A 576,716-nucleotide genomic window follows, 5' to 3' on the forward strand; every position below is an offset into this window, starting at 1 on the left:
TACCAGCTTGATGAGATTTAGATTTAACTATTTTGGCAAAAATATTTCCTAGACAGCGCCATATACTTCATAATGCACCACATCAGGAGGCACAGCTGTGTGGAAGCCCCGTGCCTAGTGATGCTGACATCAGCTAGTGGTGCATGTTGTGTCTCCATGGCTCTTCCGCTCTTTCCCAGCTACCTCTCATCTTTTTTTTTTTAAAGATTTTTATTTATTTGACAGAGAGAGACACAGTGAGAGAGGGAACACAAGCAGGAGGAGTGGGAGAGGGAGAAGCAGGCTTCCTGCGGAGCAGGGAGCCCGATGCAGGGTTTGATCCCAGGACCCTGGGATCATGACCTGAGCCGAAGGCAGACACTTAACAACTGAGCCACCCAGGGGCCCCTATCTCTCATCTTTTGATGATTGTTGCCTGAATCGATGATTTCATAAGGAATCAAATTTTGGTGATTTCTCAATTCTATCCTTTCTTCCTCTTTTAGTCGATGGAATTATGTTATGAAGAAGAACTTTCCCTCATCAGCCTGGACTGTCGATGAGAAGTGGCTTGTTCTCTGTTTCACATCCTCTCAGCCTGCCTCTCGCCACAGCTATTGCTGATGGTACCTGCTTCCTGCAGGAGTAACCTGACAGCACATCTGCACTGCGTACACATCACATTCTGCCCCCGAGGTCCTCTGACTCCATGACGGTGGGATATCTGCCTGGCACTCACGTGACAGCTTAGAAGTGTGAGGGGGCCAATGCCCCAAGGGGAAAAGTTGGATCACTGGGGGCTGGTTGCTGGTCAAGAACTGCTCCTCTCTTGCATCAAGAAGAGGACGACTATGAAGTATGTTCTACATGGCAACTCAGACTCCCAGCAGGCTCAAGGCCTCATTGCCCACAGTGATAACTAACTCGGAGACACCCTTGTATTAGACCCCTTGTGATTCACTCTCCCTAGTCATCCGCTGCTGCTTCCTGAGATGGCTATCCAAAATAAACTACCTAAAAGTAAGCCCTTGTCTCAGGTTCAGCTTTCAAGGGGGTGAGCCAGACTAAGACACCACTAAATATAATTCCTATGGGAAGGCAGGATAAATGTCCAATTCTTTTTTTTTTTTTTTAAGATTTTATTTCTTTATTCGACGGAGAGAGAGACGCAGCGAGAGAGGGAACACAAGCAGGGGGAGTGGGAGAGGGAGAAGCAGGCTTCCCGCGGAACAGGGAGCCCGAGGCGGGGCTCGATCCCAGGACCCTGGGATCATGACCTGAGGCGAAGGCAGCCGATTAATGACTGAGCCACCCAGGCGCCCCTAAATGTCCAATTCTTTCATTTCATATTCAGAGTATTGCCCTAGTTATATCTAATAACGAACACACGGATTTATATGTCATCCATGTATCTCGATCAGTTGGAGTTCTTACTCTGTTTTGTTGCTCAGGTTGTCCCCTTTACTGCTAGTGGGAGCTCCTTTATGCTGACCCCTTTACGGCTAGTGGGAGCTCCTTTATGCTGACCCCTTTACAGCTAGTGGGAGCTCCTTTATGCTGACCCCTTTGTCCCTTTGACCTGAAACATTAGACTTTAGACTATAATAGATTTCCTGATTTCTGGCACAACAGGGTGTTCCAGGCTCATCATACACATTTGCTGCCCCAGACCTGAAATCTGCCATTCTTCTAAAGGACTCGCCCCTTTTAACAAGGAATGATGTATTGAAAGTATGAACATGAATACTAAAGGTGCTCATTGCTATAAGATTATCATTATTTCCAGAACTTTTCAAGGGACAAAACAAGTAAATGCTTCTCCACCCCCCAAATGTAAAACTTTTCTTATTGGGACATAAGAAACATTTTTGAAAAGGAAAAATTGTAAATTCATACTATTTCCAATTTAACTTTAATTTTACATGGATTCTACTTCCTCTGTTGTTCCTAACAATTCTAACATTTGTTTTTACCTATAATGTATAAGAATAGTTTGAAGATAATATTTTTATTATTAATAAAATAATAATATATTTATTATTATTTTTATTATTATTATTATATTTCTACCAGCAATAAGGCTGCAGACTGAAGTTTAAGATTTCTTTGCAGGTTTATTTATCCTGAGAACATATTCCACTATAAATGGCCTGTAAAAACGCTATTTTCTAAACTCATTTAATTATTTACTTGCCGTAGTTATGCCACCCACTTAATATACATTTAGATCATTTGTTTCAACTTGTTTTCAAATTTTAGCAATTACATTTTTCTTTAGAATTTAAAATTATTTTGGATATGTAAAACAGATATGACTTTATTTATTTTTTAAATTTAGATAGCATTTATATAGCAATAACAAAAAATGAAAAACAGAACAACAAAAGAACCAAAAAATAATGAAGTTAAATAACAAATGAGAAATTGGGATATGTAATGGAAACATCTAGGAAAATTGCTTTTTACAAATTGTGTAATAAAAGACTCGAGACTGTGGTCTTTATCAGTTGACCAATACCATAATGCATATACATGACTTCACATTCAAAACTATATAGTCAAGGTATATTCAGGGTAGGCTGTTCCATGCCTGTCCCCTCCAGCTGTTTCTTCCCAACCCAAATATATAGGCTAGTGTATATTTGTAGTTCACCTATCTTACCACAAACACACTGTACTATTCTGTGTCTTGGGGTGTTTTTGGTTGCTGTTGTTGTTCTAAAGTTAACCATATTCTGGAACTCACATTACATCAGTGTAGAGATGGCCCTCATTCTTTTTCAGAGTCACACAGTGTATTTCATTATATGGATCTACTCCCGTTTATTCAATCACTCCCCTACTTGTGGTTGTTTGGTTGGTTTCTAATCTTTTGCAATTACAAATAATATTGCAATAAATAACTGTGTGCATAAGTTATTTTGTATTTTGGAAAGGGTTCCTAGAATTGGGATTTCTGGGTCAAAGTATAAATGCATAGGTAGTTTTTCTAGGGATTATCAAATTCCGTTCCATAGATGCTGTGAACTATTTTACAATCTCCCTGGCGATATGTGTTGTTCCTGATCTCTACAGCCAGCAGCCCAGTAGACAGTCAAACTTTTGGGTTGTTGCTAATCTGATTACTTGCCTCCTTTTATAATTCTGCCCCAAGATATACCACAATGGTTCTCAACTGCTTTTGGAGGAACTCTCTTAGCATAAACAATAGGTGATTGTGTTGAGGGTGGTAGAAGGAGGGTGGCTGCCGTGTCCCTATCTATGTCTACTCACCTAATCATGGAAATCTCAAAGCCCAAAGCATACACCATCCTTGTAAAGACCTTGCACTTCCAAAGGCTGGCTTATGTTTCCAGTCCAAGAAAAGGACATTAAATATAACTTCACTTGTTTCTAAGGTCAGCAGAATGCGGAGAGAACAGTAAGTGAAATCCACCAGTACTGTACCAACTTCAGGATCCTGAGAAAGGTGGAGGAAGAGCCATGACCATCTTTTGTCAGCTTGCTATCTCCCAAACAACCCCAAATCCCAAGAGATGGAGAAGTCCCTGTGTATAGCTGGAAGTTTCCACAGATTGTGGAGTGGCCATTTTAACCCACAGGGCTACTCACACACAGGACCTCTTCTTTTGCTGCTTTGTGGGAGTCAGTGTCATCAATGGTCCTTGTTTGTTTGTTGTTTTCAGCATCTCCCACTTCCCTAGATTCCCATGGATGATTTTGCCCGCAGGGGACATTTGGCAATGTCCTGAGGCATATTGGGTTGTCACAGCCTTGGAGGGGGTTACTGCTGACTTACAGTGAGTAGAAACCAGGGATGATGCTAAACATCCTAGCATGCACAGGACAGCCCTCTGCCATAACAAAGAATTCCATGCCCTCAAACGTCAGTAGTACCAAGGATGAGAAACTGCTGCATTCTTTCTTTTTGCACATATTCACAGACACCTGCAAAATGAGTATTACCAGTGGCAGAGGAATGGCGGAATCACAGATACTTCCTCTCCCTGCCCTTCCAAAAGTCACTATCAATTCAGAAATCTCTTTAGTCAGAAAGGCTCAAAGGAGTTATATATTTATCTGGAAGATTAAAGAATAAATACCATTTTAACCTTCTAAAAATGGATTATCATTAGGTATAATGCAACCTTTTAACTGTAAGTATAAAAGAAAGTGCTGATTATTTAAAGTAAATGGGACCAAAAGTCCCATGAATAATCAAAAACTTGGTTAATAGAGTATGACCAGAGAATAATGCATTTGGCTTCTGTGGAGAAATTAAAGTACATGCTGTGAATTGGTATTAAGGAAATTGCATGAAAAGTTGGTCTTAAGGTTCCATGATTCTGAAGAAACAGCCTCAGGTGCACAATCTATCACAATCAGTCTTTTTATCTCTCTTCATTTTTTCATGACTTCTTTCACCTTGGATAACCCAGAAGCTCAGGCCTTGGAACTTTTTGAAATGGTAAGGTATCTCACTCTCCACGTTTATTTTCATCTAGAACAGAGCTGAATTTTATTGCCAGGAGTTTGTTATCTCTTCCACAGGAATTATTTTGAGCTTCAGCTTGCCTTACTTATTTTGTGGGCAAAGACTGTATTTAACACTTACAAGCTTAATTCATTTCATCTAAAATGTACCCCTGAAAAGTTAAACTTGAAGTGAAAATAAAATCGGATTTTTAAATCACAAGGGAACTTTGCTATTCAAAGGGAGTCTGAGGCTAAACATTTGTAGAGAAAAGCATCTTTCTGCAAAGTGAATAATTACTCTTTAATTCGCCCTTTTTTAAGTCTGGATTTTTATATGTAGCCCGAATCTAGAGGTCCAGTATTGTGCATGATACTAATTTAAAAAAAAATCAATCAGAAATTTGAAAGCATCTTTAAAGTTGAAGAGAGTTTTACAAGCTATTTTTAAAAAAGTGTAAAATTGGGCAATATACCTTTCATTATTAACAAGGGTTTGTTTATTTATTTGAGAGAGAAAGAGCGTGCGCGCAAGCAAGGGAGCAAGGGACGGGGGGGGGGGGGGGGGGGGGCAGAGGGAGAGGGAGAAGCTCCATGCTCAGCGGGAGCCCAAGGCAGGGCTGGATTCTAGGACTCAGGGATCACGACCTGACCCACTGAGCTACCCAGGCACCCCTAACGAGGGTTTTTTTTTTTTTTTTTTAACACTTGTTTTGGGTGATGCGAAAGGGGGCAGGATATTAGATGTACCCGAAAAAAGAAAAGGCAACATTGCTTGGATAACCACATTGACTGCTTCCCTTCAGCAATGAAGAGTATAGTGGTTGGTAGGCTGTTACTTAGCGTAATGCTGTGGTTAAGAGCATGGATTCAGAAACCTGATTGCCTGCCATAACATCCCTGTCTAGTGCGGCCTTTGACAATTTACACAACCTGGATGTGCCTCAGTTTTCTCAAACGAAACATGAAGAATACTAACACCATCTACTTAATGGAGTTGTTTTGAGGATAAAATGAGCTAATATGAGCTGTGAGTGAAAAGCACTGCGGTTGCTGATACAGTTTTGAATCCTGGTGAACTGAGCGTCCTTCCGAAGAAAAAGACAAGAAAGGGTGGGCACGGGCCTCTCTGCACCCCCGTGGAGGCACAGCTGCTTCTGCCTGGGCTGTACACGGGGGGAAAAAATCGAGGCTCAGCAGGGAGGCTGGTGATTAGACAAGGATCAAGGGCATTCCTTGGGAAAAAGAACCCTTTCCGCGGGGCCACGCCACCTTTCGTCTGGCTGGGAACTGAGGGCAAAGAGGGCTCAGTCCCACGCCTAGACTTTGCGTCCCATTGCTGAGTAGCGGCCTGTAACTCCCTAAGGTCAGCTGCCCTAAGGGCCGCCCTCGCGCCGGTCCACTACCCCTGCCAAAGACTGGTGGACAGCTGTGAGAGGCTTCCCAGAGGTACCGGCACCTCGCCCTGGCGCCCTTCCTTCCGGGCGAGCTGGGAGCCGCGAAGAGACTTGGTAGACACCGACCCTCGTCCAGAACACAAATATTTCTGTGCGGCACTCTGTACTGGGCGTTGGGCATGCCCTGATGAATCAGACTGGGCCCAAGCTCCGGGGTCGAGAGCACCACTCGACAGCCCCTACACCCCACCCCAATCCCGGGAAACCCAGGTCTTCCCAACCTTCGGTGGGAAGGGGGCGTGGGAGGAGCTTAAACTTTCGCCCTACCCCTCGCCTTCCGGGGCTCACCTCCAAAGCCCCGCCCCTTCGGGGGAGTTCACGACTGCGCCGTAAAGGAGGGAATAGTCTTTGCTCCTGAACGGTCCGCCTCTGTCTTTACGACAGACCGTATTCCATCTCGCCAATATGGCGTCCCCCATTTAGGAGGCGGCCGTGGTTTCCACCCAGATGGTCGGGGGCAGTGCTGAGCTCCGGCCGTTGTTTGCGTAACCCGAAGCTCTGAAAGCTGCAGTTAAAGTGCGTTTCTGGTCACGGTTTCAGGAACTTCCCCTTCTCTGAGGGTCGGGAGTTGCCGCTTTCTTCTAGGTCCTGCAAGTTCCTCCTCTGCCCCTGGTTTTTTCCCCGCGCCACCTCCGGACATCCCCAAGTCCCTGACACTCCCAGACTCAAACTATGAGCCTTCGGCAGCTGCTGTTGCGCTTGCCCCGTTATCTCGGGGTGTCGGGTTCCCCGCGTCGCTTGTGGTGGTCCTCGTCCCTCGATACCATCTCCTCGGTGGGCTCCTGGCGTGGTCAGTCCTCCAGGTCCCCGGCCCACTGGAACCAAGTGGTGTCAGAGGCGGAGAAGATCGTGGGCTATCCCACGTCCTTCATGAGCCTCCGCTGCCTGCTGAGCGACGAGCTCAGCAACATCGCTATGCAGGTGCGGAAGCTGGTGGGGACTCAGCACCCTCTGCTTACCACGGCCAGGTGAGCTACTCCTGACACACTCGCACCCACTCGAGTCCTTTTTTCCTGGCCGACACTCCCTTCCTGCTTCGCTCATGCTGGCTCCAGGCTTATTTCTTTTTACGCATTCCTTTTCTTAGCTTTCCTGGACATTTGATGTCTCTTCTCTAGTCCACTTACCTTAACTTTTCTTTCTCCATTTGCTCAGCTGAGCGGATAAGTGGTTTTCTTTTGAGAAACACCTGTACTCTTTTCGCGTTTTTGCTTCTAAATTGTTCAGGGCGAAATCGAGTAGGGATGAAGTTTGAGTCACTTTCTAGAGATGGTCTTTTAAAAATTGGGATAGATTGATTTCGGTTCCGCACTGTTCCAGTGGTCGCCTCCAGAAAAAAAATGGAGAGGGGGAGATAATGCTGAAGGTAGACCGTTCTTTCCAACGAATATCGCAGGCTTAAAGTAGGAATCTATCCAGTCAGTAGTCACTATCCTCTTGGGATTTTTATCACTTATTCTGGACTACTGCTGTTGAAACTTGTCGTTAGGATTTTAAGACCACAACTTATGCTTCCAGTAAAAAAAATCAAAAACCTTTATTTGTAAATAATTTCAAGCATACTGAAAAGTTGCAAGAACAAAAATAGTACAAAGAGAACACCTGCATGCCTTTTAATCAGATTCACCTATTGTACACATATATACATACTATTTACATGTATATGTAAAATACACACATTTTTAATGAATCATTTAAGAGTAGATTGCATACGTCATGGTCCTTTATGCCTAAATACTTCATCGTGTATTTCCTAAGCGTAGGAATATTCTTTATACTAATCAAGTTAAACACATTTACTATTGATACAATACTCTTATTAATCCACCATTGATATTCCAGTTTTGTTAATTGACCCAGAAATGTCCTTTATAGTATTCTTTCCTCTCTAGTACAGGATCCAGCCTAGGATCACATATTACAGTTAGTTGTCATGTCTCTTTCATCTCCTTCAACTGGGAACATTTCCACAGCTCTTCTTTGCTTTTGTTGAGTAGAGCTGTAGTTCTCAGATGGGGCAGTTTCCCCACCTAGAGAACATTTGGTACTATATGGAGATGTCATACCTGGGGCATGCTCGAGAGAGGGGATGCTGTTAAACACCCTATAATGCCCAGCACAGCCCCTACAGTGAAGAATTACGGGCCTCCCAATGTCAATAGTACCAAGGTGGAGAAACCCTAGGCAAAAATTATCTTTTTTTCACGTTTTCCTTTAAAAAAAAGATTTTATTTTTTTATTAGCACGAGCAGAGGGAGGGGCAGAATCCCCGCTGAGCAGGAAGCCCGATGTGGGGCTCCATCCCAGGACCCTGGGATCATGACCTGAGCCAAAGGCAGATGCTTAACCCACTGAGCCACCCAGGCGCCCCCTGTTTTCCTTTTTTTAATTAAACTTTTATTTTGAGGTAATTATAGATTCACATGCTGTTGGAAGAAATAATACAGAAGATCCAGTGTACCCTTTACCCAATTTCTCCCAATGGTAACATCTTGCATACCTATAGTACAGTATCACAAGTAGATTACTGACATTGATATAGTCAAGATGCAGAACATTTCTATCACTACAAGGATCCCGTATGTTGTCCTTTTATATAGCCACCCCCACTTCCCTTGCTCTCCCCCTTGCTATAATTTGTTGAGACACCTGTCGTTTTTTATTACTACAGAAGTGACCAAATAGCAATAATAAAGTGATTTTACTTGTTGGCATTGTTTCCAGTATCAGGCATGCCATCTTATGAGTGGGCTAAACTTCTCCTGTAGCTGGAATGTTCTTTTTTGATTTTAGATGATACACGCTCAAAACACGCATGTACTTATATGTTTTAAAGCTTAGTAATGAAACTAAAGAGCTTACCATCCAACTTAAAAACTATAACTACCAATCCTTTTGAAACTCTCTGTACTCCCAAGTCCATGTCCCTGAACCCCAATGTGCTGGATTTTGTGTTTATTTTTCCTTTTTAAAAGTTATGTTGGTGTTTCTCTAAATAATGTGTTAAATTTTGCTCACTTTTGAAATTTATAAATATGGTAGCTTATTGCTTGTAGTCTGCTATGCTTACTTTTTTATCCACAGTTGTTCCTAAGACTCGTCCATGTCGTGTTTAATTGTACTTCATTAGTTTTTCACTGGTGTATGAAATCGTATTGTGCGAATATGCCATAGCCTTCTTTCAATCAGCATTTGGGTGGTTTGCATTTTTGTGTTATGAAAAATGCTGTTGTGAATGTGCTTGCACATGTCTCCAGGTGTACTTGTCTTGAGAGAATAGATGGAGGAGTGTATGCACGTGTTCAGTTTTAGTAAATAATAGCAAATTGTTTTCCAAAGTGATTGTACCGGCTGACACTCTCATGAGCAATGTCTGAGTTCAGATTATTCCATGTTCTCATAGCACTAGAACCTTGAAGTTTCTTAATTTTTGCTAATCAAATAGTGTGTTTCACTGCCTGTGGTGGGGGTTGTAGTAATATGTTGCATTGTGCCTATTATAGTCTTTGTAATAAAACTTTGAAATGAAAAGGGCAGAGCTGGAAAAGGCCTTATTAATGGTATATTCTGAGAATTGTAATTCATCTACTTAGTTCCCAGAGCATCAGATGGGGTGTTGGAGAAGATCACAGTACATGAAAGCTTGTAAGACTAATGGCTCTAAAAATTTCCTGGTTGTAGCCTGCCTTGCCTGCCGCAGTACCATACTACAGTGAAGGAAGTGGAGAGGAGGAAAATAATTAAGTTGCAGCAAAGGTGTTGTGGTAACATATATGAATTGTTTTATTTTGTGAGAAAAGAAAGAGCTAATGTGCATGTAGTTTTATTATACTTTGATGGTGTATCACAAATTATTTACACAGTCTGAACTCGCAGGCAGAACAAAAATCTTTTGGGGAGAAGGTCCTATATTTATCTGTTTTAGCAGTGGAGCAGGCGTTTGATCCAAAGGGTAGTCAGACTGTGATTATTGTCAGTTAAAGCTAAAAGCATGGATTAAGCAACTATATTTTTTGACTGGTGTACATCTTACTTTGTTGAAATCTTACCAGCGAAACGTTGATAATTAAGAGGAAGATGCTGTCAGTATGTCAGCCAAGAACAGAAAGACCCCTTGTAGTTGATTTAGTTGGATGTAGGAAACTGGACTTAGTAAATTTTTCTACAGTTTTATTTTATATTTTGGGTTTCTACTATTTACTTAAATCAATATCCTAACCCCTTGGGTCATTTTACTTTTTGTTTAAATCTACATGGTATGTTAGAGATGAATCATGTCTAATGCCCTAAAATTTAGCTGAAGGGTGGCATTTTTGGCAAACAGCAGGAGAAAAAAGAAATCACCATAATTTATTATACACTACCTTCTCTTTCTTTACCTAAGGCATCTTATCAAGAAAAGGAAAAAGAGCCCATTGTACTCTAACAGATTCAGAAGTGAGATTAAATTTAAAATCTTGTGGCACCTGGGTGGCATAGTTGGTTAAGCACCAGACTCTTGATTTTGGCTTAGGTCAGGATCTCAGGTTCGTGAGATTGAGCCATGTGTGGGCTCCGTGCTCAATGGGGACTCTACTCCATCTCCCTCTCCCTCTGTGCTTTCTCTCTCTCTCTCTCTCTCAAATAAATAAATAAAATCTTAAAAAAAATTACATAGGTAATATTTTAGGGTGGTGGTAGTATATAACATATTGTTTCCTTTGTGATTCTTTTTTTTCCTTTCTTCCCTAGGCTGTCATTCTTCTACTGGGTATAGGGAGGACCTGAAAAGCAAGTGCAGTAAAGTAAAATGAGCAGCAAGAAAGGAACTAAAATAGCTAAAACAAGGTTAGAAAAAAAAAAAGAAAGAAAATAGGAGGAATCATTCTACCTAATGTTAAGTCCTAGGTATAATTTCATTGATCAAGACAGTGTGGTATTGGCAGAGGAATAGACAGATCGATGGAACAGAATAGAGAACCCAGAAATAGATCAACATAAATATGTCCAATTGATTTTTGACAAAGGTGCAAAAGCAATTCAATGGAGGGAGAATAGTCTTTTCAACAAGGTGCTGGAATGATTGGACATCACCGGCAAAAAAATGAACCCTGACCTAAGCCTCACACCTTAAAAAAAAAAAAAAAGGAAAATGGATACCTGTGAGATCAATGTAAAATGAATTTGAATGTGAAATGTAAAACTATGTAACTTTTAGAAGAAAACATAGGAAAACATCTCCAGGATCTGGGGCTAGGTAAACAGTTACTAGACATAACACCAAAACCCCATTTCATAAGAGAAAAAAATCAGGAATTCGACTTCATCAAAATTTGTCTTTGCTCTGTAAAAGACCATCTTAATAGAATGGAAAGATTAGCCAGAGGTTAGGAGAAAATATTTGCAAATCAAATATCTGAAGGACTTATATCCAGAATATGTAAAGAACTCTCTAAACTCAGTGGTAAGAAAGTAAACAATACAATTAGAAAATGAGCAAAAAGAGCCTGTAAAGATGACAAATAAGTATATGAAAAGGTGGCAGGTAAGCATATGTAACATTAGCCATTAGAAAAATGTAAATTAAAACCATGATGAGATAACCGCTACTTACCTACTGGACAGGCTAAAATGTAAAGTACCGACAATCTGAAGTCCTTGTGAAGATGCAGAGAAACAAAACTAGATTTCTTTTAACATTGCTGATGGGAATGTAAAAATGGTACAGCCACACTGAGAAACAGCTTGGCAGTTTCTTATAAAATTAAACATACACTTCCCATACAGCCCAGCAATCGCACTCCAGAGAATTTACTCCCAAGAAGTAAAAACTTATGTCAAAACCTATACACAAATGTTTATAGCAACTGTATGTGTGATAGCCCCAAACTGGAAATAACCCAAATGTCATTTAATGATGAATTGTTGAACAAATGGTGTTGCAGCCATGCAATGAAACCCTGCTCAACAATGAAAATAAGTGAACTATTTATTCGTACAACAATTTGAATGAATCTGGAAAGAATTATGGTGAACGGAATAAGTCAATCCACACTACTGGTGGGAATGTAAAAAGCCACTACAGAATACAGTATGGTGGTTCCTCAGAAAAAATTAAAGAAAAAATTACCTTGTGATCCAACAATTTCACTTTTGGGTATTTAGCCCAAAAAATTGAAAACAGAGTCTGAAAGAGATATCTGCTCACCCATGTTCATGGCAGCATAATTTGCAGTAGCCTAGAGGTAGAAGCAACTCAGATGTCCATCAGTAGGTGAATGGATAAACAAAATATTGTGTACATATAATGGAATATTATTCAGCCTTAAAAAGGAAATTCTGGGACATTATGTTAAGTCAAATGAGGCAGTCACAAGAAGACAGATATTATATGATTCCATTGATATGAGGTATCTAGAATAGTCACAATCAGAGAAAGTAAAATGGTGGTTGCTAGGGGCTGAAAGGCGGGGGAAATGGGAAGTTGTCATTTAAAGGGTATAGATTTTCAGTTTTGTAAGATGAAAAAGTTGGGGAGATTGGTTGCACAACATTGTGACTATACTGAACTGTACACTTAAAAATGGTTAAGGTGGTAAATTTTATGTGTGTTTTACCGCAAAGAAAAAGTCTCAGAAGTTTATATATTGTTGGAAAGGAAGAATTTCCTTTGCCCTTCAAGGTCCTTCTAGCTGGACTAAGAATCAAAATGACATGAGGCAGATTAACAGGAGAAGATCAAATTTAATAGCATATGGGGTGCCTGGGTGGCTCAGATGGTTAAGCGTCTGCCTTCAGCTCAGGTCATGATCCCGGGGTCCTGGGATCGAGTCCCGCATCGGGCTCCCTGCTCCTTGGGAGCCTGCTTCTCCCTCTGCTTCTCTCTCTTTCTCTGTCTCTCATGAATAAATAAATAAAATCTTTTAAAAAAAATTTAATAGCATATGTATGGGGAATCCACATAGACGTGAAATTCCAAAGAATTGAAGCAAGGAGATGGGTATATGAGTAAGGAGAGGGGTAGGCGTCTGGATATTACAAAGGAGGAGAAAGATAATGATTAGCACTAAGGTGAAAGGAGATGTTTAGAAAACAAATGTTGCCCTATTATTCAGATAAGTTTCTTAGGTAAAGAGTTCTCTTCCTGGTATGAGCATGCAGTTGAGGGGGAGGTAAAGAGTTTTCCCTTGATCTGCTGGGTTTCATTGCTTTTAACTCAAAATAATGGTCATGCCAAAGTAGCCAATCTTGGGACAGCCTGCCCTTGGCCCCTACAGTACCATATGATTCCATTTATACAACATTCTCAAAGTGACAAAACTATGGAGATGAAGAACAGATTAATGCTTGCTAGAGTCAGGGACACTGTGGGGAGCCGGGAGGGTGTAAATACAAAGAGGTATTTTGTGGTGATGGAACATTTCAGTATCTTGATTTTGATAGCGGTTACATGAATCTATACATAAGATAAAAGTGCTTAGAACTATGTACACCTATACATACAAATGAATACAGGTTACGAAAAATGCTGAAAATGGAATAAGGCTGTAGTTTGTTTGTTTTTTTTAAGATTTATTTATTTATTTGAGAGAGAGAGAGCCGGGGGGATGGGGCAGAGGGAGAGAATCCAAGCAGACTCCATGCTGAGCGCAGAGCCCGACGTGGGGCTCGATCTCACAATCTATGAGATCATGACCTGAGCCAAAACCAAGAGTCATTCACTTAACCGAGCCACCCAGGCTCCCTCCCAGTCTGTAGTTTTGTTAACACTAATGTACCAGTGTTAATTTTTGGTTTTCATACTGTATTACAGCTGAATACTGAGGAAAGCCAGATGAAGGATACGTAGACTCTATACTATTTTTGAACTTTCTGTGAGTCTGTAATTATTTCATTATTTAAAAAAGTTGAAAAGAGTCACTTTGAATTGAGAGAGAGAATGAATAAGTGAATGAACCAACAGACAGTAGGCCTGGGAGAGAGGAGACCTGCATGTTCTAGTTTTATCTCTGTCAGTAGGTAACATTATGACCCTAGGCAAGTTATTCCATGTTTTCTGGGCTTAGTTTCTTAAGCAATGAAGTAAGGAGTTTGAGTAAATGATTTCCAAAGGTGCTGCCATTTCTAGACTAGTATAGAAATTAGTGTTGTAATTGAATATGGCAGGTAAGGGAGCTAATGTCATTTCTCAAACAGGGAGTGAGCAGATTGGATGCAATGTGGTAAAACAAATCTATAGTCCTTTTCCTACTATTTAAAAATCCTAAAGGCTCAGAAAACAGAATGTTTTTTCAGGCTTATAAATCTGACCTGAGCTGTTGTGAGATTATTTATAGTCTTTCTTTATTCCACTTAATGTGAATATTCATGCATTTTGCTGCAGAAATATTCATGTGTTTGATTACAGGATGCTGCCCCAGATCCTGCTGGAGTGCTGGGTAAATGCACTTTCCTAAAATTAGAAAAATTTTGAATTGGTTTCAGGGACTTTGGATGAGGGATTGTGGACCTGTCCAAGCTGGACAGTGGGCTGTAGGATGTAGTAGAAGCCCAGGTATGCGATGTAGATTGGTAATGTGGTGGAGGTGGAAAGTAGCAACAGTGCATCAACCCTCACTTCTTCACAACTTGTACCCTATGGTTCATTATTATCTTGCTGATTAAATGTGATTATCCACTTGTGCAAAATATATATTTTTTATTTTTAATCATTTAAATTTCTATATGAATCATTACAGATCTCCCCTACTATCTGAAAGTAGAGCATTCCTATGAAACCTTCCATAAGCCAAAATGGCATCAAGCAAAAGAAGCAATTACCATTAATTTATATGGAAAATTTTTTGAGTATTCCCAGACCCAAAAAATAATCTCCCTTAGGCTTTTTTTGATATCTTATGACACATCTTGCTAACAAATGCACAAAATAAATCGAGATAAAGCACAGATGCTCACAGACACAGTTCAAGGCCATGGCAGCTTGATGCTGAGATGGTGAGTGTAGTTCCAGGGAAGGAGCTTGGCGGTGCCACTCTCACTACTCGGGGTGCACACTGCCTCCATAACGGCTCAATGCCAAACAAACATTGAACACTATTTTTGCTTTTTGCCTTTTTTCGTAAAAGTGAAAATCCTCTTTGTATGTCTTTTGGCTAGTGAAAATGTACTCACATATGTCTTTTGTAAAGCAAAGTGCCTTTAACATGAACTTTTGAAAGGCAGGGGATACCTGTATTATTTTGTTTGAAGTACTTTTAGTTTTCTGTATACCTACTGTCAAGAACTTAAATGCTTTTAATAATCAAATGGAGGATGCTTTATTGTTTCTAAGGTTATGACATACTTTTTTCATATAGAATTAAATTTTTGTTGTTTATACATAGTTGATTTCATTGAGCAATATGGCCTTATTTGTTTTCATTGATTACTGTTGACACATTTGGCTTTTAGGATTAAATTTTTGTTTAAATACTCTCTTGTTACTTTTGTCTTGATCTCTCTTGCACATTTAGATAGATAGGATTAATTTAGTATGCATTTAGTGGAGACAAATTATGACATTTCATCTCTCTCTAAGGGGATGTTGATTCCTTAGCAGAGACTTTTTGTTCCTGACTGAGTTCACTACAGTTACTTGGCTACCTATAAAACCTTACTAGTCTTTTCTGCATGTTAAAATTCTTCAGAGGTCTTTGAATTTATTAGAAATTTAATTTTAGTCTCTTCCATGTTTATAAAAGACCCTTTCTAGATTCAGTTCTGTAATTACTGACTGAAAACTTGCATTACTTATGAAGGACTTTTTTTTTTTGGATAACTAGGAGAAAACTAAAAATTTTAATTCATTCCACAAATATTTGAGGTGCTCTTGGCATGGAATGTACAAACAAGAATAAGACACAGTTGCTTCCCTTCAGGAATTCATCAGAGACGGTATAGTGAGCATGAGCTCTAGAATCAGACTGTTTAGATTTATATCCTGTCTTTACCACTACCAAGCTATGTGATCTCAGGCAATTTCCTTTACTTCTTTGTGTTTTAGTTTCCTCATTTGTAAAATGAGGATAATAATAGTACCTATATCTTAGGGTTTTATGAAGATTAAATGGGTAAATACAGGTAAAGTGCTTAGAACAGTATCTGGCACATAGAAAGTATCCACATGTTAGCAGTTTTCATTATTGAAATTCATTTTAGTGGGGAGATGTGCTAATATTGAGAGTACCTTGGGACAAATGCTATAGTATGTGTGAACAATATGCTGTAGAGAGAGAGGGATAAAGAAAATCCCTACAGAAAATTGAAGACTTTCACAAAGATGAAATGACCTAAGAGTTGGGTCATGTTGGATGAAAAGGAAATGACCAAGGCAGGAAAATAAATTAAAGCAGAAGAAATTGCTTAGCCAGGGGTAGGGAAGTTGTAGTTTGGTGTGGGCTGACCGTGTGATGGGATGAGACAAAAAGGATAGGTTGAACATATATGTCTGCTTCTGCCAAGACAGAGTAACCAATGCTAAACTTTACCTTCCACTGTAAACAAATAGAAAACTGGACAAAAAATGTGAAACAATTTATTCTTGGAGTACAAGGCAGTACAGGATTGTGATTTCTATGAAAGGGAAAACCAATGAGGTGAAAACTTTAACTCTGGCTTTGTGCTGGGAGGAATTTTCTAAAAAGCAACACAGAAGGGAACTCAAGCAGAAGATGGTGATCTCGATGAGTTTGAGACAGATCAGATTTTGGGGAAGCGAATGCAGCTGGAAATTGTGGGGCAGAATACAGAAGAGGAGGGAGTATATAGAGAAAGGTTCCAGAAATCTGAGGTGCCCACTTGAGTCTATTGTTGAAGTATAAACAGCACACGCATAGGATGAAAATCCATGAGGCTGGGGAGCTATAAGCTGTACAGTCCTCAGAGTTCTCACAGAACTGGGAGGCATTTGAGTTCTAACTGGACATTATGGAAAGACTTTGTTGAACAGCTGGGCACTCAGTGGAGACCCCAGAAAATTATGCCTTAGTAATAGGGATAAACCAATTTTAGAGTGCAGCCTGCTCTAGAACCTCCCTAACAAAGCTAAACAGCAAGTCTCAAAAAGATCAAGCTGTCCCAAAAGTAATTGAACTGCCAGCCAAATCACACCAAAACTCTTAAAAGGAAGACTATAAAATCCAGACACTCAACAGCACAATGTAACAATATCCAATATCCAATTAAAAATTACAGGACATTTGAAGAAGCAGGAAAATATGACATACCAGGAGAAAAATCAGTCACTAGAAACAGATCCATAAGACACAGATGATGGAATCAGCAAAGACTTACTATAAATATGCTCAAGTTTTTATTTTTATTTGTTTTAACTTTAAAAACATCTTTTAATTTAAATTCAATTAACATATAATGTATTATTGGTTTCAGAGGTAGAGGTCTGTGATTCATCAGTCTTATATAATACCCAGTGCTTATTACATCACATGCCCTCTTTAATGTAGATCACCCAGTTACCCCATCCCACCACCCCCCTCCCCTCCAGCAACCCTCAGTTTGTTTCCTGTGATTAAGAATCTCTTATGGTTTCTCTCCATCTCTGGTTTTATCTTGTTTTATTTTTTCCTCTCTTCCCCTATGACCCTCTGTTTTGTTTCTTGAATGCCACATATCAGTGAGATCGTATGATAATTGTCTTTCTCTGGATTGACTTATTTCACTTAGCATAATACCCTCTAGTTCCACCCGCGTCATTGCAGGTGGCAAGATTTCTTTTTTTATGGCTGTGTTAATATTTCATTGTATATATATAACCACATCTTCTTTATCCATCTGTCAATGAACATCTGGGCTCTTTCCATAGTTTGGCAATTGTGGACATTGCTGCTATAAACACTGGGGTGCAGGTGCCTCTTTGAATCACTACATTTGTATCTTTGGGGTAAATACCTATAGTGGAATTGCTGGGTCATAGGGTAGCTCTATTTTCAACTTTTTGAGGAACCTCCATACTGTTTTCCAGAGTGGCTACACCAGCTTGCATTCCCACCAACAGGGTAGGAGGGTTCCTATGCTCAAGTTTTTAAAAGAAAACATGAATAATGTGATAAAAGTGATAGAAAAAATATATACCAAGAGTAATATCTGTAACTGAAAGTTCAATATGTAAAAGGAAAAAAATTATCTGGATTGGCTGAACAGCTGATTAGACCCTGAAGAAGAAAAGATAAGTGAACTGAAGCCATAGCAATAGGTCCCCTTTTCAGTCTGATATAGAGGGGCGCCTTGGTGGCTCAGTCGTTAAGTGTCTGCCTTCGGCTCAGGTCATGATCCCAGGGTGCTGGGATCGAGCCCTGCATCAGACTCCCCGCTCCACGGGAAGCCTGCTTCTCCCTCTCCCACTCCCCCTGCTTGCATTCCCTCTCTGTCAAATAAATAAATAAAATCTTTTAAAAAAATTCTTTAAAAAAATCTGATATAGAGGGTCCATGAAAAATAATACCTAATATTCTTAATAGTGAAAGACTGAATGTTTTCTAGGACAGGACTCAAAGATATTCTCCTTATCGCTTCTGTTTAAAATTTTACCAGAAGTTCTAGCCAGTCAAGAAAAACAATTTAAAGCCATATTGGATTAGAAAAGAAAAGCAAGTCTTAACTACTAAATTACATCACATGCTAGGAAATCCCTAAGAATTTACAAAAAAGCTACTAGAATTGATAAGTGAGTATAGCAAGCATAAAGCACATAATGTCAAAATATACAAACCAATTGTGTTTGCTTCTGTCGGCAATGAACGGTTGGAAAACGGATTTGCAAAATGTTTGCAATAGTATCAAAAACGTGAAATGCTGAGGGATAAATTTTAACAAAATACATACAAAGTCTGTACATTGAGAGCTATAAAACACTGATGAGGAAATCAAAGATGACCTAAATATACCCTCTTCATGGATTGGAAGAGTTAATACTATTAAAATGTCAGTTCTTCCCAAATTCATCTGTAGATTTAGGATAATCCCAATCAAAATTTCTACAGATGATTTTTTTGTCAAAATTGATAAGCTGATCCTAAAATTAATCTGTGATTGCAAAGACCCACAATAGCTAAAACAACTTTGAAAAATAACCCTGTAATGCTAGCATTACATGATTTTAAAACTTCCTAGATAGCTATAATAAGCAAGAGTGTGAGGGATTGGTGTACAGACAGACGTATACATCACTATAACAATATAGTTCTGAAACGGACCCACACGTATATATGGTAATCCATATTTTGAACATAGCAAGGCAGTTCAGTGGGCAAAGGATAGTATTTCAACAAATGGTGCTGGGGCAAAAACCTCATGCCATAAAGAACAGTGACCCTGAAATGGATCCTATACCTAAACGTGAAAACTAAAATTTGAAAATTCTAAAAGAAAATACAGGAAAAAAATTGTGACTTTGAAGTAAGCAGAGAATTTTTAGAAAGCATGAAGTGTAAAAGAAAAAATTATAAAAGAAAAAAAACACTAGACTTCATCGAAATTTAAAACTGCACTTTTAATAATGCTGTTAAGAAAATAAAATGCCGGGGCGCCTGGGTGGCTCAGTCGTTAGGTGTCTGCCTTCGGCTCAGGTCGTGGTCCCAGGGTCCTGGGATCAAGCCACAACAACGTACAGCTCCCTGCTCCGCGGGAAGCCTGCTTCTCCCTCTCCCACTCCCCCTGCTTGTGTTCCCTCTCCCGCTGTGTCTCTCTCTCTCAAATAAATAAATAAATAAATCTTAAAAAAAAAAAAAGAAAATGCCAGTGGGGCACCTGGGTGGCTTAGTCGGTTGAGCATCCAACTCTTGATTTAGGCTCAAGTCATGATCTCATGGGTTGTGGGCTCGAGCCCCTCATTGGGCTCCATGCTCAGTGGGAAGTCTGCTTGAAGACACTCTCCCTCTGCCCCTCCTCTTGCTCTTGCACGTGCATGCTCTCTCCCTCTCTAATAATAGATAGGTAGGTAGGTAGGTAGGTAGGTAGATAGATAGATAGATAGGTAGGTAGGTAGGTAGGTAGATAGGTAGGTAGGTAGGTAGGTAGGTAGATAGATAGATAGATAGATAGATAGATAGATAGATAGATAGATAGATAGATAGATAGAAAAGAAAAGAAAACAGCAAGCCACAGAGTGGGAGAAAATATACACATGTCTGACAAAGGGCTGGAACATACAAAGAAATCTTACAACTCAAGAGGACAACCAGTTCAAAAACTGGAAAAGATTTGGACATTTTACAAAAGAAGTTACCTAGCCAATTAATATGTGAAAACATGCTTAACATCATTAGTCACCTGAAAATGCAAAGTAAAACCAGAATGAGATGTCACTGCATACAAACAAGAACGGCTAACTTTAGGAAGTCTGAGCATAATAAATGGTGAGAATGTGGAACAGCTGGAACTGTCCTGTACTGCTAACGCGACTGTAAAATGGTACAACCACTGTGAAGAACTATTTGGTCTTTTTTTTTAAAAAGTTAAGCATACCCTTGTACCTTATAATTCAGCAATCCCACTCCTGGGTATTGAAATGATAGAGAATGGAAACAAATGTGCAGTCAGAGATTTTAACACAATTATTCAGAACAATTTTATTTACTATAGCCGTAAACCAGAAACAATCTAAATGTCTAAGGTGAATGGAATGTCCTTCAGAAAGAAAAATGAATTGATTAATGATTCACTCAGTAACATGGATGGATCTCAAGAACACTATGCTGAGTGAAAGAAGCCAGGTACAAAGGAGTGCATACTGTATGATTTCATTTCCATGGAAAATCTAGAATAGGTAAAATTACAGTGACAGAAAGCATCTACTTTGGTTGTTTGCTTGGGGCCATAAAGGGGAACAAAGGGAATTTTAGGATGCTAGAAATGTATCATATCTTTATTGTGGTGGTTACGTAGGTGTATACATTTGGCAAAACATTTTACTGTACGCTTAAAATGGATACGTTTTATTGTTAGTGAGTTATCAAATGTGTCATTTTTATTGCTAAAGGGTGTTCCTTTGCATGGATATAAGCAATTTGTTTATCTGTTCACCTTAAATGAACATTTTGATTGTTTCTGGCTTTTGGCTGCTGTGAATAAAGCTGCTGTGAAATAAAGCTGTTTTAAAAATAAAAGAAAGGAAAAGTTGTAGCTAGATTTTGAGGAGCTTCTTTATGTAGTGGTAAGATCTAATGTTATTTTGAGGTCATCGGAGACCACTAAGGTTAAGTAGTAGAGAGACTTGAATAGATGTCTTTCGAAAGCTGGCTTTTGCAGCTGTGAAGGTTGTGGGTTGCAGAAAAGAAAAACTGGAGGCAGGAAGACCTGGGAGAAGGTTGCCATAATCTATTCATTTCTCCCCCTGCCCAGCTTTATTGAGGTGAATGGTCAAGTAAAATTATATATATTGAAAGTGTACGGCATGATTATTTGATATATGTATACATTGTGGAATGATTACCTCACACAGTCACCTTTGTGTGTGCGCCAATGTGTGTGGTGAGAATGCTGAAGATCTGCTCTCATAGATTTCAAGTATACAGCAAAGTGTTATGAACTAGAGTCACCATGCTGTACATTAGATCCTCAGTCCTTATTTCCTTATAACTGAAAGCTTATACCCTTTGCCCAGCATCTCCCCATTTTTCCTACCCCCCAGTACCTGGTAATCATCATTCTGCTGTCTTTTTATGTGGGTTGAGTTTGACCCCCCCTTTTTTTTCAGATTCCACATCTCATAAGTGAGATCATACAGTATTTGTCTTTCTCTGTCTGGCTTATTTTATTTAGCATAATGTCCTCTGGGTTCATCCATGTTTTTGCAAATGGCAGGATTTCCTTCTTTCTCATGATTGAATAATATTACACTGTGTGTGTGTGTGTGTGTGTGTGTGTGTGTGTGTGTGTGTATTTGTATATCACATATTCGTTATCATTTATCAGTCGATGAATTGTTGTTCCCATATCTTGGCTTAAGTTGTTCCCCTATCTTGGCTATCATGAATAATGCTGAACATGGGAGTGTAAATATCACCTCAAGACAGTGTTTTCATTTCCTTCAGACAGATACCTAGAAGTGGGATTTCTGGATCTTGTGATAGTTCTATTTTTAATTTTTTCAGGACCCTCCATATTGTTTTCCATAATGGCTATACCAATTTACATTCCCATCAATAGTGCACAAGAGTTTCCTTTTCTCCTCATTCTCGCCAACACTTATTACCTCTTGTCTTTCAGGAAAAGTCATCCTAACAGGTGTGAAGTGATATCTCATTGTAGTTTTGACTTACATTTCCCTAATGATTAGTGTTGAACACCTTTTCATGTACTTGATTGCCATCTCTGTTTTCTTTGGAAAAATTTCTTTTCAGGTCCTTTGCCCATATTTTGATTGCATTATTGTTATTATAATTTTGCTATTGAGATGTATGTTTTGCAAATATTTTCTCCCGTTCTGTAGTTACCTTTTCATTGTGTTGATTGTTTCCTTTGCTGTACAGAAGCTTTCAGTTTGATGTAGTATTACTTGTTTATTTTTTGTTTTGTTGCCTTTGTTTTTAGTGTCATATTCAACAAATCATTCCTAAGACCAGTGTCAAGGAGTTTTTCTTTATTTCCTTTCGGAGTTTTACCGTTTCAGGTGTTACATATAAGTCTTTAATGTGCTTCAAGTTCATTTTTGTGAATGGGGTAAGATAGGGGTCCAGTTTCATTCTTCCATTCATTTCTTCTTTCAGCAGCTGGTCAAGTGTGTCCCCTAGTGGCCAGGTACTGTTCTTATTACCAGGGGATTCAAAGAACACAAGGCACTGAACCGCATCTCCCCTCCCCCTCAACAAAATTTATATTCAAATAAGGGAAATAGATGCATAAAACAATAAGTGTAATAAAATGTTACACATGTTGGACTAAAAGTGTTTTCAAATAAAATGAAGACACAAAGAATAGAGGGGTCCACTAGGCAGGGGGCTAATGAATCAAGAATGTTCAATGAAATGACTTGAATTAAATATTGAAAATTGAGAAGATGTTCTTGGTGATAAAGGAATGATGAGGGTAGGGTATAAACTTGGGCAGTGGTGGTGGAGGTGAATTATAAAAAATGGATTTAAGGTACATTTGCAAAGTGGAGTTGACAGGACTTGGTAAGTTTGAGAGTAAGAGAACAGAGTTGAAGTAAGCTGAATAATTGAGTATGTTGAGATACCATTAATTGGTACCTCCTGGCACCTCCTGGCACACAGAAGGAGAAACATGTTTGGGTACAGAGTATAGGGGGAAATTTTGTAGATTTATTGAACTTGAAGTGTTTGTGGCATGCGGAGATGTCCAAAATGCTTTTAGAATGGATCCAGTGCTCCTAATGGAAGTAGACACGAGCTAGAGTTGGAGGGTAAGGTTTGAAGCCATAGGGATTTATGATCTTTTAGGAAGGGGTATAGAATAATGTTAGTGTTGTTCAGTTGCAAAGAAAGAAATTGATTTTGGATTACTTAAGCAAATATAAGAAATTTATTGGAAGGACACTAGATGGATCACAGTTTCAAAGGGGGAGTTAAAAAAATCAGGACTTAGGAAGAATGGAAACTGGGGGAGCTCTTAAGAGTTATCAGAAGCATGAATTTAGGTACAATTTCTCTGCCCTGTTGCACTGTTCTCTGCATTGACAGCACTGTGGTCAGGAAGTTTTGGCTCTGGCTGCCTTTTATCCTCATACGGCTCCTCAAAGCTCAAATTCCTGTGAGGGAGGATTAATTTGGCCTTTCTTTCATCTTAGAACTATTGTAGATCAGTTCCTTTACTGGCAAACTGTGTACTGTTAGTAGCCCTGCCTGGGTCATTGGCCTCTCCTTTAGTTAGTTAGGGGCTGATTACTGTATTTCAGACCAGCTCAGACCTCATAGAATAAGGGAAAGGAATTTCCTTAAAGGAAAGTGAAGTGTTATGAGACAAAGGGAGAATAGGTTCTGGGCAGGACACCCCCCCTTAATCCTGAGCTTAGTGGCCACATGAAGCCATAGGTGCAGCTTGAGGGGTAGGTGGCATGTAGCAGGGTACAGTTCACTCTTAGGGAGTATAAATGACCTGATAGGCAATGTAATTGTGCCTTCAGATCCCATTTGGGCCTGCACCTGTTTTTCTTTTCTTTTCTAAGATTTTATTTATTTATTTGACAGAGAGAGAGAGAGAGCGAGAGAGGGAACACAAGCAGGGGGAGTGGGAGAGGGAGAAGCAGGCTTCCCACTGAGCAGGGAGCCTGATGCGGGACTCGATCCCAGGACCCTGGGATCATGACCCGAGCCGAAGGCAGACGCCCAACGACCGAGCCACCCAGGCGCCCTGCACCTGTTTTTCTTGATCATGGCCTGCTGGAATTTAGAATTAAATGCATCCAATAATGATTAATGATGAGATACTAGATTACATGGTCATATTATGTTGTTCTATTCAGTTTTCACCAGTCTACTAGGAAAAAGCCAGGAGCTTTTTCTCAAAAGGAAATAGTTACTTCATTTGCTTGCTGAAAGGGCCATGGCCTTGTTCCAAAACTGTGGGGGGCTGTGGTGTAATAATTGGGGCTTTTTTATTGGTTCAACACAATGTTATTGTAGGTAGAGGCATCTTTTGACTTGTCTATACAGTCATAAAGTGTTGGGGGTGGAGGGTGGTATGTACACTTGTTATTCAAGCAAGGGGTTCCCCACCCAGAATCTGTTACCCTTTTGTCTTTGTCTCCTATCAACATCTCACCTTTCCTTTAGAAATTTTAGAAATTTCCCCTAGAAATGCAGTGCTTTTGACAAGGAAATCGAATCCATTCAGCTTCTACTTTGTACTTTTTACTGTAATATTCCTTCCTCCTGAGCCAGGGAGCCACTGTGGGAGTCTGTCAGTTTGTGGGAATATCTGAAAAGTAGGATGTGTTTGGGTCTCACAATGACTACTCTGAGAAGAGGCTGAGTTAGACCTCCATCTCTCTGTGTGACTCATAAATCGCCAGTCTGACCCGTGGACCAGTGGTATTGTTAATTCCTAAGAATTAATGTTAGCTCAGAGCTAGTAGGTAATCATCCTCAAGGGCATTGGGTATTTCCCTTTCACCAGCTCATGATTACCTGGGTAAATGGCTAGAGATCCATTTGGGAAAAAAATCTTCCATAAGAGAATTGGCCTCCAATTCATTCAACAACTGTGGGTCTTGGATTTGGGCCAGAGGTCATGACTCTCAAGTGTCTTACATGGGTCTCTGTTCAGTAGCTATAGAGTTGTTTGCTTGTTTGTTTAAATCAAAACAGATCTTAGTGGGATGGCCCTTAATTTGAATTCTTGGGTCTGACTAACGAAATACAGACAGGGATTTCTGCCTATCACAACAGAGCCTGAGATTACCTAATATTACCCTGCCGCCTGTTAGGATCACCATGTCCACTGTGCTTCTGGCAGTTACCAGCTACCAGTCGGACCCACCCAACCTTCCCTGAGCTGCTCCCATCACTTTCTGAGTTTAGGGAGTCCATGTCAGCTGTAGTTCTTCCACCCAAATCCTTAGCCCTAGCAAGAGCCATTCGAGTGGTTAGTAATGATTGTAGTGGGCCCCTCACCAATCCTTTTCTGGTGTCAAGAGTGAAGGGAGAATCTTCCGGGCCCCGTTCAGAGACACAGTAAGAGCAGTATGTTATATGAATAAAAGTTCATAGTTTGAATAGAGAAAAGTGGTGAGAGAATAACGTCTTTACACCATGGGCTTTTTCCAAAGAACCTACCAGGACCATCAAGGACCGTTTTCATATTGGGAATTGCAGCTTAGTTTTGGTCAAGTACCATCATCTGTCATAGTAAATTAATGACAGTTTGACTAAGTTTTGTACTCAATTTGTAATTTTATTTATTTTAGTTATATAAGAACTATAACCATACAGTGTTTATAATTTTTATATTTACACATCTATAAATAATATTTTAATACAGATCACTTAAGGCAATAACGGATGAGTGAATTTTTATCCTTTAAAAATGTTCCATGTATTACCAAGGATTGGGCCCAGTTAGTAAGGATGAATTGATCATAGGTTTTGAAGTGCTGTAATACTTAACTCTTTGTGCTTAGATTCTAATGAATTGAGATTCAGATACCCACATCTCTCTCTTCTCATATTGCTCATTACCACTGTATTGCCAACTGCTTTCCATCAATACTGTTGTATTCTATAATTATCCTTTCACAGGAGTCAGAATTTTTGTGTGTGTGTGTTTAACACCTTAGAAGTCCTTTAGTTACCCAAAAATATTCATCTGTGCTTGTGGTTTGAAGAGTTTAGTGAATGTTTTTCTAAAAATAGCTGCCTTGGAGTAGGTTTTTAAAATGGGCACTAGATGTTAACCATTCAGATAGTTGTTTCTGATTTAATACTTATTTGAAGTTCTAGATACAAATCTTTAGTTTATGGAGTGCAGCTGCATTTGCTTTCCTTCCTATGACTCACCAAAGCTTACTCAAAACCTTTCATTTTTTTCTATTTTTGTATACTGAAACTTCATTTTAACAAATATTTAAAAATAGTTTTAAAAATTACCATTCTTTTGGAATCTCCTTGGAAGTTTTTTTCATTTGCTCCAAAGATTTTTTTTTTTTTAAAGATTTTATTTATTTATTTGACAGAGAGAGACACAGCGAGAGCAGGAACACAAGCAGGGGGAGTGGGAGAGGGAGAAGCAGGTCTCCTGCTGAGCAGGGAGCCTGATGTGGGACTTGATCCCAGGACCCTGGGATCATGACCTGAGCCGAAGGCAGACGCTTAACGACTGAGCCACCCAGGCGCCCAGATTTTTTTTTTTTTTTTTTTAAGCAAACTGAATTGGTTTTATTTCCAGAGTTGTGAGGCTGGAGATAGGTCTAGTAAGTATTATACCATACTCTAAAAACTTAACAGTGTTTTGAATTTTTCAAACATTGATAATTTGCATGAACATATTCTGTATAATATTTAATAATTACAGGGGCTTTGTTACAGATGCTTTCTATATCTTAAATTGTTAAATATCAACAAGTAAATGATTTATTTTATACTTAAAAAATAGAAATGGCTTCACAAATCTGCACCATTTCTCTCTAACTTGAGGTTATTTCTTTTTTGTTGCTATATACTTAAAAGTATTGTCATTTATTTTCACAGGACTAATATATACAAAGCTTTTATTAAAAGCATTTTTATGTAGTACTATTATTTTTAAGTATTATAAATTTTTCTCACATACTTTTTGTTCTGTAGTACCCATGATTAAACACAAGAGTGACAATAGAGTGTGTATGATACAATTTTGTGAGTACATAGAAAGGAGCCCCAGAAACGAACACCTAAGAAATTGGTAGTCCCGGCCTTAGAATTTTATATAAAATTATATAAAGCTATTTTATTTTATTTAAAGATTTATTTATTTATTTTAGAGAGAAAGAAAGCGTGAGCGGGAAGGGCAGAGGGAGGGAGGGGGAGAGAGAATCTCAAGCAGACGCCATGCTGAGTGCAGAGCCCCACATGGGGCTTGATCCCAGGACCCTGAGCCGAGATCATGACCTCAGCCTCAGTTGGATGCTTAACTGACTGTGCCACCCTGGCCTTAGAATTTTAATCTAAATTTAAAAGTACTCCTGCATTTACCTGGTCAACTTAGGAAAAAACTGGGGTGGAGTTTGAAAAAGATGCTGCACCTTAAAAATAAATATAAGGTAGAAGTGGAGTCCTAGGACTGTTATCATGAGAAATAGTAGCAGGTGAAGCTGCGTGGTGTAGTGGAAAAAACAGTTTTGGAAGATGACTGAACTGGATTCAGCCCTGGCTTATGTCATTTACTAGCTGCTGTTTGGGCATGTTAACTACTCAGACCTTCTGTTTTCTCATCAGCAAAATTGGGAAAAATAATAGCTATCTTGTTGTGAGTCTTGAATGAAAGACTTAGGTGACAACATAGTTTTATTTCTCCCTCCTAACTGGAGAATAGGAAATATCCTTGGCAAAAATAAACATCCTTTCTGAAGCAAAATATAGATTAATTTTGCATTGAGTTTATTATATTTCATTAATGAATTGCCAGTAAAATAGGATTGACTAATGGGTTAGGAGTATGAAGGAAATAGTGGTTGCTGATTAACATGTGGCTCTGAATTAGATTTTAGAATTCTTGAAGTTGGTTTAGTATACAGGAGTTCAGAATATGAATATAATTGGCCGCTGTGGATGGGTTACAAACCCAGGCAAAGTAGAAAATAGGGAGCCCAGGGTCTCTTAGATGAGTGAGAATAATATCTGGCAAGAGGTTTTGTAATCTCTAAGTCATCTTAACAATGAATAAGGTACTTTCACTTTTTTTTTAAAGATTTTATTTATTTGATAGAGAGAGATAGCAAGAGAGGGAACACAAGCAGGGCAGAGGGAGAAGCAGGCTTCCCTCCGAGCAGGGAGCCCGATGCGGGGCTCGATCCCAGCACCCTGGGATCATGACCTGAGCCAAAGGCAGACATTTAACGACTGAGCTACCCAGGTGTTCTGGTGCTTTCACCCTTTTACTCTTGGCCAAGATTAAAGGAGAAACATCTGGGGGTGGTAGATCTCCCCAAATTCTCTGGTATACTCCTTTCCATGGGTAAATTGGCTGCTGTTTGTTTAAGGAGTCATTGCTGCTACTGGAACCGTGGGAGCACTTAGATGTCCCAGTAGTTAGGGGGCCTAAGACAAATGTTTAGATATGGTGATGCCCAGTCTAGTTTTATGGATTATAAGCAAGGTGCCTGGCTCTTTATATGCCTGTCAGATCTCGAAATCTCACTGAATGGCAGGTTGTTAAGTTTCCTGCAGTTAGATAAATTCTAACCATCCGTGATAATGGAGTCACAGACTCCTTAGTGGCTTCCCATGTTCTGTAGGATACAGTGTGGCCTGTGTGTGGCAAAACACCCTGTCCTTCCTTTCTAGTCACTTTGGCCACTCTCTCCACTTTCCACCCTAAGCTGTAGCCATAGGAAGTAAACCAACCACGTTCATATCTGGTAAACATTGCTTAACTCAGGACTTTACTCAAGTATTAGCCTTTTTGATAAGTATTCTGTGATTTCTCCAGTTTAAATTGCCCATTCCTCCAGCTTCCTGTCTCTTCTAAAAATCAGAAGATATGACATCATTGAGCTTTCATTCTCCATGGTCTTGATCAGCTGGTGTCAAGTGGTGGCTGCTTCCTTTAGACTGGGCATATGTTGTACACTTTAAGTATATATATTAAGTATATATATAAATATCTATAAGTATATTAAGTATATATACAAAAATATATTTAAGTCAATTATTCCTCAGTAAAGCTGGGAGAAAAAAGATTGGGCATATGTTCTTCAGTTTGCCTTTTGAGATGCATCAGTTACAGCTGACAGCTTCCTAGATTAATTGACCTATTTGGATCCCTTATTTGGGCCTCTGATTTCCATATAAGTGTTTCTAAGACTATGATCTTTTTGAAAGAGATGACTTTGTCTTTATATTCCTGTTGCCCAGCATATACTTGACACATAGAAAGCCTTCAATAAGTACTCACAGAATTTAATTGAATGGAGTAAAACCTTTCCCCACCAGAGGACTTTGCCTTTTCCCTCACCTTTGCTTGAGTCATTACTTAAATGCACTTAAATTGTAGCAGGATTGATTAAGATTAGGTGGGGCAAGTTTTCCTAGCTATAACATTTGTTAGTGATGGATTCGAGAGATGCTGTTGAGTCTTTTTATTTTGAAATCTTCACAGGACTGTCCTACACCTTCTTGAAGACACCAAGAAGAATAGTATAAAGTTCCTTATGAGGCTGTGCAATGCACTACTGAGTGATCGGAATGCTTCAGAAGATTTTGACTATATGTGATATATAGTATGAAAATATATTAGCTTTCAGAACTGCCCAGAAACGGAATTCTCGCTCTTTTCCATTCTTGCTTTTTGCCACTTGCCGTGCCAGCCGTGTGCCCCCTGCGCCCCTCGAGGCCATGCCTCACAGAATTGAAGAAATCAAGGACTTTATGGTCAGAGCCAGGTGAACAGAATCTGTCAAGATCAAGAAAAATAAGGATAACATGAAGTTTAAAGTTTGATGCAGCAGATAGCTTTATACCTTGGTCATCACAAAGAGAAGGCAGAGAAACTGAAGCAGTCCCTGCCCCCAGGTTTGGCAGTGAAGGAGCATCAATGAAACTGGCACACTGATTTGAACTGTATTAAAATTTTAAAAATTCTAATATATATGTATATATATTAGCTTTCAGATAGTATAGATTTAGGATTTGAAAACAAATTCTAATCGGCAGGTGTACAACTTCTGCAAAAAATGAAGAATTTGTTATTCCATAATTTGCTCCTCTATCAAAAACAGCTGTCTACAAATAGTGCTTCATACTGTTGGCAAGTTCATTACAAATGCAGGAAGCAATTCCTGTTTCATATGATTGTGCTTTGTAAAAATAATTTAGGTGTAAGCTATCTGCAAACCTTTTTTTTTTTTTAGTAACAATCCTATCTAAATCCTCATATTTTGGCATTACACACGAGTGTCGTAAGTTTAAATTCTGGAACATCAGGCAGAAATATAAGAAAGGACTCATTTAGGATGGAATGGCAAATGTTCTAATTGGGAGGGTCCTCATTTTGATTTCTGCCCTCCTGCCCCACCTCTTAACCAAAAACCAGAGCAAAACATCTGGAGTTATTTAGGCAGTATAAATATTCTTAAAAGAATGGACCCCTAATCATAAAGCCTTTCTGGCACTGAAGGATGTTTTTGGATAGAATTCACATGATTGGTAAAAATATCTTTGAATTTGTAAGGGCTCACGCAAGTCGTGAGTGCAGAGTTTGGGAGTATGGCGGGCTGAGGCTGATGGAATTCATCATAGGCTTTTATCGGAAAGCAATCTGTTAGCGCACAGGGGTTACTCTCAACTTTTCCCTTAGAATAGTCTCCAAGAAAGGTAGCTTATTTCCTGTTAAAATGATGGTTGTTTCACTTTGAAAGAAATGTGCCATAGGTATAAATTTAGTTTTATTCTCTTTTAACATGTTTAAACAAGTTTTGCTGCAGGGAGACAAAGAGAAAACGATTCCCTTTAAAGCCCCTATCTTCAGCCTCTGCTTTGTAGTTCTGTCCATAAGACAGAAAGTAGGCAGGAGGAATAATAGCTAAGCATTGAAAAAACCACACACACATTAGTGTCAATTAAGGAGGGGAATTGAAAGGTATAGTTGTGTTGCAGTTAGTCAACCAATATTTATTGACCATCAACTGTGTATTAAAACACAATGACAGATTTGTTGAGATAAAAAGGGTTTCTATACTCCAAGGACATAGAGTATTCTTGAGGAACCTAGTTGTAAATCTGTGAAGTTCAAGTGATAATGTAAGATAAAAATAATTGCATCATAATTGTTAGTAATGGCCAAATGGAAGATTTAGTTAGGTGTTACAGGAGTTCAGGTCAGGGATAGACCACTGTGGGCTGACTAAACCGAAGGGTTCTGTGGAAGAATTTGAGCAGCTGCTTGAAGAATGGGTAGAATTTGGATTGATGGAAAATAGGAGGAAGATAATTTTGCCCTTCCCTTTCCCTGGAATACCATGTGTGGAATTCAGGAAGAGTAGAGTTAGTATCATGTTAATTTGGGGTAAAAATCAGCAGTTAACCATGTGGGAGAACGTTAATGAACCTGAGAAAACCTCTTGATGATTTCAGCATATTATGTTTCCTTAATTCAGGCCTATAAAACAAAAACAAAACATTTTTAAGACATTGAAAGGCATAGAGAAAGTGATGCCATCCAGAATATTCACTGTGAAAGCATCAGTATTTATATTATTAGACTTGGACATTTCAAGCAGTTTCACTGAGGGAAAGAACACACACAAAGGAGCCATGTGTCTCCACTTGAGAAACCTTGACTTTGAACTGCACAGAAAGCTCTGGTAACTCCAAAGCATCAAATAAGCTTTCACAGATTCTGATCTCCATACAAATTACCAATATAAAGAGGAAACTATTTTCTGTATGTCTTCTTTCTTATCCTCAGAACTAAAGTGATTATATTTTTCTCAAGATCAAGTTAAGGAAGATATTCTTTTCCTTCTATTTTCTTTTTCCTGTCCATTTTTCCTTTACTATATATTTATTGTAGAGTACACTTGTGAGTGCATTTTGATAAATTATCTATTTAAAAATATCTAAATCTGCACTCATTGCTATTTACAGCTAGATATAATGTAGAGGTTATCAAATTTATGGTGAATGGGCATATACAGCCCTTAGGTTGCATGGATTTTTTTTTTTTCAAAGATTTTATTTATTTATTTGACAGAGACACAGTGAGAGAGGAAACACAAGCAGGGGGAGTGGGAGAGGGAGAAGTGGGCACGGGGCTCTATCCCAGGACCCTGGGATCATGACCTGAGCCGAAGGCAGACGCCTAACGACTGAGCCACCCAGGTGCCTCTGCATGGATTTTTTTTTTTAATCTAAAGATTTTTATTTATTTGACAGAGAGAGACACAGCGAGAGAGGGAACACAAGCAGGGGGAGTGGGAGAGGGAGAAACAAGCTTCCTGCTGAGCAGGGAACCCGACGCGGGGCTCGATCCCAGGACCCCAGGATCATGACCCGAGCCGAAGGCAGACGCTAACGACTGAGCCACCCAGGCGCCCCTGCATGGATTTTTTTTTTTTTTAAAGGAAATCTGGTCAAGTTTTGTTTGTTTTTAGGCTGGAAATGAATGGTGTCTCTTCAGGAACCTGGAGAAATCATAAAGAAAAAGCAAATGTTTCTGTATCAGAGAGGATAGTTTTGTTTTATTTTTTTCTGGGAGACTAAAACAAGTAGGTTTTTAACATTATTGTGTATAAAAATCTCTAGTTGAAAAGAGCCTTCTTTATTCTTTAGTATGTGTTACTTGATTTTAAAAATTTAATCTCATTTTATATAAAACATGTCACTGTTAGCATAGAAATTTATTTAAAAAGTACCCAGAATCTTACCATCTAGAGATAGCTAGATAGCCTGCAAGACTATAAAAATGAGTCTGTCCATGTGTGTATTTTGTTTATATAGCAATATATAGAGGATTGCTTTCAATGTTTGATGAACATAATTTTTAACAACCACCTTGTATTCCTTGTATGGATATACCATGATATAATTCACTATCCTGTTTTGTTGGATATTTTTCCTCCTAAATTTGATATAATGTCTTTTCCTAGCCCTAGGTCCCAAAGATGTTCACCTATATATTTTCTTCTAAAAGTTTTAGTGTACATGTTAAATACGTGCAGTTTATTGTGTGCCAATTACACCTCAGTAAAGCTGCTTAAATTAAAAACAAAATTTAAAAATAAAAGTTTTATAGTTTCATGCTTTACATTTAAATCCATGATCATTTTGCATTCATTTTTGTGTATAGCATGAATTCTAAGTCAAAGTTCTTTTTTTCCCCCATCTGTGAATGTCCAGTTATTTCAGCACAATTTGTTGAAAAGACTACCCTAGCTCCACTGAACTGCTATTGCACCTCTGTCAAAATCAGTTGGTGTATTTGTATTGATCCATTTCTGGGTTCTCTGTTTCATTGATCTTTGCTTCTATTCTTCCACCAGTATGACACTGTTTTGATTTTGATGGCTATGTGGTAAGACTTAAAATCAGATAAAGTGATTCCTCCTACTTTAGTCTTCTTTTGCATAATTATTTTAGAATAAACCTATTTATATCTGTCATAGTTGTTGTGATGGTGGCAGGAAAGCCTGGCGCCTCTCCATACTGCCTGTGTGTGGGCCTAGCTATGGCTGAGGCCAGTAGAAGGTGACAGTACGTGGTTGCGGTGAGCTTCTGAACCCCAACGGAGCACACGGTGGGAGGAAGAATTTTTTAGGGAATAGGAAATTCCTATTCCCTAATTTAACATTAGGTTCCTAATGTTAAACAGACATGACATCATTTAACGTTATTTTTGTAGAAAATATTCCTTTCATGGTATCAATAAGACTATTGTATAGCATTTAAAATGGCATTATCTTGCTTGAAAGCAAAGGAGTAGATGGCTATGGCTAAGTACTCAAGGACCCTTCTGTTGTTGTTCTCATTTTATCCACTGTTGTCAGGGACTTAGGTTTAGGTTTCTACAGCAACCACAGTCTGGACGACATAATACCAACACTTTGTGTGCATGCGGTGGTAACGCCGATGCCTTATACACTACATGTGGCAGAGTTGCAGTTGCTATGGAGATCAATCTTTGGACACACTTGGTTGATAACGATGTCTCTCATTTGTGGATTTTCCTGCTGAAAGAATATGAAGTGGTGCTATGAGTTGACCGAGAGATGCATAAGACTTGATCAGTAATTCCTCTATAGCTGAGAATCTCACATTTGAAAGCCTTAAGTCACACATTTGCTCACAAATATACTAGGGTGTCTGTGTGTGTGTTTATAATAATATATGGTTTGATACCTGGAAAGTGGAGTGAAAATATGGCTTCAAAGAACACATTATCAGAGGAACTTGACTCCTCTTTGCTAGTCAACACCCTTTAAAGAATATACTATAAAAAATTCAAAGACAAGATATCTTATGTTGTTTTAGTAATCATAATAAAGTCAATTGTCAGTAGAAAAGGGAAGGACGCACAATTCTTGTGAGCTACTCTAATTTGAATATGGGGCCTTGGGTAGCAGCTAAGAACCTTTTTCTTGGAGCATCGTATCTCTGAAGAGTCCTTTGAACTCCAGAAATGAGAAACACTGAAGAAGTAGAAGAAATGATTTTATTTTTTCTTTTCCTTTGACAGTGCCAGTTAAACAAGGGTTCTGTCCTAGACCTAAATTTAAGCTAAGGCAAACTGTTGTTGAGTGTCCTCAGAATTCTTGAAAGAGATGTAGTTTTGGGTTGATAAACATTTTTGCTTTGGTGCGCCTGGGTGGCTCAGTCGTTAAGCGTCTGCCTTCAGCTCAGGTCATGATCCCAGAATCCTGGGATCGAGCCCCATGTCGGGCTTCCTGCTCTGCGGGAAGCCTGCTTCTCCCTCTCTCGCTCCCCCTGCTTATGTTCCCTCTCTCTCTGTGTCCCTCTCTGTCAAATAAATAAATAAATAAAATCTTTAAAAAAATTTTTTTTTCCTTTGGCTTAGAGAAACTTGTCAGTCATGAGTCGTTATGCCAGAGTAGTGGTTCTCAACCCTGGCTGCACATTAGCATGTGGGGCTTTAAGAGAGTACTGATGTTTGAGCCTAACAAAAACTAAATCAGAATTTTTGGGAATGAAGAGAAACTATGGCATTGGTATTCTTTTCTCTTTTTTTTTTCTTGAAAGGTGAATACTTGATACTCAAATGCAGCCAGGATTGAGAGAGCCACTGCAGCAGAGGCAGTTTTCATCTAGAATCTTAAATTTTAGCTAAATTTATATATTGGAATGCTCAATAAAAGTAATATGAACATTGCAGAAAGTTTAGAAAGGGCAGTCTTACCATCTATGTTAGTTTCCTATCGCTGTTGTAACAAATTACCACAGTTTTATTGGCTTAAAATAACACAAGCTAATTGCCTTACTTTTCTGGAGATCAGAAGTCCTAAATGGGTCTTATGGGGCGAAAATCAAGGTGTCAGCAGAGCTGAGTTCCTTCTGGACATTCAAGGGAGAATCCATTCCTTGCCTTTTGTGACTTCTAGAGGCTGCTCACCTTCCTTGACTTGTGGCCACATCACTCCAACCTCTGCCTCTGTCATCACATCTCCTTTTCTGACTCTGACCCTCCCGACTTCCTCTTATGAGGATCCTTGTGTTTATATTGAGCCCATCTAGGTAATCCAGGATAATCTCCTCATCTCAAGATCTTTAACTTAATCACATCAGTAAAGTCCCTTTGCCAAGTAAAGTAACATTCACAGTTTCCAGGGATTAGGACCTGGACATCTTTTGGGGAAGGAGGGCATTTATTCAGCCTACTATACCAGATTAACACAAAGGTTGTCACTTTGGCATTTTCCTTCCTAGTCTTCTTTAATATGCATATTTTTATTAGAATATAATCATCTTGCCATTACAGTTTTTTATCCTTTTCTGCTTAGTCTTCATAACCATCATTTTGAATAGCTACATAATAGTCTGTCCATGATTATACCATATTTAACATTGTCATTACCCTGTAGTTGGATTTTTATGTTATTTCAGATTCCTATTATTGATAGATCAAGCTGTGAAAAGTATTTTTATCTATTAGATAGATCCTGGGATATGAGAGTACTGAGCTAAATATATTTTTTTAAAGATTTATGTTTTTATTTTAGAGGGAGAGAGAGAGAGAGAGCATGTGCGAGCACGAGTGAGGGGAGGGGCAGAGGGAGGGAATCTTTAAGCAGACTCCCCACTGAGCATGGAGCCAGATCCCAGGACCCATGAGATCATGACTTGAGCTGAAACCAAGAGTTGTCTGCTTAACAGACTGAGCCACCTGGGCACCCCCTGAGCTAAATATTATAAACCTTTTTGTAATGTTTAATTCAAACTCTCAAATTATATTTTTGGGAAAAGTTCTAATTGATTTCCAACACTATCAGCAATGTATGAGAATACCAGTGTCATTATATCTTTGCTAATATTGGTCATTATCATTAAAAAAAAAGACTTTTACTAATTAGGTGAAAGAATGTTATCCTGATTTAAATTTAATCTACTTGAAAATTTTTCCCATGTTTCTGTTTATTTCTCTTTGTGTGTTTTGTTTGTTTCTCCTAGAATGATTTATTTATTCTTTAAAACATCTTTATATGGTGAAATTATTGCCTTATATGCTATAAATTTTTATACACACATTTATAAATTTTAAATTGTTCTCACCTGTTTTTTTCCTTTGTGATTCTTCTTTTTTCTATGCTTAAGATTTTTTCACCTAACAAAAGCTTGTGGTAAATATTCAATTCTATTTTCTTTTACATCTTTCATGATTTAGTCACTGCCCTTAGCAAATTGCTAACAAGCTAAGAAGTTCAGGGACTTAACGAGTCCAGACTTACTGTATGACTTACTGTACCAAGCAAGTACCAAATTAATTTGTTTCTGTTTATAGAATTTATCAAAATTAGAAACAAATTTTTAAAAGGACTAGAGAAGAAATCTAGCAATTTTAGTACAGTCCTAAGATGTTCATTGCCCTTTGCTAGAAGGTTTATTCACGATGCTGTCATGTTGTGTGTTCATGCAGATAATTGAGAATTATAGTAAGCTATCTTAGTCTATGATAAAGAGACAGAATGCACTTTAATTACATTCTGATTTATTATCTGGTAAAAGTACCTTGCTAACAAATCAACCCAGATATGACTTATTGGATAGCCTTTGCACTTAGAGGAATAATCAGTCTGTAATCATAAACAACATGAACCGTTCATCTTGTAGATTGCTATTATATTTATTACGCTTAAATGCCTGCATTGGGTTTCTTTCCTGTTTGCTTCCCATTTCATGACTTAGATGCACCTACCGTGCCTGCTGTAAGTTGGTGATATCCTGGGCTTACAAATTCATTCTCTCCGGGATGCCTGGGTGGCTCAGTCAGTTAAGCGTCTGCCTTGGGCTCAGGTTGTGATCTCCGGGTCCTGGGATGAACACCGTATTGGGCTTCCTGCTCAGCAGGGAAGTCTGCTTCTCCCTCACCCTCTGCCCCTCCCCCTTCTCGTTCTCTCTCTCTCTTTCTTTGGCTCTCTCTCTCTGTCAAATAAATAAATTTAAAAAAAATTCATTCTCTTGCAATATGAGTTAGGCACATGCGTAGGAACAGAGTTCTCTGTTACTTTACCATATGAGTAAAATGCATTTCTCCCCAGTTACAGTAAATAGAATTAACTGTCACCATAATGTATTAATACGTGATTTATTCCTTGCTGCCCCCTGATAAGAATTAGCACAATTCTAATTCTATAAAGAAAAAATTTGCCCCCCAGAATAGCCACCACATCCTTTAATATCCTGTGTTACTTCGCCTGGTCCCAAAAAGGAGGTATGCAAGTTAAGCTGAAAGAAGAGCCAGCCCCTGTTTGTTTCCTTTGAGACAACCTTGTACAGAGAATTGGTATCGGGGAGTGGGTTTCACGGAGCAAATACAGTTCTCTGGTGCAGTACCTTCTTTAATTCTACCACTTAAGAATGAACAACCTCTGGTACTAGTTCCACAGAATAATGTAGAAGTTTGTAGCATTACATTATCTCAGTTGACCCAGATTTTTTTGAATACCACTATGTTCGGTGGGCTTTGGAGTGGGGCTAAAGTTTGGAAGGTACAAAACAGTGTAGAACCACCTAAAGAAATGTGTAATACACCTCAATGGAGTTACAATCAGGAGTTGTTATTGCAGATACCCTTTTTTCCCCTCTACCTTAATGATTTTAATGGAATCTGCTGATCCAGTATCTTTAGCAAAGAAAGATGATAATCTTTATCTTTTTTTTAAGATTTTATTTATTTATTTCACAGAGAGAGACAGAGCGAGAGAGGGAACACAAGCAGGGGGAGTTGGAGAGGGAGAGGCAGGCTTCCTGCAGAGCAGGGAGCCCAATGCGGAGCTCCATCCCAGGACCCTGGGATCGTGACCCGAGCCGAAGGCAGACACTTAACGACTGAGCCACCCGGGCGCCCCTAATAATCCTTATCTGAGAGTAGTATCCTCTTTTTATGAACAAGGATCTTACACCTGGAAGAGACCTCACTAGTGCTTTTGTTCTAGCACTGTGACAACAAATGTGCCTATAATTATACAGCTGATGACCTCGGACTTCTGCATTTCAGTGCTAGGATTTTTTTGTTTCCATTCTTGGTCCAAATTTGTATTAAAAAGGAAGATAAAAAGATATTGGTCTATTTCACTTAGCCTCTTTTTCCATGTTGGAAGTTTGTTTTGGCACACAAATCAGTTTAGGTGGACTTGGAAGTTCTTTCCGTTCTGAAGATTTCTGCAGGAACTATAAATTTTTTATTTTTTACCTAGGAACTGCTCAGTTAATCACTTCCATTTGAGAATCCTAGTTTTATCTGGCTTGAATCTGGTAAAATGGTGGTGTAAAATCACCTTTCTTCTTTCCTTTTTGTTTAAGCATTCTCTCAGAGCCAGGTCACGTCTAAGGTCTTCCGTTAAGATTTTGTGATTATGTCCCTTGAATGCCTTGCCTTAGTCCCTGTATGTTCTTCATCCTCACAGTTCCAGGTTTCTGGAATTTCCCACGGGATATTCTCCTTAAGGCCTGTTCAGTCCCACTTTGGATCTGACTGAGGCATTGCTACTATTTTATTGACTCCTCTGCTCCTGGAACCGTTTTGCTATCTCCTCGAAGCTGGATTCTGTGTGCTATCCTGTCTGAATATTAGGAGAGAATTAGTAATAATTTTTACCCTTACTTTTCTACCAAGGAAGCCTTAGATGGATGCTTCTGTTGGAACTAACCCAGAAGAGACCATATTTAGTATTCTGAGATCAGATTGAAGGGAGGGGGGAGAGAGTGAGAGAGAGAGAGAGAGTGGTATCTTGACAAGACGCAGAAGGATGTAGTTCTGAGCAGCCAGGGGCTTGTTTTGTGCATCCTATTTAGGCAGCTGCCTATTTCATGTGGCTCTCCGGCTGTGCTTGAGAATGTTCGCGGAGCTAACTCCAAGCAAAATCCTTCTCTGAAGCTACAGCCTCGTTTGCTTTGGAAAAAATTTACTTCGTGTTTGCCATCCTCTTCACTCTATAGCTGTTAACTATATGAATTATTCAAGAACCCCCTTCCATGACTATGTTTGATCTCCAATTGAGGAATAATAACTATGCAGTTATATTCCGAATTTAGTGGCATGTTGACTTTCAGGAAGACCCTTTTAGGATCAAATCAGAGCAAAATAGTTATATTTCACCATACTGCAATGTAAGTCCCCCTTTGGCTTCCAGTCTATAAATTACAGAATACTCCCCAAAATAGATCTTACCAGGATCACTAATGACCTCCATATCACTAAATCTAATGGATTTATTTTAGTCTTTGTTCTAATTGTATTATTGACAGTTTCTTTTCTCTTGAAAAACACTTTTTACTTGATTTTCTTCTTTCTATTTTTTTTTAAAGATTTTATTTATTTATTTGAGAGAGAGAATGAGAGACAGAGAGCACGAGAGGGAAGAGGGTCAGAGGGAGAGGCAGACTCCCTGCCGAGCAGGGAGCCGGATGCGGGACTCAGTCCCGGGACTCCAGGATCATGACCTGAGCCGAAGGCAATCGCTCAACCAACTGAGCCACCCAGGCGCCCTTCTTCTGACTTTCTAGCCATTCCTTCCCTGCCTCTGTGGCACAGGTTTCGCCAGGTGATTAAATGTTGCTCTGCCCTCTTATCACTCTATTCTATCTCTAGTTTATCCCTCTGGATCCTTCAGTTACCAGAAATGGTCTGCATTCGTCTACTTCACCCACCTGGCCTCCTTCTAGTCTACCTCCTCCATTCCTAAAGAATATAAAAGTGGATGTGAACAGGGACGCCTGGGTGGCTCAGTCAGTTAAGCATCTGCCTTCGGCTCAGGTCATGATCCCGGGGTCCTGGGATCGAGCTCCAAGCTCTGCATCGGGCTCCTTGCTCAGCGGGGAGCCTGCCTCTCCCTCTGCTGCTCCCCCTGCTTGTGCTCTCTCTCTCTCTCTCTCTGATAAATAAATGAATGAATGAATAAATAAATAAATAAATAAATCTTTATAAAGTTTTGTGTTTTTTTGGTTTTGTTTTTTAAAGATTTTATTTATTTATTTGAGAGAGAGAGAGAGAGAGAGAGAGAGAGAGGATGAGAGGGGGAGGGTCAGAGGGAGAAGCAGACTCCACCCTGAGCAGGGAGCCCGATGTGGGACTCGATCCCAGGACTCCAGGATCATAACCTGAGCCGAAGGCAGTCGCTTAACCAACTGAGCCACCCAGGCGCCCAATAAAATCTTTTTTTAAAAAGTGGATGTGAATATACTGAATTTCTGAATTTTCAATTCTGCTGTATTAGTCTGTCAATTCATGCACCAGTATGACATTGCTTTAATTGAAGATTTATGGTATATTTTAATATCTGGAAGAGCTAGTCCCCCCTCTTTGCCCTTCTATTTCAAGGTTTTTCAGGGTCCAATATGTACTTTATAATTAGTTTCTCTAGTATTTTCATTTAGATCACTTTAGTTAATAAACTAAGTATGGGAGAATCAGCACTTTATGATGTTGAGACTTCCTATTCGAGAACATGGCATGTTTTTTCAGTATGTTCACATCTACTTTTATATTCTTCAGGAACATATGACAATATAGACATATCAAATTGTTATGTTGTGTTTTATATTTAAAATGAATAGAATGTATTGTATGTTAAAAAAAGAAGAAGATAGCAGGAAGGGAAAAATGAAGGGGGGGAAATTGGAGGGGGAGACGAACCATGAGAGACTATGGACTCTGAGAAACAAACTGAGGGTTCTAGAGGGGAGGGGGGTGGGGAGATGAGTCAGCCTGGTGATGGGTATTAAAGAGGACACGTCCTGAATGGAGCACTGGGTGTTATACACATTGAATCATGGAACACTACATCAAAAATTAATGATGTAATTTATGGTGATTAACATAACATGATAAAAAAAATAAAATGAATACAATGTTATATGTTAATTATCTCAAAAACTTTTTTTAATTTAAAAAAGAGAAATACAAGTTGAAAAAATTTTGCCACTAATATTACAGACAAATAGATATATTAAGAGAGTTCATAGAAACACAGTAGAAAAATGGGCTAAGGACATGAACAGATAGTATAGATGGCTCTTAAGCATATGAAAGAATGCTCAATCTTACCTTAAAAGGAGAAATGCAAATTAAAATTTCAGTAAAATACAGTTTTCTTACCTATCACATTGGTAAAAATCCAGAAGTTTGGTAAATCAATCAGTTGTCCAGACATTTTCACACATTGTTGATAGGAGTGTACAACTTAGCAGTGTTTGTCAGAATTATAAATGCATTTATCCTATATTCCAGCAATCCTACTTACAAGATTGTCTGTAATAGCATAATCCAATAGTAGTTGGGCTTTTGCTTCTCATCCCCAAGGGACTGGTTAGATAAACCATGGTACATCCTAACAATGGAATGCTATGAGTTGCAAAAAAAAAGAATGGATATTATTAAGTGAAAAAAACAAGGTACAGAACAATATGTATAGCATACTACCTTTTGTGTAAGAAAGGAGGGAAGAGTGTGTGTGTGTCCTCATATCAGGATAGACGCACTATGTAAGAAAGACTAAGACTGATTACCTACAGGGGTGGAGAAAATCTAGTAAATAGTGACAGGCTGGGAGTGTGACAGTATACCTTTTTATTTTATATTCTTTTGATTTAAAAATACCCATAAATCTGATCATCTTCTCTCCCCCTTCTCCTAACTTTAGCAGTCTCTGTTGCTCCGAGGATTGAAACTCCTAATGTGAATAGCACAGCCGAAGATAGCTTGTTTCTTCAGCCTTAACACACAGCATGCTTCCCCTTGTTCTCTCTGCTTTGGCCACATTGGCCTTTTTTCTCTGCCTCAAATTCATTGTGTTTCCTTCCATCACAGGGCCTTTACTCACACTGTTCCTCTAGCCTGGAGACTTCACCTAGTTAGAATGTGCTTATCCGTTGATCTTGACAGTATGTTACTTCTGCAAAGACGTCTCCTTAGATAAGGTCGAGTTTTCTATGCATTAGTAGCACCTTGTTCATCTCCTTTCTAACTCTGGTTTTAAATGCAGTTGTACATTCTTTGTTAGGATTGTTTAATGTCTGTCTCTCCGGTAGAAAGTAGGCCTCTTGAGAGCAGGGACCATGTCCACTTTGTTCAGAGATAAAAGTACCTATTTCATATGGTAGTGAGCATTAAATGAGATGACACCTACTATGTGCATAGCATGATGTCTAGCACATAAACACAATGCTAGCTAGATCTCACTATATATTGTTTTGTTTTTAGTAGAAGGAAATGATACTGTTTGTGAATAAATTAGCTGGATCAAATTTAAGGAAGAATTTTGACTCTCCTTGGCAAGAGAAAGGGTTACCTTTGGAAAGGAGTAACTAGTTTGTGATAAGAGAAAGAGTAAATAGCTTTTATTCCTCTACTATTCTTGGTTACTGTATCTAAGTCAAACTCAAGAAAACAGCTTTTTTGCCAAAATTTTTTTTCTCTTTCCAGTTGTATTTCTTTTTTTTTTAAATGAAATAGCAAACAGTTTAAAAAAATAGACAAAACAGAAATTTTCAATTGGAATCTGGGAATTAATATATACAATTGAAGATCTATATTTGTTATATTAACCAAAGTTGTAAAAGTCTAGTAGAATTCAAGACAGTGAGATCCAAGATGATACAACAGACATTTCACATTATGGCATAGGGAAGAGGTTTATTGTGGATCACTAGGGTCATATTCCCTATCATGTCATTTGTAGGGTGTCTTTGAAGAGTTTTAAAAATTATAGCTGCTTAATAATTATAATTAACAGCTGCCACATCTCAGATCTTCACATTTTGAAAGCTGGGAGATTATTTTAACATATACTTTAAGTGCCAGATTTTTACTTTTCGTATATTAAGTAGGTATTAAGAAAATTGCCTTTTTGAAATACAAATTAAAACCACAAGGAGATATCACCTTACACTGTCAGAATGACTAGAATCAAATAGATAAGAAACAACAAATGTTGGTGAGATTGTGAAGAAAAAAGAACCTTCATGCGTTTGTTGGTGGGAATGTAAATTGGTGCAGCCACTATGGAAAACAGTATGGAGGTTCCTCAAAAAGTTACAAATAGAAATACCATATGATCCAGTAATTTCACTACTGGCCATCTTTTGAAAACACTAATTTGAAAAGATAAATGCACCCCTGTGTTGACTGCAGCATTATTTACAATAGCCAAGATACGGAAGCAACCCAAGTGTCCATAGATGATAGATGATAGATGAATGGATAAAGAAGATTTGGTATATATTTACAATAGAATATTACTCAGCCATAAAACAATGAGATCTTGTGATTTACAACAACATGGTTGAGTCAGACAGAGAAAGACAAATACCACATGATTTCATTGAAATGTGAAATTTAAGAAACAAGACAAAAAAAGAGACGAAAAAAAACACCAGACTCTTAAATACAGAGAACAACTGGTGATTGCCGGAGGGGAGGTAGGTGGGAAGATGGGTGAAATAGAGGGTATTAAGAAGTATAAACTCCCAGTTCTAAAGAAGTAAGTCACAGAGATGAAAAGTACCATCAGTAAGATGGTAGTGTTTGGTGAGAGATGGTGACTCCATTTTTTGTGGTGAGCACTGACTAATGTATAGAAGTGTTGAATTTTTATATTGTACACCTGAAACTAATATAATACTGTATGTTAATTTTACTTCAATTAGAAAAATAAATGAAAGTTATTGAAATATAATTTACATACAATAAAATTAAACCCATTTCAAGTAAAAAAAAAGATAAATCAAGCAGTTGATGCTCTTGTAAAAACAATTGCCTTTTTTACTCTTTTGGTTTCTTTATACTTCTTGAACATTGTCTGCTCCCTTGCTCTTAGGGAATTGTAGTCCTTAGATCCAAACTGAGATTTGCATAACTCAGAAGTCTTGTTTTCCTTCATAACTTGGGGAAGGATGCACATGGAGCGCAAAACACAAATGGATGTCTGTAGGCTCCTTGGGGTTCTCAGATCTGTTTTGTGCTCAGCTTGTAGGGTAAGTTGAAAAATCAATTTCCAGCCTTTTTTGAAAATTCAGAAGGCACAGCAATAGTGGACTAGCATTACCATGTGGCAGCAATTGGTGGCAGTTGGTCGGTGTGGCAGATGCACTTCAGGCTGCCGTAGCTTTCTGTCTTCCGCCGTCCTTCAAGATTCATCCCTGTTACTGCATTAATTTATATTCCTTGCCTGGCTTCTGGCTTCTTCAGGCAGTTGAGATTGTGACCTCAGGTATGGAGGAGAACACTGTTAGGTTAAGGGTAACAAAGGCTAAAATCAGTGATCTGCTGAGCTAATTCAGTTATACAGTCTCAGAGGTCTTCTGTCCCTATGGCATCCTGATCAAGGGAGTCTTTGGTCTCCTGTCCTGGCAAATGAGATTTTTAAAATGGCAGTGGATGTCTTAATCAGTACCAGACAGTTAAATAACCATTTAATAAGAACTACAGTACTACTCATACAGGGCTGGTTTTACTGTTTTCTGGAGCTTCCTATAATTCCTCTAAGTTTGTTGAAATATGTTACCTGTTGATGGAAGTGTTTGAATTTTTTTTTCAAGAAAAGTTTTTAAGGGAAGATAACCTGTAACTAACAAGTTGACAAGTTGATTAATGGCACAGAAAACCAGAAATTCCTCACACCTCCAAAACTCTAAATTTTTTCCATGTTTTTTATTGTGGTAAAATATACAGAATATAAAACTCAGCACTGTAACAATTTTTGTGTGTACGATTCACTGACATTAAGTATATTACAGTACTGTGCAACCATCACCACTATCCATTTCCAGAACTTTTTCATCATCTCAGATAGAAACTGTGTAATCATTAAACAGTAACTCCTCTTCCCCCCTCCCCAGACCTGGTAAGGTCTGTTCTGCTTTCTGTCTCTATGAATTTACCTATTCTAGATACCTCAGATAAGTGGAATTGTACAATGTTCATCCTTTTGGCTTACTTAGCATAATGTTTTCAAGGTTCATCCACGTTGTAGCGTGTATCAGAACTTCATTCTATTTTATGACTGAATAATACTCCATAGTATGGATATACCATATTTTGTTGATTCATTTATCTGTTGATGGCCCAAAACTCTAATCTTTTGGCTGCACTGTACTTTCCTATTAGTGACTAAATAGGAAGATAGATTCTTTTTGGTTCATCATCCACACTGTCTCTAATCTCCCCTGGAGCCTTGCACATCAGCATGACTTTCAGTCCTTGTGGAGCCAAAGCAACCCTGCTTCACCAGTGAAGCTGTTTATGTGTATGCCTGCCTTATCCTACCCCATTTCTCTGCTTTACTCTAGGAGTATAGTGATTTCCATCTTGGTTCTATCTGACTTTTGGTTTTTCTTCATGAAACTCCATAGATATCTGGAAGGCTTAGATTTCTGGTCTCAGCTGTGTCATTTACTAGCTATGTGACTTTAAGCTATACTTTTCTTAATGATGAAATGAGGAGTTTGGAGTAGTTATTTCAGATTTGTTCTAACTTTTGTATTCTGTCGTTCAAAACATGCTACTTGCTCTCTACATGGGGACAAAAGTAAAATTGTTGGAAATCCATGTAGGAGTTTATAAATCAAATAAGATTATATATCAGAAAATGTTTGGTCAAGGTGGTTTTACCGTGATTAAGACCACAAAAAGATTTCTGTACAAAGCTGTTGGGAATAGAGTAACTTCATTGCTCACTACATACGTAAGTGGACTTGTATAGTGAGAAGGGAGTGAGTTTAGGGACAGTTAACTGGGTCTAAAAGCAATCAAAGTATCTTTTTTTGAGCATGTTGAATAATCTCTATGCCCACCATGGGGCTCAAACTCACAACCCTGAGATCAAGAGTTACATGCTCTTCGGACTGAGCCAGCCAGGTACCCCCTGAGATTTTGAAAAGCCAACTTGTTAAAACTTTGAAACAATTTCAGTACATTTTATAACTTTTTGATATAGTCACAAAAGTTACTAACTTTTATTACTTTTGTTTGGGCCTATCTGGGCAGGATACCTGACTAGTTATATCTTGTTATATTAGAGAAGAGGTGGGAGAGTCAGAGGTGGATCCTGATAAATTGATGAAGCTCGTATATTTCTTGGTTCAGTAAATTTTCAAAATGAATCAACCAGATAACTTTGGGAATCATTATAGTGTTGTCACCTTTTTAGTTTACCAAGAAAGACATTTTAAAAAACTTATCTATTATCACTATTTCATAAAAGGAAAAACATTCTAACAGTAAAATGTAGGAATTATATCAGAATTAAGGATGGGTTTTAAATAGACCGGCACATTATATTACTGTTTTTCTGGGCACTGTTGTAAACTTGGCTGTGAATCAGTGTTTGCGGATTACTGGCATAGATATAAATGTTTTTGAAATAGAGAGGAAAGGAAAATCATACTTTACTAGATTGGCCAAAGGTGGAAAGGATGGAGGAAGAACCGGTGCCCGTGAAGGGACAAGTTTGGGAAAGGAAGTTTTCAGGAGTGAAGAAGATGCATTGGTTTTAGATGTGATGAATATTCAGCTTGAGGTTCAGCAAGCAGTTCAGCAGGTTAGACCTAGAGATAAAAATTTAGACATCTTCTGCCTTGAGGTGATAATAGTAATCATGAAAATGGGCTGTTTCCTGGGGGAAAAATATGTGGTTGATAAGGCAAAAAGTAACTTTTTAGAGGTTACAGGCACGGACTTTAAAACCAAACTGCCTGAATTTGAATCCTGGCTTCGCTAGTTATGAGCTGTGTGATTTTAGTGAGGATGTCTTCTTTTTTTTTTTTTTTTAAAGATTTCATTTATTTATTTGGCAGAGAGACAGCGAGAGAGGGAACACAAGCAAGGGGAGTGGGAGAGGGAGAAGCAGGCTTCCCATGGAGCAGGGAGCCCGACGCGGGGCTCGATCCCAGGACCCTGGGATCATGACCTGAGCCGAAGGCAGACGCTTAACGACTGAGCCACCCAGGTGCCCCAGTGAGGATGTCTTCTTAATGTTGTCTTGAGAATTAAATGAGTTCTAAGCATTCTTAAAATGCTTAGACTATTGCTTGGCAAATAGTAAATGATATGCAAGTGTTAGCTATTGTTATTTGGTAGTGGATTAAAAGATGTCTGGGTAGTATGTAGTAAGTAGTGGCAGGACATAACTCCTTTGTACAAAATGGATAAATTCCAAAAATCTTATTTTGAAAGTTCTGAGAGCTGTGGAAGCAAAGAGGAAGGAGATAAACTCAAATTTTAGAGAGGGAAGAGCCCTTCTCATATGAACTGAGATGGCCAGCTTTTTTTTTTTTTCCTGAGAGCATTTGCCAAGTATGGGCATGTTCCTAGGATTAGGTTTGGTCCAGGCAGAGGGAGTCCACAGGGGAAAAGAGAAATCAGAAGCGCTTTTAACTGGTGTGTGGGCAGGTTTGACAGATGGAAATCTAGGCAAGGCCAAAATGTACAGACTTTTGTTCCCCCACAAGACACTTGCTAAGTATTGGGGCAGTGTAGGAGGCAGGGGGCTAGCTTAGAAAAACTGAGTAAAACCTCTTACAGTCTCATGGTGCTTATTAGACTTGCTAGGTTCTCAAACTCTTGGTTTTAGGAACCCTTTTCAGTCTTAAAAGTTATTGTGGGGTGCCTGGTGTTAAGCGTCTGCCTTCTCCTCGGGTCATGATCCCAGGGCCCTGGGATCAAGCCCCGCAATTGGACTCCCTGCTCAGTGGGAAGCCTGGTTCTCTCTCTCCCACTCCCCCTGCCTGTGTTCCCTCTCTCACTGTCTCTCTCTCTCAAATAAAAAAAAAAAAATCTTTAGAAGTTATTGGGGGCTACTCGCTGGCTCAGCTGGGGGAGTGTATGACTCGATCTCAGGGTCGTGAGTTCAAGCCCCACAATGGGTATAGAGATTACTTTTTAAAAAAAAAAGTTATTGAAAAAAAGTTATTTAATACCCCAAGGAGATTTTGTTTCCATGGGTTATATCTGTTGATGTTTACTATATCAGAAATTTGGAAATTAAAAGTAAGAAGTTTTTGAAATATTTATTAATTTTAAAATAATAATAAACTCATTACCTGTTAACATTAATAAGCAATTTTTGGAAAAATAATTACATTTTTCCAAAACAAGAATATATTATTGGGAAGAGTGAATTATTTTATGTTTTTTCAATCTCTGGCTTAATAGCAGACAGTTGAATTTTCGTATCTGCTTCTGCCTTCCATTATTGCAAAGTGTTGGTTTGGTTGAAGTAAAAGAAGAAAATCCGGCCTTACACAGATAAGTAGTTGGAAAAGGGAGGAGTAATTCAATAGCTTTTTTGGATAATTGTGAATATTCTTCTTTGATCCGATGTCAAAACTTGACAGGTGGTAGTTTCTTAAAGGTTAGTTGCAGTGTGGAATCTGAAACCATATCAATGAACTTTTTATACTTATTACATTAAAATCCATTGTTCCATCTTATATTTTGAATGGATCTTTTACCCACACATAGTTGTGTATCATGCATAGGTCATTTGGAAATACTGGTTCACTGAGGTATGCAAATCTTTCAAATATTGACATGTTTCATTATAAAATATGTTAAAAATTCACATCATATTTGTTTAATATCACCACTGATCTCATTAGAAAAGTCATAAGTATTGGAAAGTTGTCAAAGTTGTGGTAGCTGATAAAGTTTTCTGCAATTCTAATTTTTGCCTAGAAGTTCAAATTCTGTTGTTGGCAACAAGTACTGTTATTTTTATACTTTGAAGTAGCAGGCTCACTGCATTCATTTTTGAGAAAAAACACCTACTGAATAGCTAAGTCAAAAGACCATAATTTGTCTATTGGTTGTTCTTTCAAGGAAAATGGTATTTGTGGAAAAAAAACAAACAGCTAACTCAGTTTATGACTCAAAGAATCACGAGTGCTTTTTTTTGAGACAACTACCATACTTTGGTATGCAACAGGATGCTTTATGCTTACTTTCCAATTTGTAACTTGGATTATAAAAAAGATGTATACTCAGGGATAAAGATTTAATAATATTAGCTACTACTGTTTCATCAGGGATTTTTTTTTAAGATTTATTTATTTATTTTAGAGAGAGCGAGAGAACAGGGGGAGGAGGGGCAGAGGGAGAGAGAATCCTGAAGTGGAATCCCCACTGAGCAGGGAGCCCGACATGGGGCTCAATCCCAGGACTCTGAGATCATGACCTGAGGTGAAATCGAGTCAGTCACATAACTGACTGAGCGACCCAGACGCCCCTCATCAAGGGTGTTTTAGTAAACCTGGTATTTCTCTTATTGTGAGTGCATGGTCTGAAGAATATAATTACGTGGTTGCTGTCTGTTGCCTTGATTTGTGCTAAGACTGCAGCAGTTTTACCCACTATTGCTTTTGTACCATCAGTGTCAATGTCAACATAGTGAGAAAGGCAAATAGTATCTTATTCACATAACTAACCTCCCCGCCCCAGAAAAAAACCTCTCAGTGACCTCTGGAGGTCCACAGTGTATACTCTGAGAACCATTAATCTAGAGGAAGGGGCCTGTACCAAATACCTGACAGTTTTCCCTTGAGCCATTTGAAAATAGAGGTGAGTGAGGTCTATCTAAAGCTACATTCCAGTACCTACCAGTTCAGTCCTTTTTGCGTAACAGAGGAAAGGGCAAAACCTCTGTGGAAAATAATACTAACTATAGTCTCTACAGTTATATATAGTCATCAAATATGATGAGAAAGGACTTTTGCTTGTCACCAGGAGAGAATAACAGAATCTGGAATTGCCTTGTCTCTATAAACAACTAGAAAACTAGACAAGATACTTGAAACAACTTTCTTCACATGTTGGGTAACAGGCAACACAGTACAGTCTGTGTTGTTCGGAGGTCAACTGTATTTTGAATGAAAATGAAAGACAGCATGTCAGTTTGTGGGATGCAGCGAAAGCAATGCTTAGCGGGAATTTATCATTTTAAAACAGTGGTCTAATCTACTAGAAAAGAAGAGCAAAGTAAATCCAAAGTAAGTAAAAGAAATGCAATTTAAGAGCTGAAATCAGTGAAATAGAAAATGGACAAACAATAGAAAAAATTTAATTAAACCAAGTGCTGATTTTTGAAAAGATTAACAGCCCTACCAATATCCAAAATGATACTGAGAAGAAACTTAGGTAGAGACATGGACCCAGTGTCCCTTCCTGCCCCTCCCCACTTCAGGTATTAAAACAGTGTATTAGGTATGGGGCAGCAAGAAAGGAGTCAAAACAGAGGCTAAACTCCATGTAGGGGAGTGCCAAGTTTGAGGTCTTGGTGGAATTGTTCTGGGATCAATCCTGGGTGGGCCTGTACTTCTGACATTGGGGCGGGATGGAGAGAAAGTGAAGGGAGGCCAGGATGGAAGTCTGGAGACCCATCTATTGATATTGACATAACTGAGAATGAAAAGGAAGAAGGGGGAAGAGAGTAATGTTTGCTTTTCCCTTGTGGAAAATTCTTTGACTCTATTTCTGCACTAAAAATTCAGATCTGTGAAAGCCTTAAATGTTGTCATTTTTCACATTCACATTTAAGCTAATGAATCATGCTCGTTACTTTAAAATTGTATTTAGTAAGAAAATGCCTGAAAATTTTTCTTTTGAGAATTTTCAAGATGAACATGGAACTGAAAATCAAGAGAAATAGGAAACTCTTGTGTTTCCTCTCTCCCCCTTATAAGGTGATTTTCAACAGTTTTTTTTTACTGTTTTGTTTTGTTTAGATTTTATTTATTTATTTGAGAGAGAGTGAGAGAGAGAGAGAACGCACCTGAGCATGAGCAGGGGGAGGGGAAGAGGGAGAGGGAGAAGCAGACTCCACCCTGAGCAGGGATCCTGATATGGGGCTCAATCCCAGGACGCTGGAATCATGACCTGAGCTGAAGGCAGACGCTTAACCTACTGAGCCACCTGGGTGCCCTATTTACTGTTCCTTTTTTTTTTTTTTAACTGTTCCTTTTTACTGCTGTAGACCATTTTATATACTACAGGCTATGTAGAAATAGGCAGAGAAAAATTCTATTAGGTGTATTTTAGGTGAAGGAAAATCATTAGATTGAATTCTCAGATTATTTTTAATAAGAGGATAGGATTAGTATTGGTATAAAATTCAAACTTCATAGTTGGTTATTACATTTTTTAAGAAGTTTTTCTTATTTGAAAAGTGGCTAAAGTGTTTTATGTAAATATTAATGTGCCTGGCAAAGAGAGATTTTTAGATTCTTTTTCACCAAATGTTAAATTCTGTATGGTAGGTTGTAGGGTGATTCCTCCCCCCGCCCCATCATTTTTGTACGTGTTTGAATTGCTTGAATTTTAAAATAACGAGCATGTATTTTTTTTCAAAACCTATAGAGCTATTCAAAAAAATGCCTAACATAGAAGAAACATGAGTAAATATTTATTGGATATATAAATGAATAAAATGGAATTTGTGGGGGAAAATAAGGGTAATATGTATTATATTACTGTTAGGTTTAGTTATAATATGCATTGTTACACTGGACATTCTAGAAAATCACTTTGTCCGTATTTCTAGTTTGCTACACCTCCCTCCCCCAGTGAAATATGTGACTTTATGCCATTTTAGTAGACTAGAAATACCTTTAACTCCCTAAAACACCTACCCCCCTCATACAGCTCCTGAAGGGGGAAAAGCATCAAGAAAAATATTTGCTTCCAAATGATTTCTGTACCCTCTCTGTAATTTCTCCCTCCCTGCCTCCCTGCTTGGAATAGGAACTATTTCTGGCAGTAGGAACTCTCTAAAGAGAATGTTAGCCCTTATTACAGCAGACAGAGTTGTCCAAAGAGTTAATTTAAAAACGTAGTCCATTTGCCACCAGCCAGGATAGCAGACGGTTAGTCAGTTTTTCGTATCTTCCTTTACTCCCTCTTATCCTTATAAGTGGTCTTTTCTTTTTTAACTCTACCAATTTGTTTTTCTTTCCTATCTCTCCTGAGCTGTAGGTAGTTGTGGGCCTCCCAGTTCATCACTGATCTTATGAGTAATGGGATTTCCTTTCCAATAGCCGTGTTGTTGTTATCTCTTCCACAAGAGTAAAATATTTAAGCCTTAAATGTAAAACTTGAAGGGATAGGAAGTTCTACGTTAAAAGCCTTTTTATCATAAATTATCGTTTCTTCTGCATTCCCCCCCTCCTTATCAGTTCAAGGAGTCTTGTTTGAAGCATTATTTTGTATTTCGTGCTGCTAGAAATTACAAAAGAAAGTTTTAACAAATTACACTTTTTTTTAGGAGTGATGGAATCCAATTAGATTTTCCATTGATCACTGAATAGCACAAACTCCATTGTTATTCTCTAGATTTTTGGGAAAGAATATTAAGTGTGAAGGTAGCCTTGGATTATACATCAGATGAAAGTAATGTCCTGTGTTTTCCAGGACAGTTCTGGTTTATATCTGTTTTCCTGGCATAATTTTTAAATACACGTTTTATTTTGTAGTAATTTGAGATTTACAAATAAGTTGCAATGCTATTACAGAGTTCCTGTACACTCCTCAGCCAGTTTTCCTCTGTTGTTAATATCTTACATAACCAGGGTACATTTATCAAAACTAAGAAATCAACAGAAATACATTACTATACTAAACTCCAGATTTTATACAGATTGTGCTAGCTTTTCTACTAATGTTATTTTTCTGTTCTGTGATTCAATCTTAAGAATACTACATTGCATTCAGATGTCATGTCGCCTTAGTCTCCTCTGTTCTGTGACAGTTTATCAGTCTTTAGTTATCTTTCATGACTTTAATGGTTTTGAGGATCACTGGGCAACTGTTTTGTGGAGTGTTCTTCAGTTTGGGTTTGCCTGATATTTTTCTAAGATAGACTGAGCCTTTTTTTTTTTTTTTTAGGAATGATACCACAGAGATGAGTTCCCCTTATAATCCCATAATATTAGGGGTACGTTCTGTCAGTATGACTTATCATTTTTGATGTTAACCTTAATCATCTGACCAAGGTAATATTTGCCAGATTTCTCACTGTAAAATTACATGTAGCCCCCATTTTTTGCAAGTCACTAAGTCCAGCCCACTCTCAAAAGGAGCTAACAACATAAATTCTTTGTAATTGTTCTGTAAGAAAGATACCTCCTTTCTCCCTTATTTATTTCTTCAGTTATTTATTTTTATCAGCATGGACTCGTGTATTTATTTTATACTTTTAATTACCTATTACTATGTTATTTTGTTGCTCAGATGGTTCTAGCTTTGGTCATTGGGAGTTCTCTTTAGGTTGGCTCCTATGTCCCTTTGACACACCCTCATCCTTTTGTATATGTGTATTTTTACACAAAAGAATCCCCTGGTTAGATCACATAAAAAGAGACATAACAAATGTTACAAATTTAAGAAGACTAAAATCATACCAAGTTTATTTTCCAGCCACAGTGGTACCAAAGTAAAGATCAACAATAAAACAAAGCTGGAAAATCTACAATGTAAATATTAAATATTTAATATGTAAATATTGAACAACACTCTATAAGCAATGGGCCAAAGAAGAAATCAAACAGCAAATCAAAATATGTCTCAAAACAGAAGAAAAACATGATAATTCCAAAACTGGGATGCAGCAAAAGCAGATGTTAGAGTGAAATTTATGCTATAAATGCATGTATTAAGGAAAAATGTTCAAATAAACAATATCACACCACAAGGAACTAGAAAAAGAAGAAACTTAGCTGAAATTTAGTAGAGGAAGGAAATAACAAAGAAAAATCTGAAGTAAATAAAATAGAGACCAGAATAAACAATAACATAATATTGAAAGTAATGACCAGTTTTCAAAAAAAATAAAATAAATAAAATTGGCAGTGCTTTACATAACTAAGAAAAAAGAGAGAAGACTCAAAAACCAAAATGAGAAATGGAAGAGCAAACAATCCACAGAAATACATAGTGTGATAACAGATTGCTATGAACAATTATATACTAACAAATCTAATAACTTAGAAAAAAGAAAAACCAGATAATTCCTAAAAACGTACAAGTTACCAAGATTGAATCATGAATCTTGAATCCAAGAAATGGGAAATCTTCTTAGACCAGTAACAAGAATGAAAAGTTGAATTAGGAATCAAAAATCTCCCAGCACAGAAAAACCCGAGACCACATGTCTACCAAACATTCTACCAAACATTAAAAAAAAATTAATGAGTTTTTTTTTTATTAAAGATTTTATGTATTTGACAGAGACACAGCGAGAGAGGGAACGCAAGCAAGGGGAGTGGGAGAGGGAGAGGGAGAAGCAGGCTTCCCGCCGAGCAGGGAGCCCGATGAGGGGCTCGATCCCAGGACCCTGGGATCATGACCCGAGCTGAAGGCAGACGCTTAACGACTGAGCCACCCAGGCGCCCCTAATGATAGTCTTTATCAAAATCTTATAAGTAATGTAATAGAGGGAACACATTCAAAATTATTCCATGAGGCTGTACTACCTTGATACCAAAGCAGGATAAAAACAATACAAGAACAAAAATGTCTAGTTTGTCCAATATATGTATTGCTACCCCAGTTTCCTTTTGACATCCATTTGCATGATAAATGTTTCTCCACCCCCTCACTTTCAATCTGCAGGTGTCTTAAGGTCTAAAATGAGTCTCTTGTAGGCAGCATGTAGATGGGTCTTGCTTTTTTAATTCATTCTGATACTTTCTGTCTTTTGATTGGAGCGTTTAGTCCATTTACATTCAGAGTTAACTATTGACAGATAGGTATTTATTGCTGTTTTATTACTTGTTTTGTCATTATTTCTGGAGATTTTTTTTCTGATCCTTTTATATTTGTCATTGTCTTTGTCTTTGTCATTTTTGGTCTCTCCTTTGCACTTAAAGGGTCCCCTTTAATATTTCTTGCAGAGCTGGTTTAGTGGTCACTAAATCCTTTAGTTTTTGTTTGGGAACTTTTTTTTTTTTTGAGCACTTCCTTACTTTGTGGTACTACAAAATGCTTTGGGCTCATCTTGTATTTTCTCTAGTCTAGTCCTAGAAGCAGCCATTTTCCCAAGGAGCTCTGGTTCTTTTTATTGGATAATGGCATTTAGAAACCAGTATCTGGGCAGTGAGTGTGCTCATTGCTACAAGAGTGTTCCTGTTTCTAGAACCTTTCAACAGACAGAAAAAGGAAATATATGTATCTCTACTAATCCATATATATACACTTATCTGTCATTATTTCTGTATCTTTCCCCATCTGTGTCTATTTAAACATGAGTTTATACTGATGATGCTGATTCTAACCCGGTACCATAGGATTCTTTCTAGCTTCCCACTTCGTTTATCTGTAACTTCCCTCTCCAACTGTGCATAACCTGGCTTCCACAACCGTCATTCATTGATTTATTTGTTCAACTATCGTATATGTGTAAAGCAGTTTTAGAATTGTTAACTCTAGGGCGCCTGGGTGGCTCCGTCAGTTGAGCGTCAGACTCATGATTTCAGCTCAGGTCGTAATCTGAGGGTTGTGGAATGGAGCCCCACGTTGGGCTCCACACTCAATGGAGAGTCTGCTTGAGTTCTCTGTCCCTCCCCCACCGTGTGCTCGTGTGCTGTCTCTCTCCCTCTCTCTCTCAAATAAATAAATATAAATAAATAAATCTTTGAAAAAAAAAAAACTCCTTCTGTGAGAGAGAACTTAACCAACGAGAAAACAGGGTTTATATATAGTTCCTTTTGTCTCTAGCCTTACTGTTTCAAATCTAAACATAATTTTCCAAAATTATTTAGGGCAGCTCCTTTTTTTCCTGCACCCCCTTCAGTGAAATTATGTCATACATTTTATCATACAGGTAGATGCCTTTGCATTCCATCCTGGGACCCCCAGTCTCTCAGTTGATTTTTTTTAAATGTGCATACATTAAAGTTCACTTTTTGTGTTATAAAGTTCTTTAGGTTTTGCCAAATACATAGTGTAATGTATCCACCATCTCAGTACCATACAGAATTATTCCAACACCCTAAAAATCCCCGTGTGTCTCCTTTATAGTAAACCACTCTCCACTGTTCTAACCCCTGGGTAACTGTTTTCTGTCCCTTTAGTTTCACCCTTTCCATAATATCATATGAAAGGAATCATATGTAATCTTTCAGATATGATGTTTTTCACTCAGCAAAATGTTTTTAAGATTCTTTCACCTTGGGTGAATCAGTAACTTGTTCCTTTTTATCACTGAGTAGTATTACATTGTATGAACGTGTCTGTTGATTCATTTCCCTGTTGAACAGTATCTTTGTTGCTTCCAGTTTTTAGTGATTATGAATAAAGCTGCTATAAAAATTCACATATAGGTTTTTGCATAAACATATGTTTTTATTTTTTATAGATTTTATTTATTTCAGAGAGAGAAACAGACAGAGACAAGCAGGGGGAGTGGCAGGCAGAGGGAGAGGGAGAAGCAGGCTTCCCACGGAGCAGGGAGCCCGACACGGGGCTCGATCCCAGGACCCCAAGATCATGACCTGCACTGAAGGCAGATGCTTAACCAACTGAGCCACCCAGGTGCCCCATAAACATATGTTTTTAGTTCATTTGGGTAAATGCCTAGGAGCATTACTGGTAGGTTGTATGGTGAATCTGTGTCTGACTTTGCAAGAAATCATCAAACTGTCTTCTGAAGTGGCTGTTAACATTTTTGTATTTCCATCTGCAATGAATGAGAGTTCTGTTGCTCTGCATCTGTGCCTATTATAATTTTCAGTAGTGCCTCCTTTCACTTTCAGTAGTGTCCGGGTTTGGATGATAAACTGTGCTATTTTGAAGTAAACATTGACATATTCTGTCATCTCTTCTTATGTTTTGTGACTGTTGGTGAGGAAATTGAGTCCAGAATTTTTCTAAGAGGTAAGACTTTCCTCATTAGGAATGTAATTTTAGATCATTTAATTTCAATAATGGTGATTAAGGAAATAAATAGGTAAAGGAAATCAGAGTAAAGTAATTCGATTGATTAAATTGGATTGACATCTTGTAATGAGTGCCAGTCTCTGTGAGTTTACTCATTTTGATACCACTCTTCTAGTTGTCTATCCACTTCCTTCAGTTGCACCACAAGTAATTTTGCACATTTTTTAAACATTTAGTCTCAAACTGTAACTTGGACCTTTCTTAATATATCAGGAGTTGGAGAAAATGAAATCATTGCAGCTTCTAAGGTAGTTCTCTGTTGGACTCACAGTTAAGCCTCTAGGGATGGTCAGTAGGACCAGAAAGCAATATTTATCTCTGGGACTCCTGCAAAATAATTGGGGGTGCTTGTTAGCCTTCAGATCTTTATGCCTCAGTGTTATCTTAATTTTCATATTTATTCTTTGGATTCTAGGGTTTGGTATTTCAGTTATACTAACTTTGGCATGTTTCATATTAGCCTTGGGCAAGTGCCCTTTTTACCTTATCTTGAAGCCAAACAGAGCAAATAATGCTTTTATTTCTTAAAAAATTTTCTTCCTTCCTATCTCTGTAATCACTCTTCCTTATTTATATAAAATTAGAGGTGTTGGCAAAAATGAGAGTTAAAGATTTACTGAGAAAAATTTTAAGCAGCTCTTTCATATTAATCTACCTCAGGTTTCTAGAGACGGTTCATTTAAGTGAAAATTGCTAATATTTCTAGAAATGCAGGCTGCTGCTTCACTTAGTCATGCAAGTGAGAATTGTGCTTGCAGGTCAGAGGCCACGGGTGCATCTACAAGCCTGTCATCTCAGCTTCAGGAACAGCCAACCAGCCTTTCTGGTCTTTTTCACAGGTGGTGGAGAAAAGTGGGTAAAAATGCAGTTTCCAGATGTTAGGGTCTGAGTAGGTCAAGTCAGACCATTTGGGGGAATGTCGAGTCCACAATGGTCAGAATATAGAAGCAGAGTGCAGTGGTTGGCAGAAAATTCACAAACCTGTCAGACTTATTTGAGGGGGCAGTGGCTTGTGAATTAAATTGCTCCACTAGTGATTTTCCTTTTCTTAGATCAAACTCAGATGTAAGATGCTTGCAGGGAGAACCCTACCTTTGCGCTTTCCTGGTTTCTTTTTACATTTTTCATTGCTTTAGATCTTCGGGAAATACTATGAAGATTTGCTTTATTACTGAAAGTGATTGCTGGTTGTTCTTCATGTTCTCTTTCCAACTCAGAGGATCACTTTACCATGAAGGAACAAAACTGATTACACCTTTGAAAGATATTTCTTCCTGGTTGAATGTGATTCAGTTCGCTTTAATGTTAAAATATTATAACTGTGCTGTGCCTTAATCTTGAGATTACCAGGCATTTTGGATGAGTCAGTTAGCTTCCGTTGGCCCTGGTTGGTTCTTTTGTAAAATGAGATTTGGACTGGTGAGCTCTTGGATACCTTCCAGCTTTTGATTTTTTAAAAATCTATATCCCTAATACAATACTCTTTACAATTATAACCTTCCTGCATGTATCCAGTATACCTTTTAATAATAACAATTTAATAAGTCTGAAATTTAAAATCTATTCCTTGGTGTACAAATATCTTTTATAAATTGTTTTGATTCCTGAATATGAGAACCCAGAAAGGTGGATCACTGCGTTCAGTGCCAGTTTCTTTTTCCTATGAATACACATAACTATTTTTTCAATAATTAATACAACTTTAACTTTTTAAAATGTGTTGATTTTTGAGGAGAAAAACTTACAGCTTACTTTTCAGGCTAGAAAATGAAGATGATGGGGAAAAGGGAAGTTAACCTTATTTTCATTTAACATGAAGTTCCAAGGTGGATATTCTATCTAACTAATTTAAGGTGTGAGATCTTTAAATCTTACATATGATTTTCTGTACTTTTCAGGGAATGGTATCCCTTGTTCCACTAAGCAATCCTGTTACATATTTTGGGCTGTGTATTTTTGCTGATGTACAGTAGTGCTTTTTAAAGGTAGAATTAGCAGCACCTGGAAACTTACAGATCTGATGAAAGTTCCAGGCCACATAAAATTGCTGCTCTGTACCTTACCCCTAAAGGAGCATTATTCCTCTGCATCCATGTGTGTTCAGCCTAGTGTAGTTGTCTGCTTCTTGGAATGGACACAGAGAAAGCCATTGAAAGATGCAAAGAGATAAATAGACTTTTCTCTTTTTATGTCTTCCTCAAAACAGCATTTGCAGAGTTCCTTCTGTTCCTCCTCTTTTTCCATCCCACCAAGAATCAAACATTTCATATTTGAAGGGCTGTATGAAACTTCCTTCTTGACCCCTCCCCTCTGTAAGGATCCCCAAATGGTAACATTCCTCTTATTTAAGCTTTTATTCAGCTTTTTCTTTGTTTCCTTTCATGATTTAGTGGTAAATTGCCCATCATTTTCTTTCTTTTATTATTTTTTTAAAGATGTTTCAGCTTGCAGGCTTGAGCTATCAATTTTCTTGGTTTCACTGTCCTGTAATAAAAGTTGGTCTAGCTGGCATTCTTTCAACTGAAACTTCCTTGCTGAATACACATTGCCAACAACACCCCAACGTGGAGAATAATGATAGCTGGTCAAAGCAGTGACCCTAAGGCAGTGCAGGATACCCAAATGTTTTCTCATTTACTCAAGAAAGATAAGACTATGATCACTATTTGTTGTGTATTTTCTTCCATTTCATTTGACAAGTACTAACCTGTATATAGTAAGTTGGTATTAACCAGAATCCCCAATCCCTCATCCAACTAGTCTGTATACAGTAAGTTGGTATTAACCAGAATCCCCAGTCCCTCATCCAGCACGGGGTGTTTCTTGTGTTTTGCTTCAACTCTGCTATAGAGCTGTTCTATATGAAGGATGTTTTTAATTAAAACATTCAAGAAGGTAATGATAGTACCCCTTATTAGGGTCATGTGCTGAAGATTTCTTAAATCTCTCCTCCTAAAGAAACTGGCTGATGATTAAATAGGTGAAATTCAGGGGCACCTGGGTGGCTCAGTCACTTAAGCGTCTGCCTTCAGCTCAGGTCATGATCCTGGGGTCCTGGGATCGAGCCCTATGCCTGGCTCCCTGCTCAGAATCTTTAAAAAGAAAATAAAAGAGGTGAAATTCAGAAATTATTGTTCATCTGGAAAGCCTCATTATAGCAGTACTGCTTTGTAATCATTCTGGTTCCCTAGTGTCTTATTTGAAGATTTATTTGAGCAAACATTTATTGAGCACTTACTATGTGTAAGATACTATGTGTAAGATACTATGATAAGAGATAAATAACAGGGTCAGGAATGAAAAGAATTAGAACTGTGATATTGACTTTTGTGGCCTTCAAGGACTTCACATTCTAACTGTTCCTTACATTAACTTTCAGGCCTATATTTATAAAACTGGAGGTGTTTTGGCATATTTTTGTTTGTGGAGATTGAGCATTAGTCAACTGGAAAGCACAGGGGTGGGGGGGGGATGGGATAATCTATTAAAGTCCACAAGTAATGTGTCTGTGTTTTTGGTAACAGGTTTATTGACATATAATTTCTATATCATAATACCCCTTTAAAGTGTACAATTCAGGGGCACCTGGTTGGCTTAAGTTAAGTGTCCCACTCTTGATTTTGGCTCAGGTCATGATCTCAGGGATGTGAGATCGAGCCCCGTGTAGGGCTCCAGGCTGGGCTTGGAGCCTGCTTAAGATTCTCTCTCCCTCTCCCTCTGCCCCTCCCCCCCACTTGTGCTCTCTCTCTCTCTCTCTCTCACCCCCTCTAAAAAATATATAAATAAAAATAAAGTGTATAATTCAGTGGGTTTTAGTATATCCCCAGAGTTGTGCAGTGATCACCACTATCTAATTTTAGAACATTTTCATCACCCCAAAAAGAATTATACTTATTAGTGGTCTACCCCTCTCCCCTGCACCTCATCCCCTAGCCCTAGGTAACCACTAATAAGGTTTTGTCTTTATGAATTTCTATATTCTGGACATTTCATATAAATAGAATTATGGAATATTTGTTATTTTGTGTCCATATTCTTTCACTTTGCATGTTTTCAAGGTTCATCTATGTTGTAGCATGTATCAGTACTGCATTTCTATTTATGGCTGAATAATGTTCTATTGTGTCGATTTACCACATTTTGTTTATCTGTTGATCAGTTGATGGGTATTTGAATTGTTTCTACTTTTTGGCTGTTACGAATAATACTGCTGTGTACATTTGTCTATAAGTTTTTGTATAGATACATCTATACAAAATTTTTTGTATTTATTTCTCTTGGATATATATCTAGGAGTAGAATTGATGAGTCATATGGTAACTTTGTTTAACCTTTTAAAATTGGTTTTCCAGAGTTGGCTGTATTTTACAATTCTACCATCAGTGAATGAAAGTACCAGTTTCTCCATATCCTTATCAACACTTGCCTGTCTTTTTTATTTTAGCCATCCTAGTGTGTGTGAAGTGGTATGTTATGGTGGCTTCAAGTTGCATTTATCTATTGGCTAATAATATTGAGCATCTTTTCACGTGCTTTTTGGCCATTTTTATATCTTCTTTGGAGAAGTATCTTTTTGAATCCTTTGCCCATTTTAAAACTGCATTATTTGTCTTTTTATTGTTGTAAGAGTTCTTTATATAATCAAGACACAGATCTCTTATCAGCTCTATGATTTGCAAATATCCTCTCCCATTTTGTGGGGTTTTTTTCCTTCACTTTTCTTGATAGTGCCCTTTGAAGCACAAAAGTTTTAATTTTGATTATGTCCATTTTATCGATTTTTTTCTTTTGTTGCTCATATCTAAGAAACCATTGTCTAATCTAAAGTTATACAGATGTGCTCCTATGTTTTCCTCAAAGAATTTATAGTTTTAGTTCTTACATTTCGGTCTGTAATCCATTTTGAGTTAACTTTTGTATATAGTGTAAGGTAAGGGTCCAGCTTCAGTTTTTTGTATATAACTACCCAGTTGTCTGTGCACATTGATACTATTCTCTACCCCATTGAATGAACTTGGCACCCTTGTTAAAAATCAGTGGATCATATGGGATGCCTGGGTGGCTCAGTCAGTTAAGCGTCTGCCTTCATCTCAGGTCACGTCCTGGGATCAAGTCCCGCATCAGGCTCCTTGCTCTATGGGGAGCCTGCACCTGCTTCTCCCTCTGTCTACCTCTCCCCCTGCTTGTGCTCTCTCTCTCTCTCTCTCTGACAAATAAAATCTTTTTTAAAAAGTCAACTGACCATAAATATAAGAGTTTATTTCTGGACTCTAGTCTATTCCATTGAGTAAGTTTCTATCTTTATACCGTTACTACACTGTCTTTATAATGGTAGCTTTGTGATTAAGTTTTTAAATTTCATAAATGATTTTTTACTTTTTGCTTTTCTTCATTGTCTAAATGTTTCTGGACACCAGTTTTTAAGTCTCACTTTTTAATATTTCTCAAACTGGTATTTGTGCTCCCCCCAACAATTCATTGGTTTAAGATCTTCACTATTTGTTGTTGCCCAGCTCTACTCCTTTCCCACCACCTCCCCGCCCCCCACCAGAAAAAAAAAGGCATTAGCTTCTTAACTGATTCTTTACATTAATTCATTTAGTCATGTTTGTTTACCTACTGCACCCACGTTATATAGTATTGGGGATATAACAATGAATAAGTCAGGGGCACCTGGGTGATTCAGTTGGTTAAGTGTCTGCCTTCAGCTCAGGTCATGATCGTAGGGTCCTGTAATCAAGCCCAGCATCTGGCTCCCTGCTCAGTGGGGAGTCTTCTTGTCCCACTCTCTCTGCCCCTCTTCCCCACTTGTGATCTCTCTCTCTGTCTCAAATAAGTAAATAATATCTTTAAAAAAAACAATGAATAAATCACATATGACCTGCAGTGTTGTGGGACCTTATATTCCAGTTATGGAAACACAATAAATAAGGAAAAAAAATTAGATGGTGCAATGAAAAGGAATTAAACAAAATAATCTTTATTAAACATAAGTATAATCTGCCTACATTTCTGATTAAAATTCTTCATTAACTCTCCATTACTTTCAGGATGAAATTCAAGTTCCTAATCTAATTATGTTTGAACTTTTTTCAACATTACTTTTTAGTAAGTTCTCTGCTGTCTTCCTTTGTGAATACTACAGATAAACTGTGTAGCTACTATTAAACCTCAAAAATTCATCTGTAACTGTAAAAAATTTGCAGTAGACTCTTTTTATCTTAACATATTGGCTGTATATTGCCAATGTTGGCTTGTATATTGGAATATACTTTAAATGCTGTAATTTTAATGAAATATTTATAAGTAGAATGAGGTATATTAAAAGACTATATTGACATCCTAATATGGAAGTCATGAAGTACAGCTGCAAAAGTTATTTCATAGTAAAAGCATTCTAGTTGCCTTGCATGAAACTAGATTACAGCATATCTAACTAGAATAGTCTAATTGTGGTCTTTAATGTGTCAAATGTTCTAAAATATTAAATTATGCCTTTAACCAGACTGCTGGGCTTGTTTAAACAACACCTAATGAATTTTAATACTTCAATTTTTTGGATACAGTGAGTAAACATAAGCAGCATCATAAGAAAATGGAACATAACCATGAATGAGGTAAACAAAAAAATCTTATTTCCAAAATGACCAAGAGGGTGAGTCAGTTTTTGTTTTTTGTTTTTTTTTTGCCTGTTGTTACTGAGTATTTGATAGTATTTTACATATGCTTAAAAGCTCTTTGCTTTAAAACTGTCTTCTGTCTCGATTGGCGATGAACACAAAAACATGGAAGATAAGGGCTTCAGAGTTAAGAAAAGCACCTTATCTCTTGGTTCATTAATCTAACACATATTTTTTAAATGTCTACTCTGCTTTATACTGTTTTATTCACTGGATATGCTAAGTTAGGCCAAGGGCAGACAAGGCTTCTACTGTCAGGTAGCTTACAAGTTAGGAGTTGAGAAGGTAGACTGAAAGAGAAATGAGGGGGTGGCATATAATACAGTCATGTATTGGGTACTGCTTTTCCCACACAGAAACTGAGAGCTGCAAGACACAGACCATATTTAAGAAGGAGTTTCTAAGGAAACCTAAAGATAACAAGGGAGACCAAAAAAAAAAAAAAAAGGACACTGGAGGAAATTAAAGACTGACACCTACAGCTGCAGCAAAAATTAAACACAGCCTAACTCCTAGCCAGTTAGATATCAGACCTGACACTAAAGGTCTCTTTATATAAAGCGCAACAATCATAGAATAGGAAAGATCTTTCTTAAGTATAAAAGAAATTTAACAATTAAAAAAACAAAACAGATACAAAGAAAATATAGTAGATATAAACATAGTACACTTAATAATCATAAAAAATATGGTGCAGTTAAGACCAAACATACGAATTATATTAATAAGTGTGAATAGCCTCAGCTTACCTCGTAACAAAAAAGTATTTTCACTTTGGCCAAAGACCTGACTATATGCTATATACAAAGGACACACCTAGAACAACATGAATCAGAAAAGCTAAAAATAAAGGGATGAGTAAAGGAATACCAGACAAATGGGAAAATGATTAAAAAGCAGGGGCTATAATCCCAATATCAAAGTATAAGTTGGCAAAAAAAAAAGCATTAAAAATAACACATTTCAATACAAAAAGTCCCAATTCAAAATGAAGACACAACAGTTACAAGGATCTATACAACAAGTAACACAGTAACCACATTTATAAAACAAAAAATACAGGGCATACTAGGAGACATAAGCATGCTCTTTATAATGGGAGAGTTGAGCAAACCATTTCTAATATAAGTCAGAAGTAAATATAGGGAAGACCTAAACAACATAACCAAATAAACAACGTGCGTAGGTAAGTATGTGTATATATATCAAACTTTAAGCTCCAGTAATGGAAAATAAATCTTTTTCTCAAGCACACATGAAATATTCACAAAACTTGATCATATTTAGGTCACAAGAGTAAAGATCAGATAAGTGTTAAAATAGGGAAATATTACAAGCTATATGCTGTAATCTAAATGCAACGAACCCAGAAATTATTTTGTAAATTTAAAAACCCAAAGTATAAAACACCAATGAAAGAAATTGAAGATGACACAAACAAATGGGAAGATATTCCATGTTCATGGATTGGAAGAACACATATTAAAATGTCCAAACTACCCAAAGCAGTCTACAGATTTAATGCAATTCCTGTCAAAATACCAATAGCATATTTCACAGAACTAGAACAAATAATCCTAAAATTTGTATGGAACCACAAAAGACCCCAAATAGCCAAAGCAATCTTGGAAAAGAAAAACAAAGCTGGAGGTGTACAATTCCAGATTTCAAGGTATACTACAAAGCTGTGGTCATAAAAACAGTATGGTACCAGCACAAAAATAGACACGTAGATCAATGGAACAGAATAGAAAGCCCAGAAATAAACCCACAATTATATGACCAATTAATCTTGACAAAAGAGGCAAGAATATGCAATGAGAAAAAGAGTCATCAGCAATGTTGGGAAAACTGGACCACTTTCTTACAACATACACAAAAATAAACTTAAGGACCTAAATGCGAGACCTGAAACCGTAAAACTCCTAGAAGAAAACAGGCAGTAATTTCTTTGACTTCAGCCCTAGCAACATTTTTCTGTCTATGTCTCCTCAGGCAAGAGAAACAAAAGCCAAAATAAACTGTTGAGACTACACCAAAATAACAAAATCTTTTGCACAGTGAAGGAAACCAGCAACAAGATGAAAAGGCAACCTACTGAATGGGAAAAGATATTTGGAAATGATATAACCAATAAGGGATTAATATCCAAAATATATAAAGAACTAATACAACTTAACACCAAAAAAAAAAAAAATCTGACTTAAAAAATGGGCAGAGGACCTGAATAGTTATTTTCCTAAGGAGACATACAGTGGCCAAGAGACACGTGAAAAGATGCTCAACATCACTAATCATCGGGAATGCAAATCAAAACCACAAAGAGATATCACCTTAAACCTGTGAGGATGGCTAAAATAAAAAAGACAAGAAATAATGAGCATTGGTGAGGATGTGGAGAAAAAGATACCCTCACACCCTGTTAGCTGAAATGTAAATTGGTGTAGTCACTGTGGAAAACAGTATGAAAGTTCCTCAAAAAATTAAAAATAGAAATACCCTATGACCTAGTAATTCCACTACTATGTACCCAGAGAAAGTGAAAACACTAATTTGAAAGGATATATGCACCCCTATGTTCATTGTAGCATTATTTCCAATAGCCAAGATATGGAAGCAACCCGTGTCCATTGATAGATGAATAAAGAAGGTGTGGTATATATGTACACACACCATGGAATATTATTCAGCCATAAAAAAGAATGGGATCTTGCCATTTGCGACAACATGGATGGACCTTGAGGTATTATGCAGAGTGAAAGAAGTCAGTCAGAGAAAGACAAATACCTTATGATTTCACTCATGTGGAATCTAAAAAACAAAACAAATGAATAAACAAAAAATAGAGGTAGACCCATAAATACAGAAAATAAACTAATAGTTGCCTGGGGGTGGGGCGGATATGGACAAAATGGGTGAAGAGTAGTAGGGGTACAGGCTTTCAGTTATGGAATGAATAAGTCATGGGGATAGAAGTGCAGCATAGGGAATGTAGTCAGTAGTATTGTAATAGTGTTGGATGGTAACATGGTAGCTACACTTGTGCATAGAGAAGTGGAATCACTATGTTGTACACACGAAACTAATATAACATTGTGTGTCAACTGTACTTCAATTAAATAAGACTAAAGAATTGTTCCACAATAAAGGAGACTAAAGAGATGTGACAACTGAACATGGTGTGTGATTTGGAATTTTCTTTTGCTGTTGACACATTATCGGGACAATTGGTGAAGCCAAATGAGGTCTGTTGATTAGATAATAGTGTATCTGTTAATTTCCTGATATTTATTTTTATACTGTAGTTATATAAGAGAATGTCCTTGTTTTTAGGAAATACACAGTGAAGTATTTAGGGGTAAAAGGGTATCATGTCAGCAACTTGCTCTCAATCGGTTTAGGAAAAAATGAGTATTTTATAGAGAGAAAATAATAGAGCAAATTGGTAAGCTGTTAACATTTGAGGAATCGGGATGAGGAGTATATAGAGATTCTTTGTACTAGTTCTACAACTTTTCTGGAAGCCTAGAATTTTGTCAAAATAAAAAACTGAAAAAAAATTATTCAACGAAAGAGGAGTTTTACTCTAAGGCATTTGAAAAATTTTTAATATCTGTCTTCCCTAGGGGACTTTATAAATTTCTTTTTTCTTTCTTAGTCTTATTGGGGAAGGAAAGGACAGGCTTTAAAAATAAAAAGTGACACCCTGGATCATCATCTGACAAGGACACAGGGCCATTCAACTGGTCTATTCTATTTCTGACCTGAACAATTTTTTTTCTTCTTGGGCATTTGGTGCTCCTTTTGTTCTCCGGAAAAATGAGGTTTAAATGCCTTTCTTCGTGCACGTGTTGGAATGATACAGCTTCAGTAAAGATGTCTTTCTAACAAAAAATGGAATGTCTTCAAAGACCTGAGACATACGGTTGCCATAGCTGTAGTTTAGATACCTGTATTCAGAGGCTTAAGTTCATTCTCCTGGATTGCTATGCTAGTATGGCCTAAATTCATTCCCCTGGGTTGTTAGGATTAGCTCATACTAGCCACCACACTTGGACTCCTGATGCTATTAATGTCAACTGGATAGCGTTGGGCATGCAGTTTCCTAGAAAAAGAATGGAATCCACAGTGGAATTAGGGTCCTTCCATTTTCCACAATTCCCCTTTGGCAAGGATATCTAACTGCACACCTGTCATCTATGTCAGGATAGTAACCATGTGTCTGAAATTGAATTCTTTGTATGAAACCCATTTCTCCTACATTCCCATTGATCTCTATCCATTTGGTTGTTCAGACTACAAATCTGGAAGATAGCCTAGATTTTTTTTTCTTCCTGATTCTCCAATTCCTATTCATTGTAACTTTTTACATTTCTAATCTCTACACGCTTCTCAGTCATTGCTATTATTTCCATAGTTCAGATCTTCATCTTTGGTCTTTGTTTGTTTGCCCAGAAGATACCCATATGATCTTTCTATTGGCAGACCTCCCCACCACTTCCCCAACCCAATCCATTATCTGTATAATTTGCTGAATGATAGCTTAATACTCTTTGGTAGCTCCCCATTTCCTATAGGAAAGATTCAAGCTCCTTAGCTTATATTACAAAGTGCTTATAATCTAGCAACTGTCTTCTTCTCCATCTTATTTCTTGCCACTCATCACCTCGTATCACCTTTACCCTGTAACAACAGCAGATTTCTAAGAATTCCAGGATATACCGAGTTGTTGTTCAACTCTGAGTCTTTGCAGATGCTATTTCCTCTACATAGAATGTTTTCCTTGTCCCTGCTTGGCTGAGGAACTTGCTGTTCTAGTAACATGGTAGAATAAGATAATATGTAACCCCTATTGCTACAAGTACCCAACAGACCAAATAGTATATAACAATCAACAACACAGTTTAAATATGTAGCTCAGCTCACAAGAAAAAGGGGGACATCTCAAGATTCCTGAAAGGAAAATACATCTCAAAGTCATAGCAGTAAGCATATTATAAGCTAGTGTTGTGATGACCTTTGAGGGAAATAGACCAGAAATAGACCCTCTTGAATAGGGGCTTGAATATTAATGTCCATTTGGGGACAGGAAATGAACGCTTTGGGGATGTGTGCTTTGGGGATATGGAGAGTTGCATATTCCTGCATAAAACCAAAACCTTTGAAAGACTACAGTCACAGAGAAAGGTGATCGAGAGAAACTTTCTGCTCATCTAGGAAGACTATAAGAAATGGTGTATTCTTGAAGAAAACAAAGCCACAGTTTCAGAATTTAAAATAAGACAATTTCAATTGTAAGGACTATATTGCAGGAAGGAGGGAAGACGGAGATTCCTGACCAGAGTCTGGGGACCGCCATACTCTGGTTCCTTCATACATCAAAACAATAGACTTTTTGTCATACACAAATATAATTGAAGACACTCTCCCCACACCCTAAGAATTGTCTTGTGATCAGCAGGGGGGGTAGTGAACCTATGATACTCAGGTGGAGGACATGAGACTTTGCCACATATATGAGGAAAGGGGTAGCCGAAGTTTGTATTCATAAGTTAGCAGTTTCCAAAAGGTAATTTAGCAATGGTGCTGATACCATGCATTTGAAGGAGGTTATATTGTTTGTCCAGTAAAACTTTTCCATTATTTATTGGCATGCCAGTATTGTTTTATTACAGAGGGATATTTTCCCAACAATATCTGCTTGAGACTCAGGGTGAAAAAATTCTCCTATGAAAAGGTAAGATTTTTTTTTTAAGATTTTATTTATTTGAGAGAGATAAAGCATGAGGAGGGGGAAGGGCAGCAGGAGAGGGAGAAACAGACTCCCCAATGAGCAGGGAACAGACACGGGGTTTGATCCCAGGACCCTGGGATCATGACCTGAGCCACCTAAGCACCCCTGAAAAGGTAAGATTTTGTTCCGCTTACCTATCGTGGCATAATAAACCACTCTAAAACTTTGTGATTTAAAATAGCAGTCATTTATTTTGCTCACAAAACTACCAATTTGGCAGGACTCAACAGAGGCAGCACATCTCTGCCCCAGATGGTGTTGGGTTGCTTGAGTGAGGCAGGAAGATTCACTTTTAAGATGGCTCACTCACATGGCTGGCATGTTGCTGCTGGCTGTCAGTGAAGAGCTTGACCAGGCCTCAGTTCCTTTCCACGTGAGCCTCTCCATGGGCTGATTAGGCTTCCCCACAGCATTTGGCTACATTTTAAGAATGAGCATCTTATAGGAGTAAGGAGGACATGTTTGGTATTTTTATGAGCTAGACTTTGGAGTCACAGAGTCACTTCTACCATATTCTCTTTGTTGAGACAATCACAAGGGCCCATCTAGTTCCAAGAGGGAGAGCACATAGATGCTACCACTTCATGGGCAGAATGTCAGGGTCTTACATGAAGAATATTTGAAATGGGAGGTAAATTTGCAGCCAAATTTGAAAAATACAGTCTGCTACCATCCCCAAACTTGGGTCTTACTGTGAGTTTCAAGTCTGATTTTATCCTCCCTGTGTGGTGTGGGATATTCAAGCCCAGAATCAGGAGTGGGGGTTCCATGATAACCATATCACAATTTGGCCTGCTGGGACTGCAGTGTTAACAAATGCAAAACTAGTTTTGTAGTATCACTTTCAGAATCTAGGCCATTTAAGATTACCTCAAAGAGGGGCACTTGGGTGAATCAGCCTTCGGCTCAGGTCATGATCCTAGGGTGCTGGGATTGAGCCCTGTGTCAGACCCCCTGTTCAGCTGGGAGCTGCTTCTCTTTCCTCCCTCTGTCCCTCCCCCAACTCGTGCTCTCTCTCTTTCTTGCTCTCTCTCAAATAAATAAAATCTAAAAAAAAAGAGGGGCACCTGGGTGGCTCAGTTGGTTAAGCATCTGACTCTTGGTTTCAGTCCAGGTCATGATCTTAGGGTAGTGAGCTCATGCCCCATGTTGAGTCAGCTTGAGATTCTTTTCCCCTCCCACTCCCTCAGCCCCTCCCCCTGCTTGCGTGCTCTCTCTCTCAAATAAGTAATTAAATCTTTAAGAAAAAAGATTACCTCAAAGAAAATAAAACTTAGTGGAGAATTCATAACAGAAATGATAAATTTGTGGACATTACCTACCATAAGTAAAAGGAAGCAGGAGGGTTAGCATCTCAAGAATTTGAGACAGAGAAAAATATGAAAGGGGCTATATGTGTTGAAGATGATTGCAGAGAGAAAATAAGGAAATTAAAAAATACGGCGGGGGCAACTGGGTGGCATAGTCGGTTAAGCATCTAATTCTTGATTTCAGCTCAGGTCGTGATCTCATGGTCGTGGGATTAAGCCTCATGTCTGGCTCCAAGCTCAGCGTGGAGTTTGCTTGAGATTCTCTCTCTCTCCCTCTGTCTCTCCTCCTGCTCATGTTCTCTCTCTCTCTCTCTCTCTCTCTTAAAAAAAAAAAACTATGAAGAAAGCTCAAGTCCAAGCATCATCTGTAGCAGGTATTTCCTGTACTCTGTGATAAGCTGTGCAAATTACTACTGTAGCATTTAACATACTTTGTTAACGTTTTACACACTAGCTGGCTCCCTGCCACCAATCTGAGTCTTGAGCATATGTTTTTTGGTAGCAGCTGGACTTTATTCTTTTAGTTCCAAAGCTTAGCACAGTGCCTGGCACAGAGTAGGTTCTCAGTAATTTTTCAACTAAAGACTGCATAATTCTATGTCACATTATAAAAATCAAAATTAGATCAGTTCAGTTGATCAATTTGGGTAAGGAGAACAAGTTTTTATACCTAACATTCAGCATTAACATTGACAACAGTACTTAAGAGTATTAGATGTCTTAGTTGTTTTAATTGGTGATAATTTATAAGGTGTTCACAGGATCCTCCTTTTTCATTGGTTTTAGAGAGGGAGGGGGGCAGAGGGAGAGAGAGAGAATCTTAAGCAGGTTCCACACCCAGCATGGAGCCAACACAGGACTGATCTCAGGACCCTGAGATCATGACCTGAGCCAAAAGTCAAGAGTTGGCAGCTTAACCGACCGAGCCACTCAGGCGCCCCAGGATCCTCCTTTTTGAAGAGAAACTCTTCCTCATTTGCTTAAGGGAAAAGAGGTTTCTCTCTCGTCCTAAGTAGTAATCCAGATATGGAAATGGGGCAGAGAGCCATGTTTAAAACTTCTACTTTAGGGGCACCTGAGTGGCTCTGTCATTTAAGCTGCCAACTCTTGATTTCGGCTCAGGTCATGAAATTGAGCCCCGTGTTGGCTCCGTGCTGTGTGGAGCCTACTTAAGATTCTCTCTCCCTCTTTCTCTACCCCTCCCCACCAAAACAAAAACCTACTTTATCCATCAACCAGGGTGAGAAAAAGCAGTAGACTTGATCCTTAGAACCAGAATTTCTGTGCTTTAACAAACTATGGTCTCTGGCAGGGAGAAAGTAGGGGATATTCTTTTTAGTTCCTTGTAGAGAGACATTAGATTAGAAGAAGGATTGCTTCTTTCTCCTTTTGTTGGTGGCACTTTTGAAGAAAAAATAGGTAAGCCCAGCTTGAGAATTCCAGGTTGATCATGTGAAAATACAAGGAACACTGGAGAACAAAACAAGACTATAAGCTATCTCTAGATTCAGAATAAGCCCTAAAATATAAATTTAACACGTTGCTTTTTGTTTGTTAATCATAATATTATATAAATATGATAATAATCATAATAGTGTAAAATTATTACAACAAAAAGGTAAAATTATTTCTTTGAGTTAAACTCATTTTCTTGATTTCTAGTTCTTTAAACGTTTTAAGGCCTATTATTTTCACTCGGTCTCATAGACTAAGGGATTACTCAATATACTTGTAAAATGGATTATTGGATTTATTAAGAAAAAAATAGTCAAGTGCATAGGTTTAGCTTTGGAGCTCTTATATATTGGGAGACATGAAAAATTGAGGCATAGAATTTGAAAGTGGTCATTTAAATTCTGCTTTAAGTTTATTACTTATTTGACTGGAACCTAATAATTCAAATTTTTTCACTTGCTAATATAGAAGAATAATGGTTTGGCATGACTTATATGATATTGAAGAAATGCACTTTTATCCAAGAAGAGATTTGTTTGCCCCTTTCACCCCTCGCCTTTTGACAAAATCCAGTTGTTATGAATTTTCCCTAAAAGCAGGCTACCTAGGGGCGCTCGGGTGGCTCAGTCGTTACGCGTCTGTCTTTGACTCAGGTCATGATCCCAGGGTCCTGAGATTGAGCCCCGCATCAGCCTCCCTGCGCAGCGGGAAGCCTGGTTCTCCCTCTCCCACTTCACCTGCTTGTGTTCCCTCTCTTGCTATGTCTCTCTCTGTCAAATAAATAAAATCTTAAAAAAAAAAAAACAGTCTACCTAAGACATTCTTTAGACTAGCTATCCTACCAAGCTTTGTGATTCATTTATTTTTATTGAATATTAAACCATGAGTTTACAAGGAGAGAGAAACCAAGAGCCAGGTTGTAAAAAGGAAAGTACCTGCTGTAACTTTTGCTTGGGTGCCTTGCCTCCAGCTTGTTGATCACCTTCCTGACTGTCCAGTAGAATGTAGGGCGTCTGTAACATCAGGAAATGGTAAATGGCTATTACTTTCTTCTTAATTGGATCTTTTAAAAGAATAGAATCTCTAATATTTTAAATGGGTTGTGGTAAGATGCAAAAGAAAAACTTAGAGCATAGGTCCTTGGTTTGAATTTTGCCTTAGTCCCACTGTAAGCAAGTTACTTAATTCTTCTGAGTATCAGATTGCTTATCTGTAAGTCAAGGGGGAAAAAATGCATGTCGGGGTTGTTATGAAGATTGTGTGAGATAATGTGTATTTCTAGCATGTGCCTGCATCAGAATAGGAACTCAACAGATATTAGGTCCCTTTCCTTCTTGTTAGAGCCTTTAGCAAATCTTTTAATTTGAAAATAGTTCTTTTATAGAATTGGCATCTAAAGTATCCTGGACCCTAAGATGCTTTAAGACCCAGCTGAATTTTTTGGTTCTGGAGTTTCTGTCCTCCTTCATTCTTACTAATTCTTAGTAATGTATAGTTACCAGTTTTACAACCCATGGGAGTATTTTCACTTTAAAATGACCTAAATCAACATGCCAGGCAGCATTTTACATTTACTTTGAAAAAAGAGCTAGAATAATTATTTAGTAGATTACAAGGGTAACTGTCAGTTGAAATAAATGAAAATATGGGAATATGTAAACTGCACATTTTCTTTGCCACTTCAGACTGTCTTTGAGTCTTTCTATATTCAGTTTAATCTCAGCCTTTTTCTTCCCCTTAATAGGGGAGTTAGAAAGAAAATCTAAAATATCCTAAAGCCTTTTCCATTATACTTGAATTTTGGGTACCCTAATCCTATGGTAAAAAGAAGTTGGTCCATTTATTCCAAGTTGAATAACTGTGGTAACTTATAAATAGACCTTCCTTAATTATGTTTTATAGGGGAATCTCGTATTTGCTGTGCTTTTCTTTGGCTTCTGATAGTTGACATTTTCTTAAAGCATTCACTACATCTATATTTAAAGAGGTAAAAAGGAGGATTGCTCTGTTTATGAACTGGAAACTGGAGGCTCAGAGGTACTCAGATTTTCTTAGCATCATAAAGAACTATCTTGCTTTCTGCCACTTGAGAGGAGGCAATAAAATACATTATTCCGGAGTTGTTATCTGTAGGTCTAGAATTGATGTTTGCTAAATCGGGAAAGAACAAAATTGATACTTGGATACCCTGCATTGTAACCAGAAAGGGAGAAATTAAAATTTCATTATTCTTTAATATGTACTCCCTTATCATTGAATACATTCCAGTTTTGCTTAGATGGCAGACTTAAAATTTTCAACATTGTAAACCACACCATGCTATCTTTGGAGATTCTTTAATTTTGCAGATGTTATTGAACGCAAAACTCCCAATGGAAATTGCAGATCAAGAAGCTTTGTTTTACTCATTAATTTCTTTGTGGAAATCAGTCTGGTAGTGATGGTTGTGTTTGCATGGTCATGTTTTCTTCGGATTGGGACCGCTTTTGAAGGTGATTTTGTGTAAATGATCCAATGAAGAGTTGCTGATGCTTTCATTGAAACACATCCCACTGTGATGAATATTCTCTGAATTACCCAAGACCTTGCTAGTCGTCTGTACTGAAAATATCTGGACCTCAGATGATGATTCTGTAAAGTTTTAGCAAACCTGCCACAACGCTTGAGCACAGTCCAGAGCCAACTAACTATGGGATGTTAGATTAGGTGATGTTCTCCAAGGTCTCTTGTTCCTTCCTCTGTCACTTCTTTAGCAGTTCCACAACTCAGTCAGAAGTTCAAAGCTGTGGTTTATTTTTCAGAGTTGAGAAAACAATTTCTCACTGTTGAATGTTTGGGAATGGGTCTGGATTTTAAAAGTACGTATTAAGAACACTGAGTTCTTTAAAATCACTTAATTTTGTAGAAACATGTGTTGTCTCCTTTCTAATAGTTTCTTTTGCTTAGTTAGAAATACTTCCAGAGAAAGATAGGTGACATATGATTTTACTCATATGTGTCATTTAAGAAACAAAACAGATGAACACAGGGGAAGGAGGAATAAAATGAGATAAAAACAGTGCAATGAGGGGCGCCTGGGTGGCTCAGTTGGTTAAGCCGCTGCCTTCAGCTCAGGCCATGATCCCAGGGTCCTGGGATCGAGCCCCATGTCGGGCCCCCTGCTCATGCAGGAAGCCTGCTTCTCCCTCTGCCTGCCGCTCCCCCTGCTCGTGCTCTCTCCCTCTCTCTCTCTCTCTCTCTGGATCTCGCTCTCTCTGTGTGTCAAATAAATAAATAAAGTCTTTAAAAAAAAAAAACAAACAGTGCAATGAAAAATTAAAGATATCCAGATTAGAAAGGAAGAAGTAAAACTGTTTTATATATATATGGCTATTTAGTTATCCCAGCACCATGAGTTGAAAAGAATCTTTCCCCCATTGAATTATCTTGGCACTTTTGTCAGAAGTAATTAACCATAAATAACAGGATTTAGTTTTTACTCTCAGCTCTGTTCCATTGATCCATGTGCCTGTCCTTAGGGTAATACACATTGCCTCAATCATTGTTGTTCTATAGTTAAGTGCAGGTAGTAAAGTCTCCAACTTTCTTCTTTGTTTTCAGAGTCATTTTGGCTATTCTAAGCACTTCACATTTCCATATAAATTTTAGAATCATCTTACCAAAAAGTTTGCTGGAAATCTGATGGGGATTGTGTTGAATCTATATATCAATTTGGGGAGAATTAACATCTTAACAATTGAGGTTCCCGATTTGTAAAAACAGAATGAGTCTCAATTTATCTAGGTCTTTAATTTTTCTCAGTAAAATTTTATAGTTTCCAGTGTCAAATACTACACTTCTTTTGTTTATTCCTTAGTATTCTTTTTAATGTTACTGTGAATACAATTGTTTTTTAATTTTTATTTCTATATTTTTTGGTAGTATATAAAAATACAACTGATTTTTGTATATTGATAATATACCCTGAGATCTTGTATTTTAATAATAGATTTCCTTAGGATTTTCTACATAGATAATCATCCTTGTATAAAAACATTTTTCTTTTTTCCTTTCAGTCTGAATTTAATTTTTTATTTTAATTTTTAATTGCCCTGATTTGAAACTTCTGTGCAGTGTTGAAAAGAAGTAGCAAAAACTGCCATTCTTACCCTATTCTTCTTAGGTGGGAAGCATTCAGTCTTTAATCATTTTATGATGTTAGCTGTAGGTTTTTCATAGATGCCTTTTATTAGGTGGAGGGTGTTCTCTTATGTTCTTCATGTATTGAAAGTTTTTATCATGAATGGGTTTTGGATTTTGTTAAATGCTTTTTCTGTGTCTATTGAAATGGTTATGGGTTTTTTGTCCTTTATTAATATGTTATATTACATTACTTGATTTTTGGATGTTAAATTTGCATCCCTGGGATAAATCCTACTTGATCATCATTTTGAGCTTTTTTATTTATTTCTGCATTCTGCTTGCTAATATTTTGTTGAGGATTTTTATGTCTGTATTCATTAGTGATATTAATCTGTAGTTTTCTTGTGTTGTCTTTGTCTGGCTTTGGTGTGCTAGCCTCATAGAATGAATTGTGAAGTTTCTCTCCTCTGTGTTTTGAGGAAGTTTGTGAAGGATTGATATTTCTTTTTTAATATTTGATATATTTTTCCAGCAAAGCCAGCAGGGCCTAGGGCTTTCCTTGTCAGAAGGTTTTAAATTAATAATTCAATTTATTTACTTGGAGGTCTATTTGTATTTTCTATCTTCTTGATTCAGTTTTGGCAATTTTTTTTCTAGGAATTTGTCCATTTTTTTTCTAAGTTGTCTGATTTTTTCGTATAAAGTTGTTCATAATATTCCCCAATAGTCCTAATGCTTGAAGGGTCAGTAGTGAGGTCTCTTCTTTCATTCCTGTTTTAGGCAATTTGTGTCTTCTCTTTATTAGTTTCGCTAATGGTTTGGCAATTTTATTGATCTTTTAAAATAGCCACTTTTTGGTTTCATTGATTTTTTTTCCTTTGTTTTTTTTGTTTTATTTCATTGATATTCACTCTGAACTTTATTATTTTCTCTTTTTTTCCTCTTTAGCTTGCCTTTCGTTGTCTAGTTTCTTAAGGTAGAAGCTTATTAGATTATGAATTTGAGACTTTTCTGATTACAAGCTATAAATATCCCTCTAAGATATCTTTAATTATATTCTGTAAATTTTGATACATTGTTTTCATTATCATTCATTTCAAAATATTTAAAAAATTTTTTCTTTATGATTTCATCTTTGACCCTGTGCTGTTTAGAAATATATTGTTTAATTTCTGAATATATTGGTTTTCCCAGATATCTTTCGAGATCTTTGACTTAACTTTGTTGTGGTCATAGAACACATTTTTAATGATTTCAACCTTCTTAAATTTACTGAGACTTATTTTGTGGTCCAACATATGGAGAAATGCCTATGTGTGCTTTGAGAAGAAGGTGAATTCTGCACTCACTGCATTGAGTACTCTATAAATCTCAATTATATCATGTTTGTTGGTAGTGTTGTTAAGATCTTTTACATCCTTGTGGTTTTTCTGTGTAGTTCTATCAATTATTGAAAGTGGAATATTGAAATCTCCAACTATTATTAGTGAATTGCATATTTCCCCTTTCAGTTCACAGTTTTTCCTTCCTTTTATGTCTCTATTGTTATGTCTCTGTACACTTACAATTATTACATCTTCGTGATGTACTGTTGCTTTTGTGATTACGAAATGTCCTTCATTGTCTCCAGTAACATTTCTTGTCTTAAAGTCTGTTTTGTCTGATACTAATATCAGAGAGCAGTTCCAGCTCTCTTATAGTCACTATTTGTATGGCCTATCATTTTCTGTTCTATTACTTGTAACCTGTTTATGTCTTCCTATTTAAAGTGTGTCTTTTAAATGCAGCATACAATTGGCTCTTGCTTTTTAATCTAGTCTGACTATCCCTACATTTTGAGTAGGTTATTTAGTCCACTCATATCTGATCTAATTATTGATATGGTTGGTTTTAAGTCGCTCATTTTTCTATTTGTTTTGTATTTGTCTCATCATTTTTGCCCCTCTGTTCCTCCTTGACTCCTTTCTTTTATGTTAAATAAGCATATTTTAGTACCCTTTTGATTGCTCTTTTGTGTTTTTAACTATATGATTTTGAGTTCTTTTCTTTTTTTAAAGATTTTATTTATCTGACAGAGAGAGACACAGTGAGAGAGGGAACACAAGCAGGGGGAGTGGGAGAGGGAGAAGCAGGCTTCCTGCTGAGCAGGGAGCCCAATGCGGGGCTCGATCCCAGGACCCTGAGACCATGACCTGAGCTGAAGGCAGACACTTAAAAACTGAGCTGCAGAGGTACCCCTGATTTTGAGTTATTTTCTTGGTGGTTGTTCTAGGAATTATAATATGCATATTAATTTATCATAGTCTGTTTTGGAAAAATTGCTAACTTTAATTCCAGTGAAATATAGAAACTTGCTCCGCTATGTCTCCTTTTTCCCCTTTGCTTGTGTGGTCATGTATGTTTTATATCTGTATGTTGTAAATCCATCAATACAGTCTTGTAATTTGTAATTTTTGCTGTATATACTCTTACATCTTTTACAAAATTTAAGAGAAGAAACGAGAAAAAATACTTTATGGAATTTTTTTCATTTATCTATTCACCATTTCTAGTGCTCTTTGTTTCTTAATGTAGATTTGGATTACTATCTGATACCACTTCCATTCAGCATGAAGGACTTCCTTTGGTGTTTTTTTAAGGCAAGTCTGATAACAAATTTTCTCTTTTGTTTATCACAGAATGTCTTTATTTCACTTTATTTTTAAAAGATGATTTTACAGGATACAGAATTCTTAGTTGCAAGCTTTTTTACTTCCAGCACTGTACATACATCATTCCACTGCCTTCTGGCCTCTGTTGTTTCTGGTGAGAAATCAGCCATTAATTTTATTGTAGTTCTTTTGTACATGAGTCATTTTTCTCTTTCTGTTTCCAGTATTATTATTTGCCTTTCAATAGTTTATCTATGTTGTGTCTAGGTATTTTGCATTTGTCCTGCATTGGGTTTCATTCAGGAGCTTGGCTCTATAAGCTAATGTTTTTCATCAAATTTAGGAAGTTTTTGGTCACTATATCTTCAAGTATTTTTTTTTTCTGCCCTATTGCTTTTCCTCACTTTCGGGACTCTTATACATATATTAGTACACATATATTGTCTCATAGGTCTCTGAAGCTCTGTTTATTTTTCTTTAGTCTTTTACTATGTTCATCAGATTGTATAATTTTTACTGATCTATTTTCAAATTCATGGATTCCTTTTTTGCTATCTCAGATCTGCTGTTGAGGCTCTCTAGTGAGATTTTCATTTTAGTTATTGTACTTTTCATCTCCAGAAAAGTTCAACATTTACTAAGAATCTGTAGTCAGAGTTATTTAATTCTTTAAACATGGCTTCGTCTAGTTCTCTGAGCATGTTTATTATAAGAGCTGGTTTGAAATCTTTGCTAAATACAAGTTCTAGAGACACTTGGAGACGTCTTCTATTGACTGCTTTTTTATGGATCACATTTTCTTGTTTCTTGCATGACTCATAACATTCTGTTGAGTACTGGACATTTTAGATAATATATTGTAGCAACTCTAGTTTGTAGTTTTCCCTCCTCCATTGGAGATACTGGTTGGTTGGTTGATAACTTCCCTGGACTAAACCTTTGAAGTATGTATTCCCCACAGTGTGTAGCTGCTGCTCTCTCTACTCACAATTTTTTCCTTGTTTTTATTTGTCAGCCTGGCTTCTGAGGGATTGCCCTGTGTCCGCATAGCATAGTGATCAGTCAAAGATGAATCAGAAGTCATAATAAAACTCCTTGAGCCAGTAAGGCTTCTAATCTGTCTTGACGGATCTGTGTGTGAGCTGGGAAGCACTTGCACGCTTCAGCCTGCCCTGGCTTTTACTTCCTGTTGGGCCTTCCTATGTCTCACCTGCATATGCCTGCAGCCTCCATTAGCAGGGATACAGGGGTCCTCTCTGTCTCTGCAGCAATGCACATAGCCTCTGGCCAGTCCCAAAAATGTGGGGTCAAGTCTCCTCTGGCTGTCTTACCTGCTGGAACTCCCTGCTAAATCCTGGGCTAGTCCACTAGCTTGCTGCTTGCCCCACACGCCACGGCCATTGCTCATCAGGGGATCCTCTGTGGCAGACGTGACAAAGCTTCTTGGTTTCTCAGCCTGCCCTGCGCTGCCCTGAGTGAACTACTGCATGGACAAAGCCAGAGGTGGAGGTGGGAGCAGCCCCCTGGCAAAGACATCATAGCCTCTCACTGTTTGTCCCTGAAGTTTCATAGATCTCACTAAGTACATGCCTTTGAATTGCAGAGTGCTAAAATTGTGCTTTTGACTGTTTTGTTCAGCTTTATAATTGCCTTTTGAGGGAGGATTTGTCAATCACTTCACTCCATCATAATAAAGTCAGAAGTCTCTATATACATTTTAAAGCACCAGTGATTTTGGTTATGTTACATGTACCATCTTGTATTTTATGTTTGTATTATGTATAAATAATGCCTCATCGGGGGGGCATTTTCATTAACATTGTGTAGAAATATAGATGATTTGTTACTCAAGTGAAGTAATACTTTAGAGAAAAGACGTTGGTAAGGTCAAGTAGAAAAAAATCAACCCTAAAAGTTTTCCTTGAAACACAAATTGAAAAATGAAATGAATCAGAGATCATCAGTTATTCCAGAGCCCTTTCCTCTTCAGCTGTGGCAGCATGTTGCCTGGTATAATTCGAGAATTGTTGGTTAAATTAATTCTGTACCTGTGTGAAATATCCACAATATTGACTTAAAATGCAGGGTGCTAGTTTATTTATTTTATAGATTGAGAAATTTATTCTCATGTAGTGTTTATCTTCAGTATTTAGGATTATTCAAAGAATATCAAAGGAATCTGAATTTATTAGTAAAAAGGTTTAATATCATTTGTCAGATTGTGTTTATTATTATTTTTTTTTAATGAGAACATTCCTTACAATGTGAAGCATCATTTTGTTAAAATCTAATTTTTTCGGGGCACCTGGGTAGCGCAGTTGGTTAAGCATTAAGACTCTTGGTCTCAGCTCAGGTCGTGATCTCAGGTTTGTAAGATCAAGTCCCACCTCGGGCTCAATGCTTAGTGCAGAGTCTGCTTAAGACCCTTCCTCCCTCTGCCCCCCCCAACCCCCGTGCATACTAGCATGTGCTCTTTCTTTCTCTCTCTCTCTCAAATAAATAAATCTTTTTAAAAAATTCTCTAATTTTTTCATAATGAAGTTTTTTTCATATAGGATTTGGGTATTTATCATGTATCATGAATATTGTAATATATTTAAATCAGCATTAAATGCAAAATACTTTGGCATTGCAGTTTTTTTGCAACTAAAAATAAGTTGTCTTCTATCTAAATCAATTTCTCCTTATCTCTAACATTTGAAATTAAATGTTCGTGTACCATAAAATGCTGTTCCAATTAGACTTTGTTAAAGGAAATACTGCCCAGTATGTAAATTTAGATTTAGCAGATTATGTCCAATTTTATAATGTTGGAGATATCACTGTACATAGAGTCAAAACAAAACAGTATTAACAGAACTTTTCAGCCTGTAGGCATCCCTTTGTGAAAACACAGACCACTCTCTCTTTCACAATGTTGAAGAAATAAAAGTGTGTTGAGTATGAGAAATGGAGACCATTTGGTAACTTTGTAAGTGAAGACAAAACCAAAATGAGCAACACTCTCCTCTTGATGATTATGATTCCTAAATTCATCAGTTGTCCAGATGACTTTTTGTTTGTTTTCAGTACAGAGGCTCTCCCGTAGCAGAGGGGCACCAAAGGCAGGCCTGTCTCATGGACTATCCCTCCAGTGGCCCAAATTCTTCGCAAAATTGATTCTGAGCCAGCTCATGCTTGGTCACTGATTGTCACACATTCCTTTCCATCTTTTTCTCTTGGTGGTCTTCTTGTACTTTCATTGCCCTATGCCCCAGATTTTTAATGAGGTGCTACCCTTACCACACAGTTTTTGAGAGTTTCATACTTAGTAGATGTGAATGCTAGAGCAGAGAGCGAGAGAAGATGCATGAGGCAGAGGAGGTTAGTTCTTCCCCTTCATATACAGGTGACTCTTGAACAGCATGGGTTTGAACTGCTCAGATCTATTTATATGTGGACTTTTTTCAATGAATACAGTACTGTAAATGTATTTTCCCTTCCTTATGATTTTCCAGGCAACAGTAGGCTCTGAAGTTTTAGGGGAGTCAGAAGTTCTACTTAGGTTTTTTGTTTTATACATAGATATTTGATGATGCGGGGGTCAGCATGTATAATCCCTTGTCATTCAAGGGTCAGCTGTGTTAAATCTGACATTTGCTTGCCACCTCAATTATTTGGTTCTTAAACTAACATTTTAGAAATCTGCAATGTGATAAACCTTCAGTATTTTTTATATCTTTGGAAAGTGTGATATTTGGGATTGGTTTCATAACTATTTTTCCCACAGAATTCATATACAGAAAACAAAAGCACATGGTTTTAATGCTCCAAGGCCATTGGATGGGTTACACATGAGCTGGATGGCTTGCTCCTGAACACCAGCCTATCTCTCATTAGGAACATGAACCTATTCATATTTCTTTGGACTTTTTGACAATTAGTGGCAGAAAACCAAAGAATCAAAACCTAAGCCACATTTTGATACGAAATTTGTGGTTTCATTCTTCTACTCAGTACCCTAATGCTTGGTGCCATAGAGCCAAAACTATCTTTAAAAGAATACTAAAGCTCCAGATTTGCTTTGCGTTTCTCTAGGTGATAGTATGTAGCCTTAACTTGAAAGCAACATAAGGTATATTAGTCTCTCTTATCCAGTGTTTCTCAACCAGGCATAGTTTTGCACCCCTGGGCACATTTGGCAATGACTGGAGACGTTTCTGGTTATTACAATTGGAGGATGCTACTGGCATCTCTTGGGTAGAGGTTAGGGTTGCTCCTAAACAGCCTGCAGGGCACAAACCCTTACAAAATAGAATTCTCCTCCTTAAAGTGCCAAGATTGAGAAACCCTGGTCTTACCAAATTATTTCCATTTAAAATATCACCATATTTTTAAGCAACATGATTCTATCTTTGACTTCCTCATCAATCTCTCAAATTCTTTACCAATCTCTCAATTCTTTATTTCTACAGTGGCTTTTACTAGGTACTTACGGATGTAGATTGTGCTATACCACCTGTATTCTCCATACAGTATGGCACAAAAAGCATAGAGTAATCACTTACTACTTATGGGGTAAGTGGAAATAACGTCACTATCAGAAAACATATGAGTGAATAAACCAAAAATTTTTTTTTAAACTAGATGCAGGTAAATGTGACAGTTTGAAATAACATCAACAACAATTACCACATTGAATTTTCACATCATCTTTGGAAGATAGATACTCTTACACTGATTTTACAGTATAATAGTATTTTGACAATTTATGTGGTTGAAATATTGCTATTATGTTTACCTTAGGCAAATTAGCCTTACTGAACCTTATTTTCTTATTCTGTAAAGTAGTATATTGAACTAGGTTGTCCATGCTGCAGTTTCAACTCTAACATTCTAAATACTTTTTAGTTAAGATGTACAGATGATTCCTCTTAAAAGTTCAGATGTTCAGTTTATTAATCAGTATTTATGGATGAGACAGGAAAGTTATCAGAGGATGACCATTGCCACTCATATTTTTCAAAATAAATAATGTAAAATGCACTGAATTTAGAGCCAGGAGTGTGTGTGATTCCCTTCCCCAGTTTTAAAAAGATGGATGTGTGTTTGTTTCATTATTTGTTCAAGTTTAAATAAAAATTTAGTTCCTTGGGGTGCCTGGATGGCTCAGTCAGTTAAGCATCTGCCTTTGGCTCAGGTCTTGATCCCAGAGTCCTGGGATCAAACCCCACATCGGACTCTCTGCTCAGCGGGGAGCCTGCTTCTCCTTCTCCCTCTGCCTCTGCTGCTCTTCCTGTTTGTGTGTTCTCTCTCTCCCTCTCTGACAAATAAATAAATAAAATCTCTTTAAAAAAATTTAGTTCCTAGTAAACAAAGCTTATTTGGTCTTGTCAGGTCAAGACAAAAGGCTACTTGCCAATTTTTCACATTCAAATCAGTTTTAATATGAACGTTTTTGTTTTGGGACTTGGGAAATGTTGTATATGGACTTCAGTATCCTCTGTGATCAGGATGATAGAAAAATACCTTTGTATTAAATTAAACTCTGGAAAGCTAGGCATTGCTTTCACATGCTAATAGATGGAATTTAAATTTGTATTTATTTTTAATCAGTTGCCTAGTACTAAAATAAATTTGGATACCAGCAGCTCATAATAGTTAATAGCCTGTATAAATGGGTCCCAAGACACCTGTTCCTTTATTGTTAATGAAGCTCTATTTTATGTGCAGGAAGACTAGAGTTCCTGTTGATTCTCTGTCCTAGCATATCTCTCTGTCTCCTGTGTGCATATTTAAATAACATTAAGAAATGTTGTTTCCTCTTGTTTTCTGTCATCTCTAGAATTCTGCCAGACACAATTATTCTCTTTAATAGGTTGTTTCTTCCCAAATGCATTAGAGTGATATTTTTTCCTGTTTTGTGTGTTTTGAATTTTTTTGGAATTAAACCTCAATCATGTAATGTTATGAGGATTTGATGTAAAATTATGATGAGTTAATAGCACCAGACACACAAATAGCCAAATAAAGTTTCTCAAGAAAAGAATAAATGACTTGTGGAAATTTTAATAGCCTGTGGAAATGTAAGAAAACAAACAAAGAGGTAGAAATCAGTTCCCAGGCCCTAGTATCATCATAGTTTATCCTCTGAGATTATTTAACTGTATATTCTTCTGCCTATTGTCTTTTGCCGACAATTGGGAGACTTTGTAATTATTTTATTTCTACTTGCTGTTTCATATCAAGCAAGAGGTCATTGGTCTTCTTGCAAATAATTTGAAAGGGGAAAACCATATATACAAAGAACTGTTATCACAATCTACCAGACATTTGTGAGTTCCTACGTGGTAGAATTTGCTATGAATAGGTGGCTCAAAATAACTTTTGTGATTTTATGGCATTCATTTCTACTCTCTTGGGGACAGTATATTAACAGGTTTTGAAGAATTGTTTTTATATGTGTGCTCCAGAAGAAGGTAAAAAGCATCCTTACCTCTGCAGCTTTTTCCTTCTCCAAACACCTGAATTTTCACTACTGTTGGTGATAGTTTAAAGGTCATTCTTGAAAAAGAGAATATCATATCATATCATATCATATCTTAGAAAAAAAGAATATCATATCATAAGTGAGAATTACACTGCTGCATTTATTTTGTGACTGCTGAGGGTAGAAAATACGTTGTAACCAGCTCAAACACAGAGTACATCCTAAAAGAAGTGAAAATTCGCTATTCACAAGTCTTGCTGATAATGTTAATCTTTGTAAGAGGTAAACCTTACTATCCAGAATAATTCATAGGGAAATGTGTTTCACACCTCAGTCTTGTATTTTGTTGAATTTCTTTATAGTAAAATTTACTATACCAAATAATTCAGTACAACAATGTCTCTGCTTCAGTTTTGTGCCACTCTGAAATGGAAAAGAAATCTAACACTGAATTGTGTATCCTGAAAAGATAACAGTGGTGATTGGCGATCTCTTTCTCATTAAGGGTGAAGAGAAAAATGAATCACAGTCTCTCTGGTGCACGTTTAGAATCACACCTGAGGAGTATGTTTTATTTAAAATTTTTTTTTAATTGAAGTATAGTTGACATATTTTTTTAAAGAATTAACATTTCTTTTTTTTTTAAGATTTTATTTATTTATTTGAGAGAGAGAGAGCACGAGAGGGAAGAGGGTCAGAGGGAGAAGCAGACTCCCCACTGAGCAGGGAGCCCGATGTGGGACTCGATCCAGGGACTCCAGGATCATGACCTGAGCCGAAGGCAGTCACTCAACCAACTGAGCCACCCAGGCGCCCTAGTTGACATATTGAAGAGTATGTGATTTTTGCCTAAATTGGCATATGCCTAGGATGTTCGTATCATTATATTTAAAGCTCTTAGTTGATTCCGTTTTATTGCCGGGGTTGAGAACAACTCTTAGAAGAAAATAAGCAAAGCTGGGAGCTATTGGTTGCTAGGTAGTTTCAGACACATTGAAAACGTTCTGAAAAGGGCTTCTGGTTACATGAGCTCTTAGGTAGTGATCACTCACTGTAGGTAGGCATGTAGGTTTTTTGGGTGGATGAGTTTGGTACCTTATTGGAGACTCTCCAGCCTCATATGAGAAAGGAGGCTCTTTCCTAGTTTCCCCAGGTTTAAATAATTCCCCCAAATTGTATTATGGCAGCAGTTTTAGTAGACTGTGGAGTTCACTGTAGCTCATCCAAGATACATAATTAAAAATTTTTTTCCCAGTGAGTCAAATATAAATCTAGAACAGTCTCTTCTACTTTAAAATGTTTGAAATGAAATTTGTTGTTGTTGTTCTCAGTTAAACCATGATATACTTTACATCATCCAGATCCACTCCTTTCATAAATATGCATACCCTTTTTCTGTATTCTCATCATGGCTTGTTCTGCGGAATGAAATACCTCACTTCCAATGAACTTGCTTTGATGTGAGAAGCAAAGAATTTATAAACGATGGAAGTCAGCAAATTTAGGGATAGATGCATGAGAGGGAGAATACAGGACAGTTACCATTTACTGAATGTTGCTTTATGTAAGTGTAATCAGATAGCTGTTTATATAATTAAAAATAGTAAATATTATCCCAAGTTTTTTTAATTTTTTTATTAGCATTCCTCCCCTCGCTTGGAAAATATGTCAGTGCCTCTAGGATGGGCCTGTTAAGAAAGGTTGCCAATGCTCCTGTGGAGCCCCAGGCTCAGGTCCAGCCCCCTCTGCCTGCCTTCCAGATACAGGGTTACTGCTGCAAATGTGTTGATAATGCATGCACGAATTGGCTGTTCAAACTTTTACTGCCAGACTAATCACATTTCTAGTTTCTTGGTTTATTTAACTTTTTTAAGCAAATAGTACCTAGCAAGTTACCGCAGTTAAACCTGTGGAATTCAGAGCACCTGCATCTCTGAAAGCCACTGCTATGTACCTGGAATGGAATCTGATTTTTAAATAATGATTTTGCCACTTGTTTTTACAACCTGTTGTTTATGGTAAAGAAATTCTCTGTGCTTCTTACTTTCTCATTTGTTCCCGAAGAAAAGATGGCCCAGGAATACATTTACAGACATGGTTCCCCTTTCATTATTTCAATCCATTATTTTCTCCTCTTGAGATTCATATTTGTGGTGATAGGCCCTGCATGGCAAGTGCTGAGAAAACATTTGTGCAGAGTCTTGCCAAGGAAGACTGTTGACTCTGTGGAGTATAGTATAGTGACTTCACTGTTCAAGATCCTCATGTGTTTATTAAAAAGAAAAAAACCTCAGATACTAGTTAATTCTATTTGTCTAAATTACTAGATCTTGTGGTTAGTGTATTAAATTTATTAAATAGTTCAAGTGTATTCAATACAGTATTACAGCAGTTTTATTGATATACTGGCAGAGAAACAAACATGACCACTCTTTACCATCTGTTTATGCTATATAAAGAAGACCATGTTGGTTGCCATGGAAACTACATTTCCAAAACCACTGAGTGTTTGCTTAAAATCTCCAACCTTTTAAAATCATAAGCTTTATTCCTGAGAAAAAAGAATAGAAAAGTACATTTTAAAATTTCCAGTGATTTTCTAAAAGTCATTTTTCTGTAAAATTCATTTATTATTTCTAGGCTGATATTTTACCTCAAGATTCATAAATTAAATTGAGGGACTCTTAATTTGAGAATTTTTGGCATTTTCAAGAACTGGGGAGAAAATGTTAATGCTATCCTATGGTGGGGTGCTACCTATTTTTTATAAGTAAAGGGTTTGCTTCTTCAGAAAAACTTTATTGATGTAACAGTTAAAAGGAGTCTGAAGAGGTAACAAATGTAATAACATGGTATCTGGGGAGGAAAGGCAGTTGTAATGTAATTACTATGGCTAACCATGTTTAGTTACTGCTGTCCTATTAGCTAATATGAGAAAAATTATAGCAGGGAAGTTCTGGCTTTAAACAGAATGGTTCTGACTTTAAAAAGTGTGGGTATTAAAAATTACTCTGTAATAATAAGTGTAAATACAAGAACTATTTTGCAGTAAAATGAAACAAATGGAGTAATTAAGTTGTACTAAAATTACATATTCATAAAAGATAATTTTTAATAATAGAATTTTAGAATCTTCTAAAGTATCCAAAATGTAATATGTAAAATGTATAATTGAGTTTTACATTTAAAAATGGGAGGACATCCTTATTTCAATGTATGCAGCTATAAATGCCAAACTAAGGTTATTCTGTTTGGTTTTCATATTATTGACTTATTTAGGAATATAATGGTAGAGTTAAGTTTGTGTGACTCTTTTCTGTGATATTGAAAAATTAAGGTAATCATGGCCCATCCTTACAAAGTTTAAGAATCTTTTAAAGATAAACTCATAATAGCAATACTAGCTTAAAAGATTAATTTTCTGCTCTTTTTCAAACACATGACTGTTTTTGCTGCATTTTCTTACATAGGTTTGCTTTAAAACAAAATACATTTCTTAGTAACATTTTTTTAAATTTTACTTATTTTTAAGTTTTTTCTCAAGCCCCGTGTAGAGCCCAATGTGGGGCTTGAACTCATGACCCTGAGATTAAGACCTGAGATCAAGAGTGGGACGCCTTACTGACTGAGCCACCCAGGTGCCTCCTTAGTAACATTTTAAAATTGTGATATGCAAAATCGGACTGAGTAGGCTTCTGAATTGATAAATTTAATCATGTTTCTGTGATAAAGAAAGTTTCTTTACCAAAAAGTCTTAGCTTATTAGCCCATTCTGTTAAAATCTCATAAAAATATGAAAATGTTTTTCTATCACCTGAAAGATTATTTCGGAAATGTATATCAGTAGAAGGCTCTGTTAATGCTGTTTGGGAGGAAAGTACTGGATCCCACTGTAGCTAACTAAAGAACATTCTGGAAGAATGCAGACATAGAGAATAACTGTGTTTCTGAAAAGAATGAAAATATTAGACCTTTTAGTTGAGCTTAAATAATTTTGCTTAAAAACTATAATTTTCACCAATTTTTATGCAGGCAATAGCTTGGAAAGTATTTATATCACATTTGGAGACCAGATTGTATGGGGACCAGAGTATAGTGTGAAGACTGTCAGTGCTTATATAGTATAGATCACTTTCCAGCTCTTGAATACTATGCAACAGTTAGAACCATTCAGTAAGCACAGATCAAAGTACAGAATGTCTGAAGGTGAGGAACACATTCCAAACGGTCAAGCATTTTGATAGGCCTCACTAATCTATTGATATTGATAAGTTTCTAGTTTCAACCTGTGTGTGAATAATAAAACAAAATGGTCCTGAAATATATTGGCCACAGGGTTCACCTGATCCTTAAACCTAGTATTAGTCTGGCTACTTTTGAGGGAAGGGGGAACCTCTTGATATCAGATGATACAAATAATACCATTCTTGTTAACCACACTAGAACTTTATACCAAGGGAAATCAATGCTTACACTCGAGGACCAAATTCATTAGGTTTTTGACACGTGTTGAGAGGCAAGGATTTTATACTTTTATCATTGTCCTCAAATTCATAAGGTTTGGAGCATTATTGACAATGTGGAGAGAGTAATTACTTTTGTCCCATTACTTTTTTCAATTTTATTTTATATTTTACTTTTAATATGGTAAAAAAAATTTTTTTCTCTCTTTAAATTTTTATGTCCTCCCTAGTTTCTCCCTCTCTCCTAAATTTGAGATCATATTTATTTTGCAATATCTTTTTAAAAGCCATTATGTAAAACAAACTCTCTATTTGTGACCTTTTCCTTTACCTTTTACATTATCATTATTACTAAATGTGAAATATTTTTTTTCAGAGACAGGATAATGACTGTGCATCTCAAATATTGAAACTTTCACTGTTCAGTCATTTGCTTATCAATTAAACCTCATAAATTTTCTTTTTTATTCATTTAAGAAAATTTGCAGCAATACATTTTTATCTTCCCAATTCTTTTTTTTTTTTAAGATTTATTTATTTATTTGAGAGAGGGAGAGACAGAGTATTAAGCAGGGGGAGAGGCAGAGGGAGAGGAAGAAGCAGACTCCCCACTGAGCCGGGAGCCCGCCGTGGAGATCATGACCTGAGCCAAAGGCAGATGCTTAATCATCTGAGCCAACAAGACGCCCCCTCTCCTTTTTTTTTTTTTTTTTTTTTTTTTTTACTTTATTGAGCTAATGACACATATTTGCTCAGGAGAAGCAATGAATATAAGTGTTCACCAATGTCTGGCATGGTCTGATACGTGAGAAATGGGATATTTATATAGTTTCTAAGTACCTCCCCACAAAACTTATTAATTATAAAGAGGAAAAGTGTGTCTTTACTGTGGAAAAGTATGGTCAAAGTGAAAATCTCCTATGAGGAAACAAACTGAAATTGAGGTGGGAAGAACACAAAATCATTTCTGTGATATTCCTGCCAAAGATGCACAACCTGAATCTAATCATGACGAGACGTCTGGCAAGCCCACATTGAGGGAGCTTCTACAAAATAACTGGCATGTAATCTTCAAAATCATCAAGGCCATGAAAGTCAAGGAAAAACTAAGAAACTGTTCTAGATTAAAGGAAACCAGAAACATGGCAACTAAGTACAATGTTAATTCTGAACGGGCTCCTTCTGCTCTAACGAATATGATTGGGATAATTGGCAAAACTTACATGGTGTCTGAGAGTTAGATGGTAGTGATGTATTACTGACTTCTAAATGGTTCAGGAAAAGAAAATTCTTTGTTCTGTACTTAGAACTGTGCTGTGAGTTTGAGATTGGTTTTTAAGAAGGGGCAGGGAGGGTGAGGAAAGATGTAGGCTCTGGAATCCTAATGCCTGGGTTAGAATCATGACCCTACCACTTAATAATTACTTTCCTTGTGTCTCAGTTTGTCATCTGTAAAATTAGAATAAAAAATGGTACTCGACAACCTTGCGTGAGGTTTAAGTGAGTAAATGCATATAAAGTGCCAAGAGTAGTACATGCAGTAGATATTAGCTATTACTTGGGTTTATTTCTGGGATAGGTGGACACGAATGGGTGTATCAGTGAGCAGTGTTTAGGATCTTGGATTATTTATTGTTTGTGGTGCTAAAGTGACCTTGATACTGATGGAAACATTTCAGCTTAGAAATATGAAGTACACAGTGTGCTACAAGTCTGTACATTGAAATGTAGATACTAATTTTTTTATTTGAGTAATTATAGAGTTTAAAAACCAACAATAGCTCTTTTATTTTAGTATGATATTCCAGTGACTGTTCAAAGGCTCTTCAGCCTTGTACCAACAGGAAACAAAACCTAGCTTGTTTTACTCCTAAGTTCCATCCGTCCTTTCACTTTGGAGTCCTGTTCTTGCCTCCACATTATTGGTCCCTGGAAACCAAAGAACTTCAACACAGAAGCAGTAATTATGGGAGTATCTTTGGAGTCAAATAGTCCCAATTTTGAATTCTGACTCTCCACTTACTTTTGACCTTGGACAAGAAACTAACCTATCTCCAAGCCTCCGCTTTCTCACCCTGTAAACTGGAGATAACTGTAGTACCTCCTTCACGACGTTGATGGCACGTAAAGTGCGTCACCCACAGTATGTGCTGTAGAACTGGTAGCTTGCTCCCTGTCCCCCACTCCCATTGCTATGCGCTTGCTCCCAGAAAGTCAGTCAAAAGGATGGGCAGATGAACGTCCATAAGTTCCACCATCTTATTTGTGGGGAGGGGAGAATCTATGACTTATCTCATTAGTTTTTTCTCATTTCTAGTGAAATAAGGGCTGTCATTTTCAGCTCATGCCCCATATCTTACAGAAGGAAAACTGGGGGAGGGGGGGAGAGAAATGGCATCCTAATGAGGCAAAGCCTAATCACGACCACAGCATTTTTGACATTTCCCAGTACTTTATAGCTATCATGCTATCCTTCACTCTCTTTTACCTTTTAAAAATGAATTATTTTAGTATTAATTAGAACAAAATACAGCTATTAGGATGGGAACAAAAAGTCTCTAAATATAAATTTCCTGTCTTATTTTAATATATTCCTAGAGTTAAAAACAGAATGTATACAAATTATTCAAGTAATGGTTTTCATGGAGAAATTCACATTCTGTCCAATTTCAAGGAAAAGATCCAAGGTGTTTGGTAAAAAATGGTGAAAAATGTCATCTCTTCCTTCCCTAAAAGTTATAATTTTGTGGACTATTTTAGAGGATCGAGTGTCACAGGCCACCAAAAGGGCACAAGGCCATAAGCCACAAGCTGGGCCCATGCAGATCCTCATTTCAGTGTAAGACTCCTTGGCTGTGGTGTAGACCCTGGCTACTCACTGCAGTCTGTGAGGGTTTTTGTTGTTGTTTAGTTGTGGTTTCTAACCTGGACAGCACTTTCACTGCAGTTTAAACTTTACTCAGCCTCTGTGTGAATGGGCACTATTCAAGGCTTCCCATGGCCTTGTATTTAATGGACCACAAATCCTCTGGCTCGGTGCTGCCTGTGAGTCTTGTGGAACTTGACTATAAGGAGAAGGCTGCACCCAGCTACTTGTCCAGCTCTCAGGGCACCAGACCTGTAATCAAGAGAAATTTTAAAGAGGTGCTTAGGAGAAGTTAACTTTAAAAAAATTTTTCACACCTCTTACCTATAAGGTACTTTCTAAGCCCTGATTCTAAGCCACCATTCATTTTTATTACTCTCTGTATTTTAATGCTGCTGTGATCATCATTTCTCATTGGGTGAATATGGGTTTTGGAGGCAGACACCTGAATTGAGTCCCAGGTCTCTCACATATTGGTTATATAATCTTGGGCAGGTTACCTTATTAATTCATTCAGTAGGTATTTATTGAATGTCTGTGTGTGCCAGGCCTAGGGATATACCAGGGTGGATGAGACAGTGAGTCTACCCAAAGGAAGCTTGGTGGCAATCTAGTAAATTGAGAGGTTTCTTCCCAGAGCCTTGTGACCTCGTAGAGTACAGCAAGTGTTACTGTTATCTGAGGATTAAATTGCCTAGAATGATCTGTGTGTAATTTATCCCAAGCATCCCTCTCTTCATTCAGTAGGTGCTATCCTACCAATTAATATCATGTGAATAAAACTATAAAAAAATTGAATTATGTTTTCCTATTGACACACATAATTTGGGAGATGCCACTATCCTAGTAATCTTTCCCCTCTACTACCTTTGTTAGTGGCTTGCTTATTTATTTATTTATTTATTTATTTATTTATTTATTTTTTAAGTAATCTCTACCCCCAACATTGGGCTACAAGTCACTACCAAGAATCTCACACTCCACTGACTGAGCCTGCCAGGCACCTCAGTGATTATTTTAAATATTTGGATGGCAGTATTTGTGATTATGAGAACTAATAGGTTTGAACTTAGGCAGCCAATCATGAGATCTATTCTCTTGTGGAAATCCTGTGAAAGATGAACACAGGCAGTCTGTGTCCCACCACCTGTCACTTCTGATTCTCCCATGGTTTGGTTTCCTGTACCTTGACTTCAGTGTTGATTTTGGAAAAATAAAAGAGATGTTCCTAAAAATTTTGCACTTGATTTCTGAACCATCACGTTGCAACAATATGGTTTTAGATTTTGATTGTTTTTCTCTTCATTTTTTAAAAAACTCATTTCTCCTGCCAAAATCCATGCTGCATTTCACTTTGCTACACCCCAGCCCCCACCCCAATTTGCCCTTAAGGTAGTCTCTGTTTCTCTATAAAGTGTTTTGTCATTTTTTTCCAACTTGCTTATTTTTACTGGCTTCTCCCATCTGCTATCGAATCTTTACTTTTGGCTCACCTCTTAATGTTATGTAAAAGCCAGCTGAATGACCTTTTATCTTTTTATCTTTTCCAACTTATTCTCAGGCAAATATTCTGAATTTTGCACCCATTGGACCACCTTCATTAGCTAATAGGACTTTGATATGCCAAGTACTAAACAAATTGGGTATTTTTTTTTTCCTAAAGAGATTCTTTTTCAATAAAAAATATGCTTATATACTAGCTGAGTAAAACCATAGAAAATTATGGAAGATTAATCTGAGAACAGTTCTTTTTGAGTGGCAAAGTCTATTAAAATCAGGACTGCAAGTTGAGAAAAGCACTGAGCATTAAGGGAACACTCATTCATGTTTGGTTGATTTATTCCCTGCGCAGACTGATGGTGGTAGTAGGAGGTGTAATTCACAGCGCTAACTCTTAGCCAGTGGCACCGCTTGAGTGGTGGTGTGAGTCTCGTGTGTCTGTGGAGTGTAATGATGCCTGTATTCCAGCACTCAATTTTTCTACCCCTTTGCTTCAACATTAAATTGCTTTTTTAAAATGTGAACAAAAGAGGTCTGTGTATAAAAAGTATTGTATGAGATAATTTTAACAGTTTTCAGTGTGATAAAAATATTTTTTTAAATGGCCCTAATTTTCTACATTCATATTTTTAAATCTTCAGTTATCATTTGAGTGCAGAAGTCTTTGTGGGTGTTGTTTTTTTTTTTTCCTGGTGGTATGGTTTAATTCTAAGGTGGCCAGTTTACATCTTGCTGCAGACTTGATCAATTATGGCATTATTTTATACTTCTTTTTTATTTCAATTACATATCATCAAACTACTGGTGTTAGTAATCATTTCTGAAAAGCTCCTGCCGTGATTTTCTCCCCCTCCCCAACAACCCCTATGCCCTACCCCCATTCTACTTTTCTCTTCTCTCTTACTTTCTTTTCTTTTCCCAGCACCTGTCTCCTGCCACATGCCCATCAAACCTAATTGCAGCTTTGGGAGGGCTTTGGTAAGGCAGTTCCTTGGCCCTGATGTCCCTCAGGGATTTAATTTGGGTGGGATGTGCGTGTGGCCTCGAGCCATGTCAGTGACTGCTACAGCTCCCAGATTCTAAGGGCTGGTCACCCCAGGCCCTAAAGTTGTTTCAAGTCTGGGGAAGTTTAGTCTCAGGGTAGATATGGCAGGAATAATACAATTTGGGTCATTTTGTCAATGGAAATTAACCTCCAGTTCTTCTGCTAATTTTATATAAAAATCTGTGACATGTAGACTATTTTTAGTCTCCCTCAAATTATAGTGCTTTAAAACAATTTTCAGGAGTGTTAATTTTTTTCTTTTACAACTGAGTAATATTACTGTCATTGAATTACTAATTATATATATTTTTTAACAGCACTTCTTTGATACCATTTAAACATTGGCCTTGTGTCTAAATCTTAGAGAAATGAAAGGTGAAATATGAGAACCCACAAGGCACCCAACATAGGACTCTGGGGTTCATTAAATGTGGGTTAAATTTTTTTCTTGAAATGAGAAACACAACTATAATGTAGTAAGTCATCTGCCTTCTTAAAATTCTGTTATTCTTAAAATACAGTACTTTTTTTCTCCAGACTTAAAAAGAGATCTGTGCTCTTACGCATTTTAGGAAATAAATCACCCTTAATCTAAAAATCTGTTGATTAACGCTTATTATCATTTAGGGGTATTTGCTTCCTATCTTGTTTCTTTTCATTTTTTAAAATATTTTAAACATACAGAAAAACACAAGGACACTTTGTATATGGAACACCTATATAATGATACCCAGATTTAAAACGTTAATGTTTGCCATATTTTTTCTAGTTTTTGTCCTTGGCCTTGTTTATATGCATATGTATGTGCATATATTGAAACATAATTGAGATATTATGTATACAGTTTTATATTCTATCTTCACTTAACATTTTAAGTATTTTTCCATGTCATTAAAAAAGTTTTAATGCTTTCTTGCAACACTAAATTCGTTCTAGTATATGGACAGATTTTTTATTTTTAAATGGTGATAATTCTATTCCTACTTAATTAATTTTACATTATGCTTCCAGTTCTTTTGACTTTATATATCACATACTTTATGTGACTTAAAACACTATTTTTCAAAAAAACTGCAGGTTGCAACTCATTAGTGCAAAATCAATTTATCGGGTTGTAGTCAGCATTCAAAAAAATTAGAAAAGATCAGAGTATTTCTAGTGGTTCTTTGGCAAAAACTGTGCACATTGTAGGCAGTCCTTATGTTTCACTTATCTGTATATAAACTTTAAAAAATTGTGTCTAGGAGTTGCAGTCACTGTCCTAAAGTGTTATTAGGAATCTTATCAATCAACCCACCTCTTGTATGTTAGATTTGACATTTATCTTTGATGCTTACATTTTTTTGGATTGATTTATTGGAATTGGATATATTTAAAGTGGGATAATAAAATAGTAAAGCTCTATCCCACTAGGTGTTAGCATCGGAGGGACTTCTTCTCGTGGGGGTCTGAGCAGTACTGATTCTTTCGCATTCAGTTTTATTTCGAGGTGCTTTGAGCGGACTCAAGGGTGATGGTCCCTTCTTTGTTGGTGGTAAAGTCTTTCCTTAATATTTGACTATAAATGTACCAGAAGATTGTGATTTGGCTCATGGCATAAGTTAGAATTCTGAACTCTTGAGCATACATCTCAAAAGTTTTCTCTCGTGCCCCAGTTCTGCCATCCTACCTCAACTCTCCATCTGGAACTAATCCCTACCTTCTGTTCAGAGTGAGGACAGCCTTCTCTCACGGGCACTGATGCAGCAGTGAATTCATTCACTTCTCCTAAATGAGGACACAAAACACATAAAACACTCCAGTATATTGAGTTCTCTCTATTTAAAACTTAAGGAGTAGATCCTTTAATGTGCTATAATTCTCATATACGGTAACTTTCCAGGGTAGCATTAAAATCTGAGCATGTTTTTTAGAGTATGTTGGGGCTTTTCTCCTGTGTGGCTGTCACTTTTAAAGAATATACTCTGATTTAGGAAGAGGGACTCAAGACGCAGAGCTGACTGGCTGAATGTAGCAAATGGAGAACAGAAGAGATGAGGAAAGTCGGGAATAGTAGTGGGGCTCTTTGGGTGGGAAGTGTGAGATGGAGAATCTGCTGTTCTACTTCTTGAAGCTATTTATTCTCTCATCTTGCATTTTTTTTGGAGACCTGTTCTATGTCAGTTACTCTGGGAGGTGCAGGGCATCCAAAGATGACAAGCCTGAGTACCTTCAAGGTTTTCACAGGCTTATGAGGTGTAGTACCTGCAAGCCAGTAATTAAATAGCAAGGCCATAAAGCATGAGCGAGCCTAGATTTGGGGTCCAAATTACGTCTGGATCTTGGCACTTCCATTACTAGTTGACGAGTGTGACTAGTAATTATTTAACTTTTCTCAGCCTTTTTGCTAATTTTCCTCATCTGTAAAGAGATATTACCAATTACCTTGCATGGGTCTTGTGAGATTTCGAGCATATGCGTGGAAGGCATTGCATGTCTGGCATTATATCATGTTGTAGTTGTCATTTTTGTCATTGCTATCATTTTTATTATTCATTGTTTTAAGTGTGAAACTAGAGGTTTATAGTGAGTACCATAAAAGCCCATGGAAGGATCAGCTACTGGCCTTAGTTTCTGTACACTGCCCTGTTGTAGTTCTCTGCCTCCGTTGTGCATGCATGTTCACGTTTCTTTCTGGGTATCTGCAGAGACCCCTTTTATTTGTTGGTGGACCCACTGTGTTCCTTCCTGTTGGTTACTCATCCTTACTCCGTCCCCTAAGTAAAGGGATTCTCCAAGATTCCTTTTCTCTTCTCATCCCTGCCCTTCCCTCTCTTCTCTTTTTTTTTTCTTTCCTCAAAAACTCATCCATCAATTCCTACTAATTCAGCCATCACCTCTTTGAAGATGCTTCCCAAATCTGTAGCCACAGCATTTCCAGCTACCTGCTGGGCATCTCCATCTGGAAGTCTTTCTTGCATTCAAAGTTAACATGTCCAAAACTGAGCTCATTAATTCCCCATTAACTCTCTTTTTTCTTCCAGTCCCCATGAATGCTAGCATCATCACCTCCAGGAAGCAGGTTTGAACCTCACATTCAGCCCTTATCTTTCCTTCGCTGCATGAGGGTCTCCCATCATGCAGTCAGCTGGCCAGACTAGCCTGTTCCGCCTCCGTGCTGTGGCCATCATTCAGCTCTTCTTTGTCATCACTGCTGCCACTGCCCTAATTTAGGCCCTCATTATCTCCCACCTGGACTATTGGAAGAAGCTACTCCTAACTAATCTTCCCTGTCCTTTCCTTCGAACCCAATATGCTACTGCCAGAGTAACAATATTAGGCCCAGAGTAACAGTTTTAGTCTTTAGCTCTAATCACATTACTCCCTTGCTGACAAACCATCCCTGCCTTCAGATTGCCTGCAGAATAAAGGCCCACCTCTGAACCTGACTCTCAAGGCCCTTCATTCTTTAAGTTGTCTTTTTTCTGGGCTTGTTCACCTTCACATATTGCCCAGTGGGTAGCTCCCACAGCTCCTGAGCCTGCTCCTCATTCTTGCACCTTGTTATCCTGTGTAACCTGTCTCTTTCTCCTCGCATGCCCCTCTTTCCATTCCATTAACCCCATTCCGGGCCTACCTCCATCCTCTGCTCAGGGAAGTCTGACCACCTCTCAGGCTCAGTCTGAATGCTACCTTTACTGTCAGGAGCACCTCTGGCAAGAAGCAGTTTTCTTTCTTTCTCTTTGTACTGATAGCTTTTTGTTACTCTACTACCTTTGGTATGATTCTAATACCAAAGGTATTATATACCAAATATTATTATTTTTGGTATTACCTTTGCTTGTATTATTCAGTTTAAACATATTTGAACCTATTCTTGTAACTCTTTTATTATGTCACTTATTTATTCGTATGCCTCTCATGTTTGGTACATATGTGTTAAAGAAATGGAATTTGAGAGGCTATATGGAAAGATGCCAGGGGTACTTGGGTGGCTCAGTGTGTTAAGTGTCTGACTCTTGACTTTGGCTCAGGTCATGATCTCTGGGTCGTGGGATCAAGCCCCACGTCAGGCTCTGTGCTGGGCATGGAGGCTGCTTAAGATTGTCTCTCCCCTCTCCTTCTGCCCCTCTCCCCCTCAAAAAAAAAAAAACAACAAACCACGGGGGGGTGCATAGCTGTGATTTGAGGATTTGAAATACAGGATTAGAAGGAAGGTAGCAGCTGTGGAAAGATAGGATGATGCCGTGAGAAATGCAGTTAGCCATAAAACCATAATGTGAGAAGGACATAGAGCTGGGTTGCACAAAGTTTCACCTATGCAATCCTTATGTCCATCATGAAATTAGGTAGCTATTAGAATTTTAGTGTGTGTTTGCTGTTTCCATCTCTTGTAGATCTTGAGCAGAATTTTGGAAGGGTCCAAGTTCTACCCTGCCCCAAAATTCGACTACAGACTTTTCAGGATGATACTATTTAAAATTAGTGCTATATCCAGATTAGCTAATTTTCCAGGACTATGTAGTATCCACCATCTATTTAAATTGAATTGCAGTATTACTTTAGATTTGGTACCTCTCTAGCTTGTGCACCACGCTACCCCCATATTTCTCATGACTACTGCAAGAGCCTCCTAACACTTCTCCTCATACCCACTTTGTTTTCCTCCTTCCCCTCCATTCAAGTCGTTTTTCCACTGATGACAGGATTTTTTTGTTTTTTGGGTTTTTTGCAACTGTCTGATTATGTCACCAGCTGCTTAATAAAAACTGCAGTGGCTTCACGTTGCTCTTTGGGTAAAGAGCAGAAGTCTTCACATGGCCCGTTCAACCTTTGTGGTCTAGTCCTGTCTGTCTCCAACCTCACTTCGAACAGCGCCCTCAGCCTTAACATTTCTTTGTGATGCTTTCATTATTTCCAGTCTCTTCCACTAGCCTGCAAACTCCACAAGCTCCATGCCTGGTTTTGCTCGCCATTGCATCTGTGCGTGGCACAGTGCCTAATTTATGGAAGGTGTTCAGTCTGAATTCGTTGCATGAAGGAATGATGAAATTTTAGTTGACACGAGCTAAAAGGAACACAATTTCTGTAGAACTTCAGTGAGAAAGATTTCAAGGTACTAATATTACTTTCATTCATGACACTATAATTTTGATGACAATAAAGGCTTCTTCCAATTTTTGGACCTATTAGACATACTGTAGAGCACTAGGTAATTAAATAAGGGAGGCGAGATCCTAAAGAATCACAGAGTAAGAAAAATACTTCAGATGTCAAACAGTCCAGGCTTCTCTGTAATGTGTATGCAGAGGCTATGCAGCTTCCCGAACATCTCTGTTAACAGGGGACTCAGCATCACCAGAGGCTACTTTGTTTTTTAATTTCTTCATGTTACTCAAAATTGGCATGCTCTATTTTCATACTTTCTATCCAGTTGTGTCAGTTTCTGCAGCAATGCTGTCTCCTACCCAGACGGAGCCCTTCCAGACGAATAGACCGCTCTCGTGCATTCCTCTAGCTTTCGTTCTCCCAACTCTTCCCCTCACACGCAGTGCTCCTGCCATGTTGGTTCTCAAAGTAGCTGTGCCCTCCTCTCTTTCCTCCAAACCTTCACCCATATTGTTTCTTCTTTGGAACACCTCATTTTTCCCTTTACTTCCCCTCCCAGCTTTAGCTCCCCTGGCTACTTCCTCCTCATCCTTAAGGTCTCAGGGAGGTCTCTTTCACCCCTCTTTGCCCCCAGTTATGTTAGTGGCCCCTACTCTGTGCTCCCACAGCCCTTGTTCATCCCCTAAAGTAGCTCATGCCACATTTTATTAGGATTTTTAATCCAGACTGTATTATCCACAAGAAGGGAGACCACAGCTCACCAGTGCTCATCACCATGTCGTCCACTGTTGTTTACACCATGCCCAATGTGCAGTAAGCATTCACTGCATCTTTGCCTGGATAAATATGAGAACACCAACTGAACTATTCTCAAAGCTAGCATCCAGAGCTTTTTCTACAGGCATGCATGTGACAGTAGAGGATTTCACCAACTTCTAGACATGCTCTGGCTCACCAGTGTCCCTCCTGAAGAGAGGCACTGAGAAGAACTCATGCTGTTTTAGGCAAAGTACGGCCTGGACTAGACGAAACATAATGTCTCTGTAATACAGAATCCTAGGGACTTTTTTACGCTCAGAAGCAAAATATTTTATTCTCTTTTGGTTGTGAGCTAATTTTTGAGCTGTGGACATTATCAGTTTATCTTGGTACTGGGTTTTTTTTTTTTTAAGCATGTTAATGAAGTAAATTTGAAGAAGTGATATTTGGAAGCAGTTTTTTAATTTACTTAAGCTGTAAATCTCTTCTCTGTGTTGTAACCACTTTCAGAATTTGGGCTTTTCTGACTGTTCTCTTGGTTTCTGTCAGCTAGTCCACTACGGTTTCTCTTCCTGACCTTTTCAGAATGCGTTCTCAAAGTGGCAAGTGTTTCAGGGATGGATGATGATGTTTGCAGGGAGTGGGAGTGTGTGGGAAGAATTCCTCAACTTTTGTTGTTTTGGGAGGTAGAAAAGGAACTTTATCTCCTTTATAAAGGAGATTATGTATGCTGATACAGTGGGCTAGACTTTGAGAGATAGGAGGAGAAATGGACTAGAAGAAAGAAAACAATATGAGTTGAGAAAAAAGATAGCTGGCAAAAAAATAATAAGGACAGAGAATGTAATTTTCTGATTATGTGATCACCTACCACGTGCTTCCACAATGTTATATACTTTCCTCTTGTTACTTCTTCCATAAAATGACTATGGAAAGTAGATGTTGTTAACCTCATTTTGTAGCGGAGGTAACAGTCTCCCAAGTCATACAGCTAGTGAATGGGAGAAGGATTTTTTTTAAACCTGTTTCTAAAACTGCACTCTTCTAATTTGACTTATTAGCAAATAGTTTTGTACATAACATGAAGCAGATTGGATAGTCACTATAGCATGATGGTTAAGACTTTTTATAGATTCTAGAGCCAGTTGGCCTGGGTTCAAATCTTGGCTTCGTCAAGGCTCTGCTGCCTACCAGCTGTGAGCAAGTTGCTTAACTTCTCTGTCTGTGTGCCTCGTTCTCTTCATTCGTCTGCATAATCAGGGTAATTGTGGTACCTTCCTCTTAGAGTTGTTGTGAATTGATTTAGTTAATATATAGTAAATCCTTAGAACAGTTCCTGGCATATATGAAACACTATATAAGTATTTGTTGCTGTTCTTCTCCTTCTCAGTTTGTGTGTGTGTCTCCTGTGAAAGGTCTCATCTCTGAGAACTTTGAGGAAGGTGTCAAAACTGTTGCCAGAGCTGTTTCATCAGCATGATGTAGTCAGACTTTTCTCGAGTTTCTCTCCCCCTTGGGGTTCTTACTGTGTCATCATATCCTTCATCCCTAGCTGGTCTCAACCCCCCAAAAACAAGCACACGTGCGCACACACACAGCCTCACCTTCCTCTTCATCCTTTCGCAAGTTAAGAGCCAATTCAGACCTTCTCCTTAATATTATTATCTCAAAAGGGAAGAATAAAGATTCACCTTAGGTCATACATTAATAAGGATCTAGCAGCATAAGTTAAAATTTGTAATTCAAAACAGAAAACTTAGAAAGTGCTCCTGCTCCCACTTTACATTTACTTGTTATAAAATAGGGTGCTTCCCAGCCTTCCAGCCATTCAGGTCTACTGGATTTAAGTAGAAAGCTCCATGACAATGATGAGCTTTGGCTATTTCTTTCTTTCTTTCTTTCTTTTTTTTTTTTTTTAAAGATTTATTTATTTATTTGAGAGAGCGAGAATGAGAGAGAGTACATGAGAGGGGGTTGGGTCAGAGGGAGAAGCAGGCTCCTTGCTGAGCAGGGAGCCTGATGTGGGACTCGATCCCGGAACTCCGGGATCATGACCTGAGCCGAAGGCAGTCGCTTAACCAACTGAGCCACCCAGGCGCCCTAGCTTTGGCTATTTCTGATGAATGTTTGTTTCTGTTGTGATATAACTTAATTACTATAAATTAGCTTCTTTTTCCTAGGAAATTAGAACTTCTTTTTAAAAATACTAACCCCTCAAACTTGCTGACGATCACTTACTGGATTAAGGGGAAAATATAATTAGAGAAAGAGCTATATCTGTTTCTTTGCAGAGAGCCTGAAGATCTGTCTTATTTTGAAACCAGTAAGGGTACAAAGGGGCCCTTTTGAAAATTTCTGTTTGGAGGGATGAGGGGCAAAGATTTTTCTTAAGTAATGAACTAACTCATTAATTTTGGCTGTGTTAACTTAGTTAATTTAAATTAATTCTTTGTTCAAAATTTACCAAGGAGGACTTAATAATTTAATGAAGTATACAATTTTAACACTTTTTTCACTACATTCAAGAACTATATTTGTGTGTTATTTATGTGTGCATAATGTCTATTTGATTAGTGCTCATGAGCATTGTTCTAATATTTATTATAATATATTGCCCATAGTTTTCTTTCCTCCTTTCTTTCATTCGTTCGTTCATTTGTTCGTCTGTCTGTCCTTCCTCTCTCTCTTTCTTTCTTATGATGCCATTTAGTTCTTATATGACAACCATTTGCAATACTCTGAGGAAAAGAAAAACAATGTATTCCTGGCCTTAGTTATAGTAGAAATTATGAAAATTCAATACTCATCGCAAAAATAAAATGACATGCTAAGTTACAGCCATATTGTTGTCTAGAATGATAATGCTTTCCATAAATAATAGGAAATGGCAAGACTTGCTGATGGCATACATTTCCATTTTACTTATCAAATAAATTTTTAAGTCCTTTGGATTTGTCACTTTAATTCTCTGAGCATCTTCTCTACCTGTGAAGACAGAAATCATTTTTTACCACTCTCCCTTACCACCATCTTCACCAAATAATATCACTTTATCCAAGCCATACAATCTGTATTTCAGTTGCTGTTAGCGACCACAGAGCAATTTGAAACTGTGGGTTGAGCAAACGGTTGAGAGTGCAAGGTGTAGGGTCGAGGAAAATCCAGAAAGAAGAGGAAGCCAAATCATTAGGCCTCACAATTGGAGACTGTCAACTTTTAAAACCAGCCATGGGTTTCTCTAGTTGTTTCCAGAACTCATTGCTTTTTCCTGTTAGCTCCTTCTAACCCCCACTTCTGTTTCTTTCCCCAAGTCCCATTCTCTGATTTTGGAAGTCTGGGTGAATAGTAACTTGATGTGGCTGATTCTGGGTGAGCATATTAATCCTTTTCTTTCTTTGTTGGCAGGGGGCTTGTACATGATAGCCGGCATAACCTCCAGTTGAGGGGCTTGGTGGTGCTACTTATTTCTAAAGCAGCTGGGCCCAGCAGCATGAATACTTCATGTCAGAACTATGACATGGTCAGTGGGATCTATTCATGGTAAGAAGAACTTAGTCTTTTGACATCGCTTTCTAAATTGTGTTTCCTTTTACTGAACAATGGTCAGTGGAGATCACTATTTAGTTCTTTGTCATTCTCAGATTCACGGATAGATTAACAAATTTTGTAAGGTTAAAAATGTATTTTTACTGTTCTTTTTTTTTTTTTTAAGTTTACTTATTTATTATTTAGCAATCTCTACACCCAGTGTGGGGCTTGAACTCATGACCCCAAGACCAAGAGTCACACACTCTTCCTACTGAGCCAGCCAGGCACCACCCCCCCCCTTTTATAAATGTATTTTTATTGTTCTTAACAAGTCTAAGACTGAGCAGCTCCATGCATAACTGGTAAATTTCCCTATACATTTGAAAACTTTCATTTCTATTCTGGCCGTTTAAAATTTTCTATTCATGACTACCCCTCCTTCGCCTAGGATTTATGATTTTTAAACCTACTCAGAATGATACCTAACTATAAAATAATGTTAAAACTATCATTTTAGGAGAAGTAGTGTACTTCATTTCAGTGCTGTATCATTTCATTATGCTTATTTTTATGGTGAAGAAGTTTTTACTAAACTTACGAGAATAAGAAATTTTTTCTCCTACACACTTAGACTAAAAAACAAATGTGTGAGTGTGAGTCATTTTTGCTTCGTATAAAACAAACTTAAAATTTTCAGTTTTTTATTTTTTAAAAAATCACTGCATAAAAAATCACTGCATATTTTTTAGTAATAGTGTATCAGTAACTTTATTTAACTTAGTATTGATTGTACTGGACATTGTGTTAAAAGCCTCTCTAGAGCCTCTGTATAGCCTCTGCAGGTGGACTTTGGCATGTGAAATTAAAACCACTCTAAAAACGTGGGTGATGGGGAAATTTTCCTCACAAAAGGAAACATTTCTAGGAAGTTTGACTGATGGCTACTGTATCTTATGGATTTACTTTAAAAATCAATCCATACCTTAGTTTTTTTTATTCCTACTAGTCTTATCCCTACATTTTTTCTTACATAATATTTAGAGGTGACTGCTGCTTACCAGCTACGAAGTCTAATGATCCTTCCTCATTCACAAGCAAGCAAAATTATTAGTGTAATGGCTACAAATGACCCCTCCTCCAGATTTTTTTCAAGGTGGCACAACTGGCAAATGAGACAAGTTGAGGGTCCAACTACAGTTTTTTTCCTTCCAAATTTCATATGTTTTTTTCTTGATTCCATTCTGCTTTTCTAGTCTGATTCAAGGAATTTATTTCACATAGGTTAGACTATCCATTAAATTAGTATTGCCAAAAAGGGTCTTCTTCTTGGAAGCATGTCTTTGAAAAACTTCTGAGTGGAAAGTAAGTTGGCAAGTCTTTTATACATCTACATCCTTCCCCCAACCGGTTTGAATTAGAGCTCAAAACTGTACCTTATGGTTTTGTAGAGAGCCCTTGATTGAGTTTAGTTGCGTTAACTAGAGAAAATACATAAAGATCTGTAATGAATACCAATAACCTTGTTAATCCCTGGAAAGCAAACGGACCCCATAGCACCTTGTATCCGATGTATCTTTGTTTCCTTTAGGAACTCTGTTGATTTTCAGTCTGCTGACTTCGACCCTATTTGATTGGACAGGCCTCTGCTCTTGCAATTGGGTGACCATACATACCTCTAATGAATACCAGCTATGTTTTATTATCTCTCATCCTAAAGTAAAAATAACCCTTGGGAAGTACTATTTGATGCATGGGTGTTCCATAAATATTTGCATAAATGAATTATCCCTATTTTGCAGAAAAAGAAGATAATACTGAGATTAAGAATTGTCTAAAATCTTCTAGATGGAAAGTGATAGAGTAGGTATTTAAATCCCGCTTTTACTTTTTTTTTTTAAAGATTTTATTTATTTATTTGCCAGAGAGAGAGATAGCGAGAGCAGGAATGCAAGCAGGGGGAGTGGGAGAGGGAGAAGCAGTCTTCCCGCCAGCAGGGAGCCCGATGTGGAGCTCAGTCCCGGGACCCTGGGATCATGACCTGAGCCGAAGGGAGACGCTTAATGACTGAGCCACCCAGGCGCCCCATAAATCCCGCTTTTACTTTAAAGTGTTCCCCCTTTCTACTAGGCAGGTGGTGATATCTGTATGTGCACAATGCACTGTGATGTGATCTTGTGTTTTGAATTTCTTATCTGGCCACTAAAAAACATTTGCATCACCTTCTAATCCTTTACAGGACTATAACACATTTGACAGATGATTATTGTAACATGAACAATTGTAAAAGAACTTTACAAAAGAGTAGGTGGTACATTGTGAATATAAAAACTTTATAAATAATATAAATGGGTTTCATACCCAAGTGTATAGAATCCATAATTATGTTTAGCAAATAATCCTGGTGTGTTATGAGAGATGATGGACTCTGAAAAACAAACTGAGGGTTCCAGAGGGGAGGGGGGTGGGGGGGTTGGGTGAGCCTGGTGATGGGTATTAAAGAGGGCACGTTCTGCGTGGAGCACTGGGTGTTATGCACAAACAATGAATCATGGAACACTACATCAAAAACTAATGATGTAATGTATGGTGATTAACATAACAATAAAAAATTTAAAGAAAAAAATCCTGGTATGTTGTTCCAGGCTATTTTCTATAATCAAACTTAATCTAGTAAGTCATTGGTGATGCTTGGGTGTTTTACACACTTGTTAATGTGAAAATGTAATTTGGCACAGTACTATGAGAAATCATTAATTTCTTTCTCTACCCCTGAAGTCATTTGTTTGGTTCTTGCTTCCTTAATTGTTCAAGTGTAACTTTTGCTAGAGGCTTGTATCTATAATGCCACAGTGAATTATTTAACATTTGAGGGAAGTACTGACTTGGGAGATTTTTAATTCACGTCCAAACTGCTGGGATTTACATTGTTTGTGTTTTTCTCCCATAAACTTGACTTTGAGATCAGATAATGGGACCTGAGTAAATTACCTAAGGGACCAAAAGTGAGTTAGATGACCTCTATTTGTTTGGCCTAAGGATATAACTGATGGATATAACCTGTGGATATGTTTAGGAAACTTACCATTTAATGGCCAAGAGAGGCAGAAGTGAGGCTAAAATGTAATAACTACATTTTGAAAAACAGGAAAGAGAGCTACATTTATAAATTCACTATAAACATCTACTGTAGCCTTTTGCCAACAAGGCTGTGGACTTTAGTTTTATTCCACCAATCCTCACTTTTAAAAAATTGGTTGCAAAAGTGATCAATCAAACAAGTATTACTATAATGTTGTATGGTGACAGATGGTGACTCTACTTATCGTGGTGTGCACTGAGTAATGTATGGAATTGTCACATCACTGTTGTACACCTGAAACTAATATAACATATGTCAACTATACTTCCATAATAAAAAATTAATTTTTAAAACTCTTACTAAATTGCCAGGTATCCCTAGCCACTCCTGAGAACATAAATTTATAACTTCCTGTTATCTTAATGATAGAATATTTTTATTTTATGTACCAAAAAATCATTACAATATATAAAACATGACATTACAAAGTACAGACTTCTCTAATGTAACATAATTATTTTTTTTTAAAGATTTTATGTATTTGACAGAGAGAGCACAAGCAGAGGGAGAGAGAGGGAGACGCAGGCTCCCTGCTGAGCAAGGAGCCCGATGTGGGACTTGATCCCAGGACTCTGGGATCATGGCCCCGGGCCAAAGGCAGCTGCTTAACCAACTGAGCCACCCAGGCGTCCCTAATGTAACATAATTACTAAGTTTAAAGAAATTTAGGTGAATTTTCTTTACTAATGCTTCAGCTTTCTCGGTTGTTTTAGCAAGAATTGATCCAATAACTTCTCGTCTACCTGTTACAAACAGACCACATGTTTTCATTCTACCTTCATTGCCTGAAATTTCCCAACATCTTTTGTTAACTCTGGTGGAAGAGATTGAAACAAGTTTGTCAAACACATTTTCTTTTCCCCCTACCTATTCAGCTAGACTACCTTGCTGAGCTTTGTATGTATTTATAGCACACTAGTGCCTTGGACAGAGTATTCTTTTAAATCTTTGCATGACTGAACTTCCATAGAACATAAATGTAGTAGACCAAAATAAATATTAGAATCATACATTTTACAGTATGTGACTTTTAGAGTAGTTTAACATGGACTGTATCCCACAGTGACTGTACCTTATTATGTCCTTTGCAACTTCTAATTCAGGACGTGAGCTGTAAAGCAGACTCTAAAGTATTCTTCACGGAACATGAAAAAGTTTCAAATTTTTAAGTTAGTTATCATGTAAAATAAGATGTAAAGTGACATTTCAAAGAAAAAAAGTATTAATGGAACATCATTTAAAAATACAAAAAATAACACACATAGTGCTGCAGAATACTAATTTTTTCATTTTTTATTTTATCTTATTCTTAGTTTTATTTATTTGAGAGAGAGAGAGAGTGGGGGAGGGGCAGAGGGAGAAGGAGAGAATCCTCAAACAGACTCCCTGCTGAGCGCAGAGCCCGACATGGACCCTCAGCCAGGACTCTGAGATCGTGACCTCAGCCAGAATCATTAGAGCCAGCTGCCTAACTGACTGAGCCACCCAGGCACCCCTAAAATTTTTTAAATCCCATCAAAAGTTTTTTTTTTTTAAAGATTTTATTTATTTATTAGAGAGAGACACAGAGAGAGAGGGAACACAAGCAGGGGGAGTGGGAGAGGGAGAAGCAGGCTTCCCGCAGAGCTGGAAGCCCGATGTAGGGCTCGATCCCAGGACCCTGGGATCATGACCTGAGCCGAAGGCAGACGCTTAACGACTGAGCCACCCAGGCGCCCCATCATCAAAAGTTTATTTTGTTTTCCCTTCATATTTTGACCTATTCCTTCTTTCACTGCATTTTATTGACTCATCTCTGTTACCCGCAGTTTCCATTCTGGCGTCTATATGGCTTGAAGTTTTACTGATAGGTTTTTAGACTCTTCTGAGTTTATGCCTTCAACTCCATTTCCAGAGGGAAGAGAATGAGCTGCTCCTGGGGAACCAGTGTAGTGACGGTATTCCTTCTGGGTGAAGGTGAGCTGATGAATAAGAATAAAATTGTGGACTGATCATTTTCTATATTTATTTGTAGTACTGATAACAGAAGACTGTGTACTTTGCTATGAAACATAGTTCAGATGATCTATTTTCTCCATATTACCCCAGCATTCAGTGTATTCCCAACACATAGATGGCAGTCAATGACTCTATGATCATGGCTGATTAATAATAATAATTTTAAATTATCATTTTTTTAATTTTTATTATTATTTAATCTTCAAGCAAGGAAGACCTTCCTAAAAGGTTCCAAAAAACTCTGAAACTATAAACAAAAAACACATTTGACTGCAGAAAAGATAATTCTTCAGTGGGAAAAAATTCCATAAAGTCAAAAGAAAATGCCAGAGTTACAAAAATATTTGCAACATACAAGCCAAAGGGCCAATTTTTAATAAACAAATTAGTTGAAGATCTTATAAATCCAGAAGATGATAAAACAACACAAACATGGACTAAAGAAATGAACAGGCTGTTCAGTGAAGAAGAATCATAGATAGTTAGTAAACAGGGGAAAATGCTGGAATTCATCATAATGGACAAATTAAAACAAAATCATTGTTCTCCCCTGTCAGATTGGCAAAGATTAAAAAGTTTGATACCTGGTGTTTGTGAGTGTGTAAGGAAGTAAGCACTTGAATGTTTTGTTAGTAGGGACATTAATTGATATAGTTACTTAGAAAATAATTTGGTACTAGCAGTTATAAACAGACCACATATTTTCATTCTAGCTTTGTTGCCTGAAATTTCCCAACACCTCTTATTTAAATGATAAAATAGATTGGACAAGTTTGCCAACCACATTTTCTTTTCTTCCTGACTATTCAGCTAGACTACATTGCCCAGCTTTGGGGTAGCTATAGCATTTTTAGTTATAAATTTTATTTTAAACCAGCCACCCTTTGATTTAGCAAAATTGCTGATGCGTTAACATAAATGCTCAAAGATGTATGTATAAGAATGCTTTTTGTAGCATAGTTTGAAAGAACAACAGCAACCCCAAAAAAGGGAAACAATCAAAGCATCCACCAATAGAGCCCATGTTGTTACTGATGCAAGGGAGTATCAAATCAATGTTTAAAAGGATTAAGGAGGTCTGTTTGTCTGATCTGGAAAGATCTCAAAAAATCAAGAAAAAAAGCAAGATGCAGAAACATATTACAGTTTGATCCCATTGGGGCTTGAGTGAGTGGACAGTGGATTTTTCTATGCATGGAAAATGCTTTAAAAGAGACACAAAGAGTTAATTGTGGTCACCCCTGGGGAGGGGCAACTGGTGGGGGGACATGGGATGAGAGACTTCATTCATTGTATGTCCTCTTCAGTGGTCTGAATTATTTTTAACTGTATATATGTTTTACTTACACACTTCATAAAAACTGGTAAAAGCTGGTAGTTAGCTTAGTCCTGCTATTAGAATGAGGACCCTAGAGTCCCTGGGCTGACCTGAACTTTTATCTTTTGCCCTTTTTGACAAGATCAAGTAGCCTATGAAAATGCATAAAGTATAGATTTTTTTTTTTTAATAAAGAAAGCAGGAGTGAAGCAAAATGATTTACTTTCTTAGGTTTACCATCCATGTTAAAATGGACACCTTCGAGGTGCCTAGGTGGCTCAGTTGGTTAAGCATCTGACTCTTGGTTTTGGCTCAGGTCATGTTTTCACGGTCGTGGGATTGAGCTCCGCATTGGGCTCTGCACTCAGCATGGAGTCTGCTTCAGATTCTCTCTCCCTCTTCCTTCCGCTCACTCTCTCTCTCCCTCTGTCTCCCTCTCAAATAAATAAAATCTTAAAATGGACACCATCAATTTCTTGGTACCTATGCTAATTCTTTTTTTAACTCTGTATTATTCAGTTGATTAAGGTTAAATTAATGATTATATCCTAAGGTCATTGTTGGGCTTTAAGAACTAATCACCAAAAAAAGCATTATAAACATAACTATAAGTTAAATCTAGAAAACATTTTGATAAAATGACATATGTTAACAGTGCTTTCTCTAAGAGAAAATTTGTCAGGCTTGGGATGCTGTTACAGAAGAAGTGGTAGCAGAATATTTGGAGGTCTAAATGAGATCTTAATTTAAGGAGAAAGGTGGAAAATTTTTAAATGGTAAAAGAAGTGAGTTTTGTTTATAAATCTTTAAATTTAGGGAATTAATCTTCGTCTCAGCTGAAAATATTGTAGTTCATAATTTATCATTTTAATGTGGTACGAATTAATTTCTGATGACTTCTAAGTCATGGTAACAATAGACTATCAGTCTTCACCTTCTGGCACATTAGAATCTGCCTTGTACTGGCACATTAGAATCTGCCTAGTACTTAAAAGTGCCTAACAAAATTAAGAAACCATGGGCGCCTGGGTGGCTCAGTTGGTTAAGCGACTGCCTTCAGCTCAGGTCATGATCCTGGAGTCCCGGGATTGAGTCCTGCATCGGGCTCCCTGCTCAGCGGGGAGTCTGCTTCTCCCTCTGACCCTACCCCCTCTCATGTTCTCTCTCTCTATCTCATTCTCTCTCTCAAATAAATAAATAAATAAATCTTAAAAAAAAAAAAAAAAAACACCATATTTACCTTGGAGATTGACCAAATCAGAAAATACCTTAAGAAATGAGGCTTGGAGCCCCTGGGTAGCTCAGTTGGTTAAGCATCCAATTTGTGATTTCAGCTCAGGTCATGATCTCACGGGTCCTGAGATCGAGCTCCACCTCCGGCTCCTCTCCGGAGGAGTCTGCTTGAGATTCTCTCCCTCTGGCTCTTCCTTCACTCATGCTCGCTCTTTCCTTCTCTCTCTCAAATAAATAAACAAATCTTTAAAAAAAAGAAATGAAAACAAATGATGTAATATATGGTGATTAACATAACAATAAAAAATTTAAAAAAAAAAGAAATGAGGCCTAAGTAGAATCATGTTGATGATATTTCTTTAGGGCTCAATTATATTAATGTAAAATAATTAATATTGAAATATATAGCAGTAAATATAGTTTTTTTTTAAGATGACGTATATAAATGCTAGAAAAGAGTCTGCAAGAAACCTCACCCTCCTGATGATGACGGTGGTTGGAAGAAGTAGGGAGGGAGTAAGGGAAATCGTCAAAGGGTACTTTATTTGTAACATTTAATTTTTTTTATAAAGAGAATCTATTCATATTGTATGATTAAAATTAACTAGAAAATTAAAAGAAAGTTGTATTTCACACTTATAAAGCAATAAAAACCTATTTAAAATGTATCTTTTTGAAAACAAATAATGCAATATATGTTAAGAAAAAAAAGAAGAAGAAGAAGATAGCAGGAGGGGAAGAATGAAGGGGGGGATATCGGAGGGGGAGACGAACCATGAGAGACGATGGACTCCGAAAAACAAACTGAGGGTTCTAGAGGGGAGGGGGTTGGGGCGATGGGTTAGCCTGGTGATGGGTATTAAAGAGGGCACGTTCTGCATGGAGCACTGGGTGTTATGCACAAACAATGAATCATGGAGCACTACATCAAAAACTAATGTATGGTGATTAACTTAACAATAAAAAATTAAAAAAAAATAAAATGTATCTTTGTACTACAAGAACCTTGAAAATGAGAAGTGCTTATTGATAGTGATTTAAGGTGATTATGCCAAATAATTGAATTTAGAGTAGGCTTTTGAAGATAATTTCCTAAAGATATCTCAGCTCCCTTTCAGAGAGATTTCAAGAGATGAAAGTATGTGCACTTTGATTACATATTCCTATTGATTGTATTCTACTTACAACAATAAAAATAAGCTCTAGATACAAATCTAGCAATATTACTAATTCATTACAACCAGTACTTATTTTCTTCATTAACTTTTTATTGTTATTTTCAACTTACACAGCATGCACAAATGCAGCAATTATATGTTGAACAAGAAAGGGGAAGGCTCTTTATGTTCAGCATACTGTACATCACAAGTCATTACTTCACCAGAGCTGTTAGAAAAACACAAAATAAGAACAGCCTCTTACAAAACAAGTATAATTAACCACAAAAAGTAGGTGGGCTCAGCTACTAATCTACTCAGCTGAGAGTTCGTTTATTGTATATAAATATCTTGCTATAGATTAGCCTGCCTGACTACATCACAGCAAAAAACACACTGCATAAATTGTTTTGATATTGGTGAAAAAGTTTAAATCTCTTCCTTAAAGAAGGGCTGTGTTGACTAGCAAGAAGCCATAGTCGAAGGCAATGTCCAGTGTCTAATTCTGCAGTTTATTTTTTATTTTTTTTAATATTTTATTTATTTGAGAGAGACACACAGAGAGAGTGCTACTGGGGGGGGGAAGGGGGTGCAGAGGGAGAGTTCTGGAGAAGCAGACTCCCCACTGAGTAGGGAGCCCGACTTGGGATTCGATCTCAGGTCCCTGAGATCATGACCTGAGCCAAAGGCAGACACTTAACTGACTGAGCCACGCAGGCTCCCCTAATTCTGCATTTCAAACAGGGCTTAATTCTTGACGTTTGTCATAACAAAATGTTAGCTTTTACATAGAAGACTTGCAGTCACTTAAATTGACAGCGTTTGCTTAATAGCTTCATCCTTCCTGTTGATCCTTTGAACCCAGATTCAGGGCACCCCCACCAGTGGACAGTGTGGTGTAATAGAGACATGGGTCTAAGGGCTAGAGATCTGGGTTCTTGTCACAAATGTATAACTGATTGGCTGTTTCACCTAAGCAAGTCCCTAATCACCCTGTGTGATTACTTATCTATAAGATGGTGATAATAATGGGCTTCAGGTCCAGGAGCTCAACTAGCAGGACACATATTCAGCTAGGTTCAAGTGGCGTGTGGTACAATATAGCACATCCTGACTACCTCCTCTCTGCAAGGCACAGAGCTGAGTATGCGAATATTAATAAGAAATAGTCTCTGGCCTCTAGTGACAAGGTAAAAAAACAATTTATGCATCTAGTAGCCTTTTGACACTGTTGATGCAATTTCATTTCTAGAACTCTGTTTCTGGAACTTAACTTTTAGAGCTATAACCATATTCACTATTGGGTCCACAATCCTTCCATATTTAATTAAATTAAATTTGTTTAATTAAACACCTCTCGCATAAGCTGCTACTAGAGAACGGGCCTGAGGAACTTCCTTCTCCACTATGCTCTTATACTTTTCTCAGTCTTGGATTGTGTAGCTGGGTGATGGTGATAAGAGAGGAAAAGAGAGCAGATCCTCAAGTTGGTTCTCTCTAATCCTGGCATCCTTCCTCCCTGTAGTTACTGGTATCTTGGGTCTTCATTTTCTTGTATTAAGATTTCCCCATTCCCTCCTCCTTTCCTCGAGTTTTTAAGTTTGTAAGTGGAGTAAAATATCCTTAATTCTTTAATGGTGTCTCATTCCCTGAAGGATTAAATACAAATTTCTTACAACAATTCCTAGCAACCCTAGAGTAGAAGTAAAGAAGGTAAAAGCATGATCATGGTTTTTCTTTGTCCACCAAGAAAAGGGCATATGCAAAGTAATGCTTGACCTAATAAACTATTTAGGTGTGGGACTCCTGGCTGGCTCAGTTGGAGGAGCATGTGACTCTTGGTCTCAGGGTTGTGAGTTCAAGCCCTACGGGGATAGAGATTACTCAATAAATAAATAAACTTAAAAAATAAATTATTTAGGTTTGATGAGAAAGTGAGGCTGAGGGAATCCAAAATTAGGGAGAAAATAGTGATCATGGTCTGGAGGTCTTGATGATTCATATTCTGGATTGGAGTAGTAATGCAGTGAGAGAGCTCAGAGGTTAGAGGGTTGCAGATAGAAAGTAGGACATTCGAACTGAACATTTTTGAAGTAGAACAGTTCTGAATGTTAAGTTTCAGTTGTGCCTGAGAGTTAGCTTGATGGAATATAGTGGAGATTGAATTGAGTAGATTGAGAAACTACAGGACAGGCAGTTCATGTGATTGAAGTCAACCAGGAGAACAACAGAACTGAACGAGATGCCAAAGACCCCGATGAAAGCAGCGTAACAGAGGAGAGGAGCGGTGGTGGAAAGTAGTTCAAAGGATCAATGGGTTTCTCAAGATGATGAAGAAATAATGAGAGCACTAGTCCCACCTCTCAACTCCTCAGCCTGTGGCTTACAGGTAGTGAAGTATATCCACTCACAAAGATACAGGGCTTTCAGTACTCCAGGAAAAGCCATGACTCTATTAAAGTCAGAACCCAGAGGAAATGTTCTGTGAGTTTTTAGAACACTTAACACACTGTTTTGTAATGACTAATTTATGTATATGTTTCCCCCCGGACAGTACCTTCTAGAAGTAATGGCCTATGTTTTAGTCATCTTCCAACCCAGCATGTCTCCCACCACTGAGCCTCCTGTTATATTTTGTATCTTTGAGACACTTCTTGTATGTCTTGCAGTAATTTGTGTACCTATCTTATCCCTCTACTAGATTTGTTCATTCACTCATTGAGTAATTCATTTATTTAACAAGCATTTGTTGAGCACCTGCTATGTGCAGTGTGATAAATACAGAAAAATAGTAATTATTACTATAGCTAACACCTATTATGTTTTTTATATGTCTGGTACCAGTTCCATGTGCTTTATATATTAATTTATTTAATCCTTACAACATTAGTTAAGAAAAAATTGCTTTTCTTGGGAAACAGGCTTATAGAAATTTAATAACTTGATCAAGTTTATAATGTAAGTGAATGGCAGAATTAGGATTGAAACCCCGTTTGACCATAGAACCCATGCTCTTTCCATTACTGTACGTGGCCTCTGGATTAGAGTGTCCTAAATATACTTTCTTACCCATCTTGACATCCTCAGCACTAAAAGCAGATTTTTATGTTCTATGTTTGGTGGTACTGAATTGTGTAGTTAGATAGAAACCAGGTTTTCTTTGGCCACCAAAGCCCTAGCATTATGGTAGGCACTCAAATGCTCCAAGAATTAGTGTTGATTTACTGAGACAAAATTTCTTTTTGTTTTAAGGTTGCATGTGGATCATGATAGGGCTCTCTACAATTTAAAAATAAAAACATTTACATTTGCAAGCCATATCTCTTTAACTGTGCATTTCCTTTCAAAATTTATTCTTTATCTATTGGGAAAAACAGATAACTGTGTGTTTTCTTTGATACACGAAACACTTTCTGAAATAGACTTGTGCTCTAAGAAGATGGTCTGTCTAATGAGCTTTTCCTATAGACCAGGAACAAACTCTATTTCATTGGTCATTAATCCTGAAACACTCAGTGCTACAAATTTTGGTATTGCAAACTACTATATTCATACTCATTGGAGGCACTGTTTCAAGGAATACTTGGATAATTATGCACCTACTAGATTTGTTGCTGTCCATGGGTAATTTACATCCTGCAGAAATATAGAGCTTCTATTACTCTACTGTAATTATTTACATATTCATTGCAAATAATGATGTAACGGATTTTTAGAGGCTGTGCATAAGAGAACCAACAAACTGAGACGCAAAACAGGTTTCCACCCCTTCTTTCCAAAGCTATAGTTAATCACTTGAACACTATCCAATATAGCAGAAAGCTGGCAGACTTTTCTTTGAAGCAGGCTATGTAAAAATGTTTATAATTTACAGCTTATTATGCCATGCAAACGACTGTGTTCTCAGTGAAGGAGAGTGAGAAAATACGGCTGTGAAATTAGTGAACTCCCCTTTGTTAGTTGTTTACTGGCAACAGTGGAAGGATTCTTTGCACTTAAAATGCATTTCTGTATTTAATTTTATATCATTCAGTTCAGGATTTTTTTTAAATGGGAATTTACTTTTATCTCTCTTTGTAGATAGACCAGAGCAGTTTTAATGTAACAAAAACAATAAGCTGAAAAATCAGATTTGTCAGGGAATTTCAGTGGAATAGTAATAAATTATTAGGGTTTAGTTCAGTTTATGGTTTAAATTGTGCAAAACCCATTCTTTTTGACACACCTGCAGTGTTTCATAGTCAACTTGTTATTTTCAAAGGTACCTGATGCAAAGTTTGTTTGGCTGGAAGTTCATCTCCTTCAGGAACAATTAGAGGGATAGGGAAGGTAACCTGGACCTCTTTGTAATCCATTGAACATATCCACCCATTTTTAGGTCTTCCTTAGCATTTTCTCATTCTACCGAATCCCCTCTTAGATTCATAAAGCCCTTAAAGTCAGGTACCACATAGTCTTTTGTGTTTTACATTCTCTCTGTGTCTGATATGCTATTGCAAACTTATCCTCAATGAATATGCCCGAGACCCTGACCTCCATTTTGGTGGAAAGGTACCTCTTCTGTGAAGGACTAGCTAAGACTCACTTTTAGATGCTACCTACACCTTATAGGGGGGCCTTTAGTAAGGGAGTTCCTAAGAGAGACAAGTGAAAACATAGGAACTTATTTAAAAGTCCACAGTCTTTTTCCTTCCAATTCTTCAACTCTAAATGCACGTAGAGCTTTCTATTTAGTTTACACTTCCCTGAAGGTAAAAAGAGAAGAAAAATTTATATTTAAATATTTAAAATGTTCAAAACAGCATGTTTCATTTTCCTGTTCTCCTGTTTGTTTTAGAATCAGTTTAGAAGCTGGGGATTTTCTAGTTCCCATTAATCACATAATCTTTTTTTTTTTTCCCATAACACAAATAATCAGATATTGAGTATATTTAAATGGGTTATGTATCTGCAACTCATATGTTTTTGAGAAATAATGGATTATTATCTCAGAGAAAATAGGATTGTTATGCCAGTATCAAGGCATTATCATTTTTATTGTCATTGTCCTCTTCAACTTTTTAGTATAAAAACTTATGTTTTACAACCACACAGAAGAATTTGTTTTCTACTTCTAACTTTTTTTTTTTGAGTTAAACATTACAGCAGCCTTCACGTCATCTGTGATTGTGGCAAAGTAAAAAATTGAGTATAATGATGAATTCTGTTTTCTTAGCTTCTTTTTTGGGAGTTAGAGACCTGAAGTGTGCTGGAGGCCAGCCCTGTGGGTGCGAGGATGGGGTGCCTAACACTACTCTCCACTGACCTCTTCTGGCCTCCTGTTAAATGTGTTGTTGGAGTGGACAGCAGCTCTCTTAGACTGCCTTGGTGAGAGAAAAGGATGGCCAAGGCAAAGTAGAGGGAAATCAGCCAGTGTAGATAGACTTTGTGCTGATAAGCTCCTAACGTCTTTCCTATCCTTTTGCTCTTCTCCTGTAAAAAAGAGTGCTTACCAAACACACTTCATAGGTGAAATAATTATTCAGTTTTTCATTTTATTAGATACCCTTATAACTGACAATCTGAACGTCTGATGACCATAAGATAACTACTGCTATCACATCTTATCAATGCGTACAAAGCTAAGGAAAATAGAAGTGTTTATTAACAGATGTGCCTTTATCCCAAGGTGAATGAATGACTCCTTAGACATTTTGGAAAGGGGAAAATAACACCTCTGTGAAGAATTCTTTACCTACTATGAAGAATCCTTAAAGATTTAGGAATTTGGGCACCTGGGTGGCTCAGTCGGTTGAGCATCTGCCTTTGGCTCAGGTCATGATCTTGGGGTCCTGGGATCAAGCCCCATGTTGGGCTCCCTGCTCAGCAGGGAGTCTATCTCTCTCTCCCTCTGCCTCTCCCCACAACTCATACTCTCTCTCTTTCTCTCTCAAATAAATAAATAAAATCTTGAAGAAAAAAAAAAAAAGATCAAGGAATTCCAGGGGCACCTGGGTGGTGTAGTCCATTAAGAGTCTGACTCTCAGTTTCAGCTCAGGTTTTGATGATCTCAGGGTCCTGGGATTGAGCCCCTGTGCCAGGCTCTGCACCCAGCATGGAGTCTGCTTGGGATTCCCTCTCTCCTCTCCCTCTGCCCCTCCCCCACCTTCTAAAATAAATTAAAAAAAAAAAAAGGATCTAGGATCTCCAGACAGGGAGCCGCTGACCTAGATAGTCTCATCAAGCAAAATGTGCTCAGATAGTTTTGCTTCTAGAAACAATGACCATTACTGATTTAGTGCCATTTTCTAACAATAAAAGCTGACCCCCTCTGTTATTGTTATAAATGATGTTTATTGTATCAGAAACTTTTCTTTTTACACATAGACTAAGGAGGTGGAGATGTAACCCAAAGACCTGGTGGTTTCTAACACAGAGTTCCCCTTCTTTCTAAAACTGGGAGGTCAGGCAAAGTTTTAATCTGTGTACTATCTTTGGAGAACGCATGGTCATCAAACCTAATACTCAGACATCTTTACATTTAATATAAAATAGGTCCATCACATGGGGTGCCTGGGTGGCTCAGTCAGTTAAGCGTCTGCCTTTGGCTTAGGTCATGATCCCAGGGTCCTGGGATCGAGCCTGCCATCGGGCTCCCTGCTCAGCAGGGAGTCTGCTTCTCCCTCTCCCTCTCCCTTTGTGCACTCTCTCTCTCTCTCTCTTCCTCAGATAAATAAATCTTTGGAAAAAATGCTTTTGTAGGTATCTGATTACACTGAACTGTACTGGGTACCGTACCAAAAGAATTAAACAGTCTACTCTCTGTCCTTTAAGCGTTTATTATCTCTAACATGTACTTTGAAAATATACATACAGTATATCATAGACACATATATTAGACATATAACACATCATGGTTCATACTTTCATCAGTTTAGGTCAAAAAAGACAAGGATACTTCCCTCATTTGTGGGGGTAATGATCAATTAGAATAGCCAGTGAAAATCAGATTTTGATCAAGTTATTCAGTCAGACTTACATGTTACATTCGATTAACATTAACATTTATCCACTCTGAAATTTGATTTACCACACATGGACCTGACCAGGCCATGTATTCCCTAAGATACTATTTTTCAAAATTTAAAATATGGTTATCCAGACTGTTCTAGAACATGTTTGCTGACTTTATTTCATAAAGTCCATAATTCCAACTTCAGGATATTTCTTCTAATCTGGACGAGTGTTTTAAGGAGATTCCTTAACGTGATATAGTCAGATGATCTGAGGTAGACAGTCCCACTTCAGCCCGTCATTCTCCGCTTCTCATTCCCAGTGTATCCCTCCCCAGCTGTTCCCTACCGGGTAGAATTACCCTCTAGGTCCGACTTAAGGAGCTGCTTGCTTTGGAACTCCTCTTATTCCATCAAGATTTGGGTGAGGTCCCCTTCCTCTGGGCTGCCTTGGAACTCTGTTAGCATTTATTGCCCAGGATTAAAATCATTTGGTTTGCTCTCTAAACCCTTCCCTGATCTGGCCATCAGCTTCTTGAGAACTGAGCTATGGTTTTATTCTTTTTTTTGATGACTTCTCAGAGCCTATCACAGAGTTTGACATGTGGCAGGCACTCCATAAATGTCCATTAAAGAGAAGCAAGGGATCCTTGAATATTGACTACAATTGCAGGCTGTTAATAATAACTCATGGAGAAACTGTATTTAAAATATTATCCTTCTAATTGTACTGAATTTTAACAGGTCATTAACAACCAGTCAGGACTTTAGAAATATCTTCAAAAGATCTTTTTGCTACAACTGTTTACCTCAATTCAGATGCTGTTAATCTGATGATTTGACAAAATCTATTAAGTAGCTATTATTTAGCGGTATCTATTTTAATTTTTGTAACTTATTCCAAGGTCTCCCCTCTTGACCACACCTTTCTAGTTGTAATATAGCCAAAATCCCAATTTATTAGATATCAATAAATGTGGGTTTGCTACAAAGATGAGAAACTCGGTTATCTTTTTAAGAAAATAAGTATTTATAGCAATAAGTGAATTTATAACCAAGTTGAGCACAAAAGCAGAGTAAAAAATGTTTAAAAATAAGTTGATGTAAATGAGGCATTTGGAAAATATAGGTTGGTGCTTCATCATTAACTTTAATTTTGTGACTTTTGTCAGTTGATGTCACAACCTTAGTGTTATTTTTAAAACAGTTTTTTTTTTTTTTAGGGGTATTTAATTAAGTAATGTGGTGTTTGCTTATTTCAAACAGTCTGTCTTTGTTCCTGTCAAAGCCGTACTGGCAGGGCATTGCTTTTCTTTTCCCTTTTGTTAATATTCTGTGTTAGATAATGGTTTCGCAAATAATAGATTCCAGGGACCTTTGATCCACCATTACTGTAAAATAAAATACAACTTAATTTTTTTCTGGGCATAATGGTTTTAACCTTGTGTACTAATTTGACTGTGCTTGTGGGGGCAGATCCTTAAATGAGACGCAAATGAAGGAAAAATTGCTAATGCTGCCACTGTATATCTAATGAGCACTGTGTAATAAACCATAACCTCTTCGACATTTCTCTGGAAAGCAGCGTGATTATTTTGGATGGCTAGCCCTTTGTGGATGGCTCATTACCGTCTGGCATAATATGTATTGATAGAGACTGTAATTGTCAGCTCCTATTTGACATGCTGCCTCTAATAAATAAGGCTTGCATCACTGGGACCTACTAATGGTTATATGGGAAACTGTAATTAAAGAAAAAAATTATATATATTTTAGGTTTAAAAAATAGTGTATATGTATATAAGATGTCTCTACAGGGGATTGTCTGCTCACCACCCTCCAACCCCCCACCTTTGCAGCTTCTTGTATTAGAGTATTTGAAGCTTCCCCTGAGAACTGGAACTTTTTCATCAGTATAGGGTCAGCATGTGACAAGACCTGTGTGTGTGTGTGTGTGTGTGTGTGTGTGTGTGAGAGAGAGAGACAGACAGACAGACAGACAGAGACAGAGGGAAGAGATTTTCCTCCACACTTAAGGAAAGCATTCCCATTGACAAAGAAGTGACAATTTGAAAAGTCTGCTTGTGTATGTAAAAGATCCATAGGACTATAGTTTATACTTCTGGGTTCAACTCATGAAGTTAATGCTTTATATATAGCCAGATAGTCTCATATTATTCACCTTTTCCATGGTTTTCTTTATTTTTTTCTAACTTTATTCTCATTTTGTTACAAGAAATTTATGTTCTTTGGTAGGAAAAAAAATAAGAAGCCAAATTAATATGGACTATGAATCACAAGTATAATAAAGACCCACAGAATACCTTACATAATATTTAGGCTTGAAAAAATGTAAATCAGAGATTAGAGTTGGACCTACCTCATGTTATAGAACAAATGTAGGCCTAGTCATTTTGTATCTGAAAATGTAGAATTGGAATTCTAGAAAATAATATTTTTTTAAAGAATTATTTATTTGAGAGAGAGAGAGACAGACAGAGAGAGCACGAGCAGGGGGGAGAGGCAGAGAGAGAAGCAGATTCCCCAACGCGGGGCTTGATGCCAGGATGCTAAGATCATCACCTTAGCCAAAGGCAGACGCTTAACTGACTGAGCCATCTCTAGGCGCCCTGAGAATAATACTTTTGTTACATATTGTGTAATTGTAATATACTCTAAACTTCTAGACAAGGTTCTCTTGCTTTATATATGTAGCTCATGATTTTTATGAAATGGAATCTTCAGCATAGCACATTAAATCAGAACATGAACAAATGTTTATATTTACTGGAGTAGGTCTAGAAAACTATATAAAAACATAGGCAACTCAGGTTTCTTCTCAGCAATGTGAAGTTTGATATCATAATTTTCATTCTAAAGAAATGGAGTCCTGGGGCGCCTGGGTGGCTCAGTTGGTTGGGCGACTGCCTTCGGCTTGGGTCGTGGTCCCGGGGCCCTGGGTTCGAGCCCCTCATCGGGCTCCCTGCTCAGCGGGAGGCCTGCTTCTCCCTCTCCCACTTCCTCTGCTTGTGTTCCCTCTCACGCTGTGTCTCTCTCTCTGTCAAATAAATAAATAAATAAAATCTTTAAAAAAAAAAAAATGGAGTCCTATTTTTACCATTCTGGTGAAGAGAAGTAGGTGTTGGGAAAGCATGGCTGTATTCATCCACCCATGGTTTTAAATCATGGTCCTGTTGGTTTGTTTAGGCAAATTTCTTGACCTTTCTGAGCCCCCATATACTCATGTGTAAAAATAGGGACAATACCACCTACCTACCACAGCTGTTAGAATCATTTGGAAGAACAGGGGCTTCTGGGTGACTCAGTCAGTTGGGCGTCCGACTTTTGATTTCAGCTCCGGTCATGATCTCGGGGTCATGAGATGGAGCCCTGCTTTGGGCTCTGTGCTCAGTGGGGAGTCTGCTTGGGATTCTTTCTCTCCCTCCCCCCCCAAGATAAATAAATAAATCTTTAAAAGAATCATTTGAAAGAACATATGAAGCACTTAATGCAGTACTTTTGGTATCAAATAGGTATTCAGTAGACATTATACTTCCTTTTTTGCCCTTTTATTCTTGCTTCTTCCTCCTGCCCCCCACAGATGACCACATTTCTAATCTGGTATATTTCTACTTTCTCCAGGGTGTCCTGTCCATGAAACACAGAGTTTTAATTTTGTTAGGTCATAATTAATAGCTAATACTTAGCACCGAGACCCTGTTCTAATTGTCTTACATGCATTAACTCACTGAATCCTCACAGCACCCTTAGAGATTATCATCCCCATTTCACAGATGGAAAAAACTGTAGCATATGGAGGTGAAGCATCTTGCCCAAAGCGACACAGTGATGAAGCCAGGATTTGAATCCAGGCAGTCTAACTCCAGAGCCTCAACTCTTAGCCACCAGCTACACGGTCTCTGCAGTTCACCTCTTCTCATAGCACTAAGAAAAAGGGAAAGAGCAGGTAGGGTGGTAGAGAGGCCTGGTCTGCCTTCCTTTGTAGGGCTAAATTATAATTAAAAGGACAAAGCCAACATAGCAGTTTCTGGGGAGGATAGATGATAAACCCTGTGGAGGAAGAAGCACCTATGCTGTGGATGCCAAGGAAAGGGGGAACTGAGTCATGACTATTCTTGCACTCAGCGTGCCAGCAAATACCAAGTATTTCCTCAGCGTGGAACAGCAAGTCTATCGCTCTTCGTCTCACTAACTGTTTCCTGTTCCTTAAGACACAGCTGAACCCTCATCATCTCCAGGAAACCTTCCCTGACCCCCAGGCTGAGCTAAGTTGCCCTTTTCTGGGCTCCCATACACACTGCACATAAGTCTACACAAACATCAACAGTCGTAGCAGTAAAAGCTGCCTAGTACTGAGCACAGACCATGTGCCAGGCGCCACACATGTTATCTCATTTGTGTCCCATGACAGTATTCAAGGGTCAGTAGAGATAGCCTCTTTATATAGATGAAGACTATAAAGCTCGGAGATGTTAAATTATTTAGCCAAGATCACATGGCCAGTAAGTGGCAGCTCTGGGATTTAAACCAGGTCTTTCTTATTCCCAACATATTCTTAATAACTGCAGTATATTTACCATACATTGTTGACATTACTGCTTTTGTCTTTCTCCTAATCAGACTATAAACCCTTCAGGGACTGCACTGTGTCTTATTTATTTTTTACCTCAGATTCTGTCAAAATTGTGCTTTAGAGAAAAAGAAACAGACTATTAAAACATGCTTATTTTTGCTAAATGTACTTAATTTTAAATGTGTTTTTAATGAGCAAAGTTTAATGTCATTTTCCTTTCACTTAATATATTATCAAACGGTACAAAACATATATAAATAGCGCTGGGTAGATCTTCTTGCTTTAGGGTTTAAATCAAATATTATATGAAGAAATGTTTGTAATTAATAAATCTCCAACAAAGAGTAATGCCATATAATAATTCAATATATATAATAATATAATTAGAATAATTATAAGTTCTTTGTAGAAATACCAAGAAATCAAACTGCTGGTGTTATCAGGGATTTCAGAATGACATCCTTTAGCTCCCCAAGGAACAACCCAGCATCCTTCCCTTTCTCGAGTGCTAGCACTAAGGCTTCAATCCGTCCTCTCAGGATTCCCGGCTCAGTCCTTTCCTGTGGAGAAGGGCTTATGGTAGGGCAAGACCTTTACAGTGGAAAGCAGTTCAATTATGAACTGTTTAAATTATTACCTAAACTTAAGACCCAGGAAGGCTGAACTGTGGGTACATTTTTATCTTTTAACAGGGCTTGCTAAAAGGACAAGCCAGAGTATCTCTGTATCACCTCCTCTGATAAAATCTTCACTGTATTCTTTTCTTTAGAATGAGAATGAAGACAAAGAGCTAAGTTAGCTTATTCATTTCTCTGCTCTCTTCAAACTGAGCTAATTCTGTCACACCACTCTGATTAATATGTAGGTCTCTGTTTCGGACCACAGCAGGGCACTTGTGTCCAGATGAAAGTATGCTGGTGAAATTAGGTAGTGCAATGATTTGACATTCTGATAATTAACTGGCAGTGAATATTTGACTTAGGTACCTAAGACCCAACTGTTAACTCACATTTCTTCATGTAGGTAACCTAAGTTAAGCAAAATATAAATAGAAGTATGTTAGTTTTCTTTTGTTTCTGTGTGAAAATGACTCTTTGGCAAATAGTAGCAATTCAGTCATTTTGGTCTCCTTAATTTATCCAAGTCATTTGGGGCTGTAGCCAGAAGATGAAGGGTGTTCCTGGACTTCTTTCTTGTATTGTTCTCATTTCTTTTCCTCTCGGTCCTGTCTGAGAGGAGACACCCACGCCTTTGTCCTAAACCTACGCTCCGCCCATATTCCTGTTTCTGTCTGCTGGCTGAAGTCTCTCTCCAGCCATTCCAGGGCTGTCGACTCTGTTCATTGTCTGGCAGGGGCAGTGAGCCCTGTTGGGACCAGTGGCAGCAGCAGCAGCGAGCTAACTGGGGAGCCCCCCGCCTCACCCTAGCACTGCTGAGCCAGCCCCGTGGGGCAGCAGTGAGGGCGAGCAGCTGCATCCCTGCCTTCATTGAGCTCGGTGTCCCTCTTCCAAGTAAAGCCCAGCTCTCCAGTCACCTCTTCCATGGAGGCTTCCCATTTCTCCCCCCAAATATATTCCTAGGGTCTGGCATACAAAAATAATAACACATTAATAATTTTATGGATGTTAATGATAATCAGATAATCCAGGTTGACCATTCTCTCTGTTTTCATTTGTTCTGAATTTTAAGTCACAATCAAAACATTTCATTTGTAAAGATTTTTTCCCATAAATTAACTCAGTGGGTTATTTCACAGTCATGAAATTTTTATATTAAGATGAACATATTTTAGCTTGTGATAGGGCTATATGTAATCTGAATTGAGTGTTTATTAAATGACTCTTTTTTCATCTTTCTTTCTGCTGGTCTTTGACTTCCAATTTGGCTGGTGAACCATTTGGGTAGGCTGAGCAGGGAGCCCAATGCGGGACTCGATCCCAGGACCGTGGGATCATGACCTGAGCTGAAGGCAGATGCTTAACCGACTGAACCACCGAGACGCCCCAGGTATCACAAAGGTTTTTAATGATGGAAGTTGGTGTCTCATACTCAGATATTTTAGGTTTATCTTATCCCTTGCAGCCTACCTAATTTTAAGCTTACTTACAGATAAATTCATTTGCAAAGAAAGGAGTCATCGATATTTTTTAAATAATTACCGTAGGCCTAGAATACTCTTTAAGTGATTGGACTTGATTGGAAGAACGTCTAAGAATGCAGAAGGGTAAAAGGAAGCTGATTTCCTTTAAAGAAACCATAGTGTGGACATAAAAATGAACTAGACCAGTGCATAAGGAAGACAATAATGGTAGCAGAGGGCCAAGATGATTAAATGTGGAAATGTATAAAGGCACGAATGGCAATATAAAACCCACAAGAAGTCGACAAAGATCAGCTTACTTGGGAAATTAGAGGGCCATTGCTCAGTTCATGATCCCAGAGTCCTGGGATCGAGTCCCACATTGGGTTCCTTGCTGAGCAGGAAGCCTGCTTCTTCTTCTGCCCCTCCCCTTGCTCATGCTCTCTCTCTCTCTCTCTCCCCCCCCCCCGTCAAATAAATTAATTAAAAAAATAAAATAAACAGTTCTGTTATCAGAAACCTCTGGTTTTAAATTCTGTTGTTATTACGTATGAGCTGCAGAACCTTACAAGTGACTTCATCCCCTCCCACGCCTTAGTCTTGTTTTCCTCTCATTTGCAGCGGGGATAAACAACACTGAGATTACTTGAAATAGGTAGCAAGTGGTTTGGTGTTTTGTTTTGTTTTGTTTTTGAAAAGTTAAGGTGTCAATATGAAAAAAAAGTATTTTCTTTGCTCATAAAATGAATATATTGACTGTAGAAGAAAAAGCCCTGGATGGGAATTAGGGCATCTGGATTTTAGTTCTTCTGTCTACAACCTATGGGTACCAATCTATGGAACCTTACAGAATTCGGTAGACCTTTCTGATCTGCTCTTTCTTCATCTGTTACATAGATGTGTTCATCTAGATCAGTAGAAGATTTATAGAAGAATTTCAAGGGCTGGTCACGGGTAGGGTGGGGGGATGGGACTAGAGGAACAGGAAGAGGATTGCCCATCACTAAGGGAGGCATCTAGAAGTCCAGGGGACTGGGGTCTGTGCCAAGCCCGGGACACCGTCCTAAGAATGCCTTCGGTGGTGTAGTGGGTGACTTTCTGCCACCATGGGTTATTGTCTTGCTGTCCTGTAGGCAGTTCACTCCTGACCTCTGCCAACCAGGTAGTCGGGATGTCAAGTTTCCTCTAGAGATTTATTTAAATAGAAAGGTGAATTGATTTAAAAGCAGTAATAGTTAATATTTATGGAGCACTTACTCTGTAAAGATATCATTCTAAGAACAGCATATACAGTCGTTTACGCCCAGGACACAGACACGTGTGCTGTTGTTACCTCCATTTTACAGATGAAAGCCCTGGTCACTGAGAGTGGTCGAGCAAATTGTTGAAGCTCACACTGCTACTAAGTGGCAGAGCTGGGACGTGGATCCAGGCAGGATGGCTCCAGAATCTGCATTCATTAGCTCTTTGCTGTATGGTGGCTCTAGACAAAATCCTAAAAGAGGATGTAAAGATAAAATTTAAAGAAAAAACAAGTTCATAAGAATACCCATGGTATACGTAGAAATGGCAAAAGTGACACACAGATAACTAAAGTTGATAAATGCTGCTTCGGAGCATTGCCTTTAGCAACTCCCTGATAACCCTGAGTTTCAGATTCCCCAGAGAAAGAAGCTGAGTGCCCCTGAATGGGCCAGGTGCTCAGTGCTGGGTCACTCAGCCAGGGGAGGAGAAACTGAGGGCCACATAGAACAGACGTGAGAGCTGCGACCCGCCATATGATCTCAGGGCGGGGATGGAGAGGCAGCATTTCCAGAGAAAATGGAATCATTATCAGGGCAATCACCCCGGAGGTACCCACCACAATAAGCAGTTGGCTAAGTCTGGGCTGACTTCAGGACATAAGTTAAAATGGTTTGTCTTCACCGAATCCCTGACATGAAGCTTGTATCCTTGTCATTTCAGAGACTGATGGAGAAATGATAGACTGTCACAAACCAGATCATTTATCTTTTTGTTTTAAAAAATAGAATAGCCCAGGGGCGCATGGGTGGCTCAGTCGTTAAGTGTCTGACCCTTGGTTTCAGCTCAGGTCATGATCTCATGTGTTGTGACATTGAGCCCTGCCTTGGGCTCCGTGCTCAGCAGGGAGTCTGCTTGAGATTCTCTCTCTCTTTAAAAAATAAATAAACAAATCTTAAAAAAAATAAAAATAGAATAGCCCATTTAGAAATATATAACACAATTTTAAGTGATATACTCTTTGACCCTGTAATTTCACTTCTAGGGGTATATCCCACAAAAATACTCCCACATAAATACATGTATGAGGATGTTCACTGCAGCATTGTTTATAATAATAGGAAATAGGAAATGACCTAAATATTTATTAATGGGGTCTGGAGAACATTATGGTACATCTATACTATAAATAAATATCCATCATTAAAAAGATTTAGGCAGTCAAAAAAAAAAAGATTCAGGTGGTCCTATATATAGTGACAAAATTCTTCCAACTATCTGAAGTGAATAAAGCAAGTTACAGTACAGTATGTATAATATGAACTCATTTTTATTGGAAAATGCATAGCATTTGCTCTGTTTGTAAATGCACTTGCTATATGTTTATAAACATATGTTAAAAACATAGCAAAAGTCTGAAAGAAAATATGCTAAGCTATAAGAAAGATAACTTCTAAGGAAGGAAGCAGGATGGAGGGATGGTGAACCTGGTGGAGCCCCATAGAAATATAATTTTATTTATTTATTTATTTTTGTTTTTAAAGATTTTATCGATTTATTTGACAAAGAGAGAGATAGCAAGATCAGGAATACAAGCAGGGGGAGCGGGAGAGGGAGAAGCAGGCTTCCCAGCGAGCAGGAAGCCCGATGCGGTGCTCGATCCCAGGACACTGGGATCATGACCTGAGCCGAAGGCAGACGCTTAATAACTGAGCCACCCAGGCGCCCCTTAAATTTGCTAGTAGCCACACCAAAAATATAAAAAGAAACAAGTGAGTGAAATTAATATTAATAATATATTCTATTTAAATTAATATATCTAAAATATTATTTCAACACGTCATCAATGTAAAGCACTTATTCCTGGGAATTTTTTTTTTTAATTTTTGGTACAAAGTCTTTAATGGTTGTGGAAATCTCGATTCGGACCAGCAATGTATCAAGTGCTTAATAGCTACATGTGGTTAGTGTCCACCATATCGAACAGCTTAGCTCTATAGACTTTTATATTGTTTTGATTTTTTTTACAGTAAGGGTATGCTTTCATCTGACTTGTATGCTATATTTTTCTAAGTAGACCATTTCATAGTTGTGATGTTTTAAAAAGGTGAGTTTTAGGGGTACCTGGGTGGCTCAGTCGGTTAAGCGACTGCCTTCGGCTCAGGTCATAATCTCAGGGTCCTGGGATCGAGTCCCACATCGGGCTCCCTTGCTCAGTGGGGAGCCTGCTTCTCCCTCTCCTTCTGCTTCTCCCCTGCTTGTGCTCTCTCACTTTCTCAAATAAATAAATAAAATCTTAAAAAAAAAAGGTGAGTTTTAATCTTCCTGTATCACTTTTCTGTGAAACAGAAATTTGGATGGCACACTTATTTCACTTGAAATCAGTAGTTGTGGATTTCCATCCCAGTGAACACACATTAAGTCCATATTGGAATTAAATAAAGTGTTATAATTTGAAAGAATGAATAGAGATACTTTTTAATAACATCTAAATTGTAACTCACAGACTTCTTTCTTAAGCTTTTTTATTCATCTGAGAGAGAGCACAAGCGAGAGCACGAGCAGGGGGAAGGCTCAAAGGGAGAGGGAGAAGCAGACTCCCCGCTGAGCAGGGTGCCTGACATGGGGTTTGATCCTTGCACCCCGGGCTAAAATGTGAAATTTTGGCTCATGACCTGAGCCAAAGGCAGACATTTAACCGAGTCACCCAGACACCCCAACTCCAGACTTTTTTATTACTTAGTATGTATGTATTACTCCTTCCCTTGCAAGGCTGTGGCAGCCTTTGGAACATTTTCTGTTGTTTCTGTGGTTGTAAACAAAACACACTAAAGAAGATATGTGAAGCTTAAGGGTTGCCTGAGGCATGAGGTATAAATATAAATGGTATACATTTGCCTTTCAAATTAATCTGCTTGACAGTTATATGTGGATACCATTTTCTGCACTGATCCCTTGAAATACCTTATAGTCAGTTTCTTAAAAACAAGCATTACTGGGGCACCTGGCTGTCTCAGTTGGTTAAGCGTCTGCCTCTTGGTTTCAGCTCAGGTCATGATCTCAGGGTTTTGAGATCGAGCTCCATGTTGGCTCTCTACTCCGCTGCGTGTCCCTCTCCCTCTCCCTTCCCCTCTGCTCCTCTCCTTGCTCTCTCTCTCTCAAATAAATAAAATCTTTTAAAAAACAAAATAAGCATTACTTTCAGGCACCTAATGGATCTGTCATTTATTTGGCTTTGAAGAATATATATGTCATGTGCACATTATATATTTACCACAGATTGTAATATTCTTTTCAGTAAAAGTATGTTGACATTTCCATTTTATGTTGTTGTTCTTTATAATTAATTTCTTTAAAAATTCCAAATACTCAAAAAATTAAAATGAAAATCAAGACAACTAGCCTAAATAAAGAATGGCTCTAAATGAGCATAAGGTTTATTTTTTTATGGTGATGGAAAAGTTTAAAATTATACTGTAGTGATGTTTGCACAATTTTGTAATATGAAAATGAATTGAATTGTACTCTTAAAACAGGTGAATTTTATGATATGTAAATTATATTTCAATAAAGCTGTTTGGGGGGAAAAAGGTAAAATAACCTTTAGTGACCCTATTAAGAATTTTTATAGCCATATCTGTAGTTTGAAAATAGTTTTATGCATGGTAACAGAGTATTTTGTAGGATCTAATCATTTAAAGAGATTTTTGGAAATATCATTTGAATTTAAATATTCTTTCCATTTAACATTCAGATTGTATGTCTTTGCCTCTCCTGGATAATTATTTTTGGTAGAGACTCGCTGACATTTCTTTCCCCTGTGGAAATCCATTTCCTCATCTATAAAATTGGGTTAATAACTAAACTTGGTGAAGATTAAGTGAGATGCTATATAAAAATTATAATACCTGGGATGTAGTAGGGTATGAACCGTGCATTATCTGCTCGCCTAGTACCTGCCATGGCTTTCTTCTATTGTGTAGAGTATAAACATACTGGGGAGCCACTCTACTTTTATTTATTTATTTAATTTTTTAAAAAGATTTTTATTTATTTATTTGAGAGAGAGAGAGAATGAGAGAGAGAGAGAGCATGAGAGAGGGGAAGGTCAGAGGGAGAAGCAAATTCCCCGAGGAGCAGGAAGGCCGATGTTGGGACTCGATCCCGGGACTCCAGGATCGTGACCTGAGCCGAAGGCAGTCGCTTAGCCAACTGAGCCACCCAGGTGCCCCGCCACTCTACTTTTATACATGAAAAGACCTGGTAAAATATTTTGGGGAACATTTAGGATTTGTTCTTAAGACTCTTGATACCTGGGTCGGTCAGACAGCAGTGTAAGCAATCTAATTTAACATGTATCAGTGGGACACCCAGGTGGCTCAGTCGGTTAAGCATCTGCCTTCGGCGAAGGTGATGATCCCAGGGTTCTGGGATCGAGCCCCACATCAGGCTTCTTGCTCAGCAGGAGCCTGCTTCTCCTGCTCCCCCTGCTTGTGCTGTCTCTCTGTGTGTCAAATAAATAATAAAATCTTTAAAAAATAATAAATTTTTAAAAATAAAGCATCAGTGTACAGCCTAGGCCTTGACATGGTTGTGTTTTGTTTTTTTTTTTAAAGATTTTATTTATTTATTTGACAGAGACACAGCGAGAGTGGGAACACAAGCAGGGAGAGTGGGAGAGGGAGAAGCAGGCTTCCTGCTGAGCAGGGAGCCCGATGTAGGGCTTGATCCCAGGGCCTTGGGAGTATGACCTGAGCCGAAGGCAGATGCTCAACCGGCTGAGCCACCCAGGCGCCCGACATGATTTTTCAGAGGAAACAGATCTTTGCCCCTTAATACTCACCTCTCCTTCACATTTTCCAGCCTCAGACACATTTGGTGGTCTAAGGGAAGCCAACCAAGGCTCCCTTTCCAGTCCATCACTGCCTTCTGTTACTTAGTTGGAAAGGTCTTTGCAGGATGACATTTCCCTCCTGCAGTGCTTCCTGTGCCCCATTTAACATGCAGCCTTCCCATTTCTCCTAGCCCCTACTTGCTCTCTAAAGAAGAGAAAATTCCAACTTTAGCCTCTCGTGAAGCAGTTCAGAGCTCAGAGCTCTGGCAGTAGGCTAAGTAATGATTCAGATTCCCCTTATTTGTAAGCAAGCACCATGATTCACAGGTGAAAACCTGCTTGTCATCTCCTGCCATCATGTATCCTTCCTTTTATCCCTCCCAAAAGTATGTATGCCAACTCCAGTTCACCAAATATTGTTAGTTTTCTCCTATTCTAATTTAGCTCTGAAGCATTTTCTTGTGTACTCTCTGGGTTGTCACTGGACTGTCACTTGGCCTGGTTGGGTTGTGCCTGAAAGCAGTTTTCATAGCTCCATGATGAACCTTGGATGAAAGAGGTTTGTAAGAAAATGGAAATACCAGCATGCTCTTTGTAATCAGTTCTTTAATCCTCCACCTGCCATCACGTGGAGACAGTTGATAATTATCGGAGCAGAGAACTGAAGTCCTGGACTGCAGCAGGAAGAATGAGTGCTGTGGGCGGGCAAGTGACAGAATCCACACTCCCGTTGGGAGGGAGACACATATTTTGGAAAACTTTGACACGGAATCAGATGTATTTGTATAACCTTTTCATGTAGAACTGTGCTGCAGTCAGAGAGGGGGTTTGGGTTTTCTTCATTAAAAACTTATTAAATGAAGAAATAGGACAGTTGCTTTGCTTCAGTAGATGGGGGTCAGGGAGGCGGGTCTGATCTCCTCGGGATATTAATGTCTGCCTTCAGCCAGGGGAAATGAGCCGTCACTTGAGTTAGAGGCAGCTTTATGTGCTCATCACTAGGGATTCCCATATGTCCAGGGAGCTGCAACAGTAAAAAATGGCAGAGCTGTGGTAGAGTGCGGAGGGCTCTCATTGGAATTCCTGTCAGGAAGCTGAGCTCGGTCTGCCCAGGGCAAGTCTGTTTAATGTTGATCAGCTGTCCATCGGATAAACCGAATTGATACGGGCATTCCCTCCAAGGGCTGCCCTAACAGTGACAGCCGCAGCACCCAGATGTCTTGTTAGGCTTTCTTGGTAGTCTCAAGTATTTTTAACCCCTTTTCTGATACCCAAACCAAAAAGTACTTTTCGAGACCTAGATAAGGATGCCTAGCTACTTTCCCTTTGCTTCTCTGGCAGAAAACAACCCAGCTTAAACTATTTTCAGAGACCAGATACTATTTGCTAGCTACCCTTCTCCCACCTCATAATAAACACCTTGTTGACCTGCAGAATAATTATGTGTTGACAGTCAGCTTTGTGTCTAGTTTTTCAAAATGATGTTTTGTTTTGGTTTTTTAAATGTTCTTAAATATAGTAAGTTACCTGGCTTGGTTATGCTTTACTAGTTTATAGGTGTGTTAGTTGATCACTAAGTAGAACCTTATTCTGTTGGTGCATAAAGAAAAAATGTATTACAGATTTTGTTTTGGTTGGCTAATTTCTAGTAATTACTGTGGTGACTCCTTACTGAATCTCAACATCCTCTGCTTTCTCAAGTATGACTGCCACCTCTGAAGGCAGCTCACTTCTTTGTAGATTGGTTGACAGGTATGGAAGGAACTAATTACAGAACACATCAATACTGAGCTTTCTTTTAAAAAAAAGGAAAAAAGTAACTGTGAGGAGATGGATATGTTAATTAGCTTGACCCTAGTAATTATTTCAGTGTGTGTATGTTTATCAAAACATTGTGTTGTACACCTTAAATATATACAATTTTTACTTAAAAATCTAAAATATACTAAGCTTTCTTTTTTAGAAGTAAATCAAGAGACAGAATTCTTTGTGTTAAGCTGGGATTATTTTAAAATTAGATTTCTGCAGAACTACCGGTAATTCAGAATTACATATGGGAGAACTTTGTTTTATTTTTATTTTTTAAGTAAGACCCCCACCTAGCATGGAGCCCAACACAGGGCTTGAACTCAAGACCCCAAGATCAAGACCTGAGCTAAGATCAAGAGTCAGATGTTCAACTGACTGAGCCACCCAGACATCCTGGGAGAACTTTGTTTTAAAGGTTTCTATTGAGGACACCTGGGTGGCTCCGTCAGTTAAGCGTCTACCTTCGGCTGGGGTCATGATCCCAGAGTCCTGGGATCTGGTCCCGCATCGGGCTCCCTGCTCAGCGGAGAGCCTGCTTTTCCCTCTGCCTGCTGCTCTGCCTACTTGTACTCTATCTCTTTGTCCAATAAATAAATAGAAATCACTTAAAAAAATAAATAAGTAAAGGTTTCTGTTGAAATACTACTTATGGATTTTTGTCTCCCCCCCCCCCCAACTTCTACACCTTGTATTTTCGTGGTATGGCAAGATTTTAACATAAATTCAGATATCGAATCTCCTTGAATGAGACAGGCCTCTTTTCTATGTACTCTAACTTACAGTGTCGGGTAAGCTTTCCTAAAAGAGACACAGAACTGTCAGTACTTTCAGTGATTGCTTAGTGTGTGTGGTCAGAGCTGGAAATAAGACCTGGTTATTCTTTACAGCCATTGAACCTCTGATTCAATCTTTGGAGGTCATTGTTACTAGGGCCTACAGCTTTGGCATTTTGCTTTCAGTGGTTGAGATTTCTGGTTTCAGTAGCCTGTTTTTAATCAGATTTCTCATTTCCAAATGTAGGAATGAAACATTTGTTTTGAATGCTGTGATCATGGCAAATTGAAAATTCAAAGTTCCATCTTCACTTAGGTTATCAACATGAATAAATGGCAGACTAAGAAAATCATGTTTTTGTAATTATTGCAGTGAATTGAATGAATTTCCTGGACCTTTGGGTCTGGCCCACTTATCAAAAATCAATATTTGACAGTTATGATTAAAGGTTATCACCAAGATTCTTTTACCTGATATTAAAAGCATATACTTTTCCTTTCTATTATAGTTCATATGCCTTGATATTTTTGATATTTTGGTATTTTTAAAGTATTTTTTAAATATTTATTTATTTTAGAGAGGAAGTGAATGAGCACGAGCAGGAGGGGCAGAGGGAGAGGGAGAGAGAATCTCAAGCAGACTCTGTGCTAAGCACAGAGCCTGATGCAGGGCTCAATCTCACAACCGCGAGACCATGACCTGAGTTGAAACCCAAGAGTTAGATGCTTAACCAACTGCACCACCCAGGCACCCCTAAAGTATATTTTAAGAACTCTTTTGCTCTTATCTGCTTTTCTCCACCAACCCCCATTTGCCCTTATGGGGGCTGTGAAGAGGGAAACAAAACACAGACAAAACAGTTAGCATGTCGGAGGATAATAAGTGCAATGGAGAAAAAAAAAGCAGGAAGTAGAGATAGGGACCTCTGGTGGGCATGGGAGGTCTCTTTTATAAGTGGAGTGGTCAGAGAAGGCATTCTTTTTTTTTTTTTTAAGATTTTATTTATTTATTTGACAGAGAGAGAGACAGCGAGAGAGTGAACACAAGCAGGGGGAGTGGGAGAGGGAGAAGCAGGCTTCCCGCCGAGCAGGGAGCCTGATGCGCGGGGCTCAATCCCAGGACCCTGAGATCATGTCCTGAGCCGAAGGCAGACGCTTAACGACTGAGCCACCCAGGCGCCCCTCTTTTTTTTTTTTAAAGATTTTATTTATTTATTTGAAAGAGAGAATGAGACAGAGAGAAAGAGAGAGAGCACACACGTGAGAGGGGGAAGGGTCAGTGGGAGAAGCAGACTCCCTGCTGAGCAGGAAGCCTGATGCGGGACACAATCCCGGGACTCCAGGATCTTGACCTGAGCCGAAAGCAGTCACTTAACCAACTGAGCCACGCAGGCGCCCCAGAGAAGGCATTCTGAGCAGGTATACTTTGCGGGGACCTGAAGGAAGCAAGTGACTAAGTTTTGTTAGACACATGAGGGAAGACTGGTACAGACAGAGTAAAGGCCAAAGGCACTGTGCCAAGAACAGACTTGGCATGTTCAAGGAAAGGCAAGGAGATGTATCCTAGCTGGCGAAGAGTGGGCAAGGAGGAAAGAGGGTAACAGTTGAATTCAGAGAAGGAAGGGGGTAGAGGAACTGGGACAGATTGTTGTGTTGGACCTTGGGAGTCCATTGTAGGGACTTCGGCATCTACCCTGAGTGAGATGGGGAGGCCACTGGCAGGTTTTAAGCAGAGGACCAAAGTGATGGACTACATTTGTCTTCATCTTCCTGCTTGCTCGTTTCTGATCTTTTCTATTTTTGCAAAGCTAATGGACTAAAAATATTATCTCATTTTTATAATACTCCTTTTCCAAATTATTAGCAAGGTTGAGCATCATTTTATATGTTTTCTTTGCCATTTGTATTTCTCCTGAAATTACCTCTTCATATCCTTTCCTATTTTGCACTTGAGCTGTTTATCTGTTTCTTATTAATTTCTTGTCCAGTAAACTCCACACATATTTTGAGTACAATCTTTTGTCTGCTGTATGTGTTGCAAATACTTCATTTCAAGTCGATATTTGCCCGAGTCTTTTTTTTATGTTTTATTTCACTAATAAACATTTTTGTACATTTTAACTCCTCAGATTTAGCCATTATTTTTCTTTTTTTTTATTTCATACTTTTTTCTAAAAGATTTTATTTATTTATTTGAGAGAGAGAGAATGAGAGAGAGCACATGAGAGGGGTTACGGTCAGAGGGAGAAGCAGACTCCCTGCCGAGCAGGGAGCCCGATGTGGGACTCGATCCCAGGACTCCAGATCATGACCTGAGCCAAAAGCAGTCGCTTAACCAACTGAGCCACCCAGGCGCCCTAGCCATTATTTTTCTTATGGCTTCCTGACTTCCCATTTTATTTTACAGGACTTTCTCCCCCCAAGATCATAAGAATATTTTCCTAAATTCCTAGTTTTTCACATTTAGATCTTTATCTAGATATATTTTTATTTATGGTACAAAGTAGGGATCTAACTTTACTATTTTTTCCCTGAACTGACAGCCATGTGCCCTAACATCTTCTGTAGGAATAATCCATCTTTTCCCTAACAATTTGAAATGTTACCTTTACCATAAATAATTAGTTTTCTGAATATATTTGGATCTCTTTCTGGATTCCATTCCACTAATCTATTAGTTTTTTCTCATGATATTACTGTGCTTTTTGAAGTTGCAATAACTTAATTATGTTTTAAAATCTAGAATGGCAGGCCTTTTCCAAAAGTTTCTTTGAAATTTTCAAATTTATTCTCACATCATAAAAGTTAATTTTCCAATTAAAAAAAACTTATGATTTTAAATAAATAACTCTTGCCTACCAGTTTAATACTTTTAGAAAACCCCCAATTTTGTATATTTTGTATTTGGGATTTTTCTTAGTTTTCCACTGATATTCAGAGAGCCTGGGCTTTAGGATCAGAGAGCCCCAGGCTTGTGGCTCTGTAGTTCACTAGCTATATGAACTTGAGCAAGTCAGTTAGCCTGCCAGCCCAACTCCCTTCTGTATGGTAGAGATAATAATGCTTACCTCAGAAGCTGTTGTGAGTTTGACATTATTTTATTTATTAATCTGTTAATTGAATTATTGTTATGCTTGCAAAATTATTTTACATGAAGTACTTAGCATACAGTAATTAATTGGCTCAAAGTAATTAATCATTTAGTAATTAATTTCTGATCTTTTTCACTTTTAGTAATAAATAATTTAGTAAGTGGGAACAATAATCGCTCTTAGGCATTTAAAAAAACAGGATATTTGAAGTATTTTCAGATGAAATGACATGATATCTGGCATTTACCTCAAAATAGTCTGCAAGAAGAGTGAAAAGTACAGCTGAAACAAGATTAGGGGCCACAGAAGTTCGTTATGCCAGATTTTACACTTTGGTATATTTGAGAATTCCCAGAATAAAAAGGTTTTTTAAAAAATGCATCTTTAAAAACTGTTAAAAATGACAAAGTGTAAGCCTTTGTTATTTCTAAATGGAATATTATGTATTTGTTATATTACTTTCTGTACTTTTCTGTGCTATTTTTAAACCGCTCAAAAAGAAGGAAAGCAAGGAGGGAAGGAGGGAAAAAAAATAAAGAAGACTCCATTGTCTTTTATCTGCCTTGCCTGTGTAGTGAAACACAATTGACCCTTCTACTGTTTTAACGCCAACTTAAACATGTAAAACATTTGAAGAGATTTCAAGTTAATATAAAGAACAATTTCTAATAATTAAAACTATTTATCAGCAGACCTGGCTCCTGTGAGGTAGTTATCACTCATCCCTGGATGGGGCTAATTGAGGTTAATTGACCTCTGGGGTCAAGAACTCTGATTCTATGAACCTGACTTTGTAGTCTATATCATCCTTCCCTTTTGAAACTAAGAATCATAATAATCCACTATACCTTTATAAAATTGACTGCTAATAAGAGTTATTCATTTAACAAACATTTGTAGGCAGCCTAGAGAAACAGGATAGTATAATTTACAGTGTAGTGAGGGAGAGGGGTAGCAGGTAGACAGATGGCTAAAGAAATAATTACAGGGGGCGCCTGGGTGGCTCAGTTGTTAAGCGCCTGCCTTCGGCTCAGGTCATGATCCCAGGGTCCTGGGATCGAGCCCCGCATTGGGCTCCCTGCTCAGCGGGAAGCCTGCTTCTCCCTCTCCCACTCGCCCTGCTTGTGTTCCCTCTCTTTACTGTGTCTCTCTCTGTCAAATAAATAAATAAAATCTTAAAAAAAAATAATTACAGGATAGTAAGATAACAGCTCTGTTCAAAGACTTTTGAGCACAGAATGGGTTAACTCTAGGAAAGTATGGGACTGAGTTCTAAAAATTCTTTATCACTCACCCTGTAGCAGCAAAAGTTGTATGAAAAAAAAGTTGTATGGTACATCCATACAGTGGACCTCTGTAGAAATGTTAAGTAGAACAGGGAGATTCTGTTTGCAAATGATGTAGAACTATCTCCAAGAGATAATATTTTTTAAAATTTTTTAAATTTCTTTTTTAAGTAATCTTTACACCCAGTGTGGGGCTCGAACTCATGACCCCAAGATCAAGAGTCACACGTTCCACCAACCAAGCCAGCCAGGTGCCCTCTAAGAAATAATATTAAGTGAATAAAACCAGAGTGCAGAAATATGAACATAAAATATCTTTGCCATCTTTTGTGGTGTAATTTTTATTAACCGTGTCTTTCAGGAAGTTATTTTTGGCTGCATATAATAGGACTCTAACAACAGTAGCTTAAAAGAGTACAGTGTTTATCTCAGCTAAAAAGAAGTCTAGAGGTGGGCACATCAGAACTGGTATATCCCTCGAAGAAGTAAGTCTTTAGGGACCCGAGCTTCTCTGTTCTTCCTGCTCTACCATCCTTAGGTTGGGGGTCCCCTTTAGGATCCTTAAGTCTCTTCTGGGCCATCTTCTAGGCAGAAAAGTAGGTGGGCCATCTTCCAGACAGGAAGAAGGGGTAAGCCCAAATTGCCAAAGGTACACACCAACTGAATCTGTCCCCTAACATCAGAACTCAGGAGATTTCTCAGAAGCTCCACCTGGTAGATTTCTGCTTACATTCTTTGGCCAGACTCTGCTACATGATCACTACTAACCTCAGGGGATCTTGGAGAGGTATTTTTAAGTGAGTACATTATCACTTCATATATAATCAAAGATATATTGGTAGTGAGGAACATAAGAATGGATAGGTATCTAGCAATGTCTGCCATCCTTACGTCTAAAACCTAGGATGCTAAAAAAATTTGGAGAAATGTTGGGAAAAAAATGGATCCGAACAGATGAAGTTGTTTAATGTAACTGAAAGAAAGTGATTTGCTGGAAATTTTTGTAGAAACATTGATTAATCCTCAGTTTCATTCAATGTGGTAATTACTTCCCTACTCTGATTATTTAACATAAGTGGTATTCATTTGTGACTCTTTTCCAATCAAGATTTAGCATGAAAAATACCCAAGAGTACTAAAATATATGTACATAAAATGGCATGAAGACTTTTATTTAAGATAATTTTTAAAATCCAGTATGTTGAAAGTTTACTAGATTGCTTTGGTTGGCTAAAACAGGAATAAGATAATGAGAAGAAAAATTTCCCAGATTCTTTCATACTGTCACTACTTCTCTGCTATACACTAAATTATACTCTTGCATAATGTATCTGGAGTTGTTTATCTGATGATAAAATCTTAGAAATTGAGAGCGCAGTACCAGATAGTGGAATTGCAGGACAGATTTCAAAGATGACAAATCATTTCATTTCTATTTTCTATAGAAAAGTAGTGTTAATGGCAATATTTTTGTCTCTTTGTAACTGTTAACTGCCAGTCTAGGTAATTTTTTTTTTTTTAAATCCCTGAATCTGGAGTGCCTGGGTGGCTCAGTCGGTTAAGCGACTGCCTTCAGCTCAGGTTGTGGTCCCAGGGTCCTGGGATCGAGCCCCCGCATCGGGCTCCTTGCTCAGTAGGGAGCCTGCTTCTCCCTCTCCCTCTGCTGCTCCCCTGCTTGTTCTCTCTCTCTCTCTTTCTGTCAAATAAATAAATAAAATCTTAAAAAAGAAAATTCTCTTCTCTCATGCTTAGAACTAGGGATGAAAATTGGACAAGTTTTGGTGGGCATATACCAGTGTTTGTTACATTGGTGACTTTGGCCTTTTTTCCCTCCTCATCTACTCTTCATTATATAAATAAATATTTTAAATTATCATTGGTCATTATGACAAGGTGGCTCTGAGTTCCAGGTTTGTCCTTTACAAACTGAAAGTTCTTGATCAAGTATTTAACCTCCCCAGATCTGCTGTAATTAGAATCACAAGTAGATAATATAAATGAAAGTTCTTTGTAAATGGTGGGTACTGTACAAATTATGGCTTTTCACTTTTAGTATTACAATTGTTTTTGTTGATTCTGACTGTGTGGCATTTAAAGATTGCTATTTACTTAATGAATGCTGTTTTATGATTATAGATGTCTTTCTTAAAAGCTCACAATTATTTAGTTTTGGCCTTGGAGTAATTCAAAACACCTACAACTCCTTGCATGCCTGGTTATTATGTTCTTTCATAAGCTGACTGAATGAAACATCTGTCCAGTGCTTAACCCTTCCTGAGTTATACATTTGCTGACAATCCCATTGTGTGATTTTTGTGAAATGTGACTTTTTTATGGATTTTTACAGTGATTGGTATTATGGAGAACAGAATACTAATAAAATATGTTTTTATTCCTTTCTTTTAGTTACTTTTTTAAAGGATAATTTTAAATGTTAGCTCCTTTTGTTAGTTTTTAAATATTTTCTATTAACTTCTCAGTAGTCTTCTAAGGCTCTATCATTGGTGATTTTCTTTGGGATGTAGTAAGGTTTTCATCTAAATAATGAATTTACTCTTTAACTAAAGAGCTGTTTAACTCACTGGTTCATGTTCTCCTACTCCCCCAATTTGTAATCAAGTACTGTATGTCCACTGGGTCATTTTTACATATTCTTTTACTTGTTTTTAACAAAGGAAATTAAAAATGTGATTTTTCTTTTATAGATGCCAAGTTGTTTGGCTCCTTAATCTTATATAATTGTACCTTTATGTAATTATTGTGTCATAGTTGTTTAAACTAGTACTAAATTTTTCTTGAGAGACAAATTCTTATTCTTTTAGTTACTTTTTTAAAGGATAATTTTAAATGTTAGCTCCTTTTTGTTTTTAAATGTTTTCTGTTAACATCTCAGTAGTCTTTAGGATTAAAAAGTCTCATATTTATTATTTGATTATTTTATATTTATTTGTCTCCGTGTCTAAGGTTGTCCTGGGTCAAATGCTTAAATTTGACCTTTAAGTCAAGCCCTATTGTTACATTTCCCTTGGGCCTTTGTAATAGCTTCTTCCCTCACTGATCTCTCTATTCACCATCTACTTTTTCAGATTTTTCTACATATCACCTTCAGAATATTTTTCCTAAATCATTTTGGGGCGCCTGGGTGGCTCAGTTGTTAAGCGTCTGCCTTTGGCTCAGGTCATGATCCCAGGGTTCTGGGATCGAGCCCCACATCGGGCTCCCTGCTCAGCAGGAAGCCTGCTTCTCCCTCTCCCACTCCCCCTGCTTGTGTTCCCTCTCTCGCTATGTCTCTCTCTGTTGAATAAATAAATAAAATCTTTAAATATATATATATATATATATATATATATATATATATTTATCATCCCTCCTTCTCAAAAACACTGCCTATGTAACAAAACACAGACCCTTTAACCTGCTATAATCTAGCTCCAGATTCCTACTTCTCACTTACCCACACAGACCCTATACTCTGACCAAACTGACCTCCTCACCCTCTGGTCACGTTTTCTCCTCTTGCTTCACCCAGGCTTGATTCCTGTTCTTCGTTATTCTGGGGTTCCTAATCCCTACTCTTCTGCTATTGTGTGTGCCCCTTCTCTCCAGCTGTAGAAATCATACCTGTCATTCAAGGCCCAGCACAAATTTACCTTCCTCAGAGAAAATTTTAAAATAACTGCAACTGGTGATCTAAGAAGCAGCCTACTACAGTGGAAATAGGTTGGATTTTGAAGTCTCTAACCAGTAATCTGTTGTGTAACAAAACTGCCCCCAAACTTGGTGGCTTTTAAAACAGTAAACATTTTACTTTTCATAGTTCTGTGGATTGGCTGGACTGATCCTCTGCTAGTTTCTCCTGGGTTTATTTATGTGGCTGCATTTACCTGGTAGGTCGGCTAGAGGGTGAGCATGTTTAGGAAAGCTGGGCTTTCTCCTCTCCATGTTGTCTTTCATCTCAAGGAGGCTAGATTGGGTTTCTTCACATGTAGTCTCAGGGCAGCATTCCAAGAGGGTAAGCCCCAGTGCAAAAACACTTACCAAGCTTGTTTGTCCCACATTTGCTGATATCCCACTGGCCAAGCAAGTCATATAATCAACTCAGAGTTAATCAAGGAGGAGACGTGACGTAGATGTCAGGAGGTATGATTGATTCATTGGTGGCCGTTGGTATAACCGTCTGCCACAGTCTACTCTCAGGTCCCCATGATTCACATTCCTTCCTTATGCAAAATATACTTACCACCTCCCAAGACCCCAAAGTCTCATATATTTCATGGTGTCAAGCTCAAGGTCCATGAGCTCATAATTTTTGTTAGATCCGGTTGTGGATGTGGCTCCAGAGGTGCAGCTCCTCTTAATCCAGGGAACTAAAAGGATGAGTTATTTACCCCTACCACCACTACACACCTAGCATAGCATGGTGAGTTGGGAACAAGATAACCACAGTAGTCACTTCCATTAAAAGAAGGGAGGATTTGGAAGCACATAATAATCAATGGTCCATAGTAATTCTGAAATCCAGCTGGGCACACAGTATCAGAACCTCCTACTCTAGAAGCAAAGAATATTTCTTGACTAGGGCCCAGTCTTTTTCCTGGGAGAGGTTCCCTATTCCACTGTCCTCCAGAATCCTTTGCCCTTGGAACTATTTTCCCTGAACATTTTCAGTAAGAAACGATTCAGAGATAGCTACACTTGTGGTCAGCATAGCATAACACAGACTTATCAAATCCCTGTGTTATACACCTGAAATTAACATAACGCTGTGTATCAACTCTAATAAAAAAAAAAGAAGAAGAAGAGGAAGAGATGATTCATACTTATAGCTGAGTAGCTGTCTCAGCCTGATTTCTTGTCCATGGAAAGTTGGTTTAGAAGCTCCTTTTTTTCCTTTGAACTGTCTCTTGTCACTTTTAGTTGAAGCTCATACAACTTCCTTAAAAGCTTTTTGGGATTTCTGTGAATGTCATAAATGTTCATTCCATGCCCTTTTAGGGGACATCCATAGTTCTTTTTTGGGATGAACATCTCTACTTTGAGTGTAAGGCTGCTGTGGGACAGTACCCTTAGAGTTCTTAGAAGATCTTTTGTCTAGCCCAAGGGGTCTGTTGAGCATCACCTTAAATTTTTTAGGTCTTTAGAAAAGTTCTTATAGCCACAGTTTTGATATTATCTTTTTCCTAATACCATTTCTTTCTTTTCTTTTTTTTTTTTTTTAAAGATTTTATTTATTTATTTGACAGAGAGCAAGAGCAGGAACACGAGCAGGGGGAGTGGGAGAGGGAGAAGCAGGCTTCCCGCTGAGCAGGGAGCCCGACACGGGGCTCAATCCCAGGACCCTGGGACCGTGACCCGAGCCGAAGGCAGACGCTTAACGACTGAGCCACCCAGGCATCCCCATTTCTTTCTTTGACAGGCTTTTTTCTGGAGAGACTGGAGATGTGGAAGTTTTATTTTCAACCTAGCAAGTCTTTTCTCCTTTATTGTTCCTCTAAATTGTGCTTCAAAACAACAGTTCTCTCTGTAGCTCATTTCTCTTGTACCTTGTCATACGCAGCTACAGTAATCCAGATGGAATTTCATCATTCTGCCTGAGAATCAGTCCCCTTATCCAGATACATAATTTCATTATATATATTTTCTATCTTTCAAGTTACCATAGGCAACAGTTTTGCCAATTGTTTCACTACCTTCTAACACAGTATGTCCCTTCTCAATCTCCAGTAACAATTGCTTCACTGCCTTTCCAGCTGCCACTAAGAATTTGCCGTTTCTTCAACTTTCCCATTTAGCCCCCATCATTCAGACTCAAAGCCATTGACATATATTTTAGGTTTTTGTTGAGCAGCACACCATACCCAGATATACCAGTTTCTGTATCAGATATCTATTGCTACATAGCAAACTACCCTATATTTAGTAACCTGAAACAGTCATTTTATTTCTTATCATTCTGTGGATTGACCAGGTGGTTCTTCTTGCCTGGGGTCACTCATGTGACTGCTTTGGACAAGTCTTAATACATAACCATTTTTCAGGCTTTGCTTATGTCACATTTTCGAAGGTCCTTTTGGCCAAAGTCAGTCACATGGCTAAGCCCAGAGTTGGTGTGGAGGGGACAACACAGGAGCACAGAAACCAAGTGGTATGATTCACATACAGTCATTTGTAACAGATTCCAACAGATTAACAGCTCTACGTTACTGTATGCCTTTGGGAAAGTCATTTATTGGTGTGGAACAATTTTCTCACCTATAAAAAGGAGTTAATACCTATCATAGGATGGTTATGAAATTTAAATATGCTAGTAATTGTTTGGGTTATTATGATTGTAAAATAATGCTTTTGTCAATAGAAAATGTACAAAGTATAGAAAAGTATAAGAAAAGAAACATTTCAGGCACCTGGGTGGCTCAGTTGGTTAAGCATCTGCCTTCGGCTCAGGTCCTGGGATCCAGGGGTCCTGAGATCAAGCCCCATGTCAGGCTCCCTGCTCAGCTGAGAGTGTACTTCTCCCTCTCCCTCTCCCTCTGCCCCTCCCCCCACCTCCCGCTTGTGGTCTCTCTCTCCTATCTCTCAAATAAGTATATAAAATCTTTAAAAAAAAAATGGAGGGCCCTCTAGGTGGCTCAATCGGTTAAGCGCCTGCCTTCAGCTCGGGTCATGATCTCAGGGTCCTGGGATCAAGTCCCCAAGTTGGGCTCCCTGTTCGGCAGGAGCCTGCTTCTCCCTCTCCCTCTCCCTCTGATGTTCCCCCTGCTTGTGCTCTCTCTCTGTGTCAAATAAATAAATAAAATCTTTAAAAAAATTTTTTTAAAAAAAGGAAAGGAAAGAAAAGAAACATTACTTGACATCCCATCTGATACAGTACTATACTATAAACTTCTCCAGGGCTTTCTCTGTTTTATTTACTACTGTAGGTATATATCTTGGTTTTTATTCTGAAATGTAAGGTCTTTGAAGAAAGAGACCGCATTTTATTCATCTCTGTAAATCCCATAGCTTTGCATTAGGATTAAAAAAGATAGCATATTAAAGTGTTTAACTTAATGCTTGACATGGGTTATGGTCCTCCTTAAATTGGAATTTCATTAGGTACTAGTAAGGAATTTCAGAAATCCTAAAATTACAGAGGTGGGAAAGGTATACTGATAACAGAGTATCTAAATGGAACTGTAGAGGGTGGCCCCACTGGCAGCTTCTCTTTGGGGAATCCTGGTTATTCATGGGAGGGAGGGTGAGGAATATTCTAGGGAAGGAACATGTCAAGATCTGCTTATAGATCCCAAACTGCTCATTAGAGAGTCCTCTATTAAAAACGTCACTAAAAAGGAATAGTTTTAAAAAGAGAGAGCGAGAGAGACTAGTAACTGAAATATTTTACTGTTGAAAACTGAAGTCTGACATTACTGATGTGGTGGTATTCTTAACACTCAGACAAGTCTTACCTTCATGTTTCAGTCAAAGAAGTTTGGCAGAGATCACAGAACTTATCCATACTGCTCTCCTCGTACATCGTGGGATAGTAAATTTAAATGAATTGCAATCTTCTGATGGACTATTGAAAGACATGCAATTTGGAAATAAAATAGCTATCCTGAGTGGAGACTTTCTTCTAGCAAATGCCTGCAACGGACTAGCACTGCTACAGAACACCAAGGTAATACCGGGCAGGTTACTCATGTCTGGATGACTTTTAGGGGGCTCTGCTGGAGCTGTGGAGGTCTGTGCACCCTGCTGCCCCAGCTCCCCACATGTAGATGCTCAGTAAAATTGTGATGAAGATGGTGGCAGTGTCAACACCAGTAAAGCTGGTAAATGCTAACAAAGAGTTTTGAAATCAGTTTTTTCTGGTTATAATTATTTGTTAATTATAGAATACTGTTAAATATTTAGCACAGAGAAGATCTGTAAACAGATATTACCTATATTACCTCACCATCCAGAGATAATCACTGTTAGTTAATATTGTGATGGGTTTCCTTTCAAGCTTTTTGTTTGCTTGCTCCTACCTTTATATATGTGAGTTTTTTGTAACATAGGTGAGAACTTACATGTATAAGGTTTTTTTTAGTCCTGCCTATTTTTTCCTACTTCATATTATGATGTGGGTGTTTTCCCATGTTATTAACATTTTTCACAAACTTGTTAATGGTTGCATAATATTCAGTTATTTAGATGTAATATCATTTATTTAACAAATGTCTCATTTTGGGAACTTAAGTTGCTTCTGGTTTTTTATTGTCATAAATAGATCTGCAGTAAACATCTTTACACAGCAGTATCCCTCATTCCAGATTATTTTGTTCAGATAAATACCTAAAAGTGGCTCAAAGGGTTTAAACATTTTTAGCATTCTTTTTTTTTTCAATATTTATTTTATTTGAGAGAGAGAGAGAGAGAGAGAGCACATGAGAGGGGGGAGGGTCAGAGGGAGAAGCAGACTCCCCGCCGAGCAGGGAGCCCGATGCAGGACTCGATCCAGGGACTCCAGGATCATGACCTGAGCCGGAGGCAGTCGCTCAACCAACTGAGCCACCCAGGTGCCCCCATTTTTAGCATTCTTGATACATATTGCCAAGCTGCTTTCTAGAAAGATTGTAGAGATATTCCTTATATATGAGTTTGAATTAGGTTTAGTTATAAAATAACAGTGGCCAAAACAAGATAGGATTTATTCTTTTTCATGTAAAAACATCCAGGACTAGGCAGGCTAGTCTAGGATTGATTCTACAAAGTCGGGAGCCAAAGGCATTTTCTGTCATCCTGCTCTGCCATCCTTACCTTACTACTGTATTTCTGGCCCCAAACAGCTGCCATCATGTTCTCACTCCAGTCAATAGGAAAGGAGGAGGAGGAAGACAGAGAAAGGCAGATCTCCTTCACCTGAAGGTCAAGTGAGGGTACATCCTGGTTTGCTAAGGATAGTCTCAGTGTAAGTCCACTGTCCCAGAATCCCATCTGTCTTAACATTTGTCCTGGATTTTTTAACAGAGAATGATTACTAATAATTCCATTAGGATGAGCCAGGATGGGTTTCATAGATGTCTACTTTATACTTCCAACCTCTGACTGAGTTTTTGTCTAGTGTAGGCTAACAGAATATGAGACCCATATACAGTGGAGAGTGTTCTCATGTTAAGGTGATATTAAATCTGGAGGACAACCAGCAATAACTTACCTCTTTTCCCAACCCTTTCAGACACCTCCCAGTCAAGGACAGAACGCAGGGCAATTGCTGATAAAACAAAGTGCACTGACAGTCTAGGTTAATCGTTAACTTTTTCCTGTATCAGGTGTAGAAGTATTTGACATTGCTGCCATTTGATGTATCACCCAATTGTACTGTGGCCTGTGCATGGCCTTCAAGAGTTACCAAGCCACCAGGTACCAGTCCCAAAGCTCAGTGGGAAACATAGTAAGGTGGAAGTGGGGCATTGGTGAGTATATGTGGGAAATCAAGGCTGATCAGAGAGGGTAGAGAGTAGACTGAGCACACTTGCTTGTGTAATGTAAACCTTTAACTATTTTATTGTTTGGCAACAGTTTGTTTTTGCAATAAAACTTTTTGGCAGCAATAAGCTAAAAACTATATATTTCATTTTTTAAAGTACTGAGAAAGTTGATAAGGAACGTGTAATTTGCACAAAATGTTTACATTTACATCCACTGGGGAGGCCATACTGGTATCACTGACCACATGAAAACTAATCTGCTGAAAAAGTGAAGCCTAACTTTTAGACAGATGTCTGTTTTTCTAAATTAATTTCACTCATTTTTCGACTACAGGTTTTTTATGTGCGCATAGGAAAAAGTAAGCAGTAACTTTATATTTGTTGGCTCCATTGGCAAAAGAACTTTACAGTTAAGTAGTTCCAGTTTTAGTTGAGTGTCAGCTGGTACTTTAATTAAATCATTTTAGTTAATTCAGAAAAAGGTTTTGTTTTTTCCATCCGTTCATAGGATCAAGGTAAAGCTTTTGGAAGTATATTCTATCAAAGGTAAAGCCATTATGAGTGAGTTTGGAAATTCAGTTTAAAGTACAACATGGAAGGGGCACCTGGCTGGCTCAGTCAGTAGAGCATCCGACTCTTGATCTTGGGGTCGTGAGTTCAAGCCTCATGCAGGATGTAGAGATCACTTAAATAAAGTGCAACATGGGAGATAAAATTATTAGTTTACAATAATAATACAAGTACACATTTTGGTGAGGCACACATAGTGTTGTGGTAAAAACAGTGTTCTTACTACATTGTGAAACCTATGGAGTAGTTGGAATTCATGTGGCATACCCATAATTCATAATCGTATCCAAACAAGTGTTAACATTCTCTAAGTTGAAATAGAAGGTATTGTTATAAAAATTTCAAGTATCTTTAATGTTCAAGTCTTTAAACTATAAGATTTTGAGAATTTTGGTGTTACTCTGAGTACAAAAATACAGTTCAGCACTGCAGTATGTACCTTCTATCTTTGTTGCTTATCATTAATCAGATTCTCAAAATCTTTATACCCAACAATGGTATTGAATTTTATATAAATGAGGCATAAAATTTTGGTGAACATCTTGCTCAAAATCCACTCAAAATCTTAAATCAAATGTTCAACAAATAGAACACCAAATGAAGCTTTTAGGAAATTACAATGAAAGCAATTAATGAAAATTCCATTGGAATTTTTCCTTACAAAAGCAAGGGAGGAACAGAACAAAATAAATGGTAAGATCTCAAATGCTACCCAAGATTAAAATTTACAGTTCTATAATTGTGATTTGGAATATCTCACCTTGCAAGAAGAATCTTTTGGTAGTGCTGCTATTTTGAATAAATTATACACACACGAATAAAATGAAATTTAGAAGGCCTAGATTTTGCAGCATCTAATTTTAGTAAAACATTCAAAAGAATCATAGAGGCAATTTATTTGACAAGCTTTGTCTTATAAAAATATTTGTCAAAGAAAGGTACTTTGAAGGAAGCAAAAAGACAGTACCTTGAAAATATTTGGGCTGGAATAGTTATACTTTATAATATTTAAAAAATTAAAATTGAGTTTCTCTTCCATTTAGCAGATTTGCTCACAGCTTATCAGGTTAACTCAGAATCTGTAGAATGATCATTTCCTCAATTAAAAATATTATGGTCTACCAATAAGAATCAATTGAAGGTATCAATAATTTCAAATTAGTCATAAAATGCAACTACGAAGAATATTGCTGGCAGTTTAGTTCTTAAATGCTGTAATATATATATTATATATATAATTCTTAAATGCCATATATATGGATGTGTGTGTGTATATATATATATTTTTTAAGATTTTATCCATTCATTTGAGAGAGAGAGAGAGCGCAAGTGGGGAGGAGAGGGAGAAACAGGCTCCCCACAAGCAGGGAGCCCGACACGGGGCTCGATCCCGGGACCCCGATATCATGACCTGAGCCGAAGACAGATGCTCAACCAACCGAGCCACGTAGATGCCCCAAAATGCCATATTTTTAAAAGCACATTCTTCAGGGGCGCCTGGCTGGCTCAGTTGGTAGTGTGTGTGACTCTTGATCTCTGGATTGTAGGTTGAAGCCCCATGTTGGGTGTAGAGATTACTTAAAATCTTTTTAAAAAATAAAATAAAAGCACATTCTTTAGAAAAATGCCAGTTACACAATATTAGGGACAGATATGCTAAGAAATGAGTTAAAGTATGTAAATATATACCAAGAATAATTATTCTACTGGCTATCTTTTTAATATTCAGATAATCAATACAAAATTCTTTTTTAGTTTTAATGTACATGGATATATGTTATTTTTCTTTCTTCTTAAATTGCAGTTTTGAAAATAGTTTTTGAAACAAGTAGAACTTGTTAACAAGCCCACCAACATAATAAAGTCATTTGCTAATAAATACATGTTTCAAAAATTATAAAAATTTCATTTTCTTAGTATTCCCTTTTACTCTCAAGTGTCCCAGTTTGGATGATAAATATAGTATCAGCACTTTAAAGACATTTCTCAGAAGTTACTCAGATGGTTCTGCTTACCTACTGGCCAGAATTGAATTATATGGCCACACCTACTTATAAGGGAGACTAGGAAATGTAAACTTTCTTGTGGGTAGCCATGTGTCCATCCAAAAATATGGAAGATACAGATAACAGATATTGTGAGACAAATAGCATTCTGCCCTATCTCCCCATCACACTTTTGGCTAGCACATATTTCATGAGACGGACCTGCTGATTTTTAGGGGAAAAATGGAATGGTACCTTTAATGTATAGTTTATATTCACATGGAAAGGAAGCCAGAGTAAGAAATGAATTGGTTATATAAAATGGAATAATAGAGAATCTCAAATCTCCCTCCAAAGATTTATTACCATTTGAGCATTCTTTTTATTTACCCTCAAATTGTTCTATTTTCTATGTATGTAGTCTACTTTGATGCATCTCACTAAATTCTCTCCTTTACTGGAATTCATATGTTAGTGCAAGGATGACTGATCCATTGCCTTTGAGAGCTACTCTATGACTGCATCATCCATCTTTCCTCTTGACCATACCTGCTATAGTCTGTGATGAGCTTTGAGTCTTGGAGAAGGAGGAGGCCTCAGAAAGTACAGGCTGCTGTAGTTCCTTGGGTGCCCGGCACTGCACATGACTAGCTCTAGTCACACACGCTGGCCACTCATAGATTAGACCCCCACATACCTAGGAAGAGATAGTCAGGATTTGGTAACTAGATCCACATTTCAGTAACTAGCCCTCAGCCTGGCCCCTACCTTAAAACAAGACTTACTGCCTTTAGACAAATTTCTGTTTTCTGTAATCATTAGTTTTAACTTACTTTAAGCTATTCTGATGAAATCTTACATAAGGTTAAGAAGATGGTATTTCATACAAATATAATCATATTGTAATGACGTAAACAAGTATTCGCTTGCTTTCACCACTCACTTTATGGAAATGATGTTTAATGTGTTCCTTTTTCTTAGCTAGCTTGTATCATTCACACATCTTTCAATGCAGTTCAAGTTCAGAGAAAGTGGAAGCTTTACTCCCGTCAAAATCAATTCAGATTCATCGTTGTGAAATCCACTCTTGGTGTTTTGCATTCAGAAGCATCACTATAAATGTTCCAGAGTCTAAGACCTCCACCATCTGCTCCATTAGGCACTGGATTTCAGTGGCAGTATTTGATTCAAAAAAACAAAACATAAAAAACCACACACACAAAACAAAAACAGCATATCCAAGCAACAGCTCAGCCTGAAGCTTCTCCGTGAAATAAGAATGATCAGGCATTTCTTTCCTCTTCAGTGAGCCCTAATACCTTCATGGTCTCTGCACCAGTTTGCACTTTAAAATTTTCATTTTATTGACCCTTTTTGGTGAGGAATTTCTTTTTCCTTTTTAGTCCATGGTATATTGTTTTTTAAATTTGATAATTGTGTGTGGAACTGAAGCTTTTATTCTGTTGCAACCATTCTGTTCATGCAAAAAAAAAAAGGATCCTTTTGTCCCTTGTTCTTCAAAATTTGAAGGCTCTGTGAAAGTCAATTTCAAAAGATACTTCGCTGGATCAGTTCTTGTGAAAGGCCTTGAGTACCATGTCCAGGGGTCTATACTTGATCTTCTACAAATCTAGGCTTCTGGTAGTTCTCTTTTAATCATACTAGATGGTTTCCAAACCATGTGAACAGCAGTTTAAACTGAAGAGATTATAAGTTCTTGGAAGTCAAGAGTTCTCTTTGATAAAGCAAATCTTCCATACTCATAACCAATTCCTTTCATTTAAGTACTTGGCAGTTTATTTTTTTAAGGAAAGTAAAGTTATATCTCAGAAGAAGACTAATTTTATTAAATGAGTTCCCAGAAGCTTAAGTTGATTAAGGATAATGGTAATCATTAATAAGCATTTTTTAGTTGGAGGAGGAGATAGTGATAAATATTTCTTTGGGGCAGTATTAAATTTCTTTAAAGTTCTATACATCTGGTTAATATCTTAGTAAAGTTAGATTTCTGTTTAAAGATGTTTTAATTTTCTCTTACAAGAAACAAACATTGTTGATAGATGAATGGATAAGGAAGATGTGGTATATATACCATATGCTATATATATGGGTGTATGTGTATGTGTGTGAATATTACTCAGCCATAAAAAAGAATAAAATCTTGCCATTTGTGACAACATAGATGGACCTGGAGGGTATTATGCCAAGTGAAATAAGTCAGACTCAGAAAGGCAAATGTCATATAATCTCACTTATATGTGGAACCTAAAAAACAAACAAATGAACAACAGAATAGAAACATTCATAGATACAGGAAAGAAACTGTTGGTTTCCAAAGGGGGAGGGGTTGGGGTGGACAAAATAGGTAAAGGGGATTAAGAGGAACAAACTTCCAGTTATAAAATAAGTTAAGTCATGAGGATGTAATGTACAGCATAAGGATCATAGTCAATAATACTGTAATAACTTTGTGTGGTGATGGATAGTAACTAGACTTATTGTAGGGACCATTCTGCAATGCATCAAAATACTGCATCACTGGGGCGCCTGGGTGGCGCAGTCAGTTTAGTGTCAGACTCTTGGTTTCAGCTCAGGTCATGATCTCAAGGTTTTGAGATCGAGCCCTGTGTCTGGCTCTGCACTCAGCACAGAGTCTGCTTAAAGATTCTCTCCCTCTCCCTCTGCCTTCCGCTCCCCCTGCTTGTGCTCACTTGCTTGCTCTCTCTCTCTCTCTCTGGCAAATAAATAAAATCTTAAAAAGGGGGCGCCTGGGTGGCTCAGTTGGTTAAGCAACTGCCTTCAGCTCAGGTCATGATCCTGGAGTCCTGCATCGGGCTCCCTGCTCGGCAGGGAGTCTGCTTCTCCCTCTGACCCTCTTCCCTCTCATTCTCTCTCTCTCAAATAAATAAATAAAATCTTTAAAAAAAAATCTTAAAAAAAAAGATCCTCTCCCTCTCCCTCTGCCCCTCCCCCACTCTCTCTCTTTCTCTCTCTAAAATAAATCTTTTTAAAGAAATAATTGCATCACTATAATGTATACTTAAAACTAATAGGATATTGTATGTCAATTATACTTTACTTAAAAAAAGAAAAGAAAAATTTGTCAGCAATAGCAGTGAAAAGAGAGGGGTGCCTGGGTGGCTCAGTCTGTTAAGCGTCTGCCTTCGGCTCAGGTCGTGATCCCAGGGTCCTGGGATCCAGCTCTGCATCAGGCTCCCTGCTCGGGAGCCTGCTTCTCCCTCTCCCTCTGCTGCTCCCCCCTTGCTTGTGCTCTCTCACTCTTGCTTTCTCTCAAATAAATAAATAAATAGAATCTTTAAAAAAAAAAAAAAAAAGCAATGAAAAGAGAGACCACAGTAGTGAGGGAGCAGACAACTTAATACAGAATTTCTGTATATAGTATGTCAGTCTTTTCACAGTGACAGCTTTTTTTTGAAGGTGTGTATTTAACTTGGTAATTAAAGTTAGCGTATTTGTAGCAACTTTAATTTTTTATGACTTATTCATTCTACCAGTTTTCCATTTTTTTGTGCTACTGAATTCTTGTCTGAATTTCTGTATTATGTGTTTATCTCTGTACTTCTCCTGGGGCAGACCATTAGATGAAGGGCTCTGCAGTCATAAGAAATTCAGAGCTGTTTTATAATTGCCAAGGGTAAAATCAGCAAAGTCAATTATTCTCCCTTTGGCTTTTCCCTGAAGATATTAGGGGTCTTCAAGGTAATTGCCTTAGGTAACACTTAGATTTTTAAATATCTCTAAGTATAGAAATTGATATATTAATCCTCTGGTAATTGTCTTCTTACTATTACAGCTGTTGTCACATAAATGTGAATTAACAAGATTTTGAATTCAAGAGTGAGTTTAAAAATTAGTGTTTTGAGTTTTCATTCATTTTCAATTATGGAAGCTAAGGTCAACTTTTTGTTTTAGTACTTCACTGTCCACAGACCCTAGACTTAGAGACCTTAGCCATAGGGTCTTTTTTAAGCCATAAATTCCTTGACTCCACTGAAATAAGTTGCTCTCTATTGTGTTCATGTAGAATATCACTGAATCCTGGAATGATGGGGTCATACCAGAATCTGAAATTTTAGTGTCTGAGCATCAAGCTATCGGTGAGACATGCTGAATAATTGGGGAAGAAACATGAAATGGAAAAGCACTATAATTTAGAAATCTGGCTGACCATTAGAGGCTTTTTTTGGGTTCCTGTTTATTTTGTAGACTGGATCTGTCGTTTAGGATTAAGCCATAGTACAAATAAGGCTGTGTGGATTACTACTTGTCATCTTTTTTAAGTCTTTTATTTTTCATGTGTAGTGATAATCCTAGTATTTAAAAAATTGAATTCACCATGCTTTTTTTTTCTATTTTTAAAGTAATTTTCATTTAATGGACCTATCACTATACGTCAGTTGGGAGACTGTGAGTTAGCCTGGGTCTTGTTTGAGCATCCCAGAACATTATCATGATGTCATTCCTGGGGACTGTTCTATTAACCATTAGTGATTTATATTTCTAAATAACCAGTGGCACAGATGTACTCCTTACGTAGCTGATGTATTTCCTTATGTTAACTTTGTTTTCCTAAAGGCATAAATATGTTGTTTACAAGGAAGAATTTTGTTTGTATAAATAATGCTCAATTTATGCATATAAATCTCCTCCTTTTACACATCTATATATCTTAATAAAGAGACTGCTATTGGTTACTTGATATTTGTATTATTTGTTATATTAATTCTGCTTTCAAATTCATGTTAAAAAGTGAAACCTGGAGCACCTGGGTAGCTCAGTTGGTTAAGCTCTTGATTTGGTTCAAGTCATGATCTTAGGGTCGTGATATTGAGCCCCGCATTGGGCTCCATGCTGGGTGTGGAGCCTGATAAAGATGCTCTCTCTCCCCCCTCCCTCTCCCTCTGCCCCACCCGCCCCATGCACATGCACTCTCTCTCTTAAAAAAAAGTAAAACCCAGGAGTGCCTGGCTGGCTCAGTCAGTAGAGCATGCCACTCTTGTTCTTGTGGTCATGAGTTCAAGCCCCACTTTGGGTGTAGAACTTACCTTAAAAAAAAAAAGGGAAACCTAGAAACATGCTGTAGCATATGAAATTTGAGATTTTCTCTATCATACTCATTTATTTTTTTTCTAAGAATTTATTTATTTGTTTGACAGAGAGAGAGAGAGAGAGAGAGAGAGGGAACACAAGCAGGGGGAGTGGGAGAGGGAGAAGCAGGCTTCCCGCAGAGCAGGGAGCCCAACGCAGGGCTCGATCCCAGGACCCTGGGATCATGACCTGAGCCAAAGGCAGACGCTTTAACAACTAAGCCACCCAGGCGCCCCTCATACTCATTTAAAATAGACATTATGACCTTGTGTGCACTATTTTATTTGTGGAAATTTTTTTTTTTTTTAAAGATTTTATTTGTCAGCGAGAGAGAGCACGTGCACAAGCAGGGGGAGCGGCAGGCAGAGGGAGAACCAGCCTCCTCGCTGAGCAGGGAGCCCAATATGGAACGCGATCCTAGGACCTTGGGATCATGACCTGAGCTGAAGGCAGATGCCTAACCGACTGAGCCACCCAGGCTTCCCTGTGGAAATTATTGATTAATATCTTTTAGCCTCTTTAGTCTCACACTCAAGATTAATGTTCTTTTTCTACATATAACCCACTCAAGTATAGGTTTTCATGACTAGAGTAAATGTGTGCAGAATGTAATTTACTCATGACTGAGTAAATGTGGTGCATTTGTAAATATATATACAACATATAACAACAACATATTGTTATATGTTGTAACAATAAAGGCATCTGCCTATCAATTAAAGAAGCCAAAATGCTATCTTAAAATTACAATTGCAAAATCCCCCAATTTTTACAGTTTATCATTTACTAATATAGCTACCTATTAAACAAACACTATATCCATTCTGAGCCACTTCCTTGATCTTTAAGGCAAAAGTGATAAATGATCAGAGTTTGAGAAGTGTACTAGAAACAAGACAATATTATGTTCTTTTAAAATTTACGATCTCATTAAAAACTTGAACTTTGCCCTTTTGGTGCCGTAGAACAATGGAATGAAGTGTCTTTTTGCCGTAAAAAGGTCAAATGCCATCATGCAAAATGGACACTTCTCTGAGTGTCTGTCAGCTAGAAAGTTGATGACGTGGAAGGGAATTTCTTCTATCTGCCTGGCATTCAAAGAAGCCCATTAAAAGGGCGCCTGGGTGGCTCAGTTAGTTGGGCGGCTGCCTTCGGCTCAGGTCATGATCCTGGAGTCCCAGGATCGAGTCCCACATCGCGCTCCCTGCTCAGCGGGGAGTCTGCTTCTCCCTCTGACCCTCTTCCCTCTCGTGCTCTCTATCTCTCATTCTCTCTCTCTCAAATAAATAAATAAAATCTTTAAAAAAAAAAAAGAAGACCATTAAAAAAAGGCTGTGTTCTACAAAAATATATTCTCTAAAATGGGTAGAGTTGAACCCCACACCATGGCCATGAGAGGTAGATATATATTGATTATGGCAATTTTATAGTATACTTTGTCACCTCAATTTTGTAAATCCCTTCCAGAAAGAAAATTAATCAAGCCAGCTTTTTTTTCCTCTCCATTTTCACTGGCGTAAATTGCTATTTCTCTAAAGCCAGAGGGAGAAAAAAAAATCTTAAAAAAAAATCAGCTCCAGTTCTTCAGTAATCTTCCTTTTGCTTTTCTAATGATTTTACTAAAGGAACTTCCTGAGTCAGTTAACAAAAGTACTGGGTAGATGAGCCACTGATTCCTTCCTCTGCATTGTCAGCTGCCTGACCTCACATCTCTTCACTCATCCTTTCTTTATCCCAGAGATTTGTCCTCAGTGCCTCTTTCTTTGTTTCTTATTGTTCACAAATCAGTTAATTTCATCTCAGGCAATCCCCAGAGTGTATACACATCCTCTTCAAACCTTTTCTTCCCATTTTTCATTCTTTATCTTTTTACCTGTTATTTCAGAAAAATGGTTATCGGTCTTTGTGCCTTCTCTGTGTTCTTTTCAAAGGAAAACTTTACTTAGGAGTTGACAAACATCAGCGTAAAGCTTGGAATGGTCTTTTGTTAAGAATAAGGAAAATTATATAATTAGAAATGAAATAGGTATGAGAAAGAACCAGTGTCTCTACCCTCATTTTCTTATTAAACCAAATTTCCCTATAACTGTCAATGTTTAAAGTCCATTTAAAAAATATTTCCTATTTCGTTTTGTTTTCCTGTTTTGTTTAATTGCAAGTGTTATAAGATTGTGGTTTTCTATTTGATTTTCAATTATAAGTATATAGCATTTCTAATGTTATGGGTTGTCCTGGGAACCTACCCACCATTTACAATCTCGGATGTTAGGAAAATGAGGTATGAGCTCCAAACAACTGACTTACAGATAAAATTCCAAAATGTGGTGCATTTGTAAACTGGTGTCTGGTTTTATAAGATTGATACCAGATTTAAAGCCCATAAGCAAAAGAACAGGTAAGAGCATTCAAAAGGATCCATGTGACTGCTTATCATTAGTAGCCACAGATAGCTCAGTTGTGTTGATATTATTTTGGTTTTAGCATTTCCATCATTTTCCTGATTCCTCAGAGTTGTGAATACTCATGGAAAAAATTCACTCTAAGCCGGGCGCCTGGGTGGCTCAGTTGGTTGAGCGACTGCCTTCGGCTCGGGTCATGGTCCTGGAGTCCCAGGATCGAGTCCCACATCAGGCTCCCTGCTCGGCGGGGAGTCTGCTTCTCCCTCTGACCCTCCTCCCTCTCATGCTCTCTGTCTCTCATTCTCTGTCTCGCAAAAACAAACAAACAAGCAAAAACAAAACAAAACAACACGAAACAAAATCTTAAAAAAAAAAAAATTCACTCTAAGCCAAAGTTGGCTTATGGGGCCTTAACCCAGGAGCAAATTTTATTTATTTAGCAATAGTGATTGGGGAAGAGCCCTTTCCTGGCAGCTAATGACCTACTGGAGGACTTGAGCGCCCAAGGCAAAACTGAAGGCCATTAGCCCAACAGGCCATTAACTGACAAATGCCTGACCCTGAGGTCATTTCTGATATTGTAAACTATGAAAACATTAAAGTGGGTTTGTTGGAAAGTATGGCTGTGCCAAGGAAGTTTCTTTTTAAACATTTTGGAAAATGCATTGTTTGTTGTTATTCATGTGGCTTAATTGTCTTTGTTCTGGGGTCATTTTCACTGTGCATATCAAGTCAGTCAGTCATCAGTAAACACCAAAACTATACTGTATGGCCAATCTTTGATTTTTAAAGGACAGTTTTCCTGTTTAGAATATCAGATTCACTGTGTTATTCCTAAACAGCTGCAACTTTCACTTCTGTGTGGATCACTTATGTTTTCATGATGTGTTGAGCTATATGTATAGTGCTTATCTATTTTATACTTCTCAGAGATGACCTATAAAGCCACGTAAGTGGAAAGAACTCCGAAGTAGAAGTCTATGGACCTAGTTTCTATCTCTGCCTTTTTTTTTTTTAAATTGGCCATTTAACATTGGATGGTTCATTTTGTCTCAGAATTCTAGTTGAGAGCATTCATCTTTTTCTCCACACTGTTTATCTAATGTCTTTTTTTTTTTAATTTTAAGTGAGCTCCATGCCTAACGTGGGGCTTGAACTCATGACCCCGAGATCAAGAGTCACATGCTCTACTGACTGAGCCAGCCAGGCATGCCCCTCTAATGTCTTAATATTCCATTTTACAAGTGAAATTAGAAACTTCATGATGTAGAATATTTATTAAAATTAGTACAAAACATTTAAAAAATAATATTAACAACTTATATTTTTGAGTGCCTACTATGTAGTGGACACCATTGTAAGTGCTTTGTGTGTATTAACTAAATCTCTCCTGAGGCATGGGAGAGGGTTAAGTAATTAATTTCCTAGAGGAAATGGTGGAGCTGCTGTCTAAATCTAAATAGAGGCAATCTGGCTCCAAAATCCTCATGCTTAACTAAAGTAGAAAATGAACAAACCAACTAAGAACTATGATACTTTTTTTTGCCAGCGATTTTGCAGTTACCAGTATTGGAATTTATAATATCTTAAACAATTAGTAGTTTTAAAATATTGGAATAAATATTTCAGTACAAACATCAATAGGAGCTTTATGAAACATTTTAGAGAAATAACTAGTAAGCAGAGACAACTTGTTTTCTTAGTTTCCTCATCTGTAAAATAAAGGCATTATTTCCATCTCCTATATCCTTGGTAATGACAATATTCTACAATTCTGAGTGTTGTAGGAAAGAGTCTAAACATATAATATCTATATCCAGATCCTGACAATGTCATGGAATAAGAAGAAAAACAAAGGAATCAAGAAAAACTTGTTTATAAACTCAGAGATGTGATAGAGAATTGAAAATCTTTTTTTTTTTTTTTTTAAGATTTTATTTATTTATTTGAGAGAGAGAATGCGAGAGAGAGAGAGAGCATGAGAGGGGAGAGGGTCAGAGGGAGAAGCAGACTCCCTGCCGAGCAGGGAGCCCGATGCGGGACTCGATCCGGGGACTCCAGGATCATGACCTGAGCCGAAGGCAGTCGCTTAACCAACTGAGCCACCCAGGCGCCCGAGAATTGAAAATCTTTTATAAATGTCTAAGATCTAGAGGTATATATGCGTATTTCAGCTATCTAAAACAATACCCCAAATTAGTGAACTCACCTTTAAGGCCAATTTGTGACGAGAAACTGATATGACTTAAATTGGTCAAGTTTAAACTTTAAAAGCCATAGGGTGATATGCAAATGTAAATTTCTAGAAATAGTGATTAAATAAAGTGATAATTGTGCAAATTTATTTTGAAACAGTTATGATTTATACAGTTAATTCACATATTAGAAAAAGTGTTGGTAATGCAATAAAATTTTTTGTGTTCATTGTGTTAAGCCTTGGAAATACCAGTTTAAAAGCCAATTGTATCGCCTATTTTCAGTCTTCATGTAAATTATATCAACAACAACAACAACAAAAAGCCAATTGTATCTCTATAGATTGGAGAATTTCTAACCCAAGGGTGTCCATTGTTTGATTCAAGGATACAATACAGCCAGTCTCAAGTTTCTACTACATGATTTTTTTGAAGGAGGGGAAGAAAAAGGATTACCTAATTTTCTAGAACGCAGTACCAGTAGAGCCAGTTATTTTTAGAGTTCCATTGATTCACAGATTTTGAAGAGCTGCAAAGGTATTTGGAAGAAATACAATTACAGTTTTAGATGAGATGCGTGGATTTTAATGCATATGAGTCATGCTTTTATTTCTGTGGCTGCCTTTGAAGTGCAAACCTTGGGATGTCTCTAAATTACAAACATCTGTCTTTTAGTGGAGCCCAGTTTGAAGAGGAAATAATTGAACTAAAAATTGAACTATGTTATCTGAAAGACATGGGATCCCTGGAATTTGCAAGATGTATGTATGAATCTTAGAAAAGTCCTGAGATTTTTAACTCTAGCCAAATGTGGTCTACTTTTTTTCATGAATCTAGTAAGATCAAAGCTCAGAGTCAATATTAGTGATATATATAAACCAAGATGGAAATGCATCCTAACACTCTACCCCATAGTACCCAAGAACGATTCTGTTTTAACCTGCCTTCTGCCTCTGTTTCAATTCCATTTTTAAGTGTTTTTGAAATAAAGTGATAAAGAAATCAACACCTTTATATATATTAATTATATTTCAGAATAACAGTGTGTAAACTGCCTGTCAAAAATTTGGTGACCTTGTGTGCAGTTAAGATGGCTAGCCAAGGGGCACCTGGGTGGCTCAGTTGGTTAAGCGACTGCCTTTGGCTCAGGTCATGATCCTGGAGTCCCAAGATCGAGTCCCCCGCCGCCCCCCCCCAATCAGGCTCCCTGCTCAGCAGGGAGTCTGCTTCTCCCTTTAACCCTCCTCCCTCTCATGCTTTCTCTCTATCATTCTCTCTCAATAAATAAATAAAAATCTTAAACAAAAAACGATGGCTAACCAAGGTATGAGCCATACATGGCATATATCAGCATAATATAAGGTAATATTTCAAAGTACAGATCACATGCTGTTTGTTGGTGGGTAGTGAAATCACTTTAGCAAATCACTATCAACACCTTTTTTTAATGGAACACAATAGAAAATAGAGGGATAATGAAATTTTTGTTTTATGAAAATGTTCACTCATTTTTATACATATGCATGTGTTCATGTACAGTGTCATAATGTAAACTGTAGTTCTTACTGTGGTTGCAACTTTAAAATCTCGAAAGTTTATAGTATTAGTCCATGTTCTAGCCAGCAGCATCCTTTCAGCTGAACGAAATAATGTACCATGATTCTGGTGTTCTGAATTTTTCACATCATGAACTTGTGTTTCTCAGAGGTGGGATTAACTGTTAAGTAAAATCACACTTGGAAAATATCACTTAACATCACTGAGAGTGCCATCAAAGGAAGAAGCAGTGAAAGCAAATTGGAGGTTATCAGCCACATAGGAGAAAAGTGAGCACATCACTGAAATGGCAGACATAATTCTCTCTGAGAACTTGTCAGACAGTATAAGATATAACGGTGCCGCTAAGTGTGGAACATCCTAAGTACAACAGACTTCATGTACAGGAATTCCTGTGTTGGAGAAAGTGAAAAATAAAGCAATTAACTGCTGTACAATAATGTGACAATTACTTTCTTTCATGACTAAGCATTCAGCTCCCAGTAGCTATTTACAGTTTTTATAGTAATGCAAGATATTTAACACAACCAACTCTTTTTTAACCTGTTGGAAGCATCTCTTTTTCCTTTATTTCTTATGAAAAGTTTCATTTTGGTGTCAGCATTTTAAATTAAAAAACTTTTTCAAGGAACCTAGTCATTGTTTAAATCAATAAAAGATGATCGTTACTCAGTGGTGAACAGTTTGGATCACTTCTTCGTTGCTACTGAAAGAAATCCAGGGCGCTTGGGTGCTCAGTCAGTTCAGCTGCTGCCTTCGGCTCAGGTCGTGATGTCAGAGTCCCGGTATCAAGATCCGCCATTGGGCTCCCTGCTCAGTGGGGAGTCTGCTTCTCCCTCTCCTTCTGCCCCTCCCCCTACTTATGTGCTTCTCTCACGCTCTCTCAAATAAATAAAAGCTTAAAAAAAAGAAAGAAATCCATATTTTGGCATCATCCTTACAATTGTTATGAATAAAAAATGTATACAGCTACACATTTAGGTATTTCTGGTCATGGGGCTTATTGTTGATACTTCTTACCTAGATAGATAAACTGAGGTGATATGGCTGGCCCAAGGTCATGCAGCTCACCTATGTATTAACCTTCTAAGTGGTCAGTGACAAAGTAATGTCGTTTATCTTTATAAAGGGGGTCATAACTAGCTTCATTAGTACAGTGCTGGGAACATAGTGGGCTATCAGCAAATGTTTATGGAACGAATTAGCCAATATAGTATTAAATTTCAACACTTCATATTCATGCCATTTTCTTGAACTTGTGGCCTGTTTCTTTTAAGTTTTATCAGTTGTGATTTTTAAACATCTCCTTAGTTCACTGAATTTTCAGAGCCCTTTTGACAAATGTTACCAGTAGTTAGAGGCGATAAACCAATGTATCAGCTGTTCTAAATTAAAAATTAAGATTATCAATTTGCTTAGTTTTTGCTGCACCTGTCCTACTGGTTGTGCCATTTCTCTCTCTGCTCTTCCCCCTTAGCCAGGAAGAACTTCCAGCTCACTAGAACAGATTGCTATCCCTCCCACAAATAAGCACGGTCTTACACATTTGGCAGCATTGAAAAGGCTCGTTTCAAAAAGCCTAGTTAGAAGCTTCCTCCAGAACTCCTGTGAGTTAGTGGTGTGTTTATTACAACAGACCTTTCATCATTGTCTTCATTAAACCTGGTCCTTGTCTCATAGGAAGGAGTGGAGAGAACCATTCTTGCTTAGACTTCATCAATGGCTTTATTAAAGCTACTCATTTATATTAATCAGCATGCAGATGAGGGCTCATCTGGGTTGTTTGTGCCCAGGTGGTGGGTGAGTAGATTTACCCCTTATTTGGCCACTGCGCTGCTCCCTGTGTTCTTCAGAGGTCGCTTCTCCACCGAGGCTGCCAGCCTGAAAGCGCTGGCTGAGCACTGGGGACTGAATCCACCTGGAACAAAGTCGTTTGCTTAAACCCAGTTTGTAAATGATAAAGTGCTTTACAAATGTTAGATGTTATTATTGGTCTCTGTGGGAGAGCGCTACTCCTTCACCAGTTCCTCTACTTCACCTTGGTGATGTAAGTAAATCTTTACATCTTTAAATGCATTTCTCGAATGTTTCATTGGTATGAAGAGGAACTAAAGAAAGAGTGAAGCTCACTGCCCTGGTTACTATTAGCAGGCTCTTCGGCATCCTTTCTCTATAGAAGTGCTTCTCTGTAAGACATTTTTATTGACAATATAGTTTTTGTGGCTTAAAAAAAAATCTTGACTATATCCCTTCAAATACCGAAGCTCTTTGGAAAGGACATATTTATGCTAAATCTCTTTTCTTCCTCCCAAGATGTATATGAGAATTAATTTTTCCCCAAGGGCGGTTTACCTTTGCTACTGCTTCATGCATTGCTGTTTCTTCCTGGAGGTGGGGGAGGGGGTGCAATAAATTTGTGTGTAATTAATGCCATCAGCACTGCAGATGCGTGCACACACATGACTGCTTCCTTTGCTAGCAGCTGTTAAGAGTAGTAAAGGCTGAGGGGCTGTGTGTTCATTTGCCTCCTAAATAGAGTGATGGATCACACGTTGTCTTGTCATTCCACGGTGTAGTAAAAACTGTCATTAAGATAACCTTTTCGGCGCAAGTTTTTGAAAGATGATTATAAATCTGTAATAGCCTCCACAGTTTCTGTATACCAACAAGTTAAGTACATAGCAACCTTTTTAAAGTGAGTTAAAATACAACTATACTACCTTACTACGTCAACTCAGGTTATGCTGGCTTGAGCTTTTAATGAGCCACATTAGTTGATAGTTAACATTTTTCTAAAGATATAGCTGTATTTTACTTATAATTTGGGATAGGCGATCCTTTGCTCCAATCAAGTGGTCTGGATTACTAGTTAACCATCTACAACTCAGTTGAGACTCTTCGTTTGTGAAATGCTAACTGACAGTACTTCTCGATCACATTCATTGAGAGAGGCACAACTTGTCTACACAGAACGCTTATCACCACTTACTGATCTTATTTTTGCTAATCCGAGAACTATTGATTGATCAATATATCCCAGAAATCAGTTTGTGGACACAGCTTAGGAAGGCTCTCCGAGACAAAAAGCAGAGCATGTTCCTAACTCCCCACCCCAGCCCATGGAAATAGGTTTATTGTTTTACCCGATCATAAAAGCAGTACAATAAAAGGCAGAAAATGTGGTACATTGTAAATTTAAGCCATTATTAAGTTTAGTAATTATAAATTTAAGCAGTTTGGAAAAGTTGAAAGAGAACATTTTTTATTTTATTTTTTTAAGATTTATTTATTTGACAGAGATAGAGAACATAAGTAAGCAGAGCAGCAGGCAGAGGGAGAGGGAGAGGGAGAAGCAGGCTCTCCACTGAGCAGGGAGCCCGATGTGGGGCTCAATCCCAGGACCCTGGGATCATGACCTGAGCTGAAGGCAGATGCTTAACTGACTGAGCCACCCAGGTGCCCCGAAAAAGAACATTTTTTTATTAAAAATCATCCAGGAGCTTACCACTAACACATTATCATTCTTATTAATGTTTTGTTTTCCTTTCAGACTTTTTTCTTGGCATATATAAACACATAGATTGACCTCATTTTGTTTTAAAAATTCCTATCGTGCTATTCTGTTTTGTAGCCAGCTTTTTTCTTTTCCTTAAGACATTACAGATATCCTTGTATAGCAGTGTGAGGATGTTATTTGGTTATTGTTCTCTTACCGTCCCTACTTCTCCCAATTCCTATTTTTTATGATAAGAATTTTAGCTCAGGGCATAATCACCACAACACCTCTTGTGAGTGCATATGTATCGCTTTTGCTTTTCAGTTAAGAAAAATCTTTGAATTGTAGTTACCCTTGCCAAAAGATAAAGAATGAAGCAATTACATATTCCCCTGAGACTGATGAAATTTGTCCTCTAAATTAACCATTTAAGAAATTCATTCCATCAATTACACCTCAATAAAATAATAATAATAAATTTATTGCATACAAGGTGGCCCAAGAAGCCAGCTCATACCATTGACAGTCTGAACAGTTACCACTTCTGGCTCACTGAAATCTAGGGTGTTACTCAGAAGATGGGGGGAAGAGTATACAACATTGCTGTACAGTCAGATTTCAACAGGACAAATTGGAGAGAAAAGCATTTTTGTACTACACGTGCAGGTAAGCAATTCTGCCATTCTTGCACCCTCCGGAAATGCAGAAAATAAAAAAACTTACCTCCTATTTGATTACTCTCTAGACAGCTAAAGTAAACTTTACAACATGAATGGTGACAGATTCTCTTCAACGTGTTCTATGTATTTACTCAGTAGAGAGGAAGCAATGCAGCCAACTAGAGCCATTATTTGTTTGACTCACCTTTGCACTTAAACCTGATATCATTCTGAATCTGATAGTATAAATTCTTCCCAAGCATTAGAGCCAGTCAAGACCCAGAACTCAGCAATGTTGACCTTTAATTGACCCGTGGAGGACGTTTTTGTAAGCTGGTGGGGTGGGCTACCAGTTGTAATGGTTTAAAAAATGGAAATGGTTCAGAAAATGGAAATTGTTTCCATTATATATCATTATGATTCTAGGTACTGAAACCAAGGGGGACTGGGTGCAAACACTTTCACAAAGTAATCAGAATTCAGATAGAAAGGTCCATGTAAAGAGAACAGATAAAAGTAATAATCTGGGGGCGCCTGGGTGGCTCAGTCGTTAAGCGTCTGCCTTCGGCTCAGGTCATGGTCCCAGGGTCCTGGGATCGAGCCCCACATCGGGCTCCCTGCTCAGCGGGAAGCCTGCTTCTCCCTCTCCCCTCCCCCTGCTTGTGTTCCCTCTCTCGCTGTGTCTCTCTGTCAAATAAATAAATAAAATCTTTTTTTTTAAAGATTTTATTTATTTGAGACATAGAGAATGAGAGAGAGAGAAAGCACATGGGGGGGTGAGGGTCAGAGGGAGAAGCAGACTCCCCACCGAGCAGGGAGCCCGATGCGGGACTCGATCCCGGGACTCCGGGATCATGACCTGAGCCGAAGGCAGTCGCTTCACCAACTGAGCCACCCAGGCACCCAAATAAATAAAATCTTTAAAAATAATAATAAAAATCGGGGCAGAAATGACTCTTCAAAGTTTACAAAAAAGCAGTTTTCAAGTTTACATGCCAAGTTATAAATACTAAAATTTGCATTTCTAGAAGCTCTGAATCAGAATCGGAAGGGACCTTAAAGAGTTATGTTTTGCAACTTCCCTCATTTTATATTTGAGAAAACCCCAAACTCAGAGAAATTAATCGGTTTGCACCAGATCTCACAATGGGATTAGTAGTAAGCCTTGAAGTGGAATCTAGATCCCCTGGCTCCTAATGCTCTGCTCTGTTTCATTACAGTCCTCTAATTTGTTGGGCTCCCAAGAGTGGCTAACACTGACGCTCTTTTAGTCTATCTTCTTTTTTGTAGTAGAAAGTATTTGTGAGGCGCCTGGGTGGCTCAGATAGTTAAACGTCTGCCTTCGGCTCAGGTCATGATCTCTGGGTCCTGGGATTGAACCCCACGTCAGGCTCCCAGCTCAGCGGGGAATCTGCTTCTCCCTCTGCCTCCCCCCCTGCTCGTGCTCTCTCTTCTCTCTCTATCGCAAATGAATAAATAAAATCTAAAAGAAAGAAAGAAAGAAAAAGAATTTGCTTGTCCCCCCTGGGCCTGAGAAACAGAAGTCCTTGAATCTTATCTAGAGCACCAAGAAGTGGGGGGCTTGGCCCCTTAGTCCCAGGAGATCTGGCAATTAGGCTTCTGGCTTCTCTGGCTGCCACTATCCTTGCTACCATTTGGTTGCTGGAACAAATCACTCCACAAGAATCTGAAGGAGAAAAGTATCATTAAGCAGGTGTTTTCTGGGGCGCCTGGGTGTCTCAGTCAGTTAAGTGTCTGCCTTCGGCTCAGGTCATGATCCCAGGGTCTTGGGATCAAGCCCTGCATCAGACTCTCTGCTCACTGGGGAGCCTGCTTCTCCCTCTCCCTCTGCCTACCGCTCTGCCTACTTTGCTCTCTGTCAAATAAATAAATAAAAATCTTAAAAAAAAACACAGGTGCTTTATTATATTTAAGTACATCATGTGTCAAAACAGGTGAATGCCTATGTTAGTAAGCCATATATTGAAAAAGGTTCAGATCACTAAGTGGTATTGTTAAAGTATGTGTAGCTGGTAGTCCTGTGGTCTTTCTAGAAATATTACAATTTTACAGGAGGATGATAAACAAATCTCTCTTTTGGATAATTTTAAAAGTAAAGTCAACATTTCAGGCAATGGAAAGAGATTTACATGTACACCGAGTAAGTCACCCATGCCTGGGAAACATTCAGCTCCCCTAGGCTATTCCTGCTTTTCATAATTTCTTACCTTCCTCGACTTGTTAACCCAAGGAACTCCAAAGCTTTTTCCTCAGTGGTCGTCATTGGCTTTGGAGGTGTATCCTGCTCAAATAAGTAAGGCTTATTTGGAAGTATGGGTCATTTATAAATGATGAACTTGTAAGTGTAGGTCTGTCTATATTTGCTAATTACATTAAAGAGAAAAAGAGTGAGAGAATAAAATGTTTCTGTTGCTTCTGCCTGGTCTGGAATTTCAAGGAAGTAAAGGCATAGTCTAGTTATCCAGAGCCATTGTTAAAAGTTCATGCCATCATTTTGACACTGAGTGTTGGACTTTCTCTTTATAAATCCCTCTGTACTTTACCAGAGCTGGTCTCAGAGCTCAAACTGTTTCAAAACCATAACATTTCTTAGTGAGTGATTGATCTGTATTACATGTCCAGCCATCAGGGGGATCTTGGGATGTTGCTTGTATAAACTGTAATCCAATCTGGTGCTGTGCATTTAGTTACAATCTTTCATAGACCTATTGGCGATACTCTATCCTCCTGGATTTGGGAATAGGGCTTATCTGATACCTTCGGGGCAAAAAAATCCATTCATTTTCTTTCTTCCCCACTTAAATAACTCAACACATCTGGTAACACTGTAGGATCATTGTCCTTCTAGTTCCTCTACAGCTCATATTGCTACAATATTTCTTAAGTATTTGGTTACCTAAAGGGCAATGTGATTAAAAAAAAAAGACTTTGTATAGGTCTTACAAATTAACCCATCTGCAGAGCTAGGAAAAAAAAAAGCCTTTAATCAGCAAAATTTCCATATCAGCAACCTTGTCTGTGTTATACAGTATGAATGGAAATATAAATTTGGAGATAAATGACCATGTGTTAAAATTTTAAAGCAAGTCTTCCCACAAATTAATATAATTTGCCTCTAAGAAAATGTTTATTAAGTCTAGGGTACCTGAGATTAAAGTATCTTGTTGTTTGGGTCTGTATCCTTTGGCTTAATAATGTCTTCAATTACAAGAATGATAAAAGCTGAAACAGAATCCTTTAATTCAATCAGAACTGAGCTAAATTTTAGGAAGCAGAGAGTGGGAATCAGATACGGGAACTGCATAATATCGGAAGCTAAACATACAAGATATTAAGACATAAGAAGCGGTTGGGGCTGCTTTAGGAATTCCTGTTTGAAACGACTGCATTGAACATTAAAGCAAATACCACTATTCTATTCTCCCGAATTAAGGTGGTTTATGCAAACAACTCTAAATTGTACAGTAGTTCCAAAGAGACTGTTTTCTGCTTGTTTTTTTTTTAAGATTTTATTTATTTGAGAGAGAGAGAGAATGAGAGATAGAAAGCACAAGAGGGAAGAGGGTCAGAGGGAGAAGCAGACTCCCTGCTGAGCAGGGAGCCCGATGTGGGACTCGATCCCGGGACTCCAGGATCATGACCTGAGCCGAAGGCAGTCGCTTAACCAACTGAGCCACCCAGGCGCCCTATTTTCTGCTTGTTTTACATTCTGGAACAAGATCAAAGCTTTTGATTTTGCTTGATTTTTTTTTTTAATAGCCTGAGCCTTGGAAATAATACATATTTGATGAATATGATTTCACTATTGCAGTTCTGTAAAAATTTTCAGTGTTTATGGTACCTTTGACCCAGGGGCCCTACACCAAATATATCCACAGTGCATTTTAAGTACAACAGAATGAACACATTTGAAAGGTTAACCATTCTTTTGCTTTTGCTTTTCTTTCTGTATTAAGTATGAAAATTAGCATTATAATGACTCCCAGAATGGAGATATTGAAAAAGTATCCACCTGACAGAAATAAACATACAGAAAATAAATCGAATTAAGATTTCATTAGGTATCTGAAATTTAAGCTTATGTTCAAAATGGCTATTACTGGATTTTCATGTATATTAAGTTCAATGCTATGCTTGTAAGGTTTTTTTTTTTTCTTGAATTATGCCTGAAAAAAAATTGGATCACAGCTCTAATATCCAGGTGGGCAGAGCCATTTGCCAGGATCTTTGTATATAACCCCATTTTTTCCATCAAGCACAAAATATTGCCTTGCTACTAAGCCTTCTGAGGCATTCTGAGGTAGAAATGAGGGCAAAAATTGTATAATTGTTTCTCTTAATGTTTTTTATTGTTTTTTAGGTTGTGGAACTTTTAGCAAGTGCTCTTATGGACTTGGTACAAGGAGTATACCATGAAAATTCTGCTTTAGCAAAGGTAAGGATTTGGTATTCATTCTAAAATGTTAAGTTAAAAACCCTTGTGGTGAAACTAGAAATGATGAGCGAAAATGTCCTTCTTGTTTTATGTTTAAATTGTACATGACATTTTTTTTTAGATTAGTGTATTGGCTACAAATTCATGGCCATACGCTTAGTACATAGCAGATTTGGCCAATTAAAACAACCTCTTATCCTCTGGCTGGATTCACAGCCCAGTAGACTCCAGGATACTGCTGGCTGGCTGGTAGCACTGTCACCAGGCAGGCAGGGCAGCCTGCCTCAGCCTTGCCTCCAGGGGAAGGGGCCTCCCATGTCCCCGCAGAGTGGACATGGTCTGAAGAAGACGACTTTTGAGGGGCATGAGGCAGGAAGGTCTTTTATATCCAAGATCCAGAATTTACTGCATTATGAAATTCTCTGTGATAAGAAGTAGGATGGTTGTGCAATCGGATCATTTTCATTAATTATATAGATCTAGAATTAAGGGTTTTTGACTCATTTAACCAGACATCTTACGGGTTAGGTTTTATTTCTTTAAAATGCAATTATTTCATTCAGTAGGATACTGAATGTGAAGCAATTGCCTCATTGACCACCACCATCATTTAACATGGTATATACTGTTATACGGGATTCCTATCTTAGTGTTTCATTATTCTAACTTCTTTAGCATCTGTATTAGCAAGATTTCACTCACTGCAAATTAGAGAAAATATGCACGTATGCACATCTTAGGCTTTTTGACATTTCCATTTGAAAAAAGAGAGAGATTTTACTGGAAATGAAACATAGGGCATGAGCAACTTGGATAAGAAATTTAGAAGTATAACCCAGGGACTCTGGGTGGTTCAGAGAATGGATAGTAATATATGAAGAATTGTACCTTGAACGTCTGCTAACATTTGGTTCAAGGAACCACAGTTCCCAGTAGGCATATCTAGCTTCACCTAAGCAGCATAGTGCTATGTGGGGGTCTATCAGGATATACGACCACAGTGGGTCCCCCTTTGTTGCATTTTTCAAAAACCTAGCAAACTTCACTACCATAGCTAAGGGTTAATAACAGACTGTAAAATGGAGGATTCCTGGTCTAGTTCCACTTGTAAAAAGTTGCCTCATATATAGTATAATGAAGATGATAGCTGAGCACATAACACCATGGTAAGTGATTCATCTGTGTTTCTTCATTTCATCTTCACAGAAATCCTGCTAGCAGATACTACTGCTTCCCCATTTCCCCATTTTACGTATGTGAAAACTGAGGTTTAGAAAAGATTAAATATTTGCCCACAGTCATACCATTTGTTAGCTGATATTCAAATATCAGAAATAAAGAAATTCAGCTCAGACTCTTCACCTCTCATTTTTTGCCTCTGTACGTTAATGAAACCCGATTTGTTAGCCTCCCTGTGCCATACCTGAGATCCCACCATGTGTGATGATTATAGTGACCTCTTCTGGTGGTTGAAGCATTGCTCTCCCCTGGGATAGTTCCAAGGTGTTCAGCTTAGGTCCATGTAAGGTATTAATAGTTTACAGTTAAGTAACATAATTTTTAAGTAAAAGTGTTATTACTGGTTTTAGGGTTCTTGATTTATTATTTATTCGCTCTTATTCTTTATCCACTATAATTAGCCTAATTTGTTAATAATTTTGTGAACATTTGTTACGTACTTTCTATGTCAGGCAGACCTCACAGCAACAACAATAATAAATGCTTAGATAGCACTTTATAGTGTGCTTATACTCTCTTTCTATCCAATCACCCATGAAAAGGGTGACATGTGTTGGTATGCCCATATTAGAGAGGAAAAGTCTGAAATTCAGGGATGATAAATGGCAGGAAAGCAGAGTGTCTGGAAACTATTTGTTGATGCATGTTTCACAGTGACATGATCTGAACCCAGGTTTTTTGACTCCCAAGTCCCACATAATCTGTTTCTTCCTGGGAGAGAGAAAAGAGGAAGCAACAAAAGTCTTTGAAGGACTGTTGATCATACGTGTACTGCCACTTAGCAAGCTCTGATTGCTGACTTTGATTAGCTAATTTCACTCAAAAGAATCCGTAATAATGCTTTGTTCATCTGCCGTCTTTCCCTACCAGCCCCTCAAACGCAGCCCTTTCAAGCTCTAGAGACCTTCTTTAAGCAATTACGTTTCTGAATATAGCCAAACCATTTAAAGAGCTGTTTTGGTTTTGTGTTTTTTCTACTTAGTTTTGTTTTGTTTTATAACGGAAGCAGAATGCATAGTTGAACCAAAGCTGTGGGAGAGCTTCTCGATGCCTCCGTTTGTGCCCCAGGTCCAATTTAGGTTAACCACATTTCCCTTCCTAACCAGAAAAATTCTGGCTTTTTTCCCCGGCCTCTTAAGTGTGCTGGCCATTGCGATGGCAGTTCAGAATTTGGGTTTTCGGACTTGGCCCAGAACTCACTTCTGAGGCAGAGAGAGCACTGCCCCACATGGAGAGCCTTCAAGGTTTTCCTGTTCTGGCTCGATTGGGAAGCAGCCGCAAGTGGAGGTCATGTGGGAAGTAAGTGGCACAACCTCCGTAGCCGTGGGCCAATTCGGCACACAAAAGAATTGCTTTGTGATTTAAAATCAGCTGCAAACCATTTCATCTCCCTAGGGAGAAGAGAACACAATAGCAGTCTGTTTTCTATATGGCTACTTAATGCAGTGATGGAGAACCTGGGTAGTACAAAAATAGCTCTGTGGAGTCATAGCTCTGTGACCAGGGTAGATGCTTTAAAAGCAAATGGAGGGGAATTATAACTGAACATGTTCAAAACCACCTTCTCCGGGAGTTTGTAGAGTAATTACCTAATCCTCCTTTAAACTATGAAAATTGAGGTGACTTCTGTCAGGAATACTTGACAGATCATAGGTAAATTGTGATAATGTAAACATTCGAAGTAATTTTGGAAATTCATCCTTTGTTCTAGCCATTGAAAAATAACATTTTTGGGGTGCCTGGGTGGCTCAGTTGTTAAGCGTCTGCCTTAGACTCAGGTCATGTTCCCAGGGTCCTGGGATCGAGCCCCACATCCAGCTCCCTGCTCGGCAGGGGGCCTGCTTCTCCCTCTCCCACTCCCTCTGCTTGTGTTCCCTTTCTCTCTGTGTCTCTCTCTGTTGGGTAAATAAATAAAATCTTTAAAAAAAAAAAGGAAAAGAAAAATAACATTTTTATTTTTGTGTTTGCTAGTGTGTGAGCCATTTTTCCTTGTGCTTTCTTTAGTGTTTGTAATTTTTCCCCCTCCCTCTACCTGTTTTTGTTGTTAGCTAATTGAAAAAAAGCAGATTAAATAGAAAAATTGCCTTTTAAATGCAGTGGTTGTTTACCATTCTAAGAATTCCCCAGTCAAGTTCTGCCTTGTACATTGTATTCATGTTGCTCACTGTATGCACTATTTTGCACAGACCTTTATATCTAAAATCTTTTTAACGTAATCATCTTATACCTTGTTTCTAATTAGAAAAGTAACTGCATGTTCATTAAATAAAAATTGAAAGCATAGTAAAAGGTCGAGAGGAAAATAAAAATTATTTTACATAAGCCATCCCCCAGAAATGAATCATGATTATACTTCAGTGTATTTCCTTCTAGATTTCATTCTGTATTTGTACCATTTTAGAGTTATTATTCTATAAAAGTTTTTGTTCTGATTTATTCCCCAGGATTTGTTATTAAAAGTCTTCAAAATTGTTATTAAAAGTCTTCAAAATTGTCAGTTAAGCATCTGCCTTCAGCTCAGGTCATGATCCCAGGGTCCTGGGTTGGAGTCCTGCATCGGGCTCCCTGCTCAGCGGGAAGCCTGCTTCTCCCTCTCCCTCTGCCTGCCGCTTCCCCTGCTTGTTGCTCTCTCTCTGACAAATAAATAAAATCTTTAAAAAGTAAAATAAAAGTCTTCAAAATTTAATTTTAATGGCTGTTTAATATTTCTCCCTACTACTATACTATAATTTACTGAACCATTCCACAATTTTTGGATACTCTGTTTTCTTTTTTTTCATGACTTTATTTTTTTTTTAAGATTTTATTTATTTATTTGACAGAGAGAGAGAGAGAGAGGGAACACAAGAAAGGGGAGAGGGAGTGGGAGAGGGAGAAGCAGGCTTCCCGCTGAGCAGGGAGCCTGATGCAGGCGAGGCTGGGTCTGGGACCATGACGTGAGCCAAAGGCAGACTCTTAACGACTGAGCCACCCAGGTGCCCCTTTTTTCATGAATTTAAACAATACTGTGATGAACTTAGTGTATGTAACTCTGCTGTATTTCACACTATTTGCTAAAAAAATCTGAAAGTGAGATTTTTTTAATCAAAAATAATAATATTTTCAGTATATTCCTATGCAGAAAAAGTTTGCTATCTTTAGAAAAGCATGCTTATGTGGCTCAGTCAGTTAAGCATCCAACTTGATTTTGGCTTAGGTCACGGTCTCACAGTCGTGGGTTGGAACCCCGAGTTGGGCTTGTGCTCAGAGGTGGAGCCTGCTTGAGATTCTCTCCCTCCCTCTCCCTTTGCCCCTCCCCCCTAAAATAAATAAATTCTTTTTTTTTTTTTTTAAGAAAAGGAAAGCCTGCTTATAAGCTTGGCCCTTGGCTGGCATCTGGGAACTTGGATTTTAGGAGTGTCTGTACCATCATCTAACTGATAAGTGAGGCTCACTGTGCCCAAACTGTTTCTGCAAACAATGTGGTTTACTTTGAATACCTGCTTTCCTTCTGGAAGTCTGGAATTTTGGTATATGCTAGACAGGGGGTGACCAACCCCTACGAAAAAAGTGAGCACTGAGTCTCCAATGAATTTCCCCGGTAGACAGCATTTCATATATGTTATCACATGTGCTAATTCTTGGAGGAATCACTCATATCCTGTGTGACTCCACTGGTAGAGGATTCTTGGAAACTTGTGCCCAGCTTCCTGTGGACTTCATCTCATGTACCTTTTTCCCTTTCCTGGTTTTGCTTTGTATCCTTTTGCTGTAATAAACTGTGAGTTTGACTATATGTTGAGTCCTATGAGTCCTCCTAATAAGGCATCAAACCTTGGAGTGGTCTTAGAGACCCCTACACACTCTTTTTCTGATTCTGTATTTATTTCCCACCTGCTCCTATTCCTTCTTTGAGAATCCAGTCAAGGTCCTCTACAACACTCATGTTGGTGTTGAAATGGGGAATAGCACACCTGTTTCCTGTCTTCATAGATTCTGCTCATGTTGGCTTGGCTCCAGTCTCAAGAAAGTGAGAAGGTTTTAAAGAGGATCCAGTTCTCTTGGAAAAGAACTGGTTTTTAAGAGTCATTAAAATTACAAAGATCCCTTCTATTTTTTTCCAAGCATATATTATACTTTCAGTAGATGATTCTCTTAAGAGAAGTAGGAAAGGGGCACCTGGGTGGCATGGTTGGCTGAGCGTCTGACTCTTGGTTTTGGCTCAGGTCATGGTCTCAAGGTTGTGAAATTGAGGCCCCCACTGGGCTCCACACTCAGCATGGAGTCTGCTTGGGATTCTCTCTTTCCCTCTCCCTCTGCCCCTCCAGCTTGTGTTCTCTCTCTCTTTCTCAAATAAATAAATCTAAAAAAAAAAGAGAGAGAGAGAAGTAGGAAAGATAACTTCTCTCCATTTATTGGGGTTTTTTTTATGCTTATTTTCCTTTAGTCCCTTAGCAGCTTCAAGTAAAATATAAAATAAGATAATTCAGTCCACCAGGAATGTATGTATTAGCTCCTACCTGCAAAGCCCAATACCACCTTCTAAAATACAATAAAAAGATGAGCAAGATGAGTTTTGTCCATTGAAAAACATAACAGGAGGAAAATTTGAACAAAAAGTCACATCTGGTTGGGGAAATCAGAAAAGACATCAAGAAGAATGTGATATATGCAGTGGACATTTAAGGATGGGAAGGATGTCTATTGATGGAGAAGGATGGCTTTCCAGGCAGAGGAAACAGCATGATCAAAAGTCAGGAGGCATATTTAAGATCAGGGCTTCATCCATGTTAGAATAAAGGAATCATAAGAATACTGGAAAGGTAGCTTTTGCCACATGCGTGAAGACTTGCAATGCCAGATATAAAGCTAAAACCAGATTTTAGTACTTGAGATAAGAGAGGGATTGAAGATTTTTAAACAAAGGAATTACATGATCAAATAAAGCTAATTCATCAGTGGTCATTACGATGATTTACAGGAGATTAGAGGTATATGAAAAGAATTGGAAAGCTAATATAATAAGGGCTAGGGGTATTCTTCCTCCACTTTAACATAGTTAGCCCCTTCTTGATATTTATACCTACATCAGTATCACCTTTTCAGAGATGAGCCTCCCACCCAATCCAAAGGAGCCACCCTACTTAATTCCCTTTATCTTATTAATCACAGTTGTAACCATTTGATATTTTTCTTACGGTTTCTCCAACAAGCATATAAGCCCTATGGGAGGTGGGATTTTGTTGACTATTGTATTCCCAATACCAGAACAGTGCCTAACACATTAGTAGTAGCCCAAAAATGGTTGTTAAATAAATGATATAGCTTTATTGATGTACAATAAACTACAAATATTTAAATCGCACAATCTGTTTTGATATATGTGTGCACCAGTGAAAATATCATCACAATCAATAAATAAACATATCCATTACTCCAAAAACCAGGCTTGCTTACTGCTTGCTACAAAAGCAGGAATCCCCAAAATTCAGTGGCTTTTTTTTAGCTGTAACACAAATCCACTGAAGCATAGCTTCCATCTGAGCCCACATCGTTGCCCCTGCAGGACTTGGGACCAAGGGTAGCCAACACAAATATGCTGATGCACATGCTTCTTGTTGTGCCATGAATAATAAAGGCCGTTGTCTCTGATCCAGGAGTCTTGTGTCTTCTGTTAGCATCCCTAAAACAGTCACAGGCTAACTCATTAGTTTGTATGTAAGGTAAAGCAAAATCTCAGATCCAACAGTTGGAACTCCCAACCCAGTGCTGAAGTACTGAGAATGGACATTCTTGCCCTGCTCCTGATGCTAGGAGGAAGACATTCAGTATTTCACCATTAAGTTTGATGTTAGCTGTGGGTTTTTGTTTTTGTTTATAGAGGCTCTTGATTAGTGAAGAAGTTCCCCGTATTCCTAATTTCCTGAGAGTTTTTATCAGGAATTGATGTTGATTTTGACAATTTTTTTTCTACACCTATTGAGGTGATCATATTTGTTTTTGTTTTTGTTTTCTCTTTTAGGTTTTCCTCTTTTAGTCTATTAATATGGTGAATTAGTTGATTGATTACCAAGTGTTAAACCAGCCTTGCATTCCTGGAATAAACCTCATGTGATCTTGATGCAGTCTCCTTTTCTTATATTGTCGAATATGATGTGCTAAAATTTAGTTAATCTTTGCATCGATATTATTACTAAATAAATTGGGAAATACTTCCTCCTTTGCACTTGTTGGGGAGGAGCCATGAGAGAGGGATAAGCAGACTCCATGCTGAGCATAGAGCCGAACACAGGGGCTCAGTGCCACAGCTGAGATCATGACCTGAGCCGCAACCAGCAGTCAGACTCCCAACTGACTGAGCCACCCAGGCAACCTCCTTTTTATTTTTTTGGAAAAAAAAATTTTTTTTTTTTAGGAATTAGTGTTATTTCTTTCCTTAATGTTGATTAGAATTCATTAGTGAAGCCATCAGACCTTTCTTTGTGGGAAAGTTGGTTTTTTTTTTTTATTACAAATTTAATGCTTTAAAAATGATTGGACTCTTTAGGGTTATGTGTTTGTTTTTGAGTGAACTTTGGTAGTTTATGTCCTATAAAGAAACTGTTTATTTTGTGTAAGTTGTCAGATTTATTAATGTAAAGTTCTTTTTTTTTTTTTAAAGATTTTATTTATTTGACAGAGAGAGACACAGCGAGAGAAGGAACACAAGCAGGGGGAGCGGGAAAGGGAGAAGCAGGCTTCCCGCTGAGCAGGGAGCCCGATGTGGGGCTCGATCCCAGGACCCTGGGACCATGACCTGAGCCGAAAGCAGACGCTTAACGACTGAGCCACCCAGGCGCCCCTAATGTAAAGTTCTTAATAATATCCCCACATTATCCTTTTAATATGTGTAGAATTTGTAGTGATGTCACTCCTCTCATTTCTGATGCTGGTAATCGCCCCCCCCCCCCAAGAGGCTTAACAATATTATTGATTTCAAAGGACCAGCTTTTGGTTTCACTGACTTTCTGTTTTTTTCACTTTTCTATATTCTTTCTTCTGATTACTTTGGTTTTATTTCCTCTTTTAAGTTTTTTAAGCTGAAATCATTTATTTAAGACCTGCTTTCTTTTTTCTTTTTTCTTTTTTTTAGATTTTTTATTTATTTATTTGACACACAGAGAGAGAGAGAGAGGGAACACAAGCAGGGGGAGTGGGAGAGGGAGAAGCAGGCTCCCTGCTGAGCAGAGAGCCTAACATAAGGCTCGATCCCAGGACCCTGTGATCATGACCCAAGCTGAAGGCAGAGGCCTAACCAACTGAACCACCTAGGTGCCCCAAGATGTGTTTTCTTTTCTAATATGACATTTAGTGCAATGACTTTCTCTCTGAGTGCTACTTTAGTAACATCCCACAAATTTCATTGTTTTTAAATTTTCATTCAATTCAAACTACTTACTAATTTCTCTTTTGATTTTTTTTTTGACTCATAGATTATTTAAAACCCTTGTTATTTAGTTTCTGAGTGTTTTCAGATTTTTCCAGGTTTTTTCTGTTATTGATTTATATTATATAAATATACTTATATTGATTTATAATACCATTGTGGTTAGAGAACATATTTTATATGGTTTGAATTATTTTAAACGTATTGTTTTATGACCCAGATATGATCTATCTTGGTAAATGTTCACGCTGTTGTTTATGCAGTGTTATGTAAATATCAGTTAAGTCAGATTGGTTGATAGTGTCATTAAAGTCTTCTATATCTGTAATGGTTTTCATTCAGCTCATTCTCTCAGATACTAAGAGAAGGGTGTTAAAGTCTCTCAGTATAATTGTGGATTTTTTTTTTTATTTCTCCCCATAATTCTATCAGTTTTTCCATCATGTATTTCAAAGCCCTGCTTTAGGCACATTAACCTTTAGGATCCTTATATTATTTTGATGATTTGATTGTTTTATCATTATCTTTTTTTTAATGACCTTTTTTTTAGTCCTAGTAATATTCTTTATGTTGCTTTTTCTTTTTTCTTTTTTTTCCTGATCTCTACCTTATCTGATACTAATATAACCACTCCAGCTTTCTTTTGATTAAAATTATGGTATATCTTTTCCATCCTTGTACTGTTTTTATATTTAAAATGGGCTTCTTATATGCAGCATTTATTTGGATCTTACTCTTTTATTCAGTCTGACAATCTCTACCTTTTAATTAGTGTGTTTAGATCATTTACATTTGATGTGTTTATTGATATGGTTGAGTTTAAGTCTTCTGTCTTGTTATTTGTTTGCCATTTATCCCATTTGTTGTTTCTTCCCTTTTCTTCTTTTTCTGCCTTCTCTTACATTATTTTTTACAATGTCGTTTTGCCTCCTTTTTTACTTGTTAACTACAACTCTTTGCTACATTTTTAGTGGTTACTCTTGAGTTTATAATATGTATCTTTAACTTATCACAGTCTGGTTTCAAGTGATAGTATACTGTTACTTACAGGGTAGGAAGCTTACAAAAGGTTATTTCTACTCCTTCCCTCTCAGGCTTTGTGTTATTCTCATGTATTTCACTTCCATATATATTATAAATTTCACAATACCATGTTACCATGTTTGCTTTAAACATTCAATTATATTTTAAAAGGGACTTAAATTTTTTTTAAGTCTTTTATATTTATTCCATAGTTAATATCTTCAGTGCTTTTCATTTCTTTCTGTCAATCATCCAGATTTCCATATGGTGTTATTTTCCTCCTTCCTAAAAGATTTCTTTCCACATTGCTTATAGTACAGGTCTGCTGGTGATTAATTCTTCCAGCTTTTGTGTCTGAAAACATCTTTATTTTGACCTTGTTTTTAAGATATGTTCACTGGATATAAAATTCAAGATTGACAATTTTTTTTCTTTCAGTGTTTTAAAGATGTTGCTTCCTTGTCTTCTCACATTGTTTCCAACAAGAAAGTTGCTGCCATCCTTATTTTTGTTCCTCTGTACATAATGTGTCTAAATTTTCTCACGCTGTTTCTGATTTTCTCTTAGCCATCGGTTTGAGCATTTGAATTATGATGTGCCTTGGTGTCATATTTTTTGTTTCTTGTGCCTGGGGTTGGTTCATTAAGCCTCTTAGATCTGTGAGTTTGTTTTTGTCAAACTTGGGGAAATTTTGGTCATTATTTCTTCAAATATTTTTTCTGTCCTCCTCTCTCCTTCTCACAGGGACTGAAATTACTTGTGTAATAGCTTGTTTAATGTTATTCCAGAGCCTACTGATGCTGTATTCTTTTTTTTTTTTTCCAGTGTTTTTCTCTTTGCATTTCATTTTAGATAATTTCTATTGGTGTTCATTCAAGTTCACCAATTTATATCTTCCACATTTCTATTTAACATGCTTAGTGTTTCTTCTAGCTCCTAGACCATATGGACCACAGTTATGAAAACTGTTTTAATATCCCTGTCTACTAATTCTATCATCTGTGTCATTTCTGAGTTGATTTCAATTGACTGATTTTTCTCATTATGCATTGTGTTTCCCTACCCCCTCTTTTTTTTTTTTTTTTTTGCATGCTTGGTTTTTGTTGTTGCTGTTGTTGTTTTTTTAAGATTTTATTTATTTATTTGACAGAGAGTGAGAGCACAAGCAGGCGGAGCAGCAGGCAGAAGGAGAGGGAGAAACAGACTCCCCGCTGATCAGGGAGCCTAATGCGGGGCTCGATCCCAGGACCCTGGGATCATGACCTGAGCCAAAGGCAGACACTCAACCACCTGAGCCACCCAGGCGCCCCTACATGCTTGGTTAATTTTGATTGGACGCCAGGCACTGTGAATTTTATTTTGTTGGGTTCCAGATATTTTTGCATCTCTATAAATATTCTTGAGTGTTCTTCTAGAATTCAGTTAAGTTACTGGAAAAAGTTTGATCTTTTCAGGTCTTTTAAATTTTGTTAGGCAGGACCAGAATAGCATTTAATGTGGGACTAATTTTCCCCACCTCTAAGGCAAAACCCTTCTGAGTACTCTACTGATACCCTGTGAATTATGAGGTTTTCCACTCTGACTGGTGGGAACAGCAACTATTCCCAGCCCTGTGTGAGCTCTAGGGATTGTTCTCTCTATACCTTCTGTGTGATTCTTGCTTAGACTTTGACCGTGTTGTTGCACTCATGCTGAAGATTTCAGGGAAGCCCCCGTACGTCTCCAGAGCTCTCTGTGCAGCTCTCTTATCTTGAGTAACCTGCCCTGTGCACCCTGACCCCTAGTTCAAACCCCTTTCGTCTCTCTAGACACACTGAACCATCTCCTCAGCTCAAGGAGACTGACCGTTAGACTCTCCTGTGACCTGGCATTCTCCCCAGCAATCAGCTGGATCAGTTAGAAGACTCATTTACTTCCCATCTCTCAGAGATCATGGTCATTTGTTGCCTGATTTCCAGTGTATTAAAGCTCTTGTTTCATATATTTTGTCTAATGTTTTAGTAGTTTCAGGTGGAGGAGTAAATCCAGTCTGCTACTCCATCATGGTGAAAGGGCCAGTCCTCATGACTTTATTTTTTGATTTGTGTTGTAATGACTTTTTAAAAAAATAAATATAAAATTTTCCCCCTATGACTTTTATGGTGCCTTTGTGTTGCTGGTACCCTACATGCTTATTTTAGTGTGTCTATTGCCATGTGTACTTCAGTCATGAAACTAAGAAATTGAAAATAGCTCCAATGTTTTGCACCTGGTTTACCGGGGGGGGGAGGAATGATGACATTTGGGCGCCTGGGTGGCTCAGTTGGTTAAGCGACTGCCTTCGGCTCAGGTCATGATCCTGGAGTCCCGGGATCAAGTCCCGCATCGGGCTCCCTGCTGAGCAGGGGGTCTGCTTCTCCCTCTGACCCTCCCCCGTCTCATGTGCTCTCTCTCTCTCTCTCATTCTCTCTCTCTTTCAAATAAATAAATAAATCTTTTAAAAAAAAATGATGACATTTGACATAACAGAGGCTTGGTTGTAGAGAGAAGTAGATGCATTTAGATGAGTCAGATTAATGAGCTGTTGGCAGATGCTCCAGATGGAAGAGTCAAGAGCTCCAGAGAGGTAATAATGGGAATTCCTCTTTGTAGACTTACAGGTAAATGAGTTTGGTTAGGCAAAGAAACAAAAAGTTTAGGAAAATAAAAATAGAATGGAGAATATGGAACGGAAGTTGAAATTGTAGTTAGCACTACCACGATATGCTGTAAGTGGACTTTGAGTTTGACACTGTTTCTTCCCAACTAAGACTGAAAGAGAAATATGTTGGGTTCTGAACTTGTCATTATTTGATGATGAATTCCACAGATAATTTTTGTATAGATATTTTTTCCTGAAATTAAACAAATAAGGATATATGTGATAGGCCCATTGATGAATATGGTTAATAATAGCTTCATCATAGGGGTGCCTGGGTGGCTCAGTTGCTTAGACAGCTGCCTTCAGCTCAGGTCATGATGCCAGGCCTGGTTCTCCTTCTCTCCCACTTGTGCACTCTAGCTCTCGCTCTCTCTCTGTCTCTCAAATAAATATATAAAATCTTTAAAAAAAACAAAACAAAACAGCTTCATCATAAAATTACAAACAGCCAGGGTGCCTGGGTGGCCCAGTCGGTTAAGTGTCTTACTCCGTTTTGGCTCAGATCATGATCTCAGGGTCATGTGATTGAGCCCTATGTCAGGCTCCACACTCAGCAGGGAGTCTCCATGAGATTCTCTCTCCCTCTGCCCATCCCCTCACTCGCTCGTGCTCTCTCGCGTGCTCTCTCTCTCAAATAAATAAATAAATCTTTTTTATAAAAAAATTGCAAACAGCCAGTTCCCCCAACATCTACTCAGAAATCAGAGGATGTATAGTAATTTATATCTCAGTGAAGATATTTCTTTTTGATGGAAACTGAAAGAGTAAAATTCTGTCTCCTGATATTTCAACATAATAAAGAGATTGAATTTGGGAAATCTAGATAAAGTGTTTCACATTGGATTCTGGTTGAATTGTTTGTTATCATGAATCCTACATTAGCCATCGAGCTAGATTAGGCAGTTTTGATAAAGTGCTTATTAGTAAACTTGTATTGAATTGCTGCTATGTGCACAACGGCACACTGAGTGCTACTGGATTATTCAAAACCAAGCTACAACCAAAAACACAGGCCTGCCTTCAAGGACCTGATGTTACATATAGCTTAGAGGAAAAACATGCACAGAAAACCACTGGAAAGCAATTTACCCATAAGACCACATAGAAAATGTTATACAGGATAAATATGGAGGAGAAAGTGCAGCATTAAGTTAACAGTTAGTTAACAGTTACTGTTTTAGGGGAGCTTCTTAGAGGAGGTAATTTTCTTTTTAGTTGAGTCTTAGAAGTTAGGGTAGAAAGGAACTCGAAGTTGTTGGGGTTTGTTGGGATGGGGAAGTTGGCTGTGAGCATTGGCATTGTGTATTCATCCATTTAACATACCTTTTGAGCATCTGCTTTGGCAGACACTAGCAATACAAGTGCTCAGTGAATAAGACATCTTTGCCTTCAGGGAGCTTACATTTTAGTGGAGAGGCCAGTTCTAAACAATCATATACATAAGTGACCAAGAGAAGTAACTGAGAGTTATAATTATACAGCAAAGAACTAAATAAGGAGAAGTGATAGTAAGGGATTGAGGGAGTTACTCTAGACTGGATGTTCATAGAAGTCCTCTCTTTGAGGAAATAACTTTCAAGCTGAGATCTGAATGACAAAAAGCAGCTGTGTGAAAAAAGAACAGAGGGAAAAGCATTCCAGGAAGAGGGAGCAACTCAGGCAAAGGCCTGAAGGAGGAGGAATCAGCATAATGTATCCACAGAACGGAAGGAAAGCCTACCCAGCTGGTGCCCAGTGGACAAATAGTAGAGCAGTGGGAGGTAAGTGCCACGAGACAGACCAGTAGTATGAAAATACGTATAACACCAGCATGCGGGTGCCTTGGACGCTTGCTCAACTAAAACCAGGAAACTTATCATTTTGTTTTAGGGTTACCCAGTTATTATTCTAGGCCTGCTCATTCCACAAATGTTATTGAGGAACTATTACATGCTAGCAGCTGTGCTGGACAAATCAGGTACTTATGTGTTGAGAACTAAGGTGGAGACAGTGGTAGTTGGAGCTACAGCAAAGGGGCCTTGCTAGGAAAGGTGATCCTTTAAAAAGGGATCCATGAGTCAAAGGGTAGATCTTGAACATTTGAATTGGGAAATTTGGATTTAAAATAGTAAGAGGAATGCACCATAGGATCTTATACAATGAGAAGATCTATGATAAAGATTATTGTAGAAGCTGTGAATAGGATCAAGTGGAAGCCAAAGAAATGAGAAGTAGAGAGGCCCCTGGAAGAGTGTTGAAATAACATGGGTCTGAAGCGACAGACAAGATTATTGGCAGTGGAAACACGTGTAGGATAAGGGCCCAGGAGTTCAGCAGGTATTCTCTCTCTCAGCTTATTAAGTGATTGACAGTTTATGTCTCCTGCTTTCTTACTGTCTCACTGTGTATTTTGTGGAATTGAGTCAACGTTCATCATGTTTTAACCTGTTCTTTATGTAACTCAGCCTTTTGTTTTAATGCCTAGTACCCTCTAAATAGCATTTTCCCATAAAATGTACTGCATTGCACAAAAATATGTTTTAAAAAGTGATCAGTAATTAGAAATATAAGGTATTTATAAAGGTTGGTTTCAGCCTCCTTGTCTGCAGATGATAGTATTTCTAGTCTTTCATGAGAGGCCCCAAGTTGAAACCACCCAGCTGAGCCATTCCTGAATTCTGAACCAAAGAAACTGTGAAACGTAATACATGTTTCCATGTCCTTTGCCATTTAACTGCAATCTTCTCTCACTGTGGGCAGGGTGTACTTGCATGCCCTTGAACTCTGCACCCAGCCATTTGACTTGCTTTGGCCAATTAGGAGGCTCTCTTAGGCTTCTGCGGTCACTATGAGAAAACCTGTTCTGGCTAGACTTCTCGAACAAGAAGGAGAAACACTTGGAACAGAGCCTGTCCGGCCAACCCAGAAACACGCAGTGAGAAGCAGAGCCACCAGTCTAGAGTAGCTGAATCCAGCTGATCCACAGACACATACACAAATGATGAGTGTTTTGAAGCCACTGAGTTTAGGGTAGCTTTACCAATAGTGAATTGGAGTCAGAAAGAGCCAGACAGTCTCTGGGGACCTGGAGGTCTAGACCAAACCTGTCATGAGGGTTCTGATTGGAGCAGTTGACTGGAGGCTTCTAGCCTGAGGACCCAAGCCCTGCCTTCCAGGGCTAGGAACTAAGTAACTGGATTGTCAACCCTCCTCAGGCTGAAGAGAGCAGAGAATTGGTACTTGGAATTTCAGGCAAGCTATGGCAGGGTTGTTCGTGAAACATCTACAGTGGGGTGGGGTTTTTTGTGCTTTTCTTAAAGTTTTTAGAGCTTATTAATCCTCATGAAAAATCTGCACAATCACTGTTACTTTCACTGTTTTCTTGAGGTCTTTTCTTTTGCAAACAGGCCACATCATGCTAGTCTGTATTTGGGTTCATGAATCATAAGTCATGCTAAAGCCAGTTGTCTTGCCGCCACCAAAATGAGCTTTGAATCCAAATACAAAGGTGACATCCAGTGTGGTCTTGTACCTTTTAGCAAGTTTTCCCTAAATTTCTGTCGTAGTTACTGTTGCCTTCCTAGGATGAAGGACAATCAAGGACCATTTGTTTCCACTGAAGGAGTTAGTTCAGAATGAACTAACTTCGTTGTGATAGTTAAAACTATGTTGCTCATGATGACAGTCATCCTCAGGTGGCCAGAGAGGAATACAGTATTTCTTACAGAGACATCACTGTCCAGTGTGCAAACAGAAGCACAAAATAATCTGGGAAACCCAGGGTTTTGCAGACTCTTCCCATAAAAATGGATGAAGGTGGGCAAGGGAGGTTAACTAAAGAATCAGTGAGTTTGAGTTCCAAGAAACTAATTAACCTTTACAAAGTGGAAGGGAGTTCATATTGGAAGTTTTCTTTTGTAGATTAGAAATAGGAAAACCTTATTTTCCTTTTTTTGGAGTTAAAAATATCCTGTGTGTGTGTGTGTGTGTGTGTGTGTGTGTAAAAACTATCTTTAAAAGAAAACATATATTTTAAGAGATTTAGAAGTGAAACAGTGAGTGCTGTATAAAAGCATTAAGATACTCTGGGGTATATTTCATTGGTACATTTACTCACAGCCTGTCCCTCACATTGCACCCAAGGCACGTATTAACGAGCTAATAAAACATGCCATGTCATGTTTTATTGTTTGCTGGGCATCTGTTCAAGCTTATATCACTCACATATCCAAGACTTTGAACATGCTAGTGGTGGTGATAATAAATACCTATAATTTTACTAACATCCTTTTTTTATAAAGTAGACACAGTCCTAAATCATTCATTGCAAATAAAATGTTGAGTTTGTTCAGATTTAAAGGCTACTGAGAGTGGTTTAAAATGTTTTTTATTATGAAATGTACCACTCATACAAAAGAGTATGTATAAGGTACATATAGTTTAAAGAATAATAATAAAGGTACCCACCACATTTAAGCAATAGTCCTGTATCTGTTTTTTAATCCACAAAATGTTTTTATTTAAAGGAAATAGCAGCAAATGTATTGCAAAGTAAACATACTAGAATCAAATGCAGGAGTATTAGGTTAGATATATAGAGGTGAAAAGTGAAGGTTGACACAGATACTGAGAAGGCAGAAAAGCCGTTGGTGACTGAGACAGCTTAGTACATATAATGGTCCTTTCAATTACGTAGACCCTCAAGTTTAGAGTGGGTCTGGTTGGTGAATGTTTTTATTTGTTCAGTGTTTAAATTGAATTTGTACGCCATTTAGAGGTACTCTAGGTCACTCACTGATAGCTATCCCAGCAAAACATCTTAAGAGGCAGTTTATTTGCCTGAGAGATAAAGCATGACTATTAAGCATGTAAATTGTTTAATAGAATACCATTCTGATCACAGGACAAGAATAGACCTCTCAGAAAATGAAGCCCAAGCCTTCAATTACCAGCTGTCTATATGCCAGTGAGTCTCAATTTATATCTCCATCCCAGACCACTTCCGAGCTCTGTAGCTAAATATTTTGCTGCTTATTCAATATTTCTTCTTGGAGCTCTTACAGGCACGTCTGACTCAGTACATATAAGACCAGATAGATGATCTTTCGCTCCAGACCCACTCCATTCTTCTCTGTCTTCACAAAGAGCACCACTGTTTATCCAGATTCTCAGGTCAAAAGCATAGCTGTCACCCTTAATACTTGTGCCCCTCACCAGGTTTACCCCCATGACTGCCTTACTCCATCTTCCGTATCATCACCTTAGCTAGCCCCATAACTGGAAGGGAGCAGAGAAATCAGTTGCTCTCCTGAGCATTCTTCAAAAGTAGAGTGTGGTGGGGCACCTGAGTGGCTCAGTCAGTTAAGCGACTGCCTTCAGCTTGGGTTATGATCCTGGAGTCCCGGGATCGAGTCCCACATTGGGCTCCCTGTTTGGTGGGGAGTCTGCTTCTCCCTCTGACCCTCCCCCCTCTCATGCTCTCTCTCTCTCTCTCTCATTCTCTCTCTCAAATAAATAAAATCTTAAAAAAAAAAAAGTCACAAATTTTTTTACTTTCCTCCCATGGTATCCTATCAAGTAGTGAGGATCTCTGTCCTTTTCATTGAATCTCAATGGGCTTGTGAGAGCCTCAGCCAATAAAGTACTATAGAAGTGACGCTATACGATTTGCCAGGCTCGGCCATAAAAAGGTCTCTTAGAACGCTTGCTGTCTTGAAACACTCCCTCTGCTCTCTCTCAGAACTCAAGCAACTCAACCACCTTGCTGGGAGAAGTCATGTGACTAGCCCACAGGGAGGTGCTCTAGTCCTCAGTCCCAGATAGGGCCTCACGGATGTGGGTAAGTAAGCTATCTTGTTGGGAGTGGATCTCTGGTAACCCGCTGCCCCAGCCCCTAGCCAGTAGATCATCCCCAGCTTTTCGAGTCTTCCTTAACTGAGGCCCCAGGAATCCCGTAGCAGAGACCAGCTATCTTCTCTGTTTCCCTTTCTGAATTCCTGACCCACAGGATCTGTGAGCACTAAAGGTGTAGGGTGGTTTGTTATGCAGAAATAGAAAATCTGAACATAGAATTTTTCAACATATTTTAAGGCAGTATGTTAACATGATGGTTGTGAAGAATATCCTGAAAGATACTGGGAGGAACAGTATAAATATTCTTTCAGAACATCACTGATTGAGAGGCGCCTGGGTGGTTCAGTCGTTAAGCATCTGCCTTTGGCTCAGGTCATGATCCCCGGGTCCTGGGATCGAGCCCCGCATCGGGCTCCCTGCTCTGCGGGAAGCCTGCTTCTCCCTCTCCCATTCCCCCTGCTCTTCTTGCTATCTCTCTCTGTCAAAAATCTTTAAAAAGAAAAAAGAGGAAAATAAATAAATAAATAAAATTAAAAAAAGAACATCACTGATCGAATCCTAACATTTACGCAAAAGGTGCTTGTGTTAGTGAGCTTGGATTGCCACAATAGAAGAGCACGGACTGGATGGCTTAAACAAAAATTTATTTTTTCATGGTTCTAGAGGCTAGAAGTCCAACATGCAGGTTGTGGGCAGTTTGGGGCATTGGCAACAATTAACATGACAACTCCATGATATCAAGGTTTTCTGTCTCTGCTCTGCTTCCTGGCATCCTATTTATTATCATGCTGGTGGCAGTTTGGCTACAGTAGTCCTGGGTGTGTCTCACCGAGACAGAGCAACATCCAGAAGAAACAGTTGCTGGGTCCCCCTGGGTCTCTTTCTAGGAGCCTCCTGGTAGACTTCCCTCCTGTCTCATTAGCTAGAATTAGACCACATGCCCATTCCTAAAGTAATCATTGGCAAGTAGTCCATGAAATGAGGGTATACGCAAAACGACCTCCAAAGGCCGAAGGAGCTTTAAGACCGAAGAAAAAGGCAGACAAGTTCAGTTTGATCAAAAACGGCTTACCAAGGGGACTTAGGGGCAGAAGCATGTCTTCGGCAGCAGCAAGGCTGCAACCCTGCCTCCCTTAGGGTCTATTTCTGTAGCCTAGCGGCTGGGAGCACATAGTAGGGAACCACCAAGAGGATAATGTTTAAGAATAGGTGTGTGTTCTAGTCCTGTCTCCTGGGCAGATGAAGGGCAACATGCCCTGAGGGTGTACGTAAGGGTGTGGGTTACATAAAAGGAAAGAATGTGGGAGGGGAAGGGGGCTGTGCTCAAGGAGGTTCACGGCCCAGAACCATCATCACGGCAGATTTGTCCAAGATGGTATTAGTCAGGTTTACGTATCAGAGCAGCGAGTACCTGAACAAAATTAGGTCTTGGTAGTAAGGAGGGAAAGGGGAGTGGATCCGGGGTGGGCAGCATCTTGTCCACAGTAGGGAGCTCTCTTGTTTCACTTTCTGAGCAGCTCATCTTGTTCTTGCCTCTTGGTCTCCATTAGCTACCACTTTACCACATCTGCTCACTTAGAATATAACACTTTACCCCTTAATGGGCCTTCCCGTTGTTGCCCCTCCCAACTAAACTGCCTCTGGAGCAACCCATCTAAATTGCACATGTAATCATATCATTTCTCGGCTGAAAACAGTTTCCTAGCACCTAAATGATAAGATCCAAACCCCCGGACCTCTTACCTACCTGACTGGTCTCTTTCACCTGCCCCTCCCACTGTATGCTTCAACAGTATGGAACTAATATGATACCCCAAAGTCATCCTCTGCCTTACCTTCCAGGCTAATTCCAGTTTATTACTGAGAACGAAACAGGTCCAACAGTCCCCTACTGAAGCCTTCTATAACTCTTCCTTAACAGTATTCACTCCCTTCTCTGTACTATAAGTACTGCTCGCTTTTCACATACCATGCTACTTTATTTACCGCGTTTCTCCCCTGCTGAACTCGTAACCGTCAAGAAGTAATGCCTAATTTTTAAATCCACAATGCTTGGCATATAGTAAGCACCCAGAAAAATCAGTTCCCAGCATCTACTGCACATACACATGGTCTGCCAAGCAGCAGCCTATTGCTGTGCATTTCAGAGCAGGCCACATTTGCTCTTAGTGCTGTCCAGTCTGTTCCTCTCAAAGAATTATTCAGTATTCCCTACTGCCCCTACTGTGCAACCCATCCAAAGACTATCTGCTGCCCTCTGGCTGTTCAGAGCTTCCCCCTTCCCAAGGATACCACCTGCTGAAGGATTTGTGCTGTAAGAGTCTTCCCTTCTCCATCCTGACCCCTTTCCAGGGTGGTCATTCCTATACATCTCAGCAAGAACTGACTAGTGCGGAGGGCAGAGACGGACTGGCTCGCTCAAAACCAAGAAGTCCCTGGTAACCCTTCTCTCTAATTTGTGAGTGAAGTTTTAATAGCTTTATTGTGTAGAAGTTTTTTTAAGATTTTTTATTTATTTGAGGGAGAGAGAGATAGCAAGAGAGAGAGAGAGAGAGCACGAGCAGCGGGGAGAGGGAGAAGCAGGCTCCCCACTGAGCAGGGAGCCCAACGTGGGCCTCAATCCCAGGATGCCAGTATCACGCCCTGAGCCAAAGGCAGATGCTTAACCGACTGAGCCACCCAGGTCCCCCTATATAGGCATTTTTTAAAAATCAGTATTTAGTTAGGGATGCCTGAGTGGCTCAGTCAGCTAAGTGTCCACTCCGGTTCAGGTCATGATCCCAGGGTCCTGGGATCGAGTCCCGCATCAGGCTCCTTGGTCGGCGGGGAGCCTGCTTCTCCCTCTGCCTGCCGCTGCCCCTGCTTGGGCTCTCACACTCTCTTGCTCACTCTCTCTCTGGCAAAATAAATAAAACCTTTAAAAACAACAAAACAGTATTTAGTTATATACACTTGAATCAGATCTTACCAATTTCTCTCCCATGATTTACAGAGATATAAAGCTTCCAGATTACCTACTTTATTGTCTCCTATATGATTAGATTATAAGTCAGAGCAAATTATTTTACCCTATTAGATGATTCTGTTAAAATATTATGCTTTTTTTCCTCCCTAGGGATTCCTAAAAAAATACTTGTGATGTCTACTATTCCTTATGTCATTACTCATATTATGCTCTAGACTCTTGGATTTGTTCAATAGATATTATTAAAGGACTTAATTTACAGGTTGAAAATGGTTTTTTGATACATAGATAAAACATGTCATTCATTCTTAAATACAACCTACTTTTCCAACTACAAAAGATTTTGCATATATTTCTATTATGTATTAAGCAAAATAGAATCCAGTTGCTATATGTCTGAGACCCATCTCTGCCACATACTAGTGTCTGATTTTGGTCAAAATACAGTCTTCAAACCTCCTTAACTTTTATTTTATTTATTTATTTATTTATTTATTTTATTTGACAGAGATAGAGAGAGCAGGAACACAAGCAGGGGGAGTGGGAGAGGGAGAAGCAGGCTTCCCGCTGAGCAGGGAGCCCAATGCAGGGCTCGATCCCAGGACCCTGGGGTCATGACCTGAGCCCAAGGCAGACACTTAACGACTGGGCCACCCAGGCGCCCCCCCCCTTAACTTTTAAATGGGAATGATGATAATTAAGATTTTTGAGAGCTAATTTAATAATGAATGTGAAAGTGCCATCACATAGCTAGTTCCCAGGAAGTACTAGATTTCATTCTCCCCCTTGTTTCCTTCTTATCCCTAAATTTAGAGAATCTTTATTGAAAATTTCCTGAACTTAATTTTTTTTTTTAAATAAGGCTAGTAAACTGTTTTGGATCTTGTTGAACTTCTCAAAATAGCTGAAAATGGCAACTCAAAGCAAACATTTAAACTGGTGAAATGTGGCATTAGAGAGATCAGGTCTCTCACCAAAGCCAAATTTATGCTGCATTTATAAAGATAGTGGCTCCGAGGAGGTATCAGAAGTAGGAAACATGAAAACAGGGTATTTGCATCGTTTCTTTAAAGTGCTTTTAACTGAACAGATAGCCAGTTCCTTAATCACCCAAACTCTTTTTTTCCTGATAGTGTGAAAGGTAGAAGTTTGACTTGGCAAGTTCTAGATGGGGCTTTGTCATCTTCCTGTGTCAGTTAATTTTCCTTTGGTCTGTGGCAGTGGACCAGGCCTTGAATCCCAACAAGCCACTTTATAAACACACTTCGGTCTCCTGTGAATACTTACATACAAATGTATTACTTTCATGAGGAAGGCAACTCAAAGTACGTGTCCCCCAGACAATTCAGTTAGCAGAACAGCATATTATATCTGAGCAAAACCACCAGGGCCACTAGCTCAGGCCAACATCACCTTGTAGCTTCAGAGAGAGAGAGAGAGAGAGTGTGTGTGTATGTGTGTGTTATTTGAACCAGCCTTAGTTGAGCAAAAAGGTCATGTGACAGTGAATGAGAGACCTGTGTTTTTTAAATTAATGTACTTCTGTCTGACAGTCATTCCATAGGCATATCGGTATATATTACCTTTATGGAAAAAAAGGAAATCCCATCAAAAGGAAATATTCATTCACTGTGTCTTCCTTTTATAGATAACAAATCTTCAGTAAAAACTACACATATGTAAGTCAATGCTATAAGAATATCTAAATCTCATTTACTCTGACTACATTCATTCATTTCACACCATTTCCTTATCTCTGATGTGTGAAGATACTGATTTGAATGTGGTTATCAAACCAGTTTCTTGGTATTTCATAATTGTACATTAATTTTTCCTTTGTAGTGCAGCATGCTCTCGTAATATACACATGGCAAGCTGATTGAAATGAATGGAGGGACTTTGTTTCATTTGTAACCAAGTTCACAATATGCAATAATTTAATGTTCAGGGAATAAATGTTCTGATTAACTTAGAAACAGAATTATTAACTTACACCCTTATTAACTTATAGTAGTAGATTTCTGGGGACTATAAATTAATTGTTTTCTTGGTTATCTGAATTTTCTAATTTTTTTTCCAGTGATCATGTATCACTTGTGCAATTTAAAATGTAGAAGTAATGAATAATAAAACGGCTTAATCACAATAAGGAAAATATAATGAACCAAACTGAATCTTTTTTTGGAAATCCTGCAAAAATTATTCTGAAACAGAATTATATTGCTTTAACTATATTTTTATATCCATATGTAGATATATTTATACATGCTGTCCTTGAACTGTGAACTTCTTGAGGACAGACTACTTATTAATCTTCATATCTATATTGTCTGGCAGAGAACCTGACCCATCATAGAACCTAAGTAAAGCTTGTTGTATGAATAAATGAGGATGGTGTATACAAACCACAAAAAAGTTAATTGAGAGTCATAGAAAGCCTTTAAATGACAATTTAAGCATTTGAGACCAAGAAATGTAAAATATTACTCATTTATTTTTTTCTTTTTTAACAACTTTATTGAGCTATATTTTACATATCATAAAGTCAACCCATTTCAAGCATAAAATTCAATGATTTTTAGAAACTGTATCCAGTTGTACAACCATCACCATAAATCAGTTTTAGAACATTTTCACACACACCCTCATAAGGTCCCTCATGCCATTTGTAGTTTCCACTCCCCAGCCTAGGGAACCACTAATCTACATTTCATATAAATGAAGTACAATATGTGGCCTTTTGTGCCTGCCTTTTTCACTTAGCTTAACGTTTTTGAGATTCATCCATTGCAGAGCATGTGTCCCTAGTTCCTTCTCTTTTGTTGCCAAATAGCATTCGTTGTATGAATAGATCTACTCATTAGCTTTAAAAAAATTTTTTTAAAGAACGTATAACATACTTAATAAATGCAACAGATAAACATGATTCTATTCATTTAGCAAACATTTGTTGGAGAGTAAATATGGCCTAAGTGATTAAAAATATATAAAGATGCCTAGGACAAGGTCCAGCCTAGTCAAGAAAAGACAAATAAAGCAATCATACAATTCAGAAAGAATTAAATGCTATGTTGTAATATAAGTAAGGTAACATTAGTCTAAAGAGGAAAGTATTTGTGGGAGTATTTGAGAATGCTTCTCAAAGAAGTGGTATTTGAACTGGATATATTCAATGTAATAGGCAGGGGATGGGAGGAGATGATATTCTTTTTGAAGGGAATAATATTTTTAAATTCACACAAGTGTGAAAGTACATATTTTATTCAAGAAACAGCAAATTGTGCTGTGTTGCTGGAATGCAGGCCTCAAAGGACTATTTTGGGTAGGAGATGGGGCTAGAAGTATTGCTTGGTACCAAAAAAAGAGTGCCTTAAATGGTAGGCTAAAGTTTTTCTTGATTCTATGAGCCTTAGGAAGGTGTTCCAGGAGAATTATTTCAATTCTTTATTATTTCCAGGTTAGGAAGGACAGAAGAAGGTAGAAACGAGAGAAAGAGAAAGATATTGGAAGAAGGATAAAGGTTCAGCAAATATTTATTGCACACTTAATGTACTATATTGAATGCTGATGATTCAGCAGAGGGCAAAACACACAAAGTCCTTGCTTTTGTACAGCCAACATTCTAGCGAAGGGGACAGGCAATAAACCATAAAGTAGTAACTATGAGGAGTCTCGTAATATCACGGAAAAGAGGTTTAAAGCAGAGTAAAGAGATAGGAAATGATAAGGGAGGAAGGGAGGCTATTAAAGATGAGTTGAAATTTGAGCAGAGACCCCAAAGTAACGAGGAACTGAGCCCTGCAAACATCTGGGGAGAGTGCTTGATGGAGAATAGCAAGTTCAGAGGCCTCAGAAGAGCATGCCTGGAGTGTTAGAGAAACAACACAAAGGCCAATTGGTCTGTTGGGCTTAAGTTGTAAAAGGATCACCCTTGCAGCTGGGTGAACAATAGACTGTAAACTTGTATATATTTCATTTCACATGTGCGTGGCCTTATATGTAGGATTAATTCCTGGAAGTGGGATTGCTGGGTCACAGGGCAAATACATTTGTGATTTTCATGGCTGCATTGTGAAATTGCCATCCAGTCTCCCCTTCCACAAGCTGTGCTTGAGAGGCCTGTTTCTCTACAGCCTCACCAACACTTAATAAAAGCTTTGAAGAGGTAGTTTTTCCTAATGGTCGGAAGCCCCCAAATCAAGATGTCAACAAGGTGGCTTTACTTCTGGAGGCCCTAGGAGAGATCCATCTCCTTGCTTTTTCTAATTTCTGCCTTCATTCCTCTGCTCGTGGCCCCAGCCTCCATCTTCCGATTCAGCAGCATGGCATCTTCCAGTCTCTCACTCTCCTTCTGTCATCACATCACCTGTCTGATTCTTTCTGCTTTCCACTTCCTAGGATCCTTGTGATTACCTTATGCCCACCCACTTAATCTGGGATAATCCCTCCATCTCAACATCCTGAATTCAATCACTTTTGCAAAGTACCTTTTGCCATGTTAAAGGTAACATTTGGGGAGAGGCGGGTGCAGGGGGCACAGGCGAATTATTAGCCTACCGCAGGGAGATTTCCCATTTGTCTGTGATAGAAAATGCAAACACTTTTCCTCATTGTTCTTTGTCTTCTAACGTTGCCTATGGTTTTGAGGTTGGTTGCTTTGCTTTTATTTTTGCCATTTGGAGTTTATCCTGATAAATGGTATAAATGCAAATCAGTCTGTATTTTTTTCTAGATAGATATTCCGTTGTACTAGCACCATTTACTGAAAAGTCCAACTTTTCCCTAAAATTTAATAAATTGTTGTATACAGTTTGATTTCTGGACTATTTTGTCCAATTGTCTTTCTGTCTAAAAAGTACACATTTTTTTTTAAATTACTAGTAAGGCTTTATGGTATAAAATATGATATCTTGATAGTTGTAATGTCTAGTAGGGCTAGACATCTCTCACTGTCCCTAGTCACCCCTTCTCTCCCTCCCCCAACCCTACACACACTGCTCTTCTTGTTCATGGTTTTCCTGCCTACTTTTATTACATTTGTTCGTTCCATGTGAACTTTAGAATCAGCTTGCCTGGTTTCAGGACAGAAAAACAAGGTCTTTTGAGTTTAATTGGACTTTATGAGGTTGGACTGTACTGTCTTTTTTTTAAGATTTTATGTATTTATTTGACACATAGAGATAGTGAGAGAGCACAAGCAGGGGGAGCTGCAGGCAGAGGGAGAGTGAGAAGCAGACTCCCAGGGAGCCCGATGTGGGACTCAGTCCCAGGACTCCGGGATCATGACCAGAGCTGAAGGCAGACGCTTAACCGCCTGAGCCACCCAGGTGTCCTTGGACTGTACTGTCTTTAACCATGATATGTTTTTATATTCTTTCAAGTTACTTGTGTTCCCTCACTAGTATTTTAACATTTTCTTCGTATCAGTTTTTCACCTTTCTAAGTTTATTCCCAGCTTTTTAATCTTTCTTTTCATAGATATAATGGAGGAAAAGACCCTACTTAGAGTGCTTTCTGATTATTTTTATGCATGAAAACTATGGTTAATACATTTGTCATATTACTAATACATTATATTCATTTTATATGCTGCTACTTTATTGAATTATCTTGTTTATTGTAGTTTTTAGTTGAGTCTCCTGGTTTTTCCCAATATACAGTCATATTGTGTTCAAATAGTAAGAGTTAAAATCTTCCTTTCTAACACATCTGTCCTTTTCTTGCCTCTTCCATTACACTGTTAAACAATAGTGGTGTTGTGTATCTCTCTTATTCCCGATTTTAGTAAGACTCATGTTTCTTTATAAAGTATTTTCTGACTTTGGAGCTAACACACAGACGTGCGCACGAACACACACACACACACACACACACACACGTCGTATTGAAGAAATACGCATCTGTTCCTATTTTATTTAGGTTTTCTTTCCCCCCTCAGGAATAGGAGTTGAATTTTGTCAAATGCCATTTAGTATATATGGAGAGATAATATGGTTTCTATCTTTGATTTATTAATATGGTATATTAGCTTTGCTCACTTAAAAATACATTCTCAAATACTTAAAATTAAATATGTTATTATTCATGCCTAATGTTTTATGAAATACTTTATGCACTGCTTCTCCCTTGGGTGGCCTTTTTTATTATTACACAATGTTATGTTGCATACTTGTAACTATTGTGATAAGTCGAACTTTCTTTTTGTTTAAAGGCATGATAAATAAAATGAAGCTGAGAATTTGATCTGACCAGTGGGCTGAAGGTGCCCTTCAGCATGGTGAAAGAAGTAGGGCTAGATCTGAACTGACCTTCTCATGGTCCTGTTTTCTTCTTATTTTTTTTTTTCCTCAAAGAATAATGGAAGGAAAAGGATTATGGTATGGGTAGCAGGAAGAAAGTGTTTGGGTTCACGTTCTGCATGGAACACTGGGTGTTATGAACAAACAATGAATCATGGAACACTGCACCAAAAACTAATGATGTAATATATGGTGATTAACATAACAATAAAAAAATTAAAAAAAAAAAGAAAGTGTTTGGGTTAGTTAATCCTTCTGGATGCATTCCAGTTTGCTTGAAGTTTCAAAGATATCCATAAAATGAACATTGTTTTATATACTTTGTTCATCATTCTTTTCCTCAGGGAGCCACCTGCCTAGAGCAGACTGGTCTGGTAGGTCAGTCTCTAACTCCTTGTACCTACTGAGCACTTGAAATGTGGCTAGTGATGCGCTCTTAAGTGTAAAATACTCACTGATTTTGAAAACTTAGTATAAAAAAATAAAAATATCTTGGGCGCCTGGGTGGCTCAGTTGGTTAAGCAACTGCCTTCGGCTCAGGTCATGATCCTGGAGTCCCGGGATCGAGTCCCGCATCGGGCTCCCTGCTCGGCGGGGAGTCTGCTTCTCCCTCTGACCCTCCCCTCTCTCACGTGCTCTCTCTTTCTCATTCTCTCTCTCAAATAAAAAAATAAAATCTTTAAAAAAAAATAAAAAATAATAAAAAAATAAAAATATCTCAATAATTTTATATTGATTATATGTTGAAATAATATTTTAGATATATTGGGATAGATAAAATATGTCATTAAGATTAATTTCACCTGTTCCTTTTCACTTTTTTTAATGTAACTACTAGCAAATTTCAAATTGCATATGTGGCTTACATTATATTTTTATTGGACATCACTGGTCTAGAGGTGGTAGGTATGTATATACTTATAGATACTACAATGATTTTCATAATTTAAGAAGATAAAAAATTAAATAAACTACACTTATATACTTCCTTATGTACTTGTTTCTTCTTATGGGAATAAATTTGGATGGATAATGGATCCAATCATACTCCATTTAATGGGTTACCTCCTCTGTGATTTTTTATTTAACTGTTTCTAAGAGAATGCAGTTTCTTCATTATGCCCTTGACATTTCCACATAAGTTAAAGGCAATAAGCTTCTGGTGTCTTGGAATACCAGCACTCAAGAACTTACGTGAATATAGAAAAGAGTGAGTTTGTAGGTGCAAATTTCTAATTTTGCCTTATCCTACAAATAAATTTTAGTAGAAGTGTCCTAGTTCAAACTAAAATTTACTTCAGCATTTCTTTCATTTTTCCTGCCATTACCCTAGAACAGCAGTTCCCACCTCCTTAGCTCTCTTTAGGTAGCACTGGGGTTTAGCGTCTTTTAGTTCTGTCTTATTGCAATACCTGAGTGTTTTAAAATAGTTCATTTCTTAACTCTTCTATTCTTCACAAGCCAAAACAATTAAATTACTCCTAAAGCATTTTTGTAAAATCCTGGCTTTGTTGCATTTTTTTTTTTTTTTTAGGAAAATCATATCACAGAAGATATTGGAATATCGACTTGGAAGAAGCAGACTTTTCTCTCCCATGGAGCCTTATTAGCAAAGAGCTGCCAAGCTGCCATGGAATTAGCAAAGCATGATGCTGACGTTCAGGATATGGCATTTCAGTATGGGAAGCACATGGCCATGAGTCATAAGGTATTTGCACATTTTCTCTTTTTCCAGTACTTAAATAGCTAAAATGATGCATAAGAAACTTCTTGCCATTTAATAAGCTGCTTTTATATCTCAAAAAAAAATGTTTATTGTTCACTTAAAATCTATCAGCCATCGATGGTGATTGTCACATAATACAAACAGTATGATTGGTAAGTACTGTGTAACTCTGATAGAAAGCGACAACTTACACCGTAATTATGATGCTTGTCTTTTCTTACTACCTGAAAGGGTTCTTAAGAGAACTCTTACAAATTATTAAATAACATGTAATGTTGCCATTTACAGAATGAAAGAATATTTGCATTTTTGTTACAGTTCCCTCATGTACAGTTTCTTAGGTAAAACAAATTATGGAAGGTTATGAAATTTAGAAATATACTGAGTAAAATTGAAAGCTTTAATTCTAATAATTGACTCTTTTGAATGGGCATTATGAAATATAAAAAGTTTCGAGTTAGCTGTTTTATTGCTGTCTCTGTATATATGTAACTTAAAAATTCTATTTGATACATATTTTTTTTTAAAGATTTTTATTTATTTATTTAACTGAGATAGAGAGCATAAGAGGCAGAGCGGCAGACAGAGGGAGAGGGAGAAGCAGGCTCTCCGCCGAGCAGGGAGCCTGATGCAGGGCTCGATCCCAGGACCCTGGCATCATGACCTGAGCCGAAGGCAGACACTCAACCGTCTGAGCCACCCAGGCGCCCCAGATACATATTTCTTAAATGTTACTTAAATAGCTCTTGAGAGAGGAGAAAATATATACATATGTTATGTATATGTAAAATATCTCCAGATGAGTTTTGATATATTTTATTAAATCTTAAATTTAATATTTAATTTAATATTTAATATTAAGCAATTACATTTACTAAAACTTTATTTAAATTATTGCTTTAACTTAAAAAGTAAAACAAAGTCTGCTGCCAAATAGAAGAGGAAATGTGTCAGGAAAAAATTATCTTAAAGAATTTTAAAGGTTATTGTTAATCATATGCACTGTTCTTTTGCTTATTAGAGTTCATCTAAAAGCTGTATTCCTTTAGCTTCATTTTTCAGTGCATTAACTTGTGCTTTCTGAAATGACTAAAACGTACTAGTATGTATGCATTTTACTAATTTAACTCTTTTGATTACTCCTCCTAGATAAATTCTGATCTCCAGCCTTTTATTAAAGAAAAGACCAGTGACTCCATGGCTTTTAATCTAAACTCAGCTCCTGTAGTCTTACATCAGGAGTTTCTTGGAAGAGATTTGTGGATTAAGCAGATCGGAGAGGTAAAACAAAATTATTCCTATCTTAGGTATCAGTAGAGTAGTATTTAGTTGATTTTAGAACATAATTGATATTTCATGATGAGCTAAGCCATATAAGAGCATTTTCATATAACAGGTAACATTCTTACTTTATAATCTGCATTTTTAAGAGGCAAATGTTAGCTAAAAGTTAGTGTTTGAAATACTGTTTTCTTATTATCTGAGTTCTTAGAATACTGCAACACAAAACCAGTGCCTGTGGTGGATGCTAATTAACTCAGAGGATTTTTTTTTTTCCTAAAGGCTTTCAAAAATTGGGCTATGGTAATAGCACCACCCTTTAACTGACGGCAATTTCCCATCTGTAGACTCTAGCACAAGCTGCAGAATTCCAGAAGCTCCGTCTGTCAGCTCATTGGGTTATTTTAAAACAAACTTGGACCCTGAATATTCCAATTCTGAGGTATTATCAAAGAAAAAAAGTATGGTAAAGTCAGAGGGGAAAGGGTCTTAAATTGGGTGAATTTCCTACTTTTTTGCAGGAGAGAAGGTATAAAAAATGAGAAGGAATTTTTTTTTTTAATTTTCTTTTAATCCAGGAATTCTAGAATGATAAAGTATTGCCCTTTTACCTAAAACTTCATGGAGTTTATTTAGCTTTGTGGTTCTAATTGATTGGGTTAATGTGAGACCTGACTTGGGGAACTGTGTGCCTACACAGCTGAGGGTGGGGATGGCAGCCATACTTAAAGCAAAGAGAGCCTACATGATATCCGCTTTTCGAACGATAAGATTTTCCCTCTCCTAAACCTCTTCCCTTGTTGGCTTTCAAAATGCCATCAGCCAGCTTAAAATCCCTCATATTCACCTGGTAGAAAATGAGAGGATTCATTTCTGGGGAAACTGTCAAGCCCAGGAGAAAAGACCTATGGACCTGGGTGCTTGGGGCTCCCTTGTGCCATATCCCTGACCAGGCCTCCTACAGGGAGGCCCACCAGTTGACAAGCCTCGGAGTATCCAAGTGCACAGAATATCCAGCTGAAATAGAGTAGGGAATAAAGGACCCCTGGAAGTTGAGAAAATCCTGTGCCATGAGGGAATGAGTCAAAAGCAAACTGATGAAAACAGAACTTGGAGGAAACAGACCATGCAAAGAAAGAAAGACATTCCAAAAGCACTGTAATCAATCTACTCAATGAGAAGACATTAAATTCATGAAATAAGAACATGTGATACATAAAAAGGGACAATCCAAGAATAAGAAATCAGAATCATAAAATATAAAAATATGAAAGCAGAGTTTTTTTAAATCAGAAGACTAGAAGATACAAATGAGAAAATTTCCAAGAAAGTTGAACAAAAAGTCAACAGAAAAGATAAGAAAATTAGAGAACCAATTCAATAGATCCTGTATTTATTAGAAGTCCCAGAGAGAGAAAACCGAAAATGGAGGTGAGAAAATTAACAACAAAAAATTAGAAAAGTCCTGAGAACTGAAGGACCTAAGTTTCCAAATTGAAATAGTGCCCTAAATAATTAATTTTAAAAGACTAACAGCAAGTGTTATCATTATCACATTTTGAAACATATGGGGATGAAAAGAGAACCTAATACTTCCAGGAAGAAAAAGAAAAACCTACCCTACAAACGGTGGAGAATCGGAACAGCCTCTCGGTAGTGACACTGAAAGCTTCAAGACAATGGACTAATAGCTTCAACATTCAAAGAGAAAACTGTTTCCAACTTAGACTTTTATGACTGTCACATTATCAAGTGTGGTGTTCAATAAAGACAGTTCAAAACAGATACCCAAGATCTCGAAAACCTTTACCTCCCAAGCGTCTTTTTCCAAGAGATGTATTTTGGGTGATGTGTTTTATTAAGACAAGGAAGTAACCGAAGAAAGAGAAAGACATGGAATCCAGGGTCTGGGGGATCCGGACATAGGCTGGAGGCAGTGAGAATTCCCAGGGCAGCACGAGAGGAGGGATAACAAACGGCAATGATGCCAGCAATACGAGCACTTACTGTGTGCCAAGCACTCTACTAATAAGGAGCCTGAGGCACGAGAAATTAACTTGCACACAGTCACACGGCTAGCGAGTAGTGGAGCGGGGATCCAAACCCAGGCAGCCTTGCCACAGGGCTCACACCCTTCAGTAACGAGGGACATGCCACGCCGGCTCTCATCCGAGCACGTCCCAGGCTGATGGGTGTGCCTCCAGTCCGGATTGGAACAAGACGACAGAGACCTCCAGGAGAAACTTCTCTAAGGAAAACAATGGAACTAACGTTCTTGACCATACTGAGGATTTTTTTTTTTTTTTAAGATTTTGTTTATTGGGGCGCCTGGGTGGCTCAATCGGTTGAGCGTCTGCCTCTGGCTTGGGTCATGATCCCGGGGTCCTGGGATCGAGCCCCATGTCGGGCTCCCTGCTCCACGGGGAGCCTGCTTCTCCCTCTCCCTCTGCCCCTGCTTGTGTTCCTGCTCTCACTATCTCTCTCTCTGTCAAATAAATCAATAAAATCTTTAAAAAAAAAAAAGATTTTATTTATTTGAGAGAGAGAGCATGAATGGGGGAAGGGGCAGAAGGAGAAGGAGAAGCAGACTCCTAACTGAGCAGAGAGCCAAACGCAGAGCTCGATCCCAGGACCCCGAGATCATGACCTGAGCTGAAGGCAGACACTTAACCGACTGAGCCACCCAGGCGCCCTGACCGTGTTGAGAATTAAAGACAAATTAACAATAGATACATGGAAAACTAAGTGATGCTGTTTAAAATAACCATGTAATTATGTTCTTGAATTTTGAGTCAGGAGTTTGGACAGCACACAGAGATGATGACTCTCTAATGTCTTGGGCCTCAGCTGGAATGACCCACAGGCCGAAGGTGACTCAGCAGGGCTGGGCACTGGAATCATCTGGAGACTCAGCTCACACTGGCACCTGGGCTGGGATGTCAAGACCATGTTGCTGACCAACCAGAGTGCTCACACGTGGTTCCTCCATTTAGCTTGACTTCCTTGCAGAATGGCAGCCTTAGAATAGTCAGATTTCTTACTTGCCAGCTCAGAACTCCAAACACAAGTGTTCCAGCAAACAAGGTGGAAACTGAATCTTCTATGACCAGCCTCAGAAGTCACACAGAGTCATTTCCATCGACTCTTACCAAACACTCACAAGCCCACCCACAATCAAGAACAGTTTGTAGACTCACCTAGCAATGGGAAAAAGGTCAAAGAATTTTGGGCCAGGTTTTAAAACAGCCACACTAAACATATGGATTAAGATAAGCAGTTATTAGCTGTTGTGAAAAAATTTTAAATGTATAAGAAAGGAAATACAACATAATACTCTTCATGGCTTAGAGAATGATATTTATACAGCATAAAAATATAAATACAGAATATTGATTTAAGCCAAAGAGCGTAATCAATGGGAGGAGGGGAGAGAAAAAGAGTATGTTTCATCATTTAAGAAATGTAATTATTCCTTTCCTGGTAGACTCAATAAATAATGTCTAAAATTTAAAATCAAAGAAAAGCACTGTTTGAAGGTAAACAGCAGAACAAACAGCTAAACAGAGGGACACAGAACAGATAGGGTCTGGGGAGTGCTAGGTTGTTTTGTTAGGAGTCTTAAAGTTAACTTTTTCTTTTTTTTTTTTTTTAAAGATTTTGTATATTTATTTGAGAGAGAGCAAACATGAGCAGGGGAAGGGCAGAGGGAGAAGCAGACTCCTTGCTGAGCAGGGAGCCCGATGTGGGGCTCGATCCCAGGACCCCGGGATCATGACCTAAGCCGAAGGCAGACGCTTAACTGACTGAGCTACCCAGGTGTCCCTTAAAGTTGGCTTTTTAAATACATGTGTCTGCGGCGCCTGGGTGGCTCGGTTGGTTAAGCAACTGCCTTCGGCTCAGGTCATGATCCTGGAGTCCCGGGATCGAGTCCCACATTGGGCTCCTTGCTCAGCAGGGAGTCTACTTCTCCCTCTGACCCTCTCCCCTCTTGTGCTCTCTATCTCTCATTCTCTCTCTCTCAAATAAAATCTTTTAATAAATAAATAAATAAATAAATACATGTGTTTGCTTTTATTTAAAAACATATGATTTAAAATTGCTTATTGTTTGCTGTAGTAATTCCACTTCTAATAATCTATCCTCCAAAAAAGATCAGATGTAAACAAAGACTTACCTATTAAAATATGCACTAAAATAGTAACTCTAAAAGGAAAAAAGGAAAAATTGGTTCATTTAAAAATAGAAAGAAGGGGGCGCCTGGATGGTTCAGTCGGTTAAGCGGTCTGCCTTCGGCTCAGGTGGTGATCCTGGAGTCCCGGGATCGAGCCACGGCATCAGGCTTCCTGCTCAGCGGGGAGCCTGCTTCTTCCTCTCCCTCTGCCACTATCCCATTCCTTCTCTCTCTCTCTCTCTCTCAAATAAATAAATAAATAAAATCTTTAAAAAAAAAATAGGGAGGGGCGCCTGGGTGGCTCAGTCATTAAGCGTCTGCCTTCAGCTCAGGTCATGATCCCAGGGTCCTGGGATTGAGCCCTGCATCGGGCTCTCTGCTCAGCGGGAAGCTTGCTTCTCCCTCTCCAGTCCCCCTGCTTGTGTTCTCTCTCTCACTGTGTCTCTCTGTCAAATAAATAAATAAAATCTTAAAAAAAAAATAGGAAAAAGGTTAAATGAAGTATAGTACAATGAAATATCATACAACTATTGAATATTGTATTACTGGGGTGTATTTGTGTGTTTTTTGACAGCTGAACCAAAAATATATATACAGATGGTGTTAGTAGCTCTAATTGGGTTACATTAGAATACATTGCAGATTTACATTTTGGTTGAAAAGATCCAGCTAAATATGTTGAATGGAAGCTACCAACTCTCCCTTGGCTATTTACATATATTCATATATATATGTATCAGAGATGTGAATTTTAAAGAAGCTTCACAGAAAAGGGACATATTTAATTTTTAGTTTCTTTGCAAGCATACAAAGTCGTAAATGCAGACAACATGAGAATCCAGGATTTCCTAAACAACTGGTGAAATATTCCCAAATCACTATCTCCAACTTGATTTTAACTTTTCAGAGGGATATCTATTCCAAATAGCCAATGCCTTATGCAGTAACTCAAATCAAATAGATCTTGTCCAGAGGTCAGTAAACCCAGCCGAGATGATGTCTGTGAGCAGATGATGTCCTGCCCACCAACCTAGGTTCCCTGTGATACTATCTAGATCCTTATCCTTCAGGAAAGAGTGGCAGTTTATTGCCCATCTCACAGCCCCGCCAGGCCGCTGTGGTTTTCTGCAGTAGCTTCAGGCCCTTCCTATATCACCGTCTGAGTCATGAACAGGATCACCAGTGAAGAGAAGATTCATCCACCTGCAACAAATAAGAACTAGGAAGTTGGTTTTTGTCATGCAAGGGAAAATATTCCTCAGGTTAAAGTCTCCTTACTTGAGTTTATTTTAATCTTCTAAATTATAATTTAATGTTTATATAAAGCTCTAGATGATGATAACGTTGTTCTGTGAATGCATCCTAGTCAGAGTTAGGGGACACAATTAGCATAATACTCGAGAGGGCCATTCAATCCTAAATCTCAAGGAGGTTGCTTGTAAATCCTGAAATTAGTTCTAGTACTCTCTTTCCTGTTTTTCCTGATATTTACCTCCACTGCATTTTTGTGACCCTTTCCTCCCCAGGTGTTGAATTTTATTTCAGGATCTTTAAGGATAACAGTGAATTCACCTTTGAATTACCTATGGCACCTGGCATAGTGACTTACTTGGAATAGTCATCCAGTTAATATTTGTCAGAAAAGTATGTGTGCTTTGGTTTTCACAGAGGTAGGCTATTGGATGGCAGCTCTCTCTTTGTTAAATAGAAAGTCAAGTTGGTATAGCAGAAACGGCCCATAGAGGACCAGGTTTTGGAAGACCTGGATTCTAGTTTGGACTCGGCTAGCATCTATAGAACTTTAATCACAGTCTTTCATGTCCTTGTTATTATTTTCTTTAAAATGATGCTGTTGAACTAGATCATTCTGAGGTCCCTTTCAGCTCTCAAATAAGTCTAAGCAATAGGTCTCTTAGGTAAGAAATGCATTATAAGAAAAATATTAATCTCTATTAGAAGCTTAATACTAGTTTTGACACTGAGAAATGGAAAAGTCTTGCTCCCAATGTGGAAGTCACCTATGATTTCTTATTATCACATGTAAAATTACTTCCCTGCTCTACTCAGACAGGTTTGTGTCCCATCTACCGTTTCGATTTCCTGCTTGGAGAGAGTGAGAATTAATGACTAGACAGGGAAGGAAAGAGGAGATCACATACCCTTAGTGCCCATTCAACATCCCTGTGAAGCCAGGAAGAAGAAACTTTAGGAATTTTTTATATCAGGCCCTGCTACCTCCTCTTCAACTCCCGAAGTCTTAAGATTAGATAGCTTAGGTAGTAGCTGTCTTCCATCACACCCATAAGCAGGCAGGTGCACTGTGTGCTCGTGCACACATGCACACACACACACACATGCACACACACACACACACACACACACACACACACACACACACACACACACACCTTTTGTAAGAGGCAGTTAAGAGCACCAGGCCAGAACTGAAACAGCTGAAAAATATTTGTTGAACAATGTTTCCATACTAAATTCTACCTTAATTTTAAATTTAAATTTGTAGCCGCTGAAAAATAATGATCAGGTAAAATACTGAGTGAATGGGTGATTCACCCTAGGGAGGTGAAGTCATTACTCAGTTATCATTTTGATTGCTAGTAAAAGAAAGTAGAATCCTTCAGAGAACCACAGAGCTCTGACTCTCTCAGGGAGTTCAGAGGCTATTGCAGGTCAGCAAGCTTTATTTTTAATGATCTTCTAGTTTTCTGCTGCCATTATAAGTCACTGAAGAGATAGGAATTATGATTATATTTTCCTGGCTGTTTCTGAAAGTACTGAAATGTCACTTAGGCTTGTGACATTCTGACACTGTTGTAACCAGCCATAAACTACCTTAAGAGAACTACATTTTTTTAAAATAATTTTTTATCGTTATGTTAATCACCATACATTACATCATTAGTTTTTGATGTAGTGTGCCATGATTCATTGTTTGTGCATAACACCCAGTGCTCCACGCAGAATGTGCCCTCTTTAATACCCATCACCAGGCTAACCCATCCCCCCACCCCCCTCCCCTCTAGAACCCTCAGTTTGTTTTTCAGAGTCCATCATCTCTCATGGTTTGTCTCCCCCTCAGACTTACTCCCCTTCATTCTTCCCCTCCTGCTATCTTCTTCTTTTTTTTTTTCTTAACATATATTGCATTATTTGTTTCAGAAGTACAGATCTGTGATTCATCAGTCTTGTACAATTCACAGTGCTCACCATAGCACATACCCTCCCCAATGAGAACTACATTTTACCAATGCTAAGCTACAACTCACTCCTGCTATTACTTCTTATTCAAAACGTGAAGCAGAGATTGCTAGTCAAGGCTGGTGTACATAAACATAACACGTGTATTCTTAACCAAAAGAGAAAATGTACAAAGAGTCTTCATTAATGCTACCTGATATTCTTCTAATTATTTATTTTGAGTTGTTTCAAAAGGAATAATATTGACATCCTCTATCACAGAGGGTGGACAGTGTGGGCATTTGAAGGGACTGTATATGAGACCACAAAGACTGAAATGGCTCTAGATATCTCCCAAATTAAAATATTTCTTAAAGTTTTCTGTTATATTTAAGGAAATAAAGTGCTTGACTACAGGAGATAGAGGCGTAAATTGCCTGTAGGGAGGTTGTCTATGGCCTCTTAAAGAGGGAATAAAAGAAACACACAAACACAAGGAATATTGTAATGATGTCATTTAGAGAGCACAGAGGAAAGTCAAGAAATGATTTGAGAAATTGGTGATATCTGAGAGGGTCCTTGAAGAAGCAGATCTCGATGGCAAAGATGGGAATGGGAGGCTTCCTAGGGAACAGAAGTCATGAAAAAGGAATGCAGATGGGTAAGTGCACTGTATTCAAAGAAACACAAGTATTATCGTTTGGATCAAATGTGAAAAATATAGGGCAGTATAGGGACAGGCAAAGAATTGCTCTGAAATAGTACGTAATGCCTATGTTTAAAGACTTTGGTTCAAACAAAAACATGTACATGAAAGTTTAGAAGAGCAATGTTTACAAGAGCCAAGAAGTGGAAACAACCCAACGTCCATCAAATGAATGGATAAACAAAATATAGTATGTCCATACAATGGAATATTATCCAGATGTAAAAGGAATGAAGTATTGATATGTGCTACAGTATGACAAAAATGTTCTGGAACTAGATAGTGGTGATGGTTGCCCAACATTCTGAATGTACTCAGTGCCCCTGAATTATACTCTTTAAAATAGTAAGACTCTGGATGTTTGCTTGCAGAAAACGAACTTGAGGGAGCAGGTCAGGGAGCAGACACTGAAAGTCTTTGAACCAGGTAATGCCAAGGTCTGAAATGTGTTTTAGAGAGCTATGTCTGGCTACATCCTAAAGGACAAAGGAACAAGGAAATAGTAGAAAGAAGGAGATTGGTTAGGAAGTTTGGGGAACCTGTTGATACGTTCGGGAGAGAAGTATCGATCAGAGTGTTGGTGACAAGAAGGAGGTTAGGTGTAAAACTCACTTCAGAGAGGGGCGCTTGGCTGGCTCAGTTGGCAGAGCGTGCGACTCTTGATCTTGGGGTCATGAGTTCAAGCCCTACCTTGGGTGTAGAGATTACTTAAAATCTTTGGGGGCAAAAAAAAAATGCTTTTCAGGGAGAAAATGTACAGGGCCTGAAAATTGGTATGATAGGGAGAAGCTGGTAGGTGTGTACTGGGGAAGGGCAGGCAGAGGCCAAAACCAGGATTTTGAATTTGGATTACGGGAACAATCATGCCATTAATAGAAATAGAAAAGTTAAGTGGAAAAACTGGTATAAGTTTGGTTTTTGACATCATGAGCTTGAGGTGCACCATCAAGGTTGGTGGCCATCACATTGATAGTTGGCCACTGGAGGAAACAACTCAGTTCCATATTCAGCCTGATTTCCTTGCTCATGGCCTTTCTGCAATCTGGGTAGATTTTGTCTGTGTTTGAAATTTTAAATTTCATGTCTCTTCCAGATTCCAAGAAAGCATAGCAAGAAAAAAAGGTTTGCAAAATGTTGACAAGACTTCTGAATAAACAAAAATGTATTATGTAGATAACACAAGCCCTTCCTCTTTTTTTATTTTTTTATTTTGTAAAGGTTTTATTTGTTCATTTTGAGAAAGTGTGTGAGCAAGGAGAGGGGCAGAGAGAGAGAGAGAGGGAGAGAGAGACTCTCAAGCAGATTCCACACTGAGCACGAAGCTCAGCTTGGGGCTCAGTCCCATAACTGTGCGACCATGACGTGAGCCGAAATCAAGAGTCAGATGCTTACCCTCTGAGCCACCCAGTCGCTCCTATCCTCCTCTTTTTTTTAATTGGACACCACGACCTTCTGTGCGCCTGTCTGTTGCTTCCTCTTTTCCCAGTTAGCCAGAGGAAGAGAATACAAAAAAGCTAATCCTTGAACATTCACATTTCCCTCCAAAGATTAGCTTTCCCAGGTGAAAGAGAAAGTCACATCAGGTTCCCGAGAAGTCCAGTTCTAAATGGTGTTGACTTCCTTGCAGATGCCTCTATACTATCTTATTAGTAGGCGGGAATGATCAGGATCACAAAGAAGCCTGCCCTGTTCCTTTCTATTCTGACACCTTCCCCGCTTTGTAACTGGAAAGCTGGATTGGTACAAGGCCTGCTTCTCCTACCAAACCAAAATTCAACTGCTTAAACTTTGGGGCTAGCAGATCTAATAGATTCTGATTTGTAAGCTTTTTTTTTTTTTTAATTTTTTTAAAAGATTTATTTGAGAGAGAGAGAACACAAGTAGGGAAAGGGTCAGAGGAAGAGGGAGAAACAGATTCCCTGCTGAGCAGGGAGTCCAACACAGGGCTCCATCCCAGGACCCTGGGATCATGACCTGAGCTGAAGGCAGACACTTACCCAACTGAGCCACCCAGGTGCCCCTGATTTGTAAGTTTTCTAAACCCTCATACACTACCCAAACCATTCTAGGATGAGGATGGAGGTCCTACCCTTCCTCCCTTCCTCTGTTACCCTATAAACCTTTTCATTCATGTATAAACTAAACTCTACCTCTTCATACCAATACAAATGCACAGAGAATTTATTTTCAGTAACACCCATCTTCTCTAAAGGAGCCAGTGATAGTCTTGCAAAAGACCTTTTTTTTAAATTTTATTTTATTTTATTTTTTTATTATTATGTTATATTAATCACCATACATTACATCATTAGTTCTTGATGTCGTGTTCCATGATTCATTGTTTGCGTATAACACCCAGTGCTCCATGCAGAACGTGCCCTCTTTAATACCCATCACCAGGCAAACCCATCCCCCCACCCCCTCCCCTCTAGAACCCTCAGTTTGTTTCTCAGAGTCCATAGTCTCTCATGGTTTGTCTCCCCATCTAATTTCCCCCCCTTCATTCTTCCCTTCCTGCTATCTTCTTCTTTTTTTTTTAACATATAATGTATTGACCTTTAAAGTGTCATTGTTTTTGTAGCCACCAAAGTAATCTTTTACTCAAACAAGGATTACTAATGGATGATGGGTTAAGACAATTGGATGAATGGTTAGAAGGGAACCAAATATTCACATGGACTCAAAGCATCCCACAGATTACTTATTAAATACAAAGGGAAGTGGTGAACAAACTTAGTTTCACCAATAACGAGACAAACATATTGTATGACTCCTGATGTAATGGGGAAGTATACAGCATCATGTATGTAGTTATCTTGCCAAAAAAAAAGTTTTCGTTTAATCTAATCATGAGAAAACAATCAGACAAATCCAGGATAAGGGACATTCTCCAAGGCAGTTGACCTGAACTCTTAAAAAATGCTAGTATTATGAAAGACAGAAAAGATATGGTGTAGGGACTCTTGTAGATTAGAAGAGATTTAAAAGCCATGACATCCAAAGAGAATGTATGATTTCTAATTTGATCTTGGATCAGGATAAAAACAGCTCTGAACGACACTACTGATTGAACTGGAAACATTTGAGTACAGACTTCTTAGACATTATAGGAAGCGTTAAACTTGTTGGATGTGATAATGGGTTTGTGGTTATGCAGGAGAACATCATTGTTCTTAGGAGATAAATGCTGAAGTATTCAGGGATGAGACATGATGTCTACAGCTTCCTCTCAGATAGGCAGCAAATGATCATCTAAAGAGAAAGCAAAGATGACAAAATATTAGCAATTGGTTCATGTGGGTGGAGGGCAAATGGGTGTTCATGATGTTCTCTCCTCAAACTAAAAAGTTTGAGGAGGAAAAAAGAATAAAAGTTTGAGGAGAAAGGTAGTTTTCCTTAAAATTTTAAAAAGAGAATCTCTCTTTAAAAATGACTGTTATTGGGCGCCTGGGTGGCTCAGATGGTTAAGCGTCTGCCTTCGGCTCAGGTCATGATCCCAGGGTCCTGGGATCGAGTCCCGCATCGGGCTCCTTGCTCAGCGGGGAGTCTGTTTCTCCCTCTCCCTCTGCCTCTCCCCCTGCTTGTTCTCTGTCTCTCTTGCAAATGAATAAAATCTTCAAAAAAAATAATAAAATTAAAAAAAATAAAAACGACTGTTATTCCCATATATAGCTGCTAGCATTTGGGAAGAATAACATGATAAGTAGAGATGATCAGTCTCTAGCAATTTCTGGACTCCCTGCTGTGGAATATTAGTTTTCTACTTTTAAAGAAAAAGGTTTCTCCATATCCAGCCTTCAAGTCCAGATACTAGTAGTTGAAAATTGGAAACAGTTCATTTATGTCATCCAATCCTTCTTTGTTACCTGACTTATAAGAAAGCATTTGTTTCTTAAAAGACCATATTGTACATCCATTACTTACCAACAGGGAATCTGTCTGCCTTTGGTCCACTGAGACTGCTATATAAACCTTTGGAATTAATCCCTCTGTGCATCCTCTCACTCAGAATGCTGGATTTTTTTTTTTTTTTTTTTTTTTGCTTTTGTACAGAATATTGTTTTACAGTGCTCACTATAGTTGTCTGAGGAGGCCTCTGGTGTCATGAGCACTGGCACACTATCTTGTCTATTTTCACTTTTTTTTTTTTTAAGATAAAACAAGGTACAAACCACACATTCTCTGTGAACTGCTAAAGACTGGGAAAAATTACTTTCTTTTCTCCTGACCTGGATTGACAAGAAGCACACCTACAGGAGGCAAAAAGATGAGTGAATCCCTTTTAAAGACCCTAGTAATGAAGCCCGCAGGGAATTGTCATGTATGGGAGAATTTACAGTGGCTTCTGGAGATGAACAGTGTGTCAGGAAGAGGTTCAGGACTGCTGGCTGTTGAAATACAGTCTGGATTTATTTTATATCAGCCTATTTTGGGCCCCAGTGAGAAAGTTATTTTAATAATATCTTGCTGTGCTAGAAATATACATAAGTGGCAGATGTCAGAAAAAAGGGGAAAGTTATAGCACTCCATTCTCCTTGAGACTTAAGGAAGATCACTAGACCAGTGATCTTCAAATGAGTCAGAAACTCAGGGTAAGGGTACTGCATTTTTAACAAACTATCTAGGTGATTCCGATAGCCAGTCCAGCATTTGTGAGAGCCCAACATTTGGGAACATAGGGTCTAGTAAATACTCTTATTTTACAGATAAGAAAATGAAGATGCACAGAAAAATTTTAAAATCCTTGGAGGTATTAATGTATTATGGGCTAGAAACCATATTTTCTGACACCCAGCATATCACATCTTCCCAGGAGGTCACAGTGCTTTTTGGAGTGGTCACCATCAAGATATTAGCCACTTGCTTTCCTCCATAGACAAGGTGTCCTTAGCACCCTAAGCTTTGAGGTGTGGCTCTTGAAATGTCCTGAGGTGTCTGTTCCGGGCTCTTTCTACTTCAACACACTGCTTTCAAGGTTGAGGCACTTAATTAAACTAAACTGCTGTGTCTGGGAGAAGGCTACTAGATCATTCTTCTCTGTTCTTTCTGTTGTTTGATTTTCATGAACTCTTTGAATTTATATTCCGTAGATTTCCCTCCTTAGCCTACTTAACTACTACAGCAGTTGGGCAGTAAAGTGAACATATGGTATTGTTCAATACAGGTAAAAATGATTTGTCAAACATCAGCTAATGGTTCACATTAACTACATCCTGACACTCTGAATCTAAACACCAAACTTTCCTAGAACTAGGAGTGAGTATGATGAACTTTTCTTCATAAGTTTCCTGAATAGACAGGACATAACCAACATATATAAAGAAAAAGCACTTATCCATCTATGCGTTCATTCCCCAGATATTATTGGCCATGTGCTCTATACTAATCCTGATCTAGACATGGGATACAGTTGTGAGCAGGAGAGAAAGTTGGTCTATTCCCATAGAGCCTAAGTCCTAGAGGGAGATTGTATGTGAAGCCCATTTAAACAAGGCTGTGCAACCCCTAGAATATAAGCTTCATGAGAGCAGAGATTTTTATCTGTTCTGTTCATGGCTCCTTCTCCAGTGCCTAAGCAGTACCTGACACGTAGGAGGTGCCTGATGAATTTAGTGAATGAGTAATCATCTGGTCAAAGAGAAACTATGGCCCCTCCCAAATTAACTGTTTCACAAAAAGAAATAGAATAGGTAATGCTTAATGAGAAATATTATTTATAGAGGGGATTAAATCGTCATTTCTGTCAGTTTCTACTGTGCTATATTTTTAAAACCTATAAAAGCCTTTTGTGAAAAAAATTTTGTATCCGAATGTGTATACTCTTAGGTGTGTAGATGACCTATGTAGATATTAACACACATGGCTGGAAATACATACATATTATATACCTATAAAGATTTAAATAGTCATTTGTTTTATAAAATAACTCATACTTTTAGGTACAAGCTAAAGCAGTCACGGATGAAATGGTTTCACAGAACTAGAATGTTTGTTGTGATAAAATAAAAAGGACATTTAGGAGAGCTGCATTATCAACAGCTGACGTCTGTTCAGGTTGTAATGGCTGCAGTGATCGTCATTTTATGGAGGCTTCTAATCTCTCAGCTTTCAAAACATTGAAGAGCTGTTATTGAACGGATGTGGATTCCATACATGGTGTTTCTCTGCCACTGTCTCCAACAAAGTCTATCTCTACTGGCTGAAAGGGTGGTAACCAAGCTAGCAATACAAAATAAAGTGAGAGAGTTTGAAAATTGCTTGTGATTAATAAAGCACAAGTACCTCAAAATAATAGAATTCTCTAAGATAATTAGTTTATAATCCAAGTAGGGAAAATTGGTTTTATAAAAATTTCTGATAGGACCACTCTAATGTTCTTATCTATGAACAACGTTACATTCCTTCTTCCTACCTGAAGAAACAGCTGTTGGGATTTTGTTTTTATTTTTATGAGACAAACTGGAAACTGACCTAATACCTCCAAAAGGAAAAGTCCACCCTAAGTCATTGTAAATTATATCATTTCTCCCTCTCTCCTTACCTTGCAATCTCAAGATACAAAACCTCCTCAACTTCCTAGCCTTCAACAAATACCACTTTCAACACTTTTAACATACCCTTTGTGTTAAACACTGAAAGGTAAGAATGTTGAAAGATGCTGAATGTTGAGCTGGTTAGAACAGGAACAGAATTGAAAGTAGTGAGGAAATGGCAAATTTGTTGCGGGAATGAGTTATTTGACAGGAACAATTCTGTAGAGCTCCCAGTTTGTGCATCATTTGAAAAGTGCTGTGCTGGAGCAATCCGTACTAATCAGTAAGAGACAAGAGAAAGGATGAACAATTGAAAAGGTGGGAAGCTTGTGACCACAGGATCAACCTCAATGTCAGCTATCTCTTAACCTAAAATGAATTTAAGAGACAGCTGGGAGTTTGAGAACTCAAAGACTAAGCAAATTGTGAAATGCTATTGCTAAAATTTTGGTCACAAGCCGTGGATTATTACTTGGATCAAAGCCAGTTCCTATTTGTGCACTAACAAAGTTTAGTAGCTTGGTCATGAGTACACCTATACAGACATGTTCAAGGGCTCCCTATGAACTGCAGATATTATAGTGGAGAAAGAGGGGTTTTCAGTGTAGACAAAACTATTTTGGGGGGAGATGTCCACAGACACACAAGTCAATATAAAATATCTGAGCAGAGAGAAGAATAAGCCTAGTTTTTACATTTCTGCAAGAACTGACTCCTATTCGACGAACCATGAGAGATGATGACTCTGAGAAACAAACTGAGGGTTCTAGAGGGGAGGGGTTGGGGGATGGGTTAGCCTGATGGTGGGCATTAAAGAGGGCACGTTCTGCATGGAGCACTGGGTGTTATACACAAACAACGAATCGTGGAACACTACATCAAAAACTAATGATGTAATATATGGTGGTTAACATAAAAAATTTTAAAGAAAAAAAAAGAACTGACTCCTATTCCTTGTGGCATAATGCATCTCGGGATTAAATTCAAACTCTTCATAGTTCACTGAAAATCTAGATCCCTAAAACATTTGAAGAGCAGATTGAAAACTCCAAATTCTTTGTTATATTACATTGGTTGCAGAAGCCTTTTGTGTCATAGAATAACATTCAAGTCACAATTTTAACTTAGAGTGGTTTGTGATGGTACCAATGGCTAATACCTGAGCAGTGTCTTCTTCTAAGTTACTTATTATGAAAATAAGAAAAACAAAATGCAGGCATCTTTGTATAAAATTTTTAAAGGATTATAAAGAAGCAAGAAGAGTCAGGACCAATGTTATATAAACATCTTTTCTCTCAAGTAGTAATTTGACTTAGGAACAAAATGGTCTCAAGACCTAACCTATTTGCGGGCGCCTGGGTGGCTCAGTTGGTTAAGCGACTGCCTTCGGCTCAGGTCATGATCCTGGAGTCCCGGGATCGAGTCCCACATCGGGCTCCCTGCTCAGCAGGGAGTCTGCTTCTCCCTCTGACCCTCCCCCCTCTCATGCTCTCTATCTCTCATTCTCTCTCTCTCTCGAATAAATAAATAAAATCTTTAAAAAAAAAAAAAAAGACCTAACCTATTTGCAAATTGAATAGTTCTTACTCTGCGCAGAGGTAGCAGGAGTTTTATTCTGAAGTCTACAAAAATGAGCTGATATATAAACAAAGATTAATACATTGATTGTCTCTATCATGTTAGGATATTATATATAATACATTTGAGTATATGTGTTAATTTTAAATTTTTAATAACTAAAATATTTTTTTTTAAAGATTTTATTTATTTGAGAAGAGAGAGCTCGAGCCAGGGGAGGGGCAAGCAGATACCCTGCTCAGTGGGGAGCCCGATCCCAGGACCCTAAGATCATGACCTGGGCACCCCCTAGCCACACTTTACATACTTGCTTGTCAAGGGACATTTCTATCACTGCAGAAAGTTCTGACAGTGCTGTGCATGATCTGACAGGTGGGGAATTCAGTACTTTGCAAATCAGAAACACAACAGTAGTAGAGCCGAGAGGTCTCACATTTATTACTGAACCAACCTACTGGTGCAGAGGCATAGTCAGAGAGAAAAATCATTTCCATGATAAGACAAGTCTATGGCCAGGTAGGAAGGATGTTTACAGAATGATAGAACACATGATCTTCACGCAGCTTAATTAAATATGTATGCCAGTTAGGTGTGTCATCTCATGACGTGTGACACCTTACAGACCCAGCTTCGTTCTTCTCCAGTGCCTCCTTTTGGAGTTGTCTACCTGATCTTATTACCAGTTTTCGTCCGAATCCACTGGGGAATGGGACGATTCTGCTTTTGTTTCTTGGCCAGGAATCGCTCGATTCTGAAAGTCTTGTGAGAAGACATGGCGAGAAGCAGCCAGCCACGCAGAGCAGGATGGCGGCGAAAAAGAGCTAATAACTAAAATATTTTAAATAAAGTCTGACCCCATATAGAATGTCTTTTTTTTTTAATTTATTTTATTTTAGAGAGAGAGAAAGTGCCAGGGGCAGGGGCAGAAGGAGAGAGAGAATCCCAAACACACTCCATGCTGAGCGTGGAGCCCTGTGTGGGGCTCACTCGATCTCACAGCCCCGAAATCATGACCTGAGCTGAAATCAGAGTCAGATTAGATTAACTAACTGAGCCACCCAGGCACCCCTAGTATGCCGTTTTCAATTCCACCTTTCTATCATCCCTGGTGGGGTGGGGAGTGGAGGTGGGGGTCTTTCAACAATACAACATAATAAAAATTATGCCAAAGGAAGTGGAAGAGACCATGGCCCCACAGATTACTTACTGTTTATACAGGAGGAAACATGTCACTCCTGTGGAACCATCTGATAGTCACCACCTTAACCAAGTGATCAAATTTATAGCACTACTAAGAGCGATGACAGCCTGACATTTTGTGCCTCCTGAATTGATACAGTATTAAGTATGTAATATTTTGTAAAAAGTACTCATGGCAGAAACGTTTAAGCAAGCTTTTTCAGACCCAACTTTCAGCTTGTAAGCAAAACAGGGACAAGTTAAATGACACAGTGGAAAAATAATATGACAAATCAAAAAAGTTAATGATTTTCAGAGTGCCTGGCTGGCTCAGCCAGTCAAGCATGCAACTCATAATCTCGGGGTTGTAGGTCTGAGCCCCACATTGGGTGTAGACATTACTTAAAAATAAAATCTAAAAAAAAAAAGTCAGTGATTTTCATGAAAAAGTTAATGGTTTTTATTTTTACTTCTTGAAAAATGGGGAGGATCTAGTCTAGATTTAAGACTAACCAGAGATACATCAAGAACTAATGATGTAATGTACGGTGATTAACATAACAATAAAAAATTAAAGATTTAAAAAAAAAAAAGACTTAACCAGAGATACAAAAACCATGTGCAATGTGCAAATCTTGATTAATTCTGGTTGGGGGGGAAGCTAATAAAGATAATTTAGGGACAATAGGAGAAATTTGAATATAGATTATATGTTAGATAATATGGAATTATTGTTAGTTTGCAACATTCGATAGCAGTCATGTGGTTATGTATGAGACATTCTGTGCTTATAAAACGTGCTGAAGCTTGGCGGGGTGAAGAGTCATGATGTATGCCATTGTCATGTCTAGATAGAATGTATACGTGTGCTCACTATCCTGTTCCTTCAACTCTTCATTGTATTTAAAAGTGTTATATGTATATAGTTGTATAGAGATACAACTATGTAGATGTATAAAGAGATACATAGTAGGGGACCAAGGGAGAGAGTGTTGACCTTTATTCTTGGAGAAGTACAAGTTATAGAAGCACTAAATAATTTTTGAAGAACTAACAAATTAATTTCCTCCTCTTTCTACTTTAGGCTCAAGAGAAAGGAAGATTAGACTATGCTAAGGTAAGTAGATTTTATATCTACTATACAGTTTTATACATTTCAGTTTGGTGTGTGGTTTTTGTTTATATTTGAAAGGTCAAAAGAGAATCATCCCTTTCAAAGTTGGGGGACATTCCCTGTTAAGTAACAGGCATTAGCAGGTAAGTGTACTTACTGAGTGCCTACTTCATCCCAAACACCGTTAGGTGTTGAGACTACAACAGAAATCCAGATGAAGTGTTTTCTTTTGGGACATTTACAGTCCAGTGTGGGAGATAGATAACTAATAAACAACTAAATGGATACATCATATAAAGTCATGTGGTGGTAAGAGCCATGAGGAAAAATAAACTGGATAAGATCACTCACCATTGCTAGAAAGATGCCTTTGGCATCTTCGGCTTTTAGCACCATTAGATAATATGTGAGAAGCACCACACAGAGCCGACTTAGACTCCTAAAGGTAGTAGTTTTCACATCATATGTGGAGCTTTTGAAAACACACATGCCTAGGTGCAGCATCACACCCTCTTTCACCAAGATCAAAATCCCCTGGTGGGGAGAGCAGGGCAGGGGCAGGAAGGAAGTATTTGAAAAAAGGCTCCACAGATCATTCCAACACACAGCCTTGTTTAAAAACCGCTGTGAGAGTTCAGATTGCAGTGCACCAGTGCAAGCCCCCGAACACACTTCGGTCACATTCTGTGTCCCCCCCGGGGACAAATGGAGCATTGTAGCAGGTGCGTGGGCTGCATATAGCTGCTTGGCTAAAAGAACGTGCTAACCATCTGGTTTATGCAGCAATCAGGACTATCTCGGGTATGAGCACACCTGCACTCCAAAGACAAGGAGGAAGAAATACAAGCTGTAAGGGCTCTGCTCACAGTGGGACAACTGAAACCCACGATGATCTCTCAGGGCTGATCTGGAACTTCGTGCTCTCCTGACAGCCCCTGGGGGATACACCCATGGCTCCATGCATTTGCTCTCTTTTCCTTGACTGAGATGCAGTTCTTCCTTCTCTCTGTCTCACAAACTTTTGCTTCCTTTCAGAAAATCTAGATAAGAGCACCTCTAAACTGAGGGCCCCCATATGTATCACTCTTCTTAGATGTCTACTTGACCCTTACGTACCCAAACTCGGGCTGTGGGCTATCCTCCTGGGTCTCCCACAGGCATCTTAAACTGAACCCACCATCTTGTCTTGTCTGACATCTCTGGTCTTTTTTTTTTTTTTTTAAGCTTTATTTATTTAAGTAGCCTCTACACCGAATGTGGGGTTCAAACTTATGACCTCAAGATCAAAAGTTGCATGCTTTTGTAACTGAGCCAGTCAGGCACCCCTAAATAGACCTTATTTTTTAGAGAAGTTTTAGGTTCACAGGAAAATTGGGCAAAAAGTATCAAGAGTTACCATATCCCCTGACCCTACACACACGCAGCCTCCCCTACTATCTATTCTGCAGGAGAGTGATATATTTGTTACAGTCAGAGAAACTACATGGACATATCATCAGTACCCAAAGTCCATGGTTTACATCAGTGTCCACTCATGTTGTATTTCTTGTCCTTTTAACTTATTCTCTCTCCTGATGTTGGCCCTGTCATCCCCCTAGTCAACCCTGTGAGAATCTTAGAAGTCACCCTTGACGGCTCCTACTCCCTCTCCCCCAGGTTCTTTACCAAGTCATGCCATTTTGGTATCCTACGTTTTCTTAAATCCAGCCCCTCCTCTTGATCTGTCTTCCATTACTTACATTGAATTTCTTCACCTGACTACTGGAAAGTCTACTGACTGGTCTTCCTGACTTTGTCACCACAAGTCCATTACCAACTGCAGTGTCTATCTAAATCATAAACCCAACAGTTTCAGACTCCAGCTTAAAACCTGCCATTGGCTCATGTCATTTATAAGGCAAATTCAAAGCTTGCTAGATGATTTCACCCCCTAGAGGGACTCTCCCGCGTCATCTCTTCCTACCCTGTGTTCCAGCAACACCACATCACACAAAACATACAGTTTCTGTTTTCCAGGCCTTGGCTCATGCTGTTCCCTCTGCTTGAAATGCCCTTCCCCCTTTATCAGCTACCCCTGTTCTTTCTGTAAGGCTCCAGTTAGGATCATCTCCTACAGGTGGTCCTCCCTGGTTCCCCAGGCTGGATTAAGTGCTTTCCTTCATTCTTTAATACTTTGTGCATCTCTCAGTGATTGTACTTACTCTGTAATATAACGCCCCATTTATGGGACAGACCATACACTATGAGCTCTTTAAGGGCAGGGACAGTGTCTTATTTGTCTTTGTATACTCAGTGGTTAACACAGTGTTTGGCACATGGTAAAGGTGAGTGACTGAATGAGGGAGGAAGGCGGGGAGGGAGTGGATGAATGTAGAAAATAGAAGAGTAAGAAATGAGTAAGAAAAGAGAAGACACATGAAGTTAGTTTCAGGAAAAAATCCGGTATAGGGTTTTTTATCTCAATCAGAGAGGAAAGATGCTTTTGATACACATTGCAGATATCAACAGAGTTAAAAAGATTGTTTGGGAAGGCTGTAATATACTAGCTTGTAGATAAAGGCTGGGATTTCACTGTGTGATAGTAAAGGAAAACTAACAAAAAGAGTCAGGGAAAAGTCAACACAATTTGGCAATGGAGTGACTATTGATCATTGATGTTTATTCATGACTCAGAGAACTCCTTTAGGGTTTTTTATCGCAGAGGCACATGACAATTGAAGAGGTTAAGAGAAAGGATAAAACATGATGCACAGATAGAACACCCCTGGGCAAAGCAGTGGTTTAGCCACCAACTCACTGCAAAATCTAGTATCACTTAACCTCTCTGGTCTTCCTTCGGTTTGCTTCATATACAGCGAGCAGTTTAGAAGAGTGTTAGTCAGTTCTTTGGGCCCATTCCGAATTTGAGAGAAGACATTCTTTTTGAGGGGTGGGGGGCATTCTTATCTTGTATACCCGAGGTCCAGATTCATCCCTTCATCCACTTTATCCACCCAGCCACTGTGCATTGAACAGTTAATATGTGCAAGGCACTATGCAAGTGCTGCCTGTCACTGTGAGCAAGACTGATGTAGGCCTTGCCATCACATGCTTCCTTGACTCAGACCTCCCTGTCTAAAGTAGCCACTCCCCGGGGTGCCTGGGTGGCTTAGTCAGTTAAGCATCTTCCTTCAGCTCAGATCATGATCCCAGGGTCCTGGGATCGAGCCCCACATCGGGCTCCCTGCTCAGTGGGAAGCCTGCTTCTCCCTCTCCCTCTGCCTCTCCCCCCAACTCGTGTTCTCACTCACTCTCTGTGCTCTCTCTCTCTCTCTCTCTTTCTCTCTCCCTCAAATAAATAATCTTTAAAAAAATAATAAAGTAGCTACCCCCCCTTTGCTCTATATTTGTTAACATTTATAGTAATGTAAAATTATCATTTTCATTGAGTTCCTTGTTCCTGCTTTTTCTCTTTCACTGAAACATAAGAGCTCCAAAGGCAGGGCCTCGTACATGGTCACATCATCTGTACCCAGCACAGGCCTCTATGTAGGAGGGCTTGGTGAATGCATGCATGTGAGTTGCATTAGTGTTATTCTAGAAGTGTGGGAGGTTCTGGGAGGTCTGGAATGGAGTATTGTAGACCTCAATGAACCATTTTAAGAATATGTTGACTATATAACACAATCCATCTCAATGGTTAATAGCCCTATGGTTGCCTTCCCAAGTGCCTCATGACAATATTTCTCATGCCAGTAAACAGAACCCACCCCTCTGGAATATGTGGCACAGTTCTGACACTTAAGAGCCGTCTCTTGATCTAGGCAATTAATCTAAACTGATCATCCTTACACAGACCTAAAGCCAAGTAACATGGGGGAAAAAAGATTGTATCCATCTCTTCTAGGTATGGGGGAGATGTCTGCAGGGTCCAGTTAATGATACTGTCTCCCGTGCAGTGTACCATGGGCCCATAGTAATACCTGTCATGACCGCAGGTCTGTTCCTCTCTGTTTGGCATGATCATGGTGCTCATGCTGACTGATGCAGGCCCCATGCTTAGTAGCTCAGGGCTGCCCTTGTGGGATTATCTGTAAAAGGACATTTTAAAAACTTAGCAGCCATTTCTGGAGATCATCATGAAATGTATTCATGGCTGGAAATTTTGTTACTTCCAAGTGATTGCGTATTTACCCAAAAGCCAAATTTTATCTGAAAATTCCAATTCTGAGGACCATAGGAAATTATTTTGGCCATGTGCTCTGTGGCCTCACCTGCCATCTCTCAAATTCTGTTGGTCTCAGCAGGGCGAGGAAGTCAAGAAAGAGGGGGAAGAGGTGGTAACTTCAAAATCAGTCTTGGCTGGATCTTGAGACTGTCACTTTCTGCAAAACAGTGGTCTGTACTCAAACACTCAGATAAGACATGGAATTACTTTTTAATTGAGTTCCTGTTGTGATCGAGTCTGGATATGAATGCTTTGCACCGCCACAGTGCCTTTCATCTTAAGATATCAAAGCACTCAACAGCTATTAATACATTATGTCTCTCCCGCCTCTGTCAGGTGGTTAACACACTCGTGGGAGCACTCTACCTATCTCGGAAACTCATCCACCTGGAGTCTGGGCAGGGACAGGGGCTGTGTCACTGTAAGGCGATTCCACCCAGTAGCTTTTAAAATGGAAAAACGAGGAAGGTCTTACTTACCTAGTTAAAACTGCAGAAGTCTTAGTAGACACAATACAGTTACCAGAAGTGAATTGTGACCCGGAAAGCTGGTGCTAACACTTTGGCTCATATGCACAATACGATGGGGGATCTTAATTACAGTGATTGGTCTGCAGCCCCAGGTGTGTATCTCTCAGACTCTAGTCCATGTTCCCCGGGCTTCTGGCCCCACGGTTTAGCATGGCTGATTCAGGGTGGTGCTAGAAGGAAGAGCGCCACCTATTGAATTACAGGAATTCATGGGTACTTGTTGGGACTGGTGGAGAAGTTTCTCAGACCACACTCATGCTTGGTTTGCTATGGTAACATATATATGTCTGAAAGAAAACGAATATGTTGACTACTCTCGCTTAGAAAAACACGTACAAACGTCTGTGTATTTTCCCCAGCTGGAGCTGAGCGTATGCCTGCAGTTAGCCCTACTGTCTCTGCTGCTCAAAGACTGAGGCAGATGGTATTTTTACCACTTCAGGCAAAACATGGCACCTATGGTTCGGCTTTCTACGATTTTAATTTTTTAACACTTCCAAAATGGCTTGCCCAAATAGCTCCAGCATAGAGATGCAGGTTTCTTCCCCAATTTCTTTTTAATAATTGCTTCAGATACCCAGATATGAATAAAGAGCACTTGGTCAAAACCACACTCCGTCAAGCGCTCGTTCCTGCTCATTCTTTCACAAGTACTCTGGACCTGGCCTTAACGGGGCTTCTTTGACCTTCGTGCTAATTTTGACACAAAGACTCTAAATGGTTTACAAGGGCTTTCTTTACAGTCCTCTCTAGTCTTTCCTGTGCAGTTCATAATAATCTTCCCCATGACTCAGTACAGAAGAGAGAGTTGCTTTTTTAATGTCTTCCTCCTGAGGTTCTCTCTAAGCACAGAGTTGCTCAAGGTTAAGCACTGGGTAAAGAAAGATCTTGCAGGTGTTAATTCATTAGGCATTCAGTTCTCCGTTGAACGTAAGAGAGATTTTTTTTAAAAGGAGTAGGTTTTGACGTGCCCTCTCTGCTGGAATCTGTTCAGGGTTGCGTCCCACCACGCTCAGGCTCAGTGTCTAGAGCTGCTCTTCTCCTCCCTCCCCGCCCTCAGAAGGCCTCGCACATTCTGTTTGATTATAAAACGCATTTGCATAGGGTACACATTAAAATTCTCTTCCCACCAGCAAACAGTGCTGTCCGCAGACATTTGCATTTGCATGCTCACATATCATCACTTCCCTTCAAGAAGAAAAAAGAGGCTTTCCTCCCATGTCATGGTTCTCCTTTCCAAGGTTTGCCCTTTTAGTCTTTTTTTTCTCTTTTATCATCCATAAATTGCTTCCGCCATTTTGCTGCAGACTGAGTCCAAAATTCTACTTTTTTGAAGCTTGAGTATAGAAAATTTTCTGTAAATATTATTGTTCTTTCTTTACTGACAATGCCAGACTCTTTTTTTTTTTTTGGCAGACAGTTTTTGCCTGTTCATTCTCTCTCATAACCCTAGCTAACTGGCTCTGAGAATTTTTCACATTGGCACATTTAGAGACCAGATGTTACTATGTTTTCTCTTCCGTGTACCCCTTTCTTGGGCAGATGCTGCTTCTCCTACCCTGGGACTTCACATTAGCTCCTTTGGTAAAGTGTTCCATACGGCATCACTGGATGCACTCAATCTCTCGTTTCCTCTAACCTCCTGAAGTTGTCTTTACATTTAAGATTTCTGTTTTCATGGTAACGACAGGGACTATGTAGAAGCATGGTCATTCCCTTCTCCCATCTTTTCCCGTAAAGGACTTGTGGTCCAATTAAATGAGGTGTCTATAATAGAATTTAACGAAGAAAATCCAAATACCATAACGATATGGGTGCAACTATGTAAAATTTTGATAAAGACTGGAAGAAAGCATTAAAAATATAAATATGGGCATTAAGGTGATAACATTTCAGCATGTTTTAAAATAAATACATTGTTGTTGTTTTTTTTAAGATTTCTGGTTTTGAAATGTGGACTCACATTTGATTTAGAATTTTTTCAGATATGACCTGAGCTCCTGGGAATTGAAAAATAACTTGCCTGAAATCATGTGTTTAGTGACATAACCAAAATTTAATTTTAGGCTCGTAAAAACTTGCGTGCCTGCTTCTATGGCAATAGGCAGAAATGCATGGTTGGAAAGTGTCATTTTTGTACACTGCAAGTTTTTGGGCTGGGCCTCCAGTAGTGGTTGAAGTGATGGAAGACAGTTGAGGAGAAAGGAAAAACCTAGCACGCTGAGCAAAGCACAGCACAGGGATAGGTGCTGGAAGGGACTGCCTAGACTGCCATCTGAAAGTTTTAAATACCCCACCCCTTATTTCCTTAAAAATCAGATTTGAAAAGTTATTTTACTTTTGACAATCACATTTCACGCAAGTGTTTTTCCTTGCAGCAGTAATGGATTGATTTTATTTAATCTGTTTTTTAAAACAATTAATTTACTAAAGTCAGTTTTTGCAACTACTCTTTGATTCCAGATCTCCTTTAAAATATAATTATTTAGGATGGAAAAATAGTCATTGGTCAATTTCTGTCCATAGTAAAGTATGGCTTTTGTACCATGTGAAACTTTTAATCAAAAATAGATTCTAGGAGCACCTGGGTGGCTCAGTCAGTTAGGCAAGTCCCACTCTTGATCTCAGCTCAGGTCTTGAACTCAGGGTCATGAGTTCAAGTCCGGCATTGGGCCCCACATACAATAGTTAGTATCTTGAACCAGAGTTGTACCTTATTACTATGAGCCCTCAAGTCTTTTTGCAAAACAGTTGCTCTTTGGACATTCTTTCATTCATCCCTAATCATCAAGCTAGTCTTTTCCTGTTTAAGTCTCTGAGTATATAATTTGGCATTTGTCCCCAGTGACTATCATCTTGCTTTGATGATCTCTTCCTCCAATTTCTTAATGTTATTTTAAAATTAGATTCTTGTTCTCTGAGGTGTTAACAATCCCACACACCTCAATGGCATCAACAGATTTGATGATCATAATCTTTATTCCCCTGTGGATCGTGAATAATATTATTAAATGCTATCAATAATAAGCCTCTTTATGACGTCATAAAATATACCATTCTCTCAGTTGTTAACCCAAATACTATTGATATTATTTGAATTCAATTCTCTACGTAGTTGCAAATCTTTTTTATTTTTCTTCAAATCATATATTCCTAGCTTGTTGATCTTGGGTTTCTAATTTTATATGTAAACTGCGAAATTAGTTCACAATAATATTTAGTGGGACAATCTTATTCTTAAAATTACCATTTTGAATTACTGATGTCTAAAAAATTGCGTATCTACATAATATCTATCATTCATCAGGAAGCTAAGGCAGACTTAGATTGTTAGTGAAGACCAGTTCTTAGTTGTAAGCCTGGAATCATGTCTGGTTTTACTCACCACTGTACTCTGAGGGCCTAACACAGTGCCTGGCACATACTAGGTACCAAATAAATATTTGCTGAATTAGAATAGAATAGAATGAGTGAATAACCCAAGATAAACCAAATGTTTGTGCCTAGATTCTGTTCTTTTCATTCATAAGGCATATTTGGCTCTGCCTTTGTTCTTCTTATTTCATCCCAAGTATATTTTTAATCGAATGGTTACATCCTCAATGCTTCGCACTCCCTGGATTGAAACAAAGATTCACTTGGGGCAACCTTTTGAATCTTAGTCTAGAAAGCTAACTAAAAATGCCCTCCAGGCTGGTTCTGTGGGTGAATGCTCTGCACTGTGGGGTAGCTGGATTCAATTATTGCTCCCAGTTAGTGGTATCAGGAGCCACCTGTGCACAGGACTGCCTATATGCCTTTTTGTAGAGGATAGAGCCTTCTGTCCCCTAGAGGAGCCTGTTTAGTCCATTGAAACTGTTTTAAGTAGATCTAAGGAAATACCAATCTCTTCCCTTGTCATAAAAACAGTGGCGAGGCACGGGCTTTCCAAAATTATGTTCTTTAAGAGAAATAAAAGGGAGGTTTTCATGATTTCAACATGATCGGTCTATCAGAAAGCTGTCATCTGTTTAGTTGGCACATCTGAAGCCATTTCCCCGTATTTCCTAACCAGTGTCTGAAAACACTGCTCAGCTTCCCCACTTGCCACATCAGGCACAGTACTGATCCTGGAGGTGCTGAATTACCTTTTCTGAAATAGCCAGGTAGGTGTGCCCCCTCCATTTTCAAACAGAATTACTGAGATAACAGTAGAGATCACAAGAACTGCGACATTGGTTAGTGATGGGTAAGATGCTACTAAAGATTTTGGGTGAGCGGATCCTGTCCTTTCCCCCAAGTCTTTGACTTGCTGGCTTGATGAAAGATCTTATCTATTCACCAGATCATAACAAAGCCAGAGTTATACCTCTGAAGATGGATTTCTGCATAGTGCAATGGTGCCCCCTGTAGAAGGTCTCCCTGTCCTAGAGCTAAGGAAATTACACTAACCTGTATCTTTGATTCATTGCTAAAAAGATTTGTGTGCACCTCTTAAAAAAGGTTGTAGGCCTTTCCACGTGCTATGATCTCTGTAAGATGCCTACCCTAGTACACATGTTTCTCATTGTACACTCTACTCAAGACACACAAAACACTTTAATCAGATGGTTCTATCAAATTCTATCTTTGAATCCCTTCATTTTATGGGGAAGAGATCAGATGACCTAACAGTGTCCACATCGTTACTATCTCACAGAGTCATGATTCTGTCCAGGTTTGCTGACTCCACAGTGTGTTCCTTACCACCATACTGCTTCTCAAGGTGCTTAGCCCTACTACAAAACAAGTAAGGGAGAATGTGTATGTAGGCTCTGGTTTTACAAACATCCAGAAACGGTATGCCTCACTCTATAATCCAACATCGTTCTTGTCTCAGAAATAGTGATTGTCTAGTAAATGACTGTCTTACGATTTATGTTTGCTGAACCAGTGCAATAATTATTGTCATTTTTTTAAACTGGCAAGGATTCTTCACTCTTCTAAGAAAGGTTTATGGATATAACCATTTAAAATGACTTCGCATTACCATTCTCTTAAGGGAGGCAAGGATCTATGTTAACAAATACACCTTCCATAACTCCATAATGTAGAGATCTACATCTGGAAGAGGTGTTAATTCTGCAGGGTATGATTATATTTATATGGCACAGAGAGTAACTTAACTTCTTCACCCTATACATTGTTTCCTGTGTTTGCCTCCAGTCTGATGTAACCTGCCCAGAAGATATGTCATTGTCATAACTCTAAGTAGAGAGTTTTCCTGTTATTTGACATGCACACTAGTGATGGAAGTCATAAATGTGTCTTAAGCTCATGTTGTATCAGGATACATGTTAGGATGTTAGAAATCTAGGGTCATGTAGACAGCAGAGGTAGTGATAGTAGTTTTGAGGCAAGTGATCCCCAGGTATCAGCATCCAAATACTAAAGCAGATGGAAAATTGAGACATGAGGATTTAAGAAATGTATAAGTAAGATATGGACTCATGTAGTTTATGTATTCCTCAAATAACCCCTAGTACTATTGGATACCTACATGATGTGAATCCTCTCATCCCACAATATTCTTTTTAATTAAATAACCAGCATAATATTCGTCATGAGATTACAGAGTTTACTATTGACTCACTCCTAAAAAAGCTACGGGCAAAGAATGGCTCGTTGCTGCAGTCTGCAACCTATGATATGTTTTGCTTTTTGAATTTCAATATTGTATAGAATTAAGTTCCTCTTTGGAATATGATACTAAAATTAAAAATTATTTTTGAATCAGAATATGGATAAATCTGAGATTATAAATAGTTAAATTTTCCTTCAGAAGACCTGACTGCTTTTCTTTAAAAAAAAAAAAAATTTTATTTATTTATTTATTTAATTGAGAGCGTGAGCAGAAGTACAAGCCGGGGGGCGGGGGAGGGAGTGGAGGGGAGAGGGAGCAAAATACCTCTAAATACATACATACACATATATGTGTATGTAGGGGTACTGAATGTACAGTTTTGGGTTATTTGTACATATAATAGGGATGTATGTATTCAGACATGATAATTTATATGAAATGAGTTGTTTGGTTATGAAGCTATTTGTAGATAGTAGCCCACAACACAGACTCATAAATGTACTTCACTAAGACGTGAGTCTTGAAATCAGTTCTGAAACAAATCTCACTGTCCCACCCAAGTATACTCTCTAGTTCCGACCCTACTTGGCTTCTGAGATTGGGTGCAGCCGGGGCACATTCAGGGTGGTATGGCCAGACTGAAGTCTCATTCTCAACAGTAGGCCACACACCACCCAGACTGAGCCTAATAAAAATGTGTGGAGAAGGCAAGAAAAATGAGATGAAACCTGTGTTTATCATTTTTTTCTTCTGTTAGGTGGAATAGATCCAATTTTAAATGGTCAAGATGATTTGGAAATTCATTTTTCAAAAACAAGCATATTTCCAATTCACTAATAATCCAGAGATTTTTTTCCTGTTAGGTGGAATAGATCCAATTTTAAATAGTCAAGATGATTTAGAAATTCATTTTTCAAAAATAAGCATATTTCCAATTCACTAATAATCCAGAGATTTAAAATATTTAAAACAACTCATGAATGAATCTATGCAAAATAGTCTATGAATGTTTGTGATTAAAGCCAGGTGCATTATGTAAATATTACATCTAACTTCTGTAACAAACTCCATGTTCTTTTCCTCTTCAGGTCTTGCATTTGAATAGCATTTTATTGATGTCAGAGTAATTTGTCATACATCATCTTTTTTGTTCTTCATAATAACTTCATGTAGTATAAATATGATCTTTCTAATTTTACAGGTGAGGGCTTAGAGAAGTCGCCTTGCCAAGATCAAATGTGTCCAGAGTTTCCCTACTAACATTTGCTCATTGCCTCTCTACAATTGTTTTTCATATTATTATGAAACAGCAGAAATGGATTAACCAGTCTTAGGAGGAGAACACCTCATCCCATTATTGTATTAAAAAAGGTTCCTGTGTGGCTTCATCTGGGGGTTTCTGCTCCGGGTTCTTGAAAGACTGCCCTATGTGGAAATAGTGCCATTTTGTCCCTCCTAGAGCTCACCTCTTCTCTAACCTCCCATCTCCATGGGCTTCAGGTCCCAGGACTCAGCAAGGGGAAAGGAGAGCAGTGTAACAAATGTCCTTTGTGTCACACATGCTCATACAATTATACAGAATGATCTTATATAGGTAAATAGAACTTATTAAAAAAGTATTTTAAAGCTTAATACATATTACAGGAATTTTCCAGGCTATTTTACAAAAGAAAAAATACTCTGATGTTTTATAAGAGAACAGAAAAATGTTAAAGCATGGGCTAAATTATATTTGTCAATTTAAACTCTTTAATCCTTTATCCAATGACTTTTTTTTTAAAGATTTATTTATTTATTTATTTAGGAGAGAGAGAGTATGAGCAGGGGGAGGGGAAGAGGGAGAGAGAGAATCCCCAAGCAGACACCCTGCTGAGTGCAGAGCCCCACCCAGAGACCGATCCGATGACCCCAAGATCATGACCCCAGTGAAATCAAGAGTTGGCTGCCCAAGCAAAGTAGTATGATGAACCCTGAGATTGCTTTTATTTATTTATATATTGGGGGTGGGGCAGAAGGAGAGGGAGAGAGAAAATCCCAAGCAGGCTCCACGCCAGCACAGAGCCCAACACAGGGCTCAATCTCACCACCCTGAGATCATGACCTGAGCCAATATCAAGAGTCGGACACAACCAGCTGAGCCACCTAGGTGGCCCCTGAGATTGGTTTTTAAAAATAGTGAAAATGACATGAGGTAATGATGTCCTGTGATTGTGTGAAAGCCCAGGTACCATTACTATAGTCAGAATCTTTGGTTGAGATTTTTGTTAAAAATAAGTTTTTGTATCAAGGATTTAAGTAAAAATATGTTAGTTTTGTGACTCAATAGTGGGTGTGATGATATCTGAGCCTTATTCGGGGCCTATTTGTTTTTTTTATTTTTATTTTTTTTAAGATTTTTTTATTTTATTATTTATTTGACTGAGAGAGACACAGTGAGAGAGGGAACACAAGCAGGGGTAGAGGGAGTGGGAGAAGCAGGCTTCTCGCTGAGCAGGGAGCCCGATGTGGGGCTCAAAACTAGGACCCTGGGACCATGAACTGAGCCAAAGGCAGACATTTAATGACTGAGCCACCCAGGCACCCCACTATTTGTTGTTGGTTTTTTTTCAAAGTATGACCTGAAGAATATACCTAATCAGTTAAAATATTCATGGCCTTTTTCTTAGCAGAAATGTGGAAATTTTCCACTTCCAATTCTTACTGACCTTTGTACTGCAGCCATATGGCATTTTTAGTTATGGCTTTAAAAAATGTATATATTGCAATAGAGGTACATGATTAATATAACAATGGCTTCAATTTTCTGTCATCTCTGTAAATATAGTTTTATCCAAAGTTATTTGACTTAATGTATTTTCTAAAATCTATGATATTGTATAGTGAAAAAATTTGCCCTTGTGCACAGGCTTGCAAAGGACATTGTTGACAAAGACAGGTATTCTCTTCCCAAATGAAATTGAAATGCTTCCCAGTTCAGAGCATAAGAGTGAAAGGAAAAGCATTATACCGTGCCGCATTAAAGCAAGAACTATTTGTATCTTGACTCCACTTATCTTCCATGTTACCTTGAGCAACTTATTCTTGTCTAAGTTTGTTCATCTGTAAAGTAAGAATAATATTAGTAACTACCTCATAGGGCTCTTGTAAGGACTGAAGATATATATGTCTTAGTGCTGGGCACATATAAGTACTATGAGGTTTTCTTTGTTGTTATTGTTAGCATTGTTATGATTATGGCCATTTTAATATTGGGAATCGCACCATTCTTGTGCTTTTGCACATGAATTCATTTGCTTGAGGAAGTAACTAAAAATTCTCTTATTTCCGGGCGCCTGGGTGGCTCAGTTGGTTAGGCGACTGCCTTCGGCTCAGGTCATGATCCTGGAGTCCCGGGATCGAGTCCCACATCGGGCTCCCTGCTCTGCGGGGAGTCTGCTTCTCCCTCTGACCCTCTTCCCTCTCGTGCTCTCTATCTCTCATTCTCTCTCTCTCAAATAAATAATAAAATAAAATCTTTAAAAAAAAAATTCTCTTATTTCCATCCCCTTTCCTTTTGCTGAAATAAGATATTTAATTAAATCAGTAGATTTTCTTTCTCTAGACTCTTGCAAATAATCTCTTTTTCTGAGTAAAAAGGAATGCTTTTTATGTGGTTTGCAATTTGTTTGTTTATCATAATATGTTTATCATATTAGAGAAGGTTTTAATTGTAGCTTTTCCTTTTGTACCAAAGCTTGCCACTCAGAAGTTGGGAAGACCTTTCACTTGAAGCACTGTCAACTAGAATCTTGGGAGTTGGATGGGACTTTGGAGGCTGCCTTGTTCCACATCCCACATCTGCTAAGAATTTTATTCATAGGGACGCCTGCGTGGCTCAATCAATTAAGTGTCTGCCTTTGGCTCGGGTCATGATCCCGGGGTCCTGGGAGCCAGTCCCGCATCAGGCTCTTTGCTCAGCAGGGAGCCTGTTCTCCCTCTGCCTGCTCCCCCTGCTTGTGCTCTCTCTCTCTCTCGACAAATAAATAAAATCTAAAAAAAAAAAGAAGAATTTTATTCATACTTTCTCTGATGTGGTCAATCCAGTTTCTGAGGACTTCCAAAAACAGGGGTGTCAAAAATAATTATTCTGTTGTTAGACAACTCTAGTTATTTGAAAGCTCTCTCTTATTTGTCATTGAAATCTGCTTCCCAGAAATTTCATCCTGTTGCTCTTTGTTCTGTCTCCTGAAGCATATAGAACAGGACTGCTCCATCTTCCATTTAATTGCTTTAGATATTGGAAGATGACTTTCATCTCCTCCTTTAATTCTTTCCTCCAGGTTAAATATTCTGTAGAAGACATGTTTTCAAATACTTCTTCATCCTAATACCAGACCCAGTGTACTCTGAATACCCGCCTTGACACATGATTATGGCACCCAGGACAGAACATAGTTTTGTTTTGTTTTAAGATTTTATTTATTTATTTGACACAGAGAGAGAGAGAGAGAGTACAAGCAGGGAGAGCAGCAGACAGAGGAAGAGGGAGAAGCAGACTCCCTCCGAGCAGGGAGCCTGATGTGGGGCTCGATCCCAGTACCCTGGGATCATGACCTGAGCCAAAAGCAGACGCTTAACCATCTGAGACACCCAGGCGCCCCAGAACATAGCTTTCTAACCATGAATACCATCAAACAGTAGAGCCTGACCATTCCTGCCTTTGTTCTGGACATGTACATCTGTTGATGCTGCCAAAGTTTGTGTTTGGGCTTTTTTTTTTAAATCTATATCAGTCTTGGCTTATGTAAAAAATGTGGTTATCAAAGATTCTCAGCACTTATTTATGAGTCACTGCCAAACTGAGGCTCACACTTTTACAATGAATTTTTAAAACCTAAATGTACAACTATACAATTACCCCTGTTACATTTCATCTCAGGAGTATTAGTCTTTTTTCAACATGTCAAAACCATTAAGATTTTGATGCTATCCATGTGTTAGCTTTCTCTCTTGGGTATATGACATCTGCAAGTTAAAAATTTAGTCTGTATTTCTTCTCCATCTTCATTCAGGTAATCCATAGAACTGTGATAAAGGAAAGAAACCAAATCAGGGTTTTTTCTGTTTTTCTTTTTTTATTGAAATATAATTGACACACAACGTTACATTATTTTTGATGTACAACACAGTGATTTGACAAGTCTATATGTTATGCTATACTCACCACAACCTTAGCTACTATCTGGCATCATACAACACCATCATGATGCCATTGACCATATTCCCTATGTTGTATCTTTTATCTCCATGACCTATCACACATTCCATAACTGGAAACCTGTATCTCCCACTCCCCTTCAACCATTTTTCCCATCCCCCAATCCTCCTCCCTTAAGGCAGCCATCCGTTTGTTCTCTGAATTTATAGGTCCATTCCTGGTGTTTGTTTGCTTATTTGTTTCATTTTTTAGATTCTATATTAAGTGCAATCGTATGGTATTTGTCTTTCTCTGTCTGACTTATTTCACTTTAGCATAATACCCTGTAGGTCCATCTGTGTTGTCACAAATGGCAAGATCTCATTCTTTTTTTATGGCTGAATAATATTCCTGTGTGAATATTTGTATGTGTGTGCATGTGTATGTATATACACACCACACCTTCTTTATACAGTCATCTATCAATGAACACTTGGGTTGCTTTTGTATCTTGGCTATTGTAAATAATGCTGCAATAAACACAGGGGTGCATGTTTCTTTTCAAATTTATGTTTTTAAAAGATACCCAGTAGTGGAATTATTGGATCATTTGGTATTTCTATCAATTTTTTGAGGAACCTCCATACTGTTTTCCACAGTGGTTGCACCAATTGACATTTCTACCAACAGTGCGGGAGGCTTCCTTTTTCTCCACATCCCCGCCAACACTTGTTATTTCTTGTTGTTTTTTTTTTTATAGTAGCCATTCTGACTGGTGTAAGATGATATCTCATTGTGGTTTTGATTTGCATTTCCGTAATGATGAGTGATGTTGACCATCTTTTCATGTCTGTTGGCCATCTGGATGTCTTCTTTGGAAAATGTTTATTCAGGTCCTCTGCCTTTTAGTTTTAGTCAGATTATTTAGTTTTTTTGGGGTGTTGATCTGTATAAGTTCTTTATATATTTTGGATATTGAATCCTTATTGGATACATTATTTGCAAATATCTTTTCCCATTCAGTAGGCTGCCTTTTTGTTTTATTGATGGTTTTCTTCACAGTGCAAAAGCTTTTTATTTTGGCATAGTCCCGGTAGTTTATTTTTGCTTTAGTTTCCCGTGTCTGAGGAGACATAGCTAGAAAAATGTTACTGAGGCCAATGTGAAAGAAATTACTGCCTGTGTTTTCTTCTAGGAGTTTTATAATTTTATGTCTCACATTTAGGTCTTTAATCCATTTTGAGTTTATTTTTATGTATGGTATAAGAAAGTGGTCCAGTTTCATTCCTTTGCATGTAGCTTTCCATTTTTTTCAGAACCATTTATTAAAAAGACAAAACCAAATATTGAGTCCTAGAGATCACTTTTCTGCTCAAAATAAATCCACTACCAAACATTTTCTAGGAGTAGTTTTACATATTTGAATCCACATTACCATACTCTAATCCAGAGTCCCATTTCTCTGTCTTACCACAAAGGACGAAATTTCTTTTTTTTCTTTTTGAAGATTTTATGATGTATTTATTTGTCAGAGAGAGAGAGAGCACAAGCAGAAGGAATGGGAGAGGGAGAAGCAGGCTCCCTGCCGAGCAGGGAGCCCGATGTGGGGCTCGATCCAGGACCCTGAGATCAGGACCTGAGCTGAAGGCAGATGCCTAACCGACTGAGCCACCCAGGCACCCAGGACTAAGTTTCTAACACCCAAATATACTCTATCTTTACTGTTTCAAAAGCTAACAATGAGTGGGCATATCAAAAGAAAAATGAGAATATTTTGTAATGGTTTGCTCATTGGGACCCACCCATCCTGGAGCTGCAATACCACTGCCTTTTTTCTAGAGCTCACAAACCATCTATTTGATAACTCTTTTTGGAATTTTGCCATCATTGTCCATAAATTCACTGATCTTTGTTCCAGATGCCCCTCTGTCCTCATCTTTTTCTTTTGTCCTGTGTTTGAAGACATTCGTCAGTTGAATCTCTTATCTCTGAGATGTCTTACGTCTTTCAGTAGCTGGGAAGGACATTTATGTGCACTGTAAGTAAAGAGGACAGGGGTGAGTGGATGCCTCTGTGAAGGTGCTCTAGACTGGAAACTAGGTCTCCAGAATGAGGAGGAAGACAGAGAAGGGAAGTGCCAGCAGAAACATCAGACAAAATGAGTGAGAAAGCTACTGGGGGGGAGGAGGCTCAGTGGGGGTGCCACACAGTAATTTGTCCGTGAGGATAATATTATGTTCGGAATGGGAGTGGTGGTGGTCTTAAAACGCAAAGGAAACCAGAAGCCAGACCTAAGAGGCAGTTTGGTAGCTGACTCCAAGGCCTCCGTGACAACCTGTAATGGGCTCTTTGAATGCATGTTTCATCCTTAAAGGCCCCTCTTCATGGGATTTATTTTAATCTTTTTTCTTTTAAGATTTTATTTATTTATTTGACAGTAAGAGAGGGACTATAAACAGAGGGAGTGGGAGAGGGAGAAGCAGGCTTCCCGCTGAGCAGGGAGCCCAATCCGGGGCTCGATCCCAGGACTCTGGGATCATGACCTGAGCCAAGGGAAGACGCTTAACGACTGAGCCACCCAGGCACCCCGGGATTTATTTTCACCTTTACAGTTTTTAACTCATTCTTTATTTGTTTCCTTTGTCTTCTCTTAATAATACATCATCTTTTGCAACTATTTGAGCATACTTGTTCTTATTTGACATGCAGCCTTTACATTTTGATGCCTCTTATTTTTCTCGTCTCCTTCCCCTGTGCACCCCCATCAGTCTTTAGCAGATTCTGAGGAGGTTGTTTCTGAACCTTTTTCTGTGAGGAATGGCACTTTAAAAACATGTGTGACAAGTGTCCTGGTGATAATACAGACTTATGGGTGGATTCCCACACAATTTTTACAGCTTTCTACCTCTCCTTTGTTAGCTCCTTCAGATCAGCGATAGCATCCGATCTCCACAGTGGAGCTTTGTGCAGAGCAGGTGCTCAGTTGGGGCTCAGCAGTGGGGGAGATGAAATGCTGCTCCTTTTACACCTGGGCTTTTCAAATCTGGGCCCCCAAGAGAACTTATTCTGTAGCCATTTATTTTGGTCTCTTTCATAATTAATTATGACCGTTGAAATTTAGTATTTCAGAGGCTCTCATCACCCTTGAACTATTTCTGTTAATAATCTCTTGGAATCATGGCGATCTTTTCACTAATTTTTAAATGTGCTTTCCTAATTTATGGTCTGGGTGTCCCAAACCGTACCTGCTGGTCCTTTCTTTCACTGAGTCCAATACCAGGATGGCATGACTGTGTGTGTGTGTGTGTGTGTGTGTGCACATGCTCCAGATTCCTATCACCTTTACATCCAATCATGTTGACATACTGAAGCAAAAAGTACTTCTTCTATCTTCTGATACCTAAGATTATCAGTCAGGCACATCAAGAATTTATCAACTATTAGGATGTGAGTTTTAGTAAATGTTGAAAAGTTAGAGTCCCTTATCATTACTGCATCTTACATTTCTGCCAGTTTCATAATCCCTGTTAGGAAAGCCTGGTCCCCTTCTCCCACTCGGTTAGGAGATGCGTGGTCTCTTTCCATAACAGCATGGCCGCCATTTGTTTCCTTTCATTCTTATCCAAATGTTTTCAACCATGAAAAAAAAAAAAACTTTAATGTATTCCTTATACTCCCTTACTCTCTATTATACAGTTTCTACAGAACAAGGTCCACCCTAATTTCCAGATGAGTTTCAGCATCCCCATTCTCTGTAGCACTCTCCCTGTTTGGGTAAAAGAAAATTTGGGGTTACCACCAATTCTGTTCCAGTGGTATAGAGGGGAAGAGCTCTGGATGTGCAGAAATGAAACCCAGGCCATTTCTCAGATTTGCTGTTGGCCCTTACCACTCAGCCAGTCTCATCCCAATATCTTCTCCTGCAAAATGAGGTGAGAAGATATGATTGCACTTGGGTTTCTTCTAGGTCTTAAAGTCTTTCTTCGGTTTCATTGGAGAGAAGCAGCTGCCACATCCACCTCTGCTAAAGCTGCTTAGATCTCATGGCAGGGGCTTGTCTTTACTATTTAAGAGAATTTTTTAACCAAATAGTTTTCACAGGCATATGATGATTTCTCAAAAGGGTCTCATAAAAGCAACATTTATCAATGAAAAGGTGTTTAATAACACCTCTTAATAAATGTTAAATAATAATGCACTTAACTTTAAGTACTCTGCATCTTTTTTCTCTCTGTGTTAATATCTTTAATTGGATCCTCTAGCAAGGGATTTGGACTTAATTTATTGCAGGTGATGCTGCACTTACACAATTATTCAGTTGACTTAATTAGAGATTTAATTATATTAGTGCCCTAAAGTGCTATTTCAGAGAAGTAAAACGCAGACTGGTAATTCACCTTTTTGTATTTTTTTGTGTCACTTATCCTATAGCTAAAATGTTTTTCAAGCCATAAAGACCAGAAGGCATACTAGCACTTCTAGCCATATCCTAATATGGAAAGTTTTGTCTGTGCATTAGTTTGGGCTTTGCCCAGTCAAAATGTAGGTGAAGGCAAAACTGGAAAGAATTTTTCGAATCGTGATCTAATCTCTTGGATCTATTAGAACCAAAGTTGTAGGTCCAGTTCTTCAGTATTCCTTTCATCCCGCTCCAGCTCTAGAGCAGCCCTAGGGCAACCCCCTAACAGGTGGTCCTGGGAGGCAGCAACTGTGTTTGTCTCTGTATCTCCCACCACTACTACACACCTAGATCGTATAGGTGCCCGGTACATGGTGGCTAAATTGAATTTGATCATTGCAAAGACTACTAGTTGGAAGTGTGGTCAAAACAGTATAAACCCAACCCAACTATTTTTTTTCTTTTTTTTTTTAAGATTTTATTTATTTATTTGAGAGAGAGAGATCTCGAGCAGGGAGGAAGGATAGAGGGAGAGCAGACTCCCCACTGAGCAGGGAGCCCGATGTGGAACTCGAACCCAGGACACTGGGATCATGACCTGAGCCGAAGGCAGACGTTTAACCGACTGAGCCACCCAGCCACCCCCAACCAACTATTTTAAAATATAGTAACTCAAAATACGTACCTCAGCAGGCAAGGTACTCCCAAATCTGGCTAATCATCGGAATGACCAAAGAAGCAGTTTTAAGCCTTACTGAATCCATCTCTAGGATTGGGGCCTAGACATCTGCATTTTAAAGTTCCCCAAGTGAATCCTAGGGCACCTGGCTGGCTCAGTTGGTGGAGTGTGAGACTCTTGATCTAGGGGTTGTAAGTTCGAGCCCCACGTTGGGTGTAGAGATTAGTTAAAATCTTTAGTGCTTGCTTCAGCAGCACATATACTAAAATTGGAACAATACAGAGAAGATTAGTGTGGCCCCTGCTCAAGGATGACATGCAAATTCATGACGCGTTCCATATTTTTGTAATGTATGGTGATTAACAACATAATAAAATAAATAAAATAAAATCTTTAAAAATAAATAAATACATAAAGTTCCCAGGTGAATCTTATAGTCAGCCAAGTTTAGGAATTCCAGCTTAATATGTCTTTTGTCACATTTATTTACAAAGGATGAGATTGTTTTGTCAGGATAGACCCACTGCCTGTTCTGATTTATAGTAAAAATGAGTCTCACTTATGGCCTATTAATTACATCTAAAGGATTTCTTTTGAGCCAATAGTTTAGGTTTAGTTGGTTGAAGTGTATACAGATGTCTGTGAGGAATAATACCTTCCACGAAGAATTAAATTACTGCTGAATCATGAAATGGGCATTTTCTGCATGGAAGCTGTCAGGTCCCTTGGTATGCAAAGCCCAACTCTGTAGAAAGAAGATTTAGGTGTTAATTGAAAGTACAGTAATCATTGGTGAGAGAAATTAACTCTTTTAGGGCTTGCGTAATATTCAGTGATATCCTCCCAGGTACTATTTTTCCCTAATCTGAACTACCCTTCATTGTAAGAATTAAGTACCTTACAAGTTGCTATCAAGTATTCAGTTGGGCCTAGCTGAATAAGGTTTATAAAGTAACAGAGTAAATGAAGCAGTCAGAGAAATGCAGAATGTAGACGCCTGGGTGGCTCAGTCAGTTAAGCGTCTGCCTTCGGCTCAGGTCATGATCCCGGGGTCCTGGGATCAATCTCCGAGCGGGCTCCCTGCTCAGCCAGGAGCCTGCTTCTCCCTCTCCCTCTGCTGCTCCCCCTGCTTGTGCTCTCTAATAAATAAATAAAATCTTTTAAAAGAGAGAGAGAGAGAAATGCAGAATGCAAAACAGTGCACAACACAGTCTGGTCCTTTCGAAATGGCATGGGGAGAAAATATTAAAGTGTCATAACGAATGAATGCAATGTGTGAACCAGGATTCATCATGATTCAGGAAAAAAATAAAAGACTAAAAAAGACATTTTAGAGCCAACTGGGGAAATTTGTCCATGTACTAGATATTACATAATGGTGGAGAATTATTGTTAACTTTCCTAGTTGTGATAATAATATTCTGGTTATGTAGGAGAATGTTCTTAGGAGCTGCATTTCAAAACAAAGGTGAAACATCCTGCAGCCCAACATGTGTTCAAGCCAAGTCCTACCAGCTCAGAGCCTATTGTTAAATATTTCAGAATTTTGTGATTCCACAGCCTTTGGGAGCTTGAAATCAGCCATGATGGGAGTTTTTATACCACAAAAATCTGCAAATGCTACCCTGGAGAGGTAATTTACCAGCATACCACTGCCCACAGCTTATCTGAAAATGGTTGAGAAAACACATACATACAAGTAGATAAAACAAAAATAGCAGAATATTGACAATTGTTGACTGTCGGTAGAGGATATGTGGTCATGCATTGCGCTAGTCGCGGAGTCAGCAGCCTTTCTGAGAAGGCTAATGTGTAAGTATTTTAGGCTCTGCCGGCGAGTACAGCCTCTGGCAGCTACTCACCTCTGCAGCTCAGCCACTAGAGCCCAAAGCCGCCACACAGGGTGCTTAACCGAATGGGCATGGATATGTGCCAACAAAACTTTATTTATAAAAACAGCAGGGGCAGATTGGGCCTGGGGCCATAGCTTGCCAACTCCTGTGCTAGTTTTTGAACTTTTCTGTACTTTTTATTTTTATTTATTTACTTATTTATTTATTTTTTTAAAGATTCCATTCATTTATTCATGACAGAGAGAGAGAGAGAGGGAAGCAGAGGGAGAAGCAGGCTCCCAAGGAGCAGGGAGCCCGATGCGGGACTCGATCCCAGGACCCTGGGATCATGACCTGAGCCAAAGGCAGACGCTTAACCATCTGAGCCACCCGGGTGCCCTATTTATTTATTTTTAAAGATTTTATTTATGTATTTGACAGAGACACAGCGAGAGAGGGAACACAAGCAGGGGGAGTGGCAGAGGGAGAAGCAGGCTTCCTGCTGAGCAGGAGCCCGATGCAGGGCTCGATCCCAGGACCCTGGGATCATGACCTGAGCCGAAGGCAGACGCTCGACGACTGAGCCACCCAGGCACCCCTCTGTACTTTTTAAATAGTTGATAATAAAAAAATATATTTTTTTAATTCAGATTTCTTAGCCTAGTTTTCAGAGCCCTCCTGGATCCCCTGATAACCTACTCCTGTAAGGTTTGTCACACCAATCTCTCTATTCCTTGGACACTGTACTCTGGTCTCCTCTGTGCCTTTGCTCAAGCTTTTCTCTTTTGATATAACTCCCTTGCTTCCCTCAACCCCATAACTGCTTATCAACATTCCCAAAACATGCCTCAGATCTCACCTACTGTTTGGTCTTCTTGAATCTCTTCTAATTACAGTTGATCTCTCATTTCTTTGATCATTTATAGTCCTATATTTGTACCTTGGTTTTGCTGCTTTTTACAGTATACCCTTAATTAGTTCCTGATCCACGAAGCAGAGAAGGATCATTGTACCCCTTTCACATAATAAGTGTCCAGTTATATTTGCAAATTGAAATCCAGTCTTGCACCTATTATGCACATGCCTGCAGGTACCAACCTAAAAGTCTAGAATACAGAATGTTGGCCTAATTTAGGTTTGGGGTAATTAAAGGTAATAAAAATATCATGTTCTCTTTTCCTCCCCCCCCGCCTTTTTCTCCCTCCCCTCTCCCTCTTCCTCCCTCCCTCCCTCCCACCCTCCCTCCTTTCCTCCTTTCCTTCCTTCCTTCCTTCCTTCCTTCCTTCCTTCCTTCCTTCCTTCCTTCCTTCCTTCCTTTCTTTCCTTCCCTCCTTATCCAACTCCAACTACCTTTGAGGTCGTTGGGCATGAAGCTACAGTAGACTTCATCTTGTGGATGGGTTGGCTTTCTAAGGGCCTGAGGAGGAAGAAGAATTAAGTCATTCTGAATATTTATACTGTTTTAGACACTGTCAAGCACTCTGTGCTGTCTCAGGTAGTTCCCTCCAACAGTCCTACAAGGGACTGATATTATCCCAAGCAGTTAAATCGCTCCTCTAAGATGATAAAGCTACAGTGGGAGTTTGGATCCGTCTGCCTCTGATACCCAGCCCATTTTAGTGCCTTCATGCATTCAGTAACTGACAAGAAACCAGGGAATTCTAGGCTGAAATGGTCCTGAAGTTCATACGCAGTGTGTGGAAATACCAGTGGGGCGGTGAGATTCTGGCAGAGTATATTCAGTACTGCTGGACTGGGTATTGCAAACCGTGGCATCTGACCACAACTCTGCCACTATCCCCCTGTGATCTTGGGTGAGCCGCTGAGCTTCTCTGGCCCTCTGTTTTCTTCTCTGTATAATGAGAGGAATAAAGCGGGTTGTTTCTTTTATTCCTTTATGTTACATGCAGTATGCGGTACCTGAAAGTCTAAGGAAGAGGTAGATACGGGAATGGAAAATTGAAGTACAACACTGTGTAATAATGCTGTACCCCAGATGTGCACAGCTTACTTGGGGAGCCCCAAGGAAGTGGGGCACCCAGCGCCTTAGGGCTCTCGTCCTAGCTGAGTGTATTCCACTCAAGTGGAATTTGGGAAGTTTGAAGGAAGTGGGAAGATACGGGAACAGTCTCGGGAGATGATTGCTGCAAGCAATTTCCCTGAATAATGATGAAGGGGGAACAGCGGGGAAAACAGGCTGGGCAAGAGCTAGATCAGTAAAGGACTTCCGTGCCTCATGAGAGAGCGTGGACTCTTTTTTTCTGAAGGCTATTGGAAAGTAGTGAAGGGTTTTAAACAAGATCACATTTGCATTTTATAAAGATCTCCTTGGCAGCATGACAGATGGAGTCCAGGGCAAAGAAGTGGTGGTGGGAAGACTCTTTAGGAGGTGGTTGCATAAAACAACCCAGGCGAGGGATGATGATAGCCTGAACTTAGGTAGTGGCAGTGAGAATGAAGAGCCGAGGATACATTTGAGAGCTCTAGAAGAGAGAGAATGGCTAGGACTTACCGACTCTGTCAGTCAAGATGGAGACAGACAACCTCACAATCTCTGTGGCCTCAGATAACAAAGATGTGTTCCTTGCCCAGGCTCCATGTCCCATGCAGGTCAGAGAGGCACTGTGGTGCTCAGTGTGGTCACTCAGGAATCCAGCATGAGGAGCTTTTCTGATATGGCTGGGCCATACGCCAGGGGGAAAGCTCTGGAGGGACTCCTGTGGATGGTTTAAATGCTGCCGTCCAGAAGTGACTTGCATCATTCACAACTCATGGACTAGAACTTGTCCCTCGGCCCCACCCAATCTCTGGGGGCCAGAAAGTTCAGTCAGGGATGAGAAGCACTGGTACAGCCATGGCGCCTGTCTGGAAATGAAGCATGAAGGAGGACCCCCAGGTTTCTGATTTAGGGAGTTAGGCAGAGGTATTCACTGAGAAAGAGAAGATGCAGTTGGGGGAAGGGGAAGTGGACTGACCAAATCATTATCAATCTCTTCGAGCTCTGAAGTGTGACCCTATAACTGGTCCTTCCCTGTAATGAAAAAGAAGGATTAGAAATAAACTCCAGCTGTTGGCAAGAGTTTACTTTTTAAATTTTTTTTTAAGATTTTATTTATTTATTTGACAGAGAGACACAATGAGAGAGGGGGAACACAAGCAGGGGGAGTGGGAGAGGGAGAAGCAGGCTTCCCGCTGAGTGGGGAGCCTGACGCGGGGCTCGATCCCAGGACCCTGGGATCATCACCTGAGCCGGAGGCAGACGCTTAACGACCAAGCCACCTCGGCGCCCCTACTTTATTCTTTACCAAGGTGTGTTCAGGGGCACCTGGGTGGCTCAGATGGTTAGGCGTCTCTTCACTTTGGGTCGTGATTCCGGGGTCCTGGGATCGAGCCCCACATCGGGCTCCTGGCTCAGCGGGGAGCCTGCTTCCCCCTCTCCCTCTGCCTCTCCTCCTGCTCATGCTCTCTCTCTCTCTGTCTCAAATGAGTAAGTAAAATCTTAAAAAAAAAAAAAAAAAAAAGTAGCATTCAGAGATCTCAACAAGGTGTCTTTCTTGAATTTTCATACGGACTATTGTGTCAGCATACAGCATTAAAAAAAAAAGTTACTAAGTAGGATGTTAATGAAGCCTTCCTCACGCAAGAATATCAGGCTGCTGAATTCAAAATGCCAGAGATGTAAATGCCCTCTGCCTTCATTAGCGCCATCCCCCAGCAGGGCACATTTCAGGCTATCACGGGGTGGGAGTGGGGAGGAGGTGTAATTAGGCTGATTGGAGCCTATTGTGCTGCTCGGGAGCACAGACTCCTAGCAGCCCTTGGGAACAGTAGTGCCTCAAAATCATTGGGGACCGGTGTCCTCTTTACCTCAAAAGAACAGAGCAGAAACAACGAATCCATACTGTGTCTCCCCTCCTTTGTTTTCCACCTCCCCTCCCCTGTTTAATTGTGGTACCTGAAAAACTGACTTTTATTGTGCATTTGTTTCTCAACAGTTGCGAGAAACAATCAAAGCTGGCAAAGGTGTGACTTCAGCTATTGACCTGTGTCGTTACCATGGAAACAAGGCGCTGGAGGCCCTGGAGAGCTTTCCTCCCTCGGAGGCCAGATCTGCTTTAGAAAACATTGTGTTTGCTGTGACCAGATTTTCGTGACACCAAATTAAAAAGACACTATTGTTCGTTAACTGGAAAAAAAACAAAAAAAACAAAAACTGGGGAATGAGGTGATCGGGAGGGCTTTCATGATGGACTATCTCAATGTGTTAATGACTTTAAAAACATAATCCATTCTTTCCTTCCTTTTATCACGTTGCTAAATGAACCCTGCCTTCTTTTTGGAACTGCTGCAAACAAAATTAGAAGAAAAAAAGGTCAAGCAGTTTTCACTTGTCACGCCAGCAGCACACTTGAGGCTGCGGTAGCAGAAATAATTAATGAGATTCACTCCTGTGACCTCAGCAAATGGACAGGAAATAAGTCCTTATTGATTGGACCGAGCCAGGGATGGCGCCAGGGCGGTGGCCTGTGGTTTCCCTTCCAGAGAGGGCAGAGCAAGCTGGAAGCGGCAGGTGTCAAGAGAAACACGACCGGTGCCAGCGAGCGAGGACTGTCAAATCAAAAACTAGTGACCAGTTGTCATAACGGATGGTAGTTTTGATGATGAAGGGGAAAAAAATGTGCTTTGTCTCCTTGCAATTATGTCTCTGTATCTATAGGTACAGTCTGAATATACTTCGCGCTTCATCATTTTTGTAAGATCTTTTTTTTTTAGGAAAAACTGCCGAAAAAAATAATGCTAAATATTTGAAGTAGGAGATTAAAATGTTATCAGATGTTAACTTGGTTGTGGTAGGAATGGCTTGTTTTTCTTTCTAGAAGACCAAATATTTTTTCAAACACATTTCAAAGAACCAAACTCTTTTTTTTTTTAAGCCAAACAGGATGCTTTTTTTCGAGGAGAATGTATTCATTTGTCATATTTTGGTGTAGAGAATACCTTTAACTTTTACGAGTGTCACATACATAACTGTTCTGGGGACTAACCTGGTGATTTTTTTTTTTAAATTCAGAATGTCAAATTTTGGTCTTGAACCACAGACATCCGATTACAGAAAGAATACAAGCAGTCTCCCAGGCCTGCAATCAGGCACTGTCTCTGTGTGGCTCATACGAGATGATTTTTGTGGTTTGCATGCATGCAATATGAGAACACCGCTGACAAGAAGGCTGAGTTTACATAAATGATCTAGATTGAGACTCAGCTACCTTTCTTCCTTCTGTGGTGTAATTACAGCCCTATCTGGAGACAGTGAACACAGCAAACAGATTTTATTACCTCGTTCACTCAAACACTAAGTGAAGTTATTTTAGTTAAATTCCTTCCCCCAAAAGTTACGAAACCATTTTATCGGGACCCAGCATGTGGCATGTGATGAAGAGCAAATGTGAGCTGCAGAGGTTAAGGTATTGTATTCTGAAATGTTTTTTAATATACTTAAAATATTATAATTGTACGGTTTATGTTACTATAATTTGAAGGCCTGTAGATTTAGCTTAAGAGAACACTTTTCTGTTTGAAATGGTCTCTTCTCAAAGAAATTGGCTTAATTAGTAACTCTGGTTAGATGCTTTAGATCGGACTAGGTTTTAATCATTAACTTCCACAAAGGAGGAGTTGTGCTTTTTGTTCTCTAGATGTGCAGGAACTTACCCCGAGCTGTAGGTTTTCGGAAGCAGATGGTCAGGTGCTACCAGGCAGGATCCCCGGGCTCTTCAAATTCTGCTTTAGCAGCTGGTTTGCTCTGTGACCTTGAGCAAGTCACTTCCCTCTGAGCCTCGAATTCCTCGTCTGTTAAATAAATGAGAGAATGTATGAAGTCCCTTCCAGCTTTGTTTTATTTTCTAGAAGACTGTCCTTTCTGACCCTGGATAACAAAGATGCTCTGTGAGGTTCAGGGAGGAGGGAAGGTGAGACCCGGAGAGAGGCTACGAAGGAGTGCATAAACTTAATGGCGGATTTCCTCCTACACGGCCTCGTAGCTTAGGGCCTACAAGATTCCAAGCTCTCTTTTTATGGCATGTAATCCTGGACTCTTCTGTTTCGGCCCCTGCCTTTCTGCTTTCTCCGGGACCTTTCCTCCCCTGGCTCAGGTGTCCTGCCCTCAGTGTTGAACGAGCTCTGCCTCTGTCTTCCCAGCCTCCCGGCAGGCTTTACTTAAACCTAACACTGTTGGCCAGTTCACTACCCAGTTTTAAATGGTGAGAGTCTTTCTTCACGTCCCTTCTTTAGGGATATTTGTTTGTTAACTCTTACGTCCTTATGATTTCAGATAATTTAGGGAGAAATTTGGGGCACCAAGACATGCCTAATCACACCTCTTGGCGTACCACCTGGGTGTGGACAGGGACATCTCTGTTGACTAGGTAAGACTCTGGCCTCAGAATGTCCCCTCCATCCCCTCTCCGTCGCCCCCCATCCCCAGTTCCTTGCTAGAATTCCTTCATTAGCCATCGTGCTGCTCCCTTCCACCTGGTGCCCCCAACTTGCAACTTGGCCCCTCCAAACCTCGTTCACTTCAGGCTCCCAAAACCAGCCACACTCTCCTCCCTGTCAGTCTTGTCTTGGTCAAGTGTGTGAAGGCTGTGATAGTGAGGGCCCTGAGTGCACACTGAGTGCATGCTCTCTTGTTCCAGCCCCGCAGCCGCGCTCTGGGTGTAAGCATCCTTCCCTTTACCGATGCAGAAGCAGGCCTACGGGACCTCCCTGACCGCCTGGCCTGCCCTCCTCCCTCACCTCCCCACCAGAGTCTTTCCAGGTAGCACCTTGTTCTCTCCTCCTCTGCTTCTCTTTCCTGCTTTTGAAGATCTCAAAGATCTCGAGCCCATAGCCTCCCTATCTCCATCCTGCCCCCATTCCTGAGTCTTCAGTGTCTCTGCTGCCTGTATGTGTTCAATCCTCCCGATCCCCAAAATGAACTTCCTCCCTTCACGCTGTATATTCTTCTACCTCCACTTTTTTTCTTCTCAGCTTCACCAGCACATCTTCTTACAGTCTGCTGCCTCTTTAACCCTTGCAACTGGTCACTCACTACCAGTCCCCACCACCTAGACCAGCGCCGGTGCTTTAGACACTCCAAGAATCCTTGTGGAACAGATCTATCCTGTCTCTCGCCGCACACCACTGAGATGGCCTTCTGACAGATGGTGGCCTTTCTGTGAAGTCGGCAAGCTCTGTCCCTGCACGCAGACCTCCCCACAGCATTCCAGGTCGCTAACACAGCCGCCCCTCTCCCCTGGCATCCATGACCCACCTCTGTGCAGGTCCTTCCCCACTTCTCTGACCGTCCTCCTTCACTCCTGACACATCTCTTTAGTCGCACCCTTGGAGACATTCTTTTCAAAACATTTACATTCTATTTCCCCAGAAACTAAAAAGCAGTTTTCTGCCCCACTAAGTTTTCTCCTTTTAAATTCCCCAACTTAGAACACCTGTTTCCTGGCATAAAAAGACAGTGTCAATGAGATATGGATTAGATAGTGAGCTGATTGCCATTCACAATTCCTTTGAAAGAAGATCCGGTTTATGACTATCATTAGACTTTGTTTTAAGTTTTACTTGGTCACACTAAATCCTCTTCATGTTTTCTTGCTCACATAATGTGGTTATGTAGGCACACCGAAAAATAAATTATCAGTGTCATTGTTTGCCTGGTCCAGGTCTCATTCTAGGTTTGAGACTCTGTCTTACCCATGACAGTATTATTGCTATGGCCCAGGATGTGGGTGACACCAAGTTGCGATAAAAGACATATACATTAGTACAAATTGCTCCAAAAAGAGACCTTTTTTTAGGCCCAGTATCTACAACACATTGAACTCCAATGACCGGGAGGTAGTTGGAATAATCCATGATGATCATTTTTCAAAGCCTGAGAAGGTGCTGTAACATGGCCCTCTTTGGGCAAGCATGTTTGGGGGGAATTATGTGTAATCAACAAAATTACAGCTAAAGGATACTTCTTTTTTTTTTTTTAAGACTCTAGCTAATCAGCAAGTTCATCACTGATAAAGAGAACCTTGCTCTCAAGCTCCTTCCTAGAGTTCTTAATTTCAGGAAGATCCTTTCCTGCCACTTCATTTATCTTCCCACTTTGAAATCCTATTGTTAAGATCACCTTTCCAACCAACCAATAGAAACTCCAGAATTTATCTTTATAATCTGTAATGACTGCCTCTCATGGTAGAGAAGACATGCCACACCTTTGTTCAAGCACAAAAGGGCAGAAATGAATTGGACTGGTTCTTTAATTCATTTAACTGTGAGGTCATAATTGTCATGCCATTATTATTAGTAGTCTCCATTATTATTAATCGTGTTTTAGTAATAATAAAGCTATTGGCACTTTATTTTAAAAGCATAAAGCAATCTAACAAAAGAATCATTTGCCTCTTTCTCTTCCCTACCTGATCTCAAATGAACTGTTTTATTCTTTCGGAATGGGTCCTGCCTTTCCATTAAGGAGATAACATGCTTCTAGTGCCACCTGGGGAGAGTCCAGAGGCGCCAGAACTGATGGTGGGATCCACCTCTTTCTCTAGCTCACCCCACCTGCCCTTGGGGCTCTGACGTGCTAAGTTTTCCACCTCCGCTGGTGGAGGAGTGTTCATATTTCTTTCTTTTCTGTAGAAAGAGAAAGTTTCTTAGGCTTTTATTTTTCGTTCTTTTTAGAGATGCTGACCGTCTTCCTAGAAAAGCTACAGCAGCTTTCTCTCAACTTGATCTGCTCATTTCCAGGACTGACAGTGTACCCATCACTGCGCATCCTATGAGCAAACAAGTGGGCTCACCCCTGCCTTGACTGTTGGGGTAGCTTAAATTTCACTTTTTGAACATATTAAAAAAAATTTTTTTTAAGTGGGGCGCCTGGGCGGCTCAGTTGATTAAGCGTCTGCCTTCGGCTCAGGTTATGATCCCAGGGTCCTGGGGTCAAGCCCCGCATCTGGCTCCCTGCTCAGCGGGAGGCCTGCTTCTCCCTCTCCCACTCCCCCTGCTTGTGTTCCCTCTCTTGCTGTGTCTCTGTCTGTCAAATTAATGAATAAAATCTTTTAAAAAATAAAATAAATAAAAATTTTTTGGAAAAAAAATCATTCACAATCTCACCTTGCTAACATAATCATCTCACCATTTCATTTCTATTTCTTTCAGCCTTTTCTATCATGCATATCTTTTTTTTTTGCATGGTTCTAATTATAGTATAAATTCAACTTTGGGTCCTGCTGTTTTCACATATCATAAACATTTTTCCATGATGTTGCTGTTTTCATAACCATTATTAATAAGTAGCTTAAATTCTTTTTTTTTTAAGATTTTTATTTATTTGAGAGAGAGAGAATGAGAGATAGAGAGCACGAGAGGGAAGAGGGTCAGAGGGAGAAGCAGACTCCCTGCTGAGCAGGAAGCCCGATGTGGGACTCGATCCTGGGACTCCAGGATCATGACCTGAGCCGAAGGCAGTCGTTTAACCAACTGAGCCACCCAGGCGCCCAGTAGCTTAAATTCTAAAGGCAGCTGAATTTCTATTCCTGGTTGGTTTCTCCAGTATAAATAGGTATATGGTAAATACTCCATAAGAAAACCTCCTAACTTGGGGCACCTGGGTGGCTCAGTTGGTTGGGCGTCTGCGTTCGGCTCAGGCCCTGATCCCGGGGTCCTGGGATCGAGTCCCACATCAGCAGGGAGCCTGCTTCTCCCTCTCTCTCCCTCTGCTTGTGCGCTCTCTGTCAAATAAATAAAATCTTAAAAACAAACAAACAAACAAACAAAAGTATGGAACCAAAACAAAACAAAACAAAAAACTGTGGAACAAATTCCTTTAAAATTCTGCAACTTGAACGATTAATTTTTTTCAGTTGGTGTTTCCCATTATTGCAAAATGATGACTTCTTCCTTCCCACTGAAGTTCACAATCTAGGGAAGGAAAGGGCCTCAGTCAATAGTCATACCTTCTGCTCTTGGCAAAGACCACGGAGAAATGATCTTGTAGGAGATGAGAAGCCATCTTTGCTTCTTCAAAGTGAAGGGGAATAAAATAGGCCACTCAAAAATGTGCCACTTTGGCATATTGGTTATTTTGAATTAAAGGTACTCGAGGGGCACCTGGCTGGCTCAGTCAGAAAAGCATGCAACTCTTGATCTTGGAGTTGTGAGTTCAAGCCCCATGTTGAGTATAGAGATTACTTAAAAATAAAATCTTAAAAAAAAAAAAGGTACTTGAGAAACAGCCAGTACAAGAAGGACCCTCTGACCCTCCTTTGTCCTGTCATAAATCTCCCATGTAAAAGGTACCCTTCCTATACCAGGAGGAAGAAAAACATCCTCATCATAAGAGATAGGAATTTAGGGCTGAGAAGGCTATATAAACAAATTTTGTTACTTCTTCACTAACTACCCCCAAGCCCAAAACCTCTTTGTCTTGTCAGTTCTTCACAAATTTATTGTTTCTTTGTCTAAAAGGTATAAAAGCTGCTTGCTTTGGTCATTATTTGAGTTTCATATTTTTATGGGCTCCTGTACATATGAAATTCAATTTGCTTTTCTCCTATTAAACTGTCTTATGCCAATTTAATGATTAGACCAGCCAGAGAACCTAGAAGAGAATAAGGAAAAAAATTTCCTTCCCCTACAGAAGACTTGGGAGAAGGAAACTTTTGGGTTTGTTCAAAGGGAAACAAAATAATCTTTATCTGACTCAGATCATTCATGCTGTAACAGTATGAGCTTGTTGTGTTTTGTTATTATCTTGTTTCATTTGGGTCTTTTTTTTTTTTTTAAGCCTAAAAACATCATTCTCAAAGAATTAAGCTATACTTGCAAACTTTCCTTCCTTAAATTAATTGTTGTAATTTTACTATTTGCATTATTTCTCACTTTCTAGGCATTTTGATGATTTCCCCACCATAATTTTATCATGAATTGCATAGTAACCTAAACTTGTGTACATAGAATATGATCAATTTATTGTGAACTTTCTAATTGCTGCCTGTTTATGCTTTTCTTTCCTTTTATCCTTTCCTTCCTTTTTTTGAAGATCAGAACTGCTTTAATTGCATTCTTTTTTTTTTTAAGATTCTATTTATTTATTTGACAGAGATAGAGAGAACAAGTAGGTAGAGAGGCAGGCAGAGGGAGAGGGAGAAGCAGGCCCCCCGCGGAGCAGGGAGCCCGACGTGGGGCTCTATCCCAGGACCCTGGGATCACGACCCGAGCCGAAGGCAGTGGCTTAACTGACTGAGCCACCCAGGCGCCCCTAATTGCATTCTTTTTTAAAAGCAGCTTAATTGAAGTATAATTTACATACCATAAAATCCACCTAGCTTGATTATACAATTAAATGATTTTTAGTAAATATACAAAGTTGTGAACGCATCACCACATTTCAGTGTTAAAGATCCCTTGTGCCCATTTGAAATCCAACCCTTAGGCAGCCACTAATCTATTCTCTGTCTATAGATTTGCCTTCTCTGGACATTTTATGTAAATGGAATTATACTTTTTTACATCTGGTTTCCATCATTTTAGCATAATGTTTTTGAGGTTTATTCATGTTGTAGCATTAATCATTATTCCTTTTTATTGCTAAATAGTGTTCCATTGTTGGGATATGCCACATTTGTTTATCTGTTTACCAGTTGAATGGCATTTGGGTTGTTTCTACATTTTACCTATTATGAATAACGCTGCTATGAATATTCAGGAACAAGTCTTTGTGTGGACATGTTTTCATTTCTCTTAGATTCCCAAGAGTAAAATTTATGGTAAATTTATGTTTAACATTTTAGAAATTGCCAAGCTATTTCCCAAGTAGTATCATTTACATTTCTACCAGCAGCACATGTAGATTTCAGTTTCTTCACATCTTTACCAACCCTTGGTAGTTTCACTTTTATTATAGCTATTCTGGTAGGAATGAGATAGTATCTCATTGTGATTTTTATTTGCATTTCCCTAATGATTATTGATGTTAGGCATCCTCTCATGAGCATATTAGCTGTTTAGATTTCTTCTTTGGTGAAATGTCTGTTCAAACATTTTGCCCATTTCTTAATTGGGTTATTGTCTTGTTTTTGAATTATAAGCATTTTTTTTAGTATTTATTTATTTTAGAGAGAATGAGCAAGCATGTGCAAACAGGCGGAGGGGTAGAGGGAGAGGATCTTCAAGCAGACTCCCCACTGAGCACAGAGCCCAATGTGGGGCTCAATCCCACAACCCCAAGATCATGACCTGAGCCAAAATGAAGAGTCAGACACTCAAACGACTGAGCCACCCAGGTGGCCCAAGCTGTAAACATTCTTGATATATTCTGGATACAAGTTCTTTATCAAATATATCATGTGCAAATATTTACTCCCAGTCTATGACTTGATTTCATGTTCATAATGGTGGTTTTTTTTTTTTTTTTAATTTTACTTATTTCAGGAGCAAGCATGAATGGGGGAATGGGGAGAAGGAGAAGCAGACTCCCTACTGAGCAGAAAACCCGATGCAGGGCTCGGTCCCAGGAGCCTGGGATCATGACCTGAGCCGAAGGCAGATGCATAACTGATTGAGCCACCCAGGTGCCCCCATAATGTTGTCTTTTGAAGCACAAAAGTCTTTAATTTTGATAAGTCCAATTTACCAACTTTTTTTTATAGATCATGCTTTTGGTGTTATATTTAAGGAATCATTGCCTAATCCAAAATCACAAAGATTGTTTCCAGTGTTCTTTTCTAAAAGTTTTATAGTTTTTGCTCTTAAGTGTAGATCTATGATTAATTTTCAGTTAATTTTTATGTATGGTGTTTTTATCAGGGTTTCTCATCCTCAGCACTGTTGACACATTGGTCTGGATCATTTGTTGTGGGTGTCTGCCCTGTGCCTTGTTGGATAGTTAGCTGCATCTCTGGCTTCTACCCAGTAAATGTCAAAAACCCCTCATCCCCTGTTGTGATGACCAAAATTGTCTCCAGGCATTCCCAAATGTACTCTCCCTTTGGGAAGCCCGAATTAAAAACCACTGAATTAAATTAAATTTTTTTGTATGTGGATATCCATTTGTTCTAGAGAAACCTATTGTTGAAAAGACTATTCTTTCCCCCATTGAATTGCCTTAGCAACTTTGTAGAAAATCAATTGATCATAAATATAAGGGTTTGTTTCTGGACTCTCAGTTCTGTTCCATTGATCTCTATGTCTTTCCTTAAGGCAGTATCACACTGTCTTGGTTAGTATAGCTTTATATTAAGTTTTTAAATTGGGAAGTGTTGGGGTGCCTGGGTGGCTCAGTCAGTTAAGTATCTGCCTTCAGCTCAGGTTATGATCTCTGTGTCCTGGGATCGAGCCCTGCATCAGGCTCCCTGCTCAGTGGGGAGCCTGCTTCTCCCTCTCGCTCTGCCACTCCCCCTGCTTGTGCTTGCTCTCTCTCTTTCTGTCAAATAAATAAATAAATAAATCTTTTTAAAAATAAAATAAAATTACGGGTGCCTGGGTGGCTCAGTCATTAAGCATCTGCCTTTGGCTCAGGTCATGATCCCAGGGTCCTGGGATTGAACCCCACGTGGGGCTGGCTCCCCACTCCACGGGAAGCCTGCTTCTCCTCTCCCACTCACCCTGCTTGTGTTCCTTCTCTGGCTGTGTCTGTCAAATAAATAAATAAAATCTTTAAATAAATAAATAAGTTGGGATGTGTAAGTCCTCCAACTTTTTTTTTCATTAAACTTTTTTTTAAAGGATTTTATTTATTTAGAGAGAGAGCATGCAAGTGGGGTAAGGGGCAGAGGGAGAGAGAGAGAATCTGAAGCAGACTCCTTGCTGAGCACAGAGCCCGACATGGGATTTATCTCATGACCCTGAGATAGAGTTGCCACCTAACACATTGAGCCACGCAGGCGTCCCTCATTAAACTTTTTAATTTAAAATAATTGTAGATTCACAAGAAGTTATAAGAAATAACACAGAGTCCATGTACCCTTTATAGTTTCCCCCAGTGTTAACATCTTATAAAACCATAATACGGTACCACAACTAAGATAATAACATTGTTACAGCCCATCAATCTTACTCAGATTTCCCCATTTACACTTGTAATTCTTTTTCAAAGTTGTTTTGACCACTCTGGCATTTCCATAAAAAATTTTAGGAGGAGCTTGTCAATTTCTACAAAAGAGCCTGCTGGGATTTTGATGTATTTTATTTGACAGAGAGAGACACAGGGAGAGAGAGAGCAAAGCAGGGGGAGTGGGAAAGGAAGAAGCAGGCTTCCTGCCGAGCAGGGAGCCTGATGCGGGACTCAACCCCAGGACCCTGGGATCGTGACCTGAGCCGAAGGCAGACGCTTAACGGACTGAGCCACCCAGGCGCCCCTCTTTTTTAAAGCAATAGTGAAATTGCCAACTTATTAGTTACTGTATGCTCTTCTGTGGCCTCCAAAGTCTTTTTTTTTTTTTCCCAGATCAGTAATTTAGTACCAAACGCTGAATCCCAGGGAATCCTGGTACTTATCTTTGGAGGAAGATAAATAGAATCTTTGTTAAGAAATTGGCCTTTAGAGTCTTCAGATCCCAGCTCTGCCATTGACAGGCAGGTTTCTTACCTTCTCTGAAGCTTACATTATCATGCACAAATTTGAACATTTCTATTTCTCTCAATCTTCTAGGTGTGGGCTTCACTAAATGGGGTGCAGAGACTCTCAAGGATACTTGGCAGCCTGCAGGTGCTGTGGGAAGCCACAGAATGAACATGCACATTATCTGAGAACATATTTTTTCCCCACAAAGTTAAAGTTAGGTAATTTAACTACAAATGATTTTTTAAAGTTTTATGGCATATCATATATATATATATATATATATATATATAATGGAATTAAATGTAAGCTTTGCATTTATTTTAATATAAAATGTAAGACTTAAGGGGTGCCTGGCCAGCTCAGTTGGTAGAACATGCAACTCTTGATCTCAGGGTCATGAGTTCAAGCCCCAAGTTGGGCACAGAGCTTACTTTAAACACATAAATAAATAAAATGTAAGACTTAAAATAAATGTAGAGTTTGTATTGGGTGTTTTGGGCTCACCCTACTTCCCTTCCACACCCCACATTCCACTTAGTGAGTCTTTTACCCTCTAGTCTCCCTCCCACCCTGAAAGGTACTCATTATTCACAGCCCTTTTTCCTACAGAACCTCAGGATCCTTAACACAGCACAGCAGGCAACCACACTTAAAATATCAGACCAGCACACAAGCTGAAGTCTATTTGCCATCTCCATTCAACTACCTAACAACTATTTGCTTCATATTTTACCATTTGGGAGTATTTGAAATAAAATCTATTGCCCCAAAAATCAAGGTGATTTTATTTACTCTTGGCTTTCCATGTGTTACGTTCTTTCTTTCAGATGATTTTATTTTCTCTGCTTTACCTGTACACTCTCATGATAGAGACAATGAAAGGCATCATGTGGTATGTTGACTTTAAAAATGGCAGTATCAGGGCACCTGGTTGGCTCAGTCAGTTAAGTATCTGCCTTCAGCTCAGGTCATGATCCTGGGCCCAGATCAAGCCCCGCATTGGGCTCCCTGCCCAATGAAGAGTCTGCTTCTCCCTCTCTCTCTCTCTGCCCCTCGCCTGGCTCGAGTCTGCTTCTCCCTCTGCTCCTTACTCCGCTTGTGCTCTCTCTCAAATAAAGAAAATATTATTTAAAAATGAAAAATAAACAAAAAAAGAAATAAATAAAAATGACAGTTATCTATTGGGTCATCCAAGTCTTCTGGCCCCCAGGTATTTATATTTTATGTAGCTTTGTCCTCCTAATAGTCATCAACAGAAAGAAATTGGATGTCTATTAGTATGAAAAATCCTTTTGAAATGTCTTTGCAAAACACTTTACATACACTATTGTGGTCATTAGTTCCTATTTAAGAAAGGATGAAATGTGTTCTTTTGTTCCCTATTTAAGAAGGGTTTAGGGGGCAGCTGGGTGGCTTAGTTGGTTGAGCGTCTGACTTCAGCTCACATCATGATCCCAGGGTCCTGGGATTGAGTTGAACCCCCGGGCTCCCTGCTCAGTGGGAAACCTGCTTGTCCATCTCCCTCAGCTGCTCCTTACGCTTGTGCTCTCTCGTGTTCTCCCTCTCTCTGTAAAATGAACAAATAAATTTTTTTTTTTTTTAAGAGGGGTCACCTGAGTGGCTCAGTTGGTTAAGCATCTGCCTTAGGCTCAGGTCATAATCCCAGGGTCCTGGGATCAAGCCCCACATCGGACTCCCTGATCAGCAGGGAGTCTGCCTCTCCCTCTCCCTCTGTGCTACTGATCTCTTGCTCTCTCAAGTAAATAAATAATCTTTAGAAAAATAAAACTTAAGAAGAGAGAGAAAGAAAGAGGGACTGTGACTCCTCTATTTAAGAAAAAAAAGGAAGGTTTAAATTTTGCCTTATCAGTTGTAACACTGGGGTTTGTATGGGATTTTTTTTTTAAGATTCTCATCTCTTTATATATATAATGAAGAAATAGACAAGAACGTGTAGTAGAGAGAACAAATCTCTTTTTGACTGAACTGTTAAACACCTAAACATTTATATTTTTCTTCCCAGTACTCTACCTACCAACTTTTTATGATCAGAAGCTGGCATGAGAGACTAATTTGTATCTAGCTGTTGCTAAGCTATCACCATGGTATCAAGGCACTAAGGCAAATACAGATGCCTAAAAACAAATGTGTGGGAAGAAAATTTTGTCCCTAGCCCCCTCACCTTTCCTGTCATCTGGTTGAGTAGTTAACATCAAAATTCTGTGTCATAGTTGCTTTACAGCCATAACAAAATAAAACTTTTGAAAAACCAAATTATTACAGTCCATAAAAATATAATGTCTGCAAATGTTAGATTCCTCATTTACAAAAGTCATCACTAGTCTTCCCACTTACACCTTGTGAGGATTGAAACAGCCCTCAGAGTAACTGTTGAGTTTTTGTCCTTAAGGCACATAAAACATCAGCAAAAATACTGTCCTATTAATTTAGTTTTTATGGTCAGTCAAAATGAATGGCATCTTTTTGTTCTGTCTCAATAGTTAAAGCTTTTCAAATAGTTTTTAGAATTTCAAATTCTAGTAGATGATTTCAGCAAAATGCCCTGTTGTGAGCTTTATCTTCAAGAGTGGTATAAATGCACTCTCCAATCCTGTATCTCAGGCCTATTACTTCCTTTGCCTCTCCATATGTACACACTAAGAGATTACTTAATCCAAAGGGAACAGCTCAATTTTCTTAAAAGTGCCCATCAACGCTATTAAAATATGTTTATAGACTGGATGTATCACTTGTTTACCCAAATAGTAGCATAAATATCTGGTTTTAGAAAGCTTTACCATAAATCTTTCTATATGATTGGATCCTTAAGCAAGGCTATGATTAGGAAATAAACCATTTTCCCCCTTGGCTAGTTCTAATGAAAGCTTTCCAACTTAAACATTGTGTTTGAACACTTCTTCCATTCATAGCATGTGCCCATCAAAAAGCGCTCTCTGTTTGCAGTGTATCAGCTGTACTATTTATAACCTAGTTAACAATGCCAACTAGAGGCAGTAAAAGGTGTGTATTTCATATGCAAATTCCTAGCAGTAATTTCTACAATTACATATAGTTGCTTGCTCTATTATGTTTAACATCAGCTTATAAAACTGAGTACAGGAAGTAGAAAATGATCTAATATTACGTTTTTACATTTTTGTATTGCTTAGAAGTTGTATTGAATTAATCAGAAAAATGAAAATTAAAGAGTGCAAAATGAAAGTACCCCTAGCTTGTAATGGACATTTTAACATAATTGGACCCATCACTTTGATGACCTGCAACAGTCGCTGTTCAGACCAAGAAACTGACTGTGTGACCTAGGCTCTTCTTTCTGTTTTGTCTCCAAATTTGTGTTTTGGAGATCTTCTTTTCCAGGGGTGTATCTTCCCCTTCCCCCAGGGGTGTGTCTTTAAAAAGCAATACTTAAAGTACAAAGATAAGCATAAAGCTTATCATTTGGGAAGTTATGAGGCTAGATGGTAACAATATTCCCACAATGTGGTATGTGAACCACCTGCATCAAAATTAGGGGCTTGTGTTAGTATCAGGGCTTTCCCTGGATGTACTGAGCCAGAATCTCTGAAGGTGAGGTGCAGGAATAGCATTTCTCAAAAGCTTCCAAGTAATTCTCACATACATTCCAGTTTTGGATCCAGTGGGGGTAGATGACAAATTTCTAAGGTTCCATTGATATTCTAATTCTTGCTGTGGTGCAACAAAGAGAACACAAGCTTTGAAGTAAGACAGATTCTGGGCAGATTGAAATGCTCAACATTTAAGCCAGAAAAATAAAAATCTATGGAGAAAAACAAATACTCCATGACCTCTCTCATGTGTGGAATCTTAAAAACAAACAAACAAAAAACCTGAACTCTTAGATACAGGAAATAGATTGCTGTTTGCTGGGGGGAGGGTGGGGGGTGGTGGGGGGGGCAGGTGGAAGATGGGTGAAGAGGGTCAAAATGTATAAACCTCCAGTTATAAAACAAGTCATAGGGATGTAATGTATGGCATGGTAACTATGGTGAATAATATTGTATTGCATATTTGGAAATTGCTAAAAGAGTAAAGCTTAGAAGTTCTCATCACAAGAAAAAAAACCTCTGTAGCTATGTGTGGTAATGGATGTTAACTAAACTTACTGTGGTGATCATCTCGTAATATAGTTGTCCCTTGAACAATGCAGCTTTGAACTGTGTGGGTTCACTTATATGCAGATGTTTCCCAAAAATACAGTCCTGGTAATGTATTTTCATTATGATTTTCTTTTCTCTAGCTTACTTTATTGTGAGAATACAGTATATAGGGGCGCCTGGGTGGCTCAATCGTTAAGCTCTGCCTTCGCTCAGGTCATGATCCCAGGGTCCTGGGATCAGCCCCGCATCTGGCTCCCTGCTCTGTGGGAAGCTTACTTCTCCCTCTCCCACTCCCCCTGCTTGTGTTCCCTCTCTCGCTGTGTCTCTCTCTGTCAAATAAATAAAATCTTAAAAAAAAAGTACAATAGGGGCGCCTGGGTGGCTCAGTCGTTAAGCGTCTGCCTTCGGCTCAGGTCATGATCCCAGGGTCTTGGGATCGGGCCCCACATCGGGCTCCCTGCTCCGCGGGAAGCCTGCTTCGCTTCTCCCTCTCCCACTCCCCCTGCTTGTGTTCCCTCTCTCACTGTGTCTCTCTCTGTCAAATAAATAAATAAAATCTTTAAAAAAAAAAAAAATACAGTATATAATACATATAAGAGATGTGTTACTCAATTGTTTATGTTCTTCAGTGAGGCTTCCAGTCAACAGTAGGCTATTAATAGTTAAGTTTTGGGGAGTCAAAAGTTATACGTGGATTTTCAACTGTGGTGGGTAGTGCTCCTAACCCCAACATTGTTCAAGGATCAACTGTATATACAAATATTTAATCACAGGGCGCCCAGCTGGCTCAGTTGGAAGAGCATGCAACTCTTTTTTCTTTTTTTTTTTAAGATTTTATTTATTTATTTGACAGAGAGAGACACAGCGAGAGAGGGAACACAAGCAGTGGGGAGTGGGAGAGGGAGAAGCAGACTCGCCACTGAGCAAGGAGCCCGATGCAGGGCTCGATCCCAGGACCCCGGGATCATGACCTGAGCCGAAGGCAGACACTTAACTAGTGAGCCACCCAGGTGCCCCGAGCATGCAACTCCTGACCTCAGGGTTGTGAGTTCAAGCCCCACATTGAATGTAGAGGTTACTTAAAATTAAAATCTTTAGAAAGAAAACTCTAATCATTATGTTATACACCTGAAACTAATAATATTGAAGTTATTTATACCTTGATTTTAAAAAAATACAGAAGGGGGATGCCTGGGTGGCTCAGTCGGTTAAGCATCCAACCCTTAATTTCAGCTCAGGTCATGATCTCAGGGTTGTGAGATCAAGCCCCATATTGGACTCTGTGCTGGGCATGGAGGCTGCTTAAGATTTTTCTCTCTCTCCCCCTCCCTCTGCCTCTCCCCCCCATCTAAAAAAAAAAAAATACAGAAAGGGGAAAAGAAGTATAAGATGTGTAGTAAATGAAAAATGTGGAATAAAATGGCAGAAATAAGTACTTATATTGGAATGAATTATAATAAATATACATTAATTAAGTTGACCAAACACTGTATGTTAACTATGCTAGAATTAAAAATTTTTTAAATATTAGATTGACTAATTAAAAACCAGACTCTGGGGGTACCTGGGTGGCTCAGTCAGTTAGGCCTGTAGCTCTTGATTTTGGCTCAGGCTGTGATCTCAGGGTCCTGGGATTGAGCCCCATGTCAGGCTCCACACTCAGCAGGGAGTCTGCTTGGGGATTCTTTCTCCCTCTCCCTTGGCCCTTTTCTCCTCCCCCACTTGTGCTTGCATGCTCTCTCTTTCTCCTTCTCTCTCAAATAAAAAAATAAATCTTAAAAAAAAACCCACTCTAATTGGGTTAAAAAGTAAGATCCAATAATAAGTTGTCTAAAAGAGAAACTTTATTAAAAGACACAAAAACTTTAAAAATAAAAGATGGAAAAAAATTATGAACCAAAAGAAAAAAGGAAGAATCTTAATAGCTGACAATATAGAATATAGAGCAAAAAAATATAAGGGACAAAGAAGGACATTATATGCTGATTAAAGGAATAGAGCAAGAAGCTCTAACCATCAAAAACATGTATGCACCTAACAATACAACATCAAAATATACAAAGAAACATCTTTAAAAAATTTCTGAGAGAAATGGATAAATCAAGTTATAGTTAAAAGATTTTTAGCCACATCTTTCAGAAATTGATAGATCAAGCACATAAAATAAATATATCAAAATTTTTGAATAATTCAGTTAATAAGCTAAAGCTATGAGGTAGATATAGAACCCAGCACCCAAGGAATCGTTCAATAATAGCTATCAGATTAAACTATGTGAAGATGTCCATAGTTGATAATTTTTGGCCCATAGAAGTGCTAGTTCCATCTTATTCATCCTAAACCACATAGGTTGCTGAAGGAACTAAATCAGCTAATGTGCATAAAACAATCAGCACAATGTCTAATTTAGTCTCCTTTGGTCTGTAGTCCACTGAGAGTACTTGCCTTGATTATTGGTTATCATAAATTCAGTAAAACCCTACTGTAATTGGGTGAGAGCCAAAGAATTCAGTAATGTGAAATGTAAGGTCACAGTTTTTTGTAAGGTAAACAACAAAACAACCAGTGTGGAGCTAGCTGGTGAGGAATTCTGGGAGTCCAACTGCCATATCTAAATTCGGCCAGACAAAGCTGTAATTTGGTGCCACCTGGTGGTGGTGGTTGGCTTCAATTTAAATATTGTTGGGACAATTCTGAGTCCAGAGTCAGCAGGAAAGCATCAGTGATTCCAGAAATGTCCCAGTTAGTTGGCCAGATTCAGAGATTTACCTTGGAGAATACGGAGACCAGAGATTTCACTCTTCACCTATCTCTTTTTCTGAAACAAGTTTACATGCCTTTCCTTCACCTTCATGACCTTGGTCTCCACCCCAAGATCTCTATCCCCACCCCTAGCATAGAACTTTAGCCCCTACCCCTGACTCTGACCCTGTACTGTTCTCAGATAGGGGCTAGGCCCAGAATGGAAGCCAGTTGCCAATTCTGCATTATATCTAAAATTATATTTTTGATGAGTGCATTATTATGGGGTTTTACTGTGCTTACAAAGGATCCCCTGAATGCACACAACATAGTAGCACTATATTTTTTTATTTTAAAGCCTTTGATTACTGCAAGTGTTTCTGGTTGGCTATAAAAAGTTAGTTGAGACTAATTGAAATTCAAGCAGGAAAATAAAAGGAAGATGGGTGCCTGGGTGGCTCAGTCATTAAGCGTCTGCCTTCGGCTCAGGTCATGATTCCAGAGTCCTGGAATCGAGCCCCATGCCGGGCTCCTGCTTGGCAGGAAGCCTGCTTCTCCCTCTCCCAGTCCCCCTGCTTGTGTTTCCTCTCTCGCTGTGTCTCTCTCTGTCAAATAAATAAATAAAATCTTTAAAAAAAAAAAAAAGAAAAGAAAAGGAAGACATGCAAAGGGGGAAATTTTCATCTGGAGAATATTAACCCTATTATATGGATACTATGAAAACTTTTGTGGATGATCTTTTGTTACCCAACAGACTCAGAACTTCTTAGTTTGGTTATTTCTTTGTTGAATTTCTCGGTTTGGGGGGGTAGCTTTTCCTTCCTCATATAAACAGGTGGCCCTACTCCATTCTTACAGGCGTGCCCCCTGAACACACAAACTGGGCTTCTCAGCATCTGCATGGAGGGGCAAGCCTGTAAAGGGGGTAGTGGTGAGTTATTGGTTACATTTCTGTTTCTGTCCTCATCACTCTTCCTGGCACCCCTCCACTTGTGAGTTACGGCTGGGTCACTAAACCGAGTCCGAGATAGGTCGTCTGAGAGCCCGGCATCGTTGAGAGCAGCAGAGCTCGCTGTTTGAGATCAGGCTCGTCTCAGCTTCTGGCTGCCAGAGGTCACATCTGTCTTCAATTAAATTGTCGAGCACCAAGGAAGATTTGTGGCACACACCAGCACAGGCCTTCATCTGCCTACTACCTATTGTTCTGACCTTACCTGTTACTTCTGCCTGGCCTCTTAACTTCACTGGCTCTCTGGTTTTTACTCAAAAGGGCTATTTATAGTTTTCCAAATATGGCCTGCAGTTTCCTACTCAGCTGCTGCCCACGGTATTCTCTGCTCAGAACGCCCTTCACCCAGCCTGTGTGGGTCAGAATCCCGCTCAGCCTTCCTGTAGCCTCTCAGGACAGCCTTGTCCTTCATGGAACCTTCCTGAGCCAGCTCCTCATTCATCCTTATGCTGGGTCTCCCTCTGGTGTCGCCTTCTGCTTTATATTACAATATTACAGTTCTCAGGGGTAGCGGTTGATTCCTTGGGTAGACTGAAATCTCTGTGAGGACAGGGGCTTGACGTATCCATTTTCTAATTCCCGAAAGGGCTCAAAGCTTTGCAGTAGTAGGTGTGCAATAAATATTTGTTTAATTTGAAAGTTTTTGTCACATTAAAACCAGTCAGGCCGTCTTCCAGAGAGTTCTCGCCCTCTCCTGCCAACTGCATGGGTGCACAACCCTAATTTAGGTACTAAATGGCCTCCCCCACCTCTCTCTACACGTGAAATCAGCCCAATTCTGTCCCTGCAAAAATTCTCTGGGAAGGTAGCCACTGGGAAAACACATTTACTTACTCTAGCCTAGACTAGAAATCCCTTTGGCACTGAAATAATTTACTTACCCAATGTCAAGGCTGAATAAATGCAGTCTCCCCCAAGTACAAAGTTTACTCACTCAGAGCTGGGATTGCTCGCCTGGGTGGCTCAGTTGTTAAGTGTCTGCCTTCGGCTAAGGTCGCGATCCCAGGGTCCTGGGATCGAGCCCCGCATTGGGCTCCCTGCTCGGCGGGAAGCCTGCTTCTCCCTCTCCCACTCCCCCTGCTTGTGTTCCCTCTCTTGCTCTCTCTGTCAAATAAATAAATAAAATATTAAAAAAAAAAAAAGCTGGGATTGCAACAAGTATCTATAAAGAATTTGCATGGGTACAGAAGCTGTTACTTTTGTGTGTCTTCATTTTTTAACATTTAAATGTTATTAAATCATTAGATAGCAACTTGGACGTAACATATTTTATTATAGATACCATTCAAAAACTTCAGTAGCTCCAGAAAGAGAGTTCAGGAAATACCAAATGTGTGAGTCTTAGAGAATCATAACGTAAGTGCCCTGTCTGTCCACAAACTGGTTATGAGTTTCTCCCTTGCACTGTACATAGGTCATTTATTTCTACTGATGCTAATACTTTCCTTTTAAAAAACTGTTTTTAATTTTATTGAAGAAAAGTAACCTCAAACCGCTCTAATTTCTAATGTAAGATATTCCGAGGGAAGCGGGTAATGTAGATTATTGGACTCCTCTGGTCCCTTTTCCCTCAAATTCACACATGTGAATTCCAAAGGGCAATTACTACTCTTTGCTCCATGCTGATTGTATAGGTCAGGACGGTAATAAGGTCATTTATTTGAAGGATTTTCATCTGGTGTATTTCTAATATTCTTGCCCCACTCCTGACCACTCAAATCAGTATCACAGTGAGACCAGCCTCTCTCTCCCACCACCAAAGAAAATGATGAAACAAAGGTGATTTGAGTCTGAACTTTCTGCTCCCAAATTTATCATCTTCCCGGAGCACAAGGGTTGTATTGCTTTAGTCTTTTAAACCAGTAATGGCTCAGTAATAATGTTAGTCCTTTAAACCAGTGATGGCTCCGTAATAACTAGTATCATGTGTTTACTATTAACTCGATGGCTAAACCTTCAAGTTATTACTTATTTTTCAAAAACCTTATTATTGAATTCAGAAATTGCCTCTGGCAGAGTCAGGAAAACAAGGTACTATACTAATAAAAGTAAACATTACATTATAATAAATTATTAAGAAGACACTGTGTTAGATACTTATATTTTACTGTGAAAACTGGAATCTGATAATTGCCTGAATGGGGATTTCCTTCCTAAAAGATTTTCCTAGTGCTTCTTTAGAAGCCACAGAGAAATTCTGAAACTGCCTTATAGATAACCTCAACCCAAATATGTTCAGCAAGATAATATTTTTGAGATTAATCTATATTTTTATTCTCCTGTCATTTCTCCCTTTCTCTTCCCTGCCTCCAAGCAGAAATTCCCATCTGGGTTTATTGTCTTGGTGAAGGCATGAGATGGAACAGAAAGCTGAAATCGCCCTCAAGCTTTTGTTTCTGAAAGCGTAAAGCCCCAGCAAGGAGACGATTTGAGTCATAGGCAAAATGTCTTGGGCAGAAGCAGCAGGATCCCGGACAGGGTGGTGGGAAGGAGCAGAGCTGGCACGGGAGCTTTCCGGCAAGCTGGCTGGGAGGCAGACCTGCCTTTTGAGAAGACAAGGATGTGAGCCATGGCCACAAACTAGAGGCTGTGGGCTAGATTTTCCTTTGTTTGGCCGTGTGAATTTCAGTCACTCATATTGAAAATCTGGGCAATTTCACATAAAATTCCAGGTTCGGGTTTCTCTAAAGTAATTGGCGGATTTGGCCATACTGGATTCAGTCTATACTGGCACCACATGGCTGCCTGCCTTGGATAAGGAATGAGCCCTCTAGTTCGCCAGAGTCCTCGCCTGTCCCTGCCTTTTCCCTGCACTGACACCAAGAGTTATGCATCCTAACACTTGCACTGCTGTTTTCCAGACAATAGAGGATGCTCCTCTTTACCCAAGATTTTTTCCATAAATGGAGAAACAAAAGATAGACTAAAGATGGCTCACACTGAAAGAAAACAGGGGAGCTAGTGCATTTTTTTGTAGAAGTGAAGATGTTCTTATGTGTTGAGTAGGCAATCCACCAGCTTCCCCCATGAATTCTCCTTGCTGCTTCCTGTAGGCATTTGCATCAAGTATCCCTGTTCCAGGCAGCCTTGCAAAGAGATGATCATGTCCCCAGTCAGGCTTGGCAGAGCCGCTGCCTGCAGGGCATAGTGAGCAGAATGATGGATGGCTTAGCCAGAACGATGTGGGCAAATGCCTGGAGGTCAGAGGCCCTTGGAAGCCCGCTGAGGGTGGGGAAGACTCCAAAACGATGGGGCTTAAAATAGAAAGTAAATTATAAACATAGTTATTTCATACACACAAATGTATGAACTCAGATCTCATGCAATACCTTTATTATCTCACTGGCTTGGTTGTTTAGCTCAGAGCTCTAGTGACACCAGTATGCTCACATGATAGAGGCTTCCAGAACCTGTCCTGGAGAGAGACAGCAGGACGCAGTGTTCTTTTCCTTGTGGATGGTGGAAAGAGAATCAACATTAGAATTGTGGTTTGGGAACCATCACCTGTTTTAGAATTATACGGTGGCATCTCTCCCTTTCTGCATGGAGTTTTGACTTAAAATGGGGTTCTGGGGGGAGCGCCTGGGTGGCTCAGTCGGTTAAGCATTTGCGTCCAGCTCAGGTCATGATGCTAGGGTCCTGGGATCAAGCCCCACATCGGGCTCCCTGCTGAGCGGGGAGCCTGCTTCTCCCTCTCCCTCTGTTGCTCCTCCTCTTGTGCTCTCTCTCTCTGTGTCAAGTAAACAAATAAAATCTTTAAAAAATAATAAAATAAAATAATAAAATAAAATGGGGTTCTATGGGTGTCTTCCAGACTGCATTCAGGTTGGGCATATGACCCTTTGTGTTTTTGCTGCTAAACTAGAAATGTGTTTTTCAAAACCCCAACTGTTATGTGCCTGGATTAGTTATCTCAACAGTTCACTTACCTCATTTATGACCAATAAAAATAACAGCTCTCCTTTATTGAACTAACTTTCTGCCAACCACTAGAGCAGGGCTAAACCTAACCGCCTTGTTTATAACCACCTGTAGGGTGGGGTTCCCCCATGCTGTAAATAGGGAAATGGAAGCTAAAAAGTTTGAGCAAGCTTCTAAAATCTCACACTTGGCACACGTTGGAGTCGGGATTCAAATCCAGGTCTGTCTGACTGTATAAGCTCAGCACTCTACAACTAGCAAGCACCACAGTATTTATTACCACTTGCTATTTGCCAGACAACAATTGGGCTGAGGGATGGAAGTATGAATGCAATGGCCAAGTCTTCAAGGAGCAGCAAAATTAAATTAGGCACATTCTTTTTTTTTTTTTTAAGATTATTTATTTATTTATTTGACAGAGAGAGACACAGCGAGAGAGGGAACACAAGCAGGGGGAGCGGGAGAGGGAGAAGCAGGCTTCCTGCTGAGCAGGGAGCCCGATGTGGGGCTTGATCCCAGGACCCTGGGATCATGACCTGAGCTGAAGGCAGACGCTTAACGACTAAGCCACCCAGGTGCCCCTAAATTAGGCACATTCTTTAGAAATAGAAGGGAAAGCAGGTTCCTGCAGTCACAGGTTTTGCAGGAATCCTTGGATTTGTGCTGGTAGGCGGAGGAAGTCACCTTGTCAGCAGAACATTCACGCTGGGACCCTGTGCTTCTGGTATGCTAGGACTGGGTCCAGATGAGCATACTACTCTTTTCCCCAACTTTTATGAGTTGAAGTGTATCCCCAAAAAGACACTGAAATCCTTACCCTCAGTATCTGTGAATAGGACATTATTTGGAAATAGGGTCTTTGCAGATGATCAAGTTGAGGTGAGGTCATTAGGATGGCTCCAATCCACTATGACTGGCATTCTTATAAAAAGAGATTTGGGGGCACCTGGGTGGTTCAGTCAGTTGAGTGTCCGATTCTTGGTTTTGGCTCAGGTCATGATCTTATGGGTCATTGGATCTGGCCCAGCATCAAGCTCTGTGCTCTGTGGGGAGTCTGCTTGAAGATTCTCTCCCTCTGCCCTTCCCCCCATGCATGCCTGCATGCTCTCTCTCAAATAAATCTTTCATAAACTAAACTAAATTAACATAAAATAAAAAGGAGAAATTTGGACACAGAGACAGGCACGTACAGAGGGAAGACTATGTGAAGACATAGGGAGAATGCCATCGACAAGCCAAGGAACAGCTGAGGCTACCAGAAACAAAGAGAAAGGCCTGGAACAGATGCTCGTTCACGGCCCTCAGAAAGAACCAACCTGGCCAACACGTTGATTTTGGTCTTCTTGACTCCAAAATTGTGAGATAATAAATTTCTGATGTTCTAAGCCACTCAGTTTGTGGCACTTTGTGATGGCAGCCCTAGGAAAGAAAAACACCATCCAACCTGTATACTTTTAATTGTTTTATTATTATTTTTTATTTTTTTTATTTTTATTTTATTTTATTTTTTTTCACACGCAAGTGTACTTTATTGAATTCAGCTGTAGGCAGGCAAGTGTGTTAATGTAAAGGGCTGGACGCTAAGGGACAGGGCCAGCAGTGCACGGTGGAGGACTTGGGTCTCCTGCCATGAGCACCTAGTGGTACCCATTGTTCTCCTGCATAGACTTTAAAAATACACTGTAGACTGTAGTGTAGACAAACACCAGAAGAACAATGGATCCAGTGGTCAGAAGGAGGCCCAGGACCAGGGCCCAGATGTTGAGGCACTTGGCGGTGGAGGCATAAGTCTGGGCCCCAGTCATGTCACCCACCATCTTCCGGTCCCTGATCTTCACGGAGTAGGCGAAGGCCACGAAGCCCAGGCAGCACCAGTTCATGAAGATGGTGTTGAACAGGGACCAGATGATGTGGTTGGGCACGGCTGTCTCACTACTGATGTTGATCACAGTGGTCGTCACGGGAGCCGAACTCTGGGGCGCCCCGAATACAGCTACCTCGTGCTCCTCCTTGAGCATCTCATAGGTCAGGGGGACGCCGTTGTGGGCGCCCGGGAAGAACTGCTGGGAGTTGTGGTTCATGGTGGGAGATGGAGTACCGGTGGTGTGGATGTGGGCGCCGGACCTTGCTCTGGGCCCTCCCTTCTGTTTTATTATTATTTTTTAAAGATTTTATTTATTTTAGGGGTGCCTGGGTGGCTCAGTTGGTTAAGTGGCTGCCTTTGGCTCAGGTCATGATCCCAGGGTCCTGGGATCAAGTCCTGTGTTGGGCTCCTTGCTTGGTGGGGAGTCTGCTTCTCCCTCTGCCATTCCCCCTGCTTGTGCTGTTCACTCTCACTTTCTCTCTCTGACAAATAAATAAATAAAATCTTTAAAAAAAATTAAAAAAAAAAGATTTTCTTTATTTTAGAGAGAGAGAGAGCGTGCACCAGCAGGGAGAGAAGCAGAGGGAGAAGGAGAGGGAGATAACCTCCAGCAGACTGTGCTGAGCCAGAGACCAATATAGGGCTCGATCCCAGGACCCTGAGATCATGACCCGAACCTAAACCAAGAGTCAGACGCTCAACCGACTGAGCCAACCAGGCACCCCCGTATACTTTTTTAAAAGAGAAGATTCAGTTGTGTGGCTTTGTCATCATCCACTTCAGAGTCCTCCTCCTGAGTGGGCCTGGGAGCCCCAGAAAAGTCTGGCATCGTCCACATGCAGCCTTGAACCCATATTTCGAGGCTTAGCCCCCAGTCCAGTCAGCTGGAGTATCTAGAGCCTGTGTCTGAGTCACAGCAGGGAAGAGCCACTTGAGATCCTTACTGCAGAAGGTGGCAGAAGGTATGACACACATTCTGAAGCATCGCAGAGTCCAGTCCAAAAGTATCATGGACGATGTGAATCACAGTACCATCAGTAAGACCAGTGAGGCTGAGATGAGGGCTGTCTGCAAAAAAGGTCTAAGCAGGAGCACAGACCTGGGTGCTACTACCTCTGGTGGGGAAGGGGGTGGTGAAAACACCACAGAGGAGGTTTTGAAGGAAGACCAGGCATTGACAAGGGGCCTCTAAAAGCCTCAAAGGCTCAGGCAGAAGAGGCGGAAGTGCCCAGTGTGAGCAGGAAAGGAGTGCTCCAGCACTCCTATGTGTCTTAGTGTAGAATGGGGTTTTCTTTTTCTTTTTTTTAAGGTTTTATTTATTTATTTGAGAGAGAGAGAATGAGAGATAGAGAGCACGAGAGGGAAGAGGGTCAGAGGGAGAAGCAGACTCCCTGCTGAGCAGGAAGCCCGATGTGGGACTCGATCCCAGGACTCCAGGATCGTGACCTGAGCCGAAGGCAGTCGCTTAACCAACTGAGCCACCCAGGTGCCCTAGAATGGGATTTTCTGAAAGGAAAAGATTATATTCTATTCTAGTCAGCACTATTTCTGTTTTGAACAATTAAATTGGGAAATAACTAGACTTAACTGGAAAATAGCAGAAGAACTAGTACTTAGGCTATAAGGCAGATCAAGCCAAGTGTCAGTTACACATCAAGAGCCTGGCACATACTAGGTCTGCAGTAACTATTTGTTACATGAAAGAATGAGTTACAAACCGTGTAATCTCTCTGGACATTATTTTTTTTTCATCTGTTCAAAAATGGGATAAATTGATATGGGGAAGTGATACACCTGTTCCATCTCTCTCAGATCCGTGATCAAAGGCAAACAGGGTGACAAAATGTGAAAACACTATTGTTACGAACTGAATGTTTATGTTCCTCCCAAATCGCTATGTTGAAGCCCTAACCCCCAGTGTAATGGTATTTGAAGCTGGGGGCTTTGGGAGGTAATGAGGCTTAGATGAGGTCATAAGGGTGGGGCCCTCATGATAGGATCAGTGCTTTTTTTTTTTTTTAAGATTTATTTATTTGAGGGGTGGGGGAAAGCACACAAGAGTAGGGGGCAATGGCAAAGGGGGAAAGAGAATCCCAAGCAGACTCCCCTCCGAGTGTGGAGTCCAACATGGGGCTCAGTCTCACGACGCTGAGGTCATGACCTGAGCCAAAACCAAGAGTTCAGACATTCAACCCACTGAGCCACCCAGGCACCCCAGGATCAGTGCTCTTATAAGAAGAAATACACAGGGAGTTTGCTCTTTTCCTATCAACCATATGAGGACACAGCAGGAAGGTAGCTATCTGCAAACCAGGAAGCCAGCTTTCACCAGAACCCACCCGTGCTGGCACTCTGGTCTCAGACTTCCAGCCTCCAGAAATGTGAGAAGATAAATTTCTGTTATTTAAGCCCCCGAGTGCAGGGTATTTTGTTATGGCGGCCAGAGCAGACTAAGACAACAATGGGAAGACCTTTATGACTGAACTTTATGGAGCTCTGTATTGGGGAGGCGGGCACGGTTCTGGCATGTGGTGTAGATTCTACCATGAATTGGCTACTTGCCTTTGGGCTCTTCCCTTGTAACAGCATAGCGGGTACAGGGACATTTCCAGGCACCATTCATCAGACTAGGATCCATCCCGTTCTAATGTTTGACCTTTTGTTTCTTCATCTATAAAAAAAAAAAAAAAAAGGATGAGGAATGGAACATGGTATCCAACAGCAATTCATTTATTCTTTCAGCAGATATTTGTTGAAAATTGACTGTGTCTGAGGCACAGAGCCAGGTACTCGGAGATAGAGTGTTGGAACAGGGTCTTGCCCTCCAAGAGTTTACAGAAAGGCACTTCCAGCTTCCTGTGAGCAGAGGCTCTGTATTAGTCAGCTAATTTGCTGTAACAAAACATCACAGACTCAGGAGCTTAAACCACAGACCTTTATTTCTCATAATTCTGGATGCCGGAGGTCAGGGGACGAGCACATTGGTTTCCCCTGAGGCCCCTTCTCCCTGGCTTGCAGACGGCCACCTTCTCTTCATGTCCCCTGATGGCCTTTTCTCTGTGTACATTGCTGGTGACTCTCCCTCTGCTTTTAAGAATACAGGAGAGACTCTTAAGTATAGGGAACAAACTGAGGGTCACTGGAGGGGAAAGGGGTGGGGGGATGGAGTAACTGGTCGATGGGCATTAAGGAGGACACTGATATAAGAGCACTGGGTGTTATATAAGACTGATGAATCACTGACATCTGCCTCTGAAACCAATAATACATTATATGTTAATTAATTGAATTTAAATTAAAAAGAAGAATACCAGTCATTGGGCTGCGGCACACCCATATGACCTCATTTAACATTAATTACCTCTTTAGAGATTCTATCTCTAAATACAGTCGCTTGGGGCACTTGGGTGGCTCAGTCAGGTAAGCATCGTGGGATCGAGGGTCCCGGGATCCAGTTCCGCATCAGGCTCCCTGCTCAGTGGGGCATCTGCCTCTCTCTCTGCCCTCCCCCAACCTGTGTGCACGCGCGCTCTCCCTCTCAAAAATAAGTAAATAAAATTTTTAAAAAGTTACTAAAAAAATAAATACAGTCAATTTCCCAGGCATATTGGGGGTTAGGACTTCAACACATGGCTCCCATTTAGGGGGAGGTCAGAGTTGAGTTCCTAACAGCCTCTATGACCAGGAAAAGAAAAGGCACCGTGGAAGTACAAAGCAGGGGCATCTCGCCCAGACTTAGACTACCCGAGGCGTCTCCAGGAAGAGATCTAAGCGGCTAACTGAAGGATGGGGCTGGTGGCAGGGGCTGCTATTCTGAATAAATATACTCTGTAAAGCACAAACCTTGTATATTTCACTTTTTTGTGGCCTCTCACTTTTTTTTTTTTAATCTGTTTGGCCTTTGGTAGGAATAATAAAGAGGAACCCAAAAACATTCCAGAAGCCAATGTGCCTTGGGCAAGCCACCTTTCCTTTTTGCCTCAGCTTCCTTCTTGGTATAATCAAGGACTCCACATTTATTATTTCCCAGACCTTAATGTGCCATGATTCTAGGGAAATCCTTAGGTATATTCACAGTTACTTCTCTAAAATACTGCGTTGACAATTCAGAAGCTTGGGGAAAGGGAGACATGGATTCTGTAGCCAAATGCCGTATTTACTTTTGGAGCATTATTAAGATCTCTTTCTCTCTGTTTTCTAATAAGAACATGTAGATAAAGGGGAGCCTGGTGACAGGAGTAAATCCAGACTCTCACACCAGCTCCACATGACTTACCTACTCCAGGTTTTTTGCTCTGTAGGCCCTGGTGACATCTGTGGGAAGGGGGTACAGGGCTACAAAAGCAATGGATGCCCATTGTGGGAAAAAATAAAACCCAACATGACACAAAGGTATTATGTGAAAAAGTACATCCCTTTTCTCCCTCCCATCCGATACCTCAGGGGAAACCACGCCTCCCCGTTTTCCACATCTTCTAACTTACGCTGAAATATGTTTTGTTTGTCTTTTTTTTTTACAAAAACAGGATTACACTACGTATGTTGCCTGGCACACAGGGGTGTGACAGCACCTGGCTCCAGGGGTCCCAAACAGGGCAGGCTCAGCCAGCCGCCACTGACAAAATTCAAAGGCAGAGAAACAAGTGGTGGAAGAAGAAAGGAATTTATTTATTTATTTATTTATTTGACAGAGAGAGACACAGCGAGAGAGGAAACACAAGCAGGGGGAGTGGGAGAGGGAGAAGCAGGCTTCCCGTGGAGCAGGGAGCCCAATGCGGGGCTCGATCCCAGGACCCTGGGATCATGACCTGGGCCGAAGGCAGATGCTTAACGACTGAGCCACCCAGGCGCCCCAAGATAGGAGTGTGCTGTTTTATTTTGTCCATTTAAAAAACAAAATGCAACAACAAGGCAGATGCTTAACAACTGAGCCACCCGGGCACCCCAAGAAAGGAATTTAAAATTTTTTTTTTTTTTTTTTTTTAATAATCTCTATACTCAGACCTGGGGCACAAACTCATGACCCAAAATCAAGAGTTGCATGCTCTTCCGACCGAGCCAGCCAGGCACTGTGCACAAGAATGGAATTTATTTAAATGAGGCCAACAGTGGGAAGAATACAGAGGCTATAGAAGTCTATCTCCAAAAGGCTGAAATTACTTCCAGGTTTATATAAGGAAAATGTGGGGCAAAGGTTTTGGGCGGATACCTGCAGGTAGTCAGTGAAGGTCAAAAGGATCAGTGTCCAGGAGTCAATCCTGGGAGGGGTCTTGTAGGCTCAGGGCAGTCCTTACTGGTCGGGGGATAGTTTTGGCTCCCATTAGCGGATGCTCTGCCCTCAGGGTCTTCCGCCTGAACCAAGAGACAAACTGGAAAGAACCCAACTAGAAAGTTTGAGGTCAAAACGGAGACAGCCCAAGTCCTCTTTCAAATAGATCTCTCATTGTCTTTTACTCAATAATGTGGCATTGACATTCTTCTGTCCCCATAAAAAAAGAGTACTTCTCTTTCTAAAGCCTGTCGTATGCTAGCATGTGTCATTTATTGAACAATTTTTCAAAACCCCTCCCATTTTTCTGCTAACATGAACGGTCCTGCAATGAACATGCCTGTAGATGTAGCATTGGTTGAGTCCTGCCCCTCGAAGGGTTCCTAGAAGTAGAATCACTGGTTCAGGAGTTCATTTTTATAAGGTGTTTCATTGTACAGAAAAAATTTTAGGTCAAATAAGACCCCCCAAAAATGTGTGTATCTAGGTATGTATACCATTTCATTTAAAGAGTCTTGACCCCCAGCATGAAATAATTTCTTTAAAAAGTGGCCGGTTACTAGACTAGTATGTCTTCTTTTTCTTCTTTTTTTAATGGGCACTGATGGGCTGGGAAACCAGCCTCCCCTTACTCCCTGCTTCCTGACAGTCGCAGCTGTGTGATCAGCGTGGGGACTCCTGACTGCAGGCCCGTGGGCGCCCTTCTGGGCGTGGGGGCCCTGGGGGGTGCAACGCCTCCAGCCAGCACTCTGGACTCAGAATGAGCTATAGTTCAGATTGGCATTTGTTTTCTCAAGGGCTTGAAATTGAGAGTGGGATTGCAGCAATTTTCACTCTTCCTAACATTTCTTTTTGCAGAATCCTATTGTGCAAGCCAGATATCCAACTAAAATCAGATCTTAATGGCTGTGTTGGGTACTTAAAATCTCAAGCTGCTATAAATTATTAAATAGGCCTTCGACACAGAAGAAGAACTGCCCAGCACAAATTCTCTGCGGCCTTTTCATTCAAAACTTAATCTTTTCCCCCATATTGGGTCGTTTACCGGCTCTGGATTCCGGTAAATGTAGGTCTCCCCGCCCCCACCCCCCAGCACACAAGGGGTTAAAACTTAACTCCCGGAGCTTAATTTCCCAAACAAAAGCCAGTTTTGCAAGTTATTTTTCAAGGTGTGCCTTTCCATAAGTTCTATTTAATAAAGTTAATACATGTTCCCACTTTCCTTCTTTTTTTCCCTTCTTACTTTTCTGTTGTCAGTATTCATGGAATCTGGATCTGTCAGCTACTTATGTTTGAAGTGGAAGAATTGGCAAAATTATACATCCAGCAGGCAAGAAATAAAGTGGAAATGTCTCACAAGTAACACTGAAATCTGTTGCGTTGTTTTAAGACTTAACTACTGAGAAAAAAAAAAGCCCTACTAAATATTGTCTTGGCAACTATAAATATATTTTAGCGATGACAAAAACCTTTAGAATAGCAGCTACAAGATATCTGAAACCTAATGCCTATCTGTCTGCCACTCTCAATTATATATATTTACATTATATATATCCCATTCTTCATTAAATGCTGTGCAATTTTCCTTTTGAGTTGCTGTAGTGTTTTATGTGAATCCTTTGTATGGCCAAGGAGCCAATTTCCGCCCTGCTGCATTTTACTCAGGTAAGATTGGAAATGAGCTCATTAGATCAATTGCTGCAACTCTAATTTGAAAACTTGAAAAATGCATTTCTAACTAAGAAATTTCCAATCATGCAGATATCTAAAACTCAGGGTTTTTTTTTTTTTTTTTGGTTTGGTTTTTCAGGTCTTTCCACACATCCCCATGAACCGGGAGCCGTCACTCCTACTGACTTCTTAGGGTTGTGTTGGGCAGGAATTGTGTTTATTATACCTCATTCCTCTCCCCATCTTACTCCATGTTTATTCATCTTTTTTCAGAAGGCATTACTTTTATCCACTTGCACTTTCAGACCTATTTTTTTTTTCAGAGCTATTATTTTTTAAAGCCTCCAAAATACAAGTTAGATACAACTATTCCAGTGCAGCTTTGGATGTTGTTTTCACCTTCATATACTATTTTCCCTTATGAAACAAAACAAAAAACATACAAAACCATTTGAGGGTAGGTCATTTCCTAGATAGCAATGATTTCCATTTCTGTTAATAAGTTATTTGGAATGAACAGCTTACTTTGTTAAGTAGATTGATCCAGTTATGCAAATTAAGATGCGTAACTTACAGTAATACTCAAGGTCACTTTGTTATTTTCTAAGAGAGATGTTTTAAAAAGTCAGCCATCAGGTAAGCACGCTGCTCCCCTTAGATGCTATTTATTAATACAATTATTGTATTTGGTTTCAAATATGAACAAAGAAATGTTTGTTTCTATTATTTTTATTTCTATTGTTTTACTATTTAATTTCTCCTTAAATACCTCAGTTGTTACTGTGAAGGGCTGAAGATATAGATCTTCACAACACATATCTCATCTAATCCCCTTTGTAAAAATGTAACAAGGTCATTTTACATTTTTAAACCACTTCTGCAAAGTGGTTTAAAAATGCAAAGTGAGCTTAAATGCTACTCTTAACTCTTCCTAACTCTTCTACTGGGAAATCCTAGAAAACTGAACTAATGAAATGCAACTTATACTCTTTAAATTCTAATTATAACTGTCACGTTAAATTGAAGGTGAGACCAAAACTGCTGTACCTGTTAAATGAGTCAAGCGATGTACTGGATCATACGTGTTATTTAATGTGCAAGTGTAAAAGTCAAGTTCCCGGCAGAAATCGAAGTGCCTCCATTCTGTCTTCTGGGAATGTATAAATTAACCATTCTCCCCCAAGCGGTCCTCCTCCCTTCCTCCCTCCGCCCTATTTTAAATGTAGATAGGGCGTCTCAAGTCTTTTGAATTTGAAGGGCTGCTATCTCGGCCCCATTCTTTTCATCATCCTGTTTTGAATGACACTGAGCACGTATAGATTCTTTTATAAAAGCACCCCCTGGATGCAGAGCTCGGTTCTCCCGGAGGCTTGCTAATTTTGCATAGCAATTAGTACTGACTTCTCAAAATGGGCTATCCAAATGCAGCCTCCAGAATGTTCCACGTAGTTCCTCAAAGGTCTTAGATAACCGTGCGCCTTTTGATTTCAAACCCGAAGGGAAAGAACTTGCATAATTACTAAATTCCCAATTGGAGTGGCCCGGAGGAGGACACGGTAATCCAAAACTCTACGTTAATTCAAACCCTCCCCGCAACTGGGCAGCAAGGAGCCAGCATATGCCTTCTTTTAAAATCTATTCTACCTATTCACTGACCGCGCAGGGCTGGGCCACATGGCTCTCTCTTGCAGCCAGTCAGCTGTGAGCAGCAGATGGGATCATTTGCATTTTTCTTTTTATATTTACTCCGACCGGCAAATTAAAGGATTTATAAAAAAATCTACATTCTCATTGTTTGCCTAAAATACAAATGTGGTTTAACTGTTGGATTGGGCTTCCCTGACCTTCACACGCCACACCCCTTCAAGTCCCTGAGACTTAAGAAAATACCCGAGGGGTAGGTTTCGTATTTATCAACTTGCAATCTACAGTCCGCGAGTTAGGAGTAGAAAGAATCAGCCTTTATTGAATTGGTGACTCGTGTTTTTCTATTTTCGGCGCTCGGCGCAGATATCCCGTGGGTTTGTCTGTGGCATGTGGGTCTGCGAGCGCGCGCACTTCTGAATCTCTTGCTCTGTAGCCTCAAACCTCAAAACTTCGCGTTACAAGTAGAAGGCTGATTTTCAGCTCAGGCTTACAACAGAGGGCGGCCACCCTGGCGGGGGAGTGGCCAGAGCCAGCGTTTCCCAGCGCCGGGGTCGCTCTCCCGCGCCCCGCCAGACTCCATGCCGTCTTCGCGGGGCCCCGGGGGCCCACTCGGGTCCCCGCGCCCCAAGGTCTTTGTGCGGATCGCGGCGCGGGACAACCCGCCCGGGGCGCCAGGGCCACGACCGGGACGCCAAAAACTGGGGAGAGACGCGGGCGCGAGGGGAGGAGACGACCCGCAACAGTCGCCGTCCCGCCGAGGAAAAAAAAAAAAAGTAGAAAAAGAGGCTTTTCAGGTCAAACTCCTTGGGTCTGAGCAACCACGTTTTACAGCAATGACTCGCGGGGGGAGAACACACGGTGTGCAGGGGACTTTGTTAGGCAGCGCTGCCCGGGCGCGCCGTGGGTTTCGCGGCCGCCGGCGCGGGCCCACGTGGAGCGGCACGGCGCTGGACGAAAGCGCAGGGCCGCCCGGGCCCCCGGAGTGCGCGCCCCAGCTCCCCGCCGCGGCCGTTCACGCCCGAGCGCCGCCGCCGGTCCCGCGTGTGCCCCGCTGAGGGGGAGGGGCGGGCCAGGGGTGGGGGCGGAGGGGTTGTGGTTCCACTGCAGCGGGGGCTCCTGTGTCCTTGTGCGGAAATGACACACGGAGTCCCGTCACGTCACGCGAGAGCGCAGCGCACGGACACACACAAAGAGAGGGGAAAATACACGGCGCCCTCCCGCCGCCCCCAGCAACTCCCCGGGCCGCCCCGGCCAGGCCCTCCGCGCGCGGCCCCCACTCCCCGGCCCCGCGCTCCCCCCACCTCCCCACGTGGCGCCCAAACTCGGCGCGGGCCCGCTCTGCAAAGTACAGAACTCGCGTCCCAGGTAAGTGCGGGGCGGATCAAGCCGGCCGCGCGGTGGCGGCTCCGGGGCAGACGGACGGGCGAGTGGCTGCAACATCCATGCCGGGGTGGGGGCGGGAGCAGGGGAGGGGACGCGAAGGGGGGCTGCCCTGAGCGCGCCCGCCGGGAGGAGCGCCCACCCCCGCGCAGGGCCGAGCCGCCGGAGCTGGCGCCCTGCGCCCACGGGCTCGCCGCGCCCATTGTGCCGCGCGCCCCTTTGTGCCGGCTCGGAACGCGGCGACTCCATGGCGTTCCGGGGAGCACGCGCGCCGCGCGGGGGCGGGGGGGGACGCGGAGTGGAACGGTCCGCGCCGCCGCCGTCGCCCGCCCCACTCGCGCCGTGCGCGGGCCCCGCACCCCCGTCTGGCGCTGCGATGGAGCGGCCGGGGCCGCCGGAAGGCTCGGCGGAGCCCGCGGTGGGCTCGGCGCTCGCGCTCGGCCCGGCTGCGGCGGGGCACGGCTCGGCGTGTAGAAGGGGGTGTCAGAGCAGGAGCAGGGGGCGGGGATTGGAGGGAGATGCCGAGTGGGGAGCTGGAGGCCGGAGGAGCCCCCGTTCGGAGGGACGCTGCCTCCGGAGTCTGCAAATGGAGCTAGGCAGGCCGGCGGCGGTGGCGGCCACCGGGAGCGGACTGGGACGGGCCCCGCCGCCAGGGGGCGCAGCGCTCCCTCCCCGGCTGTCCACGGCGCGGCTCGCGGTTCCCGCTGCCCGGGAGCTGGAGGCGGGCCCGGCGCCCTGGGTGTGCACCCGGCCTGGCGCGAGGCCTTCCCGGCCAGGCGCGGAGCTGGAGCCCAGGGCGCTTGCCGCGCCTCGTGACCGCCCGCCCCCTTTCCCTCTTTATTGTAAACGTGAATTCCCACGCAGACTTTGCCCTTGCCTTATCGGTGAGCGTGCTGCAACGCTTGTGAGGGCCTTGTGTGCCGCGGTGGAGTTTTTTACAAGGTGTTTTTACAGGGGTGAGAGTTTGATTGCTCAGGTGGTCCGGCTGGGAGAGTTGTACACGCAAAGGCTAACCCGACTAGGGAGCACGGGATAGGGCTAATAAGCACCTCAGAGTTGGTAATGTTCAACTTATTAAAGTGACTTTTGAATGTTTACCGTGCCAGAAAGCTGTGGCTGCAGGAAACTGAGGCAAGGAAGTGAGCTCTCTGGCTTGCTGGGTGTATGATAGAGAGATGGAAAAGATTCTTTTGTTAAACCGCACTCCCAGCCCCGTCGGCTTTTGTTCTGTTTCATCATTCGTCCCTAGTTCATGGTTTCCTATCACCGTACAGGACCCTGTCAGCTTCTCTCACCCTCACTGCGGACATTTGTGCATTTCTTGTATCTTCACAGTTTTAGATCTCCAGCCACTAACCTAGTGTCTGATAACTTAGTAGGTGCTCAATAAATATTGGCTAAATGAATGGAGGGCCTCTTGGATTTCAGAAGAAAGGTGGGGTTAGTGCAGCCTGTTCCTACTACTAGTGGGCTCGCCGGTGTATGCGTGGCCCTTGAAATGAAATTCACGGTTAAAACCCAGAGCTTTTAATAGCTCTCACATAAAAGCTCCGCCACTGAATATGGGTTTTACTGGAGACACCCATCCCTTTGATGAAGTAATTTAACAGAAAAGTTTTATGTCCTTCCCTTCCCCCCCCACACACATAGCAGTAGTTCCAGCGGAGAGAGACCGGTTAGAACCTAGTAGACAAGGTAATCATCCCAGTAGCCTCTTAAAGGGTACCACATTGCCACATTTATTAATACTATCCCTTTTGGTCACTTCTAGGTTCCTAAACATCCTTTACATGAGCAGAGGAATTGCAGAATGTATAATAATTAGGAAGAGAAAAATTAGAATCAACCCTGACAGATTTGCTTAGGTGAAAATTTAATCTCCTGCAGAATGTCCCACCTGCCACTTTTTAGAGCTGACTAAAAAGCCCCTGAAGCAGTGAGGAAGGAAACAAGAAGCTTTTATGAATTGAATTGACACCATGATGAAAAATCTGGGGATGTGTCTTTTAAATACCTCAAAATTGTATAATGTAGAAACGCATGAAGGTTGCTAGCCAACCAGCAAAAATAACTTGGTGTTAGTGTATGGGAGGTTGGGGTGTAGCATTTTTTTCCTGGCACCTACTCGTGATGATAGGTGGTGAAGTATGGTTGCTACCGTTATTATTCATTGTGCCCCTTATTGGCTAAAGTACGTTTGGGGGAATTATTTGTAGAATTAATCTTCTGGTAGATGGAACTTTTCTGCATCCTCCCCCTTGATGGTGGTTACAGGGATGTATAAATGTGTTATCTTTCATGGAACTGTGCACCCCTCCCCCCAGAGAGTAAATCAGTTAATTTTTTTTTAAATAAAATTTAAAGTCACAACAAACATGGCCCCCAAATGGGGTATTTTATGTGCTTTGTGAGCATCGCTTTGCTCTTGCTGTTTCTTATCCCCCCCAGATTGGACAGTTGTTCTTGTCCCCCTTCTGATGCTCCAGTACTTCTTGCAACATTATTTCAGCTTCCAGCTCTTGTGGTTCTGAAACTAGCTGCTACACCTGACCCCAACATGCCATGCTAAGAGTGCTCGGTGCTGGTGTCAGGACTTCCGTGTGTCAAACGGGAGAGGTGCTATTTCACTGGGAGTGGTAGTTAATGCGTGGCATGTTAGTCACTGATCAGACCTTTTACAAACGACTGTTTTATTTATTTATTTTTAAAGATTTTATTTATTTGACAGAGTGAGACACAGCAAGAGAGAGAACACAAGCAGGGGGAGTGGGAGAGGGAGAAGCAGGCTTCCCGCTGAGCAGGGAGCCCGATGCGGGGCTCGATCCCAGGACCCTGGAATCATGACCCGAGGGGCACCTGGGTGGCTCAGTTGGTTGGGCGACTGCCTTTGGCTCCGGTGACCCGGGCGCCCCATAGACGACTGTTTTAGAGCCGACTGTTCTCAGCAGCTCACCTGGTAACATGCCCACCCCTCATATTGAATCCAACTTGAAACACATGTATTTAAAATCAACCCTTTCAGTTTTTTGTTCTCTACCAATGGCCCGCTCTCTTCTCTCATTTTCAGTTATTAGTGGCCAGTGAAACACAGTTGCATCAGTACCTGTAAGGGCATTGCTTGCTCAATTTGAATAAATTACCTATTGGGTTTTTTTTTTTAAGATTTTATTTATTTATTTGTGAGAGAGAGAGAGACAGAGGCAGGCAGAGGGAAAAGCAGGCTCCCTGCTGAGCAAGGAGCCCGATGCAGGACTCAATCCCAGGACCCTGGGATCATGACCTGAGCCAAAGGCAGATGCTTAACCAACTGAGCCACCCAGGCGTCCTGGGCTTCTATTTTTTTTTTTAATTTTTATTTATAAAAGTAATCTCCATACCCAGTGTGGGGCTCAAGCTCACAACCCCCCCGAGATCGAGAGTCGCATGCTCTTCCGACTGAGCCAGCCAGGAGCCCCTGGTCTTTCTTGTGTGCTGGGGGTTATTGGTTTGAGCATGGAGCTAGTGAATGGAAGGACGGAGGCTTGGGGGTGGGGGCTATGTACACCAGACTATGCCCCAACTCAAATTAGCTCATGTGGTCACAAGACAACGCACTCCGAAAAAGTGAGAAGTACAGAGGAAACTCAGCTTGTACCTCCTAGGAAAATTAGTCACCACTGTACAGTCAGTCACATGGCTGAGTGCTGGGGTGTGCTGGCCCTGTTTTCCTGCTTGAGCCCCAGCTTCTGGGTGCCAAGGTTAAAGTTACAAGTCTGGCTCCTCTCACTATTGATGTCTTTGGAAGGTAGTCCCTCTTGGCCTCATGGAGGCTTTGAGAGTAATGGCTTAGCCGAGGAGGACATCACAGTCACATTCGGACAAGACAGTGTCTGAGGGTAAGACACCAGCTCGCAGGCAGGCAGGGTGGAGGTCGGACTTCTCGGCCCGCTGGAAGATGTGGCTGTACTTGAGTAAGGAAAGCAGCAACAATTAAAGCTTTAGAAAACTGGGGGGAAAATTGCCCTGGTTTTTGTGAGGACTGCTATTTTTCAAACTGCATTTGCAGATGTGTCTAAAAATAAAAACAAATTGCAAACATGTCCTGCAAGTCCCAGGGGCAGGATGCCACTGCCAAGAGGGCCGGGTTCCGAGAGCCCCAGGACTCCCAGCTGGTCTTGTAAACGCAGAGCCCCGAGCCCCGCAAGAGCAGATGGCATGGGAACATTCTTTCTGTCCTTAGGGAGAGCATTTTATTGGATTTCACCCCCTTCCAGTTTGTTTCGTCGTTTTCATTTAAAAAAAAGTTATTAAACTTTTAAAAGCTTTAAGTCATATTATTTAATTTTGCAGTTTTAAGAAATATCTATTATTAAAATGACTTTGAAAATCTTTTTTTTAAAAAAACTTTATAATGGATAACACTTACTTTTTTTTTTCCCCCCAAAGATCCCACTTATCTATTTGACAGAGAGTGTACATGAGCAGGGGGAGTGGGAGAGGGAGAAGCAGACTCCTGGCCGAGCAAGGAGCCCGTTGCAGGGCTTGATCCCAGGACTCTGGGATCACGACCGGAGCCGAAGGCAGATGCTTAACCAACTGAGCCACCCAGGTGTGCCTGGATAACATTTACTAGGTGCTTTGTGCAGTCACTTTCTCCTTTGTAATGTTCGCAGAAATTCTTGAGGTAGGCTAGTATGTTCAGTTCCGTTTTACAGAGGAACCAAGGGTAGGGAAACCACTTGCCTTGTGTTAATAAGCTGAACAGTAGGCAGGGCCACGGTTTTAACCCGATTTTTTTTTAAAGGTTTTATTTATTTATTTGTCAGAGAGAGACAGAGAGTAAGCACAAGCAGGGGGAGCGGCAGGCAGAGGGAGAAGCAGGCTCCCCACTGAGCAAGGAGCCCAACGCGGGATTCGATCCTAGGACCCTGGGATCATGACCTGAGCCGAAGGCAGCCGCTTAACTGGCTGAGCCATCCAGGCATCCCTTAACCCAGTTTTTTCTTACCCTCAAGTTCAGTAGGGAATTCCATTTTCTTGGAGATCAGAGATCAGCTGCACTCGTCCCTACTCTGGTGGTCTGAGGGCCCCATCGCCAGGTGACTTGCTCTGCATCAGAGCCCAGCCTACAAATGGGCGCTCAGTGGGAAGGGAGAAAGCAGAGCGTGGGGTGGTCATGCCCCATTCATTGGGCTCTTGGAAGGCTGGAATGAGGCCCCGGAGTCCACCTGGGTCCCTTTCGCTCTTTTTGCTCTCTGTAAGACCCCCCACCCCAAGGGAGGCACAGACTGCTGCCCTCCCTGGTTCTCTGCCTGCCAAGTAAGAGGGCTCTTGCGAGGACCGCGTGGGTTAACATGTACAACAGACGGCGAGCCGGGCCTCCGGAATGTGAGCTGGTATCCTCCTTTTCTATGCTTAATGTTTAAAGTCGATATGACAGAGTGGTATCACAAAGTCAGATCAGTCATGACAGTTGTGAAAAGGCTGGGGTGAGTTTTTGTTAGGTCTTTAACTTTTGAAATCCTGAGTATGTTTTATTAATAACACCTTTAAAACGGTCCGAGTGTATTTTCCCTGCTTTACCCTTTGCATGTGGCAGCTCACACAGCCACCAGCTCCCTGGTCTCAGGTTTCAAACACAGTGCTTTTCTGGGGCTCCGGTTCCCCAGCAGCTCTTCCTGTGCTGAGAGTTTGCCTCACTTTGCATCTGCAAACGTGACTTGGGAGGTGGAGAGGATCTGCCCCCACCCTCCGCCCAGTGGCCTGAGGTCAGGGCTGCTGGGCCCCATCTTCCTGGACTGCACCTCAGCCCAGTGGCCGGTGCTAAGTTCAGTGGACATTTCCGATTTAGTGGGCCAGAATCCTGAGTCAGCCAGCTGGGATTTGAACCTCGAGGTTTCAGGAAGCCCAAGTACTTCCCATTTCTGGGCCTGCTGCTGGGCCTCTGTGAGTCCTGGCCAGCCACAAGCCCCTGGCACCTTGGATTAGCTTCACACTGCTCTCACCAAGAGGCCTGGTCTAGCTGCTTTCATGAGTGCAGGTTCTCTGGAAAGAACTTGATGGAGAGGACCCCTGGCCACTCCTAGCCCTCTCTGAGCAGCACTGGAGAACGTTGTGCCTTGGACACCTGTGGGACACTTAGGGAAGTGACCCAAGACCCTGCGAAGGCGGTGGGCTTTGGCAAGGAGTCACCACACCTAGGTGACCCCTGCTCTCCTTACTGTGGTCTTGTGTTCAGCTCTCAACAAGAATTCTCCACATCAGGTTCTATGTGACTCCTTATTACCCACTCAAACCAGTCACCTCACCACACCTTCCTTTTTCTGTAGTTCAGGCACTCCTCAGTTCTGCAGACCTCCTGACCTTCCCTCTCCCCAATACCTCCTGCTGCTTAAACCAGGAGCCAGGTCTCTCAGAGCAGGCCTCTGCTTGCCCAGTTTGGGCCAGTTTTGAGAAGTCAGGGAAGGAGGGCCCCAGAGGCAGGTCAGAACGTCTCCTAGACACTGTAAGAGAACCCTGAAGAAAGGACCACATTTAACAGTGGTCATACAGGGTACAGAGACCCGGAAAGCGAGGCCTCTGCCCTGGTGAGTTGCTAAGCTTCCGGCCAGCCGCAAGCCTTCCGGTGACCTGGCCTTCCAACCCTGATCCAGAAGACTTGCTCTCATTTTCTGGTTTTGTTTTGTTTTTTTCCTCCCATGAAATTTACCTTATTTTGAAAATCCTTCAAGTATCAGGCAAATGCACTGATAGAGCCTATAATGTACCCACCAGGAAATGACATTTCCTTATGGTTCAAAACCAATCTCTTCACCTTCTTAGTCATACCCAGGTTGATGAGCTGAGACTTTTTCCTGATCTCTCCCCCCACACTGAGGAGCATTTTCCACCTTCAGAGGCAATAATTCAGAGATAGTTAGGAAATGAAAGGCCTTTCCTAGTTTGTCAGTTGTTATATTGTTTCTTAGATTATCGATATTTTAAATATTTAAAAGTTGAATGATTTGATTTTACGTAATTAGCATGTTGCTGTTTGTGGGCCTGAGTGAGAATATGGCCTGGCTCTATTCTATATTCATATTGTAATACTTTTTATTTTTCATTTTTAAAAATTTCTTTTTCATTTTCAAAGAATTGCATGCCCACTGTAGAGTATTTGGAAAGTAGAAGGAAATATTAAGAAAAAAAAATCCATAATCTCCTAATTGGATGTAATTAACATTTTGGCATATTTCCTTCTAGCTGTGTTATGGCATTTTTTAATTATGCAGTTGACATATCCCCAGCGAACTTTGAAGTAGGTTATTATTGACTGGGTAGCCCTGTAATGAACAATTGATTTTGAATCTTTACACATAATTTAATGCTCGGCTCTTTCTGTCAATAGAGGTTTTCGTATTCATGTGTTGAGAAAATGTGTCGAAGTTGACTTCCTAACTGTATAATGGAAATAACGATAGTGATCAAGGTGGATCTCAATGCAGGTCACATGTAGTTTGTTGTGTCTCCTACTTCCTCCACAGATTTTTGTGGAATTGATCAATAAGTAATAACAGCGAACGGCTATAGAGGGCTTCTGCACCAGGATTTCCGCCCTCGGTCCGATACTCAATTCCTGCCTGCGCTTAGCCTGAGAACCTCTGCCCTCTGCCCAATGTGATACTGCATATCATAACTTTCAAGTGTGTGAGGCTCCGTAAGTGACAGAAAGATTTGGTTATAGGTCCTTATAAGCTGAAAATGATGAGGAAGATCAAGATTTGCCCATCTGAACATTGACAGTTATGTTCAAAGTAGATTTTTCCCCCCCAGAATTTGCTTTAGTGTTATTTCTTCCCCCCAAAGAAAAAAGTCTGATAAGTATATGCTAGAGCTTAAAATTATTTGTATCCAGGTCACAAAATTGTAAGCATTGGTGGTCTTCTGCACAGCTGTGGCAGGCCGCCCGTGTTTACTAGATTTGAGTTATGGTTGTTATAGAAACCCTAATGTAATATCTCCTAACCTTGGGGTTCTGAGTGCTCTTTCCTTCCTGTTACTTTTATCTTATGCTGTTTACCCGTCCTCCCCCCTGACAGAGGTTCCCAGAGTTCCATCTTCTCCATTCTCCAGGCCCTCCATCTCTGCTCGTATTGGTTGTGATCAATCCTTGTAAATCAGCTGTCCGGGTGGTCACCCCCTGCACAGAGGATGGTCCCCACACTGGCACCAACAACTCCCCGTGCACAGTCGGGGATGTGGTCACCAAAGCACTGGGCAGGGAGGCTTCAGCATGTTCCCAGCCTTTCCGAGCCTTGGATCCCATACCTATAAAATGAGATCATCTCTGAGGTCCCTTTTGTCTCTAAAACTGTGCCTCAGTTTCCTAATGTATGAAAGGAGACGTTGTAACAAGAGTCTCTACCTCATAGGATTGTTAGGGAAGTTAGTTTACTGTGAAACTCCTTCTACATAGTATAAGCTATTGTTTCTGTTGATTCTCCACTGAGGGTGCAAAGCATGGGGCAGTGAGGTGAGGAGTCAGAAGGGAATGGCACAGCAGCGTTTCTGCCCTCCATGACCTTCCCTCCAGGGCTGGGTCGGCCTGTTGGACTCCTCGGCTGGCGCCCTCAGCACCGCCTGTAGACAGGGGACTCCTTCCCCGACGGAGGCGCGTTACCATGACCCTGACTGTCTCCTCCCACAGAAACTACTCACTCTGGAGCCTTGCCTCCCAATCTGCTTGGGTGGGGGGAGGGAATGCAAACTAAAAAAAGAAGTGAGAGAGAAGTTTCCATGATCTATTAAGTGAATAAACAAGGAACAGGATCTTAAACCTTCCAGTATCAGCATCTCTTTGTATGCTTAAAAATTAACAAAGATCCCAAAGAGTCTTTGCTTATATGGTTATATCTGTCAATATTTACTGTGTTAGAAATTAAAATGGAGGGGCACCTGGGTGGCTCAGTTGGTTGAGCGTCCGGGTCATGGTTTCAGCTCAGGTCATGATCTCAGGGTTGTGGAATTGAGCCCCACGTCGGGCTCCATGCTTAGTGGGGAGGCTGCTTAGGATTCTCTCTCCCCCTGTGTCTCCCCTCTGCTTGCATGCTTTCTCTCTCTAAATAAATGAATAAAAATCTTTAAAAAAAATTTTAAAGAGAAATTAAAATGGAAAAGTGTTTAAATATTTTTTAATTTATTCAAAAACAACCATAATAAATCAATTACAAGGTAATGTCAGTAATATTTTAATGAACGGTAACTATTCTCCCACCCCAAAAAAATCTTAGTGAAAAGATTGATATTGTTCACATTTTTTTTTTTAAGATTTTATTTTTAAGTAATCTCTACACCCAGTGTGGGGCTCGAACTCATGACCCTGAGCTCAGGAGTCGCAGGCTCTGCCAACTGAGCCAGCCAGGTGCCCCCATGTTGTTTACATTCTCGCATCTTTCTTTAATATCTGACTTAATAGAAGGCGGCCGAATTTTCCTATCTGCCTCTGTAGTCAATCTTTTGCAAAATAACACCTCATGTAGCCTCTGGAAAGCTCTCCTACACGTATCTGTGAGAGAAAAGGGGCAATGCTTCTCCCTCACCCTCTGCTTGCCTCTCTGCCTACTTGTGCTCTCCCTCTCTCTGTCAAATAAATGAATAAAATCTTTAAACAAACAAACAAAAAAGGGCCAATAATATCTCGGTGTTATAAAAATAGTTTTCATCTCATGGAACCCTTGAAAGGTCTTGAACATACTCGTAAATTGGCTCCCTAAAAAGAAAAGGGAAAAAAAAAACTGTTTTTAAAAATGTCCATTTCCGTGGTGTAAATACCCCCGCTGTGGCCAGTTGCGAGCTGCCAACTGGACTCCTCTGAAGTGGGGCTGGGGAGAGGCACAGTCTGTGCCCGCCGGCCCAAGCCAGCTCTGGCGACCACGGCACACAGGTCACACTCTGTGAGCCGCTGACCCCGAACATCTGTGGAAGCATGTCCCAGGAAACTGACCTTGTTGCCTCTCAGAGAGGGACTGGGGATGGGGGGACGGTGGACTTTTTTTAGTGAGACACAGCGAGAGAGGGAACACAAGCAGGGGGAGTGGCAGAGGGAGAAGCAGGCTCCCTGCAGAGCAGGGAGCCCGATGGGCTCGATCCCAGGACCCTGAGATCATGACCTGAGCCGAAGGCAGATGCTTAACGACTGAGCCACCCTGGCGGCCAACAGTGGACTTTTGAACCAAATATCCTTTTATACTTTTTGAATTTTGTTTCTTGTGCTTGTATTATCTAGTCAAAAAAGGAAAAAAAAAAAGACTAAGCATCTTCCCTTCTTAAAATGAACTCCAAAAATAGACACCTATAATTTGTAAATCTTTTCAACGTTTCCATTTCTTTGTGGCATCTCTGAGAATTGATTCTCAGCCCCCATGAATGGTTCTCACTTGTCTGCCTCCCCGTTGCCCCTCCTCACAGACCTTCCCGCCATAGGCGGGAGCTTGCTGCTACTCAGGCATCAAATTCAGCACATTTCGACAGGAGGCGCGGACCTAGCCCTGCCAGTTACTGTATTTATGTAGCCAATTTAAGCAACTTAGCCTTTGTAATTTGATATTTGAGTGGCTGAAGCATCTTGTAATTTCTAAACGTTTGGGATTACCCTCCCTTTTGTGCTTTTTTGTAAATGGAAGGTTTTTCTGATGACATTTTAATCTTCCCCCACCCATGTGCCCTGCATGGAAAATTGAACACTGTCCATCTTGCTCCGTGCAGAAGGATAGAGACTATTAGGCATTTTAATAAAATTATGTGTACTCTTAGGAGCTCTGCAACATTTAAACCTTTCTGTACCAATGACAGTCACTTAGCCTGAGGCTTCCTAGGCTGTTTGGCTGGGAGAAAAAAAAAACAAAAACCTGAGCCTTTTCAGTTATTAAATTAACCCCTGGAAATTGGTCCAGTTTGAGAATTCCCCTCCAAGAGGTCATGGATGTCTTAGAACTTGGTATTTTCGTTAGAGGCAGCAGCAGGCTACATGGGTCTCGTTGACACTTGCCCCCTTCATTTGTTTATTTTTTTTATTTTTTTATTTTTTAAGATTTTATTTATTTATTCATGAGAGACAGAGAAGCAGAGGGAGAAGCAGGCTCCCCACTGAGCAGGGAGCCCGATGCGGGACCCGATCCCAGGACCCGATCCCAGGACCCTGGGATCATGACCTGAGCCGAAGGCAGACGCTCAACCATCTGAGCCACCCAGGCGCCCCCCCTTCATTTGTTTATTAAGTTCCTTTGGGCTTGGCCAGGGGTTTCTGGGGGACATGGAACAGTCACCCCCTGGGGAGAGAGCTGATTCTCAGGGACATGTGGATGCATAGTGAGACTGTCTCACAATTTGCGAGACACGGTGAGAGAAAGAAGAGGATTTTGAGAAGGAGAGAATGTTAAGATGAGAACGTCCGGCAGGCAGAGGAGCTTGTAATCCTAGCAAGCCCTGGGGGCGGGAGCTGCGGTGGTTGGTAACTCCTGCATAACCTGTAGTTACGTGAGAAACGGAATTTCTGCGGCATGCTCGGCATCCGGGCGCTCGGTGTCCACCCAGGATGAGCAGCCTTGTGACTGTCCTCTGGGCAGATGGCCAGGAAGTGGAGGTAGCAACGTGATGCCCCTCTCCTTTCTACTGCTGTGCGGGCACCATGTCAGCGTGGGGGATGCTGGGAAGTGACCCACACATCCCTCCTGTAGAATCTCTTCTGTACGGCGGAGTGGAGTCTGGAAGCATGGAATAGACTGATTTTCCAGGTAGCTACATGCAAACGGAGGGAGATTGGATGTTCCAGCTGCTGTTGGACAGAGGGACCCAAGGTTGGAAACTGGCCCCTGTGTTCATAAGGATTCTGTCACTTCTGCTCCAGGTGGCTGACTGGAGATACACATAGACTTGTTTTGAATCCTAGTTCTGCCACTTAGCAGCTTGGTGACCCTGTGCAAGTTACCTGCCCTGTGTTCCCTTCCCAGCCCCCGCCCCTTTTCCATATTTAAATATTGTGTTTCCAGAATCAAAATGATATAAAAATAATTTTTTCTGTCTTCATTGGGGTATTGTTGACAAATAAGAATTGCCTAAGGTGTCTGCCCTTGGTTTCTTTATTGGTAAAATTGGGATTAAAATAGCTTGGGGCAAGGTGGAAGCGTTCGTGAGGAGGCTCACGGTTTGTGGGCTGCTGGTGTTACTGAGGACCTTCCCTCCTGTCCCCACCGCACAATCAGGTGCCGTTGTGGGTTCTTCAGGCTTTGCCAATGGGAAATTCCCCAGCTTCCCAAGGAGCGGGACTGCTTTGCTGGCTGGGAGGGAAGGGGCCTGCTGTGCTGTGGTCTGGGTCACTTCTGTGCTAATCGAGCGTCTGTCACTGGTCGAAGGTGACGCTGGTTCCAAAGCAGATGCCCTCTGGGTGTCTCGAATGCCCAGGAAGCGGGCCCCTGGGAGCCTTCCCAGCTCCCCTTCTGGCTTTCTGCCCACCCACAGGAGGCTCAGGTGTGTGCTCTTCCTACGCCATTTTCTGACACAGGATGATCAGAATCCAGGCGCTTGCGTTGCCTGCTCTAGCATCAACATGGTGTGGATTGGAAAATACCCTTCCTGCCTCTCAAGCCCCGGTCGCGGCAAGCATACGCCCAGCACTGGGCCGTGGGCCCCACCAGTCAGCCCCAGTCCCAGCCCGTCTGAGTGCCGCCTCCTCAGCTCCATGCTGCTCGCTGGGAAAATACAGTTGGGCAGATAAAATATTAGATAACCGTGCTGGCCTTGCTCAGCACTGTGGTTCTGTCTGCTGTGTTTTTTCACCCACACCTGTTTTCTTCCAGGATTTGCTTGTCTTTTTTTTTTTAATTTTTTTTATTTTTTAAAGATTTTATTTATTCATGAGAGACAGAGAGAGAGAGAGAGAGGCACAGGGAGAAGCAGGCTCCCAAGGAGCAGGGAGCCCGGTGTGGGACTTGATCCCAGGACCCTGGGATCATGACCTGAGCTGAAGGCAGATGCTCAACCATCTGAGCCACCCAGGCGCCCTTGTCTTTGTAATGCTCTCTTCTTAGCCAAGCCTTTGTGGTTTTTCTTTCACCTTGACCCTTTCTTTCCCCGAATAAGCCATCCACCTTCTTCCTCTCCACCACTTCTCCCCAGAGTCATTCGTTTTGTACGCTGAACCCTCTCTGACGAGCCTCAGTCCGTCCTGCCCGCCTGTTTGCTGCTTCTCACCTCTGCTCTTGATTTCAGGGAGTGGTGTCTGTGGCCGTGGGGCAGGTTTCCCAGGGCCTTGGCAGGCAGGCGAGGCCTGTAGTGCATTTTCTCATGAAGCCCCCTGCCTGGGCTTGAACTTCTCCCTGGCAGTGGCCACCCTGCTGTCTGCAGACTACTGTTCGCCTACCTGCCCGAGCTCCCCCATCGCTACCCTCAGCCCCTCGGGGGATGATGTCAAAAGTGGGGTTGTTTCCTTGGAAAACAATGGAAATTGTATTTTCTAAAAAATCACTGTTGGTAAAATAGCTCTTGGGCCCTTGAATTTGACTTATTATCTTCCCTCAGTACCATCTTGTGTGTTATGTTTTTCAGGTAGCAGATAGTTTGGTAAGTAGGAATTGTTTTCAATGTAATTGCAATTTCAAATAAATCTTAAATTTTCTCTGAAAATTAGTAATACAGAGATGGAAAGAACTGTGCCTGTCATAAAGTTACTGTGGCATTCTGAGGATAGCACATCACATCATAAGCACTATATATGTGTTGCTATTATTAGTGAATTTTGAAGTTGTTATTGTGTGCATAGATTACCTAGACTTACTCCCTCTTTCTTGCACCCCCTCTCCCCCGAAATTCATCCATCTAAGACAGAGAACCACACACCGTTCTGTGGCTATTTGGTGAATAGTTTATTGGACTTTGTAGATAGCATCGCTCTTCCTCCTAGAAATTTCTTAAAAGATACTTCTTGGTCTTGCTCTCCTCAGATGCTTAACCAGAATGGGAACTCAGTATTTGTAGGCAGCCTAATCAGTTGTGGGAACCACAACTCAATATCAACAGTACATGCTGTCAGTGTCTTCTTTTCCAGTGTTACTACCTCTTTTACACCTTACGCTATTTATGAATGCTGTTATGTAATTTGGGGAATCTCAAAGATTTAATGCTACTTTTATTTTTTATTTTTATTTTTTTTAAAGATTTTGTTTATTTGACAGAGAGAGACACAGCGAGAGAGGGAACACAAGCGGGGGGAGGGGGAGAGGGAGAAGCAGCCTTCCCGCCGAGCATGGAGCCCAATGCGGGGCTCGATCCCAGGATCCTGGAATCGTGACCTGAGCCGAAGGCAGACGCTTAACGACTGAGCCACCCAGAAGCCCCTTAATGCTACTTTTAATCATGGTGTCTGTTCCATTCTGGTTGGGGCAGTGGGAGTCAGGGGCTAGCTCCTCACCAGACCCTGAAGCCCAGATAGTGCCCCTTACTCTCTTGTGGCCCCCACCTCATTCCCTCATCAGTAAAAAGAAGGGTTTGGACCAGATTCTCTGGAGCTCGAGAACTTTAAAAACCCACATTGTCTCTTCTTGTTGCCTTGGAAGGAAGGGCTAGACCAGCACCATCCAATAAAAATAGAATGTAAGCCACTTAATGTAATTTTAAATTTTCTAGTAGCTACATTAAAAGAAAAGGTGAAATTAATTTTAATAAAGTTTTATTTAGCCCAATGAATCTGACATTATTGTGTCAACATGTAATCAACATAAAAATGATTAGATATTTTACTTTTTTTTTTTTTGCTCTGCTACATCTTTGAAATCCAGTGTGTCCTTACACTTACAGCACATCTTCATTTGGACTAGCCACATTTCCAGTCCTCGGTAGCCATGGGACTAATGGCTGCCATCAGGGGCAGTGTGGGGCTTTCTGGAGCACCTGGAGTCAGTCCTATGACCCGTTCGTGTCCAGAGGAGCCACGGCCTACATCCTCAGTCAGCCTTTTCACTCTGTGGCTGGAATTTAGAAAGCAGGGACTAACAGGAGATCATCTGAACTTGGGTCTTTCGTAAGCCTTGATTTTTCTCAAATAACATTCCCCCCTTGGTCTGAAAGTGACTCAGTTGATGCTTTAAGACGCCTGCCCACGTGGAGTTTTGGAGAAGTGCTCCCAGAGGGTATGCAGAAGGCCTGGCTGCTTCTAGCAACTGCAGACAAAGAAAGGATGCAGTTTTCCATGATGTTAGGGAACAGTATCAGCTTAACCTTCCATTACCCAGAGCCAGGGTTGGGAGGGTAAGGGAATTTCTCATGGGTATGGAAAATTAAGAAATAAATCAAGCAATAAATCAAGACTTTGTCTTTGTCTTTTCATTTAGTGGAATAGAAGATGAACTCAACTGAATTCAGTGAAGATGTAGAAGAAGGTAAAAAAAAAAAAGCTTTTTAAAAAATATTTTTAATTTAGTATTTTTTATTAGGTCATACACTACATGGTTCAAAAATAAAAAGTTAACATAATGAAAAATGAATGCAAAGTCCCCTCCCACCCCTGGTCCCCAGCCCCCTCTGCCCACACACCTGCCAGAGGTGTCTTATGTATCTTCCCAGAGTTACTTTTTTAAAAGTATCATTTCAAAGATAGTATTTGTTTCTTTCTCTCTGTTTCCTGTCTTTCCCCCCAAGAAGGAATTTAAAACCAGTTTTGAGCAAAAAGTTCTTGGAACATGGTTTTATTGTATAGCATTAACGTGGTAAGATAAAAATCGCTAGGTTTGGCAAGTGCGGTTTTATTGTGACTAGACTTTATGTTATCTGAGTGATAGTGTCAGAGGGCAGCCCGCACACACCCCGTTGCTCAGGGAACCCTGCTAACCTCCGAGTGGCCCAGTGGTCTTTCCCGCTGAGCCCTGTTTCTTCTCTGCCACAGTTCTAAAAAATAACACTGTGAAAGTGGAGACAGAGGCCGAAGATGCTGCCCTGGACTGCTCGGTGAGCTCCAGGTCTTCCGAGAAGCACCCTCTGGACAGCGTCTTCACTGCCCTCCAGGATTCCAGCAAGCGAAAGCAGCCGGGCGGCGATGGCCAGCCTGACTCTGTCCCCAGCGTGAAGAGGCGGCGGCTGATTCCCGAGGTGAGGGCCCAGCCCCTTCCGCTGTTTGCTTGGGCTCTGACCCTCTGATTAGATGCTCTGTCTCTCTGCTTGTGGGCATCCAGGCAACTGCTGGGCCCTTGGGCATGAGAAGGCTTTCATTGTAGCTCTCCCATCTCTGGCTTAAATTTCTAGAAGGTGTCCTCTCTGACTAGAATTCTTATATATGTCTGGATTCATTACGGGGCTAGGGGAGTCTTCACAATGCAACCACTTTTGAGTTCTTTGTTTTGCTTTGCTCCACTCGAGAGCAAGGGCTGTTAAGAAAAGCCTACCGCATTTTATGTAGTACACGCTGTACACAGATTGCTGGAAAAGTTGAGGGCTGGGAGGTCTTTTCCTAAATCAAGCCCATCTTTTATATTAGGAGAACTTGCTCAGTGAATCTTTCTGTAAAGAGAATTCTTTTGTAACATACCTGTTTCCCCCCCCGCAACCTAGAAATTTTATGAATTTGCTTTATTTTTTTCGTCACCTGCTGGTTAGATTGAACTTGACTAAATTTTATTTTTTTTAAGATTTATTTATTTATTTGAGAGAGCATGAGCGGAGGGGCAGAGGGAGAGGGAGAGAGAGAAAGAATCCCAAGCGGACTCCACGCTGAGCACGGAGCCTGACGGAGGGCCCGATTTCATGACCCTGAGATCACAACCTGAGCTGAAACCAGGAGTTGGATGCTTAACTGACTGTACCACCCAGGCGCCCCTGAACTTGGCTAAACTCTTAAGAGAGAGAGACAACAGAACTGGACATGGTGGCCCTCTCTAGCAGCCTGCAGTCCAGGTGGGAGACAAGACATGTACACAGAATGGTTAAGACCAAGGAGAGAGCGGCAGCTTTAGGACATTGGGTCTAGCCTGGGATGCTTAACCTCCAAACCTTCCCATGGGCCAGCAGACTACACCTTAAATTGTTAGAAGGTTATTTTCCCAAGCTCTCCAACATAGACAGACAGACACACAAGCTCTTTAGGGGAGCCAGATAGGAATTCAACTTCTGCATGTCTGTCCAAAAGGGCCTACATTTTCAGAGCTTATTATCATTAGCCAGAATACCATGGAGCATCAGCCTGGGACTCTTTGGGTTGTTACTGGTTTTTTTTGTTTTTTGTTTTTAAGATTTTATTTATTTATTTGACAGAGAGAGACACAGTGAGAGAGGGAACACGAGCAGGGGGAGTGGCAGAGGGAGAAGCAGGCTTCCTGCCGAGCAGGGAGCCTGATGCGGAACTCGATCCCAGGACCCTGGGATCATGACCTGAGCCGAAGGCAGCCGCTTAATGACTGAGCCACCCAGGCGCCCTGTGTGGCCTTTTATATCTGGCTTCTTTCACTTAGCATAATGTTTTCAAGGTTCATCCATGCTATAGCATGGATGAGGTCTTCACACTCCTTTTTTATGGCCAAATAATATTCCATTGTAAACATACCACATTTTGTTTATCCATTCATCAGTTGATAGACATTTGGGTTGTTTCCACTTGTTGACCATCATGAGTAATATTCCAACAATACATTTTAAAAAATCGATAATGCCCACCTAGGAAAAAAGTTGAAATTTTTTATAACTATGTGAGCATTTTTTTTTAAAGATTTTATTTATTTATCTGACAGAGACAGTGAGAGAGGGAACACAAGCAGGGGGAGTGGGAGAGAGAGCAGCAGGCTTCCCGCTGAGCAGGGAGCCCGATGTGGGGCCCAATCCCAGGACCCTGAGATCATGACCTGAGCCGAAGGCAGCCGCTTAACCGACTGAGCCACCCTGGCGCCCGCATTTTTTTTTTTTTTTTTTTTTGAGAGAAAGAGGACACGAGCGGGGTGAGTGGCAAGAAGCAGACTCCCCGCTGAGCAAGGAGCCCGATGCGGGGCTCAATCCCAGGACCCCGAGATCATGACCTGAGCTGAAGGCAGACGCTTAACGACTGAGCCACCCAGGCACCCTATATGAGCATTTTAAATAAAGGGTTAATTACAGATATCCCGCCCCTGGCTCTGGGTGCTCTGGCTGCCCACCCTGGCCACTTGCTGCATGCCTTGTGATCCTGGGGAGAGTTTCATATGTGGCTAGCAGGCTCCAGTGCAGTGAGAAATGATTGCAGGCGAAATCTCAGCCTTCCTCACTGCTGAGTGAGATCCATGCTGGGCAAATACAAGCTCTAAAGGTGGTTAGTCGAAGAGCTTGTTTGAAAATCATGTAACCATTTTTTTCTTATGTTTTATTTTACACCATAATTTATTATCCTTTCCCCTAATGATTGCTAGATAGATGTTTTCCAGTAACATGTTTAGTGCTGCAGGGACCATCCATGTACATAAACCTAGTGCCCTCTGTGAGTGTTCCTGTGGGTTAGATACCTAAAGGTCACCCTACAAGCGTTGAGAAGCTTGAGAAGCACTGTCAAGTTCCTAACAGAACTCCTGAAAACGTTTTCTTCTGTGTGTCACATTACATTTCTGCCTTGGATCCGTTCTGTAGACTCTTTCAAGCGTGCAAGTAAAGCCAGAGTTCCAGAAATGGGACACAAAGTCCAGTGTATTGGTTCACTTTTGCTGTGGGACAAACCGTCCCGGATCTTAGCAGCTTAAAATGGCCACCATTATATTTGTTTGCCATTCTGTGGGTCAGCTAGTAGTTCCTGATGTGGCTGGGTGGTCTGGAATGGCCTCCCTCCTGTTTCTGGGGGCTCAGGTGCAGCTTCCCGTTCTGCGGGTTCTCACCCCCGGGAGGCTAGTCCAGGTCTATTCACGTAACACGGAAGCATTCTAAGAGCAAGAGAGGCCAAGCTCTGGGGCACAGACGCTTTTCACACCTCTGCTTGCATCACCTTGTTAGCTGGCGTCCCTCTGGTCAAAGCAGGTGACACGGGCCAGCCTGCTCGTGGGCTGGCTGTAAGAACAGGCTCACCCCTGATGGTAGGAGCAACAAACTCACATTGCAGAGAGGTTTTCACACAAGGATGGGGCAGCTCTTGTGGCGGTTTTTTATAAAGAGTTCACCACAGTAAGGAACAACAAGCCCATCAGGAAGGAACTCTGACCACGTCTGCCTGGGTTGTGGCCTTTGTGGACAGTCTGAGGTGGTCCCATTGTCTCCTTATGCAAATGGAGTCACTTTATCCTTTCATTCCATACAATTTTGTTGGAATGGCATCCCAGAGAAGGGAGTGTCTTCGCATTCTTTGAGGCAGAGAGGGAAGGAGAAGGTTCTTATGATTTGTGTTTTTGTTGAATCCTTCGGTATATGAAGCAAGTCAGAAAAAAACCTGGCCTTGGGCTGGAACTCCGTTGAGGTTCGCTGTAGAGGGATTTCCCTGAGCATCCCATGAACCATGTGTGAAGATTTTGGATGCCTCCCAGTTTGGTGAGGCAGCAAGCTTCACCTGGGACCTCAGGCATCATCCTGGAATTCTGACACATTTGGAGAATTCTGACACCAAAATGTATTTGAATTTTTTTTTTTTAAGATTTTATTTATTTATTTGACAGAGAGACACAACGAGAGTGGGAACACAAGCAGGGGGAGTGGGAGAGGGAGAAGCAGGCTTCCTGCCGAGCAGGGAGCCCCATGCGGGGCTTGACCCCAGGATTATGACCTGAGCCGAAGGCAGATGCTTAACGACTAAGCCACCCAGGCGCCCCTATTTGAATATTTCTAACATCACTTGTCCAACTTATATATTCTAACTGGGCAGGTATGTTTACTTTTCAATAGAGTGGAGACAGCAGGCAGTTCTAACCTGTTAGATTTTTAGACTGGAAAAGACAGGTTAAGTCCTGGATTTTGTTTTCGGTGTTCTTCTAGTTTTGTTTATTCTCCTTACTGTATATAAAATGAGGTTGATATCCATGCACCCCTCCCTGTTCTGTAAAAAGAATATATGGAAATATGAACCTTTTGAAATTCTTGCTCCTTATAGAAAGGTGTCATGTGAATTCAAGGCAGTATTTCCTTTTAAAAGTATCTGTTAAGTTGATGTGTCAGTAAATCAATAGCCTCAGTACCCTTGGGATTTTAGAACAATCCATCAGTTTTATGAAATTACAGTATATGTTGATTTTTCAAAATGGCACTAGTCCTAATTCACAGTGAATAGTCCTTTATCCTTCTCCCCCTGAATTTTCTCTGATCCTTCTTACAGATAAGGCGGCAGCGGTGGGGGTTGGGCGGGGGGGCAAATGCAGCTTTTTTGCCAGAGTGAGACAAGAGGATCCAGGAGGCCGAAACAAGTGATCATCCAAAAAAGTGGAAAGGAAGTTCATGAGCAGTGACTGAGTGCCTACTTGACACCATTCCTTATATAATCCAAATGACAAACCAGTGATGAGAGAATTAATAGCTCTACCAGACAGATGAGTCAATTCCGGCATGGAGTTGGAGCACCAGGATGCCAGTGGGCAGCCTTGTTCCTGGTGCAAAGTATCAGGAGTGGACTGGGATCACTCACTCCCTGCATGTGGGGAGGCGAGCCCCACCTTCTCTGATCCAGCCCAGAGGAATAGTAAATAGTTAACCTGGGAGTCAGATGGGGAGAGTTCACCCTGGGGCCTTTGGCCAATTATCTGACCTCCCAGACTCTCAAGATCCCCCGTGGTGATGAGAATTCTGCTCATCTCATTGGTTTCTTGTGTGTGAGGGAGCCCAGCACAGGGCCTGCCCTGTGTCAGCCCTTAGAACTGCCTTGCAACCCCCATCTCCAGTTCCCACCTCTTGTGGTCGGCATTCACGTGCCTCCCTCCACATTCATCACAACGAAAATGGCCTGGAATTGCCAAGGGAGACCATCTGGCACCCTTTAGGATACCCCAGGCTGAGTGCCCTTGATTCTGAACACCATCCAAGTCAGAACATAGACCACCTTGCATCTTCTCCCCCAAGCCCAAGGAATGGGGAGGAGGTTGAAGGGTTGGGGGGTAGGATTCGAGCGGTAGCCCTGATGTCAAAGGTACGTCATATTCCAACTCTTCTCAGTGCTGATGACTTGTTCATAGTGACCTTTAGTACAATATTTAGAAGACACATAAAACCTCCCTCAAAAAGCCTAACAAAAGGCTGTATAAAGACTTATTTGGCACCTCCACTGGAAAAGGCTTCATAGCCAAATACAGCAGATGTGGGAGGTGAGTAGCCAACATTTTTATTGGTAATCATCTTTTTGTTCACGGAAGTGGGGGCAATATTCAAGAGCTGTATGCCAGGCAGGAGTTAGCTTTGTTCTCCTGGGGTTTTTCGTGTCTTTGTTTGTTTTTAATTCTAAAGTGTCACCGTGTTTTGTTTTTCCAATTGGAGAATGGAAATGTCATCTCACTCAGTGCAAACATGGTGAATACCTCCTCGGTGTCAGTGGCTCTGGTACCAGCTGGAGAGTCACAATAATTTCCGTGACAACCATAGCACAATAGGTCCTGTGCCATTCCCATTTTAACGAGGCTCAGAGAAGTTAGTGCTCCCGAGCCTGCTCAATTTGAGACTGTGCAGTTAAACACCGTGCTGGTGGTCCTGAGGGCTGCAGGGGGCGTTTGTAAGAGGTGGAGAGAAGTCTTCGAAGCTGTCCTGCCCTGACAGTTCTCCATCTCTTCTGGCTTCTCTCTTCTCCACTGTAATGGCTTTATTACCCAGATTCTTACTTCTCCAGGCATCACCACAATTTCTTCATCCATTAACAGTGTAAGGATGACCCAAAGGGTGAAAGCCATGAGGTCAGAGACTGTCTAGCTCCTTCCCTGGGTCCCCAGAGCCTTGCACAGAGCCTGCCAGATGTGAGGCATTCCGTACAGTTTGTTCATGGGCTCTGTTTGGTAGAGAGCCCTTCCAGACCTTATTGCTAACGGTTATCTGGTCATTTGATGATGGTGATGATGGAGAGAAACATTCTGTTGAGAATGAAGAAGGTAAGCACCGTGTCTGCCTTGATTACTGATGAGGGAGCAGGAGGCAGAGGCATGCCAGCCCCCCCGGAGCCGACTCACAGGGTCTGCCCTTGATGCCACATTAATTCTCCACCGTCTACTCTCTGGAAGGCGTGCTGCTTTCTTGGTGTTCCAGTTTGCTGCCTCTCTGGGCACCATTTAGCTACTCATCATTTGTCGAACTGCATTCAGTGACTGCTGGGATTTGGAGTCGCGAGGAGGATGTTTAATGCTTGAAGCATTCCCCATGGTGACCCAGTCCGTGGGATGTAGCTGGGCACGGACCTGTGGAATCTCCTCTAAGTGGTCTCCTTACCCTGACTGGTAGCCCCACAGCAACCTCTTTGTGTCCACATTCCCCAGCGAGAGAGGCGGGCATTCCCTCTTGAGTCTGAGGATGCTAGCCGGAGAAGGAAATGCCTGGCCGAACCCAGGAAGGAGGCTGGCAGCGCTGGCCTGAGCTTCTGCGGCAGCGTTCCCATGTGGCTGGAAGATGAGCCTCGGAGAACTGGCAGTAGTGTCAGCCAGACACCCAGTGCCAAGGAGCACAGATTTAAAGATTTCATGATACTCCTAGACAGCTGAGCAGAGATTTTATCAGCAGCAGCAAATGCAACCAGCCGGTTGTCACCTTGCCAGAGTTGGTGCAGTTAATTGGGGCGCCAAGTTGACAGGACACCAGTGTGGGGCTATCTAAGAACCTGCTCTTTGGTGCACGTGTTGTGTTGTTTGTTGAATTGTGTATCTAAGACCTCTGGGAGTGAGGAATGTTGCCCTCTACTGGGACGCTAACTTAATTTTTTATTCCAGCAAGTTAGCCAAAAATGTTTCTATTTGGTGGCAGTGTTTCTAACATGCTTAGTAGAAATTGAAATATTTTTATTAATGATCCTGAACAGTGAGAGTTGTAGAGGGGATTTCCAATTCTCATATACCTTGGCCTTCTGCCTGCTGTAGGAACGTGGGGGAGTGCAATGACTTCTCTTTGTTACTGGTATTCAGACAATTCACCCAGAACATGTTCCCTGGACTTATTCTCTATACTGGGTATTAATTAGGGCAGACCTCTCTCTAGAACGCAGTACTTTTTGCTGCATTGCATGTGAGTTTCTGGTTACCTCTGCACAGAATCTTATTTTATGATGTGGAATCACTTGTAAAGCAAAGACCCTTGTTCTAAAAAGACTCCTAATGTATTTATGATCTTTTTTTTAATGCTTGCCATTAGAAACTCAAATTCTTCTATATTGGTAAAACCTCATGGTAATCTCATGATCCACAGGACTTGCAAAATTATTTTGGTGTAATTGAACTTAATGGTGAATGAGTTGCTAAAATTTAATTTACAGCCTACAGGAATTAGCAAATAAGGCACTTTGAATTTATTAGGGCAGTGCTTTTCTTTTTTTCTTTTTAAAAAGATTTTATTTATTTATTTGACAGAGTGAGAGAGAGCAAGCATGAGTTGGGGGAGGGCAGAGGGAGGGGGAGAAGCAGACTCCCCGCTGAGCAGGGAGCCCGAGCAGGGAGCCCGATATGGGGCTCGATCCCAGGATACTGGGATCATGACCAGAGCCAAAAGCAGAAGCTTAACCGACTGAACCACCCAGGCGCCCCTAGGGCAGTGCTTTTCAGCAGTGACCCACAGTTATAAATCCACCTGATGGTGAACTACAGCTCACATATATGGATTTGCATGCAGACAAAGAGAAACAAAACAAAACTTTCCCAAATTTACTTACCACATGCAGTGCACCCTGATATTTTATATTCTCTCGTTTTCCCTCCTCCCTGCCTTTTTTCCTTCTTCTGCCTTTCCTTCTTTCTTTCTTCTTATGCTGCTTAGGACCCACCAAATCAACTTCATTTACTAATGGGTCACGATCCATAGCTCCAAACATACCATGTTGGGGTAAAGATTTTCATCTCCATCCCTTCCTTTCTCTAAGTTTCTGATGTGTGTGTGTGTGTTGTCCTCCCTGCCTCCCTCCCTTCATAATCCTCTGCTTTCTGCCAGATAGCAGAACAAAAGAACTGTAAAGATCTTAAAACCCCACCTTCGGCTCAGTTGTCCAGTACTCCTCCCCTGCCCCCAGCCTTCAGGGCAAACAGACCTCTAAGAAGTGCCTTCTATGAGTGACTTACCCTGATGCATTGCAGGGAAGTCCTCCTCTTGTTTACTGGCTGAGAGTAATCTTTACAACTAGTTTAATAAAAGGCCCCCTTGTATTACCTCTGCTCTGGCTTGGAAATAGCATTGCTTAATAATTATATTCTAACAGTGAATATTTATTAAGCACTTACTATGATTCAGACAGGGCTCAGTGCTTTCTGCACATTATCTCATTAAGTCTTCATAACTACCCTGTGAGACCTACCATTATTTATCCGTGAGTTTCTAGAAGCCCAGGCATGAAAAATCATTTGATTTTGGCCAAGGTCACAGAAGACAGCCTGAGCTGAGATCTTATCCACGCTTTTATACCTCTCTACAGACATGTTATTCATAAAGCTAGTGGCCTTTCCGAACGGCTCCTTTTTCTGAAGCATAGATTTGAGAATGGCAGAACACCTTGCCCTGCTTTAACCATCCATGCGTCTGGCTGACACACATTCATTGAGCAATTCTGTGTCCCAGGCACTGTGCAAGGTACTGGGTGGGGGTAGACTCAGGAATGACCTGCTCCTATCATGGGAACAGTCATACAGTGTGATGAGGATGCGACAAGGCTCCAGGCAGCTGGGTGAGGAGACCCCAGGAGAGAGAGGGTCAGGTGGCAGGCCATTCGTGGTAGGCTTCTCCCACGCCAGCGGGGCCCTGGTCCTCTGTCCTTGAGAAGCATGGGGTGCGTAGGAGGAGGGCCAGGTGCCTCTGAATCGTCATCAGCTTATACAAACAAACCCTGAAGAAAGTATTGGCCAGCTCCATGGGATCATTAAAACACTTCTAAGAATTCCTCTATCTTCAGGTTCTTACAGAATAAAGTAGCTTTTCTTTAGCGTGGTTGTTATCAACAGGGAGGCAGGAGAAAAATTAACCTCTCTCTATGTGAGTCAGATTATTCCATTATCTAAAAGAGAGGGTCCAGGAAGTAATTCATTAATTTAAAATATGAAATGAAGTATAACATGTGGGTGGTTGAGAAAGATCAAAGTCTTATATGTTTATGTGGCCTCATGCTCTGTTTTCACCTAGACGTACATATTACTCACCTGCCATTAAAAATCTAGCTTCTTGAGCTTGTCTTTTCTCCCTACCCTTTTTAGGCTACAAGAGAAAACACGTCGTACTGTTTTGTGCTGGCATTAGTTATCTGAAGACTTACAAGTGACATTGAACCTGCCTTCAGACATTGAACTGAGAGCAGACACAGTCTTCCAGGCATTGGCCACTGAGAGAGGACCCATAGCACCTGGGAGCTTGTTAGAAAGGCAGGCCCAGGGGCACCAGGCTGGCTCAGTCAGAAGAGCCTGCAACTCTTGATCTCAGGGTCATGAGTTTGAACCCCACATTGGTTGTTGAGATTACTAAAAAAATAAAAAATAAACTTAAAAAAAGAAAGAAAAGAAATGCAGGTGCAGGGACCAGAATCTGCATTCTAACAAGATCCCAGGTGATTCATATGTATATTAGAGTTTCAGAAGTACTGTCCTTGGCCACCTTACACCAACCATATTTTCCCCAGGTGTGGAAGCATCCAAAGGATGCACTTTGTTCTTACCAATTCTGCAGTTGCCCAGGGCACACACCTGTCAGTAAAAGCAAATACTTTGTGCTTCAGCCCTGTGTGTTCATTCCCCTGACACCCACCAGTGCTCACCAGTTAGCTCTTCTGCTTAATTAAACCCTCAAAAATATATTCCAATAAGTTCTTGGGTCAAGTTTAACATTTGTCAAAACCAGCTTTATGAAGTTGGGACTGAAATACAATGAATGGCACAGTATTTAAAGTGTACCATTTCATAAATTCTGACATCCGTGTATATCAGTGAGGCCATCACCACGATCAAGATAATAAACATGGGGCGCCTGGGTGGCTCAGTCGATAAGCGCCTGCCTTCGGCTCAGGTCATGATCCCAGGGTCCTGGGATGGAGCCCCGCATCAGGCTCCCTGCTTGGCCTGAAGCCTGCTTCTCCTTTTCCTACTCCCCCTGCTTGTGTTCCCTCTCTCGCTGTCTCTCTGTCAAATAAATAAATAAATAAAATCTTTAAAAAAAAGATAATAAACATGAGTCACCAAGTACCATAAAGTTTCCATGTGCCCCTTTGTGTCCTTCCTCCACCACCAGGTAACCCCACTATTGATAAGTTTGTATTTTCTAGAATTTTATATGAATGGAGTCCTACAGTATGGCCTCTTTTTTGTTTGTCTGGCTTCTTTTAGCATAATTATTTTTAGACTCCTCATGAGTACTGTGTGTATCAGTTCTATTGCTGAGTAGTATTCCATTATATGCATATAAGACAGTTTGTATACTTGCTGATAACATTTTGGGTTGTTTCCACCTTTGGCTAAAGTTGGGGGCTACCATGAGCATTTGTGTATAAGTCTTTGTATGATCATGTTCTTTCAATTTGCTTGGTAAGTAAATATCTAAGAATGGAATACCAGGATTATATGGTCTGTGTATATTTGGCTTTTTAAGAAACTACCAGCTGTGGGATGCCTGGGTGGCTCAGTCGGGTTAAGCATCTGCCTTCGGCTCAGGTCATGATCCCAGGGTCCTGGGATCGAGTCCTGCATCAGACTCCTTGCTCAGCAGGGGGCCTGCTTCTCCCTTTGCTGCTCTTCCTGCTTGTGCTCTCTCTCACTATGTCAAATAAATAAATAAAATCTTAAAAAAAAAAAAAAGAAACTAGCAGCTGTTTTCCAAAGTAGTTACACCATTTTATATCCCCACCAGCAGTGTGTGAGAGTGTCGATGGCCTTCACATCTTCAACACTGGGTTTTGTCTTTTTGTTTGTACCCATTCTGGTAGGGATGATGAGGTATCTCTCAGTGGGCTTTAATTTGCAGGTTACTAATAAGCATCTTATATATATATAATTTATTTATTTTGACAGAGAGGGGGAGAGAGAGCGAGCGAGCACAAGCAGGGGGAGCAGCTGGCAGAGGGAGGAGAAGCAGACTTCCCGCTGAGCAGGGAGCCCGATGTGGGACTCGATCCCAGGATCCTGGGATCATGACCTGAGCTGAAGGCGGACGCTTAACCGACTAAGCCACCCCGGTGCCCCTATCTATTTTTTTCTCATGGATTATGCTTGTGGTGTCATATCTAAGAAATATTTGCCTAAACCAAGGTCATAAGGGATTTCTCTTATGTTTTCTTCTAGAAGTGTTAGAATTTTAAGTTAGGTTTTATATTTATGTGCACAATCCATTGAGTTAATTTCTTTATATGGTACACATAGGATGGAAATTTTTGTTGTTTGGTTTTGCACATGTATATCCAGTTTTTCCAGCATCATTTGTGGAAAAGATGATCTTTTCTCCATTGAATTGCCTTTGAGGCTGTGTTGAAAATCACTTGTCCATATGTACATAAATAAGCCTCTTGAAATGCTCAGGGCCTGGCAACAGGGGAAACCACTGGTGAAAGCAACGAGAACTCTGGGTTCTCAGATGGCCAAGGTTGATTGCTATCTGATGGTGGAGCTGGGACTCAAGCTTCGGGGTCTTTAAAGGGGATCTTGAGCTTGCCGTGGGAGTCCAGCAGAGCAGACTTGCAGAGTGTGTGTGCCATCCTTGGGTGAGCTGAGGAGATAGTCCCTGAAATGAGTTTGGTAGAGTTCAATTCCCTCCCTGTCCTTTGTTGGGCAAGGCTGAGAGTGCATGGCAAGTACCCTTGTAGATGCAAAGGAGAGGCATGAATAACATTACATCCAGTGGCTGCCTTCAGACACTGGGGCGTAATTGTCTCCTGCAGCTCTTTGAGAAACCTGGGGCCCCCCATACCTCATGCAGTCTACAGTTGCATGGGCTCTGGGATGTTCTGGGCCAGCCCTTTTCCAGTCTGAGATAAGAAGTCACTCCGGGCAGTGGTAGGGGTGCAGCAGACCCCTGTTCTTCTGTGCTCACCACTGTGCGCCTCAGGAGCTGCCTGGTCTCCTCGAGGCTGCAGACTGGCAGACACACTGCTGTCTTCCGGAGCTGCTGTGGGCAGGACTCCCGATCCCCGTCTGAGATCAGCCAGAGGCCCAGGTCAGTGAGGTGCCGTGCCCGGGGCAGGGCCACTGCAGGGGCTTCTCCCACTGTGTGGTCTCTCTCGCGTCCCCAGCCGGGTGGTTGTCCTGCAGGAAGGGGGAGCCTTCTCGAAGGTCGGGCCGAGCCTCGCTCGGGGAGGAGGAAGAGGGAGCTGTTGTGGCGCCGGCATGTAGGTTTGGGTCAGCTGTCCGTTCATGGTGGGGCAGAGTGACTCCGGGGAGAGGGAAGCGGCTCCTCACACACCTCCGAGGTGGACCGTGGCACCACCGTGTGATTCAGGCCCATGTGTAGTGTAGTGAATCCGAGGAGCCTAACACACTGTTTATTTTCCAGGCCCTCCTAGCAGGCATGCGGAACCGGGAGAACAGCTCGCCCTGCCAGGGCAATGGGGAGCAGGCCAGCAGGGGCAAGAGCCTGGGCTCGGCGTGGCCCGGCGAGGAGGAGCCCTGCAACGACGTGAGCACGCCGTCCTACAAGAAGCCTCTGTATGGCATCTCGCACAAGATCATGGAGAAGAAGAACCCTCCCGCCGGCGACGTGCTCAGCACGTACGAGCTCTTCGACAAGGCCAACTCCAGCAACAGCCCATCGCCGCTGCGGCTCCTGAACGAGCCACAGAAGCGGGACTGCGGCAATGCCGCAGCGGCCACCGATGCTGACCCCAACATCTACTTTCTGATCCAGAAGATGTTCTACATGCTCAACACGCTCTCTTCCAACATGTCGCAGCTGCACAGCAAGGTGGACCTGCTCTCCCTGGAGGTGAGCCGCATCAAGAAGCAGGTGAGCCCCACCGAGATGGTGGCCAAGTTCCAGCCACCCCCCGAGTACCAGCTCACGGCGGCAGAGCTCAAGCAGATCGTGGACCAGAGCCTGTCGGGCGGCGACCTGGCCTGCCGCCTGCTGGTGCAGCTCTTCCCCGAGCTCTTCAGCGACGTGGACTTCTCGCGCGGCTGCAGTGCGTGCGGCTTCGCGGCCAAGCGGAAGCTGGAGTCGCTGCACCTGCAGCTCATCCGCAACTATGTGGAGGTCTACTACCCCTCAGTGAAGGACACGGCCGTGTGGCAGGCCGAGTGTCTGCCCCAGCTGAATGACTTCTTCAGCCGCTTCTGGGCCCAGCGGGAGATGGAGGACAGCCAGCCCGGCGGCCAGGTGGCCGGCTTCTTCGAGGCCGAGCAGGTAGACGCCAGCCACTTCCTGGACAGCAAGGACCAGGAGGAGGCCCTGTCCCTGGACCGGAGCAGCACCATCGCCTCAGACCACGTGGTGGACACGCAGGACCTCACTGAGTTCCTGGACGAAGCGTCGTCCCCCGGCGAGTTCGCCGTCTTCCTCCTGCACCGGCTCTTCCCCGAGCTCTTCGACCACCGGAAGCTGGGCGAGCAGTACAGCTGCTACGGGGATGGCGGGAAGCAGGGGCTGGACCCGCAGCGGCTGCAGATCATCCGCAACTACACAGAGATCTACTTCCCCGACATGCAGGAGGAGGAGGCCTGGCTGCAGCAGTGCGCCCAGCGCCTCAACGACGAGCTCGAGGGCCTGGCGCTGGACGGCGGCAGCGAGGGCGAGGCCGCGCGCGACGACTGCTACGACTCCTCCAGCCTGCCCGACGACGTCTCCGTGGTCAAGGTGGAAGACAGCTTCGAGGGCGAGCGGCCGGGCCGGCGCTCCAAGAAGATCTGGCTGGTGCCCATCGACTTCGACAAGCTGGAGATCCCGCAGCCTGACTTCGAGGTGCCGGGCGCCGACTGCCTGCTGAGCAAGGAGCAGCTGCGCAGCATCTACGAGAGCAGCCTGTCCATCGGCAACTTCGCCTCGCGCCTGCTGGTGCACCTCTTCCCCGAGCTCTTCACGCCCGAGAACCTGCGCAAGCAGTACAACTGCAGCGGCTCCCTGGGCAAGAAGCAGCTGGACCCGTCCCGCATCAGGCTCATCCGCCACTACGTGCAGCTGCTCTACCCGCGCGCCAAGAACGACCGCGTCTGGACGCTGGAGTTTGTGGGCAAGCTGGACGAGCGCTGCCGGCGCCGGGACACGGAGCAGCGGCGCTCCTACCAGCAGCAGCGCAAGGTCCACGTGCCGGGCCCCGAGTGCCGGGACCTGACGAGCTATGCAGTGAACCCCGAGAGGTTCCGAGAGGAATTCGAGGGGCCCCCGCTGCCCCCCGAAAGAAGCAGCAAGGACTTCTGCAAGATCCCCCTGGACGAGCTGGTGGTTCCCTCGCCCGACTTCCCGGTGCCTTCGCCGTACCTGCTGTCGGACAAGGAGGTGCGCGAGATCGTGCAGCAGAGCCTCTCGGTGGGCAACTTCGCTGCCCGGCTCCTGGTCAGGCTCTTCCCAGAACTCTTCACCGCCGAGAACCTCCGGCTGCAGTACAACCACTCGGGCGCCTGCAACAAGAAGCAGCTGGACCCCACGCGGCTGAGGCTCATCCGGCATTACGTGGAGGCCGTGTACCCGGTGGAGAAGATGGAGGAGGTGTGGCACTACGAGTGTATCCCGAGCATCGACGAGCGGTGCCGCCGCCCCAACAGGAAAAAATGCGACATCCTGAAGAAGGCCAAGAAGGTGGAGAAGTGATGGGCGCGCCGGGGACAGCGTTCTGGTGGAGCGCGCCAGCGGGATCCACAGACACGCACCTTATGTCGGTGAGGAGTGGCTCACTGCATTTGCACACGTCGACACCACCCAGCCACAGGAGAGAAGCCTTGCGTTTGGTCTCTCCCACTCACGACTTTCAGTCCCGTGTCCAAGGGGTGCAGCCAGAGTCCGGGAGAGCGCAGCCGTGAGAGCAGAGAGGCCTCAGGAGTAGGGCATTCTGTCCTTAGCTGTGTCCTCTCCCCGCCCCCCCCCCCGCAATTTCAGATGCATATTCAGCAGCTCTCTTGTTCCTCTTCCCACATTTTACATCTTCCATTTTTATCCATTTGTTTTTAATTAAAAAGAAACCCTTTTTTTTTAAAAGAAAATCATTGGGCTCTTTGGGGGCCATTTTACTTAGAAAAACTATCTTTTAAATATTTGAGATGAAGTACTGTAAGATGACTTCAGTTGCTGGGATTTTTTTCTTTTTTAAGATGGTTTCAGATTTATGAAATTTTTAGAAATGCCATGTTCTTGCATGATGGCTAATAATAGCTTCAGGTGACATAGAGACCAGTTTTACTTACCTTGTCTTTTACATCTGACTTTGGAAGAGTCAAGATGCCCCTTGGATGGCAGCAGAGGGGATGGAGTAGTGGGACCTCCTTCCCACATGGTTGCATCCTCCCGTCCGCTGTGGTGCCGAGGAAGGGGCCTACCCACGACCTGGCCTATTCGTAGTTGCCATGTCAGTAGAATGCTGTGCTCACTCTCTGTAGACGAGAACACTGGATGATGATGATGATGATGATGATGATATGAATGTAGATAGACGTGGAAACACGTATACAATGTCATTTTGAGCTGTGTCCTTCCACTGCCCCCGTCCCTCTCTACACAAGGATGCTGTTTGGAGGGGCAGACACATTTCCTTGGAAAATAGTGTGTGTGAATATTTGGCTTCTTGTTTGATTTAAGGATGGGCCCCTCTGAGCTCACCAAAGCTGTTTACTTTCCATGTGTGTATTTGTGCAAAAACCCCAGTTCTGGGAGCTGTCTGATGGCTTCACCACACCTCAGTGTGAGCCCCTCCCGTCAGTAGCACATCCTTGTTCCTCAGGGCAAGCCCAGGCCTCGGGCCCTCTTGGGGATACCTGGCATTGGAAGGTCACAGGTCATTCATTGCGGCTCCCCCGTCCCTTCCCAGAGTCCACTCAGCTGTCCCCTCAGACCCCCTTGAAGCTTTGTTGCCCTACATCTGGCCAGTCCTTGGCCTCGGAGTAAGACATCTCTTCTTCCCTCACTGGTTGGGAAGGTCAAACTGCTCCAGGCCAGTGGCATACTCTCCAGGACATCCAGTCAGGAAATTCCCCAGCAGGTAAAGTCCTGAAAAACAATACTTTTACCTACCTGACTTTGGGGTCGAAAGCCCTAAGAGGGAAAGGAAATGGTATAACCCAAACTGAGTATATCATACCAGAAACTTGGAAAATGAACTGAATCACACAGGGTGGTCCTAAAACCCTTGTGGAATGTTGCAGAGTTAATAACCTGGTGGCTTAATGTTTGCTACCTTAAAATGCAGAAATAATAGAAACAATCTGTGAATTTTCTTTATACAACTGATAAAAAGACTGCAGTTCTGGTGGCTATATGACATAATTTTGCCTGCACCCCAGAGGGCTTTTTATTTTTTTCTTTTTAATGACAGGATTTTGAGCAATGTAAAGTTGCCAATCTAACTTTAGTAAATTTGCTTTTACATGTCATTTACAGATTATTTCTGTTGAAGCTGCAGACCTAAATTATTGAAATTTAGAATTGCACAGGGACTTAATGACTCTCTCACATACACCCACAGCCACCCACGTGTGCACACACATTTCTTACTGAAAAACTTCAGTGGGATGAAGGGGACCTACATGAATAATGAGCTCAACCTCTTTGTGCCTAGGAAAGAAGGGACTAGAGCAGCCAGGAAACTCACTTTCTCCCCCTCACGTGGGCCTTTCTCTACGCCTTAGTCTCTCCAGCACACAAGCGCATGCGCACGCCCTACCCAAAGATGGCAGCGGCACTATCGCCCGCCAGCCCTGTGGGTTGGAGAGCGCCATGGAATTTGTTCTGGGCTCTAGCATGTGTCCAAGAGGATTCCAAGCCATGTGAAAGTTGCCCTGCTTTCTAGAGGGTGGACTACGACCCTACAACTTCAGAAGCACAATCATTTATTAATAATAAGTCCTGTCTCCCCCACGTTAGAGAAATCAACAAGTTCTAGGGATGAAATGTGTTTCTTCACGACCTAGAGCATGTTCAGTTCTTGGAAACTGCATTTTGGTGGTTTTCTTAATACCTTTCCTGTGTAGGGCCTCGCCCCCCCCACCCCCCGCCTGGCCCCAAATCTTAAGAGTCCCTTTTAGTGACGAGAGGTGGACACGCTCTGGGAGTTGGTGACTGTCCCTCCGGACCGTCTCATCAGGAAAACCCTGCAGGTCCTGCGTCTGTCTGTATGGCGTCCTCAGCTCTCCAGCCATACAGGTGGGCTCCAGGGCAGTTTTTTACATGAAGCAATAGAAGTACAAAATCCTTTTTTCAAAACTTAGTATTTTCCATCAAATGTGTTGGTAAACCCCTTCCCCCTCCCCATCCAGATTCTTTGGTTTTTACTTGTTTGGTTTTGGGTTCTTTTTTTTCCCCTGTATCTGGAGGACTAAAGAATTAGCACAGACACATTCTGATGTTAAGGAAAATAGGAAGTCACAATAGGTGGTAGTGCCCCTCGTTTTCTCTTGTTAGTAAGTTTTAAAAGAATGTATGAAGGTAGTCATGAATGTACTAAGTGTTCTAAACCTGCTTCAGTTCACTTTGGCTGTGTCTACATGACAACAAATGTTTGACAGGGAATAAAGTTGTGTCTAGTGTCATGGGCGATAGTGTGCCCCTCCCCCTTCGGTGTTGGCCCCAAATCTTCCTTTCTTTTTAAGTTTGGGTGGAGGGGTTACCACATCAGCAGCAATCATCAACCAACCAATGGGATCTACTTAGTGGTGAAAGGATTCGCTGTTTAAATGGTAAGAGTCACTGGCCTGACCACACTGCAGCATGGCCATTTGGGTTCCTACAGAGATGGCCTCGGTTTCTACCTTCCCCCCCAAATGTTTGCTTCTTGTCCGATTGCAGTGGGGTCTTAAGACCCCTAATTGGAGGTCATTGAGATCTCTCACCCTGCCTGGCTGTGTGGATAGGAGTATGAAGTAGAGGTGGGGGCCAACGGGCTGTTAATGCCATTTGGAAATACTTGCCTCGTGTAGATCCAGCCTTAACGTTTTTCTGACATCCTAGTGAAAGCAGACCCTGCACAAAGTGGATATCAGAGTTAATACTGTGAGGAGACAAAATAACGAGAATAGTTTTACCAAAGATAATGAAATATTGCATAATGTCTGCATTTTACCATTGATTTGAGTGCATTCTTAGAAAACTGAATGTAACAAAAACCCAGGACATTTTTGGAAATTGTATGCTCTCTAGCAAACTTTGTGTGAATTTTTATACAAGCACTGTTTTATGAGTTATATAAAATGTTATAAAAATAGAAAAAAAATATGGTCTTTGTAACCTCTTGTTTTCTTAGGGCCCAGGTCTCTCAGAACCTGTGTTGGTCTACTTGTCTCCATGTGGCCTCCTCAGCCCCTCCCACGGTAGACAGGAACGGGGGGGGGGGGGGCGGGGGGTGTGAAGGTGTCTCCTGTCTCAGCCTCTCGGGCTTCCACGCCCGGGGTGTCCAGGGCACAGCTCACAGGATTTCACTTGGCTACAGCTGAATGACCGAGAAGTCACCAAATAAACCCTAGCCCTCTTCCACACAAACCACTTCCTGGCCACATGGCGGGAGGTGCATTTGCCTTTTCATACCTTTCCTGGTCAGGCGCCAGCCCGGCCCTGCTACCAAGCCAACAGAGCCTCATTTCACTCTTTTTTTTTTTTTTTTTTTCCCCTCACTTCGGATCAAATGTTCCTCCAAGTTCCTCCAAGCTAACATATTATTAAGTGATGATAAAAGGATACGTGTTTTTTCTTACCTCTTTGGCTAAGCATAAATTCTTTCATATTCATAGTAAAAATATTATCTCAAGCTGTCGGAGGAACATTGTTTTTGGCCAAGGGTCACAAAGATAAAAACTTGTGGCTTGGGATTGGAACACTTTCCCCAGTGACCCTTTGCTTCGTTGTGATTCCTGACACTTCTGTGTGTAAGCCTTGTCAGCAGGTTAGGGCTGGTCAGGGGCTGGAGTAACAAGTTTAAGCAAGACTTGAAGACGAAATTCTTTAATTCTGGCTATAGGTATGTTTGTTTCCTACCCCAAAAGAAAAGTCACAAAATTTCAATATATGGGAGCTTACTTACAAAATCCAGTTCTCGGAGGTAAGAACTACACACTAAATTATCACGATCACGGGAATGGTGAAGTGCAATGAACTCTGAGGGAACTTCTAAATAAATGTACCCCCCCCCCCGCCACGGCCACTAGTGGGGAAGGAATGAACACTCATTGCCTACTCGCTGTAATGTCACCTCACATCCACTGAGTACACAGCATGTGCTGGCCACGCTGCTGAGAACTCAACCAGTGAGGTAAGTTCCATAATTACGCCTATTAAGAAAGGTATGGTATGGCCCTGAGTGGTGTATATACTATCTCATTTAATTCTCATAAAAACTTAAGTGTCGGGCGCCTGGGTGGCTCAGTCGGTTAAGCGACTGCCTTCGGCTCAGGTCATGATCCTGGAGTCCCGGGATCGAGTCCCGCATCGGGCTCCCTGTTCAGCAGGGAGTCTGCTTCTCCCTCTGACCCTCCCCCCTCTCATGTGCTTTCTATTTCTCTCAAATAAATAAATAAAATCTTTAAAAAAAAAAAAAAAAAAACTTAAGTGTCTTGGGAACTATTATTATTTGTTTAGTGGTGAGGAAGCAGAGAGAAGTATGTTTCTTGCCCAAGTTTGTACAACTGGCAAATCGTGGCGTCAGGGTTTAAACCTGTTTATTTCTGCAACACCACACCATCTCGGGTGGTGAACATCCTCTGAGCCACAACACACAAAGATACAGATCCGAAAACAAGTGCAAGTCACTGGTGTCCCTTTATCACCCACATCCTCTAAGCCCCAATTCGTCTGATCTTAGATATGGGTGTGCTGGTATTTAGAATTGCTGTGTGTGAAATCACTGGCGATTGTGGATAGCCATGTCCTGGGAATAGTGAGCAAATTTGGGAAGAGTTTGTGAAAGTAACTGCCATGGATGGGATTCCCTAGGGGCGGAGGCTGAGACATTCCCGAGAGAATGGTTGTGGGCTTGTCCTCGGGAGAAGGGGTAGGAGGGACACAGCAGCGGCCAGGGAAGGCCAGGATCTAGGGCGCGGGTCTCCTGCAGTCCAGTTTCATCCCCATACTGGAAAGCCCTAGAATATAGATTGTTTGGCAGAATCAGTCCCAGGTGAGGCAGAGGGGCGGGTTGATCCTTGTCAGAGGCCTTCCCCAGGGAAAAGGGAAGCTCTCCTGGCAAGATGGCCAAGGGCTGAGCTCCAGAAGGGCTGCTGTGAGCAGTTAGCTGGCGCTCAGCAGCGAGGGAATGGATCCTCTGGGAAAGGGGATCTGGGTAAGCCTCCATCAGCATCTGCTAGGATCAGAACCACCAGAGGGCATGTTAGCCAGACCAGTGGGCCCTAGCCCCAGAGTCGGCTTCAGTAGGTCTGGATGGGGCGTAAGAATTTGCATTTCTAGTAAGTTCCCAGGTGATGCTGGTCCTGCTGGTCCTTGGCCACACTCTGAGAACCACTGCAGGCTGTGCTTCCGCCTAGGGAAGATCCCTGGTGACAGACGCCTTCTCTTCAGTTGCTTGAAAGCAGAGCTGGCTGATAAACTTTTAGCCTCACCTTTTGTATCTCTGTCTCAGAGTCAAGATGTAAGGGTCTCCCCTACAATCCGAAAGAAAATTCTATGCTTTGCATGGGGAAGGAAGTATCTAATAGTAACCCCTCTGAGGGGGGCTCTAGACATGGGTATTACCCAGTCCAGACCTCTTAAACAGAAATTGCCCATTGTAGACACTTGCTGTTCTACCCTGACTGCGGTTTTGGGGGCTTCACTTACCTGTCTTGGGGAAGGTCTCACCAGCTTTAAGAATACCGTCCCAGGGCGCCTGGGTGGCTCAGTTGGTTAAGCGACTGCCTTCGGCTCGGGTCATGATCCTGGAGTCCCGGGATCGAGTCCCGCATCGGGCTCCCTGCTCGGCGAGGAGCCTGCTTCTCCCTCTGACCCTCTCCCCTCTCATGTACTCTCTCTCTCTTTCTCGCTCTCTCAAATGAATAAATCTTAAAAAAAAAAAAAAAAAAAAAAAGAATACCGTCCCAGGAGGGGCGCCTGGGTGGTTTAGTGGGTTAAGCGTTCGACTCTTTGATTTTGGCTCAGGTCATGATCCCAAGGTCGTGAGATCGAGCCCCGCGCCAGGCTCCGTGCTGGGCGTGGAGTCTGCTTAAGGTTCTTTCTCTCCCCCTCTCCCTCTGTCCGCCCCTCACCCCCACACACACTCTCTCTCTGAAAAAATAAAGTCTCAGGATAGAAGGCCCATTGGGTACAGTTGACATCTTTACAGAATCAAGAATTGCATCGTGAGTGATCCATGTCCTCAAGACCTGTCATAATCATACTTTGACCAGCCTGCTTCTGATCTGCCTGGTCTGTTAACCAATAATGAACAAAGAAACCCTTAAGCCCACAAGCAGGTCTTTGAGAGGAACAGGAAAGCGGCAGTCTCAGAAAGCTGCCTCCAATTTCAGAGCCTTCAGAGAAATTCCAAGGGACAGATTAGGGAGCAAGCAGCTACCAAAGGCAGAAGCAGCAGGTCGTGAGGCCTTTGCTGTGCAGGAAAAGAGAATTTATGAAGACTGCCTGGTAAAAGTAGCTGTATCTCCTTACACCTGTATTAGAGGGCCAAAGTGAGAAGCTGGCTCACGCTGGGGCTGGCTGAGGCTATGGCCACAGGCGCTTTCCGGCGCAGCCCCGCTCAGCCATCCCGGTGATGAAGCAGCGCTGTTCCTTGTGCGGTGACGGGAGCTCGGTGGAGCTGGGCGCATGCGCAGGCCAAATAGGGTAGACACACTTCGGTATAACGCAGCAGGGAGAAGCAAGGGATTAGAGGTGCCGTGGATCCAGGGATGGATCTTAACAACCATCGGGTGAAAAGAGTAAGATACAAAATGAAACCTATAGTAATGCCATTCAAGAAATTTAAAATAGGTGCGCAGAATAGCAGAACACATTTTAGAAGAATGCATACAAACAAAAAGAACCATTTTAAACGCATTAGCATGGTTAGCTCAAGGATAGGAGGACGATGCAGAAATACAGAACAAGAGAGGAGAGAGAAATGTGAAAGAATAACTTCAGGGTGGGTACTGGTGCTCAGGAATTTGCCGGTGGAAAACTTATGGGTGCGTATCCTCAATCCCACCCAAGGATGTGCTGGTAAAGGTTTAAGAAATGACTCTCCACGGGAAAAATACTGATTTTTGGTGATTGCAATTTCCAAGGTGAAAATATTACCATGAGTGATTTCAAGCTTCCTACATGACGTTCTGAAAGCAGTTTGGGAGATGCACTCCCCCTGCTCTCAGTCAGCTCCACGGAGTTTCTAATTTCCTACACTACTCTCTGGAGATTGTCAGTACGCTGACTGATAATCTGACAGTACCTTTTTGAAAGCCAAAACATATGTGACCAAGATAAGGCAGAACTTTAGTAGTGTGTCATTTTACTTGCCGGATATACACTGCACCTCTTAGAAGGTTCATGGAACATACACCACCACCCCAACCGAAATCTTTATTTTTAGCTTCTTAGAAAATGCTAGTTATGTTTCTGTCTCCCCCAGTCATCATTGACCAAATAAACTATGACTTAAGAAATATCCCCTGAATGTCTACTTTTCTCTACAAAATGTTAAAAAAATATAAAACGCTTGCCTAGCCATCGATATAATTTTCCAAGAAAGATAGTAAATGCTATTTGGCAGAGAAATGCAATTAGCATCGTTATTTCCTAGAGGAGAGCTATTTCTTTGAAAGAATTAACCATCATTACTGGTAAAAGGTCTAGATCAGCCTCTACCCAAAAGTCGTAACTTAAAAAAAGAAATCTTGTCATCCCAATAGAGCAGGATGTCTCAACCCCATCCCTACTGGCATTTGGGGTCCGGTAACTTTGTTGTGGGGCCTCCTATACACTGTAGGAGGTTTAGAGGCATCACTGGTCCGTATCCACTCAATGCCCCTAACCCCCGCTTCAAGTTGTGACAACCAAGTTGTCTCTAGACTTTGCCAAATGTGAAATCACCCCCGGTTGAGAACCACTGCGTTAGAAACATACACATCTTTAATCTTTTCCAGTTTTAATTTTCACTGAGGAGGTCTCGCCGCAGTGGCATTATAAAGCAACTGTTATTTGGGTCAAGTAATGAGTGAGTTGCAAGAGTTCTGTAAATCTTTTATGAATTGCTTTTGTTTCTACTATTTCATAACTATGTTCCAAGTCCCTGGCACTGTAGCCAACTATGAGATCAGTTTTTGCCACGTGCTGTCACCAAACCAACATTCTCCAGATGTTTTTTTCTTAGCTTGATTTTTTTAAAAACAGGTCTGGTGGGCGCCTGGGTGGCTCAGATGGTTAAGCGTCTGCCTTCGGCTCAGGTCATGATCCCAGGGTCCTGGGATCGAGTCCTGCATCGGGCTCCCTGCTCCTTGGGAGCCTGCTTCTCCCTCTGCCTCTCTCTCGCTCTCTCTGTCTCTCTCATGAATAAATAAATAAAATCTTTAAAAAAATAAAATAAAAACAGGTCTGGTGTGAGCCACCAAACACTGCAAAGCAGCTAGGTGAGGTACTGATTGCCAACAGAGCTTCAAAAAGCCTTTCAAGTGGCTTTTCCTGCTTCCTAGCTAGCAACAACTCCTCTTACCTCATACAACACATTTTGATTTTCTCTTTCCTTTGAACACATGACAAGGTAAGGCAATTAGTATCCTGGTCCCCATTTGCCCAATGAGGAAGCTGAAGCTCAGAGAGAGTGGGGTCAAACTAACCAAGGTAACCCAACTTACTAATGGCAAGACTGAGCATAAAAATAAGGACCCCTGACACATCCCAAGGTCATGCTGCCACTCACCACACAAGGCTTCTTAGGCTTTCTATAACTTTCCAAAGAGAAGTCAAGAGAAGACCAGAGGGAGGAAGAGAGAGGGAGAGCAAGACAGAGCCAGAGGTAAAGGAAATGAGAAAAAGTAGACATTAGTCTCCTAAATTATAATTCGTAACTAACTCCTACTGAAATTAAACACATTGTTTTTACTGATAACTCAGTGGTAAAATAGAAACATTCCCTCTGTTGTTCTGCACATTATGTAGTATTTCTTCCTGAGAGCTTAAGCTTTCAAATAAAAATCGATTTTTTAGAGTCTTCTGAAATCCACGGTGTTAAAAGGCTTCCAGACTCATGGGCCCAGACATCCCCCTGCTTTGGGCCACAGAAGTCTCCCTTCACTGTCAGTTAACCTGAATTCTCAAGAATTCCTGGAGGGCAAATAGAAGGACCCAGACACAGCCAGTCATTTTTCCATGACACCATCTAATAGGTCTCTATTTGAGCTGACCCTTCTGTGCTAGGAAACTGTTCCTGGAGTCTACAAACGAGTTTATTTCTCCAGATGTCCTTTTCTTAGATGATGTATATTATGTATGTGTCCTTTTTGAGAGCGAGCGAGTGAGCGAGAGAGCACGAACGGGAGGTGGGGGGGGGAGGAGCAGACGAAGAGTTCGGAGAAGCAGGCTTCCCGTAGAGCAGGGAGCCCGATGCAGGGCTTGATCTCAGGACCCTGGGATCACGACCTGAGCCACTCAGGTGCCCCTGTATGTGTCAGTCCCTTCTAATACTATATATTTTTTTAAGGCTTTGTCCTTTTTGTAACACTTTCTTGAGAATTAGAATAATTGGTCTCTGCCTCTTTATTCTTTTCATTGATAAACTCTGTGTTTCCCCTAAAACCTACTACTAAAATCTACTTTCACCTGAAAATTAAACTCTCAGCTTATTACCCTAAGCTGCGGCAGAGGTCATCACATTTTTTTCTGTAGAAGGTCAGACAGTAAATATTTTAGGTTTTGTGGGCTACCTAAGGCCTCTGTCATATATTCCTTCCTTCTTTTAACAATGCTTTAAAAATGTAAAAACCATTCTTGAACGCCATACGAAAGGCCTCTGGCCGCCTCAGTTTATCAACTCCTCCCCTAAACCATTCATTTTAATGGGCCCTAACTAACCCATTTGGAATGAGATGGAGCAACTTCACTTACCCATACTTCAGAAGACAAACTGAAGGGAACTAAAGCTCACAAATCGGTAATTCAGAAGGGCTGGTGGAGAAAGGGGTCTCCCAATGGATATGAAGGGTGACCTTGACTTTACTTGGTTTTGCCATGAGAAACCTGAACCCAGAGAAGCTGGTTAACAGGGATAAAATTGAAATGAAAGCACAAACAACAAGGCCAGTGTATTTTACACAGACTCCCGAGGTAGTTAATGTGGGAAACAGCAGGCTCGGCATTAAAACCCTCTCTGGGCTTGGTTCATTCAGCACACATCTCATTCATGCTCACAGGCCAAAATGAGGTGAAAACGAACACAAATCAAGCCCTGGAGAGGAATCCAGGCCTCGGGCAGTGTCTCCAAGTTATGGACCCCAATTTCCGTAAAACAGCTCAGCAGGTTCCACTAAACGTAAGATAACTTTATTTTAATAAAAATGTCCTCTTTTGAAGCTGGCCCTTCCCCCCATCACTAGAAAGCAGTTTTTATCAATAAAAAGCAATCCATTTATTTAGACATACTCTTTTTAGGCAACTTTAACTTTTTCCACCGGCGTAACACCACTCTGTACTTTTCACTTTCCGTTTTCTCCTCCAACACTTTTTTCAGAAGAACCCTCATCACTGTCTCTGTTTCTGCTTCTTTATCCTCTCCAATTAGAAGATCCAATGTATCTCCCACTTTCACCTGAAAATTAAAAGAAAACTCAGCCTTCATTGCATTTTGGGAAACGCAGGCCGATGCAAATGTTTTTTTTTTTTTTAGTAATCTTTACACCCAAAGTGGGGCTTGAACTGAGATCAAGAGTTGCATGCTGCACTGACTGAGCCAGCCAGGTGCCCCGCAAATGTCCTTGCTGTGAATTTTTATGAGGGGACCATCATCACCCAGAGGGGCATGTGAGAAAAGGTAGTGATTCCTCTGAAGCCGTCCCTTATCCCTAGTGCCTCCAGGGCAAAGGGCCTCACGCAGAGGACGCCTCCAACACACGTGCCCAACACAATCCGCGTCCTTCCATCAGACCTAGCCAGCAGGCTGCTTATGGGCAGCTCCTGTGTGCCGTGGCTCAAATACTCACCTCTACCAGGTGATTGAAGGAAACACACGGAGGGATTTGTTTTGGTAACAGTGACAAGAGGCAAAGAAAGTGGGGCACAATCGTAGAGAGTCTGTGCATAGTAATTATTGCCAGCACTGAGAAAACGATTTCCAGTGTAACTTTTCACTGATTTCTACCCAGATGAGCTACGTAATTAGGGATGTGGCAGTCTGTTGAAAAATTAGTCACTGTGGAGTAACATTCAGCTGTATCCCTTAGAGGAATGGGAAACTTCTTTCCGAGCACCGATTAGCCCCAGTGATGCCCCATCATCAAGAAGATGGGATTCAATTCACAAAGACGGAATGTCACAAAAAGGATCAGGTTGGATGCTGACTCAATGGGTTCAAAGGGCTGAGGTCAAACCCATTCTTGCCCAGGTGGGACCCTTGGGCTGAGCAGTCCGGGGCATGTCACAGCAGTGTTGCCAGGGACAGCCCATGGTGGGCACCTGGTGCTGACAGGTCGGGATTCCAGGGGCATCCGCCCAGTGACTCAGGATGGAGCTAAATGGACGCAGGTGCCATAGACTGCTTCTACTAGAACACAAGCCAGGAGTGACTGGGGCCACCTCAGACCGCTCACTATTGCTTCCAAGGAGGTGGGCAGCAAGCCCCTGTGTCGGCCACAGACTCTAAGTGGGCACACGTGGCCATTTAAAAAGCCTACGGGAGGGTTTCTGTTTAAGAAGTATGGTGCCACTTTTAGCTTGTTTTCTGATTAATACTCTCTGAAGGCAGTCCTAAATTCATGCTGTCCAAAACATCTGTGCCTTAGCCAGGCAAGCTCCTATTTGTTTTCCCACCCATTCAAGGGCCCAATATTCAGTCCACAACATGGGACTACACATGTCTGCCACCAGGCCATATTGGCTAAGCCGGGCAGCCTAGAGCGGCTGCCTGCGAAACACACAGCAGCAGATGAGAAACCGTTAACCTTCTCCCCTCTGGGCTGAGAAGCAAAAAGGCTCACACCACAAGAAGGCATGAAGACTGCTTCTCCCCCGGAACCTGGAGGACGGGCTGACCCAGGCATCATCTAGGCGGGGCTGTCCTCCCGTAGTTCTCATGAGTTCAATTAAAAAAAAAGACCATTTGGCCTGTGTGGACATTTAAAATCAATGTCCAGAAATACAAGGTTTCAGAACATTTTGAATGCCTTTGCATCTTTCAGCATGACTTTATTTCATTAAAATTCACTTTTTATTAAGTAACATATGCATATGATACAAAATATAAAAGGCATGAGAGGGTACACAGAGAAAAAAGCCACATCCGGTGTACCCCTTCACAGACCTACTGTGTGCGGCCGAGCAGCGGATCCCTTTGGTAGCTTACTTCTAAGGCAGAGACTAGAGAAGGAACGTCTCCTTTAGCCAGCCAAACCCAGGGAGCGGGGAGTTTAGGAAGCTTCAGTCCCACACTCGGGCTCTACGCAGCCTCTGTGTAAGTCAGCAGGGACCCGGCCCGGCCAACACCTGGTTTGCAGCTTATGGAGAAGCTCTGCTGCGCCACAGGCGGCCAGGGTTGCCACCGAAGCCCCACGAACCCGTCCGACCCTTCAGGGCCGGCAGCCAGCCACAGCCCCATGCAGCAGGCCACGGAAGCGGAGGTGTCCTTTATTCGCTGCAAGGGCCTGTCCATTCTCATGTGGGAGAAGGCACAGCACACACGAAGCAAAACTGGCTGGGATTACGGGCTGTCCCAAATATCTACATTTCAAATCTCCCCTCAGCTGCCGTTACTATGGCTACAGGCCTCCTAGTAACAAGCCAGTCGAGTGTTAACGCTGGCCCCTTCCTTTGCTGACCCTCAGGAGAAATCTGGAAGGCAGCGGAGACAAGAGAACACCCAAGGCAGAATGAAGCAGCAGCAATTAGACTGTAGTTAACAGTATCTCAAAGCAGAGGGGGGAGAATACACTTGTGTTTGTAAATGAGGCCCAGGCACAGAGGCGTGGTGCGCCCAGAGCAGGTCTTGTCTTAGGAACACTGCGGCCGAGGAGAGGGGGCAGGGCCACAAGCAGGAAAAAGCAATTATGGGATAAGAAGAGCCTGATCTCCAGATGCATGTCTGGAGCGCCTGATTTCCTGCAGCTCACAGAGCCACGACTGACACCCCGAACCTGCTGGGTCAGGTGCCATCACAGACCGTGGACCTTGGGACTCGCAGCTGAGAGCAGCACTGGGGAGTGCCCCCCTCCACCCGTCTGTTTAGCCATGAGAACCTGTAGGATCCCAGGGAGCAAGGTCTCTGAAGAAAGCCTCAGTGTTTACCTGGATCCATGGCCAACAGCTCACACCCTCCCTTGTCCCAGAGCAAAAGGATGTGGCTCAAGCCCTCCAACCCCAGGGGTGTTGTGAAATATGAAACAAGCTTCAAAGCCACCTACAAATGTGTGTCTAACTTCCCTGGACACTCAAAAAGAGTGTCCTCACAGAGTGAGATTATGTCTGCCAAAGCCTCATATGTCTGTGTCTTCCAAGCTTTTTTTTTTTTAAGATTTTATTTACTCATTTGAGACAGACAGGGCGGCAGCTGAGGAAGGGGGAGGGGCAGAGGGAGAAGCCGACTCCCTGCTGAGCCGGGGGGAGGGGGGGGCTCGATCCCAGGACCCTAGGATCATGACCTGAGCCAAAGGCACATGCTTGACCATCTGAGCCACCCAGGCACCCCTCTTCCAAACTTTTTAAGAGTCTCTGTCATACACTTTTTTATTGTGCTTTGTTAACTTATACTATTCTTACTGTTTTTCCAATTATGAAAGTGATCTACACTTATAAAAAATTCAGAAAAAAGAATGAAGAAAATATAACCAATAATGCCCCAAAGATAAATACTAGTAATATTAGTATTTTAATTCTAGATGTAGGTATATATGCAACTTATTTCTACAAAAATACACAATTTTAACTATATATATATAATTTATTGTAACAACACTGGACACTGGAAATACATTTTCTTATACCCGATTTCTGTCACTTAACAATAGTATTGCTATGGGCCTGTTAGGAAACAGGGAGTCTCTTTTTTGATAGCTGTTCTGTGCACAGAGCAGGGCACGCAGCAAGTGCGGGGGCGTAACTGCTGAACTGAACAGAATCACACATCTGCTCAGGTAACAGCAGTCCAATGTAACCTCTACACGGATCAACTCTTTCTTCTTAGTCTCATTATTAGCTTTTCATGGGACTAATGACTTGGTTAACAGATTTTTGCCAAGTGATGGTGGCCTGTTTTAAAATTTTGAAGAAAAAGGAGGCTGCAAAAGAGCAAGTGGTTCGTGTGACTAAGTTGGCTGGTGATTCTCACTAGCTTGAGCGGGCCCATGGGGAATTGCAGAGAGGGCAACACCAACACACACAAGGAGTCACTGATGACCCCTGAGGGGAAGCTGGGGTGGCACTGAGTACTGGCAGAGAAACAAAAATATCTGCTGTCAGGGGCGCCTGGGTGGCTCAGTTGTTAAGTATCTGCCTTCGCCTCGGGTCATGGTCCCAGGGTCCTGGGATCGAGCCCCGCATTGGGCTCCCTGCTTGGCGGGGAGCCTGCTTCTCCCTCTGCCTGATGCTCCCCCTGCTTGTGCTCTCTCTATCAAATAAATAAGTTAAAAAAAAAATCTGCTGTCAGAATAGCTCACCGTTCTGCTTTTCTTCCATAATTTTTCCCCATTCAGCCTGAGTTCACCTTTGTAGAATGCATCTTCTACTTTGCTTTAAAAAAAAAAAAAGTCAAATGCTTTGAAACAGAAATATATTCAAAACAATTATACAGGTCTGAGAAAAACACCTGCCATTTATGCGTGTTCTGACAGTGACCAGCCTCTCTACAAAACCACCATTCTGAGTGCGGGGAAAGTGGGAGTCAACTGTTCCTCCCATCTGTGTCTGAAACAGTGAGATCAAGGGGCACTTCTGAACGATGCCGGACTGGGCATCGAGCAGACTGGACTCAACCGGGCAGGTAAGCTTTGGGAGGGCCTGGGGCACCCCACCTGACTCCTGCAGCAGCCGCCTACAAAGCGGGATTCATGACCACCAAAGGGCTCCGGGGTCCGAGAGAAAAACCAGGCACCACACGTATGGTGAGGCCATTAAAAAATCCTCTGCGAGTCCGCACTGAGGTTGGGGAAACTCCAATCCAGCAGCTGGTGATCTCTCCATTCAAATCACTGGGCAACTAGACCAGAAGAGGGTGCTGACAACAACAGTCAGTGCGCTTTTCTCTCGCTGCTCTGACTCCAGGTGATTAACATCTGGGGTTCTGCTTATAAGAGCAGCAGCTATTTCTCTGGGGAAGAGAGAGCCCCCCCCCTTTACAAGTCTGCCAGATTTTAGAGAACATTCAGTAAATTCCCACGAGGATGCCTATGGGTTTAGTCATCTTTATGAGTCCTTAAGCTTCATGGATTAAAAAATTAAACTATGCCATTAAATTATGTCATACAGGTATAAATTATATATGGAAATCCGAAAATATTATCCATACCATGATTCTTACCTTGCATGCAGTATGCACACAATGACTGCTAAAGGAACGAACAAACAATGAGGGTCACTATTCTTAATATAATTTGTCTAGCAGAGAGAAGAAGAATACTAAAGAAATCTTCAAAGTTCCACTTAACATCTCTATGCACTATGTATGAATACACAGTATTTTCTTCATAATAGCTAACATACAAATGAGTACCTGCTATGTGTCAGGCACTGTTAAAATGCTTTATTATTTTTAAATTTAAATTCAATTTAATTAACAGAGTGTATTCTTAGTTTCAGAGGTAGAGTTCAGTGATTCATCAGTTGCATAACGCCCTCCTTCATGCCCACTGCCCAGTTACCCCACCCCCCACCTCCCCTTCAGCAACCCTCAGTTTCCTAGAGTTAAGAGTCTCTCATGGTTTGTCTCCCTCTCTGTTTTGTCTTCTCTTTCCTTCCCTTCCCCCATGTTCATCTGTTTCGTTTCTTAAATTCCACATACGAGTGAAATCATATGGTATTTGTCTTTCTCTGATTAACTTACTTCGCTTAGCCTAATACCCTCTAGCTCCATCCACTAAGATGCCGTAGACAGAGGAGCACCAACTTCTAAAGTAGGTGCTATTTTACATTTTACAGATGAGAACACTGAAGCTTAGGGAATTCAAGGAACTTGCCCAGGCTCACAGAGCACGAAGGGTCTCACTGTAGAGCCTGCATTCTTTACCACCACATTACACTGCTTCTGTTGCTTCTAAAAGGTACCTTCTTACCCTGTGGCATCTGTGAAACCCAGGCACGATTTCCTCTTGCTGTATACCTCTAACATGGTCATTACTCTCAAGAAGCTGGTATTAAATCCGTGGCTCATCTTAAGAGTTGACTGTGTCTCAGAATCAGGGAAATCTGGCACATGGGATGTACAGGCAGTCACCTGACTTGCTGGGGAGTCAGTGTTCTCATCTGCAGAAGGAAATACCTGAAAAGGGTGACCGGGCAGGTCCTCTCCTATCTGGGGCTGCCCCTCACCACAAGATGGGCTGAGTGATGGGCACTACTACATTAAAATGACACAAAGGATCTTGTAATAAAATGCACATTGTACTTACTTTCTCCCGACATCTAGGCCCGTCTTTAGGATAACATCATACCGAAAAGACTGCACTACTTTCTCCAGGTCTTTATAGTCTTTGACCACACTGGGGTCACCCTCGAGCTCCTCTTCCTGCTCACTCGTCTCACAGTCACTCTCGTCATCAGAGTCCTCTTCATCCTCGGCTTTTTGCAGAGTCTTCTTAGGGGATTTTTTAGAGCTTATATTACTTTTAAGTCTTATGGAGAGTGGGAAAATATATTCTGGAGATATTAAAAGCCCTGGGAGTCTCAGTGAGAAAATGTTATGGAAAAATGTTTTACAATTTGATGTGTTTAACTGGGTACTAGAAAAATGTAAGTATCGATTCCAGGAAGCACAGAGTTTATACGAAGGTGTCCCTTGTAGCGCTCCCCAGAGTCCAATCCAGACATCTGGCTTTCTCAGAACACTGGCAGGCAATCTGACACCAGTCATAGCCATGGCGCATATAACCTGAAACAGACAATAATTCCGTTTTATTTCACAAGTGCAGTATCCTGGCATTCTTACAACACAAACCATTCATACCACGAACACTCTAGATCAGTGCTGTACTTATTCTCCCCTACAAAAGACCATATTGGTCTGCACGTATTCAGGGCCGTGCACTTTTCTATAGTGAGTCTTCTAGCTGTGCTTCCCTCATAGGGCGGTCAGGAGGGGGACTAGATACTAAGATGTGTGAACACACCGGTTCTCCTCTTCTCCATCCCACAAATTCACCTGGACACTGATTGCGACCGAAGAATATTAACAGTAGTTCTCAAAGGTTTAAAAAAAAGATCTCATGGAGAAAAAGACTATTTGTTGACATACGTCACATCCTTACAATACTGACTTTGCCAAGGAAGGACACCAAGTCATGACTTTATAAAACCCAGAGTGAATCTCTAGACTTTATTTCAACCCCCAGCCCCAGCAAATCGGAGCTAGCAATGAGCAGACTGGACAAAGCTGCATTTTACCTTCTTTTCCATCTTTCTCCTACTGTTTGAGGCATTAGCTAGCAGAGAAGGAAGGGGCCAGGAGACCCACAAACTAGGTAATTGTTTCCTGAGGCACTGAGGTGCTGACATGCCAGAGAGTAGTCAATTCCTAGGTTACCTCAAAAGCAGCAGAAACCATCTTATTATGATGGTAGCAAACTTTCCCAAGTACATCAAGATGGCTTTAGAGACCATGATTTAGTAATCTGAGAAGGGTTGCCATATGGTCCATGTCCTCATACCTTAAGTCTGCAAATGACTTTCCACGATGCCAAGGCTATACTTTCAGACAGATTTCTTTGATGAGGGTTTCAATGATTTTTCCTGCCTACTTTCCATTCACCACAAAGCTGACAATGGTAATTACCTGTAAGCCCACTCAAAAGCACACAGCTAGCTACTTCCAAATTATATTTGTTAACATTTTGCCTCTTATTTTTGTTGGCATGAACAAGGTAGACAACACAAGCTCAACTCTGTATCTCATTGCTCTTGGGACCCCAATCTGAGTCTTAACTGAGAAATAAAGCAGGCATAATTTAAGGGCTGTTTTTCAACCCAAGTATAATTTGAAATAATTTTTAAATGCTATAAAAACCACAGAGTGCTCTAAAATACTGACTGGAAAACTATTTGAAGCACCTTAAAGAGAAATATTGAGAGAAATCATTTTTATACATATTCTACCTAATTTAATAGAGAATGAATAATAACCAGGCATAGACAAAAAACTTAACTTTTATAGAAGTAGGGATAAAGAAAGAAAATAGTATATTTCAGTTCCTAGACTTTGTATTTCATAGATCACAATAAAAAATTAAGGTGTGCCTGGCTGGCTCAGCTGGTGGAGCATGTGACTCAACTTCGGGTTATGGGTTCGAGCCCCACACTTGAGTGTAGAGCTTACTTAAAAAATAAAATCTTTAAAAAAAAAAACCCCAAAAACAAAAAACCGCGCACACAAGAAAAGGTACCTAATGGTGGACTTCTTGCCAAGTAAAGATTTTTTTTTTTAAGCAGTAACTGCTGCTCTTATTACCATAATTTAAGAGAAAGAAGATCTCAATGATTATATGTGAAACATATTTTCGCGGTAGAAAATTTGAAAAGAATATAAAGAAAATTCAAACCACCCATATCCACTCTATGACAACCACTGTTAACATTTTAACATATATTCTTCATGGTGTAAAACTTGAAAAAAGTAATTCTTTCATAAGCAGAGCCTTTCATACCTTCCCACCCACCCAGAACACACAGGAAGATTAACCGTAAGCGGCCAGAGCTCTCTACAATCAGCCTCAGAAATTCTGTGTCAGTCCTAAGTTCTAGACGAAGTAGCATTTATCCAGGTGATGTCCAAGTTATGGGCCAAGACAGCCCTGGCTGAAATCACCACTTACTGTTGGGCCTAGACCAGACTGGTTAATAAGATGCTCTTGTAATACAGAAGATAAAGATTGGCATTAATGATGATAATCTGCCTATCTTTAGGTGTTTTTCAAATTGTAGGTCATGAGCCATTATAAAATTTGTACTTTTTAAGAACTAAAACTGGGGGTCCCTGGGTGGCTCAGTCGGTGAAGCGTCTGCCTTAGAGTCTTCACAGGTCATGATTTCGGGGTCTTGGAATCGCTCCACCCCCCACCCCGTGTCATGTTCCCTGCTCAGTGGGGAGCCTGCTTCTCCCTCTCCCTCTGCTGCTCCCCCTGCTTGTACTATCTCGTGCTTTGTCTCTTGCTGTCAAACAAATAAAAAAATATTTTTAAAAAAACTAAAACTGAAGAGTATAGATAGAAGATATTACAATACGTCACATACAGTAAGAGTAAATACTGCTTTATGAAACTTTCATTACAATACACATATGTAAGTATACATACACATACACTGGGTCACCATGGAAAATGTATTTACTAAAGATAACAGTAAAAAAAAAAGTTAGAAAACACTGGCCTAAGTGACTTCAGCAAAGTTTGTTTTGCTATCAGGTATAATGCCAAAGGCTGTGTATGTATGCCTGCGAGCTGAGAACCTGGCTACACATTCCCCCCAATTAACAATACTCCCAGAGCCGTATGTGTGTGCAGAGATGAAAAGGGCAGCCTCTCAGGGATAACTTTATACAGGGCCCTCATTTTACAGATGAGCACAAATGAGACTTGGAGCAATTTAACAATCTGCTAGGTCGTACAGCGAGTAAACAACACAGCCAGGATTCCAATGACAAGTCTTCTTAACGCTCATTGTTTACTATGGGTCAGGCCCCGCTCTACCTATTAATTCATTTATTCCTTTCAACCAGCCCATCTCAGTGACACGGTCACATAAATACTAAGTGGATTCAAACCTAGGTTCCCTGGCTAAGTCAAGGCTCTTTACCACCATGCTGAACTGTCCATCAGTCTTCTGACTCCGAGTCCACTGTTCTTTCTACTACCCCATGAAATTTATGTCTCATTTTCTCTTGAACAAAAACCAACTTTCACCAACTGCAATACCAGAGAGAATGGATAGTTTCAGGAGCAGAGGAGTGGGAAGAACTGTTGGCCTGACTTAGAAGAAATCCTAAGAGGAGACATCCTGGGGGAGGGAAGTCCTGTCTGTCAGGTCTCTGGACTCCCACGTTCCCCCCGACCCCGAATTCCTGCCATTATAGCACACCGTTACCTTTTATGAGGAATGCCTGGATATGATGGTGCCCTCTGTATATATCACGAATACATTACATTTACCTACACTAGGAAACTTTTATTAGCACAGAATAACTATTAAAATAATACTCACATAGAAAAACAAATAACATAGCCAAAATGTCAAGCCAAGCATTACCTTAGTGTTTATTAGCTACTCCCTCTTTGTGATCTGCTTCATTCTCTAGCAAATGCTGGTACATGCTGAAGTTTAGATAAAATTTATGAACATAAAATTGAGAAAACACGTTAACCTAATTTTTGCTGGCGAGGATGACCATTTGTAGCAGTGGGCACCAGGGCCACGGGGTAGAGTCTGAGAACCCAAGTTCTACCACAGAGCTTTCAAACTGGTGGGATGAGGAGTTTTGGAGGAGAGGGCTAACCAGGCCCCAACCCCTCTTCGATTAGAACAGCAGTGCTGGAAAATACTGGGGTTCCTTATATTCCACTTGAAGAAAGGATTCTACCACTGGAAAGGAAAGTGTCTGTCCTTTTAGCATGGCTTCTCCATCTTCCAGGCTCCACACAAGACACACTCTTCCTCTCTGCCCTCCCCTGCCCTTTCCCAAACTCATGTTGCACCAATACTGTTTATTTCGTACTATTCTTATCTCCCAAACTCTAAGGGTAGTGACAGGGCAGGAACTGTGCCTCATCCCTCATTCCCATCCCCAATCAGCTTGGCACACACAAAAAACCAGTGAATACTTGCAGATTCATTTTCCAGAAATGAAGGGAGCATCCCACCCTTTACCACATCCACCCCTCATGCACTCATTTGCCTGCATATGCCAAACAGCCAGACAGACTAGGCCTGCTTATAAAGCAAACAGTTCTTGTCCTCAAGAAACTGCTATTCAAGTGGAACGTGGATGGGTAAACTGGCTGTCAGAGAACTTGAGTGAAAGCCCAGGTCCAAACAAGGCTGGACCCTGCACAGACTAAAGCTCGGAGCAGGGATACCGGAGAAGAGTTCTAATGGCAAAGGTGGTCTGACACAGAACTTTGGGGGAAACAGCAAGTTACAACTATAATTTTTCACTTTCTAATGGACCACTCTCATTAGCATGCTGTTATTTCTCTCACTGAATAACCAACCAACCTTCTCTTAATCCCACTGACCCCCAGCTACAACTTCTCTTCTTCCTCTTTACAACAAAACTCCTCAAAAAGGGTCGTCTATACTCTCCTTAATGCCTCTCATTTTCTAAACCCAAAAGATCATTTGTTAGTCCTCAACTCGTTTGACTTCTCAGCAGCATCTGAGACAACTGATCACTCCCCTCTTCTTCACTTGGCTTCCAGGACACCTTCCTCTTGGTTTTTCTCCCACCTTACCTGCTGTTTAAGACCCAGACGTCTTAATGTTGGAGGGCCCCAGGGCTCAATTTTTGGCCTGCTTCTCTTCTACATTCACTTTATCCAGCTCAGCTCTATCGGTCAGCTTTGACAAATGCGTATCAAGACGCCAAACACTTCCATGGCTTTAAATACTGCCTATATGCCAACTACTCCCCAAGCTATATCCCCATTCCAGACCTTTCTCCCAAATTCCAGACATGTAGATCTGTGCAGAAGAGTTAATATAGCAGGCTTGAGTCTATCCTTAGAAAGGCCTGCTTGCAAGGTGGACCTTTGGCTGGCATCTGGAAACTTGGATTTCAGGATTCTCACCATTCTCAGAATTGACAGGAGTCGCTCACTGGGTCTAAACTATACAATTCCTTATGCTGAGTACCTGCTTTCCTTCTGGGAGTCTTGAATTTTGGTACATGCTAGGCAGACAGTGCCCATGTGACTACAGCCAATCAACACCCTGGGCAGAGGTTCTAATGAGCATCCCTGATAGACAAAATTTCACATATGTTGTCACAATTTGTTGCTGGGGACTTAAGCATGTCCTATGTGAGTCCACTGGGAGAGGACTCATGGAAGACCACCTGGTTTCCTATACACTTTGTCCTATGGGTCTTCTCCCTTTGCTTACTGTACTTTGTATCTTTTTGCTGTGATAAATCATAGCCATGAGCCAGAGCCAAGGCCTGTTGAATCTTCCTAGGCAATCAGTGCACCTAGGGGCAGTCCTGGCGACCCCTGACACAATATCCAAATGCCTGATATCTCCACTTAGGTGTGTAACAGGTACTTCAAGCTTTACTGGTCCCAAAACAAACTCCTGACATGTCCCCAACCCTAAATCTGTTCCACTTGTAGCCTTCCCCATCTCAGGGAATGATAACTCCACCGCTGTAAGTGCTGAGAACAAAAGTTTCCAGTCATTCTTGACTCCCCCTCGTACCCATATCCAATATCAGGAAATTATGTTGGCTGTATCTTCAAAACATGTCCAGTATCCCATCACTTCTCACCACTTCCATTGCTACCACAGATTTAAACCATCATGACAGATGACAGCAATACTACAAAGGCTCCATTAGAGTCTATTTTCCACATAGCAGTGATTCTTTCAAAAAGTAATTTATACTCTCTCACTCCTACAAAAGCACTGAGAAAAGGTTAGAGGCTGTATGTGATCTGGTCCCCCCATTCCCCCCATCTCTTGGGATTCTCAACCTCTGCTCTCAGGTCCAGCCACACTGGCTTTCCTGATGCTCCTCACTCCTCACATACAACAGGAACATTTCTGGGTAAGGTCTTTGTTCCAGCTGCACCTAGAAATCTCTCCTCCCAGGTAACTGCACAGGTAACTCATTTTCTTCAACTCTGAACTCAGATGTCACCTCAATGCTGTCCACTCATCCCAATTTTATTTAATAAGCATCTTGCCCTCCCAATCTCCCCTTACTCTGCTCTACTTTTTTCCTCCATAGCACTTCTACCAATTTACCGGTTTTTTCTTTTTTTGGATTGTCTCCCCTAATAGAATATAAACTCCACAAGGGTAGAAATCTTCACCTGAATTTGTTTCCCTCTGCTGAATCCCAACTGCCCAAAACAGTGCCTGGCACGCGATGAGTGCTTAATAAGCCACTGTGGAATGAAAGTAGATCAAGAGAAATGGAGCATCAGAATGAATCCAGAAAAGATCCCACAAAGTTTGGAGCTGGATCGAAGGGGCAAAAGGCCAGATCTCCAAAGGCCTTGCCTATCAAAGTCTGGACTTGAGCCAGAGAGCATGTGAATCATAGAAAGATCTTAAGCAGGGAAGTAACCCGATAGAAATGCATTTTAAGAGTTCTTTGCCAACGGAGTGGACGTGAGCAAGTGTAGATGAAAACTGCAGGAAGCCCGGAGGTTTGTTGTGAGATCTTCAGGATAGATAAGGTACGTGGACGAGCCCAAGCCTGTAAGCAAAGCAACGTCTGGAACAGAGGCAACGCTGCCCTTGACCTGCGGGACACTGGGAATTGCTCCACGTTCGTGAACTTCCTCACTGCTCGGTTAGGGAGAACCTGGTCTAACTGCTTTGCCGTCTACTGCAACTGAAAATCGTCCCTTCTGGAGACCTCTCAGGTTGACCGCGGAAACAGGGTCGGCTTCCCCGACATACTTCCCACCCCCGCGAGCGGCGCACCTTCCCGGGTCTTCAAGGTCAACGGAAACTGGACACCTGCGTCCTCGAGCTCCGGGTCTGCGCTTGGAGCCAGCAGTAGCGGCCCGGCCCAAGGGCGACTGCCACGGCGCACCGGATCCCCACGGCCCCTGCAGCCCCCGGGTCCACAGGGCGTCCAGAGGCTAGCCGGGCCGAGGCAAGACGCGGGAGATTCACGCCGAGTCCTGGCAGGAGCGCAGGCAGGGCAAAGGCGCTCGTCGCGCCCCTACTTCACGAATGCGCGCCGGAAAGCAACAGGGTGGGCTCCGGCCGTGGACACAACACGCCCGACAGGGGCGCAGTTACTTGCACTTCGGGGCCGCTCCTCCCTCCCTCGATCCCTCCCGGCGGCCCTGCGGCCCCAGGCCTCCATGCCCCGCCCCTCCTTGCCCCGCCCCTTCCGTCAGCGCCGCCGCGGCGAGAGCGGGCCGGGCGGGGCTCACGGGCGCGGCGGCGGCGGCGCAGCGACCCCTGCTGGAGATGGCGCTTCGGAGGACTGCTTAGAGGACGGACCCCAGCCGATTCGAGCCCGGAAGCCGGCGCCGCCTGTTTCCACGTGGCTGAATAGAGCTTACCTTCCTGCGGTGTCCTTGGATTTTCTGGGGTCACAAACCCTTTTGAACATCTTTGAGAGTTATAACGTTGCTTCCATAAAAATGTACATACCTGCCAGAACTTACTAATAAACTAAGGTAAGTTCACAACATCTTTTCAAGAATAAAGTGATTAAAAGGTAACTGGGTCATAACTCTCATGCAGTAGCTGATTAGATGGCCAAATAAAAAAGTCTGAAAAGACTGCTTAGCCATGGACCTTGTGGAAACAAACACTTTTGCGACGTAAAAAGATAAACCAGGAACCAAAGAAAGAACTTCCAAGGGACAACTTGTTTTATACATATTCACATTAATGCTTATGGGGATACATGCTCTGTTAAATCAAAAATAGCGATTTCTCCCCCTGTTATCAGAGCATCCTCCCTTCTCTTTCCCGTCCTCACCATCTCTAAGTTTCCTACACATTATTTTCCACTGCTTCCTCATTGCTTCACACAGTGGCTATTTGGTTGCATTCAAACAATAAGAAAGAGGGGTTACAAATTGTTTCAAATGTTGAAATGATAAACTTGTGCAACTGTCAACTCAGTTTATACTGTTGACATTTTGGGTGATATACAGTTGCATTTACTAGTTTAAGTCATTTGTAGAAGATTACAGATAAATTGTTAAATCTGCCAGTAATAGGGGTTTATCAGTATTATTATAAACTTACAAAATTACTCTATAATTGTGCATGATTACAGGAGGAGATAAAAGAATACAATGATAATGGGTTACACAGACCCAACCTGGTCACTGGCCTTTAAAAAAAGAGACATTTCATTAGATGAATCAAGTTAGTTTTTAATGTAAAATGCTAATTAATGTTAAAAACTGCTGTGAGATTAACAAGTAGTATGTGGGGGGCTGGGGGTACATATATTTGTGATTTGTAATTTTTTTCTTGGGTGCCTGGCTGACTCAGTTGGTAGGGCATGTGACTCTGGATCTCAGGGTCACGTGTTCAAGTCCCATGTTGTGTGTGGAGCCTACTTACAAAAGAAAAAAAGAAAGAAAGAAACATCCCATTCTTTTTTCCCCTAGGCAGGTGCTCCTGCTGTAGTGCATTTTGGGAGTTGTAGTTTTCACAAATTCAGACCATCTAGTGGACCAAATTCCCATTTCAGTCAACAGGGCTACGCTACTTCAGATCACAAGATGAGATCACAAGATGAGAATTTTAATTTAGCTCAAGTAATTAATCTTACATAAAGAGTTGAGTAAATCGGATGGTGCCTTTGGTTGGGGCCAGTAGATAAAGTTATGTTTTTAGTGCAGGAGGAGCAGCTTCACTGTCCGTAGTCTCAACATTGTTACAGGCTAGATTTTATTTTCTTATATTTCCTCTTACAACTTATTTACTGCTTCTTTTTTTTATTAAAATATTTTATTTATTTACTTGAAAGACAGAAAGGTCAAGAGCACAGAGGGAGAGGGAGAAGCAGACTCCCTGCCGAGCAGGGAGCCCAACGTGGGGCTCGATCCCAGGACCCTAAGATCATGACCTGAGCCAAAGGCAGACGCTTAACCGACTGAGCCACCCAGGTGCCCCTGCTTGTTTATTTCTTTGTTTAAGCGGAGAAAAATTACCTGGAGAAGAAAGTTCCTTTCCACTGCCTCACCTTGATTATCCCAAACCTCAAGGTTGGCTAATCAAAAATATTTTAAGAACAATCCATTACAAAGCCCCATCCCTCCACTCTGCACCCCATCTCCTCTCACCTTCTCAAGGAGCTTATTCTTTTGGTTCTGCTCTTTCCTGAATCAATCTTTCACACTCTTCCGGATCATTCCTGCCCACATACAAACAATACAAGCAAGTAACAAGTTCTAGTTATCTCACATAAATGAGATATATGAGAGATTATTTAATTTTAAAAAAATGAATAGATATAATGTGATACTTTCTTCACTTTATTTTTGAGATTCATTCCATCTTTTTTTAAGGATTTTATTTATTTATTTGACAGAGAGAGAGAGACAGCGAGAGAGGGAACACAAGCAGGGGGAGTGGGAGAGGGAGAAGCAGGTTTTCCACTGAGCAGGGAGCCTGATGCGGGGCTTGATCCCAGGACACTGGGATCATGACCTGAGCCGAAGGCAGATGCTTAACCGACTGAGCCACCCAGGCGCCCCAAGATTCATTCCATTTCATTCATTCCATAAACATTCCATGTTTATACATACCTTTGGGGGGCACCTGGGTGGCTTAGTTGGTTAAGCATCTGCCTCCTGCTTGGCAGGGAGTCAGCTTCTCCCTCTGACCCTCCCCCTTCTCATGTGCTCTCTCTCTCTCTCTCTCTCATTCTCTCTCTCACATAAATAAATAAAATCTTTAAAAAAAATAAATAAAAAATATACATACCTTTGGGCTTCTTCATGCAATTCATATGTAAATTATTCCCAGTTTATTTGTTTCCTTCCTAAAGAACAATTAGGTTTTGTCAAACATTGCGGTGGTGGGCACTTATGGGGATACCACTGTGTGTGAAAGTGTCTCCAGGGTGCTTACTTAGAATAGGAATCTCTGGGACCCAGCATGTTTTTCTTCAATCTTAACTAAAAATGGCCCAATTTACACTTATATTATTAATTTACATTTGTACAAGCTCAGGAAAGCCATATTTTCCCCCATTCTCAATAGTTCTCAATAGATTTTTATTTTTATTTTTAAAGAATTTATTTATTTAAGAGAGAGAGTGAGAGAGAGAGCACAAGCAGGAGGAGCAGCAGAGGGAGAGGGAGAAGCAGACTCCCCGCTGAGCAGGGAGCCTGATGGGGGACTTGATCCGAAGACCCCAGGATCATGACCTGAGCCGAAGGCAGACGCTTAACCGACTGAGCCACTCAGGCGCCCTGTCATCAGATTTTTAAATAGTGTCAGTTGTATGGACGGAAAATGGCACCTTGTTTTAACTTGTAAATTTTCCCTGATTGGTATAAAGATTGAGTATCTTTTTGTATAGTTGTTGGTCATTCAGATTTTCTCTTCTTTGATTTGCCAGTTTATACCCTTGCCCACTTTTCTGTGTAGTTTCCTTTTCCATTCACCTGCCTTCCTGGTGAAGGTAAACACAAGCACCACCAGAACTCTAGGAGCTCACTGCATGCATCATGCACATGACCTGCAACAGAAATGGATCCCATGGAGTTCAGCTGTGTAGTGATCCTGGTAACTGTGCTCCTGGTTTGGGTTTATGAGGCCCTTGTTTAGTTGCTTGCTTGCTTGCTTTTTTTGGAATGGACTATTTTTTAAAAATGTATTTATTTATTTATTTGAGAGAGAGAGGGAGAGTGGGGAGAGGGGCAGAAGGAGAAGCAGACTACCTGCTGAGCAGGGAGCCCGATGTGGGGCTTGATCCCAGGACCCTGGAATCATGACCTGAGCCGAAGGCAGACGCTTAACCGACTGAGCCACCCAGGTGCCCCTGCCAGTATTTTTTTTTTTTTTAAAGATTTTATTTATCTGAGAGAGAGAATGGGAGAGAGAGAGAGCATGAGAAGGGGGAGGGTCAGCAGGAGAAGCAGACTCCCCACTGAGTGGGGACCCCGATGCAGGACTCCATCCCGGAACTCCAGAATCATGACCTGAGCCAAAGGCAGTTGCTTAACCAACTGAGCCACCCAGGCGGCCAGTATTTTTTTTTTTAACTAAAGTACAGTTGATACACGTGCTACCCTAATTTCAGGTATATAATATAGTGATTCAACTTCTCTATACATTATGCTCTGCTCCCCACAAATGTAGCTACCATCTGTCACCATACAGTACTGTCACAATACCATTGACTATATGCTGTGTGCTCTACCTTCCATCTCCTTGACTTATTCATTCCGTAACTGGAAGCCTGTACCTCCCACTCCCTTTCACCCCTTTACCATAATTTATTTTTATTCTTCTGTTGATGGACTATGGCTACTTTTCTGATTTTTTGTTTTTGTTTTTACTATATTAGCAGATGTATCCATGAACCATCTTTCCGATTTATTTAAGCCAAAATTTTCAGAGGGCATCAATTTAGGAGTAAAATTACTGGAATTTTGAGTGTGCATATGTGTTCAGCCTTATAAAGTAAGCCAAACTATTTACCAAAATGATTATTATCTGACCAAGCAGTATGTGAGACTTTCCAATTTGGTTCATATTCTTTCTAGTAAGTGCAGCTTTACACTATCATGCTTTTCAATTTTTACTAATCTAGTGGGAGTGTAATGGTATCTCATTGTGCTATTAATTTGCATTTCTCTGGTTACTCATAAAGTTGAGCATCTTTTCATTTGCTTGTTGGCAATTTTTGTTTCTTCAGCTGTTTTGTCCAATTTTGTTTAATGATTTTATTTTATTTATTTTTAAAGATGTATTTAAGAGAGAGAGAGAGAGAGCATGTGCGAGCAGGTGGAGGGGCAGAGGGAGAGGGAGAGAAGCAGACTGTGCTGAGTGCATAGCCTGAGAAGGGGCTCAATCTCACAACCCTGAGATCATGATCTGAGCCAAAATCAAGGGTCCGATGCTCAAACGACTGAGCCACCCAGGTGCCCCTAAAGATTTTATTTTTAAATAATCTGTACACCCATCGTGGGGCTCAAATTTACAATCCCAAGATCAGGAATCACATGCTTCTCCCAACTGAGCCAGTCAGGCACCCCAGTGGCTTCTTCTTTTTTTTTTTAAGATAGTTTTTTTTTTTTAAGATTTTATTTATTTATTCATGAGAGACAGAGAGAGAGAGGCAGAGGGAGAAGCAGGCTCCCAAGGAGCAGGGAGCCCATGTGGGACTCGATCCCAGGACCCCGGGATCATGACCTGAGCTGAAGGCAGACGCTTAACCATCTGAGCCACCCAGGCACCCAGTGGCTTCTTATTTTTAATGTAATTATAGGGGAGGTGAAAAACCTCTTTCCTTTATCCTCATGTTCAGTAACTGGGATCTTTCAAATTAAACTGACAAAAGACAGATTAACAGGAGAAAAAAAAAACCCAGAGTTTGTTTATGTGTGCAAAGTACATACACACAGGAGAATTCAGTGATGAGCAGCTCAAAGGGGTGGTTAGAATTAGGGGATTTAATACTATCTTAACAAAGGGCAATAAGTTGTGGAGAAGTGGCAAGACAAAGGAAAATAGTTTAGGCTTCTAGGGGTAGTAAATTGCAGGAAGATAAATGGGGGGGGGAACTAATGGAAGAGAAGGGCTATTTTAGTAACATTTGTTATGCAAACTCAATCTCATGCAGTCTTGGGGTGATAAGAGTGTCTATGGCAGTTCTTTTCTTCCGGGTTGGGAGAAGTAAGGGGAGCGCCTTCATAAAGGAAAATTTATACACCCTGCTTTTAGGTAGAAAGCAGGAGGGTGGAAAGCTTTGCCTTTGTCTGCTGTTTTTCAGTTGCCTTCAGCCCCAAATAACGCTTATGCCAAAGTGGCACATTTTGGGGTAGTATACTCTGATGGCCTTCATAATTGAATCGATCAGTCTTGTTTTCAGTGACTAACGCATTGTAGTTTTTGTTTAAGAAATCTTTTCTGGGGCGCCTGGCTGGCTCAGTCAGCGGAGTGTGTGACTCTCAATCTCGGGGTCATGAGTTCAAGCCCCATGTTGGACATAGAGCTTACCAAAAAAAAAAAAAAATAGAAAATAAAAAAAATTTTCTAAAAAAAAAAAGGAAATTTTTCCCAACCTTGAAAGTCATGAAGGTATCTTCTCATTTCTTTCAACAGTTCTAGAGTTTTATCTTTCATATTTAAGTCTATTCCATTTTGAACTGTTTTTTATGTGTGGTGTGAGGGAAGAATTCAATTTCATCTTTTTTTTCCCCCCATAAGGATCACAGTTCTCTAGGTGTTCTTTCATTAGGGACCTGAATGACACCTCTGTCATATGTCAAGTATCTGTGTGTGTGTGTGTTGCTAAGTTCTCTGTTTTATTCCACTGGTTCCTCTACCAATACTACACATCTTTTTTTTTTTATAGTCTTAATAAAACAGCTGTGTGATAAGTTTTGATATTTGGCAGACCATTCCCCCCTGTACTCCCATTGCTTACTGTTAATTAAATGAAGAGGCCATTAGACTGATGTGGGTCTAATGCCATGGTGGCCTACATGAGCAAATCTAAGTCTGTAAATGCCTGAAGGTTATGAGATCAAAATACTAAGGATGACCAATCAAAAACAGCCAAGTAGGCTTTAAGCTATAACCAGTCAATTATTTCCTTACTTTGCTTCTGCCTTTCCTCTGTAGGTCTTTCCCTGAGCTCCTGTCAGTGGGGTGCTCATAACCACTTCCATTTTGGTGCTGTCTGATTCAAATCTGATTTTTGCTCAAATAAACTCTTAAAATTTTTAATATGACTCAATTTATCTTTTTTATTTAAAAAAATTTTTTTTAAGATTTTATTTATTTATTTGACAGAGAGAGACACAGTGAGAGAGAGAACACAAGGAGGGGGAGTGGGAGAGGGAGAAGCAGGCTTCCCCCTGAGCAGGGAGCCCGATGTGGGACTCGATTCCAGAACCCTGGGATCATGACCCGAGCCGAAGGCAGACGCTTAACCAACTGAGCCACCCAGGCGCCCCTCAAAAAAATTATTAAAGATTTATTTATTTTAGAGAGAGAGAGAGATTGCACACACGTGCATGGGGGGAGGGGCAGAGGGAGAGAATCTCAAGCAGATTCCCCACTGAGTGCAGAGCCCAACGTGGGGCTCAATCTCAGGACCCATGAGATCATGACCCATGAGATCACGACTTGAGCCTAAACCAAGAATCAGATGCTCAACCGACTGAGCCACCCAGGCACCCCTGCCTCAGTTTATCTTTCAACACTCCCTTATCTGACTTCTTCAATTTGCATTAGTTTAGAACTAATCAATATTTTTTATAATCTTGAGTTTTCCAATAAAATGAACATGACCTATAGCTCCTTTTGTTTAGAGCTTCTTTAATATTTTTCAATAATTTATCTTTTTTTTTTAAGATTTTTTTTTTTAGTAATCTCTACACCCAGTGTGCGGCTCTAATTTACAATCCCAAGATCAAGAGTCACATGCTCTACCAACTGAACCAGCCAGGTACCCCTCAACAATTTATCTTTTTGGGCGCCTGGGTGGCTCAGATGGTTGAGTGTCTGCCTTCGGCTCAGGTCATGATCCCAGGGTCCTGGGATCGAGCCCCACATCGGGCTCCCTGCTCCGCAGAAGCCTGCTTCTCCCTCTCCCACTCCCCCTGCTTGTGTTCCCTCTCTCGCTGTGTCTGTCAAATAAATAAAATCTTTAAAAAAAAAAAATTATCTTTTTTTTTAAGATTTACTTATTTATTATTTTAGAGAGAGAGAGTGCAGGGGGAGGGGCGGGGGGAGAGGGAGAGAGAGAATCTCAAGCAGATTCCCTGATGAGTGGGGAGCCTGATGCGGGGCTCGATCTCACAACCCTGAGATCATGACCTGAGCTGACATCAAGAGTCAAACACTTAACCGACTAAGCCACACAGGTGTCCCTAATTTATGATTTTTTTTAAAGATTTATTTATTTACCTGAAAGAGCAAGAATGAGAGAGAGAGAGAGTACATGAGGGGGGGAGGGTCAGAGGGAGAAGCAGGCTCCTCGCTGAGCAGGGAGCCCGATGCGGGACTCGATCCCGGGACTCCGGGATCATGACCCGAGCCGAAGGCAGTCACTTAACCAACTGAGCCACCCAGGCGCCCCCTAATTTATGATTTTAAATATAAAAGTTTTGTAGAGCTTTTGTTAGATTTACAGTAATATCCCCTTCTCCGTGGGGGATACATTCCAAGATCTCCAGTGGATCCCTGAAACTGCAAATGGTAATGAACCCTATATATACTATGTTTTTGCCTATACATACAATACCTTTAATAAAGTTTAATTTATAAATTAGGTACAGTAAGAGGTTAATGACAGTAACTAATAATATAATAGAATAATTATAATATACTGCAATAAAAGTTATGTGAATGTGGTCTCTTTCCCTCAAAATATTTTATACTATACGCATCCTTCTTCTTGTGTTGATGTGAGATGATACAATGCCTATGTGATGAGAGGAAGTGAGGTGTGTGATGTAGGCATTGTGATGTAGCATTAAGATACTACTGACCTGATGATTTGTCAGAAGGAGGATCATCTGCTTCCAGATCATGGTTAACCACAGGTGATTGAAACTGTGTAATGTGGGGCACCTGGGTGGCTCAGCTGGTTGGGTGACTGCCTTCGGCTCAGGTCATGATCCTGGAGTCCCGGGATTGAGTCCCGCATCGGGCTTCCTGCTCAGCGGGGAGTCTGCTTCTCCCTCTGACCCTCCCCCCTCTCATGTGCTCTCTCTCTCATTCTCGCTCTCTCAAATAAATAAAATCTTTAAAAAAAAAAAAGAAACTGTGTAATGTGAAACACCGTGACTTAGGGGGAGACTATGTATTCCTGGGTACCATATATTTTTCTTGTCATTTCAAATTGTATCATTTAGTTACATTTTGAAAACTTTTTTATTGATGTAAAACTTATATAGTAAAGTGCACAAATCTTAAGTATAAGCTCAGTGACCTTGTGCATATGTATCATTCCTGTAATTACCATACAGAAAAAGATATAGAGCATTTCCAACACACCAGAAGGCTCTATCATGCTTCCTTCCAGTGAACAATGCCAAAGAGAATCACTATTCTGACCTCTATTACTACACGTTAGCTTTGTCTGTCTGTACACAGTTATATTTTTTCTTTCTTTCTTTTTTTTTTTTTTAGAGATTTTATTTATTCATTTGTCAGAGAGAAAGAGAGAGAGCACAAGCAGGGGGAGCAGCAGGCAGAGGGAGAGAAGCAGGCTCCCTGCTGAGCAGGACACCTAATGCACGGCTTGATCCCAGGACCCTGGGATCATGACCTGAGCCGAAGGCAGACATCCAACAAACCAAGTGACCCAGGTCCCCGCCTCCCCCCAGTTATATTTTCTAACCACTTCTTGTTAGTGTATAGCAATACAACTGAGTTTGGTAAGTTGAACTCTTATTCAGCCACCTTACTATGCTCTCATTAATTATACATGAATGGTTTTTGTATTTCCGTAGAGTGTTTGGGACTTTTTATGTGGACAATCATATCTGTGTATGATAATAGTTTTGTTTCTATTTTTTTAGCGTTTTTTTTTAATATAGTTGGCACAGAATTTTACATTAGTTTCAGGTGTACCACACAGTGATTCAACTTCTCTATATGTTATGCCATGCTCACCACGAGTGTAACTACCGTCTGTCCCCACACAACACTGTTACAGTACCATTGACTATATTCCCTACGCTGTGCCTTTTATTTCCGTGACTTACTCATTCCCTAACTGGAAGCCTGTGTCTTCCAATCCCTTTCATCCATTTTGCCCATCCTGTCACCCCTCTCCCCTCTGGCAGCGATCAGTTTGTTCTCTATATTTATAGGTCTTATTCTGCCTTTTGTTTATTTATTCATTTTTTTATTTTTTACTTATTTTTTTTAAAGATTTATTTATTTGAGAGAGACGATGTGAGAGAGAGCACAAGCAGGGGGAGGAGGGGCAGAGGGAGAGGGAGAGGCAGACTCCCTGCTGAGCAGGGAGCCTGACGCGGGGCTCAATCCCAGGACCCTGGGATCATGACCTGAGCCAAAGGCAGCCACTTAACTGACTGAGCCACCCAGGTGCCCCTCATTTGTTTTCTTAGATTCCACATATGAGTGAAATCATATGGTATTTGTCTTTCCATTTTTGACTTATTTCACTTAGTATGATACCCTCTAGGTCTATCCATATTGTTGCAAATGGCATGATCTCTTCTTTTTTTCTGGCTGTGTAATATTCCACTGTGTGTGTGTGTGTGTGTGTGTGTGTGCGCGCATGCATATATGTATACACACACGCGCATACACATACACGCACTACATCTTTCTTATCCATTTGTCTATCAATGGACACTTGGGTTGCTTCCATATCTTGGCTATTGTAAATAATGCCACAATAGACAGGCATGTATATATGATTTTGTATTAGTGTTTTCATGTTCTTTGGTAAATATCCAGTGATGGAATTATGGATCATATGGTATTACTTTTTTAATTTGTGAAGAACCACCATATTGTTTTCCATAGTGGCTGCACCAATTTACATTCTTGCCAACAGTACACAAGGGTTCTTTTTTCTTCACATCCTCACCAACACTTGTGATTTCTTGGCTTTTTTATTTTAGTCATTCTAAAATGGGTGTAAGGTGATAACCTCATTGTGGTTTTCATTAGCATTTTCATGATGATTAGTGATACTGAGGATGTTTTCATGTGTCTAATAGCTTTTCTTTCTAATCTTTGTACTTCCTAAATCTTCTTATCTCACTGTTGGTTCTGTGTTCTGGTATAATGTTGAACAAAAGCAGTGGTAGGGTCATTTAGATTCTACAAGGAATGCTTTTTTTTTCTATTAAAAGTGATATTTGCATGAGGTGCCTGGGTGGTTCAGTCAGTTAAGCATCCGACTCCTGATTTTGACTCAGGTCACAATCTCAGGATGGTGAGATCAAGTCATGTGTTGGGCTCAGCACTGGGTATGGAGCCTGCTTGAGATTTTCTCTCTTCCTCTCCTTGTGTCCTTCCCCAACCCACCACCCCCCATCCCCGCCCTGCTCTCTCTCTCTCTCTCTCTCAAAAAAAGTGATATTTGCTAAAGGTTTTGGCATACCTTTTTTTCCCCAGATTAAGAAGCACCCTTTTATACTTCTTTTGCTATAGAATATTTTATAGATTTTTAAAAAGATTTATTCATTCGAGAAAGAGAGCCTGCTTGAGTGGGGGAGGAGGGGAGAGGGAGACGGAGAGAGAGAATCCTCAAGCGGACTCCCTGCCAAATGGGGAGCCTGACACAGGGCTTGATCCCAGGACCCCAAGATCATGACCGATCTGAGCCAAAATCAAGTTGGATGCCCAACTGACTGAACCACCCAGGTGCCCCTAGAATCTTACAGATTTTAATCATGAATGAATTTTGAGGGTTTTTTTTAGATGAACTAATTTATTTGAAACATTAAATTAGGCAAAGAAAAATATATGCAACTGCATAAAAAGAATCACATTCTCATACTACTTAAACATACAGCAGTGGTAAAAAATAATGAATTGTGGAATGGATCCCAGGATTTAATGCAAAAAACACCCTGTACAGAAAAACTTCAGGCTTCTAACTTCACTGAATCCAATACTAAACGTGCTTCCTTATATTCCTCCGTTTCTTCCAAGTCTTTTTCACTCTCTAATAACTGCAGAAGATTGGTTTATGCTGCTTCCAACCTGCGCTGGCAATCTGGGATCATCATCTGGGACTCTTACAGGATCTCTGCCTGCTTTTTAATGGCGTAATTTTCACCATCTTCAGCTTTCATTTTTTCGATCTTTTCTTCTTCTTGTTTTGCTTCTTTCTCATACATCATTTTTTCTTTGACCAATCGCTTCACCACACCAGTTTTGATCTTGATCTGTCTGACGTGAGGATCGGCCATGATCCCTCGAGTGCCGCAGGAAAGACTGAATTTTGAGTTTTATCAAATACCATTTCTTTTTTTTTTTTAAGATTTTATTTTTTAAAGTAATCTCTACACCCAACATGGGGCTCAAATTCACAACCCTGAGATTGAGTCCAAAACTCCACCAACTGAGCCAGCCAGGTGTCCCTCAAACACCATTTCTGCATGTATTTGAGAAGATCACATGGTTTTTCTCCTTTAAAATATGTTGTGATTAAGTGTGTTCATGGATTTTAAAAAAAAATATTTTATTTATTTATTTGAGAGAGAGCATGCATGAGGAGAGGGGCAGAGGGGAAGGGGCAGAGAGGGAGGGAGAGAAAGGGAAAGAATCTCAAGAAGACTCCCTGCTGGGGCACCTGGGTGGCTCAGTCAGTTAAGCGGCTGCCTTCGGCTCAGGTCATGATCCCAGGGTCCTGGGATGGAGTCCGACATCAGGCTCCCTGCTCAGCGGGGAGCCTGCTTCTCCCTCTGCCTACTAGTGCTTCTATCTCTCTGTCAAATAAAAAAAAAAAGAAGACTCCCTGCTTAGCGTGGAGCCAATGTCACGGTCATGGGATTGACCCCAAGATCATGACCTGAGTCAAAATCAAGGGTCAGTCAACTGACTGAGCCACCCAGGCACCCCTGGATTTTCTAATATTAAACGCTTCTTGTATAAACCCAGCTTGGCCATTAAAAAAATTCTCTTATGAAATTTATAATTAAAGTAGGTTTCTTGGAGTGCCTGGCTGGCTCAGTCAGTGGAGTGTGTGTGACTCTTGATCTTGGGGTTGTGAGTTCAAACCCATGTTGGGTGTGGAAATTACCTAAAAATAAAATCTAAAAATAAATAAATAAATAAAGTGAGGTTTTGTTTTGTTTGTTTTTAGATTTTATTTATTTGAGAGAGTGTGCGAATGTGCACAAGTGGGGGGAGGGACAAGCAGACTGCACTGAGCATGTAATGAAGGATAGTTGGAAGAAAGGCAAACTACCCTTAAAAGGATTTTACACCATCCTTGGAGGAGCCCTGCAAGGGCTTTAATCAGATTAAAAATCCCTAGACTTAGGGGTGCCTGGGTGGCTCAGTTGGTTAAGCGACTGCCTTCGGCTCAGGTCATGATCCTGGAGTCCCGGGATCGAGTCCCACATTGGGCTCCCTGCTCAGCAGGGAGTCTGCTTCTCCCTCTGACCCTCTTCCCTCTCGTGCTCTCTATCTCTCATTCTCTCTCTCTCAAATAAATAAATAAAATCTTAATAAATAAATAAATAAATAAAAATCCCTAGACTTAGAAACAACAGTGGCAACCCTCTCGGGTCCCATCCCTCTTTGGGAGCTTTGTATTCTATCACTCAATAAACTTTACTATTGCTCAATAAACTTTGCTTTGCTGCCCACCACTCTGTCTGGTCTACCTCTTCATTCTTCAAAGTGGCATGACCAAGAACAGTGAGCACTTAAAGGAGAAGAAGTTCTATAAAACATGGAGCCCAATGTGGGGCTTGATCCCAGGACCCTGAGATAGTGACCCGAGCGGAAACCAAGAGTCGGACACTAAACTGATTGAGCCACCTAGGCGCCCATAAATTATTATCTTTTTAAAATAGGACTACCCAAACTTTCTATTTCTTTTTGAATTAGTTTTAAGTTAAATTTTCCATGAATTATTTCATTATGTTTCCCAATTAAATAGCATAAAATTGTTTATAATATTTTATGTTTTAAAATATTAGTGTATTTGTTTCCATCTTATTTTTTTCTTTGCCTTAATTAATTTTCTTTCCAGAAGTTGTCAGTTTTAATAGTGTTTTTAGATACCCAACTTATGGCTTTTAAAAAATCCCTTTGATGATATACATGTTTTCTAGTTAATGGATTTATTTTTTTCTTTATCACTTCCTTCCTTCCTTTTACTTTCTTTCAGTTTATTTTGTTGTATTTTTTCTAATTTCTTTAGATGCTTAGCTCAACAAATTTTAGCCTCTCTTATTTTCTCATGCAAGCATTTAAAGGTATTACGTTTTCCTCTAAGGACTAGTTTAACTGTATCCCACAGTATTTTCAGAAATAACATTCTTTGGACCACAGTTGGGATTACTGGTCTAGATTGATTTATGGCAAATAAACTAAGTTTGTTGAACGCTAACTAAATATCTAAATATAGATTCCTATGGTAATCACCTTAGGATACAAAAAACCTGTAGCAGATGCTGCTGGCTTCTTTCCTTCTACGCATAACAAAGTAAATCTATTGCATAGTCATGACTCGTTCCCTCAAAGTTGCACAAACCTAATAATGTTCCCTGTTAAAAGGATCTTAGGGTCCCTAGGGATGTCAATGCCAATAACATGCAAGGAAGCAAGTGATCCAAAACATGAAACAATGAGGAATACTCTCAGCAACCCCCCCTGCAAATATATTTAAGTACCAACAATTATATTGGGGGACATGACAGTTTTTAAAAATAAATGTGCTTTTTATTTGTTCAGTACACTAGCCTGAAGGACAAACCAAAAATTATAGCTTACTAGTAAAATGAAAAGGAAAAGTTCTTTGGCCAGGAATATCCTCAGTACTTTGAACCATATGTTTTGGAATAACCTCAGCGGCAGCTTTTCATGTTTTGTGTAATTATCTTCAAGCTCTGAATCTATAATTTGTTCTAATTTTCCATGAATGCTCCCTTGCCACCATTTATTCTCTGCTATCTCACAATTTACTAAGATCTATATTGTGTGCATATTGTATAGGTAACTAGGAACCTTTAGAGAATCTTTTGTTATTATTGTTAAAATGACCAGGAGGAATGAAGGAGGACTATATTTATTTATATATCATGTGTATTTTTTTAATCTTCTAAAATATCATGTGTATTTTTAAATTTTTATTTTTTTTTAAGATTTTATTTATTTATTTGACAGAGAGAGGGAGAGAGCACAGCAGGGGGAGCCACAAGGAGAGGGAGAGGGAGAAGCAGGCCCCCCGCCTGAGCAGAGAGCCCGACATGGTGCTTGATCCCAGGACCCTGGGATCATGACCTGAGCTGAAGGCAGCCGCTTAACCGACTGAGCCACCCAGGCACCCGGACAATTTTATTTTTAAATAAAAATTGTATTTAAAGTGTACAACACAATAATGTAATATACATATACATAGTGAAATGATTGCTACAGTCAAGCTAATTAACATATCATCTCCTCACATGGTTACTATTTCTGTGTGTGTGATGATAGCACCTGAAATCTACTCTTGCACTGAATTTTCATTATTTGGTATAGTATTATTAACTATAGTCATCATGCTGTACATTAGCTTTTTAGACTTATTCATTGTATACAACTGCAACTTTGTTCCCAGTATCGCCCTATTTCCCCACCTTCCTGCTCCTGGTCACTACTGTTAGACTCTCTGCTTCTGTGGATTTGACTTTTTTAGATTCCAAATATAAGTGAGATCATGCATGTTTTTTTTCCTTCGGTGTCTGGTTTATTTCATTTAGTATAATGCTCTCCAGGTTCATCCATGTTGTTGCAAATGGCAGATATCATCTGTGTATTTATATTAGGTGAACCATGTGAGATTGCTGATATCTGATCATTTTTTAGCTACAAAGATAGCAATTTCATATGGCTCAATCCTATATAATTAGAGCTTGAATTGAAGCAGATCTTACGGCCTGGTCATAAAAACTCATTTTTCTGCTAAGGGGGAAAAAATTGGAAAAAATAAAAGCCACTATAAGTAGTTGTGTCATATGTTAGTAACCTTAAAATTCACTGCTACTAACTAAATGTTGAACTTTTGATAAGCCATTCACGTTTGATGGGGGCGGGGCAGGGGACGCCTTTGCTTTGAGTCTAGAGTCAAGGATCAGTGGTGTTTCCAATGCTTTGGCACACTATTAGATGGGCTTTGTTTTCATTTTAACATCTGAGGGAAAATGACTGATAAGGGGAGTCAGAGGCAGAGCTGAAAGGATCAATATCACAAAGAACCAAGCTAAATTCACTTCCTCACTGTCGGGTAGCTTTAATTGTCGTACAAAGAAACAAGGCTGTTGCTGTTTGAAGAATTTCAAACTCGGGTGTTCCAGAATGTGAGCTTGTAATGCTGTTAAGGCCATCTGTCCCCTAGAACAGATTTCTTGTTGATTTGTAGGGCTCTCTCCTCCTCTGGCATCACGTGGTTCCAGAATCTGGTCTTCATTCCCTTGTGTGTTTCAATAAAGCCACACGACCTCCTTAGAAATTATGGATCTGGGTGCACCTGGGTGGTTCAGTTGGTTGAGCGTCTGACCTCAGCTCAGGTCATGATCTCGGACTCCACGCTCAGTGGGGAGTCTGCTTGTCCCTCTCCCTCTGCTTCTTCTGCCCCCCGCCCCCCGCTTGCGCTCTCTCTCAAATAAATAAAATCTAAAAGAAATAAAAAAGAAATTTTGGATCTGATTTTTTTCCATAATGAAGAAATGCTATCCCTATCTTCCGTTTACATAACACATGAATCTCTTTTTTTTAACTCTGAAAAGCAGGACCCAGAGCTTTGCTTGTTGGTCAGTGAATGAGGTATATTCTGATAATTTGAGAACAGGTCAGAAAATGGGATCCAATGAAACAGATGATTGTAGTTATCAACATAACATGCACAAAATTGGCCATTGGTAGAAACAAAGTGGCCTAAGAACTTGGTTTCTAAGTATATGTTAAGAGATGTGTAAGTTTGGAGAATTACCTAACCTGACTGTGTCTCAGTTTCTGGATATGTAAAAGATAGATAATAATAGTGCCTACCTCAAACAATTATCATGAGGATTAAAGATAATCTGTACAAGTCTGCAAGATTTAGCAAATAAAAATACAGAAAACCCAATTAAGTTACAATTTCAGATGAATGACCAAAACTTTTTTAGTATAAGTATGTCCAAATATTGCATGGGATATATGCATTCAGATTCACTGTGGGGCATCTGGGTGGCTCAGTCAGTTGACTGTCCAACTCTTGGTTTCAGCTTAGGTCATGATCTCAGGGTTGTGAGATGGAGGCCCACATTGGGCTCCTTGCTCAGCGAGGAGTCTCCTTGTCCCTCTCCCTCCCCCTCTGTGCCTCCCCTGCCCCCCGCCGCCCCTCTCCCCTCTCCCCGCTCATGCTCACATACACACTCTCACAAATAAATAAATCTAAGGATTTATTTATTAGAGAGAGAGACAGACAGACAGAGCACAAGCAGGGGAAGGGGCACAGGGAGAGGGAAAGAATGTCAAGCAGACTCCCCACTGAGCACAGAGCCCTATGCAGGGCTTGATCTCACCATCCTGAGATCATAACCTGAGCTGAAATCAAGAGTCGGACGCTTAACTGACTGAGCCACCCAGGTGCCCCATAAATAAATAAAATCTTTAAAAAAAAGTTGGTGTAGGGCACCTGGGTAGCTCAGTTGGTTAAGCGACTGCCTTTGGCTCAGGTCATGATCCCGGAGTTCTAGGATCAAGTCCCACATCAGGCTCCCCACTCAGTGGGAGTCTGCTTCTCCCTCTGACCCTCCCCCACCCTTGTGTGCTTTCTCTCACTCTCTCAAATAAATAAATAAAATCTAAAAAAAATGGTGTATATTAAAAAAAATTTTTTTAACTGTGCAATGTACTCATTAGGTTACCTGACACAAATAAATAGCTATTTTCCATGTCTCCATCAAGGCTATGGTGAAAGTGGGAAGGCACTCACAAATCTCATCTAGCAGACTAAATTGTCACAATATAAGATAAATAATGGTATGCTAGCTGGCTGTTTACCTTTCTACCCCCTCCCAGATGTGAACCCCAAGAGGGTGATAACCATATTTTGTTTCTCTTTTCCTACCTTTACCATCTAATATCTAGCATAGTGTTTTGCACATAGCAGGGGCAGGATAAATGCTTATTAGAAAGAAATTCAGGTAAGAACCTGGTTAAAAAGTTGGCCATGTCTTCAGCACTGGCTGGCTGGTCAACACAAATCTTCCCGTCCAGTGAGAGGAGCCGGGGGCATGAAGTTGGTTGTCAGGATCCATTGAAATCTTCCAGTTCCAGTTCACTTTACCTTGATTCCACTTTTACCCAGCAACAGATATCTTGAGGCTGTTTCTCAACTAGTTTTTCCTCTTGGGAATTGTGTATTCTGGCCACACAAGTATTCCATTCTTGTCAATAATCTTCCTCAAGACAAATGAATAAATGGATGAACAGAAAACAACAGAGTTCTCTAGAATGGATTCTAGATTCTTGGATTCAAATCTTGGTTCTACTACTTATTAGCAGTGTGACTTTGGTCCTATCATTTGACCTCACACCTCAGTTTCCTTAACTGTCAAGTAGGAATAAAAGTATAGCTATCTTAAAGGGTGCTGAAAATTAAGAGTTAATGTATGTGAAGTCTTTAGGACAGTGCATGGCATGTGGTAAGTAACATATAAATGTTAGCAAAAAGAAAGGAAAGAAAGAAAGAAAAAGAAAAGATGAGCTCCAGATTTTGCTCACACACAAAGTGTCTAACACCCTTCAGTGAACTGGACAGTTTTGTCATCCTTCCTTATGGCTTTTCTGTGGAAGTGTGAACTTCCTCTTGTGCATGGCCAAGGCAGACCTTTGTCAAAAGCCCTTACACATTTATGAATTTTATTCTTTCTTTGACAGACGTCCTGCTGGGGGGCTGTGACCCTTTGAGGAGAAGGCAGTCCTTCTGTGCATAGGAGGGCTCTTGGCCACCATGCTTTCCAGCCAAGGGTGCTGCCCATGGGACTGAATCGATGGAAAGACCTTCCAGCGATTCATACCCGCCGGATGCCACCCACATGGCATTGCTGCGCCTGGATCTGGGCACAAGGCGGGGGGCGGACAATGGGGAAACATAAAACTAAGCCCCCTGTCTGTCAGCGTGCACACACACTTAAACATCTTTTCATTTTGAGGAACTGACTCCAACCCTGTGAGGAACTGCACGAAAAGCAGCTGGAAGCTAAAGCAGTGACTTGGAGCTGTATTTCTCAAAGTGTGATAGCAGGATCGTTATCTGCATTAGCATCACTGAGGGACTTAGAAATGCACAATCTAGGCTCCTGCCCCAGACCTAGTAAATTAGAAACTCTGGAGTAGAGCCCAATCATCTTTTAACAAGCCTTCCAGGGTGGTCGTGATACTTAGTCAAGTTTGAGAAGCTCAGGCCTAGAACTACAGCAGCTGTCCCCCTCCCCCCCGCAATTTCTCTCCATCCCATGTTGTCTGTCCTCAGGGGGTTGGTGTTGTGGTAGTTGTTCCCCTGGCCCACCACCACCACTCTGTCCCTTGTAAGAAAAAGTTGTTTAGGTCTTTCCAAGCTATTGTAGTCACGTGAGCCCTGTTGTCTCAGAGAACCTGGGGAGGGGATTTGGCGTTTCCTCTCCTTGGAGATGAGCGATTGCAAAATGCTTTCTTTCTGCAGGTGAAAATTAGATAATCAGGTTTAGTAAACCTGATTACAAGCACAGCAGGATTTACAAAGCTTCACTCTCTACAGGCACAAAAAAAGCCTAAGGGAAAGAAGCTGAGTGGCTTATCCCTGATGAAGGAAGTGACCCCAGACCACTCCGAATGAAGAATTGAAACGGCTTGAAGATGACTTGCTGTGCACCAGTGAGACCTTCTTCCATTCTTCTGTAAGATTTAGTATCTAGGATTTCCCCCAGAGGCGTTAGGTGTTTTCTGTATGATCATCTGACTCATAGATTGGAGTGAACCTATCATCTATAACTCTCTGGAGGAAACCCCTGCACCCACATGGATGGGCGCATAAGCATTTGTCTGCCCTCCCACTTTGGGAAGGGGTGAGGTGGGGGGGTGCTCCCTTCAGCTGCCCCTCCAGATGGCTTGGGGTGGCAGAAAGAGAACTGAGCCCAGAGGTGTACATTCATGGAGCTTTGAGCTGTCCGTCTTCTATCCTCTAGTTCCTCTTGTTGGGTTTACAGGTAAATAAAATGAGACACAGAAAGGTTAATCAGTTTGTCAGTGGCTGATTTTTGTTTTTATACAGAAAAATGATAATGAGGTAGAACTTCCCTACTATCTTGTGGGTTAATGATTGCCTAAAGCTATGGTGTCCAATACAGTAGCTACCAGCCACATGTAGTTATCTCAAATCAATTAAAATATAAAATTCAGTTCCTCATTTGCACTTACCACTTTTCAAGGGCTCAATAGCTGTATGTGGCTAGTGGCTACCATATCAGAAAGTGCAAAATCAGAATTTTTCCATCACGCTCTATTGGATGCACTGGTCTAAAGTGATTGTTGTCATATCATAAGATGACACATGTCATACATAAGACATTTGAATCATCCACTTGTTTCCTTTAGTCTCAAAGATATTGCCAGGAAAAAGAGCGTAATGCTCAGACCTGCAGCAGGCTAAACTAAAAGGTAAGATACACTCAGGTGTAAGAAAGATACACACTAGTTGTTTACCCCTGTGTTGTTTACAGATCATTGTTTGGTATATAGTACCTGTGTATATTTGTTCACTCAATTATTCTCTCAGTCAGTATGCCTCTATTACATCCCTACTGTGTTGTAGACATAGTATAGGTGCTTGGATATTGCCCTGCCCACAAGAAGCTACTGTCCAGAGGAGAGAGACAAAAGAACAGATCGTTGTAATGCAACATGGTATGTTTTAATATGTATAATGATATGAAGGGCTTTAAGGAAGCAGAAAGAGGAAATAAACATGCTGGGCCCAGCAGAATTTGCTAAGACTTCTCAGAGAGGGTGATATTTGAGCTGAGGCTTGAAGGATGGGTAGGAGTTTGCTAGTGGGCTTAAGGCACCCAGCCATGGGAAAGCATATGCAAAAGCACAGAGGCATGAAATGGCTGCTGCATGGGGCCAGGTGGGCACAGGTGGGGCCTGCTTCCTCACAAGTTGGAGCTTTGCCCTGTAGGCATTAGCAGGTATTTCAGGCAGTGTCCTTTGTACAGCCTTACTGTAGTAAATCCTAGTAAGGCTGATGGGTGCGGGCGCGTGCCCGGCTCAGCCGGCGGAGCATGTGACTCTTGATCTCGGGATCGTGAGCTCAAGCCCCACATTGGGCACAGAGTTTACTTAAAAAAAAAAAAGCCTGGTGGGTCATGTAGCTGAAAGTATCAAGGTCCGTTATGTGTTTTGCACTGGGCCTACACATGGTGAGTGCCCAACACTTCTTGATTCCTGTTCTTTCCCTTGCATGTTTGCTCCCATTTTCTATTAATAAGTTCTTACCTGCCTTTCCACGGTGTTTCTAAGTCTCTAGAAGTGACTGATTTTTCATTTCTCTGCTTTTTTTTTTTTAATTTATTTGAGAGAGAGAGAGAAACAGCATAAGAGGGGAGAGGGTCAGAGGGAGAAGCAGGCTCCCGGCCGAGCCGGGAGCCCGATGCAGGACTCGATCCCAGGACCCCGGGATCACGACCTGAGCCGAAGGCAGTCACTCAACCAACTGAGCCACCCAGGCACCCCCCCCCCTTTTTTTAAGAGAGGGAAAGAGAGAGAGAGAGAATCTTAAACAGGCTCCACCATCATGGAGCCTGACATGGGGCTAGATCTTACGACCCTGAGATCATGACCTGAGCCGAAATCAAGCATCGGGCCCTTAACCAACTGAGCCACCCAGGTGCCCCCCTTTTTTTTAAGAGAGGGAAAGAGAGAGAAAGAGAGAATCTTAAGCAGCCTCCACCCATCATGGAGCCTGACATGGGGCTAGATCTTATGACCCTGAGATCATGACCTGAGCCGAAATCAAGCGTCGGGCCCTTAACCAACTGAGCCACCCAGGTGCCCCACATTTCCCTGGCTATTAAGTCTAACAAAATCTTACCCTTCTATCTATTATGGGCTCATTGATATGGTCCTTTCAACAACAGTTAAAATGTCTACTTCAATTTATCTGCTTTCTTTCTCTTGCTAAGTTTTTCTCTTTCCTTATGATATATGAGCTTCCTGTATATAACTTTACAAAGGATGTCTCTGGTATATCTATTACTGTCCATGACATTCTGTCATAAGACAGCATTATAAATGGAGAATTTTCAGGAATTACTTCATTTTTAAAAGGGCATCTGTTATATCTGAATGACTGCAGGGATTTCCATTTGAGTAAATGTGCCAGGCATATACTGCTCTTAATTCTGATGAATTAATAATAGGTACCTAATTCATCCTAGGTCACTAACATAAAGGGCCAGCATACAAATGGAGGTACATTCCAAGTGTCTAAGTATTTAAAAACTACAAATCAAGCTAACAACTAAAATAAAATTTGCTTTATCTTTCTACATTGATAAATCCTCATAATGACAAAACGTACTTAAGGCAATAGCTTTTATATGCAGAAAGTTGGTGAAATATGACTAAATCTAATGATATTGCACATGTCTGAATGTCCTTTTGATGGGCTACTGATTTTTGGGAAGACCAAAAAAGACACATAATTTATAAATGTTTCTGTTAATCTGTTTTTCTTACTTTTACTTTAGCAAAATCATGTTTTTTTTTTTTAAAGATTTTATTTATTTATTTGTGAGAGAGAGAATGAGAGACAGAGAGCATGAGAGGGAAGAGGGTCAGAGGGAGAGGCAGACCCCCTGCTGAGCAGGGAGCCCGATGTGGGACTCGATCCCAGGACTCCAGGATCATGACCTGAGCCGAAGGCAGTCGCTTAACCAACTGAGCCACCCAGGCGCCCCGCAAAATCATATGTTATCAAGATTTTTGGCAGTGATCTGAAGGATTAAAAAAGAAATATAGTTGTGTTCAAATACTGTTTGAATAGGTTTACATTCAAGTATATATTAAAATATAAAACAAAAATTAACTTTTGGAATACATATATTAAATAATATTTTCTTCTAAAATATTCAAAATTACTAAGAAGTAAAGAACAAATTATTAACCAATATAAACATTTTAATAAAAATAAATCTGACATTTTATGTATGTATGTATGTATTTATTTATTAAAGATTTTATTTATTTATTTGACAGAGAGAGACACAGTGAGAGAGGGAACACAAGCAGGGGGAGTGGGAGAGGGAGAAGCAGGCTTCCCGCGGAGCAGGGAGCCCGATGCGGGGCTCGATCCCAGGACCCTGGGACCATGACCTGAGCCGAAGGCAGACGCTTAATGACCGAGCCACCCAGGTGCCCCTTTATTTATTTTTTTAAGATTTTATTTATTTTATCTTGAGAGAGAGAGTGCACCTGTGCCCACCAGTGGGGGAAGGGCAGAGGGATAGTGAGAGGGACAAACAGATTACACTGAGCCCTACGTGGGCTCAAACTCACGACCCTGAGATCACCACCAGAGCCAAAACCAAGAGTCAGAGGCTCAACCGACTGAGGCACCCACATGCCCCATAAATCTGACATTTTAGATATATTTTTTGAAAATTTAGTTAAATGCTATTGAATAGTAAAAACAAAGCACTTTAAACTCTTGTGTTTGGTGTCCAGTATAAGAAATTGGTATCATGCTTCATGCCTGTTACAGCAAATTTATGAGTATGCAAACTTATATTTAATATTGCAAGATGTTCCTTAGTAGTTATGGGCAATTGTGTTGAATATCACCCTAAGTCATAAGAACCTCCAGAACCACAAATTAGAACATGAAGAGAAGCAAGAAAATGGACCTTCAGCCTCCTGGGAAATTACAGTCTGTCATGCAAGAACCTACTGCACTCACAGTATCTCAGAGGAAGGATAAGTTAATTTGTTTTGTTTTTCTCTTACCTAAGTGTTTGTGCCATTCACGTGCTTCCCACAATCCACTAACTGTCCTGGCATTTGTACTCAGGTGGCTTTTGTCTCGAGTACAAAGGGTGAGAGATGTTGGAGAAGCATTTTCCGGGGGCTTGACCAGTGTTGGTCACAGAGGAGATGCATCCTGGTAGCCCAGGTGGTAAGGCACAGGCCAGGAACCCCCCTAATCTGGGTCTAAGGGCAGGCCTAGATATGTCTACACCTTGTGTCTTGGTCCGTTTGGGTTGTGAGAATATGATAGACTAAGTGGCTTATAAACAACAAATTTATTTTTCACACTTTTGTAGGCAGGGAAGTTTAGGATCAAGGCGACAGCAGATTCAGGTGTCTAGCGAGGACTGCTTCCTAATATATAGACAGCCCTCTCACTGAGCCCTCACACGGTAGAGGGGTGAGAGAGCTCTGTGGAATCTCTCTTATAAGGAAACTAATCCCTCATCTCCTGATTACCTCCCAAAGACCCTGCCTCCAAATACCATCAAATTGGGGATTAGGTTTCAGTTTATGGAAGAATGACAGAACATTCCACCCCAAAATATGCCTCTTGGGCATAAGGATTATTTTGAGGTGATTATTTTAAGAAACAGCAGACGTAGGAGAAGCTCAGAAAATGGAGTAGAAATTAGACTTTTGTAAGGGAAATTTACATTTATATGGGAAATCCCAATGGTAAGGATATCTCCCTCTGCACCAGGAAGAGAAGGTTGTCTCGAAATCACAAGAGACTGTGACCAATGGAGAAGGTGCCTACCTGTAACTGGCCTCCCCAACACCCTTTCTTTTTTCTTTCTTCTTCTTCTCCTCCTTTTTAAAAAAGTTTATTTATTTATTTATTTGAGAGTGAGAGAGAGCGAGAGAGTGAGAATGAGCAGGGTGAGAGGCAGAGGGAGAAGCAGACTCTCGCTGAGCAGGGAGCCCGATGCGGGGCTTGACCCTAGGACCCTGAGATCATGACCTGAGCTGAAGGCAGACACCTAACCAACTGAGCCACCCAGGCACCCCATCCTTTTTTTTTTTTTTTTTTTTTTTTTAAGTTTAGCTGATGATGGTATTTAAGCCTGAATTCTAAGCCACCTCAAGAGTTAGATTTTTCCCTGGGTGTCTCCCATGTGTACACGGAGTATACATGTTAAAAAAAAAACACTTCTTTTTGTTTTTGTCTTGTTAATCTGTCTTTTGTTACAAGGGCCCTAGGCAAGAACTTAGAAAGGTATTTTTCCTCTCCTACAATATGAATTTTGAGGGAGACACATTCAGTCTGTAACCACCTGGGCTGGAATTTTATTTATTACAAATATATTACCTCAGATCTAGGTGATAAATGAAACCTTAGCCTCTTAGAATTGTTTGTAAAAAATGAGTGAGTGGGGGAAAATGGTGTCATATCATGATACTCTGTATCACACGATTTTTAAAATGATGTTACTCTTTCTACTACAGGAATTTAATGAAGGAGGACATTTTTGTGAGTACACTGTCCTTCCCACTATGACACATAAAATCAAATTAGGCACTATCACTTCTCCACCCTGGTTCCAATATATATTTTATGAATCTTATATTTCATCTGACTGTGAGTCACAGATGAAGATTTAGGACATGATTTTCGTACTACCAGTCATTGTCGCTGGGGGAACCATGACTTGGGAGCCTCTTTGTTCCACTTCAGCAGGACTGGGGATGTCCCTAGAGTCTTGCTGTGAAATGGCGGGGGTGGGGGTGGGGTGTACCTCAGGTCACCTGAGGCACACTAATGGAAGTACCTCCCTTCCCAGAGTCAAGATAAATTTTTTTGGATCCAGAAGGGGAAAATAACTCTGCTTAATTCATGTCTACATATATGATTATGCACACTGAGATTAAACCACCTCTTTCAAATTCACAGGGTCTACTTACTATGTGGGAACAACTCTGACTTGGGCATTTCTTGCCTTTGATGTCCCTGGCTTTTGCTCTAGGGAATTACTCAGTCCTTGGTGAGGCTGACTAGCCCATGGCCCAGCACTTAACATTTAACATTTGCTATTAACAGGATGAATTGAAGCTAAAGGAGTAATATTCAGAGAGAAACTTTGAGGAGGCAGTTGGGGAGATGGGATGGGAAATTTCAGCAAAAAGTCAGGATGAGTTTGGGGCTGCCTTTAAGTGACAAGGGGAAGGCATAAGAACAGATGCATGAATGTATCATGTGAACAACTGAAGCAAGTGCACATTTGCATATATGATTTATGTTTGAACTGAGTGCTGTGTAGCACAGAAAGAGCAGGGAGGAGTTGGAGTGAGCCCATTGGCTTGCAAATGGGATACTCAGGCTTTAGTAAAGAAACAGTCCATCTGCAGACTCCTCTTTGAACTGCCAGCTCACGCTCAGGGTAGTTACAAGATCAGTTGAGGCACATTAAAATTTGAAGCATTTATTTAAGCAAACATCCATTCCAGTTGGGCAACACCAGACCGGAAGTGATTAGGAGAACTCCACTGATAGGAGCTAGGGGCAAGACTTTTCATAGTACAGATGTGGAAGCAAAGCAAGGAAGTTATTTGATTGGTTACAGCTCAAGCAGTTGCCTTATTTGGGAAAAGCTTGTTGGCTATTTGTGATTGGTTGTCTTTAGATTTCAATTTCATAACCTTGAAGCATTTATAGGCTTAGGTTTGGTTTTGGTTTGCTCATGTAGGCCGCCAAGATATTAGTGCTACCTCACTTTAATGACCTCCTTGTTTAATTAATTTAACAGGGAACAGATCCTCTTCACACAATGGTTGAGTGAGAAACTGCAGAATTTCTCGGAAAATACTCCCATCTTCCACCCTCCTTTGAGCCTCCTGCTCTGGTAAAATGTCATGCAAGGAAAGGTCTGAGTCTTTGTGTTGACTAGCTAAAGTGGTCTCCTGCTAGAAACTGAGGGGAAAAGTGTATGATTACTTACCAAGATATCTTCCTGGGAGCCCTCTGGTATTATGTCCACCTAACCTTTCTGTAAATTGCCTTTCATTCTTTCTTTCAGGGCAAGTATGAAGTATAAAGTTGTAAAAACAAATGCAAAACTTATTTTCTAGCTTCTACTTGCTTTGAGGATCCGGATTTAAATGATAGTAATAAACTCTTTACCTATTAAAAATAACAAAATAGGGGTGCCTGGGTGGCTCAGTTGGTTACGCAACTGCCTTTGGCTTGGGTCATGATCCCAGAGTCCTGGGATCGAGTCCCGCATTGGGCTCCCTGCTCAGCAGGGAGCCTGCTTCTCCCTCTCTCTGCTGCTCCCCCTGCTTGTGCTCTCTCTGTCAAATAAATAAATAAATAAATCTTAAACAACAACAAAATATTTTAAATTTTCTGTATCTTTATGCTTCCAATTATTTATTTTATTTTATTTATTTTTTATTTTTAAAAATATTTTATTTATTTGACAGAGACACAGCAAGAGAGCTCCCAAAAATCCTTGCTTCACAGCTGTGTGGAATCTCCTCCCCTCTGAATGTGGGTGGGACCTGTGATTTGCTTCTAGCAGAATATGGGAAAAGTGATAGGATGTCACTGCTACAGTTATGTTACATAGACTGTAACTTCCATCTTGCTAGCAGACTCTTTCTGTTGACTCCTTTGCTGGCTTTGATGAAGTAGCACAGCCTATGGAGAGACCCATTTGGCAGGGAACTAAGGGAAGCCTCAAGCTGGTAGCCAGCAGCAAGATGAGCCCTTTAGTCTGGTAGCTCACACAGAACTGAGTCCTGCCAGTAACTATGTGAGCTTCCCCATTTGAGCCTCAGATGAGACCCCAGCCCTGGCTCGCACCTGGATTGCAGCTTCGTGAGAGACCTTGAAGCAGAGGACCCACTAAGTTATGCCCAGATTCCTGACCCACAGAAACTATGAGATAATGTGTTCTTGTAAGCTGCTAAGTTTGTAGTAATTTATAATGCTACAATAGATAACTAATACAGAACCAAAAAAGAATGTCCACTATCTCATTAATAATAAAATAAGTTTATTTTATTTATTTATTTTTTAGAGAAAGAGAAAGGATGACTGGGGCAGGAAGGGGTAGGGGGAGAGGGAGAGACAATCTTAAGCAGGTTCCATGCCTGGTGCACAGAGCCTGACATAGGGCTCAGTCTTGTGACCCTGAGATCATGACCTGAGCCGAAATCAAGAGTCATATGCTTAACCAGCCCAGGCACCCCAATAATTGTTTAATATTGATTACATTTGAAATGATAGTATTTTGGATAGTATTTTGGATAGTAGTTTAAATAGAATATTTTACCAAAATTAATTTTACCTTTTTTAAAAAACTTTTTTAATGTGGCTACTAGAAAATTGAAAATTTAAAATATGTGGCTTGCATTATATTTATGTTGGACATCACTGGCATAGAACTCCAAGGACACAAGAATTTCATGTAGTTTATGCAGCCCAGCATGCCGGAGAGAATGGGTTATTATATCCAAGCATCACCCTGTCACTTACTGGGGCATGCTATTGAAACAGAAAATAGTCTATCACTTCTGGAAAAGAATGATCCACCCCTTTTGAAGAGGGGGGAAACTGTTGTATAATTTTTGCCCAGAGGTAAAATCCGCTTAGTCTTCTTACTTTTGGATCCTGCCTTCAGGGTTTAATTTGTTTCAAATTAAGAGCAGGTGGCAGAGGCAATTAAAGGAAAAAAACAATTGCAAATTAAGTACGATTTTTAAAACTTATTTGCAATGCAGCTACACATTCAGGGAATAAATGCTAATTATTTTGAATTATTTGTTTACTCATTGTGTCATATGTGTGCCATGTACTGATTAATGCTTTACAACTTATGCTACATCCTTTATTGCTAATTAATAAAGCTAAAATGTAGGGTGCCTGGTTGGCTCAGTCAGTAGACCGTGCGATTCTTTATCTCAGGCTTATGAGTTCAAGCCCCACGTTGGATATAGAGCCTACTTAAAAAAAAAAAAAGCTAAAATGCTGTGGCTGGTGATTCTGAGTTCCAGGAGACTCTTCAAACCATACCCCCTCTGAAAGATCTGATTTCCCCCAGGTGTGTGCGCGCGCGCGCCCATGTGACTCCCCAGGGAATTGCTGCTGCTATGAATGTAGGTTGTTATAACCCTCCAGTGTGCTGGAATGGAAAAAAGTAGGTTGTTGAGAATAGCTAAAAGGTAACCAAGACGTTTGAGTACCGTGGGTAGAGTAACTCATTGTTATGCCTTTAAACATATTAGCTTAAAATATTTGTACCTTCCTGTAGAGGAGAGTTTGAGAAATTTAGGGAAGAATAAGGAATTCTCTGTGGCAGCATCATCCTACATGTCCTCTATTATCTCAAGCAAATTAACCAGCAAAACAAAACAAACAACAAAACAGGTTAACAGTTTTGATATTATTTCATTCAAGTACTTCCCCAAGTATCTATCAAATATTTCTTCAAACCACATACAGAATTCGCCAGAGCAGAGCGTTTTATTTTTATTTATTTATTTATTTTAAAGATTTTATTTATTTATTTGACAGAGAGATAGAGAGCACAAGTAGGCAGAGAGGTAGGCAGAGGGAGAGGGAGAAGCAGGGAGCCTGATGTGGGACTTGATCCCAGGACCCCGGGATCATGACCTGAGCCGAAGGCAGACGCTTAGCCGACTGAGCCACCCAGGTGCCCCAAGCAGAGGGTTTTAAATAAAACATTTCTGGGGCACCTGGGTGGCTCAGTCGGTTAAGCGTCCCACTGTTGATTTTGGCTCAGGTCATGATCTCAGGGTTGTGAGATCGAGCCTTGCATCAGGCTCCATGCTGGGTGCGGAGCCTGCTAAAGATTCTCTCTCCCACTGCCCCTCCCCCACCCCGGCTCTCTATCTCTCTCTCTCTAAAATAAATAAACCTAAAAAAAAAAAAAGAATTCCAAATGGTTAATAAAGAGTTAAAAAAAGTTTAATCTCACTGAGAGTGAAAATGCAAATAAAAATGACATCTTTTTTCCAACAAAATTAAAAAATATCTTTTACGCTATAATTCTCACATTTAGCAAAGGTTTGCGAATTAGGGACTCTCACTAGTGTTGTGAGTATAAATTTCTAGAGGACAATTTGGCAGTTTATTTTCAAGACCCAAATTTCCACTTTTGGGAATATATCATAAGAAAATAACTGTAAATGAAAACAGAACACATGCATAAGGATGTTTATAATGTTATGTATAATAGAAATAAATGTCCAATTAGAATATTGTACAGACATTATGAATAATGTTTTGAAGAATATATAATGACAAAAATTTGGTAAAACCTGCCAAAAACATGTTCTGAGATAACACAAATTCAGGTACAAAGTGATTGCATCTCATCCTCCTCAGTTCCCTTTCTCTGCTGGGGTACGCTAGAATCCTTATCTTTTAGGGTGTGGGGAATGTAGGAGGACAACGCTGGTCTGGGAAACAAGAGACATCCCTTCTTGGGAAGCAGGGAAGTGGAGTTTTGCTCCAATGTTTTTGTAGCTCCAAAAGATTCTAGAAATTGCCATTGCTATCCTGGAAGTCCTGTCAACCCCTGAACCCAGAATTGTCCCCATCAATATTTGAAGCAGACAGATGCCACCAGGTGCACCAAACTGAAGCCAGCACTTGGGTGGGTTTAGATTTGACTGGCCACCTGCAAAGGTCATTCCAATCATTTCATTAACCTTATAGTGATGTGACTTCAAATTTTGTGGTTAAATTTTTTACTGTTTTCTACTGAGTGAAAAAAGCAAGAGAGAAAATTTTATGCACATTTGCTCCTAATTCAGCAAAACAAAGAAACTCTAAATATACAGATAGAAAAAGCAAAAATAAATTTAAAAATTTATTAGTGGTTACTTCTGATTAGTGAGCTATGGGTAATTTTAATATTCTTTCTTTTAAATTCAAGTGTAATTAACACAGTGTTATATTAGTTTCAGGTGTACGATATAATGGTATTCTTTTTTTTTCTAAAGATTTTATTTATTTTTTTGTCAGAGAGAGCACAAGCAGGGGGAGTGGCAGACAGAGCAGGTAGAGGGAGAAGCAGGCTCTCTGCCAAGCAAGGAGCCCGTTGTGGGACTCGATCCCAGGACCCTGGGATCATGACATGAGGCAAAGGCAGATGCTTAACCAACTGAGCCACCCAGGCATCCCCAATATAATGGTATTCTTTATTATACTTTTCTGCATTTTCCAAATTTTTCTACATTGGACACATTACTTTTAAAATCTGAAGAAATACTTATAAAAGAATATTGAGAGGAGGGCACCTGACTAGCTTAGTCAGTAGAGCACGTCACTGCTGATCTCTGGGTTGTAAGTTCGAGCCTCTCACTGGGTGTAGAGATTACTTAATAATAAAATCTTAAAAAAAAAATCTTAAAGTCTTAAAAAAATTTGAAAGGAACTTTTTTTTTTTAAAGATTTTATTGATTCATCTGAGACGCAGAGATACAGAGAGAGAGAGAGCATGAGCCGGGAGAGAGGCAGAGGGAGAGGGAGAAGCAGGCTCCTTGCTGAGCCAGGAGCCCGATGTGGGGCTCGATTCCAGAACCCTGGGATCATGACCTGAGCCGAAGGCAGACGCTTTAACCATCTGAGCCACCCAGGCGCCCCAAAAGGATCTTTTTTTTTAAACTCAAAGATCTATATACAAATATATGGCTCTCAATAGAGAAATCGCTCTTCAATCTAGCTAATTAAATTCATCTGGTTTTATTTTAACGGCTGATTATTACAGAATGCTGCTTCCTTGGAGTGTCATCTTAAGACTATTGGATAAGACGTAAGCAGCATCTGCTTTAGATATTGTTGAGTGGAATCTTGAACGACTGCGTTAACAGATTCAGAAAGGATTTCACAAAGTCTGAAAATGTGGTCCCTGTTTCAGGCTTAGTGTAACATTTCATTAAACTACCATTGTATTATATGTTACAACATTCTTTTGGTTAATAAAAATCTTTAATCCAATCATCCTGGCCACTTAAAACTTTAGTCATCTCTTGGCGCATAAGGGACCCTCTTGCTTTAAACCTAACAGAAAGTGAAAAACCTGGAAAAACAAAGAGACGTGGAAATAAGACTGAAAGTCATCTGGGTATGAAAAATGCACATAACTTTCCCACTCTTTCAATTGCATTATTTCCATGCAAAGGACCATTTCGGGTCCACATTCAAATGGCAAATAATGTATAGCACTTTTGTGGGCTGGAGATTCTTTTCTGTGAAGCAGAAATGAGATTTCAATTATTTACACGAGAATTTAATGACCTTATTAGGCCTTGACTCCACCTCCTGCCCAGGTGTGGGAAGGGGGATCTTAAAAAGATCCCTCAAAGGGAATGAGCCCACCCAGCTCAGGCCTTCCTCGGGGTGGAAAAGTGAGGCCCAACCCCAAGCTTTTCTTCCTCCCCAACTGGATGCTCCAACTGGATGCCTGCAGGGAGAATAAAATGAGGAAGCTGAAGCTTTGCCAGGGGACTTTTTCATTATTTTTTTCTACAGCTCAGTTCTTAATTTTTCTTCGTTTTTCCTGGGAACTTTTTTGCCTGTGTCATCTGGACCTGAGAGAACTGGTCTCACTTGTCATAGGATGGATGAAACGAGGTAATACTATAATTTCTGTTAAAGAGCCTGTGAATGATGGAAGGAGGGATCCTGAGGAGGGGGAGGGGCATCCCGAGGCCTCTGGGGCTGGAGAAGGTGGGCTTTCTACTCCCTTGTTTTGCGGGAGTCCAGGAGGGAAGGCCCCAGAATGTGCTGGGTTATTAATTTATTTAAATGCCTTTATCTATTTATGAATGAATGATACAAAATTCAAAAAGTGCAAACCAGTATGCAACGAAAAATGGGTCTTACTTTTCTGCCCTGGCCAGCCAGTTCCCCTCCTTTGTGGCAAGCACTGGTATCAATTTCTTGTGTACTCAGTTGGTTAAGCGACTGCCTTCGGCTCAGGTCATGATCCCAGAGTCCTGGGATTGAGTCCCGCATCGGGCTCCCTGCTCAGCGGGGAGTCTGCTTCTCCCTCTGACCCTCTTCCGTCTTGTGCTCTCTATCTCTCATTCTCTCTCTCTCAAATAAATAAATAAAATCTTTAAAAAAAATTTATTGTGTATCTCTATGGAAATATTCTTTTTCTGTCTAGTTTTGTTTTGTTTTTAAACACAGATAATATACTGTACATACTATTCTGTACTTTTTTTTCACTTAAGAATTTATCTTGGAGATTTTTGTAGTACATGTAATGCTCTTTTTCTCTTTTAAATGACTTATAATATTTCATAATAAGGATATGCTATCATTTCTACAGCTGGGCCTTGGCCTTTGGGTAATTAGTTGATTTCCAATCCTTTGTGGTTATAAACAGTGCTGCAACAGATCTTTGAACACATATCCTTTTGCATTTCTACAAGTATATGTGTAGGCTAAATTCCTAAAATTAGAATTGTTAGGTCTGAGGGGACATGTATTTTTAATACTTATAGATGTCAAATTCCTTTCCATAATTCCATCAGCATTGATGATAGGGCCTGATTTCTCACATCCTTGCCAACACAATGGAGACACTGAATTTAAATTCTGGCCAAAGAGATTAAGAGTTGCTTCCTTTTTTTTTTTTTTTTTCCATTTCCTTAAGAAAAAAATCCCCGGATGCTAGAGGTAGGCATCCTACTACCCAATTTGCAACTGAAAATGCACAGATGCAATTCTGTGCAAACAATTCTTTCACTTTACATTTGTTTTCTTATTTGGATGGAGCTTAAGACCTGAGAGAATTTCTTTGAGACACTCTAGAGGGAAAAAAGAACTAAAAGTTAAAGAAGTTCATTGTGGTTTATTAGCTTTATAGGGCTTCAAAAATTCAGGGCTTTTAAAATCAGCACAAGGGAGTTTTTATTGTTAGACAGTTAGAGCTGAGGGGGGTCCTTATGGCCAGCAGGGGGCAGCATGTCCCCACAGAGTCAGGCTCAGCCGCCATCAGCCTATTGAGCGAGCTCCACCACGGGACTTAGAACCCATTCAGTCAGAAGCACTAATTCACTTTGTTACCTTCACTGTCAACTCACGCTTGAAAACAGGCTGGAGTTCCTGAGTACAAAACAGGGCTTAGCTAAAAAATCAGGATAAATTAAAATGTTAAATGCCAGCCAAATCTAGGGTGGCATGAAATAAGGGGGAAGAATACTGCGAACATAAATAAGAATAGCACCATATTGTAAAATAGAATTTAAATGAAGTATTTGATTATCCCAGCTACCATTTCTGGTATAAAGCACAGAAGGACTATCCTTTATTGGATTAATATATTTCATATCCATTTTTCTGAGAAGTGCTGAAAATGTCAAATAATATCTTGTTTCCCTAGAAATAGGATTTATTAGTTCACCTTAAAAAGCAAATTAACCTGCTCCCTTAATATGAGTCCATTCAACCAGCAAATACTGATTGAATGCTAGGTGCAGAGGATATGAGGTAGAGAAGACATGGTCTCCGCTCTTGGTGGCAAAGCAAACGCCTGGGACCTGGGTCAGGAAGCTGTGGTTGGTTCCAGCTTTAGGTGAGGCACCATAACTGGCTATGTGGCCTTAGGCAAGTTACTTAACTTCTCTGTGCCTCAGAAATGTAAATGAAACTAATGCCCTGACCTCAATAACCTCATAGGTGCGTGTATAAAATGCCACACGCAAAGATGTTTGGAAAAAAGAGCAAGGGCTATACAAAAGAAATATTTATAAACCCACAAGATAATGAATATGCCCTATAGCAATTGAAGCGGCAGCTTAGTGAGTCCTTATTGTGTGCTGGGCACTCTGCTAAACATACACATTATCTCAGTTAAGCTCATACTCCTGTGAGGTGGGTATCATTTGCCAGGTCAGGAATTCATGGTGTAGGGAGGTTGGGAAGCTTGCCCGAAGTCAGACTGGTCAAGAGTGGTGAGGCAGGATTCAAATCCAGGTCTGACTCCGGAGTCTACTGTAAGGCATGGCTGTCTGGTTCTTTACCATTCCTCACAGTTCTGCTCTTAGAAATTGTAGGTATTGCTCCCTTAATTATACTCATAAGAGAACTAGCATCAAAAAGTTAGGTCACATGCCATCTCATGAAAAAAATATTAAAATATAAAGTTATGACTTTCCACAAATAGCTCAATTTATTGAATCAATTGGTTTCAAGATCATTCCATGAAATAATTTCTCTGTAAAAATGGAAATTGGAGGGGCGCCTGGCTGGCTCAATCTGTAGAGCACGCGACTCTTGATCCCGGGTGGTGAGTTCAAGCTCCGCATTGGGTGTGGTGCCTCCTTTAAAAAAAAAAAAAAAAAAGGAAATTGGACGTGTGTCTTAGGAAAAATTCTAGGAGAAGTGATGAGATTCACAATTTAGTAGCATGAGCTAGGGAAAAGCAGACAAATAACTACAGGAAACCAGGAACAGAATAAATATGAAGAAAAAAATCATCAACAAAAAGAATCCCAGAGGAAAGGTTCAGGCGGATTTCTTGAGTTTCCTGCCATATAGGAAATCAGGTGTGGTGGGGATTTGTAAAGAGGACTTTACAGAAGGGCTAAGCCTCCGGGGTACAGAACTGCCAAAGCCCTGGGCCACACCCCCTGTAGGATGCCCAGGGGAACTGCTAGGCAGATGTGAAAGGCCTTGCTTTGTGAATTATGCAGTCTCATTAGCTGGTGATGAAGTGGCTCACAAAGCAGAGATCCCACTGCCTGACCAATTTGGGGTACTATTTGATGCTTGTTATTTCTTTCACAAATCACACAGCTGCAAAGAAGATATGTACTTTTCCGTTCCTGGGACCTTCCGTGCAAAAGCAAATAGCACCTGAGAGCTCCCAGGTTAAGACAGGCACTGGTCTAACACTTCATCCACAATAACTCTTTAATAACTAACTAATAATGGTTCTATTATCTCCATTTTACGGATGAAGAAACTGACGCTTTCTCTGGCACAACCAGGATTTGAACCCAGGCACTCTGACTCTATAGAGTCTGTATTCTTAATCATTCCATTAGTCCATCTCCTTAAATTAATAACAAAGAGGAGGGAAAAGGCAGAGGAGGAGGAGGAATAGGAAAAAAAAAAAAGATGAAGGACACCACAAATGGATCCTATGAATACCACCATTTAGTTCAATAAGCAGCTTCTGGAGAACCTGCTTTGAGCCCTGCCTTGGAACTAGGCACTCCTAAGCCACAGTCCCTTCACACCCTGCAAGAGGAATGGAGAAGCTGAACAGGTTATTTCTATACAATGTGATAACACTGTTTAACGGGAAAGTCCACTGGTGCACGACAGAAATTCCTGTTCCCAAGCACATACCGAACGTGGAAAGTTACTGAGTTAAAGGTACAGACTGATTCAAAGACCCACTATTGTGGAATCTATTGTCACTCTGCTTCTATAAAACTAAGCTTGTTTTTACAAGACTGTTCTGGAAAAGTGAAATTTAAACAAATTCACAACCCTACTAGGTTTGGTCTCTGTTGTTTCCTTTAAAGACCGCAAAACACTCAGGCAAACTTTAAATACAAGGATTAAATCCTGTAATAAAAAAATTATACCGAAAATATTTCCCTGGTAAAATTGTTTCTACTTTTGTTGTATGCTTTAAAGTTTTTGCAATAGAATGGTTGGAAAATATTTTCCACTAAAATCTGCAGAATGATGACTAATCTATTTGCGCCAGTTCGTTAAACTGCCTAATGGCAGCTACGTAAAAGTAAATGTCCCAAATGCTTTTGCTTTAAACCAATGACGAGCAAGTGCTCTACAGACCAAAGAAGACTGTCCCCAGGAATTCCAGAGGGGCAGTGAATTCTAATGCGACCGCCTGAGAGGTTCCTGGTCCCTGCGTAGGGCCTGGGACCAAAGCCGCGTGGGGGAAGGCCAGCGGGCTTTTAGGGCTGGAGGGGGTGGGTCACCCCTCGGGGTGGGCTGTCGCCTGCTCGCCCCCGTCCGCCCGCCGCGGCAGAGAGGAGCGCCAGGACCGAAACCCAGTCGTTCGCGGCGTCCGGCCAGCGAGTCACCGCCCAGCGGGCGGCTCCCCAACTCTCTGGAGGATGCGGACCCGGGATGCGCCCCGGAGCTCACACAGCGTGGCCGACTCAGGAGCTCAAAAAACAAAGCGAGTGGCTGGGCGGGCGCGGTGGGCACGAGGCCGAGCACACGCCTCCGAGTCCGGGCGCCGCCGGCGAGCCCGGCCGGCCAGCCTGGGTACCCAGAACGCCCCCACAGTCCCCCTTCCTCTGGTGCGGGGATTTGAGAAACCCCAAGCCGAGGGAGCCCCCCGCCCCTGGCGCCGGGACTAAAGGCTGTTCGCCGCGCGGGAGCCTCAGACTTTTCTTTCGGGGGTGTGTGTGTGTGGAGGGGGGGCTAAGATGGCAGGTCCGGGGAAACAAAGGAAACTTGGGCTCGGCCCCGGGAGCGGCGTGTGTGGTTCGCGAGTTCGCCCCGGGTCCTGTGTGGGAGTCGCCGGGCGCCTGTGCCAGCCTGCACGCAGTCGGCTCGGGGAAACACAAAGCAGCACGCCAGCAGCCGGCGGCGCCCTGCCGCCCACCTGCCGCGGCCCGGCCGCCCCGGGGTCTCCCGGGCGTCGGCGGAGGGAGGGGGCGCCCGGGAGCCCGCCGGGGGAGGGGGCGGGGGGGGCGGGGAGGCGGCCGGCGGGCGCGCGCGGGGGGCGGTGGCGGCGGAGGAGGGGAGCGCGGGTGGGCGGGCGGCGTCACGTCACGGCTATTGTGGCTGTCCCGGTATATAAGGTCCCGCCGGCCGGCCGCGCTCCCCACCTTGCCTGCGCCCGCCCGGAGCCACCGGTTCTCCACTCACCCCACATCAGTGAGACGCGCCGCGCACCGACGCCGACGGAGCGGACATGGGCAGAGCGATGGTGGCCAGGCTCGGACTGGGGCTGCTGCTTCTGGCGCTGCTCCTACCCACGCAGGTGAGGCCCTGGCGCCCGCGGGGCTCGGGGGCCGCGCCTGAAGGGGGGCGGAGCCGCCCCCAGCGGACCGTCCTGCGCCCCCAGCGCGGGCCGCGGACTGGGGCGCGGAGAGAGAATCCCGCATAATCCGGCCTGGGGGAGGGCAACGTGGAGCCCACTTTCCGCTCCCTGGGGGGCTGCCCCCACCCTCCCGCGGCCCCGGGAACAATGCACCTTCGCGCGTGGGCCGGGAGGGCCCTGCCCTACCCCAAGTCCCACGCAGCTGCTTCCCAGGCCGACTGGCGCCCACCACCCGCTTTCTCCCAGAGGTCCGAGGCACTGGCGGGGAAGAGAATGTGTCTTTCCTACCTCTGGAGCGCCCAGAGACCTCGGGCTGTTCCGGGAGGGCATCCCACTTCCCTCCAGGAGTGTCTTCGCGCCCCCTGCGCACCACACAAAGAGGGGACGATCCCCTTCGGGGGCGCCGCTCTCACCCATCCTCCCCTCAGCTGGTTCGGGGATCCCGGGGAAGCCCTGCTTTTCAGGCCCTGTTAACCCACCCCAGTCCCGCGTGGTTCCCGGCTGAAGCCAGGGCGGGGACCCACTCCTGACCCTGCGCTCTCCCGGGTAAGACTTCACATTACACGTCCATTTCTTGTCACCTCGGAACCCCGTGGTAGCTCGCAGCGGCTACCTCTGGGCAGCGGCGGGTGGGACGTTGCCGTCCCGAGTCCCCGCCAGGCTTTGTCCCGGTCGCCGCCGCCCCCTCCCTAGATTCTCTATCCCGGGAACCGACCTCGCGTGAGCACGGTTAGCGAGCACTGCGCGGCCCCGCAGGTGGGTGTGCGGCGTCCTCGATGGAGGCTGGGGGCTGAGCCTGGGAGACCTGAGCGGCGTGGGGGGCGTTGGGGGCGAGAAGGGTCAATTTTCTCTAGCAACTCGCTCTCGGAGGGCAGGGTTGGGAACGTGGGGCTCCCCGCCTCTTTCAACTGGGGCTTTATGAGGGGTGTCTCCTGAGCTTTTCCTCCGAGAAGTTGGGTGCCACGGGTCTTTGGTCCCCAGACAGCCGCCGTGCTCACCTGGGAGCGCAGGCCGAGAGAGGAGCGCTCCTCCGCTTCCCCTCCGCGGGCCGGGTAACTGTACCCTATTGTTGTCTTGCGGGTCGGCTGCGCTCCCGAGCCTTTCACAATTCCTCCGTGGGGGAGGGGCGCGGCCGCAGGAAACGTACTGATCTCCCCCACCCGCACCCCGTTTCCTTTCCGACCAGATTTTTCCCCCCAGAAATTTCAAGAGGGAGGTTTTAGTTAAGCAAATGTAGTTTGGTAGGGATTTTGTTTAATGTCAATTTCATATATTAACATTAGTTTCTTTTGTTGATGTAGAGGACCTTTAGATTCTCCTATTGGTGCACTAGACTCTGACAAAGGTCACCTGCCGCACTCACTATAAGGTCTTTGTATACCTGAGAACAGATAACCCTTAAGGCATCCCAAACCAGGTATTGTCCCAGAGCTCTGGTTTAAATAATTTCCCATATTATTAATGCTTTCCTTTTAGTGGGAGTGCTATTTCTCGATAGGACAAGCTGAATGTGGCACACAGTAGGTGCCCAGTAAACATCTTTGACTTGATCAAGATTTTTCTTTATTTTATGTAGGATTTATACATTTTAAGTCCATATTTGCTTAATGATGGGGTTTACAACAAAGGGAGCTGATGTTGATATAGAACGGATTTATCTTTGGATCATCGGCAGAGAAATGTGTATGTGGCCCAGACCTGCTTGGTGCCACGTCCTCCCTCCTTCCTGCCTGTAATCAGAAGCCCTCATAAACCCTCCCTCTCAGTGAGAGCTGAAATCTCCCATCTGCCTTTGTTCTGTGACAAAGGAGAGATTATCACGTGCCCCGCTGGACTGTGCATTTTGTGACTTGGAAAATCAGTGTGGTGAATGATGCCACTCAGGCATCGGGACACTAGGGGAACCTTGGTTCTTGGCCACAGCATTGGACTTAATGACCAGGCAGGGAGGCTGCTGCTGGTGAAAACTTACCAAACCCTCTTGGTGTCTTTTGTGAAGTCATTCTGACTACGTGACGTTTGGGGGAGAAGTCATTTTGCTTCAAGGAAAGGGCTCATATTTTTCAATTGAAAACAAATATTGTGGCCACTTTTGAGAAGATATATATCTGTATAATTTCAAGATTTCAAGGGAGCAGATAGATATCCCATGTCCCCTTAAGTTAAATCCAAGGCTGTGTTAAATGGGTATGGGAAAGTTAACTAGCAAATCCAAGATAGACTGTTTTACAAATTTACAAATTTTACAATATTTTAGAATCCAAGTTATTCATGCAACTTTCAAATCTTCCCCTTCCTGGGAGAATAGAGTAAATCTTTTTGCAATGCTGGTAAGTCACTATAGTCACAAAAACTACATTAGTTAACTTGGTCCTTTATTTCTTCAAAAAGAATTAAAAATAAAATCACACTCTTGGAAGTTAATAATTATTGAGGAATGTTTTTGGTTGGTACTACTTGCAGTCATTTAGGCATCTGTAGGTAGTTTGTGTTGAAACTAAAAGAATGATCTTAGTGGGACTAAGCAAGAATTCAGAATTAAATGACGGGTGAGGAAATAATGGGAGAAGAGCAATCTAAGAATATATCCTTTATCTAATTGCATATTAAGTGTACATAGAGGCAGCTGTGGCATGTGGAAATTTACCAGTATAACTTTTTATATATTTTAGATTTATTCAAATCAAACAGCTGTTGTAACACTTTCAAGTAACTCCTCCTCCCAGAGTACCTCAACTGCCCCAAATCCAGCTAATACCACCACCACACCATCTGGCGGAGCTCTGCAGTCATCAGCCAGTCTCTTCGTGATCTCGTTCTCCCTTCTACATCTCTACTGTTAAAAGACTCAGGCCAAGAAACATCTATACTTCCCCATCTTCTAAACCCAATCCAAATGGCGTCAGATATCCAGTGTGACAAGGAAAAAACAGGTCTTCATTGAATCTGCTAATTCCACACCTTATTTTATTGACACAGAAAATGTTGAGGATCCCAAATTTGATTGGTTTGAAGAACATGTGAAGGGTTTGACTAGATGATGAATGTCTATTAAATCTACTGGAGTTTCATGTACAAGATGAAGAGACAGCATCCAAGATTAGTTTTAAGAGATAACTTCTTTAAATGTGGCCTAGGAAGTATGGACATGTAAAATCCTATCTTGAAAATGAGAATAGATTTTATCTTACCTAGATGTGAAAGATGGGATGTGAACAGATTCAGTTTTCATTTGGTTCATTAAATCTTTAAGGCCATAAAACAGTTAATACAAAAAGCTTCCATGATTCTATTTATATGTACATTAGAAGGAACTTCCAGGTGTTACTGTAAATCCTCAATGCATTGTTTCAGCAGTACTAACTTAATGCCTGTGTACTCTAGATAAAAGTTTTACCTTGTTAAGCTATCACTGTTTCTTGGGAACTGAACTTTCCTCTGAGGCTTTGGATTTGACATTGCATTTGATTTTTTTTAATATAGTAATTGACATGTGCCAGGGCAATGATGGATTGGAATCTACCCCCAATTGAAGCATAATGAATAAATTTTGCTTATATACTGATTACTTACTCCTATTCAATAAGAGTGCCAGATTCATTTAGCTAAACTGATTCCAAAGAGTAGAAGATCATTGACCTCTGCTAATTTCAAAATGCTTTTTATTTCTGCATATGTTGAATACTTTTTATAATTTAAAAGATCTGTTTTGAAGGTAAAATTGACAAATCTTGAAATTAAAAAGGCAAAATATGTGCAGGAGCCAAAACTGTAAATCAAGTATTTGGGAAGTGAAGACTGGAAGCTTACATTAAATTCGGAAAAACTTTTATACTCTTTCTGTAAATACTTTTTTTTTTTTTTAACTCTGAACCAGAATAGCCACATTTGGAACACTTTCTGTTAGTCAATATTTTTAGATAGTTAGAACCTGGTCCTAAGCCTAAAGTGGGCTTGATTCTGGAAAGTAAATCTTTTTACAACTGCCTCGATGCACAGAAAGCTTTTTAAAAGTAGACACTCTAAGGTCTTTTGTTCGCATGGTCACACACTGATGCTTAGATGTTCCAGTATCTAATATGGCCACAGTAGTCTTGATAACCAAAGTCATTTTTTCCCATCTTTAGGAACCTACACCAGAACAACCATACCCAAAAGATCTCAAGCTACTGTGTGTGTGAATGAACATTCCATTTTGTTCTATACCTGAATGCTGTACATCTATTTTGGATTGTATATTGTGTTTGTGTATTTATGCTTTGATTCATAGTAACTTCTCATGTTATGGAATTGATTTGCATTGAACACAAACTGTAAATAAAAGAAATGGCTGAAAGAGCAATCTATTGAATTTTAAGTTTTTTTTTTTTTTTTTTTAGAGGAGGGGAGGGGCAGAGGGGGAGAGAGAATCTTAAGCAGGCTCCACATCCACCCTAGAGCCGGGTGGGGGCTCCATCTCATGACCCTGAGATCATGACCTGAGCTGAAACCAAGAGTTGAACGCTTAACCAACTGAGCCACCCAGGCGCCCCTATTGAATTTTAAGTTTTTCTGATGCAGCAAATACTTTGTGGATTATCATGGTTGTAGGAGTCTATTTAAGGTATTAAGAATATATCAGTATTTTCCTATTAACCAGAACATTATATTTGAGCTGTTTTGCATTGCTAACTAGCAGGAGGTTTTGACTAAAGAATTAATCTGAAAGTGGTCATCTTAAAGCTCCTAAGGAAGGTTGTATACTCCCCTAGTTATTCAACAACTACTGGGTACCAGCTATATTCCAGGGTACTGAAGATGGAATGCTGAACTTGCTGGGCAAGTTACTTTGTTTGGGAAAGAGTCTGTATATGATGACAGATAAGCAGTATGTTGTCACTTAGTGCTGTGAGGCCAGGGTGGTAAGTCATGGGCTCTGGGCTGCGTCATTATGGGTGGTCTTGGGCACTTGAGCTGAGATCTGGAGGGCCATTTCTGATGGAGGGAACATGTGCTAAGTCCCCAAGTCTGTTTAATTACTGGCACTGTTTTCATATCTGCACTGAGGTCCACAAGTCACTTTGGTTTCCTAAGCTGTCACTTCTACCTGCTCCTTTCATACTCTAGAGTTCTTTGATCCTTCTAGTGTATTCCTGGACTCGTACCTCTACCATCTTTATTGCTGGTCAGGGACTGCCCCAAGACAGGATGGAATTTGGGAATAAGTGGGAGCTAGTCCAGAGGTGGCAGTTTCTTCAAGGAATCAGTTCTGTTAAGGCCTTTCAGCTGATGGAATCAGGCCCACCCAGAGTAGGAGAGTCTAAAGTCAACTATCAGACATTAAAAACATTTACAAAATACTTCATAGCAACACCTTGATTAGTATTTGGCTGAGCCACGGGACTACCCAAGTTGACACATGAACCAGTCATTATACAGTCCACCTCTTGTCAACCTGGCATTCACACTCCACTCTGAACCATACTTAACTGATGAGGACAATAACAAGATCATACATCTAATGTGATAGAACTATCCTGCATACAACCCCAGACAACCCTTTCCCTAGAAGATGCAAACTCTGGGTCATGCTCACTTGTCTTGATAACCCACATAAATGCTGCGATATTAAGTTTACTGTTATTAGTACATAATGTTAGATGACGAGGTAAGAAAACAAATTTGCTGTGTGTGTGTGTATACCAACATAAGGAAGAAATATAATTTACAGTCCTCATTTCAGCAACTGGTCACATGGCTATAGTGGTATTTATGGCTGCCTTCCATCATCCATTCCATATTTCCTTTGCCCTCAGCAAGCACTTCAGCTGGTCATGGTTCTTTTTTTTTTTTTTTTAAAGATTTATTTATTTATTTTGAGAGACTGAGAATGAGAGAGAGAGAGAGAGCGAGCACATGAGAGGGGGTAGGGTCAGAGGGAGAAGCAGACTCCCCGCCAAGCAGGGAGCCCGATGCGGGATTCGATCCCGGGACTCCAGGATCATGACCTGAGCCGAAGGCAGTCGCTCAACCGACTGAGCCACCCAGGCGCCCCTGGTCATGGTTCTTAAGCTGGAGAGGTGACTTAAACTTTTGTCTGAATTTGGTTGTAGTTTTCTACTCACTTCAATCATAGAACATGGTAGTACTAAGAGAAGCCCCAACAGATCTGTTATTCCAGACACCCTCTTCCCTAGGCTTCATTGTGTAGTAGCAACCCAAATTTTCCTTGGTAGTCAAGATCAGTCACTCCAACCAGTACAGTAACTCCCTTCTTTGTTGATTCAGAGGCTTGTGGAGCTCAGAGTGGTTGGGTGGCAGTCTCAACTCTGGTTCAATGGAATCACTGCTGTGTCTTCTGGTGGAGACATTCCTTTAGAACTAAGATCTCTAGGCCCACAGAGCATAAGGTCTCCAGGACTGGAAGTATACATTTTGCTAGTGAATCACATATTAGAGATCATAGTGAGTGCTGCCACTCCCATCTTCACCCCTTGATTCCTGGATTGCAAACTGTGGCTATGGGAGAAACAGCACCATGCTTAGAGCATATAAAGCCTCCTGGAACTCAAAGTCCTAGCTCTGAAGATATTGCCACCTAGCTGGAGCTGTAACTTGAGTTTTCAAAAGGCCATTCTATCAATCCATTGCTCCAGGATGGCAGGGAAAATGGTAAGACCAGTGAATTACACAGGCACGGGCCCATTGCCACACATCATTGGCCAAGTTCCTTGATCGGACACAATATTATGTGGATTACCATGATGGTGGATAAGGTATTCTGTAAATTCACAGATGTTTTTGCAAAAATCTATGCAGAGAAGGCAAATCTGTATCCAAAATAATTGTCTATTCAGTAAGAACAAAATGCTGCTTTTTGTTCCACCATGATGGAAGTGGTCCAGTGTACTCAACATTCCACCTGGCTGATCACTCCAAGCAATGGTGCCATGTGGGGAACTCACTGTTGGTCTCGGCTACAGCAGTTTGGGCACTCAGCAGTGGCTGTAGCCAGGTCAGCCTCAGTACAAGTCCATGTTGCTGGGCCCGTGCATATCCTCCATCCCTGCCACCATGACCACTTTGTTCATGAACCCATTGGGTGATGAGAGAGATGGCCAGGGAATGAAGCTGACCGGTATATGTAGAATGGGCCATCTCATCCACTTGTTTTTTAAAACATTCCTCTGCGGGCGCCTGGGTGGCTCAGTTGGTTAAGCAACTGCCTTCGGCTCAGGTCATGATCCTAGAGTCCCGGGATCGAGTCCCACATCGGGCTCCCTGCTCAGCAGGGAGTCTGCTTCTCCCTCTGACCCTCTTCCCTCTCATGCTCTCTATCTCTCATTCTCTCTCTCTCTCAAATAAATAAATAAAATCTTTAAAAAAAAATAAAACACACCTCTGCTGAGGTCATCTTTTGGTGAATATTCATATGGGATACAAATATCTTTTTTTTAAAAGATTTATTTATTTTAGGGAGAGAGAGAGAGAGAGAGCACGAGCAGGAGGGGCAGAGGGAGGGAGAGAGAGAAACACCCACTGCAGAGCTCGATCTCACGACCCTGAGATCATGACCTGAGCCGAAACCAAGAGTCTGGTACCTAACCAACGGCACTATCCAGGCACCCCAGGACAAAAATATCTTAACACTCTTTTCCCATTCAGAGATGTCTCCCTATATACCTCTTTCCCAGCCTTCCTTGTCACCAGTTTTCCAATCACGTTCCTTCCAAGTGCATCCAACCAAACTGTTGGCCACTACCCATAAACTGGTATAGTCCCACCCCTTGGAAAGGCCATTTCTCTTTCCAAGCAAAGTGAACAACCAGGTGCAGTGCTTGTGATTCCGCCCACTGGAGTATTCTGCACTCCCCCCTTTTTTTAAGATTTTATTTATTTATTTGACACAGAGAGAGCACAAGGAGTAGGGGAGCAGCGGACAGAGGGAGAGGGAGAAGCAGGCTCCCCGCTGAGCAGGGAGCCTGACTGGGGGCTCAATCTCACCCCTCTGGGACCATGACCTGAGCCAAAAGCAGATGCTTCGCTGACTGAGCCACCCAGGCGCCCCTTTATCACTGTCCTTTGGGGATGTCCCAGAAGGGAGTTTTAGAGCTGTAGCTGTCTACTTTGGGGTGGTGCCTGCATATTGTGCAGACCCTGTAAAGCAGAACTAAGTTTTCTCTTCCTCAGTCCACTGGTCATAGGGAACTCCCCAGGAAGCCACAGGTGCAGGCTGGGAGAGAGAAGGTGATGTCACAGGAATAGAGGCCATGGGCATTTGGGCCACTGCTTCATGTAACTTGTATCTTCAGGGCCTCCTCAAGCCCGATGTCATATATACCATTTTCATTTGACAGTGGATGCTGCTATGCACACCCAACTTTATGGTTCGGTGGGTTACACCATACCCAGTTCATGAAGGGCAGCTCAGTGTGTATGGTGATCTGTGGTTAAGCATTCAGTTTTTACTAAAGCCCAGTGATGAGTCAAAGCTTGTTTCTCAAGGAAGGTTTCCTGTCTGCAGAGAAGGGCAGGACTTTGCTCTGAAATCCTAAAAGTGACCATCATACCCAACCCTTGAACATTAGATTATAGAAGTTTATAGAAAAGCAACCCAAAATTTGGGGATATCTTTTAAAAAGTAATTATCAGTGCTTATGGAGGAGGAAATAGAATAACTTCTTCAACTATTCTTTGAAAATGATTCCAAACTAGTCTGGCCTGTTACATTTATCAGAGAATTACTCTAAATTGTATTTGGGGGTTATACTTTAAATATTCACATGTGAATACTAGTCATAATTTATGGCTAAATTGTCTAATGAATATTCATTGTATGGGTGTCTCTTGAGCTACGTAGTAGATAAAAGCAAACAATTTAGAGACAAGCAGATAGTTGAAGAACTATGCTATAAAATTAGGATGAGAAAAATCTATTTAGAACTAAGCATTCTAAACACACACACCCAGGGCCACCACTGTCCTTAAAACAGATCTCAAACATTTAGGTAGCTGAAAAGTGTTTTTCATTTCTCATAAACCTCATTTGGGGTTGGCTTGATTATTTTTGATTCCTTCCATAAGTATAAAGAGAATACATATATTTTTTTCTAATTTTGGTAGGATGGTACTTTTTGAAACAATGAAGTCCCTGCCATGGTTTGCTTTTCAGCGTCTCTTCAAATTACATCTAAATTTGAAAATCAGTGCATTTCCAAGAACCTTGAGGAAGTTTCCATATTTATGATTTTGCAAAGAAACACCTCTGTGAGCCCAGAGGGTCTGACGTGGTTTTGCTGTCATGCATCTCAGCAACCGGCAGGTTCTAAGGTGTGCAGAAACCAAACATGTCCAAAGCTGAACTCATTACCTACCCCTCCACAGGCCGTTGCTTTTCTATTCAGAGCACCTGCCTGCCAAGTCTCTCTCATTACAGGCCTAGGAACTGCCTCTCCTCTCCCCATCTCCAATTAGCCACAGAATCTTGTCACTACTAAGTCAGAAATGTCTAGGTGACCTGCCTCTCTTCTCCCTCCCCCTGACTTCCTCTGCTTTGCATCATCTGTTGAAGCTCTGCCTCTCTGTCCTTCCCTCTCATGCCTCATCTCTAAAATGTGGATCTGATCGTTGTGTTCCTCACTTTAAAAGTTTGACTGGCTACCCTTTGCCTATAGAAGGTAAAATAGAAACCCCCATTCATGGTCCATAGGCTTTTCACAGTCTGGCCCCGGTCTAACTCTTCAGTCACACTAGATTGCTCCCCATTCTCTGAATTAACAATGTCAATGTCTTTTTCATGTCTCCATGGCTTTGTATGCATCCACTCATCCAACTCAGTGTGACAGTTAAAGGTGTGGATGCTTAAGCCAGGCTGCCTCAGTTTGCCTCCAAGCTTCACTATGACTAGCTAAAGAGCTTAGGTAATTACATGCATTCTCTGTGGCCTGGGAGTCTTGTCTGTAAATGGGCTTGTGAGTAATGGTACCTATCTCATAAGGTTGTTGGGAGAATTAAGTGAGTTAACACGCAGAGCTTTAGAACTGAGTCTGGTATGTTGCTAGTACATATTTGATAAACATTGGCCAGTATTCTTTTCCATTAATATGAACATTGTGTTGGGCGCCTGGGTGGCTCAGTTGGTTAAGCGACCGCCTTCGGCTCAGGTCATGACCCTGGAGTCCCGGGATCGAGTCCCACATTGGGCTCCTTGCTCAGCAGGGAGTCTGCTTCTCCCTCTGACCCTCTTCCCTGTCGTGCTCTCTATCTCTCATTCTCTCTCTCTCAAAATAAATAAATAAAATCTTTAAAAAAAAAAAATGAACATTGTGTTGACCCGTCTTGAAGGCAGTCCCTTGAAGGCAGGAACTGTGCCATAATCATCTCTGGATGCCTGATGTGTGACTGAGAGTAGGTGTTCAATTAATATTGAGTAAGTAAAAGAGCCAGCAGCAATACCTTAGTACGGTAACTGGGGGGAGGGACAGACCTTCGATGCTATATTAGGTCATGGGGGAAGCATGACAAGGTGGTTAGGACTATTTCTAAATAGGCTGGTCCCGGGGCTGCTTGGTTTTCATCAGATAGGCAAGCTGCTTATCTATCTATAACAATGGTTCTCAACTCCAATTGCATATTAGAATCATTTGGGAAGCTTTTTAGAAATAATGATGGCTGGCTCAGTCAGTAGAGCATGTGACTCTTTTTTTTTTTTTTTTTTTTTTTTTTTTAAATTTTTTATTGTTATGTTAATCACCATATATTACATCATTAGTTTTTGGTGCAGTGTTCCATGATTCATTGTTTGTTCATAACACCCAGTGCTCCATGCAGAACGTGCCCTCCTCAATACCCATCACCAGGCTAACCCATCCCCCCACCCCCCTCCCCTCTAGAACCCTCAGTTTGTTTTTCAGAGTCCATCATCTCTCATGGTTCGTTTCCCCCTCTGACATACTCCCCTTTTCTTCCTCTCCTGTTATCTTCTTTTTCTTTTTTCTGAAAATATGTTGCGTTATTTGTTTCAGAAGTACAGATCTGTGATTCAACAGTCTTGCACAATTCACAGCGCTCACCGTAGCACATACCCTCCCCAATGTCTATCATCCAGCCACCCCATCCCTCCCACCCCCAACCACTCCAGTAACACTCAGTTTCTTTCCTGAGATTAAGAATTCCTCATATCAGTGAGGTCATGTGATACATGTCTTTCTCTGATTGACTTATTTCACTCAGCATAACACCCTCCAGTTCCATCCACGTCGTTGCAAATGGCAAGATCTCATTCCTTTTGATGGCTGCATAATATTCCATTGTGTATATATACCACATCTTCTTTATCCATTCATCTGTCGATGGGCATCTTGGCTCTTTCCACAGTTTCGCTATGGTGGACATGAGCATGTGACTCTTGATCTCACGGTTGTGAATTTGTGTCCCACGTTGGGTGTAGGGATGACTTAAAAATAAAATCTTAAAAAAAAAATAGTGATATCTGCCACCTCTACCTACCTAGAAGATTCTGATTTAATTGGTCTGGGTGGAGTTCGGTCATCAGTACTTTTTAAAAGGTCTGCAGGTGATTCTAAAGTGCAGCCTCGTTGAGAAGCACAGGCCTGAGAGTGGGTTGGGGCAGCTCTGCTTTCTTAGACCCACTGGCTGGCAGGGGAGGGAGTCAGACCCAGTCCTGACCAGGGGCTTCAAGTCGTTGTGCCTAGCAAAGGTGTTCACATAGGTGCTGTGCTTGGAGACAAGGAGGGTAACTTTCCTCTAGTCTACCATTTGGATTTCTACACAAATCCAAAAGGACACGTGGATTTATGCTTGAATCATCTGGGTCTAGTGCCTAGTGCCTGAGACACTGTCATCAGCAGATCCAGAGCCCAGTCCTGCGTCTGAAAACTTGCCACATGGCCTCTGTAAGCCTCGGTGAGCTTCAAGAGGATTGGACTTTTCGGAAATACTTTACAGTTTTATTTATTTTTTATTTATTTTTAAGATTTGATTTATTTATTAGAGAGAGAGCACGCCCGCAGGAGCCAGGGGAGGGGCAGAGAAGCAGACTCCCCCTGAGCAGGGAGCCTGATGTGGGGCTTAACCCCAGGACCCCGGGATCATGACCTGAGCCGAAGAGAGACGCGTAAGGGACTGAGCCACCCAGGTACCCAATACTTTACAGTTTTAGAATACTAAGATTCTATCCAACTTATTCCGTGATTCAAAATGTTATTCTTATTTTTTCCCTGTGAGCTTTTGTGAGTTTGCTCTTTCATCCATGAGAAATTAAGCTCAATACTCCATGCTGAGCCTACAACGATTTATGCAATTCGTTGTCGTTACTCTAGAAGACACTGGGCATTCGTATACTTTTGCTCTGTTATTTAGTTGTCATTTTGCACCCTACCACATTTTCTGAAGACTCTGAAAAGGCTTCTCTTAATGATAGATTAGTACAGTCTAACTGATGATTGTTTATCTTAAATGAGATTGCAACAACTTTGAACTGTTCGACAAAGCTTGTGAAATACAACCAGTGACACAAGTCTGGTTTGAGACTTGGGTGTGAATGCAATCAAGAAACAGAGTTTCCTTTGTAGTCTCATCATTAACACCATGTTTATCAGTGCACATTTATTACTTGTTTATTTGCTTATTTATTCTCTGTCTCATTCTAATAAAAGAGAAGATTTTGAGTCAGCTTACAGAAATATGCATCGTACACTAGGTTACAAATACATGAGGAATTTGAGGCAGAGGATAAATAAGGATCAAAAAAAAAAACATGAGTTCACGGATAGGATTCAAGAATGCTTGTCATGAGGTTCTGAATAGTTACTATAGCCCTATTCAAGGAAGGCGCCATGATTAGAAACAGAAGTTAAATTGCTTGTGCATTTAAAGCACATGAGTAAACAAGAAGGACTGAGGTCTGAGGAAAGATTTTTGTATGGGTCCTTAGGAAGGGACTTCAAGGTGAATATGGTCAGCTTCATTAACACCATCCTTGTGATGAGCAGAACAAGTTTCTTATGTTTATTTCTTAACATTGTCATCAAGACAAGTGAATAACAAAGCATGATTTAGGGCGCCTGGGTGGCTCAGTCGGTTAAGCGACTGCCTTCCGCTCAGGTCATGATCCCGGAGTGCCGCGATCGAGTCCCGCATCGGGCTCCCCGCTCAGCGGGGAGTCTGCTTCTCTCTCTGACCCTCCCCCCTCTCATGTGCTCTCTCTCTCATTCTCACTCTCTCAAATAAATAAATAAATAAAAGCATAATTTAGCAGAAGTACAGTTGAACTTTGAACAACAAAGGGATTAAGGGCTCCTATCCCCCCTACGCAGTTGAAAATCTGTGTATAACTTTTGACTCCCCCCAAAACATAACTACCAGACCCCTAAATACAGATAAAAACTAATGGTTGCCAGAGGGAAGGGGGTGAGGGGGATGGACAAAATGGGTGAAGGCGAGTGGGAGATACAGGCTTCAGGTTATGGACTAAGTCATGGGGATAAAAGGCACAGCATAGAGAACATAGTCAATGGTATTGTGACGGCATCGTGTGGGGGCAGACGGTAGCCGCACCGGTGGTGAGCATAGCGTAATACATAAACTTGTCAAATCACTATGCTGTACACCTGAAATTAATGTAACGTTGTATGTCAACTAAACTTCAATAAAAAATATATAATAAACTGAATTAAGTTGGTAAAAAAAATCCCCCAACTATTAACCTACTGTTGACCAGAGACTTACTGATAACATAAAACAGTTAATATACATATTTTGTATGTTATATGTATTATATACTGTACTCTTATAGTAAGTAAGCTAGAGAAAAGAAAATGTTCTTTAAAAAATCAAAAGGAAAAGAAAATACATTTACCATACCATATCTATAAAAAAAAAAATCAGTGTGTAAGTGGACCCACACAGTTCAAACCTGTGTTGCTCAAGGGTCAACTGTAATTTTACCAGCAGCTGAAATGGTGTTAACCAAATATGCAGCTCTGTAATTGAATATTTATAGGAAAAAAATGCCTGAATGTTTAGAGGAATATATAGACAACATTCTCCATGAATATTATTTCTTGTAACTGAACTTTCGTTATGGATTGAGCAGAAAATAATGGCAGACGCCATGTAGCAGTCACTCTAAATGCTTTTACATATATCCCTTTATTTAATACTTGAAGCATTTCTGTGTGGTCACTGCTGCCAGCATCATCATCACCTTTTACAGATGAGGAAACCAAAATGGAAAGATGTTCAGTAGCTTGCCCAAGGTCACCCTGTAGTAGACTGGCATCTGACCCATGTCATCTGGCCCCTTGCTTTCAGCCAACTGCGCTATCAGTGTCTCTCGGAGAGCCTGGGGTTATCTTCTCTGACAGGATCATAGGGTATGGCTCTTCCATTTGCTGCTTAAGAGCAAATGCATAAGTTTTTACATTTAAACATACAGTAAAGTGGACATGATGTCATGAATATAAAGGAGCCTGCTCAGGGCTGGATAGCAGCCATGGCATATCCAACTGGGGTGTTGGACAAACAAAGGAATCCATGATATAGGCCACAGAGGTCTATGATTTTCAAGGAGGATATGAAGGGACCCAACAAAGGCATATGGAGGTGGGGTAGATGGTGAAGGAGACAAATAAACAGACCATGCCCCACAGCTCTTTCCTGTCTCCCCCCATCTTCCCCTCTCCCAAGTAGAACACTTCGATGGTGATGTTTCCCCTTTGGGGCTTATGTTTCAATTTTAATTAAGCAAAAAATTACAAGGCAAAACAAATTAAAAAATTACTCTTCAATGCCATTACAACCACAATAATCTTTAACTCCCCGAATTTATTGTTTCTTTCAGATTATGTAAACAATATATGTTCATTGCTAAAAATGTGAAAAAAAGAAGTACAAAGAAGAAATTACAAGTCACCTATATTCTTACCACTGGCAATGACTTCAATTTGCATTTTTAAAAAAGATGTTATTTATTTATTTATTTATTTGAGAGAAAGAGAGAGAGAGAGGGAGAGAGAGTGAGCAGGAGGGAGAGGGAGAGGGAGAGAGAATCTGAAACAGACTCCGTGCTGAGTGTAGAGCCTGGTGTGGGGCTCAATCCCACAACCGTGAGATCATGACCTGCGCTGAAACCAAGAGTTAGACGCTTAACCAACTGAGCTACCCAGGCGCCCCTACAATTTGCATTTTGATGTCTTTTCCAGTCTCTTTCCCCTATGCATCTATACAGATACATGTACATGCAAGCATATATATTTCAACAAGTTTGTTTTATAACCTGCTTTTTCACTTAATAATATATCACATGATTAATCACTTTAGCAACACGGTTTTTAAATAGTTACATGGTGTCACATTCTTCAGAGGTACTATACTTACTCAGCGTCCTATTACTGGATTTTTTTTTCTTTCCCCAAATTTTTATTTGAATTCTAGTCAGTTAACATACTATCATTGGATATTTAGATTGTTTTTTTTTTTTTTAAAGATTTTATTTATTTATTCAGGAGAGACAGAGAGAGAGAGAGAGAGAGAGGCAGAGGGAGAAGCAGGCTCCCAAGGAGCAGGGAGCCCGATGCGGGACTCGATCCCAGGACCCTGGGATCATGACCCGAGCCGAAGGCAGACGCTTAACCATCTGAGCCACCCAGGCGCCCTGGATATTTAGATTGTATCTGATCTTCTCCAGATTATAAATAAATAATATTTTATTTATTTATTTTTAAAGATTTTATTTATTTATTTGACAGACAGCGAGAGAGGGAACCCAAGCAGGGGCAGTGGGAGAGGGAGAAGCAGGCTCCCCGCGGAGCAGGGAGCCCGACGCGGGCTGGATCCCAGGACCCCGGGACCATGACCTGAGCCGAAGGCAGACACCCAACGACTGAGCCACCCGGGCGCCCCAATAATATTTTAATAAACATCTTTGTACCTAGCTCTTTGCTTAGACCTGTATTTCCTTTTAATGAATTCTCAGGAGTCGGATTTCTTGGTGGATATTGTGGTATATGCCTCCCTGATCCTCCCTTCAGGGCCTGGGGACTCACTTCCCTGCTTCAGAGGATCTTGACGATTGGCAGCTCACAACTGATTCTCTTCCTATGACCATTGTTGGCTGAAGGAAGTTGCCTTGCCTAAGGTCATACCCCCTCCCAGGGGCAGCTCACTTCCGGTAATTGTTGATGTGGGGTCCAAAGGCCTATCTGCTGGTCTCAATCCCACTCAATTTAGAAGGCATCTCAGCTCCAGCTCCCATGGGCTCAGCTGAGGCCTTCATTCACAATGTGTCCCATCCCCATGGCTCCTTCTGCCCAGGCCTGCTTCCCTCACCCCCTCACAGGTGTTGCTCTCCATGACATTCCCCAGTGAATTTCCTGCACACAAATCTCTTCTCAGCATCTGCTTCCCCGGGAACCTGATGTAAGACAAAATGTTACATATAGTTTTATATAATTTTAAATAGTTTTTTTTTTAAAAAGATTTTATTTATTCATTTGAGAGAGAGAGAGGGAGAGAACACAAGTGGTAGGGGAGAGGGAGAGGGAGAAGCAGACTCCCCGCTGAGCAGGGAGCCCAACGTGGGGCTCCATCCCAGGACCCTGGGATTATGACCTGAGCCGAAGGCAGACACTCAACCAACTGAGCCACCCAGGCGCCCCATAATTTTAAAATAGTTTTAAAATAACAGGAATATATGGTTGTTAATATTTCAAATTGGTGGACCTATCTGAAGAATTGAAAGAAGTCTAGATGGTTGTAACAGAGAGAGTGAGAAGTAGAGAGGTATAAGATAAGGGCAGAGAGCTTTGCATAAAGGATTTTGCAAACTGGTGTATTAGGGGTGTGTCAGGAAGCAGATGACACATCCATTTGGGTAATCTGAGGACAGTTCAATGAAGAGGCTTTACAAAGGTGTGGGCAGGGTTTAGTAAAGACCAATAGAGATCAACATCGTCCTGGGGCTAGCACCAGCAAGGAGCCCTTAACCCCCAAAGCTTGAAGGAGCAGGTACTGGAATCCGCTTGGTCACTGTGTGGAGAGGTCTGGAGGGTGGGCGCTGTGGCTTTCAGGAGAGGGACACAGCCAACTTGAGGTGATCTCACAGAGAGGAAGTCAGGGGGAAAAACACCTCAATTTTATCTTCCTTCTACCCTCCAGACCTACTGGTGCCTCCCATTTGCCAAACCCTCCTGGAAGCTGGAGAGCACAGGGGCCCATGCTGCCCATATAGGTCAGTCTCCAGGAGCACAGCAGATAGTGTAAAGCCAAATGAAGCATGGAAATGGAGGGACAAACCAAAGACATGGGGACAGTTCCGGCTTTATCCTAAGAGCAATGGTGTTATGGACTGACTTGTTTACCCTGCGAATTCTTATGTTTAAATCCTAATCTCTAGGACATCAGAATATGACTATATTTGGAGATAGGGCCTTTAAAGAGGTAATTAAGGTACTATGAAGTCGTATGGGTCGACTGTAATTCAATAGGACTGGTGTCCTTATAAGAAGAGATTAGGACAGAGACATTCACAGGGGAAAGGCCATGTGAGGACAGAGAGAAGGTAGCCATCTAGAGAGGTGGGGGAGGCCTTAGAAGCAGTCAATCCTGTCAGGGCCTTGATCTCGGACTTCTAGCCTCCAGAACGGCCAAAAAAATTCATTTCTGTTGTTTAAGCCACTTGGCCTGTTATTTTCTTATGTCAGCCCTAGTAAACAAACACAAATGGAAAGTCACTGAAGTATTGGGGGTAGGGTGGTAAGATAAGATCTTTATTTTTGGAAAGACAGCCTGATTACAGTTGAGTATTGATTGGAAGATGGCCAGAGTAGATGCAGAGACACCAAATAGAAGGCTGTTTTACAATCCAGGTGAAAGATAGACGCCACTCCTAGCAGCAGAGAAGAGAAGTGGATGGATTTGAGAGTATTTAGAAAATAAAATCAACACACCTTGGTAATGGATTGGAGATCCTGTGTGAGGGAGAAGGAGTCATTAAAAAATATTTATTGATCAAGGGCTCTATGCCAGCTACTCTCTCTTCTAGACACTCAGGGGTGCTGATTGTCTCCTAGGTTTCCAGGGTGCACAAGTGAATGGATGATGATCCCTGACATGGGATCAGGTTTTCAACTGTTCTTTTAGTGATGGATATTTAAATGATTTTCCCCAAACATATATATATATGTCTATATGTACACATATACACATGTACGTACACACACAGGTATTTAGTGCTATTACAAGCAACAATGTAATAAACATTCTTCATATACATGTATTTTGTGTACATATTCAATTCCTTAAGAGTGAAATTAATAGTTTAAAGTATATGTGCATGAAAAATTTTAGTAGGTACTGCCAAATTGACATCCAAAGAAGCTATACCAAGTTATACGTCTTTTAACAGCCTTTAAGAGTACTTGCAATGGACATTATCAATTTTTAAAAATTTTACTGTGCACATTTTTAAGGTTTTTGATAATATATTGCCTCAATGTCCACTAGAAAGGTCATATCAATTTCCATTCCCACCAGCACGCAGTAATTTTAGCTTGGAAATTTTGTGACACAGAAGTTACCAATCACTCATCTACAGCCATTAATATTTTGATCTATAGAAATATATATATATGTATATATACACATACATACATATGATGTTTTCTCCATATGTATATAAAGTATATAATCCTATATATTCTCTCTCTGGAGGATACATTCTATATCTCTATATGTTCTAATGACTTTATCTCTGCATATCTATGTGTCTATCTATCATCTATCAACACACAGAATAATCCATAGAATCATGATCCATAGAATGCCCAAACGTTAAGTGATTTCACTTACAGTTTACTTCAAACATGATTTCAAATGTTTTCCTAAGTAACCAGGTATTCCTAGACATGAGCTCTTCTGTATCTGTTAGCATCTACAAAACCTGAAGTTGAGGGGTTTAGAATATTTGATCTTTACCCATATTCTCTGCCACCTGTACTTCTTTTGGCAATCCAACTATGCCATTAGCATAGAGGATAACCTTATCTTTCTCTTTTCTCTGGGGGAAAATGTGATGGTTAATCTTCTGGTTAGCCCCCAGATTCCTTCTCTGCCTTTCTCTGCCCTGCTCTGTATCCTGCCACGTGGCCCTGTGTGGACATCTCCAGATGCCCTTGACCTCAGGCTACTGGTTGGCACAGTTGCTGGGAGGCCCTGGCAGGAGAATGGAGGCTGGGAAGAGAGGGTTGAGGTATCGACCTCCTCAGATCCCAGGCTTTTGTGTGGTAGTGGCTGCCCCCCTCTGTGTGCAGGCCCTGGGGGGTGCCCATCTTCCATGACTCAGACTCTCCCTGCTCCAGTGACACCTGGAGGCTGATGGAGGTCGGGCCTTCTCATTGTTGCTGGACTGTGTGCTTCACCTTCCCTCTTTGGTTCCCTTGACCCTGCCAGTGTTTTTGCAAATAATTCCTTCATGAGGTCCACTTCAGTTCCCCCCTTTTGGTGTGCCATCTGTTTTCAGGGCCCTGCCTGTGACACCTAACCAACTGAGCCACACAGCCATCTCTGGAAGAATTTTTAATAAGGGGATTTGTTGTTTCCAACAGAAAGGGAAACAACAACCAAAAAACAAAACAAAACAAAACACCAACCCAAAAAACCCCCTAAAATTTAAATACTAGATTTATTTTTGGTGTTGTGGGGAGAAAGTGAATACAGGAAAACACATGGGCAATTATGATCACTTGAGCTTTCATAATCAGAATAAATAAATGTGAGGAGGAGCAAGATGGCGGAGGAGTAGGAGACCTAAATTTCGTCTGGTCCCAGGAATTCAGCTGGATAGGGATCAAACCATTCTGAACACCTACAAACTTAACAGGAGATCGAAGAAAAGAATAGCAGCAATTCTATGAACAGAAAAGTGACCACTTTCTGGAAGGTGGTGCATTTGAATATGGTGTGGGGAGACCGGCTTCATCATTTTGAGGGCAAGTCTGGAATCATCCCAAGATTTCTCCTTCTGGATAATGAGTTGAGGAGGAGTAGCTTCTCTGTATAGAAGAATTTCAACTGATATGCAAAGAATGATAGAGTTAGATCATTTTGCAGTGTCTAAAGCATTAATGAATCCAGGCAATGGAGCCAGATAATGGATATAAATTGTTAACATCGCAGCAAGAGAGACAATCAGACATTTATGTATGTCCTGATGGAAATAAACACCACCATTTTTGAAATAGTAAAATAAATAAATAAACAAATAAATAAATGTTAGTGTTTTGTCATATGGGCTTCAAATCAATATATATTTTTTACAGTTATATTTTTCTTTTTACCTTTCACTATTAAAATTACCACAGACATCGACAGATGAATGGATAAAGAAGATGCGAGATATATATATATAATGGAATATTACATCACCGTTAAAAAAATGAAATCTTGCCATTTGCAATGATGTGGATGGAACTAGAGGGTATTATGCTAAGCAAAATACATCAGTCAGAGAAAGACAATTATCATAATATCTCACTGATATGCGGAATTTGCGAAACAAGACAGAGGATCATAGGGGAAGGGAGGGAAAAATGAAACAAGACGAAACCAGAGAGGGAGACAAACCATAAGGGACTCTTAATCTCAGGAAACAAACTGAGGGTTGCTCGAGTGGAGGGGGGTGGGAGGGATGGGGTGGCTGGGTGATGGACATTGGGAAGGGTATGTGTTGTAATGAGTACTGGGTGTTATATAAGACTGATGAATCACAGACCTATACCCCTGAAACAAATAATACATTAAATGTTAATTAATTGAATTTAATTTAAAAAAATGTGCTGAATAAAAAAAAATACCGCACATCGGTGAAGTCCCATGGGGCCCTCTCTTTGGTCCCATTCTCCTCCCATGCTCCTAGAAGCAATTATTATAAAGAATTTGGTAATTCCAGTCCATGCTAAATTTGTATATAGAGTAATTTATTTATTTTACCTTCCATGAGTATTCTGTTATACAATTACATCACAATTTATGTATCTAATTTCTTGTGGATGGACTTTTAGGTTTTTTTTCAAATGATCCTATTACAGTGTTGCAATGAACATCCTCATATATATCTCATTGTGCATTTATTTTTTCAGGGTTTATATGTAGACATGGAGTTGCTGGGTCTTGGGAATATGCTCATTTTCAGTGATACTAGATAACAGGAAATGATTATTTTTGGTCAATTGATTTGCTCTTACCACATATGTAGCCTTAAACAATGTGTAATACTGCTTGTTCTGAGTGTTCCATTTTCTAGGACTGTGTAGCAAATTACGCCAAAATGCACGGCACTAAAAAACTGTTTACTATGTTCACAGATTCTGAGCAAGGCACAGAGGTGTCTGGGGCCTTGGCTGGAAGACTCAAAGCTGGGGTAGAATCCCCCTCATGTCTGGTAGTTGATGCTGGCTCTTGGCTAAGCCCTTCGCTGGGCTGTTGGCCAGAACATCTCTGTGAAACCTCTCCATGTGGCCTGGGCTAATTCATGACATGGTGGCTGGGTTCCCAGGGGGTGGGGGGAGAGTGAGAGAGAGAGAGAACGAGAAAGAGAGAACAAACCAGGCAGAAGCTGTATCATCTTTTAAGAACTACCCTTGGAAGTAATGCAGTCACTTTGCGATCTATTCAATAGAAGCAAGTCACAAATGCTGGCCCTTATTCAAGGGGCAGGAATGGAGGCTCCTACTTCTCCATGGAGCAGTGTCAATTTCCTACTATAATAAAAGCATATGGGAGGAAATGTATATCTGTGCATCCATCTTTAGAAATAAAATCTGCCATATTGTGTTTTTGTTCTTTCTTTTTTGTAGCAATTTTTTTCTGATTGCAAAAGTAATACTACTAGTTGCAAAAAAAAAAAATCAGAAAAATGTGGAAAAGTATAAAGAAGAAAATAAAGCCTATCAGGTATCCTGCCATCCAGAAACAGTCAGTTAATTTGTATGGATGCATGCACACTTTCTCTGAAAATAATTAGCTCATCATATACATATTGCTTTTTCCCTTAGCAAAATGAAGAAAATAACATCAATATCGTTGACCTCTTTCAATGTTAACAGTAGAGTTTTACACAATCATTTTAAAAATATCTTTCATTGTATGAATATATTGCATTGATTTTCCAGTCCCCTCCTTAGGAACATTAATTTTATTTCTAAATTTTCATTGATTTGTGTATATGTCTTTAAAATTTATATATACGACACTGATTGAAATATTCTACATCTTGTTTTTATCCACTAAAATTATGTGTTCAAGAGCTAAGTTAGCAAAAATAGTCATTATTTTAACTTCTATAAGTATTCTATTATATAATTATGTACAATTTATGCATTTTTTCTTGCTGGTGGACTTTTAGGGTTTTCTCAATTATGCTACTATGAACAGTGTTGCAGTGAACATTTTAGTACATGTCTCCTTGTGCATTTATTTTTCAGAGTTTATACCTAGTTATGGAGTTGCTGGGTCATGAAGGTACATTCATTTTCAGCTACACTGGATAGCAAGAACTGATTATTTTAGTCAACTGATTTATTGGCATTGCCTTCGCTGAGCCTCCAGATTGCTGTTGGATGGATTTTTGAGGTTTCTTAGCAAGGACTGGCATTTATTAGAATCAGTGTGCTACTCTAATTCTAAATACATGCTCATGTACAGTGGAATGACTGGAATGAATAATTTATAATCATCTGCAAGAACGAGAGCAGGGCGGACCTCTGCCAGTATTTTTGTGATGGAGTACTTCAGTGTCATATTTGAAAATAGTCTTAAGATCTCAGAAATGTGAATGTGTCATGTCCCTTGAATATTCAGGAAATCTCTCACCAAATATCAGAGTTAAACAGAGTCAAACAGCTTTGGTATGAAATCACCAAAACTAGTTTATACGAACCTCAGCAACAGATGGTGTGACAGCCCCAGGAAGACGGACTTCGTATGAGAACGTATGAGAACCAAGCGCAGAGAGCAGACAATCCTAATCCTGGTTTTAGTACCTAGAGTTTTCCTGTTCTTCTGGTATTGCTTTTGAACAACTTTGCTGAGTTTGGTTGCAAATAGGGACCTTTATCAAAGTCAGCTAGTTCCTTGGATCAGATTACATATGGTCCTCTCCTGTGTTTACAGTGGTGCTTTTGTGTCTTAAAAACCTCAGTACATATTTAAATGGACGTTAAGGGAAAGGTATTTGATCTGCTTTCAGATGGCTCCATGTTTTGATTTTCTGACAAGAAGTTGGCGGTATTTCTCTTCTATCCTGGTCATGTTCTATACTAAGCAGCTGCACTAGATACAGTTTTTAGATGAAGTATTTGTCATATGGTCCTAGCGCCAGTGAAATTTTTTTTTTTTTTTTATATACGCGGCAGTTCCTGTCTTACACCACGGTGTCAGGCAATCCAAAGTTCCACAAAGTTTCTGCTTGTGTTCTTATTTTAAAAGAAAAGGAACAGGATTTCTTTTAGATTGCATTTTCTATTTCGAGTGGAAATATTTTCGCTGTTTTGTTCCAGTCCTGAGAAAGAAACCAGATCGCCTCTAGTTAAGTGTTCTTGGCTAGCCAAGTGAATCTTTTCAGATTTTGGGTCCCTGGCATGCAGGATTGGGCCACTAGTTTCTTTATGAGAAGCTAGCTTCTGGGAATGAAATGGAACTGCTGAGAAAATGTGAAACAAGATTCCAATATGGAAAATTACCCCACAAAGAAGGGACTTGTAAACTAAGATATGATGTCACCACCTGATTTTTCATAATTGCATTTGTGATTGACTCGGTGTAAGGATCTTCTTTGATGTTTTTAAAGGTTTTGCTCTTTTTTTTTTGACTCTTCCTATTTTATAAATAATGATTACAAATAAAAATGATTGATGATAACAAACTAGAAATGCAACCATGAAGAATGACATCTAGGAAACTTTCCCGCATATTCTCAAAATTTGTGTTTCAGAACCATTCTTGAATGATTCATCATACAAGCAAATTTCCCAGCAACAATGATAAAGAGAAATCTTGAGGAAATCAAAATAAATGAGCAAAAACTTCTCTTTTTCACCAGAAAAAAATTTATACTGTGGTGAAATAGGCACAACACAAAATCTGCCATCTTAGGCATTTTTAAGGGTATAGTTCTGTGGCATTAGGAACATTTACATTGTTCTACAACCATCACCACCATTCATCTCCAGAACTCTTTCTTCTAGCAAACTGAAACTCTACCCATTAAATGATAACTCCTTACTCCTGACTCTCTTCCTCTAGCCCTGGGCAAACCACCATTCTATTTTCTGTGTTTATGAATTTGACTATTCTAAGCCCCTCATATAAGTGGAATCATACAAAAACTGTCCATTTTTGACTGGCTTATTGCATTTAGCATAATGTCCTCAAGGTTCATCCGTGCTGTACCCGTGTCAGAATATCCTCCCCTTTAAAATCTGACTCAAGGGCACCTAGGTGGCTCAGTCGTTAAGTGGCTGCCTTCGGCTCAGGTCATGATCCCAGGGTCCTGGGATCGAGCCCCGCCTCGGGCTCCCTGCTCAGCGGGAAGCCTGCTCCTCCCTCTCCCACTCCCCCTGCTTGTGTTCTCTCTCTCGCTGTCTCCCTCTGTCAAATAAATAAATAAAATCTTAAAGAAAAAGTCTGACTCATACTCCATCGTATGCATACACCACATTTTGCTTATCTATTTACGCACTGATGGACATTCGAGATGCTTCTAACTTTTGACCGTTGTAAATAATGCTTTTGTGAATGTGACATACAAACATCTGTTGGAGTTCCTATTTTTGGTTCTTGTGGGTATATACTCAAAGTGGCAGCGGAAATGCTGGATTGTGTGGTAGTTCTATGCCTTAGTGTTTTCCATTTCCACCAACAGTACATAGTAGAGCCCCAGTTTCTCCATATCCTTGTCAACACTTATTTTCTCTGTGTGTATGTGTTTAAAAACAGCCGTCCTACTGAGGATGAAGAGTCATGGAAATCTCTAATGTCAACACATGGATAGATATATTATCCTCGTGACAGACATTTATTTAGTTTGTTTTTAGTTTTTCACCATGTAAACAAAACTGTTATCAGTTAAATCTTTGTGTGTACCTCTTTGTGGTTGGGGCTGCTGATAAGCTTGTATTATATTACCGACAGTTGAATTGCTGGATTAAGGGTATATACATCTATAATGTTCCCTGCCATGTGTACTCTGAGAGTGTCTAACCTCCACACACTAAAACTAAGAGCAGATCTTACCAATAAACATTTTTATTTTGCCAATATGACGGTCAACAAGTGATAACTCATTGTTTTTATTATATTATTTAGTTTCTAGGGAGAGTTAATATATTTTTATCTTTTTACTTTAACCCCCACATTCAATTCAAATGGATTGAAAATTGCAGATTAGTGGGTCCACCCCAAATCCTCAGCCTAATTACCAAAAGGATAAATATATACTACACAGGCAAAAACCACACATTTTTATAGTTTTACTTTTCACATTTTCATATTTGATTCATCTAGAATTCATTTTAATCATTGAAAAGTTTTCAAATGGTTAGCTATTGTCACAATGTTATTTATGGACTAGTCCATCTTTTCTCCACCGATTTTCAATGCCACCTTTATTATATTTTAAATTGTATACAGTCTGGGAACTGAGAGCTGTAAAACCTCCCCAGATGATTCTAATGTGTAGCCAAAGTTGAGTACCACTTCACAAAATGAACTTGAAAACTATTCTGTTCCATTTCTGTTATTGTTTTGATCTGTGTTGTATTGAATTATAGCTTCATTTAGAGGTAATTGACATCTTTATGATACTATGCCTTTCCGTTTGATTCAGTTACAATTCTTTGGTTGAAAAAAATCAGAAGCAGACTTTGGCTGACTTAGCGGAAAAGATAAAATAAAGGAATTTCTGAAAGGGTTTGAGGTGGCTCACAGATGTGAAGCGAAGCTGAAGGAGCACATTTGGGGATGAAAAGAAGCAGAGCAGATAGAGGGACCTGGAGCCAGCCCACTCAACTTCATTCACATCCCTTGTCTGCACCAGCTTTCTCTCTTTGAGGCATTTTGCTCAAATTTCAGATTCTGAAAGAGAATGCAGTGATCCTTGCTCGGGTAGCTTGTCTGTCCCTTGGCTAGAGATGGGTAGGACATCTTGGGTGACAGTCCCAAGAAACCTGCGCACAATGAGCAGGGAACCCAGAGAAAGGGACTCAGTATCTGTTCTAGAAACACAGGTTGGGATTTGGGGGGACAAAGGCAGTAACAGGGAGGACGAACAAAATGGATGTGGTACAAATGCATGAGCTTGGCATTTCTCTTCATTTATTTTTATTTTCTTAGGTGCTCCTTGGTGTTTTATAGTTTTCATACTTAATTTGCAGATTACTTATTTAGCTTCTTTCTCTTTTATGTGTCTTTTTTATTTTTTTACTTGGTTGTTGTCAGCATAGAATAAGTTTTGTGTTTTTTTAATTTTTTTAAAAGATTTTATTTATTTATTTGACAGAGAGAGACACAGCGAGTGAGGGAACACAAGCAGGGGGGGATGGGGGAGGGAGAAGCAGGCTCCCCACCGAGCGGGGAGCCCGATGTGGGACTCGATCCCAGGACCCTGGGATCATGACCTGAGCCGGACACTTAACGACTGAGCCACCCAGGCGTCCCTTGTGTTTTTTTTTAAATTGAGCTTTATTGAGGTGTAATTGAGGCAGCTTTGTTTTTACGTGAATCTGACCACTTAATAGAACTCTCTAATAATTCTAACACCTAATGATGCTGACAAGCCTATCATATTTTCTGAAAGTGACATCATCTGAAAATGACAACCTTGTCTCTTTATTTCCAATAGTTTATACCTCTTTTTTCTCTTTTCTAATTGGTTTAGGCAGCACTTTTACAAGATTAAATAATAGAGTACCTTGCCTCGTTCGTTATATTTATGGAAATGATTCTTACATTTTATTATTAAATGTCTCACCATAATAAATACATAAATTTTCATATTTAAAACACCCTTATAAACCTTGGTTTTAAATTGGCAATTGAGGGGCGCCTGGGTGGCTCAGTTGTTAAGCACCTGCCTTCGGCTCAGATCATGATCCCAGGGTCCTGGGATCGAGCCCCGCATCGAGCCCTGCATCGAGCCCCGCATCGAGCCCTGCATCGAGCCCCGCATCGGGCTCCCTGCTCCGCGGGAAGCCTGCTTCTCCCTCTCCCACTCCCACTGGTTGTGTTCCTGCTCTCGCTCTCTCTCTCTGTGAAATAAATAAATAAAATCTTTTACAAAAATGACAAATAAATAAATAAAATTAAAAAGTTAAAAAGATAAATTGGCGGGCGCCTGGGTGGCTCAGTCGGTTGAGTGGCTGCCTTCGGCTCAGGTCATGATCTTAGGTCCTGGCATAGAGTCCCGCATCGGGCTCCCTGCTCAGTGGGGAGTCTGCTTCTCCCTCTCCCAGTGCCTGCTGCTCACGCTGCTTGTGCTCTCTCTCTCTCTCTCTCTGTGTCAAATAAGTAAATAAAATCTTTAAAAAAAGATAAATTGGCAGTTGATGCAAAATTTCATTTATTTATTCATTTATTCATTTATTCATTTATTTATTTATTTATTTATTTATTTAGACAGAGAATCTTAAGCAGGCTCCACACTCAATGTGGAGTCAGACACGGGGCTTGATCTCATGACCCTAAGATCGTGACCTGAGTCGAAATCAAGAGTCGATGCTTAACTTACTGGGCCAACCAGGTGCCCAGATGTGAAATTTTTTAAAATGTCTTTTGGAATCTTTTGAGATGAGGTGATTTTTCACCTTTAAAAATTATGATGAATTTTATTAATATAATTCATATGTTGAACCATCTTTGTATTTTTAAAATGAACTCTACTTGATCTGGTATATTATTTTTTTAACCTAATGCCGGATTCTGCGTGGTGATGTTTTACATAAAATGTTTGCATAAAAAATGTTTGCATCAATATTTATACTTAAGATGTTTTTGAGTTTGAGTTGTAATTTTTTTCCTAACTTTGTTTTCACTATTATGCTGGCTGTCAAAAATATTTGGAAAGCTTACATTCTTTTACTATGCTTGAAATGGCTTAAATAGCAAAAGAATTATCTTCACGATGATTTCAAGGACTGCACATGTGAAATCATCTGGACCTGGAGCTTTTTTTTTTTTTTAAGATTTTATTTTTAAGTAATCTCTACACCCAACATGGAGCTTGAGCCCACAACCACAAGATCAAAAGTCACAGGCTCCACCAACTGAGCCAGCCAGGCACCCCTGGACTTGGAGTTTTTAAACTGCTTTGTTGGGGGCACCTGGGTGGCTCAGTCAGTTAAGCGTCTGCCTTCAGCCCAGGTCACGGTCCCAGGGTCCTGGGGTAGGGCTCCCTGCTCAGTGGGGAGGCTGCTTCTCCCTCTTTCTCCTCCTCATACTCTCTCATTATCTCTCTCTCTCTCTCTCTCTCTCTCAAATAAATAAATAAATAAAATCTTGAAAAAAGATAAACTGCTTTGTCAAGATTCTCCATTCCACAGTTACTCATCTGTAACATTTATTAATTCATTTATTCTTAGAAAATGTTCAGTTGTATTCAGATTTTGTATATATTAATCATGTTAAAGTATTTATCTACAATTACTTTTAATTTCCTCTGTGCCTGTGCCTGTTCCCTTTTTGTCTTCCTAATTTTGTGTATTTGGGATGAATCTGATTTAAATGTCCTCGGTATGACACTATTGAAGGACTGTTTTGGTGGGTCCTTTGTGAGTGAGGTTTCTTGCAGAGTTGCCTAAAATCTTATTGAACCCAATTTCCATCTCAATTTAGAACAGTAACATTTAGTGTCTCATAAAATGTTGCTCTTTTTGAATTTGTGAATAACTTTTAGTATTTATGAAAATAAAGTCTAAATATTCCTGCCCAGCATTAGACTCATATAAGATAGGAACAATGACAACTATTTTGCCTCTCTTGTGGTTTCAAGGTCAACACAAATGGGGAGCAAGCCTATTTGGATAAGTGGGGTCTCATGTTAAGAATGTACTCTTCAGGGGTGCCCAGGTGGCTCAGTCAGTTATGCGCCCAACTTTTGGTTTCTGCTCAGGTCATGATCGTAGGGCTGTGGGATCAAGCCTGGCATTGGGTTCCGCACGCAGCCGGAATCTGCTTGAGATTCTCTGCCTCTCCCACCCCTTCTGCCCTGCTTCCTGCTCATGCTCTCTCTCTCTCTCAAATAAATAAATAAATAAAATCTTAAAAAAAAAAAAGAATCACTCTTCCTAGTATCAGGTAAAGGCTGATTCTAGCAGTATAAAAACAGACCTATTTGTTTTTAAAGATTTTATTTTTAAGTAATCTCTATACCCAACATGGGGCTTGAACTCATAACCCTGGGACTGAGAGTCACATGCTCTACCAACTGAGCCATCCGGGCAGCCAAACTTATTTTTTTAATTAAATTTTTTCATTGAGTTGATTATAGATTTATATGCAGTTGTAAGAAATAATGCAGAGTGATCCTGTGCACACTTTGTCCAGTTTCCACAATGGTAATATTTTGCAAAACTATAGTATAGTATCACAACCAGCATGTTAACACCGATTGTATCACATTTCCCCAGTTTTGCTAGCACTCATCTGTGTGTGTGTGTGTGTGTGTGTGTGTATTTAATTCTTTGCAATTTTATCACATGCATAGACTTGCATATCTGCCATCACAGTCAAGATACTGAACAGTTCCAATGCCAGAGGGATGCCTCAGATGGCTTTTCATAACCACACGTCCCTCCCCTGCCCCTCTTCCTGTCTCTATCCCCTGGCAACTGCTTATGCATCTGTCTTCCATTTCTGAAATTTCATTTTAAAATGTTACATAAATGGAATCATACCGTATGTAACCTTGTGGGATTAATTTTTTTTTCTGATCATAAGTCCATGGACATTGGTCCAATTTGTTGCATGTACCAATAGTTTATTCCTTTTTATTGCTGAGTAGTATCAAATGGTGTGCAGTGATTCCAGTTTTTGGCAAAACCTTTATAACAGAGGCTGGAGACCAAACATTGAGTAGCAATTGTTTTAGGATAAGAGCTCACCAGTTTAATGATTTGGGTCTGCAACCAGACTTTGGAGAATACAATGATGTAGAAATCTCACCCAATCTCAAAAATCTAAGAAAGTGCTCAGGAGGCATTAGTGTTAAGACCCAGTTGCAATCATCTGGGTTCCTGGAAAACTCCATTCTTGGACTGAGAAGTAGTCGTCAGACTAAATTTACAGCAGAAGACTGAAGCTTGACAGGTTGTCTTGGTTCAATGCCTGGGTAACAGGAAAAGGAGAGTGCTCGTCTCCAAATGTCAGAACCTTCCAGATGGTCTTGATCAAAGCTCTTCATAGAAGAGAAGGAACTTTCTTCCAGCAGAGTTTAAGTGACTTGCCTAAGGTCAGTCGACTTTTTTTTTTTTCCCCAGAGAAAACGCTATAAACAGTTCTGACTACTTGAATATATGGCTCAGTCTTCTGTTTTGCAAATAGGGTCCAGTTGGATAAATTCTTGGGTCAGGACTCTGATGGATCCCAGCCCCAAGAGGATCACATTCTTATCCCTGGCAGGGTCACTGACCATAGAGAGGTGGGGTGCTCTGTGTTTCACCCAGCCCAGGTCATACGCCCACCTCTGGTTTGGCAGCACAGACAGTTCCCAGAGGAAGGGGAGGGTAGGTAAGGCCAACAAAGATCACAGCGCGCACATCAATCATAAAGGTTTGGGTATGGCCCGGAGTAAATATTTTAAGCAATATGCACTCTTGGTTTTCAGATAGGAATATTGTGGTTGGCGTTATAGATAAGGAAGCTGCGATGTAGAGAGGCTGCTTGGTGCTTAGACGGAGCATCATGGAGGGATGGCACGTCCTTGGGCCCTTAGGTTCCAAACTTTTTTTTTTTTAAAGATTTTATTTATTTATTTGACACAGAGAGAAAGAGAGAGCACAGGCAGGGGGAGCAGCAGAGGGAGAGGGAGAAGCAGACGCCCCACTGAGTAGGGAGCCTGATGCGGGGCTCGATCCCAGGATCCTGGGATCATGACCTGAGTCGAAAGCAGACGCTTAACCAACGGAGCCACCAGGCTAAAAAAAAACTCTTTTATTTTAGTACACACTGCTCATCAACTCAGGGATACTCCTTTGTTTGTTTGTTTGTTTTGCTTTATTTAAATTCAAGTTAGTTAACATGTAATAGATTTTTAATTTTGGGGTAGAATTTAGTGATTCGTCAGTTGCATATAACACCCAGTACTCATCACATCAAGTGCCTTCTTAATGCCCATCACCCAAACACCTTATGCCCCCACTCATCCCCCCTCCTGCAACCCTCCGTTTGTTCTCTATAGTTAAGAGTCTCTTATGGTTTGTCTCCCTCTCAGGTTTTTTTTATTTTTTAAGATTTTTTTATTTATTTATCTGACAGGGAGAGAGAGCACAAGCAGGTGGAGTGGCAGGTAGGAGGCAGAGGGAGAAGCAGGCTCTCCGCTAAGCAGGGAGCCTGATGTGGGGCTCGATCCCAGGACCCTGGGACCACAACCCGAGCCGAAGGCAGTTGCCTAACCAACTGAGCCACCCAGGTGCCCTCCCTCTCAGTTTTTATCCTATTTTATTTTTCCTTCCCTTTCCCTATGTTCATCAGTTTTGTTTCTTAAATTCCACATGTGAGTGAAATTATGTGGTATTTGTCTTTCTATGACTGATTTATTTTGCTTAGCATAATACCCTCTAGTTCCATCCGCATTGTTGCAAATGGCAAGATTTCATCCTTTCTGATGGCTAATATTCCACTGTGTGTGTGTGTGTGTGTGTGTGTGTGTGTGTGTGTGTATCCACACCACCTCTTCTTTATCCATTCATCTGTCTGTGGACATCTTGGCTCTTTCCACAGTTTAGCTATTGTGGACATTGCTGCTATAAACATTGGGGTGCACGTACCCCTTCGGATCCCTACATTTGTATCTCTGGGGTAAATACACCCAGTAGTGCAAATGCTGGGCTGTAGGGTAGCTCTATTTTCAACTTTTTGTGGAACCTCATACCGTTTTCCAGAGTGGCTGCACCAGCTTGCATTCCCATCAACAGTGTAGGAGGGTTCCCCTTTCTCTGCATCCTCGTCAACATCTGTTGTTTCCTGACTTGTTAATTTTAGCCATTCTGACGGTGTGAGGTGGTATCTCTTTGTGGTTTTGATTTGTATTTCCTTTCTGAAGGTTATTCTTACTGCATAACATTAGTAATTACCTACTGAATGCTTACTAGACATCAGCACTTTTTTTTTTGAGTTATCTCTATGCCCAACATGGGGCTCGAACTCAAGACCCCTGAGATCAAGAGTCACATGCTCTTCTGACTCAGCCAGGTACCCCTGATAGCAGCATTTTTTGTTTCTAAGACCATATTTAAAATTTTTAATTGAAAAATTTAAATGTAACTTTGATTTTTTAAAAAGAAATAAATTTACATATTTTTGAAAGTTAAATAGTTCTATGGGCTTTATTATGAAAATAGTCTGGTCTTCTCCTTTCCCATCCCTAATTCCTTTTTTTTTTTTTTAAATTCAATTAGTCAACGTATAGTACATCATTATTTTCCAGCCCATCCCTAATTCCTATCAAGAGTCAAACACTTTCAACTTTTTCAGTTGTTTTTTTAGCCATTTCCCCCTGGGTTTCTAAATAACATGGTTTACAGCTATTTCTTGATATTTTAATTTTGGATCTATATTGGCTTCTTTCTACAAAGGACGAGGACTTGGCTCTTTTGTAGCTTTTGTATTCCCCCCATTGTTCTCTTTCAACTTCCCAAGAATTAACACATGCTTTCTAAAAGTATATTTAGCAGACGCTTAACTGACTAAGCCACCCAGACACCCCCTTTTAAAAATATTTTATTTATTTATAAAAGTATATTTAGCACTTCTTTCTTGAACATTTTTCCCTATAGAGCGTTAATTGCTTATACTCTGTAGTAGGGTTTTTTTTTAAGATTTTATTTATTTATTTGACAGAGAGAGACACAGCGAGAGAGGGAACACAAGCAGGGGGAGTGGGAGAGGGAGAAGCAGGCTTCCCGCCGAGCAGGGAGCCCGATGCGGGGCTCGATCCCAGGACCCTGGATCATGACCTGAGCCGAAGGCAGATACTTAACCATCTGAGCCACCCAGGTGCCCCATTTTTTTTTTTTTAATAAAAGAGTATATGAGAGATAAAAATTTTAAAACTGTGGAGGCCCCAAAATGTCTGTTTTCTATCCCACACTTGATTGATAGGTATCTGGGTGCAATTCTAGTTTGGGAACTGTTTCCCTTTAAATTGTAAAGGTATTGTCTGTCCCTTGTCTGCTAGGTTCCAAAGAAGCCTGCTGTCACTCTAAGCCCTGATTTTTTGTATGTGATTTGCTTTTTTCTTTTTCTTTAGAAGCTTTTTAGGGTCGTCTCTTTATCTTTGGCAGGGTATGGGATATATAATGTATATTTTGAATAAGTAACAAATTCATATTGTTCAAAATTCAAAAGGGTATCAAAGGGTGTGAAGTGAAAATCTTCCTCCCACTCCTGTGCGCTAACCATTTAGTCTCCTTTCCAGAGGCAACTGGTCTTAGATATTTCGGAGGCATCCCTGCAGAGATATTCTGTAATATGTATATTTACACAAACAGATTATATTTTCCAAAGATGACTCTGTGGCATATTTTATCCCACTTGCTCTTTTTGCAGTATGACATTGGTACTCCTCCCGATGAGAAGTGTTTATTACGTCCCCCCCACCCAGATGGGAGGACCTTTGTGACCCTCTCAGCCAATGGAATACGGTGGTACAGACCGGTTTCTGGACCCAGGCCTTAAGAAAGTGGCAGCCTCCTTGTCTTGCCTCTTAGGACACTTGCTCTTGAAATCTAGCCACCATGTGAGAAAGCCCAGGCCACAAGGAGAGGCTACACATAGGTAATTTAGCTGAGGGCTCCCGCAAAGGTTCCAGCCAACAGTGAGCATATATCACCAGACCCGTGACTGAAGTCAGCAGATGATATCAGCCTCCAGGCATCAAGTCCTTCCAACTCTTTTCTGCCCAGGTCCTGGAGGCTGTGGCAGAGCAGAGACAAACCACCCCTGTGCCCTCTTGGAAATCCTGACCCACAGGACTTGTGAGCATAATAAAATGGATGTTTTATTATGTTTTAGGCTGGTTTGTTACACAGAAATATAACTAATACACACATTCTATATCCTGTTCTGTGCCTTGCTTTTAAAACGAATATGCCTTCTGCTCTAGAGCACCTGGCTGGCTCAGTCAGTGGAGCATGAGACTCTTGATCTTGGGGTTGTGAGTTTGAGCCCCATGTTGGGTGTGGAGATTACTTAAATATAAAAATCTTTAAAAAAATAAAATTAAAAAAACTAATATACTTTACATTTCAGTTCATAAACTACACAGACCTCATTCTTTTTCAGCCTTGTATAGTATGCCAGTTTATTTTTTATTATTTTTTAAAGATTTTATTTATTTATTTGACAGGGAGAGACATAGTGAGAGAGGGAACACAAGCAGGGGGAGTGGGAGAGGGAGAAGCAGGCTTCCCACTGAGCAGGGAGCCCGATGCGGGGCTCGATCCCAGGACCCTGGGATCACGACTTGAGCTGAAGGCAGACACTTAAAGACTGAGCCACGCAGGCACCCCAGTATGCCAGTTTATAGGTATACTATAGTTTACTTAACCTATCTTCTATTGATATAGGTTTGAAAAAAAATTAGCCATTAAAACAATGCTGAAGAGAATAATATTATACACAAGAATTGTTACATGTGTTTACGTATAGGAAAAAAATATGGAAGTAAAATTTCTGGCTAAAAAGTATATGCATTTTTATTTTGAGTTATCTCTACACCCAGCGTGGGGCTCTCTAGTGTGTTCTCTCACAGATAAACAAAATCTTTATTTTTAAAAATTATTTTGTTTTATTTCATCTTATTTTACTTTAAGATTTTATTTATTTATTTGAGAGAGAGAAAGAGAGAGAATGGAGGGGAGGGGTCGAGGGAGAGGGAGAAGGGGCTCTATCCCAGGCCCTTGGGATCACGACCTGAGCCGAAGGCAGACACCTAACCGACTGAGTCACCTAAGCGCCCCTAAATAAAATCTTTAAAAAAAAATTTGTTAATCTCATAGGTGCAAAGGTGTCTCAATGAGATTTAATTAATATTTCTCTAATTAGTTAAGTTGGTCATTTTTTCATATTTTAAGGGCCATTTAAAATTCCCTTTATGTGAATTCTTGCCAATTTTTCTATTAAGCTATTAGTTTTTTTCTTATTGTTTTATAGGCGCTCTTTATGTTTTAGAAGGAAGAACCATTTATTTTAATGTGAGCTGCAACTAATTTATCCCATTGTTGTTTGACTTTTGAATTTGCTTCTGGTTCTCCTCGATGACTGAAATTTCATGATGACTTGCCATTAGCCCATCAATGGTGAACTGTTTTTGTTCTGATAAATAGTTATGTTATTCCTTTAATAAATTCCTCCCTTTAGTTCCTTCTCTTCTGTTTTTCTGGAATTTCTCTTAGTTGGATTGTAGACTTCTTGGATTTTCCTTCTGCTTTTCTTTCTTGTTTTAAGATTTATTTATTTATTTGAAAGCGTGAGCACCGGGGGTGGAGGGTGGGTGGTGGTAGTGGTAGGAGGGGCAGAGGGAGAGGGAGAGAGAGTCTTAAGCTGACTCTGTGCTGAGTGCTGAGCCTGACATAGGGCTTCATCCCACAACCCTGAGCCAAAACCAAGAGTCAGTCTCTTAACCGACTATGCTTCCCAGGCGCCCCTCTTCTGATTTTCTTTTTTCTTTTTTTCATATTTTCCATTATTGGTAGAAAATACATTCAACTTCATCTTCTGATTTGTTAGTGTTTTTTCATTTTGGCTATCGTATTTTAAACTTCTAACAGCTCTTTCTTATTTTCTGGTTATTCCTTTATTTTCATAGCATTCTGTTCTTGTTTTATGGATGAATTATATTTCTTGTTTTTCTGAGGACATTTACGATAATGTTTTGAAAAATTTTTCTGCTCTCTGTCTTATCTGTTTTTTTCCTAAGATTCTTTTATTCTGTGTCTTGTTTGTTTGTTTGCTTTGCTCTCTGTCTTCCTGTTAGTGATTCTCCACAAATGTCTGGATATCCAAGAAACAAGTACTCAAGAGCTCATGAGAAATTCTAGCTGTGGGTGTGGCAGGGGTTGGTATTCATTGACTCGTGGGATTCAATATAGAGAGATAAGACAGCATTTTTTTTTTTTTTTTAGAAATTCCAGTGTCAGTGTCTGCATGTATTTTCCTAGAGCTGTTCAGTTTCCACAGAAACATATCCTCCAATCTTCTCCCTGGGAGTATATGTCCGGCTGTCAGGGTTTTGATTGCCAAAGGGAAAGAGGCTTGAAAGACTCATTCAAAATTTCAGCTTTCACTAAATCCTCATTCTCCCTATATAGTCCCTTACCCCTACGTTCACCTGTACCTGCTGTGCACAAACCTAGAGCTTTTATGTCCCAACCCTGCAGAGACTAAGCCTTTGAATTTTGCCAGAGTTAGGGAGTAGACGTTGCCTGGCTAGTCAGGGAGAGGAGTCGGGGCACCCAGGGGTCTAGCCATTCCTTATAGAGAATTTCAACACTCCTTTCTTTATTCAGCCCTATACATACTCCTCCTTTCAAAGGTAATGTTCTTCCCCTAGCCCAGAGAATCTTTTCGGTTTAGGGTGAGGGGAAGGCATTCTTATTTATCCTATAATCACCCTATAGTCACAATTTATTGCCTATCCTATAATCACAATTTATTGTCTACCCATTCCCTTCAAAGTCTTGGCCTCTGAAATTCAAAATCAGAGAGATATGCCCCTTTTCTCTGTCTTCTGCTCTTAGAACTCTCACCTAATGAGCTGTATGACTGAATGGGACCAAAGGCCAATGGTAAAAGGGAATACTTGGGAATAAATATTAGTTAAGATTTCAAAAAAATATTGTTCTTTTGCACAATTATTATATAGTACTATCTCAGTCAGTTCAAGCTTCTATAGCAAAACACCATAAATGGGGTGGCTTGAACAACAGAAGTTTATTCCTCATAGTTTTCATAGTTCTAGAGGCGGGGAAGTCCAAGATCAAGGTGCTGGCTAATTTGGTCCCTCTTCCTTGTTTGCAGAGAGCTGCCTTCTTGTGTATCCTCACGTGGTGGAGAAAGAGAACATCTACCTCATGTCTTACTTATAAGGGCACTAATCCCCTTCATGGGGCTCCACTCTTACGAACTAATTACCTGCCAAAGGTCCCATCAAGGATTAGGGATTAAACATATGGATTCTGGGGAACACAAACACTTAGTCTCTAGTAAGTACCTATTAGGGGAAGTCATTTGGCATCTCAATTACATTATCTGTTTAATCCTCTCACCAGCTCATTCTACAGATGAACAAATGAGTTCAGAGAAGTTAAGTAATTTGTCCGAAGTCACACAGCCAGTGTGTCACAGAGTACGATTTGATACCTGATCTAACACCAAGCTGGTGCACTTTCCATGGTAACAATTGTGAATTGTTGGCCTCTTGTGAATTCATAATAAGCTTTTGAAAAGTAACAACTAGAAACTAGGATCTCTTCTTCTTGCTTAACTAGACATCTAGAGAAATTTGATTTTAAGATCCATTAACAATACTTATTTATTATTGCTTCTTATGTTGATTTTAATTTATAACATACATCATCTTGTTGTCTAGGATCTTTAATGACCAGCACACGTATTGCAACTAATCAAACATATTTGGGGAGATAAGTATTTGTGTTGTTAAGCAGCATATGTATTGACTATCCAAACATCTAGCAATTAACTTGAAATGCTGGCACAATTTCCAACAAAGTCCAACAAATTATAGATGCCATTTTAAGCAGTCTACTAAATGACACAGATTTCCTGATTTTACTGAGTCTCTTATGATTCTCTGCAAGCTGAACTGAACCACTCAAAAGTTGTACCTGGTAGAGGTAGATTCTGCCTCTGGAAGTTTCCGGATTCTTCTGGAAGAGGAAGATTCTCTCTCTTAGAGACTTTAGGACTTAACACAAAACCAATAAATTCCCAGTCATGTTCATTTCTTCCTCAGATGCTCAGTACCAGGAGGGCACTTGTCCTGAGGTTACACCTAAGGGTAGAGAAAATAAGGCAGGCAAAGGGAGGGGAGTGAGAAAGGAGAAGGAATCCAGCGACTGACCCATCAATCACATTAACCAGGAGATCACAGAAGCTAATATGGATAATACAAATGTTAGTGGCTCTCTATGGGGTCTCTTGGTTTGGTGAGACTACACTATATTTAGCTCTGCTGCAAGAACCATTGCTTGTCTCCACCCCTGCCAGCACCTCTCCCTAATCTGAGTCTTTACCAAGAAGTTGATCTGGTCTCCCAAGAAGTGGCAGTTTGGACTAGGTGTCAGTCATAGGTGAATCCATCAGCCACAAAGAGCCCTTATTTAGTCCCAAGGAGAACTGTGCATAGGAAGATTTACTACGAGACCTTCTCAACTTCCCATTCAGGGTTTGTCTTTCTATTTCCCTGCTGTTTACCATCTCAGGGTGTCCATGTTATCTTCAAGTCCCATAGAAATTCTTTCCACCAGACCTTGCTCTTACCAAGTTCAGGTGAAAAGAATGTGTGTTTAAGGTGTCATGTTGCAGTACAGGACAAGACAACAAGCAAGGCTCCTGAGCCAAAAGGAGACCTTAAAATGGTGGCATTTCAGGCACCATGACAGGTAAAGGGTATTTCCAATTCATATTTGCTCTGGAACCGATTGACAATAGTAGAATAAATAAAAGTAAGTTCCAAAAGTCCAAAACATTCCCTGATGCTCCAAAGATGGGCCTCTGAGACTTCCTGAGGTGTGCGTTGGAGAGAATTCAAAGTCAACACATCAACTCTTCTAAAACTCTCAGTTTGTCTAGCATATTTGTTTAGATGTGGTCAAGTGACCTGGGAAAGTGAACAAACCTTTCTATAGTGGGAAATATGGTCTCCTCAGATTAGTTGGATTGGCCTCCAAATCAGCACCCCCTCACCAGAGAAGCAGAAAGCCCAGGGGTATTGTTGCTTTATTTAAAAGAAAAAAAAAAAAAAGAAAAGTCTCTCCTGTTGTGAATATGTCAATCAGCAAAAACATTTTTTCCTAAAATGATGAATATTTCAGGGTTTGAAGTGCAGTTATTGTTTGGTAGGATTTTGTTTAACTTAGTGCTGTTGTTAAAAACAAAAACAAAACCCCAAAAAAACCCAACTTAGTGCTGTTGTTACCTGTAATCATTCTGAGACCGGTGATCTTTCACTAGTGAATATTTTATTTTTCAGCCATATGACAAAAATTCACAGTGATGATGCAACTCTGTGTAGGGAACCTGAATAATTTCATAGGCTTATGTATTTTTTGTGGCTGACTTGGTTAGGGTTACATTATGTGTGTCGCTGTGTGACCTATTATTTTAAGTTTGATTAGACCAAGGATTTTCTACAACAGGGGGTGTCTCTCTGTATTATGTGTGGAAAGTCTGCTGGATTCTTTCGTCTCCCTCCTCTCTTCATGTTTCCCTGCATTTTCCTTTTCCTTTCATGTGTTGGGCTTCAGTTTCACCAGATGACTATGGCAAGGTGGGGGGAGCAGACGATTCTTTGGAGGGTGAGAAGAAAATCTTAAAATATTACTTTGTATTTGTTTTTATCTTAAAATTAAAGGCATTATGCCTTGCTTATATTCACCATACGGTTCAATCCCTGGCCCTCTCACTTGTGTGGAGTTTGAGCAGTGGTGCCCCTTGTCAGGAAACATCCTGAGGAAAGTGTTCTCATGTCAGGAGAGCCCCAAATCAGAGGGTTTGCGGTGGCAGCCTCTTGTTGTCCTCCAGTCCATTTTGACCTATTGTAGTTTACCTGAGCACAGTTTCAGGGATTTATAGATTCTGCTTTCTAACTTAACTAAAATGTCTACCTGGTCCACGCATAAGTGGCTAAAGAAGATTCCTGTAAAGAAATTATGGTTGATGATAGAGCTGATAATGCAAGCTCAGGAAAGCATAAGAGTGGTCAAGGGGACCCCTCTTGTGATCCTTATCTGAACTCTGTCAATTCATGTGTTCCTGAGACATAACTTCCTATAATTTGAGAGAAAACTTGGGAGACAGTCCAGTCTCGCCACCTTGGCCAGTGATCTTCTTTCTGTGTATGACATTATTTTTATAGAACTTTACTATTTTCTTTTTTTAAGATTTATCTATCTATCATCTATGTATCTATGTATCTATGTATCTATGTATCTATCTATCTATCTCTCTATCATCTATCTATATCTATTTATTTATTTATTTGAGAGAGAGAGAGAGTGTGTGCGCACCTGCATGAGTTGGGGGAGGTGCAGAGGGAGAGAATCCCAAGCCAACTCCCCACTGAGCACAGAGCCCAAAGCAGAGCTTGATCTCACAACCCTGAGATCATGACCTGAGCCAAAACCAAGAGTTGTCTGCTTAACTAACTGAACCACCCAGGTGCCCCAGAATTTTACTATTTTCAATTTCAGAGATTGATCATATCTGACATTCCCCCCCCCCCCCCCCGCCAATTCTGGGTCTCTCTCCTGCCTGTTCACTAGCATTATTTAGTAATACGTTTCTGTAGAATGCCATGTCATGGACAGAATGGTCCCATTTTAAGATACTTTTTTCAATTAGATGAAACACTGTATTTTATTTATTTTTTATTTTTTCATTAAAAATAAATAGGCTCCACACCCAACATGGAGCTTGAACTCATGACCCTGAAATCAGGAGTCACATGCTCTATCAACTGAGCCAGCCAGGCACCCTTTAAAACATTATATCTTAAAAATTATTATTTAAAGTACTGTATTTTCACTATAGAAAGTATAGTTACTCAGGGCACCTGGGTGGCTCAGTTGGTTAAGCGACTGCCTTCGGCTCAGGTCATGATCCTGGAGTCCCGGGATAGAGTCCCACATCGGGCTCTCTGCTCAGCAGGGAGTCTGCTTCTCCCTCCAACCCTCTTCCCTCTCGTGCTCTCTGTCTCTCATTCTCTCTCTCTCAAATAAATAAATAAAATCTTTAAAAAAAAAAAGAAAGTATAGTTACTCAAAAGGAAGAAAATAAAAATGAACTAAAATCACAGTACTTGGAGATAGTCACAGTTGACAGTCTTTTCTATTCAAAAATGTACCTTTCTTTTTTTCTTACAAAAATGGATTTTATTATACATCCCATTTTATGAACCACTTGAAAATTTTTGGGTAGTAATCCATCTATGGATTAGCTAAGTTTAAGCTACTTCAAAATTGTCTGTAGACAGTTGAAAGTCAGGCTAAAAATGTCTTCCTTAATCCAAATTTCATGCTTAGATTTTCTTTTATTAATTTTCATAACCTTTTACTCTTTTCGTGGAGAAGAAAATAATGTGTTATTCATTTGTGTGTTCCATCAGTATTCTCAGTCTGGCAATTGGCTTCTGGGAAAGATTTCAGAGTCTTTCGTGACCACAGTAATCTCTGCTTTATGACGGAGCCAGGAAGCCCTGCCAGATGCAGAGAAATGCAGAGTGAGCAAGAGCGGCTCTGCAGCAAACTTCTGCTTGGCTTTTCCTTTTCCATTCACTTCTAATCTCATTATGCTCATGACTCAGACCGTAGGCTGGGCACTGGACATTTGTCCAAAACAAGGAGAAAAACAAAGGAGAGTGGGAGATGGTGACCAAACATCTGGGTGATGCGGCATGCCTACCTAGTAGGGGCAGAAGGAAAGCAAGTCTTTTGAATGAAGTTTAGGCCTGCAGAGGTAATTGTGACCTTGCTTCCTTTTGTTTAATGGTTTTATTTTTTCTTGTAGACAAACCATGTCCCAGTTATGTTTTTGAGAAGGCAGCGGCTATGTCTTATTCATCCCTTGGATCCCCATATGCCCCAGGACCATGTCTTTTACCTAGTAAACACTCAGTAAACATTTGTTGTTGTTTGTGTTGATTATCATGGTAATAGGGTAGCATGCACCACACATGCAATATGGAACCTAAAAAAAAAAAAAAAGCGGATTTGGATAATTAACAGATGATGCCATTGTGTACAAAGAAAACTCAAGGGTTGACAGATATTTACTGGAATTGATCAGAGAATATAGCCAGGTTGCTGGATGTGTAGGTAAGAGTCACTTGATTTTCTATGAGGTTGTAGTGGCCTGAATGGTGGTTCCCAGAAGATATGACCACATCCAAATCCCCAGAACCTGTACAGATTATATAGAAAGAGAGTGAATAGGGGTGCCTGGGTGGCTCGGTCGGTTGAGTGTCTGCCTTTGGCTCGGGTCATGATCCCAGGGTCCTGGGACCGAGCCCCACGTCGGGCTCCCTGCTCAGTGGGGAGCCTGCTTCTCCCTCTGCTCCTCCCCCCTACTCATGCTCTCTCTCTCAAATAAATAAATAAAATCTTAAAACAAAAAGGAAAAGAGTGAATATGACCTTATATGGTGAAAGATATGATTACATTAAATATTTTGAGAGGAGAAGCTTATCTTGGATTATCCAGGCGACCCCTAAATTCAATGACAAGAGGGAGGCCGAGGGACATTAGACACCCAGAGAAGGTGGGGTGAAGAGGAAGGCAGAGATCGGAGTGATGGCCTAACTGCTGGACAGCCACCAAAAGCCAGAAGAGGCCAGCAAGAGTTCTTCCTTAGAGCCCTGGGAGGGAGCATGGCTCCACCGCATTTTGTATTTCTAGCCTCCAAAACTATGAGAAAATAAATTCATGTTGTTTTTAAGCCACCAAGTTTGTGGTGATCTATTACAGCAGGCTCGGGAAACTAATACAAGAACACACAGAAGAACAGGGCACTGTGGTTCAGGGTGTGTGCTCTGGAGGTGGACTTCCTTTCTTCAGTCCTGACTTCATCATTTCCTAGCTGTGTCACATAGGACATGGTATGTTAACGTCTCAGGTCGTAGAGCAGGTAGTGTGAGTATAGTGCAAGTAGACCTGTGTCTGGCTTAGAGCGAACGTGCACTCCATGTTAGTTATTGTTCTCATCATCATCATTAATACAATTGTTATCATCACCAGCAATGGTGAGAAAATATAGCTTGAAAAGGCACTTAACGTAGCGGTAACAAATAAAAGGAGGGAGGGAATAAATATAATCACTAAGGTGTTGATGTGCCAGGTCATAAAACTTCCTGGAAAGATATTAAAGCAGTCCCAAATGAAAGGAGGGCTATATTATAGTCATTGATAAAGATGCTCGATGGCGTAAAGATGTCAGTTCATACAAAATTAATGTATAGGTTTCATGTCATTCTAATCGAAATCCCAGTAGGTTTTTGGTTTCTTTTTAGAGAAACTTGACAACTGATTCTAAATCTGATGTGGGAAAAAAAATATCACGAAATAGCCACTACACACCTAAAGAAAAGGAATCAAATATATATTTTGTCCATACCCTAGAATACTATGTGGCAATGGAAACAAACACGACGCTGGAGATGGATCCCATACTCATGAAATCAAACTGAAAAAATTTCACGGGCAAACTTTTAAGCAGGCAAAGCTAAACAAGATGTGCTTAAGCTATTAAGAACAGTGAGAGAGTTATTACAAAATGCAGACCATGGTAACTGTAGGCGGGCAGGGCATGCTACCGAAGAGAGTCGTGGAGGAGTCTTCCAAGGTGTTTGACATGTTCCATTTTTTATGCTGGGCTTGGGCCCAAGAATGTTCATTTTATTATTATTCCTCAAACTGCTTTTATCTTTAAACTTTATATTAAAAAATACTTTAGAAAGGGAAAGAAACACTGAATGGTACTTAATTTATGCTTTCATTACAGGAAGGCTTTCATGGAGCACTCTTATTTCATTGTGTCTCTGAGTAGTTGCAGTTTTATAACTACCAAAATATGACCTTCCACTTTTCTCACTTCAGCACGGTCATTGAATTCCCCTCCCCCACCAAGGTCACGTGTCCATATTCCTGTAATTGTTTCATAGGACCCACTGCATTGCACACAGAAACTATCCAGCTACAGGGCGCTTGGGTGGCTTAGTTGGTTAAGCGGCTGACTTACTCTCAGCTCAGGTCTTGATCTCATGGTCGTGAGTTGAGGCCTCCATGCTGGGTGGGGAGCCTACATTAAAAAAAAAAAAAAAAAAGGCTATCCAGCCAGGAAGACATATCAGAAACTTGGGAGGCTTTAGAAAATTCACTGCCCCCCGCCCCACACCCTTCATTTGATAAGCTTCTCTGGGAGGAACAGAAAGGGACATGCCCTCCTGCTTTTCTCATCCACCCTGGCAGAGAATCACTGCAGTGTGCTGAGGGATGACCATTGTATTAGCTCTGTGTGAAAAAAAGAAAGTGTTGAAAGTGTTGAGAACCAGTGATCTAAAAGAAAGGATGACATTCTTTTCCCCTAAAGGTTTTCTTTTCTCTAATGGATTTTAGTTTGGAGCTGAGTCACAACCCTGCTGTAGAGAAATTTGATGTAGAACTTGAGGGCAGTTTCTCAGCCTGGAATATAAGAAGGGTTATGAGTCAATGCCCACAGGCAGAATCAGATAACCCATGGGGAGAATAGGTTACTTTCCCTGTGGAGAAATCTCACAGTGTGTGGAGACAGGTGCAACTAGAAGGGGCCGCTGGAGACTTTGTCTAGTGACCTGATGTCTGGGTATTGCTTTGACTGCTCATAAGCAAGAGCTCCCCAAACACAGACAGTTCAAAACCCTTGTGTCCCTGTAGCAGCAATGATTCTAGTCACAGCCAAGCACTCAGAGTCAACCGCATTGCCAGTGAGGCCATTAAAATATTGGAAAATAAATGCTAGCATTTATGGAATCTCTAGCCCAATCCCCAATATTATGTATTTCCTCCAGTTTGAAAATCCAACATTTTAAAAATGAAAACAAAACCAAGTACAGAAACATAAAAAAAACTCTATATTTTTATACTTAAACTTTATATAAACCCAAGGGTTTTTTTTTTCTTTTTGCACCAAGACATAAATATTTTTTAGATTTAATCATGAGAATGGAAGATTGTTCAATTGTAGGGCAGCGTTGAGGAATGAATGGAATTTATTGAATTTATCTTCTGTATTATACTTTTATGCTGCTAGGTAAAGAACTGACAGGTTGAGAAAGTTATTAACTTCTCGTGTGTATTAAAACAACACTTGACGGCAACTGACTTTAGATAAGACAGAAATAATCATTATAGCCTGTGATGTTACTTTAGTTTAAATCCAGGCTGCCCTGAAGCTCAAATAGAGATAAAGAGCAAGGGAAGGATGAATGTTTTCATTGAAGTCGTAACTTCAAATATTGAGAGGCTCTCGGGAGGTCATCCAGTCTATTCTCAGTCTTTGACAGGATTATAGCTAAATCAGCTCAAGCAGATGGCAATCCATCTTATTTCTAAAATTGCCCACTCAAGAAACTCCACATGATTCTCTCCATGGTTCTTTCTATAACCTTCCTTTTCTTTTGCTTTTTTAAATCATCCGTCACCATACAAAGCTAATGCAATATTACTGACTATATTCTCCATACTGAACATTATGTACCCTTGATGTATTTATTTTATAACTGCAAGATTGTACTTCTTGCTCCCTTTTACCCCTGTTGCCCACCCTCCAACCCCTTGCCTCCTAAAGAGCAGCAACCAATCTTTTCTCTGTTTGTATGAGTCTGGGTTTTGTTTTATTTGTTTTGTCAAATGCTTTTTCTGCATCTACTGAGATGAGCATATGGTATTTATCCTTCATTCTGTTAACGTGGCATATCACATTGATTGATTTGCGAATGTTGAGCCATCCTTGCATCCCCAGAATAAATCCCATTTGATCATTGTATATGATCGTTTTAATGTATTGTTGAATTCAGTTTGCTAATATTTTGTTGGGGATTTTTGCATTTATGTGGTTCAAGGATATTGACCTGTAGTTTCCTTTTTTTGTGGTATTCTTTTCTTATTGGTATCAGAGTAATGCTGGCCTCATAAAATGTGTTTGGAAGTACTCCCTTCTGTTCAATTTTTTGGAAGAGTTTGAGGGTAGGTATTAAATCTTTGATGTTTGGTAGAATTCACCAGTGAAGTCATCTGGTCCTGGACTTTTTTGTTTGTTGGGAAAGTTAATCTCCTTACTAGTAATTGGTGTATTCAGATTTTCTATTTCTTCATAACTCAGTCTTAGAAGATTATAAGTTTCTAGGAATTTGTCAATTTCTTCTAGGTTGTTTTCCGTTTGTTGTCAGGTGCTTGTTTGTAGTCTCTTATGATCCTTGTATTTCTGTGTATCAGTTGTAACTTCTCTTTCATTCTGACTTTATTTCTTTGAGCTTTCTTTCTCTCTCTCCTTCTTTTCAAAGAACCCACTCTTAGTTTTATTGATCTTTTCTATTGTCTTTTTAGTCTCTATTTCATTTATTTCTGCTCTGATCTTTGTTATTTCCTTCCTTATACTAACATTAGGCTTTATTTGTTTTTATTTTTCTAGTTCCTGTAGGTGTAAAGTTAGATCATTTATTTGAGATTTCTCTTATTTCTTCAGGTAAGCCTGTATTGCTATGAACTCTGCTCTCACAACCACTTTCACTGCATCCATAGATTTTGGTCTGTCATATTTCTGTTTTCATTGTCTCTAGGTATTTTTTAATTTCTCTTTTGATTTTTCTATGACTCAGTAGTTGTTCAATAATATGTTGTTTAATTTCCATGTATTTGTGGTTTTTCCGGTTTTCTTCTTGTGATTGATTTCTAGTTTTATACCATGGTGGTCAGAAAAGATGCCTGGTATGAAAGAAAATAAAAGAAAAGGAAAGAAAAGATGTTTGGTATGATTTTAGTCTTCCTGGGTTTATTGAGACTTATTTTGTGGCTCAACATGTGATCTATCCTGGAGAATGTTCCATATGCACTTGAGAAGAATGTGTATTCTGCTGCTTTTGTATGAAATGTTCTGTATATATCTATTAAGTCCATCAGGTCTAATGTATTGTTTAAGGCTGATGTTTCTTTATCGATTTTCTGTCTGGATAATCTATTCATTGATGCAAGTGGGGTATTAAAGTCCTCTAGTATTATTATATTGCTGTCAACTTCTCCCTTTAGGTCTGTTAATATTCGCTTTATAAATTTTGGTGCTCCTATGTTGGATGCATAAATATTTATAAATGTTATCTCTTTTTGCTGTATTGACCCCTTTGCCATTGTGTAATGCCCATCTTTATCTCTTATTACAGTCTTTTTTTTTTTTTTGAAGTCTATTTTGTCTGATACGAGTATCACCACCCCATCTTTCTTTTGGTTTCCATTTGCATGACCCATCTTTTTCCATCCCTTCATTTTCAGTTTGTGTGTCCTTACTTCTGAAGTGAGTCTTTTGTAGGCAGCATATAAGTGGGTCTTGTTTTTTTTTTATCCCAACTTACTTTTCTTTTAGTCCTCAGCGGATAGGTGCGTATAATAAGGGAACATATAAGGCAGCATGCATATGTCCCCCCCCACCACCATCACAAAGGGGACAGAATTATCTTTTGCTATCTGTGATGATTTGTAAACAATACCAAATCATATACCAATCCCTTGTTCTTCTGCATCCAACCTCACAAACATTCTGCCTGTCTAAGCAACCTCTTATCCCTGTTTCCCTCAATTGCTTCCTTTCCCTCCCATTCAGAATTTCCCAGGAGGGTTTGTAGAAGACTTTAATGCCTTGGGAATAGGAAAAACAACCCTGCCTCAGCTCAGCCCATTGGGATTTGTCAGCACCACGGACAGTAACTCATAAAGCAAGCCTTTTAGTGAGGATACATCTTACCAGGTGAGCAACATCTTTGAAAGAATTTCTCAACATATTCTCCTTCTTTTCCTAGCCTTCTACTTTTTAAGGTCAATCACTTTAATTTCTTCAACGTCAGTAGAAGCAGAGGAATCCACAGCTCAGTCGTCTACGAGACTTACAGGCCGAGGCTGACAAGAGATAGACTGATCTAGGCTCGCTCAGGTCAGCTCATCACTTGGCCCTTGGGTTCAGGGAACAAGTACAAAAGAAGCAGTGCAGAAGGACGGAGTAGGCAACAAAGGTAACTCCTCCATTTTGTCTCTTGCAGATGCCTCTATTAATTATATTTCACAAGGGGTTAGTGTTCCTCCAAATATGCCATTCCTCATGGTTCCTGTTTTCTGGTTAGCAAACATTTGTTTTATCTTTAGATCTATCAAAAATTAGCTCTGCAGTCTTGGCTACGTCACCTAAAATTTCTGTCTAATCTTATGGATTTCACAATACTTCTCAAATTTTTAAATGCATGCCAACACGGAAATTATCCAACAGATATATTTGCACATGTGTGAATGACACATACATAAGGTTACTCATTAAAAACAGATTGGAAACAACATAAAAATCCATCACTACAAGGCTGTTCAAATAAATTATACATTTATACAATCAGATATTATGAAAATGTAAGAAAGAGGAAGTTCACTACATACTGATATGAAAGATCTCCAGAATATATCATGAAATGAAAAAAAGGTTAGGTTCAGAACAACGTATTTGTGTAAAAAGGAAGAAAACTGTGTGTAGCTATGTATGCTTGTATAATCATACAATCTCTCCAGGGGGATATTATAGGAAACAGGGCAGTTGCCTCCAGGAAAGGAAACTGGGTAGCGGGGCGTGAGGGATGGAGGGGGGTTGCTTTCTGTGTACCTCTATGTGCCTTAAAAAAAATTTTTTTTAAGTAAACCCTATATGCCCAACATAAGTTTTGAACTCATGACCTTGAGATCAAGAATCACAGTCTCTACCGACTGAATCAGCCAGGCACCCTGCTTTATGTGCCTTTTGAATTGTGAGTAATATGAATATTTTAGCTATGTAGAAAAGAATACATTTAATAAAAATGAAACAAATTACCCATGACTCTGTTTCCTCATTTATGAAACGGACATAGCCATAGCCGTTTGATTGTACTGAGAATCAAATAGAATGATGTACGTAAAGGTGCTTTGAAAAATACAAATGTTCTTCACATATACTCTTTATTTTGAGTATTTTAATAATATATGGACACCTTAAATTCTCCATGTGCTTCTTAGATTTTGGAGTGCAGAACTGGACATAATACTGAAATAATGATGATATAAAGTAAATTAAATATTTGTGAAGCATTTTAGAGTTTATTAGTGTAGTACAGCTATTATATAAAAGGAACCTTATCCTCGGCTTCCTACTGCACTTTTTCTCTTCCTGCAGGTCAGGATAATTTTTGCCTGTATAATTGGTACTTCCGAGCTGCTTCAGCAGAGGGTGGAACAGCTCGGGTGGCTGGCAAGGTCCTAATGAGATCAGTGAGGAGCAGGTAGAAAACTGCCTCGTCGGAGAAAAGAAGGGAAACAGCTGGAGCATTAAAAAGCCCATGTAACCCACTGAGACACTGGACTGGAAATTCCGTTGTTTAATATTTAGAAGGAAGAAACCCTATACGTTACTTTCTGGGAAAAAACATCCTCTGGGTCCTGTACAACACATTTTAAAAAGTAATAATAAAAGCCATTTTAGAGGGGTTTCTTGTCCGTCTTATAAGAAAGGAGATTTGAAAGGGGGGTAGCATATAGTATCCCAAAGAGATGTGTTAAAAAAGGAACCCCAGCTTTCCACATTCCAAAGGGGTCCCCTGAGACCTTCTACACCTCATTAAATATGTGAACAAGCACGAGACTCAGAACCTCTGTAGGGCCTCCTGGCCTTGACGGGGAGAAAAAAACGATGAGAGATTTGTAGGTCTTTGTGAAGTGGACCACAGTTTAACAAAAAATCAAAATAAAGCTCCTCGGGTGCTACCGAGGGAGAACACTGTAAAAGAGGAAAATGAACCTCACACTTTCCGTTCAATTTTTTTCTCCTTAGGAATATATATATATATATATATTTTCTGCAGTTTATGCCAAAACAGTTCATTTATTTTCCGAATGTCTCCTCTGTTTTTCATTCTTCTCTTCCTCTACTGTCTCTTCTTCTACCCCTACTTCTCTTCTTCCTCTTCCTCTTCCTCTTCTCCTTGTCCTGCTTCTGTACTAGGAGTTGGCATACTTTTTTTGTAAAGGGCCAGAAAGTTAAGTATTTTGGGCTTTGTGGGCCATGCAGGCTCTGTGTCAACTACCCAACTGACGTGGTCATGTGACAGTGGCCACGGACGATTCAGAATTGAATGGGTGCAGCTTTCATTGGGAATGGTGTTCTGTCACCCTTTCTTTACAAAAACCATAGGTTGTAGCTTCTCTGCCCCTGTTATGTGTTGTGATAGTTTAAATAAAGCTCACAGAAGACAGATGGTCATCACTACGTGTTTGGGACAACAGGAAGCTATCTGGAAGGAAATAAATAGGTATCCTTGCCTCACACTTCTTGAAAAAGATCAAAGATTTAAATGCTAAATAATACACAACACCAATAGTAGAAAAGAACGTGGGAAAATTATTTTAACACCTCAAAATAGGAAAGGTGAAACCTTTCTAACTATTAAATAAAATTACTTTAAAATGATAGATTCAACTACATTAACATGTTTGCATAAAAACTACTATGAGTGAAGTCATAAGACAAGCTGGGAAAATATTTGCAACTCATGTCACAGACAATGGGATAATATTCTTAACATATTGATTTCTACAAATCAATAAGAAAAATAAACAACCATCCACTAGAAAGATGGGGAAATGCTATCACTAGAATCCACAGAGAAGGTAACACAAAGAGTTGTTAAATATTTTTAAAGAGATGTTCTACATTATTCATAATAGAAGACACACAAATTCAAATTATACTTACATATGACTTCTCACATATCAGATAGGCAAATGTCCTTATATGTGATAAAAAATTGTGTTGATAAGGCGTCTTTATATGGTTTGTGATAAATTAATACAATATCTGTAGAGGGCAATTTGGCAATAGCTGGCAAAATATGAAATGAATATATATATATATTTAAAAGATTTTATTTATTTATTTGTCAGAGAGAGAGAGAACACAAGCAGGGGGAGTGGAGCAGGGAGCCTGATGTGGGACTTGATCCCAGGACCCTGGGATCATGACCTGAGCCGAAGGCAGTCGCTTAACCGACTGAGCCACCCAGGTGCCCTAAATGAATATATTTTTTTAACACAACAATTCATTTAAAAGAGTTTAGCCAATAGATATGCCTGGGCATATGCAAAATGATGTCTATACAATGTTAGTAATTGTTGTACTTCTTGTGACAGCAAGAAAAGGAAATGACCTATATGTTCACCCATAGGGGCCTTCCTAAATCTATTATGGCATATCCAGAAGTGGTAGCTTTATAGCTACTATGGAGCTATAAAGATAAGAAACTCCTGGGGTACCTCACTGGTTCAATTGATAAAACATGTGACTCTTGATCTCAAGGTCACGAGTTCAAGCCCCACGTTGGGTGTAGAGTTTACTTAAAAAAAAAAAAAAGAAACTATGTTCTGGTATGGACAAATCTAATAATATATTAGAAAAAAGAAAGCTGCAGAACAGTGTGCATGGTGTGCTTCTAATTGTATAAAAGGAGGGCAGGAATACATATTTGTATCTGTTTGCATAAAAAGTCTCTGGAAGGATACAGAAGAAACTAGTAATGGTGGCTCCCTGTTTGAAAGGGAGGTGGGAATACTCCGATGGATGAGAGAGGTAAAAAAGACTTTTCACTGTATGCCTTTTTATTCTTTTTGACTTTTAAACTATTCGACATCATTATTCTTTTTAACTTTTAAGATTTTATTTATTTATTTATTTGAGAGAGAGTGAGAGTGAGAGAGCACAAGCAGGGGGAGTGGCAGAGGGAGCCACAGAGGGAGAGGCAGAGGGCGAGGGAGAAGCAGGCCCCCTGCCGAGCTGTGAGCCCAATGCGGGGCTTGATCCCAGGACCCTGGGATCATGACCTGAGCCGCAGGGAGACGATTAACCAAATGAGACACCCAGGTGCCCCATTTGACATCATTATTAACATTAAAAGAAATAAAGTCAGTAAGAATCACCCAAATAACTTGGCTTTACACACACACACACACACACACACACACACACACACACACACCCCTTCATTACCAGTTTTAGATTCATAGTTACTTTGGTATTTTGGGTGTGCTAATAATAAAACCTGTAAGTAGTTAGTAAATCTTGAAAAAATTTTCTACTCATGTTAGAAAGATGATTAACCAGCAGGATAAACTGTTTTATTATATGGTCCCTAGCTAATCAATGAGAGTAGACACAAGAAGATATATTTATTTGTTAGCCTGGTATTAAGAGGGACTTGGCTGACTGGGGAAGCAGTGAGTTCCCCACCTCTGGGCTTGTTCAAACACGCACGGCGCAACAAGCTGGGGGCCTACCGTAGGAAGGGGAAAACTCTAAGTCACTTTCCTATTTCAATCCTGAGATTCTATAATCAGAAGAAAAAGAGTGATGTGAACACCATACATTTCTTCCTAAGTGGTAGCGTTCTTTGGAAGGCAGCTAGACTCACCACTATACCACCAACACAGTGCTGATATTCTTTGAAAAAAATAAATAAATAAAAAATAAAACAAACAAACAAAAAAAACCACCTTAGGGATTTATGCATTTTAGAAACTAGTTTGAGGGTTACAAAGGCGAGCCCAGGATGGTCGGGGATGGAGTAGGCAGTGAGCCAAGCCAGGTTAGGACAGCCCAGTGCCAGGGACATGCAGAAATTCACATGAAGCTAAGTAGCCCTGGTCTTTGAGGGGGACTCAGGCAGCATTTCGTTGGCAGAACAGGGCACACCACAATGCACCACTTTCCAGAACACTATGCAACGTGCAGATGGGAAGTAATTTTTTTTAGGAAATGGCTAGAAATTATTGACATTGATTTTTCAAATCATTCCTGTTTGTTCAGCTGGTGAAACACCTGGTAGCTAATGCTTTGGAGCACTCTAATTATAAGCGTGCTTCAGCTGATGTTCATGCCCTAGCTGGATGTAGCATCTAATACAGTACAAGACAGTAAATTTTTGATGAGAATAATGCTGGATGAAATGCAGTGCTCTTACAGGGAGCATTTGGAAAGATGACAGAGGTATGGCAAATGAGTGCTTTGTAGCCCCTCCCCCACCTTCTTTCCTTTTCCTACTCCCATCTCTTTCCCCTTTTTAAAAAGTTGTATCTGTAGGCCTCCTGAAGAACAGACTGACCAGTCTGGGGAAAGTAATGCAATAGTAGTACTTAAAATTTTTTTAAAACTTCATATCGCTATATGTGTTGTTTCTTCCTTCTGCTCTCAGTGTGAGAAGAGTAATGGTATCCTTTACTCTGTTGATGCTGAGGGGCAAGCTGATAATCAGAGATGTTAAAGTTCCTTGCAGAGTTGCAAGTAGGTACCAGGTGCATTCCATGTAGTCAGGGGGCTAAAAGAGATTTTGAGGGGTTAATGTTATAATTAATTTTTCTATGTCAGCTTGGCTGGGCCATGGTGCCCAGATATTTGCTTGAACTTTATTCTGGATGATTCTGGGATGATGTTTTTGGGATAAGATTAATACTTAAATCAGTGGACTTTGAGTAGATTGCCCTCCATAATGTGGATGGGCCTCATCCAATCAGTGGAGGGCCTGAAGAAACAAAGACTGACCTCCCCCTGAGCAAGAAGGAATTCTGTCGGCTGACGGCCTTTGGAGTGAACTTGCAACATCAGCTCTTCCCTGGGTCTCCAGCTTGCCAGGCCGCTCTGCAGATTTGGGACATGCCAGCCTCCATAATCATGGGAGCCAATTCCTTAAAATAGATCTCTCTCTACATACACTTCCTATTGGTTCTGTTTCTCTGGAAAACCCTGACTAACACATTAATCATGCTCCTTTTTATTTTGGCATAAATATCAGTTGAAATTATATAATATCTTGCAAGTGAAACACTTAATGACTTAATTCTGTATTGGGAGAAGTTAGTCTCTGTTAGTGTATGTTTCAATTTCCTCAGCTGTAAAATTATTAGCCACCCACTGAAATCCATTCTCTCCTTCTTTGTGGGCCTGTTATCCTACATTTCCCAGCTTCCTGGCAGTCAAGGTGGCCACGTGTCTGTGTTCTTTCTGAGGGAATGTGAGTGAAAGGGATGTGTGCCACTTTGGGCTTAGTTCTCAAAAGAGTGGGTGTGCTTCACCTGTGCCGCCTTCCCCTTTCTGCCAGGATGGATCTTTGGCCACTCACTTTGACCGTAAAAATGCCTGAAGGGGTGGGAGAGCTATACAACGGAAGGAATCAGAATCTCTGAATGACTATGTGGAGCAGAATTGTACCACCAATCTGCCCCGTTCACCTCAACACTGTCATGTGAATGCATTTCTTTAGACTTTAAGCCACTGTATTGTTAGTCTCTTAGTAATAGCAGCTTGGCCTTTGCCCTAAGTAACACACGACGTTTGCAGCAACTGTCTTACCTATTTCATGGGATTTTTGTATCATACGAAAGAAAATGGTAACACTTGGCACAAATATCTATCACTCTATCTTTACTTGATTATCAACATTAAGCTTCCTCTAGACCTTCATAGCATCTCTGTAAAAGGGGGGACACTCGACTCAATGGTATCTAGGAACTGCCCTGCAACTTCCCTGACTGGAAAGAGACTGCCTTGGGACAAGGAATTGCACGAGAAATACAGAATGCCTAGCAATTTTGTTAATTACCACCAACCATATCTGGATCCTATTCAGGAACTAACGGCTAATACTAACAGTGGGAAATGAATGGCTATTGAAAGCATCTGACACATCAGATAAACCTTAATTTTATAACCATTTCACAAGCTGGTGATGATTCCTGAAGTGCCTATGGGAGCTACAATATGTTAAGTGTCATGAGTTGTCTAGACTGTGCCAGAAAACCCGTTCAGAGTGACAGGATTATGGTTTCATACTCCTGTGAGGGCACAAAATCCACTAGACCACATTAGTCTGGTAAGAGCCAAGTATTACTCTTAGTGATTCTTACTTTACACAAAAACACTCCCATTTCCAAAGTATAATAAATCAATATATACACATATAAAAATGTCTTCATAAGAGAACAAGTCCGCATTTGAAATAGATATGAGCAGACGTTAAAAAGAAAAGTCACGGAAAGAAAATCATCAGTGGCTTTAAATGATGACTACATATGGCTCAGAACTTTTATTCAATTCCTTTGGGTTGAGAAAATGGGATCTTGCCTGCCCCTTCATTACAGGCAGCGCTAGGTCTGATGTGCCAGATGAAGTGGCTTATGAGGGCTTTGAAAAGAAATATTTTCACAATCTTATTGACACTGCTTTCATTTGGTTATCAAGACTTGGTTGGAAAGAGGGGCGCCTGGGTGGCTCAGTCAGTTAAGCGTCTGCCTTCAGCGCAAGCCGTGATCTCAGGCCCTGAGTCTGCTTCTCCCTTTCCCTTTCCCTCTGCCTCTGCCCCCCCGCCCCCGCTCATGCTCGTTCTCTTTCACTCTCTCTCTCCCTCTAAAAAAAAAAAAAGAAAAAAACGACTTAGTTGGAAAGAAAAACCACTGGGTTTTTTTAGTTCCCGTTAGGAAAAGCAATCCATTAGGAAAAACCCCAAGAGACACCTTCAGATTTGAACAGTGCCCTGGACTGAAATCCAGCGGTGAGTGTAGAATGATGAGAAAGGGCATCTTGGAAAAATATGTAAAAATGTATGACTTGTAGCAGCTGAGCGTAATGCAAAGGCGTTTCTCTGGAATCACACACACTACCTATTGACTTCATTGAGCAAGTTCCAGGGCCTGTTTGTATTTGACCCTGGCAGCTGCTTCTCCAAGCAATGGCTTAACAGAAAACCAACAAGAATCATTTTGGCAGGAAAGAAGGATCGTCTTAGGTGCTTAATGAGAGAAAAGATCGGAGCCTGTTTGTAACAAGAAGTACATATTAGCGGTTCAGAGCCTATTTGGGAATTTTCATCATGCTAATAAATGTCAAAGAGAAACATTCTTCCTTTATTATTAGACCTTAGACTAATTTACCCAAATACAAAGTTGTCTTTGTCCAATGAGAAAGAGAAAAATAAAACTAAATGAAGTGAGTAATTAAACAGAGGAAAGAAGAAGAAACTGTATTTTACATACGGCTCATGAGGTTCTCTTTGGGCCGAGGAGGATTAACTGTTAGGAAGATTTTACGCTGTGGGAGCTGATGGGATGGATTTGTGACAGAGGAGAGAAATGGAGATGAACATGTAGCTCATTCAAATGTTTCCAGTGTCTTGTTCACCATCTTGCTGAAGATGAGCGCATAAGGTAAGATATCATAGCAGAACTGAATCCCATAGCTCTGTATGAGAATCACAAAGTCTGTGATGAAATATACTTTCTTTTTTCTTAAAGACTATTTTAGAGAGAAGGAAAGCGAGCGCGTACACACATGTAAGTAGGATGGGGGGGGGTGAGTGCAAAGGGAGAGGGAGAGAGAAGGAATCCTCAAACTCCCCACGGAGCCCAATATGGGGCCTGATCCCGGGACCCTGAGATCATGACCTGCGCAGAAATCAAGAACCAGCTGCTTAACCAACTGAGCCACCCAGGCAGCCCTGAAATAGACTTTCATTTGGTCTTGTTTTGTGTTGATTTGATTTTTGCACATTTGAGTCCTTGTTTTAGTCAGGGTTCTCCAGAGAAACAGAAACCCACAGTGTGTGTGTGTGGGTGTGGGTATAGATATGTGGGTGTCTGGTATATGTGTGTGTGTATTGTTAAAAACCACAAGACCAAAATGGCATCACTTAGGCCAAGTCACCAAACCCGGCTTAATACCTAACCTAATTGTATTTCAACCTTCCCCAGAAATGTAAGTCTTAACTGGTCAGTCAAGAATTTTCTGATCAGTAACTGAGATAATCTGTCACATGGGTTCTAAACATCTCCCAAAGGAAGATGAGGTAATACACCTAATAAGTCCCTTTGCCCTTCCACCTGAGGGAAGGTGACCTTGCCTGGAACAATTCTCTCTTTTCTTTTGCTAGTAACTTTCTGCCCCATTCTTCTTAAGAAAACCTTTCTTTTTGTACAATTCCTTGGAGCTCCCCTTTACTTGCTAGATGGGATGCTATCCAATTTGTGGATCACTTAATAAGCCTAATTAGATTTTCAAATTTATTCAGTTGAATTTTTGTCCTTTAACAGCATGTGTGTATTATAAGGAATTAGTTCACACAATTATGGGGTTGAGAAGTGCCAAGATCTACACGCTGGAAACCCAGATAGTCAATGGTTTAGTTCGTGCCTGTGTCTGAGTCTAGAGTCTGAAGGCAGAAGGAGACCAACGTCCCATGTAAAAGACAGGCAGAAAAAGTGAATTCTTTCTTACTCTGCCTCGGTGAATTGGAGGAGGCCCACCCACACCGAGGAAGGCCATCTGCTTTACTCAGTTCATGGATTCAATGCTAATCTTACCTGGAAGTTCTTTCGAAGGCATACCCAGGATCATGTTTAAGCAAATATCTGGGCCCCCCATGGCCTGGTCAAGCTGACACATAAAATTAACCATTACAGTCACATTATGAAAAATTGAATGTAATATAATTTTAAGAACTCAGAACATGCTCTGTTGATGACATAAGGCCTTCCATTTGCCCCTAAAACACTCCTTTGTGACATTAGCGTTGTTATATGACAAGGAGAAATAATGGCAGTTGTGGACAGATCAGACTTTTCACTTACCTGTACTCCTGGAATTGAAATGTTTGATGGATTCTGCCTGAATAGTAAACTGCTTTATATCATGTGATTCTTTTTTCTGAAACCTCGCCACAGCTGATTGGACCAGGGTAGCAAGCAAATCCATAGGTTGACCAGCCATCTATGAGCTGGCGTGTCAAGATGTGTTGAGCCAATCAGAATAGAGCATGTGAAACAAGAACTACTGAAAAGGCTTGCCAAAGTAGCTGCCGAGGGCGAGGTGATGCTCTAAGGTAGGGCCAAGGTCAAGCACACAAAGGCATGTGAAAGAGCTTAACAGAGTAAAGGGGCCAGCCTATAAAAAGGAGTAAGTCTGATATCTGCAGGCAGAAGCAGAGATACTGAGAGGGTCCTGTTCTCAGAGGTTCTGTGCTTTCTGGGATTTCCAATTCCAGTTCCTGGCCATGTGGGTCCTTACATTAATCCATTTCTCTTGAGGCCAGTCAGGTAGGTCTCTTTTATTTTGCACAGATGAGTTCTCTTCTATTTTACATTGTTTGTATGAGAGTCTGTATAAGGATTTCACTCAAATATGTTTGCTCACCTTTCCTTTTGCAAATTCAGAAACTGAAATACAGAAAAATCATTTGGCCTCAAAGGCCGTGGTAATGGCCGGGAACAAGTTTGACTCTATTAGTCACAACTTATTGCATATTCAGCGATGTATTCTTTTCAGGTTGGGCATAGGAATTACTTTTGATAAAGTCCATTTTCTTTTTCTTTTATGACCAGTGCTTTTGTATCCTATTTAAAAAATCTTTGCCTAACCCAAAGATACAAAGATTTTATCCTACATTTTCCTCTATTTCTTCTAGATGTTTTATAGCTGTAGCTCTTGCATTTTGGTCTATGATTCATTTTGAAATTTTATTTTGTTGTTTTTATATGTGGTTTGAAGGTTCATTTTTTTCTCTCATATGATTGTCCAATTGTTCTCATACCATTCATTGACAAGATGATCTTTTCTCCATTTAAATACATTGGCACCTTTGTGAAAGTCAAGAGGCTTTATATCTGTTGGTCTATTTCTGTTCTACTTATGTTCCATTGGTCTATATTGGGTTGACAAACTATAGCCTGAGGGCCAAATCTGGTTCACTATCTGTTTTGTAAATAAAGTTTTACTGGAACTCCGTCAGGCCCATGTATTCCTTTAAGTATTGTCTATTACTGTTTTCGTGCTATAAAGGCAGAGTTCAAACAGATTACAAAGCCTAAAATATTTACAGTCTAGCCTTTTACAGAAAGTTTGCTGACTCCTGATCTACATGTTTATCCTTGTGCAATATCACACCATCTTGATTACTATAACTCTCCATAAGTCGTGAAATCAGGGTATGTTTTCCAACTCTGTACTTTTTGGAAACTGTTTGGCTATTCTGTTTTGTTTTGTTTTGTTTTGTATTTCCAGACGAGTTTCAAATTAGCTTTTCAACAAAAAAGTCTTCTGGAATATTACTTGGGATTGCTTTGAATCTGTCGATTGATTTGGGGAGAATTAAAATCTTAACAATATTGAATCTTCTAATCCATGACATGGAATGTCTCTCCATTTATTTAGGTCATCCTTAATTTCTCACAGAAATGTTTTGAACTTGCAGTTTACATGTTTGCCATATTTTTGTTAAAGGTATCCATAGTATTTCACATTTTTGATGCTTTTTTACTTTATTGCTTTTTAATTTCATTTTCAATAGTTTATTACTATTATATAGAAATAGTTAATTTTTATGTATAAATCTTGTGTCTACCATCTTTGCTATATTTACTAATAGGTATGGGAAAAATCAGTCTCAGGATTTTCTACATAGATAATCATGTCATCTGCAAATAAAGGCAGTGTTATTTTTTCCTTTCCAATCTCGATACATTTTATTTCTTTTTTTTTTGCATTATTCCACTGGCAAGGACCTCCAATACAATGTTGAATATAAGTGATGAGAATGGACATTCTTGCCTTATTCCTGATCTTTGCAGTAAAGCATATTTAGTCTTTCATCCTTAAGTATGATGTTAGCTGTAGGTTTTTCTTAGATGCCCTTTGTCAGGTTGAGAAAGTTTACTTCTAGTCCTAATTTGCTGAGAGATTTTGTCATGAATGGATGTTGAATTTTGTCAAATGTTTTCTCAGATCTATTGAGATGATCATTTGGTCCCTGCTCCCATGAGCTTTTTCTCTGTTGGTAAAGATAGACACCAAATAAGTGAAAACAAAGAAAAATGTGATGTGTGAAAGATAAGGAAAATCCAGGAGCCTAGCCCAGCCCAGGGCCAGAGAAAGTCTTTTTCAAGAAGTGAGGTTTAAATTGAGACTGAAAGAGGAGTAGGAAATTGGTAGGTGAAAGGGGATAAAGAGCAAAACAGGAATTGACATCCCGTGACCCAAGCTCCAAATCTGGTTCTGCTGTTTTCTGGTTAGGTGAGGGGGAGAGGATTCCTGCTGAAATGTTATCTGTAGGCTTTGCTTTGGAGTCATTTCTCCCAGCATGTGTAAGGAACACTCTGAGTTTTCCTCTAGATGATGATGTAGAGGTGGTGTCACAGTATTGCTCTTGCCCCACTCCATGAAGCACCGTAGGAAAAAACCCACAAGAACTTGACCTCAGCAACTGCTTGTTTGCTTCTCTTCTCATGGACAATGACAATCAGGTAATCCATCTGATTTCCCTTTCCTCTCCAGGAGTCTGGGAACTCAGAGATGGTTCTAAGCCTGCCCTTAAGTAACTGAGTAGAACCTTATGTAGACATGTTCTGATTTTTCTCAGAGTCATGACTGCTTTTAAAAATTTACATTTTCTTGCTCCTCACCTTATACTTTATTGCATATTTTCTATATCCTACTAGTTACTTAAATATTTTATGGAACAAAGTAGGTTACAAACAAAAAATGTACAATGACACAAAAATAAATGCTTTCAAGAAACCAGTCTTTTATTACTAAGGTTCTGGGACATCTAACAGCCCAAGCTGCTGTCCCCTGGTCCTTCTAGATAGCCACCTGCCCTCCCCCAAACTGCTCCACTCACCTTGTTCCTTCAGATTTCCTTCCTCTCTCAGGCTGCCTCACTCTGTGATCAACCGTTGCTCTCCCAGCAAACACAGTTTTGCTTTAAAGGTTTTAAAATTTGTGCTAATGGTAAGGATAACAGAAAGGTAAGAGAAGAAGCAAAGGTGAGGAAATTATTAAAGTTCTGGAAAGTTTCCAAGGTCTTACTAGTGCCTGGCCCCTGACCTATGCTTTCTTGACTTCTTTTCAACATGTCATGTGGAAGTCCCTTCTGTTCAGTGTTTTCATTTCCTGGTGTGACACTTATAACTCTTCCCCATTAGAGAAACATAACCCCTGTGCAAGCTCGTCTTCCACCCCAGAGACCCAGAAGGACAGTCAGGGACATACAGGGGGTGCCTCCCATTTTCATAGTAATCTGCTTTGATCAAGGCCTGAGGACCCGGGCTGCCCACACAGGAATGAACCCCACTGGGCATCTTCTAGCATCCTATACCTCTCCCTGTAACCTCTTTTCCTCCCCAGAGTCAAGGCCCTAGACTATAGGGGCAAAATGATTGTAGTTTTGTTGTGATGGCCTCTGAAAGCTCTGTCATCAGCAATGTAGCAGTACTAGATGCTGGAGAGGTGAGCTGAAGTAGAACATCAGGTGGGGAGAATGATGCCTGCACAGCTGGGGCAGGTGAGCCCAGGGCCATGGTGCATATTTATATAGAGGATCTCTTCTACCAAGAATTCAGTGCCATGGGTGGAGTGGCTCTTTCTGGCCGGCCCCCTTTGCCTAGGACATGATAGACTGTTCTTTGCCCGGGTCCCCTTCCCCAAATTAACCTGTACCTTTAAAGTAGCTTTAAAGCAGAAGTTTTATCCCAGACTTCCACGGATATATGACCAGTGACTCTACCCAAAGAAAGCAGATAGTCTTTCTCTGACAAATCTTCTTCACAGAACCTTACGTTTGCCCTTGAGTACCCCATCTCTGGAACACTAAATCTTTCCCATCATTTTCTTTCTTTCTCTTTTTTTTTTAAGGATTTAAAAATTTATTTTAGAGAAGTGGGGGAGGAACAGAAGGGGAGGGAGAGGGACAAGCAGACTCTGTGCTGAGCGCTAGTCAATTTGGGGCTCGATCTTGTAACCCTGAGATCATGACCTGAGCTGAAACCAGAGTCCGACGCTCAACCGATTGAGCCACCCAGGTGCTCCTATCCTGTCAATTTTTAGATAATCTTTGTACTGCACGACACTTTAAATAAATAGAATATATTGCCAGTGGAAGTGAATTCCCCAGGGGAAGTCTGACTTTGCTATTCTATATGCTATGTTTCATTTTTTAAAAGACACCCAGTTCCTTTCCCTTGCCAACAAATTCCCATCCCTTGCTTTTCAATAATGACCAAAATTGAAACAAAATGGAGGGTCTGCCTCAGAGAAACCTTGTGGGTAAGATTCTCATTATATTAAGGTACCTTCCTTGCAGTCCCTCATTGAATATTTGTGGAGTACCGAATCACTAAGAAGGAGCATGTGTACCTTGGATTAGCAGCATCTGGTCTCTATTTACTTCCCTAAGATGTAGCTAGAGGGACTGGGGCCTCCTGGGGAGGGTGCAGTGCCTAAGACGAGTCATCCATGAGTGCCCTGGCTTCATATTTGTGTTCAAATGAAATTTGGTTAGAGTGAACACTTGGGGGGGGCGAGGGGGTACGTTTTAAGAAGGAAAAAATGGAGATGTGACAAAAGCTCAATGGGCAGGCTTTTTCAGGGTGAAAAAAGGCCAAGTGATTTCCTTTCTTTTTGGCTATTGGTAGATATTTAAATATGAGGAAATGATGAAACAGGATTGTAAAATATTTACATTTAGCAGAGGAATGTTTTCACACATACAAACACCCTGGTGTATGTATAGTTTCATTTGACAACAGTGCCAAAAGCAGAACTGCATGGATGTGAGGTCAGGCAACCCTGCCTCCCCTTCTCTCCCCTCCCCCACCTCCTCATGCTGGCATCACCATAGAAGACTCTAAAAGGAGGACAGGGAGGATTTGGTGCAGTTTGGTTGCCTGGAAACCACACTATGGGTATAATCCAGATCCTCCCTCTCTCCTACCCCCACCTCAGCAGATTTCGTTTTTAACTTAGTTTTTTGAATAGGTAACAGATTCACATGTTTCAAACATTGAAAACTACAAAAAGCTATAAAACAAAAGACTCTCTCCTACCTTATCCCTCTTCATTTAGTTCCCATCCTCCTCAACAAATAAACACTATTTCTTTCTTGTTTATCCTTCCATATATATATATATATATATATATATAATTAAAAAAAATTTTTTTAGAAAGAGAGCAAGAGGGAGGAGGGGGAGGGGCAGAGGGAGAGAGGAATCTTAAGCAGGCTCCATGCCAGTGCTGAGCCCAACTCAGGGCTCCATCTCACAACCCTGAGATCATGATCTGAGCTGAAATCAGGAGTCAGATGCTTAACTGACTGAGTCACCCAGGTGCCCCCTCCTTCCAGATATTTTCTATGCATAAGTAAGTCATATAAACATATTTTACTCTCTGCGACCTTTTTTTTTTTTACACGCATGACAGCCTGCTTTACACACAGGTATGGTGTGTGCATTTGTAGTTTTCTGTATGATTTTTCCATCTTGATTCATTAAGGGCTTCATCCTTTTCTACAGCTAAAGAATATTCCATTGCATAGATTTACCATAGCTGATTAATCAGCTTCCTTTTGATGAACATTTAGGTGGCTTCCAAGCTTTGGCTATTACAGACAATGCGTCATACAAAACTCTTGTACAAGGTGTTATTTCCCATGTGTGAGCGTATCTGGGAGATAAATTCCCAGGGTCAAAGGGTATATATATTTTTAATTTGGACAGATACAAATTTCTTATCATAGAAATCAAACCACTTTATAATCCCGCCAACAATGTATGAGATCAAGTTTTTGCTAGTCTGATTGGTGAAAAATGGTATTTCATTGTAATTTTAGTTTTCACTTCCTTTACAATGAGCATTATAAAAAAAATTTAAGAGCTACTCTTTATTTTCCTTCTACAAACTCTGCTAAGACATTTGCAACTTTTTCTGTTGGGTTGTGGATATTTCTTACTGATTTGTCGGGGGCATCTACTATATAATTTAGAGTGACACAAATTGTGAGTATTTTCCCCAATCTTTTGTCATTTATCTTCTGACTTTGTTTATGATCTTTTTTGGAGAGGAATGCACCTTTTTAACAAATTTTAATTTTTATATAGTCACATATATCAGTCTTTTAAGGTTTTTGGATTTTGTGCAATACCTAGACCAAATCTATTATGAAAAATTCTTCCATATTCTATCCTAACATTCTTATAAATTCATATTTATATTGATATTATAGAGAAGGAAAACTACTTTTTCCTTTACCCTTCTGAATTCTTGGCTGAGACTCCTGTAGTAAAAAAAGATTAACAAGAGAAAAGCAAACGGAAGTTTATTAACATGTATATGTCATGTGTACATGGGAAAAATGAGCAACTCCCCAAAGTGGCTTAGAATTCAGAATTAAATATCATCTTAATAAGGGTGCCTGGGTGGCTCAGTCGTTAAGCGTCTGCCTTCGGCTCAGGTCATGATCCCGGGGTCCTGGGATCGAGCCCCGCATCGGGCTCCCTGCTCCGCGGGAAGCCTGCTTCTCCCTCTCCCACTCCCCCTGCTTGTGTTCCCTCTCTCGCTGTGTCTCTCTGTCAAATAAATAAATAAAATCTTTTTAAAAAAATAAATATCATCTTAATAGGGAAAGAGTATACGGAATGTAGGCCTCTCAGGAGAGAGTAAGTGATTCTTAGGAAAGATAAATAGGCCCTCAGGAGAACAGATGGGAGGTATGACAGTTCGTGACAAAGTTTGGGTACAATGTCAATGTCTGTTCTCTCTTCTGACAAATGTCAATCTTCCAGGTTGATGAAACTCCTGGGAGGGGATGCAGGACAATGGAGTTCCTTTTGGAGGACCTGTCTTTAGACAGATAAGGGGAATTCAGAGAAAGCCTCTCCCTGCATTTGCTGTTTTTCAAGTGTCTACAGTTCAAAATAATTAAATAGCAAAGTGTTGTATTTTAACAAAACAGCATATTTGGGGTGGACTGTCCTAAACTCCTATAGTTTAGGGCAGTATCTTCTGCTGCCCTTCAGTGTTTTTAGTGACAGGGAGTTTGTTTATTCTGTGTCAGTTTGTTTCCAGATGGCTATCCAGTTGTCCTCAACCTTGACACCATGAGTTGATGAGTCCCTGTTTTTCCTTTAAGTGTCAGGGACACTTCCTCACCCATGCTGGCAATCTCGTTCCTGAGCAATGTGGGGGTGGGGGTGGAGTACCAAGCCTAGGTCCCAGGGCAATCTTCCCCTTTGCTGTGATAGCAGAGAGACTTCTCCCAGGTATGAAGGCCACTGGGACGCAGAGACCATCTATTGTTTAGGGATGTGCTCACAGGGAATCCTGAGTTGCCACCCAGCCCCCCGCCCTCCCCCACCCCCCCAAACAGGGAGTGCAGCAGCTCAGAACCACTGCACTCAGGGGTGGAATTAGGCTTTGGGCCTGAATAAATAATTAGAAATTGGCTGCTGAGAGAATGTCCCTGGTGATTGCTTGCTCTGGAATTTTGCTGGGTGGCACACAGAGTTTTATTACCCAATTAAAATACAGCAGATTAAATCGTGCAAAAGGAAGATGGAGTGAGCAATAAATCTGCTGTGGAATGGGCTGTGGAAGGCCCACCCCGAAAGGCTTGAACTGATGGTTCAGAGAGAATTGAGAAAAAGAGTAGTCTGGTTTTGCCAAAAGGAATCACTAGCCAAGCATATTCTTGAAAGGAGACAGAGTGTTTGCCTTGGGGAGGATGGGTGGTAGGTTTGGAAGCATGGGCACTGGGAAAAGAGAGGTAAGTGTTTCGAGTTTCCAGGTTAGACCTTGGAAAGGAGGGAAATGGAGGGCGGGTGAAGGCAGCCAAAGGTAACACAAACAATCCTTCGCTGAGGTGACATTTTTTTTTTTTGTAACGTACAAACACTGGAGGAGATATTGGTGATACCGTGGCGTCCATTGCCCAGCACAACATAATGAATGATCAGGTTGTAACAAGTTCTGAAATGTTAGCAAAGTAAGAAGAGGCAGGATTATCGTATCCATTACACACTGAAATAGACATTTCTCGTGGTATTAGTTTGCTAGCACTGTGGTAATGAGGAACCACAACCCTGTGGCTTCAACAAGTGAAATCTACCGTCCCACAGTTCTGGAGGCTGGAAGTCTGACATCAGTGTGTCGGCAGGGCTGGTTCCCTCTGAACGAGAAAAGTCAAGAATCTGTTCCAGGCCTGCCTCCTTGTTTTGTAGGCGGCCATCTTCTCCCTAGGCTTCTTCACATCGCCCTTCCTCCATGCGTGTCTGGGAGCAGGTTTCCCCTATGCAAGAACACCAGTCCTATTGGATGAGGGCCTACCCTAATGACTCATTTTAACTTGATTCCCTCTGCAAAGACCTTACCTCTAAATAAGGTTACATTCTGAGGTAGTGGGGGTTAGGACTTCAACATCTGAATTTTGGGCCCACGCACTTTAACCCATAGCACTTGACTATCTTGAAAAATAGCAATGTTCTTTATGCATATAGTGCCCCCTTCTCCTTCCCAGCCCCAGGGCTTATTGATACATTTTTTTTTCACGGTTCTCATGGAGCTGATTTGCAGTGCTGGCTTTCAGCTCGTTGGTGAAGCCCTGTAACTGCAGTACTAGGTACATTTGCTTCTGTTTGGCACTCGGTGAAGGGGGCAAACATTGACTGTTCTTATCTTGATGGTGAGTGGGAAAACATTTCTCCTTGGGAAAGATGAAGAGACTTGTGAGTCTCCTTCTGGCTAGCCTTTCTTTCCACCTTGCTTAGGGCTGCCAGATGTTGCATTTGAGACCAACTGGATAAAGTGTATCTGTACATGACTGACTGTACTATGACTCAAGATGTTAGTTGAAACCATCCAGCTGCCCTCATCTGGCCTGGAGCTTGGGCCTGCTACATGTCTGGCCATTGGACAAAATGACACATAGACCTGTAAGAATTGTCTTCACATTGTGTCAACATTAGCGTCCTTGCCTTTGTCTTGCTGCAAAGCAGACTGATAACAAAGATGAGAGTCTAAGTGCCAGAGAGCTGGGTGCCCTGGATGTTGACTTCTCACCCCAGCCTGTACCTGTCAGTAGGGGCAATTCCTGCTCCTCACTTCTAGCTCGTGAGGGCTGTGCCTGGCACTGGTAGGTGCCCATGTCTAGAGCTACCCTTGAATGCTTGTTGGTGTAAAGTTATTCCATTCAGTCATTCAGCAAACACTTATTGAATAGCTGTTCTGCACTAGTCACTTTTCCAGGTAATAGCGATAAAGTAGGGATACAAATAAAGACACCCATCCTCATGGACTCATGGAGTTTATAATCTGGTTAGGCTGAACATTTAGCAGCATAGATAAGGTGTTATATGCTAAAAACAATAAAGCAGGGTAAAAGGATCAGGAATGTGGGGCTCAAGACAACTGTAGTTTTGGAAAGGAGTAGGTCTCAGTAAGAAGGTGACATCTGAGGGGCACCTGGGTGGCTCAGTCGGTTAAGCATTTGTCAGTTAAGCATCTGACTCTTGATTTCGGCTCAGGTCATGATCTCAGGGTCATGTGATCGAGCCCCACATCAGGCTCCCTACTCAGCGGGAAGCCTGCTTCTTCCTCTCCCTCTGCCTGCCACTCTCCCCGCTTAAGCTCTCTCTCTCTCTTAAATAAAAAAAAAAAAAAAAAATCTTAAAAAAAAAAGGTGACACCTGAGCTACGCCTTGAAGGAGGGTAGGAAGGTAGCCTTGTGGCTATGGAGTGAGTTTCAGCAGAGGGAGCAGCCAGGGTCCCTAAACTCCTAAGCTGGAGCGTGCCCAGTGAATGTGCAGAAGAGCAAGGAGGCCATTGTGGCTGAGGGGGAGTTATCCAAAGAAAGAATAGCAGATGAAGTGGGGTGGATGGGGCAGAACACATCCTCCTAGGCCTTTTAAAGGACTTTGGCTTTTATCTTAAGAAGAAAGCCATTGCAGCATTTTAAGCATAGGAAATAAATAAGCTGAATCCTTTTGTACCTTATCAGAAGGTGGATAAAGATCATTCTGGTTGCTCTGTTGAGAATAGATTGTAGGAAGGAAGGGTAGAAGCTGGGAGACAAGTGGAGAGGCCATTGCTGTAATTCCAGATAATGGGTGCTCAAATTGGGAGGAGCAATGGTGGTGATAAGTGGTCAGATTCTGGATGTACTTGGAAAGTCAAGCCTAGAGGAGTTCTTGATGAGTTGGATGCTGGAATGAGAGGAAAGGAGTCATGGAGGACACCAAGGGTTTGGCCTGAGTGTCTGGAAGGATGGAGTTGCCATCAGCTAAGGAGTGCATTGTGGGTAGAGCAGATTGTGAGAAAAGGATAAGGAGTTCAGTGCTAGACATAGTGAGATGCCCATCAGTTCTCATCAGGACCAAGAAGAGGTGTCTGGGTATGCTGTGGCCTCATCATTCAGTCCAGGAATGGTGTCACATTTAAATAAGTATGGTTCCAAAAGGCGAAGTAGACAGATGTCTACTTCCTCCTTCTTTGGCTTCCACATCACACCATGTCCAGGAAGAAATGTAGCTGGGGTGGCTTGTCCTCAGACTGGGGTACAGCTGGGGAGAAAAAAATTGGACCAGAAATGTTGGGATCCTCACTGGCAGATTAAGAGAGATATGTGCATGTGTGGCTGCGTGGCAGCCCTTGGCCTGGTGAGGCAGTCTCTGTGTCTGGGCCATCTCAGGCCACCATTTTTTATAGCCACATCTGGATAAGATCAGGAGAAGCACTCATAATGTTACATAATGTGAACTATTTTATGTACTTGCACTTAACAAATAATAGCTTTAAGCTCTCTAACTTCTACTCTCCACCAGAGATGAGTAATAATTCTCATTAATTCATCATTCCTTAGATTCATAGTTGAGTCCCATGGACCCTCATACAAGGCAAGGACGTGCAGTCCTGTTGCTATCAGCAAACAGTTCACTCATCAATTATTAAATTTATTAAATGGGCCAGGCCCTGAGCTAGACACCAAGACAACTAAGTGAATTGGACCTATTATCTCAGTTCTTGGGGTGGAGGTAGTGGGGACCAGATCACATCAATATTCCATAGTAAGGGCTATAATGGAAGGGCTCCATCCACAGCTGGAGGCTGTGCTCTTCCAGTCAAATGATGGACCGGTAAGACTCACCCGGGAATTTGCATCTAAAAAATATAACCTCTGCTGCAGCCACTGTGGAAAACGGTATGGAGGTTCCTCAAGAAGTTAAAACTAGAACTACCCTATGCTCCAGCAATCACATTACTAGGTATTTATCCAAAGAATACAAAAACACTGATCCAAAGAGAAAGAGAGAAAAACCAAGAAACAGTCTCTTAATTATACAGAACAAACTGATGGTTACCAGACGGGAAGTGGGTGAGGGGATGGGTTAAATAGGTGATGGGGATTAAGCAGTGCCCTTGCTGTGATGAGCACAGGGTGTTGTATGGAAGTGTTGAATCATTATATCGTACACCTGAAGCTAATGTTACACTGTAGGCTAACTGGAATTTAAATAAAAACTTAAAATATATAAGCTCATCAGGAGCTCTAAATAAGCTCATCAGGCCTTTGTCCAAAGAGGTCATCCACTACTCCCAGCTGCCCCTGTCTCTGATCTCAGGTTCCATGACTCCCCTAGTGTAATCGCTCCTGACGGCCTGTTTCATTGCTGCCATTCCCCACAGCTTGCTAGCTTTAGAATGGCAAGGATGAGTTTGTCTTATTCATGAATGCTTGCCTAAGACCTCAGGGGGCTCAGGAATTGGATGCCTTGCTGAATGAATAGGTGGAGAGACAGATGAGTCCTCTATTAACAGAAACTACATGATTGTTTTGAGTTCATCTACAAGTTTTAAAAGTGCTACATAATCACTACTGAAAGTTTTCTTATTTAACTTTTTTAAAAACTTTAAAAAAAAGAATAATCTCTCGGGGCGCCTGGGTGGCCCAGTCATTAAGCGTCTGTCTTCAGCTCAGGTCATGATCCCAGGGTCCTGGGATCGAGCTCCTCGTTGGGCTCCCTGCTCCACGGGAAGCCTGCTTCTCCCTCTCCCACTCCTCCTACTTGTGTTCCCTCTCTGGCTGTCTCTCTGTCAAATAAATAAAATCCTTAAAAAATAAAAATAAATAAAAATAAAAAAATAAAAATAATCTCTCTGCCCAATGTGGGGCTCAAACTCATCACCCCAAGATCAAGTTGCATGCTCTACTGACTGAACCAGCCAGGAGCCCCCTTATTCAACATTTTAATTTTTTTGTATTTTGTATTTTTATTATTTTATTATTTTTAAATTTTTTTTATTCAACTTTTTAAAAGATCAGTTTAGTGAATAGATTTTTTTCAGGGGGACCACATCATTAATCTTATAGTGAGAGTTGATAGGAAATCAGATTTGCATTTAGAAAAATATTTGTTTCCTTTTGTTTTTAGAGAAATATTTCTTTTTTTTTTTTAAGATTTTATTTATTTATTTGAGAACGAGAGAATGAGAGACAGAAAGCATGAGAGGGAAGAGGGTCAGAGGGAGAAGCAGACTCCCCGCTGAGCAGGGAGCCCGACGTGGGACTCGATCCTGGAACTCCAGGATCATGACCTGAGCCGAAGGCAGTCACTTAACCAACTGAGCCACCCAGGTGCCCCTTTAGAGAAATATTTCTTACAGCTATTTTTGGGGAAAAGTGTTAAGCCAGGGCTACCTATTTTCACCTTGATCTAAAGATATGTAAAGTTTTTTTTTTTTTGAGATTTATTTATTTAGAGAGAGAGCATGGGGTTGAGGGGCAGAGGTAGAGAGAAACTTAAGCTGACTTCCCACTGAGCACAGAGCCCAACGTGGGGCTCAATCCCACAATCCTGAGATCCATGAGCCTGAGATCACGACCTAAGCTGTAACCAAGAGTCAGATGCTTAACCGACCACCCACCAGGGTGCCCAATAAAGATATGTATAAGATTTTTTAAAAAGAATGATAATGTTCTCTGTTCATTTAACAAAGTAATTACATTTCCCACTATGAATAATATAAAAATTCATGTAGAAAATCAAAAAGAAAAAACAGATTTTGATGCATTTTCTTCCAAAAATTTTTCCATGTCTGGTGTTTTTTTTTAATTTAAAAATTTTTTTACAACCATGCTCATTTTAAATAAAATTCTGAAGTGTGAAGAGTAACATCTTGGGAACCAGACTGATTGCCTTCTTAAGATTTTGAAAGATTTATCCAAATAAGAAAGTTAGGCTATATAATTAAATGGGCACAGTAACTGGGTCGATGCAGGGTGATAAAATCCTCCGCACAGTGAAAATAAAGCCTAAAGTGATACTCAACAAATAGAACATAAACTCAGGCAGTTATGGCTGATACAGAGAGGTGAAGAAGAACCTAGAAACCCCACTGGGCCTTTAAAGTGTATCAAAACCAAGAGCCACCCTTGCTAATCTGTGATAGTCAGCAAGATGCCCAGGCAATAAAGGGAAGCATCAGAGGAACAAAGGTATGGTGAAGGAGTTAATGATGTCTTTGCATCAAATTAATACATGAAAGTGAATTAGAATGAATTCTTGAGACTGGCAGCATTTATCTCTGTGTCAGTAAGGAATTGGGGAGCCAAGGATTTACGTTGTTCCTCAAATTAAGTCATTTGTCATGGAAAACAGACTATGTTTATAAAAATGATCAGTTCTACACCTTCCTTTGTCAGTTGGTGTTGAGAATAAGCCAAGTAAGTGTATGACAGCAGATCTGCTGAAAAAAAAAAAGGAAAATTCTGTTTTGGTGGCAGTAATCTTTAGAACCCTGCCTTTCCTCCCCCAGTGGACATTATTAGGGCTGCACAGGAGGCAAAACTCTTCCTTTACCCTCTTAGGAAATCTGCCTGGATCTGAGAATTAAGTTGACATAAGACAGATTAATAAAAGCAACAAATTTTATTTTTAGAAGTACATGAGAGCCTTCACAGGAAAATGAATACCCAAAAAGTGGAAGGCCCAAGTTTTTATATACTAGATTGAACAAAGGGTAGTAATTATGAAAAAGTAGCTAAAATGTCTGAGGAGACTAAAGGAAGATAAGGGTAACTTCTACAAAGTTTGTACAAATTCTTCCTGGCCTTGACTCCTTTTCTCTGGTGATGAGAATGTTCTTTTCCTCCAGGTACAGAGAGGGCCTGTTACATATGGGAGTTTTATCCCCTCTTTTCAGGAAGAAAAGGGGGAGTCAGAGCGCCTTTCTTATACCTGTTGTTTTTCAAGTGCCTTAGTTCAAAATAGTCAATATGTTAAACTGGCATATTTTGGGGTGGCATGATCTGAGCCCACTCACTAAGTCCTGCATTACCCTCAGTCTCACTCTGGGGAACCCAGGTGGGCTTTAGAGTGGCTGTATAAGGTGATGGTAGTGACCTGCTGTGGGACATGAGGAAGTCAAAATGTGCATAAGAATAAAACCCACTCAAAGCTCTATCCTTTGCACTGATGGTTGCCAGAGGGGAAGTGGGTGGGGGGATAGATGAAACAGGTGATGGGGGTTAAGAGCACACTTATGATGAGCCCTGAGTAATGTATGGAATTGTGGAATCACTATAGTGTACACCTGAAACTAATATAACCCTGTATGTTATCAATACTGGAATTAAAATTAAATACTTAATAAAAATAAATAAGTAAATAAGTAAGTAAGTAAATAAATAATATCTCCACCCTTTGCTCCTCTCCTGATTGGTTTGCCACAGGTGCCTCAAACACCTGACCTTCAGGCATCTGAGCCTGGAGGAAGTTCCCCTGGGCTCCACCAACTCTGGCTTCTATTGACAGGCATGACTATAGCCTTGATATATGTGGCCAACATCATCCAACCTTCCATTATATATAACTTGCCCATTCCCCCTTGTAAGAGAATACAAACTTTATTTACTTCACAACTTTAAAAAAGGGGGAAAAAAAAGACTCCTGTAGATGTCATGGCAAAAGTGTTCAGAGAAGCCAATTTTTCTCCTGAAAAACAAGGATACTCCTTTGTAACCATAATATAACCATCAAAATCAGGAAATTCACAGTTGATATGTTATGCTGGGGGGTGCATTTTCTTCTATCATTTTACATTCGAAGAGGGGGAGCTGTGAATTAACTGACAATAGATTAACAGGAGATAGGTTTGTTTATGCATGTGGAAGGTTTCAGATGAAGAGGTAACCTGGGGATACCTGGGTGGCTCAGTCAGTTAAGCATCTGCCTTTGGCTCAGGTCGTGATCCCAGGGTCCTGTGATCGAGTTCCATGTTGGGCTCCTTGCTCAGGAGGGAGCCTGCTTCTCTCTCTGCCTGCCACTCCCCCAGCTTGTGCTCTCTCTCTGAAAAATGAATAAATAAAATCTTTATTAAAAAAAAAGAAGGAGTAACCTGACAGCTCAAGGTAGGGGTTTATACATCAACTTAATAAGGGGGCGGGTAGTTGTGTTTAGGGCTTTAAAGGATGGAAGGTTGGGATAAAGCTTGTTTACACAATTTTTTGGAATGTCCTGGTGCTCAAGATCAGGCCTCCCTGATTGGAGACTTCTCTGGAGGGGGCTGTAAGAGCTGACTCTCACAAAGCTTTGCTTTAGTCAGATAAGGGAAGTTCACATAGGAGTTCTTTGGGAATTTGCTATAGCTCAGATGTTTCCACTTTGAAGTGATCTGCATATCATTCATGTGTGCTATCAGTCCCATCATCAGTCACCTAATCCATTGTCTCCCTTCATGCTTTGTCATCTGCTCCACTAGCATCCTTTAGAGCAAAAGGATCCAATCCAGGGTCACCATTGCATTTAGTTGTCCTATCTCTTTGGTTTTCTTCAGTCTAGAAGAGTTCCTTAGGAACTCTTTCAGGATCTTGACGTCTTTGAAGATGATAGGCCAGTTATTTTGGCAAAATGTATTACATTTGTTTTTATCTACCCATTCATTCATCTGTAAGGGAGGAAAAAAAATCCTTGCCCCTCTAGTCTTCTAAGTTCTTGGTTGGGACCTTTGTAACAAAAAGCAGATTAACAGAAGAAAAACAAACAAAAGTTCATTACTATGTACCTCTCATTTATACATGGGAGAAACTCAGAGTAACTCAAGGATGTGCTTTAGAACTCTGGCTTATGTAGCATATTCCACAAAGAACAATAAATCTGTAGAGAAATGACAGGATAAAAGGAGGTGGTTTTAGGTTTCCAAGGGTGGCAAACTGTGGGAAGCTAAATATATGGCGGGAAACTAATGGAATAAGGTTTGTTTATGGATTCCTTTGGTGTCACCTGATAAGAGTCTGTCTTCAAAGAAGGAGAATTTATATCCTGCCTTTAGGCAGGGTAGGAGGAGGGCAGAGAGACCTTTCCTGCATTTGCTACTTTTTCTTTTTTAAGATTTTATTTATTTATTTGAGAGAGCACATGAGAGGGGAGAGGGTCCGAGGGAGAAGCAGACTCCCTGCTGAGCAGGGAGCCTGATGCGGGACTCGATCCAGGGACTCCAGGATCATGACCTGAGCCGAAGGCAGTCGCTTAACCAACTGAGCCACCCAGGCGCCCCTGTATTTGCTACTTCTTAATTGCTTTCAGCACAAAATAATTTTTATGTCAAAAAGGCATATTTTGGGGTAACAAATTCTGGTTTTCTTCAACCCATTATTTAATTTGGGATAAGTAATTGATCAGCTACTATGGGCTGAGCCCTGTTGAGCACTGGGATACATATAGGGCACTAGATGGATGTGGATCTTTCCTTGGGAGAGGTCCTTTAGCCGCTATAGTAGTTAAGAAGACAGATTTTGAATTCAGGATTTCTGGGTCAGGTCCATCTCTATTACTTACTCCCATTAGAATCTTGGGTTTGTTACTTAACCTTTACACGCCTCACAGAAAGAGGGAAGGTGAATAAAAATACCTACCCCATAAGATAGACATTTGTATGAAATGAGTTAATACTGGCATCTCTGTATATATCAGTAATCTGCATCTAAAAATTAGATTTTCTGTGTGAATATGCTCACTGGGTTCTATTTCACATTATTTTAAAAGGAAAAAAATATAATACATTACATATCAATCCAAAATCCCAACCAATTTCCTAAAGCACAACTAAAGTACACCAACTGAAGGGATCAGGATATGCCACCCCAAAATATGCCACTTTGGCATAAGAATTATTTTGAACAATGGCATCTGAGATCCTAAGCAGTCTTAACTGCCTAAAAGCTGAGCCTTACAAAAGAGCTCAATAGTTATAAATATCATCCCTGGGAGCAACTCTAATATTCTCTTCTTGGAGATCAAAAGTCAGAAGTTGCATGACACCCAGATAGACATTGTCACAGACTGTCATATCTTCCATCTATTTTTCTAAAGGCATATTTATTTTTCAAAAAGGCATTTGCATGAGTGTCCTTTCTCCCCTCTTTCTAAGAAGTCATTTGTTCTCCCAATAGTGCTGCTCTGTTCCTCCCCATCCCCTATTAAGATGATATATAAACTCTAAATTCTGTCCCCTTGAGTCTCATTTTTCAATGAACTCCCATATATATATACATATATATGAATAAAAATTTGTCTTTTGTTAGTTTTTAATTTTTTAAAAATTTTAAAAAGATTTTATTTATTTATTTGAAAGAGAGAGAGAGACAGAGATAGCAACAGAGCTAGCGAGAGAGAGCAAGAGTGGGGAGGAGAGGGAGAAGCAGGCTCCCCACCGAGCAGGGAGTCCAACATGGGGCTGGATCCCAGGAGCCTGGGATCATGACCTGACCTGAAGGTAGACACCCAATCAACTGAGCCACCCAAGCACCTGGCACTTGTCATTTTATTTTGTCATTTATTGTCATTTTATTTTGCAATTTCCCAAGACATAACCTAAGAGCGTAGAGAAAAAGGTTTTTTCCCCCCTTAACACATCTATGTATTAGTAACAATGGTCACACTATGATGCAAAATGTTTAAAATATTATCACTAAAGAATTAAAACAGTTGCTTTATGTACAGTAACATCTCTTCTATTGTAATTACTATTTTTATTCCTTTAATTTCTTATCTACCCTTCTCTTCAAAACTTTCTGAACTTTTCTGGTACTCATTGTACAGCTCTCAGCAAAAACAATGGCTCAATATGGAAAGCACTGGTAAACGCATTCAGGACAAGTGCCAGTGACAGAGCATGACTCACTCTGAGCATGACACTCTGAGGTCACTCTGAGCATCAGCAACATCTAAAGACTACACGCCCTCTGTGGATACTCCCTGCGCTTTTCAAAATGTCTATGATTGTTGCTGCTGTTCTACCACTTGAATTTGGAAGGTAACTGGAAAACTTTACTTCTCATTGTTTTTGCTAAACCATATTGAACTTTTGGAGATACAAATTATGAAATTTTCCATCAGCTTAAAACAAACTCTGTATTGAGAGATACATTCTGTGAAATTTGGGTATTAAAAAAACAAAAGGTGTTGTTTCTGGGAGATATTTGGCAGACAGTGCGTGCCTATATAAAGCACTTAAGGTAGAGCCTGGCACAAAGAAATTATTAGCTATTATTATTTACCTCTGTGAACACAACATTCTAGTGGGGATGGCAGGCAAGCAAACACAGGATGAATAAGATTTCTGCAGACTGTGGTATGGTTTCTGAGTAGATTGAATAACATGCTAGAGAATAACGGGGGAAAGACCTACTTCGTGAAGGTGGTCAGGGTAGCCTCCCTGGGGTGATGAAAACTAAAAATAAACCTGAGGGATGAAAAGAAGCCAGCCATGAGGGCAGCCAGGGTGAAGCATTCCAGGTAGAGGCAAGAGCAAATCCCAAGGCAAAGGTGAGATAGAGCTGCCAGAAGGACTCTCAGTGGAGCTGGGACAAGTCTATGAGATGAGGCTAGAGAGATGGGCAGGCACAGGTCATGTAGAATCTTGGAGACCATAGAACAGAGTTTGGATCCTATTCTAAGTACAATAAGAAACTATTATGAATTTTAAGTGAAAGGATGAAATGATCTGATTTATGTTTTTAGATCACCTTGCTGAGGAGATTGGGGTAATAGAAGTTTCAGGTGGAAGCTGGGAGACCAAGTTAAGAAGATACTCATTAATTCAGGTAAGAGATGAGATGACATTGAAGATGGATAGGAGAGGTCAGAGATGAGGATTATTTTGGAGGAAGAATTATTGGACTTGCTGTCGGGTGAAGGAAACAGATGACTCAGGAATGACTCTCAGATTTCTGGCTTTGATAACTGGGTAGGCAGTGATGTTACTGACGGAGGGAAGACTAGCTATAAGAATGTTTGCAAAGTTATCTCTAAAGTTTGGGCATGTCCACACACAGACACATGGAAAATGATATACCCCATGTCTCTTGGGATGCACTGTTATCTACGAATGGCAGCATGCTGCAAAATAGACAAGATGGCATAAAGGTTCCATATGACATGGCATAGGAGAAGCCTGAATTATGATTTGCTTCAGTTCCTTTTGATAGCATCTGGTGACTTCTGCTTTGGTACTTCCTTACAGTACTTGTTTTAATATATGGCTTTTTGTTTGTTTTGCCTTATTGGGTGGAAACATGAAACTTGTAGCTATTCTGGTTGTATAAACTAAACATCAGAAAGGTCTGCTGTTGCTCCCCAATGGGAATCTCTACCTCTTCTTGTACATTAAACAGAGTTATGGTGATTAATTACATATGACCTTTCTGAAAAGGTAAAGTGTAGGATAATTGCTGATGAATGGTCCAATAAAAATTGTAGACCACTACTGAAGGGTAGCAGACTATGTCACCCCAAAATGTACCACTTTGGAATTAGAATTATTTGAGCTGAAGGCAATTGAGAAAAGGCAGATACAGAGAGGAGCTCTCTGCCCTCCCCGTATTACCTAAAAGCAGGACATAAATTTGAGAGGTGTCCCCTGCTCCCCTCTCTATCAGGAAGGACAGAAGATAACCACTGGAGACAACTCTAGACCCTTATTAGCCCAAAGATGGCACCAGAGGCATCTACATAACAAATTGTACTAATTAGCCTTTATCCTCCACTAGTTTCTCAGTGTTTGCCTTCCCATGATTTGCTGCCCTAGCAACTTAAAGTCCTTTTCCTTTGTCTTGCCCCTTCTCTAAAAATTCTTTGTTCTTTTGCTAAGATGGTCTATAAGCCCAAGTTCTAACTACCTCTTTGAGCTACTCCTCTCTAAGTGCTCCCATGTGTATGCACAATGCACATATTAAAAAACTCCTGTTTTTTTTTCCTCTTGTTTGTCTTTTGTCAGTCTAACTTAAAAGACTCCAGTCAGGGATCCAAGGAGGGTGGAGGGAAAAAGGTTTTTTCCACTTCCTACACAACAAAGAACAGAAAGTGTATACTGAGAGCCCCAGGAACAGGGTATTTCTGGTAGGGAGAGGACAGAGAGCTGGCTGCCTCATTTACCAGTTATGCTTGCTTAGCCAGACCACAGGCCTCAGTGAGCCCTGGTTTCTCCATCTGTGAAATGTTGTTTTGGGAGATGGGGGAGTAGAACAAGAATGAAATAAGGTGGAATATGGGGGCACCTGGGTGGCTTAGTCGGTTAAGCAGCTGCCTTTGGCTCAGGTCATGATCACAGGGTCCTGGGATTGAGTCCAGCATCAGGCTCCCTGCTCAGTGGGGAGTCTGCTTCTCCTTCTCCCTCTGTCTCTCTCCCAGCCCATGGTCCCCCACCTTTCAAATAAATAAATAAACAAAATCTTAAAAAGAAAAGGTAGAACATGGTAATGGAATATCCTGGATTATGTTATAAAAACAGCTCTTGAAACTCTATGGCTTTGTGGCTTAGCACAATCAAAGTAGATTCAGATGTCGGTCATCAGGGGTTTTCTTTCTGGAGACTCTGGGATCCATAGTTCTATCATTTTGTGATGTAGCCTCCAAGAGTGTTGAAAAAAGGGAAGAGAGGATATAGAACTGCATGATATATTTTAATGTTCAGACCTGGTAGTGACTTATGTCAGTTTTACCCATCCCCCACTAGCCAGTACTGAGTCATATGGTCCCAATAAAACTGCAAGGTAAGCTGAAAAATGTAGTGCCCAGTAAGAGAAAAATAAAATAAAATTTGGTGAAATAATGGCATTGTCTCTATCACATTTAGGTGAATGTGTTTTATAAAATATTATCTCCAGCTTTTCTCTGGTAATGATGCTTGAAATGACTTAAACAGGAGAAGAAGTTAGTAAGTAAAGGGTATAAATGAGCCACAGATGGATACGCCCCTCTGAATAACAGGGAGATTATTGCCCTTTTTTGAGGGGACAGAAAAGGGGCCTGAGGAGTAAGAGAGTGGCAGTGGAAGGTGGCTGCATGAGGGACTGGGGCTTGGAAAGAGGAAATGTCTTAGTTGGTAAAGTTCTTAATTGGGATGAAAGTATGGCTGGAGAAGAAAATTTTATGCCCGAATCAAAAACAAATGTCATTTTTAAGAGTCAACAGTTTGGTAGACAACAGAAAGGTAAAGTTTACAACGTTCATCTGAGGGCAGGAAGTTCCAAAATGATCTTTTACGCAAATAAGAAGGAAGAACTATCACTGGAAAGCATTTCCAAGTTAAATGTTAAGATAGGAGGTGGCAATAAATGGAAATTTGTACGGTGATTTATGCAAGTTAGAAAAATTAAACCATGTCTCATCTTCTGATGTTCAAAGACATGGGACAAGCACTCTGGGGAACAGGGCTCTGCTGAGAGACGTGTCATCTTTCCAAGATAAAACCCGTCTCCACAAGAAGTCTTTAAGAAGGGGAAATTGGGACGGGGGTTGGGCGTGGGAGTGCCTGGCTGGCTCAGTGAGTGGAGCGCGGGACTCTTGACTTCAGGGTTGTAAGTTTGAGTCCCACATTGTGTGTGGAGATTACTTAAAAATAACATCTTAAAAAAAAGAAGGGGAAATTGGGGTCCTTATGTAGGAGAGGAAAGAGAATTCCCCTTCTATCCTCCTTAGTTCTTGGCTGAGGCCCTATAACACAAGATTTACAAGAGAAAAACACAACTTTGAAAGGAGGGGAAACACCAAGGGAAAAAATGAGGAACCTGAGTAGAACTACAGTTGAAATACCATCTTTAGCTGACCAAAAAAGAGTGTGGGGAGGCCAGTTCTGGGGAGGTTACCAAGACAAGCTCGGTCATACACAAGGGTAAGGTTTGTTGCGCAGCATTAAGTGATGACTTCTCCATCAGTAAGTCTCTGGTGATTTAGATTTTTTGCCACAGAGAGGGTGACCACGCTTACAAATGGAGATCTTTTTTTTTTTTTTAAGATTTTATTTATTTATTTAACAGAGAGAGAGAGAGAGAGAGAGCAGGAACACAAGCAGGGGGCGTGGGAGAGGGAGAAGGCTTCCTGCAGGGAAGAGCAGGGAGCCCGATGTGGAGCTCGATCCCAGGACCCTGGGATCATGACCTGAGCTGAAGGCAGACGCTTAATGACTGAGACACCCAGGCACCCCTGGAGATCTTCTTTATAAATGTGAATGCCCCTTACAGCAGGGTGGCTTTTACTCTGTTTTCAGAGCTTCTCCTGTGTCTGCTGTTTCTTAAAATAATTAACTCAAAATAATCCTTATGCCCAAGAGGCATATTTTGGGGTGGCGCATTCTGCTCTTCCATAATCTCGCTCCACCGCTCTGAGCTTCTCTCTTACCACTGTCCTTCTCACCGCACAAAAGCGACACTGGACGTTCGCTGTTCCTCAGATCCTGTGGCTGTGCTCCAGCCTCCCAGCATCTGCTCGGGCTCTTCCCTCAGCCCAGAAAACTTTTCCCCCAAGATGTCTGCTCTCGGCTTCTCAGTGATGCCTACCTGTCCATTCTCTTTTATATCTTCAAACATACTGCATAGTTCACTTTTTATGTTTATTGTTTTTCTTCTCCTATTTGAATGTAAGCTCCCCAAGTCCAGAGATTCTTTTTTCTTTTTTTAATATTTTATTTATTTATTTGACAGCGAGAGAGGGAACACAAGCAGGGGGAGTGGGAGAGGGAGAAGCAGGCTTCCTGAGGAGGAGGGAGCCCGACGCGGGGCTCGATCCCAGGACCCTGGGATCACGACCTGAGCCGAAGGCAGACGCTTAACCGACTGAGCCACCCAGGCGTCCCTAGGGATTCTTAATTATTGTTTTCCTCACTGATATATCCCAAGCACCTAACAGATGCACCAAAAAATGTGTTGAACTGAATGGGTCACACAAATTACTAACTAGCTCCTAATGGGTTAATTGGTGTAGGGGTTTGTTTTTCTCTAAAACAACTGCTGTGAACAGAGATTGCTTGTGTTGCTCTAAAAGATGAGGGAGGGGTGCAGCAGGGGAAGCCAAAATTAGGGGGAAATTTAGTGTGAACGCTTAAAGGGTCTTTTTGTGTTGCTGATTTTATATTTTAGGCTCTGACCAATAGTGATAGCATTATTTAAACCATAATTTTTAGTTTTTTAGGTAATTTCTTTGGAATGTTTTTCTTTCCCTCTAAAACAAGTGAACCCTGTAAAGAACATAAGCTTCAGTTCAGCTTAAGAGAAAAGCCTGTAGGTGGAGATAAAATGGAAACCAGCACCTCCACTGGATCTTTCACTACCTGGTCTGTTTGAAGAGCAGACATGTTTGGACAGTGGTACTTAATGAGATCATTTCTGTTACTGTTTGTGAAGGGCTTAGCTTTGCCTTGTTCTCCTCCTCTGGGGTTTAAGAACTTGGACATTTTAGAATGCTTTTTAAAAATTAAATACAGGGTTTCAGTTGCTTTGATGAGGTACAAGGGGACAGCAAAAAAGGCCAGTGAAATGAATTTTAGAACTATACATGAACACTTACTGAATCCTTGTGAAAACACAAATGTGTATTGAGTCAACATTTTATACATAAACTACATTTTATACAAAATTACATTTAAAAAATTGAGGTATAGGTGACATACAATATTATATTCATTTCAGGTGTACAACATGGTGATTTGGCCTTTGTATACATTACGAAATGCTTTCCACAAAATTACATTTTGATGACTTGGGGCGGGGAGGGGACTGGGGGTTGTTTTGAAACATTATCTCTGCTCTAGAAACATTTAAACCTTCCCTTGAATGAACGTCCAAAGTCTCACCTTTGCTGCGTGGCTAGCTAGCCTTGGCATTTAGGGTGGAATCTGCATTTGTTTAGCAATCCCTTAAATTTCTCAGCATGAAAAAGAGCCCTTTTATCCTCTAAGTAGCGGTGTGATGGACAATTTTGCCTCATTCAGTTACATTCCAGAAGATTTGGGGGAGATGAGCTAGGACATAAATTTTAGGCACAATCTTCAGGTGCCTCAGGCTCTAAGTTCTTGAGCCAACTGTCTTCGCTGTTTAGGGTTTAGCTAGTCAGCCCACACTCTACGTTGGGCATTATATCAAAATTAATTGCACTGCTAGGCTCTCAACATTAATTTTAGTATATTCAAACCTCTGTAAGAGCAGTGGGGCACTTATTTACAATTTTGTTTCAACTTGTAATTCTTTACCCAATAACATTGGTAGATTTGTCCCCTGCTGCTGCTTTATTGGAGTGTCAGCTGTAATGAATAGCTCCTCCCCTATATAATTGTTTTGTCAGGACCATCAGAATTTTAGTAAGCAAATTGGTACAAATAAGACTGAGGTCCTTCATCTTATGCTGAGTCTGATTATTTTACTCCACAGCTGTGGGTAGAATTGCCTTTTTCTTCAACAATGCTACTGGTAGTCCTAAATATACAGTTGACCCTTAAACAAGGTGGGTTTGAATTGCATGGGTCCACTTTATACATGGATTGTTTTCGTTAAATACAGTACTGTAAATGTGCTTTCTTTTTTTTTCTATGAACTTCTTAATAACATTTTCTTTTAATAACATTTCTAACAAAATGTTCTGTGTATATTCTTAGTAAGGCTTCTGGTCAACAGTAGACTATTAGTAGTTAAGTTTGGGGGGAGTCCAAAGTTCTATGTGTGGATTTTTGACTGCATGGGGTTTGGCGCCCCTACCCCCCACATTGTTCAAGGGTTTGCTGTGTTCTATAACCCTGGGAGCAACAAGCCTAAAGGTTTTCCCTTGAGGGGAAAGACCTAGGGTTGGCTATTTGTGATGGGAGAGTTACCTTGCATTTTGGCTCCAATCAGATGAGTCCCCGGCTCATCCCCAGAAACGGATCCCTCAGACAGAAGTCTCCTGACCTGTTTTGCTCAGAATTTAGTCAGGGCAGTACTTGAACCAACCTGTTTGTCCTGAAAGAGGATTATTTCTGAAGGACCTCCAAGGAAGGAAATACCTATTTGAGTCACGCACTCCTGTGCTAATATGGACTGCAGCTTAAGATTCTCAGATATAAGAGAAGGCTGTACTCTGCTTCCCACCTGGGCTGGCTGAGAGGCCTGGAGTGACAGGTGGCTCATGGCTCCCATGACGGGAAACTGTCAGTCCACTCGAGGAGAACTGTGAACAGGGTAAGACGAGGGGGGTCGGGGGGGGGAAACAAAATCAAAGTAATATGAAAAGCAATTTAAAGGTTAAATTGCCTGAAAAAAAGAAATTATAATTTCTAAGGTCCAGTAGAAAGTACTTCCCAATCCCAAAGATGTCTAAAAACATATCTTTTAAAATTTTCAAATTTTAAATGGCCAAGAAGCCAGAACATGTGACAATTCAGGAATATTTATTATTAATAGATACAAAGGTTTTGTTCTTACAGATTTGTCAGCTACCTGGAAGAAGTATTTGGTAATAGGCAAAGAAAAATCTATAGGGGTTTGAACTACTCTTCCTTTTTCAGCCACCACCATGCTAAACATCATGTTACTATAATATCTTTATCTAGTTTATGATAGAAAAGGTAGGGCAGACTATAAAAAAAAGGCTAAGAATTAATGATGTCTGTCAGTATGTGGTCTTCTTCAGCACTCTTTGATGACCCCAGGACTGGGCTGGCCCATTCTTGGGTTTTGGGTAGCTGTCCAATGGGACCCAGGGTATAGCTGGGCCCTCTCATCTGGGATCATTAAACTCCACCCAGCTGAGGGAAAGAGGGAGATTTTGGAAAGGGTAAATGATTTGATATACAAATATAAAAGTGATGATGTAGTCATCATAAGAAATAAAATATTTTTAACTCTCCAACATCTGCTTTATAATTTTAATTTTATTTCGAATTATGTGGGTTCACCTTTTAGATGAACCTTCTAGGTCTTGCCGATCCATGGCCCAATCAGATGGGATCCATTACAGCAGATTTTATAGGTGCCTCCTATAAAGACTAAAAGGGGTTATTTTCTTTTATTCCACTATGCCTGATAGAAAGAGGCTCACACAGTCAAGAGAGTGAGTGATCAGGGTGCCTGGGTGACTCAGTTGGTTAAGTGTCCCATTCTTGATTTCAGCTCAGGTCATGATCTCAGGGTCCTGGCATGGAGTCCCACGTCGGGGTCCCCACTCAGTGGGGAGTCTGCTTGAGATTGTCTCTCTCCCTCTCTGTTTGCCCCTACCCCTGCACACATGCGCTCTCTCTAATAAATAAATAAATCTTAAAAAAAAAAAAAAAAAGGAGAGCGAGTGCTCAAACACAGTTCCTGGGACTTATATTTGGCAACCGTGAAAAGCCAACAAATGGGTAAAACCTACTTGACAAGTTCATCCTGTTTCCACAAGGTAATCAGGGCAAATGTGAGCCTGTGAAGGAGAGGAGGTATTTCAGATCTCTCTTTTGGAATCACCACTTCTTGGGCCTCTAGTACTTACGTTATTTTGTTGGTCTTTCTGAACCTTCTGTGCGTGCGTGTGTGCGTGCACGGGATCCTGCCCACACGGCCTCTTGTGGTGGTCTGGGCTGTGTTAGATAACACCGTCAATTTGTCTGATGTAGTCTAGAGCAGAGCCAATATGGAAAATGATGACTTATTGGTAAAATGTAACCGTATTCCTTTTCAGCTCTCTTAGACTGGATGTATTACTTCTTTTTGTGTGCGGTGTTCATGGGCTGATGAAAAACAGCTGGTCCCTCTGATCATCAGGCACAGCTTTTCCTGACCCCATGAGAGGAAGAAATGGCGACTGGGAAATACCCCACACATCACCGAGCTTGGAGCTCTCTGAGAATTTAAATCTCTTTCCAGTCTCCAGATTTTTTCATGATGCTTTATTCTGTGCTCTGCAGACACTGGGGCAGCTTTTATTTTCTGGGCCAGTGCTGTAGCTGCTGGTAGTCGATTCTCTTTAGGACTTGAATTGTCAGGTTGTTTGGGGATTCTTGGGTTTGTTTGGCTTTCTTCCTAGGGCCTCGGGGATTTTGATACAGAGCTTTCCTTTTCTTCAGTTTTCAGACGAACAGAGAAGACTCTTTCACAGGGAGGGGAAATATAGAAAACACATTGATTTAGAAAAATAAATGGACTTTTTTTTTTTTTTTTTTTTAGAGAATGAGAAGACAAGCCACAGGCTAGGAGAAAATAAGCCACAGGCTAGGAGAAAATATTTGCAAAAGACACATTTGATAAAGGGCTGGTATTCAAAAAATACAAAGAAGTCTTAAAACTCAGCAATAAGGAAACAACTCAATTAAAAAAATGGGCAAAAGATCTAAACAGACACCTCACCAAAGAAGATGAATAGATGGCAAATGAGCATATGAAAAGATGCTCAACATCATGTATCATTAGGGGGTTGCAAACTAAAGTAACAACAAGATACCACTGCACAGCTGTTAGAATGGTTAAAATCCAAAACACTGACAATACCAAATGCTGACAAAGCTGTGAAGCAATAGGAACTTTCATTCATTACTAGTGGGAATACAAAATGGTACAACCACTTTGAAAGACAGCTTGGCAGTTTCTTACAAAACTAAACATACTCTTACCACATGATCCAGCAATCACACTTCTCGGTATGAAAACTTATGTCCACAAAAACCAAAAAACAAACAGAACCTGCACATAGATATTTATAGCAGCTTTATTCATAGTTGTTGAAACTTGGAAGCAACCAAGATATCCTTCTGTAGGTGAATGTATAAATAAGCTGAAGGACATCTAGATAATAGAATATTACTCAGCACTAAAAAGAAATGAGCTATCAGACCATGAAAAGACAGGGAGAAATCTTAAATGTACATTGCTAGGTGAAAGATGTCAATCTGAAAAGTCTATATACTGTATGATTCCAACTATGTCACATTCTGGAAAAGGCAAAGTTATGGAGATACTAAAGAGATCAGGGGTTGCCAGAGTTTGGGGAGGAACTGTGAACAGGTAGAACACAGGATTTTCAGGACAGTGAATCTACTCTGTATGGTATTGTACTGTTGGATATATGTCATTATGCATTTGTTAAAACCCACAGAATATACAACACAAAGAGTGAACCCTAGTGGAAACTATGGACTTTTGATGATAATAATGTATCAATATTTGTCATCAGTTGTAACCAAAGTACCACACTGACACAAGATGTTACAAATAGGGGCCAGGGGGAGGGCATATACGGGAACTCTATACTTTTCCCTCAGTTTTTCTGCAAACATAAAACTTTTTTTTTTAAGATTTTATTTATTCATTTGACAGAGAGCACACGTGCGCGAGAGAGCGAGCACAAGCAGGGTAGCGGCAGGCAGAGGGAGAGGGAGAAGCAGGTTCCCCACTGAGCAGGGAGCCCGAGGCAGGGCTCCATCCCAGGACCCTGAGATCATGACCTGAGCCGAAGGCAGACGCTTAACCGACTGAGCCACCCAGGTGCCCCCATAAAACCGTTTACAAAAATAAAGTCTAGGGGCGCCCTGATGGTTCAGTCGGTTGGGTGTCTGACTCTTGATTTTGGCTCAGGTTATGATCTCAGGGTCGTGGGAGCCCAACGAGGGCTCAGCACAATGTCTGCTTGTTCTTCTCTCTCTCCTGCTGCCCCTCCCCCTGCTCACACGTGCGCCTCCGCACACAAATGTGCTCCCTTCCCCCCTCAAACAAATAAATAAAATCTTAAAAAGATAAAGTCTACCATTTAAAAGGAAACAAGAAGGATCAGAAAAGAGTGTGGGAAGAAGGATGCCACTAAGGGGGTCAAGGAAAGTATGGCCAACACTGATCTGAGTTTTTCTGAGCCACCACAAGGGCAGACCTCTGAGGTGGGGTTTTCATCACCAGGAGTCCAGCTGGTAGATTTAAGTTCCTGGTCGATTGAACAGCAAGAACACTACTATGCACCATCTTAGAACTCCTAATGCTATCATAGACCTCTATCTCAGGGAGGTAAGGGGAAAAGAAAAGGACTTTTCAACTGAATTTAAAGGCAAGAGCCGGTAACATTTGAAAATCTCTTGAAATAAACTGTCTTAAGTTCTGGACTTGTAGCAACCTTGAAATAGGATGATTATGAGCTCTGATGTGGGAGTTTGTGCTGCATGCACAATACTTACCGTGTGTGTGTGTGTGTGTGTGTGTGTGTGTGTGTGTGATGAGAGAAAGTACCTGCCTGAGAGCCAGAGAGACCAAAAGGAGGGATCTTCATGTTCTGTAATTTCTTATAACAGCAGAGTCATACCTGATCTTGTTCTTCTTTTATATTTATTTCATGCAACTACCCACATTTCTTAATCAGTATGCCTTTGTACTTAACATTTCTTGAGGCCACTTCCTGCTTTTTCCTTTTTCCACCGTGCCACATTTTTTTAAAAAACAAAGTGTTGTTAATGCATTCAAAATCTTTCCTTTGTTGTCACATTATTGTTACATTGCTTATTAAAATTTGTTCCTTCCCTCTTAACAGTATATCTATCCTGCTTGGGATAGATGGTGTCCACTTTGTCCTCTGTCCTTGCTCCTTACTGGTTCGGAAACACAGGTCTTGGTGTTTAATTGGCCTCAGTTTAAGATGACCCAAATATCTTAAGGGGAGTCAAAACAATAGGGTGATCAATTTCACAACTTTGTACTTGGCAGTTTTAGAAGGCAAATGCTACTTTCTGAACAGAGAGCACATGAACATTGTTCTCTTACAGAGCACCAGAAGGCTAGGGGGTACACCTGCTTCTTATCCCAGGCAAATGTATGACCTTGAGAAAAATACTCCACCTGGCTGAATCTCAAGGGCTTTATAAGCAAATTAAAGATATTTTTCCTGCTGAAAGGCAGGGGACAGACCTTTGTTTTCCCGAGGTCTTGTCCAAATCTAAGGTTCTTTGAGTATTAGAACATAAAAAGCACTATTCACCTGGACCACTAGATTTTAAACTTTTCCAAGATGAGTGGGTCATATTTCCCTTGAATACCCCACAGCATATGGCATGCTATTAGTAATCTGAACAGCTACCTTTTACTGAACAATTTATCAGCCACTTACCTGCCTGGGGACTCAAACTTGTTGAGCAGTGGTTATTCTGGGGGAGAGATGGAGGAAGTGGGCCATAGCGTGGCGCCAGCAGCCCACCCAGGGACTCCAGCTTCCGAGTAAGCGACTCTCCTGGGTTAGCACTCTCCCCAGGAGCTGAAGGAGAGTGGGAGGTGAAGTCTTGAAGATCTTTATCTCTCCTCCTGCCACCCCTCTGAGTCCACACATACATAGTTTCAGGGCAGAGGCAGCTGTGACCTGGAAAATTAAATGTCATTGGAAAAAAAATTAAGTATTCACATTTCCTCTACTGAATGTTCAAAGCTGAGCTGCTGGGCTGTGATGAGCTGCTTGGGTTACTGGAGGAGCGAAGCATCACATTATTACCCACACATGAATGAAAAATGCAAGTAAGAGGGGGAAACGGAGGTAGAGGAGGAGCCTAGGGAGGTTTCGGGGAGCAGCTGCTTTTATGAGAGGCCTTGGGGAGACAGTTGTCTGAGAGGATTGAGGGTGTTTTCCTGTGTTGTTGACCAAGTATCATTTCTCCTCCCAAGCTGCCACCCCCCCCCCACCCCGCCACCCGCCCCAGCCTTCAGGACATTTAAAATTACTCATTAAGATGTTGTACATTCAGATTGTTTTCACTGCTACCTGGTGCTGAGATGGGCCTATAGGCCTGGGTTTAGGTTAGGTTGGCAAGAAGCTTTTCTCTGCAGCCAGAATCAAGCAGCTCTTCAGATAGCCCCAGTCTTCCAGAGACCTTGCTAATGGGAAGGATGACGCATAGACTTGCGCGAAGAGTTAATAGCAACAAAGACTTGCTGAATGTTTGAAACGCAGGCCCAGCAGGTCTTCGCTGATAATCACAATGCATATCTCTAATGGCTAAGAGTTTACAAAGCACTTTCCCATCCATCATTTCATCTATATTCCCATGCTAACCTACTCAACCAAGCCTAATAAACTAGTGTGATCCCCACTTAGTAGAGAGGAAATCAGATCAGTGACCTGCCCACTTCCCAGAAGCTAAGAAGAGCAGAGCCTATGCAAGAATCTGGTTCGTCTGACTCAACTTGTCTTCATTCTTCCAGGCTCCCTGCATGCCCAGTGTGTTGGCTCCCAGCAGCACCCTCTCATTCTACCTCCCTTACCCCTCCCATCCCCCTTAGCATCCTAGACTTGAATATGAAATTTGAGTTTATCAGGTCGAGGTGCAACAGAAAAAACACCGCTGCTAGAAAGCCCAAGAGCCTTTTTGGATTTTGTATATAGCTTATTGAGAGATGTATAGTCTATTATTATTTATAGGACCTGTACTCAATAGATAGGAGGTATGGCTTTCCTATGCATGATAAAATCCAGGAAATAAACCACAAGACAAATACTTCACCCTCCTCCCTCTGCCAGTCCTTATGATCAAGTAATCATGGCAAAATAACTGGAAATGAGGGGTTAGTTAGCTGAATACATAGGACATTATCTTGATATTTCTTCCTGCCTATAGAAAACAAAATCCTTCATAACTATAAAAGCATATTTGGAGCACCCCAAGCATGTTCAAGGTAAATATTTGGCTCAGGCCTACTTAGTATTTCTATCAGCAACTTAAAGAGTAATGTAAAAGGAATGTTCACAGATTGTTCTGATGACAAAAACTGGGAGGAATGGCTAACGTGCTGTGCATATCAGCGACATGAAGCAGCCCTGTCAGGAAGGGCAGCCTCAGTAGCTTGACCAGCTTCTGTGTCCAAGTAGACAACCCGCACAACAGCTGCAGCCCTCTGATCCTGGGCTTACCTGCTTCCCAGGAGTTTCATCTTCTTCAGTATCTCAGCCACGTTCTGGACCCTGCTAATACTCAGAACTGCTCCACCTTGTATGCTTCTAGCATTGTACTCGCTAAGTCCTGTCTTTCATAATTCCAGTTCTTACCTTCTGCCTCTCCCACTCCACCTGTTCTGAACTCAAACTCTTCTTGTTCCTATCCACTTCATTTTTATGGAGGCTTCATTATGTAGGCATGGTTGATTAAATCATTGCCCATTGGTGATTGACCAATCTCTAGAGATCGGTAATTCTCTAAACACTCTCCTCTCCCAGGAGGCAAGGGGTGGGACTGAAAGTTCCACCCCTCACATCACATGGTTGGTTCCTCTGGCAACCAGCCCCCCTCCTTACATGCCCTCTAAAAGTCACCTTATTGGGGCGTCTGGGTGGCTCAGTGGGTTAAGAGTCTGACTTGTGATTTCGGCTCAGGTCATGAGATGGAACCCTGTGTTGGGCTCTGTGCTCAGCAGGGAGTCTGCTTGAGATTCTCTCTCTCTCTCTCTCCCTCCTTCCACTCTCTGTCTCTCTCTCTTTCTCCCCCTCTCTCACTCACTCAATCTGTCTCTCCCTCTCTCTCTGTGAAATAAATCAAGAAATCTTTAAAAGTCACCTTATTAACACAACAAAAGACACCTTTATAGCTCTCTTCACTTAGAAAATTCCAAAGGTTTTAGAGACTCTGCCAGAAATGGGATGAAGACCAAATATATATTTCTTATTATAAATCACAATATTACAAAACCTTCTAAAATGATTCTTATCTATCATTAGTTTCCCCCATATATTCATCTTCCTACAGTTTACTGCCTCAAAAGCCCAAACCCCTTTTCCTTTGTCTTGCCATTTCTCCACAAATTTATTGTCCTTTGTCTTTTGCTCTTCACTCCACGGCCGTTCTTTGCATTGGTCGTATCAGAGAGGTTTTTCCTTCTCTTTTTCTCCTGTAGAGGATAAATTCAGGCAGCAGGACTTCCCTTATTTATTGTGTATCCCCAGAACCTATATATGTATATACCAAATATAGGCTTCATAAATATATGGTGACTTAATAAATGTTTGAAACACTGTCGTGTAAATAAGACCAAGTAAACTGAGTGTAATTGAATTGTATTAGCAGGACGGGAACTTAGAATTTATCCAGTCCTGGGGCTATTTGGCCCGGAGAAAAGAGGGTTTAGGGAGGATGTGAAAAGTGTCCTCAAATATTTGAAGAGCTGCCTGGTGGAGGGAGGGAGATGCATTCCCTGGTGCTCCTGAGCACGGAGTCTCAGCAGTGGTTTGGGAAAGGAGCTGGGAGAGAATGTGTGTAGTACGAAATAAGTTGCAGAGCAAACAGCAGAAAATAACTCAGCAAATCTTTTGTCTGTTGAGAATAAGTAAGTAACAGAGTGAAAAAGGAAGGTTTGGAAAAACTGAGTCACAGGAAGGCTGATCACAGCTGACAATACAGAAGAACTACGGCATTTTCTAGAGAAAGGGTCCTCTACAGAAGGGTGGCTTGTGGGGAGAGTCCAATGCGGGGTTGTGGGGTCGGACCATCGGTCCCTGAAGTCTCTTCAAGCTCTCAGAGCCTCATCTTTCTTTTCTGTTCACTCTGCCCTTCCCTGCTTCCGGTTCTCTCTCCAGAGTCCTTAAAGAAACTGACCCCTGTCTCTGGGTCCCTATGCCCTTCCCAAGCTCAGACAAAATGGCCGCCAGTAATGGGTGCTGTGGGGTTCCACCCAGCTCTCCTTTCTAGCTCAGCTGCCAGTAGTGTTGGAGGCTGATGGCTCCCAGCTGAGTCCGTCTCTGGAACCTGCCCTCAGCAGAAGGAAGCTGTCTCAGCCAAGGTTCCAATCCTTCCTGGCGTCAGCCTTGATCCAGTGATAATTGTACACTGGGGACACAAAGGTCCTTTGCCTCCACTGGGGGCATTTCTACAGGGTCTTCCCAACACTAGAGTTCCTGGGGGCTGAGGCCACTTCTGCACTGGCATGCAAGTCCAAGGCCTCCTTAGGCAGTCCTGCCTCCCTCGCCCCCTCCCCTGTGCAGCTCCTCAGGGCACTCCCCAGCTCTATGTGTTTCCTATAGCCGCCATAAAAAGTATGGCAAACAGGGTGGCTTACATGTAACAAGAGAAGTTTTTTCCCTCACAGTTCTGGAGGGCCCCTGCTCCCTCCTCAGGGCTCTAGGGGAGAATCTTTTCCAAGCTCTTTCCTTAGCTGCCGGCGTTGCCAGCAATCCTTGGCGTTCCCTGTGGATGCGTCCTCCTCATCCCCGCTGTCATGGTCACGTGGCGCTCTCCCTGTCTGCACCCAAATTGCCCTCTTCTTCTGAGGACACCAGCCACCTTAGGTTCAGGACCCACCCTAATCCAGTATGATCTCATCTTAACCAATTACATCTGCGAAGATCCTATTTCCTAATGAGGTCACATGCTTAAGTGTGGGGGTTAAGTCTTCAACTTATCTTTTTGGGGGACAAATTCAGCCCCCAACATCAACAAATTACATGCTTGCAAATCTCTATCTCAGAATCTGTTTTCCAGGGAATCTGATCCGTGACACCACCCACACCGGTTCTCTTACAGTTCTGAATTTCAGAACCCTAGCATTCTCCCCGAGTTTCATGGCTGATCTTTACCTTTCCCCTCTTTCATGCCCTCCCATCCAGGGGCATTCCACTCCTTCCAGGATGTTGAAATCTCCTTCCACCACTGCATGCCTTTTCCCTTTCACGTGTTAGCCAGGTGATAACTGCTCAGTGCGATTTCTGGGCTGATGGCACCGCCCACTATGAGTCAGCAGCGCCCCCCACCCCCCGATTTACATACTGTGTGCTTCATTGGTATTTACATGGTCACTTATACATATATTTTATATTCACTCTGTCTACTGCAGTGGGATAGAAGAGTCCACGCATGCACATACTCTTGGGTGAAGTTTAGGGTGGAGACTGGCAAGGGAAAAAACATTTTAAGGTTGCCAAAGTGGAGAGGAGAGAAAAAACTATTTTATTTGGTCTCAAGTTGTTTTTTTTTTTTTTTTAAATCATACAAGCAATTCATCTTTATTAAAGGAAATGTGGAAAATTCAGAATAGGTAGGAAAATAATTCTACCCCCAAACACAATTATTTTAAACATTTTATATTTTCTTTTTCCCTATTTTTAAATTTCTATATAGCTGAGAGCATCAATTTTGTATTCTGTTTTCATTTAGCATTATCTCAAAATTTTTGAGAACTTCAATGACTATGTAATCCTCAACAGTGGATATGTTCAATCTCTGTAACCACTCAGTAGTGTTGAACATTTAGGTTGTTTCTCTGTTTTTATTTTTTCACTATTATTAATGATGCTGCTATGAATATCAGTATGCCTAAAATTTTTTTCTTCATACAGAATTCTACTAAGATTGATGCCTGCAAGTGTTAAAGGATATGAACTGTTTTCCCAAAATAGCCTTTTTTTTTCTTATTATTAAATAATACATGATCATCATGAACATTTGGGGGGGGGCAGTTGACTTTCTTTTTATTTCCAGAAGCTGCCAGACTCCTTCCTGCCTCAGGGCCTTTGCTTAACTGTGTCTTCCACTGGGCATACTCTTCTCCCTGATTCTCCAATGGCTAGATCCTTCTAGACTTTCAGACTTAGCTGTTACCACCTTAGAGGGGTCTTCTTTGATGGTTAATGCAGAGGAGACAGCAGTCTACTCTCTATCAAATTATCCTACTTAAAATTTCTTATGATGCTTAACATCTGCATTTTTAACATCTGAATTTTTTCTTACTTATTTGCCTATTTTTTGTCTTTCCCCAAGGCAGTCAGCAGAAATCTAGTCTGTTTTGTTCAGCAGCCTCAGCCCCTGGCATAGTGCCTGGCACATGGTAGCACGTAGTAGATGCTCCATAAATATTTACAGGATGAGTGAGCTCAGGTTCCACATCCGCAGGCTATTCACTAGAAGATCTTCCTCCTCCCTTCTTTCTTGGTGGGAGCCAAAGAACTTACTGGTGACAAGGCTAAGTCTTACCTCTCCTTACCCACCTTCTCTGAGCTTGCTTTGGCCACACAGAAGCTGACTCACTGTGGCTACAGGAGGACGAGTTCTGGATTTTCAAAATTTCACCTGCTGAAAAAGCAATGTAGGATATGAGGAATCGTTCAAGGTATTAGATTACTGTGGGTATACTGACATACTTGGCACGTGCGTCAAGATTAATTAAAAATTGAGCTGCAATTTTTTTTACTTTAAATTTTTTATTCTTATGTTAATCACCATACATTACATCATTAGTTTTTGATGTAGTGTTCCATGATCCATTGTTTGTGCATAACACCCAGTGCTCCACGCAGAATGTGCCCTCTTTAATACCCATCACCAGGTTAACCCATCCCCCCACCCGCCTCCCCTCTAGAACCCTCAGTTTGTTTTTCAGAGTCCATAGTCTCTCATGGTTCGTCTCCCCTTCTGATTTACTCCCCTTCATTCTTCCCCTCCTGCTCTCTTCTTTTTTTTTTCCTTAACATATATCGCATTATTTGTTTCAGAGGTACAGATCTGTGATTCAACAGTCTTGCACAATTCACATGAGCTGCAATTTTTATTTAAGGTTGACTAGTTTCTTCCAACAAGGGTTGGAGTTGGTGGGGTCACTAATAAACAGACTTCCTGGCTCTTGTACAGGCTGGCTCCTCTTTGTGCTTGGTCCCATACGTTGCCAAGTATTGAATGACTTTTGCTCAAGCCAACTAAATATAAGTTCTGAATTCTGCTATGCTTATCTGTGCTGGACCTGGTCTGTTCAAAGATAAATACTAAATGAGGTAAAGACTCAATTTTAACTGCTTAATAAATGTTTAAGCACTATAATGGCATAACATTTACTAAAAATGGCAAATATTGACTAAAGCTAAGGTAAATATTACTTAAATTGGCAGTAGAAGTGGGCAGTCATCAGAACTGAATAAAATAGATGGTAATTATAGAAAGATGAAGGAGTATATAAGAAATGTAATAAACCTCCAAATTGAGAATTGAAGTCCGGAATTTTTTAAAATCTCTTTTTGGAGGACCGCGTTTCATTCCTGGTTTTCTTTACTGGAAGGAGAACTTTAGGGACGCTTTAGTGCAATGACGGATTTCCTCTCAAAACCCTCGGATGGCATTAGATATGATAATTCCATACGTTCAGTACTTGCATATTTATAAAATTAGATGACTTTTTATGTGCATTTTTGGGGTCCCTTAATAAAAAACTTGCTTCCTTATTCAAAGTTTGCGTTTAAAGAGTTTTCATACTGGGGCCGTTTAAAGAAATCAGTCAACTGAACTACAAGTTGACAGTAAATTGGAAAGTCGAATTGACCATTGCTGTCATCAAAGACGAAGCCTTGGTTTGTCTTGAGGTTTCATGAATTATGCCCACACTTGGCATAGCATTGCAAACACAGTAAGCATTCAAAAGCACGTGTTTAATGACGAAATACTATTTATATGCACAGCTGTTGATCTCTGGCATGTGGAATCATGCCATATTTTAAGATTTTCATTTTTACAAGTCACTGCCATGCCACTTCTTCTCTACCAAATCGCTTCATTTAGGTCATACACTGTCCACGGTTCTCCAGACACCCAGGCACATTTGCCCTCCATCTCCTTGCTCATGCTGGGCCCTCTTCCTAGAATCCTCTCCTCTCTGCTTACCTTAATCTTATCCATCTTTCAAGATGGTAGGTCAGACTCGAGATGAAACACTCCTCTGCCTATGGTGATTTACACTATTTATCCCTACCTTTCTTGCTTTGCATTCCCTTGCTGGCCTCCCTACATTGATCAGGAGAATCATGTACCATCAATGCCGATCGCGCTTCCAATCACCCAGAAGCTTCTACAAAAAGTGGCTGTGTGAATTTTCTAGGCGGCCGTATCAAGCTGGGTCGGGGGTGGTGGTGTAAATAGAAATGTATCATCGGGGGGTTCTGGAGGCTAGAAGTCTGAGATGAAGGTGTTGGCGGGGCTGGTTCCTTCTGAGAGCTGTGAAGCAGGATCTGTTCCAGGCCTCTCTCTTGGCTTCGGATGGCTTGCTGGTAATCTTTGGTGTGCCTTGGCTTGTGGATGCCCCAGTCTCTGCTTTTATGCTCATGTTGTGTTCCCTCTGTATTCACATCTGTCCCTGTGTCTAAATTTCCCCTTTTTATGAGGACCTAGGCATATTGGAGTAGAGCCCACCCTAATAACATCATTTTAACTTAATTATATCTGTAAAGACCCTATTTCCAAATTAGGTCACATTCTGAGGTACTAGAGGTTAGGACTTGAACGTATCTTCTTTTGGGGGAAACAGTTCAACCCATTCGGTGGCCCATGTGAAAAACGGTTCCATCACAAGTTTGCATCAGAGCCTTTGCCCTCATGGTTTTGGTTTGGGGTTCAAGGGTAAAAAAAACACTATAGGTTTCTCTCTCTATGGCTTCTTAGTACCCATGGCCTGGTAACTGCTCTGACAGTGGTTTCATATTTCAGCTGCTTTAGAGGATGAAAACTTATAGCTTTGATCTGGATGCCCCAAAAGTGATTTTGTGTCTACTTAAATGAGTATATTACCATTTTAATTTCATTTATAAAAATTAATCAGTATTAGCTGATAAGCCATAGAATATAAAAGCTAAAAGTGTTGGGGCGCCTGGGTGGCTCAGTCAGGTAAGCTGCTGACTCTTGATTTCGGGGTCCTGGGATGGAACTCCATGTCGGTGCTCATCAGGGAGTCTGTTTCAGGATTCTCTCTCTTCTTCTCCCTCTGCCCCTCCCCCACTTGCTTGCACTATCTCTCTCTCTCTCAAATAAATAAATCTTAAAAAAAAAAAAAGCTAAAAGTGTGGATTCTGGAGCCAGAGAGCCTGAGTTCAAATCCTTGGTCTGCTCTTATTAGGTGTGCAATTTCAGGCAAATTCCTTGATATTTCTGTGCCTCAGTAACCCCATCTATGCAATGGAGATATTAATAGCCCTAACCTCATAAAATTCTCACGACAGTTAAAAAACTGAGTAGACATAAAGCTTCTGGCAGAGTGTGTGGCCCATGGATACATAGGTAGCGCTCAATAGGTGGCAGCTACTGGTACCGTCACTTCTATGTGACCCTCCCAGTGCTTAGCGCTGGGTCTACGAAGTTGAAGACACACAGTCCCTGTCCTTCTGGGCGTAAGGTCTCCAGGAGAGGTGGCTGCTCCATTGTCACATGGTAGGAACTGAATATTCTAACTCTTCCATTACTGGCACTTAGATGGTTGGTTTTGAAGTTGCTCACAGGTGAGGGCCTGCTGGGAAGAGCTGGGGTGAACAGGACCTCAGCCAGGGCCCTGTCCAGGTTCAGGAGCACCCCGGGAGCTGAGTCATCATCCCCTGCCTGTTGCCAGCCTCCCCTTGCCTGTGGCAGGGCCTCTGCCGGATGGTCCCCCCTCCCCCACTGGTGCCAGAGAGAACACATTTGACAGCATCTGGCACCTCACCCACTGCTGCCCAGGAGGATCGATGCCTAACAAGCTTCTGACTCCAATTCTAAAGTTAGGGGCCACAAGGGTGAGGGTGGGTGGCGGGGATGGGGATGGTCTCCCCACCCCAACAAGCAATTTTTTAACACTGGCAGGGTGTCCTACAGTTTAACTTTCTCTGACAGCATCTACCTGGAGATAGCATCAGATCTGTAGGATCTGAAGGCCCCCCCCCCCCACCACTTCAGATGCCAAATGTAAGCCCAGGTTGTCACCTGTGCTCCTGACTGAAAATTTGATCAGATGTGCCTGGGCCCCCATCCTTGGGTATGATTAATTTGCTAGAGTGGTTGACAGAACTCAGAGGAACATTTTACTTGCTAGATTGCCAGTTTATTATGAAAGCATACAACTCAGGAACAGCCAGAAGGAAGAGACGCACAGGGCAAGGTATGTGGGGAGGGTGCGGGGAGCCTCCATGCCCTTCTCCAGGCACACCGCTGTCCCAGACCTCCATGTGCTCACTAGCCCAGAAGCTCTCTGAACCCTATAATGTGGGTTTTTGCGGAGGCTTCAGTACATAGGCATGGTAGATTAAATCATCGGACTTTGGCAATGGATTCAACCTCCAGCCCTTCTCCCCTCCCTGGAAAGGAAGGGGGGTGGGTGGGGACTGAAAGTTCCAACCCTCTAATCACATGGTTGTTTCTCAGCAGTCCCCATCCTTAGATGTGGTCCAAATGTCACCTCATTCACATAACAAAAGACACTTTATGACTTTGATCACTTTGGAAATTCCAAGGGTGTTAGGGGCCCGAGTGCCAAACAACAGGGGACAAAGACCAAATATACATTTCTTATTATAAATCACAATATTACAATGCCTGTCTGTGTCCAAGAGTTGGTTTAGGGTCTGAGTGATTACTCTGACACCTCTTGGTGTCCTCCAGGTACGCAGAAGCTCCCCTGAAGCAGGGTAGGGGCCTTGTACTCTTAGTGGAGGTGAGTTCTGTTAGGTGTAGTTGCTGACAGCTTTGTTAGGAAGAGGTAGTGTGGAGGCCCAGGCTTGGTCTGGAGGTGGCCGCAGAGAGGGACTGGGCAAGGCAGCCAAGGGTACAGGCACACAAGGTGTTATATACAGCCTGAATGTTTGTGTGCCTCTGGAACTTCATGTGTGGAAACCCTAGTCCCAGTGTGATGGTGTTTGAAGATAGGCTTTTGGGAAGTAATTAGGCCACGAGGGTGGAGCCCTCCCGATGGAATTGGTGCCCATATAAGAACTTGCTCTCTTTTTGTCTTTTATGCGAGCAAACAGAGAGAAGGCAGCTATCTATAATCTGGAAAGCAGGTTCTCACCAGACACCTGATCTGCTGGCTCCTTGATCTCGGACTGCTACCCTTCAGAACTGTTGAGCAATCAATGTTTCGTGTTTAAGGCACCCGGTCTATGGTATTTCTGTTACAGCAGCCCCAACAGACTGAGACAGAAGGCTTCCCAGAGAAAGTTCTTGAACTGAGCCTTAAAGAGAGAAGGCGTTTGACAGGCAGATGGTGGGGAGAACAGAGGCTCAATCTTGGGAGAATGGTAAGCACTTCATTATGGGCAAATGCTAGAGAGAGGAATGGCCAGAGGTGAGGCTAAGCAGGGACCAGAGTATTGGCCTGGTGGGCTTTACTAAGAGCTTTGCGATTTGTCTTGTATCACTGGGCCTTATTGAAAAAGTTCTGAAGTGATGAAAAACTTTTATATTTTTGACAGGTCGTGCAGGTTTCTGGGTTTTGGATGGATTCATGGGAGGGGAGGGGGGGGGTGGGCAGAATAGAGAACCCAAAGTGGAGGTAAAGAGATCATTTAGGAGGTGTTTGTAACATCCAGACATGAAATATTAAGAAGCTGAGCTAAAGTAGTGTCCCTGGGATTGGAGAAGAGGGGGTCTATTTCAGAGATATTTAAGGTGTAGCCCTGGCAGGTCTTAATGAATGATTAAATGTAGAAGAAAAAAGAAGACTAAAGTGCCTGCAGATTTCAGGCTCAGACGACAGCGCATGTGGTGATGTGTACAACCAAGACAAGGTATATGGGGGAAAGGAACTAGTTTCAGGAACAAGGAGGGAGAGAAGAACAGGCAAAGACAATGGATTTTCTATTGGAGTTCTGACAGTGTCTGTTAGGGTTCAGTTGTGTTTCCCTGAAATTCATATATTGAATAACCTCCAATACATCAGAATGGGAACTTTTTTTGGAAATAGGGCCTTTGCATCAAGTTAAGATGAGGTCATTAGGGAGGGCCCTAATCCAATATGCCTGGGTCCTTGGACACAGAGACAGACATGTGCACAAGAACATCATGTGAAGATGAAGGCAGAGGTTGGGGTGATGCATCCACAAGCCAGGGAACTACCAGAAGCTAGAAGAGAGTCCTGGAACAGATTCTTCCCAACACCTTCAGAGGGAACACGGCTCTGTCAGTACTTTGATTTTGGACTTCTGGCCTCCAGAATTGTGAGACAATACATCTTATTGTTCTAAGACACCCTGGTTTTGGTACTTTGATACGGTAGCCCTAGCAAACTAATATAGTGACCAATGACTATCCAACTGGAGATGTCTGGGAGCCGGTTGGTGCCTGGGAGTCAGTTGATGGATAGGTCTGGAGTTCAGGAGGTAGCATTAGGCCAGTGATGGAGTCATCCCGCCCTACCAGTGTGGCAGACATGTGACATTTGTATGTGATCGTTATCCTTTCCTTTTAGAGAGACTTCTCCACTACTCCTTGTGGTCTCAGTGGAACCGACATCATGGGGCCATCTACCCCAGCTTGCAGGCCTGGTCTATCTGTAGCAGGAAAAGAATGCAGCAAACACTCAAAGAGAAACCAAAGCATGCAGATACAACAAGTGGTCAGAGATAAAATGTCCTGATAGAGTTGAGCCCTGGATTCTAGTCCCTGGGGCCCGAATTCTTACAGATCTAGGAATTCTATGAGCTACCCCAGCCATATCCTTTCCAGCTATTTGAGGCAATTCTTCATTTGCTTCTGAGAGTTTAAGTTGTCACCTGCCTTCAAAAGAATACAGTTGTCCAGCCCACTGGCTGCTCTGAAAAGCCATCTTGGCATCGTTCCCGAGTCCCGCTCCCCGTTCGCCGCAACCACCCCCGCCACCGCGGACTCCCGCAGCTTTCCCGCCGGAGTCCTTGAACTACTCGGCTGCGTTGGCTCCCCCGGCGCGCCCCATCATGTCGCACGCGGCCGCGGACACCAGCTCCGTTGGCTCCCCCGGCGCGCCCCATCATGTCGCACGCGGCCGCGGACACCAGCTCCGTTGGCTCCCCCGGCGCGCCCCATCATGTCGCACGCGGCCGCGGACACCAGCTCCGTTGGCTCCCCCGGCGCGCCCCATCATGTCGCACGCGGCCGCGGACACCAGCTCCGTTGGCTCCCCCGGCGCGCCCCATCATGTCGCACGCGGCCGTGGACACCAGCTCCGAGATCACCACCGAGGACCGAAAGGAGAAGAAGGAAGTTGTGCCGGAGGCAGAGACTGGAAGAGACGGCGCCTGCTGATGGGAACGCTAATGAGGAAAATGGGGAGCAGGAGGCCGACAAGGAGGTAGATGGAGAAGAGGAAGAAGGGGGAGGAAGAGGAGGAGGAGGAGGAAGGCGACGGTGAGGAGGAGAGGACGGAGAGGAAGTGAGGAGGCCGAGGCAGTTACAGGCAAACGGGCAGCTGAAGATGAGGATGACGGTGTCTACACCAAGAAGCGGAAGACTGTTGAGCATGACTAGACAGCAAAAAAGGAAGAGATAACTTAACACACAAAAAAGGCCACCGTGACCTATTCACCCTCCACTTCCCGTCTCAGAATCTAAACGCGGTCACCTTCGAGTAGAGGGTCCCGCGCAGCGCCACCCGCAGGTGACGCATACTCCGCCATCCAACCAAAACCACAGCGTGAATCTGCAACAGGGGAGGAGAAAAGAACCAAAACTTCCAAGACCCTGCTTTTTTCTTAAAAGTACTTTAAAAAGGAAAATTGGTTTGTATTTTTTATTTACATTTTATATTTTTGTACATGTTGTTAGGGGTCAGCCGTTTTTAATGATCTCGGATGACCAAACCAGCCTTCGGAGCGTTCTCTGTCCTACTTCTGACTTTACTTGTGGTGTGGCCATGTTCATTATAATCTCAAAGGAGAAAAAAAACCCTGTAAAAAAAGCAAAAACAACAACAAAAAAACCAATTTCATTCCGAGCATTCCAGTAACTTTTTTTGTGTATGAACTTAGCTGTACTATAAGTAGTTGGTTTTTATGGGATGGTTAAGAAGGCCAGAGATAAAGGTTCCTTTTTTTCCTTTTTTGTCTACGAAGTTGCTGTTTATTTATTTTTTTTGGCCTGTTTGTATGTGTGAAACAATGTTGTCCAACAAAAAACTGGAATTTTATTTTGTTGAGTTCTAAAAAAAAAAAAAGAATACAGTTGTTCATCACAATCATGAGAGTGCACGAGGCAGTGCACGTAGAATGAGAAAAGAATCAAAGCCAAATTCTGGGAACCCCAGAGAGGAGGAGGCCAAGAAAGAATGATGAGAGGTGGGACTACACAGAAGATAAGGCAGAAGAACAGTCCTTCGTGGTTCCAAAAGGGAATATGAAAAAAGAAAAGGAGGTGTTATACATAGTAGAATTTGAGTCAAGTAAAGGATGAAAACATAATCATGGGGTCTGTCCTCTAGGAAGCTGTATTAGTTTACCATTACTGCATAATGAATCACCCCCAAATTTTGCAGCTTAAAACAGCAAACATTTATTATTTTGCAGTTTCTGAGGGTCAGGAATCCAGAAGCAGCTTAGCTTGGTGGTTCTGGCTCAGAGTCTCTTGTGAATTTGAGGTCAAGTTGTCAGGCAGGGCTGCAGTCTCTAGAGGTTTGACTGGGACTAGAAGGTCAACTTCCAAGATGGCCACTCACATGACTGTTGGTTGGAAGCTTTAGGTCCTTCCCTGTGGGCCTCTCTAAGGGATTGCTCAAGACGTAGTTTTCTCCATAGCAAATGATCCAAGAGCTGAGGTCTTTTTATAACCTAATCTTGGAAGTGATATAACCAACCATTTGTGCCATATTCTGCTCACCTGAAGCACATCTCTAAGGAAAAACCATGGCCAAGAGAAGGGACATTATACTCCCCTTCTTTAGAGGAGAAGTATCAAAGAATTTGTGGATATATATTCAAAACTACTTCGGAACCCTTGGGTGATTTCTGCTGGAGCTTGTCAGGGAAGTGGATAGAAACTGTGTGAGGTGAAGTCAATATCACTCTTTCTAGAAATTGGCTATAAAGAAAGAATAACTTCATAGTTGAAGGAGGAAGATTTTTTTTTAAAGATTTATTTATTTATTTATTTGACAGAGAAAGAGAGAGAGACAGCGAGAGAGGGAACACAAGCAGGGGGAGTGGGAAGGAGAGAAGCAGGCTCCTGGCTGAGCAGGGAGCCCGACACGGGGCTCAATCCCAGGACCCTGGGATCGTGACCTGAGCCGAAGGCAGACGCTTAGTGACTGAGCCACCCAGACGCCCGGTAGGAGGAAGCATTTTTAAACCTCCTATATTATCTCTTTGTTAGCACAGGGACTGTATTTTTATATATTTATAGGCCCCCAAATATTAACAGGCTGAATTCAACATGGGTTAAATAGGTTTCGATTTGGGAATGCACTTTCCCCCAGAAATGCCTTCCATAGGAAATGGGGCAACCACACAAAAACCTATTTAACCCATGTTCTAGTTACGGTGCTATGTGGTGCCAGCGCTATCAGAGAATCTGCTCACTGTTGTATAGGATCTGTCACCAGGTAGGACCTGCTGTCCACTTCTGCAAGGATCTCCAAGGGCGCCACCATGGGAATGCCAGATACAGAGCCCTTTGCCGGTAGACTGCAATGTTATATAGAGTCTGCTAACATCTTTCTGTAAGAAAATGTCCTCTTGGCAATCCAATTTGCCATCAGCTGGAGCACTTCTCTGTCTCCAGGGCTCCAAGCAATACTTCCTGGGCTTGGGTCCTTGGTGGGATTGGGCCTTTGCAATGAGGAAGAGAAAAGAAGGCATAATGTGAGAAGAAGGAAAGGAAGTAAGGGATGTAGGGTTGATGTGAATCAAAAACTTTATGTACCTGTTACTTGGATTCTCACAATCATCTGGAGAAGTGGGTCTTCTTTTATCATGTTTAAAAACAAAGTTACTGGAGCGCTTGGATAGCTTAGTCGGTTAAGCATCTGACTTTTTTTTTTTTTAAGATTTTATTTATTTATTTGACAGAGAGAGACACAGCGAGAGAGGGAACACAAGCAGGGGGAGTGGGAGAGGGAGAAGCAGGCTTCCCGCGGAGCAGGGAGCCCGATGTGGGGCTCGATCCCAGGACCCCGGGGGCTCGATCCCAGGACCCCGACCTAAGGCAGATGCTTAACGACGGAGCCACCCAGGTGCCCCAAGCACCTGACTCTTGATCTTGGCTCAGGTCTTGAGCCAGGACTCACCAGGATCTTGAGCTCAAGTCTGGTGTTGGGCTCCACACTGGGTGTGGAGCCTGCTTAAATAAATAAGTAAGTAAGTAAGTAAGTAAATAAATAAAAATGAAGAAACTGAGACATAGCTGTAAAATATTGGCCAATTATAGAGCTACATACCAAAATAATGATAAATTATAATGAAAGTATTACAGTTAGTGGTGTGAGGAAGCCTGCTCAAAGCTGCTGATTGTGCACATCCATTTCCTGACTCTTTATTCAGTGACATCATATTGGTAGCTTGAAATCAGCCATAGTGGGAGTATTTACACCATGGAAATGGACAAATCTTACAAATTCTTTTTTTCCCATAGAGCCAGCTGCTAAACATTTACCAGTACACTTCTGGTTGGTCCAAAAGTGAGGTGAAATGTTAATTAAATCTAATTGCTCATTGAAGAAATGGTGGCAACTCAGTTGGTGGAGAGGGGCAGTGGGGGGTGGTGTGGAATTCCAGGAGCCAAATTAGGCAATGAAATCTAAGTCCCTCAGTGCAACCGCAAGGTGTGTAATTTCCTCTTTCATCTCTATTTCCTGCCTATTTTCTGCACACGCAGGTCAAGTTGGGTTGTGAGATTTGTAACTGCCTTAGGGTGACACTGAGGAAGTGGACTGTTTGGGGAAGAGGTGGGGGCACCTTTTCTTCGGAGGAGCTGAGGGGGTTGCTTGCTTGGAGATTGAGAGCTGCCGTCTCCATTGGGAAGACTGAAGTGGGATCATTGTCCTAGGAAGCGATTGTGAATAAGAAATTGACAAATTCTTCTCCCCATTTAGGGTCTAGACTTACAAAGTTTTTATACCCATTTCTCTTATGAGAAAGAGAAACTCCAGTCTCTCTTCAGCTGGATTCGGGCCCTTGAGATTTCTGTGGTTTTCTAGAGGGTGGAGAGGTAGGTGAGTATTTGTTCAGAGCCCTCTGCCCTCACCAGCCTGTCTGATTGCTCTGGTCTAAGCTGAGGAGCTCACAGCAGAGAGAAAGGGTTTCAAGACTTGTCTGTTCAGCGGCTCTGAGGGGAGAGCAACGTAGGGTGAGCTGGGAGGAAGATGTGGGTTTCCATTACTAATAGCTTTCAGGCCTTTTGCTTAAGACTTTACTCTGCTTTTCAAAGACTTTACTGTTTCTAGTGCAAGTTACTCAAGAGGCTCTTCTTATATCACTGTAAACACCAGCAACTTGACTCTTAACCTCCTTTGTTTTCTCTGGGAGTGTACTTGCCGGCTCTTTGTTGCTTCTTTTTTTTTTTTTTTTTTTTTTAAAGATTTTATTTATTTGAGAGAGAGAGAGAGAGAAAAGGAGTGGGGCAGGGAGGGGCAAAAGAAGAGGGAGAAGCAGATTTCCCTGCTGAGCAGGGAGCCTGACGTGGGGCTCGATCCCAGGATCCTGGGATCAGGACCTCAGCCAAAGGTAGACATTTAACCAACTGAGCCACCCAGGCGCCCCAAACCATATGGTTTCCTCACAACCATGCCATCCCCTGGCCACCTCTCCAGTCATGATCACCTTCATCCTGAATTCATCATTTTCCTGCTTTCTTTCATACAGAGTTTTATTGCAGCAAATGGATTCCTAAGGATTGTATTTTTTTTATTGTAGTTGTCTTAAATTTTATGAAAAGGGAGGAATGTTTTATGTAAAAGTTGGGCACTTATGTTTTCCAGTTACTATTTACTAAATTGTTGAGATTCAGCCAAATGTTTGGTTCATTCATTTTGCTTGTTGTCTAAATATTTTGTATATTTTTAGTAACAACTAGTTTAAATCTTAAAATAATTTAATTATCAAAAGGAATATCATGTATATTAGCAGATTAAACAATAATTTGATATAATCTGTCAGTGGGCAGTAACAGAGTTGCACCTCCTCCAAATGCACACTGCACAGCCTTTTCAGATCCTGGATTTTCAGTGTCTAGTCTTTACCCCTTAATCCACCCTTTTTCTCTTGTCCTGCTTTCTAATCAAGAAGTCAAGCTTAATGTGGGTATTATGTAAAATGTAACGCATCAGGAATAGCTTGAAGGGCAGTGTAAAAACATTGATTTGTATAAAGTTTACATTTTAAAGATACCAAGCAATCTTGCAACTTTCCACTTGCTTACGCCTTGCAGAGTATTATCCATTCTTAGAGTAGGTAAGTGTTAGCATTTTCTCTCCTCTTAATCTACCTTAGACCCTTGCCAGAAAAGAAAAAAACTTTCCCTCTAAACTCTTAGGTTTGTTCTTAGAGGACTGTGAATTAAACTGACACAGTTAGCAAGAGACAAGACAAAATTTAATCATGCATTTGTATCAACATACGTACAGGCTTTCACCGAAAAATGTGACTCAGAGGGGTGGTTAAAATTTGGGACTTATATCTCGTCTTAATGGGGAAGAGAAGGAGGAGAAGGGCACTTAAAGGAAAACAAAAGGACTTTCTGGAGAGATGAATGAGACCTCAGGCTCACATGAGATAAGACAGCTTTGTGACAAATGTCTATCTAGGTGTGGTGTGGGTACTTCTCACCTCTAGCTGCCCCAAGGAGTGGATTTATGATAACTGATGTTCTTTGAATTCTTTGAGGAGGCTCTGCTTTTAGGCAGGTAAGAGATTTCAAGAACTCAAATGTCTTCTGCTCAAAATAATTTTTATGCCACAGCGGTGTATTCTAGACCTTTTCTCCGCAATCTGTAGTAATAAATTATAGTCATAAACTGTTGGCAAAATTGTCACAAAAATTTCTAAATTATCTCAACTCTTTGCCATTTTTAACATGTGTATTTGGTAAGGTATAGGGAAATGCTTTTCTTCATTTGTAATTCTAAATAGCATTTGACAAAGTCTTATGCAGATCAATGCTGAAGAAGTTATTTCTGATATCTATGGCAACAGTGGGGGGAACTGTCTACAGAGACTTTCTAGGGCCTCAAGGCTTTCTCCAGGAACCTGTCACCTTTGCCCAGGGGACAGCCTGAGGCCTCCACACCCAAAGGAGTGAGCGCCTCCCCAAGGAGGCACATCTGTGACCCTGAGACTCTCTGGTAAAATGCTCAAAGGTGAAAGTTGGCTTTCTTCCCTTGGAGGAGGCATTGGGGGATGGCAAGAGATAAGTTTCTAGGAAGAAAAGAATGTAAGGGGAACAGTGAGAGGATAAGAGTCTTCAGATAAGAGGCAAACGAGAAAAGCATTTTCTGCCAACATTGTGGGAAGTGAAAGAAATAAAAGCAAGCTTGCTTTCGGGCAGGACTAAAAACAACTGGGCAAAAAGAGACTTCATTTCTGAGGTGTGGGGGGGTTCGTAACAATGAGGGGAAACCCAAGGGCCCTCCAAATGTTGGTCCAGGATTGCCTAGAACATGGTCTGCTGTAGATGACCAGACAAGACAGCCGACCCTGAGGGAGGATTTCAGAGCTACCAGGGAAGCTCCCTGAGGCACCGCCCCCCGCAACTCCATGCCTCCATTATTCTCTCCACACAAAGGCCTGGGCCTGTAGGAGAGAGTGCGGCAGCACCCCAGCCTGCCCAGAGGGCTGCTTTCTGCAGCAAGAGGGAGGGAATCTTTACGGTGGGAGATTGTGTGTGTCCACAGGAGGTGTCTTTTTCTAGAAGCTCCCCAATTCTTGAAAGTCCGTAAGGAAAGGGTCATCCCACCCTATAAGGTGCCTTTTTGCAGAGCAGAAGGTGGCCCCTCTGCAGGTAGGCTGGTGTGGCAGCTACACTGTGAAGGTAAATGGCGCAGCAGGTGAAGGTTGGGGCTTTGTGGGCCGGAGTGTTCCTCAGAGGGGCACCTTTCCGCAGGACTTTCAGATTCACTGCTGCGGTCTGGCGGGTTAATCCCCGCTTAAGAAGAGAGGTTCAACCTGAGGCTGCCCATCATTTCCACCCCTGCATGAACCAGCTTCGGGATCCGTCCCGTGCACAGGCTTTGGGCGAGGGCCCGGGCAGAACCAGGAGACGAGGTCCCTGCAGGGGAGCTCAGACGGGTTGCACGCAGTTTTGCCCAGGGCCTGCCTGAGCCTGGAGCTGGGAAACAAGGAGCGACTAGGAAGCAGCAGCCTCCAGGCTGCAAGGCCGGGCCAGCTTGGATGCTCATGGGTTGGCTTTCTTCTGGAAGATGGGAAGACACAAGTGAGGAGGAGATCTGACTGAAGCTGACCGTGGATCACTGCTGAGAATGGACCGGACCAAGGCCTGGGAAGGAGCCGACTGTAGGCATGTGGGCCCAGCACCTCCCAAGCCAGTCTGAACTTCTTGTTCTCTGTGTTTGTCCTTTTGCTCTCTCTAACGTTCAGTCAAGCTTTGTCCAAGACCCACCCGGTTTCAGCTTACCAGAGCAATGAGAAATGGGGGGACTGGGTCGGGGGGAAGGCAAGGGAAGAGAGAACAAATCAGGGTTTGTTCACCTTACCAGCTTTCCCTGCCTGTAGATGCTTCTCCGGCATTATTTCTGCCAGGGAAGACATCATTCCAGTTCACTCCTCACACCAGGGAATGCTTTTCTCAGTGCTCCAGGGTGCTGGGCCACCTAGAACCTCCGACCCAGGATAAACACTGAGCAGTGATTTCCCTCAAAGGTGCTGGGGGAAAAAATACATTATTTTTTTAGGCAAGCAGATACATTGTAGAGGACAAAATTCATATAAATTTTAGATATTCCACACAAATTTTAAAAATAAATTTTTATTTTTATTTTTAAAGATTTTATTTATTTATTTGACAGAGAGAGACAAAGCAAGAGAAGGAACACAAGCAGGGGGAGTGGGGGAGGGAGAAGCAGGCTTCCCGCTGAGCAGGGAGCCTGATGCTGCGACGTGGGGCTTGATCCCAGGACCCTGAGATCATGACCTGAGCTGAAGTCAGATGCTTACCCAACTGAGCAATGCAGGCACCCCTAAAAATAAATTTCTAAAAAAAAAAAAATTAAAATAAAAAATTTTTAAATAATTGCTTAGCCTCTGGAAAGCAGCCCCTAGAACTGCTCCCAGGCTTCCTTGTAATAGTCATTTACTCTCTTCTGCTTTTGGGGGTATTTCAGCAGAAAAGTTTGAGAAATAGGCTTTAGTAGAACCAAATGAGAGGACAAAGCAGTGAGAATCATAGAGGAAGAAGTTCTCAGACTTGGGTGGGTTGTCCCGAAAGGGCCCGGATTGTTGGCAACAACTGGCTGAGAAGACTGACAGGAGTGAGTTTGGAATTTAAATGAGTAATTATAATGCTGATGTACCTTTAAGGACTTCACTGTGAGGCCTGGAGCTCTTAGAGTGAGAAAGGGCCTTATGTTCCACCAGGTCCAGCCTCCTCTTCTTTCTGGGAAAGCCCCAGAGCCCAGAGAAGTGAAATCATTTGCCTGAGGTCACAGAGTTATTGTTGGCAAAGATGGAACCAGAACCAAGATCTCCTGCCTCCTAATGCCCTAATTGTGATAATAGGAAGCGAAGCTCTGTCTCTTATTTTACTAATCTCTAGGTTTGAAGATAAATGTGTTCTTAATTCCATTTACTCCCAGGTTAACATAAACCCTCCAGGGCTAAAAGTTTCTTTGGAGTTGTGATTAGGGGCATTCCAAGAATGGAGACATGCGATCTTCACTCTTGGCTCATTCAACCAGTCCTTCGAGGAGTATTAATTGCTTGCCAGTTGCAGGCCAGACACCGTGTAGGTGTGGGCAATATGGAGATGAATTGTTTTCTGCCCTCAAGAAGTATGGAGATTGGACTGGGCGATTCCCAGCCTGATGGGGTCGGTGGCGACCCATCACAGCACATCACAATGAATGCGGGACAGCCGTATGGAGCGTTCCAGGGAAACACGAAAGGAGGTTGTCTAGCCCAGACAGGGATGGGGTCAGGGAAATTCTTTCAGAGGTGTCAATTTATAAAATAGTTGGGATGTGGTTGGTAGGCTGGAATGAACCTTTTGATAATAAAGTTTACTCCGCCAGAGTTCTTGAAATATTTGGAGACACTTGACAGCATGTCGTCCTTGTATGTGTCCTGTCACCAAGTGTTAGATTTGTTGGCCTCTAGCGGGCCACACGATGGAAACAGCTTATAACCATCAGACGCTGTGCCATCATACAGGGCCACAGGTCGTTTGCCACAATTTATTTCTTACGTCAGTCTCCCCGGGTTCATGCTGTTCTAACCACACAAGCCTCTGCGCTGTGACTCAGACATGCCGAGCACACTCACCTCAGGGCCCCTGGACTTGTTCCTCCCTCTGGTCACTTGCCTAGGTCTCTCCACGTGCTCCTCACTGTATTCGGGTCTCGGCTCCCATGTCCTTTCCGTAGGGACGGCTCGACTTTCCTGACCACAGCATGAGAAAGAGTAACAGCAACCTGTAGTGGTTGAATCGTGAACTCTCGAAAGGATGTGTCTCCATTCCGAGCCCCAGAACCTGTGAATGTGAACTTATTTGGAAAATGGGTCCTTGCTGATGTAATGAAGTGAAGGATTTTGAAAGGAGGCTATCATCCTGGATTATTTGGGGTGGGCCCTAAATCTCATGACAAGTGTCCTTATGAGAGAAAGAGGGCGAGTCGGGACGGACAGGAGAGGAGGCGACGTGTAGACGTAGGCAGAGGTTGGTGTGATGAAGCCCCACAGAATGCTGGCAGCCACCAGGAGCTGAAGAGGCAAACAAGGGAATGTCCCTGACGGTTGCTGGAGGAAGGGAGGCCCTACTGATCATGTTGACTTTAGACTCTTGCCTCCAGATGGAGAGAATAAGTTTGTTATTTTAAGCCATCAAGATAGCGAAAACTTGTTATGGCAGCCACAGAAAACGGATGTAAACCACCACCCCGGCCACTCTCTGTCCCCTTACGCTTACTCGCTTACTCTGTTATCAGTACCTGACATGTTTCTTTCTTTCTTTCTTTCTTTCTTTCTTTCTTTCTTTCTTTCTTTCTTTCTTTCTTTCTTTCTTTCTTTCTTTCTTTCTTTCTTTCTTTCTTTCTTTCTTTCATCTATCTATCTATCTATCTATCTATCTACCCATTCATCCAAACACACACACAGAGATATGCACACACTTATAATTTCTTTATTCTTTATCTTGAATGCAAACGCTCTGTTTTTGTTCACTATTATATCACCAGCATCTAGAATAGTGCCTGACACATAGTAGGTGCTTAGTGGATATTGAATGAACGGATGGATGAGATGTTGGATTCTGAGGCTCTGCGGGCACTTGGAGTGACCTTTTCATCCTGTGTGTAACTGAGCGGACAGAAGGATCCCAGTTCTGGTGATGCAGAACTTTGAGTGCTGGGGAGGGTCCGGGATGGAGAGATCTGGATTTAAATTGTGGCTCTGCCACTTGTTAGCTGATGACTTTGGGCTCTGAACCTCAGTTTCATCAACAGCCAAATAAATACTTACTGTTGTTGTAGGGCTACAGGGAATATTGAAAGAGTGGCCGGCTCAGTGCCTGGTGAGCAGTGCTCAGTCTGGTTCTCCTTTCTCTCCCATTCACGGCCCTGAAACTCACAGTAGAGATAGGAAGGCTTTCCTCACTGTGGTCATTTCCTCCTGCGTTGGCTGCAGAGGTTCCTGAACACTTGACATCCCCCTAGGGCTAGAGCTTGCCATTCTTTTTTAAAGGTAGGATTTGCTTAATTGAACATAGCAAACCTGATGATTCTCTATTGTGAGATGATGGGCTCCATGCACCTTGAATTTCCACCTCTGGACACGAACTCTTGCAATCACTTCATCTTATCAGCCTTTGTACTATGAAGAGACAAAAGTAGAGGCCATTTTTACACCTGCACCATTATGACGGTTGCTGGCATCCATCAGTGTTAGAGAGAAGGAACACCCTTTTCCAGTTGGCCTTGTGGGGATAGCCCTTTAACTGTATGTTTATATCTGGTAGATCCTAATATTGTTTAAAGAAGATTACACACACATACGTGTGCAGTTCTAGTTCTCTTTCTTAAAAATATTGGCTAAACACCTGAAATATTAGAAATATGAGCAGTTATTACTTCTAGGCTCCTGGGTTGTTGGATAAAGCATGGTTTTAATCTTTTTCTTGATGCTTTTCTTCATTTTCCAAAATGTAAATTGAAGATGTTTCTAATTCATTTTTCCATCAGATAAAACTGCAGGTTTTGCTTTTGAGATTTCATTCCTAGGACTGGCTCAGAATATAAATGCTATGGTTAACTTCAGTGCCAGTGACTGGGGATTTTCTCTAGTCTCTGGATCATCATGTAGAAGCTGTGTTTCTCATTTCTTTTCTTTTCTGAAGCCATCGTACAGACACAGAGTTTCATGGCAAGGAGCAATAACAGCAACTATTGTCTGTCAAGGAGTTTAGCCGTGATTTCCTCGATCTGCTCCTCATCTTTGTGATTTCCCTGGTTCCCTTGATGAGAACGTTTCCTGAGGTCTTATGCAGACTTACTGTAAAGTAGTGATTTTATCACATTTTTTAAGCTTCTGGTTAAAAATAGACTATCTCATAGAATTCCCAAGGAAAATCAGTTCTGTCAAATCTCATTGTTAATTCATAAAGGGCATTTGGCTGTGCAAATAGAAGAGCGTGGAATCCAATGGATGTTTCCAAAGTTATCATTTCTTACAGGAGTTTAATACATCATCGTTGTCAACTCTGTGGGCCTGAACCAGTTAAACTTCATCCAATGGAGATAAATTTGATTTTGCATGAATTAGGGAAGCATTTGCAAAAAGCTCTCGGCAGAATATTTCGTTCATATTCACTTCCAGCATCTTGTGCTTTTCCTTAAAGTTGGGAAGAGAAAGGTTTCCACCACTCATTGTAGGCAAATGTGTTCTGTGCTTTAGAGTGGAGGGAGCATAAATTGTTATTATGATAATGTTAATAACACTTTTCATGTACTACATTTTGGTTGACATTTCATCCTAATTGAGAAAAATCTAAAATTAATCTTTGTAAGAAACAAGACCAGGGTGGCTAATCAGGTTTGGAACTGGGACGAATTATACCATAATCAGATTGAAGGACTGCTAAATATCTGATGTGAAAACCATATCATGAAATGATAAAGAAAGAATCTGTGCAAAAATCCCCTTGAATTTTCCCCTTGTCTTTTATTTCGCAGTTTGTTCAAAAGGCTTATTACATCAGCGTCAAAGCACAGATCTAAGATCTCTACCATCTGGTAACTTTTATTTTTTAATCAACTCAACTTTCCTGAGAGTTGCAATAAATAGATAAGTAAGTAAGTAGATAAGTAAGTAAGTACATAAGTAAGTAAATCTTTGTCATCTGTTTGTCCAGGATAAGATGCTACAATGACGCTAGTTCGGGGGAACTGAAGCTGTTGCCGATTCTGATGTTTTTAAAGTAATTTTCAAGTCTGCTTATGGTTAAATTGTTGCTCATATGGGGTGTGGTCGATTGAGACAAGCAGACGTGGGAGACCAGGAACTTGGCAGAATGGGATAGGTCTGAGCAGCAACTATTCGGTCTTTCCCCAAGGTTAAGTCCTTCCCCTCATCCCTAGGATGTGGTAGTCCATCTGGTCTGGGCCATTGGTACTCAGAATCCTGCAGACTCATTTGAGTTCCGTGGGGGTGATTTGGGGCATAAAACATGAGTTCAACTTTTGCTTTTCTCCTGTAAGCAGCAGAAGTCAGAGGTGGGTATGTTATGGAAGGATGCCATGAATCTATATTAGAGACCATCTAAAGATCCACAGGCCACCTAAACCCATGTAGAAGGATGTTCATCAATCTGATGGCACTGATGAGGTCAACAGCCACGTGCTCACTGCTCCAGGGTCTTTGTTTCAGAGCCGATTGTTGAAGTAGAAGTGTTGTGCCTTCAGATTCAGTTTCAAAATGACACTGAGGGATTGGGTATCAAGTTCCAGCGCTATCTAAAATATCCAGGCTCGAGATTTGAATAGGAGATTTGAGGCTGAAGCTGGTGGAAGCAGCAAAAGGACTCGGAGATGGACTTGGGCAGGCAGCAGAAAACGCTGGAAAGTCTACCTCAGAGGATTGTGTGTGTGTGTGTGTGTGTGTGTGTGTGTGTGTATGTGCAAAATGTATACCCTCAAAACGTCCAAAGAGGATGTCACTTTTATTTGGGGGGAGGGGAGAAAGGCACTGGTTATTCCTATAGGACTTAAAGCACATAAATCCCACTCCCCTCTACCACCCCCATTCCCCCAGGAAGTGAAAGATTGCGTGAAGAGCGCACTTTAACCCAGAGTTTTGAAAAGAGTTTTAATGAACTGAGAAATAAAACAAAACAACTCCAACACCCATTAGCCGAGCAGCAGGGCTCTTGCGAACACTGCTCAGTCTCCCAGTCACTGGAGTTAGATTTGTCTGGTTCTCTTCACCTTAAGTCGCTCTGTGCAAGGGCCCTTGGCAAGACTTCATTACTTTTCTTTCTTAGCCAGAGATCTGCTGTGCCCTGAGCTTCTTGGGCCTCCTGGCGGGGCAGCCCTCCTGTCGGTCCAGCTCTCCTCCCAGCCCCGTGGCTTCTCACTGGCCCAGAGCCAGCTCCCAGCGCCCACCGGGCAGGTTGGGATGCTCAGGACCTGCCTCGTTCTACAAGGTATGGTTTTCTGCCTTGAAAGTGCTTCACGTTGCAGAGTTTGGTCTAAGACAGACGTGGAGAATCCCAGCAAATTGCAGTGTCTCCAGCTCTGACCTCGCTGACCTGGTTGGCTCTCTCACCCTCAGAAGGGCCACCTTCCACACTTGCCCTTCTGGCCTCCCACTCCCACTTCAGCCCCAAGGGCAGGTGGGCAAAGGAGCTCCATTCACAAATGATCTGTGTGGAAGAGGGGAGAAGAGGGGTGACACAAATGCACAGGGTGGCTTCAGCAGACACCAGGAGCTTAGCGAACTGGCCAAACCCTTCTCACCAGTGCGGTGTCCCTGCACCTGTTTGCTTCATGGAGGCACATGACTCAGTGAGCTCTTTTTTTTTTTTTTAAGATTTTATTTATTTATTTGACAGAGACGCAGTGAGAGAGGGAACACAAGCAGGGGGAGTGGGAGAGGGAGAAAAAGGCTTCCCGTGGAGCAGGGAGCCCGATGCGGGGCTCGATCCCAGGACCCTGGGATCATGACCGGAGCCGAAGGCAGATGCTTAACCGACTGAGCCACCCAGGCGCCCCTCAGTGAGCTCTTTAACAGTGTTTTTTGGAAATATTACAGGGAATAAATATCTGTTATAAAAAAGAAGACACCTGAAAGTAAAGTAAAAACTGGAAGTTTCCGTTCACCGTGGTCTTCCCTCACCCCATCTCCTCCCTGGAGGGAAACATTGCTGTCCTTTGAAATGAATTCTTGCAGGCCTTTCCTTCTGTGCAATATGAGTGAATAGCAACTAAGCCTTTGAGTGCTGAATTGTTATGTCCACAAACACGGAAACCGGAAGCTTCTTGGGCAACCAGAATACGCCATCAGGTTATTAATACCAAGGCCTGTAGGCGTACCTTGATTCTTTTCATTTTGTTTTCTTTTACTTCTTTATCCTATCTAAGAATGTAAAGTCCTACTAAGGTTGTATATCAATTATACCTCAATAAAAAAAATGTGAAGTCTTAAAGAATAGGTCTGAAGGGAATCTTCACTTGCTCTGAAGCTCACACACATCAAAATTCCTAGTATTTCACACCGTCCACCCCCCTCTGCAATCGCGTCTATCTGTGCAGCCCACTGTTGAAATAAACCCTTAGCGAGGCTTGTGAAAGAAAAGCTCCAGGCTTCTGATTTCAGCCTGCCTTGTGTGCTAAATGTATATTTCTGAACATCTAGAAAACAATCCTAATTATTAAAAAAAAAAAAAAAAAAAAAGAAGCAGTGATCTTTCCCACACTCTGAATCTCCAAAGCAAATGATTGCTTTGAGAACTTCCTGATTGGGTTGCTTCAGGATGGAAACAACTGTAACCTGAACTTTCTACATTCTGAAACCTTGCTGGGTCACACAGCCTGCATCGAATGTCCTCCAGAAGTGGCCTCTTCTCCTTACTAAGACTTACTAGTATTTCCTTTTTCCTAAGGGTCAAATGATCTCCCAGGACCACGCATGTTTGAGTCTCTTGGGTCTAGCCTTTTGGCTAAAAAGAGAAGGTTGGTAAGGTTGGAGTGGTTGCCCTAATTTATTGTTTCTTTCCCGCCAGGAAGGTGGAAGACTGCTCATTTCATGAGAAATTTTTTTTAAAGATTTTATTTATTTATTTGAGAGAGAGAATGAGAGACAGAGAGCACAAGAGGGAAGAGGGTCAGAGGGAGAAGCAGACTCCCTGCTGATCAGGGATCCTGATGCGGGACTCGATCCCGGGACTCCAGGATCATGACCTGAGCTGAAGGCAGTCGCTTAACCAACTGAGCCACCCAGGCGCCCTCATGAGAAATTTTTGAAAAGCCTTTTGGATAATAACAACACAAAGGAGAAACTTCATCCTAGAGTTGTGATCTGTGGCCCCCAGGGTGAAGTGAAGTCAAGGAATCCTTGAGCATGCATGTGGGCTCAGGGGAATCTCATCAAGAAAAAACCTTGGGGTTGAGGGGAGCACCTGGATGGCTCACTTCGTGGAGCGTGTGACTCTTGATCTTGGGGTTGTGAGTTCAAGCCCCACGTTGGGTGTAGAGGTTACTTAAAAAGAAAAAAGAAAAAACCTTGGAAAGAGGCTCCAAGGGAGTTCTGCAATCTTAAGTGCTAGTGTTGAAGGAAACTCGGGTTTTTCTAGCATAATCTCCATATTTTATAAATGAGAAAGAGGAAGGCACAGAGGAGGGGAGAAGACTTGTCAACCGCCCCACAGCTGGAACGAGAGGTCGGGTCTCTAGTTCTCTACCCAGGGCACCTTTGAGTATATCCGGCTGCCCTTCTGCTTACAACCTTCCTAAATTCCAAGTTTTTGTTTGAAAATTGTCAATGAGGTTGTATATATTGCTTTTTCTATGTCACTCACTGGGCTCATTTTTGAAATGATGTTTTCATGAAGAGTTTGATTTCTGGCTGCCATAGAGCGCCTGGAGCCCCCTTCGGCTGGTGGTAAAGAGGGCAACTGGGCACCCAGAGACATCACTCCCTCAGAAGACAAAGTGCTAACCATGAACATTCCCTGCCTAGGAGGGCGGCTTCCTGTCCAGAGCCACATCGCCTGCTGCAGCAGGTGCTACTTCTCAAGTTCTAGCCCCCCCCATTGATGCTGTTTGGGAACTATAGCAGCTCCTATCAAAACTTGCTTCAAGTCAGTAGGGAGAGATGGCTTATTCAATAAGTGGTCTTGGGTTGAATAACTAACCATTCTGTTATAAAGAGACACATTGCTGCTTTCTTATGCCTTATACCAAAATACATTCCAGATGGATCACAAACTTAGGTGTGAGAAAGTGAAATGGTAAGAGTGTTGGAAATAAACATGAAAGAATTTTAAAATTTAATAATCTTACACGGGGCCAGAATTTCCGAGGCTGAGACACAAAACCTGGAAGCCATAAAAGGAAAGACTAGTAAGTTTGACTACATAAATAATTTAAATTTCTGCAGAGCAAAGAATTACCATAAAGAAATTTAAAATACAAATAAGGCTTAGAAAAATATTTGAGATATATATGTCAGAGGCAAAGAGCTAATTTACTGAATGTCTTTTTTTTTAAGATTTTATTTATTTATTTGACAGAGAGAGACACAGTGAGAGAGGGAACACAAGCAGGGGGAGTGGGAGAGGGAGAAGCAGCCTTCCCACGGAGCAGGGAGCCCGATGCGGGGCTCCATCCCAGGACCCCGGGATCATGACCTGAGCCAGAGGCAGACGCTTAACCAACTGAGCCACCCGGGTGCCCCACTAAATGTCTTTTTAAAGTTTTACCACTCAGTAAGAAAAGGATCTGCAACTCTATAGAAAAAAAAGAGCAAAGGACAGCTAGAAGCTGACAAAAGAAATCCAAATGATTTATAAACAAAGAAAAATGGCTGAGCACATGAATAATTAAATGCTAACTAAAATAACAGCAAGATAATATTTTTTGCCTATTAGATCGTCACAGATCAGAAATTTTTTATAATAAACAGCATAGGGGAGGCAGCAGGGAAAGAGCGCTCAGACACAGTTGGGAAACAGGTCAGTTAGTGCAACTTCTTTGGTGGGAAAATTGACACTATCAGTGAAAATTTAAAATTCAAATACATTTTGACCTAGCAATTTCTTTGTAAGACATGATGCTAACAGATGTATATAAAAGGATGTTCGTTACAGCCCTGTGTGTGACACAAAATCACCTAACTGATTTTCAATAGCAGGTTGGCTAAATAAATGTTGCCGTGCGGGTTGTAGACGGAGACTGCCCTATAGATGAGAGGACATTTGCTTTGGCCCAGTCATCGCAACGCTGTAAGTTGCAGAAGAGGGAAGGGACAAGCCAGGTGTCCTTCAACAAGGGCCCGGTTGAGTCGATTGCAGTATAGACCTGCACAGATGGGAAGTCATCCCCAGACAGATGAGAGCAGGTGTACAGCGCCATGCTGTTAGTGTGATCACAGGGACACACATGTATTTGTGCTTTGACCACCTGGGGAAGAGACCACAGGAAGGGGATGACGCGCCAGCCTCTGGGGAGAGGACCATGGGGTCTGGGGAACAGGGTGGAAAGGGAAGACTTTCTTTTCATTGTCCACTTGTTTGTACCTGGGACCTGGATATTATGTTCTTAAAAGTTATTGCTGATCCTCATGAGTTTTCGTGTATATAGGTTCCCTTCACTGATATTTACCATCTTAGAAACTGAAGCTGAGAAATTTTGAAAACATGAGAAAATAAACACATTCCATCATCAGAACACTGATGACATCAGAGAATCATGTAAAAAGTCTGAAAAACTCCTCTGTACACCGGTTGAGAGATTAAGAGTGAAAAGAATAAATAACATTTTAGTATTCTTACGAAAATAGTTCTGACTTCATGAGGCCCACCCCCAGGGGTCCCTGGACCACACTTTGAGAACCACTGTTACAAAGAATGGAACAGACACTGATAGATGGTGCCAAAACCAAGCACACACACCAGGGCTCTTGTCACCAGGACTAGGCTGGTGTCCCAGTGAAATACTATAGCCAGGTGTCTCCCCTTCCCCTTGGCCAAGGACAGAGAACAATGGGCCCTCTTGGCCCCTCACCTACCTCCACCTTCGGCTGTCGTGCTGGTGTGTGACTGTGTACAGTAGCTTTGGAATGTGGCTTCACCCAGGCGCCTTATTTCCTGGCTTTGGAGGCAGGCATGTGACCACCGGGCCTGGGAGCCCAGCCCCTGCCTTCCCCTCAAGACCTTGCTGACAGTATCTGTGGGGGTTGGCTCTAGAGCAGAGGCCATTTAGAAATGGAATCTGGGGCCAAAGACTTCTGAGAAATTCTACTCTACAGCCTAGACAGTAGCTGAGCCCAGGAAAAGCTTCCTGCGTGGTTGATAGAAGGGCTCAGCCACTGCCCATCACGGTGCCTCTTAGGGGGTGGTGGGGTCAGTGGGAGCTGGGCCGTGCTCCTTGGCTGCTCACTTCTTCCCTGGCTTCAGCAATGCGGTTCTGCCTCAGGTTGGCAGCAAGAGAGTAGGGGAGGACGCTTCCCTCATGCTCTGGACCAAGACTTGGAGGAATGACACCCGAGCGTGGTGGGATAGGAATCTGACTTACTCTGGGTACTTTACATGCATTCACTGACTTAAACCTCACAAGCACACCGTGAGGAGGCTATTGTTATCTGCACTTTGCAGATAAGATCATCTCAGAGAGGCTAGTTCATGCCCACGGTCACACAGCTAGTGCATTCTGTGGAGCCACATTCTCTTCTGTCTGACTCAGTGTCCACGGTCTTAACTGAAATACTGCCCAGAAGCCCTCACCTAGAAGGCTGGGTTTGAGTTTCACTTCCTTGCCTTACCCAGTTTTGGAAAGAACCATCCAGAAACACCTTATCTCTTGGGAGATATGACAGGTATAAAAATGTGATGGGGCAGGAGATGGGCCATGTGCCTTTCTTTGAATTCCTGATGAAGTTTTATGCAGGTAATTCTAGACAAAACGAATCAGACCCAGTCTCACGACTTCCATTATCATGTCTGGGAAACTGAGGAATTTAGGTTCAGGTCAGGAACATGACTGAGAAAAAATGAAATAGTCGTATCCACAGGGTCCGTGGGACCATGTCTTGGTTGCTCTGTGACCTTAGCAAATCATTGACTCTGTGACCTTAGTTCATTCGTAAAAAAGTTTGGACTAAGAGGGGTTTTTGTTTTCTCCTTTAACAAAACAACAACAACAACAACAACAACAAAATTCCCCCCGTTAATTCCAAACTCCGTATTAAATTCCAAATTTAATATGAGTGGTGAGACTGGATCTGATTCATTTTGTCTAGAATTACCTGCAAAAAAAGTCATCATGAATTCGAGATTGACTGTTGGGGTGCTGATTCTTTTTCTTGGCATAATTGTTTCCTGACAAACTTGTGCAGGGGTATGGCACAATCCTTCACTTTGTGTTTGGTTTTCACAGTACATGCATAAACAAGGTCTTTTTATTTTTTCGCAAAAATATTCCAAGGCTTTATCAGTTTTCCCCTGAGTTTCAGCTCAGTCCTTTGATATTTAAATGATCTCTTTTGAAGCCCCTATCCTGTCATCACCCTCCGATTTTCTCTTCGTCAATTGTTAGCTCGTGTAGCTTTCCCAGATTCTCATTTGTTAATATGGCTTCACGAGTCTGACTTGAGCAGCTTGCCAATGACACCTTCACCCACTTCACAGAAAGTTCGTATTTCCCAACATTTGCCATCTCTTTGCATTTCTGCATGTATCCCTTACAAAAAAGTCGGCAAAGAACACAACATTGTTACCTCAGTGGAACTGGCTGGTGTGAAAAGGAGAGGGGTGGCTGAGGAGGTATAAAATTGAAGAGTGGTCAGTTCTTTCAGTGAACATTTTTGTGTTATGATGACTTTTGCTTTCCTTGTGTGACTTCTAACTTGAACTTGGGTAGTAAACGCTCCCATAACAGGCTCCATGGGAAGGTACCCAGCCACAGCCACACACTTAGGCAAGGAGGAGCAGATAGGTATCACCCGGTGTACCAACTCCGATCGATGGCTAGTACTTGTCTGAAGCTTGGTGTTGAGAAGGATCCTGAGACGCTATTCGGTCTTTCTAGGGAAGAGGTAGTATGGTTGGTTACCGAAGTCTGATGAGGTTTGGGAGGGATTGAGTGGCAGTCTGTGTGCTGACCTAGCCCACAATAAATATTCAGCAATTGCCAATCTTTCTTTCTTACAATGTGGCATTGTTGGGGAGAGATTAAAAAAAAAAAAAGCAAAGAAAAATTGCCTCATTACTCCAAAGTAGTTCACCTCTGAGAAGACAGACAGAAACTGGAGTTGGTTGAATATTAATTCTGGTGGTACCTGCTTTGGCAGCTGCTTGGCCAGCCAGATGGTAAAAAAGAAGTCTAGTGGTTATTTAGAACCCATACAGGGCGGGCCCCCCCCACCCCCCCGTCAACTCCCTGCTCAGTGGGGAGCCTGCTTCTCCCTCTCCCTCTGCCTTTCCCCTCCGCTTGTGCTCTCTCTCTCAAATAAATAAATAAAATCTTTAAAAAAAAAGAACCCACACAACATTCTTGTTGGGATGATTTTTGCTTCTCTCTGCTATCTTGCAATCGTGGAAATGTAGATGTAAAACAAGGAATTAAGATAAAACAGAAATGTTACCTCCTGTTACAGCTCAGACTCTGAAGTCAGATTTGGCTTTGATTCCAGTTCCAACGTTTATTGAATGGTATTAGGAAAGGTACTAAATCTGTCTAGACCTCAGTTAGCTCGTCTGCAAAATGGGAATAATAACAGTAGGGGCCACGCTGGATTGTCATGGGGACTACGTGTGTGCATGCAGCAATTTCGTGCTTCCTGAAATGGGGATAGCAAGTTTCTCTCCCAGGAAATGTGTGTGATGAATAGTTAAGGGTAATGCATGCAACGTGCAGAGAGTTTGAGTGCCACATAAACCATACCTCAAAATCTTGCTCCTAGGGTCACCCAGATGTCACTGAAGCCAAAGAGTGAGTTTACAGAAACAAAAGAAGCCAGTAAGCCAGTGGGGTTACTGCTTGGGACCATCAGCAGTCTCCTTCCTCCTTCTCTCCAGGAATGTGGTCGCTGCTCAAGCAATACTCCCATCTCCGCTAAGGATCTTAAAAGCTAATCAGAAGATACCAAGAAATACAGCATTCTCAGCATGCCTCCCCTTTGTTGAACTCTCTTAAATGGTTTTGTTTGAGAGAGAGTTGTTTTAATTCAAATCTATTCACTCTTTCAGTTTCAACCTTCTCTGTTTCACTCCAGCTAAGGGCATCCTTATTCTCTAGCCTGGGAGGGAGCCCGAAGGTCAGTTTCATTTGCACTAAAAAAAAAAAAAGAGAAAGAGAGAGTGAGAGAGAGAGAGAGATAGAGAAAAAAAAAAAAAAACTAAAAAGAGCGGGGACATGAGGCAATCGGGCTGGGATGAGAGAAGGAGGAAGTTCGTTATTTTATGTTCAGAGAGTCAATGGGTTGTTTGTTTTACCATCTCATTTCGAGATTTTTCTTGTTGACAATGAAGGGTTAGATTTTTCAGGGGTGAAAAATCAAATGATTCAGAAGCAAAGGAGAGGAGATTGAACAGGTGCCAATTTACAATATCAGTAATGACTTTCACAGTCAAAGTGTAGTAAGATAAATTATGGGAACCCTGATTATTCTCCTAACGTAAATTGTTGATGAGTACCCTCTGTAAATCTGCCTCACTTGTCGTTCCAACTTCAAGTGCAGGGGCGTCGGTTACAGGGTCGAGTGGCTGGGAGGGAGAGCATGCCTTCCTCGAGTTGAGGTGCTGGTATCAGGTGCAACCATTTTCTGAGCTCTTGAGAGACAGACTTGGCATCTCCTAGTCTGGGCTCTGCCACTTTCTAGCCGAAGGACGTGGGGCCATACAGCTCAAAGCTTGAGGCTCCTTGTCTGTCACACAGAGGTCATGGTGGTGCTATTATTAGGCCAGGCTAAGCTCTGCTGCTGTGCTTCCCCTCAAGAGTAAGTAATTGATTATAATTAACATTCGGCATTTTATAGTTTCTCGAATCTCCACTTTGAAAATAAAGGGACTTGCCCAGGGTCACAGGGTAACCAGAAGAGCCAGGACTTAAGCAGACCTTTGAATGAACAACATCTCTTTCTTGGTTTGGTACAAGTCACTTACAGGTGGAAGTCCTAGGTACTATGAGCAGTCACTGTTCAGCCAGACTGAAAGCAGAGGAATGATCCTGGGTGGTCTTTGGAAAAGGAAGCAAGATGATAATGACTTACGTGGCATACACTACTAAGAACAATTTTTAGAAGATGATCATTACCCTATGTTAATTGGAAAAATAATTTGTTTTCTTTTATGTGGCTTAGGCTTCCTTTGCGTCATCTATAATCATATGGGCCTTGGACTTCTACGGACAAAACACGAGAATGTGCGACCATACCTAGAAGAAGAGGCACCTGTATTGTCCTTTCGGGGGTGAAGCGGGAGCCAGGCCCTGTTCCTCTGTCTTCCGTTACTGCCTACGCCATCTTGCTGTGGCCCAGGGGCTGTTGCTAGTTCTCTTACCCCGTGAGTGGGAGTAGGCACTGAGCTGGCTATAATATGACTCCTTGTTTAAAGCAAGCCAGCACTTAGCTACCTGACCCTTCCCAGCTTTTCTTTTTGCCTAATGTGCTCTAAAGCTGTGCGTTTTAAACTTTACTGTGCACGCAAGCTTCCAGAAATCTTGTTCATGTGCATATTCTGGTTCAGTAGGCGTGGGTTGGGGTCTGAGACTCTCCAATCTCGTCAGGCTCCTGGGAGGTGCCCGTGCAGCGGACCACACTGATTACAAATAAAATACACCGCTTTTTCTGGCCAGGGTGAAAGGAAGCATCTTGAAGCCATATGGTTCCAAAAGAGATTTTAATAATAATAATAAAATAATAAGCTCTGCCAGCCATGCACAAAATAGTTCACTCAAATGGTCTCCTCTTTAAAAATACCCCCCCACCCCCGCCCCTCCAGTATCCCAAGAATGCATTTAGAGTTAGCTGCCTTGCCAAGATTTTTTGCTGGGCTTTCTTGCCCCATGTTTTATTCTATGTGTGCTAATATCAGCATTTACCTAGTACTTCAAATGTGGGTCTCTCAGAGTGCAGTGCCTCTAATTTGCTCTCCAAATTAACCATGGGCTGCTGACAGATGGCAAATGAAGGCCGACATTCTCCGGTCTGTGCTTCATATATCGTGAGCTCTGGCCTTGGCCACTGTTTGTGGTTGTGAGGTTTGGCTCGTGGCACCCTGATTTCCTGCCTGTGGGCTCAGCGCCCCTCTTCTTAACACCAGTGATCAGCTTCGTCCAGCACTTGAGAGTCTCGGGTCTCTATCTGGTAGTTTCTGCAAGCCGATGGACTTTGGCTGCCAGTAGGCAGTCTGGAATTTTAACCTTGGTGTTTTTCATATTTTCATTTCCTTGCCGGCAGATCTAAGCAGCTGCTGGTCTGCTTCTGTCCATCAGCCATGACCATTCCTTCGGCGGGGTAAGTATGGGAAGTTTGGTTACTTCATAATTTCTTTACCCGCATCCCCTCTCTGCCCACCCCAGCTGTGAACAGCTGAAAAGGCAGCAAGAAGCTGGAAGGCCTTCAGAGAGAAATCTGCTCCCTGGCTTTATGCATAATAGCTTAATATCCAGGTATTACTTTCTTACTGAGGCTCCCAGCTGCAATCAAATGTCTTCCCGTCCCTGGGCTGATGATACCCATTGTGCAGATTTGAGAAGCTGTGTGGGTCTCGGTAGTGAACAACACAGGGATGGAGACGGAAGGCATGAGATGAACTCCCCATTTGGCCTTCATGCCCCTTGCACAAAACTTGGTGCCATGGCAACCACTTGACCCTGGAGACGGGTCTCTGAAGGGCCTTTCTGTAGGTCAGCAGCATCGCCGAGGGACCACTACAGGGACAAGATGATTAGAAAACAGTTTCCTGTCAATCACTAAGACCTGTCACTTTTCAGAATGCTTTCCATGCGCAGTCTCTCTCCGACATTTGTGCCGCCGCCTCCCACCTTGGTTCAGCCTCCTCCCTGCACCGTCCACCCCTACCCCCCAGCTCTCCATGCTTGAGACCTGCTCCCTATCAACACATGCTTGCAAGGAAATTCTCCCTAAAGTACTGTTCTCCTTGTGCCATTCCTCCCCTTAGAAACCAAAAATGGCTCCATACTGCTTTGGAGATGGAGCATGAGTATTTCTGCACATGTCAAGGACTGTGCAATCTGGCATTCTCTGGTTTGTCAGCCACATTTCCCATCACTCCGCAGGTGGCTCAGGCCGGTCTCTCCCGGCTCTGTGCCCCCTGAGGCTGGGCTTTGGGACTCAGGGGTGCCTCCTCTGCCCAGCTTCCTTCTTCCGGTGTTCCCAAAGCACCTTGTGCTTCTCCTTTCTGGTACCTGGCACACTTGTCACTAATGTCTTGATTGCATAACTGTGTCTTGTCTGTCTTCCTCAACACACTCAGGCCCTGTGAGGGCAGGGGCACTGTGTTAGGCTGCTAGAGCTGTCCTAACAAAGCACCACAGACCAGGTGGCTTAAATCAACAGGCATTTTCCTACAGTTCTGGAGACTAGAAGTCCAAGATCAAGGTGTTGGTAGGTTTGGCTTCTGCTGAGGCCTCTCTCCTTGCCTTGCAGATGGCCGCCTCCTCGCGGTGTCCTCACATGGTCATGTCTCTGTACACGCGCATCCCTGCTGTCTTCCTGTCCACATTTCCTCTTCTTCTAAGGACATCAGTCAGATTGCCTCCGTGGCCTCGTTTTAATGTAATCCCCTCTTTAAAGGCTCTATCTCCACATATAGTCACATTCTGAGGTACTGGGGGTTGGGCTTCAACATCTGAATTTGGGGGGAAACAGCTTAGCCCATAACAGGCACTCTCCTTCCTTCTCACGAGTGTATCCCCAGCGTCTAGCCCTGTGTCTGGCTCATGGAAGACAGGCCTCAGGATAGGTCTGTGGCCGAAATGATTGTGTGAAAGAAGCTATTGTCTGTCTCTGAAGTGCCTTGTCCCTCACCCCTCCAATCATCTGAGGCCCCGTCTAGCCCTGCCCCACCTGGGAGGAGGTCCCAAGCCTGGCTGACTTCCTTCTTTGAACTTCTCTAGCCCACATTTACGCGCACGCACATGCTGACTCTCTCAGGGCTTTAAGCCTTGACCCCTTGGCTCCAGGGCACAACTGGGGTTGTGCCCCCTGTGGACCAGGCACAAAGAGGCTGCTCTAAAACAAACTCCCTTCCACCAGACGAATGCGTGGTGATTTTCCCTTAGGAATGATCTGGATCCACCACGATTCAAAGCTCCGTTGAGGAGGTCCCCAAGGGAAGGGTCCACTGACTCCAGAGCAGAGCTGGAACAGAAGCTGTGGGTTTGGGTACGTTCACCAATAAACCAGGTTTCCTTTGTTCTGGAGATCATCACAGACCAAGATGGGAAACACTGTGTACTTGTCATCTTTTCTCAAACAACAGATTGACACATTTTATTGTCTCAGAGCATTTAAAATCTGTGTGAACCGTGTTTTCTTTCCCACCATTATTCTCTTGCCAGTCCTAGGAGCCTGTCTTCTGAAATTCAAAGAGTTAAGACTGGTTATATATTGAACTCATTCCCCAGCAACTTAATTATTGACCCGGCTTGTAAATCATTCATAGCTTTCCAGAGGTATCCATATACTTCTGCTGGCAGCAAATGGTACTCTGCGCTATTTACAGAATGGAGGCTGGGGTCAGGGAGAGTGTGAAAAATTAAGAATAACAACACTTTCTTTCCTCCCTGAACTTCAGCTGCCCTTTTAAATAAAGCTAATGCTTTCTTCCTTTGCCACTTGCTCAGAGAACCTAAGTTAACTGCCAAAAAAGCTTTCGTTTCACTCCCCATTCTCCACGCCATGCTGCCCCAAAGACACCAGGTAACTGCAGTTTCGGCTAGGAGTGAAGGAGCTGGGTGCAGCCATCTTGCCTGGAGTCCCTCTGGGTGACAGCCAGGGCTTTAGGAATGTAACATCTTAACATTTTAGGTAACTCTTCTAATCCTATCTGTTAGGGGCTGGACGGGAAGCAACACCTTCCAGCTGGTCTGCCCATGGGGCGTTCAGGCGGCTTTGTGGTTAACCAAGGCCACACACCCAGTAAGCAACAAGATGGCGTTTAATTGTAGTGGTGTCTGGTGGGGGGCCTGGCACCTCTGTGGTGTTGGGTATCAGCCAGGCCTGCTTCTTTACCAGCGAGAGAGGAGAGGTCCAGTCAGGTCTCACCGGCTGGCTGCAAGGTTCAGCTTCAATGGCTGTGAAAACAGACACCAAAATAATCAAAGTGCTGCATTCCTGTGTCTTAAAGGGCAGCTAATCCTCTTTCCTTTGAAGGAGCAGGAACCGCAGGTGACTGTTTCAAGCCCTGGGTAGAATCAGCTGTTGGGTTCATGTGTCCCCAAGTCCTGTAGTTCTCATGGCTGAAAGGAACCTTCAAGATGCCTCAGTTAGTCTCACAGGTAGGAAGTGGAAGCTGGAGCGTGTTCAGGGGTTGCTTCTGGTCCCCACTCGTGCATGGGCCACCTGGAACCTGGTTCTGCCGTCTTCCAGGCTGGGGCTCTCTTTCCATCACGCTGTAAATTGTTTTTCTCCGATGGGTTACATAAGCCTCCTTGACTCAAGAGTTTCAATTAATACAGGCTGGAAATAGGCCTGTTTTATCAAACCTAGAAAAGGAATGAATGGCAAGAGTCTTTGTAAAGTAAACAATAGAATATCTAAAATGCCAAAAGATGATGTCACTATTTACCAAAGCTGGAGACAAATCGTTCTCAACTTGCTCGGTGCACGCGGTCCGGTTTCCAATCAGTTCCAGCCACGCTCGCGTGGAAGCACACCCCGTCCCCGCCTCCCTGCTCCCCAAAAACCACTGGAATAGTTGGGCACCTCCTTTGTGCTTTAGAATTGCCTCTTTGTTTCCCTTGGGAATGTAATCGCTCAGTGGTGTGGGGTGGGGAAATCCAGGAGAAGAGATCAGCCTGGGACTTTTTAACAAGCTTTGAGTGTTCTACAAGCATCCTTGCAGGCTACACTCCCGAGACGCCCTGTGACTGCCTTTCCCCTTGTAGAAGCTTCTAAGGGCCCGAGGTTGCAAAATCAAACTTTGTCGGCAAGCAGCTGAGGGCTGCTTCTTATCAACCAGCCACTGCCTTTCTCACTAACCTGAGTTTTCACCTGTGGAGAACATCTGTTAGAGCCAAGCAAATCATTTTTCTCAGTTCTACTCTCACTTGGTGCCGCTTCTGGCCAATTGCTTTTCATATATTTATTCATTCATTTAATATTCATGAAAACCCTACAAGGTGGATTTTCAGATGGGGAAACTGAAAGTCTGAGCAGGTAAGTGGCTTTCTCAGATTTATGGAATTAGCAGTATCACGAGGCTGTCTTCTTCAGTCCATGGCAACCTCTTTATCAAAGCACAGTGTCCTGTGATTAAAAACAAAACCAAAGCTCTTGTTCTTAATCTAGAACCCTGCTTAGCTAAGCAGGCGACCGGAGAAGGTTGCTGACTGCTACACTGTGTGATTTTAGAGTCCTCGGCCTGTATGGGTGTGTGTGTGTGTGTGTGTGTGTGTGTGTGTGTGTGTGTGTGTGTGTGTAATGGACTGAAAGATTGTGTCCCCCCCAAGTCCATTAGTTGAAATTCTAACCCCCAATGTGATGGTATTAAGGAGGTGGGACCTTTGGGAATCCTTATGAATGGAATCAGTGCCCTTATATAAGGATAGAGACAAGAGAGATTTCTTCTTTCTCTTTCTCTGCCATTTGAGGACCCAGGGACAACATGGCTGGAATCCAGGAGGAGGGTTCTTATCAGAACTTGACCATGCTTGCACCTTGATCTTGAACTTCCGCCTCCAGAACTGTGAGAAATAAATGTTTCTATTGTTTAAGCCACCTAGTCTATGATAATATGTTATAGCATCTCCGAGCAGACTAAAACCACATTTATTTACATATATTGTCATCCTCAGCAGAAGCATCACTATCCCTCCAGGATGAAGTCCTTGTTGGCTTGAGGATGAAGTCTGTGGCTGTGGGCTGTGAGCTCTGTCAGTTTATTCATGGGGCAGAGCTTGTAGGCCTGTGAAGCCTAGTGCTGTGCTGAATTGTTCTGGGAGGTAGGTGGTGGGGAAGGTCGTGTTTACTCCCACAGTTCTACCCATCTTGCCCTGGCTTCCCCAGTTCACAGAGGGGTGTATGAACTCTATGTAAGGGAGGCCTTTACAGATGAAATTATCCAATTATATTCTTCATTTGAACAGTGTGAGTAATAGAGACAATGTTCGATAATTTGCAGGCGGGTCAGATGAAACAATATTCTCCCTCATGTAAAGGCTACACCCTAACTGCAGCATGGAAAACACCATACAGTTCATCCCTCGCACACCCCAGGTCCTGGGCCCACTCTTCGGATCATGTCAACACCGCACAGATGAGAAAATCCGCCTGAGTGCACGCCGGAAATGCCACCTCAGGCTGTGAGGGTCCTGCTGTTCTCTCTGGCCACACTTTTTTGGCTTCCAGTAATTTGCCCTGGGGTTCCAACCCCTGGTCCGTGACCAGGCCTCTCTCCTCAGCCAGTTCTGATGCTCCTGCCGAGCTGAGCAGACGAGCCCATCATGCTCATTCCTCATGGGGTCCTGCCCCATCTCAGTCCCCATCTGGCGCCCCATGGTGCCTGTATAAGAACATTTTACTTATGATTTTTCTTTAAAAATGATAAAGCTGACTTCACAGATATTGGAACACTGGTGTGGCCCCAAGAGCAGGGCAGAGGACCTGGGGTTTATGAGGGATGAACTGTCCGTGTTTTCATGCTGGAGTTAGGGTGTAGCCTTTACACAAGGGAGAACATTGTTTCATCTGACCCACCTGCAACTGACCTCACATTAAATCTCTATTACTCACACTGTTAAAATGAAGAAATATAATTGGACACACACCAGGATATTATTTTTATTTGTTGCATTTATGAAGTCTGGCTTTATGTTGCCTTATCTTAATTTTCAAAGCTATTTACTATCTTATATTAACTCTTTTATGTCTTATATTTAATTTCTCATAATAAAAGTAAATAAAATAAAATAAAAATAAAAATCTCTCCTAATCTCTCAGCCAAAAAAAGATGGTTGAAAGATACGTTTTTATCAGTGTGCGTGGTCCTGGATTCATTTCTGTCTCAGAATTGGGTTCCCTACCCCTGGTCTCAGTATAAATTAAGTTCTCTTATCTCTATCTGGCAGGGAGGGTGCTCCATAGAAAAAAGATTATCATGGGGGAATGTCTGCAGCTCTCCTCTTTCCCAGATAGCTGAAAATAATGCTGCCATGGTCTGCCCACTGTCCTCCCTCCTTTCCCCTCCTAAAGAGGAAGTGTTTTTATTCCTTTTTTAATCACTGGGAAAAGGGTTGTATGAATGTACATAATCAGGAGTTAGAAAGAAGAGAGGAAGTCAGGCGAGGAAAGACGTAATGTGAGGCTGGCTTGGAGAGAGATGCCTGAGAATAGCAGATTGGAGTAACGTGGGTGGAGAAGGAAGGAGAACTCAGGAGTGGTGCTCTGCGCCAGGTACGCGCCTCCTCTTCATGGTTTCCCAATAAAGAATTTGAGTCTTTGAAATTCCTTTTTTCTGCTGGGCTGTACTTCTTTCACCATCATGCCACTTTTAGACTGAACCATGTGGATCCTGGCTTTATACTGGTCACATGTGAAAAACACTCCCATGTCTCCTCCATTTTTAGGACTTTCCATCACTTTTTTTTCTTTTTTCCTTAAGTAAGCTCCATGCCTAACTTGGGGCTCGATCTCACTACCCTGAGATCAAGACCTCAGCGGAGACCAAGAGTTGGATGCTTAACTGACTGAGCCACCCAGGTGCCCCAGGGCTTTCCATGACTTTGCTCCAGTCGATTCAGAAGCATGATATTATGATCACGAGTGTCATGATTTGGCTCTCCTGTGGCGGAGGACAGTCTTTTGACGGGTCTACAATAAGTCTAGACATAATTCATCTCTAATTAATCTGATGAACCTGAGAGGAACTGTTTCATTACCATGAATAAGAAGCTTCCTAGCTGGAGTTGATTTACATATAGGGAGCAAGTGGGGAACTTACTCCAAATGTATCGACTAGAATAATACCCGTTAGATAAGCTTCCAAATATTTCGGATTTGTTCTATCCTTTTATCTGGAGAATCCTATGAGGACCACACCTGTCCTGTAGAAAGTAGTCAAAATAATTTTTTAGAGGGAATGGTGATTTTGCTGGGGTTCTTTCAAAAACAATTTTTCTTTTAAATCAGGGAGATCTCCACTGCCATAAGCTGACAGAAAGATGTGGTGCTGTGTTTATGTATACCAGAAATGTATTCAGCCATTTTCTTCCCTGTATGTCTTACTAGAGAAGCTGTTAATATTATTTATCAGGTTAAAAAATACATTCTTTTGTTGTTGTTTTTTAAAGATTTTATTTATTTGACAGGGAAGGAGGGAGAGAGAGAGAAGGGGAGAGAGAGAGAGAGCGCACAAGCAGGGGGAGCAGCAGGCAGAGGGAAAGGGAGAAGCAGGCTCCCCGCTGAGCAGAGAGCCTGACACGGGACTTGAACCCAGGACCCCGGGATCACAATCTGAGCCAAAGGCAGCCACTTAACCAACTGAGTCACTCAGGTACCCCTCAAAAATGCATTCTTGGGCAATGTTTACCAACTTAACCTGTCAAGAGTGCTCATCGAGTCCAGAAGATGTGCTGTGCTTCCCAGAACTGCCAAAAGCTGCAGAGCTGGGACCTTTCTCTCATTCTTGTGGAAACGGTGTGCTCTTAATTTGGGGGCAACCGACTAACATGTTGTGTTCATCTGGTTTTATTTATTTATTTTTCATTCTTCAGGTGTTTGTTGCTCCAGCAAGAAGTGTGAAAGACAAGTTCTAAGTGATTAACAAACAGGAGGCTTGTGTTTGGTGATTATGGTTTCCCTAGTTCATTTTAGAATAGAAAATAGAAATTTGGTTGTATGTCCTAATTTTTTCTCTGCACTATTTTAATCACTTCACTGTTGTTTGTTTGGTTTTTTTTTTTTTATCTCTGCAAGATCTCATATTCCAGTTGTCTGGCTTTCTCCATTGTCTGAAGCATTTTCCCCTCCCTACCTTCCCAGCTCATTTCCTGGACCTTGAAATATAGCCAGGGTTATGCTAAATGTTTACCAGTCCTACAAATGTCACCTAATCTAAGAGGACTCACCTGATTACCTTGGGTTGGATGGATGAGACTGTGTTTTCCTCAAAGCTTCTTGGATGCTTACTTTGTCTTTTTATATGTGGCTTATGTCCCTCTCTGGGTTGTTGGCTCCTGACTATGGTGCTGGGATGTCAACCACCTCCTCCTCACTGGGAAGCACCATCCAGGTAGTCAAAGGTGGAAGCTGACTTTGGAAGGAGCTGGAGCTGTGAGCTCTTGCCAAGATCCTGGGGGGTGCTGGGGCCTAAAGGACCAAGTCAAGCAAGAGTCCATAGGAAGACCGAGGTCCAAATATCAGGCTGCACATGGATGAACATGACACTTAGTAGATTCCAGGCACGGATCTGAGTCAGGGCCTCAGAACCCAGAGTTTGGAGTTTGGGAGATGAAATTAAAGTGAAAGAAGATTGGGGTCAAGGCTAGGATGGGAGGAAGAAAAATACCTGAGCAATTGTTTGTTTGTTTTTTTGTTGTTTTGTTTTATCATAGCTACAATGTGATTGAGTCCATTTGGGGCATAGTGTGTGGGCAGACATCTCTGAGAGGCAAACAACACAGAGTTTGTCAAATGAATAATTAAGCATTTGTAAAGGTGCTTCCTATTTGAAGAACACTCAGGATATTTGAGTGTCAGGGTAGAAGGGCCCCCGTGTTACCTAGGATTTGTTTTTCAGAGTAGAGAACATATATTTCCATGCATCTCCATGGGGCATTTTTATTTCTTGCTCATTTTCCACCGCCCCAGTCAATATACAGTTAAAATCTGATCTTCTGTTCAATCCACAAATTCCAAGTACAATCAGTCATAGTGTCTCTGAGAGGTAATCAATACATCATTCGCTATCCGTCAGAGTCCCATCAGAGATGCAGAACCACTGTGTGTGACAGAGAATGAAGTGTCCACGGGGCCTCCCTTCGCACTTGCAGGAGCTGGGGGAGGCCATTTCTGTGCGCGGCTGGCCCTGTGTCTAGGGTTGAGCCTCAAGTTGCTGTGGGGCAGCAAGGGAAGCAGCTGGGAGTGGGTATGAACAAGGACAAACTGGAACCTGCACCTCTCATCAACTCCAGCCTAGATCCTGCAGTTCATTGGCATTCCTTGCCCTGGAGCTAGGTGCACTCACACCTGGCCTGAGACTCTGTGGACCTGATAAAGGAGGTCGGAGACCTGGCAGGAGCTGGAAGGCTGTGGTTTGGGTGCTGCTCCGCGCTCCCCAGCCAAGCCGGCAGTCGGCAACAATGTTCGTGTGCTGCGGGCACCTTCAGGAAGTAAGAAGATAGTACTCTTTCACTTCCTCCTTCCAAATCATCTGATGCAAAGCGCTTCTTGTTGCCAACCCTAACCTGGAGCTATACAGGGAAGGGAATTCTTAGAAACACAGTTCCAGTTTAGCTGAGGTCACAAGGTATAAAAGCCACTGTGGTTGATTCCTTCCCAACTCAACATTCACACACTCTTTTTTTTTTTTTTTGAGAGAGAGAGAGAGAGAGAGAAAGAGAGCTCGTGCATGAGAGAGCGGGGGCAGGGGCAGAGAGAAAGGGAGAGAATCTTAAGCAGGCTCCGTTTTCAGTGTGGAGCCCCAGGCAGGGCTCAATCTCACAACCCTCATGACCTGAGCTGAAATCAAAAGTCTGGGGCTTACCCTACTGAGCCACCTCAGGCTCCTCACACATCCTCCTTTTACTTACGTTAATGTCCGAATACACACAATAGCAACATTGTGCTTTTGCAATTATTCTACCGCTACCTGAAACATACTCTCCTGTCCTGCAAGAAGGTTCCAGAGTCCCTGTGTCTGCTTTGGGTGATGTCAGTTCCTCTCCTACCTAAGTCACACCCCACCTCTGCTAGTCTGTAACTTAAATGCTGAGGTCTACAAATTAATTACCAGGAACACATCTCATGTTAGATGGGAGGGGAGTGAGAGGGTAATTAGCCTCTTTAAACAATCAGACATGTTGACCAAAGCTAGACTCAGTAAAAGCTTTCTTTTGACTGAGACCGTGGAGGTACTAAAGTGATGACCATCCCTGAAATCAAGTTGGCAATTTCGGTTTCTTTTAATGCTGTTGTAGTTATCCTGAGAGGAGTGGGGCTCCCAGCCAAGCCTGAACTGGGATTCTGCAGTTTGGCCTGGTGGCATCTGATGAATTTGTGTGCAGCAAACCCCTAGACATCTACTTACCTATGGGAACTGAAAACTCTGAGGGAGAAGCTTTGAACAGAGCTCCCCCCCACACACCCCGGGGGGACAGAGGTTGAGAGAAAAAGAGGAAGGTAGTGGCTGCCCAGCCCAGCCCCAGGGCTTAGATCTGACCTCCAAAGATAAGGGAACAACAGTCAGATCTGGTAGGGACGTGTGTTTCCGGCAGATACAAACCTGCTTTGGGACCCCAGGTGACAAGTGTGGCAGGCAGTTGGAGACTAGGCAGTCTCTCTCTTTCTTAGAGAGCATCCTGAGTCAATGACAGAGATCACAGTCCTATTTGGCATATCTAAGGTCTGTGGGCTTGGGGGGGTTCCTGGAAGCTGCCTTCTGGGCAGTAGCACATAGGCCTTGGGGGCAGAGATAGCAGAAGGGGAAGCACCAGGCCTTCCTTGGCTCTGTAGGAAGTGACAGCAGCCAGCGGGTGGGAGTGGGAAAACATGTCTGAGATTTCTCTGTGAGGTACTTCCTGGGGACTCAAAAATAAGTGGGGACAGGGGTTAAGGACGGGGCAGTGAGGAAGATGGGGTAGCACAGGGTCTTTGTGGTAATGGAACAGTTCTGTATCTTGATTGTAGTGGTCGTTACATGAATCTACACATGATACAATTGCACAGAAACACACACACACACACACACACACACACACACACACACACACACACACTGAGTAGGTGTAAAACTGGGGAAATCTGTGGATTGTACCAGTGTCGACGTCCTGATTTTGTACAAGATGTTACCAGTGAGAGAAACTAAGGGGACACATGACTTTTCTGAACTCTTTTTGCAACTTCCTATGAATCTATAGTTATTTCAAAATAAAAAGCACATTAAAAAAACAAAACTGGGGGAAATCATTGAATCAGAATCTGTAGGTCTGGGCCTGGACATCACTGGTTTTTTTTTGTTTGTTTGTTTGTTTTTTAGCATTCACCTGATCATCATAATTGATCCAGGATTGAGAATGATCGCTTTCGCCGAAACTGTGAGAGTCAGATTTTGGAATTTTAGTAAGGACATAGGGTATATATATATGACATACAATGTAATATCTCTAAATGGCTCTGGGGCAGCACCCTATATTCAAACATACTAATATTTTTTTCAGCAAAATTTATGAATATTCACACCAAGTAAGATAAACAACAACAGCAACAAGAGAAACTGGTAGAGACTTTGAAGAGACTGTCCAGTTCTTTCCTTTGTGTGGGGGAGGGGTGGAGAAGCTGAACTGCTGTCATTTGGGCAAAATTGTTCATTGATCTTATTTGCTCCACAGGTTGCTAGGAGATCTGAAGAAATATGGGAACTAATCAGAAAAACATGTACAGATTTATATATAGAGAGATGTTTGTCCACATGAAAATTGGAAACAATTAGAGGCAATCTAAATACACAACTGGATGGCCTTTTGCTTCCTTACATTGGAGAAAGCAAGATGGGTCACCAGGAGCATCCAAAAAAATTCAGCCAAGGTTCTCCTTTTTGCCACATCTGCTCAAACCGGCACAGTCTGACCCGGAAATACAGCATCAGTATGTGCCCCCAGTGTTCCCGTCATGAAGTTGGACGAAGTGAACTTCCTTGAATGGATCATCCAAGATATTACCTTACTGCAGAAACAATGCCAGCTCTGTGTACATAAAATAAAAATACTTCAATTGTAAGTGTTCAAAGATATATAGATAGATGTGAAAATAGTTATGTAAATTATTTTATAGATGTATTGTGGAATATTATACAAGTATGGACGTTGCGTTTTAAAGCTATAACGAAATAGAAAATTTTCATTATATAACATTCAGTGAAAGTGTGTTTATTTTGATGAGTAATTAAAAAAATTTATTTACTTGACAGTGAGAGAGAGAGAGAGCGAGAACAAGCAGGGGGAGCGGCGGCAGAGGGAGAGGGAGAAGCGGGCTCCCCACTGAGCAGGGAGCCTGACGTGGGGCTCGATCCCAGGACCCTAAGATCATGACCTGAGCCGAAGGCAGACGCTTAACGACTGAGCCACCCAGGCTCCCCTTGATGAGTAATTTTTTTTAAAAGATGAGATATATCAAAGTGCTAATAATATCTCAAGATGGTGGGAGTACAGGCAATTTTTATTTTCTGTTTTATATTTTTTTATTTTAAAATGTTCTACAATAAACAGGCTGACTTTTGTGATTAGAAATAAAATAAGCATTGTTTTTAATTTAAAAATATGCCAAGTAATGATAGTGTGTCAAAATATGCAGACAGCTAGATTATAGTTTGTTATTTTCTTAAGTTATGTCTTGAGAGTATCCAAGTACTTAATTAATAGGTTATAAAAGTTTTGGGGAACACTACTTAACAATGTAAATCTATATTGAAATGATATAATAGAGAAAATAACCTGTTAGGATTTGCTAGTCTGTTAAATGCATATATTTTTCTTGTGATAACTTTAATAATGTTTATGTGTTGCACAATGTAACTTAATTTGAAATTTTTTTCAGTTTCTACATTTTAAGAAAAATGATCTGTGTCCCTTTTAACTGAGGCAAAACCATAAAAGTAATACAGTTAGTTTTTCTTGCAAGCTGGATACTTTACCTTTTTTCTTTTCTTTTTTTCCCCCATAATCCTTACACCTGCCCTATGAAATGGGCATTATTATCACCCATTTTACAAAGAAGGAAACCGAATCCCAGTGAAGCTTAGGTCATACAATTAGGCTGCCTGACTTCAGAGTTAGGACTTGTAACACTGCTGTTCTCCAGGAAAGAGGTTTAGATTGCCCTGGCATGGGGAATAAGACAGAATAGGAAATCCCACCTGGAGACTTTCTGACCAAGATCTGTGCAGAAATGGATGGAGTTGGAAGGCAGGTAGAATTTCTCCGTTCAAGAGAAGCTGTCGGAGCATAGAGGGCCAGTCACACCCTGTGTCAGGCCCCTGGCTTTTGCTTCCAGACCTCTTAAATGACTTGGAGAAAATGAGCTATTTACTCCAGGGGGAGAATTGCACGAGGCAAAACAGAGGCTTTCCAAATCCTTTAGCTTTCTGGGAATTGCACTTTTTCTTTAACGTCCTCATCAAATGACTCAAGCCTCCATCCCAAATTACAGGGGGAATTAAGCTTCCTGCCAGCACGTTCAAAGATTCCCAGGGCATTTACATTTGCGTGGCCTCCCTATCCCTCCAGTTACTGCTCAGGTCAAATTCTTGAGTGGTCCAGGGGCTCCTGGGTGGCTCAGTTGGTTAAGCAACTGCCTTCGGCTCAGGTCATGATCCTGGAGTCCCGAGATCGAGTCCCACATCGGGCTTCCTGCTCGGCAGGGAGTCTGCTTCTCCCTCTGACCCTCTTCCTTCTCGTGCTTTCTATCTCTCATTCTCTCTCTCTCTCAAATAAATAAATAAAATCTTAAAAAAAAAATTCTTGAGTGGTCCAGTGTCCAGCCAGTCATGGCGGCTGCCCTCTCTCTACCCTGCTTCCTGTCATGCCAGACATTACTCCCTTTTCTTGTTCTCCAAGCAACACCTACATCTGTTCATTAGTGTTACAGTAGGTGGTGTCAGCACATTCGGCTCACTCTTACTGAAGGTTTGGGGGTAGCAGAAGGGAAGTATGGTTCTGTCTTACCCAGCACAAGAACATGCCAATAAGTCAGCCCCAGACCCGTTTCTAACAGGTCATCGTCAGTATCATACCCTGCTCTCTCTTCCCTGGGAGGCCTCCTCTCTCTTTAACAACTGCCCTCTTCCTTGGAGTTCTCCGGCCAGTTTAGCAGATCTTTTATTATGCCAAGCAGGTCCTGCTTTTTTTCTTCCGGTTCCTGGAGCCCATCCTACCTAATTACAGGAGGGGAGATGCCTGCAGCCATTCTCCTCTCCATTTTGGCCTGTATGATCATGGACAAATTATGGAGCCATTCTGAGCCTGGGAGGATGGGAATTGCATTTCACATCCGGGATTATTGTGGTGATTCAGTGAACATATTCACTTAGCACGGGGCTCAGAGCTCAACGCCTGCTCATTAGTATTATTCCTTTGACTTCATAACTTCTGGGGACATTCAGCCTTATTTTCTCTCCTGCTAGGTAGTGGGTCCCCGCTGGGCACCCCTTCTTGGCCAGAGGGAGATGAGGACTGTCCATTGGAACTTTTACCTCTGCTGTGACTGGCCCTCTCTTACTGTGGATAGCAGGGAAGAATCTCGGCTCTCCGAAACCAGCCAGGTCTGCCCTTGCCCAGGATGAATGGGGAGAGTGGAAGCCACAGCTATTGCGGACTGCTGGTCAAGTGTTTGAACCGGATGATGACCCCACAGGAGATCGCAGATGGTCACATGTCCCTGGACACTTGGAGAAGGGGTCGGCGAGGGCAGCTCGAATGTGTGGCTCGTGGGGCTCGTTGTTTCCTCGGGGGAGAGGCTGGGAGGGGGTGGGAGGGAAGGGAATGGCAATGAGGGCAGGGAAAAGAATTTTGACAGTAAAATTGAAAGTGAATGTAACACTGAAGAGTGTTACGGAGGAGATTTGGTGCTCTCTTGTGGGAGGTGCACAGAGATGTTGGCTGGGACTTTTCTACGAACAAGAACGGGCAGAGGAAAAGGAAGAGCTCGGCAGCCCGGCGGAGAGGACGTGGGGCGCATGCACCCAAGGCGGGGTAGAGAAGGGCAGGAGGACCTGTAGGAGGTTGGCCCAGGTGCAGCCTCCACGCTGGAATGGCCCCTTGAAGCCTGGCACCCTCCTGGGGTCCTACTCACCCCCACCCCTGATACTGAGGTGTGGCGCCCTCTCCTAGGGCCCCTTCCTCTGGATTGCCTCCTCTAGGACAGGGTAGTGGTCAGGCCGCCTGGTTCCTACCCTTCTGCTCCCCTGGAGATGGTACTCCTGGCGCGTTGGTTCTCTGTGTCCAGCGAGTGTTTCATGGCATGCCTGTTCCAGAGGGCCTGCCTATGCTGGAGTGGGAGGAAAGGGCTCTCAGGGGCCCCTCCTGCGCTCCAGGAGGACATGGAGCTGGCTTTATCTCTAGCTGATGGACATCTTATCCCCTGGAGGAGCAGGGTACCAGGTATGGGGGCCCTGTGACAAAATGTCCCCTCCCTCAAAAAGCTCCCCAGTCTGGGCTGCCTTGTGAAGTTGCCCGCCTAGGAATAGGCAACCGAAAGAAGCCAGGGGCAAGACCCTTCCTCCATTCTTAGCTGCCTCACAGGCCTAGACCTGGAGGTCAGATGTGGGGCAGTTCCTGTGGAAGAGGCAGGCTCTGGGCATCAGTGGAAACCTCGAGAGAAGCAGCTCTGGCCCTGAATAGGGCCATGCCTGGGACGGGCAAGGCAAGCACAGCCTCTGAGCCACCCCTGAGCCCATCCTGAATGCTGCAGGGTGTGAGGTGGTACTTGGCTTTCAGGAATCATGTCAGTGGCTGCTCAGCCAGAGACTATATGCATTTTGTTGTTGTTGCCAGTATTATGCCGATCGCATTGTCTGACTTTTATGCCTTTAGGCTAAAGGAACCTAGGGGAACACATGGTTCAAAATACAAGTCGATTCATCTTTCCAGGTCAAAGAGTTACAAGCGTCAAAACTCTCAGGCAAGACCTACCCGTGACGCCGTGACCACGGGCCTCTATTGAAATTCCTCTTTGCAATCAAGAGGTGTGTATTGTTTTTTCCAGCAGTGGAAATACAAATGATCCAGTCTGGAAACCTTGGCTGTTTTTCTGATAACGAATTTGTTTGCTGATAAATGATTACCCAGGAGCTGGGGTGCAGACCCAGAAATTGAATGACAAAAATAATTAAATTTCCTCTGTGCAGATCTTTGTGCTAAGTGCTTAGAGTGCGGCCTAGATTGGGGGGTGGGGTACAGACTTTCTCCATGAGAGTTTATAGGGTAATAAAAGAAAGAAGACAGGAAAAAGCAACATGAGCACATTTAACTGTAACAGACAGGACCTGTGTTACTCACATGAGACATGGTATGATTAGGATAAGGTCAGAGATGCAGAGGAAGGCTTCTTGAAGGAGGTTTGGAGAAGAGAACCCAGGGTCTGGCAGGGAGAAAGGAGGAGAGCAGGCTGATATGGGAACCGTTCTTATGGTATTTTTCATGTTGCTCTTGTGCTTGTTGGGTTGATCCAGAGCAACCACAGTGCAAGAGGGATAAGGATATTTGATTTAAGAAATGAAACAAGATCTTCCAAAATTAGGTCAGAAGTTTTGCTCAAGTCGAGGTCAGAATCAGGGCTTGGAGATGTTTGGAAAATTGTTCATTTTCTTCCCAGGCCCTGATGTTTCAGGGGTTGGATATTCCACACGAATATTTGCTTTCTCTGCACATGCAAATGATAGATTTCCCAGACAAATAGTTCAATGATTCCGGCCCCTCACTTCTTAGATGGAGAGGATCTTGTACTGCCAGCGTGGGCAATGAGGAGCCATTGAAGGGTTGGAAAAAGAACAGTCAGATAATCCTACTTGTATTTTAGAAAGAGAATTCTGTCAAGGGCAATATGGAAACACTTAAAATTCTGCTATTATTATGGTTGGGTATTAATTTTGAACTTTCTCTTCCTAATACTCTTTCCTAACCCTCTCACCCACCTTTCCTTGCTGCTTTGAGCAGGTTGGTGTGTGCTCATTGCCTCAGTGAAGGATGCTCAACAGAGAACAGAGATATAAAGGCCTGTTTCACTGGTTTTGGGGTTCTCAAGTCTTAGCCCTGACAGTGAAGGAAGGACCCCAATATATGCCAGAGATTTGGGAATACACGATGCTCCATTTGAAGGTCCTTGTCCCCAGACCCTGTGTTTCTCTGGTGGAGGAGGTGGCTTAGAGGGTAAGTAAAACTGTGTAGTCATTAAGGGATTCTTGCAGGTGGGATTTTATGTCCCAGGGGCATGGGCATGGAACTCATTGATGGAATCCATCAATTAGTTTGAGAAGAGAAAGAGGGTGACCTGTTTTTTACTTCTAGGGCAGAGCCCCAGGAAGGTGGCAAGACCATAGGGAAATGGATTTGAGGTATGCCTGGGCAGGTAGGGCTGTAGAGAAAGCCACACAAAGTTCTCCAGGCCACAGTATGGATTGGGAGCAACAGAACAACTCCCATGCTGCCAAGAGGGAAAGAAAAGAGTGGCTGGCTTTTAAAGGGCTGAGTGGGTGGAAGTGAGGGCCAGCTCAGCTGCCCTGGGCATGGACAATGGTGCCTCAGCAGATGTCAATGTGGACAGATGACTGAAGACTAGAGGCCCTCATATTTTGCTAAGTGAACATCAGACAGAGAAAGACACATAGCACATGAGCTCATTTACAGGTGGAATAAAAAAAGAACATAACGGCTAAATTCATAGATACAGAGAATAGACGGGTGGTTGCCAGAGGTGTGTGGTGGTTGAAATGGCTGAAGGTGGTACATACGTCCAAGTATAAAATAAATAGGTCCTGAGGATGTAATGTACAGTTTGACAACTATAGTTAATAATACTGTATTGCGTATTTGAAAGTTGCTAAAAGATCTTAAAAGTTCTTATCACAGGGCGCCTGGGTGGCTCAGTTGGTTAAGTGTCTGACTCTTGGTTTTGGCTCAGATCATGATCTCAGGGCTGTGGGACCAAATCCCCTGTTGGAATCTGTGCTCAATGTGGAGTCTGATGGAGGTTCTCTCCCTCTCCCTCTCCCTCTCCCTTTCCCTCTACCCCTCTCCTGCTCGTGTTCTCTCTCTCAAATAAATAAATAAATAAATTCTTAAAAAAAAATGTTCTCATCACAAGAAAATAATCCTGTAACTATGTGTGTTGATGGAGGTTAACTAGACTAATTGAGGTGATCATTTTGCAATACATACAATCATTACATTGTATATGTGAAACTAATATAATGTTGTATGTCAATTATACCTTGAAAAGAAAAGAAAGAAAGAAAAAAGAAAAGAGAAGACTAGAGGCCCTCAAATGTATGCACACACACACACCCCTTAGTGCATTAGAACAAAGATATAACCCTGAATTGGTTGAGATAAAGTTTTGACGCTTCTGATGAAATGAAGGCTGAGATAGAAATTGGGTGTGTTATAGAAAAATAAAGAAAAATGTACATATCTGTAGACTAAAATTTGTACCTGCTACTGTGTATTGCTACATGATAAAGGTTTTCTTCCAATTAATTTACCTGGAATTCTAATTGATTTCCTCGAGGATTTTGGATAGAAACCTGGGTTTTTTTTCTAAGTAGGCTCCAAACCCAGTGTGGAGCCCAACATGGGGCTTCAACTCATGACCCTGAGATCAAAACCTGAACTGAGATCAAGAGTGGGACACTTAACCAACTGCACCACCCAGGCGCTCCAGAACCCTGGGATTTTTAATGTCATAGCTTTTAGTTCTGATCCTGCCTTTTGGGCTTCATGTTGCATTCCTATGAATTCTCAAGAATGTTGAAAAACAATTATTAGGGTATCCCAAGTTTATGTGAAGCCTAAGCAAAGAGTTGGAAAATAAGAATGTGGTGGATCATGGCCAGGCTTGCCCATGGAAAGCCCCTAAATGGATGTGAATAGAAAATTCTTAGGTCCTGTAATATAAGAGCAGACAAGGCGAAGTTGCTTAACATGTAGCATTGGCAAAGAAAAAAGAGAGATTGCATAAATATTGTGCAGTATGTATTTTAGAATCCCCAAACTGGATATAGGCCTGGGGGATGTTCTTGTCAAATTATTGCCTGATACAGTGATATAAATTGTCTCTGGGGGCTGGCATGGCCCTTCTAGAGGTGAGAAGATAAAAGCCAGGGAGGCCCTTTGTTCTGGGCTCCTGGGCTTGGGCTAATTCCTCACCCCAGGGTCTGCTGCCCACAGTACCATCCTAGGCGTATCCAGTTAAGGAACATTCGGGAACCCTGGGAGGCTGGCTGGTATACTGTATTTGTGGCCATTTATTTTTTAATACTCTAGCATGAGTAATGTAATGTGTGTGTGAAGAAATTAATCCTAATCTACTCTAACTCTTTGGGGTGGTTTAATTCATAGATAAAACAAGTAAATTCCTTCTAGTCTCTGTCAACAATTTAGGGTGCTTTATTTGCATAAAAAGTACTGGAAATAATTCTTTTTTAATTTTTTATTGTTATGTTAATCACCATACATTACATCATTAGTTTTTTAAATTTTTATTGTTATGTTAATCACCATACATTACATCATTAGTTTTTGATGCAGTGTTCCACGATTCACTGTTTGTTCACAACACCCAGTGCTCCATGCAGAACGTGCCCTCCTCAATACCCATCACCAGGCTAACCCATCCCCCCACCCCCCTCCCCACATCATTAGTTTTTGATGTTGTGTTCCATGATTCATTGTTTGTGCATAACACCCAGTGCTCCATGCAGTACGTGCCCTCCTTGATACCCATCACCAGGCTAACCCATCCCCCCACCCCCTCCCCTCTAAAACCCTCAGTTTGTTTCTCAGAGTCCATCGTCTCTCATGGTTCATCTCCCCCTCCGACTTACTCCCCCTTATTCTTCCCCTCCTGCTATCTTCTTCTTCTTCTTCTTTTTTTCTTAACATATATTGCATTATTTGTTTCAGAAGTACAGATCTGTGATAATAATTCCTGATTTAGTAGAACCTGCAGATTTCTTGGTATGTGTTTTGGTTAGGAGTAATATAATAGGACAAACTGTCTTGTATGAATAAAGAATTAATATCAGCAAGTCTGATAATTATGCCATCAATATAAGGCTGAGGGTTAGAGCCCACTGGTGTGATGTCTCAAAGGATAAGACCTCTCTCCCCTCTCTCCCCACCATCTAACCAAAGGAACCCAGTTTCTGTGTATGCTTCAAAAAGCCTCCAAAATTTGAGGCTGGGGCAAGAGTGCAAATGGAGAACCACATACCATGTATCTAAATATTTAAAAGCTGTAAATCCAGCTAAAAAACTATAATATAGAATATGTTCTATCCACTTGCCTTGAAAATATGTAACTTCAAAGGGACCCAGAATGCCAAGTATGAATACAGAATTCTTGGACCCCTCAGAGTTCTGCCTGCTCCCTGGAGTTCCCTTTCTCTGCCCAACCTCAGCTCTATTTCACACATTAAAGACACCCTAGCCCATATGTCCAATTCTCTATGAAGAGCTGTCCCCTTAGGCCTACGGAATGAATACTCAGACACCAAGGAGAGGCCTGTGCAGGATCTGGAGATGGGTTTAGGACCCTTGGGCGGGGAATTTGGGGAGACTGGGTATCAAAGAATGGTCTGGAAGGTGAGGTATGGGCTTTGGGTGGACACCTTTCCTGGGCCCTGTGACTCATCACTCTGTGGGAGAAAGGGTGCCCCCCAAGGAGGGCCAGTAGGTATACCTTAAGGGTAGGATAGGGCCCAAGACAGCAGCTCCTCTTGCCTGGGTGTTTCTGCTGATTTTTGTTGGGGGTTGGTGGAAAGGTTGCAGGAAGAAAAGAGAGAAATCTCTTCAGAACCACAAATGAGTTTTTTTTTTTTTTTAAGATTTTACTTATTTGAGAGAGAGAATGAGAGAGAGAGAGCATGAGAGGGGGGAGGGTCAGAGGGAAAAGCAGACTCCCTGCTGAGCAGGGAGCCTGATGTGGGACTGGATCCCGGGACTCCAGGATCGTGACCTGAGCCGAAGGCAGTCGCTTAACCAACTGAGGCACCCAGGCACCCACACAAATGAGTTTTTTTAAAGATTACTTTTGTCCACTATCTAACAATATTCCCTGCATTTGATGACATTTGGCGTGAGCTGAGACTTGCTTTTATGGCAACAGCTCCCCTTGGCAGCAAGCTTGTCAGGGTGGAGACATATCACCTGTATACAACCCTGGCAGATTACTACTATTTTCTTTCTCCTTTTTTTTTTAAGTTTTTATTTTAATCACCCGGTGTTCAAGTTAATGCTGTTTTCTATGGTTGGATCATAGCTTCTGGATGCAGAGCCAACCATGGCTCAAGAGTTCTGTTTGCAACTGCTTACACCCGTGCTGGACTTAGCTTCTGCTGAATGACTAGTTGGGTCCCCTAAGAGTTTCCATCCCCCCACCCAAACTTGAAAATGGAGTTCTCTAGGGAGTGGTAGAAGTCATTGGATCTAAGGTCTGTCTCTCCCAGTCTACCATGGACCTCGGGCAAGGATCCCCTTCCCACTGGTCTTTGAGCCTCACGGTGAGGCATGGATGGTAGCCTCATCCAGCCCCAGCAAGGGGGCTGAAAATCAGTGTAGGTGAATGTGAGTTCTGATAATTCAAGGGCTTTCAGAAAACCGACCGCAACAAGCTGGAAAGCCACCATGTTCTCTGGGGAGGCGACTGGCAGAAGGAAGGAAGGTGGGCCTAGGAGTCAGCTGTATGTTAGACCCAGCTCCGCTGAGAACTTACCAGGGATTGCCCAAATCTCTTTTCCTTTCGAGGCCGCCATTTCCCTACCTATAAGACGATGAGTGTGAATGAGATGATCTAAAGTCCCTTCTAGCACCAGAATTCTTAGATTACCTCGCTCTCCTTGGTTAAGGTGACTTCTAAGCCAAAGTACCATTCCCCTGTTCTCCTTCAGCACAAATGGAGTTCATTCTGAAGGCATGATGGGCAGCTGTGTCCTGGAGGGGCCCGAGGAAGGGAGCCATGTCCATGTGCCCTGGGTCAATGGGAGAGGAGCCCTTCCGCCCACCTCTTTGTGACAGGTCCGGACTGCCCTGCTCAGCCAGGCAGTACTCCTCCAGGCTTCAGTGAACAATTTCCTTCCCCCTCACATTAGTTTAATTGAGCTTTCCTTTTTGTGTCTGCGCGTCAGTTGGTACTGACGTGAATTGTGTGGTTTATAGATGTAAGATATAATTTGATTCTGGAACTCCTTTCCAGGGTGACCTCTGTGCTTCTCTTCAGCTCCCTCCTTTTCCAGGAAAAGTGATTAAGAGGTACAAGAAAGCACCTTGAGAGGGAAGTTGCTGGAGCAAGCTCTTCCCGGCTTTGATGTTCTGTCTCGTGCCCAGTTTGTCCCCTGCTCTTAGAGATTGTTTCAGATCTTACCAGCTCAGTCACTAAGCCCAGAGGCAAATGCAGCCTGCACAGCAGCCGGACAAAAAGATCATCCAGCTTCCCTTGAGTGTGTCACAGGGCTCACAAGTTCGCGGGAGGAGACGGTTCCCTTGAGTGTGTCATGGGGCTCACAAGTTTGCGGGAGGAGATGGTTCCCTTGAGTGTGTCACGGGGCTCACAAGTTCGCGGGAGGAGACAGAATGTCTTCATTGCTGGCAGAAAGACAAATTTCCGCAGCCTTGTTTGTGTGTCTCAGACTGGCAGTTGTGACCTTCAGGTGAGTGACAGGAGATTAGGAAGAAGTTGAGTTGCCCACTGGTTGAGCCTGAGCTGCCGTCCAATGGCGGAAAGAAGTCTAGTGTCATGTGGTCACTTTTCTTCTGGGCCACACCCCACCTTCCTCTTTTTCTAGCGTCCTCATCAGTTTTCCTGCTGACCCGCCCTCCCTCCCCCTGGGTCAGCTCAGGCTACCCCAGCATTTTTCATCACAACACATATCCTCCCCAAGTCCCATGTGTATATGCTCCCTTGGGAGTATGTTAGGGCACTGTTTGCAGGATGGTGGGAGAAAGACACCCGAGGGCCTCTCACCTGAGTGTAGGAAGTGAGCAGTCAGAGGAAATGGGGGGTTTTCTGTTTTCCAGGAAGACAGTTTGGTGGGACCGTTTTTTTGTTAATGGTGGCAGTCTCTCTTTGACAAAGTTTTGAAGAAGATCACATGTATTTCAGCCCCTGGCTTCCCTTTCTGAAAAATCACCGGCTGCTCTAGCGCCCAAAACCCCAACTCCTTCCTATGAAAACCTCCTTCCATGAAAATTCCCATCATCTCATCCCTTCTTCCTTCCTTCTTTCCTTCTTCCTTCCTTCCTCCCCTTCCTTCTTCTTTCCTTCCTGCCTTCCTTCCTCCCTCTCTTTCAGATTTTATTTTATTTATTTTTTTAAAGATTTCTTTATTTATTTTAGAGGGAGAGAAAGAAAGAGCACATGAGTGGGGGGAGGGGCAGAGGGAGAGAATCTTCAAGCAGATTCCTGCTGAGTTCGGGGCCTGACATGGGGCTTGATCTCACCACCTGTGAGATCATGACCTCAGCTGAAACCAAGAGTCCAACACTTAACCAACTGAGTCACCCAGGTGCCCCAGATTTTATTTTTAAGTAATTGCTACCCCTAACGTGGGGGGCTCGAACTTATAACCCTGAGATCAAGAGTCGCACGCTCTACCACCTGAGCAAGCCAGGTGCCCCTCAGCCCTTTCTTAATGGCAGTTGTAGCCAGGCTGCCAGTGCTCAGCACCCAGTAGGAAGGCGGTAATATTTGAGGAAAGGAATTCAGGGAGCGGCTGTCCTCTGAATAGCCATGTGACCGATTACCTGGTGCTCAACAGGTGCATTAAGTGGTGATTAGAAGACGAAGATCATAAAACATAGTCCTACCCTAAGAATATTTGTAATCTAGTAGGGGAGACTATGCATGGTCTCTTAAAAATATAGCCAAGATTACTAGACAATACGTAATAAGGGCCAATGGAAGAATTGAAGAACGTAAAACCAAGGTTCCCAACCCCATCAGACCCAACGTTCTTTTTGTAACAAATAGTTTTAAGTGGTTCCTTTATTTTCCTGAAATAGAATCCATGAATAATATAAATGACTCAACAACAGTATAATGAATTCCTTAACTCTGATATAAAAAAGAAATAAAAGAAGAGCAAATGGTAATAAAATCATATGTATTTTAATATATAAATGCTCAGGCACATTTACACCGATAAACATAATGATGTAGTCAGATATAAAATCGCTGCTATTGGGATAGCTACAAATGCAGACTGACACATAGATATTGTCCTGGAGACGGAAATTCTGTGAGCAGCCTTGCCCTGGATAATGTGTTTCCAAAGCTGTGAACAAAGGCAAAGTTCTAAACAAAACAAAGGCAGTCTTCCCTGAATTTTCACCGAAGTTGAATCCCTAGACAACTCAGTGTATATTAAAACTGTGCAAGCAATACTTGGTGTCTCTATGTAAAGAAGAATTAGGTTCTAGGCTCGGGTCATGAAAAATAGGTTTTTCATCTACCCGGCTGCCTGGCAGCACCTTAGAAAGCCATGTGACATAGGAACCTAGTCTTCCTTCTCCGGGGCTGTCCTCTCCACCGCAGGCTGCCCAGGACCCACCCGGCCCACAGTTGCCAGTAGTCTTCCCGCCCAGCACCCGCCATTGTGACAGTCCCCCCAAAATCCTGTAGACGTTTCCAAAACACCTAACCTGATTTCCAGCGAGAGCCACTGGTAGAAAAGTTACCCCGGGGGTAGAGCAGTGTTTCTCAAACGTCAGTGTGCACTGGGGTCCCCTGGCGATCTTTGCTAAAATGCAGATTCGGGGTGTCTGGGGTGGGGCCTGGGACCCTATGTTTCCACCACAGTCCCAGGTGATGCCCGGAGCAAGGCTAAAGAGAGCAGGGGAGAAAAAATACCCTTTGGGTTTAGGTAGCAGAGACTGCACAGAAAAGAAGGGAACACAAACGGGCCTCGAAGAATAAATGGGCGCCGAGCGAATGACGTCCCGTGAGGCTGCTGGGAGGCGGGCACCGGACGGTCACAGTAGCGATCACTGCCCAAAGCAAAGAAACCGCCTGGAGCCAACAGCCGCAGCTCTGCTCCACGGGCACGGTAAAACAAATCCCAACTCCCTCCCAGGGCTGGGCCTGCCAGACCCTGGTGAAGTTCATTTCTTTCAATAAATCCAGCAGCTTCCCCTTTGATAAATACTGTCAAGGCTGGAACATGCGGTGCTAACAAAATATGGTTTTAATTTGGGACCCGCCGCCCTCGTGGTTAAATACTGTACACAAAAGCAGACGCACAGCAAGCCAAGTTAATATGCCTGGGCTGAAAATGGCTAAGCCCCGGAGGATTCGGTTATGTGCTCTTTGCTGCTCCGAAAGGCAACCTAATCACCGTCATCAATTTTAATGCTCCAAGACTTCTTGGGAACGTGGAAGCTCTTAAAGTGCAGCCATTTGTGCGTTTGTATCCAGTGCTGAAGCAGCCCGCATTTGTTTTCCTGGTATGTTACGCCTGCTTTATTGTCATATGTTGTTTGACATTCAGAAAATAACACGCTGTTTTAATCAACAGCTCCACACTGCATTACAATTTGATGGTCCCTAGCTTTGCAGCGAAGGGAGGTGGGGGCGGGGCGGAAGGCAGAGTGTGGGGAGAGGAAAGCAGAGTCGGGGGAGAGGAAACGAGAATCGTTCGTAGTTCGGCAGCAGACCGGGTCTTGTTCTGGTGGGATTCATTCCTGGGAACACAGACACTCTCGGTGTTTTTGTCAATCTGTGTGTGTCAATCTTGGAACAGCTCGGCGAAAGAAGGAAACTGGCTAAACGAGTTTCTGTCTGGCCTCAGAGGTGGACACTGCTGGTAACTGGACCTGCAGCCCGTCCTGAATAATGAAGTTGGCTCCGGCCAGAGTGTGGGTCACAGGAACTGCACCGAAGCAATTGCTCAGCAAACCGAAGATTATAGCACCTGGTCAGTAATCTTATCAGGGAAACAAACAAAGCTGAGAATGAGGTCAGCGACAGGTGTCTTCAGTGCAGTGGGACACTGAGAAAGTGAAGAAAGGGGGGGGCAGGGAGAGCAGGAAGGAGGAAGAATCTACCAGAATATCACTACCCTTCAAAAGAACCAGCTCACCAGGAAGGTGAAACCGAGGGAAGTGAGCTGTTTCATCCAAGAGGCAAGGGATGCTCTGATTACCTGAAAAGGCTAGGAATTCATCACAAAAGGAATGTGGGTATGAAAAGAGATGATGGGAATTCTTCCTTCCATGCAACATCTGCCATGTTGCATTTTAAAATTAGTCACAAGTACGTTTTCTTTTTATTATTACATAAAACTTTAATGACAGTAAAAGCCTGAAATGCTGTGAACAGCGACTTCCGAGTCACTCACTGGAATGTCTAAGGGAGGGCAGCTGGGTGGGAATCTTTAAACTTTGAACACCCACATTTATTTTAACTTTTTTTGTGGTAAAAGTGAGGTATGCTTATTGTAGAAAAATGTAAGGTACTGAAAAGTGCATACATTTTTGAAAATCAGGGAGAGCTCTCTTAATTACTGGGGGAAGTCTTTTATGGGGCTATCTTAGAATGATCAGGTTCAAGTCAGGAGATGCTTAGGAGCACCTGATGCAGATTGAATGGATTGAGAGATCCCAAGGTATTTTCCAGTGGTATCTGGGGGTCCTCCAAGTTTTCTGGACGAAAAGGAAGTCTCACCTCCCCCCAACAAAGGCTGCTAGATGGTTTGGAGCTTGAGGGATGCCGGTCAGGCGCTGTCCAAGCCCAGTGAACATTTGGAGGCATTGCTGTGCTTGGGATTGTCTTCTTTTTTCCTTGGATTGCTCCCTCACTACTGGATGAGATTGAAAGACGGGACTGGCAATCTATCTGGAAAAAGAGTTCAGACCTCTAATGGTGTAGAGATTGTGTACCATTAGAAAGGGTGGGGACAGGAGGATTTGCTCCTGAGCATTCATCACAGTGATGAAATGCTATAGGGTCAAGAGGTCAGTGGGCATTTAACCCATGCCAAATTTAGCAAGTGGAACAAGCCTCTAACTGGAGGCCTGGATTCCGCATTAAAAGCCATTCTCCACCTGATACCTTTTTAAGATACTGCTGTGGTATCTACATTTCATGGACTTCACTCATTGCAGGTCCCCAAGCATGCCAACAATGAAGTGAAGCAATGATACAGCACAGCACCTGCTTCCAGCAGCCCTGAGCCCAAGGGCTAAGTGGGAAAAGAGATAGCTCTTCTCTTTCAGACTCCCTACCTCTCTAGCTTGTAACCTTTTAAAGCCCCACAGGTACCCTGGTTCCAGTCTCTTCCAATACCATCTTGGTGGGCCTCTGTTGTTTCTACAACAGTGTGTGTTTGCCCTTCCAGTGAATAAGAAGCCAGATATTTATCAGAGGGGCTGCTCCATTCCCCACTCTTAGTCCCCGAGATGTATGGGGGAGGCTACCCCTCTCCCACTCTCAGTCTATGAGGGGCTACTCAAACTGACACCCTTCTGACTGTGGGATGGAGCAGGTGAGCATGCTTGGGCCAATCATTTCATCCTATTTCGTGGCCATGTGATTGTTCCAGAGATGAATACCATGACCCAGGCAGAACCTGGAAGAGAAAGCGTGATTTTCGTGGCTACTTCTGGGAACTAGGCTCTCCCCTTTCTCCTCCATACTAGATACCTGAGAGGATGCAGGGCTGAAGGGGCTACTGTCCTCTTGAGTCCCAGGAAGCTGGGATTAATTCTGACAATGCAGGAGGCAGGTCTTAAAGCTAGGAATAAAAACAAAAAGCAAAAACAAAAAACGAAAGCAGAAAACCTGTGTTCTGTTGATACTCTATGAGTCCTAAATCCAGCTCTGCCTGGAACTAGCCCTACTATGGAATTTTAACCTATGCTTGTCTATAAGTTCTTTTGCTTATGTCAAAATTGTGGTAGGTTTTCTGTCACTTGCCATCAAGTGATATGGCTAGGAACTTCTTATTCTTTCTCACTAACCCGTGTCAAAACCTGCTTTCAGAAAAGGATTGTCTCTTCTAAATTGTGAATGATTGATAATGCTTCAAAGTATGATTCCTTGAGGAGAATTTCCAGTTTTCAGCCTTGCTTCAGCAAAATTGATCCCCTTCTGATGCAAAGAGACATGGGAGAGTGTGGTACGAGGAAAGGATAACCAAGCTTTCCCACCGAACTCAGGATTTTAATGTCCAGTTTTGGCCATTCAGGTCAGTTCCAACTTCTGACAATGGCAGAGTAAAGTGTCTTTGACTAAACTTTCTGCCAAAGACTATGTTAAATTCTGGACCCTAATAAAATGTTTTAACAACATTTGTTTTAAGGCCCAGGAGAGCAAACAAAATGGTTTGGTTCTGCAGCCAAAACCATCTCTGGAGAAGATAGGACCCTTGAACGAAGGGAATCACACTGGGTGAGATTCAAACTGATGAGGTGTTTCCTCTGACAGCACTAGGCACTTCCTATTGTGCTTGGAGACCGAGCTTAGGAAGAAAGTGGCAATCCTACTGAGCTGAAGACTCAGAAGTTGGAGTTTGGGGCTTCCACAACAGTTTGAAATTGGGAAGGAGGAAATCCCAGAAAGGAGGGAGCCTCAGAGGGAGAGCTTTCAAACCTATATGGAGACTTCCCACAAATCCTCGGCTTACTCCTGATCTGTGCATGGGCAGGGGAGGCACGAGGACCCCAGGGGAGGGCAGGAGGCTGAAAGAGCAGTTGCCTTGTGTTGGGAAGTGGAGCTCAGAGTTCAATCCCCACCAAGTCAGAGAGGTATGGTAAACTCTTAAAACTTGCCACTGGGAACACAGAAGGGCACACCTCGGGAGTGAGGACTATTTCGCGGTACTAAAATCTATGCCCTTAGGAATAAAGGCAAAGCCAGAAGAGACCTGCCCTAATAATGCCTAAAACCAAGTCTCCACAGTGACATTATTCAATATAATACCCTCTAGATACATGCAGCCTTTGAAATCTAATTAAACTTAAGAAAAGTTTAAAATATAGTTCCCCGTGGGGCAACTGGGTGGCTCAGTTGATTAAGCCTCTGACTCTTGGTTTCAGCTCAGGTCATGATCTGGGGATCCTGGGATCAAGCCCTGTATCTGGACTCCCCACTCAGTGGGGACTCTGCTTCTCTGCCTCTCTCTCCCTCTGCCCCTCCACGCCCCCCCCACGCACGCTCTCTCTCTAAAATAAATACATCTTTTAAAAACATTAAAATACAGTTCCCCAGTCACAATGGCCACATTTCAAATGCTTATAGCTACATGTGGTTAATGGCTATTATATTGGACTTCAGAGATTATAGAACATTTCTATCATTACAGAAGTTTTATTAGATGGTGTGGCTCCATAGGATTAAAATAATGTGCTACCAATTTAACTGCTTGTTCCTAGAACAAATCTCAGCTTTCTTCTAAGAAAGATAGCAGAGTCCAAAGTCTCCTGAATCTATAAAGCTCAGTATATTATTTAAAAAATGTCCAAAGAAATAGGAAAATGTAACCTAAAGTGAAGAGAAACAATAGTCAATAGAAACACAGACTCACATATGACCCAGGTGTTAGAATTAACAAAGACTTAATAGTTATGATAAGAATGTTAAAGAATTGACTGAACAATACAGGTATAGTGGGTGAAGAGACAGGAAATTTTCGAAGGGACACAGAAACTTTAAAAAAGAACCAAACGGAAATCCTGGAACTGAAAAAAAAACAATATCTGAAATTGAAAACTCATTGGCTAGAAGTTAATAGCACAATGAACACAAAATATAAAATTATCAGTAAACTCAAAGTGACCTTGAAGACAAGTCAATGGATATTATCCAAATGGAGAGGGGAAAAGAAGATTAAAAGAAAAAAGAACAGGGTCTCAGTAACCTGTGGGATAGTATCAAGCAATCTAATATACTTGTAAGTAGAGCTCCAGAAAGAGAGGAGAAGCAGAATGAAGTAGAAAATGTATTTAAGAAATATTGGCTGGAAATGTTTCTAATTTGATAAAAAACAGTAATCTCAGCAAACCTCAAGTTTCAGCCATTTAGATGTCTTTGACCCCAAACCCAGCCTCACCCACTCACTGACAAAATACAAGGGAACCTCTACAAATAAAAACGGGGCTTGGGGTGAGGATACCAATATTCAGAGGGGGCGTTGATGCTGACAAAATTCCAGAGGTCTCTTCCCACATTTTTGCTGACTCCAGAAAACAATTCCAGAGTATAATTTTCCTACCGAATGATCTGACATTCCTCTTTCAGGCCACCCTGAGGTGGAGTCTCCACATAGTTTGAAGGATTTAGGTTGATTTGACTTTAGCTCAAATTCAGCTCGAAGGACATGTTATATTTAAATGGAATGATAGTGTTTTCTGAGCGCTAGAGAAAATGGGGTGGGGTGGGGAAGAAACACAGGAAAGGTAACCCAGAGCACAAATAGCCCTATATTAGGAATCAGGTTGAGTGAGTGGAATGAAGAAAAGATTGACAGGAATTACCCCCAATCACTCACATTTTCCTGCTGGGCCCTCTTTGGTTCCATGGGTCAGGCACCTGCAAGAACTTGTGGCACCTGGGATGTTTTCTGTGGCAAATAATAATAATAATAATAAAAACTGTACCAATGTGAGTTAAATATAAGAACATTTGTTATCTCACAAGATCCTGGAGGTGGGGTGGACTCCAGGGCTGGTGGATTCAGCAGCTCAACAATGTCAACAAGGACTCACAGTCTCTCCTTCCCTGTTCTGCTCTTCTCCATGCAGGTTTCATCTTAAGGTTGGTTCTCTTTGGGTTTTAAGAAGGCTGCTAGGCCAGTGATGGGTATTAAGGAGGGCACGTATTGCATGGGGCCCTGGGTGCTATACGCAGACAATGAATCATGGAACACTACATCAGAAACTGATGATGTACTGTATGGTGACTAACATAACATAAAAAAAAAAAACAAACAAAAAAACCAAAAACAAAACAGAAGGCTGCTAGGGCATAGGGCTATGTGTATAAACCTGTTCATATCCAGAGGGAGAAAGCAAAAGCAAGAAAACTCTTTCCTCAAGCAAAAAATATAAGTCCCTTACTTAAGTCTAACTTGGCCAGCTTCAGTTGTACCTTTAAGGAAAAATGTGTTTATCTTCAACTCTAGCAGTAAGATTTTAGAACAGATATGTGGAGGGTACCTTTAAGGCTGAGTTTCTAGTCAGGCTCCTAAGAGGGGCCTCTAATATCAGGGAGGTTCTGGAGTTACAGATCTCGAGAATTTAGAAGTAAATTGCCCTTAGCAACAGTAAATTACATTTTTGTTTGTGTTACTAAAGAGCAAGCTGATGAGCTAACTGATTGAAACTCTGTGTGATGGCCCGCACCGTGGGGCTTTCTCTAGTGTCAGACATTTCTCCAGCACCTCAAGATGGAGTCTGATAGGCAGCAAGGGCATGCTGTTGGAGACTGTTTATAAGCATTTTAGGTGATAGATGGTAATAATCATAGTGACAATAATAGAGCCAATCCATGCACAGCACTATCCAGAAAATATTGAGGGCTCTCACAACAGCAACAACAAAATCCAAAACGGTAATAACAAAACAAAACGGAAGAGAGAACACTGAACTGAAAATCATGTGAGGAGTTTTGGTTGAAGCTATCCAAATGGCAATACGCTCTCATGTGATTATTCTCATTCTGTTGCATAGAGAAACAAGTTTGCTAAGTGTGTTTTTCACATGTAAGGGGATTTGCCTTCTAAGCTGGCCTATCCACTATGGTGCATGACTCTAAGTCACAGGGATTGAGAAAAACAATAAACACACTTGTGATGTGTGTCAAGATGAGGTCACACCTTTCATTCTAAGAATTAGGAAGAAAATCATGATGGGAAGGTGGAAGGGAAAATCGGCAGATTCAGTTCTACTGTTTACATACTGACTTTCGTTTTACTTAATGATGCCTGAAGAATTGCTTAGCCATCCAAAGGTGCCACTAAAAAATTGGGAAGATTGAGTTCCATGTCCTCTCGTATTAATAATAGATATCTGTTACACTGTGTGATCTTGGAGACACCTGCTGTCCGATACCCCATCCGTTGCTCTGAGGATGGGTAAAGGCAGAGGGTGGATACCGGAGCAGAAGTGAAGCTGGGGAAGAACAGCACAGAGGAATCACTGGAGGACAAGTTCAAGGCCCAGACTGAAAGATGTGGTGGGAGGCAGACATAGAAGACCATCCAGAGAACACTGGCCTAAAGTCATCCTTTGTGGGAGGATTCTTCCGCAACCATGGTGTTTGGCCAACTGGGAGATAAGGACACAAAGGAAGAAATCATGCCAGGCTAAGCCAACAGCAGCTGGAACCAAACAAGCCCAAGGACAATCTTGAGCATGGAGAAAATACTGCTGGTTAGGCGTTGTTCTTTAGAGCCGGACCCCACACACAGAGGGTCACCACTGAAAATGAAGGACAATTAGATGTGTGTGCATGTCTTTGAGAAGCAGGAATAATGCTTTCTGAACACAGACACTGATTTTGAAATCTTTCTAATGACAGGGGCACCTGGGTGGCTCAGTTGGTGAGGCATCTGAGTCTTGATTTCAGCTCAGGTCATGATCTCAGGGTCCTGAGACCGAGCCCCGTGTCAGGCTCTGCACTGAGCGTGGAGCCTGCTTCAGATGCTCTCCCTCCCCCCTCCCTCTGCTTCTCTACCCGCCCCCCACTCTCTCTCAATAAATAAATAGATAAATATGAATGAAATCTTTCTAATGACAGCTTTTTCACAAGCTGTGAGCCAAACATGCTCAAGTCGCAGCCTCCCCTCTTCATCTCGTCCCTTCTGCTGCCTCTGCTCTCATCAGGGCTCTTGGTACCTCAGCCTTATGGAGAACCTCCATCGCCTTGCCTGAATTGAGACCCATCTCTACCCACAGAGTATGGCTTCTCTTGTAGCTCTTTTAATTATTCTTCCACACCCTACACACCTAAGAGGAGGGGTGGCTGTAACCTGTTCCTCATTCGCTGGTGCAGCATCCAAACATTATTGTAAAATGGCTGCTCCTCTGAAGTTCTGGTGTTGTTGTCACCCACTGGACTCCCGGATACTCCCGTCTCATTCCCCAAGGACTGCACCTCCTAGCTCACAATATTCTATCACACCCCAGCCCCGCCGTACTCCTAGGAGATGTTACTATATCCACCGATGACCTACTAAATACTCTGGCCTCTCAATTCCTGAGCCTTTTCTACTACCTCCAGCACCTACTTCTCCTGGACCCTCTCATCTTTCAGATCTCCCACCCTGACTACAACCCCCTCGAACTGTACTCTAGCCTACTTATTCACCTCTTCTATGCCTCATTTTACTGAGGCCCTTAGGGCCCCGGCCCCTCTCCTTTTCATTACCCACCAACCTACACTTTGTTTCCCTTTGAAGCCATGTTAGATTCCACGGTCCACTCGGTCAGTCACTATCTTGCTATTACCCTAAACTTACTGGGCTATTTTGTCTTTTCCTCATACTCGCCTGGAAAAAAAAGTCAGTCCTGGAAGATCTCAACAATACACCTTCACATCTCCTCCTAGGCAGCAAAGCACAATTGGAGAAAAATCCCCCAGCATAGCAGGGTCTTCTCTGTCATCACCTCCTTTGACTTTCTTTTTTTTTCCTAGGCAAAGAACTTTATTAACCTTGTTTCAAACTTTATTCCCAGGCTTCTTCAGCTTAAATAGCTGCAAAGAATGAATTGTGTATAAGCAAAAGCTGAAAAGAGCTGCAATGTCCAAGGGGCTTGGGCTTAAAAATATTAGAGATCTAGATTTCATCAGATCCATGAACAAAATTTTACAAAGCAGTCATAATATAAAATAGCAGCTCCCGGTAACTTCTTCAAGTTTTATGTTCTTCAGAAGTTGACTCAATTCAGTTTGCTTCATTCTTGGAAGCTTCATCAAAATTCTCCACAAGATCTGGAACTTCATCATCATCATGCTCTCCGGTAGCAAGTGGTGCTTTTCCATCCACAGATTGTTTGGGCAGAGCTTCAGCCAGTCTTCTTAAACTAGTCAGACTGTCTGCACCAAGTTGGTTTAAGATACTGGGTAGCATTTCTGTCAGCTGCTTTGTCTCAGCATGGCCTGTAATGGTGAAAGTGTTCGCTGCCAGTGATGCCTGAACTTTGGGGTTGTTAAAATGGATCACTGTCCCTTGGTTTGTGAACATATTCACTTCTTCAGTACCAGAGATATTGTTTACCCCTAACTTCTTTAAGGAGAACTGAAGTTTTTTATCATCTGCTGTAGCCGTTCTATGAACCACCTTCTTTCGGCGAGCAGTTTCTTTCCCACCAATGCGCACTTGTGCTTGCGGTTTGGCGAGTTTCTCCTGGTTCATGATAGTTTCTTTCATCTTGTTGGAGCGGAAATGGGACCGCGTGGGGGAATAGGGTTGGCGCTCAGGGGGTCTCGGGCGGACCAGCTGAGATTAGGTGCACACACGCGGGGACGCAAGATGGCAGCTCACCTCCTTTGACTTTCAAACCACCTCCCCACCCCCACCCCCCAGGGAACCCCATCATCCTTTTTTTTTTTAAGATTTTATTTATTTATTTGAGAGAGAGAGAGAATGAGAGACAGAGAGCACGAGAGGGAAGAGGGTCCGAGGGAGAAGCAGACCCCCCGCCGAGCAGGGAGCCTGATGCGGGACTTGATCCCGGGACTCCGGGATCATGACCTGAGCCGAAGGCAGTCGCTTAACCGACTGAGCCACCCAGGAGCCCAAAACTTAAAGATAATTTAAAAATAAGATTTCATTAATTTATTTGAGATGGAGAGAGAGCACGAACAGGGAGCAGAGGGAGAGGGAGAAGCCGATTGATCAGGGAGCCCGATGCAGGGCTCTATCCTGGGACTCCATCCCGGGACTCCGGGATCATGACCTGACCCGAAGGCAGCCGCCCAACCGACTGAGCCACCCAGGCGCCCCCATCATCCTCTTGTCCACTCATCCTTCATTCTCTGAAATAACCATTTCAGATTTTCTTCTCGAAGCCTTGAGTCCCCATTTTATCCCTCAGTCCTAGCCGATGTCTTTGCTCCGACTTCACAAAGGAAATAGAAGCCTTCACTTCCTGCCAGCTGCACCTAAAACCAGCCTGCACCTGTATTCATCCTTTGTTCTCTCCTTCTGACAAAAAGGAAGTTATGTCCCTCTTCCTAGAAATATCAACCCTCTCCCCCATGCTGTGGATTTCAACCTTCTCAGAAAAGGTATGTTACCAATTATCCCTCCTTTCTATCGTTGATTTGTTCCACTCTAATATATTCTTTTCATCAGCATCTAAACATGTTCTAGTCAGGCCTATTCTAAAAAAAAAAAAAAAAAAAATCCCATTTCTGGACCCCAGATTTTCTTTGTGGCTCTACTCTTTTCCTCTCTTCCCATTCTCACCCAAACTGTGCATGGTTACTCATTAGCCTTACTTACTTACTCATTAGCCTCCTCCAATGGTTTCCTCCCCTACTTCTCTATTAAAACTATTTTTATCAAAGTATCTAGTGACCTTCATGCCTCTAAATCTCATGGACACTCCTCAGCTTCATATTTATGTGAACTTTCAGTGGATTTTAACAAAGTTGACCCTTCCTTCTTTTGGGGAAAAATACCAGTTTTCTTGGTATCCAGGCTCCTACACTCTTCTGGTTTTTCTCTCACCTCTCTGCCTGTATTTCCTCTGTTCCTCTGTCGTATTTCCCTCTTCTGCTTGACCTTTAAATGTTGGAACTACTCAGGTTCAAACTTAGATTCTCTTCTTTTCTCACTCTACACTCTGCCCAAGTCATCTTACTCACTTTCATGGCCTTGCCTCTATGCTGAGAGCTCTCAAATTTGTACGACTGCTCAGACTTTTCTCCAATACCCAGAGCCACTCAACTACCTGCTTAATACCTCTGCTTAGATGCCACAAGCACAGTTGTTTAGAACTAAACCAATGGCCTTTCCCACCATGCTAGATGTCTTATATTTTCCCCTCCATATCCACTCTTCATTGACTTGGTTGACTATCTCCACTGCCTTCCTTGCCTGTGGCTTCCAATTGGGTTTGGCTACTGAGGATCCCTGGCAAGAGACTGGAAACAGGATAGAGTGAAGTCAAGGTATTTATTTAGCTCCTTCTGTGAGGTTGTTACAGGCTGTCTGAGTTCCTTGACTGAAGATCAGTGCTTCTCTTACCGGGCCTTTTCCATATGACACTCTTCCTCAAGTCTAGGGCAGTAATGCTTAGCTGCTGCTAGCTACTGGGTTTTGCCTTCTCTCTTGTGATTTCCCTACACCCCATCTACACCACTGTAAATAATTCCCACTTTAAATTATCCTAATTTGAGCACACAACCTATTTCTTACTGGTAGTCTGACTGATACGGTAATTGATACTAAAAGTTGGATCAGGAAATAGATCTTCATAATTGGATTCTGGGATTGGGTTGATCACGTATGATGAGTTGAAGGGATAACCTTCAACCTGGGGGATGGGGAGGTTCAAAAGATGGAAATAGACACTGATAATCTATGCATGTAGTAGTATCTCAGTCATTCAAATCATCAGTGGTCATGGCATGGGATGAAGAGTAAGTGAAGGGCAAGCCATTGGAAGATCAAGATGCTGTGGCACTCATTTGTTCTGTCGAAGGTAGTGATTTTAAAGACTGTGGAGTCATCTAAAGTCTATGATGGCCTACTATTATGTAGGTTGAAATTCTGTAAATTCTCTGGCATAATATAGAAATGTGGTTGATACAGAATAGTGACCATGTCACCTGGGACCATCATTGTCAACTGGGAACATGTTAGAAATGGCAGTTCTTGAATCTCACCCCAGATTTATAGAATCAGAAACCAGAGCTGAGCCCTGGGAATTTGTGCTTTCAAAAATGAATTTGACGCACATTAAAGTTTGGGAACCATTGCTGTAAAGCAAAATTTAATGTGCTTATGAATCACCTGGGAACCTTGTTAAGACGCAGATTCTGATTTGGCAGGTCTAGGACAGGAATGAGATTTTAATGTGCTCCCAGGTGATGTGAAGATGTTGTTAGTCTGTGAATTACACTTTGAGTAGCAAGGCTATAAGAGTGGAAGGCATCTAGAGGCTCAGGGAAATGGGAATGTTGGAATGAATCAATTACTCCAACACATTCAACTGTTGCCTAACCAAATGCTCTGTGAGGATGTGAAGAGCATTTCACCAAGGCAGTAGAAAAATCATTGGTAAGGGAGGCATCAGAATCCTTGAAGAGCTCTGAGGTTTCTCTCTGAAGGTCAGAGGTGGCAGTGCTGATACCATAATGGAATGGGTTTCCCTGGTCTCAGTGGGACTGTGAGAGACGAGGTCAATGCCATTACCTTAATAAACCACAGGGATGGAGAGATAGAGTGTTCCATTTGCAGGGATCTGTGGCAATGGCAAATTGATCACTAGATTCCTAGAAATGAGCTGGAAGGGCAGTTTACTAAGTCACTTCTTCACATACACAGGGAGAAAACGTCTAGTTTTGCCGGGCAAAGATCTAAGTTGCATTACCATAGTGGGAACACATGGCCTTTTATCCATTTCCCTGACCTAAGCCAGTTCACAGACCCAGAACCCTTTTAGAAGGGATGCTGCAACTTCACCCAAGCCTAGTGGGACCAGTGACCATTTTTTTAGGGTGACTGGGTACCGGGGAAAGAAAACTATCCAGATTTTTGAGCTTATGCTGATCCCTAGACCAGATATGGGGCTGAGTTGGGGCTATGGAAATCAGATGATAGAGCCTTGACTTGAATTCACCTGACGAGGGATCCAGTGAGACCACAGACCAATATAATGCTCCATCCTGGAAGATACAGTTCCAGGAGATACACTCAGTAGCTGGTAGAATCGCCATGTTGGTGGAAGGACCAAGTGGAAGCCTCTGGTATGAGCCACCACCTCCCTGACAAATGATAAATACCCCATCCCAAATAGCAAACCCGAAGCAATATTTTATTCCTGTCTCCACTGGGAAACCTCCAAAGCATCCCCTTTCCAGCTTCCTTCTTACTTTGAGTCTCTGCATTTCTTCCCCATAACTCTTCCCAGGATACTCTTCCCCTTCCCAGCCCTCCCCTCAGTGTCCTATTCCACTGCAGATTACTCCCCTTTCTATATCCTTCTGCTCCTCTCAGAGGGTAGCCTCAAGTCCTTTTTGAAAGAGGCAAGGAATACACAAATCCCATAAATAAATAAAAATGTTGTGTGAGACATGGGAAATTATTTTTTATCTATTCATAACTGTCATGTTTCTTGACAAATATAATTCTTGCTGTGCTGTGTACATTTTAAAGTGATGCCGGAGGAGTAATTATATCATGACTTTAAAGGATTATGAACACCTAAGGGGAAGGTGCTGTTTAAACATGTTGCTAATAATGTGTTTGCACATTTTTCAAACTGCTCAAATTACATTCACGAGTATCAGCAGCATGGCCTCCTCAGAGAAGGACAGAGAATGGGAGGAGGTCAAGAATATTATTCCAGGAGAGGTCGTTTAGGCAAGGAAGTAATTTATCTTGCTATGGACAGAATGAAGAGCTCACCACCCAGCAATTTGTAATTGATCACAATTATGTTGCCTAGTGGTGGGGTGCAAAATATGAAGGAAAGTATTTGGTCAAAAGATTAGCACAAATGTAGGAGTGTTTAGTCAGATCCAAAATTTAGGTTGGTTTAGCAACAAGAAAAATGAAGCCATTCGGAAGAACCCAAAATGAGACAAAGTAAATGAAAATGGAGATTCAGTCCACATGTTGTGGGTTGATGTTTCCTTGGAAGGAGTGGTTAAGAATTTTTGATCCTTAAAGCAACCTCATATTAAAGTAGTTTAACTAATTTAGACATGTTTGACACTACCACAAAGAAAATAAATTATATTGGGCTCTACACTGATGGCTAAAAAGCCAATTCACCAAAATGGAAGGATGTTGAAGGTACTCACATTATGTAATCGGTACAGTATGTCAGTCCTAGTGGTCTGGTTAACCAAATGAAGGCACATTTAGTGAAATTCGGTATAATTCTTTCCTAGAACTACCCCACTTGATTACAGCAAAATAGGTTCTACTAATCACAGGCTGCATAAATTGGAGATTGAGCATGGTTTGGGGGAACAGAGATGCTTTTATTATATCATTTGGTCTGCTGTGGCCCACGAGGGCAGATGTGTCAGCAAGGCTAACACAGGTCCTTTCTTTATTTAGGAATCTGCTTAAGATGATCATGGGACTTGAACAAGCTTCAGTGCTCGTTTAGTTAACTCTTTTTGTGTTCCAGAAAAGTAAAGAGAAGAATAAAGGGTGTGACTTGCCTGAAGTCGTGGAGTGAGTTCCCAACACAAGTGGACAACACTGGGGGGTCTTCAGACACCCAGATCAGTGTTCTTTCCACTGTAGGAAAATGCATGCTTCAAAAGTCCAGGCTCAAGAGGACCTCTGGCCCAATTTCAGGTAACTTGAAGGTTTTCACAGTCTTTCCTAGATATAAAGCTACAGTGAATTAATTCCATTGAAAATTGGAGGAATCCAGAAGGAATCCAGAAACTAGGCTCTGAACTGGAGGTGAGGGCTTTCGTCTTTTTTTTTTTCTTTCTAGAACTGACTTTGATTCTTCACTTCAGATGCAGATCAAGATGTGGCTACCCATTGTGGAGAAGCCACCTCACCTGCTCCTGCTCCCCCTGACTCTCTCTTGCTGGTGGCTTTGTAGTTTGGAACAATGAACAATGGGCTAAAGTCCCAGGCAACCGTGAGCTGGCGGTAGGACCATAATCAAAGAGGAGGTAAATGAGCCTGAAGGCTAACTGAGCATTTAAAATTGTAAAATTTGCAATTTTCTTTAGGTATTTTGGAGTCTGTGACTTTCCCCCTCAAATCTCACATAATTTCTTAACCACCCCCCTCCCCCAGAAGCTCACAGGCCCCAGGCACTAAGCTGCGGAGCCCGAGGGATGGAGGACCCAGGAAGGAGTGCCATCTCTCTGCTGGGATCTTCTTTCCTTAGCTTCTACAGTCCCCACACCCTACCCAGGGCCCCCTCAGGTTTGATGGCACTTTGAGGGGAGTGACTCCGACTGGCTGAAAATGACAAATTAGGGAACTTTGAGTCACATGATCTCTTCTTATTCAAATCCACTTGAAAGCAGATTAACACTCAGCTAGGTTTTATAGTCCTGCCAAATTTCTTTACCTTGCTTACCCAATACAATAGGCTCAGGCCAGTTTTCTTTCATCTCCTCTATTATTAACATGATAGTGTGAATGTAATGCTGTTGAAGCCAGGATGATGGTGAACATGTGGCATTTCTTTGGCTACTTAACATCCATTCCACCTTGCTGATGGCATCTGATTTCTTTTAGAAAATAACCTCCTCCACGTGTATGCAGTCTTAGTGGGGTATAAATCCAGGAACCTGCTCCCCACCAGGGAAGATCTTGTAGAGACCAGCTCTGAGGGTGAACATTTGGTCTAAGTTCAGCCAATCAGATAGAATCTTCTGGAACTTTGAGCCTTGAACAAGTGACACAAGGACCTCAGGAACCACACTGAAATAGACTGAATTGCCTGTTCCTGACCTTCTAGCTTCTCCTCAGTTCCTGCCCATCTCTAGGCCTGGCCCTTGACTCTTCTATGGATTAGTGAGTACCCTGATATTTTTCAGTACATTCCCATTTGATTCCCTTAGCTCAAACTGGTTTCTGTTGCTTATAACCAAGAATCCTGGTATAAGATCCCTTCCTGACGTACCATCACACATGGGCCCGCAGTGTTGTCTTTAAGTCTGCCCTGTATGGAATGTTCTCCTAGAATTGGCTTAAACCAGCTCTTTTCTCCACCGGTGACAGCCCACAGGACTGGCTTTCTTTTAGTGTACTGATAGAAAATATTCCTGTAGTTTTCTAGCCCTTCCAGTTTCTCGTTATCAAAACAAACATACAAACAAAATGCATCGGAACTTCTCTCCCACAGCTGTCATTAATGTGAGGTCTCCATTCTCCTGCCCAGGACCGCCTGCTCAGGAATCCGTCTCTCTCAGGCAAACATATTGCCAATGTTCCTTTACCAGAATAGCTAAAATTAAAAAGACTGACCAAACCCAGTGTTTGCAAGGATGTGGAGCAACTACAATTCGAACACATTTTTTTGTTGGATGTGTAAAATGGTACAATCACTTGGGAAATATGTTTGACAGTTTCTAATAAAGTTAAATACATACCTACTCTTTGACCCAGCATTTCACCTCTAGGTTGATATTCAAGAAAAAATTAGTGTTCACAAAAAACTCGTACAAGAGTGTTCATGGCACCTTTATTCATAATACCCAGAAACTGGAAACAATCCAATTGTCCATCAACAGAAAAATGGATAAAGAAATTGTAGTATATTCATACAGTAGAGCACCAATGGAAAAGAATGACTCATACAGGCGACAACATATGTGGATCTCAAAAAAACTTATACTGAGCCGAAGCAGCCAGAATCCACATGACTCCATTTATATGAAGCTTGAGAACAGGAAGAAATAATTTATGGTAATAAGAGCAGTGGTTACCTTTGGGGGAATATTGACTAGGAAGAGGCACAGGGAGCCTTCTGAAGTACTGGGATTTATTTAATCTCTGTGGTAGGTACATGGGTATATACGTATGTAAAAATTCATTAAGCTGTACACTTAAGATTTGTACACTTTATTGTGTGCATGTTACACTTCAATAAAAAAGATAAAAAGAAAAGAGAAAATAAGCATATGATTATGTTATATAATTTAAATAGCAACAGTTCTATAATTTAAATATATTTTGTTAACTCTGCACGCAAGTCAAATCAGATTTAAATCCCAATCCCATATATGATGTTGAGAATGGCTTGAAAACCTTTTGTATTTTTCCCCTCCATGCTTTGTTTATATCAAGGCAATAGGAAGCTAATGTGTTTCCCCTTCCAGGAGTATTTTTATGTTCAAAGGAAAAACCATTGGGAGAAAGTAATAATTAACACAAAGGAATGACTGGCTTAATGGTGGGCTTTCAGGCATCAGTAGAGGAGGTATTTCAGGTCAAGGGAGGGTCAAGAGAATCTCCCAGAGTATTCCACACTGAATGGGTAGAAACAAGCAATAAACTCCTAATAGACATTTCTGCTGATCCACTGCTGTGGCCAATAGCCTTTGGTGTTCCGATCCTTGGATGGAAAAATCAGCCTACTTGTTTCCAGCAGATAAGAGGAGTTTGTCTCCTGGGGCTGGTCATTTCCTCCAAAACTGAGGGAGGGGAGTTGTTGTGGGCAGCTTTCCCTCCACGTTGAGAAGAGAACAGAAAGCAGGAAATAGAAAGGCCAGGATAGAGGATGAAGAAGTGAGGGGTGAAAATGGAAAAGCACAGGAGAGAGCGCGTGTGGGCAGCACCCACGGAAAAGAGATGGGAGACACAGCAGGGGCGAGGGGAGACAAAGGGAACCCAGCAGAAAGTGAAATGAGAACAGAGACAGTGCCAGTGAAGGAGGCCACTCCCTGCTTGGCCCCTGCAGCCTGTGAGTCCCCTTGGCCATCTGGAACAACTGGGTACAGTGAGGGGACTCCGTCTCCACCCTTGCACTTCCCAAGCTTTCCACCCCCTCCACCGTGCCTACAACAGCACAGTGGTTTTCTTATAACTTCATCTGATCACATCATTCCCCAGCGTAAAATGATTTAATAGCTCAACATTATCTCCTTTAAAAGTCCAAGCTCCTTAATGTTGCCTGCTAGAGTCTCTCATGACTTGTCCTCGCTTGCTCCTCAGCCTCATCTACTTTGTGAATAATGGGTGACTATGTTCAGTGAATTTTATTTATACCATAGGCCCCCTTATCTGTGGGTTCGCTTTCCACAGTTTCAGTTCCGTGCAGTCAACAGAGGTTGGGAAGCAGAGGATCCTCCTTCTGACACATTGTCAGAGGTCAGTGGTAGCCTAATGCTACGTCACAATGTCCATACCTCTCACCTCACTTCATCTCGTCAGGTAGGCATTTTATCATCTACCACAAGAAGAAGGGTACAATAAGATATCCTGAGAGAGAGACCATATGCACATAACTTTTATTACAGGATATTGTTATAATCGCCCTATTTTACTATCAGTGAGTGTTAATCTCTTACTGGGCCTAACTTATAAATTAAACTTTATCATAGGTGGATATGTATAGAGAAAAACAGTGTAGATGGGGTTTGGTCCTATCCGCAGTTTTGGGCATCCACTGGGGGTCCTGGAATGTATCTCCCCTGGATAAGGGGGTACTGCTGTAATCCTATTCCTGGCATCTGGCTGTCTTGTTGCACTTTAAGAACCCTAGGAGGGTACTAATTGTATTTTCACAACCCAACTCCAGGAGAACACTGTGAGAGAATACCTCTCCATGCTACAGGAGCCCAGAAAGGACTCGATTCCTCCAACCAGGACTACCTGCACCCTTCCCTGTTGACTCGGGGCAGGGAGCTGGTGTCACCTAATTGAGATTTGAATAAAAGGAGTACCCCATTACCTATGACTCTCATCGAGGACCCTGGTTCTGACAGAGAAAGCCCTCTTTTCTGTCTAAATCCTGGCTACCCTTCGAGACCCATCTCAAACACCACCTCTATTATGTCCATTCAGGCTCAGAAATAAGGCTTTCTGGTATTTTGGCAGCGGCCATGGTTTGTGGGGAGAGGGAAGAACTTGGGACCAGAAGCTGACAGGCCTTGGGATGGTGACATGAGGGGGGGGTCCAGTCTTCAGGGGCGCCCAGCGGACGGGCTGAGTTCCCGCAAACATCAATCAGTAGCCCAGAGGGTCCAGATGTCTGCTGGGGCACAGAAGCAGACAGCTCTAGCAGTGGACGAGAGCTGAAATTAAGTGTAGCCTCGTCAGGGTGGTTGCCGGTGGTCAGTTCACTTAGAGCAGGCATCCAGCTGGGGACACGGAACTGTGATTCAGGTGCCTGGGGGAAGAGGCAAGCATGAGCAAGGCCGGGTGTCGGGGCCCCCACCTGGATTGGACAAGTGCGTCAGATCCCTGTCCTGCAGACCAAGCTGACCCACCAGGGAGAGCTCAGAGAAGGCGGCAGTGCTGTGGGTCCCAGGTGTTAAAGTCGCAGTGGATGCCGCAGCAGTGAACTATGATTCCCGCCTGACCAGCGGCTAGTCGCCCTGACCAGAGCCCAAGAGTGGCTGAGCCTTCGGTTGGAAGGTGTGGTGGGCAGCACCTGGGAGGCAAGGGCTGTGCGTCTTCTGCCACCTGGCCTGCCCCCCGCCCCCCGTCACCATGATGTTCGCTGGTACCTCTCCTCGCTTGGTGATCTCCTCCTGTAAATACCCCCCACAGCAGAGGGCCAGGCACACACAGTAAACAAGGATAAGTTGGATCCAATTGCATTTAGCTCCTTGGCAGCTCGGGCCTTGGTGTGTGCTATACTGTCCAGCCCAGTCCTCTTCGAGATTTTTTTTTCGTATCACTGATCAGGACTCCTCTTCCTCTGTGCGTAGTAAAAAGGAGAGGCAGTTACTCTCCGTTCTCCCGGGTGGGGAGCTGAGACCTGTAGGAAATGAGGGGCAGTGCACTGTGTCCCACACCCTGCCTTCCTCGGCCCCTCAGCCGAAGCCATCTATTCCTTCTTCCTTTCTGTCCCCGACATCAGTGGAAAACTTGATCTGGTTGCCATGGAGACCAGCCACTGACTTCAGAGTGCCGTTTATTAAAGATGAAAGTAATGTCTGCCTGGCTGATCTGCACAGCTGTCAGAGACTTGGCTGTTAGCAGAGGAAGTCACTAATTTCGAGGCATAATCACTCATCTAAGAGAGAGACGGGCCCCCTTCATCTTCCGAGCAGAGCTGGGCTGTGTGTGGGTAAGGTCTGCCCCAGCAGGCTTTTCTTGTTCTTTTTTTTTTTTTTGGTTGTTTATTTTATGACTAATATGGTAACTGTACTTCTTTTCTCCCTTATTTCCTACTGAAAATATATGGTCTTGCAGTCGTGTGATAGATTAGTTCAGCTTCGTGGGCAGGCCCAGGAAACCCAAACCCTCTCATGACGTGGTTTCCTTTGGAAAATGTATTCTGGATTCCAAGCCACCTACTTACAAATGAGGTTGTCTGTTTATTCACTCAACAGCCTCCACCAGGTGTGCAAGAGGAAAAGAGGTGGGGCCGAGCCCCGCAGAGAGCAGACTTGATCTATTTTGTGGGTGCTTCGACAGGTGGGAGAAGCAGGCACTTTCCAAGGGAGGCAGTAAATTAGAAGAGAGGTGGGGGGTGTCTTGCATCTTTCAGCCAAATGAGCTGTGTGATATTCAGAAAACGAGTCCCTTTTGGGGCGCCTGGGTGGCTCAGTCGTTAAGCGTCTGCCTTTGGCTCAGGTCATGATCCCAGTGTCCTGGGATCGAGCCCCGCATGGAGCCCTGCTTCTCCCTCTCCCACTCCCCCTGCTTGTGTTCCCTTTCTCTCACTGTGTCTCTCTCTGTCAAATAAATAAATAAAATCTTAAAAAAAAAAAGAAAGAAAACGAGTCCCTTTCTTTTTGTCTTTTTGCTCTTTCTGTTCAGTCAATGATAACATCTGAGAGCAAATCTAAATCCCAAGATTCATGGTTTAGATTCACCAGGTGTTCTCCAAAGCCGACAGAGCAAACTGGGCTAATCACTGCTGGGTTGTAAGGAGCGGCAGTGCCCACCGCAGTGCTCCGGGAGGCAAGAGGCTGCTGGGAGCCGACCCCCACTGTCCCATCTCAGTGCGGCCAATTGACGAGTAAGCTAATTTTAACTAGTCTTTCATTCCACAGACACGTAAGTGTGGGCTTCCGTGAACAGAAAGGGCTCCTAACACTGGACAGCTGGACAAGGGTTAGCCCCGGGTCTGTTCACCAAGTACAATCTGTACCTCCGGTCCGAGTTGTCTCAGGCCAAGACAGGTGCTTGTTTCCATCTCTCGGCATCAGTGTGCAGGTACTTCTGTGGGTCTGGGCAGGAGCTCCCGTCCCATTTCTCCTGAGCCACCTGGTGTTTGGGAATGAAGATGGAGCATGAAGCTAAAGAACGGAAGGGAGTATCACCAGCACCTTTATTATTTTTTTTAAGATTTTATTTATTTATTTGACAGAGAGAGAGACAGCAAGAGAGCACAAGCAGGGGGGAGCAGAAGAGAGAGAGAGGGAGAAGCCGGCTTCCCGCTGAGCAGGGAGCCAGACACGGGGCTCGATCCCAGGACCCTGGGATCATGACCTGACCCGAAGGCAGACGCTTAACCAACTGAGCCACCCAGGGACCCCTCATCAGTGCCTTTAGAACACAGTGCACCAAGAGCCCAGATTAGCCTGGGCTCCAGAAAGGCAGCTTCCGGGCAGACAGGCCTCAGAACTGCCACCAGCCATCCCCTGGAAGCTTTTATTTCTCACCTGCTCCATACCTAGGATAGGCCAAACAGCTGTCTCATGTCACTGTGATGCTTACTCCTTCCCCTGGTCTCATCCTGAAACCATTTTTTCCAAAGGACATGCACTGGTCTTAGGTTTGCATGTTTTATTGAAGGAAATTTGAATCCCATTTATGGGATGCCAACATAGGTCATAACTTAACCCTTGTTATAAACACATGGATTTTTTAAAAATTTTATGCCAATTGTATAAAATAGTAGAGGAAGGGAAGAACACTCATTCGTTCATCCATCCGTTTACCAATTAGTTATTGTAGGCACTTACTATGAGTCAGGTAGATTTATGAGACAAATCTGCCCTCAAGGAGTATACGCTTACTTTTCTTAAAGCGTGCTTTATCGAGGTATAATTTCTATACAAGAAATTTGCCCGTTTTATGTGTATAGTTTGATCCATTTTGACAATCACAATCAAGATATGGGACATTTCCAGTACCCCAAAAGTTGGTTTGGCTGTTTGCAGTCAATTCTCTCCTCCTCTCCAACCCCCAAACCCCAGCCAAACCAATGATAAGCTTTCTGTCATTTTGCTTGTGCCTTTTACTAGAAGGTCAAATAAGGGACATACCTTTTAGTAGAGAATACAGTTTAAAAAATAAATAGGCATTTGCGTTCCCAGTGAGTGAGGCAAGAGCTTTGACATGGGACACGTAGACCGTGCTGTTGGAACGCATAAGTGATGTGAGGAGACTTCGAAGCTGAGGTCTGAAGGACTAATAACAGTGAATCAGGTGAACAGGAATGAGAGTAAGGAGTGTTCCAAGCTGTGGGAACAGTATACAGCAAGGCCAGAAAGAGAGAGCCTGCAACGCAAGTTTGTCTGGGACCTAAATGTTTCCATAGCTTTGGGATGGAGTGTGAAGGGGTTAAGGGGGGCAAGTCAAGAATTTGAAGAGAGAAATCCATTCAAACAAAGAAGGTCCTTAATAAACCTTGTAAGCAATGGGGGACCATGGTGTTAAGCAAGAAAGCAAGGGCATCGATTTGCATGTTAGAAGGATCGCTCTCCCTGCGTGTAGGAAATATGGAGGGCCAGGCAGGAGGCAGGGACCTGAATAAGAGGCTGGTGCAGCGATCCAGATGAGAGGTGCTGGCAAACAGGGCTAGGGAAGTGGCAGGTGGTGGGAACGGAGAGAAGTAGATAAATATGGGAGAGATCTGGGAGGCGGAAATAAAGGGACTGAGTGACTCATTGGAAGTGGAGAGAGTGAGTGAGAAAGGCATTAAGGAGAATTCCTCGGTTTCGGATCGGGTGCCTGTGAGGAAGACGGTGGCGTTCACTGAGACAGAGAACACTGCGGGGGGGGGGGGCAGGGGTACAGGGGTAGAGAGAGGAGACAGTGTGCTCTGCTTTGGATGCATCTCGTTTGGGGGCATCCAGGAAGATGATGTCAGCACTCAGAGCTCTGAGCCTAGAGCTCAGAGATTCACACCGAGCCCACTCTTCTCTACTCTCTGTGAACTAGCTTCTGGGTTCTTCCATAGAATTGACCTACTGATGACTAAAGGATTTATCCTGTCAAGCAGAACTTTTTTTCATACTAATAGGATTTGCTTTTTGTGTAGTTGGGTGTAGGGAGATTTGTTCCCACATAATAAACCTTGGAAAAACTGGGGAAAACTGGAAAGTAACTTTCAGTGAGCTTTTCTCCTCTCCTCTTTCTCCTCTCCTCTTTCCCAGTACAACCCATCATCAGCACTGGAGTATCTTTTAGGTGGAGAAAGAGAAATGGAGTGAAGTGAGCACACGAGGACCGCTCAGACCTAAGCTTTCTAATCCTAAATCCCCCGGGAGCCTGGATGTTACCTGTTCAACGACATGATGCCGGTAGATTATATTTGGTGGCATCAATAAAATGAAGCCCATAGACACATTTCAATAAATAGAATCTACAAGTGGATTAAACTGTCGAAGGAAAACCTTTTCTTTTCCAAACTCCTCTCCTTTTTCAGACTGAGAGATATTAAGGAAACTCATTTCAATTTTGTTGTTTGTTTTGTTTTGCTTTGCTTTGTTAAAGGAAGATGGGAGGAACCTAACTCTAGGTGCTGGGGGCTGGAAACAGACCCCGCACTATGCTGGTGCGGGCCAGAGCTGGATGGAGGGAAAACCATTTTGTCCCTGTTTGAGGCCAAGGGAAGCCTTGATCTTTTAAGAAGCTCATAGAAATTCCAGCCGAGAGAGAATTAGTATGGAATTCTATGAGCAATTCCTTCCTTTCACAGAACTCACGATCTAAAATGTAAGAGCACAGGGGCACCTGGCTGGCTCTGTCGGTAGAGCCTGCTGACTCTTGATCTTGGAGTTGTGGGTTCAAGCCCCATGCTAGCTGTAGAGATTTCTTAAAAATAAAATCTGAAAAAAAAAATGTAAAAGCCCATTCTTTGGCCGTTCCCCTAGAGGTTTGGTGTGAGTGAGCCGGAGATCCATAGCCTGCAGGCCAGGCTTGTCCTGGGTTCTTTTCCTTGCCACAGACAGAAGTGAATCACAGATCCACGGCTCCCAAATGCAAGATACTGTTTCCTCTCATCCCAACAAGAGTTCAGGCAACCTTGATTTCATCGGGCATATGTCATTAGTCAGCTTATCAAAGTCTCAAGTGGGACTACCCTTAAGTGATCTGTGCTTAAAAAGTACCTCACCCTTAGCCCCCTAACCAAGGGAATGAAAAGGACCACTCAGTCACCTGCATAAAGACCGTGAATCACGAGCAATCCTCCTGCCTGCCTGAGAACTCGGGCATCTCATACATTTGCTTCTTTTTTCTCTGCTCTCCTTTGGGCTGACACTCAGAGCCAGGCCCCATGGTTGTTTATCTGCTGTCCAAGGCTATTTTAAAAGATTTCTGCTTTCATTTATAACATAAGTCACATTCTTCTTGCATCTGCTGCTGTATTTTCCGAAGGGGTTATGTCAAAGGAAATTCAACACTCGTTTTTCTCATGATTTGCTCCTCAGCTTGCTCACTCATCAGAAGGCCAATGCTATTCGATACTTCAGAAGATTATTGTCCCTGTTAGGGAAGGGGCGCTGGCCCCAGTGTCAGGTGACTGAGTTTTGTTCCCATTTCTACTGTTGACTCATAAATGTCCTTGGGCAAGTCATTGAGTCTTTTTGTGCTGCAGTCTCTGGGGATGAAATCTGCCAACTGCATCATATGAATTTGAACCTTACTGCCCTCTGGGATAAAAATAGGAGGGGGCCAGGTGTCCATGTGACCCCAAACCGATGCGAGGAGGAGAACCACAGGATCTCAAAAATAATGTCCTTGAGCTGCAAACTCTGTAACAGGGTCAGGCCACACCCGTGCCCTCAGGCATTTGACCAGTTGCCTGTGGGGTCAGTTCTGGCACTTGAATTCTTCCAGAAAAAAGAAGGTATTGCATTAACCAGCCAGACTTGTATATTCTGTCTGCTCCATATCCCTATGCCTTTGTACTCTTCCCCTGCCATGATACTCACCACTGACTGTTATTTACTTGTTTGGTTACTTGCCTCCTGGACTGGAAGCTTCTCAAGGGAGGCCACCATGTCTGCCTCATGCAACATTGTACCCTCTGTGTGGAACACGTGCCCGGCAAATAGAAGTTATAGCAGAAATATTTGCCAAATGGATGAATGAAGGAATGAGTGCTGCCTGGGTTCAATGATATCCCATTTCTGTACCACCGAGGCTGCCTCTTCCTGGCCGAGAACTTGGTGGGATCGGATTGTCTCCATCTCCTCACAGTCCCACTACGGTATGATAATGAAAGCAGGTCTCAGACCAAATGCTGTCACACGTACATATTTATTAGTTAGAAGACCCCAAAACATTGCCCTCTGAACTTTTAGGTGCTATGTCCACCCTTCACATGAAAGATTCTCTTGACGGTGACAGGACAATATTCTAAAGACCAGATTTAGTTAACATCAGGCATCCAGAATTGTTTGAACTCATGGCTGAACACAGGACAAGTTCCTAATCACGCCTCTGATTTCTGAAAGGTGACCAGTAAAAAGCTGGCTAGAATGTTATATTCTGCGATCATAAGAGTAAAGAGAGCCGCCAATGTTTTACCCAATCCACCTGTCTTGAATACCATTAGGTTCAACAGCAAAAGCCCAGCTCTAACCGCCCTTATGTTAATTAAGAGATTGCTAATTTTGCCAACAGAAGTCATTGCTATCATCATTTTGCTAATTAGCCAAACTTCTGCTGTTGGCTCCAGATTAAGATGGTTAAAGCACTTGGGGCAACCACCTGAAATAGTTTTGTCAAGATGAACCAATGGGAGCAGCAGAAGCCACTCAGACTTTTAAATAAAAAGCTATTAAAAAGGCCCATGAGGCCCTGCTCTTGGAAAATGAAGAGTAGTCTAGCCCCACAGGGCTTTCCTCCTCCTGTGTTCTTACTAACCCTCAGGGAGATTTGGTCTACTAGCCAGCTTCCCCAGGTGGACCTCAGCCTGTTATACCGAAGGTAACAGTATAATTTACCTTCTGGGTTCTCTTAAGACTGCCTTGGCTATGTAGGTAATTGTGGGTCCAAGGGGAAGTTATCAGGTTGGCCCCTGAACCTTTGGGTTCTACTGACCAAGGAAGTTTTCCCCACCTTCCTCCCGTTCTTGAAAAGTCACCGTAATGGCTGCCCTGATTCCTCGCAAACTCTTCTTGGCTCCCACCTTCTCCAGCCTCTCAGCTTTGGATGTGGGTGCCCTGCACAGCTGACCCACTCCAGAAAGGTCAGGAGCCTAATCAATGTCACAGGGGGAGGTCGGAAGTTATTTGTGCCACACTGACCCTTTGTGTTATTGTGACTGATAAGTTTCCCAGAGCTGTACCAATGTTCTCCCCTACAAACGCACACACGCACACACATTCTGTAGAGTGAAACTCTATCTCGGGTGTCTGCTCTGAACTTTGGACAACATGCGGATCCTGCCTCGCTCTTGTTGCTCCTCCCTGTAGAATTAGAATCTACCCCAAGCAGGGTACAAGGGATCACTGGTTCTCAGCAGACCCATTGCCCAGAACCACACCAACCCGCCTCACTGGCTGTCATGAACTTCTCTGGATACAGTGCCCAGCCTGAAGCTGCTAACTCCTCTGGGTATTTTTTCCCCCTGGCCATCCCTAGGAGAATGAACCCTGTGGGCAGGAGGTTCCCCTAGCCCTAATTCTACCTGGTCACAGGTTCTTTTCTCTTCCCACAATGTGTGATGCCAAGCTTGCCCAGTGTATTTGCCTCACAGTGTTATCACATCGTAGGGTTAATTTTATATGTTTCTTTCCACAGGAAGCAAGTTATTCACATTATCTGTCATTCCCACTCACCCTGCTAAGGGAAACCCAAACGAGCCGTTTTAAGTGGTTGTGCTTTGCCTCATAGGACCCCACTCCTAGAACGGATTGGTCCCGGGGGGACCCCTAACCAACACGTGGCCAATCAAAAGCCTGGTCAGCAACTCATTTCATAACCTGGCGCACACACAGAAAACCTGGGTTAGTCCCCATTTCTTTCTTGGAAATTTAAATAGAAAAATGTCAAGAAAAAAAGACCCAGTAGGATGCTTAGAAACAACAAGAGCGAGGCCACAGTGGGATCACAGTGAGCCCAGAGTACAAAATATTAGCACTATGGGCAAGCAAAAGTGGTGGAGAGAAGAGTTTCAAGCCAAGCGAAAGAAGCATCTCAGAGGAAATTGAGCTAGGTCAATGGGCGTGAACTTCAACTCCTGCCATGGAGCCCCAGAGTTTCCCGCAACTGGAGTAGCTTCCCAGCCCCAGTTCTGCGATGCTGTGAGCCTGCCCCCTTCCATTCCTGCTCCTGGCTCTCTGTGGAAGCCCAACTCCATTAACGCTCCACATTTTTACCCCAAAATCCCCCTCCTGAGCTAGCCTGCCCGAATCTCCTCCTTACCGCCAAGAAAACCGTCCCTCTTTACTGTATCCTCAGTGTGTGCAAAGTTGGGGCGATGTATCTCTGTAGCTTTGCACCCCAGCGCAACACATGGTAAGCAATGGGCTCTCAGTAAATGAAGACTGAATAAAAGAACTTTTGAAAGCCCGAATGAACAGTCAGGTTCATGCAATCGCTGTCTTATGTTGCAATGTCTTCAGTTTGGCTCTCAAAGTTGAACAAAGGATGGGGCCACATTTCCTAGCATCCCACCTCTTAAGCCTTTCCTATGCCATGAGAGTCTAGACACACCACTAATTTTTAAAAAATATAAATCCTTCATCAGATTCAAAAATCTCCCTTGAGAAGGCAAATTCTCCACTCTTGTTCTCAATCCAGTTTGTTGAACTGATCAACCCACACACACAGACACACACACACAGAGGAATTAATCATTTTGATTTTGGACAGTCAATATTTTTAGTACCCAAGTTTGTGGCTCTAATCGATTCATCTAAAAATTAACCAGAACTGGTTTGAGATCATCTTCCTGTTTGGAAGTTATTAATCAATTCACGCTTCTGCCACTGCAAAGAGAAGTTAATCTATTATAGGAAAGGAGTAAGTTTTTCTTCCAAAGGTATTTATACACATCAGTTTGGTTCTGAAGGGACATTTTTACCTTGGAGCTATTGAAAATTATTTACCAGAGGAGGACCATGTAGTGACCCCCCTTACACAATGGGGACAGCCATGGCCCTCACTGGCGGCTGGCGGTCTAGCGGTGGAAGTTCCTCCTGCTTGAGAGCCGCAGTAGCTTCTTTCACTACACACAGCGGGCCGTGGCTGGGCGTCAGGAGCCGGGCGGAGAGGGAGGCTCGTGCTAGACCAGGGTCAGCAAATGTTTACTGTCAAGGCCAGGTGGTAAATATTTTAGGTTTTGTGGGCCTTACCGTCTCTCTCTCGACGACTCAAATCCACTGTTAGAGCGCAAAAGCCCCCAGAGACAATATGTAAACGAGCGAGTGCCACTGTCTTCCAATAAAACTTTATTTATGGTCACTGCAATTTGAATTTTATATAATTTTGGGTGTCCCAAAATATTAATCTTCTTTTGATTTATTTTCAGCCATCTAGAAATGTTAAGAGCTATCTTTACCGAGAAGGTTGTACCAAAACAGGATAAAAATGTGGCTGCAGGCTAGAGGTCCCTGCTTCCCGCCCCACTTGAGTGCTGGGGGCTCAGGGTATGGAATAGATGCCTCAGATAAAGGTGGTGGTTTGGGGGGGGGGCGCCCAGCATGGAAAGATTTGCGCCTCCCACCGAAGCTGAGTCCTGGGAAGACGTGAGCCTCCTATAGAAACATCAGGCCTCTCATGGTTCAGGGGCATCAGAGCAACAGTAGTCAAGGGAGAGACCTAGAGAGAAAGGCCTGGAGCAGGCTCTGTGACAAGCACCCAGAGTCATGAGGGCCAAGGAGTCGAAATTCCGGAGACCCTGTTTGAAGGGAGTGTGGGGGAGGCTGGCTGGTGTCCAGCAGATTCAGCTCTCTGGGCTCAGAAGAGATACCCATCTGGGCCTACAACGAGTGGCCATGGCGGGACTGGGTCCCCTCAGTAGGGACAGCAGAGACGGTGGCTGAGGCCCAAAGCTCTCCTGGGATGAGGCTCTCCCCAGAGGAGAAGCAGCCTCCGTCCCCTCCTTCAGGTTTCCTAGAGCTGGGGCGGGGAAGGGGAGAAGGGCGCCTCACCCGCTGCGCTAGATGTCCCAGAGGGCGCAGCCGACCCCACGCTGGGCTCTCCAGTGCCAGCGCTGAAACCCGGGCTCGCTTCGGAGCGGCGGCGTCTGCCCGGCCTTAGAGAACACTGCTGTTCACAGACCCGGAGGAACGTTTACGAGCCACACCCCTGTCTTGCCAGGACAAGGAGGGCTTCTCAGACTAGCTGCAGGATACCTGACCAGCCCCTCCCCGCTAGCGGTTGCACATACTGTCTGAGATGGGGGGTGGGGGTGAGGTGGGGTAGGGGGGTGTGGGGGGATGTCACCCAGCAGCTGCTGGAAACTCCCCAGCCCTAGTGTGCTGGCTTCCTGTGGGGGCAGTGACATCATCCTAGAGATAGGAGGCCTCACAGAAAAGCTCCCCATTCTGCAGTTCAGCCTCCTGGACCGAAGAACGCTCGTGAGCACGGCCACGGTGGATTGTTCCGGAATCCCCTCAAGGTACTTGTTGACATTCAGAGCAGGAGTGAGCACTGGAAGTGACGCACTTGTCTGCCATTAATTCACTTCGACGAGAAGAAAAGCTTTGCTTTCTTTTTTTTTTTTTTAAGATTGTATTTATTTATTTGACAGAGAGAGAGAGAGAGAGAGAGAGACAGCGAGAGAGGGAACACAAGCAGGGGGAGTGGGAGAGGGAGAAGGAGGCTTCCCGCGGAGCAGGGAGCCCGATGCGGGTCCCGATCCCAGGATCCTGGGATCATGACCTGAGCCGAAGGCAGATGCTTAATGACTGAGCCACCCAGGCGCCGCAAAGCTTTGCTTTCTATACGCTTCAATTTCTTTATCCGCCTTACTGTTGTTATGTCGTATTTATTTAATTCTCCCAGCCCCTTCTTCCCAGGTTTTTTTCTACTGCTGAAATCCAGTCTGCAGAAACTAAAAGTTGTAGAATGGGTATGAACTTTATAGAACCACCACACTTAAACATCTTAGGTGTTAAAAAATTCAAAAAGGCAAGTATTTATTTCCATAGAATTGTACTTGTAAATTCAAGATAACTTTTTTTAAGATTGTATTTGTTTATTTGAGAGAGAGAGAGAGAGAGCACAGGAGAAGCAGACTCCCCACTGAGCAGGGAGCCAGACGTGGGGCTGGATCCCAGGACCCCGGGATCATGACCTGAGCCGAAGGCAGACGCTTAACGACTGAGCCACCCAGGCGCCCCTATTCAAGGTAACTTTTGCTTTAAAATTCATATTCCTCTAAACAGTCCATTTCTGGACCCTCGCCGCCCCTCCCCCTTCTCCCTGGAGGCCATCTCAATTCCTGTGCAGAAGGGGAGAGGGTGGTGCAGCACGTAGGCATTGTAGAGAGGAGTTTCTGGCTCACCACTGTCCTCCACGCTCCACTGGCATCTACTTACCCAGAAGCTGTCACATCTTGTCCTCACAGTCGTGGGCTGGCATCTACCATTCATGCCCCAAATCCCACCCTGGTCTCCAGTCAGGAGGCCCACGTATTTGCATTCTCTTGATGCCAGTCTCCATTTCCCTTGGCTCTGCAAGCTTGTAATGCTTGGTCAGTTGGGCACACCTGGCTGCTTTCTCCTCCCCTTGTTAGGGACTAGGCATTTTTGAGACACTCCCTTGGCCTCTTGCCCAGTCACTGCTGGTGCCATGCCAGACTGAGGCAGCTCTTCTCTGCTTGCTGAGCTCCCAGCCCCATGCAGGGAAGCAAAGCACAGCTCCCTCTACTCCTGCTCTGTCCTTGACCAACATGGAGTTTTTATTGCCCCACCTCCCCAGGCTCAAGTAAGGAGGCCCATGGTGAGGACAGAGTTACAGGCCCTCAAAGACATTTATTCATATCTATTTTAATTTCTCCTCACAATTCTTTCACCTCAGACATAGTAGGTCTTGGACTACATGACTTAAATTATAAAAATGTCAAATATCTTAAAATTAATATATAAATTCAGTGGAATCTCAATCAAAATTCTAGTTGTAATTATTTTTTTTGGAACTTGTTATACTTATTCTAAAATGTATAGGGAAAAATAAGTTCCACAGGTAGCAAAATCAATCTTGAAACAGAAGAATAAAGAGGGGGAAATGGCCTAGCAGATATTGAGAGACTTACAAAGTTGTTTTTAATGTGCCAGTGGAGTGGAATGGAGAGCTCACAGGTAGCCCTATGTTTACCTGGGAACTTCATCTAACATAGAGTTGGTGCCACAAATCAACAGGCAGAGGATGGATTGTTTAGTAGATGGTGGTGGAGAAACAAGCAGAGAAAGAATGCAGGAAAAGTTGGATCCCCATCTAACCCCACATACAAAGGTTTCCAATAGATGGATAAAAATATCTTAAACCAGACTTTAAAAGTGCAAACCACAAAGCAAAATGATAGATCTGATTACATAAAAATTAAGGGTTTCTTTTAACAAGTGACACAACAACTGAGCTGAATTTAAGAGACAGATGACTGATGGGGAGAAGAGATTTACAGTGTCTGAAAGTGACAAAGGAAAGGCATCTAAAATATACAAAGAACTCCTGTGATTCAATAAGAAAAGAGAGTAGGCCAAAAGAAAAATGGATTAGATACATAAACAGATAACTTACAAAAGAGGAAACCGCAAAGCTTTCAAAGGATAGGAAAGAAACTGCTTATTAGTAATCAGAGAAATGCAAATTAAAGCAATGATAGAAATCACCTTACATTCTAAGGGTGTGTTAAGTTGTAAGGTTTACAGCTATTAGCTTGGCAAAGTTAGAAAGCTGGATAATGCCAAGTGCTAGCAGGGATGTGGGCATAGAGATTCCTCTTGAGGCTGGTAGGAGCCCAGGTTGGAGAATTATCTGGCACTAGCTAATCAAATTAAGTATGGATACTTAATGACCCAGCAATTCTGCTTATGACGTAGGTCTTTAGAAATTCTCACACATGCCCATTAAAGGGACATGTAAAAACTGGGGTCAATCCAGGATTTGTGGGACTTGAAGTTTATATAATCCGGGGAAACCTAGCTAAGAAAAGGAATACAAATCATGAATATAAAATTGGCTACGGAGCTTTGGAAAGGCCCTTGGCAAGTGAGACCCTCCAAGTTTAGGCTTTATCAGCCTCTCCATGAAACTTGTCTCTGAACATGAGGAAGTTCACTGCAACGTGTGCAGAGTGGGGAGTTGAAAGCTTCTAGGCCAGTTTGGTTACCACACCTATTGGGCTCCCTGGGGTAAATAATGGGTGATATTAGCTCAGCATTCTCTTTAATAGTAAGACATCCACCTAAACTTAAAAAAAAAAAAAAATGTAATCTTCCAATGATGGAGATCCAGATCCCTAAACTAGCTCCAGTAATCTCCTATCACTATGGCTGGGGGCCAGGGGTATAAATATGCAGGTGAGCCCAGAGAGAGTCAGGAAGTCCCCATGCCCCTGGCATGGCAGGAACAGTCAGCTGTACTTATAGAGAGGTAAGATTTTGCAATACTTCCCAGCTTATTTATTTTTGGAAATGCCTTCCTACTAAGGAGAGTGCTTAGAAGAAGAGGCTTCATGAGAGCCCCTGGGGTATGCTGGGACTTGTTTGATTCTGCAGACTGAGGGTCCAGGACATGGCCCTGGGCAGTGTGCTGGGTTCATCTGCTCCAGCCAGCATTTTTGGAAGGGCAGTAGAAGCTGGAAACGCTGGGCTCTTCTGTGAAGCAAGGTACCCAGAGAAAAGGAAGAAGCTAGAGAAACAGGAGCCTCTCGTCCATGGAGCTAGATCTAGAGATCACTACTGTGAGGCCTCTGGCAGGTGATTAGATCATAAGGATGAAGCTCTCATGAATGGGATTAGTGCCCTTATAAAAGAGGCCTGAGAAAGCTTCCTTGCCCCTTCTGACACGTGAGGATACAGTGCAACCCAGAAGAGGGCTCTCGCTAGAATCTGACCATGTGGGCACCTTGATCTTGGACTTCCAGCCTCTAGAACCAGGAGCAATAAAATTCTGCTGTTTATACGCCACCCAGTCTATGGTACTTTGTTATAGCAGTACAAGTGGACAAAGACACCACTATAGAAAGGAGCATTTGTGAAGGCTGCCTGCAGTGGATGCATGCCCTGGGGCTGATAGGGTTTGTGACACAGCATGGGAGGAGGCACTGCTGGGCATACTAGATGGGGTTCAGGACTGAGGCCCAGTGACATGGAGGAATGGAGGGGTTGGCCGATGCTTAGGACAGATTGCTCACCCCTTTTAAAGGGCCATCATGGTGTGTTGTGAGTCAATGTGTGTGTGTGTGGGTGTGGGTGTGAGAGAGAGAGAAATGAGTTGGGGGGTAGCCATTGCTGCTTCAGCTCTCTAGGCTTACCTCTGGCTCAGAGCACAAGGTCAAAGACAACTCAACAAATTCCAGCTGCCACCTGCTGGTGCAGCTGAGGCTTCCAGTCAGGAGTGCCGCCTGCAAAGATAGAGCAGTTGAGCGGAATGGGATTTTTACCAGACCCTAGAGAAGGGATCAGTTCTGGCTTAGGAGCTGAGGGAATTAACTGGTAACATTACACCTAGGATTTGCCTGCCAGGTATGGAGGAGGAAACCCCATGATCCAAGGTAGAGGAGAAACATTTGTGAGCCCTTTGAGGAACCCCTGACTGTGGTAGCATGGTCAATATGGCTTGAAATGGTGGAAGAAGACCGTGGAAGAGAAATTTGGGGTCTGATTGGCAAGGGCCTTGAATGATTGTGGGCCACAGAGTTGATGGCCAGCGAGGAGCGATAGAAGATTTTTGAAGAGAGGAAAGGGGGGAATTACATGTTTTAGAGACACGACTCTGGAGGCAGGGAAGAGAGGGGAGGGGTTTTGAAGCAGCAAGACCTACTATGAAGGTGCCTGCCCATGTCCCTGGAAGAGATAAGAAGGACCTGAGCCAGGGGTACAGGGGATCTGAAAGATCCCAGATCCCAGATCCCGACTCAATCTAGTGTGGGAAAGATGAGAAAACAGATCAATACGATGTCAGACACTGCCCGTGAGGACTACGGCAAGGCGTAGACAAGCCCCTCACTGTGCGTGGTGGCCGGGAATGTCATAAAGATACAGACCGTGAACTGTGTTCTAGAGGGCGATCCGGAGTGGGCCAGGCAGGGAAGCTGAACTGAACGTACTCCAGGCAGGAGGAGCCGTATGTGTGAGGTCTCAGAGGCCCAAGAGAACATGGGGCCTTCGGGGAAACTGCAAGGGGTCTGCCCTGTGTGGTTGGTGTGTGGGGTGGGAGTAGGGAGTTTCAGTGAGGCTAGCTTACAAAGAGCTTGGACCCCCACACCACAGGCTTATGGAAGGCAAGTAGGAGCCACTGAAGGTCAGCGTTGAAAGGCAGGTCTGGAGCTGCCAACCCAGGTTCAGGCAGAACATACAGATTGGAGATCATTTTGAGCAAATACTGGTTTAGAATAGCTGAAGTTAAACTCCCAGATTTCTTTTTTTTTTTTTTTTAAGATTTTATTTATTTGACAGAGAGAGCACAAGCAGAGGGAGAGAGAGGGAGAAGCAGGCTCCCTGCTGAGCAAGGAGCCCGAAGTGGGACTCGATCCCAGGACCCTGGGATCATGACCCGGGCCGAAGGCAGCCGCTTCACCGACTGAGCCACCCAGGCGTCCCCCAGATTTCTTTTCTCTGTGCTCTGTTCTTAAATTCTATTTGATGTGGCAATTGATTTTACTAGTACTTTTCTCCCAGTCTAGATCATTGCTAAGCATATGGATTTTTCCAGTATGAAATTAATCTGCTCTGTGGAGTAAATTCCTTGGGCAGAACTACCTTCAAATTTTTTTTTTTTTCCTGCCCTGGGCTATCCCCACCCCCAGAGGGTCTCAGGATGTGCTGAATTCGACCATGAACTAAGTCCCAGGTGGACAAGAGAGCCAAGGCTGAGGCAGGAGCCTTCTGGCAGGAGGTACAACCAGTGCTGCACCAACGTGGGTCTCGACTCTCTCTGAGCTGCTCAGAGGGCAAAGGCTTCTGCTGGGGGCAAATGGAGGGGAAGCAGACAAGTGAGAGGGAGAACAGAGTGAGGCTCCTTTCCAGCTCGTCCTGCAGGGATGGTGCTATACTTAGGAGTCAACAAACAATTTTTCTAGCCAATAGGAAACTCAAATTCCCTGAAAGGGAAAAAACCCTGGCATTGATTTAGCCAATTTCAAGTGGCCTCCACATTCCACAGGAACAATCTAGAACACATGTACTGGTTTCTTCTGTATCACAGGTTGCGTTCTCTGGCTGGCCAGCTTCACTTGGCAATACCACATTTAAAGAGAAATGGCTTCATCTCCAGGTTCTGTGTCCCAGGCTTGCAAAAAAGAATAAAATTAAAATAGAATTTGAACTTTTAAAAACATTAAAATTGCTGGCTCAACTTAGGTGGGCTTTTCTTAAAACATTGCTCTCTACTCACCATTTCACTGCTGAGGAACCCATAGTAACTGTCTACAGCCTTTGGATTTAGTTAGAACTCTCTTTGGTCTTTAAGACTCTCCATAAGGAGCGGTCTCTTCAATTTTGTCTCCCACTCCTGTGAACTTCTGTCATATATTCTATCCCAGCCTGTAATCTTACTGATCCCTTGGGACACCAGACCCCAAGCTTGTTTCTATTTTTGCATTCCATTTTGCATTCTTGTTTATACAGCTTTCCCTAACCACCTCCCTCTTTCTCTACCTGTCTGAATACATCAAGATTCAGATTTGGACCCAGCCCTTTCACAGCTGACCATACTGGTGGCCTTCCCATATCCATGTTTTCCTGCTCCCTGGCAAATAAGACCTCAGACCTGTTTAGGTGTCCAGCTGTCCCCCGCTCAGAGGATGGTGACCTGCCCCCAGCTCAAGGTAAGTTCTAACTGGCTAAGTCAATCATTGTGGTCTCTTCCCCTTGACCACGACTAGTTGGGGTGGACAATGAGTTGTAGGGGAAGAGTTCTGCCCAGACACCTCTGAAAAGTTTCCTCATCCTTAAGAAGCTTTCCCCTTTCTTTCACTAATGGGCATTGCCATGTTTGGTTGCTTCCACTGATCGCCATCTTGCGCTTAGGTGGGAAACTACCAAATACACTGAGAATGGCTGAGTGGAAAGAAGGAAAACTCCTGTACTGAGATTCCAACCCTGCTCTATCTCTGCACTTACCACTGGGTGAGATAATGTACTTCCTTATTGTTTAAGCCTCCCTGAGTCAGAGTTTTTGGGTAACGACAGCCAACAGCTTCCTAAGTGACCTAGGCGTTCTTAACCTGAGGGACACAGATCCCCAGGGGGCCCGTGGATAGAATTCAAGGGTCCATGAAAACTGCATGCTTAACTGCAATATTTCCTTCAATTAGGAATGTAGGCAACAAGCCTCAGCAATATTCATAGAACCTATGACTTGGTCCTCATAGAAATCGTGGATATGTTCATATTACATTTTGGTTGTTGGAGATATCTTCAACAGGGCTGCATAATGGTTTTCTTAGGCCCTAGGCACCTTTGCCTTTGTGGGTACCTTGCTCCACGAAAATTGTATTTGGTTGCTGCATCAGTATAAAGACAAATGTATAAATATATATTAAAACATTTTCTTTGGCTTAAAATTTATATTTTCTTTGGACTTTAAAAAATGAAAACATTTTTAGGGCCCCTGTGAGCCCTTAGGCGCTGTGCCTACAGTGACTAATGGGCAAGTTAGGTCTGATCTCAAATATCATTAATGCTCATCACTACTTCAAAATTTTGGTAGTTATTAGACCCATTGCTAGAGCTTGAATGCAATAACTAAGAAGCACATATTAATTACATTACAAATTTGTTTTTTAAAACTATTTTTAAAAGATTTTATTTATTTACTTGAGAGAGAGGGAGAGAGGGTGGGAGTGCATGAGCAGGGGGAGGGGCAGAGGGAGAGGGAGAAGCAGACTCCCTGCTGAGCAGGGAGCCTCCTGCCGTGGGGCTTGATCCCAGGATCACAACCTGAGCCGAAGGCAGATGCTTAACCGACTGAGCCACCCAGGTGCCCCTGTTTTTAAAACTATTTTGTTTTATTCAACAAAACTGATATACAGTACATAATCATATATATATTTGTGAGTATATTTTGCATTTTAAGGTATTATTCTGAAGAAACCCTATTCTGTGAGGGGTCCACAGGCTTAACCAGACTGCTAAAGGGTCTGTGGCACAAGACTGGTAAAAAAAATGACTATGATGGCATTCCCCATGACTCAAGGTGGCTTTGGCTTTTTTCCATCAAGACTCACATAGCAGCGCCAATTATTTTAGGAAATGATTCTATTCAAGGCAGGATTTTAAAGTAATTGCTCTCCCCACGAGCGATGCTTCATGTTTTATTGTTTCTGTAAATTAGATCTCCTCCTCCTGTAAGCTCTTTGAGGGCAATTTGCCATCCATTTCCTTGTACCCGATAGTACTGGTACAGCCTTAGTCATCCAGCAGAGGCTCAGTCAATGCTTGCTGACTTGCCCTTGCCTCTAAGAGCCATCTGAGAGAAGTGGGGTGGAAGGGTCTGGTTGTCTTTTATAATATCAGCAAAATCAGCAAAGTCCACAAACATTCTAGTTTTCCTTAATCTGAGCTGCGGGCTCAAAGCCCTTATAAATTTCCCCAGAGCAAAATGAGTTACTGTTGAACAGAAGTCCAGTGTTTAGGATTATAGATGTAGAAACAGGAGGATGTGAAGAAAAGGTAAAAAAATCTCATTTCAGGGAGGCAGGGAGAAAGAGGTCTTCCTTAGGGCCTAAACCAATATCCCCCTGTCATACTGGTGTGGATGGGGATTTAGGGCCCTCCAGGCCAAGTCCAGAGTCCAGCTCCACATACTTTCAAAGGCCAGCTTCCAGCTAGAAAAGTAGAGCAGGGGTGCCTAGAAACCCCGGGGGAGGAGGCGAAGCACAAAATAAGAGACTGAAAAGGAAGCCCTCTCTGCTTGTCCTCTATTTGTCGACAGCAAGGGTCCCAGGGAGAGGGCCACACACCTCTAGCTTGCACACGCTATCCTCACATTTCATCCTCGCCTCCACCCTACGCAGTGGGTATCATAGTCCCTCCTTTGCAGGAAAAGGAAACGAGTTTAGACCCGTAAGACTAAACTCCTGTTTTCTTCAGTGTCTATCTCCTAAGAGATCCGTGCTCCATACACTCCTATGTAACATAGTGGTACAATCAGTACAGTGTTAACTCAGAAAGGTTAGCATTGATGAAATGCTATTATTTAATATATGGTTCAAGTTCCAATCTCCCCAATCATCTTAATAATGTCCTTTGTATCTTTTCTTTTTCTTGAGCCAGGATCCAGTCAGTGGTCACACATGGCATTTAGTTGTCACATCTCTCTTCTTTAATCTAGAACAGTTACCCAGTCTTATTATTATTATTATTATTATTGTCTTTCATAACAATGACATTTTTGAGGATTCCAAGCCAGTTGTATTGTGGAACATCCTTCAATTTGGATTTGCCTGTTTCTTTGTGATTAGATTCAAGTTACACAATTTTTGGCAGGAATATGGATAATACGTTCTTGATTAACTGGTATTTATTGTCCTTGGATCCTTCAAAGTGTGAGGGGAGCCACAGAATCCATGTTCTTAGGGACATCTTTTTTATAAGTGAGTTTCCCAATCACATACCAGTTTCAAAGACATTGTAATCTTTGTGTTTCTTATCCAAATTGATGAAGCTCCTGGTGTCAAGATAGGCTTTTACTTCTCTAGGCTCTGGACCCCCTTGCCCCATCCAGACAGTGCCTGAAACTGGGCCCAGGGGCTGAGCTGAAGTGCCTGCCAGCAGTCGGGGGGGGCGGGGCATGGAGGAGAGGGGGCTGGTCGTGCAGGTGAAAGCAGCAAGGGGCTGACAAATGCCCGGCTGTTGCCACAACCTCCCTTGCAAGTTTCCCCAGGGATTTGGCAGAGGTTTGGCTTACAACCTCAAGGGCTCTCTGGCCCTATCTTCTTTCTGCCTGGTGGCTCCCAGCTCCAGCCCTAAAAGGCTTAACAGGGAGGGGAACAGGGCCAGGCACCATTATGGCAGTCATGTAGGTGCAGGATAAACGTTCCAAGAAAGTCAAGACTAAGTATGTAGAAACAACCAGAAACCTGCAGATGGGAAAGAGCTTCAGTGATGAATGACTAGCTGCTTTTCAGATCACTGCTGTGAGCCCATACAAGTGATGAGAGTAAATTCAGTTGTTTAAACTTTATTATTTTGCCTACCAACATTCTGAAGCTTTAGGCAAAATTGAAAAAGAGCTATTTTTATTTTTTGATGTCTTCAAGTCTCCCTTTTCTGGTACCTCACAGTTGTCCTGTCTCAGACTCCAAGGGCTCAATTACTCCTATCAGAATTTAGTGTCAGTTTCTTCTTTCGTGCTAAAGTGTAATGGACTAACAACACCTGAAAGTGTTATTTCTATGACTATATTGTCATTTTGCCAGGGTAAGCAGAGGGCCCTTAAAGTTTCTTGCATCAGGTGAGCCTGTGGGCCAGCGGCACGGAGGGCCTGAGCAGGGGCAGGTGAAGCTGGTTAAGGTGGGAGAGGCCGAGAAGCAGAAGCAGAACTGCAGGGGGAATCTGGAACGGCAGGGGAGCGCTGGAAGGGCCTGGGAGAGCCTGGGCTGCGGTGTACCGCTTTGAGGGTGGCCAACACGGTCGTGGAGCCTAGGTAACGACCATGAACTTGAGGCGTGGGCCGTGAAATGTGAGAGTCGAGGGGGACGCTGGGTCCAGTCAGTTTTACCAGAAGTCACTTGGGCGGTCTTCTAGGCCCTCTCCCAACCTCCAAGGACTCTACAGGTGAGGAAGCGGGTTGAGTGTGAGCTGCCACCTTGAACCTGAAGCCAGCAACAGGTAAGGGCTACAGGAACCTGAGCGAGCTGGGGCCACGGAAGCTGAAGGGTCAGCCTGGGAGCCAGACGTTCCAAGCAAACAGAGTGGGTTCTTGGGAATCTAAGGTTTGTGAAGATGCTGTAGTTCTGACAGTTGAGGGGAACGGGATTTGTTAGGCCCCAAGCCTTTGTTTTGTCAGCTCATTGACATTCGTGTGTGTGCGTAGATATGTATATATTATTTTTATTTTTATTATTTAAATTCAATTAATTAACATAATGTATGTATATATATTTTAAAATTTATTTATTTGAGAGACAGAGAGCACGAGCAGGGGGAGGGGCAGAGGGAGAAGCTGACTCCCTACTGAGCAGGGAGCCCTACTTCGGACTCTATCCCAGGACTCCTGGATCATGACCTGAGCTGAAGGCAGACACTTAACCGACTGGGCCGCTCAGGTGCCCCTATGTGTATGTGTTTTCTAATAAAATTCTGCCAGAACTTGTAGGAGACTGGAAATCTGGTGGCTTCCAGAGTATGGAAAGGTGTCAGACTGGGTGCAGAACAGGTCTTGGAGGCTTGAGTCAGAAGGAGGAGTGGTCATCTTGTAAGGCTGGAGAGCCCTAGCACTTATTAGAAGATAGTTGCATTGAGCCAATTTCGAAGTGAGTTTAGCAGAATCACAACATACTTTCTTTGTCTGATTGTGTGTTCTTGGGAAAAGTGATTTCATTTTTCTTTGAGTGAGTGGCTCCCATCTGCTGTCAAAGAGGAAGATATTCACTGAGGACCTGATGTGGTGATTTTATAATGTGGACTTATGACTGTCGGTGGTTTTGCTCATCAAGCCTATACTCAGATTCCAGGAAAGGAGACAAAAAGAAAACAAATTTTCTTGCATTTGCCAGATGGGGGAAGTATGTGAGTTTGTGTGTGGACTCTCCCTAAAATTAATATATTTGTTCAACAAATATTTATTGATGCCTATTAAAGTAAAGCCTAAGGGAAATATAGGAATGAATATACAGGTACACAGGAAAGAATTCATACGAAAGGGGGAAATGTGGCATAGAAATTAAGTAACTGTCTTGCCTGAGGTTACCAAATTTACTTCTGCCAGTCAATCCATAAATCACTCAGGTGTTTATTGATTATTTCAAGATGTACCTTTCTTGATACAAAGAACCACAGGGGAATATTGGAGAAATGTAACTGAGTCTGTGACCTGAATTTGCAATCTAGTTTGAGTTGCAAAAATAGTGTGTGTGAAGCAATTGGCCAGTGAGGCAAAATAATGAATAATTAGGTATTAAACTGTGTGGTCTAAAAAAATAAGGGCATTAGCAGAGAGGAAAAACAGACCTTAGTATAGACGTCCTTACCATCTCTGCTCATGCACCACAGATTGCCTTGTTTTTGGTTTTTGAGGAGGGTAAATATTTTTTAAATTCTAGAAAGTGCAAAGAATAATGTAATAAGCCATCTGTGTTCCCATTTCACAGAATTTTGAAATGCTGGAGATTTTCACTTTCGTTTCAAACATTTTTTTTTTAAGATTTATTTATTAGAGCGAGCACAAGCGCAGGGGGGTGCAAAGGGCAGAGGGAGACAGCGTCTTTTTTTTTTAAGATTTTATTTATTTTTGTGAGAGAGAGCGCGCACGCGAGAGAGAACAAGAGAGTGAGCACACGTGTAAGCACAAGCTGGGGGGGTGGGATGAGGCAGAGGGAGAAGCAGACTCCCCGCTGAGCAGGGAGCCTGATGCAGAGCTCCTCAGGACCCTGATGACCTGAGCCAAAACCAAGAGGCGCTTAACTGAGTGAGCCACCCGGGTGCCCCTGTTTCAGACATCATTTTACATAAAATGAAGAAAATTCCTTAGAGTTGACATTCTTTGTTCCACTCCTCATCCTCTTCCCTAAAGGCTTCTTTTGTTCAGCACTGTATTTGTGGGATTCATCAATGGCTCATGTCATTTCTTCATTTTCAGTGCTGAACAGTGTTCTATTGTGTGAATAGAACCACTTTATTCATTCTACTGTTGATGGCCATGTGAGTTATTTTCATTTTTTTGGCTGTTGCAAATAATCCTACTAGGAACCTTCTTGTATACCTTCTTGGTGACCAAGTGCACTAGTTTCTCTGGCATATATACCTTGGAGTGAAATTGCTGAGTCACGGTGTATGTATCTATTCGGCTTTGGTAGATATTGCCAAACAATTTTCTAAAGTAATTGTACCTGTTGTTCCATATTGTCCCTAATATTCACTATTTTACATCTTTTTAAACTTTAGCCTTTTGGTGGGTATAGTAATATCTCATTTATGCTTCCCTGATGACTGATGAGGTTAAACTCCCTTTCACATATTTTCGGGTATTTCCTCTTTCGTGAAGTGCTTGCTCAAGTGTTTTGCCCATTTTTCTATTGTGTTGTCAGTTTTTACTTATTGATTTGTAGGTCTTTATATAGCTTGGATACAAGCTCTTTGTTACATGTATTACAAATAATTTTTCCCCTCTCTGTGGTTGTTTTCTTAATGGTGTCCGGATGAACAGACATTCCTAATTTTAGGTTGTCCATTTGTCAATCATTTTTAAAAAATTTTTTGTAGTTTGTGCTTTATAATTCCTGATTTAGAAATCTTTGCCTACCCCCAAGGATGTAAAATTATCCTCTTATATTAGCAAATAGAATATTTGTTGTTTTACCTTTAAAATTTAGATCGGCAATCCACTTGGAATTGATTTTGGAGTATGGTGTGACACAGGGGTCAAGTTTTGCTCTTTTCCATATGAATATCTTACTGACCCAGCAGCATTATTGAAATGACCATTTTTTCCCTAATTTTCAGGGCCATCTTTGTCACAATCAGGTGTCATTCAAGTGTGCATTTGTTTCTGGACTCTCTCCCTTCTGTTCCTTTGGTCTATTTGTTCTTGGACTTGACTACACATTCCAGATTTGTCCCACCCAGGGCTGAGGAAGCTGGGCTCTTTGTTCACCAACTCCTATTACTCACTGGTTCAAGATTGTTCCTGGAGACATTAACTCCCCAATAATTCTGCCCTGCTCCACGCACAAGCCAAGAACAGTTCTACAACCAGGAAATGCTCACCATCAACTTCCCTACTCACACGCTTTTTGGCAGCATATAGTTTCTTGTGGTTGTGGAACTGAGAGCTTCAGTTTTGGGTTGGCTGCTGCTCAGAGGCCAGCCTCAGTTCCTAGAAGATGCCACAGTTATTTACTACTTGGGATTGCCCAACATGACCACCTACTTTTTCACAGGGGAAAAAAGGCTTTAGCAAGATGGGCACTGCAGTTTTATGAAACTGCGTAATCATGTACACATAATCATATTTATTCTGCCACCTTTGCCCTATTCTATTCAAGTCACAGGTCCACGTTTACAGGAGTGAGAACACCAAGAAGTAGGAATCGAGGGAGGGGGCTGCTTTAGGAGTCTGTCTGCCATAGCAGGTATGGGAACTATTTACCAAGCAGAAGGTGACTGCCAAAGTGTGCCAAATAGATTTTGGCAAGACACTTCCAGGGCCTCCTATATATCTCTGTCCTAAATCTCTCTTGAATTTCAAACTGATGTATACAATGGGCTACTTAATATTTCCTCTTGAATAGCTAATAGGCATCTTGTCCTTAACATGTCCCAAGCTAAACTTCTACTCTTCCACACCACCAGTAACAAATAGGAAAAATACAGCATTCTTCCAACTACAAAAATCCTGGAGCTGTTGTTTTTTTTTTTTTAAAGATTTTATTTATTTATTTGAGAGAGAGAATGAGATATATATAGAGAGAGCATGAGGATCAGAGGGAGAAGCAGACTCCCTGCTGAGCAGGGAGCCCGATGCGGGACTTGATCCTAGGACTCCAGGATCATGACCTGAGCCGAAGGCAGTCGCTTAACCAACTGAGCCACCCAGGCGCCCTCCTGGAGCTGTTTTTGATTCTTCTCTTTCTCTTATAACACTCTTGGTTCTCTCCTTAAGCTATATGCAGAACCTGACCACTTTTTACCACTTCTACAGCTATCAACCTGGTCCAAGCCACCAATCATCTCTGGCCTGTTTCTAGACTTTGACCTCAGCAGCTAGAGAGATCCTATTTCAGTATAAGTTAGAATATGGCAGTTCGCAAGTCAAAAATCTCCCAGTGATTGCCCAAGGTCCCCAGAGTACAGGCCAAAGACCCAGCATGCCTACAAGCCCTACACGGCCCCTAACCCAAACCCGCCTGACCCATCCCCCACCATTCTCCTCTCTTCAGTCTGCTCCAGCAACACTGGCCATCTTGCTGTTCCTTGATTGTGATGAGAACCTTCCCTCCTCAGGAGCTTTGCACTTGCTGTTGCCTCTGCTAGAAAACTCCTCACCATCATAAACATATGGTTTATTCCCTCAGCTCCATCTGGTCTCTGCTTCAATGCCCCCTTACTAGTGAGGCTTTCCCTTACTCCTTGACATAAAACAACACCCTGTCCTTCTTACTCCATTTCATTTCCCTCCATAACAGGTTCACATAGAGTGACCTATTGTGTCACATTCTCTTATTTATTTATTCTTCCTTGTCCCCCACTAAAATGTAGGTCCCATAAGTTAAGAACTTTGTCTTTTTTATTCTCTATTGTGTCCTCTAGATATAGCCTAGAACAATGCTTCACGTGTGGGGGTTGCTCAATAAATAACTGTTGAAGGAATGAACGCTGTATCCTAGAAGAGACCATAGAGGTCTGGTCTCCCTTCAGAGAAGACACTGGGCTGCCACACGTTTAGTGAGTGGTAGAGCTGGGGCAAGAACCCAGGTCTCTCTTTTTCTGGTTTGGTGTTCTTCCCATTCCACTACTTGCTACTCATTGATAGAAGCTCAATACTGATAACTGATAATTAAGTAAAATAATAGGGAATAGTACTGCACATGTTCCTAAACGTTTTGCCAAATGAAACTCTGCTGTTCTTTTAATCTATTAACTTAGCATCCAAAGCAAATGTCAAAGGTGAGTAGAAGGAGGTGAGGCATGTTATAACTGCTTTATACTTATAGTTCTACTTATCAAGTGAGTCATTGTCCTGCCCAGGGAACAATGGTCTAAGTTGTCTGCAAAGATAAATGACTCTAGTAAAGAACTCGGTTTGCTCGTTTGATGAATAGGCAAGGGAAGTATCCGCTCAATGCCCCCTTTCACTCTGTTCTGTACCTGAGTGGCAGCTCCATGAGCCACAGTTAACAAGCCCAGTGTCTACCTTACAAAGCTCAGAAAGGGAATCCCTCCTCTAGGATGTAGTTTGGGCTTATTTGCAGAGAAGATGCCTGTGGAGAAGAGCACCCCTCCCTCATCTCTCTCCTACCCCTTCCCCTGTCCCATCTGTCTCCATTTTGGGGAGCAAACGTTGCTAAAACAACTAAATTAAGCTAAAACAGTTTCCTAGGTTCCCTGGTCATTTCTTCCCTCACCTTTTCCCTTGTGCCTTCCATTCTCTGTGCTCTATTCAAATACCTTTTCTGTAATGGCTGGACAGGGAGCTGGGATGCAAACTCAAAAAGAATGGTATTATTTCATTTGCATATTTCCATAATTTCTCCAGCAACATGATGGATGGCAGTGGTGGAGGGGTTTTAGATGTCAAATTTGCTGGTAGGATATGTCAGAAAGTTGTCTCTTTGCTAATTTAAAATAATTCATTATAAACACAATGATGCACATATGTGTAAATTAACCCTAATATTCACTCTGGGAGTCATGGATAGCACGTGAAGGAAAGCAATCAGGAAGCTACCATCTAGAAGTGGTTATGTAAGCATTATAAATATTGTTATAGAAATCTATTCCAGAGGGTGTGTCAGTTAGCATAAATGATATAAGAGACTTTGTTAGTGACTAAATGAATAGTCTCCAAGCTCTGAGCTTAGATAGAAAACTGTATTAGGTCTCTTTATCCTTGCATGGAAATAGTGTACTTTTCCAGCAAGCCCATGAGCCTTACACAATGGGGTAGTGCTCCGGGTCCAGAAATAATCCATCTTGTCCTGCCTCCTTCCACTGCATGGCGTGGAAGAGGCAGGGGGCAGGGCAGGCTCTGCTGCATGATCCTACCAGGAGCCCAGCTTAGCTGCTGTCAGAATATTGGGCTGTCTGCCTCCTTCTCTTGTAAAATACCTGTCGGTATCTGAGTGTGGGGACTTGGCCAAGATTAAAAGAAGGGTTCGATGATGGGGTTTGTGTCTGCTTGCTAATGAAGGTTTGCATGTGTGGCAGAAATTGGCCTAAGACTAGCTTTCACCATAACAAACTGCCTGGGGGTAAGGTGGTAGAAGAAAGGGATGTAGAGGCTCCACCCTCCTCTCACCCCAGGTGGTTACCAGAATTTACCACAGGAAATGAATAATTACTGAATGGTTAAATTGGCTGGTCAATTTGTAGCCCACATCTTCAGCCATATTTTACAATTGTTCTTGATGAAGATAAAAAGTGGCTAATAGAGGATAACAAGAGGTTAAGATTTTCTCTAACTTGTCCATTGGTCCACTTTAAGATTCTGACTTTCAGACTTATTGGTGCCTTTTATTTCTTTCATCTTGGAATACAGTGGACATAAAATGGTAGGACTTACTTGAGTTTTCCAAGGTAATAACTATTATTCAATAAAGGAGGATTCTCTCAATGGTAAGTGAAAGTCAGGCCTGGGGAGTCCAGTGCAAAGAATCAAAATATTATATTACATTACATTTTTATAAAATGCATAAAATTTTATAATTACATATTATAAAAAATTACATTTTTGGCATAGAGGCCATTGGTACCTGAGGCCAGGATGGGGCTACAGAAGGAAGATAATGAGATGAATTTTCAAACTACAGCATCATCACAGAAAACGTTCCTCCTGCCAAAGCACCCCCTGACTAGAGTAGCTGAGGCATCCTTCTACACAAATGGTTTGGGGTGACGAAGGGTGATTCCCAGAAGTAAAGACACTTTAGGAGAGATCAGGTTTCTAAGGGCCAGATGCAGGAGGGTACTCTTGGTTATGGGCCTAAGCAAGGTGATGAGTGCACAGAAGGATTGATATATTTTTACTGATCCAGATGACTGGAAAACACAGAGAGATTATCTTTGCCCTTATTTTATTGGGGGAGGGGCCTTTCCCAAAACACACAAGAGTCCAGTGGGGGCTTGTACCCCAGCAAGTGTGCCTTCTGCCCTGGTAAGCGTATGTAGGGAGAGGCAGCTAGAGGCCAACTTTGTTTTTCTCTTTTTCAGCTTGAAACATTTGAGGGCAGAAGAGTTGGCATAAAGTAAACATAATTACATGTTAACCTCAAAGATGGAAAATACCATGTACATTAAATTCCATAACCTGCCAGGAAGGAAATTATTCATGTTGACCTAATTTTATTTCTGATCTACCTACCATTGTTTAGAGTAAAAATGTTGGTGGTTGACTTTATAATTCAATGCTTTTATTGGAAAACAATTTTTAAAATGGCAATATACTGTAGAATAGAATATGCCTGTCCCAATTACATATTTTACAAGTAACTGATAATTATGGATAGTGGGTGGCCACTTAGTAGAGAATTTAAGATCTTTTTAAAAAGAAAAACTATGGAATCAGCCATTTTGTCTTTAATTTATTGAGCTTTTATTTTATCATTAATATTTATCATTATTAAACATTGTTTCTTTACCTTCTTGTTTTTATGTGTTAGCTCAATCTCGTTTGTGTTTGAACTTCTGCTTAGATGCAACATTATTTCACAAAAATGTTCTGGTTCATTTTGCTTTGGGTACTAGGAAAGATACTGAAAAGTAGAGATCAAAGGAATTTTAGTAATCATTCAATTGAATCCTCTCACTTTATTTTTGTTTTATTTTATTATTTTTAAGTAGGCTCCATGCCTAACAGAGGGCTTGAACTTAAGACCCTGAGGTCAAGAGTCACATACTCTACCAGCTGAGCCAGCCAGGCGCCCCAATCCCCTCACTTTAAAGAAAAAGAAGCTGGTGTCAAGAAAAATGATGCTGCTTATCCAAGGTTGTATAGCTGGGTTAGTGGCAAAGATAGATTTAGAAGCCAAATCTCATGACTACTGCTCCAGGGCTCCTTCCCCCACACCATACTGTCCCCAGTTTCCCTGGCCACTCCATATTTTTAAATTCTGACTCTCCTCCATTGAGTGAATATAGATCTTTAATTTTTTTTTTTTTTTTGTATCAAGATGGAATTTTTCTGGTCTTTACCCCTTGCCTTTTTTCCCTCTCCACATACCTTGTGGGATCTTTGGAAGGAATTAAGAGGAGATTTCAGGGAGAGGGGAGAGTAACACCTAATAAAAGTCAGGGGAGGGAGATAGCCAATGCAAGCAGGATTTGTTTGTCTTTTGGATGCTGCAGTTTGAGGAATCTGAAAGATACAGAGCTTTTAAGATCAGGTACAGGCTCCCAGGTTGGAAGCTACGATGCTTAGGTGGGATCTTGAGGGCAGGGCAGAGAACAATAACAGCAATATAACAATAAATAAGGAAACTAGAGAGAAAGGGAACTGGCCATGTATCCGAGGAGGACCTTATGCGGACTGATAGAAGGCTTGGCACCATTCCTTAGACTCCATGTATTTGAGTGATTGGTTATTGATAGGAATCTCTTTTTTGGTAATAGGTTCTATGTATACAGTTATGGGCCCATTAAATACATTGAAAATTTGGGCATATTGGCAATTTTGGTTTTAATATTACCACTCTGCTATTTGGAATGCTGTCCCACCCCAGCTAATCTGGGCATTCCTAAAACATCTCTTATTATTAATAGGTCAAGCTGTCGCATAGGGCATCTGCTTAATAAGTGTTCAGAGGACTGTATAGGATGCATAACGTGGAGTGATAACTTCATTCCTTTTTCCCACTTCTACCAGTTGACTTCTAGACCATTTCCCCTTATTTGAGCGTAATGTAGTATAAAGGTTGTAGACTTTGGCATTAGATCCAAATTCTAATCTCAACTCATTATTTCCTAGTTGAGGACAAAGTTTCTTTAACTGTACAAGTCTTCATTTTCTCATTTCTGAAATGACAATAATACATGCTTTGTCGGGTTGTCATGAGAACGAAATACTATGAATAACACACTTGGGACGGTGCTTGGCACACAATTGTCAGTAAATGGTGACCTTTATTTTTCTGGCACGGTGGAGCAGAGGAGGGAGGGAGGTGCATGTCTGAGGAAAAAAGGGCAGGCGTTTCTTTGTCCTTGGATGGAGGAGGTTTGAAAGTTGGTAGAGATACCTGGTAGGAATAATGAGTTGCCTAAGAAGAAGGATGGATGGAGAGAGGAAAAGAAGGCTAAGGTGGAGAAACCAGGCAAGATCCCTAGAAAGAAAAGCAAGAAACGGCCATGAGCAGTGATAGGAGGTGTTTTATAACCCCTCTCTACTGAAAGTGTGGTCCTTGGACCAGCAGCATTGGCCTCACCTAGGAATTTGTTAGAAAGGCAGAGTCTCTGGCCCCTCCCCAGACCTTTTGAATCAGAATTCACATTTTAACATGATCCTCGGGTGATTCCTATGTCCTCTAAATCTGTTGATATTGTTTTCATCAGCTAGGGGTTGAGCGGATTCAAATCAACAGGAAGGCCCCTGGGACCTTGTTATCTCTGAATTTATCAGAACGATTTCTCCACTAAATAGTGGGGTCCAGGATCCAAGAAGTGTCACTCCCATTGGCACTCTGATCTGGACAGAGGGTTTTCTAAGCCAGTTAGGCTGGAGCCTCTGAGGGATTCTTAGAACTTCTTGTCTGGATCCAAAGTAACAGGCATGGAGGAACTGAGAAGTGGAGTGATTAACATCCTTTGTCTATTGAGGAAACAAAAAGGGAGTTTATCCTTTAGACACATCTAAAAAGGGAGTTGTCCTTTAGACACCTCTGGTAGCCCAAGGATGCACCCTGATTAATAGGCATCCTGCCACCTGCCCCTTCAGCTCCTGGTACCCTTCCTTGCCTTTGAACAACAGAAGCGCTCTTGTCTGTGCCTTGTATTTAGGGTCTTCATCACAGGTGCAGGAAAGAACACTGGACTAACGCCCTCAGGCAAGCCATTATCACTTCTCTGTTACCAGTTCCTTGTTCCCTTATATGTAGAAAGGCTCCTAGGGTTTCCCAGTCCAGTGGGGATAAGAACCATGGCCTCTGGTGGCTATTCCTACTGAATTGTACTCCTACATCAGCAGCCAAGCAGGTGATGAAAATGAGAGAAGTTGCTAGATATAACATAAGAAAGTATTGGGTCCGGGACCAACAGGAGAGCACTTGCCCCATCAGAAAACGGCAGTCTCCACACAGTCCTGCCAGTTGGCAGGGCCCATGCTGGCCAATCTTTTTTCCAAGAAAAGCTAGAAGTTCAGACTTTTATGTTAAATTTTCTGATTTTAAAGGCTGACTGTGAGTTCATTTTATTTTTTTTTAAACCCTGCTGCTCATACAAAACACATGTGAGGGCTGGATGCAGCCCACCGGCTGCCATTGTGTGACCTCCTTCCTAAGTCTTTTAAAAGAGGAGAATTGAAATTTCCATCAGACTGGAAATAGGTAAACGAGAAAGCGACTCCTGAATTGCTGCTTGCTGCCGCGTGGCAGGCCCGGGTGATGGCTGCCCAAGGAAGACAAAGATGCTGACTTCAACCCTTTCTAGCTGGACATGGTTTGGATGAAATGCAGCTGTCATACCTTTCCATTGCAACTAAATACAAAAGCAAAAATATTCAATAAGTCAAATATTCTGGGATGAAAAGAGCCTATCATAATTATTTGATTAATCATCGTTGGCCTCTTATTATGTGCTGATACATGAGTAACATATGTTTAATGTATTGATTGCATCCAAGCTAGGATTCCTTTGAGGCCGTCACCTGAAGGACACTGTGACCACAAAGGTCCACCTCAGGTTACTGCCTTTTGCAGAGTGATAATGGGGTGCACAGCCAGGTGTAATTTAAGCACCTCTGCCTCCAGGCAGTGGGTGGTTATGGCTGTACTGCTGTAACTGTATTGCTTTCAGCTTTAATGGGAATCTTTATTGAAACAGAAACCTAACTCCATTTAGGTTAATAATATGCCCACTCAATCTTCCTTCCCAGAACCAGCCTGATCTTTAAACTTCCTGAGGGGAGACTGGCAGTGATTCCTCATTGCAGGTGGGATATCTTATCAGATAAAGCAGGGTTAGGAAAGACTTAATCTGAGTCATTTTGATTGCCTTTTTTCATACTGAAACTGCAGTAACTCTCTTATCTCTGAATGCAGTTGAGGCTAAAACCATGGTGTCGGACCACAAGAGTTGGCATTTGTCTCCCTTGTGTACCAGCCTGAAGTTCAGGAATGGGATGAGCCTGAATTCAGGTGCTGAACCAGGACTATCACTGTTCATTCCAACTCTGCTCTTTTAATCCAGGCTCCCCCTGTGTGATTAATGGCCTTGGAAAGAATTTATGGGAGCCTAAAGGGGGTTCTGGGAATATGACAACCCAGATGTAATTTCCATCTTTCCCACCCCTAAGCCCCAAATTTCTTCCTCTCTAGAGCCAAACAGCTCCTAACTTCCATGGGTGGCTGGGTGCAAGTGAGGCCTTCTGCTTAGGTGCATTCCAAGCAG

General features: G+C 41.5%; 6 protein-coding genes, 2 long non-coding RNA genes, 1 other non-coding gene and 4 pseudogenes across 13 annotated transcripts; 8 read left to right on the forward strand and 5 right to left on the reverse strand.

Annotated features, from left to right (window-relative positions):
- The first annotated feature begins 6,304 nt into the window (after positions 1 to 6,304).
- Positions 6,305 to 249,344, forward strand: PDSS2 (decaprenyl diphosphate synthase subunit 2). Of its 3 annotated transcripts, none has more exons than XM_027603447.2 (8): positions 6,305 to 6,877; positions 105,294 to 105,428; positions 148,425 to 148,623; positions 172,770 to 172,844; positions 201,822 to 201,995; positions 203,163 to 203,294; positions 221,741 to 221,773; positions 248,191 to 249,344. In XM_027603447.2, the coding sequence occupies exons 1-8, from the start codon at positions 6,582 to 6,584 to the stop codon at positions 248,347 to 248,349; spliced, it is 1,203 nt and encodes a 400-aa protein (XP_027459248.2). In that variant the 5' UTR covers positions 6,305 to 6,581; the 3' UTR covers positions 248,350 to 249,344. The 3 variants fall into 3 exon arrangements, with proteins under 3 accessions (XP_027459248.2, XP_027459250.2, XP_027459251.2); XM_027603449.2 differs by lacking the exon at positions 248,191 to 249,344 and adding an exon at positions 235,843 to 236,020; XM_027603450.2 differs by lacking the exon at positions 105,294 to 105,428.
- On the forward strand, positions 29,933 to 30,135 carry LOC113927547 (annotated as a pseudogene).
- Positions 220,094 to 220,251, reverse strand: LOC118357219 (annotated as a pseudogene).
- On the forward strand, positions 242,602 to 242,708 carry LOC113928098. The gene has a single exon (XR_003521783.1). It is a non-coding gene; the product is annotated as a U6 spliceosomal RNA (small nuclear RNA).
- Positions 249,345 to 272,135: 22,791 nt separating the features above from the next.
- LOC113927465 (interferon-induced transmembrane protein 1-like) lies at positions 272,136 to 272,698 on the reverse strand. The gene has a single exon (XM_035728703.1). The coding sequence runs from the start codon at positions 272,696 to 272,698 to the stop codon at positions 272,255 to 272,257; it is 444 nt and encodes a 147-aa protein (XP_035584596.1). The 3' UTR covers positions 272,136 to 272,254.
- Positions 272,699 to 282,295: 9,597 nt separating this feature from the next.
- Positions 282,296 to 316,851, forward strand: BEND3 (BEN domain containing 3). Its single transcript, XM_027602446.2, has 4 exons — positions 282,296 to 282,433; positions 297,790 to 297,837; positions 298,341 to 298,543; positions 311,009 to 316,851. Exons 2-4 carry the CDS (start codon positions 297,801 to 297,803, stop codon positions 313,253 to 313,255), a joined length of 2,487 nt encoding a protein of 828 aa, XP_027458247.1. The 5' UTR covers positions 282,296 to 282,433; positions 297,790 to 297,800; the 3' UTR covers positions 313,256 to 316,851.
- A 7,224-nt stretch (positions 316,852 to 324,075) lies between these two features.
- MTRES1 (mitochondrial transcription rescue factor 1) lies at positions 324,076 to 337,758 on the reverse strand. Of its 3 annotated transcripts, none has more exons than XM_027602449.1 (4): positions 337,643 to 337,758; positions 330,364 to 330,842; positions 328,417 to 328,489; positions 324,076 to 324,362 (listed from the first exon to the last, which is right to left on the reverse strand). In XM_027602449.1, exons 2-4 carry the CDS (start codon positions 330,828 to 330,830, stop codon positions 324,183 to 324,185), a joined length of 720 nt encoding a protein of 239 aa, XP_027458250.1. In that variant the 5' UTR covers positions 330,831 to 330,842; positions 337,643 to 337,758; the 3' UTR covers positions 324,076 to 324,182. The 3 variants fall into 3 exon arrangements, with proteins under 3 accessions (XP_027458250.1, XP_027458248.1, XP_027458249.1); XM_027602447.1 differs by having other exon boundaries at positions 337,607 to 337,743; XM_027602448.1 differs by lacking the exon at positions 337,643 to 337,758 and adding an exon at positions 336,988 to 337,596.
- On the forward strand, positions 337,303 to 357,351 carry LOC113927886 (translation initiation factor IF-2-like). The gene is made up of 3 exons (XM_027604043.1): positions 337,303 to 337,472; positions 337,563 to 338,316; positions 357,279 to 357,351. The coding sequence occupies exons 1-2, from the start codon at positions 337,303 to 337,305 to the stop codon at positions 338,305 to 338,307; spliced, it is 915 nt and encodes a 304-aa protein (XP_027459844.1). The 3' UTR covers positions 338,308 to 338,316; positions 357,279 to 357,351.
- LOC113926983 lies at positions 349,362 to 349,746 on the reverse strand (annotated as a pseudogene).
- Positions 357,352 to 375,276: 17,925 nt separating the features above from the next.
- On the forward strand, positions 375,277 to 379,900 carry LOC113927689. The gene is made up of 2 exons (XR_003521719.1): positions 375,277 to 375,498; positions 378,231 to 379,900. It is a non-coding gene; the product is annotated as an uncharacterized LOC113927689 (long non-coding RNA).
- Positions 379,901 to 476,781: 96,881 nt separating this feature from the next.
- On the forward strand, positions 476,782 to 490,334 carry LOC113927503 (annotated as a pseudogene).
- Positions 490,335 to 504,206: 13,872 nt separating this feature from the next.
- On the forward strand, positions 504,207 to 514,839 carry LOC113927639. Its single transcript, XR_003521691.1, has 4 exons — positions 504,207 to 504,350; positions 504,785 to 504,879; positions 511,739 to 512,122; positions 514,528 to 514,839. It is a non-coding gene; the product is annotated as an uncharacterized LOC113927639 (long non-coding RNA).
- A 19,155-nt stretch (positions 514,840 to 533,994) lies between these two features.
- On the reverse strand, positions 533,995 to 534,587 carry LOC113927527 (transcription factor BTF3-like). The gene has a single exon (XM_035728645.1). The coding sequence runs from the start codon at positions 534,478 to 534,480 to the stop codon at positions 533,995 to 533,997; it is 486 nt and encodes a 161-aa protein (XP_035584538.1). The 5' UTR covers positions 534,481 to 534,587.
- Positions 534,588 to 576,716: the final 42,129 nt, after the last annotated feature.

Source organism: Zalophus californianus, chromosome 7 (assembly GCF_009762305.2).
Source record: "Zalophus californianus isolate mZalCal1 chromosome 7, mZalCal1.pri.v2, whole genome shotgun sequence".
NCBI classification, from domain to species: Eukaryota; Metazoa; Chordata; class Mammalia; order Carnivora; family Otariidae; genus Zalophus; species Zalophus californianus.

Excerpts from the sequence above, each read along its gene's own strand:
- LOC113927465 (XM_035728703.1), bottom strand. The coding sequence starts at position 272,698 with ATGAACCACAACTCCCAGCAGTTCTTCCCGGGCGCCCACAACGGCGTC.
- BEND3 (XM_027602446.2), top strand. The coding sequence starts at position 297,801 with ATGAACTCAACTGAATTCAGTGAAGATGTAGAAGAAG. Across the intron at positions 297,838-298,340 it reads CAGTGAAGATGTAGAAGAAG|TTCTAAAAAATAACACTGTG; the intron begins GTAAAAAAAAAA and ends TCTCTGCCACAG. Across the intron at positions 298,544-311,008 it reads GGCGGCGGCTGATTCCCGAG|GCCCTCCTAGCAGGCATGCG; the intron begins GTGAGGGCCCAG and ends TTTATTTTCCAG.
- LOC113927527 (XM_035728645.1), bottom strand. The coding sequence starts at position 534,480 with ATGAAAGAAACTATCATGAACCAGGAGAAACTCGCCAAACCGCAAGCA.
- LOC113927886 (XM_027604043.1), top strand. The coding sequence starts at position 337,303 with ATGAAAACTGCAGGAAGCCCGGAGGTTTGTTGTGAGATCTTCAGGATA. Across the intron at positions 337,473-337,562 it reads GTGAACTTCCTCACTGCTCG|GGTCGGCTTCCCCGACATAC; the intron begins GTTAGGGAGAAC and ends CCGCGGAAACAG.
- PDSS2 (XM_027603447.2), top strand. The coding sequence starts at position 6,582 with ATGAGCCTTCGGCAGCTGCTGTTGCGCTTGCCCCGTTATCTCGGGGTG. Across the intron at positions 6,878-105,293 it reads CCTCTGCTTACCACGGCCAG|GGGGCTTGTACATGATAGCC; the intron begins GTGAGCTACTCC and ends CTTTGTTGGCAG. Across the intron at positions 172,845-201,821 it reads AAAATTCTGCTTTAGCAAAG|GAAAATCATATCACAGAAGA; the intron begins GTAAGGATTTGG and ends TTTTTTTTTTAG.
- MTRES1 (XM_027602449.1), bottom strand. The coding sequence starts at position 330,830 with ATGGCTATGACTGGTGTCAGATTGCCTGCCAGTGTTCTGAGAAAGCCA. Across the intron at positions 328,490-330,363 it reads GGCCTAGATGTCGGGAGAAA|CAAAGTAGAAGATGCATTCT; the intron begins GTAAGTACAATG and ends TTTTTTTTAAAG. Across the intron at positions 324,363-328,416 it reads TATGGAAGAAAAGCAGAACG|GTGAAAGTGGGAGATACATT; the intron begins GTGAGCTATTCT and ends TTTAATTTTCAG.